The sequence below is a fragment of the Podarcis pityusensis genome, assembly GCF_964106645.2.
Source record: "Podarcis pityusensis genome assembly, chromosome: 4".
In the NCBI taxonomy this organism is placed as follows: Eukaryota; Metazoa; Chordata; class Lepidosauria; order Squamata; family Lacertidae; genus Podarcis; species Podarcis pityusensis.
Window position 1 is genome coordinate 53,254,549 of NC_138027.1, and position 576,716 is coordinate 53,831,264.

Here is a 576,716-nt window from a genome sequence, read left to right on the forward strand (position 1 = left end):
GCTCCGCAACCACTACGCGCCAAAGCCTTCCAAGATTGCTGCCCGCCATGCGTTTTACCACCGGAACCAGGCAGAGGGGGAGTCAATCAGCAACTACACCACTGCCCTCAGACAGGCTGCAATGCACTGCGAGTTCCGAGACTTAGACGATGCCCTGATGGATCGAATCGTCTGCGGGGTCCGGGACATCCATCTGCAACGGCGTCTCCTCGCCAAGCCAGGCCTCACGCTACAGAAAGCCATTGAGGAGGCTGTGGCCTCAGAAGCTGCTGAACACTCTGCCCAGGAGATCCGCAAGTCCAGCAGCCCGCGTCTTGCTAGGAAGCCAGTTCCAGTGCATCATGAAGAGGCCGGCAGTGATGAGGCATCCTCCAGTGAAGACGATGATGTGCACCAGACAAAGCGGGAGCGCAGGAAGTTCCAATAGAAGTCCAAGGGCCAACCGGAATGTGCCGGCTGCGGAGGCAACCATTCCCGTGCCAAGTGTCGATTCAGAGACGCCATCTGTAGGAAGTGTTCCAGAAGGGGCCACATCGCTAAGGTCTGCCAATCGGCTCCGTCTGACACCCCCCTTCACCGACTCGCAAGTCCAAGTCTTCACTCCCGTCTGCCAAGGAAAGCTGTTTCGCTCTCACCAACTGCCGCTGCCCGTCTGGAACCACGATTGGCCAAACCGACTCGCCTACGCGATGCAAGCTGAACGTCACGGTGCTCATTGAAGGAGCTCCATGTGACATGGAGATCGACACCGGGTCTGCCCTGTCCATTGTGTCTTGGAGCACCATCAAAAGACTGGTACCCAGAGTGTCCAAAAGGCAACTCGACTCTCACCGCGTACACCTGAGAGACTACCAGGGAAACGACATTCCCGTGGTAGGCATTGGCCGGTTCCGGATCGCCTTCAAGGATTTTTCAGGCCTGCTCCGACTGGTGGTGGTCGAAGGTCAGCGGCCAAGCCTCCTAGGGCTAGACTGGTTTGATGCCCTCGGCCTGGAAGTCACCGGCATCAACTGCATCTCTAACGCAGAGACTGAGGGTCTGGTCAAAGACTTTGCCGAGGTTTTTGACGGCACTTTGGGGCAATATACAGGTACGCCCATCTCCTTTAGCCTTGATCCACAAGTCGCCCCCATCAAGCTAAAGCCACGCTGGGTTCCCTTTGCTCTCAAGGCTAAGGTGGACGAACAACTGAACAAGCTGATCGCCCAAGGAGTTTTGGAGCACGGCACGGTTGACCACGCCAAGTGGGAAACCCCCATTGTCACGCCTGTCAAGCCAGACGGGTCGGTGAGAATCTGCGCTGACTACAAGTGCACGATCAACAAGGCACTTCAGCAGCACGCTTATCCGGTTCCTGTTGTCCAACACCTGCTGCATTCTCTGGTTGAGGGTAAGGTCTTCGCTAAGCTGGACCTTGCCCAAGCCTATCAGCAACTGCCCATTGATGATGCCACTGCTGAAGCCCAGACGATCGTCACCCACCGAGGGGCATTCCGTTGCCGCCGGTTGCAGTTCGGGGTGAGTGTGGCTCCTGGCATCTTCCAAAGCCTTATGGAGCGTCTCCTGCAAGGGCTTCCGGGCGTGGTACCATATTTTGATGACGTCTTGGTGTCCGCAGACTCACACCAGCAGCTGTTCGAGCGCCTCCGTGCCGTGCTGACCAGGTTCCAAGAGGCCGGGCTCAAGGTAAAGAGGGAGAAGTGCCAGATCGCCGTTCCACAGGTAGAGTTCCTTGGCTATCTTATCGACGCCTCCGGCCTTCACCCGACCACATCCAAGATCCGCGCTATCCAGCAGGCCCCCATCCCAAAAAACAAGATGAAGTTGCAGGCGTTCCTGGGGCTGCTGAACTTTTATAACATGTTCCTGCCCCACAAAGCCACGGTGGCTGAGCCTCTTCACCGACTCCTCAGCACAAAGATGCCTTGGTCCTGGGGTCATCGGGAGACGGCGGCCTTCAACGCGGTCAAGGCTCTCCTTTCATCGGACCGTGTACAGTATAGTGAATCCAGGCCGCTGGTCCTTGCCTGCGACGCCTCACCTTTTGGCATCGGCGCTGTCCTTAGTCACCGTTTTCCAGACGGAAGAGAAGCACCGCTCGCCTACTTTTCCAGGACGCTATCTCTGACGGAACGGAATTACAGCCAGCTCGACAAGGAGGCACTGGCACTTGTGGCTGGAGTGAAGAGGTTCCATGAATACCTCTATGGCAGGACTTTTGACCTCATCACTGACCACAAGCCGCTCCTGGGCCTCCTCACCGGTGATCGTCCAACTCCACCGGTCCTCTCGCCACGCATGCTGCGATGGACTGTTTTCCTGGCTGCCTACCACTACTGGCTCGTCCATCACCCGGGGAAATCGATGGGCCATGCCGACGCGCTCAGCCGTTGCCCTCTTCCAGCGTTTGTGGAAGACCCGGCTCCAGCTTCATCGCTCCTCCTGATTGAGGATCTTCCGGCAGCGCCTGTATCGGCTGCCACTGTGGCCTCCGCATCTGCCCAGGATCGCACCATCAGTCGTGTGCTCAACTGGGTGTGGAGGGGGTGGCCACAAGGGCCTTTTGCATCGGAGTTCCAGCCCTTCGCAACCAGACATGAACTCTCGGCTCATAGCGGCTGTCTGCTTTGGGGAGACCGCGTCGTGATTCCCCAATGACTCCGTCAACGCGTCCTGGAGGCTCTGCACGTTGGCCACCTGGGAATTGTCAAAATGAAGGCATTGGCTCGGTGTTACGTCTGGTGGCCTAACATGGACGATGCCATCACTGCCTGGGTGTCCGCCTGTCAAGCGTGCCAAGAATCGAGGCCTGCACCACCGGCAGCTAAGGGACACACCTGGGAGACGCCAAAGACACCCTGGTCGAGGGTGCACATCGATCTGGCTGGCCCCTTTCACGGCCGGACCTTTATGGTAGTGGTGGATGCCTATTCCAAATGGCTGGAGGTGGCCCTGATGCCCTCCACCACTACCGAGGCCATCATCCGGGTGCTGCGAGGCCTGTTTGCGATGCATGGGTGTCCTGATGTCCTTGTCTCCGACAACGGACCGCAGTTCACGTCAGGCACTTTTGAGCAGTATCTTTTGGGACTGGGCATCTGCCATGCCCTAACGGCACCATTTCATCCATCCAGCAACGGGCAAGCGGAGAGGATGGTGCGCTCGGCAAAAGAGGCACTGGCGCGCCTGGACCGGGGAGACTGGCACGAGCGGGTCGCCGAATACTTGTTCGTGCAACACATCACCCCTCATGCGACCACAGGGCGGAGTCCTGCTGAACTGCTTATGGGCCGCCGCCTCAGGTCACCGCTCGACCGGCTGCACCCGGACTTTGCCGTGGCTGAACCCCCAGGCTGTGCCAATGCGCCACGGTCATTTGTTCCAGAAAACCAGGTCTTTGCCCGGAACTATGTGGGGGACATTCCTTGGGTGCCAGCCACAGTAGTGGGAGTCACTGGACCTCGCTCGTACCAGGTGGCACTCAAAGACGGGCGCTTGTGGCGCCGGCACATAGACCAGCTTAGGCGCAGGGTTGGGGACTTGGACACTACCGTGGTGCCCCAAACTGCGCTTGTGGCTCCAGAAGAGACACTTACAGATGGCGAGGCTCCACCTACACCTCCCTCGCAAACTGCCAGCGTGGAGCCGAACCAAGCCGCTTCAGAGGGTCTGCCAGACTTACCACAGACTCAGACCACTCCACTTGCGGAGGCTCCACCCACAGCAGCGGATCCAGGGGATTTGGTTTCAATGCCACCTAGGGTCGCACCACAGCCTCAGCAAGAATTGGGTGGCCCCCCGGACTTGGCTACCAGTCCCCGGCGGTCTGGCAGAGTTTCCAAGCGCCCAACTTATTTAAAGGACTATGTTGTTGGACATGTATCACTGTTGGTCTAAGTATGGGAAATGTAACCGATATGCTTTTGTGCCTAATTGAACCATTACGTGTAGTGCTGTATACAAGGAAACCATTACGATTGTAACTAACGCCTTATCTTGGTGGGGAGGGGTGTTATGTACTGAAGTTCTCACCCGGGGCCAGCAGGGGGATACTGTAGATAGTTTTCACTCAGGTCCACGTCAGTTATTTTAGGCGGGAAACCCTGGGTTGTTGTTGCTACAATGTTGACAGCCGGCTGCCTATAAAAGCAGGCCGGCTGAGCTGTTTGCTGTTCAGTTCTGTTCCAGCTTACAAAATAAAGAGCTGCTTTGGAGAAATCGCTGTGTCGTCTGCCATGTCCACCCACTATTCAACAGAAGAGGCATGAACAAAGTAAATTTTACAGGGCATTACTATGTATTTCATTGTGATTGGGACTCTATATCATATTATATACACCATGATTCTACCCTAGCAAAGATGAGTCATTTTCAATCCTGCCTTAACTTTAGACCCCTAATACTAATGACATTTTATTGCTTCAATTTCAGCTCACCTTTAGTAACTTGGATACTGACAGTTCAGATAAAACACAGACGTATAGGAAAATTCCACTATGAATTCCTTTCCTGTTTTCATCAGAAAGCTCAGCTCCCATTTATCTTTATAAAATTGTTCTGTTCTTAATTGTTCCATAGGATTGTGTGACAGGGTTCTAATGTGATTTAAAAAAAAAACAATCAAAGAAGGGGATCTGTTGGGAAAAAGCATAGCAGTAATTGATAGTGCATGTGATTTTGGAGATTGATATTGTCTGGGTCGTGAGCAGGGTATGATTTGTTTTATGCAGTCAAATATGTAGTCCTCCATTTTGCATGGTTCGCCTCATTTGAGAGGGATCAAAATTTGCAAAGCAACTTTGGATGTGGGACTGGGGTCTGCCACTCAGATGGAAAAAGCAAATAATCCCACACAGAGAAGACCAGGGAAAGGAGACCATGCCTCAAAAGCAGGAGTTCCTCTATTCCTCTGCCCAGCACTCTAAGCAAAGAGGTGAGTTTGCAAGACATCTAAACACCTGTGGTGCCAAGCTCCTCTTCCTCCCTTTGCAATTCAGAAAAGCCACTGAGCTTTGAATGCACTGCTAATTCATTTGGGCACCATGCTTATGCCCTCTGCGTAGGAGTAGGTATGGAAGGTGTTAAGTGGCATCATGATATTCCCACTATTGCTTGTCAGTTCGTTAGTTATGGAAGACACTTATTTAGGGAGTGCCTTTGCCGCCAATGTAATGAACAAGGGATGGAGATGCCATCAACAGGGACTTTGGGAGTGGCTGCCATTTCTATTGTTCTACGCCACCCCGATCTCTGAGCGGTGCGAGATTCCAGGGGTTCCAGGAGCTTACCCAGGGTTTGTGTTTTGTTTGGGGAATGAGTCACAGTGCAGACTGTGGTGTCTTTATGATATATGGTTTATTTACACATATATACAACCTGAGCCTACAATAGAGGGGTTCACAGCATCAGCACCCCAAGAGGGTCTTGTTTCTCCCATAGCCACATCCTTGGATTCAGACAGAAATCAAACATCATGCTCTGACTCACTGGCCTTCCAGCCTGCAGCTTTACCCTCTGGCTCTTGACCTCCTCACTATGTAAGAACTGGAGGAGTGGCCCCACCAAATTTCTCCTCTGGCACAGAGTCCCCCCTCCTTAGTTCTCTTAATGGCCCTTCACCCAGACAATTACCTGAACATAGCAAGCTAGCCTAGCTTATATTTTAGCATTTGCTGGATCCAGGGGTTCAAATGGGTCTGCAACCCACAAACTTATAACACTATGCTAAGTCCCTTATCTATTGCTATGATTGTGCTTTTTAACATTGCTGCTGCAAGAGCACTGGTGTAAGTTCCAGAATAATGGTGGCCATCTAGGCTGGACCATAGGAGAATCCTGTCTGCCATTCCACTGATGTGCAGTGCTTGCTTGGCTCACATGATTGAGAAGCAAAGGAAAATTCCACAACTTGCTTCTCGCTCCGCTTTCTGCCCAATCAGAGCTATTCTCTTAAAGAAAGAGCATCAAATTACAGGGCACAGCCAGCAGGCGTGAAAAAGAAAAGGTAACAAACGTTCAGTTCTTAAAGAACAGCACAATCCCATCAAAGACACCTGATATCTTAGTCAGAGAGGAATGTTCTCTTTATGGAGAACTGTGAAAATGTGTTCGGGTATGGACCATCATAACATTTCCCATTCTGGTTACAATTTCCTAAGAGATTTTATCAAATTTAAATTTTCTGCATATGGAAACTGCTTGTGCCTTACAGAAATCTAGATAAGGTTCACCCAAATGTAGTAATGCTGTAGCAATAATATTGCAAAAATAAAAAATTAGAAAGCCACTAGGAAAACATCTGTTTTACTTAAGAGTGCAAAGCCCAGTACAGATGGTCATAACAGGGGGAAATATACACATGGAGGGCAGTTTCACCCATGGGATCCTGAACAGGATGATGCCCAGGAAGTTTCAGCGAATGGGAGTCCAATATGGCCAGAGTGGAGTCTGGGTGCACAAGGCAGAGCCCAGGGACACCAATAGGATTTCCTGGGCATGGTCCATTGCATGTGGATGGGGGCCCCTGCACCCACCCCTGCAATCTAATAGCAACAAGTGTAGCTTATGTACATAACTTAGCCTAGCCTACCTCACAGGGCTCTTGCAAATATAAAACGGGCAGAGGAGTGCACAGCCTTGCCCTCTTATGTGAAAAAGCAAGATACAAATATATGAAATCCCATGAAGGCAGTGATGGGCATCAACTTGGAGGGCTTTAGAAGAGGATTAGACAAATCCATTGAGGATAAGGCTACCAATAGCTATTCCTAGCCAAGATGGCTGTTCCCTAGCTCCACTGTTGGAGGCAGTAATACTCCAGTTGCTGGAAATGGAAGGAAGGGAGAGTGCTGTTGTGCTAAGGTCCTGCTTGCAGAATTCCCATAGGTTGGGCACTGTAAGAACAAGATGGTGGACTGGATGGGCCACAAGCCTCCTTGTTTTAACTGCAACATTTCATAGTCCTGATATTTAAAGCAAAATACCAAAACAAACACACTGCTGCTAGTCCGGCAGCTGGACTCCAGAGCTAGCAAGCAAAGGAACTGGTCAGTCCCATCTCTGTTGTTCAAGGGCAGCATCAGGCAGGCTTAGGCCCAGCACACATCACTGTACATTTCCCCATGAAAATTAAACAAAGAACAATATTTAAGGCAATATTAAAGCTTGGTAAGAGTTGCAGCACACACCACAGTTGCTGCTTCCCCCCCCCCAACAGTTCTAGTTGTAGTGTAGATTAGTGGTCTCCAGTAAAAGCAGAATGCAAAAGATAAATGCAGACATAAAGGTAAAAGCCAGTTATATGTTCTTTGCTAGAAAGTAGGTGCCAGCAGTGGTAGACAGAAGTCCTACTTAACCAGATTATTGCAGTGCTAGGCATCAGCAGCACCACTAGACCTATTTGTTTGTTGTTGTTCTCCGTGCAACACAAAATGAACCAGCCCAAGCATGTGTCCTGTCTAATCTGAAATTACAAAGATGAGGAATAAGCCTGGAGAAATGTTCCCCTTTAAAGTTCACTTGTAAATTCTCCATTTAGATTTGCAAAGAAGACCTTATGCATAAGGAAGTGCTGTACAAATCAGGAGGTTGTGTAGCTCTTAAAATAGCTTAGCCAACCTTGGGTATTATGAACCTTGTCTGGTGGTGATGGCGGAGAACATTTACTGTTCCATCTGCAGCAGCAACATTTCTTGAGTTAGTCCTGAATGTTCACCCCCAGCACTTATGTATGAATGACATCTACCTGCCTTTGATGTGCCTGCCTCCCTCACAGCACTATTCTCAGACGACACTTACTCTGTTGGCATGCACAGATCTTTAGAAATCTTGGGCTAGAAAGTTGATCAAGATGAATCTGTTGCATAGGTCAGAGCTACCAGTTCAGGGGCTGAGTATGATGTCCTCAAACAATTTTCCTGGCCCTCTACTAATTTGGGCAGCAACAGCAAAAAAAGTGGGGGGACACACAAAATATTATGCTGGGTAATACTGCCCCCTCCCACAGCTGAGAGTGTGTGGGGTGGCCACACAAATCGTGGTATGTGGTTCCCTGAAGGCTATGTTTCCCTTGCATAGGTAATCTCAGGTCTCAGTGCAATTTCCTGTTATTTTCACACTGTTTCATTTATTTTGAAGAACAAAATAGACTATCATTTCACTTCAATTGATTTTATTTGTCAGCTCAAATAAGAATCCAAAGTAGGTTCATTATCTTAAAAGGTTAAACTAGAATTAGCCAATACATTATTAACAAGGAAACATTATATTTTGTTAGAATGTTATTCACAATTTCATCTTACACATTGGCTCCCCCCCCCCACCTGCCCCGACTGACACAATGTGAGAATTTGTTGTGCCTTGCCAACAAAGATGCCACAGTCCTGCGGAATTCATATCGTGGGCTGTAATAATGCTGCTTCTTTTATATCCTAACACATCCCCAGCCTGTACTTGCTGCTGCCTGCCAGCCAGTTAATTATAATGGATAGACAAGTTGTATCAAAACATTTTTCTGGCACCTTTTCCCTAGCATGCTGCTTTCATATTCATATGTCATGGGGAAATGTCCTATGGGAGTTGGGGATGTTTCTTTTTTTAACAAATAATAATCTATGCTGGTCTTAAAAATAAATCTGCACCCCTATATTGGGTGACGAAGCTGGTTCTTCTATGATAAGACAGACGAGGAGTCTTCCCAATTGAACACATAACCATAGGTAATACTGCCTTATTCAAAACACAAGAAAAAGATTTGATAGTCTGGAATTGACTTAGTCTGTACTCTTATATACCTGGAGTAAGTCTCATTGATCTCATTCAGGGGCCCCCCTCCCCCTGTGCACCCCACTGAAATTGGCTTGGAGGATGTTGGGAGGACCCCCAGAACAGCATGAGGGGGGGAAGAGAGGGGGCTCATTTCTTCCGGACTGCTACAATGCTTGTGTCAGTCAGTCAGTCAGTCAGTCACAATGCTTGTGTTGACAGGATGTTCAAAGGACATGACATTGAATTCTAGTCCCTATCTATACCACCTTGAGTCCCAGACAGGATAAAAATGTAATAAATAAAAAATAATAATGAATAACTTATTTTTAGCAACTTAAAAAATGGTAAAGGACCCCGACAGTTAAGTCCAGTTGCAGACGACTCTGGGGTTGCGGCGCTCATCTTGCTTTACAGGCCGAGGGAGCCGGCATTTGACCGCAGACAGTTTTTCCGGATCATGTGGCCAGCATGACTAAGCTGCTTCTGGCGAAACCAGAGCAGCGCACAGAAACACTGTTTACCTTCCCGCCGGAGTGGTACCTATTTATCTACTTGCATTTTTGGCGTGCTTTCGAACTGCTAGGTTGGCAGGAGCTGGGACAGAGCAACAGGAGCTCACCCCGTCACGGGGATTAAACTGCCGACCTTCTGATTGGCAAGTCCAAGAGGCTCAGTGGTTTAGACCACAGCGCCACCCGCATCCCCCACTTGCTAAACTAAATGTGTGTGTGTGTTTTAAATAATCCCTAACCAGCAATTTTTTTTTAAGTGAGAGCTGAACCATAAAGAAGGCTGATCGCCAAAGAATTGATGCTTTTGAATTATGGTGCTGGAGGAGACTCTTGAGAGTCCCATGGACTGCAAGAAGATTAAACCTATCCTTTCTTAAGGAAATCAGCCCTGAGCGCTCACTGGAAGGACAGATCCTGAAGCTGAGGCTCCAATACTTTGGCCACCTCATGAGAAGAGAAGACTCCCTGGAAAAGACCCTGATGTTGGGAAAGATTGAGGTCACAAGGAGAAGGGGACTACAGAGGACGAGATGGTTGGATAGTGTTCTTGAAGCTACTAACATGAGTTTGACGAAACTGTGGGAGGCAGTGGAAGACAGGAATGCCTGGCGTGCTCTGGTCCATGGGGCCATGAAGAGTTGGACACGACTGAACAACTAAACAACAACAAACCAGCAATTAATTATAATGTACTAATAGAGGTCTGGAACAAAAAATTCAAACCAAAACCTCTTGTCTAAACACCACCGTGTAAAGTTTCTTATTGTGATACCCAATGATATCCAGTTATAAACTTTGATTCCATATTTTAAAAATCCTGTTGCAAAAGCTACCTCTCAAATTCTACCAGATCTACAGCAGAGTTAGTGGGTGGTATTCAGCGCAAGCGCAGCTGAGAGTAGCCTCTAGACTGTGGCTGTGAGTTGCAGAACTTCCCTCAGTGCGTGGAGAGCATGGGGGTAGGGTGAGCTCAGCAGCTTACCGCTTCCTCATGTGGAGAGAAAAACACTTGACTAGGCCATAAAGCCAGGTGCCATTCCATCAGGCTGCAATACTGGGGAGGTGGGAAGCAGAGCCGTGCTATCAGTTTGGCTGACAGACCAGCTCCGTTAGGCCCCTGCCTCCCTCAACTGTCTTCTAGAAACAGTCCTTGGATTGGGCTGCAGCAGAGGCAGAGTTGAGAAGCAGCCACCCCATCAATTTTACTGAAAGACCAGCTCAGTCCTCCCTGCCCAACAGAACTATTTCTGTTGCAGCTGCTCATTTTTAAAGGTAACTTTAAGAACTGGTATCTTTCTTTGCTTGTTTTCCATATTGCACTTGCCTTTTTGTGGCGTGCCTTTTAAGACAAAGACAAATATTATGGTGTGAGCTTTCGCAGACTCAAGCTCACTTTGTCTTTTAAAATTCTGTGCACATTAAGTGTGAAATTGTGGCTCTGAAACAGAATTGATAATAATCCTAGCTTTCAATTTTTTTTTTAAAAAAACCCATGTTCCTAGTCCTCAAACTTGCAGGTATAATTTGAAAGCACACCAGCACCATCTACAAGTGATTGTAGAGCTCTTAGAGTGACATTTCTCTGCCTAATGATTTATTTACAATGAGGCAAGGTAGGATAATTGCTTAGGCTGATAGATTTTGGAGCATTGCTAAGAATGGCAGAGTGGGAGACAGTCAGATCTGAACCATGGACCCTGGTTGGACTAGGTGACCCTCGTGGTCCCTCCCAACTCTATAATTCTGATTCTATGATTTACCAGAAGGCTCTCTTGTGTAAGCTCCACTGCAGTGAACTGGAGCTGCACATGATCTAATGGAATGTGCACAGGAGAATTTCTAGGTGGATTGTGCACCTATGGAGTGCTATTTCGATACTTTGCCAAATGTTTTGGGTTGGCCTTGTGTATGAAGGTCTCCTAGTCATGCACTCCTAAAAACTAACATTTTGCTATCACATGCCTCCCTGTCAAAACAATCCAGACTCCATAAAACTCCAGTTGAGCAACTTTAAGCAAAATAAGGAGCTGTAAACATGTAGGGTTTTTTTTTTATCATCATGGATTACTTTTAAGTGTAAAAACTTGGTTTCTTCAGCATCAGATTTGATGAAGTTGGTACAGAGACATTATGGCCATTTTCATCTGTTAAACACTGTAAAGTGTTTCATGCAGGTGGACTGAAGCACAGAGATTGTACTACAGGTGGGTTACAAAGAGAGAAGGGAGCTGTTAATCCCTAACCACCTGGGGATTGCTTAGCAACCACAACACTTGACTTCAGTTCTGTCTTATGCCTTGCTGGGAAAATGGCCCATAGCAAAGCAGGATGCTAAGCAGCTAGTTTTTCAGGAGCTCCTGCTGGGATCTGCTATATATGTGACCCATGCTGTCTAAAGAAAAAGATTAGTTTTATGAAATTGTCATTAAAGGATTAGAATACACACAGAATAAGAAACGTTTGAGAATGTTGGTTCATCCATGCGTTACTGCCATCCTCACCAGGCATGTACAGTTTTTAACATTTGCTTTTAATTTAATCTCGTGGGAAATCGTGCACTGGTACGTGTCTAAGGAAAACACCTAGAAAACTGAATAAGTGTGCAAAAGATCAAAATCCCCTCTGCTTTGTCTCCCTGGAAACTAGCCTAACTGTATGACAGGAGGCCCTGGTTAGTGAGTATTACAAGCAAAATAGCAGAAAAAAGCCAGATAAAATGTAAGGGTGGGCATAAAGTCAAGCTCTAAAACACCACACCGTAAATGGTGATGGTCAAATATGGAGTTAACTTGGGATTTCACTGTCTATCTTGTTCAGTTTTCAAGGAGAAATAACCTGATCAATGCCAACCCAGTGTTGTTTTGGGGACAATTCCAAAGAAAAATCTCAAGAGAGACCTTACATTATAAATTGAGCTTCATCACACCATCTCACAACATCAAAGTTAATCAGGTCTTTTAAAGAGATTGTAGGACTGGTTGTTTATGTTGAGACAATTTTTAAAGTGGTTTAAAAAGAAGAGTATACAATTTCATGGAGGAAAAGGCTAACAATGGGTACTAGCCACAATAGCTAAGTTCTCTCTCTACTTTTGGTAGCAGTATTTATGGGTTCCTTTGGGTCTTCTCTTGGCAAAGTGTCTATCACTGTACAGAAACTGCAATCATTGTGTCATGCCTGGACATTAACTTAAGTAACAACTATGGAAACTAACTTTATTTTCCATAGCCCTTCTCCTTGACCACCACTTAACACCACAGTAATATTTTGGAACTTTGAGGTTTCCTTGAAGATGTTGCGGAAATATTTCTGGTATGCATTTATACCCTTGAGACTTGAACAAGACTTGAGACTTAATACATTGAGACTTGAATACACCCCAGACTTTTGGGAAACAAATGGTTAACTAGAACAACAAAGATAAATCAGAAGTACATTTTATCATATGAAGATGAGGGAGTTCACATACTTATATCTGAACAAATGTTAATTGACATAAACCTTAATAAATAGCATGCTAACAATAGGCTAATTTTATGAATTTAAAGCTAAGCAGGCAAGCTACCAGTTCTACAAGCACACATGAAATGTTATAATGCAGTATAATTAGGGAAAGATGGGGCAGGGAAGGATGTTGTGAACTGGAATATTTGGCTGAAGAGAGGAAGGTAGTATCAGAAGGCAAATGGTGATATGCCTGCAGAAAGCTCTGAGCTAGGTGGCATCCATTGCCATCTCGTAAAAGACACTTCAGTTTGTCTGGATATATTTGTGCTTGCCCAAAGCATATTTTGAGGTGGGCACCTCCAGCTCCTTTTTGGGGGTACATATTCTGGCTATAATTGGTGTGCACAGATGCCTTTGTTTGTAGCATGTGCTCACACTAAACTCTGGGCTGGAAGGCACTCTCCCATTTCTGGAGTGTATGCTGTCTCAAAGCATATTTTGGGGTGGACACCCAGAGTTTCTTTTTCTTTTTTAATGTATATCGGCAATTGCTGGTTTGCTTCAACATCCTTAACTCTGCCATTATGTGCCCACAGAAAGCTCTGGGCTGAGCAGGACCCACAAGTGTCTCTTAGAGGAGAGTTTCCTGTTTGCTTTTGTGTATGAGTTGTGCTTGCCCAAAGCATATTTTGTGATGGATACTGCCAGTTACTTATGCCCCCCATCCAATATACTTTAGCTATTGTTGGTGTGCCTAGGTGCCCTTGTCCATGGTATGCACCATAGGAAGCTCTGTGCTGAGCAGCATCCATTGGCATCTTGTAGTAGATGACACTTTCCCATTTGCTTAAGTGTGTGGCTAGTGCTGTCCCAAAGCATATGTTTGGGGTGGGCACCTTCAGTTACCGTACTTATTATATTTATATATTGGTGACTGTTGCCTTGCTTTGATACACTTGACTGTCCCCTGTGTCCACAAGAAGCTCAGGGCTCAGCAGGATCCATTGGCACCTTGGAGAGGATGATCCATTTGCTTGTGCTTGCCTAAAGCATGTTTTGGGGTGGGCACCCCCACTTACTTATTTTATGGTGTTCTACAATCATGTATTGATGAGCATTTTGAAAGCATCATTTTGACTGAGTAACATTAACTGATCATGTACATATACGGGGTGGCCCAACGTTTATTCTGGGGATCAGGGCATATAAACTTTAGAGTTCAGGAATATACATGAACTTCCCTTGTGACAGAGACTCCTGCTACGTGTACGTGTGTGTGCAGGCAATTCCCTTTCCCCTCCCTAGTTTGACACTACAGAAATACTGGGCTGGCGGATGCACTGGAGGAACCAAGTTGTGCTGACGTTCCTGCAACACCGAAGCACCTGCGTGCGCTCGTGTAACCACTTATCGTGGGAATTGTCTCAAGCGCTGTTGCCGTTTGCGTGTGCGGAAATTTCCCTTTCCTTCCTGACGGGGATTTCAGGCCGAAAACCCGCGTAAGCGACAGGTGCTTCTGGAAGCTTCGGGAACGCCAGCGAGGCGTGTAGGAGCGCAGCTCCAACCCACGTCCGCGTCTCGTGGTTGTTTCGAGAACGGCTTGCAAGCAACCGGCAATGGGGGGTGTGGGATATACGGTGTTACGTCGCAGAGGCGGCTTTCACGTGTAGGGCCAGAGCTTTGCCGCTGACTTCCCCTCAAGGGGGGAGAGGAGCGCACGAGGAAGGGAGGCGGGACCGAGTGGAAATTTCCACTCCCTGCAGTAGCAGCCGCGGCTACGGGGGGAAGGGCGGGACCGGCGGCGCTGCAGGGATGGCGAGGGAGGCGGCGCCTGGAGGTCGCCGAGCGCGCTTCATTCAGCTCGACCTTCAGGACTCTCTCGCTTAGGATAAAAGCGCCGCCCTGCCTTCTTCCCGGCGCAATTGGGAGCGCTCCGTGTCCGAAGGAGCCCCATTCATTCAGCCCGGGAAGAGCGGAGCGGCGAGGGAGGGGGCGCCTGACGCCATCGAAGGGGGGCGGTGCCGCCGCCGCGGGAGCGCGCGCAGACGGCCCCTTTTAAAAGCGCCCCGCGCGCCTCGCGCCTCCTAGTCGGCACAACGCGGGACCAGCGGCGTGTCTGAACGGCGCTTGCACAGCATCACGCCGGCGCTCTGCTTTGCCCCTTCCGCCAGCCGCCCCACCTACTTCACCACCTCTTCTGCAAAAGATGCCTCGCTATGAGCTGGCTTTGATCCTAAAAGCCATGCAGAGGGTGAGTATCTCTGTGTGTGTCCGTAGCAGGGGCGCTGCGCCCTCGCCCTTCCTCGCTGCCCTTCTCGCGTCCCTCAGTCGCAGCTGCTCTCTGAGCTTCCCGCGCCTGCCCGGCTTCCATTTCCCGGCCGGGCCTCCCCTTCCCCTTCCGCCAGCCCTGTGCGTCCGCCCTTCCTCTCGTCCCCTCGGCGCGGAAAGAACACGCTTCTTCCACTCCGTTCCCTTTTCACACGTGCTCGGGCGCTGTGGTGGTGCTAGGGGAACGAGGGCTCCCTTAAGGAAAACGTGGGGTTGGCGCTTGCCCCCTTACGCTACAACGCTTTGCTCTCCCCGACCCGCAGCGCACGTGTACTTCCACTCGCGAACAAAAAATAAAAAAGGGGGCAGGGGAGAGAAAGTGTCAATAGAATTGGTTGCTCTAGTTTTAAAAGGCAAAATCTTCGAGGGGGCGGGTGTTCAGGAAGCACGGGCTGCATTGGGTCTAGCGAGCCACATGCGAGGTTTTCCTTTTTCACACAGACGTGGCGCGGCGGCCTCGTGTCGTTCCTTGGCAACGTTTTGTGGTCGCTGCCCAAACACCCCGGTTCATTTTCGCGCATTTGGAGCAGGGGCTCTACTAGTTGCCTGGGTGCATTATTGCCGGGCGTCGTTTACGATTCCCTTCCCCTCTTAAATTTCCAGTATGTACGGAAGCATGAATTAATTCCGTACATCTGTACCGGGGCTGCCTAAAGCGAAGAACTTGTTTTGAATATTTGCCGCCATCGTAACTCGCTGAGCTTCCGGGATGCTGGCGGCGTTGTACAGTAGAGTAGACCGCTTGCTGGGTTGGTTTCTTGTTAAATAAGCGAGTGTAATTGGTGGTCTGCTAAAAAGCTGCTGGTCGGTGCTGCTGGCTGTAATAGCCCCAGTAGAGGGCCCATTACATAGAAGCCAACTCCTTGGGGCCGAGGTCCCTTCATGTGCCCCTTAAAATAATTTTGAGGGGCACCCCCCACAAGTCGATAGGCATTGTCATTCAAACACTGTGCGGTGCACCGCATCATGTGATCAATTATGTGGGGCAGGGCTTACCCCCCCCCCTATATTTTGTTCAAGTTGGTACCCCTGGCTTGTAACAGCCTCGGAGCCCCTGCTTTTCATGCTGAACGTCCCAGGTTTAATCCCCAGCAGCTCCAGCTAAGAAAATTGCCTGCTTGAAAGACTGCAGGGACTGAGATAAGACTGGACTAGTGGTCTGACACTGTATAAGACAGATCTCTAGGCAGATGAAAACTATCTCTAGGTGTGCGACATAATATTCCGCAAAAAATGTAGACTAGAGTACAAATGTGACAAGTAAGTTCCTGCCCATTTTCTCAGTTTAATCAATTCACAAAAACAGGGATTATTGTGCAATAGGTTCTAACAATTACCTGCCAGTGCAAACCTATGCATGCATGCATGCTCAGAAGTGAGTCCTACTGAATTCAGTGAGATTTACATTCTTGAATAAGTTTGTATAGAATTTTAGCCTGAATACAGCAACCTGTAGCTTTGCTTACACAGATTATCACTTAGTAAAAGTTAGCTGTACAGATTAGAAGATGAAGTCTGCGTTCTGTGCACACACTTCTTGAACGTAATTGCCAGGTTTGATTTGGATCTCGGTTTATTTGAAAAATTGTGTGTATTCCTATTTTTTGAATTTTCTGGAGAGTGTGGGTGCCCAGTTATTTCCATTTGTTTTAGGTCTGACTTCAATATTTTAGCATAGAACTTCACATATTGCATATTGAAAAACAAACACCTAAGTTTGAGATACGGTCTTGAATACTGTGGCTTTTGTGAACCCCTGATGTTCCTCTTAAGTACAGAGAGATGCTCAGTTGTAGACTGAATCTTGTTTCTCATTCTCAGATGTTAGAGCAACTTTCTAAAATACCTTTCAGAGAGCGTGAGGACAGAAACTGTCTAAACAATCTGCGGTAACCAGCCTTCTGAGCCAAAAGTGCATGGGAACCTTTGGATCAGTGTTAGGATAATCTTAACTAGAGATGTATAAGGACACATGGCAGCAGCTTCAGAGTAGCACGTTTGGGGTTCTGTGCATGGTCAGGGTTGATGGAAGCACCACATTAGTTACCCTGTAGTAATGAGTTGGTTCTGTTCCAACCAGCAGTGCAATCTTATTTTTCTTAAGAGAGAAAGGATGAAAAAGAAGCAAGTATTTTAAGTGGGCCCTTTGATTCATGTTGGGTGTAAAGTGTACCCTGAACTTTAAAAGGCTATGAAACCTACTCTTTTTGCAGTAAATCTTTGTTGTAAATCCCAAATGTTCACAGTATTTGCTAGCTACATAGAATATGGAAATGCAGCATAGAGAGTTGGCTGCCTTATGCTCATACGCTTAATTTTTCAGTTCTGAACCTATTTTGATGTTGGGAGTAAGAGCCCATTTCATTGGAAGTCACTTCTAAATAAAAATTCTGTTTAGTAGGTTTGAGGTGTCTCTCTTAATTGCTGCTCTGTACATTCACCAGGAGAGGGTGATAAGATATGCTTATTGCTAAAGCCGTCTTCCTAGAAGAGGAGGCTTTTCATTTGACCTCATTCATAAAAATCTGGTTCACTCTGCTCAACTTGTTAACTCATCAACTTTGAGCAAATATTCTATATCTATAGTTAAATTAACTCTGATTTTCAATATAAAGTTAAGCAAATAAATACTTAAATTTATTTTGGGATTTTTGAACTCTTTTCCTTTTTAATCATTATCAATTTTCAAAAAATAGTAATACAATATAGCAGCTACTTTTTACAAAAAATTCAAGTATATTTTGGTTTCTCATTTTAGTGGAAGAGCACATGTAGAGGTGTAGTGGACAGTGTGTTAGGCAGGCTTTGTTACAGAGGTGCAAGTTAATAAAGGAAACAAAAAAGAAGAAAGGAAAAGACATTAAATGCATGAAAGAAAGGAACAAGAGTGGAGGAAGAACACAAAACATTTTGCTTTACCTCTTAGCATTATGAGTACATGCTGTAATTCCTCAGTCTCCGTGGGAAGTAATCTGGGGAAATGGACTTGTCTTTATTCACCTTGTTTGTTTTTTCCAAGACACAATTATACTTTTCTATTAAAAAAGGGGGCGGAGTATTTTCTTAGTTGCATTTGGCAAGGCTAGTATAGACCTCTTTGTATTTTAGGGGTGCCCACTATTACCTATTGGTTGCTTTGAGTCCTTCCATTAATTGATTGCTTTAAAAATTGACAAATATTTTATTGCCTGTAAAGGTGCTTTGCAGTTGGACCATGTCAGACATGTGATTTGCCATGCTTGCTTACCTAGTGGTTGATTCGAGATGAGCAGATGAATGTCCAACTACATTCCATCTAGCCATGTAGTAGTAGCCCTGTAAGGCAGGGGTGGTGAGTACTCAGCAGTGAGTAGGGATACCTCATTCTCTCCTTTTCTTCCTGCACTGTCAGCTCTGTTGAGAAGGTCAGACTCCAGAGGTGTGAATTGATAGGTTGTAGCAGGATCCCATTCCCTCACATTATTGTCACTTCATCAGTTTGGACTTTCCTTGTGTCTTCCCGCCCTATATGCCTTCTCTCCCTCACCTGCATGAAATTAGGCTGAGAGCCTCAAATGCCCATCTCTTCATTTGTTGTGACTGTAGGGTTTGGAGGCCCAAATGTGATTGGCAGCAGACCTGTTCCTTTAAATTTGAGTCTGTTTCACTCGTGTAGTTCTTGAGATGAGGACTACAAGTAGGGCAGGATGTGCGAGGGAATTTCAGCAATTCCCACCCACACAATTGTTTGGCAGTTTCATTTTTTTTCTGCTCTACATATACACCTTTAAAGACATGGACCTGCTGCCATCCTGTTTGCTAGGGGTCTGTATTGTGCTTGAATTATATGAACTTGTTCTGAAAACTTGTTAAAACAATCTAAGGATGCTGTTGCTTTTAGTCTTTGTTCTTAGTTGTAGTTTTTGCATTACTTTGTTCTTACAGAATTAAAATGTTTATAATGAGTTACTTGTAACCTGCCTTTCTCATTTTGCAGAAAGGTGAGCTAGAAATATTGGGCATAAAAGGATGAATACAAAGGTGGCCTAAAGGATCTGATATTGCTGATCCGTTACTGTTGGGTGCTTGCATTTCATTGTAGTTAGTTCTGTAATAATAGCAATGAAAAATGTTCTCATTTAGTACTAGCACTAATATTGAAGAATTATAGTTCCTGTTACTGTTGAGCATTTGATAACAACAATTCACTTGATGCCATTAGGGCTGTATAAACAGTTTATTAGCACAGGTAAATATTTATTTAAAGTAGCTTCTGTCATGTGGATCACCTCTTATTTTGAGTAGAAGGATGTGATCATACGAGAAAATTAGTCATATGTACAGTATAAGGCAAGAGTGGCAGAAAGTAGATCATAGTGGATCACTGACCAGTTTCTGTGTAGATGATCTAGTGTCTGTTGGTTGCTGGAACTCTTGTGAAGAATGCAGATCTAAGTCTGAAACTTACTCTAATTGGAACTTGGTGCTGTCCAGGTTTTGATGGACTTAAGCTTTCATCAGCCCCAGCCAGCATGACAAATGGTCAAGTATTTGTAGGGAGTTGTAGCAAATGGTCCAACAACATCTAGAGGGTACTAGATTGGAGAGGGCTTGTGTAACGGCTGAACATCTGACAACAAACAAATGAAAGGGTTACAGGCAAGAAGAACAAAATGCACCATTTTGAATGCAGAGATAGCAGTCAATTTGCATTGTTAAGAACCCAGTTAACAGATAAACTGATTATAGTATAGCGTACAAGATGTACAATAAACTATTTGTAACACAAAACTTTGCCACTCTATTTTATCCAAGGCTAATGAAGGAATGACATTTTTATTTAGCAGCGTTAAACAGCACTTTTGAGTAGAGTTTGTTTTTTGTGTACTAGAAGATTTTAGTTTGGCTGATTGGAAAGGGTTTGAAAGGGATCATTGAGGATGATCTCTGCTGTGCCCAACTGCGGCTTCATCTGCAGAGACCTTTCTAAAACAAAAACAAAAAACAAAAACAAAAAGCCAAAACGTTGATAGTTGGCTGTTCAGAATGGGGTCTAGTTGCTCCTAATGGGCGCCATTGGATCAGAATATTAATATTCTTCAGTGTCCCTTAATATTTCACCTTCCTATTGTAGACATCTTTATTATATTGGTTTTGCAAATCTCCAAGCCAGGAATAGGCAAACTCCAGCTCTCCAGATGTTTTTGAGACTACAATTCCCATCATCCCTGACCACTGGTCCTGTTAGCTAGCGATGATGGGAATTGTAGTTCCAAAACATCTGGAGGACCGGAGTTTGCTTATGCCTACTCTAAGCCAATAACAAGGCTTACGCTGGCGTGTATTGAATTTTGGTAAACTTAAGTTTTATAGGTTTATATGGGCAATCTGTTTCAATGTATGGTTATGTGAACCATGCACACCAGTCATCTAACATGGAGCATTTTAGTTTTGTACGTTTGAGTTCACATCTGCTTGTATCCTGCTATTCTTGCTTCTTTCCTGTGTGTTTACTTACACCCACTCCCCCGCCTTTGATTTCCTCATTCCCTATGTTCTTGGAACTTGTTAATGACTTACCTTGTTTATGAATATTTTCCTTTTCCCTACAGTTTCCTGTTGCTAGAAAAATGGGGGGCCTTTTCAGCTTTTAAGGAAACAAAATGGGGCTTATAAAAAGGAAACAAAGATCAAAGCTCTGTTGATTTTATAGATTGATGCACAGAACCCCCCCAAACAACAACAACAACAACAACAACAACACTTTCTGCAAATGTACAGAGATAACTTATGGAACAGAGTTAGATAGACACATGGGGGGCACTTACAAAGACAGAAGAAGGGCAGGTATATTGTGTCAAGTTCTGTAGAAAGTAATTAAACCACAGAAGGTGGGACTGCAATGGCACAGAACATGATCTAGTCCATCTTAGGTTTCCATGCTAAAATTAATTTTTGTCAGGCCTTCCATGTTCTTGCCTTCCCCTGCCCCATTACTTTACAGTCTTTTTGAACATGTTACACAAGTCAAACCCAAAGTAAAAGACTGTGTAATTGTACAATACATTGCAATATCTATGCAGTGTTGGGTTATGATGTGATTTTTGCCTCTAGTGTATCAAGGGCAGCACTGGAGAGTCAGGTGGTGGTGTAGACCTATTTTATGTCATAGAACATCAGTCTTCGTACTTCATTTCAGTGTTAGAAACTCAGATATATAAACCAGGCACCAAATGGCACCTTAAGCTGAGGTTACAGGTGCCAAAACAGAATGTCTAGCTGCCATTTTGGGGCAAGACGGCTCTAAAGTCTTTATTTTTCAAATGATGGACTGACTGTGATTGATTCTCAGTTAAACATCTGGCTAGTTCAGATGACAACCTTGAGCTAGGTTAAGAGCTTGTAGAACTCAAAGAAGAAAGTTCCTTGATCCAGGGACAGTCCACATATATATTGGTCCATTCCAACCTCTCTTTCTTAATGGTGACATGGACTATTCATAATGTAAGAATATTCTTCACAACTGTGAGCAGGGCAGTGGGGTAAGTGAAGACAAGCGACAACAATTAGCTATAATGTTCGCTGCTCCTGCTCAGGCTGCAAAGAAAAAGCATTTTGATTCCAGAAATTCATTCCTGTTGTACAGATAAAATATAACTGATGGAATTCTGCAGGGTGGGGCATTAGTGTGTAAAAACAGTCCAGATCCAAGGATCCCCAGGCGTGCACCTCCAGAATGTGAAAATGTCAGGCCATCTTCACTTGGTCGCAAGTGGCCAATAGCCAGGTGCAAAATGCCCCTGGTGCTTGGCTAATTTTGAACACTGCTCCAGTTGCACTATAAACCCCTACTGCCTGTGCCATAGATTATTCATCCATGTCTTATAAATTATGGACATTTACATGCTGGATTGTCTAGGCTCCCCTGTCCTAGTTCCTCCTCAACACTCCTAGGTTGTTACCTACTTCCTATTGTACATTCCCAACTGCTGTCATCATTATGGTTGGGAAAATGCACAGTGCTATGATGTGCGTGAGAGGATACATGGTTTTTCATTCTAGACTTTAAAATAAGTCTGTAATAATACTGCATTCAGAGAGATGGTATGTGCATGTAGGTGCCATAACACTACATTTCTCTGATCTGGGGAAGTGTAGTGGACTTGGCAATTGGAGAGGGCAATGTACGGTGAAGGAACATAGTGTGCAGTGTGCCACTCAGTTAAATTTTTGCTGCAGTTGTGTCAGTGGTGTATTATATATGTAATCTACTGCTACAGCACTATTCAGTGACATTGGCTGTACACAGAATCAGTTTGAAAATCAATGATAAATTTAGATGAATTGTAAATGTGATGTGATCATGTATATCCTGAATAAAGTCTGATAGTGTCTGTGTGGTGTTGATGTATCATTTTGAATATAAAAATTTCTCTGGCCAGAAAGATACATATTTTTATACTGCTGCAAATCTGCCATCTTGTTCCAAGAAAACAATACACATTCTGTTAGTTTATTAGTGAACTCTGTTTACAGTCTATGAAAGAAATTTCATGCCTGAGATGCAGAATTCTTCATAACATTTACAAGGGAAGAAAAGCTCTATTCAACTACTTGTTATGACAAAATTCAATTTTTTTCCTGATACTTGGTAAAAGCCTTTTCTAATTCAATCTCTGTCTTTTGTCTTTGCTACCTTGCAGGGTTGGTACTGTAGGCCTCACTAGACTTAGCTGCAACTAAGAATTTCTCCTACATCAACCAAGTTAATGGTGATGCTCTTGTGGATTGGTGAATAAAAGTGCGTGCTAAATATTTCAGAAGCGCAGAAAACAATTTTTTCTTCTCAAAGTTGTACCACAACCACTACCATCAAGATAGCAAACCAATGGACAAAGAATTTGATCCACAGTATTTGTAAAACTAAAGATTTGTTTTACTAAGGCTTGAGGTCTGTGACCTGGACATCAGCTTTTGGAAGCTCCTTTGTTTACAGAAATGAGGGCGGCTTTGGAACCAGCAGACATTGCCATTGTGGCACTGTATTTTGTGCTTGTGCTGTGCATAGGCTTTTTTGCCATGTGGAAATACAATCGGAGCACTATAAGTGGGTACTTCCTGGCAGGGCGATCTATGACATGGATGGCAATTGGTGCTTCCTTGTTTGTGAGCAACATTGGGAGTGAACACTTCATTGGGCTTGCAGGATCTGGAGCAGCAAGCGGATTTGCCGTGGGAGCATGGGAACTCAATGCCTTAATGCTTTTGCAACTCTTAGGATGGATCTTTGTTCCGGTTTACATACATTCTGGAATATACACCATGCCTGGATACTTATCCAAACGTTTTGGAGGGCATAGAATTCAAGTATACTTTGCCATGTTGTCTCTAATTCTGTATATCTTCACCAAACTTTCAGTGGATTTGTATTCAGGTGCATTGTTTATTCAAGAATCACTAGGCTGGAATATTTATTTGTCGGTAATACTGCTGATTGGAATGACTGCACTGCTGACTGTGACTGGGGGTCTTGTGGCAGTTATCTACACAGACACTATTCAAGCTTTGCTTATGATTATTGGTGCCCTCACCCTTATGATTATAAGCATGGTAGAAGTTGGTGGATTTGAAGAGCTGAAAAGAAAGTACATGTTGGCAAAACCAAATGTTACATCGATCTTGTTGACTTACAACCTTTCCAATACGAATTCCTGTCATGTTGATCCAAAGCCTGATTCGCTGAGAATGTTACGTGAACCAACAGATGAAGATGTTCCGTGGCCTGGTTTCCTTTTTGGACAGACGCCAGCTTCTGTTTGGTACTGGTGTGCCGACCAAGTCATCGTTCAGAGGGTTTTAGCAGCAAAAAACATTGCTCATGCCAAAGGATCCACCCTAATGGCAGGTTTCTTAAAGCTTCTGCCTATGTTCCTTATAGTTATTCCAGGTATGATTTCACGAATACTGTTTGCAGATGATATTGCGTGTATCAATCCAGAGCATTGTATGCAAGTTTGTGGAAGCAGAGCTGGGTGTTCTAACATTGCCTATCCACGTTTGGTAATGAAACTTGTTCCTGTTGGCCTACGAGGCCTCATGATGGCTGTAATGATTGCTGCACTGATGAGTGATTTGGATTCTATCTTTAATAGTGCCAGTACCATATTCACACTTGATATCTACAAGCTCCTCATACGGAAGAATGCATCATCTAGAGAACTGATGATTGTTGGAAGAGTTTTCGTTGCTTTCATGGTGGCAATAAGCATTGCCTGGGTCCCAATTATAGTGGAAATGCAAGGAGGTCAGATGTATCTCTATATACAAGAGGTAGCAGACTATCTGACTCCACCAGTGGCTGCTATTTTTCTCTTGGGTGTATTTTGGAAGCGTTGCAATGAGCAGGGGGTCTTCTTTGGTGGAATGGTTGGATTTGCCTTGGGAGCTGTACGACTTATACTGGCATTTATCTATCGTGTTCCTGAGTGTGACCAGCCAGACACAAGACCATACTTTATCAAAAGTATCCATTACATGTATGTTGCTACCGCACTGTTTTGGATCACTGGAATTACTGCTATAGTAGTAAGCTTGCTTACACCACCACCCTCAAAAGAACAAATTCGGACGACAACATTTTGGTCTATGAGAAACAAGACCGTAAAGGAAAGCGCTTCAGCAGGCAGTTCGTTCAAAGCACAAGGGAAGACCATCTTAAAATACAGCGACACTTCAAATCATATCACTTCAAATGGGAAATCTGAAGAAAATATTAAAAATGATCAGCCTGAAAATGTTAATCTCTTAATTACTTGCAGAGATGAGAGCAATCCAGTGATATCTTTAAGCAACTCTGAAGTTGAGACTCCAGTTGATAGTTATTCTAATGGACAGGCAGCTCTTATGGGTAAAGAGAAGACTGGTGAAGAGACTGAAAGTAGTGACAGACACTGGAAATTCATAGATTGGTTCTGTGGCTTTAAAAGCAAAAACATGAACAGTCCAGTCAGAGATAAGGGGGAAGAAGAGACTATGTGTCTACAAATGCTGGAAGAGACTCCAAAAGCTAAATTAATACTAAACAGTGGACTATTTTGTGTGTGTTCAGTTGGAATATTCATGTTTGTTTATTTCTCTGTGTGAACAAATGATGAATTTTATTTGGTCAGATATACAGAAGTAGAGATAGAGGTCCTTGGAGAAATATTTATATATCTGTGTGTGTGTGTGTGTGTGTGTGTCTTAGTCTTATATCTCAGGATTCCTTTACGCTTTTATCGTCAGCCAAATTATTTTTCAACCTTTTTGAAAATCATTAGACGTTTTATATGTTAGCATTTCTGTTTTAATGCAAAATGTTTGTGGGATTAAGTGCAGTACTAAATGTTGGGTTTTTGTATACCAAAGTAAGAGATAAATGTGTGTTGAGAGGTAAAATATTAAAGAACTCTCAGAGGTCCAGCAAAAGTGAAAAAAGTGTTATAGTTAAAAGGGGCAAAACTATACATTATGAAGAGCATTCCAGAGTATTTTTGAGTGTCAGAAGATGATATCTTTTAGGAATCGTAATCAAGTAACTTTCTGTGATTTCTCCCTATATTCTTAAAACATCAGATCTATGTTCCTAACAACAACAAAAAGAAAAAAGACACCAGTATTCTAATTAAATATTATGTGATCGCTGAAATTTTGCATTGCTGAATCTATAATTCCCTTTTTTCCTTTCTAGATAAAACCACATATTTATTTTAAAACACTTCAGTCTTGCTAGCTGTTAGAAACCTGAATATACAAATAAAAACAGAAGATACAACTAAATTCTACTCAGAGTAGACCCATTGAAATCAATTGACTTTTTAAAAAGTTGAATATTGCCTATTAGCCTTCAAAGTTATGCAGAAAGAATGTTTCAGATGATGGACAGGGGAGTCTGACTTGCATATTCTCTTCACAAAACCAAATACTCAGTGTATATCTGAATTTTCCTGTGCTTGAATTTTGCACGTTAAAAATAAAAGAATTACAATTGCAAAAGGAAATATCCTAGCGCCGCTTCACAAAGCCAGCTTCTTTATTTGTTGTATAATGATCTGTCTGAAACAGTTCACAATTGGATATGGAAGCAACAAATAGCACAAGCCTTCTATGAGGACAATGAGTCTGTACAAAATTAGGCAAAATAATATTCCAAACTTCTTTTTAAAATTGTATGTGGTTTTATTTTTGTTAGGCTGAGTAGGAACAGAGAGGGAGAATTAAACTACTTCGCTTTTCCCCTTTAAAAAAAGAAACATCTCCACCTACTGGTTTCAATATATGTGTAGGCTGCATGTTGAGACTACATGTCTCCTACAGATACTTTGAGAAGTGTAGTTTAGTAAGTAAGGCTCTGGTAATGAAAGCAGAACTGATTTAAATGGGGTTATTCCAGCACATCCATGGATACTCAGCAACAGTAATATTTTTACTTCAGTACGCAGGCAAGCATATGAACTGTTCCTTGTCCTCCCTCTACCCCACCCCACCCCACCCCCCAAAGCTTAGAGTATAATGCTAGAGAAGAACTTCCAGTTTGGTGGCTGCTGCTGCTGTAGCAAGAAGGACTGCCCCCCCCCCCCAATCCTGGTGCCTTGAATGCTTCCGTAGCAGTGTGGAGAAGGACAGGGGAGCATGCCTTCTGCAGCACTGCAGCCACAAGGTTGTGGGCCCATAGAGGTGGGAACCAGCAATTAAGAGCAAATTTTGGAACTCTTAATGAGAACTCTTTCCCAAAGTCAATTTTATTGCTAGCTCCGATTCAAAAAGGGCCTAGTTTGTCCTAGGGTTCAACGCTCCAGTTTAATAAAAAGAGCATTCTGGTAATAGTTATGGAATGTAACACTGAGAGCTGAGATCCCATGCCGAATAAATATTTTTTATATATACAAACTTTGTGCTTCTGCCTTGCAAATGCAAGGTGTCCTGAAACAGCTGAAAACAATACTTTATTCAGGGTTTCCCAAACTTGGATCTCCAGCTGTTTGGGGAAGTACAGTTCCTATCATCTCTGACCACTGGTCCTGTTAGCTAGGGATGATGGGAGTTGTAATCAGCTGGAGACCCAAGTTTGGGAAACCCTGTATTTAATAACAAAATCAATTTGGTATCATTTTCAGTTCTTTTCAGTTTCTTCCATACTACTTATCAGTGGAACAACTGGCTTACTAAGGTGACAGTTTTTACTAAATGGTTGTAGACTATGTATAGAACTAATGCATATATTCTGAACTATTGATTTTAAGCTTGTATAACTGATATAGTTTTTAAAGAACATGCTGTTTAAATGCACTACAGAGACTTTGGCTTGAACAGCCTCTGTTGATGATTATGAATTGAGACCTTGCTTGTGTACTGGGCCAAGAGTTTATTTAAACCAGTGGCCTTCCAGGGTCAAAGGAAGGGGGTGATACAAGCTTTGAGATGGGTAAGTACCATCATTGCTAAGTGCTAGAGGATAGTTGCTATTTCTGGCACTTGTAGAGATGGTTTTGTTGACTGCATTGCCAGTTGTCATGTTGCAGGTGGACTAACTCAGGAATTAATTTGGCTCCCACTTTTCTTCCCTAAGATGCCTTGTGTAAACTAAGCCATTTTCCGGGCCTTACAGCCACATTAAAATAGCAATGTCTAATACTTCCTCGGTCCCAATCCCAAGTCATTTAATACGTTTGCAGTATTATGAATGTAAATGGCAGAGTTTGTGGATCTATTTTAAATGGACTCTTAATGCAATACAGCCATATTCCAAGTGACAATGCAGCACTTAAACACCTAAATATTGAATCATTTCACAGTTTTAACAATAGTTAGAAAGGTTTGCCAAAGTCCACAGAACAAATTTACCTGCCAGTTTTCCATTTGGGCCTTCTTTTCTCTTTCCTTACCAATGATGCATGGTTTGTGCAGATAAATAGCTTGCAATATTATGTCTTCATTTAGACAGCTGTATGGCAACTTCTAATTTTTTTTCAGCATACTTACCTCTCTTTACTTCTGGGCTCTCCTGGGATTGTGTTGTTCTAAAACAGAGACTGCCTATCACTTTAAGTTGTGTGAGATAAATCCTGCTGGTTAACCACAGTGGTTGGGAACACTCAGGATGAAACATGTTTTAAGAGAACTGTGCTGGATCAAACCAAGGGTCCATCTAGCCCAGTACCCAGCTTGCCACAGTGGCCTAGGGGTTTGCCCCCTTGCTGTATTCTAGACTCCAAACCAAGCTAAAACAAACTAGTGCATCAAGCCATGGATAACTTGATTTGTTAACTAATGGGTTAGAACTAACTATAGTTCCAAGTTCATACCCAATACGGAATTCTTGTTTATTTGTCTGTGGAGCAGAGGAAAATGGGAGCATGCAAGTCTTTCACTTGCCGTGGCTTGTTCATCCTCCTCTTCCTCTTCCTCCCTTATACTAGTAGAACCTGGGACTATCCAGTAAAGCTGAAAGTTGGAAGACTAAGGATAAACAAAAGAAAATACTTTGCCACACAGTGCAGAGTTAAACTGGTATTTGCTTCCACAAGATACATTGATGGACACCAACTTGGATGACTTAAAAAGAAGATTAGACAAATGCATGTAGAATAAAGCTGTGTTTGGCCTCCACTGTCAGTGGCAGTATGCCTCTGCTTACCAGTTGCTGGAAAGAACAAATGGGGGAGAGATGGAGCACTCAGGTCGTGCTTGCAAGTTCCCCAGAGACATCTGGTTGGCCACTGTTAGAACAGGATGCAGGACTAAATGGACTTTTGATCTGATGCAGCATGGCTGCTGTTAAGTTAACCTGTTTTACCCAACCTGGTACCTTCCAGATGTTGGGGTTTACAGTTTACATAGTCCCTAAGCATTAGCCATGCTGCCTTGGGCTTTTTGAAGTTGTAGTCATCAAGTGGAGGGCACCAGGTTGAGGAGGGTTGAACTATAGCTAGATTGTTTGAATCCAGCTATTCATTGATGGGCATGCTCTCAGACTAGAACCTGGCAACCCCATTTCCTGCTGTTTGTCTCCTAGCAGACTATATCCTAAGTGTAACTTAGATTATGTGACTTCCTAATTGAGTCCTCCTTTGTTGTAAGAACCATGAACTGAGTTTCCCACATTCCTTTTCCTACCTAACATTCCATTTAGAATATTTTGTATCTATGGTTTCCTTTTAAACTGAGAAAGTAAATGTGTAATAGTGCCTTTTGGTAGCAGAATATAACCTTGTTAGGTTAGTGCATCTCATCTGTGATGAAAATACTTATACCTTGCTGACTCTTCACATTTCTACCAATGCCATTAGGGAACATTATATTTTTCTAAATCTTTCTCTTATGTGTCTTTCTAGTCATGACTAGAAATTTATTTAAACAGCAGGTCGTAGCCTAAATTACTCATTAATGGCTGTTCTGTGTAATGGTCTGTTTTGCTTTAAAACATATGGGGAACCTGTGACCCACTAGATACTAGTGACCATTGATCAGGAAGGATGGGAGTTGCATTGGATGGCCACAGCTTCCCGCTTGCTGCTTTAAAAGAACACCCAGTATGTAGAACAAGTAATCTCTAAAGAATAAAAACGTTTGCTATTTATCTCTGGATTTCTGCATGTTATATAGCCCTCTGATGCTTAACTGTATTTAGCAATGTATACAAGAGAAATTAGTCTCATCACAATGTCTTTAGAGCCTACGTAAAGTAGCTCATAAGCAGACCCTTTTGGCAGTTCATAGAACATAGAGTTGGAAGGGACTCCAAGGGTCATCTAATTCAACCCCCTGCAATGCAGGAATCTCAGCTAAAGCACCCATGACTGATGCACATACAGCCGCTGCTTAAAAACCTCCAATGAAGGAGAGTCCACCATCTTCCAAGGGAGTCCATTCCACTGTTGAACAGCTTTTGCCATCAGAAAGTAGTCGGAATATCTTTTCTTGTAACTTAAAAGCCATTGGTTTGAGTCCTTCCCTCCAGAGCAGGAGAAAACCAATTGCGCTAAGTGGGAATTTGTTTTAATAGCTTCTGAGATTAACACAATGAGCATTCTTAAACTGCTGTAATATCGCCTGCTCTTTCTAATAAATCCTGTCTGTTTAGCAAAATTCTAGCTTTGATCCTCTGAACTCCAGTGGATTTTGTTTGTTTCATTCTATGTTGAATATGCCTTTTATCAGTCTGGAGGTTTGTGGTGTAGACAGAGGGGAACTTTATTTGTTGTATTATACAGTTGGGTATGTGTTTTCTTCCCATTGATCAATACTACTTCCATAGGACCTAAATCTTTTGACCACTATCAGTGGCTATAGCCCTGCATTCTGGAACTAGGCAAGCATTCCAGTGGTGGGCCTAGTTGTTTGTGTGAACATCATTCCGGGTGTCTGGCAATTTATTGCCTTATGTGTGAACATGACACTTAACCAAGCCCTACTTTAGATACCCACATATTTTCATGAATTTAAAATGATGGTTTTTAAACGTTCATTTGCTTATTTAAGCCAACAGAAGCATCAGTCAGAAAACTGTACGTGGGCCTTATTTTTGCATTGTTTTCAGGAACAGCGTAGCTTCTGTTTAGGCAAGTGTTCTTAATTTCCTTTTGTCACCATCTAGAAGTGACAAAAGACTAATGATTGTGTGCTATCCATTCCCCCTTCCTCTCTCCTTTCCATCAGTCATCTGAAAAGTACAATATCTTCCTGGGAAAGGAACGGGTTGGATTGTAGGCTAACAATTACTTATGAAATGTAGACAGAAAAATGTGCTTAGATTGATTTTACAGCTTTATTTTTAAATCATTGTCATAAGGCAAATTGCAGTGTACTGGGTTTATTTCAGTCTCGCCCACCCCTATAAAGTATATATATATATTGAATTCACAAATCTAGTCTTTTAAGGAAAAGATTAAATTGTGTGACGTATTTTAAACGTAGATAGCCACTGTTCGTTTGGTATGCTGTCTGTCTGTGCCTTTAAAAGTATATGTTTTGAAATAAAACTAACATTCTACATGTAATGTTTCAAATCAAAGATGTGTCCGATGTTTAAGGGTTCTTTTGATAGAAATTGTGTATAACTCAGTGGTTTTAAATCTGTTTTAATTAGCTGTAGGGTCATAGTTCTAGAATGAAAGTATATATAATTCAGATGTTTAATTTCACTGTGAGGTCTGTAAATTCTTGTTGGCAAAAAGCTTTTCTTTCGTACAAAACAGTCTGGGGTATGGAGGGTGCTGGTTTAAAACAAAAGGCTTTATTTTTGTTCTGATTGTATCTAATATAAAATGTTATGTAGTGGCATTTGGTGACACTACTTTTCCATAGCATTTATTAGCTTCACTGGGCAAAGCCAGACACTGAGCAATGATGGAAATGACATACAAGAATACTAAGTGTCTAAGAATACATGCTTTTAAATGAGGTGGATATAAAAATAGTTGCTGTGCAAAAAAATTAGTAGTCTTCTTCAAGAAGAAAGCAAATTCTTTTCTAATAATGCTAGATAAATCCTTTTTGTTCATTCTTGGTTTTAAGAACTGTCAGTGTAATGCTACTTATATCGTGTATCTTTTTAATATTACTATTACATTTTTTTAAAGAGACGTGAAGTGTTTTTATTGCTGTTGTACTTTCTGTAGCATTAAATAAATTACAATTGCTTTGGTTTTTTTAAAAGAAACATTAAAAGATTTTGCAGACCAAAAACAAATGTTGTGCAGCATGTCAAATCTTGAACGCCACCCAAACTTTGGGAGAGGGGCAGGAATTAACCAAATGGGCATATAGATGCAATAAATCTACTTGATTTCAGAGCTCTTTGGCCACTTTTTTTAAAATTAAAAAACATACGTATGATCTGAAAAGAATGAAATTTTGAATAAGATACCCATGTAGTAAGGCTATCTAGAAGTGTTATGAAAACAGAGATTTTGTAATTGTCCATTGCTACCACCCACAATTACAAATTTGTCATAGAAAATTGGTTTGATCCAGTGTATAGAACATTGCTAATATGACAGTAAGTAAATTCTGATGAAAAATTCAGTTCTTATTGCTAGCCCTGTGTTTGTTTGTTGTATATTGTGTACTTATTTTGCCTTCTGCATTAGTCTTCAAAATAAACTCTTATTAGAGTATTTGTATAATTAAAACTGTATTTCTTGCAGTTTACATTCCTTTTGAATGTGGAATTTTTGTCCTCTCAGAGTTATTATATGGAAATGTTTCAACTTCTGTACAAAGGTTAAATAAAAGTACAAAATAAAGAAACAAACTCACAAGTATTTTTCAAACTGTTTTGGAACTTGGTAGACAATGTATTAACTTTCTGGTAATATTTTTAAGTCCCAACCACTTGTTTTGCACCTTTCATTGTGAAAGATTCCTAATTGAATCTTCAGTGGTTTATAAACACTCATTTCAGATCAGTTTTGTTTTGAGGAACGGTTTTTGTGAGGCAACAAATGTGCATGACTTATTTCTGATCTCCAGATGAAGAGAGTGAGCACTGTTCACCTAGTGGCAAATATGCTATGCAGGCACACCTTGCGAGTGTTAAACATTCTTATCCATTGGCCTTGCTTCACCTTCCTTGCAAGGCAGGATCCACTGCCCACCTCTCACTCACTAGCAGCTTCTACAGTTTTTCTTCCTTTTTGCTACCCCCTCCCAAACCTCTTTGCAGTGGCAGACCTTGGGATCTATTTAAATTGCTTGCAATAATCCTTCAAAAGCAAGGAAGGATTGTGGTTGTAAACTTAGAACATTGGCTATATTTCTGTTTTGTCCCATCTGCTGACCATACTCAGTATAACCTTAGCACTTAAAATACGCTTCAGTGCTATTGTGGTTTTGGGGTGGTTTATTTTGTTTGTTTTTTGACCCTGAAGATGTAAGAGATACGTGTTCAAGAGCTGCATAGGGTCTTCTTCAGCCAACATTAATTAAAAAAGGCCTTTAACTACAGGCTGCACAACTTATTGTGAAACCTCCCCTTCCGATTTTGTGATCCTGTTTCCCCAGTGGAACATGAAGTAACTCGCATACCTAAAACAATGGTTCTATTGTTGAAACAGATACTTATTTCATACTTGCAAAGACTTCGGTTGCATGCGAAAATTTCTTTCCAACTGGTTTGTATTTTTTCTCCAAAGCCACTCTCCTCTGTGGCAGGAGACACCAAGGAAAAACTAGTGAACACATCAACACAAATGCATTGTCCCAACACACATACAGTGGTACCTCGGGTTAAGTACTTAATTCGTTCTGGAGGTCCGTTCCTAACCTGAAACTGTTCTTAACCTGAGGTACCATTTTAGCTAATGGGGACTCCCACTGCCGCCATGCCACTGCCACTCGATTTCTGTTCTTATCCTGAAGGAAAGTTCTTAACCCGAGGTACTATTTCTGGGTTAGTGGAGTCTGTAACCTGAAGCGTCTGTAACCCAAGGTACCACTGTACACCCACACCGCATATACTTGCACATTCAGGGTCCCTTGGAAATGAGAATCTTCAGACTAAGTTGTATTCTGGAAATCTAGTTGCCGAGGAAGCAAAATATCACACACACACAAATCAAATTCATACATAACAAAAGTGTGCAAGGAGGACAAAATCAAATATTGAGAATGGTCCTTTAATTGCAGGAGATGGGTCTGTTCTTGAACTCCGCAGCTCCTGCCTTCACATTATTTCAGATTACTTGTTCATAACAAGGAGTTTCACTGGAGGGAGGCAAGAATGTGGGGGGGGGGGAGACACACACACACGCTTCACAGATATGGAATGCACTTCTCTGAGTGCTCACTTTCACCGCAGATCAGTCTAAAACATTATATCCTTTTAAATTTAATGTAACGCAATGACCTTTAAACGGAATTGAAAGAAATTATCAGCCTGTGTGGTGTAATACGACAAGCTTGACTTCCTGAGTTAATTACAATATGGGTATAGGTAAAACACACTTCAGAAGTGCATTCCTGGAAACTTGCAGCATTTATAAGAATAGTTATTTGCAGTTGTAATGTTGTAATGTGCAGTATATTAAATATATTTGATGCTGTCAAAAATGCACATTCAGTCTAGAATGTCTCCCATTGAACTCAGTTGGGTGTAATTGTGACGTAACAGGTGCACTATGTTGCTGTTAGTGATTGTTATAGTCTGATACAGCACCCTTGGAGGTGATGAGAGAAGAATCAGAATTCCCCCCTCTCCTTTGACATCTATTCCAGTTCCTCCTTTATTATTTTCTTGCCAGGTAAGTATAGGGGGCAATAGTCATTTACTGCACTACAAACACGTGTCGTCTTCTTTGTGTTTAAAGCCTGAGACAGCTGCAACACTGAAACGCACAGTGGAAGCTTTGATGGAGAGAGGAGCAGTGGTGAGGAATTTGGAAAACCTGGGTGAAAGAACGCTGCCATACAGAATCTCAAAGCACAATCAACGTCACACCAGAGGAGGGTATGAGTTTCACAAGCCTTGAGTCTAGTTTTTAATAGTATTTCTTGCCATGGAATTTTTTTGAAAGGGGAGAAGTTGCAGCCTGACAACATTGGGCGGAGCAGGCAAGCAAAGTAGACAGGCTGGCAGAGTAAGTGGGCAGGTGGGTGGCCCAAGCCGGCCTTCACACTTTTCTCGCATTGCCTCCACTTGCCTGTCCGTTTGCATGCGCACACGTACATCAGGGCAAGGGGAATCCAGGATTCAAATGAGCAGGTGGCCATGCTGGGCAGGCAGAGTGAGCAGGTAGTTGGGTGGTGGTCCAGGCAGAGCTGTAGGCCTTCACATGCTCACTTTTGTCACCACCACCAGCAGTCCTCTCAAAACTCTCCCACCCCCTCTCCTCCATCCTATGATCTCACTGCCGCACTAAGGAGGGAATGAAATAGAAGCAAATCTCTTTACCCTGTGTTGCTGCCCACTTTCTGTTGGTGGTGCAAAAGTCAAGAGGAGATAGACACTCATCTTCATTTCCCTGTCTTCCTTGAGTGGCAGTGGCAACAGAGTCCTGGGATTTGGGCAATTAGTGAGTGGATGCAAGAGTTTGGGGGTGCACCGGGGGTGGTGGCAAATGGCAGTGGGGTGGCAAGTGGGGATGGGTGTGTTGAAGAATCTGTGAGGGATATGGGAGGAGTTTGAAGGAGCTGTGGTGCTATTGGGCGGGGGGAGGTTGGCAAGCAACATGAATAGGTAACCCTTAGCTGTTAAATAAATGCTCAAAGCCGTGATCTAAAGACAAGGTAGGAGCATAGGGGAGAACATTGTGTGCAGCTGAGGTTTGGATGTTGCTGCAACTATTTTTACTGATTAGGGACATGGTGGTCATCAGTTAAAGCTGTGTGTGCTGTTCTTTTCTGCATACACATATCACTTCTTTGGATTGAAGCCCAGGTACAGGATTTACTGTTAAGGGCCTCTTAATTTCCATTGGGTAATTAATGTAACTTAGATACACTTTTCATTTCAGAATTAAACTGTTTCTTTCCAGAAGTAGACTCCACAAAGCACACAAATCTGTTTACTTAACAATTCCAAAATGAGGCACACAGTAATTTGGGTAGATAATTTCATTGTTCATATTTATCTGCTAGTTAATGCAAGCATTGATTCTTTACTATTTCCTTTGTTAAGAAATGCCCTTCATGTAGACACTTCCTTTCCAAGGTAACATTTTTATTTCACCAAAGCCAGTTGGAAACGATAATTATTTATCTTTTGAGATACTAATTCAGGGTTGATTTTATTCCCTTTTGTGTATCTGAAGCAAAGTATATTTTTGAGGGTGTTTTTAATGGTGAAATCATTATTAAAGATGGTTGTGCACAAGTAAAAGAAGAATTATTATTGTAGTTACTGATTTTAAGAGAAATATCTTCAGTCCAAGAAAAAAATGCCTTGGCATTTGAAAATTAAGATGCATTAGATAAATGATTACAGTGGACTGCAGAGTTTATCCTATAATTGCTTAACATTTTGCTGTTAAACTCCCTGAGAATATCTTTTGAAAGAGAAATGCCTGTAAGCAAGGATGGAGAAATGTTGCTAGGCAACCAGGGTCGCACAGAGACTTCATTCAATAATCAAAATAACAACTTGCAGTCTTTCTCCCTGGCATTTGAAGATACAAATGTGCACACCTTGATGGGCAGCCAGTGCAGCTTATTACCTGTTTTCCCTTGCGGATATTTCAAATGATACTGCTGCACAAACTGCAGAGATGCACTTCTGAAATGATAGCCACTCAAAACATGTTCACATTTTAAGAGCTTATTATCTTGTATTTCCCTCCCTTACAATAATCTATATAGTTATATATTTATAAAGAAATGTATTTCTTTATAAAGAAACATATTTCTAACCTGCCCTTCAGTACTAGCTCATTTCCCCAAGGGGGGCATGCAAAACACATATTAAAACTAAGTTTGAAAAATAAACCAGATTAAGAGCATATCTTGCAAACCATGAGGAGTGGAATCAAACCTTTACAAGTGCAGAATAAAAGCATTTAGTGTCTTCCTGAAATTGCAGAGATGAGGTCCATCTAACCTGCCTTGGCTTGTGGGTTCCATAGTCAGGGCACAGCCACAGAAAAGGCCCTGTACATTGCTAAAGAAAGCCCACACCATGGTTTAGTTTCAAAAACAGAACAAAACACTTTCTCTTGCAAATACCCCACACAGGAAGCATTCCTGTGCCTAAGGAGCTGCATGTGGTGAGATAGGAGCAGAGGAAACTGCCTTAAACTGAGCCAGACAATCTAGGTCATTATTGCCTACACTGACTGGCTGTGACTTGGGGGGTTTGCATCTAGGTCTAGGACCGTTTTCAGGTAGGTCCTGGGTCCTACTACTGAGTTACGAGCCTTTCAGCTGCATCTGTTTTGTTTCATGTGCATATGCTGCGCAACCTCACCAAACTCAATAGGTCCCTCATGTTTTGCATCATCTTGATTGTGTGAGAACAAGCAAGTATTGATGTGCGTTGGCATCCAAACTCTGGCAATAAGTACTACAGCTTGCGCTGTGTCTGGAGTTGCATAAGAGTTCAACCCGAGTTTAAATTTACCACTAGCATTTGTGCTGTTAAACTGATGATGTGACACAGGCGCACAGCGTTCTGTTCAAGTATTTTGCAAGGTGGGAGATACTGTGTGTGTGCTAAAATCTGTTGGTGCTGTACAGCAGATGTTGAGTGCACTTAAGTTCCATTAGCTGAGCACTTGATTTCAATAGAAGTGCATCTACTTTCTCTTTGAGTGTGCCCTATGAGAAAAGGATTGGGGATTAGGTAGGTAGTGGCACTTCAGAGGCAGATTTCTAAGTTGCAGTGAATAGAATCTGCATTGCCAGTGCAAGTCTACCTGAAAGGCAAGCAATTAAAGTTGATGGCGTCTACTAACACTGTTCACTTTTGTATTTTCATCCATTACAACATTTCACTTAGAAATAAAAAAGCTGATCCATACAGGATCTTTATTGTGAGCAGTGTTCACACAATGTAGTGATGGCCACTTGATTATGATTTTCTGGTCAGGCCATTTCTATACAGTATTGGTCTGGTATTTGTAAGGGTGAAGGGTGGCTTCAAAACATTTTTAATCAGTAAATAGCTTAGATAGCTTTAAAACTAGGCTAGACAAATTCTTGGAGGATAAGTGTATCCTTGCTATCAGTCATGATGCAGTCCCCTGGTCCAGAAGTAGCAGGGCCAACTGCTCTGGACCAAAAGTTTTACTATGTTTTTATATGTGCTGTAAGCCGCCTGGAGTGGCTGGGGAAACCCAGCCAGATGGGCGGGGTATAAATAAAATAAAAGCAATAACAACTACTGCAATAATAAGGCTATTGTCTTTATGTCCTGTGTGTGGGCTTTCCAGGAAATGAGATGTCTGACTGAAAGAACCATCAGCTTGATCCAGCAGAGTCCCATCTTGCATTCATACAAAAAAAGTTATTTAGCTTGTGTACTAGAGGCAATTCTGCTATGTAGAAAGCGTACAAATAGATATGTTGCTGTTGAAATGATGTTACAATCTGCATGTATACGTTTTGCACAAAAAGCCATAAAAGGAAAATAGATGTCTTTTGAAAAAGCTTATGGTACGAAAACTGAATTGAAGCAAATTGTCCTCTGTGTTCGCTATGAAAGGGGTGGTTTGTTGTTCTTGTTTCTTCTTTCCTGGATCATGGCAATTTCTCTTAGTGTTGCTTTTAAAAAATAAATTCAGTTGTGGACATAAACGTCTACCATATGGCAGGTTTCCTAGCACATCGAATCATGAAATTATTGCTTAACATTTTTCTTCTCGCTTTCATTCTTCATAAATAGACTTGCATTCTATGGGATACTAGAAACTGCCATCAGTTGATGTTGGCTGGTGGGTATGACTGTGCTTTTCAAGAGCTTTGCCTGATTCTTCTGAGATGAAATATCCTTAAAAAATATTTTCTTCAGTACATTGGATTGGAGTACACGCTATACTTCCAAATGTGAAGCCGTTTGTTTTGCCAAGTGTGTAAACACTTAAGTTGCAGTTGTTGCACAAAAGGTAGCTAAAGCTGCAGTCCTAATCCCATTTACCTGTGAATAAGCCCCATTGTGCTTGGTGGAACTTGCTCTATGAAAAAGCTTCGTCCTTACGATCTGTGCTGTGCGCAGCTCAAGGATTCCTTGCCCCCTAGTCCAGGTAGTATTTTGAGAGGCAAATGGAGGGTTCTGTCCCACTTCTCTTGCATAGCAGTCAAGAGGGGATGGACTTGGCCTGCAAGTGAAAGCTGACCATGTTTCAGATTCAGATGTTAATATGGCTCATTCGATCTTTTCCAGAAGTGTCCAGCACCTTTGGGATTCCCAGTTTGGCTCTTGCCCATTAGTAGACAAGAAGTTATTCTAGTGTGTCTCTCAGCCACACAATCGGTGATATTCATCTTGACTTAATAAGCCTTCTGTGGTGTAGTCTAAAAATTGTGATGGCATATTGGAAAGCTGAAGCTGACTCTTTATAAAACATGGAAATTTCCTGGGCACGGTCTTAACCAGGTTCTCCCTTGGGCCCTCATTCACACAAGATCAGCTGAGAACTGCTTTTCCCAATAGGATTCCAAAACAAGCCTGGTCCAGGTGTTTCTCTGGTGCTGATTAACTTTGATAAACACATTCGGGAATATAGTTGTCTAGTAGACTATATTTTAAATCCCTGGATTTAATTTTGGCCTGGATACAGTTCAATATCCAGTCCTCTTTTCTTACCACTTGTTTGATCTGAAATAGGTGTTCATTTAACTCTTTACAGAGATGTTATTTTGGCAGTAAAAAGTCTTAACTGTCCCATCACATTTTATGCACAGTGCACCAAAATAACTAGGGTTTCTGTACTGAATCAGCAGAATCGTCCTGATTTTTTGTTTTTCTGTACCGGTTTTTGCTGCTGGTGCCTGGAGAGTTTGAGCTTTACTTCCATCAGTTTTGCCTGCAAAGGAACATTATATCTCTGTAAATAGATCTTTGCCGCCTCCTCTCTTCCCCAACCACCTTTCTTCCCATCCCATCCTCAAACCACATGCACCAGGTCTAGTTACTTTGCACGAGAAACTGTAGTGCTACAGTACTTACGTACCTGGTCACAACTCATTGCTGAACATGGAGCTGCTCCACACATTATAGAGCTGCTGGGTTGCACAAAACACAATTGGTTCTGGCTTGATTGCCTACGAACAGAAAGTAAGTTCCAGCTCAGCTCTTAAAGTGCAGTTGCTTTTTCTTTTGTTTGTCTGCCTGGGGCATACCTGGGCTATAATTCCAAAAGACAAAGGTGGATTTTCCTGATCTCTTGTACACGGATACATACCAAATCCATAGACTGGCTCCAATACTGGGGGTGTTTGATACAGCTAATAAACTTGCATGCTGCAAGTTGCTATGTTTCTTGTATCTCCAGATAACATTTCTTGCTGCTGCTGAAATGGCAACGACAAAGACAATGCAGCAGCAGCATCTCATCTCCCCCATCCCCCAATGCTGCCTTCAGTTATCATCAACAGCAGCACAGTGGAAATTTCCACTGCCTGCCTATATGAGCAGGAGAGAACACGAGTTGCAAGCCATTCCTTTTGGAGCAGAATCCATTTCAGTTTTAAAGACACAATGGAAAGCAGCCCACTATTCTCGTTTAGCAAGGTAGTAGAAAAATTAGTAAAATGTAACAGGGGGGTTATGTTGTGAGTGTGTCATAATTATTCCCTAAAAGATGCAGACATAGAACATACATTCTATATCTTTGTTTCAGGAGGATTAGATGAGCACAAATAGCAGGAAAATGTTAAGGTTTTGTTTCTTTAAAAGAGATGGCTCTTGAATTTTTCTCTCACTCAGTTTACAGTAATACCTCATTAAGACTAAATGCTGCAAGCTCCATATGAAAGGAAATAGGGCAAACCTCATTTATCGAAGTCAACTAACAGCACAATCCTTTAGATGTCTATTCAAAAGTAAGCCCCACTGTGTTGAATGGGACAATCCCCAGAAAGTTAGTATTGGATTACAGTCTACTAGACCACTAAAATATTATGTTCATTTCCAGAGACTTGGCAGTCGAATATCAATAAAACAGCAGCTAAACACACTAATTTGAAACGTGCCTTTCCAAAGGCTTTTTTAAAATTGTGGCATGGGGCAGCCAACTTGCACATTCTTAGGAGGAAGTTTCATAATGTTGGGGCCACTACTGAAAAGGCCCTGCCTTAGAGCCTGTTCTCTGTCTTGAGAACAGAGAATTCTATTTTAAGAGGCATTCTCATTTTTCTTCCTCTCAGGATGAAGTGCCTTTTCTAATATGATGCTTGCTGCAGTATGGGCATCATACCCCAGAACTATTGTTTTTCCTCATATGGAAATTTATGTAGTTGTAGTTGGTTGATCATTGAAAACTCGTATGATGATGATTTATTTAACCAAGCTGGTATCCTAGGATACTGTTCTACTTTTCTGAGAGTTTGATTTGATATCGTACACACATGTGTGAATTTCTTTTTTCTTATTTACTTCAATTCACTGTAAAACTTTGAACAAAATATAAATTGAGCATGTGCATAAAAACACCAGTGGCTACTTTTGAGGGGAAAATAGATTGTGGAAGGGGAGGGGTCAGTTTGGACTGGAAAAGTGGTGAGCATGTATGTTTAAACCATTCCCCTGCTCGCTATCTTTCCACTACTGCAGTGGAAACTTGGCCCTCCAGCTGTTTTGGGACTACAACTCCCATCATTCCTAACTAACAGGACCAGTGGTCAGGGATGATGGGAACTGTAGTCCCAAAACAGCTGGAGGGCCAAATTTGGCCATCACTACACTTCTGGTTGGCCTTCACATAGGGTTCCAGATGCATGTTTGCTTATGCAATCCTGCCTAGAATTCCACTGGAGAGAGACTGCAGTAGAAAAGAGGTGGGAAGAGTTTGGGAACTTATCCCATCCCAATCCTTCTTTATTCCAAGTAGTTGCTTCTTCCTAATGGAACCAGGCACTGGTTTTGTCTCCCATTTCAAAGCCAGTAGTTCCATCCTCAAAAAGAAGCTACTCCAGCTTGTAGAAAAACGACTGGGTGTTGATATGATCACAGTGAAGTTTTGAAAATCACTTTGCTCCCATGAAACAAATTTCCAGGATTTTTCCTTGCACTTGAGTGAAATAGAAGATCTGAAATGTTCTTGCACATGGTAAACACTCCGTTCGTCAAAGTAGACGTTGGCAAACAGGAGAATGTTTGCCTTGATATCAAGAATTCCAGGCAGTACTAGAAGTGTGTGAAAATTAAATCTCTGCATTGTTGCCAAGGTTGCAGAGAACTACAGTATGGTATGCAGAGCCTCTGAATGAATGCCAAGACTCTTAAGTTGGTGTTGCCTGTCTTCAGATGTGGCTTCTGTCCTCAGTAATTTGAACTTTCAAAGCAAAAGGACAATAAATACTGCTGCTTTGACCTGTTTTTTTGCTTCCTATTTCTAAGTAGAAAAATGCCATCTTGCTATAGCAAATTTTTGATGGGAAGCATGCATATCTTACAATATGTAACTAGATTCTCTGATATCGGATATCATATGTGTAGCATGATGGTGCTCTCCAGCTGTATAGGGAGGAAGAATGCATGGAATACATAGTCTCTCATACAGGCTCAATCCTTGTTCAGAGCAACAATAAAATGATACTCTGGGGACTTGCCCTAAATTCATAAAATTTATACTAGAATGCCTCTTGGAAATGCATTTCTTTTCTGGAACTTTGATCTCTAGAAGTTCAGACACTCTCCAGATGAGCTTGGATCTGTTGTGATTATAAAGGAAAGGGTTATGTAACTTCTGGCATTTTTAGTGGATGCCAACTTAGAAGGCTTCAAAAGGGAATTGGGCAAATTCATGGAGTGAGTATGAGTCACAAAAGGTATATAATGCCTCTGGGATCAGAGGTGTGATGTCTTTGCATACCATTTTGTGGGAAACAGCAGCAACAGGAAAATGTTGCTGCCCTCATGCCCCATTGGCACGTGGTTTGCCCCTTTAGGAAATGCTGCGCTAGATAGACCTTTGTTCTCATCCACCAGGGCCCTTGTGCTCTTTCATGCTTATAGCTTTGTTTTTATTGTATTCTTCTTTATTTCCAGGTATTTTTTGGTAGACTTCAATTCTCCACCAACAGTTGTTTCAGCCATAAAGGACCATTTAGGACGTGATATTGATGTGATCCGGTCTTCCATTTTAAAGCACCATGTGGCAAATTCAGAAGAATGCATGGGCATGATACCAGACAGCACTGAAGATAAGCTAACAAAGATGAAGAAATAGAGGCATTGCTGCCCCTAATTTGAACCTAGTTGTAAGGATCTGTGATTTATGCAGTGTGCATAGGTGTGTTACTTTTGACTATTCTGCAGCAGATGAAGTTTTATATATATACTTTGTATTTTAAAATCAGGGCATTTCCCCCCAAAGTATTGCATCTGTTGCTGAAGTTTATCCTGCCCTAGAAAATTGAGGATGCTGTCTTAATACATGCTTTAAGAAGGAAAAGGAAAAAGCAAGTCCCATTGAACAAAATAGGACTTGATCCCAAGTAAACATTCACAGACTCAAACTGTCAAGCTACTATTGTTTTTTTCAGTTAGGACCTTTGAGATATCATATACTTATACAGTTATAATGTTCTACCATGATGTAAACAACATTATAATAAAATAAAAATTTGTTTATGAATGTAATAATGTAATAAAAAAATACAAAAAGGACATTTAATGACTGGTTTATAAAGGAACAAACATTTAGTAAATTAATTCTGATCACTAGCATATTGTTTTCAATGCATTTAAGTGCTGCTGGGTACTAGTTCATGGAAGTTAAGAAAATAATATGGCTATACAAAAATGTACATTGCAGTGTTGGTTTTTTTTTTTTACAAAATAGAACCAGACACTATCTTGATATTTGTTTTTAAAATATCCCTAAATATAACTGCTGGCTGCTGCTTCTCCATTTAGAAATACTAATTGTGTGGATTAATAATAACAATTACATTAGCTTAGTGGATGGATAGATTCAATAAAGCCTTAGCAATTTCCTAATTTTATTCTCATTCCATGTTTTTCCTCCATAAGACCCCAGTAAGATTTCCAGTGCTGCTCCTTTTTTTAAGGTTAGGGAAGACTTTATTTTTTTAAATGTTTACATTTTTTTTGTTTTCAATGTAACAAGTAACAATAAAAAAATAAGGAACAACACCCTTCCACCAATTGAAAATAAAACAGCCATACACAAATAGGATTGTATACACATGTATAAAAAGGGTGTACCGAAGAATCTTGATATACCAAGACTAAAGAAAAAAAGAGACCACACAACGAAAGGACATATGAAAGCTCAGAGTCAAGGTAAGTGGTCAGACCAAAAAACCAAGTGGCAACACAGAGGACATTTAGTACATCGTGCTTGCGTAAGGTAAGGCAAGAAGGGCCACCCACAATTCCAAATTCATCGCATTTTTATCAGAAATTGGTTAGCCTGCTCCATTAGGTCAGTTACAGAAGACGGAAAGTTTATGTTTGAGGTTAAAACAAACTTTGTACAGTGGTACCTTGGTTCCCAATCTGTTCCGGAAGCCTGTTCCAAAACCAAAGCGTTCTAAAACCAAGGTGTGCTTTCCCATAGAAAGTAATGCAAAATGGATTAATCCATTCCAGACTTTTAAAAACAACCCCTAAAACAGCAATTTAACATGAATTTTACTATCTAATGAGACCATTGGTCCATAAAATGAAAGCAATAATCAATGTACTACACAGGGGTACCTCAGGTTAAGTACTTAATTCGTTCTGGAGGTCCATTCTTAACCTGAAACTGTTCTTAACCTGAAGCACCACTTTAGCTATTGGGGCCTCTTGCTGCCGCCGCGCCACCGGAGCACGATTTTTGTTCTCATCCTGAAGCAAAGTTCTTAACCCGAGGTACTATTTCTGGGTTGGCGGAGTCTGTAGCCTGAAGCGTATGTAACCCGAGGTACCACTGTACTATAAAATAAATAAGATGGTATTGTAGTTGATAGAAATTAAAATTACTATTTTTTCTTATGTGCACTGATGATAGTCATTGATGGGAAGGGGGGCTTTTATCCATTTCTTCAGTCACAATCAGTAGCTGAACTGGGTTACACACAGTCACAAAAACGAAGTCACAAGTCAGTCCCATAAAATGAAGAACAAGTCATAGTCAAGCGAAAAAACACAACAAAAATGCAAAAAATAGCAAGAACAAATCTCCAAATATCACCTCTGTGTTGTGTGGGCGCTCGGGACTCAACAGCCGACAGACTCTGATTAGCAGCGGGGGACTCAAATTTACAAACAACACACACTCATCAGGAAGTAGAACATGTTCAGCTTCCAAGGCAAAGTTAACAAACCGGAACACCTACTTCCAGGTTTGCAACGTTCTGTTTCCAAGTTGTTCATAAACTAAGCTGTTCTTAAACACTTCAAGTCTGGCTTGAGCCTGAAAGTTTACTGTCATATCTGCTGATAATCTGTTGATTTAAGAAGAGGAATGTTGTGAAAACCCTACTATACCACTGTTGAGGTAAAAACAGGTCATCGTGCTAAAAAAAAAAAACCTCAAGGAAAAGCTAAAATTGGGAACCACTATGTGTCCTTTCCGGTGACAGCTAGAGCAACCACAGCCACAAAGATGATGGATTCAAAATACTAAGCGGGTGCCTTGACCAGTCATCCTGCCAAATACAGCAAAGCCTTTATATACTAGTGTTATCTTAGTTCATAAATGTGTTTCTCTAAATCAGAACTTTCTGTGTGAATAGTCCATTTGATGTAGTAGGTAGTTCACACTGATACATACTAGTGTCTTCCAATCACCCCATTCCACATGCACACTTTCTGTTCCCAATATAAATTAACTGCTGCTCAGGTCAGTAATTAGCTATTTTAAGCCACTAACACGCAGGAGCTTTTAAAGCCCTGTATAACTAACTGTCTGTTTGGAGTATACGTTGACTTAATGCCAAGGGGTTTGTTTATTTTTGGGTAAATGACAGTTTCAGTAAGCTGAGCAAAAACCCTGCTGTAAAGTGTGCTAGCAATAGTGAGCAGAAAGTCCCATTAGAAACACCTTGAAAATCCAAGTTTTCCAGTGATATACCTTAACGTTACTGGTTTTCAGTATCACTTTTGAGTTTGCTTGTATCCCTAATCTTGCCAGTGCCCAGAAGTGTTGCATGTATACTTTGAAGAGCTGGAATCTCAGTTATTAAAAATGTGATGGCATTTTCAAAACATCTGTGCAGTTGGTGGCAGGAGTAGGAGGATATTAGCTAAAGGTAGGAAGCCAGGGGGAAGTTTCCACTATCAGTGTTGGAAAATCATTTTTAAAAGCTACACAGCTCCCAGCCAGGTGTCTAGGAATCATGATTATACTAGGATCTCTATTAGCATATATAGGAGTGCTTAAAATGTGGGGTACTTGGTCCACACATACCATGTTTCTTGCCAGAAACACTAGTGCCAATGCTGCAAACAGAAGAATAGAATTATCCAAGGCCTAACAGGATCCTAACTACACTATATATTGTTATGGGTTTGCTATCAGATTTCTGCCGGTAGGGCTGTCAAGGTGGGTTGCCTTGGGGCAATGCTTCTACTTGACAGATGTTAGCAGCCTACTGATGTGTTTCCATGGGAACGAACACATAAACCACTTTCCTGAATACTGAAAGGGTAAAAGGTAAATTTCCCGCTCTTCTAGACAAAGGCAGCACAATCCAAATGTATGTGTGCCAGCTCAATCTGGGGGTGAAGAGAGGAGAGCTGTCTCTTTAAGTAGGGTTGCTCTGTAAGTAACAGGATGAATGCTGCGTCTCTGGAGATTCAGCACGGGAGCAGTGCACTTTGGCTTTCTGATGGAGTGTTTCATTTCTCTGCCTATGCTCAAAACTGTATATTTGCTAATAAATGCAAATCATTTTAATGTGCTAATAAGCTTCCAGCAATGCCTTTGCATAGGGAACCGAACCTGGGTAAACACTGTTCTCCCAGAACTCCGCAGCACACAGAGAAGTAGGGTGAGCATAATATGCAGACGGGAGTCTATCAACTTATTAAATGATAAACTGCTCTTGCATGGAGCATGAAGGCTATGCAAGACAACATCCTTCCCCAGTCTAGTATCTTCTGGATCTTTGGGTCTCAAACTCTCATCAGCGCCAGCCAAAATGTTCAATAATCAGAGACAATGAAAGCCAATATCTGGAGGACACTGGGCTGCTAGGGAAGGCTAGCTTATGGTAACCCATGATATTTCCTCAGAGGTTTCCTCAGATTTCAATGTGACCTATTATATGCACATTTACCTGGGGCTAAGTTACATTAAACTCAGAAGGACCTTTCTGGACACACAGAGAATTGTAAGGAAAGCACAGCAAGTTTTTAAAAGGCGCTTTGGTAACGCCATATGTTTCTTCACATAACTTTGGCTTGAGCCCTGACAGTATAAAGGTTCTGGCCTGAGTTCCAGCCAACCCTGGCTCAAATTAAAAATGGGGCAAAGAAGATCAGACTATTCAGCCAGCCCTACACAGTTTTGTTGTAAATAGAATTCCTGTTTTGTCTGTAGTCAGTTCGAACTTGTAAAGGGGCCCAAAAAACTCCTGTGCGACTCTTGCTACATAATCATTTGCACTTTGAAGTTTTAGGAAGACAAGAATAAAGTTAATCTCCAATTTATTTCCCTGTTAGGTTTTTCCTTTTTCCTTTGGGATAGCTGTACTTTTAAAAAAGCTATGTTTCTTAGATCTCCCCACCCCCCAATTTTTTTTAAATAATGGGTGTACTACAGGCAATGACTATTTTGCATGGCGGTTGCATTCCTGATCCTTGCATGTGTTGCTGTAGCATATGTAAACCCCCCTTTTCGGCTACTTATGGGTTGCGGTAATGCACATGTGCACAACTGTCATTGCTTGTACTAGGTTGCAATCATTATTGTGTGGATGCTATGCTGATGATGAGGATGCATAAGTTGCCCTTCCGCTTTAAAAAGTGCTCAGAGTTGTGTGCATATATAACAAACCAAACATAAGCTTACAACAAAGCTACTTTAAAACCAATACCACTAGCACAGTTAGATGCTATACTGCACATTTCTACAGGCCTACTGGATTAGAGATATTTTCAATATTTACTAATAAAAATAATACATAGTATCGCTGTAGCATCTTTGGTCCTGAATGCAAAATATTAGTACTCCAAAGCAAGCTGCGGATGTCTTCCAGCTCTTTGGTGTTTGTCCAGAACAGTGGTGGAGAACCTGTGGCCCACCAAATGTTGAAGTATAAGTCCCATCATCCCTGACCTTTGACCATGATGCTTGCGGCTGATGGGAGTTGTAGCGCAACAACCTCAGAAGTGCCACAGTTTTCCTGTCCTTGGTCTAGACTCTAGAGCCTTTACAATTTTCTTTATCTCTTTTCTGGAATATTTTTAATTATGACATCTCAGAAAGGAAAATATTTCCACTGGCAACTCCCAACACATAGAATCTGGCTAAATCATCCCTTCAACTGTCCCATATTTTTTCAGGAATATGTAAAGACAATAAACAGAAATCCAATGTAAAGTGCTAGAGGATGGCATTAAGTAGATGTTGGGATAGTTGCAAACCTTTTTAAAAGACGGCTCTGCAGATAGCCTAACAGACTCAGAGCTCCATATACATGATTGCGCTGAAAAATAATCAATTACAAGTACCGTGGTACCTCGGGTTACATACGCTTCAGGTTACAGACTCCGCTAACCCAGAAATAGTGCTTCAGGTTAAGAACTTTGCTTCAGGATGAGAACAGAAATCGTGCTCCGGTGGCGCGGCGGCAGCAGGAGGCCCCATTAGCTAAAGTGGTGCTTCAGGTTAAGAACAGTTTCAGGTTAAGTATGGACCTCTGGATTAAGTACTTAACATGAGGTACCCCTGTACAGTAAGCAACACTTGCCTTTGCAAGGATAATTGGGGCCACCAGGCACTGATTGTCCCACCATCACCTGCTTTCTACCAATCCCTGAGCTAGGATATATTTCTTTGACAAATTCTTACTTTATTGACCTGGGGAAGATTCATAGCTCAGTGGCAGAGTATTTATTTTCTATATATGGCAAGTTCAGTGCCAAGGATCTCTGCTTATAGCATATCTGAGAACGCCCTGAGAATTGCCCCACATCAGAGGAGATAGTAGCAGACCAGTTGTACCAATGGTGTGACTCACTCTAAGGAAACTTCTTGAATAGGCGCTGCTTTTAATTTAACCAGAAGCTTGCCTCTACAGCTCTCTTATGAATTGTGAAGGGGATGTACAAGGGCAAAGACTTAGTCACAACTCAGAATACGCAATGACCTTGTTTTGTTCTGAAAGCTTGCTGGCAAAAAATACCCACTTTTAATTCTCCCACAGAACTATAGTTTAGTAAAAAGCTAGCTTCACTGATCCTCAAATACAGTCCTATCACCATTGCCCTTCTTTAGAACTTTAGCTAAGATAAGACTGGGCAGTAAAGGATATGTAATGTATTTACCTTGAGTGTACGTTTCTGGTGACTATGGGACCATGCCCAGCAAGCTCACTTTAAACACAAGAACCAAGGCCATGCCAACCTTCTCAATGTAAATCAAATCCAAACTGCTTGATCGTTTAGCTTGTTAACTATTAACACTTTTCTTCTTTCCAAATTGCAACAGCCGTTGGGTAAGAGCAGACTGTGGTGATCCCTGAAATGCGCTATAAATATTATTTGTCCCCTTCCATTGATTCAAATTTACATTACTGGCTTGCTGGGCCTAAGGAAAACTAAATCAAGGGTGGAAGGGAATAAATCAACTCATATAATTTTGATCCTGGTTGGACGGGCTTCTCTTGGCCATGTTTGGAAGACAGGCCTCCTGCCAAGGCACTGCTGCTGCCTAGACTCTGGATGGGAAAGGTTTCGTTCCCAAAACACTTCAGAGCAAAGGTTAGAGCCGAAGGACTCTGCTTGTTTGTTTGTAGGGAAGAGGCTGAATGAACACAGCAGAATTTATGAATCAGAGGTTTTCATTTGGAGGTCAGAGGTCTCTGTTCTAACCAGACCAGGTGTTTGAAAGAACCTTTTCATAGGCAGCATTTTTAAAGTACACCTCAGCGGGACAACCATGCACTTTGAGACAGATATCACAAAGGAACACAAACAGGAGAGGCAGGACAGGCTATAATCAATTTTGTCAGGTGTCTGCATGGTGTCAGACTTGAGCTTGTGCTGTAAGAAACATACACTTAAAATCTAATGCTAGTATTTTGTAGAAACTTAGCAGGAATGTTCATGGGTACCACTTGTAGGCTAGACTAGAACTTTACAAGGAATGGTCCAAAAATATACAGAATAGGTCATGAGGGTATTGTCATTTTTATTCGTTGAATTTCATACATTGTGTGTTGCAACAAACCCTGTCTAAAATGTCATGTTACATTGCATCATAGAAATAAACAGGCATGCAAGAAGGACATTCTTGCTGAATAATCTGTGAATAAAAATACTGTATTTTGTTTATTTCAGCATACCGTATCCCATGTTTTCTTTTTTCCTTCTAAATAATTTTAATTTGGTTCCACAAATTCATTCACATTCATATTCATCCATAGTAAAATAACAATAATTCACAAGATTCTTCTGAATATCAAGACTTCTCTCTTCCCCTCCGTAGGTTCTTTGAGTAACTTTTTAACTTTTTAACAAGTCCATCCAGTTTACTGTCCTCCATTGTATCCAAAATCTACGTGTCATTGCAAGATTTATTTAAAAACTGCTGAAGAGTTCAAGTGTTTACAGTGCTCTTTCAAATATAATATCAATTTGTTCCAATCTTTACTGAAGTTTTGATCCTCCTGATTTCTGATTTTCCAGGTTAATCTTGCCATCTCTGCATAGTCCAGTAGTTTTGTCTGCCAATCCACCCTGGTAGGTACCTTATCGTCTTTCCAGCTCTGGGCAAGCAGTATTCCATGTTTTCAATCCAACAGGCTTTTCAGAGCAGTTTACAATAACACATTAAGTATCTTTAGCAAAAGAAATAGATAAAACTACAAACTGGCAACAATATAAGTCAGTTCATATAGGAAGCTGCCTCACACTGAGTCAGAGTGTTGGTCCTCCTTGCTCAGTTCTCTGTACACAGACTGGCAGTAGCTCCCCAGGGTTTTAGGTAGAAGTCTCTCACAGCCCTACCTGGAGATGCTGGGGCTTGAACCTGTGACCTTCTGCATGCAAGGCAGATGCTCTACTACTCAGCTACCACACACAGAGACCAACTGCTGATAAAATTCATTGCTGGTTATTAGATGCAGCAGCTTTTGCCAGCCTGGTGCCCTCCAGCTGTTTTGGACTATATCTACAAAGAAGCTTAAGGGTACTGGGTTGGCAAAAGGCTGGAGTACAACAATACAATGCAATTTATATGAGTCAACTACGATTCTGAATAAATTAACCACATTGTGACTAGACCCAGTAGAGCCCCTCTGGGTGCTTGTGAAATGGCTGAAAATATTTTTAAAATGTAATGTTCAAATAAAGATCCCAATCAGCTTCAAAATTAATTCTTCTGTGAAGATCATCTTATTTTCACAGTCTGTTATCGGTACTTCTTTTATATTCTTCTAAGCTTCTGTAGAATAATATTTGATCATTAAACACCACAGGAAACATCTTTTAGAGATGGCAATCACAGACTCTGTTTTTCTGCTTCATTAGCAGAATCCTTTAAGTTTATAAAAACTGCTTTCATATCCTTAGGCTCTTTCCCCTCCTCACTTTTGGCGCTAAAAATTTCAGATGTGACAATAAATTGGGGAACACTCTCATGATCCCTTTCGGAGAGAACAGCACTCTATCTCTTTTCCCCTTTGTTTTTCTTCAGCATTGAGGCAGATGAGCAGTTGATGTTAAGTCACAATCTTGTTTCCCTTTAGCATTCCTTATAGTAGTTGGCTCAAACAAAGGGCAATGGCTTGTTTTGTATTGTATGGGACATGGTGAAGTCATTGTGGCTCCCTTTGTTTCCTTGATTATCTTAACTCTAAAAAGTGTTTTGATACGGACCTTCCATCTCTGAACAACAATGGTTCAAGAAGTATGGTGTGGAAAATGCAAATGAGAACTTTGGGTATGATCAGACCAGCTCTTTGTGCAGGTTGTTTTGTCTTCCGTTTGTAATGCTGGGAAGCCCTCCCCAAAAGCCTGTTCTGTGCTACTGTACATATGGGGCTGGGAGGGATCCTGCTGTCAGACGCGTCCTGTGATAGCAGAATCCAGGATGGCCTGAACATGCCAATCTAGCAGGCTCCTTCCTCTCTTACTCCAGCCCCAGCCTCAAAGACAAAGCCCACTAGGCTTAAGATGTCTTCATCTCCACAGAGCAGCACAGCATGCAGGGTGCTCTCATATCACTTGGCCCCTATACATAACAACAGGACAGGTGTGTGCTTTAGTCTGGAGCACAGGTAAATGCCATATGGTTGAAGGATCATCAAATAGTTTGGACAGTAGCTTAAGGAAGAGACAGGAAAGCCATAAATACAACTCTGATAGGTGGCATATGGGAAAGTGGACAATTGCGGTAGTGTTGAGATGAACTGAAAAATGAAAGCAGAAAGTACAAATCCTATTTATATTTACTCAGAAGTAAATCCCATTGAGTTTGATGAGACTTGCTCCCAAGGAAGTGTGTACAAGTTTGGAGGTTTAACCTTGAATCATTCCCACATTTCAGTAATTAGTGGAAAGGTGACGTGAGCCAAAAGGATGAAATGCCATATTATATAAGAAACATTTCTTTAGGGTAGGGAAAATGTCAGGGAAGCAAAAACATGTGACTAGAGAACAACAAAAAAGGATGGTAACAGATGGGGAGCAAATGATAAAAAGGAAACAGTGTGGAAATGATGAGGTCTCTGAAGGTGATTATTGGTGTGGAAAAGCCAAAAGGGAGATGTGATAAGAGAGAAAGGAACATGACCAATGATGGACTTGAGAGAGAGAATTATTAGCAGTGAGGTTAGCAGGTGAACAGACAGGGATTCAGTGAGTGGATGCATGTATAGATAAGAGTGTGAGAGAGAAACAGATTGCTTGCAAATCTGTAATGTGCAAAAGATAATAAATGTCTCCACTAGAACAGATGTCCCCATAGTGCAATGTTGGTGTCAAAAGAAGGGGAGATTAAAAGAAGTCTCAGATGCAGCAATAGCACATTCATTAGGAACATTCCACAAAGAAACAAGTTTTGTGAATATCAGTGAAAAGTGCCTCCATTCCATGAATGCAGAAGAAATGTCTAAGACAAGAGTTGGGGGGGGGGGCTGCTGTATTCGGGTACCTTGTAAACTTCAAGAAGATGAATGGGCAGATGGACTTCAACTGCGGATGTTTGGATATTTAGTTATTTTGCAGTTTTCTAAATAAGAACATCCATCTATCAAATTTTTGGGTTTGAATCCATCTGTCCTCCCTCTCCCTGCTCAGTCTGAGTCTCACAGCTGCAAATTCCAGTTTTATCTTTTTAATGCTCTAAATATATCTACTGTGGGATTCTTTTCTGAGCTATTACAGATGGTATGTTAGAAACAACATGCTTTGAGTGAACTTCCATATGAAGTAGAACACCTTTTGCCCTCAAGAAGGTGAGCTGCCAAAAGGTGCTGGGCATACTAGATTCTCCAATAAATCTCTCCATTTTGAACATTGGCTTTGCTTCTTTTCTTTAATATCCTGATTGTGAGTGCCCACAGTACATTGACCTTATTTATAGCAGCTGAAACAAGTTTGATATTTCAAGAGTTTGAAGTTGCACCCTTGGTCCTTTTGTGTTTCTAAGCAGTGATGTTGGCATTATATTGCTCCGCCCTCAGCACAATAACTTGTGCACAGCCATTGATTAAAGCTTCCTATTGATCATCTGTATGCTAAACTGGAAGGGTCTTGAAAAATCAAGTACCTGGTCAGACAGTCTATCCAATACTAGTCATTCAGCTATCTGCAGTATGGACAGCTGGGAGCAGCTAGAGGACACAGCATGAGCTGAGATCACAGGCGGGCATGGAACGTTGCCACTGCTTCCATGTAGCTTGCAGGTAGTGGGAATTCTGTGAAACTCTACAACCTTAGATAAAGCTGTCAAATTCCTTCCTGTTAACACATTTTGAATCCTACAGAGCAAAACCTTGCACTTGTTAATGCCCAAAGCAGAAACATTCAACGTGAATGCACAATTGTAACATAAAACTGAGAGTCTGTATCTATTTTCTAAACTGAAAACCCAGAAATGTTGCAAGCTTTGTATGTTTAATGTTGTTTACTGTTTACATTTGTACTTTGTTATTAGGCTGCAACACTTCATTAGTTGTAACTCCTCTCAAATTCCCTTATTTGAGGCATCTCTGGATTTCTTACATACAGAGAAACCTGTGTGGTGGTATATATGTGAGGTTTGGTTCTCCTGCTGTGTTTGCTGAGACAGAAGATGAAGCTACGCATCATGAGGCAAACGTAGGGTTCCTAGCCCAGTGCTCAACTTTTAAACCTAAGTCAAGGGGAAAAGGGAACTTGTCAAGAACTGATTTTCCCTCACAAATCTTCCCATGCTCCTGTATATGTATTACCTTAGCAAATTTCAGTCTAGGAACATACATATCCTTGAACCAGTACATTCCACAAATCTTAATTTGTACTTCAGAAGGATAATCACACACTGTAGGGAAAAATGCAGACAAAGTACATTGACAACATTTTGGTTGCCAACTTTGTGGGGTTTAGGGGTGGGGTTGAAACTTGGTATGTGGATAAAAGTAAGATGAGTAATTTGAAATGGTTACTACTTTTGCACTATTAACAATATGCTCTCTTCTTCTTCTTCTTCTTCTTCTTCTTCTTCTTCTTCTTCTTCTTCTTCTTCTTCTTCTTTCTCCTCCTCCTCCTCCTCCTCCTCCTCCTCCTCCTCCTCCTCCTCCTTTGCCCATGCAAAAACTCTTTGCCCCCACTCTCCACCAGGGCTGTGCAACCCCCTCTCTTGCTCTCCAAATCCAATCAACCCCACACCCTCTGCCCATGCAAAAGCTCTCTCTCCCTCACTGGACCAAGCCCCTGCAAACCCCTCTCTCACCCTCCACTACCCACCCTCTGCCCATGCAAAAACTCTCTCTCTCAAACTCCTCCTCCTGGCCCCACCCCACCCTCTGCCTGCATCTCACCACTCTTAGCTCTCCTCCTCATAGATCCACCCTCTGCCCACACAGTTTTGAAAATGAGGGTGAAGATGAGCTCGAATATGAAAAAAGCCATCCAAATGGGACAGGGAACACTTTTCTCCGAAAAAAGGATGACCACCTTTTTCTAGGGACAGATTGCAACCCTAACTCAGGTCTTGCTTTTAGGGTTCCGATAGACATCAGCTTAGCCACTGAGAGAACAAGATACTGGAATACACGGGCTAATGGCCTGATGCAGCAGAGCTCCTTCTATATTCATATGTGGGATTTGCTGCCGTGAATTCAACTTCTCTCTGTTTACATCTATTGCATATACATAGGATTGTATTAATAATGCTTCTGAGTTGAGAACTTCTTGGTTTGTTGTTGTTTTATGCTGCTAAATCCAACAGGGCATCAACTCCCTGTTATATTCCATGTTTATTTTCGATTTTACTTTTCCCCAATCTTGGTTTTAATTATTTTCTTTTCTATTGTGGATTTTAAAATGTTTTTATATCAAAGACAGGAAGCAAATGTAGAGACAGGCTGAAGGAAAAGCCCTGTTTTGAGAAATATATAAACTGTCAGCAGTTACAATTTTAAAATGAATTATATGTTTTGGGCCCACACTGTTAAATGTAATTTTGAAGAGTGTAAATAGCTTTCTGCCACTGATAAAAAAAATTCTCTAAAAGGAGAATTGACACTATGTATGACATGACTGAACTGTTCTCTGGAATGAGAGTGTGCGAGAGCAAGTTGGCACTCATTCTTAATATACACCCATAATTCTCGGCCATTACTAATATTGCAGCTTATTTCTGAGCTACTTATCAATCTCTGTGTTTGGAACAGTACAAAGCAGATGAGAAGTTATGCACAGCAAACTATGCTGAAGAAATTACTGTCTAACTAAAGAAAGACACAAAGGAAAAAGACAGGGAGAGGATAGGAAATAAGGATTAAATGTCGAGTTTCTAAGCTCATAACATTGGTATTCAGTTCTACCTATGGGAATGGTCTTCCCCTTTTGCATACAGGGTAGAGGGCATTGTTTATGTTTTTTTCTGAAAACAGAAGAACTAAATTCTTTTGGTTCATTTCTAAAGGCAGGGGCTTATTTTTTATGATTTTTTTCATGCAGTGTTTTTAGAATAATGATGAATATTGTGCATTTCCCCCCCTAAGAAAGAACAAACCATGTGTTTTATGGTGTACCCACTAAAGAGGAATTCCTTTTGAAATGTGTTAGCCGTGCAAGAAGAATTAAAATGGAGTTTACTTTTGTTCTTCTCAAGAGCAAATCTCTTTAGTAGCTTTTTCAAGATTGATACAACCTTTGGCAAAGCTTTGTATTTTCCTCCTGCCCTTGTTTTGGGTCAGACTTTTTTCTCTCACACTCCTTCTAACAGCCAGACAACATACTGTTGGTCCAACTCAGTAAAATTGTTTTGATTTCTGCAGACAGACCATGTGTCCAGGACCAGAACACAAGCTAAGAAAAAGGGAGGGAAATGGAAAGAATGTTTTGTAAAGTCAGAAATCTGTCCTCCTCCTCCTCCTCTCCTCCTTCTTGTGAGAAAGAAAAGAACTGTTAACAGAGAGGCAGGCAGAGACACCATCAGAGTGTGCAGCTGTCTGACCGTTGCTACACAGCTGGGGAACAGAATCTGATTGGTAGGCTGAATCCTGAGCCCCCCCCTTCCTCAATAGGCCACTCTGATAAGTGGGCAGGACAGCTAACCTATCAATCACCTGATGTCACCATGTCCCAACTTTGGAAGGCCAGAGGTTTCTCACGCTTGTTGTAATATTTGCATTTATTGACAAATGTACAGATTCAGCATAGGTGGAAGTACAGCTTAAACTCTCCAACAGATGGCAAATGCTGTGTCCTGCATCAGATCTCCACAGAGAGGCAGCTGGCAACACCAGCTGTGTTGTAGCCTCTGGTTGTGGGGATGGGGAGAAAGGTATCTTCTTATACCTTTCTCTGGTCGTTTCCCCCTGCTTATAACATCTCGGAGTGGTCCTCTCTCAAGAAGCAATTGTCTCACAATTAGCTCCCATAGAGACACATCATCCTGGACTATTAATACTCATTTGCGAAATCTCAGACTCTATCTAGGTATTGCCTTAAGGCAGCCCATCATGATAATCATATTCGCAGAAATCTTGTTAGAAAACTGATTACAGTATTAATGTGAATTTTTCTCGCCAGCAGCATATTGTGTTTTCTCCACAGTTTGTCATTTTTCACACTCCCCTGATTGAAGTCCAAATGCTTTCAATGCCATTTTAAACTTGAAAAGATACTTATTTCCCCTTCCGGAGAAATGATATTTTGTATAAAAGGCCTCTGATCTCCAATCTAAGATCCTAACCAAGCCAGCACGTTCTCAGTGGTCAGATGTGAATGCGTGCAAGAAACCTTCAGAGTCTTTGAATGTACTAGTTGTTGGTTGCTTGGTGGGGAAGGGAAAACAATGTAATCTAAACCCAACACTGCCCTAAGCAGCTGATTGACAGCATTCGTCAAATTGTGTGTCTCCATGAATGTAACTCAGGCTGCTGGAATGAGTAGAGGAATCACATATACAGCAGTAGCTTGAACATGTGGTTACATATTCAGCTAGGTATACATGCATGGAAATCTCTAAATGAAATACATTTGGCACTTGGCGGGCTAAGAGAATTCAGGATGAAAATGTGCACTTCTGAATCATACAGGCAAAGTTAAGGTTAGGTTACGGTTACAGTATTTCATTCAGTTCTGAGTAATGACTAACAACAATTCTGAATTGTTGAGTGATGATCCTTATCTCACCATCAGAAATATTTGGGCTTCCTTTCTAGCCATATTCCCTAATTATCTGAAATGATCATTAGTGTTTTCATATGTAACAAAATCATACTGCTCTACACTGTACATTGGTTTTTTAAAGGGCTCTTTCCCTCTTCCTCCCTTGAATTATCCACATTCATGCACACATGGAAACATAATTTGGGAGGGTCAAAAAAGTGTTTGTTGTCTCTCCAGCTATATTCATCCTCCCATGTGATTGACATCTGTCCTCCTCAGTCTTTTTTCTTTTTCTTTTTTGGAAATCATTTTTATTGGTTTTACAAATACAAAATACAAATAAACAGAGAATAAAAAAGTTTATCTATATACTGTAAAAAGATTCTCTGAATCTCAAGACTTCACCCCATCCCCTCCATGGGGTCTCATTTTAAACATCTACTACTGCATATTCATCCATACTCCAATTTTTATATCAAATCATATAATCCATGGTAATTTTTACACTACAAGTGAAATCAAAATCCTGCTTTTGTTTCCATCTGCTTACAGTGGTCTCCTAAGTAACTTATACATTTCCCCCATTCTTTTATAAAGTTTTTGTCCTTTGGTTTCTGAGTTTTCCAGTCAGTTTTGCCATCTCGGCATAGTCCATTAGCTTGGTTTGCCATTCTTCTCTGGTAGGGACTTTGTCTCCTTCCCTCTCTCGTCCGCCTCAGTCTTGACCAGTGGCAGCTGTTGCCCACTGGGGCTGTTAGGGTAAGAACACAGAGACCAGCAATAGGGGGGGGGGCAGAGCCAGTGCCAGGCAGAGCCAATTAATTATACTTTTGTCCCCATCCTCCCCCCACAGTAGGGCAGCGCTAAGATACACAGCTAAAATGAAACTACTGAGAGAAATGCTCTATTTTAAAATTTCTAATGAATAAATCTTGCCATAAGATGAAATAAACCATGTCCTTGGAGTCCGTTTAAAGTACAAAATAATCCAATTACATATACTGTAAGGGGGAAATAATTGAGCCACATGAATAAAGTACTAGATTTGATTAACAATAAAAATGCCACCTTGCCCAGTCTATATTCTTATTGTGTTTCAAATATTTTCTCTGCTTGAAACTCTCCTCTTAAAATTGTAACTGCATTGAGCTCATGAGTCAAACCATATTCCCAGGCTGACGGGACTGCACCTGATTACCTTGGTAGTGCCTAAAAGATCTCCTTTTAAAACATTTTGCCCCCCTGTAGTCTGTGAATGATTCAGTCACAGAAAACAAGTTATAGTTCTGTGACAGGACAATGAACTATCATCTCTCAGACTGATTTTATCCTCCTTATTCCAGCCAGCTAATGGAACCACAATGACCCAGTGCTGCTCAAGTTATAAGTTGAAAGAGAACTTTCCCTTAGCCCAAGATAATTTGTTCTCATGGCAGAATCACAATAACCTTTCTGACCCTTTAAAGCTGCCTTCTTATAGTCAGGGAGAGATACAATAATATTGGCTTCAACAGGCACTCAGGTTGTATATATATGCAAATAAAACAATGCATCGTGAAGACACCCCAGACTTCGTTGATGTTCATTCCAAGTAAGTCACACATATGTATGTGTACACACACACACACACATATATGAATAATGATAGTGTGGTCAGAAGTTACCAAATTGCTGTTGAAGGCCAGGTCCTGGTTGTTGTTTAATTTACTGTGCTATAGTGTTGTTGTTGTTGTTTAGTCATTTAGTCATGTCCGACTCTTCGTGACCCCATGGACCACAGCATGCCAGGCACTCCTGTCTTCCACTGCCTCCCGCAGTTTGGTCAAACTCATGTTAGTAGCTTCGAGAACACTGTCCAACCATCTTGTCCTCTGTCGCCCCCTTCTTCTTGTGCCCTCAATCTTTCCCAACATGATCTGTCCTTCCAGTGAGCACTCAGGGCTGATTTCCTTAAGAATGGGTCAGTTTGATCTTCTTGCAGTCCGTGGGACTCTCAAGAGTCTCCTCCAGCACCATAATTCAAAAGCATCAATTCTTTGGCGATCAGCCTTCTTTATGGTCCAGCTCTCACTTCCATACATCACTACTGGGAAAACCATAGCTTTAACTATACAAACCTTTGTTGGCAAGGTGATGTCTCTGCTTTTTAAGAGACATCACCTTTTTAAAAAGCAAAAAGCTATAGTGTTAGTCTACTTCAATTCCAAAGTATATAGTGGTGCTTCCAGATGCTTGAGGCTCCCAACACCCATGTGTGTTTCAAAGAGTGACCCTGGGCTAGCACTGGATGCTGGTTAAATGCATCCCCTTGGAATGCATTCCCTACATATTGCTCAAAGGATTACTTTGGAAACCCAAGCAAACTTCAGAAGCCACAGTAGAAGCTGTAGAAAAGAGGGCAACCACAATCTGTTTACAGGCTTGAGTGCCGCTTTGGCTCACAGCTCAAGAGCGGTTTCTTGGTCCTCCTCGTGTGAGCAATAGGTTAGCCACCAGTCATTTAGAACAAGTCACTTTGAAGTCAAAGCAGAAGGACACAATCTGTACAACTAATCTGGAAAGCTCTCTGATTAACCATCTACTTTTGAAATGGTCATTTCCTTCACTCCATCTACCCTACTACTGCTTCCTTCTGCTTTTCCTTCCTCCTGTAGAATACCATTCTAGAAATAAAGTAAAGTACTGCTGGAGTATTAGCCATTGCCCAAGGGTTCCAGGAAAGAGACCACATTAAAGTAGCACTTGAATATAAACTGTTGAGTGAGGTTGCTAAAAGGAGTGTTTGTACTGTTTAAGAAAACTACTTGGAAGCTCTTGTCATGGAAATTTGCCTCATCACTGGAAAAGTGACCCACCTAAGCAACACCGAAAATATAATCAATGAAATGTTTGACACAAACAGATCCAACACAAGCTGAGCAAACGTCATTGTGCCAAAGGTTTCGTTAAGAAATGCCAGTGAATCTACCTGGCTCAATTAAGGGGGAGGTGGCAGTAGACCAGGATCTGATTAGAAGAGAGAAGACTTACCCAAAAAAATATGATGATATTAAGTACGTTATTTTGGACAGTAATTTTTTGCTTAGACTTTTTGTTCCTCCAGACAACACCATTCAGAGGTGTGTGAATCTTCATAATTTTAAGTCTCTGGCTTGGAATGAAAACATTGATGCTCCTTCATAGATAACTAGTTCATTTTGCTGATTCCTTTTGACGGAAGCACACCTCATGCATATTTTCAGAATAATATACTACATGATGATGATAATGATGATAATGATAATAATGATAATAATAATGATGATGATGATAATAATAATAATAAATAATAATTTATTATTTATACCCCGCCCATCTGGCTGAGTTTCCCCAGCTGCTCTGGGTGGCTTCCAATCAAGTGTTAAAAACAATACAGCATTAATGATATCCTGCTGCTGCTATTGCTATTATTATTATTATTATTATTATTATTAGTGTATACAACCCTTCACCTTAAGATCACAGGGAGGTTCACAACACCAGGCAGTTCTCTACCTCTGTCTTCTCAATATGATCTTGATAATAAAGTGTCTTGTGGCTACCCAGCTTACATTGACATCAGAAGTCATGGGAGGAGTTTTCCAGTGGTACTTTTTTTTTTTTTTTGCAGAATAGCCCTTGGTTCATAAACAAGAGTTTAATTGTAAGTAAACACAGGATTTTTATAACATCTTCATCTGATACCCTGAAGGTCAATCTCTTTGTATTATGTGTTGTCTCATGAAAGGCCCTGGCTTTGGGCTATAGAACTTCAAAGTTAATCTTTAGTATTGTGTGATATTGTAAAAAAATGTGAGCTGCGAAACAAACACACTAAAAATAAAAAATGCCTTCATATTTTTGTTACAAAGGGGGATCTGTGTGACAGGATTTGGAATAACAAGCTCAACTTTTTTGGTGTTAAATTTGGCTTCCTTTAATTTTGCTCTACTGTAAATGGAAGAATCTAAGAGCTGGAATGAACATGTGGTAAAAGCAATGCATATTTCAAATAACTCTCAAAGTTAGGGTAAATCTGGCAAAACTCATGATTTGATTCACATCCCTATTCCTAAGATCTGTCAAAATCACATAAAGGGGAAGCAAATTGGTCTGGTTCAAATATCAAGGAATCGTTGGTCAAATTCTGTGGGCTTTGACTGAACCTCAATGACTATGGCTAATTTTTATCTTATGTTGCTTCCAGACAACCTGTTTATTGAGCATTTATCCTGATTTGTTCACAGGGAGATTAGATTATATCAGCTATTTACTGAGCATGTTTGTGAGGAGGCTATGCAACATTGAACACAGGAAATGCTGTCTTATACTTTCCAATGCATCTCCCAGTCGCTTTCCTCATTGCAAAAAGCCTGATTTTGTAGGGGAATTGGATTGTTGTGCCAGAGCTCCAATTCAACTTCAACTGAGCAACCAGAATTTGCTGGTATGTGACAGAATCCCACCCCAAAATAACAACAGTATGGAAGCTTCAATCTTACCCCATTCCCATCCTAAGTGGGAATACCAGGGGCCACAGGATACATTGAATCTCCCTCTCTGGCATGCTCCCAAACCTGGGAGAAATTTACACCAGTGCCACCACAGCTGCGAATTAGTTCCATTTGTTTTTCTCCCATTGTTTCTGGATCCACTGGAGGCTCAAGTAGCCCAGAAATGCTACTGCAAATGATGTACTGCAAATGGTACATTAGCGATGACCATTCCTGGACTGGGAGAACGTGGCGACTTCAAGGCTGGATTACCACAATGCATTCTTACGTGGGGCTTCCCTGCAGTTAGCACAGAATGCTGCAGCACAATTGCTGACAGGAGTGAGGCCTTGTCAGCATACAACACCTGTGCTCAGAGATCTGCATGGTTACCAATTTGTACCGGGCCAAGTTCAAGCTGTTGCTTTAAAGTCTGTGACACCAGTTTACCTACAAGATTGCCTTGCCCCATATATGCCTTCTCAAATACTTTGATAAGCAGAATTGACACTGTTATAGCTGCCACATAATATTTGTTCTGCATTTGTAAAACATTAATCTTTTTGTGTAGCAGCACCTACACTGTAGAGCTCCCTGTCTGTTGACATCAAGCAGACACCTTCTCTGCACGCTTTTTGGTGCCTGCCGAAAATATTTTTGTTTAGAACCTACCCTAACATGTAGAATGTGAAAGTAGGTTTCAATCTGTTTTTAGATTATAGTTGGTTTTATGTAAGTGGAATGTTTTCATTGGACAAGTACCCTAATTGTGTCTTTATGTTACCCACACAAGTGGTTTAAAATATTTGCTTGGTTGGCCTAGATGCTTTTGTCACCTAGAAGGCTCTAATGCAGAATGATGAAGCCCAAAGGAACATTGTAATTTGAATGAGCCTTCTCACTGCTGGGACATTGCGAGATACTAAAGACATGGGGGAACAGGCCCATGACACAAATTTGCCTTTGGGCAAATTAAGACGATAAAAGTAGTGTTCAGTCGCCCTGAATGGTAAGCAAAGTTTTCAAAGGAGGAAGAGGCAGGAGATCCAGGACGCAGTGCAAAAGACTCTGGCCACCCTCTAACAACCTTCCAGCAAAGGAGTGTTTCTCATAATGGCCTATTAATCCTTAAAATGAAAGGTGGGTTAAAATTCCAATGCTATAGAGGCCTAGGGTTTTTCCTACAGTGCAGGATCATGCCATATAAAGACTTGGGGCACCTTTGTAGCCAGTGGCATATGCTCTTTATTTTTTGTGTCTGGTTCATTATTATTTTCCCTTCGGCCACTGAAGTTTGAAAGTTGTTGGTCACCACCTGTCTCGAGAGACATGGAGTGTGCCTCCTGGGGTGAAATCAAACCGCTGAGTTAGCGGTACCAGTGACCTCCCTGGGTGTAAGCCTGGGCAGTGTGTATTGAGGTCCTGGGCTGCCCAGATGACAAGACCCCCCCTCTTGACCTTGCTGATGTGGTCCAAAGGAAATCAGAGCAGTAAATTTGGCAGCAGCTTGGCTGCAGTTTGGAAGACACCTATGCATTTTCCCAACCCCTTCCCCTGTTCCCAGCTGCTAATGAAGCATGAAGATCACTGGTAAGATAAAGAGACTGCAATGTCAACAGAAAAGGCAGACGAGGATTTCAGTTGCTGTTTTCTGAAATAGAGCCAGGTCAGATACACCCTCCTCCTCCTCCTCTGATATAAAGTGTTGCTCTCAGAGAGCTCATCCTTTCATGGAAAAGTACTGAGCCCTTCCAGTGCTTTGCTTTGCTATTAATGCTAAGAACGAAGTACAACAGCAGGTCAGTGGAAAATCAGAGAAAGTCATCTGCACGTAGAATGTCGAGGGCATTATTTTTAGATGCCTCTTTTCTTTCTGACTTCATCTAATTCCATGTGAAAAAGCGAAACAGCCCCCATAACCCTGCTGCCCATTCTTGCAAGTTTTATTGGCAGCTGAAGCATTAGACATACTGCAACTGCAACGGGATGCGCAGCAAAATAAACAGGAGGGAAACAAAGATATAAATATGCCCCATATATTGAAAGGGCTGTGGTTCAGTGGTAGAGCATCAGCTTTGCATACGCAAGGTCTCAAGTTCAACCCCCAGCATCTCCAGGTAGGGCTGGGAATCTCACCTGCCCGAAATCCTGGGAAGTTTCTGCCCATCAGTGTTGACAATACTGAGCTGCATGGACCAGTGGTCTGACTCAGTATTTGCCATCTTCCTGTGTTCCTAACAGGAATTTCCAGCACAAGTGGACCTCTGGAATGATATGCCCATGAGACAGCATATACACCAATTTACGCACTTTTTCCCTCCTAAAAAGTAAGGGGAAATGTGTGTGTGTCTTATGGAGCGAATGCAGGCTGCACAGCTATCCCAGAAGCCAGAACAGCTCTTAGTGTTCTGTCTTCTGGGATTCAGAATATTTTTTTTCTTGTTCTCGTCCTCCAAAAACTAGGTGCATCTTGTGGTCTGGTGCGTCTTATAGAGCGAAAAATACAGTATGTGTTTGGGAAAAGTAGCGCCACTGTTTTCTACAAACAGGGAAATTTCATTGCTCTGCTAAAAGGAACTGCATCATACTGAGACATGCCATTGTTCTGCCTTGCGCCCTGCTGTCTTCTCTGAGGGTTAGTTCACACATGATGTGACAACAAACATATGCTTGCCAGCAGAGAGCTGTAGCTAAATCCCAGCTCCCTGGGATGTGTGACTGTAAGATACACTGCAGCTAAAAGCATGCATTTATTATGTGGATACATTGCGGTTTTTTAGGGGTCTCTCTCAGTTTTGCTATAGGAAATTCAGTAATAAGAGATGGTACGGTTCAGTTCTTTGAGGGGGGGAAACGTGCTTCAAATGTGCTTTAAAGTGTGCATTCAGACACCACTTGGAAGAGGGGACATTCCTGAGATGGCTAACCTGTGGTCCCCAACCAGTATGAATGGTCCGGAGTCTAACAACCACAGGTCCCTCACCATCTTCTAGGGGGGAGCCTACTCTTAGGAGTCAAGCTACATACAATTAAAGTAAAAGCTTCAGAAAAGGTTTCATAATGAGAGCGCTGCAAAGATCTCTAGCCTTGCGTTGTTCTGTGAATGAATCAGCTGAAAATTCTCTGAATGCATCACTGCAAGGACTTAAACACAATGACTAATAATTAGGCACTGCTATCTCCTGCCTTCAGCTGATTCATTCACACAGCATCCCTGCTGTTCTGCTTTACATAAAGAGAATATTAATAGCGACTTTCCGGAGCGCAGTCAGTAAGTATGCAGCAATGCAAACCCAGGTGAACTAGGTGCAGACCCATCAGACTACCCTGGGGATCACAGAATCATAGAATTGTAGACCCATGAAGGTCATCTAGTCCAACCTCCTGCTATGCAGGAATCTTTTGCCCAACGTGGGGCTTGAACCCACAACCCCGAGATTAAGAGTCTCATGCTCTTCCGCCTGAGCTACCCTTGCTTGCGTCTGCTCTTGGTTGGGTGACAAGTTTTCTCTGACCTCCTCCATGAAGGTTAGAAGTATTTTATCATCAGCTACATGAACTGCAACCAAAGAAGACAAAAAGAAAGCTGTCTGACCTTCCTTTGGAAGGAATCTGCAGTACTGCCAATGGCAACCAGGAATGCATAATCTGTATCCTTTCCTCTGAAGTAATGACCGTGGCTGAAAGAGAAACATTTTGTTTCTACTTCTAGCGATAAACGAAGAGTGGAAACCCCAATTTTGTCTTTAAAATTCCATTTCGTTTTGTGGAGCTGTCTTTCTTCCCTTCTTCCTCTCTTATAAGGGTCAAACCAGAAAAACATAGAGCATAGCAATTTCCTTTGTAATGCTAATCAGAATGGGTTTGTAGGGAAGAATTCAGAGGTAGGAGTTCTCCCTCACAAATGCTCTGTCAGTCATTTTAAACTTCTTCTTTTGCTCACCAGGTTCCAAAATCAAAAGTAAAATGTGAAATGAAGTTATAAAAAGTGGGGGGGGGGGGGGAAGGACATTAGGATATGGAGATAAAGATATATAATGTCCAGATATTTATTTTCATTACCCCTCAGATTCTCATATTTCAGAAGTAAGTGGTTCATTCTTGGGAGTTACAGAAACCTTCCTATCTGGAATTTACAAAACAATTTACAAAACAATCAGCTTGACAATCAAGTTAGTGGCTTCAGCAGGTCATGTTAAGGCAGATGTTCTAAGGCAGTTTGAATAAATACTTGATACAGCTTTCATATTAGCTTCTACAGTGTAACTCTTGCTTGCCCATAATAAACAGAGGAGAGTGGAGCTGCTTCTGTCAAAATGCCTTGAGATAGGTCTGTGGTGTATCTTTTTGAGAGATGGTGACTCTTCTGTTTTGCTTGCCAAGTGAAATATAGAAATCAGAGGCTCTGAGAAAGATCAGGGAGGCTCGCACTCCTCAAGGTTGTTTTGATTTGTTCAGTCCTCTTAATTGAATACACAGTGGGAACTGATTTCATTTCCCTTCTCCTTGACATTGTTTTGTACTCCCTCCTCCTGTAGCTGTAAGTAGCATTATTATGCCCCCGTGATGATCTCTTTCTGGAAAAAATGAGCATTGTGCACATGTCATTTCCACCAACGGCATGTGACTGAAGTCTCTTTTAGAAGTCTCACTTACCAATGTAACCTAATCTGTCACCTCACTTCATCTCTGCTGAATATACATTCACAGGTCATTACAAAAACATTAACACTTGACTTTAAAGAAGCCTCAGCATTTGAGAATGAAGAGGCAGGGTCCTTGCCTTGGTTTGAAGTTCAGGCTTATAGGAAAATACTGTGCTTAATAGTCAGGTGTATGTTAATGGTGTAAAGGGGTCTGTGAGATTTGTAAGCCATGGCACTTTTTATGTGTGGAAAACTTGAAGCTGAAAGCTCACTGGATTGCCTTCCATATTTCCCACCTCCTGCCAACCTAGCAGTTTGAAAGCATGTCAAGTGCAAGTAGATAAATAGGTACTGCTCCGGTGGGAAGGTAAACGGCATTTCCGTGCGCTGCTGTGGTTTGCTTGAAGTGGCTTAGTCATGCTGGCCACATGACCCGGAAGCTGTACCGTTGGCTCCCTTGGCCAGTAAAGCAAGATGAGCGTCGCAACCCCAGAGTCGGCCACGACTGGACCTAATGGTCAGGGGTCCCTTTACCTTTACCTTTTATTTCCCACCAGTCAATCAGCTTTCAGAAGGCATTGAGGGAGAGTGGTTGAAATGCATAATGATCACTATCCAAAGAGGATCCCATGGCAGTTATTCTGCTATTCGGCTCAGACACATGCTGAGTAACAAATATTTATTTGGCTTGGTACATCTTATGCAGCTTTGTTTATCATTAGCACCAGTGATATTATTTACACTTGCTTCATACCTACAAAATCCATACATTGTTCCCAACTTTTGCCACAGTCTCTCTGGATGCTCACCTATTATCTCCGAGAGTTGATCTCTGGTTCCTTAAACATATGGAGCACTTTGCAACCATGTCCTCTGTTTGTGAACTCATGCCTGGCCAATACAATACATATTCAACTCTCTTTTTGCACCTCATCATTTCAGTAAGCCTTTTGACAAAGTCCCCTATTATATTCTTGTGAGAAAGTTGGTAAAATGTGGGTTGAACGAGGTAACTGTTGGGTGGATTTGTAGCTGGTTATCTGACTGACTCCAAAGAGTACTCATTAATTGGTTCCTCATTATCCTGGAAAAACGTGACAAGTTGGATACCACAGGGTTTTGTCCTGGGCCCATTGTTGTTCAACATCTTTCTAATGACTTAGATGAAGGAATTGAGGGGATGCTCATCAAATTTGCAGATGACACCAAACTGGTAGAGATGGCTAATGTCACAGAAGACAGAATCATAATTCAAAATGACCTTAACAGATTGGAGAACTGAGCACAAGCTAACAAAAGGAATTTCCATAGGGACAAATGTAAGGTTCTGTACTTAGGCAGGAAGAAACAGGTGCACAAATATAGGATGGGGGACATCTGGCTTATTAGTAATACATGTGAAAAGGATCTAGGGGTCTTGGTGGGCCACAGGCTTAACATGAGTCAACAGTGTGATGCAGCAGCAAAAAAAGCTAATGCTATTCTAGGCGCATCAACAGAAGTATAGTGTCCAGATCAAGGGAAGTAATAGTACCACTCCATTCTGTCTTAGTCAGACCACACTTGGAATACTGTGTCCAATTCTGGGCACCACAATTTAAGAAGGATGTTGACAAGCTGGAACGTGTGCAGGAGGAGGGCAACCAAGATGATCAAGGGTCTGGAAAAAAAGCCTTACGAGCAGCACTTGAAGGAGCTGGGTATGTTTAGCCTGGAAAAGAGGAGACTGAAAGGAGCTATGATAACCATCTTCAAAGATCTTAAGGGCTGTCACATGGAGGAGGGAGCATGCTTGTTTTCTCCTGCTCTCGAGGGTAGGACTCAAGGCAATGGCTTCAAGTTACAAGAAAGGAGATTCCAACTAAGGATTTGGAAAAAACTTTTTGACAGGAAGAGCTGTTCAGCAGTGGAACAGACTCCCATGAGAGGTGGTGGACTCTCCTTCTTGGAGGTTTTTAAACAGAGTTTGGATGGCCATCTGTCATGGATGAGATTCCTGCATTGCAGGGGGTTGGACTAGATGACCCTTCCAACGCTATGAAAAGCCCCATGTGGATTTTCTACAACACGTGCCATTTGTGTAGAATTGCTAGTCTTTCTCCTTTAAATGTCAGCCCATTTTCAATAGTTAGGTCTTCTTCTATAGTCCACTATTCTGTTATTTCCTTAGGGACCTTTGTTTTCTTCTCTGGTCTGGTCAGCCTCCTTTTATGAAGTTTATGAGTTTCTGCATGCTTTCTGCCCTTTTAATTTCCTCTCTGTTTTCCTCTACAATGTTGTCAGTAGCTGGAAGATTCTTGAGCACCATGTGCACTAGTTATCTGAGATCTGTTTCCTCTGTTTAATTGGAGTTGAAGGATGTTATCCTAGCTAGATAAAGTGTAATCTACTGGTACTTCCTTGCCTGGTTCACAATTAATATTGGACAATATTTTAACAACTTTAAGATCATTCTTGGTAGCCTGACTGGAGTTTGTGCTAATGACTTTCTCATGATACTCTCCAGCTTTGTGGTCAGTTCCTATGGTTACTGGTCTGCTGTAAATGTATTGGTGGAATTTTTGCATTCCACAACTGTGGTGAACAAGTTCATTTTCTATTTGGGCATAGTTCTGTGTGGGTGTCATTAAGTGTGATATGTATGCCACTGGCTTTCCTTCCTGTTGTAGGACTGCTCCTACTTCATGCTGAGATGCATCTACTTGTACTGTGACCTCTTTCCTTGCGTCAAAGTACTGACGCATTTGTGATGCGTTTCCTCACCTGCTGGCATGCAGTCTTAAAGGTGGCAGCCCATGTCTATATTGCTTTATTTTTAATCAGATCTCTCTTGTGCTGGTCCAGTGATAATTCTGCCAAGTAAACATGCCCACCCCTGGTTCGAACTCTTATTACAAGGACTTTCTAATCACTGCACTGCTGAACTTTTCCGAATCTGGTTTTAAGCCAACCTTAGCATGTGTCAACTCCAGATTGCATCTTATGTGGGTTGAGCTTTAGTTTCTCTCTCTGCATCTTTCCAGTAATGCCATGAGATTGTCACCATGCTCTTTGTGTGTGGCCCTACCCATTAGCATGCCATGACTTTACACTCTTGCAGTCCTTCAAGAACCTCATGTGCGTTCTTCTGGAACATGCCAGAACACTAGTTGAATAGCCATCTTCCAAATGGTGAGTTAAATGTGGCTAGGAGCCTGCTTTCCTCATTAAGTTGTAGTTGTTACAACTACTACTACTATTAATTTACTATTTATACCCTGCCCATCTGGCTGGATTTCCCCAGCCACTCTGATTTTTCAGCTACTGTTTATTAATATGCCACCTTTCAGCCAAAAAGGTACCCCAAGGCAGCTCACAAAGAATAAACATGTAAATTCAAGTATGATGACTACAGTTTGTTTAAAACACGACCCCCGGCAGCAAAATTGTAACATTTCAAAACAAACATTAAATGCCAAATATGGTCCTGTTCCTGCCAAAAAGGTGGATGCCCAACATATGCACATTGCTGTGGTGTTCACAATCTAATGTGTACCTCCTAACTACTTTGAATGGCTGTCCTCCATATCCAGTTAGTGCTGGCAATTCTTTTGTTTCCAGCTCTGTCTCTTTTGCATGCATGTCCCAGAATATTTGTGATGGCATATAGTTGACTTGTGTATCTGTCTTAAATTACAAGCTCCTTCTCAGGTTGCCACTTTTATGCTTATGTATGCTTCATAGGGTTCCTTGTCCAACAATGTGACTGTTGGTTGCTAAGAAGAGTTGCTCTAAGTTGGCAATTTTGTATAACCTTCACTCACCTGTATCATGTTTACTTTCTTCTGTTTGATATTTTTACTTTGCTCATTTTGGCAAAATGGTTTTTCTGTTTGCAAGACCTGCACATGTGATTTTGCCATTTAATTAGTTTGTTCAAACTTCATTGCATCCTCTAAAGTTAAGTGGCTGTACTGCAAACAATGTCTATATCTTTGGAGCTGGACCCCATCAAGATCCTGTCTTTTATCCGGTCATCTGTATCGCATACCCTCCAACATTTTCACACCAAAAACTGGGATGTGCGTCTTCTGGGATACGCTCCTTGGTGGATCATGTGACCAGTGTTGCACTCTTGCCCTGAGAAAAGGAAGATCATGGCTTAAGATAACAGCACCGAAAATGGCTGCCACAATCTAGTGCAAATAAACAGGGTGTCCTGCTTTCCAGGACAGCTGAGAGGTATGGCATCATGAGATGCACAGTCTCTTGCTATTAGATGTAGCTGTGTTACCCATTCAACTATGGATCCAGTCTGTCCTTGTTGCCTTTCAAAAGAGTTTTATCTGCACAGACACAGTCTTCTGGGGAGTATAGTCTGCAATATGCATGGTTTCATCCCCCTGAAAAATTTGGCCCATGAAGCTGTTCCTGATAAGGATAACCCCATGGAGCCAAAATGTTTCCCCATCCCAGGTGAAAACTATAAAACCCCCTGAAATCATCTTCTTGGTTGTTTTGGTTGCTCTTTTCTGAACCCTTTACCAACACTACAATATCATTTTTGAGGTGAGGGGACTAGAACGGTACACAGTATTCCAAATGTGGTCGTACCCACCTGATAAGTGCTGGAACTGAGTTCCAGCGATTTCCTGCTGAAAAAGCCCTGCCGACAACCCTCAGCTCCCTTAGCAAACAACAGCCCTATTTTTCTTTCTTGTTGGTATTGTCTGCATTTGGGCCTTAAACATTTCTCCTTTTAGAAACTCCCTTCTCTTTGAGTATTTCTGACCATGGGATCATACCCAGTAGCTCCTTCAGCTTTTTGAAATTGGCCTTGCTATATAAACCCAGCCAAGATCGCAAACGTTTGTCCAAATAGGACAGGCATAAGCAAACCCGGCCCTCCAGATGTTTTGGGACTGCAACTCCCATCATCCCTGACCACTGGTTCTGTTAGCTAGGGATGATGGGAGTTGTAGTCCCAAAACATTTGGAGGGCTGAGTTTACCTATGCCTGACATAGGACCTTCCCTCTGTCAATGGGATCTCAACTCTAGCCTCGAAGCAAAAGCCGAGATGGCCACAAGACACTTCAGGCAGACCTTCCTCCCACAGCATAACCCTCCTCTCATCAGGATCCCACATCCATAGTCAAGATACGGCACCCTCATGGCAACCCCTTTCCTGGCTGGCTCTAGAAAACAGAACACCAAAACAAAAAAAGCTGTTTCCCAGACAAGCGTGTAGTGCCAAAGGCAGCCTTCACACACAAAAATAGCCCCAAGGATGTTGTTATTAGATCAGGGGTTGACAATCTTTTTTGATCTTGCGGACACAGCGCGTACGCACACACAAAAAAACACATGCACACACAAATACCCCCCTCATGATATAGGTTACAATATGTTTATGTCAAGTCTAATTTCAGTGAGGAGAGGACCCTGTGGGCACCACAGGAAAGGCCTCTGCAGACACATGCACACTCACAGGCAACATGTTGACATTCCTTGCACTAACCCCTAATGACCCCTCCCAAGCTTTTATAAATTTAGATTCCAAAACATAAAAACCACCTATCTCAGTTCCTCTAATTGATAAACCTCATACTCAAGGCCTCTAACTGAAGTTCCTAGGGAAGGCTGGGTGAGAGCCAAGGGAGCTGGTGGCCAAGACAGTCCATTTTCCCTTGCCTGGTTCTTTATTTCTTTAAATTTGTTAGTTGCTTATCTTGTCCAGGGCAACCCAAAGCAACTTGCAAACCAACTAAAAGACAGACAGACAGACAGACAGACAGACAGACAGACAGACAGACAATAAACCCCTTGCTTATACCCCCAACATTAATTTTTACACCCCCAGAATAGATTTGGATCAGATGAGAAGAGAATGAGTTTTCATGAGGGGTTGTTGCATCTAAACATGTTGATGATCCTGATATTTGCACAATAAAGAATTAATATTATGATGAGCATAAATAATTTGCTGTGCCTGGTTCACTCTGTTCGTTATACTTCTTTTGACAGTCTTCTGTAAGCAACACAAAATGGCTTATGACTATAACAAATAACAATACTGTTTCATAGATATGCATGGAAAATATCTTTCCTAGCATTTTATCATGTCCCATCTGTAATTTCACTCAATTAGCTAATGTACAGATGGACAGCACACAGTTCAAGTCAACTTGAAAATGAAAATGCCTTGTTTATTACGCACAGTCATATGAATTCCATATTCAAACACCATTGTTAAAGAAAATCTTTGAAGTTTCCACATGAGTAGGAAGGCCAAGGGGCATTGGCTAGTCATATGCTGTATAACTTGCAGTATTTTTAGAAACCAACATAAGCTCAATTACATATGGGAGAAGCACATACAACATTTTGTGAGGATGGTGAGATTTGGTCTCTAAGGACTCAACCAAAGAAGTAAGCCCTTTCCCATCATTTCCCCATCCTCCTGGAATAACAGAAAATTAAATTTAGCTCAGAAATACCCATACATTTATACCGCTGCACTGTAGGGCATTTACTGACTTTTGTATCCAAAACAAGACATGTCTTAAGGCTACCCTTTCTTACAAGAACTCTGGGAATTATCCAGGAATAGAAACCATAAGATGCGATGATGACCCCTAGCTTAAATGGCTTTAAAAAATGGTTAGAAAATTAATAGAGGATAAAATTAGTCAATGGCATTGAGTCACATTAGTCCTGTACAAGCATAACATTGCAAATGCATTCAGGTTGTTTGTATTCATGTACAAGTGGACATGATGAGTGGACACACATACATTCATATTCAAAGTGTATATGTTCAGGGGAACTTGAATACATTTGAACACTTTTCCATTGTATGTGCTTATGGCTGTGTGAACTTTTGCATAGATGGGAATCTTTGTCTTTGAAACCACAGTGATAGCAATGTGGAGTAGTGTGATTTGCCTTTCCAACACATGTTCATCGTAATATTCTGTGGTTTTGTGAATGCTTACTTCCAATTCATTCCTGCTGTGATGCCAACTGGAATACCATCCGGAAATTGATTACATCAGCAAACATAATTAGTGGGATCCAATGCACAAATAAATAAAATGCCTCCATATACACACTGAACAGTGAGAATCACTCACTTCATGCAACGGTGAACAAAAATGTGTACATTGTATGGACATTTGATGCAACATCTACTATAACATGTACCAATTGCTTTAGACCAAGTGGAAAGCTACAGGGGTAAGTTTAAAAGTTGGCAATCCTATCAGTAAGCTCAGCAGACAATGCCCAAGAGTTAAAGAAGTCTTTGGATGAGTTTCTTTAGTAGGGAGCTGGGGGACCGCTAAGAGAGAGCCATGTGATCCCTTTCTCCCAGCTGTCAAACATTGTGCACAAGCTGAAGTGAATTAGTGGTTTCTGGCATAAGGTTTCAAGCACACTACAGATGGCTTTTAGTTGCCTTGCTCCAAAAGGACTTTTAAAGAGAAAGCTGGGATTGTTGAGTATAAAACAGATGGAGGTTTTTTAGGGGAAAAGTAAACTACCTCAGATCTCTATCTTTGACCATTCATGTTCCAACTCTAATATGAGCTCCTAGAGAGAAAAGGAAGCAAAGTGGTATGCATATCAAGGGAGACAGGTAACAGAAAAGAAAGAGGACTTTCAGAATCTAGTAACATTTTTAAAAAAAACAAAAATAACTTTATCTAGGGGCACATTGGGTCTTAAAGTATGCTGAGTTTTCCAGCTAATTCTGAATTCAGTGCTGACTCCAAGTTTTGGAGGACTTCCAGGCAAGATACTTTCAATGTGTTGCCCAAGTCCAGCATCTTCACTTGATATACTGTATTTTTCGCTCTATAAGACGCACCAGACCACAAGACGCACCTAGTTTTTGGAGGAGGAAAACAAGAAAAAAAAAAATTCTGAATCTCAGAAGCCAGAACAGCAAGAGGGATCGCTGTGCAGTGAAAGCAGCAATCCCTCCTGCTGTTCTGGCTTCTGTGATAGCTGCGCAGCCTGCATTCGCTCCATAAGTCGCACACACATTTCCCCTTACTTTTTAGGAGGGAAAAAGTGAGTCTTATAGAGAAAAAAATACGGTAAATTGGCAGATAATGGGGCCCATACACTCAGGAGAGTTCACCATGATGGAAACCACTGTCTCCCTTTTTAAAAACACATGTTTGGGTATGGTCTAGGCCAGTGGTTCTCATACTTTTTTCTTGGGCCACACTTTCAGAATAATTTTTTTTTCATGCCACACCAATTTTTTTATTGATAAGAAATACATTGGAAAACAACTCCTAGAAATGTATGAGTTATAACATAGAACACAACTACTTTATTAGATAATTGTGGCACATCCAGAAAGCACAAGACAATGCAGCCACAGAAGACCATGAATCATGCCCCAAAAATAATGATAAACGAGTCTTCTCCAGCACTCTGTTTGAATGGTGATTTTGGATCACAACTAGAATTGCACTCACTATCCCTTGTTGCTCTTTCTCTCATTTTGAAAAGATATCTGCCCATATTCTGCAAATTAAAAGAATTATTTTGATACTATACTACACTGATATGTTTAAATGTTTCTTCGATTGTTCTTGAATCCTCTTGCCACATTTGCCATCCTCTCCTGCCGCACCAGTGTAGCACAACATACCCTTTGAGAACCACAGGTCCAGTCTATGGCCTGAAGGCACATGAGGCCATGACTCTGCTGAAATTAAGAAGGTCTGGCCAGTACCTGGATGGGTGACTGAGAAACACATGGACACCATCTTGGGTGGGGATGGAAGAAAGGCAGGAAAATAAAGATGGTGGCTGCAACCACTTCCCCAAGTGCTTCACTCCTCAGCACTGGGCTGATCAGCACCATCCATTCCCACTGCTGCTTGACCACATCTCTGATTTATATGCCACTGGGGCATCATGAAATAGACTTTGCAGCCCTGCAAATAAATTACATGGATGGATGGATGGATGGATGGATGGATGGAGGCATACCCCTTGCACCAGGGTCATAAAGGGGCCCCTGGAGGCAAGGGTCTAAGACCCTCCTCCCTCATTCTCCATCATGACCACTACAGCTGGCTCCTTGCTTGCTAGGGAGAAAGCTGATGAGAAAAGCAGGCAGTAGCAGCTGCTGTTCATCATCTTCGCAGCTGTTGCTACTTAGGGTCAAACTAAACCTTATGCTTAGCACATAGCATGCAGCCACATACCTTGTTTCTCTTAAATTAATTACAGCTTCAGGGGGCAATTATTACTGAGATGGTAGTACATGTGGAGGGGAAGTTTGCTCCTTTGCTCTCCCAGCCATGGTGTTCCCCCTCCCTGAATAATGGCTTGCCATGCAGCTACAAGACGAAAGAAAGAAAGAAAGAAAGAAAGAAAGAAAGAAAGAGAAAGAAAGAAAGAAAGAAAGAAAGAAAGAAAGAAAGTTCCTCATTGGTGCCAAGGCTGGATTAGATTCCTGGATTTTCAATACTAAACAGAAAGTAGCTCCGTGATGGACGTCTCCCATGCCAAAAGTAATGGTCCCACTTTCAAATTCTAATGACAAACAGAAGTCTCCAGCAACTTTAGTAACCCATACAAGCTTCTCTCTCTCTCTCTCTCTCTCTCTCTCTCTCTCTCTCTCTCTCTCTCCCCCCCCTCTCTCTCATGACAGAACAAAATGTTCGTTTTAATGTTTATCATTGTAACTGGGAAGAATCAGTGATAGAGTTTTCTTTAAGAAGGAGAAGAAAACCAGGAGTTTCAGAGAAGGGTGTAATCAAACATTATTTGATTATCAGAGTCCCTGGACTGCCTCATGTGGCCTTTTCTGCTGATTCTGACTCTGTGGAGGACTTTCATCAAACGGAGAAATGATTGTGACACACAATGTTGTGTCTGACTGCAACCAGCGGTTGGTGCGGTGGGTGTGGGCCACCCTGGGGGTCACCACTGGGGGGTGACAAAATGCCGGGCGGCACTCACTCCTGGGAGAGATGCTGTGGCTTGGGCGCACGCCAGCTCCACACTGCCCAAACGGTCCACCTGCTGCCTCCCCCCCAGCTGTAGGGCGGCTGAGTGGGAGGAGGCAGGCAGACTCTGGAGGCCCTGCAGTGTGCCCTGCCCCTATGTGCTGTGCTGCTGAAAAGTGGAATAGAAATATACAGTGGTACCTTGGGTTACAGACAGTTCAGGTTACAGACTCCGCTAACCCAGAAATAGTACCTTGGGTTAAGAACTTTACCTCAGGATGAGAACAGAAATCGTACGGTGGCAGCGGGAGGCCCATTAGCTAAAGTGGCACCTCAGGTTAAGAACAGTTTCAGGTTAAGAACGGACCTCCAGAACGAATTAAGTTCCTAACCCGAGGCACCACTGTGCCTGTTTCAGGGCTGAAAAACAGAAGCATGTTGCTATGGCGGGAGAGTCACAAAATGACAAAATTGGGGAGAAGATGTTGCCATTATTGTCATTCAGAATTTACTCTTTCTGTGTGTACACCCACCCAACCACAGAGCCCAAGTTGCAAACCTGAGAAAATGTTGTAGACACCATACACACCCTGCAAGCAAGAACACATTGCAACCCATTCTATGATGGAATCTTTCCTCCAGGCCTGATCTCAGTGAAGGGAGGGGAGCCCCATGGGCACCAGGGAAGGCCTCTCTGGGCACATGTGTGCCTGTGGACCCCACCTTTGCAACCCCTGACATACTGAGTTGGCCCCATCTTGCCCAGTACAGTCTCTTCAGAGAACTGGTGGCAGCTCAGGTAAGCTCACCAAGATTTCAGGCGATCTTTCTAAGCTCTTTTCAACCAAGATCCTATAACCTTCAGCACTGAAAGTATTTGCTCTACTAACAATGTAAAATAATTTACATAAATGTGGAGCATATGCAAACAGAACATGGTTGGTTGTAAATGCCTCTTTAATAGAAGCGAAGAGTGTAATTGCTGTTTGATGTTTTGGATAGCATCTTAATTCCTAGTATATAATCTGGTTATGAAAATGATTTTCTTTATTTGTTTAAAAGATCATGTTTCATTAGCGGCTTTGAGGCTAAAAAGAGGGGAACACCACAGACTGCACATAAATACTGGAACCTTTGTCTTGATACTTATCAGTTACAACATTCTTTCCAGTTGTTGGATGAAGCATTGAGTTCTTATGAGAATTTTGGCCTATAATACAGCCATAGTTTCAACTTTACAGGAATAAAAAAATATGGATTCAGTTGTAGCCAAAAGAAATGTTGCCATTATTTTTTCAGAGTCAGCATTTCATCTTCAGTGTTCCACTGACTTTTAAAATACTTCACATTGTGCTCTTAACCAAGATGACTGATTTGTGAGCACTTTTTGACCGTAGCCTGGTGTGCTTTTATGTGAACTGCATTCAGAGCTTTTGTGCATATGATCTTCCTTTCTTATTATATATATTTTTTAAGTTTTCCAAAGTTTACCATATAAACTTCAATGCAGAGTAATTTTTTCTTTTCTTTTGTCAACTTCCCACCCCATTTTCCATGGTGTTTTTATTTCTCTCCCTCTGTTGCATCCTGTCTTCTATCTCTTATACCATAACAACATTACTATAATTTCTAATTTCTTCTGTTACTCATAGTTCAAATCCTGCTCATGAGTTCACCATATTATAATATTTCTTTAAGTAATCTGAAAACATGAATCATTAGGTTCTCTTATTTTGGCTGTTAACTTTCCCAATTCCGCGTAGACCATCACCTTACTTATCCATTCTTCTTTATTGGGAACTTCTTCCTTCCATTTTTGTGCATGGAGAATCCTAGCTGCAGATACTACATACATAAACCGCTTGATCACCTTTGGGGGGACTTCCATCCCTATAACTCCTAAGAGTGTGCATATGAGTTTCCTAATTCACTTCACGGAAGAGCAGTTCAGTTGCCCCTTGTGGGAATGTTCAGGGGTGCAGGAGAGGATATATTGTTTGATTATATTCTTTCCAACTTGTGTTACCAAGTTCTACAATTTAGCAGAGTAACATTCCCCTTTTTAAACTTGCACAGTGGATGTGTTTGCTCAGGCTTGCTAAAGCCTCTATAATAAGTTTCGTTGGTAATTTCCCCTTTTGTCCCTCATAAAAAGATAGACACGACACAGTCTTCTATCAAATGTGTGTTTACTCACACATTCTGTTCTCAATTGGATCCTAGAAGGCAGACTTAAATTACAAAAGTAATATACACCTGGAATCTATCCCATAAAGAGACAGCCCCTTTGGCCAAGAGAGCATCTTTGGCTAAGCAGATATTGCTTCTTTGAAGAATGTAGTCAGAGAGAGAGAGAGATGGCTGACCAGTCCTGCTCTTTTGTTACCTGGGCAGGTGAGGTCACGCCCACCTCTAGTCACATGAGAGGAAGTCTATCCCAACCTAGGAGAAAAAGGAAGTTCCACCTGGCTGGTCCAGACATCCCCTTTTATGTCCACTCTAGGATTTTGTACTTGACTGCTCTTGTGTTTCACATCCCACACCCCTTCCATGAAGCTGAGCTCCTTAGGTACACTGCAGTCAACAGTGTGTCCTTGTGGGTTGAGGGAGCTCTATTTTTGCTCTGCAGATCTTGCATCTCCAAGAGATGGAGTTGAATATATCTGTGTCTGTATCCACTGTTAGAGGCAGTAGGCCTCTGAATACCAGTTACTGGGAATTACAAGTGGGCAGGTCCTGTTTTGGGGCTTCTCAAGGGCATCTGGTTGGCCACTGTTTGACTAGATGCACCTTTGGTCTGATTCCGGAGGGCTATTCTTATGTTCTGATATTTAACAGTGGGAAAAGCAAGAATGCAAAAAAAAAGTGAATTTGTTCTTGGGATCGTGAAATAGGCTTTTTGGAAATATATATTTTTTAATGCAAAGACATCACAGTTTTGGATTCACATTCCTTCTCTTTATTGCATCCTCTCTGATGACGTTGCCTGACTTTCTGCAAAATGCACCTCACACTTCAAAACTATCAATACACAACAAAAGTCTTGTTACAGACTTTTATAACATGTCTTCATACCATGTCTATTCATTGCTAGACCATATGACACAGCCTGCAGCTGTGCAGGGCTCTCAGGTTTATGTGCATGTGGTGTGCATTCCCAGACAGTTCTTTCACTACAACAATCACTTCCCTATGCTTTAGTTAGTCACTTAGACGTTATCTTGTCTGTCCAGCTATTTGAGTCGGTACCGTTGAAAAGACATGTTTGACAGAGGAATAATGTACCACTGATCCCTGTAAAAATAAAATAATTCATAACTTAACATGATTTAGGGTTCATATTTAAACTTACTAATGTGTTCAGGTTCTGCAACACTGGAATTTTATATATTAGAAACCATCAAACTTGTATTCACAGTATTGCTGATGAGGTCAGTCTCAAAGATACCATAGTTAACACTAACCACGGTTTGCTGGTTTGGGTGAGACAGCAAACCATGGTGAACAAGGATGGCTCATCACATTTCATTGAGGCAAAATGGGACGGTGCTGCTCCCTGAGGGATAGCTCAGTTGGTAAAGCATGAGACTCTTAATCTCACGGTCATGGGTTCAAGACCCATGTTGGGTGAAAGATTCTTGAATTGCAGGAGTTTGGACTAGATGACCTTCATGGTCCCTTCCAACTCTTCTATCATTCTATGATTCTTTGCTGAAGCCTCAAGAAAAGCCACAGGCAAACCTTGGTTGCAGCTCATGGTTTGTCTTGAGTGAGAGAAACCACGAGTCTGGGTTTGGATGACATACTAGTACCAAACCATGGTGTCACTCACAGCAGTTTTGCAGTAGGAAAACCAAAAGAGCTACAATATCTTCTCTGGGAGCCTTCATGCTTACATGTCCATACTAAGCCATAGTTTGGCTTAGCATCACTTATGAACCAGCTCTCTCACTTATCACAGGTTCTGACCTCCATTTTTTCTTGGAGCTTTTGGATAGGAAGCCATACATGGTTTGCATGAATCTGAAGACCTGGCTTTCTCTTTCAGCATATTTAGGACACTGCAGTGAGAAGAATCTGGGTAGGAAGGTTAGACTAAGTACTCCCCCTCCCTTTGTTTTAATAACACATGCAGTTTGTTGTTTAGACTTTCACCTGCTACCGAACCAAAGTTACAACACACAACAGGGGCAAATTAACTAGTCACTGAAGATGAAACTAAAGTGATCCCTGAAGGTTTGAAGTTAATCTTTACTGTTCTTCCTCTGGAAATATCTTATCAAACACACTTGTATGTTCAGGCGGTGGGTTGCACTGCTTCTTTCTTTTCTTTTCCACTGTGCTAACTTCTCTCTTTGCCACTCTGCACTGACACTAATCATTATTAACTTTTAAGTGATATATAACATGAAATAATATTTCACAGGCAAGCACAAAGCATTGAGCGACAGCATAGCTTTATGTGATACAGAAAACGGTGAGGGGCATAAACCTTCTCCTTCAATAATCTTGCTGTTAATTCCCATCCCTTATCCTTTGCACATGAGGAGACAGATCATCTGAGTTTTTCTGAGGGCCATGTGAGTCTTCCTCAGTGATCCAAAGACTGCTTGTGCCCCCCCTCTCCTATCTAGCCAGATGTCTTACTAGACTCCAGTTCCCATAGTCCTCAACCAGTATTGCCAATATTCAGGAATGGTGGGAGTTATAGTCCACCAACATCTGGAGAACTTCAGGTTTTGCACCCCTGGTCTAAGGCAAATTCTATCTGGTATCACAGGGATTGGAAACCTGAAGTTCTCCAGATATTGTTGGCCTCCAAGTCCAATCATACCCGGCCATTATCTGGGGCTGATTAAAAGTGGAATCCAAAAACACTTGGATTGCTACAGGTTTTGAACTCTTGCGCTATCATGTCAAGCCATTAGTGGAAGATACTAGTTGCTAGTTGTCCCCTCCTGGGTAGAAACATAACCTACAACTCTCCTTTGAGAGATAGGTAAACTGGGTGGTGGTGGCAGATTAAGTTGAGTTGTTGCGGAATGGCCTTGGCCCCAAGGCAGATGGGCAACTTCCACACTCATTCTAAGACATGACAGTGAAAGTCGACAGTTTGAGAGATCATGAGCTACAAAATCCCATCATGTCCTCATTCATATTTCACATATGGGAGCAAATTGAATTAGATGTTTTGCTTCAAACAATTTATTTCATCTCTCTCTTTTTCTTCGTAAGACATTAAACAGCTGGACTTGTTTGTCAAACAAAATGAAATTAAATGCAGCTAAGAAACATTGCTGGCTCTGTGGATTGTCTTTTTTTAAAAAGAAGTGCTTGATATCTGAGCCTCATGAATAACAGCTTGTATTATTTATTAGCAAAAGACGGTCTTATTAAAACTGTGCCATGTGTTGCAATTATTGTATTGGTTTCTGTTTAATTTTTCATTACGACCATCTAAGGGGTGGGGGGGGAACCACATGCAGGAATAAAAACATTTTATATGGGACTGGCATCTACGCCAAAGCTTTTTGCTTAATGTAAATGATCTCAGGGAAGTTAATACGTAAGTGGGCTTGCAGCCCCTGTCTCTTTTTCCAGCTTTTTTATTGTTTGATCTCAGTGTGCCAGTGAAAAGTTCATGCAGAATGAGCAGATGCTGCAGCTCAAATTGACCTAGTTCTCAAAAACAGAAGAGAAGGCAGGCCTGCACCTGGTGGTCTGTGCCATTTTCAGGCCGCAGGTGGGGACTCACATGATCAGATGCTCCTCCATACATAATAGTCCCTGCACATAGAAAATGCCATGTCGTGGAGAAAGGTAGGCTAGAAACTAACAGACACAATGGCTGTGTATACACTGTGTCTTTAAAGCACATTTGAAGCACAGTCTTTCCCTCAAAAAATGCTGAGCACTGTAGTTTACCCGGCAAAGTTACAATTCCCAGTAACCCTTCACAAACAGAGGAGTAACTAGTGATGGGAGACATGCCCAAATTGTCATCATCTTCACTGTTATTAGAGGCACTGCTCATAGAGCCACTGCTATTTTTCAAGATATCAATAGAAAGAAAAGATTCATTCATTTATTTATTCATTCATTTTATGTTCTGCTTTTCTCCCACTGCAGGACCCAAAGCAGCTTACAGCATAAATTAAATCAGATACAACTAAAACACACACAATACATATAAATATTTTAAAAATCAATTAAAGAAGTAACTCTATTGAAAACAGCACTGCAAATATTTTAACCATTTTAAAGCATGCACACACAAACTCTGCGCGGTTCCAACACACATAAAAATAATACAGCATCAAACATGAATAGTAACAATCTGATCCAGTATAAAAAGTCACAATAACTTTAAAATAAACAATTTATATCAAATAAAGCAATATTCAAAAATCCAATAGAATCCAATAGGGAACAGTAAAATTAAACATCAGCAAATAATAATTAAACAGTTTACGCTTATCAATTACAATAAAGAATTACTAATCTATAATCTATAAAAATAACAGCAAATCACAAACATATGAAACTATGTAAAAGGATCAAATTGAGAAACAAGGACACACAATTTATAATTATATATAGGCCCAGGGAGCCTTAAGTCTCTCTCTCCTCAGTTCAACACATGCCCTCAGCAGACCCTGCAGAACAGCCAGTTGGTGGCCAAAGGTCTGCTGGACCAAAAAATATCTGCCTACTGATGAAAGCCTCGCAAAGGAAGAGCCAGCCTAGCCCACAATGGAAGAGAGTCCCCCAGTCTGGGAGAAACTACTGACAAGGCCCTCTCTCATGTCCACACAAAATGTGCCTTCAAAGGCCATGGGACCAAGAGAAGATCTCAAAGCCTGGGAAGCTCACAGAGGGATATCTGGTTCTTCAGAGAGCCTTGACACAAGCAATATAGAGCTTTGTAAACCTAAAAGACTGAAATGACCTTGTTGCTGTGAGGATGCTATGATTAATACTTTGGCTGTTATGTAAAGTTGTTAACGAGGAGGAGGTATGGCAGAGGAAGCCTTTCTGGCTTCTGTTTTTAAGCACTAGAAATAAAATGTTCTGTTAGATGAAACCTGTGTTTTGGGTTTTCCCCTCCCTTTGAAAAAGGACAGAGGAAGGAAGCAGATAAGGTTGTGCCACCTTTCTGGCACCTGTTGGTGTAATAATAATGGTCTCTGAGGGAGATAAGAGACTGATTACGTGATCATGTGTGTGAGGCGGACCCACATGGATATATGCCTAATAATAGACATCTACTGTTAGCATAGGGACGCGGGTGGCGCTGTGGGTAAAAGCCTCAGTGCCTAGGACTTGCCGATTGAAAGGTCGGCGGTTCGAATCCCCGCAGCGGGGTGTGCTCCCATTGCTCAGTCCCAGCGCCTGCCAACCTAGCAGTTCGAAAGCACCCCCGGGTGCAAGTAGATAAATAGGGACCGCTTACTGGCGGGAAGGTAAACGGTGTTTCCGTGTGCTGTGCTGGCTCGCCAGATGCAGCTTTGTCATGCTGGCTACGTGACCCGGAAGTGTCTCCAGACAGCGCTGGCCCCCGGGCTCTTAAGTGAGATGGGCGCACAACCCTAGAGTTGGACACGACTGGCCTGTAACGGGCAGGGGTACCTTTACCTTTACTTTTTACTGTTAGCATACTTGAGGGCTAAATTAGGTTCTTGGTCCAAACGCAACATATCAGAAAAGGATTTAATTCTTGTCGCACAGTCACAGCTGTGTTTGCATCATCTGTGCCCGTCTGCAGTGGGTTCACACACAGAGACATACATCGAGAGTTATTTTATTGTTTGTTTTGGGCAGGAAGTTGGAGGAACTTCTTGGGGATGAAATTTCAGCTCTGCGCCTTTGGTTATGAAACATTTGCTCCCATAGAACAAGGCTTCTAAGAAACCGTTCCAGGAATAAGTCATAATGGATCTCTAGTTTATATGAACATGTCAACATTTTTGCCCATCTTAAAAAACAAAAACATGACTCTGCAGAGCAAACCTGGATCTTTCTAAACGGAGGTAGCAACTCTCCACCACCACCGCCACCTCAAGTACTGCATTTTCTCAGGGGTAATCTGTTAATAATAATAATAATAATAATAATAATAATAATAATAGTAATAATAATAATGTGCACCCCAATTTTCTTTTTCTTTCACTTCTTATTGAATCACCTTAAAAAATAAACAAATTAGGAAATATTCTGACTTATCTGGACTGTGGATCAGGCTGTCTGCTGCTGAATCCCTGGATCAGGGTTTATTTATTTATTTGGCTCACAGCGAGTCATCTCTGTAAGCAATACACAACATTTTTATAGTCCGTGTGGTCTCTTCAATTGTTATGGCCTTGTCGTTCAATATTTGTACTACAGAAGTGTCCAGAGGAATACGATTAGTTCCACTAAGCTGCCTTGCACTGATTCCCGTACTTGTTTCCTTGAGAATTATCAATGGTTCAGTAATGCCTCCTGCAACCCCCATGCCTCAGGAGTTCAACTCATGGTCTTGTCAGTCAAGCAAATAATGTGTTTCAGAACCGCACCTATGTCAGCACTGCGCCACTTGCCAGCCCTGAACTCTCTCTGCCTTGCTTCTGCCTTCCCTACTCTGTTCTGTTATTTTTTAAAGAAAATAAATGTAGAGTCTGACTTTTCTTTGGGTTTTTTTTTTAAAGCAATGCCTCCTGCAAAGAACAAATACCTTCACCGGGAGGTTCCTAAGCCCGGATGTTACTGCACCCACTCCTCAAATCTCTTTGCTCTGTGTACTTTAAAAATCAAGAATGTTTTATCCATGATTTCCTTATGAAGAGACATAATGAAGCACCACTTGCAGCCTTTTGAAATGCAGATTGGATTTCATACTCACAGAATTCCCAGTAGGAAAAATCCAAAGTGTACTTGTGACCAAGCACATGAAAGTCCATAATGAAAGCTCCAGGTTTGACCACGCTTTCCCCCGCTTTCATTCATTTTTTGGCACTTCCAGACCATCACTCTTTTGTGGGTGGGATTCAATAACATCCCAACAAATTCAGATTATGCTGTTAAGTAGATTTGGTGCACCTGCACAAGCAATCTGCTTCCAAGCCCTCCCCATTCCATAATTTTTGCAGTAAAGAGAGTGATGGGGAAACTGTGGGATGACCATTAATTGTTCGCTGTGACACTATATAAACTCTTCGGAGTTTGATTCAGAATTGCTTCAGCGCTCATTTGGAGAAAAATATGATGGCTTTCCAAGCGTTCCCTCCCAGCTCTTAAAGCTGGAGGAAGTGTGTTAATGGTACTATGCACATGTTTACTCTAAAACTCTGCAAGAATTAATCGTTCCCAGCATCAGCCATGGCTCAGAGCTGCTTGGAATTAAACTTCCAACCCCCACACCAACAAAGATACCCAGGAGCAAGAGAGGCTTTCGAGCTTGATAGGAAACAGAAACCACTTATTCACTCGTTCATTCATTTTATTATTTATTATTAAAGTGTTTGCAATAAATAACCAAGAAAAGTGACTCAGTTTGAGAAGTTGCCCATCAAAAAGGCAGGGTATAAATAAAATACTATTACTACTGCTCCTACAGTGGTACCTCGGGTTAAGAACCTAATTTGTTCTGGAGGTCCATTCTTAACCTGAAACTGTTCTTAACCTGAAGCCACCACTTTAGCTAATGGGGCCTCCTGCTGCCGCCGCACCGCCAGAGCACGATTTCTGTTCTCATCCTGAAGCAAAGTTTGGACCTCCAGAACGAATTAAGTTCTTAACCCGAGGTACCACTGTACTTGAAACCAGGTAATTACAAACAGTGGCAACATCACTATTTTGTGTTAAGGACTATTCATTCATTCATTCTTATGTATTTAATGTATATATTGCACTTCCTCTCAAAGGAACCTTGGGCAGCAAACAACATATGATGAAACAACAAAAAACATCTCAAAAACAATTCCACTATGGATGCAAGCCAGGAAAGATCTCAACTCAAAAGGCTTTTTGAAAGAGGAAGGTCTTCAGTAAGTGCAAGAAAGAAAACAGAGATGGTGCCTTCCTAATATTATTCAAGGGGAGGGAATTTCAAAGGGCAAATGCCATGACAATGAAGATCCAATTCCTTCTCTGAGCAGAACTGAAGCTCCTGGTAAGAGGATATCTGCAGGAGGCCCTCACCTGCAGAGGGCAGTTTTCAACTAGGTATGTTAGAGGTGGGGTGACCTTTCAAGCATCCTGGTCCCAAGCTGTTTAGGACTTTGTACATCAAAACTAGCACATTGAACATAGCCTGGTAGCTAGCACAGTGAACATAGCCTGGTAGCTAATTTGGAGCCTGTGGACTTTGTGCTCCCCCATACCTCCATGATTATAGAGGAGTTGTGACAGGAGTGCCTGCTGTCTTCTACCCGTTGATAGTTTAGTGCCAACACAGCAATCACATATCAAATATCTGGACTTAGACACTGGCCTGAGAACATGAATACCAAGATAAACTATGTCTAGGTAAAGGGAGATGGGAAAAGGTTTCTCTCAATATTTTCTGTGCTTAGAACTCTGTACCTAAGAAAGGTTGCTCTCAAATACTATCTGCAGTAAATTCCTGTGCTAATCCTGTGCTAATCTTACTTCTGCAAATTTTGGCCAGACAGTTAGCACACCGCCAGTGACTGCTTGCAAAATTTGGCTGACAGGTCAAAAGTTCGTTTCCTGCCTAGCCAGCTAGCAAGAAACCGCTGCTGTTAGCAATAACTAACCAGACCTACTAAATTTGGCTGGCGGGTCAAAAGTGCAGATTTAACCAGGCCTGCTAAAGAGGCCCCTTTTTCCTGTCTTATGCTTACTAATGCAAAGATGAGAAAAGACACGTGTACGAAGGAGAGGGGAAGGAATGTTTAGCAAGCAATAAAATGTGTTTAGCAAGCAATATAGATGTGCCATGTAAGGGAATAATTTGAGAAGGTATGGGAGGGGGGAAGAGTGCTCAGAGAGTATAAGAAAGTTTGCTGAAGTGTCTTGCTTTACAGCCAGTATATTTTCAGGAGCTATCCAGCTGGTTGTCTCTGTGTACAGATATTGTCTCTGTGCACAGATTTCAATAAACTTTTTCTCCAAAGAAGATTTTGCTTTCCTGGTACTTTTGTTCCCTCCAAGGTCCGGGGATGGCGTGGCTGATGGATCCCTAGGTAAATAAGGCTTCATTTCTTTGGGGGCTCGTCCGGGATAAGCCCTCTCCCCAATACGGACCGGAGGGCCAGGCTCAACAAAGGTGAACAGCTCAGCAGCGTTTGCAGGCTCCCGTGCGCACCCCACCTGTTTCGTGGGGGGAGCCAGCCACACTGTCCTGCAGTGGAGACATCTTGTTGAGGGAGAAAAACAAAGAGGACGGCGCCGAGGGGACAGGTCCGCAGCGGAAAAAGGTAAGCCCAAGGGAAAGGGCGTGGGCCCCCAAGGAAAAGGGGGGCGAGGTCTGATCAGCCTCACCTGGTTGGGCAGTAGAGTGCCAGCCACCAGGAATAAGGGGATTGGTTGCGCAGTAGAGTGCCAGCCACCAGGAATAAGGGGATTGGTTGTGCAGTAGAGTGCCACCAGCAAAAATTTGGAACAGAAGAAGGAGGGAAAATTATTTTGGTGTGTTTTGTGTATTGCATGCTGAAATTATTTTGGTGTGTTTAGTGTGTTACATGTTGAAATTATATTGGTGTGTTTTGTATGTTGTATGTTGCATGTCAAGATACTCTAGTGGCTGAATTGTCAAGTGTGGGCCAGGGCTTAGTGTCCCCTTGGCCGAGCGATTGTAGGTCTGTTGTGTGTGAAGTATCTGGAAGAAATGGGTTCTGGCCAAAGTAAAAGTACCCCTTTGAAATGCTTTTGGGGATTCAAGCTGATGAGAGGGGAGGATGAGGACATTGTGTAAATTAGATTGGCCCACCCCAAAATAACAAATTGGCCGTCCATCAGGACCCTTGATTTGCAACTCATTAATCCATTATATCAGAACATTTTGAATGTCCACCCTGATCAAATCCCCTACATTTCCACATGGAAGACCAATGTGGAACAGAACCCCCCCCCCCTGGCTGAAGTCATGCTGCCAAAAAGTCTCAGGCAGCCGTATCTGCTCAGTCAGGAAGACAGGAGGACAACCCCCCAGTCCTCCAGGATTCAGAGAGGGAAGAAGATAAAAGTTTTGATGCCCCACCACCTCATGCCCCGGCAACAGCCCTGGCACCACCCCCGCCACAGGGAACAGATGGCCCAGCCCCCAATCCCGTGGACAATGCATTGGTAGACCTGGGCGAGGATGGAGAAAGGGAGGAACGAGAAGAGGATGGTGAGGATGAGGAATTTGTAAAAAGATTAGTTAAGTTGATAGGTGATAATAAGAACAGGCAGAACGTTTGAGAAAGTATGTGGAACCTTATGCAGGAGAAGTGGACGTCAGTCCCCATATGTTAAAAACAGCGGGATGTGTAGGGGAACAGAGAAGAAAGTGGCAGAAAGAGTGGGGAAGGCAGTGAAAAGAGTGGCCCTCCATAGGGCACATAAAACACAGGAGGAGGGCGCGGCCAGAGTGATGCCTCTCCATAGAGTGTATGACCCTCCGGCCCCCACGGGACCTAACGGGGTGGTGCCCAATAGAACTTATACAGTTCAACATGTCCCCTTCTCTAGTGCAGATGTTTGTAATTGGAAGAACCAAAACCCTTCATTTGAAGAAAACCCTGCCAAAATCATTAAGCTGTTTGAGGGAATTTTTTTTTTAAAACATACAACCCCACTTTTTATGATGTGCAATATTTGATGGATGCCCTGCTAGCTACAGAGGAGGATAGGCGAATTCATGCTGAAGCCCGAGCACACATGAGAGCGCAGGGGGCAGGAGATCAAGCTGTTGCAACTGGATATCCTGAAACTACACTGAATTGGGATTATCAGACCATTGAAGGGCAAAATACCCTCACCACTTATCGCCAGAATGTCTTAAGTGGCATGAGGAGGGCAGCCAGAAAACTCACCAACTTTGTGGAGGCCAGAGAAATAGTGCAAGGAACAGAGGAGGCCCCTGGAGCCTACTTAAAGAAGCTGAAGGAAGCCTACCGCCAGTATATCCATGCCCCTATCATAAAAACTGCCTTTGTAGCCCAAGCAGCGCCCAATATTTGCCGAAAAATCCAGATGGGCCACACCCTGAAATGGATGTTAGAAAATAGCCCAAACCACTTATAATCAGAGAGAGGAAGAGGCCCAGAAGAAAAAAGGAGAAGTACCAGGCAAAGAAGTTGATGGCCCTGAAGACGGGAGGTCCACCGTTAGAAGAAGAAGAGGAGGGCGAGGCCGCTTAGGAAAGAGTCAGCGTGCCATCTGCCGAAAGGCACCTATTTCCTCTCCCAGGCTAAAATGAGGAAATGTCAGATGCTACTACACCTGCGTTAAAAATTCCAAGTCACCACAACCCTCAACCCAGCTGCCCTATTACCGGTAGGAGTAGGTGAGGAGCCCACGCATGATTGCATTGAAGTAATGGATGAGGTGTATTCTAGCAGGCCTGACCTTAAAGATGAAGCAGACCCCCAGTGGCCATCATGGTTTATGGATGGAAGCAGCTTCATTGAGGCTGGACACCGGAAGGCAGGTTATGCAGTGGTAGCCCTGGAAGACCAGGTGATCGAAGCAAAGTCACTCCCGCCTGGAACATCGGCCCAGCTGGCAGAGCTAACTGCGCTTACCAGAGCCCTGAGCCTGGCAAAGGGACAGAAGATAAACATTTATACAGATTCTAAGTATGCATTCCTGACTTTACATGCCCATGGAGCCTTATGGAAAGAAAGAGGTTTGCTTACCTCCAGAGGAAGCCAGGTGGCCCACCCACAAGCCTTGTTGAACCTTCTGGATGCTGTATGGGAGCCCGAGGCAGTGGCAGTTATCCATTGTTATGGACACAAGACTGGACCAGGAGAAGTGGCCAGAGGAAACCGATTGGCAGACAGAGTGGCCAAGGAAGCAGCCCAAGAACTGGCCCCCGCCTCGGTTATTGGAGCACTGGTCCCAGAAGAAATTTTAAGCACCACTGACAAGCCAGCTTATACGAAGCAGGAAAGGGACACTGCAGACGCTCAGGAGCTGACATTGTCCAAAGAAGGATGGTACCTTACCCCTGATGACAGGATATGGATTCCAGAGTCCCTTTCTCGGCAGGTTACTCAGAGATACCATGATTCAACCCACATAGGACCAGATGCTACAACCAAGCAGCTGGAGAAATGCTTCTATATAGCCCACCTCTACCAACTGGCAGCCCAGATTTCCAGGAAATGCCTGCTGTGTCAAAAGAATAATCCCAGAGCCGGACCACTGGCTCCCCCAGGGATTCAGCATAGTGGAACTGCACCTATGGAAGATCTTGTCGTGGACTTTACTGAATTACCCCGTTGTGGACTACACCGCTACCTGCTGGTGGCAGTGTGCACCTACACCGGATGGGCCGAAGCATGGCCAACAAAGACTGAAAAGGCATTTGAAGTAACCAGGTGCCTGCTTAGGGAAATCATCCCTCGCTATGGATTGCCAAGGTCCATAGGATCTGACAATGGACCAGCATTTGTTCATGCAGTCCTACAGGGACTGGCAAAAGCGCTCCAGATCAACTGGAAGCTGCATACTGCTTATAGACCCCAGAGTTCTGGAAAGGTAGAGAGAATGAACAGGACTCTAAAGAATCAGCTGTCCAAGCTGACACAGGAAACCGGGTCTAATTGGGTGACCATGTTGCCCTTGGCATTACTCAGGGTCCGCAGTCTCCCGTCAAAGCGAACCCACCTGTCACCCTTTGAAATTGTGCTTGGGAGACCGGTCCCATGTCAGAATGTTGTCCCCACATGCTGGTCAGGATATGCAATTGAATAATTAAGTCCAGATATTCTTCCGAGTTTTCTTTTGTCTCGACAGGTGGACCCAGGCTCGCAACCCCTGTGTGTTGGCTGCATCAGTTCGAGCCAGGTGATGAAGTGTGGGTAAACGATTGGGCACGGACGCAGCTACAACCGTGCTGGAACCTTATACCGTCCTGCTCTCCACACCCACCGCCGTGAAATTCGCCGGCATCACCCCTTGGGTCCACCACACCAGAGTGACCACTATAGATTGAACTGTGCAGTTAAATCCTGATTAACCCCTTCGGCTGACCATCTCCAGACCCTCCGCTGATGACCGCTCTGCTGATATATCTCAACGCACAGCTGAAGAAATGGATGGGAGGGACGCCCGCGGGCAGCGTCCCCAACGTGAAAACCCGTGCCGGGACTGATCCAGGAAGTCCACCAGGACATTTAATACTTTCATAAGGACTTTCTCTTTTCCTTTTTTTTCTGTTATATTCTGTATTGATTTGCTCTATGCCCCACAGCCCTGACCCTACCGAGCCATACCGCCCTTACTGGCCTGCTGGCCTCTGCTACGACTGGTTCGTCTTGCCGGTGGTAAGAGATGGCGTGCTCATTGACTACTGGAAACGGGTTTGATGAGGTTACTATACCAACCTCATCTGATGGACCAGGTTCTAATCTTAATCCAGGCGTTAGATGGGACGGAACCTATCTTAATGCAAGTATTGCAGGGGTGGGAGCCTTAACCAGGTGTGCATTGAAATTGCTAAACAAGTGCCAGTAAGAATTGCCACCCCAGGATTTCAGCTTCCATATGCTCTGGTCAGTAGGGAGGCAGCACGAGAGTTCAATCCACCCAACAGGGTTAGTATGGTGATAGGCCCAATAATGCTTCTATTGCTTTTTTGCTTTTGTATTCCCTGCTTGATGCAATGCTTGCAGAATATGATGGGAAAGATGATGTCTCGCATGATGGGACCTCGCGTGATTGCTGTAATGAGAGAATATAGACCCCTACCCCAGAACGAATCTAAGTAATAGATTGTTCAAAAGAAGAGGAGGGAGTAAAGGGAGATGGGAAAAGGTTTCTCTCAATATTTTCTGTGCTTAGAACTCTGTACCTAAGAAAGGTTGCTCTCAAATACTATCTGCAGTAAATTCCTGTGCTAATCCTGTGCTAATCTTACTTCTGCAAATTTTGGCCAGACAGTTAGCACACCGCCAGTGACTGCTTGCAAAATTTGGCTGACAGGTCAAAAGTTCGTTTCCTGCCTAGCCAGCTAGCAAGAAACCGCTGCTGTTAGCAATAACTAACCAGACCTACTAAATTTGGCTGGCGGGTCAAAAGTGCAGATTTAACCAGGCCTGCTAAAGAGGCCCCTTTTTCCTGTCTTATGCTTACTAATGCAAAGATGAGAAAAGACACGTGTACGAAGGAGAGGGGAAGGAATGTTTAGCAAGCAATAAAATGTGTTTAGCAAGCAATATAGATGTGCCATGTAAGGGAATAATTTGAGAAGGTATGGGAGGGGGGAAGAGTGCTCAGAGAGTATAAGAAAGTTTGCTGAAGTGTCTTGCTTTACAGCCAGTATATTTTCAGGAGCTATCCAGCTGGTTGTCTCTGTGTACAGATATTGTCTCTGTGCACAGATTTCAATAAACTTTTTCTCCAAAGAAGATTTTGCTTTCCTGGTACTTTTGTTCCCTCCAAGGTCCGGGGATGGCGTGGCTGATGGATCCCTAGGTAAATAAGGCTTCATAGGATTTGAGCAATATTCGTAATACAGCTGTACGGACTGTTCAAATGAGGCTGAGGTTTGGCATCAAGTTTAATTACATTTAATTAAATAAGAAGATATCAAATATATTCCATCTTAAAAGTAACTTAGGTGGGAACAATTAACATATATCTCCCCCATATTGGTGCTACTATGCTGTTATGTTGCTGTTGTTTTTAAGTCTAGATCCTTCCCCCCCTCCCTCACTTTAAACTTCTTCCATGTGGATCCCAAGCATTCTGGTGGCTAAACTTCCCTTGGGATATTCTAAATGCCAACTAAATAATAGATTATATGAAACATCTGGTTAAATAAATGAGTAACTCAGTAGTTGGCAGCTGATGAACTAATTAAGAGCCACAATACAAGTTTCAGACATATGAACCAAACATTTGAAAATATCTTATGCCATTCCAGATGTTTTGGATGAAAAGGAATGAAAAATAATGGGGTCACCATATTTTGAGATCAAAATTACAGCAAAAATCAGGTTCTTTATGCAAAGACATAGCAGTAAAAAGGAAACACAGCAGTCATCTTGTATACAAAACCCACTTCTGTATTCCAGTTTGAGCTCAAGTGCTAAGGGCCCTCCAAATCAGTGTTTCATTGAGGGTATATTCTGAAAGATGCTATTGACACAATAATAGCATATTAGAGGTGGATTCATTCTGCTTTAGCTTGTTCTGTGATGCTTCCCCAATGATACCACATTACTGCTGTTGGGGGTGTATGTCTACAGCACAAAAAGACAAAGGTAAACCTGAACTTTGGTGGTATGAAAAGTTACAGGATTTCAGCAGGGAGTTATGGGATATGCACTGATGAGAAATGAAGCAGTGTGACCAGCTCAAAATATCTGCGGGCACAAACAGTATTGAAAGTAGGATTGCATGTGACTGCCCTGTTATCTTCATGAGCACAAATCATCTTGAATGTGCAATAAAAAAGATGTCTGAAGGAGCCTTAAGTACTACTTACAGAACAAGGCATTTCTATGGTCAGTACTTTTTTTCTTAAAAAAATGTTTAGGGGTACTCTCATTTTCCTACTCATATTGAAATACTGCCCCTCAATGAGGCCAAACTTAGATTCACAAAATGTTTAGGGCCATGTGTTCCCCTGCACCCCCCCAGAAAAAAGCACTGTCTATAGCTTTTTTGCTTCATAGATTCTTGGCCTCCCCTGGGTTAAATTAAGAGACAGATACTACTGCTTTTTATACAGGACAGTGATGAAAGTCATATGGATCCGCAGCATAACATTTAAACCTGGTGCCAGACCCTCCTAGACTATTCTCAATTTCATTTCACGAACTGTTGCTTTCTGGCTAGAATACAACCAGAGAAGCTGAACTTCTGGGAATTTGTTTTTAACAGAAATGAACAACTGATGCAAAGTGCTGGGACAAGTGCTGATGGGTGATGAACTCTTCCATCTACAGGCTCCCAAACAGATGCATACACTTGATAGGAAGCCAAACCTCTCTGCGCTAGTATGCCAGTGTCACTCAGTCACGAACTGGAGCAACATCCTTCTGTCTATATTGGAAAATAAATCTTCTGAATAACCTCTGACTCTGAAACTTCAAGGAAGCTGAGACTGGTAGGATATTGCAGCAGCTGACACCTGAAAACACCCTGAGTATCGTATACATAGCAAAAACCCTTTTAACAGTTTGTCACTTACATGGCAATACAGCCTCCAATTAGCCTGAAAAGAATTGAAGTGATGCCTAAAAGTTAATATAAATAGCCATTCTTTTAACAATCTGTGTAACTTAAGTCTGTTCTACTCCTACATGAAAAGTTGCTTTGAAATCATTCTTCCCATGGGGAACAGGCAAAGTTTTCTTAAAACATTTTTAACATTTTTGAAGAGATGTAAAAGTTTAAATTTCACACAGGCCCTTGTTTAAGCATATCCTGCTGTGTGGGGCATGCTTTGGCCTACAGTGGTCTGTTTGGCTGGGATGTACATATTATGCTGCTCATTTCTCAATGCCGGTCTATCATTTCGGACAACATACTTACGCAATAGGAAAGCCTAAACTCAGTTAACAATGAACTCCCTCAGTTGAAATTACTTACATATTTGTGTTCAGCAAATAATTCCTAAGAATTTTCATAAATCCCAAATGAGACAGGTAGAAAAATATGAAGCAGTGGGTTTTGGATAAGAACTCAAATGCTGAAATATCTAGCCGTGTCTGTCAAAGAGTTGCTCATTAGGAGTTACAATGAACAGAAGTTGCTAGAAAACTGAACATTCATAATGGAAACCATTATTTGTTTGCCTGTTCAAGGTTGCTTTTGCTCCTGGTCTCTAGGAAACAGAAGCAGAAATAAAGGCAACTTAAAAGATATTTGCTTGCTAGTTGAAGCTGTTGAGGTCAGAATCCTGACAGAGAAAAGGTGTGTGCAAGTCTTTCTCATGCCAGTTTTAGAGTAATTGAGCTTCCAGATGCGAAATACAACTGAATTAGAGAAGGTGCATTGTTCATTATTAATTTTCTTCCTTCATACATGGACCACGTAGGGCCCGATTCCATGGGGGAGCTTGAGCTTCATCTGTGCAAACCATCACTTGTACTGCTACTGCAGCTAGTTGCAATTCTATTTCTGGAAAGGGTGGATAAACCAACTACTGTAGTTTTACTCTGCTTGCCAGAAATTCTTTGCAGGGGCCTCTGCAAAGGTTCAGCAAAGGTTGAGGGATGCTGCACAAACCCTGATTCTTGATCTCAAACGAGTAAAGGGGCTGTGGCACTCATCTTGCTTTCAGGACTCAGGAGCAGGCGTTTGTCCACAGACAGTTTTCTGGGTCATGTGGCCAGCATGACTAAACCGCTACTGGCGCATAGAGGACAGCGACGAGTGCCAGAGTGCATGGAAACGCCGTTTACCTTCCAGCCGCAGCGGTACCTATTTATCTACTTGCACTGGCGTGCTTTTGAACTGTTAGGTTGGCAGGAGCTGGGACAGAGCAACGGCAGCTCACCCAGTCGCGTGGATTTGAATTGCTGACCTTCAGATTGGCAAGCCCAAGAGGCTAAGTGGTTTGGACCACAGCGCCACCTGCGTAGCATAACTGCTCTCATATAACACAGATAAGATGCAGCAAGAGCCAGACAACTGCTGAAATTGCTTCAGTTCTGGAGGCTGCTTTTGAGCGGGTCGTATGGCTGAATTGGAACATAGGATGCAGACCATTGGTCCATCTAACTTAGTATCGTCTTCACTGACTGGCAGCAGCTCTCCAGGGTGTCAAGCAAGGCGTCATTCCTAGCTCTATCTGAAAATGCCAGGGATTGAACCTGCATGCAAAGCTGATTCTTGACCACTGAGCTACAGCCCTTCCCCAAAGGCTCCCAGCATAGGCTGGATGGGTACCAATTGTACACAGGGACTTGCAATAAAAATCTATCTCGGATAGCTGCAAAGGCTTCCCTCTCCCTGTGCTCGCAAAATGAGCCACCAGGTTAATTAAAACTATGGTGATAGTTTTGCTTTAACATATGCAATATATTGTTATAGGCCGCTCCAATCTCTCTCAAATGGTAGCAAGATTACAGGGGTCCTGGCAGTTAACCAGAGTTTGTGTCTCCTTGGGAAATATGAGGCACAGTGGAAACGAGTGTCTTTATGAAATAAGGTTTATTTGTACTTATTTACACCTGGGTTTTGAGGACGCGGGTGGTGCTGTGGTCTAACCACAGAGCCTAGGGCTTGCCGAGCAGAAGGTCGGCAGTTCAAATCCCTGCGACGGGGTAAGCTCCCATTGTTCGGTCCCTGCTCCTGCCAACCTAGCAGTTCGAAAGCATGTCAAAGTGCAAGTAGATAAATAGGTACCGCTCCGGCGGGAAGGTAAATGGCGTTTCCGTGCGCTGCTCTGGTTCACCAGAAGTGGCTTAGTCATGCTGGCCACATGACCCGGAAGCTGTACGTCGGCTCCCTCGGCCAGTAAAGGGAGATGAGCGCCGCAACCCCAGAGTCGTCCGCGACTGGACCTACCAGTCAGGGGTACCTTTACTTTTTACACCTGGGTTTTATGGAGAGAGAGAGTTAACAGCATTGAAATCTAAAGGGGGGCTTGTCCTTCCCAGTAGTGCAGCACTTGATTCAGAGGCATCCTAAGCCACATTCCTGTGCCAGTCAGCATGCGCCATCCTATTCCTTCCTAGCAGCACTTGCATAAAATAACTCCTCCCCTTTTGCTTCCTGCATCCCTTTCCCGTCACCCTGGCAACCTCTGTTTACAAGTGGGACAGCTCAGTCAGTAGAGTGTGAGACTCTTAATCTCAGGGTTTGAGATTGAGCCCCTCATAGGACAAAAGATTCCTGCATTGCAGGGGGTTGGACCAGAGATCTCCTGTGGTCCCTTCCAACTCTACAGTTCTATGATTCTGTGATTCTCAAGCCCATTGCAAAAGGCACCCCCCCGTGTTGCTTACATCAGGCCAATGGTAATCCTATTCCAAAAAGCTACTGAACAGAGAGTCTGATGTTTTGCCATGGTTTGCCATTATCAAATGAACCAGGACATTATCAGCCTTTTGTTTCTTCAAGACCCACCTCTAGTGAGCCGTTGTCTGACTGGCCTCATGAGGAAGCCAGCCATTATTATTTCCAGCACTTTCTAAATTAATGAAATTATGAGTTTGCTCAAATTCTAACCCTTCACTGAATGCAGAAGTTATTGGGCTGGATTTCAAACTGCAGAGTGGGAACCATATTTAAAATATCTGATTCAAAGTTTCCCAGGGACAAGTTGCATCCTGAGAGGGTCAGATGAGGAGAAGTCTAAACCACAGCTGGGGGATGATGCCATTAGCTCTCAAAGGGGCCACTAGCAGTATGAAAGAACTCAGTTTTTCTATCTTTCGCCATGTTTAAATATTAAAAAACCTACAAACCACCTTGGTTGGCTTAGCATAAAGGTTATATTATAAATGCAATTAAAAACAAAACAAAATCCCTGCATAGATCGTTGAACTCAACATTAAACCACAACCAAGTTCTGACTACCATTAACATATAATACATTGAGTGGAGACAGTAGTTGGGTGTGACAGAAGAATATATGATAATATTTTATTTTCACACATAGTAAGAATAAATCCTAAATCCATTATAGCTGTCTGTTTTCAGACATTTTCTGACAGTGTGCACTTTGGTGGTTTAGATTTCCTTTTCTCCTGTGGCTTGAAAAATTGTGGCCAGAAGATCTGTTTTGTTACCTTTTGGTCACGAGGCAGCAACAAATAAATTCACAATGAAGACAATGGAAAACATTTTAAACTCTCTTTTTATGAGGTGTTCACCAGAAATTGCTGATGCATGAAATCTGATCGTCCTGAGTTTAAAATTTCACAAGCTGTGCTGTGCTACTTTCACTGCCCTTGTAATCCTAAATGTTGAGGCCCACAAATGCAGGAGAGGGAACCCTCCACAGATGGATTTATAACTACTTGGTCACTGGAAATTGTTTTTTTACTATTTAAAGTTGATAAAATTGCAAATGCAAGCAGTTTTGCATTGCGTTGCCTTAAAATCAGAATTCCAAATGCAGATTCCAGAATGGGGAAGGGCTGCTTGGAAGGTCATAGGTTTTGAATGCAAAAGGTCTCAGGTTTAATCCTTGGCATTTCCAGGTGGGGTTGGTAAATACCCTTCTCTGAAATCCTGGATAGCTGCTGTTGGTTGGTACAAACACTGACCTAGATGGACTTGGTATAAGGAAGCTTTTAACATTCATTGACTGTACTTTTCTTTAAAAAAATCTAACTGGAAGGCCCATATTCTTCCAAAGTCTTATTTTTTTTAATGTTGAGGTTTATACAGTATTATCTGGTTTTTGTGTTTTTTTTTGTTAAAATCTCTACTGCTACTATCTTGTTTTGTTTTATTTTATAATTTTTTTAAATTTTTTTTAATCTATATGTAGTTCACATGTTTTTAAATGTTGGTAGCCACTCTGAGAAGTTTCTGTTGCCTGAAGAGCACCATATAAACTCATTAAAGAAGTAAATAAAGTTAATCATCCTTAAATGCTGCTGGGGCCGGTCAGGCTTGAGTTAATAGCAACTGCTTTAACCTGTTGACTTAAGTGCATTTTTAGTTGGACTTGAACCAATGAGGTAGATCATCTGCTTTCTTCAGTCCCTGGCATCTCAAGGTAGGGCTAGGAGCATATCCTGTCTCAAAACCTGGATGGATGCTGTCAGTCAATGTAGACAACAGTGAGCTAGATAACTAATGGGCCAGATTCTGTATATGACAGGTTCCTATGTACCTATGAGACCTGTGGCACCTTAATGATCTAGGACACAGGTCTGTCAAAGAGATTGGGGATGTCTCTGACTGAGGTCCCTAAAGAACTCCAGCCTGCACAGTATGCTAAAACACACCAGCAAAACTGACTGTTGTAATTCTGTGCAGAAATACTTGTCAACACTGATTGCCTCAAAATGCATGCACTGTCATCCTATACTAGGGAACCACGCCTGCTGAAGGTGAAGTGACTTTCTTCTTCTTCTTTCTTTGGTGATCACTCGTAGCTGAGTAAGATTGTCTTCTATAACCATAATTTTAACAATGAGTCTGTAAGTAACTGTGGATGCCAATTCTGGATCTACACGTCCTTCCACAGTAGGGACATGGTTTCTGGGTAGCAGTTGGTCATGGTGTGGATTTGCCAAGCGTGCCTTCCTCTTAGCACGTTTCTCCCTTGCGTCCTGAGTTTGAGTGTCTTCAAAGCCCATGACACCTTTGGTAAAGGCTGTTCTCCAATTGGAGCACTAGCAGGCAAGTGTTTCCTAGTTGCTGGTGTTTATACTGCATTTTTTAAAATTTGCCTTGAGACAGTCTGTATACCTCTTTTGTTGACCACCAGCATTACGCTTTCCATTTTTAAGTTCAGAATAGAGTAGTTGCTTTGGAAGACAATAATCAGGCATCCGCAGAGCATGACCAGTCCAATGAAGTTGATGTTGAAGAATCATTATTTCAACACTAGTGATCTTTGCTTCTTCCAGTACACTGGTATTAGTTTGTCTGTCTTCCCAAGTGATGTGTAAAATTTTTGGAGACACCACTGATGGAATCTTTTGAGGAGTTGGAGATGGCATTTATAAGCGGTCCATGTTTCACAAACATGCAGTAAGGTTGGTAGTACAATAGCTTTGTAAACAAGCATTTTGGTTTCCCTGCAAACACTCTGCACTTCAATTGGGAGAAAGCCACAGAGCGCAGAGCTCAGGCAATGCTGGATTTCGCCATCAGTGTTGGCCCTTGTGGAGAGATAACTGCCCAGGTAGAAGAAGTGATCAACATTTTCCAACGTTACAGGGTGTGGGCTCCATAGAAACCTTAGATGTGAATGTAGAGTGCAATCCCTCTCCCATCAAAGTTGACAGGAAAACTGCCACTTATTGTGAACTAAATAGTGCATGGAAGTATTTCATTCCATAAAGGCACAAGCGTGGACTGGGATTAGTTCCTTTGGTGGCATCTTGAGCTAAAACTAGTTCCTTTTTAAAATGACCTTTGCAAGCTCTGAAGGGCAGATATGGCTAAGCTCCAATGTTCACTGTGTACACCAATATTGGTGCAGTTATACAGAAGTCACATTTCCTTTCTGCACACACCCAAACACAGGGCTGGACATTTTGATGCCCAAGGCAAAGAGAAATGTGGTGCCACCTTCTCTTCCATCTGCAGAAGCCGAGCAAGCTGACAGTTGAATCTTACTGCCCTCCATGGCAGCGGGGGAACAGCAGAGCAGCTTAGGGGGTGCAAAGCATGTACAGCTCTGTCCACCAGCACCTGTCCACTGTTTTCTGGTCCTCAGCACCATCGCCATCTAGTGCCACATTGTATATTGCACTTAAAACATACTTAAAACTTTTTATTTGCAGCAGTATAGCTGAGTCCCAGGTAGCGCACAAGAGAATCTGGTTATGACAGGCTTCTCTGCTACTTCCAGACAAAAGGAAGACTAACTCAGGAATAACATTGTACACTGGGAGCAGAAGCACACTGCCTGGCTTCTGAGGGCTGCACAAAGAAAGAGGTCCCACGCAAGTCTCATTGAGGAACAGGCATTCACACCATACATTTAAAACACATGACTCCCTCCTCCCAAATAATAATCCTGGACATCCTAGTTTGCTAAGGGTGCACAGTTCCAACGACTCTTTGAGGGGAAGCAATGTGTTTTAAATGCATGCTGTGTATGGGGCCCTAAAAATGGACCCTGACTTAAAAATATAGCAGTAGAGTGGCCACATTCAGAGAAGGCTCCTGCATCTTTTGTAGCAAGCTGCCTGCTAAACTTCCCTTTTTAAACACACTATTAAAGGTGCAATAACCCTTTCCTCTTTTGCATCTGGCCATCCTACTTAAAGACAGCGCAGACAGAGGCTGCTATCCTTTTTGCATTTTAAAGCAATTGTTGTGCTTTACTGGTGCACAGTTCCCACTAGAACTACAGAGGTCAAGCAGTGCTGCAACAGTTTGGGAGCTCCATGATTTAGTCATGTTTTCAGTTGTTCCTTTCATATCAAGGACACTGGTGAAGCCAAACACCAAAGACAGGCTGCAGTATGACTTTGGTATTGTACAGGGCTTTAACTTTTGCCATGAATCTTACAGATAGTTGGTAATAGTACAAAATATTTATTAGTTAAGCTCTGGAGCGTCTCAGAGTGTTTTGCTATTTTCACAAAATAATAGAGACTTTGGCAGAAGCATCCCCTGATGAAACTCAGTGTGTGAGGCAAAAGGTGCAGTCAACTGGGAACTGAACAGTTGAGGTTCATAAGGGGAAGTGTCTGCAAAGACCTCTGTTGGTGTCCATGCTGTGAGGTGATATTCAAAAAACTCATTGCCTTAGTTTTGGTTTGGTCGAAAGTGACTGAGGTACCTGAAAGTTTGTGGTCTTTGGGATCTGTGCCTCCAGGTCTCCCATTGCCTTCCCTCAAGTTCTCATTAAAGCCCTACTTTCTATTGAATTGCTCATTATTTATCTTGCTGAGACCTTTTCCCTGCGATGGCTTAACTGGAGATGCCATAAATTTTATCCGAAGGCTTCATCTGGACAAAACATTCTACCATTTGCAATAACAGTTTTTCTTTAAAGAATGTACTAAATTGGGGGGGACGGGGGGACGGGACGACTTTTTAAGATTCATAATCTTTGTCCTGGGTGGGCTTGGGCAATTTTTAGTTTCTAATCTTTCATTTTCACATCTGTAAAAATGATATCACAGTCTAGAATTTGTTGGGATGATAAATAAAGCACAACACCAATAAACTGATTAATAATTAGAATTCATGGTAGCCATTACTTGTTGATAATAATGCAGAACAAGATTTGCCATCTACGCACGTCCAGCTCTACACATTGGTTAGAAACAATCAGTGGTGATTTTAACAGTTCAGGGTAGCATGATGAGGACACAGTGTGGCTATTTTGAAAATTGCAAGCAGCTTTTGCAAACTTACCTACAAGGTTCTTCTTGGGTGACCATGTGCCCAACTCTGCAGAGAGCAGTCCTCTGAATGAATTTGCTGTTTGAAGACTATCAGAGGTCACAAAGAGAAAGGAAAAATATATGAAAATAACAACAAGAGATGTGGAAAAATAATAAGAAAGGACTGGATAGTACTGTGAGGTTAGATTTGTGGACATTAAAAAAGCAGTAAGAAGCAAGAAGTTGATTGGATCCCTTCGGAACTTGAAATATGGGTACCCCCAACAAAAATTTAAAATTCAGCTGTGTAATTTGGAATTTATGTAATTTGGTTTGATTTGATGTGATTGGTCGGTTAATAAAAAATTATTCTTAAAAAAAAAAAAAGAATTTGCTGTTTGAAGAGTTGCCAGGTTCAAATTTTGTTTAAAGTTAGAGAAGGGCCATAGCTGAGTGGTAGAGCATGTGTTTTGCATGCACAGGTACTCAAATGCAACCCCTGGCATCTCCTGGTAGGTCTGGGAGAGACTGTCTGGGAGAAACACTGGAAAGCCCCTGCCTTTCTCTATTGAGACAGGTTACCCAGCTACAATGCTCCGCACAACGGTGAGATGTTTTGCATTTCCGAGGGGCCACTAGGGGTGCATCAGAAGATGGCTGACAATAACATCTCTCCGACCCACACGAGGTAATTTGGAGGCTGTGATGGGAGTAAATAGCCTCCCTACCCCCCCAGGATTGTGGGGGGGGGGCTGCCCTTGCCTGCTGTGCCCTATCCCACCCCCGAATTTGTGGGGATGGGGGCACTAGGCACAATGCCCTCCTGTGGGATTTCAGCGCTCCTGGACGCTGTCTCTGATCCGCGCCACTAGCTGCAAGAACTTCAAAAGAAACAATTTGGATGAAGCGAATGCACATATTTCAAGGAAGGAGGGGGAGTAAAGACTGCTAACAGAAGAGATCTCTGATAAAACAAGACGAGTCGGAGGAACAAGTATAAATCATGAGAAGATACGCCAAGACTCGGTATGGCAAAGGGACTGAGGGGGGGGGGACTTTCCTTTCTTTCCTTTATGTGATTAAACAAGAATCCCCCCCCTCACAAGTCAGAAATGTCATTTTAAGGACTTAAGCTGTGGATTTAAGGCTGTGTGGAGATAAACTTTCGAACCAAAGCATGTTTTGAGAAGAGTGTGGAATGTATAAGGGCTTTGGAATGACGCAGTTAAAAGTGCCGTTGCCATATTGGGAAGTTCTGTTGGAGGACTTAAGTCTGGGAGGAGAAATAGAGAAATAGAGCTGTTTTTATATTGTGGGTGAAACTCCTCAGAGGGACTTAAGAACGACAGTTCTGTAATTAAAGATGGAAACCATCTCGATTTGAGGATTGGACGAACGGAAAAATTCACACAGGATTATTATTGGTGTTTATCGGCTTAAGGAGACTATCAGAAGAGATCATAAAGAAAAAAGAGAAAATATATGAACAAGATGTGATGTGGAAACAGCAAGATAAGACTGGATAGAATTATGAACTTTGTTTGGACTGATTTGGACATTAACGCAGTAGCAAGAAGATGATCAGAATCCCCCTTCGGATCTTGAAATATGGGTCCCCTCAACAAAATTTAAAATTCGGCTTTGTAATTCGGAATTTATGTGATGTGATTTGATTTGATTTGATTGGCTGGTTAATAAAAATTATTTTTTAAAAAAGAAAAAGAGATGTTTTGCATTTCCATATAAATTATACAAAATATTTCTAAATTTGCATTTGTACATATAAATTAGCACATGCACATTTTATGTAAGTCCACATCTTCTTTCTGAGTGATGCATTTCCTTTCTTTTGGGATATGTACAGGTCTTCTCCTGTAAAGGCGCAATGGGATATTTAATGGGAAAACAAATGCAAGGAAGTAGCAACATGAAACTTTGACTTACTGGCTGTTCCTCCACTCCATAGAGAAAACTAGCTGCATTTGGAGAAAGATTCCAACTTTGCTGCCTCCATGCATATCCCATTCATTTCCTAAAGTCTTTCATTCAGGAATTAACTGTGGCTCACTGCACCAGAAAAAAAAAATCTTAGCTAGATACATGAAGCCGACTTCCAAGATACATCTAAGGCCATATTCGTTTAATACCTTGCAGGTATTAAAATTCTTGTATTTTTTATTATTTAAAACATTCCTTTAACCCTCTTCATCAACAATATCCAGGCAGTTCAAAAGAATACAAACTACAGCAATGAACAGACACAGGAGAAAATGGCAGGATATTTATTTACCACAGATGACAGCACTGCTCATGCTGGAAGATCCATGATTCTTGACAGTGTTCAGTTCTGTCTTCACCTGAAAGCAAATTCCACTGCAATCAACGAGGCTTATATGTACTTTTGTTACCCAAGAAAATCTTCAATAAAAGCGATTTTTAAAAATTAGACCTAGTTTTCGCCGTGGTAGCCAACTTGAGTCTGAGCTATACCACTTCAGACTGCAGTTGGTGACTGAATGCTCCTCTGTAAAAATCCCTGCATATAGAGAACCAAGGTAAAGGTTATAGCCTAGCCTTCTCCCTGACAGGCTAGTTTTCTATATTCAGTGTATTTCCTACCCCTTAGTGGTGAAATACAGTATTCAGTCATGTGTTACAACCCAGACGCAACTTTCCACCTCACTAAGAAGTAGGCCTTATTTTTATATGTATTTAGAATGTTAGCCTTTTGCAACCAAGATGGAATGTCTCGGTGTCCTTCAGAAACAAAACAATTGTTTACTCCAGCAAAGTTAGTATCCTCTCTTGAAAGTTACCCAGTGTGGTCAGCACATCCTGTCCTAAGTGGCTAGATAAAATCCCCAGATGGTTCCGAGATGTACACAGATCTTCCTTCAAGTGATACTTTTGTGGAATAGTCCAAGAAGTTTAGAGATATGTGACCAAGACAGCAATCTTTATTTCCAATAACCATCTTTTAAATGGTGCCAAATAATTTTTGCTGCTGCTTCTCCCCCCCCCCCCAAGGTACACAAATGGAAATTTTATATCTGAATCTTGGATTCCAGCTTTGCTCTCTGTGCACAAAACCCATTTTGAAAATGTGGAGCTTTGGTCTGATTTTTAGTCATATTGGAACAAGACTGAGTTTGCTTTATCTCATATAGGGAAAGATGCAGTGGAATATTCTGCTTGGAGAAAATGGCTCCCACCTGATCCTCTTGAAGACTGGAGCTTCATTATAGGCCATTCTGGACTTTAATTGGTAGAAAAGTAGTACTTATGATGTTTTCTAAATCAGCAAGTTTGCCAGCAGCACTCAGCATTGCTCAGCAATTTTAAGAAACAAACACACAAAAGAATCATTGCTATTTTGAAAGCTTCCGCCCACCATCTTGATTCAAAATGGCATTCAGTGTATCCAAACATAGATGAAAACCTTCTTATTGATGTCCGGAGCCATCATACAAAATTTGGTTACAATATCAAATGCACAGAGAGCAGACAGACAAGCCACTTTGCAAAATAAATAGTAGAAGATTACAATACTAATTTTAAGGGGGATTGCTTCCTGAAATTAACTCTTCGATCAAGGTGTCATGCAAAATGACCAAATTATCTTTATATGAAGGCAAGGTGTTTAAGTCAAGGGGTGGCTGAGCATTATAATAATAAGGGTAGAATCTAAAACTCGGTTGTCCTTATTCTACCAGCAGGTGGCTCTTCTCTATAGAAGTTTTGGACCTGAAAATTGTTTCCCAAGCTGCTTTGAGAAAACAATTGTCAGTCTCAGAAGAGATATCCATTCTACATTTGTACAGAAAATTAATCTGATTTCTCCTTCATCGTCCATAACCTCTCTCTAGTAAAGTATTTTAATAATAATAATAATAATAATAATAATAATAATAATAATAATATCTTTATTGTCATTGCCCCCTTCGGGGACAACGAAATTACTTGACTGCTCCATAAAAACACTAATTAATCAATACAGTATAATACAGCAAGGGAGATTAGATGACTTTCAAAGTCCGGGCTTCCCATTCAGGGCCGAGATCGCTCTGGAGAAGAAGCTGTTCTTAAGACGGCTCGTTCTTGTCTTCATCGTCCTGTATCTCCGTCCCGACGGCAAGAGCTCGAAGAGACAGTGACCAGGATGCGATGGATCTTTTACTATGTCCAGTGCCTTCCTATGGCACCTTGTGGCATAAATCTGCTCTAAGGTGGAGAGTGGGCAGCCAACAATGCTCTCTGCTGCCTTAACAACCCTGCACAACCCCATCCTGTCCTGGGTAGTACAGCTTCCGTACCACACACATAAGCCATAAGTGAGCACGCTCTCAATGGCACAGTGATAGAAGGCAAGCAGCAGTTTCTGCGGAAGATGGTTTTTCCTTAGTATTCTCAGAAAGTACAGTCTCTGCTGCGCCTTCTTCACAAGCCCCCTTGTGTTGACACTCCAGGACAGATCCTCTTGTAATTCAATGCCCAAAAATCTGAACGTTGTTACCCTCTCTACACAGACCCCATCAATCAAAAGTGGCTGGACGTTGCTCTTCTGTCTCCTGAAGTCCACCACAAGCTCCTTTGTCTTCCTTGTATTTATGAGCAAGTTGTTAGCTCTGCACCACTCTGTCAGCCGCTCCACCTCATCTCTATAATCCGTTTCACCCTCCCTTTCAGAGATGAGCCCAATCACGGTTGTGTCATCTGCAAATTTGACAACCCTATTACTAGGGTGAGTAGCGACACAATCGTACGTGTAGAGAATATAAAGGAGCGGACTGAGTACGCATCCCTGTGGTGTTCCTATGTTAGTCTTGAGCATATTAGAGGTATAGGGGCCCAACCGAACCCTCTGGGGGCGGTCTGACAAAAAGTCCAATATCCACCCACAAAGTGATAATGGAAGCCCCAGATCTTTTAAAAGGGAATCTGCTCTGAAAATACTGTAAAACAACAGATCTGGCCAATCGTGCGTGTGGAACATTAAAACCACTACATATAAGTTGGGATCAAAATAAGTGATCAGCATGGAGAAAACCCACAAGGAGCTTTCCCTGAGCTGATCCACCTGCCAAGAAGAAGCTGTTTTTCTGGTATTATGGCCCTCACCCTTATTTCACACCTTCCTCAGTCATACATTTTGCCCCTTTTCCTCATTCTGTCTCTCGATCTCCACACACTTCATACTGTTATGAAAAGTCCACACAAAGGGAAGGAAATGTGAAAACATTGAATTTTCTCAAACACATCATGTTTCGTTGTTGCTGCTTGTTTTTTGTGGTTAATCTGTCATGCTCGCCATCACTTGGCTAAAAGCAGAAACACCTGGTTTCCTCCCTCACCGCTTCCAGATAAACCCCTGTCTAGATTTCTCCAGAGTGGAAAAACTGCTTGGAGCAATTTGAGTGGAAAAACAAGTGTCAGGAAAAGGGTTAGGCAAGTCACTCCTTCACGAAACATTGCAGCCTCAGAAGGCTGTTTCTCATTTAAAAAACAAAATGAAAACCTTGTTGAGGCTTTGTTACATGTGTTTCTGTGAAATGTGTAATCGGTCTAAGGAATCTTTTGCCTGAGTCAGGAACTAATAAAAAAGATGAATCACATCTATATCGTATCTTTCAACCAGGGTTCCTGCAGTTTATTTGAAATGCAAATTAATAACATCTTTTACAGTGCTATGAAGTTGCATAAGCACCGTGGCATTATTCTCAGGGTACTTTATGGGCTTGTATTATTGCCAGAGCTAGCTATGTCAAAACTTAACATTGGTTCAGAACTTCAACGTACGGTCAGATGATGGTAGAATTGAAGGGGGCAATAAAAGGAACCTACTTCACACATCAAGGTAGGCCAAACTATAGCTTGCTAGGACCATGCAAACATGTTGTCCCCTAATGCAGAACTGACAGCTGTTTTGCTCCTCTCCAGTCCTTTTACTTTAGTATACACAGCAGCTAAGCCAAGTCTTACCATGCCATTGAACCTGGCATCTTGGTTAAGCTCTCTTCTCCTTAAACATGATCCATAAACAATGTGCTAAGCTTAGCTGCCATGCTGTGCTGAGCTAAAAGAACTGGAGCGGGACAAAGTGGTTGCAGTCTCCCTGGGAGATATACATGTTTGCAAAGCAATTCTCCCTAAAACAATGCCTGTTGTGTGTTATTTTCACCAATAAGTACATTTTTATGGACAATGTACCCATTATATTCACTTTCGCAGTGCTTTTCTTCTAGAATAAAAGGTGCCAGTACTGCATACCATTGAGTACCCCCAGAAAAAGAGTACTGGGTTTTTGTATGTACAAATGCGCACATTTTTGTATCTACAATTAATGGATTGGAGAATTTGATTGCACAATTTGGAGACGTACAGATTTCAAAGCAAGGCTGCGTTTCAATTCTTGGAAAGTGCGAATTAGGCAGGTTCACTTTTAAAGTTTCCAAGAGAAAAAACAATGAGTGAATTGTGATAGTCTCAGAATTTACTGGACTGGAACGCTATGCGTAAATGCTGATGAGCTCTTGTTGTTTTTACAGAATGTAGTTATGTAGTTCCGTGAAACCGTGTCACTCTGGTAATCATTACAAAGACAAAAATTGTATCGATATTAAAAACAAGTACCGGTATACCCGCTTTCTGTGAGTATATATAGAATACAGCCATTTTGGGTTTCCCAACTTTAGGGGAAAACAAAAACAGACCTAAGCAAATGGCACTTGTTTCAAGAGCTGTGACTGCTTAGCTAAAAAGAAATATTCTTTGAATCATAGAACTGTAGAGTTGGAAGGGACCCTAAGGATCCTCTAGTCCAACCCCCTGCAATGCGGGAATATGCATATGGGGAATTGAACCTGTGACCTTGGCGTTATCACTTCAGGCCTTGGGTTGATCCTGCATTGCTGACAGTTTTTAGACTGGAATAAAACTCACTGTGTTGCAGCTAGGTCTTCCAGAACTAGGTAAAGCATTAATAAAAGCAACCATTTAAATCCAATTTCAACATATTTACAAGTCAGTTTGTGGGCCAAAGGACTTTGCCTGCTCTTGGAAGGTCATTACAGTAGCAGCAAGGACGTCTCCTGTATCAATTTCAAGCTGACTGATCAGTAATTACATAGTTGCTGATGCTAATGCTATTCTAGGCTGCATCAACAGAAACACAGTGTCCAGATCAAGGGAAGTAGTAAAAGGTAAAGGTAAAGGTACCCCTGACCGTTAGGTCCAGTTGCGGATGACTCTGGGGTTGCACGCTCATCTCGCTCTATAGGCTGAGGGAGCTGGTATTTGTCCGCAGACAGCTTCCAGGTCATGTGGCCAGCATGACTAAGCTTCTGGCGAACCAGAGCAGCGCACGGAAATGCCGTTTACCTTCCCACCAGAGAGGTGCCTATTTATCTACTTGCACTTGACATGCTTTCGAACTGCTAGGTGGGCAGGAGCTGGGACCGAATAACGGGAGCTCACCCCGTCGCGGGGATTCGAACCGCCGAACTTCTGATCGGCAAGCCCTAGGCTCTGTGGTTTAGACCACAGCGCCACCCGCGTCCCAAGGGAAGTAGTAGAACTACTCTATTCTGCTTTGGAGTACAGTGGTGCCTCGCAAGACGAAATTAATTCGTTCCGCAAGTTTTTTCTTCTTGCGAGTTTTTCGTCTTGCGAAGCACGGTTTCCCATAGGAATGCATTGAAAATCAATTAATGCGTTCCTAGGGAAACCGCTTGCCAGGCTGGCGGTGCGGAGAAGGGCTTTTCTCCCCACCGCAAGCCTTCAGGACAGGTACGGGAACAGAGGGGAAGGCGCGCAGCGCTTTCCCTCTGTTCCCGGGGCTTGCGTGGGAGGAGGGTTTTTCCTCCCCACCGCCAACATTCAGAACAGCATTCTGAATGTTGGCGGTGGGAAGGAAAACCCTCCTCCCACCCCAAGTCTTCAGGAAAGCCATCCGAAGCTGGGCGGCGGGAGAAGGTGTCCCCGCCCCCCCGCCCGGCATCGGAGATTCGTTCCGATGCCGGGCGGCGGGAGGAGGCGTTCCCCCCCCCCCGCCCGGCATCGGAGATTCGTTCCGATGCCGGGCGGCGGGAGGAGGCGTTCCCCCCCCGCCCGGCATCGGAGATTCGTTCCGAAGCCGGGCGGCGGGAGGAGGTCCGAGGACAGTGGGGAAGACGCGCTGCGCTTCCCCGCTGTCCCGGAGATTTCCCTATGGGCTGTCGTCTTGCGAAGCAAGCCCATAGGGAAATTCGTTTTGCGAAGCGCCTCCAAAACGGAAAACCCTTTCGTCTAGCGGGTTTTCCGTCTTGCGAGGCGTTCGTCTTGCGGGGTACCACTGTACAGTGGTACCTCTGGTTACGTACTTAATTCGTTCTGGAAGTCCGTTCTTAACCTGAAACCGCTGGTGCACAATTTCTGTTCTCATCCTGAGGTAGAGTTCTTAACTTGAGGTACTACTTCTGGGTTAGCGGAGTCTGTAACCTGAAGCGTTTGTAACCTGAAGCGTTTGTAACCCGAGGTACCACCGTATGTCTCAGAGCACTATACATTAGCTCCATCCCACAACTGGCCTGTCTCATGAGACTAAGGGAACGAGCCAAAGATGTTCTTTTCCTTCCTCTTGTTTGGGATTCCCTTAGGCTACGGAAAGCAATGCTCAAACCTTGCTCTGAAAGGTGTGTTCTCTGAGTCATGGTCCCTTAGAAGCCCTAGCCAAAAGGTCAGCATGTAAAAGATATTTGACAAAAGTTCCTAAATCCCAATTTCATTCTGTACCTGAAGGTCTTAAGCAGCAGAACCCACTATGGTTTTCTAGACTAGGTCCTACTTGTGAACCCTGTATCATCTGTACTGTGGACAAAGAAAACTTAATGTTCCATATGTATTAATAGTTTATTTAATAAGCTATTCAAGTCAGGGAAAATCCAGGTATGTACAGAATGATGTTGAAGGTAATGATAAATACATGCAGATGAAGTGTTTACTGGATGCAGAGGGCCTGAGAGCCTCATAGCACTTATTTTGGAATTGCCCCAATGAATAAACTATAGCTGAAGTGGCTTGAAAACTGTAGTCTCTTGGTGGGCTTGTCTAAGTGAAAGTAATAGAGGAAGAAAATGTGAAGGTAAGTGCTCTCCACTTTGCAGGTGGGAAAAATAAGACTGTAATAGAATAAAGTAAAGGAGCCCGTAGGAACTGTAGGAGCATATTTTTAAAGTACCTTCTTCCCTAAACTGAACAAACTAATTTGACAAATTCAAATGACTTTAATTGTTATGTACTGAAGTTCTCACACTGGGCCAGCAGGGGGATACTGTAGATAGTTTTCACTCAGGTCCACATATGCAAATAAGGGATTGAAAGTGACGTTCAGTGATTGGATAGTTACAGAAAGTGGTTACTGTTGCGTTCTAGTGGAGCTCTATATAAGCAGGCTGGCTGAACCCTTCAGTTCAGTTCTGTTCTGGCCTGTGAATAAACAAGAGCTGTTTGAAGAATCGCTGTGTCATCTGATATGTTCACCCACAACTTAACATTAATGAAACTGACTTTCAAAAACCAAAACCAGAGCTTGGCAAAGTATTTTTTGCCAGTGTTCCCATCTCACCCACAAATTGGGTTCCAGACTTTTTACACCCCTAAACCTACAGTTACATACAAAAATATTGTACCTAAAATAAGTATCTAAAATTGATGTTCGCTATATGATGTAGTCACCTAAAATGAGTCCAAGTTACAAGGAAATGCAAACAATGTGTTTTGCAATATTGTACTAAGAAAAGAAAGCTATTAAAATGAAGATCATGTACAACATAAACTTTACAAGAGAAGCCATATCACAAACCTCTTCCTTGTTTTTTAACTCCAAATTCATGTGCCCCAAGAATAAATAAAAACCACTGGGAGTGAAAATCTTGTTGTCATTGTCTTTGAACTATTCTGTGGACAATCCATTTTTCCTGCAAAAAGTCATACATTGGAAGAGTAACAGGGTACAGAAAAATGATGAGAAATAGACATGTATTGTTAGGGGAATGTGACTGGAAGCTATGGGATGAACAGAAATAGAGGCCTGTTCAATGGTTTTATGGAAGGGTCACTTTGGAAAGGGGATGAAGCTCCCTTCCATGATCCCAGAGAGGCTTGCTAGTTAATCCTCTTGCTACAATAGTCTCTTGTTTTGGGGTTGGCAACTGGTGACAAGTCATTACTCTTCAGAGAGACACATGTGACCCTGGACTTCCCATTGCCAAGGTCTTATATATATAGCCAGGTTATAAGCTCCACCTTCAAACCACTTGAGGGTTTTTCCACAAATGATGTATTCATGGTTTCAAACTATTTCTTCATTTACTGTAATTGAAATCTGAACTACAAATGTATCACTTGAACTGACATCACGGTTTTTAAAAATTAAAACCCAAGTGTAGAGGTCCTTAATCTAAATCAGAGCCACAGTTCAAGGGTGTGAGAGGTTTACTTTTCTGAGATTTCAGCAGGCATTGCTCATGCTTCAATCCTCTACAGCAGACATGTCCAGCTCCCAAGAGACTGCGATATACTCCCACTATTAAAAAAACCTGGCAGCGTTCTACCCATTGGATTGACCAAAGTTGTGCTGAGCTTTTTTTAGGGAGCCAGGATCAACCATGGACAAAATTAAACACAGTGGGGTGTATGTCTGAGTAAGCCTTGTGGGTCCTGCTTGACAGCCAGTCACAAGTCAGTTATGTTCATCCAGGGGATAGTTTAACACCTTTGGGAAGTTTGGCTGCCATGATTTCTTGTTATGTACTGAGCTTGTATCCTAGAGCAATAGGCAGCAGGTAGGATCCTAGAAGGCAGCAACCTGATTGGTCTGCAGGAGCCGCCCAATCCGGCTCCAGGAGGAAGTGAATCAGCAACCTGATTGGCCTGCAAGAACAATCCAATCAGGCTCCAGGAGGGGAGTTGAACCAGCCAATCACACGGGACCCATTGTGTAAATAATGTACAGTGGATGCTCGGGTTGTGAACGTGATCCGTGTGGGAGGCACATTTGCAACCTGTAGTGCCGCGACTGTGCATACATGGGTCACAATTTGGCGCTTCTGCACATGTGCCGAAACCTGGAAGTAACCCGTTCCGGTACTTCCGGGTTCGGCGCAGTCCGCAACCCGAAATCGTGCAACCTGAAGTGTCTGTAACCCGAAGTATGACTGTATATATAGCCAGAGGTTTTGGGGATAAGCACTCACTCACTGTTTACCATGAGCTGAAATAGAGAGTATGAAATCAACACTCAACTCCGAGTATATTTCATTTCTCCATCTTCTTAGCAGACAGAAACTATTCTGTACTTCGTTTGCGCAAAAGGAGATGTGGCTGTTCTCTGTAATATGAAGACCATATTACCATGGTTTGTGAAGTTCAGGAGATGCCAGTGGGGGAAAACTCTGATGAGGAGAAATAATTGAGTTTAGGAAGGGAAAATAAAGCCCCCCCCCCATACAACATGAGTTTGGGCATTTTGGATGAAATTGTGTGGTGATTTCCAATTCCTCCCATTTTTATTTTTATTTTTGATACAGTACTTCTAGTTTTACTTCACTCCCACTAAAGCTATAGTAAGCAACAATTTAAATTTCAAACCATACCATCATTATAGCCTTTACTGAGCATAATGTTCAGTACAGAGTAACTCTCCTGTAAAAACCCCCCACAAAAACCCATGACTGTTCCTTTAAAGTTTTATATTACAATGATTTACAGGTTGAAAAAGTTTGTTATGTACCCTACCAAGCATGAAGGTTACCTGTTGGGTGTCAGCCAATATTTAACTTCCCAGTGAGATTAGGTGTAAGAATACATTTGCTTTAAAGTTAGATCAGTACCAGGCAATTATTCAGCAGCACAAGATGGAATTTTCTTCCAGCTGATGTTTTCTCTGTTCTATTCAAGAGTATCACGATACTGTTCACGTAAAATCTTTGTTGCTGTGAATTTCTTTATATAAAAGCACAGAGGAGGTAAGTTTCTGGTAACAATGACTGATTTCCTTTAAAGCTTTGATTTAAAATTAAACAGGAAAAATAGCAGATAGAAAGGAACTGATGTGAAAATGAGAAATGCTTTGAGATGTGAAGCCAGAATACATAAGATGAATAAGTGCAGAACTTAAAAATAAACGTAGAAGTGCTTTCGTATATGTAGGCAAAGTATATGTACCAATGAAGGCATAATAAGATCAAATAGCCAAAAAGTAAATTGTTATAGGCTGGGGACAGAATGATTAAATCAGAAACAATACCCTAATTCTGACCAACAATCGCTAGAAATATTTAAGCTATAATTAGATTGGATGACATTTTGAAAAATGCAATATGCAATGTTATGTTGTTTATGGCTTCTTTAAAAAAAAGCCTCCTAGATAGCAGAATCATATTACAGTGGTACCTCGGGTTAAGTACTTAATTCGTTCCGGAGGTTCGTTCTTAACCTGAAACTGTTCTTAACCTGAAGCACCACTTTAGCTAATGGGGCCTCCTGCTGCTGCCGCGCCACCGGAGCACGATTTCTGTTCTCATCCTGAAGCAAAGTTCTTAACCTGAAGCACTATTTCTGGGTTAGCGGAGTCTGTAACCTGAAACGTATGTAACCTGAAGCGTATGTAACCTGAAGCGTATGTAACCCAAGGTACCACTGTACTGCAAGAATGATTAAGTGACATTCTACAACTTCTGCATGTTAAGACAGCCAGAATGAATTGCAGCGCCCTACTCACATGTTATAGTTTAAAATCCATGTGCCTAGAACAGAAACTGGCTTACACCTATTTTTAAAGCCAATTTTCTATAGGTGGCAATGATTAACACCACATTCCGACACTATGCCCAGTGCTGATACAGGGTGTGCATAAAGTAGTTCAGGCACCAGAAGGCATCCCTGTGCTACTGTTCAATGGACAGGCAGAGTTACTTTTAATCATGCAGGTCATCAGGTCCTCTGTGCCAGCGGGGCATGCAGATCTCTTGTCATGTGGGGTGATTGAGAAGCCTGGAAGGGATTTGTGTTGGGATCAAACACTTTCTCCAAGAGCTTAAAATGCATATATAATCTGATTAATATACACAAGGTCATAAGGTAGAATGAAGCCATATTATGGCAGTAATGATACTTGGCCCCCTCCTTAAAAACTGGCATGCCTGTCAGCCAGTGGCTGAGTTGAAATTTGAAGCAGAGACGCTTACCTTATAGCCTAGGGTAGCAGGCACACTATACCTTAAAAGCACATTCCCCACATTCCCTCAAAGAATTCTGGGCACTGTAATTTGTTAAGGGTTGCTGGGAAATGTTCCATCTGTGAGGGGTAAATTTCAGTGCTCAGAATTCTTTGTGGGAAAGAAAGCATTTTAAATGTGCTTTAAAGATATACATAGTGTGTATGTAGCCTGTAACTAAATGCCATGCTTCATCAGTTAAAGTTGTGTCATCTTTTAATCATAATATTTCAGCAGAATCTTGTTCACCAGGATCATTCATTAATACATGCCTATCTTATGAATCCTAATTTGTCCCTATAATTATATACTTTATAATTATATACTTATATAATTATATACTCTATAATTATATACTTTATAAGGGACACGGGTGGCACTGTCGGTAAAAGCCTCAGCGCCTAGGGCTTGCCGATCAAAAGGTTGGCGGTTCGAATCCCCGCGGCGGGGTGCACTCCCGTTGCTCGGTCCCAGCGCCTGCCAACCTAGCAGTTCGAAAGCACCCCTGGGTGCAAGTAGATAAATAGGGACTGCTTACTAGCGGGAAGGTAAAGGGCATTCCGTGTGCTGCGCTGGCTCGCCAGATGCAGCTTGTCACGCTGGCCACGTGACCCGGAAGTGTCTCCGGACAGCACTGGCGCCCGGCCTCTTGAGTGAGATGGGCGCACAACCCTAGAGTCTGTCAAGACTGGCCCGTACGGGCAGGGGTACCTTTACCTTTTATCTTATGAATCCTAATTTGTCCCTATAATTATATACTTTATTATGTAAACTGATCTTCTATATTTGTATTGAGACAACATTTGATGTACTGAGTGATAACCAAACCCAGCATGAATCAAATCCCCAACTTCCTACTTAATACTGATCCTCTCTAATGCTTGCAATAAGATTATCTAAATCTTTCTTCCTATGCATTCAACAATTATTATTTTTGCTCTTAGACTTTTTAAAATCACAAGTGCATTTCAAGTTCAAAGTAGAAGAAGAATGAGAAGGAACTAATTAATAAGCTTTCAAGACAACTGCCTCTTTATGCCTAATGCAACATAACTTGGTATTTCTGTGACCCAATGTGCTTTTGAGTTTACAAAGCAGAATCCCAGTGATTCTAGTCTGCCCCTCACTACGTAATTTCTGTTCCATACATAGTATCAGCAAAGCTACACAAATTTTCATTTCTGTGATTCCTTCTACTGAAGAGCAGGCATTGGCAAACTCCGGCCCTCCAGATGTTTGGGACTACAATTCCCATCATCCCTGACCACTGGTCCTGTTAGCTAGGGGTGATGGGAATTGTAGTCCCAAACATCTGGAGGGCCAGAGTTTGTCTCTGCCTGCTGAAGAGAATTTCATATGCCCCTGGGGTGTTGCTAGATGCTTAAAGGACTTGGGTCACACACCCATGACACACAATTGCATATGTTAGTTTTTATATATTGATGCCTCTGGAAAATTAAGATGGTGAATAGCTGGCATTTCAGCAGCACTATACCCAGTAGCCACCTTATCAGCAAAGTTTTTTAAAAAAATAATAAGTTTAAGAAAGGGAAAGCGACAAGAGCAATTAGCCGCACCACAAAAGACCTGGGACTTGGGGCACCCCTTAATAATGCCCCAGTATGCCCTTCTCCCAAGAGAGTAGCAAATGTATGATTCTCCTGTAGGAAGATGACTGATGCATGCTTTTGTGTTTAATGACAGTTCACTGGAAATATGGCCACCTTACAGAACTTCACAAAGGCTCTGGAAGATACTTTCAGGAAGACATTCCTTGATTACATGAATAGCTGGCGAAGAAATACCACAATTGAAGAAAATACGTTGCAAGCAACACTTGATGCTGAGAACTTAAATTATGTCATTATGTACCTCATGGTGATGATTGGGATTTTCTCCTTCATTGTTGTGATGATCTTAGTGAGCACCGTGAAATCAAAGAGACGAGAGCACTCTGATGACCCTTATCATCAATACATTGTGGATGACTGGGGCAACAAGCTCAAAAACCAGACGCTGCTCCACCATGACCTTAAATGCACCATCCATGAAAATACTGGTGCAAAGGATCAAGCGAGCACCCAGACTGCTTGATCTGTGGGAGAAATTGCCACTACCTGAATGAAGTAGTGAGGCATCAGATCAAGGTCTGCATTTTAAAATGAGCTTAAAAAATATATTTGCAAATGTTTGTATCTCTCATGCCAGGCAGAAACCAGCTGGCTAAGTACTTTGGCAGATGTTTATCTTCCTAAACAGGGCCCCTCTGATCTATAGCAGTGCCTCAGGGTTGTAAAAGGAAATTACAGGCTGGGAGCAAAAGGTCACACTGACCATACAAATTACAGAATACAATCAAGCTGCAAAAAACACTAATTAAGAGTTGGTAAATAGTGAAATTTATTGTTTAACAGAAAATTTATCCCATGTGCCTCCCATTAGACTTGAGCCATATTTTCCTAAGGTTAAAGGGCAAGAGCTAATAGAAACAGCAGCTGGTTTGAAAGGGGGGTGTAAATTTAAGGGGTTGCTTTTGGAAACTGTTTTTATTAAGTTCCTTGTTACTTTGAAAAGGCCTTTTCTTCTAAAAATCTATATATGTTATGTATGAAATATACTGGCTTAAATGTAATTATGCAAAGGATCTAGAAAGTAAGAAATGTTAGATTCTTATGTTAGATTCTTATTTCATTGATGGTGTGTGAGAAGGTGAACCCAAGATCTCTGTTTAAGATAAAAAATCAAAACCATTAGCCATCTGTTTTGGAGTGAATAGGGCAATAGGGCAATAGGGCAAAGATGATCTGATAATTAAGGTGCCTGGTCGAGGCAAATGTAAGATATATGGCTACTTGTCTGCCATTTATGGATAGAAGGAAATATAGCTCTTTGTCTCCCATAAAAGGTAATAGGAAATGGGAGTATCTTTTATGATTGGTTCTAGCAAACAGCCAATAGGAATTTCAACCTGGCTGATTGGACAGAGGCAGCCAAAGGAGGAGCAAGGGGGCTGGGCTGAGGAAATATAAGTGCTGGCCATCAGGGCTGGAGTGGGCAGAGCTTTGGTATCCATATACCACTGTGTCTCTCATTTATTTGTCTGACAAATAAATTATTATTTTAATTTCTCTATTGCTGCGTTGAATATTTCATTCCAGCTAAGCGTTAACCACAAGCAGGGTGCTACAGTAGTACTGGAGAATTCTCTCTCTCTCTGTGTGTGTGTGTGTTATTTTAAGTCATTTTACCTTTAAAAATCATAAATGCTAAACAATATCATATTGTACAGAAACCAGTCTTCCCAAACAGGGTGCTCTCCAGATATTGTAGAGTGCAACTCCATCATCAGCAAATACTTCCAGGCAAATGTGTATGTATTTTGAAGTCTACATGACTAATGTAGGAAGAACCTTGTTTGTTTTTAAGGTTGCGGGCAGTAGCAGCTTTGAGACTCTTTAAGTGACTGAATGACTCAGTGAAAACTACAAAAAATGTTGCCACTGCTTTACTAAACAAGATGGGAGAGGTCATCCAGCCACCACAATAATCTTTTCAGCCAGCTTCCCTGTTTTCATCTGTTTCAACCAACCTACCTAACCTTTAGAACCCTTTTAAGGTGTTAGCAATCACATAAGGCAGGACAAGCAGGAATGAGGGTCCTAGCTAAACTGCTTCCTTCTGTTGCCTTCCAAATTATGGAATACAACTGCCTGAAATGGGGAGGCTTTTTTCTTCCACAAAGGCTCCCCCCCTGCATATCTCAGAACCCTAATTATGCAGGGTTCTAAAATGCATGGGGGGCCTCCACGGATGCAAAAAATTGAAGCTGAACCAAGGGGCACAGTCCTCATCAAACTTACCCAGTTCCATTTACAGTCCATTGTGCTACTTCATATTCAGAGACTGGTATTTCCTGATCATAGTAACAAGATCAGGACATCCTACAAACCTGTTTGCAAAGGAATCGTGGCCGCTTTCACTCATCATCATATCATGAACATCAGAAGCAGAACCTGCAAGGTTCTGCCTCAATATAGCCTTCTTTAATGAATCTGTGCATGTTGATTTCAGCACTCTGTACATTTGATTGTTTTGTTTATACGTTATGTTTTAAATTGATTATGTCAGCTGCTCTGAAGCCAAAAGGCAGGGCAGAAATAATTGCATAAATAAACAAATTTTATATATATATATATATATATATATTCATTCATTCTTGCCTCTTAGTAGTGTTGTGGGCTCCCTACTTTTCCTAAGAATTATTATGAACATTATTATTAGCATTTATAAACCTTTAGGGTGACAGAGGGTGATTCTGTCCCAAACGCCCAGGTCAGTGGACTCATCTATTTGTCATGGATAATTTTGAAGATTGTAGTATCCCAAAAATTCTAATTAGCTGCAGTCACATTCCTGGTGACCATAGATGCCTTACTGCAAAACGCACAAATGCACTTGTCTGCATGCTACCCTTAAGCTTTGTTCAAAATGCTGAAAATTGAATTTCAGCCCTATTATCTTACTACTCCTGCTAGTGTCTTTGCCATTTAGCATTTTCATTTTATATTTGAACTGGCTTTATTATATCAGAATGTGTATCCCAACCTTTTGAATCAACAAAAGTACTAATTCCTCTCTGGTATTTTTAATGGTTTTTTAAAAATTAATTTCCACAATTAAACATTATCATCACATAGGTATAAAAGAATAAACCACACACACAAAAGAAAAGAAAGGGGGGAAAGTATTTTCACGCTATATTAAATCCACATTTTGGGATTACTCAGCTCCCTCGACTTTCCTTTAAATTTGGAGCTAATTAAAGATAATGAAATTACTGACATGTATAAATTAAGATAATATAAAAGGACCAGGGGAGGGAATGGAGGGAAGTACTAATTCCTCTCTGAATAAGCTGTCTTGCATATCCAACAGTTGTATAGTCACTCCCAAGAAAACAGTAAAACGGGTATCTTCATATATTACTTATTCATTAACATACTTCCCTCTCATAGCGAGAACTTTCCCTAGTTACATCGCTTGTGAGCACAGCTGCTTGACTCACGCAGCTTTCTCCCCGCAGGACAAGGGATGAAAGGGTTAACATCTAGTTTTAAATTATTGACGCGCTGTGTGACGTATTTTCAGACAGCAAAGCCTTCTGGGACTTATAGTTTGTAGCCTTTTCCTGTGTTGAATGGCTGATTGTAAGGTAGTGTGGATTTTAAATCACAAAATGCGTGGCGTTGCTAGGATTGTTTGTAATAGTTTTTCTTTTAAATGTTAACTTTAATAACTCATGGAAGCTGATGGCGTTGGGCCTTGTTTTCAATATTTTGACCTTCTTAAAAGAATCATGGTCGTCAAATGGCTATTACGTTTACAGTCGTTCTGCACCTTTGAGCAGCGATGCCTTTAATTCTCTGAACCTTTACTTGCAAGTAAGCTCCGGTGAAATCTGAGACACGTTACTTCAGCGAGCATGCATAGGATCAGATTGCACAATGCACATTAAAAGCGGCATGACTGAAATTCTCTTTTTTTTCCCCTGCTTGCATAATTTGCACAAGCGTGAGAGTTCCGGGACAGGTCACTGCAGATTCCTTGCTTCTCGGTTGGTCTGCTGCTACTACGCTGCCATGATTTAGTGTGTCATCCTAACTCAGACTTACGGTTTATCTCCTCCAGATAAGCCATAACCTTAGTTACAGCTTGTAGTTTGTCTGAGTAGAGCGAAGCACCCCCAGTCTCTTCTATGGGAGCCATGTGCTCATGCTAAACCATGGTTTGGTCTGCAGACTATCTCTGTATTAGATGCAAAAGCCCAATTTAAAATGTAGCTATGCTTATCTATAATGCAGGCGAGGAAGTGCATCTTTTTGCACTCAGAATTTACAGAGCTAGGGAGAAGAAAGCTTCACTCTTGCCTTTGGTATCCTATGCTGCTCTGATGCTGTTGAAAAAGTTTATATCTGCATAAGGGCATTTAGTTGGCTAGTTGTGAACATGACCAGTTAATGGATTGGTTTCCCAATCTATTTAAGTATTGTATGCTTATGTATTTTATTTATTTAAAATATTTTCATACTGCCTCTCATTAAAAAAAAACACACAAGGCAATTTCATAGTAATACATAATAATATAATTTCATAATAATACATTTTATTAAAATTACAGTAACATCACTGTTGGGGCCTATCTTCTAGCAGAGGGAAAGTGATTCCACAGGTTCAATGCCACAAGCAAGAAGGCTCTACCACTGGTTATTGTAAAGATATACTTGAACAGACACGAGGACCTCACTGGCACATCTCAGTGCCACGTAAGCAATTTGCAACTTTCGCGTTGGTGTCAATGTGAAAAGAACAGTTGCAATATTCTTCAGATAAGCAGACATATAGCAGCGGTGGAGAACCTTTGGTCCATGAGGCTATTTTCCCCAAACCGCACTGATCTACCCCACTCTGACATCAGGTGGAAGGCAGGTAAAGTCATGGCCTTCCTTTTGAAGTGTGTCATAATGACATCAGGCGATTGACAGGTAGGCTTGTGGAAATAAGGATTTGGCCTGCCCTGTTGACAATCGCTGGTGTGTGCACAAACAAACAAATTTAACACTAATGAAGCTGTGCTGATGTGAACAGCTAGGAGAGAACGAACTCTGAGATGGCACTGGGAGAAACAACCAACAACTTCATTGTTCCCCAAGGCACAAACCTAAATCAGCCTTTCTCGACTTTCTGTCCCCAGCTGTTGTTGGACTACAACTCCCATCATCCCCAACTATCAAGACCAGCAGTCAGAGATTATGGGAGTTGTAGTCCAACAACAGCTGGGGAGCCAAGGTTGAGAAAGGCTGCCCTAAATTGTTCTTCCCAAAAGCTGTTCTCTCCCCCCTCCCCACCTTTTATTTATTTAAAGCACCAATAGCAGGTTAACTACATGCATCTGCATGCAATGTGCAGGCAGATTTTTAGTCTGACACATGAACCTTATTGTTGCATGTCATGTGAGGTTTTAACTCTCCTGATTCACCCAGCTGGAATCTGTAAGAGAGAAATAGGGTGACTGGCTGTTATAATTTATTATATTATTCAGCATTTTTATCTCAGATTATATAGTAAGCCCAGACACTAAGTCTGGTCTCCTTTTGCTGAGAGAGACTGTATGTATAGCTTGGGGACAACAAACCATAATGGGGTACAGATTACTTGTATCTACACTTTATCTGACTTTTTAGTGGGGAAACAAACACGATACCAGGGCTTTCAAGATAGTACTTAACCTTGAACACAGAACATGTAAGGTTTCTCTTTAAGCTGCTGATATCAGTGTAAAGAATTCATGCTTCTGTTAACATATCAAGTGGAGGATCTTGCATATCCGACACACAGCTTTTTTCAACTCTTGTTTTCTGCCTAGGGCTAGGTGAAAACAGTATAAGAAGCAGTGTAAGCTGTAGAGAGAAGGTACTGGAAATTACAAGTCATCTTGCACAGTGGGTACTTGAAACCAACATAGAAGACAAGATTTCAGAATAAATGTGCATGCTGCAACTGTAGTCCTAAGCACACTTACTTGGAAGTAGATTTCCCTGAAGTCTAGGAGTTACGTACTTCCAAATAGGTGGTAAGCATCAAATTGTTAATTGGATAGAAATTTGGGGGAGTAAGGTCCATGAAAAGGTTCTGAATCAAATAAAAACACTTCACTGTTGAACAAAATCAGAAAAGTAAAGAGAAAATTATTTCCCCCTCCCATTACTGGCATTTTATTTTAATAAAAGCACTGCTGATTTTTTATCTGGGATGAAAAAATCATGCATGCTGGGGGAAGTGTGAGAGGAAAATGTTTCTGGTCTCATTAAAAAATGAAGACTCTGGAACACTGACAGAAATACTTTTCAAGTTTAATAGCCTGGATGTTGCTTCTGGGGCCTGATTTTCTGTTTTTCCGTAGCTTCCATTATTTATTTTTCCTATTTTGTTCCATACACACAGAGTGGTTTTGGATTCCCTAGCCTTTAACTTCTTCTTCTGCTGCTCTTTCATTTCTCTCCTCCACTGTTAGAGCCAAACAAATTCAGCCAAGCCACTAAAACAGATGGGGAAGGTCAGTTTTTGGCCCCCAGGCATCTTGTGGGCATCTTGATGGTTAATATACCAAATCTGGAGACCCTTTAGTACACCATCTAGCCAAGCTAGTGGATCGGGGCCAAATCAGTCATTTTAAATTATACACACTTAAATCATATGCCTGGTTAGACTTGCTGGAACAGAAAAGTTTTTAGCAGGTGCCAAAAACAACATGGTAAAGGTGTCTGCCTGTTATCAATGGCCAGGGAGTTCCAGAGAGTACATGCTTCCACACTTAAAGATCAATTTCTTGCAAGTGCAAAGCTATCATTATGCAGCACTTGTAGAAGTGCTAGTTCTATGGATCTGTGCAGTTGAGTGGGCACATATGGGCACCCACATGTTTGAATGCTTCCCCACATTAGATACCTCCTATACATGGGAACTGTACCTCCCAAAGGTAGCACAAGGATTTTCTTAATATGCCCACTTTGTATGTAGAGGAAGGACATTCAAATATACAATACCCTGGCTGCAATCTGAATGAATATACCGTAGTCCCAGGCTGACTGGAATACTTTATGCTGAATATATAGACTAAATCTGCCTTCAGTAGCAATAAATAAAATACAGTCAACTTTCTGTGGAATCTTAACTGGCTTGGTTTCCTTATGTTTTATCTGGCGTTATAGTTTCATGTGGAAGGAATACTTTCATTTATTTGGCATTAAAACGGGATCAATTCTGGTACTGAATGTTCAAGTTCTGAGAGTCTTGCGCTTGGTTTATAGGGGTTCCTCATTCCCACACCTAATTCTCCACACTCTTAATTGCCTCTCAGACGGATGCCAACGATAGACCTCACAGTCCATTTTCTCCTGTTTGTTGCACTAGAGGAATGGGATACACCACCACACAATCACCCACACTTGTTGTTTCCCCCTTGCTGACTCTTAGACCTTGAATTTCTACTGTTAGGACTTTAATGTATTTATTCCACAGAAAACTACCAAACCATGACCCGAAAGTTAGTCATGACTTCCTCCTGTTGGTACCAGTTGCCCTTCCCCTGAAGTTCGTTCATAGACCCACTTACTTGGGAGAAAGCGCCATTAAACATTGTGGGATTTACTTCTAAGTAGACTTGTATAGGATTGTGCTATTAACTCCCATTGCTTTTATTAGGACTTTGTCACAATTAACAAGCTCACAGTGCAGCCAGTGTGGCTTTTTTAGCTGAATAGTTTCTGGAATTTTCAACAGGTGGAAAGGGATTGCCCTGTACAGCTCTGGCACCTGTCTCCAACCAGTCAATTCTCTGCTTTCATTACACTCCAACTGGTTGCTGTTCCTGTCACTCAGCCGATAAACATCTCCCATTCAGACACTGTGAGAGCTTTCTTGAAAGTTCTGTATCTGTCTAAGCAGCAGGAGCCGTGAACTTCCTACACAACTATATAGTCAACACTTCTTATTATATCTTAGGACAGATTGGCTGGGTATTTTTGTCAGGTGATCCTTCCTCCAGCAGTTTCTCATATATATCAGAGGCACAAATAAACTATCTGAATATCTTATTTTTCAGGTGGCTTTTTTTACTCCACTCGTTTCTCATAAATCTGACCAGCACCGTTTGCTTCTGCCTGAGGTGTAAGCCTTGACATTGTTGCTGAATCAAAATGTGGCTAATGAACTGGAAGGTGAGGACCCTTAATTTGTAAAACCTTGCATGCTGCTTTCTAAACCAAAGAGCTAAGGAAGAAATAGTTCTGCATGTTTTGTGTGGATGGATGACTCTGTTTAACAATCCTCGGTTTAACAGGAGCATATACTTGCATCCTCAAATACCTGCATTTTTCTATCATGTGAATTCATTGCTGTGCAAGTGTAGTCAGTCAGCAGTTGAGAAACAAGTTAAAAGTCTTATAATTTAATATTTTCATCAACAGTAAAAATAAAATACAATTATTTACTGCATGCAATGCTGTTGGCTTTTGTTTGTTTGTTTGTTTTGCACCCAAGTTGTTTTTTCAGCTGCTATAGACTACAGTTTGTCTCAGTGGATGAATGGATGCTTTAGGCTCTCTGGTCTTATGCTCTATGTCTGTGCCCTTTCCTAGTCCTGCCATTAGACAGATAATATCTGCGTTCCTGTGGGTTTGGTGCACGCGAGCCTCTCTTGCCACTTACCAGAAAAGAATTTCACATGTCTTGAACTGTAGCAGATGACAGTTTAAAAAAACGTCTGTATGTGTTGTTGTTGTTTCCATTTTAGGCACTGGAAAATTTCCCACTGCTAATGTACATTTTAGCAGCTAAAACATTAATCCTTTGCTTAGCATTTGCTGGGGCAAAAATGTACCAGAGGAAAAGGCTTGAGGAGAAAATGAAAAAAGAACAGGAGGAGAAGCTGAAAAGGGAAGGGAAAAAAGAAAACTGAAACGTCTTAAGAGGTATGCTCTGACTGGAAAGAATGCTTGAAGTGTTTCTTGTCTGACACCATTCACCACTATGTGTGTAAAGCAGCCTTCAGTAACCCGGTGCCCTCCAGATATTTCAGACTACAACTCCCATCTGCTCTAGCCAATACTGGCTGGGACTGGTGGGAACTGTACATCTACAAAACAAAGAAGTACCGGTACCATGAGAGCCATACACTGTGACTCAACCTGGGCCCTGCAGTACTAATCTGAGGCCCTTCCTTAGGTGGTCCCTCCACAAGAGGCCCCGGGGCCAGAGAATGGGCTTTTTCTGTGGTGGCTCCCCATTTGTGGAATGCGCCTCCAGGGAGGCTCATTACATGCCAGGCAAAACATTGCTCTATAACTAGGCCTTTGGCTGATTGAACATTCTATGGCCTTTTAAATGCGTTTGTAGGGGAGTTACTGGTTTGTTTTAGTTTTATTATGTATTTGGTGTTCTCATTTTGTATTTTTATGTTGTGCCCTGTGATCCTCGGGTGAAGGGTGGAATAAAAATGTAATAAATAATAATAATAAATATAAAACTTTGCAAAATTACAGTTAGAAGGGATTAAAGCTTTCCTTAAACTGTAAACATTTTTCAAAGGCATACACCTTTTGCCTGCCCTCTCACAAGCTCTTTTGTACAAGATTGTAGCTTACGGGCCACCCACCTATTCTCAGATGATGATGATGATGATGATGATGATGATAATAATAATAATAATAATAATAATAATAATAAAAAATAAATAAATAAATAAATAAATAAATAAATTTATACTCCGCCCTTCCCGGCCAGAGCCGGGCTCAGGGCGGCTAACACCAATCAAATCACAGTAAAAACATAATGGGGTGGGGGAACCCTATTTAAAATACAGGTTAAAATGCAATTTAAAATAGAGTGGTACGTGGTATATGCAGGTCTGTTTTGTGGCTGCCCATCTCAAAAAATGGATCATTAACCCTAGCAGGGGACAAGTTGGCTGAGAAGCAGCTGCAAGGGGGGGGGAAATACCAAGTAGAGGATTCCCCAACATCTACCCCCACCCCCACTGCTGATTCTCCTCTGCAGATCATATCCTCTTGGCACCACTTTGCGGATCCCAATATATGAAGTGGTAGTGGAACATGAAGTTCCATCCTAAGGTGTGTTATGACCTGGTGAATCACACAGTCCTAACAGGAATATAGGAAGCTGCTTTGCATTGAGTCAGACCATTAGTACACCTGTCTCAGTATTGTCTGCATTGACTAACAGTGACTCTCCAGATGTTCCCAGGATTTCCTGGAGTGACCTGGGTGCTAATCAGATGATCTGCCCCTGAGCTGTGGCCCTTCCCACAGATGTCCCGAGGCACCCACATGGGAAGACTGCTGCTGTTTTAAAAAATAAACTACTGCAAATATAACTCTTTCTTTTGTGTGTGCAGATCTGTAGCTGTTTGGCAGCTTGCTTGGATTCCTTTCCTGGGAGAGTTGAAGACTTCACTGAAACCGAATTCTGTGCCAGAGAAACTTAATTCCCCAAGAGCAACGTGCAACAAGTGTGTTGGATTTTTATATTATTATTTTTTTCTGGTATAAGTAAGAAGAATATCCTGTCAGCTATTTATATAATAAAAGCTCTGTTTGTAAAACTGATTTAGTGTTGCGTATAGGAAATGGTATGTGGCAGGTTGCTATGATAGAAGGGATTGTCTAATGAAATCTTTCCCTGAAAGCAAGTTGAGTTAAATTGCTGATCTTCCGCATTTTCCTCCCACGGGTTCTGATCTAGCTAAAGTTGGGTATGAATCCCATTGAGAACAATTGGACTTGAGTTAGTCCTGTCCGATCCACTGGTTTTCAAAGGAATTTTGTTTGGAGTAGAATAATCAGGAAACTCGAATTTTACATTTGGTTTAAAAGGCATCATTTTCCTCCCCCAAAACATTGTGTTTCAAACTCAGGTTTGAAAACTTAAGTATGAAAATCCAGCTGTCACCTATCTACTTTTAACAACTTCCCTTTGCACTGCGCTACTTAGATTTTGCTATGGCTGCAATCCTGTACACCTTACCTGAGACTAAAGTCCATTTAAATTATTGGGTTTCTGAGTAGGTCTGTGAGGCTGCAGTCCTGTGCACTCCTGCTTGGAATAAGCCCCACTGGACACAGTGAAACTTACTTCTGAGCAAACTTGATTTCTGCAGGAGAGTTAAGCATTTGTGGAACTGCTGTTGCTATCTGTGGGACTTTAAAGTGTTTAACTGAAGCTGTTCTTCAGGTTTTCTTTATAAATTGTAAGGTTTGCTAAAAGGGTTTTTTTTTTTAGGTTGCTTGAGTAATTACAATTAAATTGATGTCTGTACTAGATAGTGGATTTAACTAGGATGTATCAGGAATGGGTTTTATTCCTTTTTTTTTTTTTTTTAGTAAGAAACGCACTGGTTTATTATTATTATTATTATTATTATTATTATTATTATTATCAGTGTTCAGAGCCAGGATTGTTACAACCCAGTGTCAAAGTCTGGAGAAAGTTCCATGCTGTAGCAAAAAGTTACTTTCATGAAAATGGGAAAACTTTGATGAACCTATTTATAATTCTGCTTAGTAAACTGCAGGCAAGGTGTAAAAACTGTGAGAAGTTTGAGCAACTGATAGGGAAAAATCTGCGTTTTACCAGCTCTGCCGTTGCTGTGCCTGTCTTCAACTGGCCAGAAGGCACTGTCTCCCTGTCGCTATAAGCGGGAAAACGGATCCTCAATTTATTTTGTTTTGGTAACAGGTTGTAGAGGCCTCACTCTTTTTGAAAAACAAAAACAAACAATCAATCAAAAAGCCGAAGCCCTTAAGAAATGGCAATAGAAGCTACACAGGAATATCATTTTTAGTACACAAATAGTGTGAGGCCTATATCTATCAATCTATGCTGCCATCCTGTGGAAATATGGTGAACTGCTATAACCGGCAAGACTGGATAGCATGATTCATGCTAAACAGAGACAAGTATGATTAGTTACAAATGCAGCCCTATAAATGCTTGGCAGCAAACGTCATTGAGCTCAGGCAGGCGTACTTCTAAGTTAGCCCTGATTGCAAAAGAGCTGTGTGCCCCTTCCAGTCTATCTGCCTATCTGCTCCTGCCCCCAAGAGAATTCCAAATGCCTATTTTTGACCAGTCCAGCCGCCTAAGGCCTGCCAAAGCCCATCAGAAATTCAAATAAAGATGGGAGCAATGTCTACATCACTATGTTTGTATTGCTTTTCTCCTTGGATTAAGAAACACACGATAGAGTCTCTCTGCAGCATTGTAGCCAGTTAGCTGTTCTGCAGCCATGACCAATCACAGGATTTTGTTTTTATTTTGAGGGGTGCAAAATAAACGCACATGCATTCACACACACATAAATAGCATCAGTGAACATGCCTACTCTTTCTGGTACATATTTATTTGTTTCATACAATTTATATACTGCTTGACTGTTAGAAACCAAACACTCAGAGCTTCGACATCAAGAACAAGGGAAACTCCAAGTGCATTTCAGTAATCCAATCTCTAAGTCCCCAATATATGACATAAACTTGATGGCCTCCCCAAAGGGGCTGGCCATTGAATGGGAAGATAGCATCTTTACTCATCCAGCTCCTAGCTGATGATACACAGGTTGCACTTTCAAAATATTGATATGGTTCCTGGATTAAATTTTTTTGGACAGCTCCTTATTATAATCCATTTCTATCTCATCTAGATTTCTATTTTCATTCAAAATTGTGCAAACTATTTGGGGATGAGTATTTTAGAAAGGAACCTGAGAAAAGGGTGTCTGGCGTTGGATGAAACTGTGGCAATTGGCTGTAGGTGGTTTTCAGATGAAACCAGCGCTAATTCAACAAGAAGAATGGCAATTTCACCAGCTTGTTCAAGTGCAATATGCTCTGCTGGCAGAACATCATAGATATTACTTGGCATGATTCTGTTATTAGAAATACAAAATTATAAAGCATTTCCCAAAATCTTGGAAAGTATTTCATGTGCATCATCTTAGCAATCATTACAGCACCTTGTAGAATGGTCCTGCAATGTCTCCCAACATTATACTTACAGCCTGAGATTGAGAGATTGGTAAATGGAGTAGTCCCAAACCCCAACAAACCACCTTGAAGGTGCTGTAGCAATCAGACCCTGTATCAGGATGTTAATAATGTTTGATGCTTTGTTATGTTTTATATATTCTGTAAGCCGCCCGGAGTGGCTGGGGAAACCCAGCCAGATGGGCAGGGTATAAATAATAAAATTACTATCATCATCATATTATTGGGGCTGTCTCAGGATCTAGTGCAGGGGTCAGCAACCTTTTTCAGCCATGGGCCGGTCCACCGTCCCTCAGACCACGTGGGGGGCCGGACTATATTTTTTTGGGGGAAAAAACGAATTCCTATACCCCACAAATAACCCAGAGATGCAATTTAAATGAAAGCACACATTCTACTCATGTGAAAACAGCTGATTCCCGTACTGTCCGCGGGCCGGATTGAGAAGGCGATTGGGCCGCATCCGGCCCATGGGCCTTGTTGCCTACCCCTGATCTAGTGGATCCTAGGCAGTTTCAGCCCCTCACCACCCCTGGAGTGCCCCACCTAGGGAATTTCTTTGGGCTAAAGCCTGTGGGAATTCTTCTAGTGCCACTTCTGCCCACCTGCATGTTTGGCAGATGGAGCAGGGGACTCCACGTTGGAAGTATGATTCTGGTCTCGCTCTGTGGGTGAAGGCCAGTTTCACTCTCTCCTCCCTCTGCAGTTCAGCTAATCTTATTCACTACCTTTTGTCTCTCTTGAGTTTCAGCAGATATGCCCTCCTCATACCTAGATTGAATGAAATCTCTATTTGAATGTCACCTGTAAACCCAGCACCATATTGCTTATTGTCACCTTAAAACTCTTGCTTTTATTCACCATTGCTACTGTCGATTTAGAATTATAACTCAGAAGGAGAATCGATGTGCACATTTAGCAAATCAGCTGGCCAATTTTCAATCATTTTTAAAAATATGGATGGAAGAAAGTTTAAGTAAACTTATCCAAGTAGTACTTTTCCCATCTGCGCACTTTGTTTACTGCTATCTTCCACTTGTTTGGGCTCATCTTCTCGATTCCTTTCCCAAGCAGATCACTGAAGAGGATGCATTGGTATGAATAGGTCTTCTCCAAAGTCATCAGGGAGAACTCCTTTCTGTTATTGATAATAAACCATTTCAAAGATGACCAGGCGGCATCCATAGGGTGGAGGTGGTTGTAGGGGAAAGGGACTGAGAGAAGTTCATGGCCTGTGGCCTTGGCGACTTCAGGACAGCACTTGATGCTTGAGAAAAAAGGGAGAGGTGTAAACTGCGGTTCGCTTATCTCCACCTCCTGAGTGGACTCATCAATTTTCACTCTCGGCTGTCTTTTTTCTTTGACCACAATGGCACACTTCCCATAGGTTATCGACAGGAAGTCACAGAGTTCCTGAAAGACATCTTCTGGCTTGTCTAGGGGCAAGTCATCCCTTAGAAACACTCTGTATCTCCATGGTACCCACCCTTGACTGTTGCCGGCGTGTACGACTGTCCATACAGGCCAGTTGAGGTCATCTTCATGAGGAACCTTTTCCCCTGTTATTAGACTTTCTGAAAGATCAGTTTCTCCTAAAAAGATGGTGTTGTAGCCTGTAAGTTGCAACGCTCTTAGGGTTTTCAAATATTGCAGGCATTGTTTCCTTGTACTAGCATCGAGAGAAGTCCGGTGGATGATGTGCTTTAAAAGTGGGTTTACAATGCGAAACATCTTGTACCTTCAGGTGAAATTGAAGTGCACACAAAGTTCTGATGGTGTCCAGGACAATGATGATCTCACAATGGATTTCATTGCATGTGTTATTCAATAGCATCCTAAAAAAAACACAGCCTGAATGATGCATTCACATTTTAGCTGGGTAAACCATGGAGAAAAACAATTGTCATGCAATTGTAAAAAAAAAACCCGAATTGTTTTTATTAACAGTGAACACAATGTTTATCGCATAACTAAAGAGCTGCTTCTTTCGTTTTCAAAATTAACCACTGCTGGTTTGACCAGCCACTGCTGTTTCCTTCAATATCGGCCATTGTCTCTTATCAAAAAAAGATGGTCAAGGGGAAAAGGCACTAAGAATAATTTACAGAAAACATCATAAATCACCCACCCACCCCACCACTAAATGAGGAATTTTGTGCAAAAAAAAAAAAAAAAAAATCCACATTGGGGCAGTTTCGCTCAACACTTCTGGTTTTTTTACAGTAGCGAAAAAAGGGAGGATAATGAGAGAAATAAACTGAAATACAGTGGTACCTCTGGTTACGTACTTAATTCGTTCCAGAGGTCCGTTCTTAACCTGAAACTGTTCTTAACCTGAAGCACCACTTTAGCCAATGGGGCCTCCCACTGCTGCCGCGCCGCCAGAGCACGATTTCTGTTCTCATCCTGAAGCAATGTTCTTAACCCGAGGTAATATTTCTGGGTTAGTGGAGTCTGTAACCTGAAGCGTATGTAACCCAAGGTACCACTGTAACGACCTAAAAACAAATATGTCACACGGATCCTTGGAAACAACAGCAATGAAATGAACAGCAGCGAAAGCATTACAAATTGCATAGATCAGTGCTACTCAAACTTGTGATCCATGGACCTGTGCCAGTCCACATGAGCCATCAGTTGCTGGTCCGTGGCGACTCCACCACAGCCCAGTGTGGGATGCCACAGGGGCTGAATGTGATACCAGTCTCTGGCACACTGGGAAAAACGATTGTTGGTCCACTATGTCAGATAGTTTGAGAATCTTTCATCTCTGTTTGGATCTTCAGAAACTGAAGGTCCTGATTTGATTTACTTAGCTCTGCCCCATTTGTCTGGCTAGCTGGCTGGCTCATTCCTAGCCAAGTTATGTGAGACTTATTACTGAAGTGACTGTATACCTTCCCACAGTAGAAAACGTTTATCAAAATATGGAGCATTCCATAAGCCTGGAAATTAAAAAAATGCAGCCTGCTATAGGCAACCAAGCCTAAGTGTGAGTTGTGCATTTGCTGTTCACTGATCCCTATTGGAAAAGTACCGGGATCAGAGTAATATGAACAATTAAAGTTAAAACAGGTAATGTGAGAAATCAACCCCTTTAATCATTTTTTCCTCCAGCTGAGACATGGATAGATTATTCCAACATTATGGGATTATTTTATGAATGTGATGTGATTGTAAGATTCAGGTGGCACATATTAAAAATGTGCATGGGTTGTATGTGTTTAGGCTTTCTCTGTACAGATGCCATCTGCTGCCAGTTGCCTGTACAAAGACTATATTTGTCCACAGAGCCAATCTGGGCAAAGGTTAGGGGTGAGGCAGAGGGCACAGCCCTGCTCCCCTCTCCACAGTCAGCCTACTCACACATCCCACACACCCCGAATGTCTGTAAATGGCTATTGTCACAGATGATGCCTCCTGTGACATTTAGCAATCTTGTTAATGTATTGACGTAGTGATACTGGTACTGATCTTAATAAGGCCAGTGAAGATTCTTGGGTGGCAGAAAGGATTTGCAATGTTTTGTTTGTTTATTTTTTGCAAAGGATATGGACTAATAGAGTATTGAAGAGGTGGAAACTGGGAGATACTAGGGTTATGAGTTTTTGGGTGCCAGATCACTATAATCTCTGGACCCAAAAAGTGTTACAATTTAATTAAGGCTTGGGGTGCTAAATTGTGTGCCTCATACTTCTAATCCCTGGAAGACTTAAAAGATAATTAAGACAGACTAGTTTTCCCTGAAGTGATAGCCTGCGTGATGGGCCATTAAGACAATAAAGGATCAAAGAACATGGTGTGAGATGATAACTGGGAGGAGCCTCTCTCACGCACTGGATAAAGCCAGAGCATAGGGTAGAGAGTTAGGAGTTAGGAGTAATGTGACCTAGAAGTAATGTGAGAAGTAGGAGACTCAGAGCAACATTTGAGACTAATGTTCTGTTTGAATCCAAGGCTGTGGCTACAGGACACACAAGACCCTTTTTGGCTATTGATGCTGTGTAGCCGTTCATTGTAGGCTCAGAGTGTATATATGTGTAAATAAACCATGTATCCTAAATATACCATAGCATGGGTCAGCAAACTAAGGCCAGTGGGCTGGATCAGGCCCAATTGCCTTCTGGATCCGGCCCATGGATGTTCCGGGAATTGCCACGTGGATCGCCAGCACGAGCATCCTTTCCCTCTCCTTCCCTCTCCCTCACACAGCGGTGGCGGCTCCTCCCTCCCTCCTTCCTGGCTTCTCCCTGCCCTGCCTAGAGGAGGAAGGGGGCTGGGCTTTGTTGGTGCCAGCAGCAGCAGTGCTCGAGCGGCCGCCATTTTAAGCAGCCCCTCTCTGGAGCCCTTTCGCGCGCCGCTCATCGTCCCTCCACCGCCACCACCAGCCCCTGTCCTCGCAAGACACAGGTAAGCAGCCACCAGGGCTTGTGGTGCTCTTGCATCATCCCCCCCCCCAAAAAAAATATAGTCCGCCCCCCCAAGGTCTGAGGGACCGACCCCCTGCTGAAAAAGTTTGCTGACCCCTGTACCACAGTCTCTGATGTGCCAAAAGGAAACATGAACCCTTGGATAAGCCCCTGGAACCTGTGCTGCTCAGAGATTGCGGTGACATAAAAACACTATGTTCCAAAGGAGGAGGAATTGATTTAGTAATTTGTCTTCTAGGCATTTGATTGCTCCAGAGATCTCTGTTTTAGATAAGGAACTTAGTTCCCACACCTACTTAAATACAATGCTTTTGAGTAAGTATAAATCATCACAGCGTTTTAAGGCAGATTAGTGTGTACATGTCTACTCGATAGTAAGTCCCACTGAGTTCTGGCCCTACCTGGAGATGCTAGGAAATTAACTAGGGACCTTCTGTATGCGAAGCAGATTCTCTGCCGCTGAGTTATCCCCACCACCGTACTCCAAATACTCTAGTTGTGCAGAGTGTAAAAGTTAGATGCTGGGAGTGGTGGCAAGACATACGTATTTCAGGGATTAGGTGAACTGGATGTACACCTGGCCCTCTTCAAAACAACTAGGTGGATGATGTGATCCCACGCGACTCCCACAAATAAATATAACCCACAACTACATACCATAGCGTTTAGGTCAAAGTAGATATTTTATATGTAGCCTGCCTTTGACTACTAGAAAAAGGGTGTGCTTTTGAATGAAATAATATGAAGGAGATGGTGGTCATATCGAAATTAACATAAAGGCTTTCCCCATAAGTACTAAGGGAAATCATTGTCATTCAATTGACATAGCAAGCACTTCATGATATTTTCCACTGCTTTGATCATGAGAAGGTGAAGGTGTTATTACCCTTTCCCCCCTTGAAAAGCATATAGAGCTGAAAGACGAAGTTGGAAGTGTGAGGCTCTTTCCCACTTCCCTTTTCAGCTCCATGTGTTTTTTCAAGGCCCAGATTAATTCTACAAGCTCTTACTTTTACCTGATCGCTCGGAAAAACAAATGGTGTGCCTGCACACTTTCGCTCTTTTTGTGTCTTGTGGGGAGAGGGGTACCACTTTACTTATCAAGTACCATTTTACTCACCTCCTGACTTCGTATCACAGATGTTAATTCCCTCCTCTGCCTTGCCCCCAGCAGTCAATAATAGGAACTGGGAACAGGAGACTAGTCCGTGTTCCGGGTAGAGTTTAGGGCTTGTCCACACTTCCACTTGTGCTGTGCTTCTGAGCGGTTTTCCATTTACCCTGCCTCTTTCCCCAGGAAAACCAGCTCTTTACTGCTGAACTAAAGCAAACATCAATCTGCAGAAAGCCCAAATGCTGTCTGGTCCAATTCAGCAGTAAATAGCGGGTTTTTCCGGTGGAATTCACCAGGACAAGAGGAAGTGTGGACGGGCCCTTGGTTCTGCTCTCAAATTGACATGGGCCTTAGTTTAATCTGATTCTAGGTATTGCTGCGTTCTGTGAGATGGGAGACCTCATGCTAGGGCAAGCTTTTTATTTTATTTTTTACACATTATCCACATTATACATTAAAAAAATAAATAATCCATGGATCTTAATGCCAAGGGCAAAAAATGGAGGGTGCCCACAGGCCACAGCTAGAAGAACAAATGCCTTCACAATGGCATGATGAATAGCGTGAGGAAGGATATGGTTTTCTTCTTCTGTGAGAGACATGCCAAAAAGGAATATAAAAGGAGCCGTACAAGTCTGAGCTTGATTTCCCGTGCCTCATCTGAAGGTTCAGGGCCTGAGCCGGAAAGCTGTTGTGTCACTCAGGAACAGACATGTCCACTGTGAGCAAGAAGCTCGTATAAGAAGAGGCTCAATTAGTCCCACGCTTCAGTGAGTAACAGAATCACCAGTGGTTAAAAAGAAGCTATCGTGCTGCATATGAGGTCCACTTTCATACGATCTTCACCACCGATTTTGCACTTGGAAGCTCAGTTGCTATTGTACAGCTGTCAGTCTTTTGGCTCTGAGGGCTTGGTTCAGGTTTGACCTTCTGAGCAACCGCCGCTGGCAGTGTGGTTTTGCAGGAAGGTCTTTTCGCATTTCCCTGAACGTTCTCGCGGTACATATAGTCCATGTAATTTTCCCGCGGCCTGTGTACAATATTGCTGAGCATCATAGAAAACAGGAGGAAGCCAAAAAACCCAACAACAATCAGGATGAACAGAGAAGCAGCAATCTCCTCCTGTTCTTGAACATATGGGTTTGTGTAGTTACAGCACCCTCTTTTGTTCCTTTCTGTGATATAGGTATAAACCAACTTCTTCATCACATACCTTACTTCAGTTGGGTCGATATTCATTTTATTATCCAACTCAGGCTGCAAAAGGAGAGGGGGGGGGAAAGAACATTCAGTCTCATGGCTGACATTAGAACTCTTCTCGATTGCATCAAACAAGCGCAGCAACTATTCGCAGACCATTCTTTCTCAAAGACTTCATTAATGAGCTGAACTGCAGATACAGCTTTATTTCTGTGGCAACTATAATGAAAATAACATGGATCCCATTCACTTGTCAAACTGCTGCTACCAGCTGAAAACCATTAGATTACTTCAGTTTGCCTCTGTCCTTTGTGTCCAGTATCTAACACAATAATAGATTTATGATAATTATTTGTCTGTGCCCTATGACATCAGAAAGAAAATAAAGCAGAAAATCAATCCGATGCGGTATCTTTGATTCATAAGCAGAAATTCCGCTATTTTCTACAATGCCAGTGTTCCATATTGAAATATGGTTGAATGAGCTGCTTCCTTCTTTGTCCCTTAGCACCCACTTAACCTTCTCTCGCTATTTTTTAATAAAGAAATTTTCCTAACAACCCAAGGTATATTTATTTCTCATCACCACCTGCTTTTCAGTTTCAAGGAATATCCCAATCCTCTACTCATCCTTTTATCTAACACCATCCAAATTAATTATGAAATATCCCCATTTGTGCTAAGTGTGGATCCATATGCACTGATAACTCAGAACCAACATGCAGGTTTTCAAACTACAGAAACCTATCATATATATATATATATATATATATATATATATATATATATATATTACACAGATTTAGCATGGAAACAATGTACAGTTCCCATAAAAGATATAATTATTATTATTATTAAATTGGACTTACAGTAATATCAGCCATGAGTTCCCTTTGGATGACAGCAAGAGCTGTCAAACACAAGACAAACTGCAGCTCCAGCTAAGCTTCTTCCACTGAGCCATATTAACCTATTCCATATATTCAATGCCTTCCCCTCTGGTCTGTAGCAGCTGCTTTATATCATCTGTTCTCCTCAATCCCTTTTGGAGCTGGCTTTTGACTGTGGACAGCAAGGCATTTCCTTCCATGCACCTTTTTTAATTCTTTTTTGTGTGGAGTCCTAAGGTGAGCTATCATTGGCCATGTGAAGCTACAGGAACATCCTGGATGATTCAGGCCTGCTATTCCTGGCAACTCACCTTCCTCCTCCTCCTTTTGCATTATTATGCTTTAATGGCACTGTTTACTCTACCACAAAGCTTGTGACTGGTCCACCTGGAATCCCAGCACCCATTAATATTCAAATGGTCCCTGTGAGCCATGTGTTGAAGGAGTGAGATTTCCATTTTAGGGATATTTCACAGTAACAGTCATAGAATTGCAACAGCAGCAGCGGTGGCTGGTGCATGAACATCGGGAATGGCAGGCAAGGAGGCCGACAGAAGGAGGAGTCAGAGCCAGTCTCAGGTGGAACTAATTCTAGTTTTGCATCCATCCCTGTCCCTGCTAAGGAAGAGGAAGCCGCTGCCCTGGACTGGCTGTAAGTATGAAGAGAGGCAAGTGGAGGAAGGCAGAGTTTGGTTGGGCAGTACCTCATTTGCCCTAAAGGACTAGCTACCATGGAATGGCAGATATTTTACTCATTTATTTCTTAAAATTTATACACCGCTTGATTGTTTTAAAAAAAAAAAGTTCTCAAAGTGGTTTACAGAGAGTAAAAAATAACATGACTTGTTTAAAAATTTAGAAACAACTCTTTAAAACATTCAAAAACAATAATAACAGCAGCGATGAACTAAAAACAAATTAAAAGGCACAGCAACATTCTACATGGATAGCTCAGTTGGTTGGAGCGTGGTGCTGAGAATGCCAAGGTTGCAGGTTCGATCCCCATAAGGGGCAGCTGCACAGTCCTCCTGCACTGCAGGGGGTTGGACTAGATGATCCTCTGAGTCCCTTCCTACTCTATGTCTGGGTAGGCTGGCCTCAATATGGGCAATACTGTATACATTTCCCCCGTAGCTGTAATAAGCTGTAGCAAGAATAAACCCCTCATCCTGTCAAGAGAATATAAAACTAGAAGCTGCCTCACTCCAGACCTTCTCCTGCCATAAATCTTCTACTCATCCATGGCATTGCACTAGCAGTAGTGAAGACTTGCCACAATGGTGTACACTTGCTGGGGAAGGTGGAAGAGAGATATAGACCTGGAGAAGAGAGAGTTGGAAGATTTGGAGGGCAGGACAGAGTGCGTTCATCAGAGATTGCAGAGTTGGTGGTTAGAAAGGAGGGTAGAATGGGGCTGGGGGTTAGGAATGTGGAAGGAGAAGTGAGGTTTGGGGTTACAACGGGGAAGGGGTGGGGTTGGGGCCAGGATGATGTAAGGAAGTGAGAGAGAGAGAACAGAGTGAATACGTGCAGAAGGCATTTCTCACACAATCCATCGATTTGTGTACGTTGTTATGTACAAAGATACTGCACAAATTTGTCAGCCAAAAAGCCGGGTCCAGGCATTTAGTTGCAGAATAAATAAAAGAACATTGAAAAGCATAGCATCTCAAATGAGATACTATTTTAGTAAAAAATAGTATCCACGTCTTACTATTTTAGTAACACTTACCTAGACTTTTGTAAGGATGGAGATAATTGTCTTATCTTTTGTCAGGAATCAATTATGTATTGTGGTGCAAATCCTCTCAATGCTTTCTCTTGCTGAAAAGTAGAATACAGTTTGTGAAAATCAGGAATGCTCTCAAGGTGCCACAAACAGCCACAGGATTTTAATTCTTGTTCTGTTGAACGATCCCAATCCCATTCAGCATAATTAAGATGGAGGAGCCACAGTTCCTTCTCCAAGCTGCCTTATCATGTGGAGATCTTGAATATTACACCAGCGTAACAAGAGTGGTGCCAATCCCACATGCTTCTCACAATATTCCTGAGCATTTTAGACAGATTGCTAGGCTACACAGACTCTGTGCTAACTAAAGCTAAATTCTCTGGCGAGACATCAAAACTGAATTCACCATCATTACAATAACCAGGAAGTCTGTTGTGCTGGTGGAAAGAGGGGGAATGGAACTGAATTTTCTGCATAGAGCTTGTAAGAGCATGTTTAGTTGCAAATATGTAATTGCTTACAGCCAGACAGGCATAATTACATTTCAATTACCTAGAGCTGAGCAAGAAGTGTTGTTTCCCCACCACTACCCTCCAACTTACCTTCTTCTGCCCTGTCTCTGAAGCATTATCTTGAAGCCATGTCAATATAAGCAAAAGAGCAAGGAGAAATGCTTCCTTCCCTCACTCTGAGTTCTTCTATATAGGAAGGAACAGCAGCACCGCCTGCTGTGGCAGTGGCGTAGCGTGGGTTGTCAGCACCCGGGGCAAGGCAAGTAATTTGCGCCCCCTAACCCGTGGATTTGCTCCCCCTAACCCTAACCCCCAGATGTTGCGCCCGGTGCGGCCGCCCCCCCTGCACCCCCCACGCTACGCCACTGTGCTGTGGGACATGTGAACACTTGGTGCCCCTGAGGTGGAAACTTGGTCCTTTGGATTCCAACTCAAAATCACCGAAATGTTTCACAGCTTGTGGCCGTGGGAGGCAAGGGATGAATTTGGGTGTGAGGCATTTTAGCCCTTCTCAAGGAACACAGGAACTGCCTTAGAGCAAGACAGACCATTGGTCCATCTAACTCAGTAGACTGGTGGACAATGGCTCTCCAGTTTTTCTGACAGAGTCTTTCCCAGCCCTACCTGCAGATGCTGGGGGTTGAACCTGGAACCTTCCTCAAGCAAGACATGTGCTCTGCCGCTGAGCTACAGGGTCCTCTTCTACAATTCACTGTTTGGGGTTTTTTTAGCCTGCACAGTAAAATTATAGCAGGTGATGGTGAGGCGATACAATCTGTTATAAAAACTGGAGAGCTATTTGTTTGGTTTTTTTAAAAAAAATAACATATGTACACTGCTTTTAAACATTAAAAAAATTCTTCTCAGAGTGGTTCACACTATATAGAACCACCAGCAAAAGACCAACATAAAACCAGCATAATAATGTTGAGCAAGTCATGTTGATTACTAGTGGACCAGCACCTAGTCTGGGCTTGTCAGCTCCTTTTAAGTTGTGTTCACCTTTAAAGCATACAATGCATCTTCACAGAGCTTCCTTCCATTGCCAGGAACCCCTAACAAACTACAATGCCCAGAATTCTTTGAAAGGAGAAAATGTGTTTTGAATGTGCACAGCCTTGCATTCCCTTTAGAAGACTCCACCCTGGTATTGTTTACTGCTTGTTTACAGCAGCTCATTGGGCTGCACACTTAAACGGCTTAGCAGCTCTCCACATATGCAGTGCATAATAATAATAATGATAATGATAATATAATAATAATAATTTATTTATACCCCATCCATTTGGCTGGGTTTCCCCAGCCACTCTGAGTGGCTCACAATCGTATTAAAAACACGACAAAACATCAAACCTTAAAAACTTCCCTAAACAGGCATGCAAGGGGGTGGGAGAAAGTCAAGAGTGAGGCTGTAGCATGCAAAACTGCAGAGGAGGAAAAGAAAGTTTGGGGGAATAGAAGGAAAGAGAGGATACACCAGCCATGTGTGAGGGAAGGAAGAGAAATAAATAAGGTATCTACATGGGTTTTTGTTTGTTTGTTTGTTTGTTTGTTTGTTTGTTTGTTTGTTTGTTTGTTTGTAAGTTGCTTTGGGTTGCCTTGGGCAAGATAAAGCAACTTACACATTTAATACATTTATTTTTTTTAAAAAAGAATTGAATGAAGAGAAGGAGGTAGAAGGGATGAATGGGCTGAGGGAAAGAAGTGGAGAATCCCACCATGCTGCGCCTGTTGGGCCTCCTGACCCCTCTGCTTCTCTCCCTCTTCCTCTCCCTCCCTCCACAGTGGATGCTGGCCCATTAGAGTGAATGGGGGCACTGCCACACCAATCTGAGACTACCCTTAGCCATCTCCCACCTGCTGATCTTCTTACTTATGACCAGTCAAGGGGCTCCTCTGCCTGTCAACGTCCTCCTCCGTAGCCTCAGCGTTGTGCTTGTAGAACTCAGCAGGGGGAAGCAGGGCAATAAAACTAGAACTAGTTGGCTCTGCCTGTTATTGGCTTTGGTTCCTCCTCCTGTCAATTTCCCTGCCTCCTGACCTACCAGTCCTAATGGGCATCAGCCACCACTGTGCTCACGCTTGTCCAACTTTCTTATCACTTAAGGAGCTTGGTGTGGGGGGTGGGAAGGCTAGAGAGAATTTTCATGGAAATTAGAAAGTGGGGAAAATTTTATAAGTTGCTATTAGCAGTCAATTGGGAATAGAGAGGAAGGACACTGGGGAAGGAAGCTGTCGAAGGGTTGCCATATTTTGAAGAGCAAAAAGCAGGACACATTTGCCGGCTTTTATTTTTAACTATGGATCACTATGACGACTCTCATTTTACATACCCATGAAAAAGAGGACATGTCCTGGAAAAAGAGGGCAGGAAAAAGTGAATATAAAAGAAACAGGGGAGGAATAAAAGCAATTGGCAGTTTGGAGCTGGGAATAGGGTAGATGTTTCTTATCCTGGGGTTCCAAAAAAAAAAAAATGGAGATTTTTTTATTCCCTGCCCCATATGCCTGCCAATATTTATTTTACTCATGTCCTGTTTCCTTTCACACTTAATAAACATTAATGTGTGATTAATACAAAATTTGATAAATGCGCTTACTAGGGTGTAAGCTCCACTGCAGGCGGTGGTACTTACTTCTGAGTAAATGAAGACTGCACTGTTAAGAGTAAAATACCATCTGTTGCTGTAGTGAAGAATTAATTCTTGGTACAGCACACATACAGAGCCCTGTTTTGACTTGAATTTGTAATCCCTGGGGCTTTTCTTATCATAGCATCAGCTCAAATTGAGTAGCGAACAATACCAGAAAATAAATACTTTTCCTTTGAAACCAACAACTCTTAAGAATAAAGGAAACGAGTGAAGTAACATTTACACAGAACCAATAGAAACTCCAATGATATGTGCTGCAGTGATTTCCAGCATGTTGTGGTGAAGTGATCAACAACTCACGTGTTGGTGGAATTATATTTAGTGATGGTGGTTAATTGAGACTATGTCTCTAAACAAAATCTGTATTTCACAAAACTGGAGGTATTGCCTCCTAGATTTGGAGAAATAATTGTGTATTATGAATTTTCACCAAAATGATCAGAGGATGGGAGAAAAGTACCACTGAATATCAATCTTAAACATACCATATTAAACAATATGTTTAATATTAAACAATATGTTTAATATTGTTGTGAGGGGTGTATTTTTCGTATCTGAACACTTACTGTTTTACCTTATAGTAACTAAGTGCAAGCCACACTAAATAGCCACCCAGAATAACTATCTGATCAGGTCTCTGCTTTAATTAGATAAAAGTTAATTACTAAATCCCATCAGGCCTATTCCCAACCATTACTGCATGACTCAAGATACTGGGTGAGCTCATACATGAATGCTTATAACTTATCCCATTTTTTTTATCCTACTTCTCTAAATGTGGAAACAAAGCAGCTAGAAAAACAAAAACAAACAAATGAGGGTATGGTTTTTTTTAAAAAAATAACAAATAGAAAATAGCAACAGCAATCTATAATAATTAGCAGCAATATAAAGAGCAAAAAGGCAATCAAAAATGATTATCTCTGCAATGTATGCTATTGTAAACTTCTGTTATAACAAATAAGTTTTTTAAAATTGCCTAAGGGTACGTGAACAGAGAGGTCAATAAATAATAATAATAATAATAATATTTATTTATTTATTTAGTTATATGCTGCCCATCTGACAGCACTGCCACAGAAGAAAATCTCAGGGTTTCTACAGGTAACAGACAGACTTGGAATTAAGCTGTATAGCAGGCTTCCTCAACTTCGGCCCTCCAAATTTTTTTTGGCCTCCAACTCCCATGATCCCTAGCTAGCAGGACCAGTGGTCAGGGATGCTGGGAATTGTAGTCTCAAAACATCTGGAGGGCCGAGTTTGAGGAAGCCTGCTGTATAGGACTTTAAAAATCAACACCAGCATTTTATAGTGAGCTTGGGAGTGAACAGCTAAAGCATTGCAGATGGTATCAAATCAGTGTAGTGCCCATTTCAGGTATTCATATGTTGCTGTTCCAGGCATAGCCCTTATGGAAAACCTAGCTGCCATCCAACAACATTCTTGAAACTGCATTTTGTACCAATTATGGTTTCCAAAGTGTCTTTAAGGCCTACTGTGTGTGAAGAGCATTGCAGTAATTCAGAGTGGAAGTAATTGCTGCACAACTAACTGGCAGGAGGAGGGAGATATCTCCAGGTATGGTGACAGTTGGCCAAGCTGGTAAAACGTGCTCCTGGCCACTTAATAGCAAGGGGCAATACTGAGTCCAAGAGCACCCTCAAGCCACTTGATTCTTCAAGCGGAAGTGAAACTCAGCATAGGACCTGATTGTACACTGTCTCCAAGGTCTACAGAGCCTAACCAAAAGCAGGTTTGGTTCGTCTGGATTAAGTGTCGGGTAAATTGCCCATAGCAACTGGTTCCAGACACCTGTTCAGACTTTTCAGCACCTCACCAGGCTCAGTTTATGTAAATGAGAGGTAGAGCTGCATGCTGTTGGCACACTCATAGCATTTCAGTCCCAAAAGTGCACGTACTGTTTTTCTTATTGCTTCAAGCACAAAATGTTCTATAATGGAAGTTCATGCATTCCCCTACTGGAAGTCCTCAAGGTACATGCATATATCCACCTGAGCAGTTTTCCATACCAAGAAGAGCATTTTGTTTGAACACACTTGGATTAAAAAGAAGCATAAAATCACAGTGCTGCATCTTGTGTGAGAACCTGCAATGCGCTTAGTGCATCTCAAGTATTTTCTGTGAGGGAAACATCTCATGTAACTCACTTTGTTTCAGTGAGAAGACAGTTTTACCTCCTCTCACTTGTTATGTTTTGTCACAAATTTCAACAGAGAGCCAATACCTGTCAGGAATTTTACTTTGATAAACCAGAGATATGAGAAAGTAAGTGCATATAAATGCATATATAACTGTCCCTTATAATTTCATCAAATTTAAGATCTCTGAGAGGGGGACAGAAAAAGATAACAAAGAAAAGTCATTTATTTTTCTTCTACCCTCATGAGTATCTTTAAAATCTGAAGCAAGTGCAAAGTCCACTTAAAACAAGGCATATAAAGTACTGTAGTATATAGATTTGATTAATGTACTTACATGTCATGCCTATCTATCAGATGTGAAGCATTGTCATCCCTGAAGTAAATTTAATGCAAGTCTTAGGATGGCTCTGAGTAGAGAATATAAGAAGAGAGGAGTGACCTCTTTTTCCTTATGACAAGCAAATGTTCAAGGAAGTGGTTCATGTGAGGGAAGTCAAAATCCCAAGCAGACTTACTCATAATAAGGTCCAGTGAATATCTGTGAAGTGGAATCATTGTCAATATTTTAAACAATTTCCCCCAAATTGTCATAAGATTGTTGTTGGTTTTTAGGGCTGCAAAACCAGAAGCCGTAATAAAACTGAATTATTTGGTCTTGCTTTACAGGTATCAGGCAAATAGGTTCATCGGTGGCATAATATCCAACTTCATTTCCTCCATATGGGAAATGTTCCGGCCCAATGCAGAACTGTAGCTGTAGATTATTGCTTAACATGGGAATTCATCACAAGGAAAAATTAGATGATTGAGCCATAGCTTTCTGCGGTAGATGTTTCTATCTCCCTCATGTAAACAAGTACTTTCATGATTCTTACTTTTACCTCAGGGCAAAAGAGTCACCGAAAAGGAAGAAAGGGGCATTGTTATACTACTTTAAGATTAAGTAACTCCATGATGCTGCTTCCTGTTACTAGCTTTTCCTGCTTCTCGCACTGGGCATGGATTTAATTTCCACATCCCTTAAGTGTCATATCAGTGCACATTACACCACTTTGTTTATACACCCATTTCAATACTAACTCACAGCACAGTTTACAACATTTATTAAAACTAGACCTATTTCCCACAGAACCTGAACAGATTTCTGCTCCCTGAGCTACAAAACTTTCTATGTTTACAAAGGACCAAACTGCAGGTTATATTAAAAGAGCTTTTAACTGACGTGCTTAGAAAAAGCAGCTGTGTGTATGCATATGTGTGTGTGTGTCAGTTGTGATCAGTGATCCTGGAGTGCATGAGAGGGATGTGGGTGATGCTAAACCTCTGAGCTTCTTGGGCTTGCCGATCTATTATCAGCGATTTGAATCCCTGTGACGGGGTGAGCTCCCATTGCTCTGTCCCAGCTCCTGGCAACCTAGCAGTTCAAAAGCACCCCAGTGCAAGTAGATGAATAGGTACCACTGCAGCGGGAAGGTAAATGGCATTTCCGTGCGCTCTGGTTTCTGTCACGGTGTCCCGTTGCACCAGAAGCAGGTTAGTCATGCTGGCCACATGACCCAGAAAGCCGTCTGTGGACAAATGTCGGCTCCCTTGGTGTGAAAGCGAGATGAGTGCCGCAACCCCAGTCGCCTTTGACCGGACTTAACCGTCCAGCAGTCCTTTACCTTTTTACCTTTTACCTGTTCCCTACTCCCTTTGCACCTTTCCCCCACAAAAAATATCCCCTGGGAGCTGTGCTCTCTGAAGGTGCTCTTTGCAGCCCAGCCCTCTCCATGAAAGGTTGCTGTTACTCCATGTTAAACCATTGCTACATACATTTTCTGCCTCAGTGTAGTTCCATGAAGAGTCAGGAACTGCTGGCTTATTAAGGTCTCCATAACACACTAGGATAAGGTACGAATCCATCTCTATATCTTATCTACTTATTTCATAATACTTCACTTCTACGCAGTTCTCAGAACTGTTTGCATGTTCATCTAGCTTCATGTTGATCTACATTTGTGTAGTTGGTTGGTAGGTGAGGCTTGTTGGTGATGCACCCATGGGGGCTGCCTGGTTGTTGTTGATCTGACAGGCCATCTCAGAGGTGGTTCCCCATTTGTGGAATGCTCTTCCTGGTGAGGTATATCTTTCTCCATTCCTCTTTGTCTCCATTCCTCTTTGTCCAGTCATTTGGTAGCTGAAATATACTGTTTGTGGCAACCCTGAAATCATTGACTGAGAGAATGAAATTGTTTTTAACAGTTTTAATGATTTTTTAAAATGATATTTCTGTTAATATGCTTGCCACCCTGGATTGCTTTGGGATGAAAAACAGGATATAAAGCAAACAAATAACAATAATAAATAGCTTCTATACATTTCTACTGTGGCATGGACAGGCTTAGTTTGATTGAAAGTGCTATTCAGGTGAGATGCATCATATCATCCATTTCACAGCAATAAATTCTGCAAAATCTGCACAAGTTTCTACAGAATTTCAAACATTTGGCATAGAGACTGAGGTAACACATGATAGAAGTACCTTGGATCTGTTGGGAGAAACTGAGAAAATTCCAGAGTGGAAAATTTTCCCTCTCCATTCCCTGAATGCCTTACATTATGTCTGTAGGTCTTGTGACTCGTCAACAGATGAATGAAGTCTGCAAGGCAAGTATTGTGGCCATTCTGGTGCCTGACTCTCCCCATCCTAAATTTTGTAAGGACTACACAGGCCAATTTAACAGGTCGCTCATGAGCTTGTATGCATGGCTGATAGGCTGTTTGCCCAGTGGGTCACAAATTGTGCGGAATCACTTGCATATGCTTTATTTTCACAATAATCTGATGCTCTAAATTAATTATGACATTTCTATGATTTGGACTGTGCTCTCAGAAAGCATCAGCTGTGCCTCATGGAAAAGTTGACAATGACTGAATTTTGTGGACTAATTTCTAGACAGCTCTCATTTCTACCTCTGGATATTTTTTAAACCAGAAAATGACCTACTGATACAAAGAGATGGTTCTTTTTACCTTTTTGATATGAGTGCCTCTTCCTTCCTTGTATAGATAGAGATGGAGCTAAATGTAAGTCCCCTGGAATGGAATTCCACAGGTAAAATAAACTTGTATGATTATCTGAAAATATGTTAAATTGTTTTCTATATGAAGCTAAATGCGTTAACACCTGCAGTTTTCCCCAATAAATTTCCTCAAAATTTAGTCTATACTATGCTTATTTAAATGTTCCTCTTGGCTATTTTCAGAAACAGCAGATAATGGATTGTTTCAGGGACCTGAACTTCTCAAAATTACCACCAGCCAAGCCATCACACCATCAGCCCGGACTTTCCAGGTAAAATGACTCATTAGCACACTGTACGTCTACTTCTTCTGTGGCTCATGGTAAGAAAATTGTAACTCAAAATATCCTGCTGGCCTTTTTTATGTCAGTTCAGTTTGTTCCCATAGAGCAGGATGATGTCTGCAGAATGAACACTGATAGGAATCTTGTGCTTATTGGCTTTTTGTGTAAGACTTTAATGAGTTAATAGAAACTATAGATATCCTTTTAAATACCCTGTTGTTAATTTTCCAAACGAGATGGCCTAGTTTAATGATGCACAGGAATCTTTCATCTTATGTGGCAGTTCAGTTCCAGGGGTTATGAGTAGTACAAGGCTGTTGCCTATATCTTGTAATCTGCCTTGATGACTTTGTAAACCACATTTTATTTACTGCTATATATGAAGATGGACCGCAGCTCATTGGTACAGCTTTGCATGTATAAGATCACATGCTCAATCTTTGGTATCTTCAAGAGTCAAAAGGAGCACAGGTAATCAAAGGATGCAGTACTAGACTAGGCGGATTCTTAAAAGTTAATTTGTGCTTCCCAGTGGCACCACTAGGATTGGGCTTTGGGGCCTAGGCTGAAAGTCTCCCTCAATGAATCCGGAATGGCAGTGGTAGGTAAGATGGCAAGCCACAGCATGTGTCAGGTTTGCAGGTGGTTGCTCGCGAGTAAACAGCCAGGACTCCGACCTGTCTTTTACAGGTTTTATTTAGTGCAAACTATGTACAGTGCAGAAGCCCAAAGTTCATGTCTGTCTCAGTCACTTGCAGATTCCGGGAGTGGCCCCTTCCGGTTTTTCCCCCAACATAAGAACTTAGACACCCCAAATCTCCGCCTCCCCTTCTTCCGTTTCATCCCTGTGCGCAAACTGGGTGACGGAAGCGGCATGTCTGTTTCCTGACCAGCCTGGCTAAGCGAAGCGCTTGCGCTCACCGTAGCCTCTGTGAGCCTTTCCCTCACCTCGCCCCTCCTTTCCCCCTCTGCTTCACTGGAGGCATGGTTCTCTCCAGTGCCTGATGAAGAGCTACTTCTGAACGTTGGAGGCTCCCTGTATTCTTGTGCCCCTCTCCCCCCTTTTGATGGCAGTCCCCTGACAGCATGCTAGAAAGCAAAGTGTGCACACCACCAATTTAATATACATCCCCCCAAGGCAATGAGAGTGGCAACGAGAGGAGCCAACCAGATGCCAGCTTTGCGCGGAGCATGCAGGAAGCAGGTCAAGCAACCTTAGATCAACCCCTCCTTGCCCCAGTACTCTCTGTGGCCTCACAACCCCAAAGGTAGTGTCTGATTGGCTAAGTTCAATGCCGCTCTCATTGTTTGGGGGAAATATTGTTAGTTAAAAGTTGTGGCAGATGACTACGAAGCCTCAGCCGCTATCAGCACATTGCTTTGTTTCCTAGTTTGTGGTAAGCAGCCTTGCTCCTTTACCTACATGTTCCTCCCATGGCAGTGGCCATTGGGTCTGTGTGGGAGAAGAGTGTCAACAGCAGGTGGGCGAGCAAGAGAAAGAAGTGTGTCAACAAGGCCCCCATTCTCAACCCTGCTTCAAAGGCGCCTCATCAGAAGCCCTCTCAAACCTGGCAGTGCTTCTGGTGCAAATACACTACTAGGCTCCTCAGGATCCCATCTCTAGCCATCTTTATAAGCACTGCTAAATAGCTGCTTTCCATTTGGAGACAGGGCAGGATATGAATTTACCCTGTGATCCATGGCGAAGATTGGAGGTTTTGTTTTCTGACTAATTAGCTGCCACAGTCAACCTGGGATTGGCATTGGGCGCACACCTCTTGTATTGCACTAGTTTTGAAGGTGGGGTCTGGTACTCTTCACCTCTGTATTGTCAGGATATGATGCAAAAGGTTAAGGTGTAGTCTGCTTCCCTCCTTGGAAATGTCTTGGCCTCCCTCAGGAAGCTGATTGTAAAGTTACTGGAAGAAAAGCAACATATATTTCCCCTCAGTATATGGGATTGGATTTTCACAGGCGGTAGATCTGCTGAGTCAGTAAGCATTGTCTTGCTGAGCAACTTTTATAATTGCAATCATGCTTTAAGCACCTCTTGTAATTTTTTATTTATATGATCACTGGTCCCTGAGTAATGATTAGGTTCTTGTGTACGTGATAATGAGGCCCATCAAGCAACAGTAATTGATAAGAATTAGCTCTGTCATACTTACTGTCAGAACGCATGTCTTATTTCTTTGGCACCGGACAATGTTCCCCTCCCCCTTTAAATACCTAACCCAAGGGCATTCTTGTGAATCTGTGGTTGAAGTGAAGGAAAGCTAGTTAACTCAACTGAATCGCACCCCCATGTTTGAAAATGCCACCTGACTTAAAATGGAACACAAACAACATTGCAGGCTAGGACATTTCTGTTCAAATAGAAATGCAGTCCAGATAATGGTTCTTAGTTTATGTAAAAAATCCTCCAGCTTTTCATAATTGTCGAGTTAGAAGGGACCCTGAGGGTCATCTAGTCCAACCCCCTGCAAAGCAGGAATCCTGCCCACAGCTATCCCTGGGTGGGCTTAAACCACCAACTTCCTGGTTAAAGTCATTGCACCACCTGAGGGACCGGTAAGAAAGTTGAGTGAAGCTATTTGTGGTGCAGAACACCAATCAAAATGGATGGCACTTGTGTTGATATTATGAATAGCAGCAGAGCTGTGTTACTAACAAGAAAGAATGATCAAAATCGTGAATCTGAATTATATTTCAATATCCAAAGACCATTTGGATAATAAGGAGGATGACTAAATATATATTTTAATTGTTTTAGTGATCTAGAGGTTTGCAAGAAGCCCTTCAAGGGAGACAAAAACCAGCAAGGCATAGAAGCACACACTTTTAAAATGAAAGGGCTGTGTATGGCAATGGTGGCATTAGTTCAGTGGTTCCCAACCTTTTCTTGGCCATGCCTCACCTATGCATCTCTAAAATCCTGATGCCACCCCCCACCCCCCGTGGCATATAAGTCTTATTATTCAAAAAGTGAACTCCTGTTCACGTGGAGGAATCCTAAAAAGCCATTGACTGTTAATAACTCATTCTTGAATTGCCCCCCTTAAAAATCAAATTGCTTCCCTGAGGGGCGTGTGCCCCACATTGGGAACCACAACATTAGTCTATTTCTAGAGTGCCCAAGATTGTTATGTTGGTGATAATTATAGACAGTGGGGAAATAGTTTCTCAAACGAAATCCTATTAATGTGTACCTACCTGTGTGTGCTTGCCTAATAGATTCTGTTTCAAATTACCTCAGCTGCCATTCTCTTTGCACAGGAATCAAAGGACAAAGGCAAATTCGACTGTAATGTGAGGGTCATAACAGGATAATAGAACAATGACATGGAAACAGCAACTTCCAAGGAAAGGATTAGCAATTAAAATGGCAAGAATCCATTACATTGTTCTTGCTGTCTGACCTCATTTTCTGCTTCCTGGTTCCATTCCAGTATTCACAAGGAAATACAGGTTAATAGATAGAAAGATGGGAATAGACACATTCACATCAATTTGGGTCATCTTATAAACAAAAATGGCTTCCAAGCAACCTGGTTGGAGTTTCCACCTTGATAGCCTGATTGAAGCTGGCATAAATTGTACACAATCCATGTATGGTGTAAAGTTACCAGACATCCCTGTTTCCCGGGGACAATCCCCGGATTTACAAATCAGTCCCCATACAAAATCAATTGAAGTTGAAAAGTGTCCCTGGATCCATTGAAAAAAATCTGGTAACCTTAGTATGGTGGCCTGCAAAAGATTTAATAAACCTCCTATTTTTGTTGCTTGCTTGGGAGTTCAGATACCTGGCACGTCATAATACAAGTCTGGTGAGCTGCGCTCAGGTTGGCTTGACAAGTTGTGTAAGCTTGGCCTAACTGAAAATGAAATTTAACCATAATTGCTTTGAAGTAAGTCCCATTATTATTTACTTCTAAGTATGTAAGTTTGCCTCCTGACACTAAGTCCACACCAGCACACCTCTCCAACAATGTCTTTTTCCCCAGGAACTGTTTGCATTTTGCAGGTAGCTTTAAATGAGCACAATTGTGAAGGATTTTTATTATTATTATTATTAAACTGCTTGAAATATATGTGGTGCCTGAGATTCAATATGATTCAGTTAAGCAAAACCTGAAATGGAGGAGGGTTTAAGTAATATCTCATTGTGAAGCAACTGCCATTGGTGTGAAATCTTTGAAGGGAAAATATTACAAAGGCCGACTCTAGTGTAGACTGGCACGAACCAGGCATAATTAAATTTAAATTTTACAGCAATGTAAACACCTGAAGATGGAGACTGACTGTGGATTCTGGATGCTTCCAGACTGTCTCTGTTTTGGGGTAGGATTCAGTCACATACTGGCAAATTCAGGTTTCACAATGACAGTGAATTTGGAGGTCTTGCATAACAAACCAACTTCCCAAAAGGACTGGGCTTTTCACAGTGAGGAAAGTGATAGGAAAATGCACTTGAAAGTGTGGGATAATACTTGCTTTGAGGCAACATCATCTAGCCTCCCCACAAACAAATCAGGATAAATGCTCAATAACAACAGGCCCGCTGGAAGTACTGTACCCAGTGACCAGGAAAAAGGAAGTTCTTAAATTCATATGAATGTCTCTAAAGGGCACCATTCCATCTGTCCCTGTTAGGAACATACTCTCTGTTTTATCGTAGTCACTGGTGTGGCTTACTCAACAAAAATTGAGTAAGTTCAGACACACAGCACTGCCCTCATGTAAGAAAAGTAATATGAGGAAAGCTGCTTGAGCATTGAAGGCTGGTGTGATGCTGGGAATAGAGAAGGAAGCAAACAAGGGAAAGAAAACATATATTCATGTACTGAATGACTAGAACGTTGAATTTCAGAAGAGGAAATAGGTCATTGGAGAACCATGCATGGTTGATTTGACTTCTTGTTAGATCAATATTTTTCAGCTCTCTTTCACCAGGTGGGGATTTCCTAGTCTCTTTACTTAGTCCAAACCTTGGAGGCATCAGACATGCTCCTTCACTATTTAAAACGGCTTATTCAAATAATCATAATTGGTGGCTGCCTCCTCCCAATAATTCCAGGAAAACAGTTTCTGATTTTTTACTTGTAAGCTTTGCCTTAATCTATCTGACTTAAATTTTTGTTGCAATGAACCTGTTAAAGGTTACTTCTGAAGGAGAGTTGGAGTATAAATGTTTAAATTAGCCCAATTAAGACTTTAACTGGGTCATATCCAGTGTGGTATAATATAAGAATGTTGCACCAAATTCAAACATGCTTTTATAATTAAATTCCTGCTGGCTGTGTGCATATTCATGTGCACATGATGTCCAATCAGCTGTTGGCTATGAAGGCGCGTAAATTTACAGTTATGTTTCAGCCTTCATGCATTTCCTGACCGGTGAACAAATTTCCATGTGCAGGGCCAGCTAGACAGGCATACTGTAGCTGTGTAGCCTGAATACATGACTGAAACAATGGTATCAGGAGGAGGGGTTTGGATTTGTTCAGCACTGGGGAATATTTTGGGACAAGCTAGTCTCCACTGGAACTGGGATGGAACCAGAATGTTGATGCTTCAAATAAAAAAGGTTGCAGAGCTGCTTTTAAACTGATTGTGGGGGAAAGCTGATAGGTGCTGAATAGGGCTGGTTTGGAACAAACTCACCTCTGGGATGAAGATGTAGGTGAAAAGAAAATCATGATAATTTAAAAGGGGGAGGATTACAAATAGGCATTGTGAGAGCAAGGGCGTGGGATAGCAATTCAGAGAGGACAAAATATTGCAGGTCAAAACATGAGTGTCAGAGATACTGCACAAGTATTTATATGCTAGAGGCCTCCAAGGCAAAATGGGCAATTTTGAGTGCTGGGTCTTAATAAATAGCATTGCTGTAATGTAATGGGTGTAACTGAGACCTGCTGGAATGGAGAGAACCAATGGGACACAGTTATCTCTGGATATAAACTTTATAGCATGGGTAGGAGCCTCCAGCCCGCAGGCCAATCTCAGTTTGGCCCCGGAGTGGGAATTGGGAATTTCTGAAACTACCAAGATTGAAAAACTCACATTTAAAGCGTGTGGAGGTGTCTGGGACAATACTGAGATGAGGAGGACATCATGTGGATGCCCCTACCATAACAGGGAAACAGGGAGGTGCAAATTGACAATGTGCCTGTAATGATCTCTGGCAGACAAGCAAGCTCTGATAAAAAGTAATTGACTCTCTGGCAGTTTTTATGTAGGCTTATTTACAAAAAGACACATCCAGAGCCCGGCTCCTCGCCTGATCTCATTTACGTTTGTTAGTCGGTCTAAAGTTTTGCTCCTCCCACAACAGGAAGGACGCCAGACTCCTGCCTTTCCCCTCTTGCTCTTCTGTTGCCTTCTGATTTTATCCAAACGCCTGGATCAGGGACTGAGAGGCAGACCTCCCCCTTCCTCCTCACTCTCACTCAACCCAGATTCAGACCACTGCTTATCTGCTGATTGCCTAGCGACACCTTGGCTGCCTTCCAACTCTTCCTCTCCTTGACAGTTAATAGAGTCTTCTCCAAAAAGGGGGGTTGAACTGCCCTTTCTTGATTCTGACAGGCAGTTCTCATCTGCAGAGTTGTTTCCTAGTTCAGTCTCTGAGTCTAACTCATCCCCTGCGCTCTGGGGGGCCACATTCCTGACAGTGCCCTAAAACTCATCCAACAACTGTAGCTAGAAGAGGCTAAGGAGGCCGCAGATTCTGTTATTAATAGGAGTTCAAGTGAGGTTGTGTGTGATCCTATATGCAAAACATTCTGCAAACGAATTGCACCAGGAGACAAATTGCTGCAGGATACACAGACTCTCAGGATGGTTAGCATTCTGCAGATGCAATGCTGGCAGGTGAGTATTACTTCACCACAAATGTTGCCACAAAATAAGCCTTTAAACGAGCCCTTCTCACACACTTAAATAAACATGTGTCGGAATGAAGTTTGTACACTGAATGGGCATCCATCTGTTGGCATCACCTTTAACATTCCTACGCCCATCAGCTCAACCTCAGACCTTCCCATTGAATGTTTTGCCAGAGTTCCTGATCACAAGGAGGCATCTAAGCATGTTCAGCCAAACTTTGTTAGAAGAACGTTCCTGCCCTTCCTGCTTAATGAAGGAAAGGTAGGGTTAGGACAAGCACACCTGGCATGTGCAGGAAAGTTGGGGCCCAGTACAGCACATGCAGACTGCCCCTACACTTTGTCTCCACAGATCTATTTTTGAACACATGAAGAGGACAACTGGCTCTTACAGTCAGACTAGACTGTGTGTTAGTTATATATCTGTGCCTTAAAATAGAGGGCTTGCGTGGGGGCCAGGGACTCAATTCGGATTGGGACCCTACTATATGGGCTAGGGAGCAATAGCTCTTTTCCCCAGTTGTGGTCTTACAGAGGTGAAAATGCTCCCACTGAAGTGAATTGGATCCCACCCCCTCCGCAATTGTAGATGTGGAATCCCTGGTTGGGATTGGCACCATAGTAGTACGGAATAAAATACTAAGAAAAACACCCCTCCCCCCTCCACACACTAGGGTATTGATCTTTGTGCAAATTTGTGTAGAAACAAAGAACAACCCTCTTGCATTTAAGGACACTAAAAGGTTAAGGTAAAGGACCCCTGACAGTTAAGTCCTGTCAAAGGTGACTACAGGGTGCAGCGCTCATCTCGTTTTTCAGGCGGAGGCAGCTGGCGTTTGTCCACAGACAGCCTTCCGGGTCATGTGACCAGCATGACTAAACCGCTTCTGGCCAATGGAACACCGTGACGGATGCCAGAGCACACGGAAATGCCATTTACCTTCCCGCCACAGCGGTATCTATTTATCTACTTGCACTGCTGTGCTTTTGAACTGCCAGGTTGGCAGGAGCTGGGACAGAGCAACGGGAGCTCACCCCATCATGGGGATTCGAACCACCAACCTTATGATCGGCAAGCCCAAGAGGCTCAGTGGTTTAGACCACAGCGCCACCCACATCCCTCCACTCTCTCTAGAATTGGCAGACTCCAGCCCTTGGAAATGGAGCAGCAACCAAAGAAGATGTTTCAAAATAGTAAGGGATGTTCCCATCAGCTGATGCTAGTGAGCAACCTAGCAGTTGTAGTCTGAACTAATGGAAGTTTCCATCAGTCTTCAAAAATATCCCCCAAAATAACACATTACTAAATTTTGAAGTTATCAGAGATGGAAAACTGTGGCCAGGCTATCCAGACGAGATTGCCATTGGTCACACTCCATCTTTGGAGGCCTCTTAGGCATTCAGTTAATAATGCAGAATCTATCAGCACCACCAGAATGCACACCTGGTTTTTTTTAGCAACCCCATCTAGAAAAGGTAGACAACCACCTCAGATAAATGATCCGACCTATACTGTTTACATGCCAAAATGGCATCCAAAGAACTTGCAAGTATAAAATTAATTAAAAAATCCATACATAATGAAAATGCACAATAGAACAAGTCCATCAAAGCATTAAGAATATACAACAAAGCATAATAGTTAAGACAATTAAAAACTTTTAAAATAATTAGATCAGGAAGCTGAAGTTTAGGTTTAAATTTAGCTTGTTTATTTTTTTTAAAAGATATTTATTAACAGTTTAATAGTTACAGAAAAAAGAAGAAAAAAAACAATAAAAAGTTTACAATACATCAAAAATAAAAAGAAAAAAAAAACAGAGGGAAAAAAAATACATCAAAACAAGAAAAGCAAAAACATTTAAAAAATAGATCCAATATCTCTATATCTCTACCTTTCATTTACTTGTATCATCGACCTCCTCACACCTCCCTTTTTTGTATTCTTGTTCAATTAGCTATTTCAGCAAATCCTTTCCATCTTTCTCAATTTTTGTTCTATAATTTATCTTAACACAATCTGACCTTAAATTTTACACTTTTGACCCATTAACAATCTATTTTTACTTAGTTCTTTATAACATTTCTGCTAAAACCATGTAACTTCATTCCAGCATCCTTCTAACATTCATTAATTTTACAATATTTCTGTAGATATACTTTGAATTTTTTCCATAAATTTAGCTTGTTTAAACAGGTGAGTCTTCAAGAGCCGGCAGAATATTCATGTGGCCTTTCGTATTTCAGCCAGGAGGGAATTCCAGCATGTGGACAAGATGGAACTCTGTGAGACCCCATAGTGTAAGTGCTACGGGTATAAATGAAATAGTAAAACAGGAGCAGACAATAAATTGTGTCTCATCATCTGCTCTTCTCCCCAGTTCTGTCAGTGCCATATTAGTTTCCTACACACCCTAAAGAGGCGGCTAGTTAATACTAGATCCTAATTATTAAAACTTTTTAATCCAGGTTGAAAATGCCACCAGGTTTACAGCACGAGACATGACTAGATGATGCAGCCCATCCTTTCCTAATAGAACTTTCCCCAGCTGGATACTTAGTACCACTCCAGCATAGGGGGAGATGATGGTTGAATCACAGTGGTTCCTCACTGTTTTCAGCTGTCATAGATGACCTATATTTAGTATATTTACCTGCTGTTGGGGAATAGGCGACAGACTGGAGACTCTGCTGGTGTACTGCTACCGCTGCTGACTTAAGAGACCTGGTATAGGGTGGTATACAAATGTAATTAATGAATAAATATTAGTGTCCTTTGCGGGGGGCGCTGTGGTCTAAACTTGAAGGAATGTTTTCTCTCATTGGAACCTGGATGCCCTTCTCTGCAGCAATGAGGGAGATGACCACTTTTCATTGTGATGCTGTATGGAAGCTTGCCTGGTACCAAGTCTTCCATACTTTTCAAAACCAAGCGAAGACCCACTTTTTTTATTTACCAAGGCATTTTCATTCTGACTGTGTTTTTAGGGCTGTGCTTTCTTTTCTTCTTATGCTGCTGCTGTGATATTATGTTTTTCCTCCGTACTGTTTTTATGTCATTGCTTTAATGGCAGTCGTTTTACCATTTTATTGTTAATGTGCTTTCTTCTAGTCAGTCATACTGGGAATGGCAATATAAATGTAAATAAATATAAAAAAGAGGTCTATTAAATTTCTTATACAAAGGGCACAGTCCCATGATGAACAGCTACATGCAGTTAAGTCAGAAATATTCTTGTACCATGCCAGAGAAATGTCATTTGCTGTTTTGTGCTCTTCATACAAACAGAAACAGAAGTCATACCAGAGAATAGTGTCAACCCTTATAAAGACTCTAAAAATGTCACAGGTGTGTGTGTGTGTGTGTGTGTGTGTTGTGGAGGTTGACATATGTTTTTGTAGTTCACCAGAGAGAGAGGTTCGGGAATGCTTCACCCTTCTCTGCTGACTTCTCTCAGTGATGGATAATGGTCATATCAGCTCTGCCTAACCGTGCTGCAAATTGGACATCAGAATGACTGGCAGGCATTTTCTCAATGGAAGCTTCCAGTTAGGAAATAGTGTTTTAATGGGAGATAACCTTGAAGAAGACGCCCTTCCCCCTCCCACCCTTCTAAGAAGCAGGAACTAATGTGAGCTGTGGAATTCCCTCCCCACAAAAGTGTGTCTGCACCTTCATTGTGTAGCTTTCATTGTGTGAAGGCACACCTCCTCTTTGTCCTGACCGTTGGCACCTGAGACATATAATTTTAGGACCCACCCCATTGTTTGAATGGCAAATTGTTCTAACTGATTTCAATCTTATATTGTTGTAACCCGTCCTGAGACCTTATGATGAAGGGTGGATAAGAGAGCCAATAAATACTAGTAGTAGTAGGAATAATAATAATAATAATAATAAACAAGTATGAATGCTCCTATGCACTGCTGTAACTCAATCTGTAACTAAACCTTAAGAGGTGCCAGAACTCACCATGAACACCTCCCTTGTTCTCTTACAGTGGCAATGGTGCCCACCTGAGAGGTGCCAGAACTGAGTTCCAGCGAGTTCCGGCTGGGGAAAAAAAGCCCTTCATGCAACTCACATTTAGTTCCCCCATTTCCCCAGTACTTCACTTCCTCTAGGTTGGCCAGATGCAAAAGAGGAAAATTTATTATTTATACCCTGCCCATCTGGCTAGGTTTCCCCAGCCACTTCCAACAGAATATTAAACTACAATAATCTATTAAACATTAAAAGCTTCCCTAAACAGGGCTGCCTTCAGATGTCTTCTAAAAGTCTGGTAGTTGTTTTTCTCTTTGACCTCTGGTGGGAGGGCATTCCACGGGGGGGGGGGAGCCACTACCGAGAAGGCCCTTTGCCTGGTTCCCTGCAACTTGGCTTCTCACAGCGACGGAACCGCCAGAAGGCCCTTGGCACTGGACCTCAGTGTCCAGGCAGAACACAGCTATAATAGGTACAGAAGCACTCTCTTCCTTTGCATCCGGCCACCTGACTTCTCTCCCGTTTTCCCTTTGTGTCGAATTTTAGATTGTAAGCTCCTGGTGGCAGGACCTGTACTCTTGGCCTCTGTAGAACACGATGCACAAGTATGGCACCAAATAAATAAATGGAATTGTGGTGGGGAAGACCCTGTAGTTTTGGGTGAGAAGAGAGACAGAAAGAGCCATGAACTAAGCAGCAGCAGCAGCCGCAGCCGGTGAGGTTGGGGCACCATTACTCTCCTGGCTTCTCAACATCATAGGGGGTTATTGGGACTTACCGAGAGGGGAGGTGCAGGGAGCTCAGCAAGGTGGGACACGTGTCAGTGGAGCCAGTGGCATGCTGCTGCCCAGGCCCAGACAGAGGGAGGGGCATATGAGCCACTTGGCCTGGGCCTCCGATTCCAAAGGAGGCCTCGGTCAGCATATTCACAATTGCAGGGGATGCATTGGGGCGAACATGGAGGCGCAAAGGCAGTGGCGGTGGTGGGCAGATTCCCTGGGGCCATGGCTGGCAGTCTTTCTTTTGATCAACAATGGCTCAAGAACGCCTAAACGGTTTAGCAATGATAAACATAAACATAAACCACGATAAGGCAAAGTTGCTTGATCTTTCCTGCATAATTCAAGAATTTGCAGAAAAGAAAGCTAGGAAAGCATTTTTAAATGTAAATACTTAAAATAATCCTTTTCCCTGTGTATTTTTATTGTATATCTATTTTTCCATTTTGTGTTTATACGCAGATACGGTTCAAGCCTTGAAATAAAATTATTTGTCAGCATAACTTTTGTGAAAATTATTTATATACTTATTTATAAGACTTCAGTTATCCCCAGGGTAAAAAAAAGGGGGGGACACATTATCTACCTGGCCGGGGCCTCTGCCTGGCTCTGCAAGGCCCTGCTGCTGCCACGATGTGCCACACCTGGCTGAGCTCCCCATGTTTCACCTCTGCCATCTCCCTCTTGAAAAGCCCCACCTACACCGCCTCACCGGCTGCTACTGGAACTAAGGATAGATGGATCTTGGAGAACAAAGTATCATTCGCTGGAAATGTGTCATAGTAATACTAGGAATACCTCCACCTATGTTTTATTTTAGAGGTGGGGAACTGTTGACCCTCCAGGTGTCACTAGACTACAACTCCCATCATCCCTGACAGTTGGCCATGCTGGCTGAAGCTGATGGGAATATTTACAGCTGAAATTTGAAGTGCAATCCTATGAATTTCTACTTGGGGGTAAGTCCCATTGGGTAGCATTCGCCTAAGTTTTATTCAGGGAAGACACATTGAAATTATGAAACATAACTAAGTTAGTTCCATTCATTTCAGTAGGTCTGCTATGAGTAAAACTTAAGCTGCATCTGCACTGTGCATTAAAAGCAGTATCATACCACTTCAAACTGTGGTCCCTAAGACGCTTTGGGGGAAGCCATGGCTATTGAAAATGGCATGATACTGCTTTGGTGTATATTGCAGTTGAATACCAGCCATTGCGGTAAAAGACTCCTACTTCCAAGAAAGTGTGTATAGGATTAGTTTCATCCATTAAACTGCAAATTCTCTTTCTAGCTTTTTCACTGCGTCCACCAATGTTAGAGGACGATGTTAAGGTTTATGTCCGTCCTCCACATGCTTCTTTCCTAGAGTCTGAAAGCAAACCTCTGAAATGTTTGAAGGTCCCCTGCAACTAATTTTGATGTATGACATCTTGTAAAATAAAGATCGCTTGTGTGTCTGTCCATGTGTGTCCATGTACACTGCATTGGGAGAGGCTGATGAAGTGAAATGGAAACATTATTAGCATTTTCTCATTAGCGTTTTCTTATTGTTAAATACCATCTGCGACCATGCTATTACAAGCTTGATTTAGCTATGCCTTGCATTTTCTCTCGAAAAGCATTTTGGATAATACAGTATTACGGAAACATATTTGGTCATTTTATCTTTAAAAACATTCTGCATCATTTACCAAGGCACAGTGTGCACCCAGCCTATAATAAAAACTCAGGTGTAATATAGGAAGGGGTTAGCATATTTTCAATACCAAGAAGCAGTGTGGTCCACATCCTATGCCTCACATCCTGTTGCCAACAGAAATGCCTTAAGACATTTTGTCAATGATGATGATGTCATATGAAGCCCTTAGTCCATCATGTAACCAGCAGGTGGTGCTCCTGCAAAACTAAAACCCATTCCTTACATTGCAAACCTGAAGAGATGTTTTGACTGAAGAGATGTGTTTGCATTCAGAGAATTCTACATTGCTAGACACAAAAGTCATTTTCCTTACACTTTGGGCATGTCAACACTACTATAAATACATCCAGTGTCAACCAACACTTTACACTCTTTCTATGTTTACTTTTTTTTGCTGTCATTCACTGTCTGTCGCTGGCCGGCTGGAGAGATAAACAGAGCTCTTATCATAGCATTGCAATGAACAAAATAGTACGGGTATGATAATGACTCATGTTTTAAAAACCAAGTTTATGTGTAAGAAATGAAACTTTGAGGTTAGTAATGCTAATGTCATTGCTAATACTTTGAGCTGCAAATGTTTGCAGGGTGAGTTTTGTGGCCAGGAAACACTCCGCATCAAAAGCATAAGGCTCATTGCATTACAATACACTTCAGGCTTGTATCCCATGTTCAATAACTTCCATAAGCTAAGCTTCAAAATTGAGCAGGATCTGAATTACCTGAAACCCATTCACCTAGCTGTTATACCACACTGTGAGTTTGATTGTAAATTACTCTCTTGGTACCTAGATATATATATTTTATTTCCTGTAAAAGTGCAGTAAAATTCAAATTTAACCCCCCCATCCCCCCAAAAAAGCTTCTATTGGGAATCAGTGAGTTTTTCACTATAGTTAAACAGAATGGACTGCTTCTACTACACAAGATTAGTGAGCAATTCTATAATGAATAGCAAAACATGCCAAAATCATATTGGATGCCTTCGAAAAAAGTGTAAGATTATTGCAAAGGTAATTATGGGGAACCAAGAGCACCCTGCTTGGCTTGGCTTGCCCCTATCTCTCTTTATCTCTTTATTCCATTCCCTGTATAATGTATACTTGGCCTGAACAAACTCAAAGTATGATCAATGTTGATAATTTAAAACTTATTTTTTGTAAAAGAAAAGGCCTCTTATCCTAGTCTTCCCCAAACTAGCTGCATTACGTGCCACGTACAAGTAAGGAGCAAATACCTAAAAGCATACTATTTCTTTGGCAAACTAATTGCACAAACAATATGTTTTGAATGAACAAGCAATAAATCAGATGTCTGAACCATAGATTTATAACAAAACAAAAACTAGGCATTTTGTTCACTAAAATCTTTAGTTTTAGATAATCAGAATGGCTTTGCCATGATGTGGAATATTATCAAGATACAAATGTGATACATATTTGTTATTAACACTTTATTAAATTTTATAAAGAAAATTTACACATTAATAAAGAAGAATTACAATTGCATGGAAAACACTCTAAACTTATGACAAACAGAGGTGCCATTTTTAGCAGTTGTGCCTTTTATAGCATTTTTAATCTGTAGTCATTGGAAGGTGATCATATTTACCTCCATATCAGGTAAGGTTTACCTGTTGATTTCTGCAAATCATACTCTGGCAAAAAGCACAACAGTTTAGGCCATTTTTTCAGGTCACTTGCAACCCTAATAATATAGCCTCATACCACAACATTAACCGCCCCTCCCCACAATGAGGTGTTCCTCTATAGAGGAATTGTAGGTACAATCTTCCTTTTTAAAAATAAAGGAAATCGTTGGTTTAAAATAATACAAAAGTTATATAATAACCAGAAATTACAGGCACATTCAATGGAAATAATTAATACTGAAGAGAAAACACATTATTTGAGAAGAGCAGCTGTGTAAATTAATAATGGGAATCAGCATTGTATATTTGGAGAAAAAAACTACTGATCTGTAATAGGTCTTTTTTCTGCAATTTGCATTCTATGGATTTTCACAGCAAGTTTCTCACTGATTTGAATGGATGTGAATTATGTAATTTATCTAGCTGATTTAACACAATAATGTCTAGGTTCTAAAATACATTGCATTTTGAGAGACACAACTTTAGAACTAGGATGCAGAATGGTTTCTTTGAAGGAATGAAAAGAAAGTACCAAAATTAAACATATGTCACACATATGCAGATAGAATTAACAAAGGAGAGTACCAGTACTAAAGAAGTTAGCAGGGGGAAATTCAGTTTCAAGAAGCAACAATTAAATGTAGAGAGACAAGGCTTTATGGTAAAGAGCTTTCAAAAACAAAAGCAAGGAAACAGTAGAGCTTCAAGAATGGAAAATAAATGCTCTGTCCAGCCATTGCCTTCCAGAATACTTGTACCTAGGTTCATTTGCTCTAGGGTGCCACCTATTGATGCATTTTATCCAGAATCATCCTAGCATTAGCAGTGTATCTTTGTGCCCCTCCCCCCCCAAAACCCGGCTGCCTTCTTTGAAGTTGCACAGTCACTCGCAGCTATTTCTAATCGCTACACCAAAGTAAACACCTTCCCCAAGTCATCAGTATGAAGTGGCTAAAAGCCAGCCAGTTTGAGGTACCTTGTTGCAGCACACAGGGAAATAATGTGGCTAGCATTACATTAAACTGACTTGTCATCTTCCACCCCATAAGGACCAGTAACTTGTTTACAGTAGGTTGGAAGGAAATACCTAACCCCATGTGAAATCAAAACAACATTTCTGGTCTGTAGTTAAATTTTCCTGTTGGTGTTAAGAATATGTTTGTGGAATGAGGCTTAATTTACTTCTTCTTTTTTGCCCCAATTCCTTGTGGAATTCCTTCCTTATGGTGGAAGTAGATCATAGTCAGCATATATCTTCTTCAGCAGCTTGATTCCCAAGCTGGAAGCAGCACCTGCCAGTACAGAATAGTCTTCCAAAATGCACTGGATTTCTAAATGCTGCAGATGCACTTTTCTCATTATGCTAAGGGGGTTGAACAGAGGCCGTCCGGATTTACATATAAGCTAAACAAGCTATAGCTTAGGGCCCTACTCTCTTGGGGGCCCCCAAAAAATTTAAAGGGAAGAAAACTGGATGTACATTTCCAAAATATAAGATAAAAAACAAATAAAATAAAACCTACATACGGCAACAGTGTTTTGTGTTGTGTAGGCTCCTATGATGTTTGTTATGTGCAAATGGCATTAGATAGCTATTAGGTCCATAAATTACCATATAGCATATATTCAACACAAAAACAGTGACAATTTGTTGTTTACAAAGGACAGCTGGAAATATAAAAGGCCCCATTACCTTCAGTAGCTTGGGGCCTTATCAAACCTAAATTCAGCCCTGAAGAGGCAGGGGTGTACTTTTCTTCTTAAAAGGGGTAAATAAAGGCCACAAACTGCTTACTTTCACAGTTTTGGAAAATTCAGTATGATGCCTGTAAGATTAGCTGCCCATTTGCTAGGAAGGGTTCACTTCAGGAATGTGACTGGTGGGCTGTTCTACAGCATGCTGGTTTTCCAAGACGAAGCTTGATTTATAATTTTCCATCACCTTGGCTTTCAAGCTGGCCTTGTCCTTCTTCCGCCAAATGTCTGTGGCAATGTACACATTGTACGGGTCATTTGAATGTTCAAGCTTTTTGGAGCGGATGTAGCTCATCATTATTCCGAATGTGAAGAAGCCAAAGAAGCCAAGCAATAGGAGTATGTAGATGACTTCCAGATGGTCATTTGTTGCAACGACTGGTGCAGCTGTTGGGTGGCTGGGTTTGCTTTCATAGTCTTCTAGCAGTTTTGAAAGGAGGTAGTTTAACGCTGTGTTGTTGGACACCAGTGCCATTGTCCTGCGAAGAACTCCTTCCTTAAATTCTGATTTCTAGAAGAAGAAGAAGAAAATTGGGAGGGGAAACATGTTAAAAACAAAATATGGAAATAATTATATATAAATAGTATATAAACGGACCTTATTATTGGTAAAAAAGAGATGTCATTATACTGTATTTTGAATGAGAAATCAGGGGCCGGTTCTCAGAGGCTTTTTCATAATGAAATCCCATGAACCAAAGACCAGATGAAATACTTACCTTTACCGAATGAAATGCCATTTGCACCAAAATGCACCAAAATGCACTCCTTGTATAATGATGGCTAAAGTTATTGCTTCCAATATTCCCTTTTTAGTGGAAGAAAAATAAAGCCCTCAACATATACGGCTTTTCTCTCTCTCAGTATGTATTCTGCTCAACATAACAGATCCAATGATCCTCTCCAACCATCCTAAAATTCTGCCTCTTTTACTTTGTGACAACTGGGGAAACCCAGCCAGATGAGCAGGGTATAAATAATAAATTAATAAATTAATAAATTAATAATAACTTGAAGCTTTCCATTGATGCTGCATTCTGAAGGCACATCTGAATTCTAACAACCCAGTTCAGAGGAGCTATTCTCTCAAGATTTCCACACAGCAAATGTGGGGAATTATCCCAGAGATTGTAATTGCAATATGCATATAAGACTTTTTTTTTTTTTTACATTTTATTATGGTGGTCTTGCAGAAGACTTCTTTAATATAATTTTGGTACTGCATTGCTGCTGCAGTTTTTTGACCTCAATATTAAATTAAAATTAAAAGGCACATTGACATGGATATTGTTCCAAAACACAAGCATCCATTTTGCCTACTATGAAACACGACAGCTAAGTCTTGTGCACCTCCAGTGATTTTTTTTAAAGGCACACATGCACAGATACGGAATTAGTAATGCATGCCCAGAGTGGAAAAAAGAACTTTGTGCAGGGCAGGAGAGGTGTGACTTAGGGGAGGAGCTAAACAACACAGCTTAAATACATTTCACTGAGCTCTGCCCACTGGTGTGGATAGCAAGCAATGGAATAGCAATGAACATCCATGGCTTGGGGGGGACGACCCTTAATCTGAGGAAATTAATGTGTCAGTCGCACACAGACAAAAACTGGATCTGTATGACCAATTTGCAATATAGAGCTCCTGTCTGGAAACACCCAAGGTCTCCCTCCTGACTGGCATTAACTTGTCCCCATCCCTCCTTTTGTATTTTCTTCCTCTACCTCTGTCATTTCTGCTTGCCCACCTTTCCTGATGCAGTTTGTTGATGTCACAATAACCTCTTTGGTAGCAGAGGCCCTTCTGAATGTCACTGGCTTAGGTGCTCTGGTGTCACAAGGAGCTAGCTAACTCTGGCCCAGGGAGTCGAGCACTTATACAGTCACTGGAACCTTAGAATTTCAATTCTGAGTCCATGAGCATTTAGTCAAGCCTCGTAATCTATGGCACTATGCCATGTATTGTGTGGTCTCAAGCCTTTGACAATCTCTGTGTGTGCACAGAAGAAAGAGGATGGGATTTGGGTGCTGTTGTTAATAATGAGAGGTAGGACATATAAGGCACTGCCTGCTCCACAAATCAATAGATTAAACTGCCAAGGAACACAACAGAGAGACCCCCTACAAAACAGATAACCTTCATTAAATTGTGGTTGCAGTAGACTTTCTTTCCTCTTCAGAGGGACATTGCCATTTTTTACTATGGATATTGTCAAAGTTTGGTGCTTAACTGGTTAAGGAAGCTGGAGATCATTGTGGCCTTGGTCTTATCTTGAGAGCAACTCTTCTTAGCTCTCTGCTCATGCTTTTGGCACGTAGCTGGACTCTTGAGTTTCACCTGTAGGTCAGGAGATCAACACCAGACAAGAAGTCACAGGGTGATCTATGATAAAACCTTCCGGCCCCCTCCATGGGGTGGGGATCAGCTGAGTAACAGTTTTGTGCCTGTGTGTCTTGCATCTTGCTCCAAAGCCCTAACCCTAGTTGATGTTTTATTTTAGTTTGTGTGTAATCAGCCCAAACAAAGTTTTGTATGTTTTCTATTTTTGGTGTGGGTTTTCTTGGGAGAGGGTCCAGCTTCTGGCCCCCTTATCTTGACAGATACTAGAAGAAAATATTCCACACGGGGCTATGCTTTTATCTCTTCTTAAACAAGGCAAGCACTGTGGCTGCAGTTTTAAGACAAAAATTGGCACAGAGAGAGGGCCTTCTCAGCCACCTTGCTGTTTTCCTGCTGAAAACTGGCCCATTTCCCCTAATCGGGGGGGGGGGGGATGCATTTTGGAGTAATCTTTGGCAGAAATTTCCAGGGCAAAGGGTTAAGAAGCTCATCTCCCTTCATGCTACTCTTCTGATTCAAACTGCATATTTGAAACTGTAAAATGGCAATAATGAAACTGCATATAACAGAATGTTCCATATAGTGACCTTTACACTGGGAAATCTCCGTCACGTGCAAAGAGTGCTGATTCAAGTTATTGTAGCTTGAAGAATGAAATCTCACCCTATTGCAATTGTGAAATCCCTTTAACAATGTCTCTTTATCACATGAGCATTAAGAAGTAAGTCATTTTTTTTTTTAAGATAAATTGTTCTGACAGGTTGGTTTTTGGAGGGGAGGCATGTCTGGGTGGATCCAGCACAAGATTTGTGTGCAGAAAGTCTCAGGTTCAATTACTGGCATCTGCAGGTATGAACGAAAAAGACTCTTGCCTAAAACTTTGGAGAGCTGCTGCTGGTTGGTGCCAGTACTGAGCTAGGTGGCCCAGTGGTGTGACTTATTTCTATTTATTTCTAATAAAACCTCTAAGGAGGGATGGCCCAAGCTGTTTTGATTTCTGAGGCAAAATCCAAGATGGCGCCTCCAGATTCTGACAGGACGGCCAATTGAACTTTACTTCAACACTAGCAAAGGGGCAGTATCCTTCACCATAGGCTTGGTTTTGAAATGCACAGCAGTCTAGCTTAGGGGACTCAGGAAGAACCATGGAGACTGGTGCCCGTTGGCACTGGTAAGGTAGAAGACAGGGAGCCCAACAGTAGAAGATGAAGCCAGAGCCCACCACAGGCATGGCCACCCTCTGACTGCTTGTAAGTAAGAAGCTAGGAAAAGAGGGCTGGTTGTGGGTTGGGGTTGTTGCGGCAGTGCCAGATTTCCTCTAAAGGACCAGCCTCTTCAGAGGGGGGAATGGTCTGGCAACTGCTGCCTGAGGCAACTGTCGCACTCTGCCTAATGGTAGGGCCGGCCCTGCCTCGAAGCTGTTTATTAAAAATGGCTTGGTATAAACCAATTTCCCATGTTGCTCTGATTTAGGTTAACAGGGATATAATACAAGTTGCGCCAGAAGCAGTTTAGTCATGCTGGCCACATGACCGGAAAGCTGTCTGTGGACAAACGCCAGCTCCCTTGGCCTGAAAGCGAGATGAGCGCCGCAACCTCATAGTTGCCTTTGACTGGACTTAGCTGTCCAAGGGTCCTTTACCTTTTTTTACAAGTTATGCGATGAATCTTTTTCAACTAATGAGTCCAATCACTCATTTATACAATGCTGGGGTATCAAACAACTGACAGTGGCATGCTTTAGTATAGTTTCAGAATTATTATTTTTTAAGAAAACTACATGGTCACCAACAAAACATGTCCTAAATTGTGAAAGCAGGTACTGTTTGTAATTCAGTGTGGCTTTATTGTGGGGAAAGCTATGAGCTAGCTGACAGCAGGTCTTAATGTGCTTATAGTTATGGAAACACAGAGTAACTCTGTCACATACAATTTCCTGATTTAAATGTTAAGGGATGGACATGGAATGTGTTTCCAGATCTCTATTGTGAAGGGGAAAGAGGAAATCAGCACTGAGTTTGGAATATATTCATCACTTGGAAAGTTAGATGGCATCTGAACTCACTCCAAGCAGAAAACACACACAAATTGATTCCAGTAAGTAGGTACTGTATGTCTAGGCACTCTTGTTAGCAGCATTCCCAGATTATAGAGGGTGGGGCTTATTCCAGATGTATGGCTGCAGGCTAAGGACATTCTCAATACACTGAAATAGTCTTGGCCAGTGATAGCCAGTTCACGGGAGCAGAAATGTATTTGGTCCACATTTTAAAGAGAACTGATCTAATTAGCCAATTGGAGCCTTGCCCCATAGACCTCTGAGTCGCAATTTCATCCCTTTTATGGGGAATTGCTAAGTGTTCTGTATAGCCTGAAGGTATAGCTGATATCAAAAAGAAAATGGATCTTTAGTATTATTATCTCCAACTCTATGAAATCAGCTTCCAGTTGAACTCAGACAAGGAACTAGCATTTTTGCTTTTAGGAAACAATTGAAAACTTATCTTGTTAAGAATATGGTCGTGCCTTGGTTTTTGAACAGCCTAGTTCTCGAACGTTTTGGCTCCCAAAAGAACGATCAAAACCCAGAAGCTTCTGCAGCTTCCGATTGGCTGCAGGAGCTTCCTGCAGCCAATCAGTAGCTGCGCTTTGGTTTTCAAACACTTTGGAAGTGGAATGGACACTGCGGGTGTGGCACTTACCACGGGGCCTGGCCTGCAGTGCGCCCAAGCCACGCATCTCTCCTGGGAGTGATACAGTGGCTCGGTATCCCGCGCTGCCCAAAATGGCAGTGTGGGGCTTACATCCACCAGGTAGACTCCATGGGTAGCTCGCCGCGCCACCCCCGTGCGCATATTGCCTCGCCCCTGCCGCTCTGGGTGCTGGAGCAGCTAGCTATGCCACTGTTGGGAGGGGGGTTGAAGGTTTCTGGCAGTAGTTCTTTTGAAACGGCCATGCTGTTACACATTCTAATTTGTCAGCTTCCATTCCCAACTTCTGCTATTCTAAATATTAGGCACCCCACATTCCTTGGGATGTGTGTTTGTCATGTTAGGGTTGGACTGGGTGCATAGTGTTGAAAATGGGTTTTTGTTTTTACTGAGTTCAACAACATTGCAGGTGCCATATGCTCACCTGAGTACCTTTGTGTTCAAGCCCATACTCTTGGGCCCATACTCACGTCATACTCTTGGTATCATCAGTGTGTGAATTTTTAACATAAAATTGATCATAACTCTTCATAAATACTGCTTGTTACTTGCTACTTTGTTTAAGCCACATGTAAATTGTGAATGTTCTTAACTGTGTGTACCTGCTCTTTACAGGGCACAGAGAAAATGTTACAGACTTCTGTAACAAGAAGACCATAGAGCAGGCTTCCTCAACCTCGGCCCTCCAGATGTTTTTGGCCTACAACTCCCATGATCCCTAGCTAGCAGGACTAGTGGTCAGGAATGATGGGAATTGTAGTCTCAAAACATCTGGAGGGCTGAGGTTGAGGAAGCCTGTCATAGAGAGTGAATGGGATTTGCCCAGTCCCAAGGGAGCCCATGGAACTGCTAGCTACATCAACTTAATTTCCACCAGCATCTCATTAAAAATATGTGCTACTACCACATCTAACAGTATCCATTGCATGCTGCCATTGTAACCACTCCCTTGTAAAGCTTGATAATTGTAACATTATGAAATCCGTTGTTATTTTATCTGCTTATGTGAAGATGGTCCAGTTTCCTGGAAATTAACTACATTGAACTTTTAGGGGGTGCTGAAAAGCTTCCCAACAACCTGAGGGCACAAACAAACCCCCTTGTTTCTCCAGCTCCCTAACCTCCCCCCCCCCCAATTTTCAGTATACAAGTTATGGGCGCCTTTGGATCTGTGTCCCAAGTAACACAATGATAACACAGAAGTGCCACACCTATTTCTAAAGCTGGATTTTTGGAGGGGGCAGGGAGAGAAAAGAAAAAGTCAAACTTTAATATTTTCATACCAAACAATTCCATTTTTTAAACTCACACTTGTTTCCAAATGGGTATATAGGAATTTTGAGAGGGGAGTTATTATACTGATTTAAAATGTTTGCCTGTTATCATTCTCGTTCCCAGACAGAGCACCCCAGCTACAACAAAACAAAACAAAACAAAAATTCCTGGCAATGTTACCTTTATGTCTACAGGTACATTGAGCTGAAATTCAGTACTCAAATTATAAAGTGTCAAGCAGTCTATGGAAATGATATGTAAAGGTAAATATAAATGTATTTATTTATTTGTAATCCACTTCTTTTTTCAAGTAGTAAGGTTCTTTGAAACAAGGGTTCTTCCCACTCTTCCCGCTTCACATGGGAATTTTGTTTCACAATATAAAACTGCCTGAGGGAAAAAAGGACACAGCAGAGCAGGTGCCACCTTTTGCCCAAGATGCAGAAGCACAGAAAGGAAAGATGTATGTGTCTGAACAAGAAGATGATTTTAAGCAAGGGCGGCAGCCCATCTGGAGGAACAAAAAGGCTGACAAGCAAACAGGAAAACATGCAAACTCACCAAGCTGTGCGAAGGAGGGAGCCTGCTACCTGGATGCTGGGAATCAGGCTCTCTCTCTGAGCATGGCTGGGAAGAAGCCTGAGGTCTGGGTGCTGGGAATCCACACCATCACACCGTGTTTGCTGGGAGGGACCTGTCGTCTGGGTACGAGTGGCCAAACTCATACTCTGAGTGCACAGGGGAGGAGCTTATAAACAGGTGGTAATGCAGTTCCATGAAGAGGAAGGTGACACAGAGACACAGATTTCCAGGTGGAGAAAGGATTCCAGGCAAACAAAACAAGAAAGGAAGTGTGCCATGTGCTAGGGTGAGTCTGCTGCACATGCAACACTAAGCAATTCTGTACAAAGAACTCTTCAATGAAATTACACAAAGGTCAGGCCAGATTAAAACAGCTCACCTTTTCCTTTGCCCACACCACCAGCACTGTTGTACTTGCAAAGTGAAGCTGCTTTTTTTCACTGCAGGGAGTAATGGGAACAAATGTAAATGGGCAAATGTGCCAGAGCTGAAGCCAGCGAAGTTTGGACATGTCCTTATCACTCAGCCTACAGTTGTCCATCTGTAAAATGGCAACATTAAGGATCTAAAATGGAGAAAGAAACAAGGATTGCAAAGACCTTTGAGTGCTTGAAATTGTTGTGCAATACCATGGGAAAGCTCTTTGCCTCCAGCATACTGTTCTACCTAGTACACACACACCTTGGACCAAGATAAGCCTTTTCTTTATCCCTTTATAAAGCCATGCCTCCATCTTTGTCCCTCCTTTCTCAGCTCCCCTTTCTATTTTAATAGCTTTTGTATTCATCTTCTAAGGCCTTGGCCCTCCAGGTGCTACTGAACTGCATTGCCCACCTGTACATGGCAGCATGGCCTGAAGTGAAGGCTGATGGGAGCTGCAGTCCAACAACATCCAAAGGGGGATCAAACCTGTGACCCTGGCATCATCAGCACCACAGTCTAACCAACTGAGCTATTCAGGCTCCAGAGGGCCAAAGGTTTCCTGCCCCTGTTCTAGCTGGAAAACTACAAGCCTTTTTTTTTAAACAAGCAACTGTGTGTGTGATGTGTGTCTGTATGGATTTTGAGCAGAGAATAAAGTAAACATAAAAGGGTTAACAAATATACGGACCTCCAGCAGGGAGAACAGCTTCAGAGATGATTTGGGGTTCATCCACATTGACTCACCAGTTCCACATTGTACTTCATCAATTTATCCACTGGAATTGGGAAAAGACTGTATGGGAAAAATTAAGCAATCCCCTCTCAACTGCTGTTCATCAGCTGAAGATTGTCCTTTCCCAAGCTGCTTTTCTCGTATTCTTGGGGCGTTGTTATAAGCACCCGCAATGAACTTGCACACTGACTCTTAAACCTTTCTCCTTTCCTGTAATCACATTTGCCTTCTTACAAGGAACAAGGAAAGAGATTGTGTCTATTTAGGGTGAATGCTCCTCAGGAACCCAACAAGAGTGGGGAAATAAATAGGGATAAGGTTTGCAGCAGAAAATGAGAAACAATGAGGAATAATGGTTAAAGAACCCCCTTTTCTAGAAGCTGATTCACATTCCTGAACTGCTTTTTACCAAAAAAAAAAAATGAATGGAAGTCAAGAACTCTGTAGATAAAGGACTAGGATCAGGACTGAATGTAATTGGATTAATCAAGATTTTGGAAGCAGGAAGAAATAAGAACTTTGCACACCAAAACCCAACACACGGGAAGTGACACAAATTGAATAATTGGCTTTATAACTGATATATATTTGGATATGAATGGTAATTTGATACTGATAATGTGGCTGTTATTGGATTTTAGTAGTTGGAAATTAATAAAAAATATTTAACAAAAAAACAACAACTGTTTTTTACCACAAGAACTAGCTGTTGGCTTTTAAATATATGTATTTGCATGTAACAGAAAGGTTGCCCTCAAATGAGTCTAAGCACAGCAAATAAAGTGACTCCTTTTTTTATCATGTTAAATCCAGTTCAGCAAAAAGCAAACTAGCCCTTTTATAGAAACAACTTCCTGTTAAAAAACATGTGCTCATATTCGGTGACTTTTATTAAAGAGAAAACAGTTTCCAGAAACTGCATCTACATTCAAGCAGGTGAATGCAGGTAGAACTACTCACTTCCTTTCATTACAAGTAAAAATAAATGTTTGCCACCCGTGACTGGGCTGCGTCCACTTACTTGGGATGAGTAAAGGGATTATTTTGACTGGAGATCTGTAGTGTAGGAAAACGGCAGGCTGGTGATTCATGGCACAGGAAATGCACTGGTGCAGTTTTCATGAGCACTGAAATCACACAAAGTATAAATATATCTGTATTAGTTCACTGTTGAGTGATTAAACACTATGTGGCTTAGGGCATATGTGAGGTGGGGGACACACACAGAGAGAACCAGTTCTTTCAAATTGGGCATGCAAAGGCAAAGTTTTGTATCTGCCTCAAGCGTATGCATTAAATTCAGGTGTTTGTTGGTGCATGTGACTAGATAACCACATGCGACTGGCCAGCTCACTGTTATTGGGAACGGGAGGCGGAGCCTAATTTGCAGCCTGACATTAAAATATCCCATGATGATTAATGTGTTTATGGCTAAAAAAACTCTTCACACAAGTTAAATGAGTATGACTTCCAAATAAAACCTCTCTCCCTCAGATAATTTGTGAATTGAATTGTGTAAATGGTGTTTCCCTGACAAGCTACACATTTCCTATGTGTGCTGTCCCTGAGTCCCAGAGCAGTTGCCCAAATTAGGCATGGTTGTGGCAGAAAAGTACTGATGAGTCTGATAAAACTCACACAACAGAACAAGCTGGAAGACTGGTAGTGATGGTAAGGAACTGGACAGTTACTGGTGAAGCAATCTCACCAATAAATAAATGAAAATAAAGTAAGATTCACTAGTCTTCTTCATTTGCTCTACATTTTTCTGCCTCATCTGTTTATTTATTTTATAGTTCTACTGTACTTTTCCAGGGGAATGGGCTGTAATGTAATGTAATGTAATGTAATGTAATGTAATGTAATGGTGCATTACAATGTAACCAAAGTAGCATAAATACATTTTAAAACAATTATCATAAGAGCAATTTATATAAAGCACACATAAAATACGTTGAATTTAAGATTAAAAATCTCAAAGTTGAGATCAGCAAAGGCAGAGCAAACAGCAATCACTGTGAATGTAAATTGTTTTAAACTGTTTCTAATATTGTATTTTAATTTGTGTAACCTGCCCTCTGACCTTGGGGTGAAGGGGGTGAATAAGAATGACAACAATTACAACACTGTTAAGAGCAGACTTGCTGAGGGTCTGAGAGCAATAATGGAGAAGAAATCTTACTTGGTAAAAAATTGATAGTCTTCCTTTATGAATTGAAGTGCATGAACTGTTTAGGAACCACAGCAGCTCGTTCCTCTTCTACAGCAACTTGGTTAACCTATGGTGACAAATCTTCTCTGACGAAATATCTCTGTAGGATGGACCAGAATTCTCAGTTTTGAGTTGCCTGCCCTGGAAGAAGAGTGACTATGTTGGCAACTGAAACCTAGATGTGGGCAAATCTGTCCATTTTAAGTTCTCTCAGTATTTTTCCAGTTTTCAGTTCAGTTCTCCACATTTCCACATCTGTTTGTGTGTTGCTGTTGTTTTAAAAAGTCCTCATGAAAATTCATCAGCTGATTTCTCCTGATATATGTATGCTTGTGTGCAGTGTTGCCTAATGTGCACATTTTTGCAAAGCAATGTTTCTGAATGTAATGCATTCAGTGCAATGTTATTTTCACCAATATACAGTCATACCTTGGAAGCCGAACGGAATCCGTTCCGGAAGTCTGTTTGAATTCCAAAACGTTCAGCAACCAAGGCACGCAATCGGAAGCTGCAGAAGCTGTGCTGGACGTTTGGCTTCCAAAGAATGTTCGCAAACTGGAACACTCACTTCAGGGTTTGTGGCACTCAGGAGCCAAAACGTACGAGTGCCAAGGCATTCAGCTTCCAAGGTACGACTGTATGCATTTTTATGCAGACTTTATCCCGGTACATGCATTTTTGTACACATTACTTGGCTGGATAACTGCATTGCAAAATTCAGAGAAGGGCAAATTTGGATGCTTTGCTGTGTTTCGGTTTACAGATGGCTTCAGAAAGTGCAGGTTAGGTAGGTCTACCTGTAAACATGAACTGAACTGAATTTTCCCAAAATCCTTACAGAAACCACAGACACACATTTCTCTCTGAACACAGAGACATCGAGAGGAAAATTTGTAGACTATTGGACTAAGAGTGCATACTCTTCTCGGAAAAACTAGAAAACTGTTTACATAGGGCTTCTCTGGGTGCATCGTTTATGTGACAATGACAGTCTCATAACAATTGGCCAAGAAGTAGTGGAACCAGGTGAGCACTGTAAATGGCTTCCCGGATTTACTCATGCTGGGTTAGTAGAACTTGAGTCATTTGACCTGGGCTTCAGCTGTTCCAGGAAGAAAATTTAAAACCATATGAGGCAGCATATGCACTATACCCGTAAAGCACATTCAAAGTGTATTTCTTCACCTCAAAGGATTCTGGGAAATGTAGTTTGTTAAGGGTTGCTATGAATTGTAAACCTGTGAGGAATAAACTACAGGCCCAGAATTCTTTAGGGGGGAGAATGTGCTTTAAAGGTATAGTGTGTAAGCAGCCTGAATATTCAGATTTATTATTTTTTTAGGGCTCTTCCAGATGGAGGTGTGTGGGTTTTGTTTGTTTTTTGGTTCAAGTTATCCTGGTTAGGTGTGTTTGACTGTCAAGCCACATGCTACAGTGTTGTGTAATGGCTAAGAGAATGAGCTGTTGAAGTCCCAGGTTCAAATCTCACCTTAGTCCTAAGTGTATATATGAATGGTGTGATATTTTTCCATACATTGAGGCTGCAGCAAAGCTTCCTATATTTTAAAATGTGACATACTTAGTGATTGATGCAAAAACCAGTGAAGGCCTTTTGTGGTAATGTGGTTAGTGAGGAAAACAAGCTTATTCTCAATCTTTTCAGAAGACAACGACGCCAACCATTCAACATCTTGTTCCATGTCTATTGAATTTGCATATCTGAAAATCAGCACGGAGAATTCGCTTGAGCAGATGCATGAATAGACAGAGCCTAACAGTCCTATTGGGGACGCGGGTGGCACTGTGGTCTAAATCACTGAGCCTCTTGGGCTTGCTGATCGGAAGGTCGGCAGTTTCAATCCCTGCGACAGGGGGAGCTCCTGTTGCTCAGTCCCTGCTCCTGCCAACCTAGCAGTTCGAAAGCACATCAAAGTGCAAGTAGATAAATAGGTACCGCATTTCCGTGCGCTGCTCTGGTTTTGCCAGAAGCGGCGTAGTCATGCTGGCCACATGACCTGGCAAAACTGTCTGCAGAAAAACGTCGGCTCCCTCGGCCAGTAAAGCGAGTTGAGCACTGCAACCCCAGAGTCTGGATTGTAAAAAGAAGTGTTCTGTGCTGTAAGAGGAACTGTGAATGTCCTACCATTCCACAGCTGGTGCAAGTCTATGTCTGCATATACAGTAGTATATACGATATCATATACAAATACCTTTATCTAGCTACCAAAATAAGGAGTAATCCAAATCACTGCCAAAACAATGGATTATTTCAGAGTCAACACAACAAAGCCACACCTGATACATTTACCAGAAAGGCTTAAAATTAGAAACCACACCCTAAAAATACCATTCATTGAACTAGCACAAATATTTGCACAATGTAAAATCTTCAAATTCAAATTATCTAAACCTCAAATGGACACAGTCTGAGTATGTGGTTTCAACCAACATCAATGGGACAATCAATTGGAACTATCCAACACTTTGTTTGTCACCTCCATCCTATGCATTTCAGTACAGTGTGGTACATGTTGGTGAAATTGTCACATATACAACACACATGTGACACTTAAGGTCAGTCTAGGTGTGATGTAGGAAATCTGTAATTGGTTCTCCCAATGTCTTCTTTTTTTTAAGATTTAAAAGCAGCTGAGGGCAGGGGCTACATTTGACAGACTACTTGAAAATGGGAAAGGGATTAACATTTTCTCTCCATGCCATTTCCTCAGCTTCAGTGATGCTGCCTCTGAAGCTACAGTACTGTAGCCTATTTCCCATGGAAGCCTAAAAAGGACAGGTATCTATATTGCACCAATCTTTAGTCCCATCCATTGGAAGCAATTTATTAGGGAAACTGCATGAAGGGAAAGTGTTAAAGACCTCCCCTAGCACTGCAACCCTGGTCCAGTTTGGACCACCCAACAGCTACTTTTAAGTCTTGGAAAAAGACCCTGGGAGGCCCAGTCACATATTTCCCGCATCGTGTCTAGTTTGACCTTAGCACATGTAGAAACTGGAAAGTTTGATGTCATGGCTCATTCATCCACAATGAACTAATAAGAATGGAAACTACAATCTATCTAACTTCATCTGTAATTATGTCTGCAGTTCCAACTTGGTATTTCACATTGGGAATAGATCCAGCACTGGCAACATACAATGCACGATCTGATATCTTGAAGAACAATGAACAAAAGCAGTGACTGCATTTATGCCAGAATAAACAGGTCCTTTGTGTCACTTGGAAATTGTTGCTTCAAACTTGTATATCTTAAAATTGTAATGCCTCAAAAATCTTTCCTACGTTTAGCAAAATGGCCGCGTCATCTAAAATGGGGTGGAGTGGGTGATGCTAGACTTTGGCCTACCTCAGCGTGTCAATTCTAGGAGCTGGTAAACTATGGCTAATGGTTCAAAAACTTGGAACCTCCATTTTTTTTACTTTGACCAGCGGTGCTGTTGGGGGGGGGGTTAGAAATCCAGGGCCCCAAATACAGTATGGCTGACTTACCACATTTTAAAGTAAGTGAAGCAATTTGCATTTAGCATCTGAAGAGGGAAAACACCAGCAGGACCATTAAGTTCAGAATCTCAATTTACCCAACTGCACCATGGATTCTGACCCTGATTCAAGCAATATTTTACAACTAGGTACAGTAGGTGCTCGCGGCTGATCAGTAATTTCACAATTATCAAGACCATGTGCAGTTGCTGTGGCCGGACTCACTAGGGTTGCCAAAGCCCTAGGGATGACCTGCATTCTCCAGGTTTGCCTGGAGGCAAGAGGAGGGCTTGAATCTTCAGGTGAGCAAATGCAAGTTTAATTTATATTTTAAAATTAGGAAGACTGTGGATGCAGCTTGCAAGCTTCATGCGAGCAAGAGCTGGCTGCAATTTCTTGCACAGACTCTCAGGGAGGTATGCCCTCCCCCCTCTCCCAATAAACCATCATCTCTGGAGCTCAGTGGTGGGAGCGCAGAGAAAGAAAAAGAACTGGAGTGGGCTCCAAAAGGGGGGGGGGGCTTTGAGTGCAGATGCATGCTTGGCGCAATGTGTAAGGTTGTAGGAACAAGCAGAGCATGTAAAGAGCAGCCTCTGCTGCCTGCAGTAACGCCTGGCCTGGCCTGAGGACACTTAAACTTTTCTGGCCCAATGCAAGCTAGCTAGAGTATGTGTCCCCTACCCAGGCTCCCTAACTTCAGGTGGACCTGGGAACACTCCTTTTAGCGAAGGTTTCTAGCTTGATTTTCTGCCAGTGCTGTGTTTGCTCATTTGTTAGACTTTGTGTCTTTTTTTATTTGAGTGGCATGCTCTCAGCGACTGTGGTTAATGCTTAATACCATCAGCAGGGTCCCTGTGACATCACCAGGGAGCCACCCATAGGGCTCAGCAGGGCTTTTTTTTCTAGAAAAAGAGGTGAGTTTTTTCAGGGGGGGACCTACCCCCACTGAGTTGTTGAGATTTTTTAAGGGAGAGGACTTCTATTCTTCTCCCACTCACCCCGCTGCCGCAGGGGAAAAGAATAAACTTCTGGCTTACAATGTTGCCTTCTGCCACAGCTGCCCTACCCCAATCGCTGTGCCTCTCTCCGCCTCCACCATGCAGCCAGTGGTGGAGCATATGCCCACGCTGCCCAGGGCGGGCTCACTCCCAAGGGGGTGGGGTGTGCTCCCAAGGGGGGCAGAGTGCACTCCTGAGGGGGCGGGACACGGAGGGTGCCCTCCCAGACGCGGGATAGCTGCTTGGGTGCACGGAGCGGCCTGCACCCTGCAGCCGGGGGTGGAGCAAGCCAACGATGGCGGATATTTGGCACACCACCCACTCGTGACTCCCAAGCCTCCCTGTCAAAATGAAGGGGGAAGGGGGGAATGCAGCTGGCAAAGCAGCACAGCTCTGCCACTTCCCCCCGATGGCTCTGGGAAGGCTTGGGAGTTGCGGGCGCGCTGCACGCCAAATGTCACCCCCCTCAGAGAAGACACTCGGCAGGTCCGCCCCCACTGCACCCCCTTTCTCCACCTGTGCATGCAGCCCCAAGCGCCGTGCCACACTCCACCTCTGAACGGCACCTCAATGCTACAGAGGTGCCAGAACACAACAAAGAGGTCCTGGAACTCAGTTCCGGTGAGTTCCGACTGAAAAAAAGCCCTTTGTCTCAGGTCGGATGCTCCTGACGTGTTAGCCCTAGGTCACACTGACCTTAGCTGTGAACCTCTAAGCTCTTAATGTTGTTTTCAGGACAAGAGCTGCCCTGCCATTGAAGTACAATCATGCCTTTATTTCATAGAAATTGTGCATGTTGTCCTACTTAAAGGACAATATGCCCTTTTCCCCTTGGGCAAACTTCTCAAAAAATAAGAACAGTTTTCAGATGCTCATTCATGCTGTTGCACATTGTAAACAATACAACAATACGCCAGGGCTTACAGTTCCGCATTTTATTCTTACATTGTCACTGAACTAGAAGGAATTTGATGTTCTGAACTACATAGGGGTGTTTTGCCCATCCCAAGGATGTCCCTGACATGCACCTTGACTTTCTCCCATTCAGCTCAATGGATGTTATTCATTCCTGTGGGCAACAATGTACTAGATACAGAATCTGCTCACCAGCCCTGACACTGAGTGGCCAGACTATCACAGATAGTAGCCCTAAGGATAATGCAGTGCCTCTTCCCTCCTGAAGGAAGCTCTCAAGTTGTTAAAGGACAGTCTGTTCCCAGCAATTCACACTCTGAAAACAAAGAGGGGCCGGGTTCAAGAGCAGAGAAGGATAAGAGAAGGCACTGGAGCACATTGTCTCTTCCTCTGGCCCTCATGCCAAATGTGGATTCCAGGCAGAGGGTAGTGAATTTTCTAACCTTTCCCCCCTTTAGTGTAGAAAGGCTGTCTATGGTTTGGTGAGGCAGTGTTCATGGTCACATTGGAAAAGCACCCCAGGCTAGTTCACACAGTTACAGTACGTAGCAATTCTTAAACTACAGTGCCTAGAATTATTTGAGAAAGCGTTGTGCTGTGTTTGTGCTTTAAAGGTATAGTGTACATTGAGGGATTTTTATTCAAAGGGTTTGGGGCTAAACTATACCTGATATTACTCATGTGTTTACTCAACTCACACATTTTAGAAAAAAAGGCTTTTAAGATAAGATCTACCATATCACCCTTCAAAGTGTTCGTTAAATGCCGCATGTTTGGCACACAACACCCTCCGCATGCAGATAAGTCAGAGAGGCGAATTCTATCAGCCCAAACTTGCCACTGAAGGCGAACTGCATCATTCTGAATCTAGCGTTTATGGGATAGCCTCTAAACACACAATTGATCCCTGAAGCAGCAGGGTTTTGACTTGTTTTGTTGCATTGAAACACTTCTGGATCAGGCCCAGCACCATCAATCCAAGTTATATGTCTCTGGAATAATATGTGAACATACCTTCTTAATTTAATGTGAATCAATAGTGGCTTAGACAGTACTAAAAGGATTTGCCGCTTTCGGGATCAGGCTCTATGAGTCTTCCTGCTCAGTTGTTTTTTTATATATAAAACTCTCTTATGCTTGTCAAATAAACTTCACTTGCCACTAAACTGATTGATGATGTTCTCCTTTTCTGCACAGTTTACAAAGCACGTGGCATAATATAATTCCAAAGCAGCACAAACGGTGTGTTACCGTAGCCCAGCCTAGGATTGTGTGCTATTTATTACATGGCTGAGAGCTGCAACCTGGGAAGGGGTTGTGTTGTGGAGGTCCCCCCCTTTTTTTTTCAAACGGAGCAGAAGGGTGGAGAGAGAGAAAAGGGAAGGAATCCCACACTCTTGTCAATCTAGATATGAAAGACTGTGAATATGCCTGGGGTCACAGATGCCTGAGGTGAGAAAAGAAGACTTCTGAGGAATGCAGCAGCTGTGCGTTTCCAAAGCATTTTCCTGAGGAGAAGTGGTTTACAGTGCTGCTGAATTATGGTGCCCATTGAGCCACAGGAAGGTAGCCTATGACACAGAACTTGCCTTGAGTGGAGGGAGAGGTATTCTCCTCAGATATTATCTTTGCCTGAGGAGGAAAAAACTGAAATGATAATTGGATAAGTACTTCTTGATACCTGGGCCTAATCCTTGGAGTTATTCTCAGTACATGCAGGGAGGGAGGAGAACGTCTATAACAAAGGAGCTGAGTATATGTGGGGGAAAGGATTAACATACTACCAGGAAGAGAAGAGATAAATTTATCTGGGGCAAGGGCCAGTTCAATGCATTTTGCTACCTGAAGCAAAACACCCCCCCCCATTTCATGTATCTTTCTTCTTCTTCTTCTTCTTCTTCTTCTTCTTCTTCTTCTTCTTCTTCTTCACCAGTGATCACTTATAGTCAAGATTAAGACTTCCGGTCTTAACAGTGAATCTGTACATGACTGTGGAGGCCAATTCTGGATCCACATCTCCTTCCACAGTGGGGACATAGGTTTACGGGTGGGAATTGAGCACGGTGAGGGTTTGTCAAATGTGCCTTCCTCTTAGCTTGTTTCTCCTTTTTGCTCTGAGTTCATGCTTCTTTGAAGTCCATGACACCTTTAGTAAAGGCTGTTCTCCAGTTGGAGCGCTCACAGGCCAGTGTTTCCTAGTTATCAATGGTCATACAGTGGTACCTTGGGTTACATACACTTCAGGTTATAGACTCCGCTGATCCAGAAATAGTACCTTGGGTTAAGAACTTTGCTTCAGGATGAGAACAGAAACCATGCTCTGGTGGCACGGCGGCAGCAGGAGGCCCTATTAGCTAAAGTGGTGCTTCAGGTTAAGAACAGTTTCAGGTTAAGAACAGACCTCCGGAACGAATTAAGTACTTAACCTGAGGTACCACTGTACTAGTTTTTTTAAGATTTGCCTTGAGAGCGTCTTTAAACCAGAAGTCAACTGACAGTAAGACTGCTTACTTCAAGATTCCACTACACCTCAAAGCAGCAGGCTAGTTTAAGGGGTGCAGAGAGGAGGAGTAAATGAACGTTTCTCCCACTGGAGGGATGTTGAAGTTGAAGTCCCCCAAACATTAGTGTGAGGACCTGCTCTTAAATTTGTTCATGAACATGTTCATAAATAATCTTGAGTTAAGAACTGCAGCTTCCTATGGACACCTCATCAGATCATAGTGAAATTCAAACCAAGGATTTTTTGGGTGCATAGCAAACACTCCTAGCCATTATTCTACACTAGCTACCACATAAGATTTAGTTACATCAGAAAAAAGCAAGCAAACAAGAAAGAAACACAGTGTGGTTTAGTGAAGAGACCAGAAGTGGGCAATCCATGGTCTAATTTCATTTGACGATTGACCTAATTTTATGTGGGTTGCAAGCATAGGCGCCAACTCCTTGGGGCCTTGCACCCACAAAATTCCCCATGAAGGGACTGGGCACCCACAAATTTCAGTGCCAGGGCCATGTATGCTTCATGGCATCCACAGCCCTGGGCACCCACAGTCGTGGGGCCAAGTTAGCACTCCTGGTTGCAAGGAAAAGAAAAGGGGTGTGTGAGAAAGAGAGATAAATAGGGAGGTGTCAGCAAGAAAAGTGGGGTTGCCCCCACCTTTGGCTCTAACCCCACCCATTTTCAACTCTGGCTCTGACTATTTTTCATGCCACCTCTAGAATGTAACAGAAAAACAATTGACTGCCCTGGGATTAGACCATTAAGTGGCATACTAGGACTGGGAAGACTCGGGTTCAAAATGAAACTCCAACAACTGAGTGTCCTTGGGTCAGTCACCTTCCCTCAGTGTAATCTGCCTCACATGGTTGTTGCGGAGTGTGTTTATGTGTACGTACAATACTCTACATTCCTTGGAGGAAGAGCAGTATATAAATAAAATAAAATAACGTGAAAAAAACTGATAGCTGGTCCTGAAATACTACTTATTAGAGGATACAAAGATAATCCGCTTTCCCCGTCTGCCTTGAGCCTCAGCTTAGTATCCATTTTGTCCCAACATCTTTTGATCAAATTGTCCTTTGCCTTGTCAAGGAGAAACCTCAGAGAATTCAGCTATTTCATAATAGTAAATACAGTAAGGAATCAGAACATGTGGTCAAAAACAGAAGACACAAACAGCCTAAACCATAACAAACAAATTGGCACTGGTGTACATAGGACATCACGCGCTGTTATACATTATGTTCCTGGGATTTATGCCAGAGAACATTGAAAGATAGACCAACCCTCTAATGGAACTATTGGTATTCTAGATTGTTTGAGGAATGAAAACTGGGGCTGGTGGGAATGAAATTACAAGGTGCAGCAAAATATATTATTATAATAACTTACTTGTTAATTGTAATAATTTGCCTTTGGAACTTAACAAATCATGTTCTTTTAATCTTAGGGGTGGGGACTGCATATCCACAGAAGAATTGCATAATGTTAAGTGTCATTTACTTCATCCAAGTTGCCTGTCACAAGAAGTGTCATTCATTTTTGTTATATAAAATGACAGTCCTTTTTAGCTATTGTTCAATTAACCTTGACAGTTAACTTTATTAAAATAAAAGCTTAAGTGTTGGGGAGGGGGAGATATTAGAAGCAAAATACACAACGAGTTAGTTATATTCAACAGTTCCTTCTGTACGGCCTTCTGTGTGCTTGTAACAGATCTGGGAACTTAGTTTTTCATCACATGTAGGTTTATCTCATATTTCATAAAATTTAATAATTCTTATGGGTAAATCAATTAAGTGTGTTGACATAAATGACCCATTTGCTTTATATAGCAGGTATGAAAGTCAAAGCTAGAGGCAGTATCATAAAAACAGAGCAATTCATTTGAGAAACCAATAAACAGACTAGATTACACTTGCTCTCTGCAATATTGTATTGCCAGGATCCTATCTTCAATGCATGTCTCGAAGACAGGTGACTATTCTGAGGTGTGGCTTAGGGCAAAAACGTGGATCAGTGATGAATCAGACCCTGAGGTTTCATTCCATATCACTACTGACAGAAGGACCATAGTTCTATGGTATAAAGCAAATTGTTGCAACAACTGCAGAATCAAGAGCTCAAACTGAAATCAGGAATAGTCATGTGAAAACAGCAAGTAGACAGGTGGATAGCGAAAACACACAGAGCATTTATGAGATCAAGGAGTTGGCATTACAGTTCTACCAAATGCAAACAGTGTAAATGTGGACAGTACAGTCAAATCTCGGTTGTCGAACACAATCCGTTCCGGCAGTCTGTTCGATTTATGAAACATTTGACAACTGAGGAGCGGCTTCCGATTGGTTGCAAGAGCTTTTTGCACTCAAGTGGAAGCTTGCGGCGGAAGTTTGATTTTTGAAAAGCATTTGGAAAGCGGAGCCTTTACTTCTGGCTTTTCGGTGTTTGGGAGCCAAAACGTTCCAAAACGGAGGTGTTCAGGAACCAAGGTTCTATTTGGACATATAGTGCATTTCCCCATGAGCTTTAGTTTGCCATTAACCAGCCCCCTCCTTACTTGCAGCCATTCAGGGGGTGACCCTGTCTGTCATTGAGTCTGGCTCCACCTACTGTTGGTCTCTCTGCCTTCTGCCGAATGGGCTGCAGCCACCACTGAATTAAATGGAAGGTAGTATGCACTGGGGCAAAAAAAAGTAGATAGACTTTTTTCTTTCTGTCTCCCATAATGTATTTCCTCATACAACACTTAATTTTTGGAATTCACTGCCATCTTTTTAAAGAACGAATGTGAGTACTCTACAATATGCAAGAGTAGAGGGCAGTGTCCAACTAAACAGTTTTGCTAGTGCAAGCAGTTTGGACTGCACAACAGCCCTCTTTCTCCTCTCCTGGCACCCCTTCCTCAAGCTCTTTAAGGAGTGAGGGGAAGGCCAGGACAGGCAATGTGGAGGGAGGAGAGAGAGAAAGAGAGGATGTTCTTTGGTAGGCAAAAGCGCCTGCATTAGTGGAACTGTTCAGCTGGGTACCACCCTTCATCTCCAGCATGCTGGCTCTACCTACATCCAGAAAAATCTTGAATATATTATTCAACAAAGATGAAAACAAACGTAGGTAAGTCTAATAGGAAGACTGAAAAAGGGGGTGGGTGGAGTGTGGAGACAATTTTATTGCTCTCTGGAACCACCAAACCAGCATTTAAGAGGGCAATATGAGTGTGTTCTATGTCTAAGAGGATTTGAAATGTTTTTGTTTTTTTATTTTTCTGCAATCTCACTTTCCAAGATCTAAGTTTAAGCTTGGCACAATCTTTGCTGCTCTGTATCTTGGGTAATCTTATATGCAGGGATGACGCTGTTGTAAGCTGAAACACATCAGCAGTTATTTGGAGGAATCCGGGTCAGCCAAGCTTTTATGTCATCCATAATGTCAAGCTGCCAGTGATGTCAAGCTACCAAGATGCACTGTCATTCTGGCACTAGCAGAAACGTATTGCTGAGTGGGTATTAAGTAACGCAAGTAAATAAGCTTAGACACATTTCCTTTTTGACTTAGTATGAGGTGTGCACAACATTTTGCCCTTTCGACTGCAAAGGAATTCAGAAGTTGTGTAGATGACCAATATCCTAACTCAGATCCATCTGAACCCAGTAAGTTTTAGTGGAGTAGTTAAAGGACAGAACTATTAGAAGAGAATAAAATAGCTAGCTACCAAAACCAAATCAGTAGTTGGGAGTTTTTACCCAATTTCTGAAGGCATTCAATGCTTTGGAAACATTACAGAAGTGACTAACATTAAAATTTGAATTGTCCACATCTGTAAATCAAACGAACATACTGTTGCATGCCACCCCGATGTTCCCATGTTTCCTTTTGGGAATGAAGCACAGTAGAGACTGGTGTTTTTCTGATATATGGTTTATTTACAAATATATACAACCTGAGCCTACAATAGAGGGGTTTACAGTGTCAGCACTCCCAAAAGCTCTTGCTTCTCCCATAGCCACAACTTTGGATTCAACCATTTCTCTGTTACTCTGCCTTTATTCCTTCCCACTGTCTGTGAGTTGAGGGAGGGGCTCCCATTTGCATCTCACACAAAGCCCCTTCCTTTGGTCTCCTAGAAGAAGAAGAAGAAGAGTTTGGATTTGATATCCCGCTTTATCACTACCCGAAGGAGTCTCAAAGCGGCTAACATTCTCCTTTCCCTTCCTCCCCCACAACAAACACTCTGTGAGGTGAGTGGGGCTGAGAGACTTCAAAGAAGTGTGACTAGCCCAAGGTCACCCAGCAGCTGCATGTGGAGGAGCGGAGACGCGAACCCGGTTCCCCAGATTATGAATCTACCGCTCTTAACCACTATACCACACTGGCTTCCTAGGAAGCTAGCCTGGCCTGATTAGCTTTTAACACTTGCTGGATACAGGGATTAGATGTACGGTATCCAGCTTAAGACCCAAAACCTTGATTAAATCCCAACACTTACTGGATCCAGGAATTATAGGAGTCTGGCACCCACCAACTCATAAAAGTGATGTGACTTATTAGGCATTTCTGTGTAGCTGCCACAGAATGTCTGTGTAAAGGAGTCTGCATACCTGAGGTTGGTGGTGCAAGGGGCTGGGCTACCCACCCTGGGAGAAATGCAATGCCCCAGTCATTCGGTCTCTCCCCCCAACCTTTGGGTTATCCCATTAGGAAGTGTATTAGAATTCACACGCATTGGGTCATTGGGCTGCTTCTGTGTTCTTTTTAGCTGTATATATGGAAGTTCTATGTTGCCTTCTGGAATAAGTTTAATCAGCCTGAAAGGAGGCACCACACTGGGCCTGTCTCTTTCTTCACAGGTCACCACTGACACCAAACCTTCTGGGCAAGTTGTCTTTCAGTCAAATTTGGCCACCATTCCTGAGCTTAGCATTGATGAAACCCACAGTTCCCCACAACTCGGTTTGAAAAGCACTGTTCTAAACCACTGGGGATGATGCAGAAAGTGTCAGTATTTTCATCCCTCCCATTGCAAAGATCACCAGATCATGTTTGTTTTACTTTCTGTCTCTGAGAAAGGAGGGGGCGGAAACCACTCTTCCAGACTTCCATCCCTAGCATTGTGTCCTGGTTTTTTTGGTCTGTCTAGAGACTAGATGGCAGTATGAGAGAGCTGATTCTCTTGTGAATGTTTGTTATGTTCTTTTATTTTGTTTAATCAGTAGGAATAAAATTAGGTATGCAACAAAACCTCCACAGTTTTGTTTCCGTTACTCTGCTGCTTTTGAGGTGCTCACAATAGCAAATAGTAAATGTAAGTAAGCACCAGGACCTGTTCCCGGGGAATGCTGTGCTGCTGTTCCTGTGTTCCTGCGATCGGAAGGTCGAAGAAAGTGCTCCCGACACCCAGTCCATGCAGGCGCTGAAGATGTGGGCTGTGTATGGGTGTACGGTCAGAAAGATCCTGTGCATAGCAGCTACTCACAAGTAGTGCGCATAGGCTCACTGCCAGAGTTGGTCACATCTTGGCTTTTACTGAATTGCTTCCTTAAAAAACAACACTTCTCTTCACAATTAGAAGTGTTTTTAGTTCTTTGCAGTCATGTTCATCCCCAAATCATTTGCCCCTCGATAAACATGAAGCAGTTTTCCTGGCTAGTTAAGCCGCATTTTTCTGGAGCAACTTAACTGGAGTTCATCAAGCAGCTTGCTTCCTGTTTATCAAGGAGTAAACTGTAAATATATTATCATAAAGTGACCAGCAGTGGATCCATGTTAGTCAGGCCGCAGCTCGCGTGGCTCCTGCCTTAGAGCAAGCAGTTGAGCCAGAGGCGTCTCTTCCTGCTCTATAATCCAGGGCTTTGATTTTGTGGTCTGTGACAATGCCCTCGGCTTCCTTCCTTCACTAGGAGAACAAAGTGCATGAGCTGGCATGTTTGGTGCACCTGATGTGGGATGACTGTATTTGCATAATAAGAATAGCTTTTAACTTAGGTGACTCCTCTTCCTCTGTTAAACACTCCTACGTACAGCCCCCGCATCCGCTGAGATCCTGAAAGGTGCTGATGTGGGCGAGGAACAGGCCAATAAGCTGTTGAAAGAGGCACATCTGTTTTTCCTCATTAGCATAGTTAGCATTCTCAGAGGAGCAACCTGAGGCCATAGATAGGCAAATTAAGTTGTGCTGGATTGAGACAAGTTGGAGGGAGTCGAGGACACGATAACACAAACACTTCAAAATGAACTTCACTTCAAAACAAATCTACTATTATTTGTGCCTTGTTGAATAACTTCTTCCTCCGAATAATAATAATAAGTTGTTTGTGCTGTCTTGCACCACACTCCTTGCTTTTGAACTTTTTGTCTGCATACTGAATGAAGTTGTAATGCAACGTGGGTAAGAGATGCATTACACCAACTACAAAGGCTCGCTTGTAAAATAATATGTGCTTCGTTAAAGTAAGCAGACACAGCAGCCATTCTGCACAGATTACTGTACACAGCAACACGAGACCAAAGAATTATGAGGGGAGATTTACTGACCTACATACTGCAACTGTATTAGTAGTGGCAGGCTATAATTAAAAGTTGCATCAATGTTTCCATATGCAACACATTGTTAGAGAAATGCAGGATTGTTATGTACCAGTTAATAACAGAAGGTGCTGATGGTGGTTGATGAACCTCTGAAGGGCTGGGTTTGAGGGCTCAGTTATACCAGTGGACACTTTGTATAAAATTGCAAGGCAGGCGGGGGGTGGTGGAGAATTTGGGGCTCAACTGTATTTGAATACAGAAGCATTTGAGCTAAGAACTCTCTAGGAGTAAGAGGCAGAGGAGAAGGGACTTCGGGTGCTTTCAGACTGTTCCTATTTTAGGGTGGGATTCAATCACATACCAGGGAATTCAGGTTGTGCATTTATTGTTGATTGTGAGGTCTTGCACAAGCAGCCAGCTCCCTCCAACGATCAGACTTTTTTTGCAATGAAGAAAGTGATGAGAAAATGTGCTGGAAAGCATGGGCTGACACTTTGATGCAATGTCATCTAATCTCCCCACGAACAAATCTGAATGAATGCTCAGTCAATGGTCAACATCATCTAATTTCCCTGCAAAGAAATCGGGATGAAAGCTCCATAAACATGTCATCTGGAAGCACCTTTAGTTCCCATCCTGCCTTGCCTCAAGTGACATGGGAGCCCAGTCACCACTCTCCTTCAGCCTTGGAAGGGAAAAGAAAAGAGTTTGTATGGATGTTTCCACATATGAAATGGTTGTTTCATACCTTTCTTTTCTTATTCAAACAGATGTGATTAGAACAAAATAAAGTCATTATTGCATAGAGGTGCAATGCTGCAAAGTAACCACATCAGCATTTCAGTAAATTGGTGGTGAATTTGGCTGTTATGATAATTGCATGTCTAGACAAACAAGCATGGGTGCATTGCTCCTTTGGCATGATTGTGGAGGCAGGCAAAATTATGTTTGTTTGGATGGGCTTTGAAGAGTAATGAGGTCTCAGCTAATTGTGGCTGAGATCTGAAGATCTGTTGGCAAGAGTGTTTTTATCTGACTGGGTTTGTTTAACTCTAGGCTGGCATTGTGTTAGGCTGTAAAATACCTTGTTTAATTTGAAAGAAATGATCATCATAAAAACTATTAAAGGAAAATAGGACAAATGGCAGTAAATGTGAGCAACTTCTGCCTCTGAATAAAATATGTTAGTCTTATCTAGCACCATACTAGTGAATTCTTGTTTTGGAACTTTTTATCCTCGTGTTTCGTGTACACGTACAGCCTGTTTCCAGCCACACCTCACAGATCACGGACTTTTGTGACACTGAAGACAACAAACAGACCTAGAGACAACAGACCATTAAGACATAAGCACCAACTTGAACAAAATATTGGGGGGCTCTGGAAAAGCATAATCCACAATAATTTATTTTGCTAGAGTATAGGTAGTTCATGGGCCTTGACAATCCTTTTAACCAATATGTTTCCCACTTTGTACTTATGCGGTTTGATTTTCGTCAGTTTTGACTAACATTTTATGTTTGGGGAATTTGCTTAGCTTGCAGCTTTATTTATCCTGACTCGATGGCCTGAATCCCCTCTCTCCTTTCATGATGCCTCTCAAGAATCTTCACAGGGTGTAATATAGTAAATTCACCCATGGTGTTATCACAACAGGACACTGGAGGAGAAATCCAGGGCTTTGCTCAGCAGAATGTGCAGGAGGGACTCCAAATGTAGAAAAGCAGGCTCAGCACATTTTGAAGCAACTGTAGTTGCCTGCAGTGCTATTTTTCTAGAAAAAGAGGTGCTGGAACTCACCATGAACACCTCCCTTTTTCTCTTATAATGGCAATGGTGCTGGAACTGAGTTCTGGTGAGTTCCTGCTTAAAAAAAAGCCCTGGTGGCAGGATCAACAAAAGAGGAGAGCTTCCATATGTCCATTAAGCCCAGAGTCTAAAATGGCCTAATTGTGCCACTTCAGAGTCATGGAGTTTACCAACTGATTTGCCCAGGTCATGTATTGCGAAAGTTTAGCAAGGCCCTGACTAGTAGGTGAGAGCAGTGGTGTAGCGTGGGGGGTGCAGGGGGGGCTGGCCGCACTGGGCGCAACATCGGGGGGGGGGCGCTCGCACTCGCAGCTCTCTGCCCCTACCTGGCTCACTCACTCTCTCTCACTGCAGTGCTGGCTGTGCAAATCCGATCCGAGCCGCTGGTTCGCCGCCCACTGTGGAGGGGGTGGGTGCCAGGCGTGCGGTGCGGAGAGAGAGCGAGGGACTATCTGGGGGAGGGACAGTGCAGCGGCCGCCCAGTGCAGCGCTGAGCGCGGGAGAGAACCACACCAGACCAGACCAGGCAGCAGCAAGAAGAAACTGGCAGCGGCGGCAGGTTAGGGGTTAGGGGGCGCAAATTACTTGCCTTGCCCCGGGTTAGGGGGCGCAAATTACTTGCCTTGCCCCGGGTGCTGACAACCCACGCTACGCCGCTGGGTGAGAGAGCTCCATGACTCAACATAGAAAGGTGCATTGCCTCTCATTCTTCTCCCAAAAACCTCATGAATTGACCTACTGACTGACTTCTCCCCCCATGGGGTTACTAACATCCCCCCCCCAAACTGGTGCTGTTTCTGTGCTTTTAACAGCTATGTGACATGCACAGAAAGTAAGCAGGTAAACTCTGGCAAGAAGTGGCAGAACAAGCTTCACTGGGTAAATTTCTTGTGGGCTGAAGTTTTGTTGGAGTAGGGCCACTAAAACTTGGTGATCTCAGCCAGTTTCCCTCCTATTCCCAGCATAGGAACCAACTCCTAGGAGCCAAGGGGGCTTCAGCCCACCCCCCATAAAATATTTGAGGAGGCCGAGTCCCCCCATTTGATGGGCATTGCCATTCAAATGGCGTGAATGCACCATATAATGTGATCAATTATGCAGGGTGGATCTTACCCCCCCCCCATATTTTATTCAGGTTGGCACCCCTGATTCCCAGATAACTGCTTCTTGCTTCGTAGACGTCGTCAACAACCTTTTTGGGTCCTGTTGGCACATTTGCAAACCAGAAAACCTGTTATGGACACCAGACTAGCCAGGCATGCAGTGCAACCTGGTCTACTGGATATAACAGAATGCTTTTCTAAGCCTAATTTCAGCTGGGAAACAAAAAGCTGCTGTGCCAACCATGTTCCCAGGGGCACCACATTGGCAACCCTCAATATACATTTTCAGTAATTATTGTTCTTTATTAGCTCTATATTGAAGATGGAAGGACAAAGGGCAGGCTGAATCTGAGTGAAAGGTACTTGCCCCTTGGTAACTTGGTACTTGGTAACCTGGTAAAGTTCATAGCTGAGGTGATATTTCAACCAGGGGAAGGGCCCTACATAGCTCAGTGACAGAGCATCTGCTTTGCATGCAGAAAGTTCCAGATTTCCTGGCATTTCCTTGTAGGTCTGGGAATGTCTGAAACCCTGGAGAGCTAGTGCCAGTCAGTGTAAAAATAAGACTGGGCTAGATGTGTCAATAGCAGTGGCATAGCAAAGGAGGGCTAGGGGCGCTGTGGCCCTGGGTGCAAATTTCTGAGGGGGTGTGACCAGGCTCCCGCATGACAGGCTCCCTCATCAAGGCTAGAGCTGCAGGGAGGCAGGCCGAGCCTGCCTCTGGGTTACCCAAGAGGGAGGGAGAAGAAGAAGAAGAAGAAGAAGAAGAAGAAGAAGAAGAAGAAGAAGAAGAGGAGGAGGAGGAGGAGTTTGGATTTGATATCCCACTTTATCACTACCCTAAGGAGTCTCAAAGCAGCTAACAATCTCCTTTTCCCTTCCTCCCCCACAACAAACACTCTGTGAGGTGAGTGGGGCTGAGAGACTTCAAAGAAGTGTGACTGGCCCAAGGTCACCCAGCAGCTGCATGTGGAGGAGCAGGGAAACGAACCCGGTTCACCAGATTATGAGTCTAGCAGCAGCTGTGCTGCTCACTGAGGAGGAAAGGAGAGAGGGGATGGTGGGAAAGCACTGCCAGAGCCATATGCATTGCCCAGAATGCCTTGCCGCAAGGACAGGAGAGTGAGGTGACACAGTGGCGCTCCTGGCTTCACATTTCTCTGCCTTATCTCTGCTCCCAGGTTTGGGCTAGTTTGCAAGAAGAGACTCCCTTGATTAGACGCTGGCCAGTGAAGGGACTGACCACTGTCCAGTTCAACACTGGCCCCACCCCGAGTGCCAACAACCCATGTTACACCCCTGCTTTCTGAAGAACTTATTATGCAATATGCTAGGACAACTTGAATATTTGCAGTGTTTTTCAGCTTTTTTTGTTGCTATAGAGGTAACATTTTTAAAGGGTATTGATAAAACAAGTTGCTCTTGATCAGGTTCTTATTAAATATTCTTGGTGGAACAAAGCCTCTAGCTTATCATCACCATCCTCAAAAAAATAAAATCAAATCAGTGTTATATTCCTGGATATTTAGCTCCACCTGCAGGACAAGGGAAGTATCTCTACTAACAAGTTTTCACACTCGTCATTTTGAATAGAAGAATCAAAGTTAAGCATCTAGGTTTTTTCTTTCTGGTTTCTGATTCAGGAGATTTAATAATAAACACAACACAAACACATGCCTTTTTGTAGAATTTATATTATAAAGTATGAAAGTCTCTATGCACATTTGCCCATAACAATTGAACAAAACATATAACATTGGCTATCTCAAGCAGACCCCATTTCACCCACAGGAGCAATAAAAATAAATAGGCTACGCTGGATTTCTATGCATACGTGGCATTTTATATGGTTATTTCTGTGACTGCTGAGTTTCCTGCTCTACTGTTTAAACACAAACAAACCAAAAAATCTGGAAAGATAATATATACTCTGACCATTTATTTTGTAAGAATCATGAACTCCCTTCATAACCTCTTTATCAATGCAAATGAATCAAGCAAGGAAAGGATCTGAAATGAAAAGTCAAGGGCTGGAATGTTCCACTCAAATGCAAGGACTTTGCTGCTAACATTTCAAATATTTTACTTGTAAACTAGAAAATTGGGGTGCAGATATTTTAAATTTTACATGACTCTGAACATGTGCCCTATTTCTATGAGCTGCAACCAATTCATACCATCATTCCTTTTGAATTTATTACATTTGATATAAAAATATGTCTATTTAAATATGGACAAAATTGTGCACATTTTTTTAAAAAAGCTATCATAAAAAAGTACTGCAAATAATAAACTTGTGCTAAAAAGGTGTGTTCGTAGCAATAAGTAAGTAGTAATTAAATTAAGATGCAAGCATGGGCAATTCCTGGAACTCCCTAGTCCCCACTCTCCCATGACCTAGGAGCACTTCTGTTCAATACTGCTCATTTACACACCAACTAAACTTGTGTAATATTTCAGCCTACTTAAGTTCACCAAGCCTCCGAATGTCCATTTGCTTCATGCGACATCTTAGACGTAACACTAGAAACCACACCTTTATGTGTTTTCTCATTATCATTAAAGAAAATTAGGTGGGATGCAAAGGAGCACTGCTGGGTTCAGAAGTATTAGCCGATTACAAAATTCCAATCAAAAGCTGTATCCATGTACAGCGACAAAAGGAAGGATCATCAGAAAGTTTTGCTATGTGCAGGCATGGTGGTAACAGGCCAGGAATGGGGAAGAGGTGATCTTCCCATCAGCCAGCTTGGCCAATGGTGAGGAATGATGGGAGCTATCATCCAACAACAGCTGGAGGGCCACAGATATTTAGATAAAGAATGCACTACAGTAGCTCAGCTGTTGCTCTGGTCCATCCTGGGCTATCTAAAGTGAGTAAGGCTACAGTAAACCACATAGCCTTGCCCTCTTTCAATAGCAAGCCCTGTACACCAGCTGAATGAACTGACGTGAGACGGGATGAATGGGGCATTGGCTAACACATAAGATGAGCCTGTTGGATCAGGCAAGTGGCCTCTCTAGTCTAGCATCCTGTTTCCACAGTGGCCAACCAGATGCCTGTGGGATACCCAGAAGCAGGACTTGAGCACAAGAGCATTCTCTCCTCCTGCCATTCTTCTCTTGCTGCAATGTACAATATCTTGCCACAGTGAAGTATTTTCCAAGGGCGGCATGTCATAAGGTGGACTGGTTTTATAAGCAAATAGCATATTGTGTTTGTCTTGTTTACATTCTGTATTTAATACACGACAATTAGGTAGTCGTTCATCAGTGTAGGATCAGGCATAGCCAAACTTGGCCCTCCAGCTGTTTTGGGACTACAACTCCCATCATCCCTAGCTAACAGGACCAGTGGTCAGGGATGATGGGAATTGTAGTCACAAAACATCTGGAGGGCCAAGTTTGGCCATGCCTGGTGTAGGTAAACTCCATAAAGCAGTCCAGCTGACATACCTGAACATTTGGGTTCAATGGGACTAAGGACTGCAGCTCTCCCTATATAGTTAGACAGCTTAAATCGTTGATATCAATGGCACTGAAGGAGCCCTATTTGCAGGATTGCAACCTAAAGAAAATTAAGCCCTAATGACCTCAACAGCATTTACTTATAAGTTTAAATAACCTTAAATAGTCATCCAGCTTAACTGGTCTGTAGAGTGGGTATTTAAAACATTTACAAATATAGGAGCAGTTTATACAGTATAAGAAAAAGGCGGTAGTACAATCAAGATCTGCAGCATGACATCCTGGAGCTTTTTTGTTGCCCTTTGAAAGAAAACAAATACATATTGTTGTTTCATTTGTACTTGTATTGAATGGACTTCATAGTTTTTAAAAACACACATCTTGGGCAAAGCTGGAATATTACAAATACAGTACACTCTGTACTGCTGACTTAATCAAGCTATTTATACTATCCTGGCTACATCTGTTCCGAGAAGGATGGTACACCTCATAGTGAAAAACCTCTCATTAAAATTTCTCTGACAGAACAGGTTCTCTTAAAACAGAGCTCCCACTGACATCTGTATGGAAATACCCAGCTTCTTATAGTTTCTAGAAATGTACAAGCAGCATGAAATCCCTCATATTAGGAAAAAAACAAACAGAGAAAACACCTTTGCTTAGACATCACAAACTGTGAAATGTTTATTTTTAAAAGCCTTTTAAAATTCATTTCAATAATCCATTCTAAAAGAAAACTCCTAGAAATACTTGAAGTGGGATGTCACTGTGCAGTAAATTTTGCTTGTAAATATGGTACGAAAAAAGCTTGAACACCATTTACCGCTAGACTTTTAGCTGTAGCTAATAAATTGCTGCTCAGACACAAAGCACTAAAATGAGAAGAAAAAGCATTGTGGCTCTGCATCAAACAAGGGGAAATATAACACATCTTACTTGATGATGCTTTAGCAGAAAATATTTGATATAACTATCTACTGCCAATTAAAAAATTAAATAATCTTACAGCTAGTGCAACAATCCTCCCAGGAATTCATGAGAAAAAGGCACTCCAACCTTCGCAAATGCCACATTTCACATTTGTTTTCACACTAGATGTGCTCAAGCACCATTAACAACATTTAAACACCAACAATAATTTACAAGTTTGTGGCTAGGGCAAGCTTATATTCTCTCTCAGTTGTGAACTGTAACAACACAGTATCAGCTTTATCTGCGGGTTTCTTGTACTTCTGATCGGTAAAGAAGTCAAGGTATTTTAAATCAATATTAAATAATGTCATTTAGAATAATTTAAAATTGTCAACCCACTTAAAATGTGCACAAGTGTTTTATAGGTTTTCTAGATAAACCATGCATTGGCAGTTAACATTAAAAGGGGATATTGCACATAACTTCACTAAAAATATGTCCCTACTGAAAAATGAATGCCAATACAAACATAATTCAGAAGGAAAACTGAGAAATCAGTATTTGGGATAATGTAAAACTGGAAAATGCAGAGGAAGTTAAACTTCTCAAGTTTTACAGGCATGCACAAAATCTAATAGGAAAAATGATTAAATATATCTTACTGTGGTTAATATTCAATGTTAGTCATACTCAGAGTAGACACATCAAGTCCACTGATTTCAATGGGTCAACTTGGGTTATGACTAATGTTGGACATCACCCTTTTGCATTAAAACCATCTCTTTACCATCATAAGTCATATACAAGCTGCAATCTCTAACATACTTACTTGTATGCCCTACTGATTCCAATGGAGTGTATTTATCAGTGAGTGTATTTTAGAATGGCAACCATGCTAACTTATGAATTGGAGGACTTTATCAGGGACATACATAAATAGGGAAGGCATCCTCAGCTGCTTTGTAACAGAAGTCTGGAGTATCTGAAAATAGCCCTAAAGCACAACAGTACATGCTTTTTGCCTCAATGCCACTATTTAATCATTCTCCAGGACAACCATTCAGAAGTTCATTTTGGGATTGGTCTTGTCAGCCAACGTGCAGCATTAAAACAAACAAATGAAGACATTCCCTTTCTTAAAACATCTGTATGTTAGAATTGCTGCTTCCACTTCTAATGTCATCAGATTTATGACATCATTTCCTCAATGTCTCCCTTGAGCATGCAAGTTTGGAACATTTCAAAGCTCTACGTAGTTCAACTTTGGTAAGAAGGAGTATAGTCTGGCCTTCTGGTTTGAATAATTTTTGGTTTGGGTTTTGCTTTCTTGGCGTCTTTTTTCTCCGCTTCTGCCTCACGTTCTTCATTCGTGTCACACACGTGGACAACAACACTGGGAGTAGTTTCTGTTGCAGCATGAAGTTCATACTGGTCCCCTAAAATGTTTTTAAAAATAGCAACAGTGGTAAGACAACTGTAGATATAAAATACTTGTACATTTCCCCCAGTAGAACTAATAGCTCTGTGTTGTGGTGAGGAAAGGGAGGCATTAGAGCTTCTTTCCCTGCTCCTCTTCCCAGGTCTTCAGAGCAGTTGCATGGAGCAGCTCATTGTTTATTTTTAAACAGTGGGATAACATGATCATGGATTACCCCTTTTTAATCCTGATTGCTACCTCTCAACTCCCAGTTATGAACTCACAAATCATCAATAGTTTCTCACATCCTGGGGAGCTATGGGGTGTTTTATTCTCCTTTTCAAATTTTGCTTCTTCAGCAAGTGAAAGTTATGATTAACAAGCAAATGTAACGCAGAATCAACATATATACTATCAGCAAATTTATAAACTTCAGCTGGTTTAGATTCCCCCAGTATTATCCCCTCTATCTGCAATGTTCAGAGATGAGTGACAATCTCTATGTGGCCAAAATGGCAGCACTCACACAGAAAGTGTGTGGCCTGACTCAGGGGAACCCTGACATTTGCAGAATTACAAAGATCTTTAGAGAGAGAGAAAAATCCTGAAGGTTCAAAAAAGACCACATAATCCAATAAGGACTGAGACACGCAGAATAGTAATAAAATACTGCATGTTTCATGGTTAAGGTAAATGGAAAATGTGGGGAAAGGGAATGGCTGGCTGGAACCCTGCAAGGGGGCAATCTGCACTGCAACATTTTGTTGCAGGCCACACTTGTCCATTAATTGTACCTTCATGTGACCATACTAGTGCAATCGTTCTTACTAAGCCTCTCTGCAAGATCAGCCTTGCATTAAAACACTTGCCCGGTAACCACAGGCAAGAAGGAATTCTAGGCAAGTGAGTGTGGGGGCTGGTGGAAGAGGGATGAAGCATTCATTCCATGTGTTATGTTTGTACCTACTGCAGAAACTAAGCGGGCTGCTGAAGGAGTGAAGGCCACATTCATACCATACAGAAGTCATGCCTTCTGCCAAAGGATCTTGAGAGCTGTAGTTTGTTAAGGGTGCTGAGAGTTGTCAGAATACAGCTTTTCGCCTCACAGAGCTACAATTCCCGGAGCTCTCTGTGAAGAGGAATTGTGAAATGTTTCCGAAAACTAATTCGGTGAAGACAATAGAGGTCTCCTAACAACTCTCAATTCAGATCACAGGTGTTATTGTGAATAAGTTCAATTCTTATGCAGCCACACCCATTACAGTAAATCAACAATAAAAGGAAAATTAACTTGAGCCATTACACTTTAGGCATATATGCCTCTTACCTGGTCCTAGTTTGGAGATCGCATATAAAAGATCGTAGTTAATGGCAGGTGTAGCATCATCAGACTGAGTCCAACCAACAGGGGGAGAAGATGGAGGTGAAATCAGAAATTGTTTTTCTGGATCTGGTGGTGCTAAGCGTGAACTTCCAATATGCAAAGTCTGGAGAGATGAAACAGATTTTTATTTTTTACTTTGATTTTTTAAAAAGCACATGCATGGAATACAAATATGTCGTGCTTATGGCAGAGGTATGTAATGGTATTGGATCCAGTGGATTGGATCCAGTGGACTGGATCCAGAGTCAGTTATGCTTAGAATAATCTGTCCCTCTGATTTCAATGGTCTGTTCTAAGCATGACTAAGTGTGGATCCAATCCATTGGGCTGACAATATTAGGTTAATGAAACCTGGAACTTTCTGCACCCACCTGGTATATAGAGATAATGATAGAACATTTTAAAAAACAACCCAAAAGATAAAAAATAAAATGATACTGAAGTTTGGTCTTTAAGATATAATCTTATGATTCCTGGGAAGATGGATCACTCTGTCCCTCAGCCTGCTGCATTTCCATACTGGCTGCAGGGAACTTTAAAAAAATCTTCCCTTGTAGCCAGCGTGGGGATGTAGGCTAGTAAAACAAATGGGAGGCCAGAAACTTTTGTGAGCTCATTTACAAGGCTGTCTTAACTAGAAGAAGAATTCAAGAGCAGAATAAAGACTGCTTCTAATGAAGCATTTTGAACTTAATTGTGAGTATACACATGTATAGATCAGATTCCCTTCTTTCTAAGTCTCTTCCTTCTAGATACTTGCAAATACCTGGGAATCCTCTTCTAGTTACAGCTTACATGTATTTTAAAAAGAAAAAGTCACAATTTCTAGATTGTATGTGACCGTCACAATTCACAACTTTTCTCTTACTGATATCTTATTGTATTCATGCACTTTCTAATGTTTTTATATATTATTTTGTATAGAAATTGTATAGAAATTGTAGTTACAAATTTGTTGTATGCCGCCCAGATTCCATAACTAACTAATCTGCTCAATGATCTCACTCTTTTTTGTTGAGGTTTTTTTTAATATACATAAAAATAAAATGTGTCTGAAATGGACATTCAGATTAATCCCACTTCAGCTTCCATGATTTTCTTTAGAAATCTCTGAGAAAGCTTATCTGGTTGCACTTTCAAATAACACAAGATAGAAAATAAAAGCTTGTCCTCTTTCAATACAAATGATTTGGGAAATCATACATAAAATACAGTTATTCCTCATATCTCCTCTCCTGAGGTTCCACAGTGTCTGTCAGTGACATGATCAAAAGAAGCAATCCTTAAGGACTGTGTCTTATAACAGAACACTTCAATACCATTAAAGAAGTAGAGCAAGTGCCAGATCTCCTAACAGCTTAGCTTTAAAGTGGTGACCAGAAAACTGCCTAAGCAAATCCATATCATTAGAGCCTTAGTGAAAATGAAAATGGTACTGGAATGTGTGATGTCATCCTTTCTTGGAAGCGGTACTTTAAGAACACATCAAAAGTAGCAGGCGTCACAATTCAACTGCTCAGATCACTGCAAAGTAGTTCTATGAAAGACAGGTGGTTTATGAAAAGATTCTGTAACATATTGTAATTTTTGAGTTTGCATAACAGCCCTGCTTAGCTCTGAAGCTCAATAGGTGGATCACTTTCATTCAACCCACCCTACTGCACCGGGTTGTTGTGGGGCGAGAATGCTTTACTCAAGAGTTCACTGGAGGAAGGATGTGAAATGAAACTGGCAACAATGCAATTAAATGTTTACCAAGTTGGTTTCTCTGTCTTACCTGAGCAAAATACAATTTCAATTCCTTTCCAAGAAATTCTTTCTTGTGTAACTGTATTTTAACGTCAGCTGCTGACAAAGGGTCACTGAAGTTTATCCGTACTCTTTTAAAACTTTTAAAATACTGAAATGTGACATCTTTGTCATATGTTCTAAAGAGTGCTTCAAATCTTGCCTGAAAGACAAATGGAATATTTTGTTAAAAAGCTATATTGTATTGCATAAACGATTAAAAATTATTTCAGTGGCCTACTAGACTTGTTTGCAAAGCTACAACCAAGTACTTGTAAATATTATCCCTCCCCTCCCTGTGGGGAATTTGTGTCCCTGGACCTAAACAAATACACAAGGGAACTTTTGGGGTTTTTTTGCAACTTTTGGGCTCTGGGGGATAGTGTATTATATAGCTTTTTCTCTTCTGCCAGTGCCACACCTCTATTTGCAGGGAACTTGATACTCAAACCGCAATTCAGTTATGTGGGTTAAAATGTTTCCATTCCAGCTATTTCACTCAAGGATATGTGCAATCAGCCTGATAACCAAAAGGTAGAATTCAAGAGGTAAGCCCTAATGGCTTTAAGCAACAAGTCATCACTGTACCATGCAATAAACCCAAGAAAACACAAACCCTTTGCTAGATTGATGAGAATCAGTATCAATTAATATGTATTAATAGGAAACATGCCTTTGAATATAGTCTTTTTTCCTGATTGGTTCTGTATCTTTAACAATTACATGAAGTGAATGTGTCAGCCTTCTTTTTCATGATGCCAGGAAAATCTACACTAGCTGAAACTACCATGCAGCTGCTAAAAAACAATGTGTGACCCTATGTAGCAAGCGTGAACGCACAGATGCTATAGAGCACAAGTTTCCAATCCAGAGTGCTTCAGAACTTAAGAAACATACAGAACCAGTGTGGTGGGGGGAAGGCTGTGGCTGGATGAAGAAATAGTGAAGATACAGGTGTGGTGGTTATCTAGTTTTCATTTTAAAAAACAGCAAAAAAACCCAGAAAGTCTGAAAAAAGACAATTGCTTCTGACCCCAAATAACAAATAATCTGTGGAACTTCAGGTGTGGCAAATCCGCCACCAGCTGACAGCTCCATACCGTAGTGATGCATGCTTAGCACATGTGTTACTGAAACTTTCAGGCAACTAACCAACTCAAATTTATTTATGCATCATTCACAGAGGTGTTTGCCATTTAATATTGAGAATAAGGAAACTAGGAGTGGAGTTTGAGGAGGAGACAATGGTTCTTAATCACATTAGCTGAGCATTTATGTATGTTATAATTTCCTGTTTCACAAGCCATTAACAGGAACTGACTACAGTTTCTTTTGCCTATTATAATTATTGACTAACTTGTATGGAATCACAGAATACTGAACTTGCTGGGTTCAGTTAAGTCACAAGTCTATAACAGGTTTTTCATGAAGGAAATAACAAAACATTATTTCTTTAAACTTTCAAACAAGTATGTAACACATGGGAATACTATACAACTTTGTACAGAAAGTTGTCAGCCCAAAACTGAGCTACTTCTACAGAGAATGTGTTTTCATTCTACTAACAACTAGGCTTTTGTTATTAGCGTTTTGAAGTTTTGGTATAGTCTTTTTTTTAAAAAAAAGGCCAGGCACTGCACTTTTGAACAAGTTACAGTGAGCCCTGTTCAAAGTTTCAAACCCAGTTTCCACCCCATGCTACTTCCCCTCCACCTTACTTTCACAAATGAAAAGCTGGATGAAATTGTAAACAGTAAAGCTAAATTATTTAAACTAAAAGAATATTTAAAAGTCCACACTTACAGTTAGAAGTATCGAGAATTTGTAGACAGTTAACACAAAAGTACTTAAAGGATCATACAAATTACCTCACAGGAAATAGGAAGCTGCCTAAATCAGTTCATTAGTCCCATCTAGCCCAGTATTTTCAACACTGACTAGCAACAGCTCTCCACTGGTTCAGAAAGAGGTCTCTCCTGTCTTTACCTTGAGATGCTGGTGATTGAGCCTGGGAGCTTTTGAATGCCAAGCATGTACTCTGCCACTGAGCTACAACCCTAGCATAATCTTAAGGCATTATTGTAAGAATTTATAAAGCATACAGAAACACAAATGGACACCAGCTTCTGCAGTTTGGGATTATTTTGACATTGCCATATCAAGACCTAAACCTAGTCAGTCATTTGAACACACCTACATTTTTTCATTAACTATATTCCTCACCAGAAACAAAAATCTACAAAGCCTTACCCTAATTTCTGGTTGATTGAAAACCTTGTTGTCAGGAACACAAGCAATTAAGGAGCCAAAAATGTAATCAAAGTTCCTAAAATGCATCTTCTGCTCTCTTAAAGAATGCTAAGAGCTCAGTACAAGATCACCAAAAAGTCCTTTTTTGAAGAAGCAGTTTTGTACTGTAGAGTGAGAGTTTATAAAAAGGACCAAGTCCAGCCCCTCAACCAAAAAAAGAAAAAAAAGAAGGGGAAAAAAAAAGGTTTCAGAGCATCCTGTATGCGACAGCAAATTCCTGAACAAAGTCCTGCAGCATGCTTTCAGGCAGTCAGGGACAAAATATAAGCTTCAACTGGAAAGAGGTGACGTAAGCACATTAGTCAGTTTCCCTATGCTAATTAACTTTGCTCTGGAGAATGGAAAAAACAGCTGAGGTTTGCATAGGCAGCTGCTTTATCAACTCCTCTTGCAGCATAGTTTCCATTGGTAGTAATTCCATTTAGCACTCAGACAACATGCTCTTCACTTGAATGGGACAACCCACTTTAAGATGGAAAAAGTTACTGTTTGAGGACCAAGGTTTAGTGCAATAAACAGCAATTAGCTGGCAGAAAACATTGCAAAGTTTTGGAAAGCATACTAAATCTTAGTCACGGTGAAACTCAATCCTCCCGATGTTTACCCGGAACCAGGTCCCTCTGGACTAAATGGGACTTACTCCCAAGTGTGTGTAGGACTTCAGGCTTGTACTTTCCAGAGTTAACTGAATTCTTTAATGAAGGCTGAAGAAAGCCTCTTTTGAAGTGTTCCTGTGTCACACAAAATGTTTCAAACGCTGGAAGAATCCATTTCCCTTTGAAGTCTGTTACGTTCTTCCACTTCTCCTTTCCAAAAACAACCCTCAAAGGAAAAGTGTGATTTTTTAAACACTGTTTACTAATTTATTTTTCATATGCAGGTGACTCTCAGCTTACACAGGGGTTATGTTCCAGGAATAGCACATAAAGCCCAAATTTATGTACAGTCAAAAACATATTGGGGTCAGTGGTGGGTGGGATTGCCAGTGTGGATGTTCCCTCTTTCTTTCTTTCTTTCTTTCTTTCTTTCTTTCTTTCTTTCTTTCTTTCTTTCTGTAAAGCTGAATGTGCACAAGATAACTGTGTGTAAAATGTGAGTTATCTGTATCCTACTCTGAATTGAAAATAGGATACTGGGCCACTAACAACTTCAGTGGCATCCTGTGCAATGCTACCCCCGCCCCCCAACAACTTCTTGCACTCCATTCTACAGCACTGTTTTGACGCGTCTTACAACCCAGTGCCCAGTGTGACTGAACTGGTCACACTATCCTAAAACTGCCTCTGAGCCAAGTACAGTGGTACCATGGTACCTTGGTTCTCGAATTTAATCCATTCCAGGAGGCCATTCGACTCCCGGAATGGTTCGAAAATGAAGGCATGGCTTCTGATTGGCTGCAGGAGCTTCCTGCACTCAATCGGAAGCCACAGAAGCCGCGTCGGACATTCGGCTTCCAGAAAACTTTCGCAAACCGGAACACTCACTTCCGGGTTTGCGACATTTGGGAGCCAATTTGTTCGACTACCAAGTTAACCACTGTACCCAATATTCTTACACTAAGTCAAATATATGAGCTGGGTCTTGTTGCAGAGTATCTACAGTGAACTGTGGCCTGAAAGGGGAAACAATTCTCATGTCTATCAGCTTGGGAAACCATAACCCGCTAGGGCACTATGGGAGGATTAAGATTACCCAAACCTTTCCGATCTTGATCACGTGTGCCCAGGAGCAGTAGAGGTGGGAATACAGACATGAGGCCCCTGGGCAATTCTTAAAACATCCACTCCAAATGGCAATAGATACACGTGCCTATTGAAAAACAGGTTTCTTGTTGACTCTGGAGGCAAACAGATCCACTTTAGATAGGCAAGCCTAAACCTCACAGTTCATGAGTACAAAGCAGAAACCTGAATAGATAAAAAAAAAGAGTGCCCTTTGAAATTCCTTCCCCACCCTCCTCCCCATCATAATCTTTCCAACTTATGCAAGCTTGAAGTATTGCAAAATGGTAAGGGACTAACATGAAAGTATGGTACAGGAAGGAGAAATCAAGCCTTTATCCTAAAAGTAGTAAAATCAGATTTTCATAATTTACTTTTATCCCCCTTCACTTTCTGTCATTCAGCCTCAAAGATGTCACTTGACATCTATATACTCACATCACATGCTAATCCATGCTTTTCACAAAACATTTTTGATTCCTGTTCTTCCTCAAGTAGCTTCAGCTTTTACTTTTATTAAATGATGATCGCAATCAAAATGCACTTGATCAAGTGTACTGAACAAGAAGTCATATTAAAATGGGAATTTCTCACTGCTACCAATAAGAGGTAACCGTACAGAGTCTGTATGGGCTTCATATTACCATTTAAAGATTGAAACAAACAGTGGACATGACTTAAAGACTACATCATGTTCTCAAAAAATCTTTCCCTTTATTGTTTCCTTCAATATTCACCCTGAGCAAAAGTTTTGGGTACCTTGAAATCTCACTCACTGAATTGTGAACATCATTTGGCTCCAGTAATAATATAATTTAATACCCTTGTGAATTTCTTTCTAATAGGTCATCACTGCTACGTGCTTTCTATGTGGAAGAGAAAAGCAACAAATTTTAATTAATAAAATTATCCTGCTACTTACTAAGTTTATTTGGTAAGGATATTTTAAAAAACATGTTATACTTTGTTCATGTTTGTTTCGCTTTTTCAGGAAGAATACCTATGAAAAGTTAATTTAGTAGCAATGGAATATGTAGCAGCAAATAGTTTTATATGAAAGAATGATGAAACAGTATGCAAGGAGTAACATTTGTTTCTTGGTGAAACAATGTGTCACTGAAGACATTAAGAAACCAGAAGCTGGTATTGCAGTTTGTGGGGAATTATTTCAATGGCTTCTTTTCTACAGTTTCCTGCTCCACTGCAGAGAGAAAAAACAGTATTTGAAGAGGACACAAGACAGTTAAAGCTAGGGACGGAGATCCCAACTAAAGCATCCAAATATTGAGTAAGATTGTGAATTCCCCAGAACTCAAGACTGGGTTTTTTAAAAACTGAAAAACCGAGAGTAGGGGAGAAGGGGCATACAAAGCAAGAGGTATGGAGAAGCTCAAGACTGAAATTTGTAACAGTTTTAAGATGGAGCGCTGTATGTGTCATGTAGTGGAACCTCGAGTTGCGGACGTAATCCGTCCCGGAGGCACATCCGCAACCTGAAGCGTTTGCATCCAGAAGTGTTACGTCTGCGCACGCGTGCAGCGCAATTTAGCACTTCTGCGCATCTGGCGAAACCTGGAAGTAACACGTTCTGGTACTTCCAGGTTGCCGCAGGATATAACGCGAAAAGACGCAACATGAAGCAGACGCAACATGAGGTATTACTGTACATTAGATTGCGCTGGGTGCAAAACAGACTTCAGGTTGCATCAAGAGCTACTGGGACAAATGAAACACCAAGACCATTTTCTTTTTGAAAATATAGAAGTAATGTGGCAGCCCTTAAAGAAGATTAATTTTATGAGGTATGCTAAGTAAATATTCATTGGAAGTAGAGGTCAGTACTACAACCTAGTGGTTAGAGGGCATGCAATTTTCCTAAGCGAAGCAAAGGCATTTCTTTCAGATCTGAAATCCTCTCCAGGGTTTTGCATTCTCCAAAACATGCAAATTGTGTGTGTTTTGGAGATTAATGCTCTTGGCTAGTTAACTGGGTCAAGGCAGAGTAAGATGTGTGGCAGCATCATTTCTAAAAGGAGGCTACTTCAGAGTTATCGTCCTCCTTGGCTCAAAGATAAAGAATCACCACTGCTAGCCTTCCTCCTTCAGTCACTGGGCAGACACAACAGGGGTGGCGATCCAAGTGCATACATAACAGCTCCTGCCTTCTCAATGGGTGGCGGACAACTCTGCAGCTGTAGCTGGAAAGGAAAGAAGTGGTCTGACTGGATCAGGGGAGAGAATGGATAACTTGCTGGGGAAGAAGAAGTGTCAGGAGCCTATGGGGGGAAAGGCACTATGGTAAATGTCTGCTGAAAATGGGAGAGGGAGGATTTATATGAAGATGAATGCATTTCTGATTGCATGGTATGCTAGCAAAATGTGTGTGTGTGTGTGTGTGTGTGTGTGTGTGTGTGTGTGTTTAACTTCTAAAGGAAAGGTTCTGGGCTCAGCCCTGTGTGAAGGCTACATTATTCTATCCTCTGAACAGGAGTGTTGGGAGGATTAAGTGGCAGAAAGAAAAAATGATGCATATGCTTAGTGACACTTTGTTCACATATTCTGGAACACAGTCCTGTATTGGGAAACATTCTCTGATTAAATTACGATGAACCCTAGCATTCTTAAAACTGAATCACTCCACCCCTGTGTACACTAATAAAGGGAATAGGAGATGTAAGGGCACACACACTGCATGTGCACTGAGAACAGGAGCTTCTGTTTATCCTTCTCCTTTCTTCATCTTTGCCAGGAAGCACAGCCAGATACACTTCATGGCCCGGATATAAACACCCAATGAGAGGAGGTGATGCACAGGTCAATTTGCACCATCCCATTGTACTACATAACCTTTGCTCCCTTCTTTTGGCAATGGCACTCCAAGGATACCCGCCATTTAGCACAATGCTGAAGAAAGGACCTACGAGGAGGGCTTGCAGGGGGGAAAGCCCTCTGCCCTCTAATTCCATGGTGGTATTATCAGTGGAGTAGGCTGGACACAAAAAATGAAACTGTGTAGGCTGTAGGTTGGTGAACTCATGGAGGTTAGGCAGACCTCCAGATGTAAGGGCTGAACTTTGAATACCATTTAAAAAGAAAAACATTTAACTCTTTCACAGCCAGTAGTTTAACAACAAAACAAAACATTTTTTAAAAAGCCATCCAGAGAACAGGCCTGTAAAATTTTGAACTGAAAATCGCTTGCAAGAGTGACAAAGTAAAAGTAAGCTTTCTCCAAGATATTCAAAAGACATATTATAAAACTTCTAGATTAATTGATTGGTGTATTAAAAAAGAGGAGCATGAGGTATTCTCTCCACTCATACAACCAGGGGGAAACCAGTCTGATGTTTTACTATGTATTGTTGAAATATCAATTCTAGGGAAAATTGTGGGGAACGTGATTAACAGTGGTTTGCCTTGAAATACAAGGCAACCCTTGGAAATCTCGGCTAAAAACAGTAACTAATCTCCAAACTAGGTATGGGCAATAGAAGATACTGGCTCAATGATTGGGAGGAGGGGGAAGAGAGAGATTAAAACAGGGGTCGGCAAGGTTTACCTCGCCTGGGCCAGTTCACTCCAGCGGAGATCCCTCCGTGGGCCGGATCGCGCGCACACGGCCACGATTTCCAGCGTCTTCCATCTCCCCAGACACGATTTCCAGCATCTGCATCTGCACAGACGTTTTGGCATCTGAGCATGCACAGACGTGATTTCCGGCACCGCGGCAGTGAGTCCCTGCACTGCGCTGCGCCAGTTTAGCACAGTGTGCAGGGACTCTCTGAGCGGGCAGCTCGGTTTGGGGGCGGCTCGTGGGCTGGTTAAACCCATGGGTTTAACCTTAGGTTGCCTACCCCTGGATTAAAACAACTAATTTCTACTCATAGGAGGGGCTCTACTGTTCTGAAGCAGTCATTGTAAAAGCTCTCATCCAGCCTTTTACTGTTTGAACTTTGCATACAGATTGCACAGACAATACAATCTATTACCATGGTAGTTAAAACAGAGCAGGTTTCATACAGCTGTGCCTTCCAACACCTATTTTAAGTTAGGCACTGGTGTTCTGTACTGCCTGAAGCTTCTGTCATCTTCAAAGGTTGTCAGATATGAAGTAATCAGACTAAAAAACTACAGTAGCACAGATCAGCATATGACAGTTTGACATATCCAATAAAATAAAAGCCTCCAAAATGAGTCAACAATGGAAATCGGGACCCGTAACAACAAATCTGGTCTGCTTCTTTAAAAAGTAGATCCAGATCTAGGACTGCTATTACCCAATATAAGGTTACAGAAACTGCATTAATCACAGACCGCCTAATCTGCTCAAATTCAGGGTAGATAGAAACAAAACGATTTAAAACAGTCTTAATTTACAGCAATCCACCCTGCTTCAAATCACAAGCACTGCCTATCAGCATCACTCTGTCTTGTCTGGATTAAATTTAAACATACTTCCCCTCAGCCACTTGACCTCATCCAAACACTGGTTCAGGACAGAGATAGTTGCTTCTTTGTTAAACATATAGTCCACTGAGAACCAAAAGCTTTATATAGACATTAAACAGCATTTGAGATCAACACATAGCCCTGTGGAACCACAAACAAATTCCCAGAGAGGAAAGTCATGCCGAAAGGACCAAGTACAGTAAGTCCTTTTGAACAAAAGCAAACAAACCCACACGACCGCTTTCCTGCCAGATGTTCTAGGACTTCTAACAATTGCTATCATACATGGCTTTGTCAGAAAAGGATGTCTCACACCTTATCAGTAGATTTATGCAGATTTTTGAAAGACAATTATCAGTATATCTTAAGTACATACTAATCTAATGAAGTCACAGTAATGACAGTCAAGTTACCGTTAAGTTTCCAGATCTTCTCTTTTCACCACAGAGCATATTAAAGGTAAAGGGTAAAGGGAACCCTGACCATTAGGTCCAGTTGTGGCCGCCTCTGGGGTTGTGGCGCTCATCTCGCTTTATTGGCCGAGGGAGCCGGCGTACAGCTTCCGGGTCATGTGGCCAGCATGACTAAGCTGCTTCTAGTGAACCAGAGCAGCGCACGGAAACGCCGTTTACCTTCCCGCGGGAGCGGTACCTATTTATCTTTGCACTTTGACGTGCTTTCGAACTGCTAGGTTGGCAGGAGCTGGGACCGAGCAACGGGAGCTCACCCCGTCGTGGGGATTCGAATCGCCAACCTTCTGATCGGCAAGTCCTAGGCTCTGTGGTTTAACCCACATCACCACCCGTGTCCCACAAAGCATATTACTCATGTGTAAATGAGTAATTACAGTCTTTCAATTTTAAAAAGAATGCAAAACTTAATGTTTCCAAAACAATGAAAGTATCTGGTTGACTTTTGACCTGATCATGCAGGGCTATTCTTATCTTCTTTAAGTATGGTACCTAACAGAGCAGAAGTATTCAACACACACAGCTTTATCCATTCCTTTCATCTGTAAGCCAGGCTGTCACATCTCACTTTTATCTACTAAACAAGCTCCGCTTCACCTTCCCAGTTAAACTGCATTTTGTTTTTATATATCAATTCCTTGGAGAAGAGGTATGAAAACGGGAAAGTGTGTGTGTGTGTGTGTGTGTGTGTGTGTGTACACAGTGGATGACCACAATCCGTTCTGGAGGCCCGTCCTTATGGTGAAATGGGTCGCTGGGAGAGGCGCCGTTGTGTGTGAACGGTGATTGCCACTCCTGCACATGCACGATCAGCAGCAAACCTGCCGGTTACTTCCAGGTTTGTCGTGGTCGCAACTTGGAACGTCTGCAAGTGGAGGTGGTTGTAAGTAGAGGTTCTACTGTGTGTGTGTGTGTGTGTGTGTGTGAGAGAGAGAGAGAGAGAGAGAGAGAAACAGCTGTTCCTCTTCAATGTGGTGTGCATCTTATCACAACCAACAGACCAGGTGAAATTCCTTTACTGAGAGAGCCAGTGTGGTGTAGTGGTTAAGAGCGGTAGTCTCGTAATCTGGGGAACCAGGTTCGCGTCCCCGCTCCTCCACATGCAGCTGCTGGGTGACCTTGGGCCAGTCACACTTCTTTGAAGTCTCTCAGCCCCACTCACCTCACAGAGTGTTTGTTGTGAGGGAGGAAGGGAAAGGAGAATGTTAGCCGCTTTGAGACTCCTTAAAGGGAGTGAAAGGTGGGATATCAAATCCAAACTCTTCTTCTTCTTCTTCTTCTACTGGGGCTCAGGACCATCAGGATCCATGGAATTACTGTTGAATAGACACTAGATACCGGTGGAAGGTTTTAATATGAATGCAGTACAAGGAGTTAGGAAGTCTTTCATTTCCAGAATAGAGTCAGGATACAAGGGGCCTTGTACAACATTTACTCAGTATGCTTTCTTTGGAAAAGCTCCATGAACGTAGAGATACAGTATCTCCTACACCACTGGTCTTCAACGTGTGGTCTTCAACCAACTAGTGGCTCGCAGCCTGATCCAAGGTGGGTCATAACAGAAGCACAAATATCATGCAAATATGAGATAAAACTTAAAAGATTAAGAAATTGGTCCACCATATGCATATTTGGGTAAAAAAACCTGGGTCTGAAAAGGTTGAAGATACCTGTTCTACATAACCCTTAGATGTGCCTTTTCAAATGTAACCAATGAACAAATGAAACATTGGTACTTAAATCTAAAGGGACATGGGTGGCGCTGTGGTCTAAACCACCGAGCCTCTTGGGCTTGCCGATGAGAAAGTTGGCGGTTCGAATCCCCACAATGGGGTGAGCTCCTGTTGCTCTGTCCCACCTCCTGCCGACCTAGCAGTTCAAAAGAACGCCAGTGCAAGTAGATAAATAGGGTGTTTCCGTGCGTTCTGGTTTCCATCACGGTGTTCCGTTGCACCAGAAGCGGTTCAGTCATGCAGGCCACATGACCTGGAAAGCTGTCTGTGGACAAATGCCGGCTCCCTCGGCCTGAAAGGAAGATGAGTGCCGCCACCCCATAGTCGCCTTTGACTGGACCTAACTTTTGCCTACTTAAAACTGTAGGTTACTCAAGGAGGAGTACTACAGTTTTCATCTTAAGTCACCAGCATAATATCATAAAAGCACATGGATTACCCCAAAGAATCCTGAGATCTGCAGCTTACATCTCAAAGTACTATAATTCCTAGCACCCTTAACTACAGTTCGCTGGATTCTTTGGGGGAAGCCATGTGTTTTTCGATGTATTCGAAAAATGTATTTTTCAAATGTGACCTTAAAACATTAAAATGTTAAACAGTCCAAAACATATACACAGATTGAAGTTTGCCAAAGCTAACACGAAACCCATAAAATATGCATACACACACACCCTCCCTGGTGATAACTTGGTGAGTATTTTTCTGCTTTGGTGGCAAGTCTGGGGCAGGAGGGAGGGTGAAGATGCTTTTTTTTTTTAAGCTGCATATTTATTATTTTTAAAAAAGAGCTTGTTTGAGAGCAGTTAATGGACTATTAAGACACCTTTAGATGCTTATAAAACATCTTCAGAAGTCTCCCCCTTACCTTCTTAAAAATACTTTGCACGTTATTTTCCTAGGCTAAAAAAAAATCTGCAAGTGTTTTTCTTTACGTTAAAGTTTCCCATTTGAGGAAAGAATTAAGCATGGGAAGTTGCAACCAAGAGTGCTTGGGTGGGAGATTATGAACTAATTTGAAGAACTGGCCAGTAACTTCCTGCAGTCCTTTCTTATTAAACCACATGTACTACATTATAAAACTATGGAAAGTCACAATGTTTCCAGATAACAAAAAAATAAAAAATAAAAAATGCATAGCATTTTCCGTAAGTGATTCACAGCTATATTCCAGTTTCCAGACAAGCTGGAAAAACATTTCACACAGACTGCTCCCTTTTGGATGGAAAACACAGGAAACCTTTAAGAACATGTAGTCATGTTTATATCTGCTATAAATGCAGCTTGAGATGGGAACACAGGTCAAATCCTCCGATTCACTAAGCTATTGCTGCCATCCCAGTATACTTCACAATTTACTGACTTTTTATGGACCCTAGGCATAATCGCCTTCTTTCAGATTTGCTATGCTTACCAAGCACAAGGGAGAATGAGATCCAAGACTGCTTACTGAATTTTCTTCTCATTCATAGGTTCATTCATTCATCCTATAGAACTTAAACCATTTTTTTAAAGCATAGCAGTTATGAGCATATAAAGAAACAAAGCTATCCCCAGGTGTAGATCAGTGTACCTCACAAAATTAAATTTATTCACAGATTCAATCCCTGCCTCTGGAGACTTCAAGGAAGGGAGTTTCATTTCAGACAATGGTTCCCAAACTTTTTATCCCATAGACCTCTTAAAAATTGCTTAGGGTCTTTGTGGACCACCTAATGATTATTCTCTGGAGTGGTGCATCCCATTTCACTGCTTGAGGCAAAACAGGAAGTGCCCCTATAATGCCTCCACCAAAGCATCCCTTGCCTAGGTTGTACAGTGGCATAAAGCAAAGGTGATAACAGCAGGTTCTGGTGAAATTTTGGTGAGGGAAACTGGCACCAATACAACTAGCGGCAGCTGCTTCACCCTGCCTCATGGGTGCGCCAGCCCTGACTTTTCTGCATTTCAGAACCTCCAACTTAAGATGCGTAAAAAAGAGCAACCTTGCAGTATTATACCAATGTCATCTGATTAGGTTTGGGTGATGTATCGATACATCACCTAGTACTGGTTTGAGGGCCAGAGTGCAATGGCGCCTTCCTACACGATATACCTCTGGGTGAAGGCGCCATCACACTCTGGCCCTCAAACCAAGGGTGGAACGAGCCAATGCAGCTTGTTTTTTCCTTGGCGGGCTGGTTATGGAGCGACTCCTTCCAGTGGCTGGCACGTGGAGGAACGAGCTCCATTGGCCCCAGCCCTGCGAGTTGACGTGGTCAATGTAGCTCTTCCTCCCTCAGTTCACTTTCATTGTTTTTATTTTTTTAATGTTAATGCAGTAAAGCTGTTAACATAATAAATGCATAGCAATAGCTTTTGATCTCCTATTTAAGGCTGTGCCTGAAAAAGGAGCAGAGTTTTCTCAGGATCCCAGGGTTCATTCACGCAACACAAGACTACGCAATATGAATTAAATGTTTATGAGCAATGTTTTTCAGAATGGAAAATTTCCATGGAAAAAACATAGCACTGGACCTTCTGTAAGCATCACAGCTGAAAAGTGTCCCAAAGTGCTCTACAAGTCATGAATGAAACTTTTAAAAATTCTTTCCACCATCCACTTTTCAAAGGCAAAGGTCGTCAAGTCAGAGGTGTTGCTTTTTTAAAAAAATTGTTCTTTAATGACCCCAAGATTCATGACAAGCATTGAATCAATTTAACTAGAACACAATAAAACTATAATGGAATAAACTAATTCTAAACTAGAGGATAATATTCAAAAGATATTACTATTTATATTTTATTCTATTCAGAATGCTTCCCAAGCTATGTAAAGCAGTGCTGCACTGAGCTGTAATTGCATGGTGCAGTTGCACTTATGGGATACTACGCCTGTGTTGTTTGGAATCCTCAATAACTTAAAAGTCTATAGGAGAATTGCCCCTCTCCTGCCTAACACCATAAGTTATCTACTATGCAACAGTTGATTAAATGAAAGGGACCACTGCTTCTGACTCCTTGGTTGTATTAAATTAAATGAGATACGGTTTAACAATAATGATTCTTCTGTTTAAAACAGAAAACAACAATCAATGTACTTCAGAATAAGATGCTTTGATAAGACATCTTTATTGCTACTGCTATAACTGGGTTTAATTAATCTAAGTGATACATAGGCCTGACTAACTCACGTCTGTTCAATTATATCTTGATTTGTTTTCTGTTTAAGGGAGCTGCTTGAAGAATAATTTGGAATCTTGGCATGTATATTTACTTAAAATAATTTAGAGACCACCTTTCATTATAAAAATAAGGCAGTTTTAAAAACCCATTGAACACTCTCTCTCTCTCTCTCTCTCTCCCCAGTGGTACCTCAGGTTAAGTACTTAATTCGTTCCGGAGGTCCGTTCTTAACCTGAAACTGTTCTTAACTTGAAGCACCACTTTAGCTAATGGGGCTTCCCGCTGCCGCTGCTCCGCGGGAGCACGATTTCTGTTCTCATCCTGAAGCAAAGTTCTTAACCTGAGGTACTATTTCTGGGTTAGTGGAGTCTGTAACCTGAAACGTATGTAACCTGAAGCGTATGTAACCCGAGCTACCACTGTATATATATCTTCTGACATCCTCTGAAAATATATACCGGTAACTATATTTTCTGACAAAGAAATATCACTGAAAGTTGGGCCAGTTTACAAAAATTGTAACTCTTTTTTCATCTCATACCAGGGCTTTTTGATATGGAACCATCTTTTGTACAAAGCAGAATGAATGAAGATAAACTAGGATACCAGAATTACCCAGCGTTTGATAATTATTAGATAGGACAAGCTGCTACACCACACATTTGTCATTTTCTTAAGTATTAGCTCTTCTTCAAACTGGCATATCTTAAAACTACAAAAAGCGCAATTGGTACCTACACATATTCATTACTATTTTCTGTATACTGTATCTGCCTTCAGTTCAGTTATTGGAAACATAAAAGTATATTCAGTTCAGTGCTGACATGTAGTGCAGATCAGCCACTATGCAACATTACTAAGGCGATCAGGGCAATGGTCTTTAAAGCAACTGACAGTTAACTTCATGCAGCAGCTCACAAGAACTTCAGGATCTCAATTGTAAATCTCACCTACTTTTCCAACTACATTTATGAATGTAGTTGGTTAATTAATCTGAGTGACTTAAATTACTTGGTTTTGTTTCTTATTCAATTCTATATAAAAAACCACAGTTCTTATTGAAACTGCTCTTCTTGTCCTTCTTTCACTAACCTAATGGAAAATATATTTGAAAGATTGTGGTTTCCTGAAAAATATAGTTAAACATTGTAATTGCTGCTTCAGAACCCTTTTTACATAGAAGTGTAAATAAAACTTTAATAAACCCCCAGTGTTTTGTAACTGCTGATTTATTTATCTAGCAACAGAATACATGGATACAAGTGAAATTAAATGTTGAAATGTTTTCCCCAAAAACAATTCCTAGCTTATAATCAAACTTTGAAAACGCAACTACCAAAAGCAACATTAAAAAATAAAGTTTTCTATAAGAAAAACCTCTAAAATCCACAGTTGGGCAATACCTTTACTAGAACCAGTTTAATTGTCACAAAATAATGACCAAGCTTTTGAGCTCCCAAGGGACATTCAGACTGAAAATATTCTGCATCACAGAATTACTAAATTAGTTCAAAGGACAGTGTATAGCTTAGTTTTCTGAAGCACAGGATCAACTACCTGCATAACTATGATACTGCCAACCTCAGCAAGTAGTAACTAAATCATTATCAAATGACTGAATCTAAGACCTCAATTCTAACCCCACTGAAGGACCTATTTCTGAGCAGAGATGGTTAGGATTGTGCTGTAATTTATTAGCTTTGAAACAATACTTTATCTTTTCCTGTGGATGAGTAGGTATTTTAGAAAATGGCAAGCAACTTCTTCTATAAGTAAGAGTTTGTTAAGTACTGAATTAACATCCAAATTTGAAACGTACACTACTTCTACCAGGATCAACACCAACCACTGCCCCAAGGGTCTTATCATCAAAACAGTCTTCCCTCAACACCACTGTGCATACTGTCTAGATCAGTGGTTCCCAGTTAGCTAAGTACTGCATACCCCTGCTTTCAAAAAGCAAGCCATGGATCCCCTACTTAATTTTTTAAAAAATACCTCTATGGTAGTTTTTGCTATGTGAATGATGCCACGGACCTCCTGGGTGCATTATGTAGACCCCTTGGGGTCCACGGACCACCAACTGGGAACCACTGACATAGATAATAGATTTTTATTAACTTATGAAGCAATATTGATGGATTCTTCTGGATAAAGATGTATTAGCTACAACACCCGCTTTATGACAGGGGAGCCAGTGTGATGTAATGATTTGAGAGTTGGACTAGGGTCTGGGAGAGAAAGGGTTCAAATCCCCACTCAGCCATGAAGCTCACTGGGTGACCTTGGGCCAGTCACCACCTCTTAGTTTAACCTGCCTCACAGGGTTGTTGTGAGGATGAAATAGGGGGAGAACTATGCACACAACCTTAAGATCCTTGGAAGATAAAGGTGGTTAATTAATTAACCAACCAAAGGAAACTGCACAATCTTCCTAGCTAACTCATATATACTACCTGCTCATTTCTCTGGCTGCTTATGTTCAGATTTAACCTATAATTGAATCCATTATTTTTCTCACATCATTTGCATACCCTGGAACAGTGGGCAAAAGAGCAAGATTGGCTTAAAGTGGTGGGCTTTAAAAAAAACCTATTTAAATAGCAATATCAATATGCCTGGCACTTTGCAGAATACAGTTTGCAGAATTCCTGCTCTGAAGAAGTTGTGATCTAAAGTTCAACACAGGGGAAACAGGGGGGAGGAAACAGGGGCAAAAGAAAACAAGGAAGAATATGCAGTTGTTTCACTTGCATATGCTTAGATTTGGTTAGAGGCTTATCTGAAGTAGGGGTTGGACCCAAGGCTTAATGGGAAAGGCACGTTTTGAGGAGGGATTTGAAGAAAGTGAGCAGTAGGATCATAAAGGTATTCCCTTCCAAAACTATAAGCAGGCAATGTAAACTAAAAAATAATTGGAACTATTTCATTAGCAAATGGAATGCAGAGTGAAAGCTATGCTGATGTGCATACATGCTGATGGGCATACAATAAATTTTTTGTTCATTGGTTATATGCCAGACTGTTATGACCCCTTTTGGTGCTCTATTTGACTATTCAAGCTAGAAAAACTGGTTATTGAATCACTCTTTCACTATATATACTTGCAATATATACTAGAAGTGCTATTAAAGGAGTTTCTCCCCAGAGAACAGAGCCTCCCAATACACAACTGACCTTTAACATAAGTTGTCATATGATACCTTAAGGCTGGGCTGCTACAAACTAGCTGGTTAAGTACACAGTAACAAAGGATTAAGTGGAATAATCTTCTTAAAGCATCAAATGGAAACTTAGAATCATGCAAACTGCAAAGCTATAAATAACTGGTTTTCTCAAGCAAAGAAAAAAAATTCCAAGATATGTTAATGATTCATGGGTCAATTTCCTCAACTTTCCTATTATCCCCTTTCCCCTTACATTATATCCATCCAACTGCATACAAGAGGGCTAAGACATGTGGAAGTAACTTGAAAAGAGGTGGGGAGTTAAATCTCTCTATCTCCTGGCAGACAGATTAGGGGAAGGGGAAGGAAGGCCCTCCTGTTTACCAAGCATCTGACTAATAATCATCATCCGTGTTGGCTTCCTCTTGTTACTTCTCCTTAGCACTCCCAAGCTTCTAATGCTAAATTTAATTTTAATCTGAAAGAGACGTGACAGAAATCGTATCTGCAAGTATGTCTTTAATTGAGAGAGCTACTTAGTAGAAACTTGCAGATACAGTGGTACCTCGGGTTAAGTACTGTACTTAAATTGTTCCGGAGGTTCGTTCTTAACCTGAAACTGTTCTTAACCTGAAGCACCACTTTAGCTAATGGGACCTCCTGCTGCCGCCGCAGCGCCGGAACACAATTTCTGTTCTCATCCTGAAGCAAAGTTCTTAACCCGAGGTACTATTTCTGGAGCGTATGTAACCCGAGGTACCACTGTACTGTAGACAAAACTTTTAAAAGTTTATCTTAACAACTGCTAACTTCTAGGCAAGGGAACACTATTATGGCCTGAAAAAGCAAAGGTATACTAAATATGATCTTTAAGAAGAATCAAAATTATGGAAAGCTCTCTCTGGACTTGGCAGCCACAATTTTCAAACAGATCTTACTACTACCACCAGAATATAAATTTAACTATGTTACAGGGAGGTTGGGGGAAGCTTATTTAACTCAGGTGCTGCAGGTCCCAGAATTAATAATATTAACTAGTAATGCAGAAAAATACATTTTTTTAACTTTCCCAAACTGTTAATCATTCCTACATTTCTTGCAACTGGGGAAGTTGGTTGAGCATATACAAATTTAGAGGAAAAATCCATCTTGTGAGGTGCTGAAAACACACCACTCCATACTAATGTGGTTTGGAAACAGTAGTAAGCTCCAGAATTTGCCAGACCACATTACTAAAGTAAGATTTAAATGTGAAAGTGTAGAACAGGCTGTTTATTTGGTCACTCTGAAAATATAATAAATCTTAAAATATGAATAGAAATATGAAGGATGGGACAGAAAAGTTAAGGAGAAATCTTTCCATGCTACCTTCCCTAAAATGGGAACATATGAAGTTTGGGAGAAACTGGCACTCTCACGAAATAACTTCTCTTTCAAAATGATTACTGAAATATTTTTAAAGCAGTGTTTTAAAATAAGAAAAACAAAGGCTGCCTAAACACATGGATTTAACAAAAGAGTATTTGTAATCAATGTATTTTCTGTCATCCCTACAATAGATTGTGTTTAATCCAGAGAATCTTAAGTGGAAAAATAATAAATAAGGGAGTTTCCTCCTCACTGTAGCCTGCTACTCCTTAAAAATCTGCTCCAGAGTCAGAAGACTCTCTGTAATGGCGCAGGATAGGTTCAGGAAGGGTGTGTGTGTGTGTGTGTGTGTGTGTGTGTGTGAATAAGCCAAAACCAGGTAGAGAGACCATGTGCAAATAGATGTTCAAGGTACCTTCACTTGGTTTTGGCCACTTCCCATACTCCATCATTCCAAAGGGTTCTCTGACCTTCAAGAGCAGCTTTTCATAGGACACAGGGAGCTGCAAAGGTGGAGAGGAGGAACACCTGCCATTATGCTTGCACTTTTCTGAATCCAAGTTATGGAATCTTTACCATTGTCAAACTCATGTTTTCACGAAGAGAAAGAGGGGGACAATCTGAAGATTTTTCTCTAAGGATTATATAGGAGAACTTGAATCTGATCAAAAAATCTCCTCCTCTGCACATATATAACGAGAGTCCTGCTAGATCTAGTCTATCATTCTCTTCTTACAGTGGCCAACCAGATGCCTATGGGAAACCCACAAGCAGGACCTGAGTGTGACTGTACTCTCCCCACCTGCAGTGGAGGTTCAAAAGGAATAAGCTCAACATCCTAAGAGTTCCTGGAATATAGTGACAGCCTCCACATAGGCACCCAGAGGATCCTTGGATTGGCCAAGGACAAGTAAGCTGTGCTTGCTACCTCTCAGCCAAGACATCTCCCTCTGCAGCAGGCCCTGTGTGACTGCTTGTGCAGTGCCCTCTGCTGGTGAGAACATTCCAATGACGTGACAAAAACACACGTGCAAAGCTCAACCAGGGTAGTTTTTTAAGGGTGTGAGAAGTAGTTTCATCGCATCAAAACTTTGCAGACAAAAGTCAAGAGGCCTCTATTATTGATAGAACCCCACTGCCTGCCATCCACATGTTTCCTTTCAATGTTACAAATCAGAGGAATGCATGCCTTTATTGACTCCTCCCTATTCTAGCAAACAGACTGGATACTTGTCTATACAGGTATGGCATTTTAGCAAAGTTATAAAAGCTACTAAATATGCCACTAAATGGACCATGAGGCATTACAGAAATCTACTACATGGCCAGACCTTGCCCTATATACAACTCTGGTATATTCTTTAAGAAAAAGATAGTGGAAGTGAAAAGGGAGAAGGAAGGAGTAGATGATAATGGAAGTGGAAAACCTTTTATAGAGTTTTTTCCTTTTAATACTAAAAATTCAACTTCAAAAGGAAACCAAGGGTAATGGAATGGGGAAAATAGCATCATGAGTGGAATAAACTTGTATTTACCGTATTTTTCGCCCTATAGGACGCACTTTTTCCCCTCCAAGGGGAAATGTGTGTCCGTCCTATGGGGCGAATGCAGGCTTTCGCTGAAGCCTGGAGAGCGAGAGGCGTCGGTGCGCACCGACCCCTCTCGCTCTCCAGGCTTCAGGAAGCTATCTGCAAGCCTTGCGCACCCGGTGGGAGTTCCCGCCGGCTCACAAGGCTTGCGGGCAGCAGCCTGCAGCCCGGGGCGCCCTCTGGAGGGTGCCCTGTGCTTCGCGCAATGTCCGCAAGCCTTGCGAGCCCGGCGGGAGCCCGGCTTGCGGATAGCAGCCTGTTCTGGGGGTTGGGGAAGCTCGGGCTTCTCCCACCCCAGCACTGCGGCTGGGGGGGGGGGAATAATTTTTTATTATTTATTTCCCCCCAAAAAAACGAGGTGCGTCCTATGGGCCGGTGCGCCCTATAGGGCGAAAAATACGGTATCTTCCATATTTCTGGACTGGTCAAATGCTTGATTAATGTGCTAAAACTCTTTAAGAAATCGTTTAGCAGACCTCTTCAGAACTTTCCCATGTTTGCAAATTACTCTATTTTAAAAACAAGTGTGACCAGCAGTATGAAATATGATACTGCTGGAGAGCACAGTTTCACAGACATTTTGTGTCTCCTCACAAACATCTTAGCTACATTTTGCCTTCGGGAGATGAGCTAGCAAGGATCTAGTGAACCAGAATGAAATGCACATGGAAAGTTTCCAGCTGAAACAATCTACTGAAGGGATGGGGCTGCGAAACCTCAAGCCGCGGGCTAAATGCTGCCCCAGAGGCCTCTTTTTGTAGCCCTCGGGGACTCTCTAGAACAGCCTTTCTCAACCTGTGGGTCCCCAGATGCTGTTGAACTGCAACTCCCATCACCCCTAGCTAGCAAGGCCAGAGCTCAGGGATGATGGGAGTTGTAGTCCAACAACATCTGGGGACCCACAGGTTTTGAACCGCTGCTCTAGAACTACACTATTCACTGGCCCTGCTCCATGTCTTTCTTGGGTGCTTTTGTCTGCTGGCTGGAATCTGTCTTTGAAAACTTAGAATGCCTGTTGTTTGTCTGGATGGGGTGTGTGTGTGTGTGTGAGAGAGAGAGAGAGAGAGAGAGAGAGAAAACACCTCTGACTTTTGTATGGCTGGAATTTAGCCTCTTGGACAAAAGCAATAGTCCCACACACTACTGGCATGAGGCCCCCCAGAAGGTTGCCCCTGAGAGTGAAGACTTGGGCTGACATGGACAAGAGGGTGCCCACACTCCCTGCACCTGGGGTGGCTAACCAATGACCAATCAAATGTTGTTGGGACTCCCAACTCTCATCAGCCCCAGCCCACAGGTGGTGGGAGTTGTACTCCAGCAACATCTGGAGGTCCACAGGTTAGCCACCCCTACTCTACACACTAGCCTGGAAACGCCACCTGACATTGTTAACACTGAACCTTCTGCCAGTTCCTAACCTAATCGAAGGAATACCGTATCACCTATTGCTTGGCCTTTGAGAGCCCCGAGATCCTGAGTTTCCTTTAGAAGTAGCACTTTAAACTTTACGTAAAACCTTGACTCTCTTAGTTAAGCAGGAACCAAATAACAGTCATTCTCTTGGTGTACCTACTCTTTTGCAACCTTTGTTTTTAAATCTTCAGTCAAGTCTTTGATTAAGAGTTCAGTGAGATTCATGGGGCCTATCAATCATCTGCCAGGACCTTATGGTGCAGGGCAAATAAGCAATCCAAAAAAATTACTACTACTAATAATAATAATACTGATAAGCAGCAAGAAGACTGTGGGCAGGGTGGGGATTGGGTGGCAACAGCTTTGCAATAAATTTAAGTCTGTGCTACTGAGACTCAAAGAAACAAACCCTTTTCTGTTGCATGAGTTAGCAGTAAAAAAAAAAAAGGAAATAGCGGGGGGGGGGAACAATTAATGGCTGACAGTGCTTATTTAGTTATTACTGAGAAAGGGGGTAGAAGGACAGAAAGCAACATCAGGATGTGAATAACGAACACAACCATGAGGAGTGGGAGGAAAAGGAGGGATAAATACTTCTCACACGATAAGTCATGCCCACTATTTAAACATAATGGAAAGCACAACTGAAAGAGTGCTATAACTCTCATGTGTCAATGCTTGCTTGCAGTTCTGGATACAGCAGAAAGCAGAACTGAAAGCTCTAAGAGTCCTTTGTCTGAAAGCACTCTAGGTTCTTTCAGCTCCATTCAGGCAAAGAGGCCATGGATACATATGACTAATATAGGTGTGAATAGCAAGTTAACCTTCTACGGGTCTGAAGGCTAGTAACTGCTGTGGCTATTTGGCAGGAGAGGTTGGTCAGATGTATAATTTATCTGGAATATATCTGACAAATTATACACACCAGCAAAAACAGAGTTTCAAAAGCACAAGCACTCTCTTTCAGACAAACTTTGCAAATACTGTAAGTGGTGTTACTTCACCCCCTTGTGGCTGATCCAAGCATAATTTTCAGGATTTGGAAATGAAATTAAGTGACTGCTAACAAGAATAAAGGATAGCATTCATATGGTACGGCTCAAGTGCTCCAAATGCATTGCATTAGTCAAGATGTAAAGAACCATGAAACTAGTTCTATAAGCTCACAGGAATTTTATGGCAATTCTCAAAACAGTAAGCCTCCAATCTATATGGCAACTGTTTAAAAAGCAAGTATATGATAATATGGGGGTCAAAGCAAAAAACAAAATCCTAACTGGTTCTCTGAATTCCAACTATTATCTTGGTAATCTTCATTACAGCCATTTAAGAACAGCAACAGCACCATATACGAAGGCTAGTGAATTTGAGTGGGATTAGATATGAACTGAGGATTGGTTGGTTAACACCCTTATGCACTATATTCAAGAAGGCTACCCTAGCACATATATCTATTTCCATGTCTTTCTGCAGTCTTGAAGTTGCCTAAAGCTTGGACTCACATTGGAATCATTTGAAATGTAACATTTTAAAAGTAAAACAGCACAGAATATATATTTGAAAATACAAGTTTGCATTTCTTAAGTGTACCTAGTATGGCTGCCGAGTATGTAAGTAGCTATGGCAACTATTAAGGTTATTTAAAAGGACTATAGATTTAGATCTTACAAAACCACATCTTAGTCCTAGAAGAAAAATACAGCAGTTTTATAGATAAACAAATTATCAGTTAGTAAGCTTATTGTTATTGTTGTTAGAGCAAGAGCCTGAACATTAAAAAATAAATAAAATTTGCTTTTAGTTCTTCATTCTTTGAAGCACCATGTAACAAAAACTGATGTATTACATTCTGTATGATTTTCCCCTCATGCATCTCAGGCAAAGGTATAGCTTTAGCTGATGGAAGGGACTAAGTAGGGAAGAGAGATAAAGCCAAACATTATGTTTGTTCCTGCCAAACATCTGACTGTAGGCAGAGATGCTAGAGTTACACTTTGCATATGATGGTATATGGAAACAGGAAGCAGGAAGGGGCACTTATGTTTCCTATTCTTCTCCTCCCGCAATATTTATACAGCAGCATGGCATTTAAAAATAGCAATATGTCATTTCGAAGGCCAGCCATGGTTACAACCTTTCATTCCTAACGATGTGAGGGTCAATTTGCGTCTTTCAAATGTAGGTTGATACATTTCAATTCACCTGCCTGACTCTTTGAACTACCTGGAAATATCAAAATTTAAGTCACATGTGGGAGATGGCAATAAAGCTCTGTATATGGACCAATGAATCAAAGATAACAACTGGAGACAATAATTTCCTCAAAGAGTGATGTAGGAATTGGCACTAAAAATGCAGAGGATCAATTTTAGAAATAAAATAACCAAGCAAGTGCTTCTATGCCAACCAACAGATATCAAAAGGGGGTATCTGCATAGTTAAGTAGGCAGAAAATACTTCCCCCCCCCAACAGGAATCCCTCAAAAATAGGTAGACCAAGAACTGTCAAGATACCTTGGCATCCTAGAACAGATCAGTGGTTCTAGTCCAATACACTTGTTCCTGCTTGGAGCTTTCTGCTACCAATAGTTTTATTGCATCACAGCACAGCAGCAGACTGGTCCAAGTAGCCCTCATATGGAGTGTGCTACGGGGCTCAGGCCAAGGGTACATCACATTTTGTTGCAGATTTCCTCATTAACATCCCCAAAGGCCTACAGTAGTGGTTTTGTACAAATTATGCTTAGCCTTTGTAAAAGTAAGGGCTCAGAGCTGTCCGATATAATTGCTGGCAAAATTCAGTAATCCTTGGGCCAGTACAACTCAGGACAAAAACTAAACACATGTCTGCACAGGATCAGGTCCTACTTAACAGGTAGCAGATGTACCACTGCAACCCTACAATACAAGCAGGCAGGGAATTGCAGTCCTTTCTGTTCTGTGGCCGGTCCCTTTTCCACAGGGCCAGCCCAAGACCTTTTGCTCTCTGAGGACAAGATGGTGTCCTGTCTCCATTCTACATATGGAATCTGACTGGCCTGGAAGCTGAATCTTACTTCAAAACTGGCAATCTGATAGCACGCTCCACACCACAACGGATGGCACGAGGCTAGATTCAGGGGCACAGGGCAGGTGGTGTGCGCCTCCCACACAGCTCTATCCTCCAACACTTCAGCAGCCCTCCCTGGCCCACAGCATCCGCCACCTGAGGCCACTGCCTCATTCTACCCAATGCTAGGGCCGGCCCTGAAAAAAAAAGCAGGGAGGTGAATCCTAGGAATCCTGCATGGGCAGCTGCCCTTTAGATACGCCCCAGGGGCAGCAGGGCACAGCTTCTGCCTTTCACGAAGAGCAAGCACAGGCCGCAAGAGGTCCTGCTATGTAAAACGTTTGCCTAATGAACGACAACTCATTGGAGAGGGCTGGGGGCGCCTTCTTGCAGAACCCCCCTCTGCCTCACATCCCCCCCACCAGAGACCCCGGCGTCGCTCTGCCTTATTTCACCGGTTTGTTTGTTTATTAGCCGTGTTCGCCTCCCGGAGGAGCCAGCCATCCCCGACTGAGAGCCCCTGCCGGCCGCGGGTGGTGCTGGCCGGGAGCGGGCGGGGCCTGCCCTTTCCGGAGCCCTTTCGCCCCCCCACTTCCAAACTCTCCTCTCCCCCCGGCCGGCTTCCAGGAGCCCCCTTCGCCCCCTCACCCACCTTGCAGGGTCCATCGGGGAAGAAGACGGCCAGGGGCAGGTTGCAGGCGATGAGCGCCGTGGGCAGGTCGCGCAGGGACACCGTCTCCATGTCGACGAAGCTCCACTCCGTGTCCCGCTCCTCAGCCTCGCCTTCGTCGTCGTCCTCCTCGTCGCCTTCTGGCTCCGTAATCGTCACGGTCACTCCCGCCGCCGCCGCCTTCTCCTCCTCCTCCTCTCCCGCCGCGGTTTCTGCCGGCTCCTCGCCTTCTTCCGCTTCTCCGGCTCGCGGTCTCTCCCTGCGGCCGCCGCCCCCCCGGTCCTCCATGCCGAGTTGAGGAGAGGAGCCGGGGGCGGGGACGAAGCCCGTCGGGCTCGGGCCTGGCCTGGCTGAGGCGGCGAGTCAGAGGGAGCGACGCCGACCAGCCGCCTCTTGCCGCCACTTCGGCCTTACAGTTTACCCTTTCTCCCTCAGCCCCAGGGGGCTAGATTGGCGACGGTCAACGGCTCAGGGCCCGGCCCTGCGGAGCCAATGAAACACCCGGGCTTTTACTTCAACAGGTGACCCGTCTTGAAGTGCCGTGGCGCTGCGGCAGCCATCTTGGGTTCGGGCAATACCCACATTGCCTCTTCCCCGCCTCGCGTTCCTTCGCCCCCGTTACGGTAAATCTCAAAGTGCCCACTTCGCCTCTTGGCAGGAGGAGCACGGATATAATTTATTCGACGTGGTGCCTGCGCTTGCAAAGAAGCAATTAAAGAATCGCTTTGGAAGGCGAACGGGAAAAGCAGTATAATTCTCTTTTAATCCTCAAAGGATCGCCTTTTCAAGGAATCATAACAGCACCTGAGATTCCAGCCTTCACAGGCCACGTTTTTAATCACAGGCATTGACATGGGTTATTGATCTGATTCCAGGGCAGTCCCACAGATTTGGGTACTTGCACTGCTGTATTCTCACAGCAGGGATCACTGCCTGAGAGCCCTCTCCTCCATAAAATAAAACGAAACAAACCCTTCCACTGCTGTATATGTAACTGACAGCTTGTTGTTTTCTTTCAATATAATTTTTATGCTGGAGTAGCTAAAATGTGACCATGTAGATATTTGTTGGACTCCAACTCCCATCAGCCTCAGTCAGCATGGCTAATAGCCAGGGATGGTAGAAGCTGTAGTCCAGCAACATCTGGAGGTTCACAAATTGGCCCCTATGGTGTTGGCTAGCTTCCCCCAAACTTATGTCACCCAGTCTCCAGGTGTTTTGGACTACAACTCCCATCAGCCCCAGCCAACATACTTGCACTGACAGGGACTTATGGGAGGTGCAGTCCAAAATATCTGGAAGATACCTTGGTTAGGGAAGACTGGTTTAGACTTATTCCTTCCAGTATATTGGAAGGAGTGCTTTTTGGATGGCCGCTTGTTTGTTATAAATAGTTTGTGGATTGAATTTGCATCTCATCCGTTCTCCAAGGAGTTCACAGTGGCGTACATGAGATTCTCACAACAATCCTGAAAGCTGCTAGTTGAGAACTCCAGCAGAAACCTTATCCTATAGCCATAAATAAAAATGTGATGTATAATAAATAAATCAATTATTTATACTTTCAAAACAGAGAAAGGCTAGCTATTTGTTTCTGTGACTACCCCTTTCTCAGCCTACAGCATTAGTACAACTACACCTGACTGCAGGGAAATGAATTTTGTAGAGAGAAAAACACCTGACCTTAAATTACTGTAATATCCAACTTAATAATTTATACTAAAAGATTGGCAGTGTTTATGCCAACAATCACAGCACTACTCCTTGGCTTTTAGTGCAGTTACTGCCAATGAAAGTTTCCTTGAAGATTGTTATGTCCCATACATGCCTGCTCAACTGCAAGGTCTATGGAACGAGCACTTTTACAAGGTTCTGCATTTTGCTGTGAAACACCCTGCCTGTTATCACTAAGCAGGAACCCTCATTATACTGTTTTAGATGCCCGCTAAAACCTTTAATTTTTTTTATTTCAGCAAGCCTACCCAGACATATATGCATCCAAGTTTTAAGGTTTGGTTCCCTTCCCCTCCCCCAATTACCAAACTGGTTTTGAAACTAAAGGAAACTTCATCTTGCTTTGAAGCTCCCTTGACTTTCAAAATCAGTTTGGTATTGGGAGGGGGGAATGGGGGAAAATTGTGAATGACCAGCAGTTCAAAGATACATCTCTGTTTGCACCCCAGGCTTTATTTCATGTCATATAGTCTCTTGAATCTAATTATATTTAATAGCCATATAGCTTTCAGTAACTCTAGAAGCCCATATCCATTTCAATATTTCCAAAAAGCAAATGGATAGCATCACTGCAATGTGAACATAATATCACATGACACAAATCAAATGTTTGTGAAACATTATTGTGCTAGTCTGAAGGTATTATGGCAAAGAATAGCAATTTCTTCTTATTTCTAATTAGGGATCCAAAATGCCAGAGCACAAGAGAGGGACATTAGCAGACTTGTTGCAATCCCAAGATTGTAGAAGTATAAAACACTGATGTGAAAAATTATAATGTGTAGAACCACAAAATGTGGACTGAGCATGCCAGGAGTGCCAGCTTGGCCCTGTTGGGTGCCTGGCATGGCCCTGGCACCAAAATTTGTGGGTGCCTGGCCACTTCATGGGGAGTTTTGTGGGTATTGGGCACCCAGGGCCAGAGGCGGAGGAAGGTGGATACGGTGGGTGAAGTCCACCCCAGGTGTCATCCGGGGTGTGTGTGTGACATAGCCCCCTGCCCCCCCAGGACGCTCACCATGGGTGGCGCACCCCTAGGACACCCCCCCGTATGCTCGATTCGGGCGGTGCACCCCTGGGACACTTGCTGCACCCCCCTGGGATGCTAGCCCTGCCCCCACGGGCGGCTATCCCCACCCCCCGGGTGCATGCCGCTCTGGGTGCCAGAGCAGCTAGCTCCACCACTGCCCAGGGCCCCAGGGAGTTGGCACATATGGAACATGCTACATCTTTTAGTAATATGTATGGCGAGATCCTTAGGTACTGTTGTGCAGAAATACCCCTACTGGACCTCTGTAAGGATTTATATAATAAAAATATTCTCCCAGCCTTTCATAAATATGAAGGATCTGGACCAACAAATTGAATTCTGTCTAATATACAGAAAGATTTGCCCTGAAGTAAACATTGACCTCAAAAACAAATTTATGTGCCTTAAAGCAGACCACTCCCCTCTAGAAGAGCCTAGGTACGCATACACATATAGTCAAGGTGCAATCATGTGATCCTAAGCATGCTGTTGGAAGCAAGTCCTACTGACTTAAAGGGGAATGGTTACAATTTAGGATTGCAGCTTTAGACTGATAAACAACATTCAGATAATTCTGGAGTTATCGAAGGTCACATGCACAAAGAAAAATTGGCAGACAACTGAACTCCCCTATAATAAAAAGGAAACTGGCTAGTCCAAAATAGTAACCAGTGAACAATATTGTTTCTCAGTATCTCAAAATGATGATCAAACACTACCATCTAGTGGTTACTGGTGAAGGAGAAACAGAAACGGTTTACGATACAGCAGCATTCTGTTTTGTTTTAAAATTTATTTGTTGCATTTATATCCCACTTTATCCTCCAAGGAGCTTAAGTGACATACCTGACTTTTGCCCTCCTCACTTTTTCTCCCTCCTGGATTAAGTGGGCCCACAGTGGAAAATTTGTTCCAGGTTTCTTGCATGCACATTTCATTTAGGGCAATTACATGAAAAGTGACTTTGATTTCCAGTGGCATTGTATTCATACAATGCATTTACATATACTGTACGATGAAAAGCAAGCCTACACAAACCCTGAGTGGAGTCCTTAAGATGGTGTCTTGTATGCCTTCTTCCTGGCGCTAAATTCCTTTGGAGCATATCATTGAGACCAAGAGGAGGGTATTTTTGTCTGGGTAGCCTGCCCAGGCTTGCACTCCGGAGACATGGCACACACTTCTGTCCTCCAGCACCTTGCAGCTACTTTCCTTCTCCCAGGATCTGCCATCCTAGGCATCCATGCTGTTCAACATTGTTTCTCACTATCTCGGATAGATGATCAAATCTCCCAAGGCTACACCACACCTTTCCCAGGCTCTGCTCTGTTCCCTCCTTGAGTACTTTCACCTGGTTGGAATATGGCCTATGAGCTTTTTGAGTGACACTTTGGTCAACATCTTTTACCAGCCCTGATTTTATGTTTTGGATTGCTATTTTGTATTTTACTTTGACGTTAGCCATCTTGAGCATCATTGCGGGGGGGGGGGGGCACGATACCAAATGTAACAAATAATGGTTGCGTGGTCTCAGAGCCTTTCACCAGAAGGAGGCAGCTTTCTCTGCCTTGGTATATAAATGCAAAATCCCTTGAACGGTTTAGAAATGTGCCGATAAGCAAAAAGCCATTTAAATAATTATAATGTTAACACCAAATAATGCCTAATGTGCTTGAAATGTTGTGGCGTTCCCTGTTTTTCCTTCTTTCTCCTCCTCCAGCTAGTTCCACTTTCTGCTCATACAAATGCCTTTCTTCCTTCTCCTGATGCTTGTTCCTTTTCAGTGGGATGAATTTAAGCAGCTGTGAAGGGAGCTGATTGTCCCTAATCAGCTTACTGAGGGGGAGCTGAGAACATTATACCCAGATGGCTTTTTTTTTTTGCCTTGCTCCAGTCCCACCCCCTAAGATTTCTAGGTTTAGTTCGGTCAAAGTAGATAGTAAGTAACCAATCATAGCCTGGTGGAATACAGTACCAAACAGACTGAATTTTTAAGGATCCAGTCCTTTGTGGATGAAGTGCCTGGGGGGACCCTTATAGGGTGCAATAGCTCAGTTTTCACTCCCCTTCCTCACTGTACACACACAAGCAATCATTGGATCAGTCCATTATATCACTCAGAGGCACCCCACTCCCCATAATGACTGGATGTGATACCTGCATACACACCCCATGAATGCCTATTTCTGGGGGAAATGAGGCCCACAGAGATTTTTCCATGTGTGGCTGCTGTGCTGTCAGTGCAATGGATCAGACCTATGGAGAATACTAAATAATAATGGCCCATTAAAAACATGTGGTTCCTTATCCTACCCAACAGCCCTATGACCAAGGAAATACACGTAAAAATCTCCAAATAATTTCATATCATTATTTGTATTTATTCTTACATCTCACCCACCCACCCTGGACAATTTTTCTAGCTTTACTATGCCAATTTAATGCCTGTGTAAGTCCTGCTGTCTACACAGAATAGACAAACTTGAATCTGCATTTTTAAAAATGGCAATATTCTGAAGCATGGGGGTGGGGTGGGAACATCTCAGTCTCCTAGGTTTCTCTGCTATGGACCTGAAAGTCAGACTTCTCCAACAAAAGAAACTTCAAAGAGATACTTCAACATGAAACAGGTCAACTAGAATTTATCAGCAGGCTTGATTGCATTTGTTTAGGACTCAGCCAAAACCTGTGCTGTTTCCTTGTCCCATTACATGCATTAAATTAGCATACCAAAGCTTAGAAGATAGCATTATCAGCAGTTAGCCGCGCTTATCTTGTACACATTTTAGCTTTGCATAGAAATAGCAGGGACTGTACTACTTGACTTTCATGGCTTTTTGACCCCAAAGTTTACATTTCTTTCTGTGTATGTGTGCATCTGTTGACTGAGGATGAACTGTGATGCATCTGATGAAGTCTATTCCAATCCTTGTTAACTTAGGCCACAATAAGTATGTCTGTCTTTAAGGTGTTGCTAGTCTTTAAAACTGTTTGTTGCTTTTGTAACCTAATTGAAGTCATTTCCTGATATCATTTAACCAGTTATGCTCCGAAAGGCTCAAATGGTAAAATGAATATGCTTTCCTTTTTATCCAGAAATACTAAAATGCTTCCACATTTTAGCTGTCATTCCTAATACATTTGTAACCTCAAGGGTTGATTACTGTCATGTACCGGTACTTTATGTGGGGTTGCCCTTGTTTCTGGTCTGGAAGCTTCAACTAGTGCGGATCACAGCAGCCAGTCTGCTCACAGGAACAGATTACAGTACTGGCTGCCAATTTGCTGCCAGGCCAGATTCAAGGTACTGGGGTGAATTCACCAAGCCCAAAACAACTTAGGACCAAAGTACCTTAAAGACCATCTGTTTCTCCACCTCATTCACAAAGATCCTCTAATGGTGCGCTTCTGGTGGTTTTCCATGCTCCTGTGATTTGGTTGGCCTTTACTAGGGACCCTCCCTTCTTTCAGGTGTCTTTTGAAAACTATACTGTTTAGACAGGCCTTTGTAATATTAATTTTATTTTTAAGCCATTTATTGATGATTTATTGACATGTTAATGATGCACCTGTGGATGCTCTTGTTGATATTTTTCTCATGTGTTGTATAGCACCTTGATTTTTAAAAAATAAAAGTGCATATTATAAATATGTGATTAATTTAATTTAATTAATTAAAAGCTGGCTGATCCTCAGTATTGTCCATTTCTCAAGATTTCCCAGCCCTATTTGGATGTATCATGGATTGAACACAGGGCATTTCTGCATACAATGCACATGATCTGCCAAAGCTACAGTTTTTCACTTGCAGGGTTACACACAGAATCTCAGTAGCAACAGTGGAACTATACAAGTTGCATTCCATTCATAACCTTTATCCTGCTATCAGAATACTGAGTTGCCAACAGCAGCAGATCAGCCTGGAGGAAAGTTGTGTGTATCTCCTGCAATAGTATCTTGCTGCTCTCTCTCCACCCGCTACCAAAGCTCTTAGTTTGACATTTCCATATGGCATCACATTATTCACAGGATATCCACAGGCATCACATTATTCACAGGATCATGCAATGAAGCACTTTAAAGCCCCACTAGTTTCCATAAGAGATAGTTAACAACATGCTTAACTTCTTGCTCAAATAAGTGGGACCTTAAAATTAACTCTTAACTTTGACTGGATTATAAAACCCAAATCACCGCTGTGAAAAGTCATTAACTGACCTCTACGAGACTGATGTCAGTATCAATGTCCTACATTCTTCTCCTTGGTACAAAGGTAATTTTTAAACTGCCTTCAAATATCACTCTGGCTGACTCTTAACAAGTATTTGTAAAGCTAATCTATTGTTTCATGAAAGAAAAACTGAACTTCATAAGCAAATACCGTTAATCAGTGCAAGATTATGTGAGTTTGCCCTTGAAATCCCCTCTCTCATTTGATGCCTACTTCTCTGCTGGTTACAATTGCCATATTTTTCTAGAGGCATTGAACAGTTGGGGTTTTATGTTCTATGTTTGATTTTGGACCAGTTACGAATTCCTTGCATTTAAGTAGCTGTATTAATATCCTGGGAATCACTTATAAGGTAGTGAGGTCAAGTCTGTGGCTTTTCATGTTCCCTGTCAATATTATTGACAAGAGTAGTGTGAGGTACTCAGATAACAGAATAGTTAAAAACATAGGACTTAACAAATCACATTGTTAATAAACATGTAGCTAGAATAAAGTTTAATGATCACTATGTGTGTGCATTTCACAACTTTAATTTTTTTGCTCAGCAATGCCATGGTACCATTCTGGTCCATTGGCACCCATCTGTCTCGGGAGACGATGGAGGTGTGTGCCTTTGGGGGTAAGGTCAAGCTGTTCAAAGTTTACAGCACCTGCTGTGGCTGTGGGAGAGACATACTTCGTTGTAGCTGGGGCAGATGAAGGCATCCATTTCTGCTGCTGCAGATGTACCAGTGTGGTGTAGTGGTTAAGAGCGGTAGTCTCGTAATCTGGGGAACCGGGTTTGAGTCTCCGCTCCTCCACATGCAGCTGCTGGGTGACCTTGGGCCAGTCACACTTCTTTGAAGTCTCTCAGCCCCACTCACCTCACAGAGTGTTTGTTGTGGGGGAGGAAGGGAAAGGATAATGTTAGCCGCTTTGAGACTCCTTAAAGGGAGTGAAAGGCAGGATATCAAATCCAAACTCTTCTTCTTCTACTACTATAATAAAAAATTTAAGGTCTTATATATATAATAAATGTTCATAAATGTACCAGCCAAGCACAAACATAGATATGTGGACCACATGTCTGGAGCAGCACAGGAAGACCGTCCTGAAACCATTTTGACTCTCAAACTGACCAAATGTTTTCTCTGCAAGGAGGGAGGGCAGGAATTGGTAATCACCATTTCAAAGGAATGGGCAGATTATCAGATAACCTGGCAGACAGGAAAAACAACAACATTCAAATTTCTGTTGTAGACCACCTTTTCTGTGATGTGGGTATGGTCTTGGGTTACACCCCTTCTGTGATAACAGGGTGCTGCACAAGATGGACCATTGGCCTGATCCAAAGGCTCTTTGGAGGAAGAACTAGGAAACATCAGCACTGTGGTTGCAATTGCTACCATCACCAGATCTTACACTATGTAAAGCTATACTTTACAAAAGGTGCCACTAGACTCCATTTTTATTGCCAAGGAGAGGAGGGAATTGGATGGGGAAAGGTGGAAGGAATATGCAGTATGTCAGATTCAAGCTAGAAATAAGTGTGCCCATCTTAAGAACATGTCCAGCACCCCAGAATTTCAGTGGCTAAACCTTGCTCAGTGATACACTGAGAAAGTGGCCCTCAAACAATATGAAGTTTCCTTTCACACAGACAATTCAAAGTTTCCTTTCATATGATTTATTTACCCTGACAGTAGGTTTTGTGTTCCTCATTGTTTCTCACATTGTAAACCTTATAAACCTTCACATTCCGAGGGGGGAGGGAGACTTTATTTCAGATCCCTGGTATTGGGAATAGTAATCCCTTTAACCCCAAACTGCTGTAAATCAACACATCAAAGGTTAGGTGCAGTCTTTACTGCCAAAATATCACCTGAGTATTTGGATAGGTTCCATGCCCACAAAATCAGAGTTGTAGTGATTAAAGGGCTAAAGCAAAGGAGTATTTCGTATGTCAGAACTTGAGTTCTTTTGCTTATGGCGATAGCAATAAAACAGAAGTCTGACAGCATAATCCTAGACATATTTACTTAGAAGTATATCCCATTGAATTCAGTGGAGCTTATTCCTTGGGGAGTATAATGAGTATAAGGTGAGTATAAACACATTTTTAGGGAGTAAGCCTCAATGAAACATAAAATGCTGCCTTATACCAGATCAAATCATTAGTCTACCTAGCCCAGAATTGTCTATTCTATTCTGATTCACCAGCTTTCTGGAGCCTAAGGCAAAAGTCTTGCCCAGGGGTCAGCAAACTTTTTCAGCAGGGGGGCGGTCCACTGTCCCTCAGACCTTGTGGGGGGCCACACTATATTTTTGGGGAAAAAATAAAAATGAATGAATTCCTATGCCCCACAAATAACCCAAAGATGCATTTTAAATAAAAGGACACATTCTACATGTAAAAACATGCTAATTCTCGGACCGTCTGCGGGCTGGATTTAGAAGGTGATTGGGCCAGATCTGGCCCCCAGGCCTTAGTTTGCCTACCCATGGTCTTGCCCATCACTTGCCACCTGATCACTGAACAAAGAACAAACCTGGAGATGCCAGGGATTGAAACAGACCTTCTGCATGCCAGTTATGTGTTCTATCATGGTCCCTCTCCCTTCTGAATAAGTGTATCTGGAACTGCACTGTAAGGACTCCACCAAAAAAGGGAAGAAAAAAAAAGATTGCCACTAGGTCCATGTTCACCCGAGTGACACAGTAAATAATGTGAAGAATCCTAGGCAGTAAATTACGGTAGTTTCTGATGTGCCAAAGTGGGTGCATAAGAACATTGCTTAGTTGATCCCAAGTTCATTCACAATCTGGATGTCGCCATCACTAACACAGCCAGAACCACCATCACAGTAAAAGGCACCCAACTGGTTTGCTGTGAGAAACTGCATGCGCAGAGAACTGGAAATTCTGAACATGTTATTCCATTTTACTGCTAGTGTGTGTTGGTCCTGCTTTGTAAACTCCTGCCCGCTTTGAACCATAAGGCATTTCAGAAACTGGCCAACAGTGGCAGTGGGTTGAGTTGCGTGTACTTGCAACACTGTCACAAAGCTGCCCGGCATGGGTTGGGCTGGCGGCACAGTGAAGTGCACACTGCATCGTGTGTTGAGTGTGCACTGAAATTCATATACCCATGCAAGGGCTGTCCAGCCAGCCTTCAGAACATGCCATGTAAATTGTTCCTCTAATCTAGTTTCAATAGGGTAAAATCCCACCTTTAACAGTTTGGGGCTTTACAAAATCAACTAGACACAGAGAAATAACAACAAAGCAAAAGAAGGAGCAAGGGTGTAGATGGAGCTCTCTGCAGAAAAAAGCCCAGGCATCCCTGAGCCCCTGTCCCAGTTTTGCCCATCTGTTTCCTTTTGTTCTTAGCCTCTTGCCACCTGTTCTCCTGTCTCTCCCTTTTGGCCTCTTTTCTCTCAATATTGTCCGATGCCCTACTCTGAATTCCCCTACACTTTGCACCGCTGGCAGCTTCCCCTTAGATGTCCAGGCCGACCCTGTTACTCCCATCGTCCTCCTAATTTCTCTTAGTCCGGGGAGCAAAACCCTCTTGGCAGGCGAGGCAAGAAAGGTGAGGGCTCAACTGTTGCGCTTGAGCATGCGCGCACCGCTCCGGCGTGCTCCCTGATGGGGAGTCGAGAATGTGACCCTTGTCGCTGGCCAAGTCCCAGACTTAATCCGACTGTGTGAGCGCAGGGAGGAGGGCACAGTCGCCATAGCGGGAGCGGGAGCTGCGTGAGAGCCGAGGCGCCCTTGGTCCGCAGGGACGCGCACCTGTCACCTGCAATCAAGAACGCCCTTTCCCTGAGGAGGTCGGCATGGCCGAGGCGCAGGGGCAGCTCGAGGCAGCTCTGGCCCCGGATGCCGAAGAAGAAGCGCGGCAGAAAGGCGGGAAAGAGAACGGAGCAGTGGAGGAGGATGAGAGGGGAGAGGAGGACACGGAGGAGCCCCCGGCCTCCACCTCCGCGGAGGACGAAGCTCCGCGCGTAACGCCTGAGGAGAAAGCCCGCGAAGAGGAAGGCGAGAGCCACGAGACGGGAGAAAGCAGCCTCAGCAGCCAGCAAAGCCGCGAAGATGGAGAGGCGCCCCCCAGTCCTGAGGGAGAGGAGGGCGGGGAGGCAAGTCCGGCCGGACGCCCTGCAGAGCGGGACGAAACGCGGGCGGCTGCGGGCGCCGCCGGCGAGGAAAAGACTGAGGGGGGCCGAGAAGCTGAGGAGGCAGCAGTTCCCGCGGCGTCGCCACAAGAAGAGGGGGAGCCGGGCGAGAGTCGGGGGGCGAGTGAAGAGGAGCCAGTGGACGGAGAAAGGAATCCTGAAGGAGAGGAGCCCCCACAAGAGGCGGAGCCAGGCGAGAGTCGGGGGGCGCCAGTGAACGAGGAAAGGAGTCCTGAAGGAGAAGCGTCGCCGGAACAAGAGGGGGAGCAGCCGGGGGAGACTCGGGGGGCGAGCGAAGAGAAGCCGGTCGACGGAGAAGAGACCCGCGAAGGAGAGGAGCCCCCACAACAAGAAGGGGAGTCACTCCACACCAGGGGGCCGAGTGAAGAGGGGCCGGTCGAGGGGAGCTCTGAAGGAGAGGAGCCCCCACAACAAGAGGGGGAGACGGGCCAGAGTCGGGGCGCGAGTGAGGAGCAGCCGGTGGTCGGAGAGGGAGGGGAGTCCGTGACAGGAGAGAGCGAGCAGGAAGAGGAAAAGCGCGGCGGAGATGCAAGAGAAGAGACGAGCGAAGAAGCGCGCGAAAAAGAAAAGCTCGACGGAGAGGCTGAGGCGGCTGAGGCCGAGTTGGGAGAGCAGCGGGAACCTCCGGAGGCTCCCGCGGGAGAAGAAGAGACTGTGAGGGAAGAGAGGGAAGCCCCAAGCGGAGAAATTCCCGCTGAGGGGGAACTGGATGCTGGAGGAGGAGAAGCGCCCGAGGAAACCCCGGCAGATGAAGAAGAAGAAGATGCGCGCGCGGAGGAAAGCGAAGCCCCGGGAAACCTCGAGGCGGGCGCCCAGGAGGAGGAGGAGGAGGCTCCCCCGGCCTCGGGAGCGGCGGAGCCGGCGCGAGAGGATGCTGATGAACGCACCAACCACCTGCAGGACGATTCCGCGGAGGGAGCCGTCGAAGGGGCCGCGGAGGCCGGGGATGTGCTCGGGGTGAATGGCATGCAGGGAAAGGAGGAGGAGGAGGAGGAGGAAGCGGCGGCAGAAGAGCAGATCCCGCTCGCCGCGCCGGTGGAAGAGGCGCAAGAGCATGACATCTCCCTCTTCGTAAAGGTAAGGGCACATTCGCCTGGAAAGCGAGCTGGTTGTGAGGCGAAGTGCGCTTAGAGGCAGGATCGCCACCTGAATAGGGGTAGTTAAGGCAGGATTTCCAATAGTTGCTTTGAAATGCAGTCCAAGACTTTGCGCACAAATCGACAGCTTTGGGCTTCGCACCTGCTGTTCCCTAGCTCCCTCTCATGCTGGTGGCCATGGCTTAGAATCCCACTACACATGCACTGGAAAATTTACCCTTGCGAGTGCAACAGGGTGATTTACAGTAAGTTAAATCATCATTTCTGAAGTGATCCGGAGTATTGCTTCCATCGCTCCTCCTGATCAAGAAGAGAGAAAGCAAACATTTTGGAACAATTTCTCTCTGTGAGCTTGGCAGAGCTCTGAATCTTCCTAAGAGCGCTCACAAACTTTCCCTCCAACAGAAATTACCTTTAAAAGCCTATGTGTTTCCCAGAGGTTGCCACTACATATGGTAAATTGCCTCAACATATTGTATACAAGATTTCATTGCAGATATAAGCTACATAGATCCTCTGGCTATTATAAAGTACATTGGCTAAGCTAGTGCTGTTTAAAACAGCCAGATGAAAATCCAGTTTTACTAAGATGATTTGGGTATTAAAGTCAGAGATAAATCTACTTTTGACTTCACGATTAAATAGGGACATGCTATGAAGCTGCATCATGCTCAAAAAAGTAATGCTTTCCTTACAAATTGTAGAATTGACAAATGATATGTATCACACTGCCAGCAAGAAGTAGAAGAGTACAGTAATAAGATACATTACACATACTTTGAACTTTCCTCACCTCACTCTGAATGTGTTGGTGGGTTTTTTAAGTGAAAAGGCATTCAGGTTTGGGGTATATCATTTGTGTACTGAACTTTATGGCTTTTGCTGATACTGTAGTTATAGTATCTAAGTTCCTTGCATTTTCTAAAGTTAGGACAAGCACATCTTTTTTGAAGTACAATGGGGTATACTTTCAGAAGCTGTTGAGACATATGTATGTATGTATGTATGTATGTATGACATATGTATGGGGAAATCAAATCATGAGTAATAAGATCCACTACAGACAACTGAAAAATCACACATTGCATTCATTTATTTACCCACAAATCCCCCCAAGTTCTGGGGCCTGTACATGCATGACAACTTGAAAGTTTAGGTATCCTGGTATGGACAGTGCAGAAGTTGCAGACAAAACAAGTCAAGTTTAGAGCTTGCCATGTTACATCTTAGAGCCATACAAAGCATTCAAGTGACTGAAAAAGCATGCAGATTTCTGGTTATGATTGTGTAAACTATTTATTTCATTTTAAAACCACCCTTCATCAATTAAGATCCCAGGCTTGTTTACAATATATCTAATTAAAACAACAAAATTGAATATAGCAAAACCAAAACATTAATAAACACTAAAATAAAACCCAGGGTCTGTACATTAATTTAGTGCTATAATGATGGGTAGGGATAGGGATTTACAATATAATTTGTAATTTACAATTTGTAAGATTTGTCTGTTTCTTTTTCTTCCTCCAATGTGACATATGGGGTAGCGCTATACATTAAACCCATATTCAAGGGGCAATAAAACAAATACAGTGGTACCTCGGGTTACAGACGCTTCAGGTTACAGACTCTGCTAACCCAGAAATAGTACCTCGGGTTAAGAACTTTGCTTCAGGATGAGAACAGAAATTGTGTGGCGGAGCGGCAGCGGGAGGCCCCATTAGCTAAAGTGGTGTCTCAGGTTAAGAACAGTTTCAGGTTAAGAACGGGACCTCCAGAACGAATTAAGTTCTTAACCCGAGATACCACTGTAAATGGCTAGAGCAGAGAAATTAAAGCAGTGAAACTGTGGGGATAGGTGTGCCTAACTCTTTCCTCACCCACTGCTTCTCTGCTCAATATTATTCCCCGCCCCCACAATTTCCCAACAGAGGGTTTCCTTATGTATGTAACCTATCATTAGGCCTTTAAGGTTTTCAGCAAAATTCAAATGAGTGGTGCAGGGCCAACTCAGGTATAAGATGCAGGGAGGGAGCAGCTGCAATATTTTATTATTTGTTTATTTGTTGAAAGTTGAATAGTAGCATCCTGCCTCAGATGCAGTGGATGGGGCTGTCCTATTACCAGTGTGGCGATAAGATTCAACTGTCAGTCTGTTTGGCTACTGTACATGGAATAGCAGCTGGGGTGCTATTTGTTCCACATTTCAGGTGGCACAATGTCTTGGCAGCCCTGTGGTGGTGCTTACTGTCATCCCAGATCTGGAAAAAGATAGGCATAAAAAGGAGGTTCAGGGCTACAAAGGGAACCTTTTCCAGCTCAAAGGCCGCATTCCTTTGTGGGAAAACCTATGAGGGCTGGATGCCAGTGATGGGTAAGGTCCAGAAGCAAAAGTGGATGGCGCTCTGGGGCAAAAGTGGGTGGAACAATAGCTGCATCTACTTTTGTATAGTAAGCGGCATTCCAGCAACACACAAGTCAGATGTTTCTATACACACTTCCCTCCAGGCCAGCAAAAGGCATTACCACAGTCCAAGAATTCCCTCCAGCTGCAGCCAGGCAAAAGCACTTGCAGAAGGTGTGGAGAAAGGCTGGGGAAGGATGTAGCCTGGGGAGAGGGCCTATGCAGCCTGAGAACTGAAATCCAGAAAGACAGGTTTGGAGAGTTGCAATTTGGCCGCTGGGCCTGATGTTCGCCACCCCTGTTCCACATTCTGCATCCCTGAAAATATGGATAAACTGCTTATGAAAGGTTAAAATAAACTGGCAGATATATGCTTCTGCAGGGAATCTTGTAAATATACACGCTCATGCCATTAAAGGAGACTGCAGTTAATAGGGAAATGTATACAGAGTCACTCAGAGTTTATACTTTATTATGAACATTTGTTGATCTGTGAGAGGAGTAACTTGCCTAAACTCATGAGTGCCTGTTAAGCACTGGTACTGCTCGTCATGATTCTTTGGTCTATTTTGGCTTTGGTTATTTGCACTTGATGTTCAGGTTTTTGGGTAGCAATTCTTTTTATGCAACCGTGTTCAGCAGAAATATTTATGAGAAAAGAATAAGAGTGCAAGAAAAATCCAGCCACAACATTAAAAAAATGGGCCAATTTCACTCTGCCTGCTTTAATTTTTTTAGGTATGGGTATTTCCCAAAGAAGAAGATAACCCAATACCCTGTCCTTTATACAGCTATCCAAATAAGTTTTTAAACTGGTGAAGTCCTTTGCCTCCACAATTGCTCTAGTGAGATTATTGTTCTGGCCTCTTCATCTATGTATCTATCCAGTTCAGTTAAAACTCATATCCAGTCCAAACTTTCATGTAAATTGACCTCGAACTTTATTAGCAAACAACTTATAAATGTAGATGACCAAATACTTTGCTTTAGAAGAATGGTCAAACCCAAATGAGATAAAAGTATGGCTCAGGTGAAAAGATAATGCAAGGTTAGGCCCTCAAGGCCAGAGGGAGGCTTTCCCTCTTCTCAGGAGAATGTTCTAAACAGGATTATACACTGTATTCCAAATACTTGATCTGTTTCTAACAGATCAATATGAGAAATTGTAAGCAATTCTAAATATGGAGATTAGGGGCCAATATAATAAAATTTCCTATTGGGACTGAGCCATTATTTCAATGTATTACAATGCTAATAATAGAAACTCTTTGATTTTTCAGCCTAAGTTAATTAATCATAGAATTAATGAGGTTCATCTAGTCCAACTCCATGCAGTGCAGGAATCTTTTTGCCCAACATGGAGCTTGAACCCACAATCCTAAGATGAAGTCTCATGCTTTGCCAACTGAGCTATACCACCAAGTCATCTTCTAGTGTGCCCACAGCCTTTTTAAACCTCTCTTTTAAACCATATATAATTTCCACGGTTCTCCTCCTCTCTGGCGGAAAATAGCTCTATCAAACTGTTGTTTTTCATTTTCATCTGTTACAGCACTAACATTCGATGTAAGTTTTTTAAAAAGTCAATGCACTTGGTCTTTGCCTTATTAAGCAAGTGTTTCCTTAAGTGAAATGAGAAAGTCCCTTTGCTACTAAAGAAGTTCAGGGAAGTTCAGATAAGCTTGCATGCTTATCCATAGCAAAGCAGATCCTCTGAGGTTTGCTTAAGGTAAATGGATTTTTTTTTTAATGCAAAACCAGGACACTACTATGGGAGCAGCAGAACATTTGCTAATGCTCTGAGAGCAGGGGAAACCCATCTTCTCCATTGTGAGACTGTGGCAACAGAGTGCAGTTGATTTTAAGCCATAGGGATTGAGACGTATACTTTGTCGGTTTGGGAAGAAGGTTGCTTGCAGCCTCTGTTTGTGGGGAAATGGCAGGAACTCATAAATGACTCCTTTAACCAGAACTGAACTACAATAAAATGTTTCAAGTGGCATACTCCATTGGCAGTTTAGTGCTTTAAATCTATGGAATTTAATTTGCAAGCACCCTTCTCCTGCTTGCTTTATTGATGGAATCACCAATCTTTCTAGGTCATTGGGCATCTTTTTAATTTTTGAATGAGTGCTGTGGGCATCCCCCTCCCCTGAATCAGCCCCAACCTGAGAGAAAGAAAGCATGTGTACAGAAACACCCCTTTTCCAAGTGAACTGGTTAACAGATCCAGTAGAATGAATCTGAGCTTTTAAAAGCACAAAGAGCTGAATGATGAAGCGGGAAAGAGTGTCCCTGATTCAACTTCCTGCTTCAGCTCTATGTACTTTTCGAGGAAGAAAAGGGTAATCACATTCACCATCACATGAACAAAGGGGGCAGTGAGTGGGGGGGTCAGCCAGAGGCTTCATATGCAGCATTGCTTCTGCTGGCACTACACTAATGACCCCTGCTTGTCATTTATTAAGGAAGGGTTCATACACGGTCACCATCAGTGACTTGCACTGCAGCCCTAATGATATCTACTCAGATGCTTACTCCCAGATAAGTAGAACTGGGATTGCATCCCTTGTTATTTTAAATGGAAGTTGAATAAAATGTAAAGAAAACTCATCTGTTTGTGGAAGGGTCATAGTAGTGGAGCACTTGTCCGACAGGAAAAATGATCTAGGTTCAGTCCATGGCATCTTCAGGTAGAGCTGGGGAAGCCCTGAGTCCAAAACCCTGGAGAGCTACAACCAGTCCGTGTAGCTGATACTGAAATGGAGGGACAAATGGTCTCACTTGGTATACAGACACATTCAATGTATCCAGATTACTATGAATTTACTTTGGATCTTGGAAAAATTATGTTGATCACCATAATTTCTTAAATTACTCAAAAGTATTATATTTAGAACTTGGAATGGAGTTCATGAATTTTTTGTGTGAAAAACATATCAAAAAAGATTTCTTTATTACTCAACTCATCTTTTTTAGCAGCTTTTTAAATAGAGAAGGCAGAAAACATATGGTTCTATAATGCAGCTTAGGAAAAGCTGGAATTATGAATTCCTTTCATAACTCTTCAAGTGACTGTGTTATTAAGCCCCTGTGGCTGGTTCCTATAGCTTGCTAACTTGCTTTATTTATTTATTTATTTATTTGGTTGGTGTCCAGTGCTGCAACTGATTGAGTGGAAAGACTTCTGCTCATGTAATATGACTACCTTCTTCATCACCTTCTCCTTGCAGCCTTCTGCACATCTTCAAAATCTGCTCTGTCCTTTCAGCTCCCTTGGTTGCCTTCATGATGCCACACACTATCACTTCTTCCATCACAACATTCCTTCCACTCTTCTTTCTGCCTATGTCCTTTTTCCCAGGTCACTGGAACTGAACTTCCACTATTGATCCCAGGGGAGAGGGGCTACCAGCTCCACAGTAGCGAGTGGCCAGAGAGATTTGGGGCGCAGGCGGGGGGGGGGGGAGGTTGAGAGCAGTAGGCCATCACTATAGAACCATGCAGCCCTATTCCAGTCACTAATGTCTGATGATCTGAGGGAATCACACAGCTCTTGTTCTTAGAACCAAGTTATTTTGAGTTGTGTTGTAGCATGTGAAGGTTATCTGATTTTAGTGCTGATAATAAAATCCCATGATGTGATAAAGTACTGTATACATTTCCATTTGCTAATGTTTGTTTCTGTACTGATGAAAGAGTGAAGAGATTATGTGCCAATAGATTACCAAATGATCATTTCAGCTGCTAGTTATGTAGCTTGTTTTTCGTATGTGGTGCTCCTGGGAATAATAACTGCAACTCCAATTCAAAGTCACAGTTGTTTCTTTCCAACAGAGCTTGGGTCCTGCCCTATGACAGGTGCTACACAAGACATTAATGCTGCTGTACAGGAGGCTGCCTTCTGTTGTGACTTGACATCCAAGAAACAGCCAAGAATATAGGCAGGAATACTCTTATGAATGTGAGGACCTACCTCTAGACTATATTCAGTAACAATGAAGAAGAGAGTTCCCCTATGAAAATACTTACAGAGGGTAATAATCTGATAAATGTCACTTGTACCATGCCCACAAATTTCAGCCAGTTAGTAGTTACTGTTTTCCTTCTAGAAAGAAAAAAAATCACATGTGGCATAAAATGCCCCAGAAATGCATTGAGTTTTGCCATTTACTATATTTACTATTTTTTTACTATACCTGCCAATGTTAGTGGATTAGGATTGTAACAACACCTCATCATTTTTTCATAGGAGAATGATGAGGCAATGATAAAGAAACTGTATGAAGCATCATTAGGTTGTTTTGGGGACATCCATAGAACCATATAATTATAGTGTTAGAAGCGACCCAACCCCCTGCAATGCAGGACTCTCAGCTGAAGCATCCATGACAGATGGCCACCCAACCTCTGCCTTAAAACTTCTAATGAAGGAGAGCGCACCACCTTCCAACCCTGGTGGACCCTGCTGGGGCTCATGAACACCAGGAAAAGGCCAAGTATGTTAGGTTCTGACACCAACGCTGTGTGGTGGGGTACCTGTAATGGTTCTGAGAAGAGAGGTGTTGGCAGTCTGCTATATTTGTGCTTGGCCTGGCTCTTTCTGCAAAGTGCTCATTCTTTTCACCATGACCATTTCACCATAGTTTTCAAGAGCACAGTTGACACCACTGTGCTAAGTGCATGAGGGCGAAGAAGAAGAAGAAGAAAAAGAAAGAGAGAGAGAGAGAGAGAGAGAGAGAGAGAGAGAGAGAGAGAGAGAGATGCCCATGCCAAGTGCTGTGTAATTTATATGCTTATGTAGGGGTGCTGCAGTTGAGTTCAGGGTTAATTGGATGCCATGGCGGAATGGAGTGGGAAAAGCAGGGCAGTATGTTTGGCTCTCCATTGAGTCCACCACTTTTGCTTGTATAATATTGCAGATATTGCAGAAATGTTGCATGACATGAAGTGTTGCTGTTCTGAGTTCAAGCCAACAAGCCATGCCCTCCAGCAGGTCATTCCCAGCCTGGCTATGCATTTTTCTTTTACAAATCGACACACAACATTCCACAGTTGTGGAAAATCCCCAGTCCTCATTTGGTTGTTTTTGGGTTTCCCTTAGATCTTTTAATATTTTGTGGGAGTTTGTTGGGGGTACTTCTACAAACCCTGGAGTTTCCCAGAGCATTCTAGAACATTTTTGTTTCTCAGTATCCCCATTTTTTGGTTCCATTTTTGTCAACACTCACCACCTTAGTTTGCCATTAGATTGAGTGATGCTTGCAACAGGTTCTGGGAGAAAATCTGAGGAAGATTTGAATTTCACATAAGACAAGTCCTTCTGCTCTCCTGACATGACTTCACCACCGCTCATTTTCAGCCCCACTAACAGCAGTGGTGTTAATCACTGTTATTCTGTGCACTACTCTACTGCTGTTCTCATTGGTTCCAGTTTCCAAACTTTTACCAAGGTTTTAAGTTTCTCATGGCGAAAGGTGGTTACCCCCCACTTATTCAAGTCCTTTATTCACAAAATGCACCCAAGGTATTTTCCATCTTTAACTTAAAAATAAACAAATCCTGCCCACAAAGGAGAGAACAATTCTTTTCATGTTTTAACTTCACCATTTGGCCTCCAAACAGGAATTAGGATCAACACTGCTAGATTGCTTCCTTCTCCATCTAATCCCTGCCAAGCTTTCCCAATGCCCTCTCATGTTTTTAAAAGTATTTGTTCATGGTACGTTATAGATTTTTTATTTTAAATGTGTCTTCCATTTAGAGGAGTGAGAAATATACGAAATGTGAAGTATCATATGTTAAACTATGAAACAGGATGTGTAATTAAAGTACCAGTTAATCTGTTTTTCCCAGCCCTATAATGTGTTCCAGAATATAATGCTCTTTTGTTAAAATAATTCCCCTTAAGAATTTAACAAGGCTATAAAGTTCTCTCCCCTTCTTATTGATGTACAGTGTTCAGCTGGTCTCCTGCCATGTTATTAAATACGGATTAGAAATAGCATTGGCACCTTGAAACCATAATTCTTGCAAAAGGATAAATAGCAAATAGAATTTGATTCGTTGCTTGTGTACTTCTGACCTTGTTCTACTCAGTTTAAGGGGGAAAGTGCAGAAGGAACTGGATCTTTCAGCAGAATTTACGAGGAAGAACAATTCAGTTTTGATCCGTGTAGGCTAAGAATATCACCCCTTTAATCCAGTGACCTGTAAAGGAATATGCAAAGTAGCCAAAAGTGCCAGCTACATCAAACAACACACCATTCCGTATCAGGCTTTTGACGGTTTCTAATTTTTTTTTTTTTTTTATTTTACGGCTGAAAATATAAAAATACAGATGAAACTAATTCTGAAAAAAGTGCTGTGAGGTTTGTAGGAGAAATATACCTCTGTTTTCCATTGGGTGTGTATATTTAGCTAGGGATTAAGGCTAACTGAGCCATGGAGGGCTGAGGGGGATTTTTACCTCACAAGCGGAAGGGGCAGATACAGGTTATATTAGGGGCATGTGGCTTATGCTGTTCAAGAAAAGGAAGAGGAGTTTCTCTCCCCTGATGCTCTTTTGCCACAGTTCTCAAACTGTGCCATTCAAGGGCCTATTAATAAGGCAAAAAGTTCTGGTTTATTTAAATTTAAATAAAAACCTGTGGAGTGGTCTAGCAGATAGATAGATAGATAGATAGATAGATAGATAGATAGATAGATAGATACATTGATCGATAGAGTGCAGGGTATTTATTTCATTTGTATACCACCTTTACATTAAAAAGTGCTCAAGGTTGTTAACTTGACGACCAAATAAATCCTCAATAGAAAAGAACATTATGAATAACAAAATAAACAATATTAACTAACATCAATGTTAAGTCTAAGGTATGAGTTCCAGACATAACCCTGATACTTTTACATAGGATGCATTATGTTTCTCTCCACAGTGAAAGTTGCTTGTAAAAGTTATACTACACAGCACATTCTAGATATTACAGCACCACTAGGTGGCACACTTTTATAAAATCCAGGTGTTAGCTGGGTTTGCCTCCCTCAATGAAGACACTATTTTCAAGAATGGCAAAGACTGAAGTTCTGTTTTACGATACAGAAAACTTTTGTGCACAATACACATGAATCTAGCAGATTTAAATCCAGTTTACTTCAGTGGGGGGGGGGGATTGATTTTGCATTTAATTCTTCCATTGAAACCGGTTAGATGGATGTGCTTAACTTTGGCTGGATCGCTTTTTAATAACACACTTTTATAAAAGACCTATCAATGATCCACTTAAACTCATTACAGAAGTGAATTCATGTAGCTGCTAGTGGCACCCTAATGAAATAAATGAAAATAGTTGCAGGATGCAGTTTAATAATGGTTATTTTCCTGGAACCATTTGCCTACCTCTATTCCATAATTATACCCATAGATGCTGCACTGATGAGTCTTGAATGAGACACCCACATACCAAAAGGGGCTGTATACGACTAGTTCCACACATGGTAATTTGATGGGACTGCATGGTCACAGTAGGATCCAGAAGCAGATAATAATTAGTGGCTCAGAGGAAGGATAAACAATTGACTTCACATGCAGCCATCTATGCTGGTTCTCTTGTTTACCCGCACACAGTACATCCTGTACCAATTTCCATACACTGAATTCCACCTCTATGGGGCAATGTACCAACTATGTGTATAGCCAGTCATGGAATCATGGTGAGAGCCTACAACATGTGGTAGTCTGTGAGCATATTTGGGCAGGCCCAATTTGTCCCAGAAGGCTGTTTCCCCCAGACCATACCCATGTCATATATGATGTCAGATGTGGCTGTAACAGCTGCACAGCAGAGTTTCCTGTGTAAAGACTTCAAGCCTCCTTTTTGCAGGGATTGGCTGTGTGGCTGAGCTCCTATGGAGAACTCAGCTGCACAGCTGATCGTTAAGCAAACCTGGCTTGAAGTAATTGTTCATCACCTGACAGGTGGTGACTTCTAGCCTGTGATCAGCAGTGTAGTAGGATTTTTGCAAGGCACGGCGGAGGACTTTTAAAGTTCTGGCAAATCACCGATGTCATTGTGGCATCAAGTGATTTGACAAAAAGGAAATTGTGTTCCCTACTCCTGACATGAGTGCTCAAAAGGAAAGTGAATGAAGCTGTTTATGCACATATTGATCTTTTCTTTTCTGATTCAAGAAACCTTGAGGATTTTCATTTCTCATTTAATAAACTTTGAGTGTTTGATTAATAAAAATGCATGATTTGATTAATCACAGTTTAATTCATAAATTGTAGTGCAGACATTACATTCAAATGCATTTGAAAGTTGAAATAGCGTAAGGGTTCGTTTTAAAGTCCAAAACTTGTTTGACCAACCTGCCTATTTCATTTAGATCCCTTTCTGTTGAGAAACAAATATAAATCACTTATATGTTGTATTGTATTAAATCAAGAAATCAAAATGGAGAAACTTTGCTGTGGAAATTAAATGCTTTCCAAGAAAGACTGAAATTCTATGCTGTGCAAGGGTGAGGCAGGCTTGAGTAATTTTTGAAGTCCATGCTACAGCACCTCAGAATGCATCCAAGCACCTCTTACTTAAGACAGGATACCTTATTGGCAAGTGATGCTGAGTCAGTATCAGTAACTAGATTGTACATTATTTGTCTTTTCAATTTAGAAATGAATTAATAATTCCATTGACTGCTTTGTTTCTGCAATTCTCATGCTAACACATTCTTCATCTGTGTAACTGGCCTGGAAAGTAGAGACTGATGATTGCGACTCTCTAAAATTTACAGTCTCCAAGGTAACTAGAGAAAAATCAAGCTAGCCCTTTGGCAGTAATGATTTAACTTTGGGGGGAAACAAATTGTTAGAGCAAGCCAAGCTTTAAACCTTTATATTTAATGGAAACAGGATCTTGACTGTGTAGTTCTTTAATCCATTAAATTTCATTGTAAAGTTTTAAAATCTGAATAGTCTTTCTTTTGAGAAGAATATTCTGTTACCTAAGGAATACTACATCAGCTGCCACTTCATTATTAAAAGTGTTTATTGATAATAGGTTGCAATTTAGAAGACATTTACACCCAAGAAGTCCTAAGCAATGGGGTTTTACATTTTTGTTTCTGACATAAGTAAATATGAAATGGCAATTGACTGGGAGAGGAATTCTTTAAAGAAAATCTTCTGGGGTTGCCAAGTTTTCCTGACAAGGACATCCATGCAGGACTGAAGTTAATCAATTACAGCTTTTAAGGTACAAAAAATGCAAAACAGTATAAAACATATTTGGATTTCTGCTTTCTATTTAGATGCAAAGGAATGCAAGAGTTTGTGTGGGAACGGGTTTGCAACTGCGGTTTCATCACTGCATGACTGCAGTGGCGTAGCGTGGGGGGTGCAGGGGGGGCCGGCCGCACCGGGCGCAACATCTGGGGGTTAGGGTTAGGGGGCGCAAATCCACGGGTTAGGGGGCGCAAATTACTTGCCTTGCCCCGGGTGCTGACAACCCACGCTACGCCACTGCATGACTGAAGGAAAGGTGGAAAGAAACTACAGTGGTGCCCCGCAAGACGAATGCCTCGCAAGACGAAAAACTCGCTAGACGAAAGAGTTTTCCGTTTTTTGAGTCGTTCCGCAAGATGAATTTCCCTATGGGCTTGCTTTCCAAGATGAAACGTCTTGCGAGTTCTTGCGAGTTTGTTTCCTTTTTCTTAAAGCCGCTAAGCCGTTAATAGCCGCTAAGCCGCTAAGCTGCTAATAGCCGCTAAGCCGCTAATAGCCGTGCTTCGCAAGACGAAAAAACCGCAAGACGAAGAGACTCGTGGAACGGATTAATTTCGTCTTGCGAGGCACCACTGTATTCTGAAATACTTGAGAAGAATTGTTTCAGTTAGATTGTATTTGCTTATTGCAGGGCTTCCACTTTTGCATTTTCTCAATGATTACTAATGTCATTGTTTAATTAAAAATAGTGTTATTTGTTTTAGGCTGGTAGTGATGGGGAGAGTATTGGAAACTGTCCATTTTCTCAGCGCCTCTTCATGATTCTCTGGTTAAAGGGTGTCATATTTAATGTTACCACTGTGGATTTGAAACGGTGAGTTATATTTCATTTTCATTTTTAAAATAAAACCCGAAAGTCTTTGAAAGCCTTACATTAGAAGCACTCATCTCTATTTACTCTGAGAGATACTTATTTATTTATATTTATTCTTTGTATATACGCAGTGCTTTTTCTGGGGGGGGAGGATGCAGGGGTACTCATACCCCTAAATATTTTGTGAATCTAAGTTTGGACTCATTGAGGGGCAGTATTTCAATATGTGGGAAAATGAGAGTACCCCTAAACATTTTTTAAAGAAAAAAAGCACTGGATATACAAACCATTATAAAATATCAGAGTGGTGTACTGAAAACAAAACTGATGTATAAAATTGACACCAAATTCTGTGGGTGTCCTGGCGATTGGGGAGTTGACTTGGACATTTTCTTTTGATTTCCCTTCAAACTGAGCTAGGAATGTAGGGTAAGCAGTTCTGAGAATGAAATGTGCTGTTAGCTTTTATTTGGCTCCCAGCAACTTTTATTCTCAGAGTTGTGTAGCTCACATTCACAACTCAGTTTGACTAAAGCACCTGTTCTTCTTGCAACATTTGTTGATGAAAATCTTATAATGTTGGCTACATCCCTTTTTTACAGATCAAAAGTAACAAGAGCATGAGAAAAATATTTATTCCCCACTCTCATGCTGAATACAGTCAAAGAAAATGGAGCAGAAAAGGCCAATTTAAAGCAATGGAATTTAAGTTCTCAGTAAATATTATATGCATATTAAATTCAACTGAATTTAAGCACACTTTGTTGTCTCCAGATTGCTAAATCTGATTATTCCATCCTGCAAAACGTATCTTTAAGTAGTATGACATTCAGAGCACATATATACATATATTCTCAGAAGTAAGCCCTGGTTAGGTCAATGGAAATTATTCCTGCATAGGAGTGCAGCCTCAGATAACAATATTTTTAATGCCAAATCAGATAGCTAACTTTAAAAAGCAAGGACAGGTTTCTTCTAAAAAGAATGTTTGTCTCATTTTAGGAAGCCTGCAGACTTACAGAAGCTAGCTCCAGGAACAAATCCTCCATTTATGACTTTTGATGGTGATGTGAAAATAGATGTGAATAAAATCGAGGAATTCCTAGAAGAAAAATTAGCACCTCCAAGGTATTGTACTTGGCTATGCTGGATTCAATGGAAGCAGAAGTTGGCTGTTGTTTTAGATCAATAAGTTATATAGACCATGGAATGGAAAAAAATAAGGTAGTTAACATATGATTAAGATATATGATTGTCACAGCTGAGTCTTATTGAAATATGAGCCCAATCAGTAACCTCCTAAGTAAATTGTTGAGAAGCGCTGAGTTAGGATTAAATTATTATGTCTTAAATTCTTCAGATATCCCAAACTTGCACCAAATCATCTGGAATCTTACTCTGCAGGAAACGATGTGTTTGCTAAATTTTCTGCATTCATTAAAAACACAAGGAAAGATGCCAATGAAAGTAAGTATTTAAACCTTTGTATTGTTACTATGAACAAATGCCTTTGGCTCTCTGTATGCCTACATTCATTTTTGGCCATTTGTCAAAGGTCGGTGTTTCCTGCCTTATATTTGTTGCTAAGCATGTAAATATGTCTGAGCTGACAATGGTGATGGGTGCTGTGACTGTTGCTGTCATAATGCTACCGGTGGATCTCTAAGTTGGGGGAATTAGTTATATACACCTATAGTTCATAGATGTTACCTTCTTTCCCCTCTCCTTTTTCCAGTAGTACTGCACTTTGCTAATACTGTCAAAACAATTCTGGAGGAAAAGCAGGCAGCTTTCACTGGCATTATTATAGAAATTTATTAGAATAATTAGTGTTTCATAAGTGATATATGTCATAGTGTAAGCCATTTTGTGCTATCTTTTGCTGTCTTGTATCATTTTAGTATAAACAGTACCGTACTGCTTCACCCGAATATAAGCTGCACCTTTAAAATTCAAGGGGGGAAAGAAAAAAAAAGACAATACTCGAATATAAGCCGCTCCCTTAAAATTGGTGGCGCCCACATGGTCTGAGCAAAAAATTGCGGCCCTAGAGGACCCGCACGGTGCACTGGGAAATGATGGGGGCTGCCGAGGGCGCCCCAACATTCCTCCAAAGCACCAGCCCTATACGGTGCAGTTGGGGGAGGGTTGCCTAGGGTGGTGGCAGAGGTGGCGGCCTGTCCAGGCACCTGCAACCCGCCACCAGCTGTCCCCCCCACTGGGTGGGACCCCCTTGCTCCCTAACAGCAGTGGGGGCTGGCCGGACAAGAAGAGACATTCTGCGGGGGGCGCACAGCAGAGGGGGATTGCATGGCACCACCACCGCAGCAGCCCCCGCCGGCACTCGCCATCCCACTGCTCAGAGTGCTTGCCAGGGCTCCAGCAGGAGTTAAAGAGTTAAGGAGAGGTTCACTGTATGTCTGTTTCAGAAGCGATATCAGGCTTTTTGTAAGGTCGCAATTATAAGTCGCACTTTAACTTTTCATGGTCGGAATTGGGGGGGGGGGAGTGCGGCTTCTATTCAGGCCAATACGGTAATGTTGGTAGTATAATATATAGCAAGTTTGTGATATTTACTACAACATGTCTTTATTGAGTAAGTACTGAGCCTTATGGACTGCAAGCTTTATTCTGAATGGTAAAAACCACTGTTCTAGTGTTCTAGACCAGAGATGGCTGGCCTATGGCTCTCTATATGCTGGGCTGAAGCTCCCATAATTTCTGACCATTGTCCATGCTGGCTAGGGCTGATGGGAATTGGACTCTATAGTTTTTAAACTATAGGAGGGATATGGATAGACAACTGATTTAGACAAAACAAAAAAGTGGCTTTGTAAACAAATGAGCTGCCGATTTCTATGACTGTGCAATGAGTGAACACACATAATTTGTTCTGCAAATGCAGATAATTTGCCTGTGAATGCCAACTTTCCAAAATCGTGTTGCAGTTCATTGCCTGTTTAAATGACAACTGTTTGCACATATGCAGATACAAGGAAATAGACCATGTCTTCACCATATATTGCAGAGTTATAGCAAACACTTTTTCCACTGACCTATCTCCTTGCTGCAGATAGCCATATCAAATATGTTTTCTCCATGTGTACCTGTAAAAGATTATTGCATGTATCCTAACTAATGTGAGTTTTCTGTTTGTCTGTTCTAAATGACAGTCAACATTTCATGACTATCAAGCATGATCAAGAAACATTTGGCTGCTGCTTGTGGGATTTGCCCATGAGGTGGATTTTTTAATGCTTCATATCCCATAAAAAACCCACACTTCCTTCATGTGCTCTGTCCTTTCTACATCTTTGTTCAGTATCAGCCTGTTTTCTGCTTTCTCCCACTGCCTAACTCTTTCTTCTGCCACTTCCTCTATCAACCAGAGTCATCCCCGCCCCCCTGCTCCCACCATAGTTTGAATCCAATTTGTGCTCTGAGCTTGAATGAGTGGCTCCACAGTCTGGATTTGATCTCTGGTGCTTTCCCCCTCCCTTTTCATATATATGACCACACACACCACACACATATACGTACATTTTTGCCAGTTTGTCCTATTGAGGGTGGAGGTAGGTTGAACATTTGAGTTCATTGTCTCTCTATATTTTTTCTATTTCTCCAAATCTTGAGGTCCTCCTGAACATGTGGCTAATTCCCTCTTCTTCCTGGTGGGTATTGTTTGGGCCACATACCAATCATCACAGATTTCCAAACTCTGCTAGGAATTCTATTCTATTCTTATTTGATTCTAGATTTGGAAAAATCATTGCTGAAGGCTTTGAGGAAACTGAATAATTACTTAAATGCCCCCTTGCCTGAAGAAATCGATGCCTATAGTACTGAAGAACTCACTGTTTCCACAAGGAAATTCCTAGATGGAGATGAACTCACGCTAGCAGACTGCAATCTCCTGCCAAAACTACATATCATCAAGGTCTGGATTTTCCTTTCTGTACTGTGCTTGTTTACCCTTGAACCAGAAGGCAATAAAATGTATGGAATAAGGTATCAAAGTCCTTAACACCAATGACAGCAACACAATATTTCGAATGGACTGTTCAGTAAATTAATTTGTTCACACTCCCACAAGGATTTGAAGATCTATGTGAAAAGGTCCATCTTAAACAATCTAGATAACTAATATAGAGAAGATGTCTAATGTATCCCCAGAGGTAGGAAGTTTCACAATGAAGAAGGGGCTTGCATGGGTTGCTATCCTGAACACTGGTCAGGCTCCCTCGGCCTGAAAAGCGAGATGAGTGCCGCATCCCATAGTTGCCTTTGACGGGACTTAACCATCCAGGGGTCCTTTGCCTTTACCTTACCTTTGCGAGGAGGGCCCCCTCTACAATCTTTGTTGCTGTGCTGACACATAACGGGAAGCTTGCTCAAACAGGTACTTGGTTCCCAAGCCATTTAGACCTTTTAAGCCAACATCAATACCTTGGAGTAGGCTATAAGCTTATAGGCAGCCAGAGTAGATCTTGAAGTGAATGCGACTTCTGTTTTATGACCTGCAGAATCAGAATAGCAGTATTCTGCATCAACTGGAGCCTCTGAGCAATCTTCAAAGGCATCTTCATATAGAGTGTAATCTAACTGTTGCCACGTGTATGATGATTTCCTTTTCTCTCTGTTAGGTTGTGGCAAAGAAATACAGAAATTTTGAATTTCCATCTGAAATGACTGGAATCTGGAGATATTTGAACAATGCATATGCAAGAGATGAGTTCACAAATACTTGTCCTGCAGATCGGGAAATAGAGTTCGCCTATTTGGATGTTGCAAAAAGAATGAAATAAATCAAGAATCTTCTATTTCTATATATCTTCAGTGAGCTTGATTTTTTAAAAGAAGGAAAACCTCAAGAATAAAATGAAGAGTCTGCTCTGCTGCAAAGTTTCAAGTTATGAAACTGGCCAATCCTTGTGAAATAATTATTTTATTGATCTGCTAATTCAAGTATAGTATAATTGTATATTTGTCGCATTGCAGATATGCACATACGCACATGCAAATATATGTATTATTTTTTGGCAATAGAACAAAACTCAAAACATTTGCAGCAATATTAGAATCTAGATTAGATAGTAATTGCAGCTTTAAAATTTCTAAACAATAGTTAAAGGTATTTCTGTAAGCATTGATCACCGTATCAGGACAGAGAGAATTAGATAAAGTCCGTTTTTTGTTGGTCAATGGGAGAACACCTATGGATTTTAAGAAATGTGGATTGTACTGTTTTGAGGGGCAGTCACCTCAGGGGAATTTAACAGTGTATCTAGTCTACTATGTGCCATTTCTTGTATCTCCGCCCTTAAACCATGGGCTTGTATCATACGCTTCTAGACCCCCTTCAACATTATGGCCAGCATGCTGCAGATGACTTGTTTACATGTTGTGTGGCTTACAGCCCTAAGCTTTGTTGCATCAGCTTCTTACTACTTAGGCTGGGACATATGTACAAACGAACAATGGCACTGCAATGTCAAAAAGCATTCCATTGTAGCAACATTACAATATCTAAAAACAGCTATGCCATAGCTCAAAGCTATCCATGAGCCAAGACTGACCTTAAAGCTCCTACCATCTAATTTCAGGTGCTGTGTGTGGTGATGGTCATTTATTGGTGAAAGGAAGTCAGACTGGATACTCAGAAGGGCTTATCACAGGTTCCCTGTGATACCCTGAACAGATTCAGGAGCCTTAAGCCCTTTCTCTGTGTCTACCACACAAGTTGCTGATCTCCCACCTCTGATTTCTGCTTCTCACAGATGTCAGTGTCACAATTTTTATTTTATTTCTAAGCTATTGCCAAATATATTCAGCAACTGAAGTATTTTTAAAGCAGATATCGGTTCATTCTGTCTCACAAGATCCATGTGACAAAAACACAACACAACATGTGTACAAACTGTACTCACCTGTGTAAATAATAGAAAGTAACAGATTATATCATATGAATACAAATAAAAGGGCTGGGTCAAATTTTGTTAAAAAAATACATTCCATCTTCCTGAAGCTCCACCTCTCAGCTACAAAGCTGTGGGCAAATTCTGTGTGCTGTACCAGATTTGCCTCTGCAGGGACTGTGCAATTCATAGCTGTTATCCCATCCTGCTGCTCCAAGGTTTGAACTGTTCAAGCTTACTTGAAGTTAATGAGGCCTTTCCTTAGTAAGGCACTCTGAAAACCAGAGGTTAAGGGCTTATTAAGAAGTGCATGGACGTTGCTTGATTAATCAACACTTGAAAATTTAAAACCCAGTTTGTGAACTGAATGCATTAAAAAAATATCTCTTGTCTTCAGATGACGTGGAACTTCCATCATGGTGTTGCTCTAAGATGGCTCAATAGCACATGCTGCAGTCATCAAGTGATGAACAGGCATGGGTAAACCTGGCCTAAATGAAAATATTTCCTCATGCTATTGAAATGGGGCCTCTGCCTACTCACCCCATTGTTTTATAAAATTCACAAATGCTGTTCAATTTTGAGGAAGAGGAGGTCCCTTTATCCTTGTTTTTGGAACAGGATTCATTTGGACGACTTTGAAAAATAACACGTTTTATTACTGTGATGTTTCTGAAAGTTCATGTTCAAAGTGTAAAGGAACAAAAGAGCCACAACAGCAGACAAAACCTACTGGATTATACTGTGGCTACTAGGAATTCTCTCCATTAAGTGTAGCATCTATCAGTTCCTCTGTATAGTTGTCCCCATATAAGATTGATTAAAATGTATATTTGATAAGCTGAACTTTTTTTAGAATAGGAAAATATTTCATCTCAAGAAGATGACTACTTTTCTTACCAATTTTACAACAGTGTGGATTTTCTATTTTAAAGATATATTACTTCTGTACTGTATAATCATGAAAATGTACTTTGTGTAGCATGCTTCACATTCTTTGTGATTAATGTAAACAGTGCTAAATCCTGCAATTTTTTCCAATCTATAGAGTGAACCTGTTTAAAACGTAAACTATTTTACAATACCAAGATTAAATGCTGAGTTTGACTTTTTAGTATGCATGAAAGAAATATTTCTGTTCCCCCCTCATCTTCAGACGTCTATATAATTTAAACCGCACAAAAAATCATTGTAGTTGTTTAATATGCCTTACAAACCTGAAAAGAAAATACACCAATTCTGACTTAAATATGTTGTATTGTGCTTATTTTCGTTTAAGAACATACTGACACTAGTTTGCATTTTGAGATAAAGGAATGAAATGGAAAAATCTGAAGCATAACTCTGCCCAATTGCCTAAGTGAAAAGCGCTTTGCTGTAGCTGCATTGTGCTCAGTCTTTTAAAATATTAGAAACTCTTTGCACCTTTGATTTCTAGTATGATGTACAAATGTAAGGCTTCACCTTTTCTGTGAAGCAAAAAGAGAGGATATTAAGTTATTCCATGATGTGAAACCAGAGGGGCAAGGAAATGAAAGGAAAAGTTTGGCTGTTACTTCCATGGAATTTGATACGTGAGGAAAACACACACAATATTAAGACACTGCGTAATATAGTCCCACAAAGAGCAAGTGGCTTTTGACTATCTTTTGAATGGCTTCAAGAGACTCATTCACTTATAAAGACTTCTGCATTAGTCACTGGCATGCCACAGAACAGTGCATATTGTGTTTTGATCACCGGAGTTCATTCTTTAGCATTTGATGCAAAAAGGTACCTTTTTAAGAGTTAACTCCAGTAAAAAGCTTTACTGGAAGATGACTTGCATAAGCTTCTTCACTCTCCTCTATTCATTCCAACATACTTGCATAGGCCACCAAATCTATTGCTCTAGTGTTGGTACTATTTACTCTTAGATTTCCTGTACCTGAAATTCTTCTTTGCAGTATCCTCTACAAGTGGTCCATGAATCAAAGGAAGAGCAAGTAACAGTGATGTTCCATGTATGTACATAATAGGGCATCTGATACATTAATATTTTCCATAGGAGTGAATGGACATGTTAAAGAGAGTTTCCTAGCATCAGCTATAGGCAAGTCCAATTTTGAAAAAGTATCTAGGACACCTATTTATGTATAATTAGAGCAGGCATACAGAACTTACAGCCCATGGGCCAAATTAAGCCTGACAGGGGTCCTATTTCCCCTCAGCCATGCCCACATGCCACACATCTGTCATCATACCACAGGTGTGGGGCAGGTAAAGCTGCAGCTGCAAAGGAGCAATTGGGAGCCTTAGAGTACACTCCCAAAATTGAATTTTGCATTAAATGCAAGCCCTGCTCGAATTGGTTCCACTCAGGATCTCCTGGTTGATGCTCCCAAGTGGAGGCTATACCCACAGAGAGATAGATTTGCATACAGCAGGATTCTTTGCAGCTGTGGCTTGAATTCAAATCAGGGCTGCAAAGGAAGAACATGGAATGACTTTATGGACTCACAGTTCTCCCTTGAAGTTGAATCACCTGATGTCATATATCAGGTGATTGACAGGTGTGTGGCTCTGCCCACCTGTCAAGTGTCCTGCTCTGGCTTGATCCAGCCCCCCCCCCCCGAATAAGAGAAACAGGCTTGTTTACCATTAACCCTTCATGTTTACAGTAATCCCCCCAAATACAGTCTGAGAGTTTTAAAACCAGCCATAAACATTCCTCTGCTTCTTACTGTGGACATTCCATTTATGCTACATTGCTTGTATAAAAATTATTTTATTATATTATCATTGAAAATAAAAATACTTGACATGAATCTTAAATACTGACACAAGTCTTTCAAATACATATGCGCACAAAGCAAATATGGTCAAACGGTTATTTATACTAATATCTGCTGAATCTTCTCTATTGAAAAGAATGTTTTCAGATTTGAAGATTTCATTGTCAGAACTGGATTCCTTAATCTCCACAAAGGTTCGTTGATTTGATGTGTTCAAAAAACCTACTTGCTTTGCACACAGTATTTCCAAAAACAAGCTGGAAAAGAACGAAATAGCCTCTTGTTAAAACATGGTTCATATGGGTGTGTCTTGCGTCTGGAGCTTTGCTTATTCTGGACATACCTGAGGTTCACTTCACCACTATCTACCCCCCTCTACTCCCCCATTTCCATATGCCTGTTTTTCAGAAGGACTGTTTGATTATTAACAAACTTCTAAGCTGCTCGGCATTACAACAGACTGACAGAGTGGTTTCCAAAATACTGTAAAACCAAATATAATACATAGAAAACAAACAACTGACGTTACCATTGAATTATTATGACACCAGCACAGATAAAAGCAGGGGCTCAACACATCCTAAGATTTGAATAGCTTAGCTTTCAGTTACCATTGTTGGCATCCATCTGCCTCAAGAGACAATGGAGTGTGCCTCCAGGGGTGAAGTCAAACTGCTGTGTTAGCACGGAAGTGACCTCCCTGGGCACAAGCCTGGGCAGTGTTTATGAAGGTCCTGGGCTGTCTGTACAACAATGCCCACTTCTCAGCCTCACTGAGGAGGTCCAAAGGAAGGAAGAGCAAAACATTTGGCACCAGCTTGGCTGCAGGGGTTGCTGGAAGGAGGCATACTGCACAGCATGCAACCGTCTTAGGGACTCCAGATTTGTGCAGAGTTTACTCCTTAAGCCTTTTCTTCTACCGAAGATACCCCACAAGGCAGAAGAGGTTTAGGACCAGAGTTTTCCTTCTTCTGGAAGGGCTACCTTCCCAGTTTGACAAGCCCCATCTGCCCCTCACTTTTCTCTACAGTATGTGCAGAAACCACTTTTCCTGACCATTGGACCTACTATTAGTCTCATCGCTCAGTCCACCAGAGCCTGTCTTCGCACACAAAGTCCCTGACTCCCTGAGGATTTGAGATCCATTGGCTACCCTCACCTGGTTTAGCTGATGGTGGGATAATGAGAACCCCCCACCCAGCCAACCTCAGAGCCCAGGTTGGATGGTATGTTATGTGGAGTGGTGCCCACTATCTAGTATGCTTAGAGAGATATGACACATTGACTATGTTTATAATTACCGGTATCTTGACTTTCCTCCAAGGAGCTCAAGGCGGCTTACATATAGTTCTCCCTGTTCCATCTTACCGTCACACAATCTTGTGAGGTAAGTGAGCCCTGAATTAACCCTGGAGGGTGTGCCTAACCCTAGAATTACACGTCACAATAAAGTTTATATGTACTTTCTTTAGCTTTTTAACTGACCAGCTGATCTCTGCTCCAGCAACCTTTTCTTCTGCCAGTAGTGGTCCATGAAAACCTCTCCAAAACACAAACAGGCTTCCTATAGCAGGTGTCATAGTGCAACACCATGTGGGACAAAATGAAGATTCCCTAGGATCAGTGACTCTGGAAAGGAGCCTGGCCTCTTGGTCTCCACACACAGAGGGCTGTTTCATGACCCAACTGACTTTTATTCAACTCTTCAGAGTTTTAGGCAATCAAACAGAAAGGAACCTGATTTTCTTGCTGGAAAACACACCTCTTTTCTTTGCTTTCTTAGAAGATGATGGTGCTGCTTTCCTGAAGTTTTTCCCAATTAAAGGAGATTTTCTCAGGTGATCCTTCCTTGATTCAGCAACATCATCTTGTTGTGAGAAAGAACGACGGGCCTGAGGTTCATCTAAAATATCCTGTCCAGAAAAGAAGTCCAGAGAGAAAAGGTTTTAAAAATTACAGCTTAAGAGCATAAATGTGAACCTGAAATGAGAATTTTAAAAATAATAATTCTGGATTCAGTCATTTTCAGTGTGTGCATTGATATTTTCACTCTTACAAGGTCTGCTCCATTCAGTTCAATGGAAAGGGCAGTTCCATTTGCATGCTAAGGGCTGCTGCATGCTTAAGGTTAGCCTGTAATTAAATAGCCCTTATTTGCAGCTACTCCAGGCACACTGGGGAACTCAAAGGGAGATAAGCTTCAGGAATCAATATTTAAGTACAGTATATCCCTAGCAAACGAGAACAATTATTCTGCATACTGGAAACTTTGATAGGAGGTGTTTAAAAAGCTGACAGTTTCTTACCTTTCTGATTGTCTTTCCAAACTTTTTGGCGTAAGCTGAAATGCAAATTGGGAAAATTATTTAGTAGTGTTAACGGAAAATCTGAGGGCTCCCTTGGACAAAAAGCAAAGACACCAGCCAGAGCAAGTCAGAGCAAAACAGCAGCCAGTAGGCCCGGTCTTTATTTAGGAAAAGACTGTCGCGACAGGACTCCCACCGCCCACAAGGTGAAGCAAGATGGAAGCCCCGAACAAAGGAAGACCCCAACTTTTATTAGTTCCTAATCCCCTAAGTTACACCCCTAGAAATACATCATATTTACATCATAACTACGTTAAAAAACAGGAGGAGCCAGAGGAGGGGTCGCACAGGTAATCCGAGTATCCTGACACCTGGCAGGGCCCCCTTCCCCTCCTTGCCATAAGCCTTTTCGGAGAACAAAAGGGAAAGGCGCGATTTCCTGCCCCCTGAGGGGACTCCGGTCACAGTCCCTTTGTCATAGTCCGCGCTGAATACACTAGCATATGCAGTTCATTGTGTCCTTGATAGTCTTCCGTCTGAGTCCATCAAGGCGACTATCAAGGTTGCTGTGTCAACAGGGGGAGGGTTGCAGAGTACGTGCCTGCTCGGTCAAGGGATCATGGCTGATTGGCAACAAGCCACCCCCCTTTGAAAGTCCTTGTAATATGGAGTAAAATAAAAGTGGTCCGATGAGAATCCGACGTACGGTTGATTTATGGTGAATTTATGAAGAATACCGTTGCTGAAGTTCAAGCACTTTCACTCCTCAGGAAGTGGTTGCTACATTTTGATTAAATCAGTCACGGTCAATTGAACCCGGAAACTTTGTATTAGGAAGCTGTCAGAGACAGAGAAGCGAGGGCCTGCCGCCTGCAGTACCAGCGTGGCCGCCACAAGGGGCGCTGTTCGGTAACACTGATTGGCTGAAACGGCTGCCGGCTGACCTGGAGTTTATGCGCCTGGTCTACTCGTACTAAAGATAGGGCAGAGCGGAACGTGGAAGAAATATAGAAATAAATGCTATTTTTTAAGAAGATCAGCGCTTCCTTATTTACGGAAGGCTTTAAGGGATGGCCCTCTAAAAGGGACATCCCTAGGGTCAGGAAGGGGAGATGTGTGCATGTGTGAGTGTGGTGCTTGTGCAACACGTGTCAAGGAGATGGGGGGGGGGTTTCCGGCGACAGTTCCCCCCTTCGGAGATAAGATTGCGAAGGTAGGGAAACCGCGCAATCCTTTTCTCCGCATAATTCAATAGAAGTTTGGCATGTCATACCTAGAGTCCAGGGTCCGGAGGTTGTGTAGGGGCCCCATTTCGAGTGGGGTTGGCTGAATTCCTGATGTCGGTGGTCTATAGGTGGTAGTCAATCGCGGGCGAAGGGTAGAAGGACAAGAACCGCAAGTTTGACAGCACATCGGGAAGCAGTGAATTGCGCAGCAGAAGAAAGCAATGCAGATGGTAACAGTGACCAATACTAAGAGGCCGTTTCCTAAAAGTTGTTTTATCCAAGCAGATCCAGGTAGCCAGCTCCAAAATTGAGTGTCTGACAGGCCCTCATGTTGGATATTTCTAAGTTCATCGGTCAGTTTATGAATATTATTGAGATGACCAGTGATGTTCAAGGTCTGGTCAGAGACGTGTGTGCAGCACTCAGTTCCCACGAGGGCACAGACCCCTCCAGTCGAGGCGAGAACGTAGTCCAAAGCAAGGCGGTTCTGAATCGAATTCTGCCTGACCTCCGTTAATTCCGTCAAGATAGATTGGGTAGCTGCATTGGATTCTTCCATAAAGTTTAGCAGTATGTCGGTCAGTTTGAGGATATCAACGTGGTTGGAGCCGGCTCCATACGCAGGAAAGAGGGCTCGGCCGTAAGTCTCCCCATTGGCTGCGACATCAGAGAGCTCTGACAAGTCCTTTGCTCTCTTATTGCGCCTCCTTCCGGGGGGGAGCTCTTGAGTAACCCGGACTCCAGGTAAAATCAGTCCAAGATAACAGGTGCCACGGGAGTGGGGGCTGGCCCATACATAGCCGCGGTGGCCGCAAATCCAGAACAGCCCCTGCAGGCACGAATCTATGCGCCCAGTACGGAGGGTGCGGAAGAAGCACTGAGAAATTGGGGAAGGGTCCCAGGGGTCAGGCAAGTTCATCACACGTTTCCATGCAGACAGTAAGCTAGGATGGGTGGAGGGGTTGCCTTGGTGCCATAGGGTAATTCTACCATTTAATGCGATATCAAGGGTGTACTTACAGGTGCTCTCCCCGATGACTTTGTCGTTGCCGCTGAATTTCCGGCAGAGGTCGCCTGTTGTGGGTCCGGTCAGGTAGATGTACTGGTGGGTTAAGTTCACAGCGGTCAGGTTCCAGGACCGTACATCAGCGGAAAGATGTTGTTCTAGGGTGAGGGGCACTCCAAGGAATGGTATGCCACTGTGGAGGTGTGAGGGAGCATTGGCGCAAATCCAGCATTCGTTGGTGGTTGTTTGCCTTGCAATTTGAGAGATCAGTTTTACATAGGTGTTGGAATGCCAGGTGGACAAGAGGTCATTGTTGCTGGAGTTTTGGGACATTGACAGTTCCCCCCTTTGTCGAGGTGCAGTACCGGCAGGATGAAGGGGGTCTTGGCGTAGTAAGTAGGTTAGGTTTGTGGTAAGGCCGCCACATCTTTGGGGGCCGGTGGTGTCCCATTCTGCTGCAGGTGTAACTGAGTGATGCCAGCCTTCTAGGTACGCCTTGCCGTCCCAGTTGGAGGCGAGTCCGATGTCCCAAATGCAGCAGTACCTTCGGAGGCAGACCCCTTGTAAGACGGTTTGACGGGGGGTAGAATCTACTCTTTGGCAGTAAAACCCGTGGATTAAACGGTCTGTGGGGTGGTTCTGGTCAGTATAAACGGACTCACCGCCGCCATTGTCGAGGACAGTCCAGTTCAGTGCCTGTTGTGGTGTACCATCAGAGAAAAGTACATAAGAGCCGTTGAGGCAATGGGCACGGTTCCAAGGGCCGTCTCTGGTGAGGATGAGTTTGCCGAGTGGCCTGAAAGATGGTGAGCGAATAAAAAGTTCCCAGGCTTGGTGTGTAGCTAGGATCGGTGAAATGGAGTGTCGAAGGAGGACGCGGGTCTCTGGCAAGCAGAATTCGAAATCTCCAAGGCGGTCTAATGTTCCTCGTTTCACCATATCAACAATTCCAAAGTCTAGGAATTTGTATTCAGTTTGTAATCCAGGGCAAGAGGCATGTGTGATCATGGTGTTTTGAGAGAAGGTGGTGGTCAGATGAAGGAGGAGAAGGGTGGGTATGGTGGTGGTCATCATAGTAGCGGAGGGAGTAAAGCTGTCAAACGGCAGAGCTGTCAGATGGGGAGCGGTGGAGCGGTGGAGCTGTCAAACTGCAGAGCTGTCAGATGGGGAGCGGTGGAGCGGTGGAGCTGTCAAGCTGCAGAGCTGTCAGATGGGGAGCGGTGGAGCGGTGGAGCTGTCAAACTGCAGAGCTGTCAGATGGGGAGCGGTGGAGCGGTGGAGCTGTCAAACTGCAGAGCTGTCAGATGGGGAGCGGTGGAGCGGTGGAGCTGTCAAACTGCAGAGCTGTCAGATGGGGAGCGGTGGAGCGGTGGAGCTGTCAAACTGCAGAGCTGTCAGATGGGGAGCGGTGGAGCGGTGGAGCTGTCAAACTGCAGAGCTGTCAGATGGGGAGCGGTGGAGCGGTGGAGCTGTCAAACTGCAGAGCTGTCAGATGGGGAGCGGTGGAGCGGTGGAGCTGTCAAGCTGCAGAGCTGTCAGATGGGGAGCGGTGGAGCGGTGGAGCTGTCAAACTGCAGAGCTGTCAGATGGGGAGCGGTGGAGCGGTGGAGCTGTCAAACTGCAGAGCTGTCAGATGGGGAGCGGTGGAGCGGTGGAGCTGTCAAACTGCAGAGCTGTCAGATGGGGAGCGGTGGAGCGGTGGAGCTGTCAAACTGCAGAGCTGTCAGATGGGGAGCGGTGGAGCGGTGGAGCTGTCAAACTGCAGAGCTGTCAGATGGGGAGCGGTGGAGCGGTGGAGCTGTCAAACTGCAGAGCTGTCAGATGGGGAGCGGTGGAGCGGTGGAGCTTTGCGGAGTTTTAGGCGGATGGGGGGTTGGTCGTTTTGGCTAGCTGTGGTGATGAGTTCGGAAGACCAAAGTGTTGACGTGTGAGCTGGGTCAGGTCCGGTCTGTTGGGCCCGGTTCGTGCCCCGATCTGGTCCGGTCTGTTGGGCTCGATGCGTGCCCCGATCTGGTCCGGTCTGTTGGGCCCGATGCGTGCCCCGATCTGGTCCGGTCTGTAGGTCGTGTTCGGTGTTGATGTCGTCTTCTGCTGGTCGGCGTGGGATGTGGTAGGGCGACTCGTCCGATGTGGGCTCGGGTGGTGGAGCCGGCTTGCAGCGGGTATGATGCAGCCAGGCTGTCTTTTCTGCTACCTTAACAGAAGTTGGAGTGGTTAAAAGTACTTGGTAGGGGCCCTCCCAGGTGGGTTGTAGGGGTACCTTGTGGTGTGTTTTTGCTAGTATCCAGTCCCCTGGGTGGTATGAGTGGATGTTTTCGTCTAGGGGGATGTTTTGACTTGAGGCAGCATATCTGTGGAGGTGGATTAGTTGTCTCTGGAGCTGTATCACATATTGAGTTAATTCAGACTCTCCAACCTCTAACTCGGATGTTGGAAACTGGGTATTATATACCGGGGAGGGTCTCCCAAAGAGTAATTCATAGGGAGATAGGTTTAGGTTCCCTCGGGGACAAGCTCTGAGATTATGTAAAACCAAGGGGAGAGCGTTGATCCACTTAATTCCAGAGTCTTTACAGAGCTTTCCTAGTTGTGACTTCAGCTGTTGATTCATTCTTTCAACCTGGCCTGAGGATGGGGGATGGTATGGGGTGTGTAGTTTCCATTTGATCCCTAGAGCTTTGGCGACTTGCTGAACTATCTCTGAGGTGAAGTGGGAGCCCCTGTCGCTGTCTATATGTCTCGGGACCCCGAAGCGTGGTATTATCTCGTGTAGTAGAGTTTTTGCAACCATTTGGGCATTGGCTCGGCGAGCTGGGAGGCATTCCACCCATCCGCTCAACTGATCAATGATGACGAGGGCATGCTTATAGCCTTGACAGGGGGGCAAATCTATAAAGTCAACTTGAAGACTTTCAAAAGGAACAAAGGCCCATGGTCTGGCTCCAGGTGGGCTTCTGGCGGTATGCTTTGGATTAAAGGTTTGACAAGTGTGACAGTTCTTTACTGCTGTCTTCGCGGCAAGGGCTAGTCCGGGGGCATACCAGCAGCGTTGGACTGAGTCTATAAGCTTGTCCCTTCCCCAGTGGGTACACTGATGCAGAATTCTCACATGCTTGGGTACCCATAGTCTGGGCATTATAAGTCTCTTGTCTGGAAGATACCAGATGCCATTCTCAAGGATGGCTCCGTGTTCTGCCCACCCCTTTTTTTCCTCAAGGGTGGCGGTTTTATACATTAAGTCAAAGTCTACGTCAGATGGAACTTGGGGTCCCTGGAATTCATTATCTGAAGACAGTGGTTGGAGGGCTGCTTCTTGTGCCATGTGATCTGCGCAGCTGTTCCCTATAGATACGGGGTCTTTCCCCTTTGTGTGAGCTTTACAGTGGACTACTGCTATTTCCTCGGGAAGGTGTATGGAGTCCATAAGGCGCTGTACTAGGGGTGCGTGGGCGATCTTAGTGCCCGCAGAAGTTAGGAAGCCTCTCTGCAGCCAGATTTGTCCGGTAGCGTGAACTAGACCGAAGCAATATTTGGAGTCTGTATAAATTGTGACCCTTTTCCCTGCTGCTAACTCACATGCTCGGATTAAAGCGATGAGTTCGGCCGCCTGTGCGCTATACTTGGCATGGATAGGGCGCGCTTCCAGGATATCTGTGTCACTAACAACTGCATATCCGCTTTTCCGCTCTCCCCCTACTATTTTCGAACTCCCGTCAGTGTACAGTACTAGGTGAGGGTTATCTAAAGGGAGATAGTCAAGGTCCTCCCGTGGTTTCTCGGCATGTCGTACTACTTGGCTACAGTCGTGGTGTGGGGTGCCGTCGTCAGGGAGAGGTAGGAGGGTTGCGGGATTGAGGGAATTCACTCTCTTTATGGTAACATTAGACGGACTGAGGAGGATGGCTTCATATCTGTTGAGCCTTTGTATCGTAAAACGTTGGCACCCTTGCAGGCTGAGAAGGGTAGCGACAGCGTGGGGGACGTTTACGGTTAGTTCATGTCCAAGGACAGTTTCTTGGGCTTTTTCTAGGAGTAGTGCTGCAGCTGCCACTGCTCTAAGGCATCCAACGGTTCCCATTATGGTGGTGTCTAGTTGAAGGCTGTAGTATGCTACAGGTCTATTCTTTCCCTGAAAGGGTTGTGTAAGGACGCCTGAAGCTACTCCTTTGTTTTCGTGGACGAATAAAGAGAAGGGTAGTCTATAATCTGGGAGTCCAAGGGCGGGCGAGGACCTTAATTCGCGTTTGATAGATTCGAAGGCTTCGAGTGCCTCTGCAGTCCATTGCAATTGATCTGGGGCACTATCATGCGTCATTGCAGTGAGGGGTCGGGTGAACTCTCCATAACGGGGAATCCATGCTCGGCAAAATCCGCTCATTCCAATGAAACCTCTGAGCTGCCTCTTGGTCTTTGGGAGGGGTAGTTTTGCTATAGCATCGATCCTATCGGTCGTGAGGGCACGGGTGCCCTCTCCGAGGATATGTCCAAGATATTTAACTTCCTTTTTGCAGTATTGTATCTTTTTTGGAGATACCTTGTGTCCCTTGTGCGCAAGTATCGTAAGCAGGGCTATAGTGTCGGATTTGCAGGATTCTAAATCCCTTCCACAGAGTAAAATGTCATCTACATAAAGCCGGAGAACGGAACCTCCGGGGAGATTGACGTCTAACAAGTCTTGGTGTAATATGGAAGAAAAAATTGCCGGAGATTCCACATATCCTTGGGGCAGCCGGGTCCACGTTAGTTGACCGGTCTGCCATGTAAAGGCAAAAAGAAATTGGCTCTCCGGATCTACGGGGATGCTGAAAAACGCGGAGCATAAGTCTATAACGGAGTAAACTACAGTTCCCTCCGGGATTGTGCTCAGAAGGTGGTGGGGGTTGGCGACAACAGCATGTCTCGGAATAACAAAGGAATTGATCAGTCGAAGGTCCTGTACTAGGCGCCATTTGACGGGATTTGTATTGGGTTTTTTGACGGGGAGAAGGGGGGTATTACATGGGGAGGCGCAAGGAACTAAGACACCCATTTTTAGAAATTCGTCTATCATTGGCGTAAGTCCTTCGATTGCTTCGGGGGGAAGGGGGTATTGCTTGGTGCAGGGGAATGGTAGATCTTTTCTGTAGTTAACTTTGACTGGGGTTGCAGATTTTAGAAGTCCGACTGATGTTGACTCAGTTCCCCACAGCCAGGAAGGGACATTGTTAAGGAGCTCTGGAGGTAGGTCAATGGTATTGTGGTTAGCTTCTTGAAGGATGCCTTGGAAATTGAAAAGGGAGTCGTCCGGCATGTGCAGGAAAATCCCTTCTTGGCCGCACTGTATGGTGGCATTTAGTTTGCAGAGCAGATCCCTCCCCAATAGGTTAACTGGACTGGAGGTGAGTAGAAAGGTGTGTTTAACTGATAAAGGCCCAACGGAGACGTTCGCAGGTTTGGAAAGGGGGCAATTCCGGGGAATTCCATCAAGCCCCATGACGGTTCTAGTTTCTTCACCCGGGGGCAAATGACTATTCGTTAGAGTTGAGTAGGTGGCCCCAGTGTCCAGGAGGCAATCGTAAGACTGCCCATCAATTTGCATGGTGCACATGGGGTCAGAGGAGGATAATTGCAAAACCGGGCAGAGGAAAGGGAAAGAGGCGGGATCTGCTTCTAATTGTCAATGTGTCTGATACTCTTCAACCATCATTTCGTGAGTTGGGTTTGCGGGGCGCCCTCCCTGCTTAAATGGGTTGGCAGTGTCATGAAGTTGGTTTCGTGGTCGCGGCTGAGGTAGCGAGGGTTCAGCGCGGGATTGCGTTAGATTTGAGGATTGGATAGGTCCGTATGGAAGAGTAGGCTCTCTGTACCTAGGGTGGGCATTTTCTGGGTAGTATGGTTTGGGGTTCTTATATTCGACCTTTCTGGCTCCTGTCCGAAGGGGGCAATTTCTCTTTATGTGCCCTACTTCTTCACAGTGGTAGCAAATGCGGTCTTCAAAGAGTTCGGACCCCCCTGGTTTAAACCTTTCTTTCGAGGTAGACATTGCGGCTGCGTAGGCCAACACCCGTGGGGAGTCAGGTTTTTGGTCTTTTCTTTTCCGTTCATCCCTCGAGTTGAAAACGGACTTTGCGATGGAGAGGATTTCATTTACGGTTTTTCCATCATATCCTAAGTGGGAATTTAGAGCCTTTCGAATGTCGGCTGTAGCTTGGTCTTTAAAAAATCCTTTGACTATTACCTCATGTTGTGGGCTCTCCGGATCTATTCCACCCCAGGTCTTAATAGCGGAGACTAGCCTAGAGTAGTAATCAGAGGGGTGCTCATCCGGTCCTTGAAGGATAGCTTGGACCTTGGTCCAGTTTACTGTTCGCTGTCCCGCAGCTTTAATGCCGTCTAGGATGGCCTTCTTAAAAATTTTTAAACCCCATATTCCATGTTCGGTGTTATAGTCCCAGTCTGGGTCGTTAAGTAGAGACTGGGCGGTCAGTGGGGTCATCGAGGCGGGGCGATTTGGTTGGTACCCTTCCCGGGCGAGAGCTTCTCCCGCCTTCGCTAATATCTCTCTTTTCTCTGCCTCGTTAAAGAGGGCCCCAAGCAGCATATGCACATCTGCCCAGGTGGGGTTATGAGTGGAGAAGATGGTAGCTACCTGGCGGTGGCATTTGTCGGGGTCGTCTCGTAGGGAGGGCATCTTATCGGACCAGTTCATTAAGTCCGAGGTAAGAAAGGGCTGGTGAGTAAAAACCATGCGGGGAGGATCTCCTGCCCTGGCGGGGGGTATTGGTAAGGCTCGCAGTGGAAAGGCACCCTCTACCTCTCCGTTTTGCAGATTATCCCGATTCCTAGTTCTACTGGAGACGGGTCCCTCTCCTCCTTCGGTCAAAAGTTGCCCATTGAGCAGGGGTCCGAGATTTAGATCTAATTGGTCTCTTGTTAAGCTGGATGAGCTTGAGGAGGGGTCGGGAAGTGGTTGTGTATTTGGAGTACTTTGGGAAGGTGCAGCAGCTGCAGGGCGAGGTGTATTCTCCCTTGGTCCTGTGCCCCCCCCACCGGCTCCTGTTCTGTCTGCCGCCCCGGATCCTGGTGGTCGAGGTGCTTGAGGTTCGGGGTAGTAAAAGGGGACGAGGGTCCTATCCAGCTGTTCCTCCTGGGCTCTAATCTCATCATATGGGGGGGGTCCGGTTGTTTTCAAAACAGCCATTTGTCGGACAATTTGTGCTTGCTGCCGTTGAAATAGCTCGCGGGCTTCAGCGAAGGCATTTAGGTAGTACAATTGCCGGGGCTTTTCGTCAGCCAGGTAAGTTTTAAGTGCTTGCATCTTCAGGAGGTTAAAGGAACCATGGGGCGGCCACCTGGAAGCTGGTTCTAGATGGTGGGTGAAGGCAACCCACGAGGTGTTGCAAAGGTCCCTCAACTTTGACTTCGAAAGTCCTTTCCTCCCTCTCAATTCCTTCCAGTTTAAGAGGACAAATTGGAGGGGAGTGTCAGAGTCCTCCATCTGGCGGGAAGGCTTCGCGAAAGCCTTGTCGCCTGGAGGAGTCCAGTCGGAATGTTTAGAAGCCTGGGCTCCCATTCTTCCTATGTAGGGGTAGGGGGATAGGGACACACACAAGGGAAAAAGTGACGGGGGAAAGAAAAAGGAGGGGGGTAGAAAATATCCTCAGTGTTTGGAATATCTTAGACTATCGCAACTTTCACCTATCTTCAAGTTGCAATTTCATTTTAAGAAACTCTATACATGAGCACCAACTACACTGACGGGACGCCTGGCCCGAAAACCTTTTCCTCGGGACGCCTGGCCCGAAAACCTTTACCTCGGGACGCCTGGCCCGAAAACCTTTACCTCGGGACGCCTGGCCCGAAAACCTGTACCTCGGGACGCCTGGCCCGAAAACCTTTACCTCGGGACGCCTGGCCCGAAAACCTGTACCTCGGGACGCCTGGCCCGAAAACCTTTACCTCGGGACGCCTGGCCCGAAAACCTGTACCTCGGGACGCCTGGCCCGAAAACCTTTACCTCGAGACAAATTTCCCTTTCGTGTTGCTTCACAGAACTAAACCCTAGTGTGGGGCCCCAAGTTGTGAACCACCCGCTTTCTTTTCCACGACAGCCTCCTGCCTAGCCTGAGACTAAGTTCGGAATTCCCTACTGAACGCTTGCGCAGTGCAATGCCAGATCGGGGTCCGAGAAAATTCAAAGTTAGAAAGGAAGCAAACGACCTTGCGTTCTCACATACCCGGGTCATCCCTAACAAAGGTCGCCAGGCAGGAGGGGCGGCTTCGTTTGCATAGTCGGGGTAAGGGGAGAGAGCAAGAGGGTATTAGAAAAAAAACGCCTCCGGGCGACTTCCGAGAGAGACGTCAGAGAAAGATAGTAAAGAGCCACGCTTTTCCGGACTCTACTCCGAGACGGAAAGCGGGGGAGAAAAAGGAGAGGGAGAGATGCTTTCAGACGTTTCTGGACGACTCCGAGAGACAACGTCGGAAAATAGTAGGGCCCCGCGATCTCCCTGGTCACCCTCCGAGGGGGAGAATCGGGGAAGAAAAGGAGAGAGTTTAGAACGCACCCGGCCGACTCCGAGGGGTAACGTTAGAGATAGAGGAGAGAAAGGCCCGGCTGTCGTGGAGATATTCCGTTCCCAACCCCCTCCCAATGTATTTACTTCAAACCATACTCACGTTCGGTGATGTCCCTCGCGGATCCCGGGATCCTTTTCTTTAGCCGGCTTTCACCTCGCCTTTGCTCTCTCTGGTTGGGCTTTTGGTGACGGTTGATTACCGCCCGCAAAGAGGAGGCAGGGAGAGGAAAAAAGATCCCTGGGCTAAGGTTGCCCAGTGGCGCCTGATCCCCTCTATCTCCCCTCTCACCTTTGCAGGAGAACCAAGTGTCCCTGAGAGTGGTCGCCAACTGTTAACGGAAAATCTGAGGGCTCCCTTGGACAAAAAGCAAAGACACCAGCCAGAGCAAGTCAGAGCAAAACAGCAGCCAGTAGGCCCGGTCTTTATTTAGGAAAAGACTGTCGCGACAGGACTCCCACCGCCCACAAGGTGAAGCAAGATGGAAGCCCCGAACAAAGGAAGACCCCAACTTTTATTAGTTCCTAATCCCCTAAGTTACACCCCTAGAAATACATCATATTTACATCATAACTACGTTAAAAAACAGGAGGAGCCAGAGGAGGGGTCGCACAGGTAATCCGAGTATCCTGACACCTGGCAGGGCCCCCTTCCCCTCCTTGCCATAAGCCTTTTCGGAGAACAAAAGGGAAAGGCGCGATTTCCTGCCCCCTGAGGGGACTCCGGTCACAGTCCCTTTGTCATAGTCCGCGCTGAATACACTAGCATATGCAGTTCATTGTGTCCTTGATAGTCTTCCGTCTGAGTCCATCAAGGCGACTATCAAGGTTGCTGTGTCAACAGGGGGAGGGTTGCAGAGTACGTGCCTGCTCGGTCAAGGGATCATGGCTGATTGGCAACAAGCCACCCCCCTTTGAAAGTCCTTGTAATATGGAGTAAAATAAAAGTGGTCCGATGAGAATCCGACGTACGGTTGATTTATGGTGAATTTATGAAGAATACCGTTGCTGAAGTTCAAGCACTTTCACTCCTCAGGAAGTGGTTGCTACATTTTGATTAAATCAGTCACGGTCAATTGAACCCGGAAACTTTGTATTAGGAAGCTGTCAGAGACAGAGAAGCGAGGGCCTGCCGCCTGCAGTACCAGCGTGGCCGCCACAAGGGGCGCTGTTCGGTAACACTGATTGGCTGAAACGGCTGCCGGCTGACCTGGAGTTTATGCGCCTGGTCTACTCGTACTAAAGATAGGGCAGAGCGGAACGTGGAAGAAATATAGAAATAAATGCTATTTTTTAAGAAGATCAGCGCTTCCTTATTTACGGAAGGCTTTAAGGGATGGCCCTCTAAAAGGGACATCCCTAGGGTCAGGAAGGGGAGATGTGTGCATGTGTGAGTGTGGTGCTTGTGCAACACGTGTCAAGGAGATGGGGGGGGGGTTTCCGGCGACAGTTGATACTTTAAAGAGAGTGAAAGCATGCTACCGCCACCATATAATGCAGGGGGACACTTGTGGAATTGTGCTGAAATTTGGGGAGGCACTACCTTCCGAGAACTGGGGAGAAGTTTCAGAAATGGTGTTCTTAGACCACCCGAATGATGCCCTTCAGATCATGCCACTTGAAACTAATGAGGCTCTGGCCCTCTGACCTCATCTAGGTTCAGCCTAACAATGCCAACCATTTCTCTCTCCCAGCCCTCCTTTAGCCTGATGTTTAGCTGAATGGCTTCGTTGCCTTGACTTTATACCCGCTGCAGATATGTAGCATTTATTGCTGCTTCCCATGCCAGCCCCTAAATTCAGGGTGATTTAGAACAGTGGTCAGTGCACACAGAGCTGCATTCTTCCTTTAAAGGCACCCAGTATCTCAGCAATAGGGTTACTTTCACCTCTTCAAATAAATCTGCACACTGGGTTTTCTGTTTGGACACTTTCTGTTCCCCAATTAAGAAAGCATGGGCATTTCTTGTTTTTGTGGGTTTTATGCTGCATGGGGTAGTTTTATTGAAGAAGCATGCTTTTATTCTGTGTAGTCTTAAACAGGGCATACATGTTTTCTCAAATTATGTACACCAAGCGGTCTAGGAAGGAGTGGGTAGGTTGTTGTCTAATTCAGGCTCATTATTTTTTGTTCCTGTTATTTTATGCCTGTTGGATTCACCTACTTTTTAGTATTAGCGCTATTATTAACCTGTGGTATTTGTTGTAAAACATCCATACATAGGAGTAACCCTCCCCCAAAACCTCAAAGATTTTCCATTTTAATGTTCCTTTTCATTTGGACCTGTGAACTACGTTCTGGAGAAAAGAAGTGCAATTCTGCAATGTTTTAGCTCTCCTTCTTCTTTTTAAAGATATAGCACACATATCAATGGTCAAAAAAGCATTATTTAAATGTTAGGTGTTCTTTGAATGTTGCCAATATCCAAATATTTCAGAGCATGAAGCATTGCAGTATTTGAAACACATATCACTGTAAGAATTGAAGATATAAAATATCAAACCAATTTGCTTTGCAAGTACTATAAATAACAGAGACATAGATGGAAGACAATTAAGACCAATGCTTCATTTTAAAAAGACCACACGAAAATATAATGAAAGACACTAGCATTTGTCAGAGGCATTTTAATCACGAGCAGAGTATCAGACTCTGAATGATACAGCTCTGTGAAATACTACATACACCCCAGAGACTCAAAACGTAAACATCTCTGAACCTGAAGAATAGAGCTGATGAGTGGCCTTTTCCTCAAAAACCTAATGTCCAGTTTTTCTCACTTACACTCTAAAGATCAAACTGGTGGATTAGTTGGTTTCTCATATGGCACTGAGATCGATCAACGATCATTGACCTTATTTGTTGCATGCATATATTTTTGCAATTGATACATTTTTTAAATATGCAACCCTCTTTTTGTCCCAGTACTTTTTGCTCAGTTGAATCAGTTCCATAATGCTGCAATCCTCTATTCCCAGAAGTAAGGCTCATTTAACTCAGGAGGACTTAATTCCAAGTCTGCATGCATAAGATTGTTATTTACTTGGGTATACCCAAGTAATGGGGCACAGTTCTGAGCAGAATTGCTTTGCTAGGCTGCAGTCTAGCAGTGGGGCTTACTTCCAAGTAAACTTGCATAGGATTGCTCTGCACATGTGTTCATAACTTGACATTGTCTCTAACCCTTTTCAAATGGTTTATTATTTACAGTAATATTATGAATTTAATTATTTCTATTGTAGTACAGTTCATTTCTATACACATTCATGCAGTAATTGTGGACCTGAAATTAAGCGACTGAACTGAAAGGATCTCTAAAACCTTTTCAACTTGGCCCCAGCTTTCCTATGAGATTGATTTACCCCACATGTGCCCACTCGACCACTTTGAGTGGCAAAATTGGCACTGCTATAGGTGCCACATAATAGCCATTCCACATTTATAAGAATTTAGTGTGGCAGTGCCTGCACTTTGGCAGTGCCTGCACTTTGGAACTGCCTGCCTATTGAGATCAAGCAGACACCTTCCCTGTATTCTTTTCAGCACCTGCTAAAACACCCTTGTTTAGACAAACCAACTCATGCTTAGAAAGTTGAGGCAATTTTAATCTGTTTCATTATTTTAACTCTTGTAAGTATGGCTGTGATTTTCCCTCAATTGTATTGCTTTATTGTTTTATTTTGCAAACTGCTTTGACGTGTATACATTTTATTAAATAATTTATTTATTAAATTATTATTATTAAATTTATTAAGTAATTTATTTAATAATAAACAAATTAAGTAAAATAAATTAATAATAAATTAAGTAAAAAAAGAATTAGTTACATGCCATTAAATTTATTGCAAACAATCCATTATGGCTTAATGAATACATACAGCTGATGGTAGGCAATGGTTATTATCTGAATTACCTTGAAGTCCTGTGGTCTTGGGATCTAATCTAGGTTTGGTACTTTTCTGTATTTCATCAAATGCTGATAAAAATCCCAAGATCTTCCTCTGCTGATTAGATGCAGACTCTTCCATGGCTCTTTGGCTTTTACCTGAAAAGAAAAAAGACCTATGGTCTCATTTCTTATAGCATATTGATGTCGGGGAAATGGCCAGCTTCATATATCATATAATTGTGAAGTTGGAAGGGAAAACATGGGTCATCTAATCCAACCCCTTGCAATGCTGGAATTTTTTGCCCAAGGTGGGGCTTGAACCCACAACCCTGTGATTAAGAGTCTCAGGTTCTGCCAACTAATATTGTCAAACCCATGCTTTTGATGTAATTCACATGCAAATGCACAGTACTTGGAAACAAATCTGTCTTGTACAAAGTCTAGTGGTATGAAATACAGTTGGTGGAGTTTCTTAGATTCTGACTCATCTCTGTGAAATGTTGCTTTCTGCAATAACACAGCACAAGTCTTCCTTTTTTATTGCAAAACTTTTCATTCAAAACTCTTAAACTGGCCACACTGTGCAACGAAGGCATTAACAGAACCGGTAGTATGGGAACAGAATTTTAACTTACCTTCTTGATGTTGAAGTTTGTCAAGCATCATTGGAGGAGACATTGTCTGAACTGTTGAAGAAAAGGCAACAATGATCAAGAGACTAAATAACAAGATCCCGGTTTCCATTGCAAAAAAATGGGATTGTGTCGGTTCCTAGGTCTGTACTCTGTTAGCCAAGGGTCGGTCAAGACTCTTTGTCCAAGTTTTCTGTCTGGTCAAGTACACGGCACTCGCTATGGACTTTTAAACCCTTGTTTCCTTTCGTTAGCCAGAAAATAAATTCCCCCTCAAATTCCACTTTACTAACCTGCATTTTGACATTTGGCGACCCGTCTCTTTCTGTTTCCTGAGGTTTGCTTTGTGCCCTTCTAGTGATGGTCTCCAACGTCAGAGCTCTTTTCTCTTCTTAAGCAAACACATTAACTTTGTGTTATCACTGCTTGAACAGGACAACCTCCAAAATGTGTACGCAAACTTTGGGAATAAAGTAATCGGACTGGGGGTGGGGAGTGACGGCGGAAGGTCAGCCATTGGAGACAGAAAATAACCTTATGCTTTACATTGTCTCCATTCTGATTTTTAATGAGGATGCTCATTAAAAAGGTACGATTCGAAACATGCCGGTGATGACGCCAGCGGTCAATCTAGCAAACATCCGAGAGACAAAGACTCAAAAGTGAGCTGCATGGAGACTGGTACTAAAAGGAGCAAGGAGATAAATGTAGGATGATAAAGTCAGCCCAGAAGGACTTGTCGGAAGTGTGTCCAACTCAATAAATATCCGAACCCAACACCACTTCACCTTTTCTAATGGCTAGGAGATCTCCCTTAGCCTGCTTCAGAGGTATTTGGAGGTCACAATAGGTTTCTTAAACCAAAAAGTCCTCCTGTTTCCTGAATGTTATATGACATTGGAGGTGTAGTTAATGGCAACCTTCCCAGTCAGCTGCTTCTGGAACATTGATTTTTATACAAAGATTCCTCAAATCCTGTTCTGAAGATACAGTACCCCAGCTGTCTGCATGAGAAATTTAACAGTTCACAGGAGATAATAATCCACACCACACATTTAAAGCACATGGATTCAAGTTCCAAGAAAGGAAATTCCGTCTAAATATCAGGAAGAACTTCCTGATAATAAGAGCTGCTCAACAGTGGAATGGACTCCCTTGGGAGGCGATGGACTCTCCTTCCTTGGAGGTTTTTAAGCAGAGGTTGGATGGCCATCTGTCATGGATGCTTTGGTTGAGATCCCTGCATTGCAGGGGGTTGGACTAGATGGCCCTTGAATGCTACAATTCTATGATTCAACACACCTTTAAAGGGCATGAATTCCCCCAAAGAATCATGGGAGGTGTGGGTTGTTAAGGGTGCTGGGAGTTGTAGCTATGTGAGAGGGAAACTACAGTTCCCAATATTATTTGGGGGGAAGTCATGTACATGGAATGTGCTTCCATTATATGATGTAGAACTGTCTGCAGGTGGCAGAGATAGGCACCCTAGATATGTATCTCTAGCCCCTTTCAGGTATTATTCGAGGATTAAAAATGAACCTAGAATATACTCCTTCAGGGAACTAAAGTTCACAAAATTTATGGGGAAGATGCTCCGGAACTACAACAAGACAGGTCTCCTCACGGCAGAAGGTCGGAAAGTTAATTAGGAGCATAAGGCTCTCAATGGCCACCAGCCACAATGGCGAGGTTCGACCTGCACCATTGGAGATGCTATGTCTCTGCCTACTAGTTGCTGGAAACTAAGCAAGGGGAGAATGTTCTTGTACTCAGGTCCTGCTTGTGAGCTTCCCACAGGCCTCTGGTTGATCTCTGTGAGAAAAGGATGCTGGAATAGATGGGCCACTGGTCTCATCCAGTAGGCTCCTCTTCTTGTCTGATATGTTCTTATGCAAGGAATGACTTGGAGTAGAGAGTTAACCACTCTGAGGCCCTGAGCCAAAGGAGCTCACCCCAAATCCAGAGCTTTAGGCATGCTTAGGGGTCTTAAACTGGGGCCAGAATGCTCTAATCCCTGGATCCAGCAAGTCTTAGAATTTATTGAAGGCTTCTCAAGAAAAACTTGCTAAAATGTATAAAAATAGATCATCTATATGTTGGAGATGTAACAGAGAAATTGGGTCTTACTTGCATATGTGGTGGAATTGTACAGACATCTGTGTATTTTGGAATAATATATATGAAGAACTTAAAAATATATATTTAAATTTACATTTTAAAAAGGCCAGAAATATTTCTATTAAGCATATTGCCAAAACAAATAGGGAAATCGAAAAGAATATGGTTCACGTATGGGATAATGGCAGCCAGAATTTTAGTAGCAAGAAACTGGAAAAATAGAAAAATACCTAACACGGCAGATTGGTATAATGGTAGAATACCTGCAGCTAGCAAAGGCGACAGGAAGGATAAGAGGCCAAACAAAACAAATAGTCTATAAGGAATGGAGAATTTTTAAAGAATACTTTAAAAATTATGGTATAAAAGGAGACCTCTTGGCAGAACTAGACTGACCCTTGTATTGTATAAATATAAGTTTGCAGGGATGTAAAAAGAAACTATATAAGAAATACGTAACTGTGCAGTATAAGGTAATCAATAGATAAAGTACAGCAAGACTAATTGGAAGTCACTTTTAATTTTTCTCTTCACAAGTTTCATAATTATTTGCATTGTTGGGAATATAAATGATGTTTGTTATATTAATTTTGCTATTTCTTATATCGTTGTTGTTTGTTTTTTCTATTGTTTGTTTGCTTGTTTGTATTTTTCTTTTTTCTTTCTATAAATGTATTTATTTTAAAACAATAAAGACATAATAATAATAATAATAATAATAATGAAATTATTGAAGGCTTCTAATTCTTGGAATAGACAGGCTAGTCTCCTGGCGAGGTGATAAACCTGGGCGATGAGCCATTAAGGGGGCTTGGTGCAAGACAGCAAATGAGTAGGCCCTCCTCCCTCCACAGAGTTTAGAGTAGACAGTTTTGGGAGCAGTGGTGTGACCTAGAAGTAAAGCAGCAAGCTGGAGAAAGAATCAGAGCAATGTTTGAGAGCAATCTTTGATTTCTGTTTGAATTGGAGGCTAGGGGAGAAACACCCTTTTGGGGTGTTGATACTGTGAACCCCTCCAGGTATGCAGGGCCTTTTTTTAGCCAGAACTCAGTCCTGGCACCTCTCAGGTGGACACCATTGCCATTATAGAACAAGGGAGGCGTTCATGGTGAGTTCCGGCACCATTTTTTCTAGAAAAATAGCGCTGTATATATATGTGTGAATAAACCATATATCCTAAAGACACTACAGTTTCCACTGTGCCTCTTTCCCCAAAGAATGCTGTGGAAGCACCCAGAACTCCTGGAATCTCACACCGCTCAGAGATTGGGGTGGGGGCAACAGGCATTATGATCCTGTGCTTTGGATTTATAGGAGCTCAAACTATTTTTACCCAGCTCACATCTAATATTTACCTGTTTGAAGTTTTACATTTTTTTCTAATTTGCTGCAGCTCAAATGTGGTGCCTTCCATGGTTCTAGATTCAGGTAGGTAGCCGTGTTGGTCTGACACAGTCGAAATATATAAAAATATATATAATAAATTGTCCAGTAGCACCTTAGAGACCAACTAAGCTTGTTCTTGGTATAAGCTTTCATGTGCAACCTTAGTTGGTCTCTAAGGTGCTACTGGACATTTATTTTTATTTTTATATATATTCTAATTTGCTGTCAGTTTTAAACCCAAACCTCCATGTGTAGTCTCTCATTCACGAGGCATGGGCTCAATTGAGAAAACTCTAGCTTCTAAAAATGACTAGATAAGATATCTCCCTTCAATGCATCAACTCCTTTGTCTGTCACAGAAGTCAGGAGTGTTCCTGATGTCCGCTATGCAGCCGAATACACAGCTGTCAATGTGATTTTGTCCTCCCAACTTTTCAAGGAAACCTTTGGCTAGGAAGTATACAAAAGACCATCTCAGCAAAACTTACAGACTCTGCTTTTCTACTGTCCCCAGATCTTGACACATACAATGACCTCTTCAACTTAAACTGAGCAAAGTAGTTCCAAGTGAACCAGGAAAATATCTGCCGAGTTCACAGACGATTAAGCAGACTTTTCAAACTCTTTTTCAAAGCCATATTGATTTACCAGCATGCCAAACAGCATTAGGATCCAACAGCAAATAGCTCAGGTCTGTTTCGGCTGCTGAGCTTCTCTCCCCGCCCCGTGCCCTGAGTTTCAGATTTAGTATCTGAGCAGCAAAAGTTATTTATATCACTTTCATTTTGAAATGGTTGCTTTTGTAAAGTCAGCAACATCTTCTGTGACCTGTGATTGATCTAAAAACATGTGGAAAAGTAGCATAAGAATTTAAAGATTTGAGATGTACTTGCCCCCAAATCATATGAAGTTCCATGTAAGGATGACTTTTGACTTTACAGTGGTACCTCGGGTTACAGACGCTTCAGGTTACAGACGCTTTGGGTTACAGAGTACGCTAACCCAGAAATAGTACCCCGAGTTAAGAACTTTACCTCAGGATGAGAACAGAAATCGCGCAGCGGCTGCGCAGCAGCGGCGGGAGGCCCCATTAGCTAAAGTGGTACCTCAGGTTAAGAACAGTTTCAGGTTAAGAACTGACCTCCAAAACGAATTAAGTTCTTAACCCAAGGTACCACTGCACATTTAAAGCACTATGACGCCACTTTACACATTCATGGGTTCCCCCAAAGAATTCTGGGAGATGTACATACTTAAAGGCGCTGAGCAGTGCTATTTTTCTAGAAAAAGAGGTGCTGGAAGTCACAATGAACACCTCCCTTGCTCTCTTATAATGGCATGGCCCCCACCTGAAACAAAGCGCTGCTGCTGCTGCTGATAGTTGTTAGGAGACCCTTATTCTCCCCAGAGAACTACAGTTTTCAGTGTCTCCTGTGAAGAGGAGTCGCTTGTTACTCCACTGTGGAAAATGGAGCTCTGGGAGGGGAATAGGAGTCTCCTAACAACAACCAGCACCCTTAACAAACTACAGTTCCCAGAATTTTTTAGAGGAAGAAATGACTGTTAAAAGTGACACCCTAGTTGTCATGACAATGGGAAGGAGGAAGAGGGTCCTGGCAAAGGGTGTAGCTGGGACTGGGACAAACAAGGGGCAAGCTGGGGATGGGGAAGGAGAGGTTGGTGCAGGAAGTACTCACAGAGTGATGGAGGATGACGAGGGGATGGGGGCACCCGTCACCAGAGCCAGAGGGACCCCTGTCTCCACGAAGACAGTGGGCTCTGAGATGTAGGGATCAGTAGGAGTGGTGCTCCTGGAGGCTGAGACAGGCAAGGACCCACAGCTCCCTAGCTGGCCAGGTGGGGCTCCTTAGCTCTGGGAAGAGGTGTGTGATTCCTCAGCTGGAGTAGACTCAGAACAGGTGAGGGTCACATGACTTCTCAAGCCCAGGTGCTGCAATTAGCATCCAAAGTATAAAAGGCTGCAGAGCTGAGGTGCTGTGTCTGCTCAACTGCCCATGTTGAGCGACCTTGGCTTGGATGTTCCTGGAATACCATGGAACTGTGCTTTGGGTTTGACTCTGGATTGTATCCTGACTGCTGGACTTCAGACTTCACTACTTGGATTGACTCTGAACCTTGTTTCCTGAATTTTGGACTTTGCTTGTGTGGGTCAACCCTTGAACTTTGGACTTGGCATCCTGACCTGTTGCTAGGTAGGCCTGACTTAAAAAAACTATGGCTAACCTTAATGTGTTGCTATCACCTTTATAACCAACCTTTCAAAAGTTGTATTGACTTTAAAAACATTTTAGTATATATCATGGTTGTTGCTATTAGCTGTCTTGAGTGATAATGTAAAAAAAGGGCAGGGTACAAATTCAAACAATAAGTACATAGTTAATTTCATCAGGTGAAATTTCTTTCACTACTTCATGTCGGTGTGAAGCTTCACCTGTTGTATTTGTGCCTGTTAATGTATCTGTAAAAAAGGCAATGGAGTCTTGTCAGAGAAAAATGTAGTTTCCCCAGTGCTGTGCATAGCAGTGTTAAGAGGCTGGATGTGCTGAATAAGGTGGGGTGCTTTTGTTGGCACTGCACAAACCAGTGGCGTAGCATGGGGGTGCAGGGAGGGCCGGCCGCACCGGGTGCAACATCTGGGGGTTAGGGTTAGGGGGCGCAAATTACTTGCCTTGCCCCGGGTGCTGACAACCCACGCTACGCCACTGGCACAAACCATGATTTGTTCGCTGCCAATTAAAATGCAATCATAGGATTAGACTGTTAACAATAACTCTGTTTGGCAAAATGCCCCATTTGCTTCTGCATCAGCCTTCATTTCCCACAAAACATTTTGCACACATTCTTAACTATATATTAATGCTGTGTGAGTGTGTGAGTACTTGAGCGCGGGAATCGTAGCCATTAAACACTTTTAAACCGCAGTCACATTTTAGGTTCGTTTGTGTTGCAATGTTGGTCAAGGGTGTCCTCTAGTGGTACAACTGCAATCTACCACTTAGCAAGAACCACGAAGGAAAAGAAATCCCAGATGTGTCGGGAGAAAGGGGAGGGAGGATAACGTCAACCCAAACTCAAGATTCCCTATCAGAGCAACTAGTAAACTTAATAGCTGTTTTACGTACAAACAAATCATAGGCTACAAAGAATAAAGTATTGTTTGAGAGGAAAATGAAGCAGGCCAGGCATTTTGAAAAGGCTCTCATTATGAAAGCGAAGAGGCTTCACTGCGTTTGTGTGTGACATCCAGTCTATATTCTTAACACAATGTGAAATGACCTGCCAATGGAATGTAGAGACTTTTGAAGGTGGACTCTTTCATCCTGTTTCCAGTCAGTGTGGAGAGGGCACCAAAAAACAACAACATTTGGGTCCACAATTTTCAGGAGGGGACCTTTTTTCAGGCCAGGGGGCACTCATTTCTGGGCAGCCTTCCAAGGTTCATATGCCAGTGGGGGGTGAGGCCAGAGGCAAAAGTGGTTGGAGCCACACTATGTCACTGTTATACAGAAGGCTAATTTGTACACACAGTGACACCCCCCTCTCTATCCTCCCTGCACACTTGCAAGAGGCATGGGCAGATTTCAAGGGCACATTCCAGCCAATCAGTTCACAGCAATGAGTTCACAGCAGGGCCAGTGAGGGGCGGGGCCTGGGGAGTGTTCCCAGGGCCAGATGGAGAGGCTTGGAGGGCTGCATTTGGCCCCCATCCCTGTTTTACAGCATAATCTCAGATCCTCAAAGTGTTCCTATTTTAGTAGGACATCACACATTTCAGAAGCCTATCCCAATTTCTGACTGTGAGGCTAAAATGGAGTACTTCTGAGTGACACCAGTACTCCAAATTCACAATGGCCACCATTGCCATATCACCTCCATCTTATTGTAAACACGGGCAGACATCTTTTTTAAAAGTACAGTGTCCATTTGTACATATCATTATATGTACAGTTACTCTGCTGCTTCTTGCAGTGTTTTTGAAGTAATTTTTGCCTGATGTGGCAGAGGTGCTTTGAAGCTGCTCCTAGCAGTTATGCTATGAAAGTGAGAAAGTATAAGAAGAAAGCAGCCCTCAGCCCATCTCCTAAGTAGAATGATTGAACCATTGCTTGGGCAGTTCCTAGATGTACAGAGGAAAGAAATGACAGATTTGTGATCTGTTTTCAAATTTTGGTCCAAGGGAGTTTGCCTCAAAGTGAAGATTTGCCCTACTTCAAAAGCACAAGCCAACTCACAAGAGCTGGCAGCTAAAGACAAGGATGCCTGGACACCAGGACTGGCTGCTCACAACCTTGATAGAGATGACTATCCTCTTCTGTTTTGAGTGACAGTCTCAGCAGTAGGGAGGCAAGGCAGTCTCCATTCAGGACACATGCTAGAGACTTCATAAGAGCAACCCTCAGATGTTATTTTCCCCCAACAGCAGTCGTCCTCAGGATGAGCCTCAAATAGGAAGTGCCTTGCCCGAGAGGGGCCTCTTCAGTTCAAGGGGCTCAGTCTGCTTTAGCAGAGGAGACAGACACTACTCCACTAGGTGGGTGGGTTGAATTTTTCAACTTCCAAAAATGAGGGGTGCTTAAGAGTTGCAACATGGCTTGGGAATTCAAAAGTATTTGAATGAAATTAATATAGTTTTGCTTGGTAAGTAAAATGTGTGTAAAATCGCATTAAAAAGAGGGGGATGGATAGCATCTCTAGAAAATGAAAGAACAACGTCAACAAAGACTGTTCTACAAATAGATATGGTTCCTTACAATTTTTGAGGAAACACCAAGGGGAAAGTTAACGCTTCTTAATTCACAGCAACTTGGAAGAAGCTCTCTTCTTCAGTTCACCTAAGCAGGTGCCACTTCTCTGTATATTCTGCTGCTCTGCTCAGGTATCCAAGAGCTTTTTCTTGCCCTAATAAATACACAAAGAGTTGGCTGGGATGCTACAAGCCCCAAAAGCTTGCCAACTATCTGGCCAATTCTTTGACAGCAACCTCCCAGTCATCTGCTGTTTCTCTCTAATACTTCTCTTTTTGGATCTATTCCTCCATTTCTTCTTCCACGTTTCATTTACCTCATTTCAATTTCAATGCTGTAAAATAAGTAGTAGTGATTCAACAAGGCTGAAACTTTCAAACAAATGTGTTTAAATTTGACGTCAGGGGCTAACCCACAGCTCTTTGACTCACCCAGATTGAGTTTTTGGACTGATTTTAATGGATTTGTAAGGAAACGAGAGCAGCCCTGATGGATCACAACAAAAGGCCAGCTGAGCCAGGATCCTGCTTCCCACAGTGACTATTCATTCTTTTTGCAGGAAGGAAAGTGACAAGCAGCAGAGTAATTTTTGTGCGCCATTGGTGGCAGTGGCGGAGCTTCATGCTCTGGCACCAGGGGCATGGCGCGTGTCCTGGGGGCATGATGCGCCACTTGTGGGGGCATGGCATGCATGCATCCTGGGGGCGTGGCACCCCACCCATTGGGGCGTGGTGCACTGCCTGTGGGGGAATGGCGCCCAGAAGGGGGGGCAGCCACGATGGCACCCCACCGGGATCATGGTGCTGGGGGTGGTGCGCTCCCCTTGCCCCCCTCTTCCTCCGCCAGTGGGGGCCAGCCTGGCCAACCCCCCAATATGCCCCTGATAATCAGCATGGTTAAAATTAACTGAATCCACCCACTTAACTGTCTTTAAACTTGTCAGTAGGGGTGTGTGGGTGGGTGTGTGGGTGGGTGTGTGGGTGTGTGCAGGCATGCAGGCATGCAGATATGTCCCGTGGCAGCTTGTGCTGTCATAATTAGCCAGATGTGTGGAAGGTGCATTCTACAGAACAAAGAGCTGGAAGCTCTCGCAGAACGCTGCACTCAATGTCCTAATATTTCAACTGACAAGGGAACCATCTCAACTCTGGATTTATGACAGAGCTAGTAAGACATAAATTGCCAGCACTTATATGATGCACACACACTGAGCTTGTGAACTCTGAGGCATGTGTTAGCTTCTGCAAGCCGAGTTCTGGAAATCTCATAAAGAAACATGAGCAGTTTGGAGTCCTGTTGAGATTAGTAGAGTTCTACAGGATTTGGCACATAACCCCAACTGCTTTGCTTCTCCAAATCATCTATGAAATATACTCAGAGTCGCAAAGTGATTTCATGCTCTTTATTCAGCTCATAGTGGTGAGGAGGAATGAATAAATGTCCCCTCACAGTATCTGCTTTATATACATTATTTACACAATGGGCTGCACATGATTGGCTAATTCTGGAATTCTACTGTAAGCCAATCAGGTTGTGGATTCACTTCTATCTGGAGCAGGATTGGGTGGTTCCTGCCAACCAATCATACTGCTGCATTGTTCTAGGACCAATCAGACTGCTGCATTCTGAATCCTATTGTTCTAGGACCAATCAGACTGCTGCCTTTTGGATCCTATTGTTCTAGGACCAATCAGACTGCTACAGTTTGGATCCTATTCAACTCAGTACATAACACCCCTCCCCTCTAAGTTCCAGTCCTGCCCGGGAGGTCGCATTCATAGTCCTCAAGGTATGCCGGCGGCCTACGTGTGCGTTGTGGCCTGGGGTGTTCCCTGGTCCGGGCTCCGGGTTCTGGCTCGTGTTCCAAGGATGCTGGCTGTGATGCGGCTGTTTGGTCTGGTGCAACCGGCTCGCTCAGTCGTGGTTCTGGTTCCGGTGTCCTTTCGGCCTCACGGGTCCTCTCTGTATTTACTGATTCTGCCTCTCCTGCTGGCCCCTCCTGCTCTATGGGCCTCACTGCCCCGCTGTTCCCTTGGGACTCCTCTGACCTGTCCTCCTCCTGGTTTTCTCCCGGGAATCGTCGCCGTATCTGGTCGCAGTGGCGGCGCCAGCATTGCCCCCCATCCGTTAGCACCTCGTACGACACGGGGCCAGTGACCCTGGTGATTGTGGCGGGTACCCATGCTGGGCCTGCCCCAAAATTCTTTGCGTACACTGGGTCCTGGGCCTCGAAGGTCCGGGGGTTCCTGCCTTCCCCCACCACTACCTCATCCTGAGCTCTATCGGGGTGAAGGCGGTCCAATCTGATTGCAAGGCGCCGACCCATTAGTAGTTCAGCGGGGCTCCGGCCAGTCGTTGAGCTGGGGGTGCTGTGCTGTGCTAGAAGGAATGTGGCAAGGCGGTACTCCCAGTCCCCTTGCGTCATGCGGCGAAGGGTGTCCTTGGTGGTCCGCACCATGCGTTCTGCTTGGCCATTGGTGGCAGGGTGGAACGGCGCCGAACGGATGTGGCGGATGGCGTTCTGCGCTGTGAAGGTTTGGAATTCTCCTGACGTAAATGCAGTCCCGTTGTCTGAGACGAGAGTGTCAGGGAGCCCGTGGGTTGCAAACAGCCTGCGTAGTACCCGGATGGCTGCGGACGTGGAAGTGGACGGTACCAGTGCGACTTCCAGCCATTTGGTGTAGGAGTCCACCACTATGAAGAATGTTTTCCCCTGAAAGGGGCCAGCGAAATCCACATGCAGGCGTGACCATGGTGCTCGGGCGGACTCCCAGGACTGGACTGGGGCCCTTGGGGGATCTGGGCGGGATTCTTGGCAGGCCTGGCAGTGTTTGACCCAGGCCTCTATCTCTCCATCGATCCCCGGCCACCACACATAACTCCTGGCAAGGGCCTTCATTCTTACTACCCCTGGATGTGTCTCGTGTAGGGCTGTGAGGACCCTTTTGCAGAGGGGCTGGGGAACAACGACTCTGCTTCCCCATAACAGGCACCCCTTGTGGGCCGACAGTTCATGTTTGCGGGTTGTGTAGCCGGCGAATTCTGGCCCGGGGCTGCTGCTGGGCCATCCCCTCCACACCCAGTCCAGGACCCGGGAGATGACCCTATCTTTCTTGGAATGGTGTGCAACTTCTTGTGCCTGAATGGGGCGGTCGGGAAGCAGCTCCAGGCTCATAACCTCTTGTGCAGGTGCTGGGTCAGGGCCTGTTTCCGGTAGTGGTAGCCTGCTGAGGGCGTCCGCATGGCCCATCGCCTTCCCAGGTCGGTGAATCAGTGCATACTGGTAGCTGGCAAGGAAAATTGACCACCTGAGGACGCGAGGAGACAGCACTTGGGGGGTCTGCTTTTCAGGGGCAAACAAGCCAAGCAACGGCTTGTGGTCAGTCACCACGGTGAAGGGCCGCCCGTACAAGAAATCATGGAATTTTTTTACTCCCTTTACGATTGCCAGACCCTCCTTGTCGATTTGCGAGTAGTTCCGCTCGGTTGTGTTGAGTGTCTGGGAAAAGTACGCCACCGGTACCTCTCTTCCATCCGGGAGTTGGTGCCCCAGGACAGCTCCAATGCCATAGGGTGAGGCGTCGCATGCTAGCACCACCGGCAGCCTCTCGTCGAAGTGTGCCAAGACCGAGTTTGAGACAAGCAAGTCCTTGACTGCCTGGAATGCGGCCTCCTGGCGCTGGCCCCACACCCAAGGGGCCCGCTTGTCCAGGAGTCTGTGTAGGGGCTCCGCTACCGCCGCCTTGTGGGGAAGGAAGGAATGGTAAAAGTTCAATAGTCCCAAGAAGGCCTGAAGTTCAGTCTTGCTCTTGGGCGCTGGGGCATCACAAATGGCCCGTACCTTGTCCCCAGTCGGGTGGACCCCTTCTGCGTCCACCATAAATCCCAGAAAGTCCACCTGAGGCACTCCTAGTAGACATTTTTCCCGCTTCACCTTGAGACCCGCCGTCTGGAAACGGTGCAGAACGGTGCGGAGGCGGTCCTCAAACTCCTCTAGTGTGGGGCCGGCAATCAACACATCATCGAAGAAGGGGGTGACGCCAGGAATCCCTTTAAGGAGAGAGTCCATTATATTCTGGAATATGCCTGGTGCCACGCTGACACCGAATTGCAGCCGCTTTACCCTGAACGCTCCTCTGTGCGTCACAATCGTCTGTGCCTCTGCTGTGGCCTCATCTACTGGCAGCTGTTGATATGCTTGGGCCAAGTCCAGCTTGCCAAAAATTTTCGACCCAGCCAGGGTGGCAAGGACATGGCTGACCACTGGCACTGGGTATGCGTGGGCCGTGAGGGCCTTGTTTATGGTACATTTGTAGTCTGCGCAGATGCGGACCGAACCATTAGGCTTGACGGGTGTGACGATTGGGGTTTCCCAGGGAGCATTAGGCACCGGCTCCAGCACTCCTTGCTCTACGAGTCGGTCCAATTCCTCGTCTATACGGGGTTTCAAGGCGAACGGGACCCGGCGGGCCTTGAGCCTGACCGGTCGTACTGCGGGGTCAAGCTGTAGCGCAATGGGGGGGCCCGTATACTGTCCCAATTTCCCATCGAAAACCCCTGGAAATTCCTTGCATATGGCGTCCACGTCCACTTGTAAGCTAGTGTGGTTCACCCCGGTGACAGCTAGCCCCAGTGGTCCAAACCATGCCAATCCCAGTAAGCTAATGTAGGGGCCCTTGACCACAAGCAAGTCCAGTTGCCGCGTCCGCCCTCGGTATTGCACCCTGAAGGTCCCCACCCCCATTGTGGGGACCTTACGTTTCTGGAAGTCCCGGAGGGTGAATGGGGCCGGCCTGAGTTTGGGACCCCCAGTGGGACACAGTTTCCTTAAGGTCCTTGCCGAGATTATGGATAGAGTTGAACCCGTGTCAAGCTCCATGCGGCATGGGGCCCCCTCTATCTGTACCTCTACATAAATTTTCTCTACGTTGGGGTGGGGCAACTGGTATACCTGGAAGTCCGTGAGCTCCGTCGAGTTGCCTTGGTGCGTTGGGCCCCGGGACCTGGGGCTCTTGGATTGGTCATCTGATGCCTGGTGTCGGGTGGGCCGAGCCCGACACACCCGGGCGATGTGTCCCGATTTTCTGCACTGCCTGCACTCTGCGTTGCGGAAACGGCAGGTCCTCCTCTCGTGACTCTCCCCGCAGCTTGCGCAGTTCCCTCCTTCTCGTCGAGGCAGCTGTGGTCTGTGCGCTGCTTGAGTGCGCTGCTGTACTCGGTGCACCTCCTCCCTGTCGGATCCTGAGTCGTCGGTGAGGTCTTCATGGTGGACCCTCGGTTGGGATGGCAGGCTCGGCCGTGCCTCTTGGGTCGACCTCTCGGCAGCTTCTGTTGCCAGGGCCTCCTCCAGAGCGACCTGGAACGTTAGGTCCTTCTTAGCGTAGAGGCGCCGTTGCAGCTTCTCATCCTTCAGGCCACCGACGAGGCGGTCACGAAGCATGTTCTCCAGCTCTGAGAAGTTGCAGAACCGGGCGGCTTGGCGGAGAGAGGTCACAAACCCAGTTATGGTTTCCCCAGGGGCTTGCCGCTTTGCGTAGAAGGCATTTCGACGAGCCACCACTGAGGGCTGCGGCGAAAAGTGCCCCTTCAGCTGTTCCATTATTGTTTTGTATGGAACAGTAGCGACGTCTTCAGGCGCAAGGAGAGCCCGGGCGATTTCAAACGTCTCCTCTCCGCAGACGCTGAAGAATATCGCCCTCTTCTTGGCGTCTTCTTCGTCGGTGACCCCTTTGGCTTCTAGGAGGAAGGTGAAACGGGAGGCGTACGCTTCCCAGTCTCCAGATGCTGGGTTGAATGGCGAGAAGCTGCTGTTGGCTGCCATTCTGAGTTCCTTGTGCCCCGGAGCTGAAGCCTGGATACACGGTGCGAGGCAGCGGTGCGGCAGTTGGCGGTGCTGCGGTGCTGTGTGTGGCAGTCAGCTCAGCGGGATCCCACCTTCGTCGCCAGTGAAATATACTCAGAGTCGCAAAGTGATTTCATGCTCTTTATTCAGCTCATAGTGGTGAGGAGGAATGAATAAATGTCCCCTCACAGTATCTGCTTTATATACATTATTTACACAATGGGCTGCACATGATTGGCTAATTCTGGAATTCTACTGTAAGCCAATCAGGTTGTGGATTCACTTCTATCTGGAGCAGGATTGGGTGGTTCCTGCCAACCAATCATACTGCTGCATTGTTCTAGGACCAATCAGACTGCTGCATTCTGAATCCTATTGTTCTAGGACCAATCAGACTGCTGCCTTTTGGATCCTATTGTTCTAGGACCAATCAGACTGCTACAGTTTGGATCCTATTCAACTCAGTACATAACAATCTAATATAACACAAGGCTGCTCAGTTGTTGGTTTGATGTATACCAGTGGATAGAAAATATATGCCTGTGTTTTCTGACAGGCTGGTGGCAGCCCTGTTGCTGATTCAAAGTGCCTGTGCGTTGTGGGATATAGATAAAGATAAAGGACCCCTGGATGGTTAAGTCCAGTCAAACTTGACTATGGGGTGTGGGACTCATCTTGCTTCGGGCTGAGGGGGGGGCGGTGTTTGTCTGCAGACAGCTTTCCGGGTCATGTGGCCACCATGACTAAACCGCTTCAGGCACAACGGGACACTGTGACGAGTTTACCTTCCCACTGCAGCGGTACATATTTATCTACTTGAGCTGGTATGCTTTCGAACTGCTAGGTTGGCAGGAGCTGGAACAGAGCAATGGGAGCTCACCCTGTTGTGCGACTTGAATTGCTTGTAGGCAAGCCCAAGAGGCTCAGCGCCACCCTCTCTGTATTGTGGAATATAACCAGCCGCATATAACCAACATGCTTAACACTAATTAATGCACGAAGGGGTTAAGACCATAGAGTAAGCTGTCCTGCCAGGCTTAGCTAGGTTGCACCCCCTCTTCTTGGGAGGAAGGGTTACCAAACTCCTTGTTATGCATGTGAACCTACCAGTACAGAGGTTTTAACTGTCCAGGGGTGCTTTACTTTTACCTTTTACAGAGGTCTAAACTAGATGTTCTCGGCTTAGACAGCATGGCTTTAGCAAGCAATCTTTGTGTTTCTGTACAAACAATTTAGAAATGTTTACCACTTTGGAACTAACCTAAGTTTTGCTGTCTGTCTTTTCTTGCTGTTGTATGGAAAAGCAAATGAATCTAATATTTGAAGAGTTTGTAAGTAAACTATTCTTAGCTTACCAAACGTGTGGCCTATTTCTATGCTAAAGGAAGTGGAAAGCTTTGGAAGAAACTTAGAAGGGGCTGTTTTAAAGGTCTATCAGCCTATATTTCCACACTTTACTTTGCAGCATGTTTGTGGTTTTAAATCTCTGCTGGGACTGTCTCACCCAAGAGTACTTGCCTCAATGCTGCATCTAGGCATCCAGAGAATTATCCTTTTATTTTAACCAAATACCGAAATTCAAGAGACCTAAACACAGACAATCTTCTGGGCTGAGGATCTCATTTCCATGCTGTGACTGGAGTTCTCCAGGTGGGTATTTGTATATGCAGAGCCCTGCACTGTGAAATGCTTGCTTATCACAAAAGCAGCCAAAGATTGCAAGATTTGACACTCTACAAATAAGACCATCCATGCAAAGCATCAATGCCACGTGTAACATTGTGAGCATGGTAGTGGGTCCTCTAACCACATGGAAGCATCTGAGCCATTCTTAAACCAGCATTAACTGATTTTAATTCCAAAATGCCTTTAGCTACAAACTCTTACATATCACTCAGGCTAAAACACAACAGTAATTAATTTGCAGCAATATAAAATATTATCAATATGGAAAAAATTAGTTAATGCTCTCTTCTTTGCAAGACTGAAATTAAACCTCTACAGGAAATCTAGCTTTTTTTAAAAAATAGGAAAAAGTGTTCACAAGGCCTGTTGAAAAAAAGATGGGCTTTACTGCATATCAGATCTATGATTCCATGCTTTTAAAAGTTTGAGACCAAACATTATTTATTCTATGTCGGACAGAAAGCTTCATTTTAATGCTTTTGTATTAGATTGTCTTCTTAATTTAGTTTATCGTTTTATCCCAAACCCAAACAATTCCCAGACAATGACTCGTACTAATAGTAGTCTGGGAGACTTTCAGATGCCCCAGCAACTTCAAACCAGAGAGCAAGCTCCTGAAGTCTGTCTCCACTGCTATAGGCAGTATACCTGTGTACACCAGTTGCTGAGGCTCACAACTTGTGAAAGTGAGGTTGCATTCAGGCCCAGCTTGTGGGCTTGTTATAGACATCTGGTTGGCCAATGTGAGAACAGGATGCTGGACTAGATCCAGCTATAGCTAAGCACTTTTATTTCAATTGTGATCAATGAGAGAGTTAAACATGCCAGAGTAAAGTACACTGGATAACAGGGAACTTAAGAAAATATATGGCTGGACTGTATCCTCCATGTTTCAGTTTCAGTTATGCATCTTGTGGCACCTTAACGTCTTTATTACGGCATAAACTTTCATGGGCCACAGTCTACTTTACTAATGCCTGTCTGCAAATTTAGACAAATTCTCACTCTGCTTTGTATTTGGCCACAGATACAAGATACAATGCCAGCTGTGATGGATACACAGGTGCTTAAATCAGTGCTTTATCATTTAAAAACCACAAATGTGGGGGCATAGTCTCTTCCCATTTGCATCCTTGGTGTGTTTCCATCAACAAGGTGCTGTGTGAACAGTGGTCCAGAGATGTCATTGCTGAATGGCCAGTGGGAGCTACAGATTTCTCTCTAGTAAACACTTGCTGCACGTTGTCTAGCATACAAGGAGATATTCCTTCTCAGAATTCTATGTACAGCAGAGTAGAATGGCTATGTACTCTACTTTATAGTCCTCTCTTTGAAATTGTGGTTCAATTATAAAGAATCTTATAAGACAAGAGAGCAGAGCCCTTCAAGTTGTCCATCAACAGTTAGCAGTTTGTAAGCAGACTGAACTGGCCATCTGGTTGTTACAGCCTTCCCTCCTATGGTGAGATGCATGCCTAATTAAATTATAGGGCATCTCCAACTAAATCATAAGTAGACCTATTGAAACCAATGGACTTAAGTTAGTCATATCAATTGATTTCATCAGCTCTACTATCACTATGATTTAGCTGGAAACAACTCATAGTAATTATTTCTAAATTTCCAACTATACCTCTAAGTTAGAAGATGCAAGTCTGTGTCCTTTTTTGTGGTGGTGCATAAGCAAGCCACCTTGCATCTGAGAAAACTCAGAAGAAGGCGGCTATTTCAGGTGGTGCTGAAAAAAACAGACGGATGAGGGCTCTCCCTCCTGGCAGAAAATATTATGGTGCACACAGAAAACATGGGAGGAAACGAGGGATCAGCTTCTCCTGAGGCTTTGGAGACATTCAGAAACAGAGCTTCTCATGGCTTCTTAGTTTCCAAAGCTTGGTGTGAAGGGAGAGGTTCTCTGCATGTGCCAGAAGAATAAGGGGATGGAATGGGATGGTTCACCGGCAGCTACAAATAATGGCAGGTTACCAATCGCCAACAAAAATCAGTAGACTCCTTTGTTGCAAGAAGATAGCCCTTCCTTTGCACCCTGGCTATCAAAATCAAAGTCATGTGGCTCAGGAAAATAATGAAGGAATTGAATGCTTGTATACTTCTCAAACGGTTTTATTTGTCATTCACACTAATTATAATATTGAATGTACAGAAGAACTTGTGGTACAAAGAAAGCAAGTTTCCATGAGAACTAATGCAGCAGTCCAGCTGCTCTGCATGCTAGTCACAATGAATTCTCCTGGACACACTGACCTTGTAACATAGAGGAAGTGCCTACTCAGATACTATTATCTAAACAAGACATGGTGGAGTGCGGAGAAATAGGCTCCTGTTCTCTTCTTAGAGAAAACTGCTATCGCTTGGAGAGAGAAAAAAATCTCCCTTCTGAAAGTGATCCATACGACAGGAGATGATGTGGCAATTCCAATATGCAGGACAAGTTGATTGTAAATACACCCACAAAATGCTAAACTCACGGATCCAAATATATGTTCCAAAATGGCCCTGTTTCCATTGTGTTTACCCATGAGATTTACCACACAGTCATTTCTTACTGAAACACTTTTTTTCCTGAATTTGTATCTGTTCACTCCAGAATACCACAAATAACCCACAGTTGTTTGCACATTTTCTTCTACAACAAAAAAAGAAGAGATTTTGATGTGCCACACAAAACCATGCTGTTAACTGTTGACAAAAGTAACTAAAATAGTTAATCTCAAAACCTAAAATAATTAAGTTGGAAATAAAACAAGTTTCCTACAGTATTTAGCAAAGGCAAGTTCAGCAAAGATGTAGCGAATGAAAAATGTCAAATACAAGCTTTAACAATATGTTTCTATGATGCCTTTAAAACCTATTTACATACAGAAATACAATTAACATTCTCCTGATGCACCCTTTGATATATATGAAACAAAAAATGATGATGGGATAGTATTGACCAACATTTTTTTTTTAAATAGAAAAGGTTGCAAGGCACAACAAGCCTTATAAAATAAAATGTTATAAACAAAGTTTTGTTGAGCAATGAATGTCATCTGGGAAAAAGTAACAAATATAACAAATATTATAAATACCTGTTATTTTTGATTGTGGGACACCTGTGGAAGATCAGTTTAACCAGTTTATAAAAATCTAAGTACACGGGAATAAATAAGATCTATTTGCACAACTGCGTTAAAATGTGGGGGAAAGTTATTTCCAGGGCAAAAATTAAGCCCCACTGAAAACAGTGGGATTTGTTTTCCTAACAAGTATGTTTAGGATCTCTGCTGGTAAAGCCAAAAGTAGCTGCAATAAAAAGGAATGGTAAAGCCAGTTAATCTCAGATGAAGCAAAAACTGATTTAAAATGCTTTAACACGTACTGATTCAGCTTCATGGGTGTGTCCGGATTGTGCAATGCATTTAAATAAAAATGTGTTCCTAATTATTCACCATTATCTGGTCATTATAACAGTTTCAAATACATTTATATTTTACAAAAGGGAATACCCAAACATCTCTTAGAGAGCAACATTTAAAAAAAATAAATTCTTTAAATAGGGAACTTTTCTTTCAGGAATTCTAATATTTAGTTAATTTGGCTATACATGAAGATAGAAAATGTTTTTTCACATGCTGCAAAGTAGTGATCCAGTTCACTTTCAGCTCTTAATAGACCATCAGCTTCCTGGCCCCATTTCCAGTTTTTAGAAAACCAAAACCCTTCTCCATGTGTTTAAGTATGTGAGCAGTTGACTGTGCAGGTTATTCTGTGGAGCTAGGTGGACTTAATCCTTACAATCTGTCTCTGGCAGTGGCCAGTTTGGAATGCTTTTCAAAATGCACCCCTGGGAAATGCCTCCTATAGAAGGAGATGTACTTTGAGTCTTCCCACTGTTAAGGCAGGTGACTCAGATGCAAAACAGGGCTCCTGCACCTTTAACAGCTGTGTAGGAGAGGGAATTAGGTAGTTGTAGCTCAGCTGCGGGAACCTTTGGCCCTCCAGATGTTGTTGATCCACAGTTACCATCGTCTCTGGCCATTGCCCATGTTTGATGGGGCTGATGGGAGTTGCAGGTCTGCAACATCTGGAGCAATGACATTTCCCACACATGCGAAGTTCCCTCTTCTGCACAGGCATTAAAGGTCCAGCAGCCTTGTTCTCTTTTGCATTTGACCACTCTAAAATCAGCATGAGACTGAGGTCCAAGAAGCAGGAATTCAACAGAAGGGAAAATCCTATGAAAAATCTGGAGTTTCACAGACGCCCCCTTCCAAATATTAGCTATCACATTTCATTACACTCCAAGAGGCATGCAGAAAAACTGAGCTTACTACCTCCCCTAGTAACTACTCTTATCCTTCCTTAGGCAAGCCCAATATAAAATGATATAGATTTGACCTACGTGTTCGTGGGATGGCATCAATTCAGAAGATGTCACATTCTGAAATGGTTCAACCCTAGAAAGATGTGTAGGTGAGGTCTTAGACATCAAGAGCCCTGATCAATGCCTTGTAAAATTAAATCACCAAGGGGATATTTTTTAACAACAACAAAAATCAAAGAGAATGCGTACAGCACTCTTAGTGCCTAATTATAAAGTCCAAGTCTCTTAAACCTAAATCTAGCCATATTTAGGATTCTAAATCTGCAGACAATTCAGCTATGAGAGAGAAAAAACGTTTGGAAAGTGGGTAGTCTCTTGACAGAAACTGATTGGTAGTTTAATGCGAGAACACATGCTTTACATGCAAAAGGTCCTTCTAGGTACAACCCCTGCCATGTCTTCTTAAGAGCAGGTGCATAAGAACATAGGACACTGCCTTATACCAAGTCAAACCTTGGTCCATGTAGCTTAGTATTGTTTACACTGAATAGTGGTGGCTCTTCTGGCTTTCGGCCAGCCAGCCCTGCCTGGAGATTGAACATTCTGCATGCAAAGCAGATGATCTACCAATGAACCACGGCTGAAGGGAGGTAGCAGGTGAATGCACAGACCTCTCTGCACCAAAGACCCTGAAAAGTTGCTGCCACTCAGACTAGATGCTGCTGGGCAAGGTAGACAAACAGCCTGAGCTCATATAAACAGTTGCTCAAGTTCCTCTGGACTGTCTGCACTTCTCTTTATGAAGTGCTGATTTGTGGCTCTCTGATCCCTGGCATCTGTAGGGCTTCAAAAACTGTAGTTATCCTCAGAATGTTTTGCTCTCTTCCCTAGCAATGCCACACTCCACGCTGGCCAGATTCCATGACAGCCCATTTGTGGCAGAAGCTGGTAAAATCAGGCTGCAATTTTATGCCCCAAAACCTAGGAATGATCACTGCTGAACACAGTGGGACTTACCTCTGAATAAACCTGCAAAGGAGTGGGCAGTTAATCATTAACAGTGCAGGTGTAGTCGAGACAATGAATTATTCTAATACTGGATAAAATGGCATACATTTGTTTAGGCATAAATCATAGAGAGTATATAGTGGCCTTAGTTGCTGATATCTATAATAAATGACTGGCATTTTTATCTAAACAGATTATCCACATTAAGCACTTATAGCATAAAGGAAAAGGCATTGTATTTTAAGTTGAATCCTGTGGAACAGTTACCATGAAAGACAGATTTAAATTTCACTAAAGACATAAGAAATCAATGCATGAAAAATCAAGGTAAATGTAACAGTTTTGTACAATTAACTTTGAAATACTTTTTTTCCATTTCAGAAGCACAGAAATGAATTGGCTCTTCCATTTCTTTTTAAAAAAAGAAACTCAAATACTCCAATTGTAAAACACACATCTGAAAAATGGCAAAACACGCAACTGCAAAATATGAACCTGAAAGTGGGGAGGGGGGGAAATGGGACTGTATGATCTTTTGAGCTTTGGCTGAGATCAGCTGAAATAATTTTCTGCAGTAAGTTGACCTTGTTGATAGCATCAGCTGTTTCACTCTGTAACATTTTATCTCAAAGTGCTACTGCATCAGACACACAAATAATGCAAAAGCAAAATCTACAAATATATATATAATATATATAAAAAGAAACAAATATTTTAAATAAGTCCAGCTGTTTTGCTGCCTGCAGCCGAGGATCTTTCTAAAATGAATCCTTTATTAATTTTGTTAAACACCCAACACTGATTTAAAGGCCTGCTTTCAAATACTCAGAAGAGCTGATCTGCAATTGTTCCACTAATTTTTAAAGGTCCATTACTTAATCAGAAGGTAATTCTGAATCTGTTGACTTCAGCAGTATTCATTTAATGTACAATCAAAGACATGTACAATTGCATCCAGACCAAACCCTCACATAAAACAGTGCCTTATAATTTACAGTGATGTCCGATATGTTTGAGGTGTATTAGACAACAGTGAATGTTCCATTTAAGTTATTACTGCAGGGCATGGGGAAGAAAGTAAAAATTGGCTACAGGGTATTCTATTCCATGTACCATGTTCAAATTGTACTGATTTAAATTTCCTTTCCTGACTACGGGCTTGGCTTTGCAAGATGCTGCATATGCTAGTCTGTTCCAGATTCTAAATTCATTTGTCAAGAACTGAGGCCCAAACTAGATGTGATGAGCTGTCCAGTGACAATAATTTTTAACCAAAAGTAACCTTGAGACGGCAAGTTTGAACAAAGCAATGGTGTTTGGTGTAACCATTCTCTTACCTCCATTTCTTCCACTTGGAAGTTGCTTTTCCAGTTACAGCAGAAAAGAGATGGATATCCATATCTTTTCTCTTACAGGATGAAACATTAATTTGGGATGGGTGAGTAGGGAGATGGCTAGAAGACAAGGGCTACCAGTCCCTCAGGCCATTCTTTTGCTCAAATGTGCAACCTCCTAAGGTTGCCTTTGGCTGTCAAATCTGTAGTATAGAGATTTGTGTCTGTGTATCTAGTGCATGGTCTCCAGAGGATTGTGCTTAGGACCACAGCCTGAAACAAGTTCTTGCAATTCCCAACAAATCAAAGTAGAATGTACAGGAGCTTGTCAGATTTTGCCCATAATTTATCAGCATGAAGTACTTTGCTATGTCTATCTAGCTGTGTTTGATTTTACTTTTCACTTCTGTTGCATTTAGATATCAGTTCAGCACAACATGGAGTATAACGCAGCTGTCCTGGAATCTCCATATGCTCTTTCTGAGATCAGTTCCTGCCTCCAGTGTCCTCCTCGTATTCTGAAATTTGTGTTAAAATGATCAGAGTATTGTGGCAAAATGAGATGCAAAGTTCTTTTCTTTTTAAAGAAGGGAGACATGCTTGATACTACTTATATCAAACTAATGTTTAAAATAATTCTGGGTTCTCAACTGGACAACAAAAATGATTTCATTGGGTATTAAATGCCTGATGAAAGTGAAATGGAGCAAAATGTAAACAATACTTCTAAATAATTAAAAGTCACATTACCCATAATTATTCCAGCCATTTTATATGTGATATTTTAAAACTTTGGTTGCTACAAAATGCATGTGCTTATCTTTAAGCATATTTAAATAATAAAGGTATCACACACAAAAAATCAATGCTGAGAGCATAAATATCGAGTAACTCATCATATACGTTTTCAGTAGTTGAAAAGGACCCAAGGCTGTCACTCTTTTATATTAAAGGAATAATTAAATCATCTCCCTGGAAAGGCCTTTTTCATGCCTTCAGTTGACAATGCATGAGAAAATCAAGCACATTTTTAAAAAGATTAAATCTTTTTACAAATTTCTAAGGTGCCAAAAAAGGAAATAAAAAAAAAATGATATGCAAAGGACGAGTTGCATCTTAAAATTAAAATTAAAATAAGAATAATTCCCATACTCTTTGGAATATACAACTTGGTTAAAAAAATTAATTCCAGGATATAAAAACTCTTATTCACAGCATTGCTAAATCAGAAGCATTCACAGTTTCTCTCTGAGAATCTTCCTATACTTCCTTTTAACTAGCATGACAAAATGATTGATTAAACTCATTAAGATTGCGTTAGGCTTTAAGCCTCCAAATCGGATGTCAAACAAAGCACTCTTTTGAAAGCTTTGAGGAGCTCCAAAACTATTTTTGAAGTCTCAAGCTCTGGAAACATACCGAGTATCTATCCTTCCCCATATCTCTAGAAAAAGTGAGTGAGTAGGTACCATCGTCTTAAAATGTTCTCATCTTCAGAAGTTCAGTCCTTGGACGAGTGTACTTTTCTGGAATACTGTCACCTCAGTGACCAATGTCAATTGGATAACACCATGACACCATTCCTGGAAATACTGACTTCTGGATGGATTGCTTCTCTGTAATGATATATAAACCTGGCAGAGTCCTTGGCCATTCAGCAGACAAAACAGCTGTGCTAATGATTCAATACGGCCGCCATACTGCTTCTTCTAGCCTTGCTGTGGTTGCCATGTTGGTAGGGGAGTTGCTATGGCTGCCTTCTGTGTCCACAACATCGTTTTGGTTTGGAAGGTTGGGATTGAGGAGAGTAGATCCTGTGGAAGCATTAGTGCAAGGAGGAAGGATGCGTGGAGGCGACCGATCTCCTCCAGACATCACAGAGAACTGGTGGTATGACCCTGCTGATGTTCCATAGTAGAGATGATAGGAAGGGGAGCTGGTCTGAAATGGGCTGCCTTGAGCCTGAGAAGAACCTGGGTATGGAGGGGGCAGATAAGTGTGATATCTTGTGGCAGTGGTCATGGCAGACATACCGATTCCTATTCCTGAGCTCACAGGTGTGGGAGTATAGGTGAACGCTCCGGGATAGTGCATGCGAGGATCAGAAATGGAAGGAATTGCAGGGAAAGGACGGTCAATTCCCACTCTTGGATCACTGAATGCTGTTAGGTCAGAAGCACCTGGTTTGGGAAAGAGGACAGGGATAATGCTATAGGTTAGAAGACATAAGACAGATGTCACTACACTTCAGACACACATAGCGACCAAATAAAATTAAAATCAAAGGAAAGTCAGGACTCTTATATAGAAAAGCACATTTAAGCATGTACAGCACTTCTCACTTTTCACTGGGCAAGCTCCATCTGCCCACAATTTCCATTTTGCCCCATTGATTAAGGTGTAGGAACTCTGTTCTCCTTTCTGTCTATTAAATACTTAAGGTGAGCTATTCTACTGAAGTTACTGTAGGTAGTGAGAAAAAAAAGCAGGACAGATTCCAGGGTGTGTTAATGTTAAAGTTAATGTTTTGCTGTTTATGGCAAAAGCAGTGGGGTGTTTTTTGCGGGGATGGGGGGACAATGCTGAAACACTCCATTCAAAAAAACCTCCCACTGTTCACCTTCTTTTATGTCTGATTGTGACCACTGTTCCCTGATTTCCTCCTATTTTGGTGTTGCCCCCTTCAAACTTCTTTCTCCTTCATATGTGATCTCAACCAATCTGACATAACATGGAGAATGTGATGTCATAACAATGCTTTGCAGCCAATCAGATTTAGCTGTGTGCTGCTGTCAGTTAATGCAAACAAAGCTATTTTAGAGGAAAGGTGACCTGCACTGACCACTTGGTGATTCCAGGAAAGCGAGAAGAAAGGTGGGGTCATTACAGTGGTACCTCAGGTTACATACGCTTCAGGTTACAGACTCCGCTAACCCAGAAATAGTGCTTCAGGTTAAGAACTTTGCTTCAGGATGAGAACAGAAATCATGCTCCGGCGACGCGGCAGCAGCACGAGGCCCCATTAGCTAAAGTGGTGCTTCAGGTTAAGAACAGTTTCAGGTTAAGAACAGACCTCTGGAACGAATTAAGTACTTAACCTGAGGTACCACTGTATTCTTGAGCGAGCACACTTTTTATTCATTTTGCAGCCATCCCTGAAAGATTGCCTAAGGAGGAGGCACCTTTCAAGACAGTTTAAAATATCTGTGAACATCAACGCTTCCTTTCCCTTCAGACTTTATGTTGCCTGCCTCAGCCAACAGAGATTCAAGGACTAAAGTATTTGGGAATGATTTTTTTTTTTTTAATGCTCCATGTTTGAAATGATGGTTGGATATCAACCCTTTTCCTCTGTTGATGGAAGAACTCACTTGCCAAGCCCCTCCACCACCAAAACAGATTAAAGAGATAATGGCCCTCTTAAAAGAGAGTTTCTAGACAGACTCCAATTAACAGGGATCGTGGCTCCTCTTTCTTGCCAGCTATTACGAGGCATTAAAAATAACAATAAAGAAACCTTTCCTCATGGCAACACCTCCTCAGACACAGTGTGGAGTCTGCATAAAAGGAATGTGCATGTACAGGAAAAAAAGCGTCAGGAGGTGGGAGAAAGAAAACAAAAACAGTCTGCACCGTGACTGGATTAAAAAGACTCTGCAGACATATTGTAGTGTCAGGTTCTGAAAGCCTGTCAACATAGCAGCCAGGGCCTCTTTGACAAACCTCCACAGGTTTCTCAGAAGATTTCTGTGACATGCTATAGTCTTAATTCTGGATATGCCAGCTATAATCATCATCTGCCTCCTTCTACTTAACAATACTACCAAACACCTGGGTATGCCTCCACAGCAGATCAGATTTCAGCCTCAAATGTGGGGAGGATTGCTACCTTCTGCCTACCCTCCCACTAGGGTCATGTGCCTGAGATAACTATGTAGCAAACAAAAATTCAACCGGTGATGTTGTTCTCTAGCACGGAGGAAGGGGAAGCTTCACCTGTTGAAAGTCTGCCTGCACTGCAGCTAAAAGACAATCACTGCAAACCACTTGAATGATGTTTTATGCGAGGTGCTGCCAAATGTCAGCAGAAAAGCCCATGTTTCTCCTCCCAGGTTGATTTTTCTTGACTTGATTTGTATTTTTTAAATAAAACACAATAGAAAAGTTATGACAGCTGTTTCCTATTTTTCATTGAGTATATAAAGGTAATTCCTTGAATCCATGACCCTGAAAAAGTGTCCTATAACTTTCAAATTTGTATTTTGTCTTCCATGCAGTAGGAAAAACAATTAGGTCTTTTCGTACTGTGGGAAGGTGAATTTACTGAGGGAATATGAAGATTAGAGGCCTTTATAAAAAATGTGAGTGTACAAAATGGCATTTAAAGTATATAAAGAACAGTTCAGGCACAGAAGCCCCATTAGAAAACCAGCTGCATTCGCTTAAGCGCAAGACCCGTCCATATAAAATCTTAAAAGTAAGGAAATAGCAACCAAAGGAGGTTTTTAAAGCCTTCTCTCTTTGGCGGACTCCAAGCCTCCTCAGGAAACTAATCTGTAAACATGTTACAAACTCACCAATCCATCTGTTTTAGGCTGCAGCTGGACACCATTCTGATTAAACAGAATGGGGTCAAATCCTAAAACTGAACCTTAGAAACCCTTAATTTGTGCACTATCTCTGGGCATTGTTTGCACGGTTCACAGCTGCTTTCATTGAGGCAGAGCCAGAACAATGGTACACTGGTTACATGAGCTATGAGAAAGCCACAGTGAAGTCAATGGAGCTTGCTTCCATTTCTGCCTTTTTGACTTACGCCTGTAGGTTAATATACTGCGATATTGGTCTGTGACATAAGCCCTACTCAGAGGTTTATATCCCTGCATTCTGAGAATATGTAGAGGAAGGAGCAAGGCTATGTGTACTAGCTCCCCACTGCCTGCTGTAGTGGATGACGGCTCACCTGACTTCCCTTCAGGTGAGTCACTGTTGCGTACCTGGGATGGAGAGGGGGAGGGGTCATGTGGTGGTGAGGTGAGTAGTAGGTGCCTGCTCACACCTTAATAAACCTGAGTGTAGCAGGATGGGGTGGTTGTTGCTTTAAAAAAAATGTTTCCTGAAACTTACTTGTCAGTCGGCTTGAGAGTTCTGCAGAGAGAGATGTCATTCCACTCGCCCTTCCAGGTGAAATTGGGGTTGCTGGATGAACCGAAGGAGTTGCAATTGATCCCAGATACTGATAGGATGGATCGTAAGGCCACGGAGGAGATGGCTGAAGTTGCCTTGTATCTGGCATGAGGAGGAAAAGGTATACACAGAGTGGTTATTTTTATGGTCCTGTACAATGATCGGATGTTATTCCTTAAAGCAAAGGTGGAATACTGCTCAGTTTCTGGTGGACCAAGTAGCACCTGCTGGCTGTTGAGATTCTTGTAAAGAATGTGCCTGCTTTTGCTGAGATATGATATGGTCCAGCAAGGGACTTCTTATTTTCTAAAGCAAGAGTTCAGACTCATGATCACATACCATGCTGCTTAGCTATGCCCTGTCCAAAGGTGCCAAGTATGCACTTTTGTTCATGCGGGGCAGGGTGGGGGGGAAGAGTACACCACACGACTGAAATCAGACTTAAAAAGTTATGCAGTATAAACAACCATTTTTTTTTAAAAAAAATCTACTATTCCCTTTTGTCAGGAAGCCTGCAGGGGAACTGTTTATTTCAGTTCATATTCTTTGCACATTTAGCTGTTTTGGGATCAGCTAATTTTTTCTCCTATGAAGCTTTTTTTATATTGCTCACTGGTGATCTTGAGGGGGGACATGACAGGTTCCAAAGATTCAAGTATCAGTGTGCAAACGTGTTCCTTCTCAAAGTAGCTCAGCATTTCATATTAAATAGTTTAGGTTCAGACCCAAAAGTTGTGTTCTGCCATGAGTACCAAGGCCTACAAACAACTCTCTACTCAAGCACAAACCTCTATACATTGACCAGGCGGCAAGATACAGCTCTATGCATGCATTACTTGTGTGTAGGCTACTGCTACGTTGTATTTGGGAGTGTGGTTGTGCTTTCGGCTTTGCCCCTGACATTGCTTCTGCTTCCTCCAACAACTGCAAATTGTGTGCAGTTGTCAGTTGTCTGCGTAACAAGTATAGCTCAAATTGAGAGAGACCAGAGGAAGGAAGAAGTGGCTTACGCCAGCCTGACTGGGGCAGAGATGCATGGAAGTTTGAGGAGGAGAAGGCATTTATGGCGCTACAGTTTCTGTACTATTGAAATAAATGTAACAGGGACAGTAAAGGTAAAGGGACCCCTGACCATTAGGTCCAGTCGTGGATGACTCTGGGGTTGCGGTGCTCATCTTGCTTTATTGGCCGAGGGAGCCGGCGTACAGCTTCCAGGTCATGTGGCCAGCATGACTAAGCCGCTTCTGGCAAACCAGAGCAGCGCATGGAAACCGTTTACCTTCCCACCAGAGTGGTACCTATTTATCTTTTTTGCACTGCAGTCTTTTTGAACTGCTAGGTTGGCAGGAGCTGGGACCAAGCAATGGGAGCTCACCCCGTTGCAGGGATTTGAACCACTGAACTTCTGATCGTCAAGCCCTGGCTCTCTGGTTTAACCCACAGCACCACCTGCGTCCCAGAACAGGGACAGTAGGAAGTCACTAATCAGAGTTGTGTTCTTTCTCCACTTTCCTCTACAATTATACTTATTCTTAATTATTTTGAAATTATCAGTTTGTTCCCCAAATAAGCTGTGCATGCCCTCAATCATAACACAACCACCACACTAGAATCATAATAGAACCACAAGGATCATGCCAAAAATAAAATAATTCATGATTTTCTAAAGGGAAATGCTACACCAGTAAGAGGGCCATTATTGATGGCGCTGCATCACATAGTTTAATAATGAGACATTTGGCAATTTATTTCAGTCCTGTGAATCCAGGAATTTGGGTAGTATCCTTACAAATCACATCAAGTGGAAACAGAACCTACTTGGACAGATATCAAACACTGTTCTGTCTCTAGATGTCTGGCTTGCAGAAGCTGAAGCTGCAATGACAGCTGAGCGATGACTCTCTGGTCTGCATTTGCTGGTGCTTCTGCACCACTCAGAGTGATGACAAACGCCTGTCCTTTGAGCAACCCAAATCAAAGAGGCCTGTCCTGGCTTTGTGCTCCATCCAGCTTTGTGACTACACTGTAAATGTATTCAGGAGCAGGAGGAGAGGCAGATTATGGTAAACAAGTTGGTTTTGTTAAATGTCTTCTGCTAGCAGATAGGGCCAGAACAACTGAGAACCATCTCAAGTCAATGCCAGAGTAATGTTGCATACAAGAGAGGTGGCTTTTTTTTTTAAGTAGGAGCTTTGCTTTCAAAGAGAATGAAAGACCAGATGCCTACTGCTAAAGATTTGGTTGGTGATTTCAGATCAGTATGGGAACTTCAGCTAGGGATGAGCAAATCAGTCTATTCCTGGCCTGTGCCACTTTTGCATATGTTGTTTCATCCCATTACTGCCTCTCAAACCGCAAAAAAACACAACTTTTAAATATATTTGTTGCAAAGTATTGGCCCCTCAACATAAACATTTTAAAACATATTGTATTTGGGTTTTTTGTTGGACCATTCAGGAAGTGTGAAAGTGGGTAAGGAAGTGCAGACTCCCACATTACAATGGGAGACGCAGATCAGGTCTGTTTGTGTTGGAATGTGCAAATATCAAATTCCATAACAATGCTGAAATTCCACCTTCCCATCTTACAGCTCCTGACAATATGCACTTTGCATACCTAGTCTCTCTCTCAGCTTTCTTTGCTCTGGCTGAGTGCTAGCTGCTTTGTCCTGTTCCATAAGAGAATTTCCTCTCCAAGGCACATGTTTCTAGGTCCCAGATTCTTTTGCCCGTCATTTTCTAGCATCTTCTTCCACCTATGCTCCCTGTTCAGGATCGGAACAGTTTAGCCAACACTGCCATTGAACTTTCTGATTGCCCAGTCCCTGTGTAACAGGCAGGAGGCTGAGCCAATCACTGCTAAGAAGCTTTGTCATCAGCACCAAAACAATATCGGTTTTCTTTTACCAAGTCAAATCAGAAGATCCCATCTTGCTCTATTGCAACAACCTCATCAAATGCAAGGGGGTATTATATTTAAAAGTAACAACTCTTACAAAATTTCATCCCATTTCATAATGGGACAACTCTGGTCTTGTAGTCAGACAGTTTAAAAGCAGCAATGTGTGGGATCCTCTTGAAAACCCTCAGAGTTGCTGATTTGTACCAACCGGCAACCTAGGTAAAAGTCTCTCGGTCTTATTCAAAGTCACAAGCGCTATCAATTTCTGCCTTTCATAGTGTGAGAAAGTATATGTAAACAGTTAATTATTGCAATAAAACACTTTAGGGTGAGAATTAAAGAGTACAAATAATTTGCACTGTGTTTAGTTAGACACAAGTTCTCGGCCTCCAGCCTCACGCTGAACAAGCTGTTAGATACAAAGCACTGTACCACCATTCATGCCCCATCACGTTTTATTGACCCCAAAATGTTGTGTTGGGCTTCTTTATTATTATTTTTTAAACCCATAATTAAGTAGTGCATATGTTGCATGATATTTAATAGTTTCATATAATCGACTTAAAAGGGCTCTGTAAGTAAGGTAAAGAAACTCCACTATGTGCTGCCTCTCATGTACTCAGTATTTTTCTAACCATCAGCATGTGGCATGGCAGAAGATCAGAGTTGTAACGGGATGGATGGTTTTCTTCCAAGTAGTCGACTGCTTATTTCTTTTATGTTGGCCTGTAGGTGGCAGTAGAAAGCTTCTTGCCCAATCTTCTAAGTGCCAGAGAATGTTCAGTTGGCACCAAAACGCTACATAATCAATATCCTTCGGCACAGCAGGACCTGCACAGTGTCACAAATTTTAGAGTGCACTGTAAGTCTGCTCTGTACCACATTAGGCTTTAATCTGCCTCCACAAAGGGGGCAGTTTCTCATACCTCCCATCCCATCCTGCAACTTGTAATTCAAGGTACAAGAAGGCATCAGCTGCTGCTGAACAGGCTGAGACATCAATGGTGCTCACAGAGATTCACGCAGGATGCTAAGGGCGCACCATGAGGAATCTCCTAGGGCTCAGAACATCAGATTGCAACAAATGTTTGGCTGACACCGGCACATGTGAAATTTTCAAGTAGGCTTGTGATCAAACACGTCACATTTTAATTTAAATGTTACCCGGTGGATTGTGACAGGGGCTGTCTTTAGCCAGTCTACCAGCACCTTCCCTCCACCTTTTGCTGTGGTTGTGCAATGATTTACTGGCAGACAGGTCATGTTTGGAAAGAAAAGGTGTTAGCGGTGGTGAGGCTGTTTCACAGAGAGCTGTCTTTGGAACAGGGTCATCATTATGCCATGAGCCAGACAGTGCCCTCTTGGTCTAGGTATGTGGCATTTATAGAGGCTGAATCTCACAGTGATAAAGCCTGTTGCTGGAAGTATTTCTAAAAAAGGAGCAGCAGGATGTGAGTCAGCACTGTAGATATGCCAGTAACTGGCAAGATGACGGATACCTTTGGGCAGAGAGATTTGGGCCAACAAATTTGAAACCCACGTCCACTTTCTCTCTCTCTCCTGAATGCTAACTTAAAAAAATAAAAAGAACTTGCAACTAAAGGATCAGGGAGAAAAGATGATATAAGTGGTTAGCAATTAATTAGCCACATATCTGTGTCAATTTGAATCCCTTGATAACATGAGTCAAGTGTTGCTACCATACGATCCAGGAAAATTAAAGAACTGTTTTCATCATTTAAAGCAGCAGAAATGTCTGCCAAACTCCATTCTGCCACACGCCTTATGAAAACAAGTTTCTTTATTAACTTGTCAATTGCTTTCAAATTGTTTGAAGTATGAGAATGAAAAAAATGTGGGTACCTCATTATTTTCCTCAATTGTTTGCTGGCATCAACCTAATCAGATTTTCCCAGCTTCTAGGTCTCTTACTATTTCACCTCTCTCTCTGCAATTGGAGTGAGTGGCTTAGTTTTTTAAAAAAACAAAAATAACCTACTTGGCTCTCTACTTTTTCCTCCTAAGCTAAATGATATCTTTGGTCAACTTTCTAAACTTAAATATATGTTTCTAAAGGTGATTATGAGCACAACTAGCATTCACACCAAAGCAGCCATCTCTTTGTTAGGTTGCATCGGAAATATCAAGCAAAATCAACTTGGCACTTTAATGCCTTTGAATTGTGGGGTCCCCCAATCAGAATCTGAACTCATTTACAGGGGTTTTGGTGGTGCTGCGCTTAGACACTGATTCCAAACACCAGTTCCAGCTGGCTACTCTTCTTTTTCCACACCATCTTCCCATATGAATAACAAAATCAAGGCTGAATCCTTGCCTAATACCTCTCTTTGAAAAGCTGTGTCATTTTCCAGTAGCCGGATTACTCAGGGCTTTGAAGAAGTTGGGGCTTACCAAAGGACAACTTCATTGCTAGGTGCTGCAGGCGTACAACAACACAAGTATTCTCTTACCTTTTCAGAGCTGGAACATGAGGAGCTGGAAAAATACAGAGCACACTGTAAAATTCCATCGCCAGCTCTTTCATTATGGAAGATGCTTTCCCTCAGTACAACATATCATGGAAATCCCTGCTTTGGAGTTTCACATCCCACAATGCATCCCAATGAGAATTACAAAGGGGTTGTGGGGAGTGGGACATGGCAATCTACGGCTTATGAAAACTTCACTGGTGGCTGTTTCTTTGAATGGAGAATACTAGCAGTGAATGTCTTTTTATTTCTGCATCACTAGGACACTGGGCTTCTATCGAGGGCAAAGTAGCCCTCTGTCAGCCACCACCCTTTTCACTCTGCCTTCCCTATGGTGCCTCAACCTCTGAGCCAGCCACATTGCCAGTTCTGAAGCAGGAAGCATGAAACAGATGCTTCTGTAACTCCTCCAATTCCCAAGTGAAAAGTAACTGGCTGCTGTTTCTGTTGTTAAATGCCACTGCCTGGTTCATACTAAGAATAATAGAGGAAAGTCACCTGCAGCTGTGAATCACAGAACTGTAGAGCTGGACGGGATCATGAGGATCATCTAGTCCAACCCCCTGCAATGTAGGAATCTTTTGGCTCAACCTGGGGCTCAAACCCATGACCCCGAGATTAAGAGTCCTATGCTTTGCCAGTGGAATTATCCACTGGGAGAGAGGGATGAAAGAAGCCAAAATGTGGGGTAGTGGCAGTGAGAGAGATAGATCAGAGGATATATACTACTACTGTAAGGTAAAGGGACCCCTGACCATTAGGTCCAGTCATGACCGACTTTGGGGTTGCGGCGCTCATCTCGCTTTACTGGCTGAGGGAGCCAGCGTACAGCTTCCAGGTCATGTGGCCAGCATGACTAAGCTGCTTCTGGCGAACCAGAGCAACGCACAGAAACGCCGTTTACCTTCCCACCAGAGCGGTACCTATTTATCTACTTGTACTTTGACGTGTTTTCGAACTGCTAGGTTGGCCGAAGCAGGGACCGAGCAATGGGAGCTCACCCTGTCGCGGGGTTCGAACCGCCGACCTTCTGATCAGCAAGTCCTAGGCTCTGCAGTTTAACCCACAGCGCCACCTGCGTCCCTACTGTAGTTATTAATTAATTAGAATATCCCACCCTTCTTCCCATAGAAGCCCAGGGTGGAAAACACATACAGCAAAATAATGAAAACATCTGAAAATATATAAACGGCCTAAACGGCCTTTGTCCGTATACCTGAAGGAGCGTCTCCACCCCATCGTTCTGCCTGGATGCTGAGGTCCAGCGCCAAGGGCCTTCTGGTGGTTCCCTCACTGCGAGAAGCAAAGCTACAGGGAACCAGGCAGAGGGCCTTCTCAGTAGTGGCGCCCACCCTGTGGAATGCCCTCCCATCAGATGTCAAAGAGATAAACAACTACCTGACATTTAGAAGACATCTGAAGGCAGCCCTGTTCAGGGAAGTTTTTAATGTGTGACATTTTGATGTATTTTTAATCTTTGTTGGAAGCCGCCCAGAGTGGCTGGGGAAACCCAGCCAGATGGGCAGGGTACAAATAATAAATTATTATTATTATTATTATTATTATTATTATTATTATTAAACCAACTCCAATACAGATGAGGACTGGGGAAGATCTCTACATAAAAGGCTTGCTGCAAGAGGAAGGTTTTCAGTTGCCACAATAAAGCAGCATAGATGGCTGCTGTGTAATGTGTACTAAGAAGGAACTCCAAAGAGTAGGTGCCACTACAATAAATGGGGATCCTTTCTAAGGCAACCCAAAGGCTTAGCTTTACTGGCCTGGCTGCAACTCTGGGTCTACACCTGCAGCATCCTAAGCACACTTACTCTCCTAAATCAGAACATCTCTGTATTTTGTCATGGAATAGCTTAATCAGCTCAGGGCTTATCCATACTTCCTCTTGTCCCGCTGCTTTCTCCCAGGGAAAACCACTCTTTAGCACTCAACGGGAGCAAACAACCATCAGATTTCCCATGGTTTGCTGTGTGTTCTGATTTAGAGCTAAAGAGTGAGTTTTCCCCGGCAAAGGAGAAAGTCAAGGGGAAAACCACTCAGACCCATGCTTTCTAGAAGCGGACTTGTGGACAAGCACGCAATATTGCAATATGGAAGAACTGGCCTTTGCAATCCTAAAGCTCTGCCAAAAGTGGGGTAATGCTTCTATGTACTGCAGAAATCACAGCAGGTAACCAATTCATTTATATGAATTTCAGCAGACATGGTTGGCTTTTAACACATTTAGCATGTGTGGCAGCGCCAAGATTACCTCACACAACCCTTTTGCTGCAATGCCTCATATAACTGAAAATTACGCAGTGTAATGTGGCACATCAGGTTTCAATATCTTTGCCAAAGTTACTTAGGCTCTTTTAAAAGGCACTGGTACCTTTAAGCTGTGACCTCATGCCCTAATGTTTGCTTTTATTTTAGAGCTTCTGTGGTTTTACTGAGGCATTAAAACCATTTGAGAAGTTCTGGAGAAGCTTGGGCTTTTGAAACAATCTTCACAGGAAACTGAAATTAGTCCACCTTAAATTGCATCAAGGGTGGCGTCAAGGTCTCAGGTCCTAAAGAGTCGACCATAACTGCTGTGTTGCCTTTTCCTGCCCTTTTACTGAGAGTCTTGCAAGTGTTTGGATGTTCTTAATGGTAGCTTTTTTTAAGATCACAAAGCTCCGATCGCTTTATTGGAATTTGTAGAAGTGAACATGGAAATGTAAAAAGAGTCCTGCCAAAACGCCTATCTAATTCAGCATTCTGTTCCCACAGAGGTCAACTAGATGCCTGTAGGAAGCCCAAAAGCAGTACATGAGCACAACAGTGCTCTCCCACTTGTGATTTCCAGCAACTGGTATTGGAGGCATGCTCCCTCTGATCCTGGTGGCAAAATGACTAACAGCCATTGATAGCATTATCCTACATAAATTTGTCTGATACCCTTATAATGCCATCAAAGTTGATAGCCACCACTACATATTGTGGAATTCCTAGTACATCCATATAATAGCATCATTTGGCCAGAGCCCACCTTATAACAGGCCTGTATGATCAGCTTTGTTTTTTACTTCAGTTCCAAGGCTTATCAAGGTGTAAGCTCCATATTGTCCTCTTCTTTAGTCTTTCCTCATAGAGAAGGATGTCCTCCTGATCTTTTTGGTTGCTTTATTAAAGCTGCAATGCTATTATATTAATTTACCTCAGAGTAACCCCCATTGAACTCAGAAGGACTTGCTGTTGCCACCAGCCTAGCAACCTGATCTGGTATAATAGTGATTGGGAATCTATGGCCCTCTAGCTACAGTTGCTGGACTACAACTCCCATCATTCCTGACCATTGGCCATGTTGGCTGGGGCTGATGGGATTGGAGTCCAAAGCATCTGGAAGGCTACAGGGTTTCGCTATCCTTTCTGTAAGATAAAGGCTAATGGACTGAGGAATTTGTACAAAACACATAAAGGCAAGTAGCCTAGTTAAATTCATATCGCAGTGTGGAGCACATATTTTGAGAGTATTTGGCAGAAGGTTAAAATCCCACAAGGTCTTAATTACCTTAAGAAAGACAGAACTGCAGAGGTGGATGTGAATAATCTCTTCAGACATGAGAAGCGTGATAACTGAAACAACATTGCCTCAGGTGTCTGAAAGGTTACTCCTGAAGATGCAAACTAATTACACAATATTAAAGTTTTGTAGCTTGCAGACAAATAGAGTTCCTATCAATCTCGCCTTTCAGATCTTCAGTGGTCCTCTCCTGTTTAACTTCTACAGCTTTAATGTGAAGGAAAACTCCCTTTGTGGAGTTTGTAGTTAGTTCATTTTGCTACAAAACATTGACCTTGATGTGAACTAATTAGGATAGTAACAGTTAAATAATACAGGTTGGCAGTTAGAAACTTTCCTGGTATAAAAGGTGCCTTTGAACATAACAGCCATTTACACTTTCATGATCTCATCCCCAGAGCTCAGGGGGGAAAAAAGAAATACAAACTAATAAAGAGAACTTCATCTGGGGGCATTCTACGCACACAGCAGATTATCATCCCACAAACCCTTATCCAGGACACCAAATGAAATGCAACCAGATTCTTTCAAATTCCAGTATAGATCATGATTAAAAAAAAATCTTTTGGTAATAAGCAGACCTCTGATGATCTAAAGACATCCTGGTTCATTTTATTGACTTAGAAAAAGTAAATGTTATATCAAATACAACCTCCAGAGTTTAACAGGCGAGGTCACCTTGAAGGGAGGGGGGAATCATATCAAGCAAAGAGTATGAAACTCCCTCCAGGTTCAGCCTTGATTTACAAGGTAATAATAAGGTCTTCCTCATATGCTGTAAAGCATATCTTTAAAATGTTAGTTCTATCCCAATCCTAAGCATGTTGAATTCATGCAGTTTGAAATTGGACTATTAGGCAGTTGGATACTGAAGAATAAACTGAACATTGCTCTGTGACTAGAAGGACACACGCTACATAAAATCCAACATAACCACTGAAAGTGTACCGCAAGCACATTTTAGCCACTGTAAGATAATCCCTTTGCCATTGTGATTTGAAAAACATCCGGTTTACATATAATAAAATGGAAGTTTCCCTCCCAGAACTTGGATGGGGGATTTCCCCCCAGTCCTGTCCAGTTCTGCAAGCTTCTGCTGGCAGTAGAGCTACAAAGTTAGAAGAGGAGCAGTGTGTCTGCTCAAAAAGATGTACGGAAGCTAGCACTGGCAGAATCCCCACTACTGGTAGCCTGTGAAAAAACCTGGAATAGGGAATTTTGGGAGCGTGGATGGGCAAGCAGAGGATCTGGTGAATTCTGAACTGACCCTGCTGATGTCATATGACAGCAGTGGGCCCAATCTGGGCCTCTTCACTGTGCAAACCTGGGTGCTAGTAAAGGGGATTCTCCTCCCTGTCCTGCCCTGGTTGGTGCAAGGCTTTGGATGTGGTGGTGGATGCACTGCTCCATCAAACCTCACTACTGGTAAGCCACAGGAATGCAACCTTTGTCACTCTTGACTGATGACATCTGAAGGAAAACTAGGTGGACCCACTGCTGTTTTCTGCAGTGAAATTGAAACAGAGATGGATGATGCACTAGATAAATATTGAATTGTCCCGTGTATTAAATATGCCACCCTATTTTTGCAATTAAATCTTCTTTTGAGAGAAGACTGTGTGCATGATATGGGAAGGAAACAGATGGACACTGATCATGCAAAAATGCATCAGAGGGGAAACCACCAACACCCAACTAAGAAGTCACTTAAGACAGTTTTAAAGCAGAACAGCAAAAATGACATGGGAAGTGAGTCCCTAAATTTGTGGTAAAAAGACTCCCCCCCCCCCATCTTGTAGTCAGGCTGAGGTCACTACACAATCCAGCTATCTATTTAAATATATCTTAAATAAATGCTCTCCTATTTCTGTGAAATCCTTTGGCAGTTTGTGCTTTGCTCAACATCTTTCAGCTAATATGGAGAAATATGGACTCTCAATCAAACCTACGAAAGGACACAACAGGAGGCATCTATTTTTTTCTTCCAAAAATGGTGTCAGTAAATTTGCTTTGAGGAAATGTTCAGTGTATTTTGCAACCAGTTTAGCTTGTGTGATTCATTGACTGTGGTTATCTTGATGTCACATTTACACCTGATAATTCCTGCGTAAAAAGACTACAGTGACTTGCTTCATGTCAGAATGTAGCTAAATCTTATGTCTGCTTTGCTGGGAATTACAGGTGCAGAGAACAGTACACAGACAATAATGTAGCAGCACCAAGTCAAATATGAACAAGACATTGGCTCAAGAAACCTTGAGAGGATAGGAGAGGAAATGTGAATTTCTATGGGGGACTATCATAGATTGGGCCCTAAAGTCAGAAGCTAGTGTGCTTTGGATGAAAAAGACGCAAATTCATATCCCTATCCACTGCCTCTCACACACAGAGTTGCTATGAGGTTGTAAGAAAAGATAAGAATATATGATATTCTGTCGAAGCCTGTGGGAGAGGGTGGGTAGTCCTTAGGAAAGTGTAAAAGAAATGTAAACAGAAAACACATTTAGCAGTGAGAAATCGCTGTGAGCTCCCTGGACCAGCCTGAAAGAGGAAGAACTGGTGGAACAGGCAATAAGATGCAGGAGGAGCTTACGCAGGGCTCCTCACAAAATGAAATGAAAACAAAATATAGCATTTTCTTTTGGTAAACGTCAAATATCCTTGGAATCAGTGAGATATAAGTCCCAGACGTTTTCCACCAGATGGGATGGGATGAACACAGTAGTGGAGCCAGTCTGGTACTCCTGGCAGTGTGTCACCACAATGCTGATCTCCCCACTACCTTATGCTGCTGGTAAGGCACATGGATCGTATAGGAATCCAGAGGTCCCTTTCAGGCATGTCCAAAGTCCATTTTGGGGGCCTAATCCAGCCCACTGGTTGGTTTAATCCAGCCACTGTGGCAGTTTATTTCCTGGGTTAAAATCCCAGTTTATTTCCTGGGTTAAACAACCCTCCACAACTTCAATCCTAAAAAAGCTCAATAACTCTTCAATCTTAAAAAAAGGTCAACAACTTTGGTTGGCCCTTATGGCCCTTCACTTCATCTAATCTGGCCCTCTTTGAAAAAGGTTTGGACACCACTACTTGATCCCTCACCCTTTCTGCAAGCTGAGTTGCACCCAAACTTCCAACAGACCCACCTGCTGGTAAGCACCAAGCAGCTTCTGATAAACCCTGTTCACATATAATGAAGACATTAGGAGAGGGTGGCCACATGTACACACATTCATTTTTGCATCATCTGAAATGGTCTCTGAATACCACTGTGTACAAAGATGACTCTTCACAGATTTTTCAAGTTTTACAGACATCTAGAAAGGAACCCTCCGAATAGACTCAGATGTCTTTTCATAAGTACTGTGAAAGCATGTACATCAGGGACTAGAGCCTACCATTGTCCCACACATTTGCTGTAAGCGCATATATAATGTATGAAGAAAGGCAGATTGAAATATGATTGCTGTAATTTAGAGATGCTTTCTTATAAGGAACTTAAGAAAGAGAGTTTAGAAATGATCCCTGGAGGAGGGGTGTGAAACCAAGAGCAGAATGAGAGGGAAGCTAGTTAGGTATTTCTGTGTGGCAGTAAAACATTATATTAACTACTTCTTGGTGTGATCTCATGTGAGTGAACTTCTGGCATCAGAAGTGGAGGCCAAACAGACTTCTGAAGCAGGAGCAACTGAATGAAAAACGTGATAAAGTAAAATCATCCATCTGTGAAGGCAGAGGAAGCTTTGAAGCTTCACAACAACTTCCAGTTTGCAGAAAAATAAAATATTAAATGTGTTTCTTTCCTTTCCAGTAAACATTCACCCATCTCTCTGTAGCCTTACCTCATGGTGTTCTCCCTGCTGAACTTTAACTGAAGTGCAGACACCCAGGAAGGCTGCAGGGTGCAGACTGCTGGTGAGATGATTTGTAGAAAGGACACTCACAAACATCCCCTGGCCACCACAAAAGTCAGGTAAGCACAACATAAACCTTGCACCTCACCCTTGAAAATTTGTCATCTGTGCTAAATTTTGGATACAATTTCCTTTTTCATTAATTGATAGAGAACAGTTGGAAGAACAAAACAGGATTACTATTTTCCCTACCGCCCACTACTGGGCGTTTCAGGATTCTAGGTGGGCGATAGGGGGTTCTATGGCACAAGCTGAATCCTCCTTCCATCGAGCACTGGTGGGCGGTAAGGAAATTTTACCATCAAGAAAGATTCATTAGTGGGCGGTAGGTATAAAAAGGTTGACTACCCCTGTACTATAGCAATCTCTTGGTGCGAAGTTGTGCTTCATACATTGAGAAAGCACAAGTCTGCCTATATAAGGGATTTGTTTCAGTACAGGAACAAAACCCAGAAAATTTAATGAGTTCTTTCTAGTAGCATGTATGTAAGTAGTAAGTAAGCACAAGTTTAACCTTGGTATGAGAGAGACTTCTCTGGTTTCCAAAAGCAAGATGCTGGCATCTAAGACGACTGATATGTTTTGGACTGAAATAATTCTATGCCCTTTAAAACACAAATCATTGGGGGGGGGGTTCCTACCAGTATGTTAAAAAACAACACCAAACATGTCATCCAAAGTCTTGTTTGAGTTCTCATTTCAAGAAGATTGCATACAAAACGGCATGTTTTCTCTTCCTCCCTCCCTCCCTCCTTTTCAGAGTGCTGACGTAGCTGAATCTCTTCATTGCAGATAATGCTGAGATACTTGAAGGCAAAGGCAGACAATTACCAGCCTTTGCAAGCATTTAAAAGATTTGGGCCCTGAAGCAAAATGCTGTTTACCGAAGAATGAATGTGCCACTTGTACTTAACATAGGCAAGTTTGTCTGAACTCAAACATTCTGGATACTGGCCACCAGTGGACTCTAAGAAAGGTTTATAGGTGTGAGATAACATCAAGCTCCTGTCTGCGTTTCATTACTTCAGGGCCTTTGCTATGCTTTAAAACAAGAAACTGCAAGTACCAACAGAGGTATATTATTACATCTGCCTCTGTGTTCACCTACTGCAGCATTTAATCCTTCTCTGTAGAGAGGATCATCATTGACTATATGATTTGGACCACCCTGTCAACGGACATGGCCAGAGTTTAACTTAGGGTACATGGGAAGAGTTCCAGTGAGATCACTAAACCTGTGCCAGTTTGTGTCCACTGAGAAGCAGGTGTATCACCTTTGCCTATGCCACAGAGTAGAAATAGGGAATTTGTTGTAGGTCTACAACTCCCATCGTGTGCATGCACGTGTGTGTGTGTGTGTGTGTGTGTGTGTGTGTGTAAATAGCAACTAGCAAGTCTTTTAAAAGACTTAGGGATAAAAAGAGACACCCTGAAGGGTTCAGAGGCCCATCCATGTGGGGCAATTTCATTTTCCAACAGTCAACAAAAGGAAGCATGAGCATGTCAGGTAAAGGGGACAAAGCTACAAGGACTTTCTAGTAATTTTAAACCAGGAGGAGCAAATATACATTTAGTGCAAGGTAGGTTCAATGGACACCGTCTTTGCCTAATCTCAAGTAACAGAATGCTGCACCAGGAAACAAATGTTATAAGGAAGTATTTCCTTTTTCTTCTTTTCACAAGGTCTCTGTCTCTTCCAAATGCATGACAGATTCTCTCTCTTTCTGAAAATGTCTCTAACAAGGCTTTCATTGTCTCAGACAGGTGTGAAACTGGAACTGATTCACAGCCAACAACCCTGGTGTCAGAGCCAGCTCTTCAGCTGAAAACATGCACCAACCATCCAGTAATACCAACACAGCCAGCCAGAGACTCAACAATTTAAGGCTTAACACACACACACACACACACACACACACACACACACACCCCATAAATCAGATGATGATGTGCCAGCCAACCGTCGGCTTCTTGGGCAGATGCCTGCAGACTGTCTGTACAGATCAGACTGTGCCTGTTTGGGTTAGTGAAAACATTTTTTTCCCCTTCTGAAGATGAGATGCTGGGTGGAGCAACTAGTTCAAACACATCCCTGTTGGCCCTGTCTTGTCTCAGCCACCTTCTTGCATATGCCTTTTGTGAAACTCTTTTATTCGCAAGTATGGTAGGGAATGTTTGATGTACAAATGCAGGGGGGATAGTCACACAGACCTGCATTTTATTTGTGATGCCTTACAAAAACAAAAAAATCAGTCCATAACTAATAGGACATATAAAATGTAACCGTCCAGGGGACTATTCAGCCTGACTATTCAGCCACAATGCTCCCCTGGCTCAAGTGGTTGATAGCTCCTTACTTCAACAAGATAAGTAGGAGAGCAGCAGGTTTCTGCGCAACAGTTGCCCATTTCTGCTCTGCGACTCTTATCTTAAGAACAGCCCTGCTAGATCAAACCAAAGGTCCACCTAGTCCAATATCCTCTTTTCATTGTGCCCAACCAAATACCTATGGGAGACCCACAAGCAGGACTTGAGTGCAAGAGTGTTCTGTTCATTTGCTCCCCACCAGCTGGTATTCAGAGACATACTGCCTCTGTCACTGGAGATACAATGCAATCATCATGGCTAGTAGTCTTTAGTATCTTCTCCATCCTGACAGCAGCCCCCAGTACAGAAACAGTATAAGTTGTCCTATACTTTACCTAGGTATGGATGGAACTCCCAAGCACCTACTCTAGTTTCCTGATACAGGGGCCTTCTCTGTCTCACCTGCCAAAGCTGCATCAAACAGAACAAATCAACATAACCGATCGGCTTGGTTTGAGCTGAATATGCAGTAACACTGCCAAACAAAATAAAGACAAAAAACAAAAAACAACCCATGCCGGTCCAAAGGCTAATTGTGGCCAGCTCAAGACATTTTTCTGCCTGAGGCACAACAGCAAACAGCACCATCCCCCCAAGTGGAGCTGCATAATATCCAAGGCTGCTTGAGTTACTTTGGCACTTGGACAGGTCAAGTGATTTTGGAAACCACAAGCACTTGTCCTCCTTTCCTGGCAATAAAAAGGCAATAAGAACACATTAAGTAACAAACTATTGACTGCCCTTCCATGACACCCAAAATCAGCTGCTTGAGGCAGCTGCCTCACTGTGCCTAACAATGGAGCTGGCTATGCAGGTGGCAAGTCTCAGTCTGCTTTGCCCAATTGATCTGTGCAACGGTGAGAACAGGCCTTAGATTGGACAGCCTCCTGCCTCTTACTTGAAATTTTGTGAAAGCTAACCTTAAATGCCAGACATCATGAGGTTCACTCTTTGCCTCCTATCTCACATCTGAGGCCCTATAAGAATTTAACAAGAGTCTTTCTGGATCAGAGAACAGCCTTCCTCTCTCCCAGTGGCCAAGCAGATGCAGCAAGTAGGAAATGAGCACAACACCTCTCTCCCCATTCATATTTCCCAGCAAATGGCTGACAGAGGCAGACAGGCTCTGGTACTGGAGGTAGTGCCCTGTCACGACTAGTAGGCATTCATAGCCTTATCCTGCATAAATGCGTCTAATCTCTTTTTAAAGCCATCCAAGTCTTGGAGGTGTCAGTTCCTCTGCCCTGCAACTACCCCTAACCCTGTAGGCAGTATCAGGGAGGCAGAGGGCCCTTTTAACACAGAAACCCAAAGAACCAGAACTCATAGCCTCTTCTCCTTATTCTTCTCAGAAAATGGCTCCCCCAACCTGCTTCTTTATTCTATGGCTGTGTATGCACCATTCTTATGATGCACGTGAGTTTCTCCAAAGAATCCTGGGAACTGTGGGTCCTGGGAATTGTAGCTTTGGGATGAGGTAAGTTACAGCTCCCAGGATTCTTTGAGGGAAACAGTGTGCCTTAAATGTATGATGTGTATGCAGCCTATAACCCTCATGAGAGCAAACAATGCACGTATGGAACATCATGGAGGATGTGTGTGTAGAATTATTTGGCGAGAGAGAGCTGACAAATAGAGAAAGGGTTAGTGGGTGCACATACCAGTTCTCTGGCCAACATCACCTCCCACCCCCTGCCCAACAAAACAGTTTTGTATTCCTCTCTTTTAAATCAGAACCAGTGAAGGCGGTGAAGGTCCTGTGTGAGTGCCTGGAGGCGGTTGGAGGATGGATGGCGGCTAACAGATTGAGGTTGAATCCTGACAAGACAGAAGTACTGTTTTTGGGGGACAGGAGGCGGGCAGGTGTGGAGGATTCCCTGGTCCTGAATGGGGTAACTGTGCCCCTGAAGGACCAGGTGCGCAGCCTGGGAGTCATTTTGGACTCACAGCTGTCCATGGAGGCACAGGTCAAATCTGTGTCCAGGGCAGCTGTTTACCAGCTCCATCTGGTACGTAGGCTGAGACCCTACCTGCCTGCAGACTGCCTCGCCAGAGTGGTGCATGCTCTGGTTATCTCTCGCTTGGACTACTGCAATGCACTCTACGTGGGGCTACCTTTGAAGGTGACTCGGAAACTACAACTAATCCAGAATGCAGCAGCTAGACTGGTGACTGGGGGCAGCCGCCGAGACCATATAACACTGGTCTTGAAAGACCTACATTGGCTCCCAGTACGTTTCCGAGCACAATTCAAAGTGTTGGTGCTGACCTTTAAAGCCCTAAACGGCCTCGGTCCAGTATACCTGAAGGAGCGTCTCCACCCCCATCGCTCTGCCCGGACGCTGAGGTCCAGCGCCGAGGGCCTTCTGGCAGTTCCCTCACTGCGAGAAGCAAAGCTACAGGGAACCAGGCAGAGGGCCTTCTCGGTAGTGGTGCCCACTGTTATGTACTGAGTTGAATAGGATCCAAACTGTAGCAGTCTGATTGGTCCTAGAACAATAGGATCCAAAAGGCAGCAGTCTGATTGGTCCTAGAACAATAGGATTCAGAATGCAGCAGTCTGATTGGTCCTAGAACAATGCAGCAGTATGATTGGTTGGCAGGAACCACCCAATCCTGCTCCAGATAGAAGTGAATCCACAACCTGATTGGCTTACAGTAGAATTCCAGAATTAGCCAATCATGTGCAGCCCATTGTGTAAATAATGTATATAAAGCAGATACTGTGAGGGGACATTCATTCATTCCTCCTCACCACTATGAGCTGAATAAAGAGCATGAAATCACTTTGCGACTCTGAGTATATTTCACTGGCGACGAAGGTGGGATCCCGCTGAGCTGACTGCCACACACAGCACCGCAGCACCGCCAACTGCCGCACCGCTGCCTCGCACCGTGTATCCAGGCTTCAGCTCCGGGGCACAAGGAACTCAGAATGGCAGCCAACAGCAGCTTCTCGCCATTCAACCCAGCATCTGGAGACTGGGAAGCGTACGCCTCCCGTTTCACCTTCCTCCTAGAAGCCAAAGGGGTCACCGACGAAGAAGACGCCAAGAAGAGGGCGATATTCTTCAGCGTCTGCGGAGAGGAGACGTTTGAAATCGCCCGGGCTCTCCTTGCGCCTGAAGACGTCGCTACTGTTCCATACAAAACAATAATGGAACAGCTGAAGGGGCACTTTTCGCCGCAGCCCTCAGTGGTGGCTCGTCGAAATGCCTTCTACGCAAAGCGGCAAGCCCCTGGGGAAACCATAACTGGGTTTGTGACCTCTCTCCGCCAAGCCGCCCGGTTCTGCAACTTCTCAGAGCTGGAGAACATGCTTCGTGACCGCCTCGTCGGTGGCCTGAAGGATGAGAAGCTGCAACGACGCCTCTACGCTAAGAAGGACCTAACGTTCCAGGTCGCTCTGGAGGAGGCCCTGGCAACAGAAGCTGCCGAGAGGTCGACCCAAGAGGCACGGCCGAGCCTGCCATCCCAACCGAGGGTCCACCATGAAGACCTCACCGACGACTCAGGATCCGACAGGGAGGAGGCGCACCGAGTACAGCAGCGCACTCAAGCAGCGCACAGACCACAGCTGCCTCGACGAGAAGGAGGGAACTGCGCAAGCTGCGGGGAGAGTCACGAGAGGAGGACCTGCCGTTTCCGCAACGCAGAGTGCAGGCAGTGCAGAAAATCGGGACACATCGCCCGGGTGTGTCGGGCTCGGCCCACCCGACACCAGGCATCAGATGACCAATCCAAGAGCCCCAGGTCCCGGGGCCCAACGCACCAAGGCAACTCGACGGAGCTCACGGACTTCCAGGTATACCAGTTGCCCCACCCCAACGTAGAGAAAATTTATGTAGAGGTACAGATAGAGGGGGCCCCATGCCGCATGGAGCTTGACACGGGTTCAACTCTATCCATAATCTCGGCAAGGACCTTAAGGAAACTGTGTCCCACTGGGGGTCCCAAACTCAGGCCGGCCCCATTCACCCTCCGGGACTTCCAGAAACGTAAGGTCCCCACAATGGGGGTGGGGACCTTCAGGGTGCAATACCGAGGGCGGACGCGGCAACTGGACTTGCTTGTGGTCAAGGGCCCCTACATTAGCTTACTGGGATTGGCATGGTTTGGACCACTGGGGCTAGCTGTCACCGGGGTGAACCACACTAGCTTACAAGTGGACGTGGACGCCATATGCAAGGAATTTCCAGGGGTTTTCGATGGGAAATTGGGACAGTATACGGGCCCCCCCATTGCGCTACAGCTTGACCCCGCAGTACGACCGGTCAGGCTCAAGGCCCGCCGGGTCCCGTTCGCCTTGAAACCCCGTATAGACGAGGAATTGGACCGACTCGTAGAGCAAGGAGTGCTGGAGCCGGTGCCTAATGCTCCCTGGGAAACCCCAATCGTCACACCCGTCAAGCCTAATGGTTCGGTCCGCATCTGCGCAGACTACAAATGTACCATAAACAAGGCCCTCACGGCCCACGCATACCCAGTGCCAGTGGTCAGCCATGTCCTTGCCACCCTGGCTGGGTCGAAAATTTTTGGCAAGCTGGACTTGGCCCAAGCATATCAACAGCTGCCAGTAGATGAGGCCACAGCAGAGGCACAGACGATTGTGACGCACAGAGGAGCGTTCAGGGTAAAGCGGCTGCAATTCGGTGTCAGCGTGGCACCAGGCATATTCCAGAATATAATGGACTCTCTCCTTAAAGGGATTCCTGGCGTCACCCCCTTCTTCGATGATGTGTTGATTGCCGGCCCCACACCAGAGGAGTTTGAGGACCGCCTCCGCACCGTTCTGCACCGTTTCCAGACGGCGGGTCTCAAGGTGAAGCGGGAAAAATGTCTACTAGGAGTGCCTCAGGTGGACTTTCTGGGATTTATGGTGGACGCAGAAGGGGTCCACCCGACTGGGGACAAGGTACGGGCCATTTGTGATGCCCCAGCGCCCAAGAGCAAGACTGAACTTCAGGCCTTCTTGGGACTATTGAACTTTTACCATTCCTTCCTTCCCCACAAGGCGGCGGTAGCGGAGCCCCTACACAGACTCCTGGACAAGCGGGCCCCTTGGGTGTGGGGCCAGCGCCAGGAGGCCGCATTCCAGGCAGTCAAGGACTTGCTTGTCTCAAACTCGGTCTTGGCACACTTCGACGAGAGGCTGCCGGTGGTGCTAGCATGCGACGCCTCACCCTATGGCATTGGAGCTGTCCTGGGGCACCAACTCCCGGATGGAAGAGAGGTACCGGTGGCGTACTTTTCCCAGACACTCAACACAACCGAGCGGAACTACTCGCAAATCGACAAGGAGGGTCTGGCAATCGTAAAGGGAGTAAAAAAATTCCATGATTTCTTGTATGGGCGGCCCTTCACCGTGGTGACTGACCACAAGCCGTTGCTTGGCTTGTTTGCCCCCGAAAAGCAGACCCCCCAAGTGCTGTCTCCTCGCGTCCTCAGGTGGTCAATTTTCCTTGCCAGCTACCAGTATGCACTGATTCACCGACCTGGGAAGGCGATGGGCCATGCGGACGCCCTCAGCAGGCTACCACTACCGGAAACAGGCCCTGACCCAGCACCTGCACAAGAGGTTATGAGCCTGGAGCTGCTTCCCGACCGCCCCATTCAGGCACAAGAAGTTGCACACCATTCCAAGAAAGATAGGGTCATCTCCCGGGTCCTGGACTGGGTGTGGAGGGGATGGCCCAGCAGCAGCCCCGGGCCAGAATTCGCCGGCTACACAACCCGCAAACATGAACTGTCGGCCCACAAGGGGTGCCTGTTATGGGGAAGCAGAGTCGTTGTTCCCCAGCCCCTCTGCAAAAGGGTCCTCACAGCCCTACACGAGACACATCCAGGGGTAGTAAGAATGAAGGCCCTTGCCAGGAGTTATGTGTGGTGGCCGGGGATCGATGGAGAGATAGAGGCCTGGGTCAAACACTGCCAGGCCTGCCAAGAATCCCGCCCAGATCCCCCAAGGGCCCCAGTCCAGTCCTGGGAGTCCGCCCGAGCACCATGGTCACGCCTGCATGTGGATTTCGCTGGCCCCTTTCAGGGGAAAACATTCTTCATAGTGGTGGACTCCTACACCAAATGGCTGGAAGTCGCACTGGTACCGTCCACTTCCACGTCCGCAGCCATCCGGGTACTACGCAGGCTGTTTGCAACCCACGGGCTCCCTGACACTCTCGTCTCAGACAACGGGACTGCATTTACGTCAGGAGAATTCCAAACCTTCACAGCGCAGAACGCCATCCGCCACATCCGTTCGGCGCCGTTCCACCCTGCCACCAATGGCCAAGCAGAACGCATGGTGCGGACCACCAAGGACACCGGAACCAGAACCACGACTGAGCGAGCCGGTTGCACCAGACCAAACAGCCGCATCACAGCCAGCATCCTTGGAACACGAGCCAGAACCCGGAGCCCGGACCAGGGAACACCCCAGGCCACAACGCACACGTAGGCCGCCGGCATACCTTGAGGACTATGAATGCGACCTCCCGGGCAGGACTGGAACTTAGAGGGGAGGGGTGTTATGTACTGAGTTGAATAGGATCCAAACTGTAGCAGTCTGATTGGTCCTAGAACAATAGGATCCAAAAGGCAGCAGTCTGATTGGTCCTAGAACAATAGGATTCAGAATGCAGCAGTCTGATTGGTCCTAGAACAATGCAGCAGTATGATTGGTTGGCAGGAACCACCCAATCCTGCTCCAGATAGAAGTGAATCCACAACCTGATTGGCTTACAGTAGAATTCCAGAATTAGCCAATCATGTGCAGCCCATTGTGTAAATAATGTATATAAAGCAGATACTGTGAGGGGACATTCATTCATTCCTCCTCACCACTATGAGCTGAATAAAGAGCATGAAATCACTTTGCGACTCTGAGTATATTTCACCCACCCTGTGGAACGCCCTTCCAGCAGATGTCAAAGCGATAAACAACTACCTGACATTCAGAAGACATCTTAAGGCAGCCCTGTTCAGGGAAGTTTTTAACGTGTGATATTTTACTGTATTTTTGGTTTCTATGGAAGCCGCCCAGAGTGGCTGGGGAGGTCCAGCCAGATGGGCGGGGTATAAATAATAAATTATATTATTATTATTATTATTATTATTCCTGTTTTTCTCTGGCCTGTCCAGATACAACACAAACAGAGTGTTTTCAAAAGTCTATTTGAAGGATTCGCCTCCATACCGTCTGAGGGGGAAAAAACCCTTCCACAGAGTCATCTGGGTTTGTTTCTATTTCTTTTTTATTATTGTTATTCTTATTATCATCATATTTCCCAAGTGAACAGGTTGTCTACTGCTGCTTCCTCAATTGAGAGATGATTCATGCCCTCACCAATAATAGAGCAACATGCTCACAGCTGTGGCCCTCTTGGTAGCTGTTTTCCTGTCACACCCACCTGTTGGGTTTTGTGATTTTTGGCCGGACAGCCCGACCACAGCTGCAAGGGTGGTTTGATGGCATGAGTCATGAATGGAAGCAACAGGATAGGCTCACGCAAGGGCATGTCTCGAAAATTGTAAGAGAGATAAAAGTGAGTTAAAGTATTTGGAGACAAGATTTTTCCTTTCTTTCTTTTCTTTCTTAAAGAAAAAGAACACATAAGGCCACCATGCCACGACTGATGCCTTTTTACAGATGTTTAAGCAACTGATATTCAGGCAAATGGTGGTATTCAACTAAGTTTTATGCAGAGCAGAAATTAATGGACCTAACAGAATCATGTTCATTAATGAGTTGTGCTCATTAAGACTGTGGGAACCACTACAACTTTGTCTGAAAGCACCACACAACAGCAGCAGCAGCAGCAGCAGTAGCAGCAGCAATAAAAGAAGGGAAAGAAAGATATACTGAACCACCATCTGATTGCATCGTGTGTGTGCTAGCACACCTATAAATATTTTAGAACATATCTTAAAACTTGTCTATAGGAAATGTTGATGCCAGGGGCCTGCTGCTGTTACTTCTAGTTTTGCCATAAGAACAACACAAAAGGTTTTATGCTGCCTAGCATCAACCTATCATGGGGAGCTACCAGTAGAATCATGGCATTTTTATCCATTACTGTAGACTGGGGAACCACCTGGATAAAAACATGACCCAACAAGTCCTTAGACATTGGCTTCCCAACCACTTATTATGCATACTGTTCAAATTACCTTCATAGTTTTGAATAAATTTGGAAACAGCCTTTGTGAAGGAGTGCAGTGCACAATACCAGTTGCCAGATGATGCTTTCAGTGAGCATGGAGAGCTTCCATTCCAACATCACCCATTATTGATAATGGCTGCTCCTCTGACCACTTTTTCATGCCAGGTGGGAGAATCACAGAATAGCTTGTGATACGTGGTACAGCTCTGGTATGGAGACTCCATTATGTGCAAGTCTCATTCCACTTCTTCCATGGGAAAAAGCAAGTATAGGAGAATTTCCCTTTTCTGATCCATCTCTCAGGTAAGGGTGGTAGAGCATCTGCTTTGAATGCAGGAAATATCAGGTATGATCTCTGGCATCTCCAGGTATGGCTGGGAATGTCCCCTCTCTGAAACACTGGAGAGCTGCTGCCCTGTAGACAATACTGAGCTAGATGAACCATAGTCTGACATGATGTAAAGGCAGCCTCCTCTGTACTCCATGTCTAGATAAATTTCTGTGCCTCAGTGCATCTGTTTGCATTTGGGAGACCAGGTCTCTCTCACCATCTACTCAACATTCTACTTTCTCTGTATACTGTAAGACTCTCTAGTAACTCACAGATACCAACAAAGAGGGGGATATAGTGGGTATTGCTGTACTAGGCCCAAAGGAAGAAGGGGGCTCAGACTATGATCTTCTTCCATTACAAAAAAACAACAACCCTGCCTCTCTAGCCCTCCATGAGAAGAAAGCAATTACACTATACCTAGAAGTCTTCTCTAGTTTTCTCTAGTTGTCCAAGGTTTGAAGATAAAATATTTGAATGGTTAAATTAAATAATGTAGTATATTTTATGTTCATGTTCTATTAAAAATGTGCTTGTGACTGGCTACTCTCCTTACTTAGAAAAATCAATCTGGATCAGGACCATGGGGGTTGATAGAACTTTCTCTGTATGCCATCATTACAGCAGCAGCAGCAGCATAAGTGTTTTGCAACAGACTCTTATATAGCATTTTCAGGTAACGGCCAATAAAAGAATATTTTATGTGTAGCCAAAATGTGCGCACCACACTTTTTGGAAGGGGGGAGGGGAACTATTCCAGAATGCCAAAGAGATATTAAAAATATCTCTTTAAAAATTAACATAATCTACATTCAGTCTCATGGCTAAGATTTTCAAAATCAATAAATAATGTGTGTTGACTCTATTTTAGGATGTACACAGAAATCTGCCAAAGCCTTCCAAATATCCAACTATTTTAGACCTCTGGATTAAGATGAGCAAATTTCCAAGATGCAGACTGAAAGAAACCACTTGAAGTCCACAAAACCACACCTAAAATAAACAAACCAAGGGATGCTTCTCTTTACGCTTATAAGTAAAATGGGGTTGCAAGCTCGAATTTGCTAAACTGAAATGTGGAGAGAAACGCCATACTTTCCCTAACAGCCCCAAAGCTCACCACTTGGCACTTGGATCATGAACTGACGGTTCTAACACAGCAAGAAGTTAGGCTATCAGTGGGTGGTAATCAAAATAATCATGTGTGGGCATGCGTCTGAAGCTTAGAGAAGGGTGGACTGATTTCAGCAGGATCAAGCACTGGTCAAGTCCTTGACACACCTGATTACTCATTGTACACAGGGAGGGAGGAATTTACAACATGGGAAAATTGTATTGTCAATCATAGCAATAAAAAACTGGTAAAAATATACATCTAATTTTGTTTTTTTTTAAAAAAGCAATCTTCTCTATATCAACTTTTTGGAGAAAGGGACATAACTCATGCTTTGCCAGACCCTGGCACCTGCAGATAGATCTGCCAAAGACACAGGAGAGCTGTGTAGATGATACTGAGCGAATTTAACCAATGATCTGAGTCGGTAGCTTCCTAGGTTACTATGCCCTAACCTCACACAGAGAGTTTATAAGTGCAGATATGAATGTATGTATATCGCCACCCTCTCAAAGACAGGCCACATAATCATTCCAGCATTTTTCCTGCCTGCAAAACTGCATGCTCCTGCATGTGAACACATCATTGACTGGGTGCTCTAACACAATGCACCTGAATGTATTTTGGCATGGCTGATGGTCACATTGTATTTTTGTTCACATATGGACTGACGCCGAAGGATAAGACAGGTAGGAAACCTAAAGTAAATTTAAGTGAAAATGAAAAGGAAGTTGCACAGCGTAACTTTGCAGAAGGCTAAAATCAGAACTTGTTGAAGGCAATCTCTTTTAATGGTATCCCTTACATCAGGATCCCCAACGTTTTTCAGCCGAGGAGCACATTTGGAAAGCTAAGAAACTGTTGTGGGGACCAGTAATGCTCAGAACCTTCTCCCCATCCTCCAAACACGCAAGATGCTTACACACATCCCCAAACAAGTACAAAACAGACAAAAAAGCAGGCAACCCTCCAAAAAAGGAAGGGGCAGAGGGCCTTGTTGTACACCATGAGGGAGGTATGAAGGTGCCATGGTGCCCATAGGCACTGCAAGTTGGGGCTAAATATGAAGACAACCTCTTTAGGAGCTTTCTCCACTTCTAGAGCAAAGTCATTCTGTGGCTGCGAGCCTGCAGGTGTTGCCTGTGCAGTTCTCACAAGCCAACATGTATCAGCAGAGGCCTTCCCTCCACAGTTCTGTCCTTCCACCACAATTAAGGTTAGAAGAAGCAGTCTATTCTAGCCAATGGAATAGGTTGGGGTGTGTGCTTAGTGTGTGTGGTGTCCATGATAGTTTCTTTTGTTTACAAATGCTCCCACAGGCTACCCAAAAGTTTGTCAAACCCTGATTTGGAAGCACCTAATTGTCTTGTATAAACCAAGAAGGGATTTTGATTTTTTGAGAAATGCCTTTGAACAGCCCCTTCCTCATCTCACAAACTTATGTTTTGAAAGCCTCCTGGTTTTCAAAGAGGATTACTGTGTGGGTACTGTTGGCTGCTTTCGAAATTCAAAGGATACAAGGCCTGTGGAGCTCAAAATATAGCTCTTTGGAGGGTGTCCTGCACCACTTAGAGCACACATGCCACAGTGTGCACGAATTTGATTCAGTGAGCATTTGCCTTTAAGGTGTTCTTCTTTATTAATTTTTGTTGTATTTACCATGGGAGGTAATTCAAGCTCTGCTAACAAGCTACGAAGTGTTCTGCCAATGTGGAGATTACAGTCTTTAAAAAAAAGAATTCAATGGAGAGTAAAACTGGATTTGTCAGTGAAAGACTAAGAGAGATTTTATTTACCGGAGTTTTGCAACACGCACCTTTAATCTTCGTAACAACTGGGTTATTCATGGGCCCATACTATGCTTCAAAAGCCAATAAAAAAGAACATCAATATCACTAGCATAAGGTCTCAACTATGATGTGTCCACAGTTCAGAGTGCGTCTGAAGTCTTGTATAAGAAGCATACCTGCTTCTGCTTGTATTTTACACAATAAATAAAACTCACCTGGCATTCTTATTCTACACTAAAGAGCCCAAGTAATATATTCTGGGCTGGATCCAGACAAACTTAGCTGAACTTAGGTCCCACTGAAATCAATGGCACGCACATCATGACTTCCGCATCCTATTGATTTCCGTGTGATCCAAGTTCAATTAGCCTTAGTTCTAATCCAACCCACAACTCCTTTAATCCCCCACTCCCAGGAGTTCAGGGAAGGGTACAGGCTCACCCCTAATCCTCACCATTTCATCTTTACAACTACCGTGTAAGAGTAGTCAGACCATAGATCTCATTGGCCCAAAGTTTCCCAGTGAGCTTCACAAACTACCTCGTTGGTCTAAGTCCAACATATGAATTCCGGAAAGGAAGGAGCATTGCACTTTCTGCAGTGTATTACAAGGACTTTGTGAGCCAGGGCTACACCCACTCCTCTGAATTAATTAAGTGCTCAGAACTGTCAAAGTGATAAGTGGCAGGCAGGTGAAATACAACCTCCTATTTCTTGGTGCAACTGAGGTGAGGGAGCAAAACAAAGCAGCAGACACTTCCCCTCTTGGTCAAGTCAGGCCAAACTAAAATTCAACTTTGAGGTTAGAAGGGAGCCTGGATGGTATAGCTGGTATAGCACTATGCAGCCTAATCTCTTGATATCTTTGAGCTGCAATTTTAAGAATTCTTAAAAAGAGGAATGTTCCCATTGAGCAGGTAACCCTGTTAAAGGCAGTGGTGATGAATATCACTTAATTTTTAAATATTTCTGTTGTTAGGGGCTATTATAATCTACAGTGGTTGTTAAGTGGTACTTTATTTAGACAGGTAGGATACTACAGTGGTTAAGAATCATAGAACTGTAGAATTGGAAGGGACACCCAAGGGGTCATCTAGTCCACCCCTCAGCAATGCAGGAATCTCAACTAAAGCATCCATGAAAGATGGACATCCAACCTCTGCTTAAAAACCTCGAGACCACCACGGTCAAATAGCTCTTACTGTCAAAAAGTTCTTCCTGATGTTCAGTCACAATCTCCTTTTTTGTAACTTGAATCCATTGGTTTGGGCTCTACCCTCCAGAGCAGGAGAAAACAAACTCGCTCCACCTTCCATGTGGCAGCCCTTGAGATTTTTGAAGATGGGTACGATATCTCCTATTTTCCAATCTAAACATACCCAACTCCCTCAACCATTCCTCATAAGGCTTGGTTTCCAGACCCTTGCCCTCCTCTGCACACATTCCAGCTTGTCAATATCCTTCTTAAATTGTGATGCCCAGAACTAAACACAGGATTTCAGGTGTCTAGAGCAGACTAAAGCAGTACTATTACTTCTCTTGATCTAGACACTATACTTCTGTTGAGGCAGCTTAGAATAGCATTAGCTTTTTTGCTGCTGCATCACACTGTTGACTCATGTTAAGCTTGTGGTCCACTAAGACACCTGGATCCTTTTCACATGTACTGCTAGTAAGCCAGGTGTCCATCTTATGTTGGTGCAGCTGGTTTTCTGGTGACTTCTGTTTCAGTGTATCTGAAGAAGTGTGCATGCACACGGAAGCTCATACCAATAACAAACTTAGTCGGTCTCTAAGGAGCTACCGGACAATTTTAAAAATTTATTTCGAGAAAGAAATGGTTGGTGTTCAAACCATTCAGTATCTACATCTGTTGAGTCTTTAAGATAGAATGTAGGAGGCGTAAGCCAATATTCAAATGAGACTCTTTGAGATTTTCTCAGTGCACATTTATCTACAGGACAATGGCTTTGTGATGCAAACTGCTTTGGATGCAGGTTGCCTTCCTAACTGCAGATTACAACTTATTAGTTTCCTGCAGCAATTGGCTTTTCTGTCATCAGCATTCTGCAAATCAACTAATTAGTAGGCAAACAATCCTATGATAATTTGCTAGACTCTCAAAACAGGATATTATCTCTCTGACCTGTGAAAAGATAATCCCTTGTGTTGGAGAATTCTCTTCTCACCTTATTGCCAAACAATTAATTTAGTTTTCTGCAGCTGATTAAGTGTAATAGTCTAGGCAGGAAACAGCGTTATTGTACCTTGCCAAAGATCTGTCAGATGAGCACACATGAATATACCAGAATGGCTCAAAGAAGAAAAAGCATGGCAAAACATTTTCTAACTATTACTTCTGTGTCCATATAGCAAATATGTTCTGCTAAGAATCTGAAGTGAAGAAGCATTCACTGATCTAGTAATGTTTACTACCTTTTAAACACAGACAGAAATAAGTTATTTACTGTCCTAGTAGGAATAAACTGAAAGAGACAACTGTTAATTCATTGTAAAAGTGTTTCTAATGAATAGGAAGGAATAGCTTCCTTGTGTATTATATTGATCAAAAGTGGCCTGTAATTAATACTATCAACATTCTGACCCTAACATGGAAGTGACTGGTTTCTACTAGAGCATTTCACATAAGTACCCTGATCCAGGAAGAATGTATTCCAGTAAAAAAACAAAAAACAACAACCCAACAACCTATTGGCCTGTTGTTATGCCGAGTAACTAAAGGCAATAATCATTTGTTTCAGTGGAATGAGGCAGGAAAGGGGAAGAAGTTTCCCAGGGTCAGCCTCCTACTCCTCTAAAAGGTGCTTCCATCACCTGTAAAGCAGACAGAAGAACAGAGTCTCATCTTTAAAATGCAAAAATAAAAAATGGTGTTGTGGTTATTCCAAGGAGAAGAGAAAAAAGTGGGAAATCTGTAGTCATCCAGATGTTGTTTGGCTACAACTCCCATAATCTCTGACCACTGGCCAGGCTGGCTAAAGCTGAAAAGAACAGGTCTAATAACAGTTGTATAGGTTCCTCTGGAATACTGTAACATAACTATTCATCTGGAACAGAAAGTAAACATAACAGGTTTTTTAAACTGTGTGTTTTTAAAAAAGATTCCACACTGAAAATACAAATTTCAGTGCCCTAAAAATATTATGATAATTGTGTCTGAATTTTTCACACATTCTGTTTTTGAGCATTTCATTAAAACCCACAAAAATACTAAAAACCTAGAGAAATAGATCAAGCTATGGAAACAATGCTATCTACAATTCCTTGTGGTCAACCACACCAGTGTGTTTCTTCAGCTCATGGGAACTATGATAAAGATGGATGTTTTCAAGAAATGATTATGACAGCATAGGAGACCTTGAAGATATCTCTTTAAACAAAGCTTTTTTCACCTGGGAAGCAATGAAAAAAATATTACTGCAAAGTTTAAACATTCCTGCCTTTTCCAAAGAAATGATCAAATAATCTGTTACAAAATGCAGTTTTGGTTACTTTTGTCCTTGTAAGCATGTTTTGGTCAATATAATTGGTCACAAGCCTTTTAAAAGGCTTACTTTAGGTGTGAAAATATCCAGAGACATTTCTTTTAACTTAAGTATTGTTGTTGTTTTTAGGGGATGGAGGAAACTCATTTTCTCAATTTTTTAGCAGTACATAAAATCTTTTACATAATGCAACCAGGATCCAAATAATTACATAACTAATGCTGCAAGAACAGGGGAATTTTGGACTTATGTTTCCTGAACAGCAGTCTTCATGGTGTATGGCAAACCAATTTGAAACTGACAGGAAATCTCAAGAAGAGTTTAAGATGTGGCATAGAGATTCTAAATGGGTCATGGAGAAATAAAACAACTGACACATACTTTAGGTAAATGATTTGCGTCCTGGCTTCCATTTTACAGGGCCTGTCAGTATTTTTTGGAGAGATTCAATTGCATACTGGAAATTTAGGTTTGTACAATTAAAGTAGATTAAAGCACTCTGTCAACCCTGTGCTTTTTGAAGTTAGGAAACCAATAGGGAAATGCACTGAAAAGTTTGGGATGAACAAATGATTAATGGAAAGACATATAAGAACTGTGTAAGCAAATCAGGATGAATACTTATTGTCATATAACCTCTGCACAAGTGCTCAATAGATACTGGATGCTGTCTATCCTCAGCGTAGGTTTTGTGTGAGCAAATTAGGATGGATGCTCAGTAAACAGGCTGTTTGGAAGACTCCCACGTCAGTCAAATAATAGCAAAAAGAAATGCAATGTTCACACACTCAAGATATGTAAAACTTCATGAAATCAAATAGATAACACATTGAACTCTCCACAGACTGGAAGCCAGTGTGCTGCAATGGTTAGACCTGGGAGACCAGGTTTCAAATCTCTACTCAGTCATGAGGCTCAATGAATGACCTCAGGCCAGTTACTCATTCTCAGGCTACCTTACCTCACAGGATTGTTGTGAAGATAAAATGGGGAGGGAAGGAAATGTCTATGTCACCCTAAAGTCCTTGCAGGAAAGGTGGAATAAAAATGTAACAAATAATCACCATCCCAAGCACATTTTGTTACAATGACCTAGACTACTTTCTAGGAAAGATAGCAGAGGGTAGTTAGTAAGGAGGTAGAATGATTGCCTCTTGATTCCTCATACACCCAAGAGCATCTTGCCATTATGCGCTTTATATCTTTTACAAATTCCCATATGCTTGAACCATAAAACAAAAGATTACATTGCAATAACCCATTGTAAACATAGCAAATTTGTTCTAGTGCCCCCTTTTCAGAAATATATTGTTTCTTCCAGTTCAAGAGGGTGGTATAAACAAGAAATGTTATGATTAATCTTATGAGCTCTTATGCTGTCAAATAAATACTTAAGAAGATGGAGCACAAGGCAATGCAACATCATGACCGCTATGACCACTGCTCAAGCATTACCAGCTCTTCCAGGACATTAATAACGGTACAGGAGCAGGGGTTGGCACTCTCACCCTAGAAATAGTTACCCATTGCCAGAAGTAATGCAGCAAAGCACCAAACAAAATTGGAAGAGGAAGAATAGGAGAAAACTAGGTGGAGGGCTTGCCTAGAGGAACCTTATAAGAGAAGACCTTTTGAGCACTATCAGTGAAGCCATACGTATATAACAATAAGATTGCAACTGGAAGACGGCAACGCATACAAATCCTTTCCTTACTTGGCTACTACTGGATGGCACACTAGCTTTATTGAACTGAGACTGTGCATACTGCATCCAATGTGCTCTGCATCCAGACCATTACTGCCTGAGCTTACTGCAACAGTAGTAAATATGCCAGAGACTTACTGAACTAAAATGCTTAGATTGGACTGTACCAACAACACTAGTGTGATGCCAAAATATATGACATTATGGTAGTTTTCTGCTGTGTATGTACGAGTTGTTCTTTGTTTTTATAAATTTGTAATTTGTTTATGTATACTATTTAATAGAATTTTTAATACAAAGGAGTTAAAAGTATTACTAGGGCTAGTTTCTAAATATCACAAGTACAGGTCATAAATAAGCACCTGAGAGATATTTGTGTATGTTTAAAAGGGCTGAAATATTTTCATACCACTAAGCTACTGTTTACTCCACCCATGAAAGGGAGAAAGGAATTAACTTCCTATTTTTATCAGGTTTCATATTTCAAACAAAAAGCAGTTTCTATGATGAAAGCAAGTCCAGGCAGGCTAGTGCCCATAAATTGCTTTAATAGACTCCTTGATTTCTTTCATATATATATAAGAAGGAAAATACACCTGTCCATTTAGAAGTTCAAAACCTATGCCTTCACAGGGGTGAAGGGGAATAACTATGCTTTCAAGTTCAAAAAGAAAACTATTCAGTGTATAAGTACTGATGCAATTCTGCAAGCAGATATTTATATAGAGGAAAATAATTGTCATAGATGGAAGCTTTTATGGAGGTACTGGCACAGAAGTTGAATAAAGCCAATCAACCCAAGGGTAATCCCTACAATCTCACGAAGTACATGTTCTATTCTTTGTGAGAGAGTCAGCAAGCCCTAACTGAAAGGCAGTAGCATAAAACCCAGCCCAAACAGAATGGGAACGAGGTATAGCCCCACCTTGGGGAGGAGGGTATATACACAGGCAGAAGAACTGTCTGATAGTAAGAGCTATTCGACAGTAGAACAAAGTGGAGAGTTGTGGACTCTTCATCCTTGGAGGTTTTTAAGCCGTGTGTCTTGGGTGCTTTAGCTGAGATTCCTGCATTGCAGGGGGTTGGACTAAATGGCCCTTGGAATCTCTTCCAACTCTATGACACATTAGCAACTGAAGTGTTATAGGGTTAACCTGTACACGGTTTGCTCTTTTTCTCAATTTGGGTTGAAGTTGCGGGGGGCGGGAATGCATTGAAGTGCAGCATTTCATAAGAAAAGATAGATATGGATTGTGGCTATTGTTGTGTGTGCACTGTTTCCTAAACCAGTGGTGGGAATTGCTGTTCTCCAGTACAGGGGATCTTGCCTATATTTTATTTGCTTTAAGTACACTTTAATTTGAGTTCACTGTATTTGTCTTATGGCTTTTAAGTCTCTTAGTTATAGGCTTCCAAATGTTTTGTCCACAACAAAAATGGGAAAGAAATGTGCCTTATGACAAGCAAATCCTAAATTCCAACACAGAGTCCAAACAAAATACAAAACCATGGTAGGTTAAACTAAATCTTGTTTCCTTTAATATCTGAACCAAAGCCTACTGATAAAACATGGTTTGTTTAAGTTCTGCAAACCAGTGTCTGGAACCAAAATTTGAAGCTTGTTTGCAAACCAGAGTTTACATCTGAGTCACTGTAAATCCATCTGAATTCAGTGCTGAGAATATGGGAAACAAAAACAACTCTAAATCATGGTTTGCCTGCTTCATGTCTACTGTTCGCATAACATGGTTTCATGTTAAATCTGAACCCAGTGAAATGAACACAACTAAGCATTACTAAGAATTAAAATGACAATATATTTAAAAAATGATTTTCACCTGTGGAAATACAAACAATTTTGCATCATGTCCAGTAGACTGTGAGTCTGCAGGGATGAATTTTACTTCTTTTCTTTTTAAAACATCTTGTTGTTTTAGTTCTGAATACATTAATATGAGTACTACTACAATGGGTACTAATAATGATAATAAATAGACCACACCACTGAACTCTTAAAATGCAAGAACACACTTGATTTAAAACAAGTGAATTGTTCTGTTCAAAAACTGTTCAAAGCATTTATTACTAAACTGGAAAATAAACATTAGCTTTCTAAGAAAGGGTCATATGTCATTCATCCTAATTTCAGACATGCTTAATTATGCGTGTAAAATATACCTTTTAAAAATACCTTTGAAAAATATACATTAGAGGGTATTTAATCAAGTCCTTCAAGCACTTAATTCCAGCTACTTTCATGATGATAGATAGTTGCAAAGCAAGATATTTAAAAAGCAAAAAACAAAACAAAAACAAAAACCCAAGACAGGATTGTTTTAATTTGTTTACACTATGTGGTCTGGAATTATAGCTGGAGCCAAGCTTCAGAGATAGCTCCCAGCAAAATATAAGCTAAGAATGCACTTTGCTATCTTTAAAGCATGCCCTGATCCCAATCAAGGTACACAGAAGTAAATTTCATTGCCATCAGCAAGACTTATTAAACATGCTAAGGGCTGGAGAGGTCCTATTAGAAACAGCTTGTGTTTGCTCTGTAACAAATGGCTTAAGTGTTACAGTTGAAGGTACTGTTCCCCAACATGGTATCCCGTAGATGTTTTGAACTGCAGCTCCCATCATCCCTGACCATTGGGCTATGCTGTCTGGGACTGGTGAAAGCGGTAGACCAAAACATCTGTAAAGCACCAGGCTGGGGAAGACTGCTTTAGGGCAATACTTAGGAAGACGCTCTGCTGGATCCCATGTGATTCACATCTGAGTAAACATATACAGAATTAGACTGTATATGTGTGATAGCTGTGTGGTAGCTTTATCTATCTTTAGTCGCCATGCAAAGACTTTTCTTTCTGCCCTTTCCTTTTGGCCATTAACTTGAAGGGTGGCATTGCAGCCTCTTTTACTGGAATGGAATGCGTAAATCCTGCCCTTTATCTAGTTATTGTTATTAAATATTCTAAATTGGTTTTATTGTAAGTCACTTTGGATCACTCTGTGAAAAGAGCAACTATATATATAGTTCCAGCTCCTCTCAGGTGGGCACCATTGCCATTATAAGAGAATATCTTCTGTTTAAAAATATATATGGCTGAAATTTTACTACTCTCGTATATACTGGAATAAACAGTAGATTCAGTTTTTAGAGTAACTTAGGGCTTTCACCTAATGCTGTGCCTGACTGCCTTTTCTAGCATTTTTCTATAGTTCTACAGCACTTGGAGTCTGTATATATAACCAGCCACTCCAACATCATCTTATGAAAGCAGGAGTCTGAACTAGGCTAAAAGATAACTTGCAAACATGCAACAAGGAGTGAGTGTTGCTTAATAACACAAGGTCAGTCTGGAGAATTTTGTGATTAAATAAATTAGTTCCTGGTTTATCACAGGGCAGTCTTAGGGTGTTCTGCTGTTCCTGCAATACAGTTGACGACATACAGATTAGTGCCTCCGTATATCACTTTAATTATTTTTTTAGAGGTCAGAATAGTTAAGGGATGAAATCATTATACTGATATATACATTTTCGTACATATTCTTTGGTTGGAGAACCAGAAGTGCAAATGTCAAAGGGTAGGTGCATTGTGGTTTGCATATTGCATCAGGAACTGTGGACTCAGAACCAAAATTCTCCCCCATCCCTACATGGAGAGGAAAGTGGGATCACCCATGAAACAAGTTCAGTGTGATGTGTGGAAATGGTATCTGAATATCCCTTTGAGCTGGTACTGACGACTGCTGTTAGTGCCTTGAAATTCATGGCAACACCACTCATACAATTTACTCAAAAGTAGAACAACTGAACTCCTATGATCAAAGGATACAAATATATATCACATAATGAATCATAGAATCACAGAATTTAGAGTTGGAAGTTCATACTCTGATACATTTATACTGTGTATGAACTTGCAATAAAAGCCTGATGGCTGCTTGTTTTTCTCAGAGAGAAGAAGCCACCAGGAAGGAAATTTGCAATGGAGAAGCAGTGGACTGGGGAGTAGTTTCCACTCCTTCTCTGCTCTAATAGCTCCTTTTCCTAGGGAAAAGCAGCATCAAACTTTCATTGCATGAAACATGGACACGCATTCTAAGCTGCAAAGCATGTGCCTCACTGCTATGCATATATTGTAGCCAGGATCGGCCGACCCATGCGGCAAGATCTTCACTCATCCCTTCTTCCCTGGTGGGGAGGGAAATGCCATTTTGTGGTTCTCCTCAGGTGCCAAAATATTTTGAGCCGGCCCTATTTGTAGGATCATTGTTGAGTTGATTATAATGCTGTTAATTGGCTGGAGGAATCCCACAGTAGTGTGCAATCAGAGAAATGAATGAGCATTTGTTTTGGGAGAAAGACTCTGCCTAGTTTCTTCTACACTGTTCTTCACCAAAGCTTTTCCACAGTTGTTTTGAACCTTACGTCAAACTCAACCTTTCCCACATTGTCTGCTTGCAATTGCTGTCCTCTTTCACCAGCAGCGCTAGTGCTAGATGTGCCAGATGAAACCCACTGGGAGGGGGGTTGGGGAAACTGTCCCAAAGTGCCATCCTATACAACAGATCAAGCCAACCATGATTCCAATGGCCAATGGATGACCGTCTCCTTGATGCTCAGGGTGGAGTGAGGGGAGGAAGTTCAGGTACTTACCCTGAATCTGGCTCTGAGGCTGAGGGTTAAAAGCAGTGGTGTGGTTCAAGGAAGCTCTTGGGTTAGGAGTGGGGGCTGGGTGGTGTGGGCTGACCCTTATGGCTGTGCGACGCAACTGCTCCAATTCGCTCAGACGCTCTGAAAAGGACAAACTCCCAGGCTTTGTCTGCTCGTCTAGTTTCTGACGGTGTCCTATTGCGGGGAAGGGGAAAGAAGATGAGAACAATATCTGACTGACACATAGCAGAATCTGTTGCTGTGTATGCACCCTATTACTATGGTCAGAAAGTCAACAGGATCTATATTGCAGGGTAGTCTAGCCAATGTCGAGGCATTCAGATATTGTTGGATTCAAACTCCTATCGGCCCCAGCCAATATGGCCAATGGTCAGGGATGCTGGGAGTTGTAGTCCCACAACATCTGGAGGGTACATCAGCAGCTACCCCTGAAATATTTACTACAAATATGAAGGGCTCAACTCAACTAAAACCCGATTGGTTTCAATAGGATCTGAATATTTACGTGGATTGGAACTGAGATCTTCAACACACACCACAATGTTGTTTATGTACACGCAACTGCAGTTTGCTCATGTTCTACATAATTATTACACTGTCAGGGAATGCAGACCCAGAGAGCATGGGAAGATGCCATATGCCTGGTCAGATAACTCATCCAACTAGTCAATGCAGTCTTACTCATCACGTGCTCCCTGATATTTTTTTTAACCAGAGATGGCAAGGACTGAAACTGAGACCTTCTGTCTGCAGAGCAATGACTGAAGACTAATGAGTAAAGGCATCCTGTCTTGTCTTCCTAAGCTCAGAAAGATTATAGGACAGTTCAGCCCTCTGTTAACTTCCTTCATGGATCCTGAGGAACATCAGAGGGGCCAGAGGTTGCCTCTTGGTAGAAGCAGCTCTACGCCCATAGGACAATGTGCTTGTGGGAAATCCAACTTGGAGGTATGTACTTATTGTATGCAGTACGCGGGTGGCACTGTGCGTTAAACCACAGAGCCTAGGGCTTGCCGATCAGAAGGTCGGCGGTTCGAATCTCTGCAACGGGGTGAGATCCCGTTGTTCGGTCCCTGCTCCTGCCAACCTAGCAGTTTGAAAGCATGAAGTGCAAGTAGATAAATAGGTACCACTCCGGCGGGAAGGTAAACAGCGTTTCCGTGCGCTGCTTTGGTTTGCCAGACGCGGCTTAGTCATGCTGGCCACATGACCTGGAAGCTGTATGCCGGCTCCCTCGGCCAGTAAAGCGAGATAAGCGCCTCAACCCCAGAGTCGTCCGCGACTGGACATAATGGTCAGGGGTCCCTTTACCTTTACCTTTACTTATTGCAATTTTAAAAAAAACATATTTGTTGAACAACATTTCCACTTTCCTTATTGGTGAGTGATTCATCTCTGTACCAGTGCAGTCAGACAATATCCTAGCAGCACTCAGGAAAAGGAGGTGGTGCTGGAATGATGCACGCATACCGTCACACTTGGGATGGGGTGAACATATCAGCTGACATCAAGAGACTCACAAAAGGCAGGACATTAGCAAATCTTCTCCCCAAATATGGAATTCTTTTCCCCTTGCTCTATTTCTTTCAACCAATTCCTTTTTATTTTGTCTGAAAAGAGTGAAAACGGCTGCATCTCTGATGCTGCTAAGCCTTAAAAAAAAAAAATTCTACTCCACTCCTTTCCCTAAACTGCTTCTATTTACTTACTGCAATGAGTAAGTTTTCCTTTTGAAGGAATTCTTCTTCTTTAGGAGATAGCCCCTGCAGTTTTAGTGATGGAAACTCTTACAGAAAGTAACCTCTCCAAACACATCACACAGACTGATGTGTGTGCTGTGGGCAACAAAATCCACAACAAAAGCCTCTTGCATCTCATTCTTTTGTTCCTTGGGGTATTAAATAAAATCTGAACACATAATTGCCATTTATTTTCACCTGAGGTGGGTCATCAAATGAATATCTAGTCCTGCCTGACAAAGTCAAACGTGTCTCCTGCTCTACAGAACACTATTCCACACAGCCCTGAAAGCATTTTCATGAGGACACTGAACTTTTTTTTTAAGGAAAGTTCTAAGAGGAAAACACACACTTAAAAGTAGTGCCTAGTAGCTAAAATTAAATTTTATAACTTGTGCTGATGTTCCAAATCTGAGCAACTCGTCTCTTCTTCCTCCTGCCAGATCCTTTGGCACAGCTCACTGTGTCTCGGATTCCACACTGAGTTATAAATTATCACAGGAATGGAAAGGGGAGGGGAGCACAGGACTTGAGAAGTGATTGTATCTTTTACACCCACTCCACTCCACTCCACTTCCCTCCTGCTCTTGTTAAAAAGATAAAAAGAAAAATACTTTTATTTAATACTTTTTTATAGTTCAAATGCAAAAGCCTTTCTTTCATTTGTCAGTAATGCAAATTCAAACTTGGATTCAAGACACTCGGCTCGAATGCAAACGCTTGGAGTCGTGCAAGCTGTGTACATATGTAAAATGTCATCGACGTGGTGATTATTTTCAGCCTCGTGGCTTGAACGCCTTGAGGTCAGAATCTTGATTCCAGAGTAACGCCTGGCAGATCTAACAATACATATAAGATACAGTTGTCATTAGAAGTTCAGTTCAGAACTATTTATGCATCCAATTTAACACGTCTGTGAGATGCCTTCCTTTCATATTTTTGTCAGTTGTTATTCTGTGTGGTTTTCAGCATGACTTTGAGGACTGTTATTTTTCTGGCAAGATGTTTAATGATAATAATAAAAAATCTACTGAAATCTATTAGAATAATACATGTAATTAATTAAATGGTCAGTAGACGTGATTGTTGTCTTTTTATAGCACCGATTGTTGCCAATTCTCTTCATGTTAGATTAGAACCACTTCATGCTACAGAAAAGCACTTGTTTGTGAATGTTGTGATCAATGAAGAGTCTAGGTCCTCTACACAGGATCACTCATGCTGGTTCTTTTGGGTTTTTTGCACATGAACAAGAGATTGGCTGCAGGTTATTAGCCTGCAAATGAAATAAAGAAATAAATCCACATGGTCATCCTCACATGTGACATCTGCACATCATTTTCATCACACATCATATTTCTGCATAGGATGTTGTATACACATGATGCAGTCCAGTAGATACTAATTTTCTTGCAGTTACCAGTGCTTCCAGGAGTTAAAGCAGTTCCCTTTTTGATAGCAATTAAGGGGTAAGATCTAACTTAGTTGTGTGAAAAAAAACCCCATTCATTCATATGGATCTGAAAAATTATAACGAATGAAGTGGCTGTATGTATGTGAATAGTTAACACCTACAAAATGAAAGATATTAGCAACTACATTCCAAGTATTACTTAAGAGCCCAAACTTAGGAGCCCCAGTTTCAAACCATCACGAATCTATGAATCTGGGGGCCTGGTTTTTGCCCAGTGACACATTTTCAGCCTGACCTACAGCAAAGGATTGTCACAAGCTTAAACTAGGGTTGGGCCAGATGACCTTTGTGGTCCCTTCTAACTCTACAATTCTATGTTTCTACTGAATCTACGTACAACGTTTTCCACATATGAAGCAATGAATCATTTCAATTAATTGATCCTCACAAAAACAGAATGTGAATTTAAAACTGAAACAAAGTGTCAGTGGGTTAAGTAATATTTCTCACGTCATCCTATATTTTATCAACATGCAGTGTAATCCTGTACATGTTTCCTCAGAAATAACCCATACTGTTTAATGGAACTTACTCCCAAGCAAGTGTGTAATGGATCACAGCCTAAACAAAATGTTTCACATTAATGAAAGAAGCCTTAGGGTGGATGGGGCTGGAAATATATTCCTTGGTATTCTTTTTAATCCAAATGCACTATAATCTAATGACTGCTGAGATGATGATGATCATGATGATGATAAGAATTTTTTTAGAATTTTAGTACAAAATGTCATATCTTGCTTTTTATGCAAACCTATGCCTTTACCATAAACTCCAAGATTATCAAATCAATATTTTCCACAGCTGCCTTTATTTTGCTGTCCCCAAGTCCAACAGGCAAATAAGCAGCATTTGAGGATTGCAGGCTTCTCCATTGAACAACAGGAGTCTTGACCCATGACAATGAACAGCATACATAGATGAGGGAGAAATATTGCACCATCATCCTTATTCTCAGCTCCTTTACTCATTCAGCATCACTTCTGGAAAAGCCTCCACATAAACAAACTAGGTGTGCAGAACTTTCAGAGGGGTAGACATGTCAGTCTAGTCCAGCAAAAACAAGAGTCTTATTTATAACACGCAATTGGGAATCCTTAAAAAGGCAGGTTCTCTAACGAGGCACAGGATACCAGGTGTCATGTGGAATGCACATGCCAACCCCTAAAACTGATCACTCTTATCAGGGCCGGATTTAGGTTTGATGAGGCCCTAAGCTACTGAAAGTAATGGGGCCCTTTATATGTCCAGCTGCCCTTTGTCAACAACAAATTGTCACTGCTTTTTGTGTTTAATATATGCTATATGGTAATTTATGGATCTAACAGGTATCTAAAGCCATTTGCACGTAACAAAATATGTATTTTATCAAAATAATTGTTGAACTGAAATACAATTAAGAAGTATATTAATAGTGAAATACAATTAGGAAGAAGTATATTAATAGTGAAATACAATTAGGAAGAAGTATATTAATAGTGAAATAATTATTAAGCTCAACCTGTATGTAGGTTTTATTTTATTTGTTTTTTATCTTATTTTTTTGGAAATGTACATCCAATTGTTTTTTTCATTTAAATTTTTTGGGGGACCCAAGAGAGTGGGGCCCTAAGCTATAGCTTGGTTAGCTTATACGTAAATCCGGCACTGATTGTTATGTGTGAAGGGTCCTGGAGGTGTACACCCAAGTTGTGGATACACACGTTTCTGTACACAGAAACATGTAACTTCCTTGTTTAGAAAAAGTGGCTTACTTCATAAGTTCTTGTTTGGAGATAAGCCTGCCCACTGAAGTATTGGCCTGAATATAAGCCGCACTTTCCCCACAAATTCCGACTGTGAAAAGTTAAAGTGCAGCTTAAAATTGTGACCTTACAAAAATTGGCTTTTACAGGACTTCTGGTGAGGCAAGATGGCGGGTGCCACGGCAGTACGTAGCTCCTAGGACCACCAGCACAGCACAATTTTAAGGGAGTGGCTTATATTAGGGTACTGTATTTTTTTCTCTTACCCCCCCCCCATGAATTTTAAAGATAAGGCTTATTTGCTGGTGCGGCTTATAATTGGGCCAATACGGTAAAAGTAATGTAAAACAGGCACATAGGAATTCTTTTTAAAAGAACTTTTAAAGCGAAGACTAATGCCAGCCAGAATGTGAAGGGTTTAGGAAAAACCTTCCTTTATTTACATGTTCTATCTTCCAGCACTCACCAAAAACAAGTTTGTTTGAGGACATGCAAAAGCAAAGTAAGTGTGGAAGAAGAGGTCTGTTAAGAAAACACTTAAATGAGGAGAGCCAGATGTCTCAAAGGAAGGGTGCTGCTTTCCTTGCTCCTAATACATTAAACTTGTGCTTCAGAGTTTGCAAAGGGGACCATTACTGCCATAGAAAAAAATTAATCTGGCAAAAAGCATTGAGAATTTCTCCCCTCAGCTCTGATTGGCTGGTGATTCTGGAGTGCCTTTTCAATTGCCTTTGGTGTGAAGCATGCTTGCTAGCATCACTTGAGGGGTTCTTTTCGTAATAAATGTTTTCTTTTTACCAGAGCATTAGAAAAAGCGTGCCTCATAGGAGCCAACCCCTATGGGCTGAAGTCTCTTTGTCCCCCCCCCCCAATAAAATATTCAAGCGGCATTGCCATTCAAATAGTGCACAGCATCATGTGATTGATTATGCAGGGCGGGGCTTACCTAACTAAGTATATTTGGCATTTCTGAATCTCTCTTTCCACCTCTATCTTCTGAGACAAATGGGGACTGTTTAAGTCTCCTGGGCAGAATCTGTATTCATTTTGCCATATTGTGCCTAGTGCTGCATTGACATTAGAGATACTTGAAGATTTTGCTTGAACCCCATTTTTAAGCAAGCTGACCTGATTTACACTTCTCAGACTAATATGTGGAACAGAATACAGGTATCTTACAGTTTTTGCACTTCTCTGAATTTTGAGACAGATTTTAGATTTCAGCTTTAAAAACGTACCAAAATGCATACAAAAATGTTTATTTTAAATTTAAAGGTGTTCAAAGATAATGTTAAGATACTGCATACAAAAATAATGTCTATCTTGGTACATTTTTTTGGGGGGGGGAACCCTGTAGATTAATGCAGAAACAGGATGAAATTGATTTATGAACACATGAAATTAAAAATCTGATTTGTCCATCCCTAGCGGGCACAAAGTAAATGTTAAACAGCAATAGTAGCAATAGAATATTGACAACATTCATGAGCAAGAATTCCACACAAGAATTTAACTTAGCTTTAAGAAAGTTTTAAAATCTTTACAGCCCTTCTCAATCTATGTGTACAGTTAGCAGCATTCTGCATGCAGAATGGCTTCTGTGTATCCTGCTTGATTTTCTTCACAAACTGCTGGCAAACAGCTGCCCCACCTATGGAAGTCTGTCTTTACATGCAAAACAGAATCTCTGGATCATGGCCACTGAAGTCAGTCACTATAGTAAATTTGTAACAGGGTGTTCCCAGAAATATAATGAACCCATTTCATTTCCAAACTGTCTTTCAAGAGTTAAAAACAGTCACTAGTAACTAAAGCGACTCACTCTACCAATGAAAAGGCCCTCTATGCCATTGCTCATGCCCTGAGTCATCAAAACTTTGCTTAACAAATGGGGTGGTGGAAGGAAAAGTGGATTTTCCCTTGCTTGAATGTTTACTCTTACAACGTGAACCAAAATAACCCACTTGTGATAAAATGAGCAACTCCCCCTGCCTCTGAAATAAACATCTCTGCATGTCGAAACTGGAATGGCTTAGTATTCCCCCCCCCTTTAACTTCCTTAACAGTCTCTCCATTGTACTAACAGTTTGTTACATACAAGTATTCTTGCAGTTCCCTGCACCCTCTCATGTCGTCCATGGTGCTGCATAGTCTTACACATGCTATGCTGTTTGCTTCCTCCTTTTCCTCTGCAGCTTGCAAAGAGATATAGTAAGCTACTATATAGTGCTTTGCATGCAGAGTCTCTGAGAAGTTTCCAAACTGCACACAGGCAGATTATTCTTCCCCTTGTTTTCTTTGGCTTGATGCAAACAGCACAGAATGAGTCAAACAGTATTAACTTTCAACAGTGAAGTGGTGTGGTCAACCAAAACTGTCAGCGGCTCGATCGAAAAGATACAGCCAGCAGGTAACAAAAACCAGCCCAGAATGCCACATGCATGTATGTGTAGTAGTAGTAGCAGTAGTAGGTTCAAAAGCCATAACTTTTATATTTAGCTGGCATTACTAATTTTCATTTTGTCAACACATAAACATCTTACAATTTCTGACCCATTTGTCTTAGAGGCCTATGAGATTAGTCTTTTGGAAGATCCATGTCATACATCTGAAGAACACGCAATTGCACATTCAAAGCACATGACTCCCCCCCCCCCCAATTGAATTCTGGAAACCGTGTCATGAACTGGCAGGATTACAGGAAGGAGGAAGAGGATCCAATCAAGGGTGAATTTGGGACTGGGAGACACCGGGGCAAACTGGGGATTGAGAAGGAAGTACTCACAGGGTGATGGAGGATAGTGAGGGGATGGCAGTCAGTGTACAGGAAGCAGCAGAAGCCATCACCAGAGCCAGAAGGGCCCCTTTCTCCATAAACATGGCAGGCTCTGAGTCATAGGGAGCAGTGGAAGGGGTGCTCTAGGAGGCTGAGGCAGGCAAGGACTCACAGCTCCCTAACTGGCCAGGTGGGGCTAGTTAGCTCTGGGAGGCGGTGTGTGATTCCTCAGCTGGAGTAGACTCTGAACAGGTGAGGGCCGCATACCTCGTCAAGCCCAGGTGCTGTAATCAGCAGGCAAAGTATAAAAGGGAAGCAGAGCTGAGGGGCTGTGTCTGCTCAACTGCTCAGGTTGATGGACCTTGGCTTGAATGCCCCTGGACAACCATGGGACTGTGCTTTGGGGTTGACTTTGGACTGGGTTTCCTGATTACTGTTGACCTTGGACTGCATATTCTGGACTTTGCTGATGTGGATTGACCCTGGACCCTGTTTCCTGACTGTTGAGTTTTGGACTTGACATACTGACTTGCCGCCAGGCAGGTCCGGGGCTCAGGACACCCCACCTCACAGCGCTACAATCCCTGACATCCTTAACAAATTACAGTTCCTAGTATTCTTTGGGGGAAGTCATGCACTTTAAATGTGTGGTGCAGATCTACCCCTTCCAAAGCTTATTTCAGAGTGCTGCTGCAGCTGCCCTGTAAAGCCCTAAGTGGCCTGACCACCTGCATTCCCGTGTTCCACCATGAAGGCAAAAGAAAGAGAAATGCAAATGGAGAGGCAAAAACTAACAATAAGGTGGCGAAAATAGGTCCCCTCTGGTAGCAATCCAAGTTGTGTAATCTTACACCTTCTCTTCCCCACCCCCACCTGCTACAACCCTTACCCATTTGCTACCACAAAGTTTCTTTGTCTGCAGTTCCTGTATTTGAGCCAGGCTGTTTACTCACTGGCTGCCAGTGAGGGAAGCACTGAGGACAGAGAAACACTCTTTCCATTCTGTGGTGCTACAGCTACCTACTCAAAATGGGAGGAGCAATTTCAGGAAAGGGCTTATGAATCTTCTTAATGCCGAGCACACACTGGAGGGGACATTATTCAAGGAGTTCAGATCTCAGTGCACAAAGGCTTGTTGCTTTATTTTACTGAGTCATGCCCTTTTGATAAGAAGGGGTGTGTGTGTGTGTGTGTGTGTGTGTGTGTGTGTGTGTATAAGTGGTTGAGAGAGGATCTCCTATTCTCCTTGCCCAATGAACAGTACTGTCAGTTCAGATCACTGTTGGTGGGGTCTTCACATAGTGGCACTTTGTACTAACACACACACACAGAGAGAGAGAGAGAGAGAGAGAGAGAGAGAGAGAGAGAGAGCGCGCGTACAGAACTGATAATCAATTCAATACACATACCACCACCACAACCTGCAGATGCTGGGTACATAGTTCTTTCCCCACACCTCTCTTGGGCACCCTCAGTAGGACACACCTCTGAGTAGAAATTTGTTCATGGCTTGATTTCCATAAGGAAAAAATTAATGGGTCGTAGGTTTAGAATTGTAGTATTTAAAACAGGCTTCCTCAAACTCAGCTCTCCAGATGTTTTGAGACTACAATTCCCATCACCCCTGACCAGCTAGGGATCATGGGAGTTGTAGGCCAAAAACATCTGGAGGGCTGATTTTGAGGAAGCCTGGTTTAAAACAATGAGAACATGAGAGCCCTCCTGGAGCAAACCAAAGGCTTATTCTAGTTCAACATTCTGTTCCCACAGTGGCTAACTAGAAATCTATGGAAGCTTCACAAGCACTACATGAGATCAGAAGTTCTCTCCCACTCATGATCCTCAGCAAATCATATTCTGAGATAATCTGCCTCTGATACTGGGCTAGCACTAGCAGCTATTGATAGCCTTATCCACAAATGGCAGAGAAGCATTTAAAGACACACTCAAAAGAGGGAAAATACATTATTTGTTCATTGAAAAATACAATAACTGAAATAGCCTTGGGGAAAGTAGCTAATTTAAGAATCCTTGTACGTCTACTACATTTCTTGATCTAGGTAATGATTTTCTTCAAAGAAGTGGCTCATAGAAAAGCAACTTTGGTTTGTGATTCATAAGCTCACCACCATGGAAAATAACCTTTAAGTCTTTTTGGCAAACGCTCCACCAGAATTTATTTAATGAATGCAAGTTTCAGATGCCTCTACAATGGAAAATAAAAGATATCATAAATTGAATGTTCGTTTTAGAAACCATAAAGTGAGATCTCTATCATTGCCATCCTTATTTTCTGTGTAGTTCTATATTTAGATGTGTTTCACTGAGGAAAGAAAATAGGCTGCTAATGGATAACTACTAGTGATTTCAAAATATTAGTAATCTCAGTGTCCCTTCAGTCTTTCTTCCCCAAATATTTTAAAGCTCAAGTTCTTCCTAAAAACTACGCAGTTGGGTGTTGTTGTTTTCTGGGGGGAGTAATATTTATTTCATAATATATACTTACTACATTTAATATCTTTTATATAAGACGGTGGGTAAATTTTTTGGTTCTGGGAGCCAGGTCTTTATCAATCCTCCATACTGCAGAACAATTTTGACAGTTGGGTGGGTGCAACCCTCCTGTCCATCACATGACAAGATGTCATATCCTTGTGTGAAAATCCACTTGGGAGTCAAAGTACAAAGTGTGTTCATTGCCAGCCCCATGCTTTGTAAGAACCCCCATGCTGCTTTTAAAAATATGAAATCTTATAGGTTGACATTCTTGGTATCGCAAAGCTTGATTTGCCAAGAAGACAGCTAGCACGATGGGCCCAGAAGGGATATAATTTTACTGTGTTTCTTGGACCATCTCTCCTAATAAATCTATACCTGGCATATAATGTATAAGAGCTCCTAGAATATATAGGTAGAAACATGCCTATTCTCTCTCTCTCTCTCTCTCTCTCTCTCTCTCTCACACACACACACACACACACACATGCGCACACACACACACACACACACACACACACACACAGTTGTAGCAGCAGTAGTATTAACAGGATGGATCCATACTAAGTTAATCATGCTTCATTCCAATTCAAATCAATAGAGCAAGTTGTCACGATTTTAATGGAACTGAAGTGTGAATAACACTGTCTGGATCCAATCCAATAATTACAAGGTACTTGGAGGATGTAGAGCCACTCTTTGAGACCCCCCTGCTCATTTGGAGACCCTCATTTTTAGACCCGTTATTAATTTCACTCCTATGGCATTCCTGTATTTTTTTAGGTAATGTCTTCAAGTGGTAGTACTAATGGATTTATCACAGAAGAAGGGGTGTGCACATGAAAGCTATCAGGAAGTGTGCATTTCCAGGCAACAACAAGAAAAGCAGGTGTTTGTTTTGTCGATGCTGTATAAGCACTGCTAGGCCTAATTCATCACTAGCTGAACCTAAGATCCAATGTTATGGATAGCCTTCTGTAAGCAGGATAGCTATTGCTGAGGAAACTCTAAGAGGTGGTCAGACTGGAGCAGACTAGCTCTGGAAAAGAGAAGGGATGCTGCTACTCCTAACCCTCTTCCCTTCATCAAGGAGCTCACAACAGGTACCCAGTGATGCACAGGATGTGCCTGTAGCACAACCTGTGCAGATGACGGGTCACCCATCCCTTGCCCACTAATTATACTGTTCCTGCAACTTGAGTTTGATGGGGGCAGGTGGGAGGTGTCTCCACAAGGGCATGCTCCAGGCCTGGAAAGAAGATAGGAAATTGTTTCTAAAGGGTGGGGTAATATTACTGATTGGGGGACAGATATGTAGCTCAGTATTTGTAAGCCATTCATAATCATTCCATCCGCTTTGTCAAAAGACCAACTCAGTCAGGTATCTCCTGAACTGTGCCAGTTGGTCATTATAAAAGCTGTTTAAGAATTAGTACCTAAGTTTTATTTCCGCCCCCCTTCCTTCCCTGCCTCTTTTCGTGTGTGTGTGTGTGTGTGGTGTGTGTGTGTGTGTGTGTGTGTGTGTGTGTGTTAAGATTGTAATCCTATGGACAGGGACTGTCTGGTTTTAATTGACTGTATGCAAGCAACTCTGGGAGGTTTTTTTGGCTGAAGAGCAGTGTACAAATGCTCTAAAGAAATATAAAAATAAGTGATATTGTAAGCATGAACCCATGACGCTACTGCAGTCACAAACACACGCATAAGTATCTAGCAGGGTTGCGGCAGGGTACTGCATGTTTAAGGCAGCTGAATATCATTGCATTTTGCTTGGAAAACACAGTGTTGCACTATGAGAATTAATTTTAAAAACATCCTCTAGATTACATATACAGTCGTGTAGTCCAAATGCATACAAACACTTAGATGGAAACTGCATGAAAAGAAAGAGGAATTAGTCTGAAGCTAGCAAGATGAACTAGTAAAAACGAAACTGATGAAGAACATTATATATCAAGTCTTCACAGGTCTGTTAAAGTTGGTGCCAGTGCTCTATCAGTATTAGTGATTGCTACGATTTCACACAAAGGTTTTTTTTTTTAATGTACAGAATTGATTTGGAACTCAATCCTAACTTGCAATGTTCTCCCTCCCACGGGCGCTTGTTTCTATGTTCTTCCCGTTTTGACTTCTGCTACAGCCACACTGCCTCTGCCAAATGTGTGTGCGTGCGTGTGGTGGGGTGGGGAATAAGAAGAAACCACAAACCTCAGCATACAAGAGGATATTTCAATACAAATATGAGTATTCTACAGTAAAGTTAATTATTGCCTTGGGCAATGAGAAGGGAACGTATTGCATTAGTTCAGCAACGAGGTGGCTTTGGGGTGGGGAATTTCCCCTCCTGCACACACTGTGCTCATGTGAGTATTTTGAATTTATCCCTGGAGATACCATATATTGTTTGCTCATTCTTAATTGTTAAAAATGAAAAAAAAAAAATGGCAGTCACTTGACTGAAGATCTGCGCCTCAGCGGAATAAATTCCATCTGCCTGCTTGAAGTGTTGCCTTCAAGAATTACTGTTTTCTTAAGCTGCAAACCGGCATGAGATACAATAAGCTGCACACAAGAGCAACTGGTTGCCGTTTTTCTGCCTCCCCCACCCCTTTCACCTCTGTTCCATCTGCCAGTTTTGAGGGGAAAGGGGGGGGGGAGTCTGAACAGGGCTATTTTGTTTCTAAAATAAAAATTCCTAAATTCCAAAGTGAGCAAGAAATGCTGAAGAATATGCATGGTGTGTTTGAAATCCCACATCCTTTGTCAATTTCTACATCTACTATCCCTGTTCATTCTCTTCAAAAAGGCATTTCAACTGTCTCTTTCCAAATCAATAGCCATGCAAAACAGATCCCTAGGGGAGCCCCCTCCCCCGCAGTGCAAGTCTGGTTTAAAACAGTGTAACTTCCTAGCTAACTGATTTCCCCAAACCATATAGCTAGAGATCTAAAATGCAGCCAGTCAGATTGAACAGTGCAGTTTTTACACATGTTCACTTGGAAATAAGACCCCATTGAGTTCCATCTCCCAAAGAACTGCATCTAGCAGGGGCAGGGAACTTTTTCCAGCCTGAGGGGCACATTTCCTTTGGGGAATCTTCTGGAGGTCACATGCCAGTGAGGGAAGGCAGGGCCAGAGGCAAAAGTGGGCGGGGCAACAAATGAAAATTTTGCTTTTGTACAGTTGGCTGCACCTCCAGGAAACGAAAGGCATTTTCAGTGTTGGAAGGCACATTCTAGCCAGGCAGAAACACTCAAGGGGAGTGTGAAGCAAGGCCAGTGAAAGGAATGGCCTGGGGAGAGGAGCTCGGGCTTGAAGGACTGCCGTTGGCCCAAGGCCCCCACCCAGGTACACAGGATTACAGCCTGAGTAAATTTAATTGTAAGATCAGATTCAAAGTTTATTAAATAGAATGGTGTGCGTGTTCATTCTATTTCTGTGTCTTTAGGTTAGGACTTCATGTTATCTGAATACTTACTTCTTGGTTCTCGAGGCCCATCCACTGTGATCTTGATGGCTCTGTGGTACGTAGCTACTTGTGGAGGATTTGTAAAGACTGTGATGGTCAATGTGAAGCTCTTCCCTGAAACAGAAAAGGACATTTACTTTTACACCTGATTCATATTAGTCACCCTTGAGCTATAAAAACATTGAAAACTATTTGATGTATCGGTGAACATATTCTATTTAACTTAACTGACACGAAAGCTTGAAAGAACATTCAGATCAGCAGGTGGAGGTAGGACCGATTGATTTTTTTAAAAAATAAATAAATAAAATACAGCAAATAATGCATTTCATTAAAAAGTTTCAGCAAGTTCAAAAATAAAATAAAATGCTATCGGACAGCAGATGCCTCAGTTTCTTACACCAAATCTGTTTCGTGCTTTTTTGTGGTTTACTCCAGAAAGTCAGTTTCCTATGAATTTGCAATGTTGAAAGAAAATGTTCCATTAAAAAAAACTAGATAGAAAGTTTCATTTAAAATAATACAGGGTGGAATCCAATTGTTGCCCTTGTGCTTATGGTAAGAAGGCCTTTTGATCCAGCAAATACCTCCATTAAGAAGAAAGCAGGGGAGGTAATGTTTGCCAGCTTGCACTTCCCCACACTCTCTTCCACCCTGTTCCATGCAGACAATTTTCTAGGATTTTGGGTGCTGCGGGATCAAAAGCTCTTCCATGACAACCAGGACAGCAGTGGGATTCCATCCACAGAAAAGTGATCTGTGGTTACGATTTGAGGTTACAATATGGCAGAGCAAACCAAGGAAGACCCGATTTCATGTTTACAGAAGACTACCTTTTAACCACAAACTAAATAAACCACAAGACCACAAAGGCACACACCTATATGTGTCACTTGTTGCTTACTGATAATTCTATTTGATGGACTTTTTTAATTCACTGCTTATATACTACCACATTGTTAGCTAGTGTGTAGATTTGATGACAGCTATTCACACATTGCGTTTGAATGGAGTCCTAGCACAGTATGCACTGAATCCAGATATAGTCATGTGAAGAGTTGAACTCAATGGAGGTCTGTCATGCCTAACTCAAGTCTCAATCATTTCAATGGGTCTACCCTATGAAGCGGGATGTGGGTGGCGCTGTGGGTTAAACCACAGAGCCTAGGACTTGCCGATCAGAAGGTCGGCGGTTCAAATCCCCGAAGCTCCCGTTGCTCGGTCCCTGCTCCTGCCAACCTAGCAGTTCAAAAGCACGTCAAAGTGCAAGCCACCAGAAGCGGCTTAGTCATGCTGGCCACATGACCACCAGCTCCCTTGGACAATAAAGCGAGATGAGCGCCGCAACCCCAGAGTCGGCCACAACTGGACCTAATGGTCAGGGGCCCCTTTACCCTTTACCTTTACCCTATGAAGCAGAGGTAGCAGTAGTAATAACTCCTTCAAGCCTAAAATTCAGATGGGAGTCTCTGGAGTCAGTGGGAGGCTGGAAAGTATCTAAGATCAACCTCTGCTCCATCAGTTGAGGAATGGGGTGGTGAGGGAAGGAAAGTATCTCCACTGCTGTTGAAATAGTGGGAATAGTTTGCTCTTTGTTCATTTCGATTTTTAAGAGATAAAGACCTAATTTAAGACCAATTTACTAAAAACTTCCTTTGGCTTGATGCCTGGGGCAAACTGAATAAGGTTCTATGTTAGTATATTTAATCCTGTACCTGGCAAGTCTGGCAAGTCTATTCTCATTGTCTCACTGCATAAGTTACCATTTATGTAACATTTGTAAAGCCAAAGGCCACAACCCAGGCTACAGCAGCATACCCAGAATTTCCATCAAAATGATAAGTGCACACTGCACTGTGAACAAAAGTGCTTTATGAGATTTAGCTCATTTCTCCTTGTGGCAATAATGCGACATAGGTCTGCAATGTCATTTCCCTTTTACAAATGGTAGCACGTAGTAGTCACCTTTGTGCTTATGAAAAACAATTCACTGTGGCAAATTGCAGCTGGGGGTGGGGCGGGGCTGATGAGGTCTGCATTCCCTCAGGGCAAATTTGTCAAGGGGGCACATGCCAGCAATAGCTGAAATATTCTGGATTAACTAATTCTGGATAAAGACCATCCCACTTCAGTCTTCAACATGGCTACCTCAGGTTAGAACTCCCAGTCCCTATGGAGGTCTCGTGCATCTAGCAACCCCATACGGCTTGATGAGATTACTCTCTCTCTCTCTCTCTCTCTCTCTCTAACCAGAATACCTACTGAAAGTAAGCAAGTGAAAGTAATTTATTGGAGCAGGAGCCTACCAATTTGTTATTGAACACCTTGTGAAGGGAGGGAGAGTTATTTTCCTCAAATCATAGAAGTGGGGTATTTACATTTATTTATTTATTTATTTATTTATTTATTTATTTATTTATTTAAAAAAATTAATTAAATAAAATGCCACCTGTTCCGGGAGTGGGGAAGTGAACACTTTTAAAAGCCATGAGAAATATGGAAGGAACAAACAGAACGGAAGGAAGTTTGAGGGGCTGGAAGAGTGAAGCAGCTTCAGGAGGCATCAGGGGAGGCCGAGGGTGGCCTCTGGGCCAACAGGCTACCCACCTGTGAATTACAGTGTGTACATTTATTTCATATCTTTATAGACTGCAAATGCTAGATAGATAGAGAGAGAGAGAGTGTGTGTGTGCGTGCGCGCATGCACGTGCGGACATGTGTGTGCGTGAGCTTCAGTAGCAGGCTTAGCCATTTTCTCAACAAGGTTTCTTCAGCTGCCCACACACCATACATTTAACTACATGGATTCCCCTGAAAAATTCTGTGACATATACTTTACCCTCACGGAGCTGCAATTCCAAGCACCCTCTTAACCAACTACAGTTCCCAGGAATTGAGTGCTTTAAAATAGAGATTATGCCAAACTGGCACCCTTGCACAAAATACTGTGCGAAACAGAAAAGGGACAGGGGAGCATTAGACCTCACACAGAGCTGTGAGGTGAATGAACATTAATGTAAACAATCAGAATAGCTTCCTGGAGTGAGGCATTTGCAACATTTCTGTTACAAAATGTAGCCAGATGTCTGTTCCCTTTCTGAGAGCCAGATTAGATGTGATGTTTGTCCTGATATGCTTGATTTTTAAATCAAGGAAGCAGCTTTAACTTTCTGCACCCATTACAGTTGTGATCAGAATTGCCTGTCTGTGGCTGCAATTTTTAAAATCTCCCAATGGCACCAATCAAAGCTTTCCTCCTATTGTGAATTTAAGGACGGAGGATTCTGATCTACCACATACACTGCCTATTAAAAAAAAACCCCAGACATGCCACAGATTTCCTGAAATTCAGATATGCTGCATGATGGTATTATTTGTCAAATGTTTATTAATTTCACTAATCCACATTTAAGGAATGTGCAGCAGTCCTAATCCATGGATGTTTACTCAGAAGGAAGTGCCACCATTCAATGTACGGTAGCTTATCCCCAAGTAAGCATGCAGGTAGAAATCAGTTGTATGTTTTAATGATCACTCAGGAATCTTCCCTGCTTCTAGCAATGCACATTGCCACTGTTACACGTCTACCAATTTAAATGTTGCAACATCATCTCCAGCTGGTGCAGGAAAGACATTCTCTCACTTGACCACATCAGATGCTAGCCCACACTGTCCTGTGTCTAGACTATGATGCAACCTAATCATGACATTGTTGGTGGCAGTTTGAGTATGTAAACTCCCTGTGCTGGAACCTGTTTCATCTGCAATGTGGAATCATGCTGGAATGTGTCTCTTTGACTTATTCACTGGATGTTGCCATTACTTACTCAGTTTAACCTGAGTCTGAGATGAGTGCAGACCTCCGGGCCTCCAGGTTAATTTCTGGAACAAGGAGGAATGACTCTTTGCAAACTCCCTTGGTTACCCCACTGAACAGAGACTAATCCATTCACCCTCTTCCTGAAATTTGCATTCTGAGCACTGGCAATCTGGAATGCAGGTGGGACAAATCCTTGAGCTACATAAAAACATAGAATCATGCAATTATAGAGTTGGAAGGAATCCCATCCAAATATTTTTGTTTTGTTTTTAAAATTATTTACTTAGATGTGTGTTGAGTCCCACAAAAGTCTCAAAGCAACTAATTGCAATAAAGCAAAAAGAAGAATGATACATTAAAAAAATAATCAATTTTGGAAGCAATGCATTAAAAATTATTTATTATTCCATTTATATTCTACCTTTTCTCCCATGAGCTAAAAGGGGTGTACATTGTTTTCCACCTCCCCGTGTTATCCTCACAACAGCCCTGCAAAGCAGGCTACACGGAGAAGCTGTGGCTGGTCCAGTGAACTCGCCACAGCTGAGTGGGGAATGGTACCCTGACCTCCCTGGACCCAGGTCCTAGTCCAATATGCCAGCCACTACATCAGGCAAAAACTCACTATACCAAAAACACTAGACACTTCATTCAACCACAAGATGAACCAGGACCCCAAATACCTGGGAGAATAAAAATACCAGTGATTGTGCCATTGATTAAAGAACCATTAGAAGGGAGCAATAACTGCTCATCAACAGGACAGCAGGCTAAGCAGACACAGAGGTCGCCTAGTAATTATTTCAATATTCATAGATAAAGATAAAAATAAAGTGCATACAAATTTTATGCAAACCTGTGTCCTCTGTGGTCTTCTTTTTTGGGGGGTGGGGGAAATGCATTTTCTCTCTTTATGTAATGAGCAAGCAGCAACTTTGCATCTCCTTCCTCCACTCTCTTCTCCGATGCTAAGTATAATGAATGAAATGGAGTAGGGGCTTCTGCTCCCTGCCTCCGTTTCATTGGTTTGTGCTGGTGGGCAGAAGGAAACTCAGTTTATGGCGATGATGTCACACCATGCTTTTGTATTAACAGATGTTGCCAGCCAGGAACAAGAGAGAGGAGGAAGATAATGGGGGTTGGTGTTTTGAGTATCCTCGGTAATATCTCATTCTGGCCCAAGTTTTCCCCATTACATTAAGGAAAGATAAGAGATATCTGGAAGCAGATCAGGAGAGAGAGAAAATTCCTTTAACTTGGTGTTTCAGCCTTCACTGTGACTGCCAACTTATTAATGATACGAAAGAACAGCTACTTGGAAAAAGAATGGGGAAGTGTACTACAATATAACATTGCATCCTTTGGTAAACTGTAGAGAGGAACACCCACAAGGTTGCAGAATTTATAGACCAGCAGGGAGAGGGAGAAGAAAAACAGGCAATCCACTTCCCTTCATATTCGTTATCGTTTTCTCCGACCCCTTTGCAATACAAGTCTTTAGATACACTTTTCAAACTTTGAATCCAGTGTTCAAATAGTACGTTGCTGGTTTTTACCGACACCAAAACACTCTGCCTTAATGCACACAGGGCCAAACCCTTGCCCTCTTTTGTCAGGCCTTTATGAAGGCTCCATTGTCTGGTAAAATTATGAATGATCTGTGCCTCATCTGACTCAGTCTCTGCAATCATCATTAGTTAGTCTGCAACTTTGCTGCAGGCTCCCATCCTTCCATGTACTTTTTGTTCCCTGCAGCATTACATATTTGCAGTCTGTACTTCCACATTTCTCTAGCCATACACCCACCAGTTCTCCAGCTATGAAGTAAAAGTCTTTGCTGATTGTGTAATTCCTGTTTTGCATGCTCAGTTTTATAGCTCCTTAAGACATCTGTCTTATCTATATTAATCCTCTGTATTGGAAAATGATTTTTTTTAAAAAAGCAAGACTGGATAATTTAGGTAGACTGTTGCTTCAAGAATGAAATGTCTAGATTAGAGATGGGAAACCTATGACCCTTCAAGTGTTCCCTGGCTCTAACTCCCATCAAGCCCTAGCCAACTTGGCCAACGGCCAGGAATGATGGGAGTTGTAGTCCAGCAACATATGGAGGGCCACAGGTTCTCCACCTTTGCTCTACATAGTTGAAATAATTAGAGTATCACTACAAAATAGTTCCCCAAATTTAATTTTGAATGTTTTTTTTAAAAAAATGGAAGAAGAAATGGCAAGACTAATTCTTGCTTATGTGTGTAATTTTGTTGGAAACATGAAAACCCTTCCATGTACCTGAAATGACCGCTCCCCGCTTAAAACGGGGGGCGCCCTTTGCGTGGACGCGCGCAGCCCTAGATCTGGAGCGGCCCCATCAGCATAGGCTTGGCTTTGCCTTCCCTCAGGTGGGATACCTGGAGGCCTCCACCTACCTCAGTCAGTTGTCCAATCCCACCTGGGGGAAGCGTTGCCAAGGAGACCAGGCCAGGTAGGGGAGGGATTACCTGCCCACACAATAGAGGGAGGATCTTCCCTGGGAATCCTCACTTGGCTCCAGAGCTTCTCCCACCCTAACCACCCTCAGTTAATGTCTTCTTTTGCAGGTTAACTTTTCTTCATAGGTTTTGCAGGTTAACTTATCTTCACAGGTATGCGGGCGCTGCTACGTTAAGGTCGCTGTTAAAGGGCCGGATAGGAATTCCCCTGCATTGGCAGGTTTCGCCTTTCCCGTAGCAAAACGTCACAACTTTGGCGGTATCAGGCCTTGGGCGGAATCCTTTAGTCCATCTTCCTCTTTGCGGCAGCGATACCAGGGTTCCCCGTTAAAGGGGTTTCTGAAGGGAGGCTTTGACCATACGCCAAAAGGTCGTCATTGCTCTCCCCTGCGGCGGCGGCGTAACAGGGGCGGCTATCTCTGCTTGAACATATGTTCTCCAGAGCCGGCCCATTCCCCCCCCACACACACTGGATAACCCTGAAGCTCCCTAGGTCCCCGGCTGGGGACTGGGGAGGGAGAATGCCCAATGCCTGAGCCAAGGTCTACCCACATTTGAAATTTAATAAAGTTGTGGCCAATTTAATCCCATAGCATGTTGTCTTGAGTCGTTATTCCACATGACGGGGGGGACCGCTTGGGATCTGGGGACTCCGCCTGTCCACGCAAATCTATCATATCTACAATATTAAAGAGTTTGCGTGTTTCTTTCATATTGTGGTTATCACAATAGCCCTTACCTCATTTAGTGTGACCTATTTAAACCATTGTTAGGTAATAATCTGAGGAAGTATGCAATTATCTATGCTAAAAATTGATGACAGTTTTGTCTGCTTTGCAGTTATTCTGTGACCAGTGTGGAATGTACACTCAGTCTATAGACCCAGGATATGACTTTTTGATGATTAAAGTGCATGTTTTAAATTTAAAAAAACACAGATTTTTCATCTGGTTACTTTCTCATTAGTGTGTGTTTCGGGTACAGTTTCGTTTCTGTACCAGGGTTGTTTCACTTCTCAGAATCACCATACCAGATGGGTGATACTATCCTCCTTGATCACTGCTCCAAAAGACCCTAAAGCTGCGCTCTCTCTCTCTCTCTCTCTTGCCAGTCATTCACAGAATGTAGGCAGCAGCAACTTCTATAGGGAAGCTTCCCTGATCATTTAAGGAACTTGGTAAGTCATGAACTTTTAAAATACTGTTGTGTCAACATATATGTAGTTCTTTATTTCATGCTATTCATGGATAAAAAATAAATAGGTAGCACAGTAAAAACACAGCTTGGTACAACAGAAGATGTAAGATCTGTGTGCACTGTAAATTTAAAGTGACCTTCAAGATCAACACCTTCCCATTCTTTTACTGAAGTCTTATTCACCTGACCATACTTCCTCACAATTATTGTGAATGCCACTCATCCCCAGAGACTCAGATCCTGAAAATACAGGGGGGCAAAGTCTGGGAACTAGAGTAGTGCCTGGCAGAGCAGGGGACCTGGTGGAACAGGTGTTTAGGTGAGTGATGTTGTAGGAAGGGGAACAGAAGCCGGAAACTGGCTCAGGAAGATCTTGACTGTGCTTGGGTACCTCCTGATGGAGCTTTATGGAAAAGGGGTGGCTGAGCAGAGCAAAAGTCAAACAGGGGCAGGGCAGTGGCAAGGGGAAGCTTATCTACTTGATACTCTCACCCAACATGGAAATGTACTTATTCCCCTGGAGGCCCTAAAAGCCTGAAACTTCAGGCCAAAACCTAGGGCAATCTCAACTCCTGCTTTCAAGAGTAGGACAGGTCCTGCAAAGTAGGATGGTGAGTCTTCCTAGATTTGCATGCTAGAAATGCGTCAGGAAGTGCAGTGCAAGTGAGACTCTGCTTCTTGGTTGCAACTGAAAGGACTATGTGGGGTTTTCCACATCATGATTTTCCACATCATGATAAACTGCGGCCCTCTTTTCTTTGTAGGATTTCTGCTTTCCACAGAGAAAAATATTATGAGCATGTCTCCATTCCTTCCTAACTCTGGCCCTTAGAGGAAAAGAAGCCTTCCATCATTGAATGTCTTCTCAGCTTTGCTTACATGAAAGGAAGCTCAGTGTAGCTGTGGGGTTTTTTTTTAAGAGCTTCTGCTTGTTCTCTTGTACATCCACAATTAATATGACCAAGGTCTGTAGTCCAGAATCATGGTGGAGAGGTGGAATTCATAAAGGCTGCATTGAAGCATTAACTGTCACTCTCGTAGATGGCACCACTGCTTACAATGCAATACTAAACATGCTAAGATATAAGGCTACTTTTACCTAACTTTAGATATCTAGGGTTGATGAAAGGCATAAATGTAAGTAAGTAAGTAAGTAAGTAAGTAAGTAAGTAAGTAAATAAATAAATAAATGGACCTTTCACCTGCAGAGACCCCTGTGTGCTGTGCAAAGGCATGTGTATGGCAAATATGAGAGAGGGTTAAGAAGGATGGTCAAAACCAGAAGGGGGGAGGGAAGACTGCCAACTTTCATAAACAACATCCCATATAAAACAATTATTTTAGGAATAGCGTCTTTGGCTAAAAGCCTCATGCTTTTAAGGATTAGTTGATGCTTTTAAATAAAACCAGCTCTTAATGGAGAAGCAGAGCAGTCTCTGACTACAAGTGGAGCTGCTTCTATAAGACAGTGATAATAAAATTCTTATAAGCATGGGTGGAGACACTAATTACAGCACAGGAGGAATGTAATGCTGTTGGGTGCCCTACTACACCTCAAGAGCACAATAGCCATACAAAAGGATTATGCAGCTTTATTGTTACTGTGTAATGCCTACTGTGAAAATATTATTGAAGGGTGGAAGGCATGAGAATGATTCAGACATATTTGCATGATATTAATGTCTGACAAGAAGATGGAAAGATTAACTTACAGAGGAGTTACTATTTCCATGCAGAGAGTGCTAGTACCAGTTTAACTTCCTTATTTCCAGCCAGACCCTGGATTTTGTATCAAGAGGCCTGTTCGCTCCTCCAGAACTTAAAGTGATCTTCAAGTCTCCAGCCATTTATACTGTGTTTATCCTTTCAGACGAGAACTAGCTAGACAGTGAATAGTTTTCATTCGAAATATATTCTCCAGAAAGTGAACTTTGAATACCCGTTTTCTTTGTTTTGAAGCATCTATGAAGAAGAAGATACTCTGAGAAGATGTATCTTTTTTAACTGCAAAAGGTCCATTTTTAAAAAGTGGATCTGTTGTGCTAGGGTGATGGTAAGAGAGGAGGATTTAGGAGAATGTGACTGGTTTGGCCCACTGGGCACAGAGCCTGGGGGGCACAATTATTTAGAATGGAGTGTGAGAGGCTGGGGGTGCTGAATTTTGGCACTGCACCCTGCTGAAATTTGAGACCCCAAAGTTTGCCACTGATGGTGATAAATCTCCTTTAATTGTACAAACCTAAATGTGTGTGTTGCAGGCCCTTTCTGCCTCTGGACCTTTGGAATCTTGTGGCCTGCTCTGACTGTGGATTCCATGGCCAGCTGCTGAGACTGGCTCTCAAACTCTGTCACACAACAAGGTTGGAGGCACTTATCACTATGGGTTTAATAGTCACGGAGCAAACGATGAAGACAATACATAAAAACCCAAAGAAAAATATAGCTTTGTTTCACATTTCAAGTCTGAAATAATTCTCCTGCTTGAACATAACATTCTCAAACACAATTTTATTTTCCTTAAAATGAGCAAAATGTTAATGATACCTTGAGATATATATTTTTTAAAGTACTTCATCAGCAGATAGTTGCTGTTGCTGAATTACATGGTTCTCCTTCTCTTCCTTAAAACAAAAAACTGTTCAACTGATCACAAATGAACCCAAGTCTTTGCAAAGAAGTACAAGATGCTGAACTAAAAGGTTGCATGTTATCCTACCCTATCAAAATACTAATTCTTCCTTTTAAAAAATCATAATGGCCCTATTTTTAACTGCAGGTCAGCATTTGTTTTTCCCAGGCAGATTGGTGCTAAAAGATGACTTCACCAAAATGTGGATCAAAACTCAAATCAAAAGGAGCTGGCAGCCAGCATCGCTCAAGCTGAGTATGTCAGCTACTGAGTCAGTGAGGTAACCTGGGCTGCCATAAACAGAGCCTGCTAAGCTGAGCTACGCTTCTGTGATAACGTAAAATACAAAAACAGCTGCAAGATAGTGCACCGACTCATCCTCATAAGCCTCAGTGAAAACAAAATGTGCAAGCACCGCTCAGCACAACCAAAAACAAGGAGATTTATTGTTATTAGAATTAGGGCAGTGGCTCAACATTTGGCGCAATATTTGTTTACCACTCTCATATGCCCAGAGACAGGAAGCTCCAAAGAAGAAAAAATAACTTTCCCAAAACCACTACATGATTAAGATTCGCACATTTGCAGCCAGCAGTTCTGAAGACTAAGGTCACAAAATGTGCCTTATTAAGAGAATTCATGTGGTAGGAACACTGAAATAAATCTTGAGCATGATTTGTAGCTATAACCCTTTTATTTACATTTTAGAGAAAAATGGTTGCATGCACCCACAATAGCTCTGATATACTGGACTGTCAAAGGAAAAAATAATTATATAGATGCTGACACTTGAATGCTGTACAGCCTTTTAAATAATATCATACAATCACATACACAAAAATTAAAAAAAAAATACCTGTTTAAAGAGGTTCTAATGCAATCAAAGTAAGGAGTTACGGTCAGAGACACTGCTTATTTTATTGCATTTGAGACATACACAGATCATTTTTGTAAAATGCCATAAAGAAATCTAATCCTCTCCCATTATTTTTCTCCTTGCTGATGCTTTTTAGTTGAAGGTTCATCTTTGTGGATCAAATTTAAATAACAGAATGCTTGTGAGCTGGCAAGAGGCACACAAACCACATCATGTTTTCAATTCAAATATTCTAATTGGAATGTATCATATAGCCCCTTAGACAATCGGCAATTCATAGCAAAAAAATGTTGGCATTACATTCAAGTTGTCTTTCTATGCCAGCTATGTTTGTACTGTTTTATAAATATATCTTCCCCCACAGTCTAAGAATCTACAAGAGTTAGCACAGAGAAAAAGACCATCCTCTAGTCTGACTGTGCCATTAACTGTTTTTTAATCTGGTCATTCTCCAAGGCTGCAATCCTCTACTACCCACATACGTGGCAGCAAGTGCCATTGAGCCCAGTGGATTTACTTCCCAATAGACACGTACAGGAGTATGCTGTCACGGTAGGTGACTGAACTGAACAACAGGGTGGCAAGTTAGAAGAAGCGGCAACAAACGTAATTTTGAGCTCTTTTTTGTGTCTCTAATCTTATGCAGTTACTAAAGGCAAAGGAGCCGTGCCAGAAAACAGATGGTTAGTCTCATTGCTTTTAGATGTTCAGTGTCTCCTGGTGCTGGCTGCTCGTCTGCCAATGTTTTGCCTCCCATTTTACCCTTTAAAGGCACTCACAAATCTGACCAGCTTTTCTCTTACTTTGCAGCAAAGAGTGGTTGCCGATACACCTAGACAAGTTTTATCATACTTTCCTGCTTCTAGATTTGCAAATGAAAATGATTTGAGAATCAAAGTAATACTGTGACGAGCTGGTTACCTGAGGCATCCCAAAAGGAATTACCGGTACTACCACAAATTAGCAGACAATCTGAATGCAACACTAGAGAGTTAATTCAAGTTGCCCATTGTCATCTTGGTCCAAACTGCTTAGTATTTAAGACCACCTTAGATACATTAATCCCCAAAAGCTCATGCCATGATAAAAACTGGTTAGCAACTCAGGATGTTTAGTTCATTTTGCTGCAAGAGACTAACATAGCTAGTCTCCGGAAATAGATAAGGGAAAGTTCAGGTGCAATTGCTTCCCTTCAGTGACAATAAAATTACAGCATTGGGTTTTCCTTTGTTTTTTTGTTTTGAATCCTTTTGAAATATTGCAGACTTTTGGCTACTGCTGAAAACCTTCTCCTTCACTAGGGCTTCTCTAGCTTAGCACTGTTGTTAATTTGTCCACAACCAGCATTTTGACTATGTCTGAAATCTGTTTTGTTGTGCTTTTATGGCTTTTCTATTGTTTGTATTATTTATTTATTATATTTAGAAATCACTCATCCTTCAAAGGATCTCAGAGCAATATATATATATATATATATAAGCACGGTAAAAGACAACAACAGTGAAACGATATATTAACTAATTTAAAAAAGCACTGATTCACATACTGCTGCTAGTAAATCCCTCATTATAAAACTGTAGAAGTCTGGATAAATAAAAATGTCTTCAGTTGACATATGAAGACCAATAATGAGGGTGAATAAATGTACTTCTAGGGAGATCATTCCAGATTTCAAGGTCTCACTATGGAGAAGGTCTTTTTCTATAGGTCTTCCTGCTCTGCTGAATCCTGAAGGGGTTGCATTGTTTTTATCCTCCACCCCCAGCTTGGGTATTTTGATGTTTAGTGGTACAAAGGTTTTGCAAAATGAATAAATCAACATTTGTGGAACTCCCTCCCTTCAAAATCTCAAGAAAAGCAAAGGCCAGTTAGCTGTAAAAATGCAACTCTAGGTGATTTCTAATGGTAAATGTAAAGGACCCCTGAATGGTTAAGTCCAGTCAAAGGTGACTATGGGGTTGCGGCAGTCATCTCACGTTTCAGGCCGAGAAAACCAGTGTTTGTCCACAGACAGCTTTCCGGGTCATGTGGCCAGCATGAATAAATCACTACTGAGGCATGGAGGACCATGACAAGTGTCAGAGCACATGGAAACACTGTTTACCATCGCAGCAGTACGTATTTATCTGCTTGCACTGGTATGCTTTCAAACTGCTAGGTGGGCAGAAGCTGGAACAGAGCAACGGGAGGTCACTCCATCGCACGGATTCTAACTGCCAACCTTCTGATCAGCAAGCCCAAGACACTTAGTGGTTTAGACCACAGTGCCACCTGCATCCCTTTATCTTAAGATGAGTTACCTTGAAGTGAAAAAATCCACATCCCCCCTGGCCCTGAAGCCCCCTAAAAAGCATCCCACTCTGCAAAATGTGAGAAGGGTAGGGGAAATCATCCTAAACTTAAGACAGGGCATGTTTTTGGAACATTTTAAGATGTTTATTGGTCTCTCAGGTCCTAGTCTGTTACTCTAACCACTACACTATACTGACCCACTTATTTTAAAAGGCTCTGAAATGGGATATAAAATAAAACACAAGAACGGGCCTTCTCTGCAGTGGCTTCCCATCTGTGGAATACTCTCCCCAGGGAAGTTTGTCTGGCACCTTCATTATACACCTTTAGGCACCAGGCAAAAATGTTCCTTTTCAACCAGGCATTTGCCTGACTTGATCTACGTCCTAGACCCTGTTTAAAAATGCTGGCTCTTTTGGGGTTGCTGGCTTTGTTTTGATTTTATGTATTTTATATTTTATGTGAACTGCCCTGAGACCTTCGGGTATAGGGCGGTATAGAAATTAAATAAATAACAATAACAATAATAAACATCACTAGCTGCTTTCATAGTTTGCTAATGTATCCCAGTGCTGCAGCCTTTTATTATGGTTGTCTTTTGAAATAATTTTTTTTCTTGAGGGATTTTAAAATCAGATGTGTTTTCATTGTCCAATGAAAGTGCTAATGATTTTTGTGACCATTAAAACTCACTCTGTTAATTTTTCCATGTTTACAAAGTCAATTTATGCCCATATAAATAAACAGATATTTTAAAAATTATTTTTAAAATTTAGCTTAAATTGGGAAATGGAACGTAGCGCGTCCCTTCTTTTTAAGTCCTATTAACCCACTAGAAAAAAATCAGCATGTTACGATGTTGTTCATGTAAAACAGAAAAGGATTGGTGGGGAAACCCATGTTGTAGCTGGAATGCGTTTCCTGAAATGAACCCCAAGGTCATTTTAATCTGAACATGCCATAAACACAACCAGAAAACTCACTACAGCATCTATACAGGGCTATCCTTTAAGGCTCCTTCAAATCTTCAGGATGAGGTGCTTCTGTCCAGATGCCCAGATTGGGGGGGGGAGGGGGCTGATGTGCCATAGCCCTCCCTAAATGGTAATCTTGGAGGGGTCATCCCAATTTGATGGATACCTTAGGATGATCTTTAACCAGGGTTAACCCTACCAAATTATCAACCAGCAGGGAGGTTAGTTGATACAGGATACATACCCAATGCCTGTGTGCCAAAACCCGCTGGCATCTGTAATCAATAAAGTTGTGGCCTGTTTAACCCCAAAAATTGCTGTACTGTGTTCATTGCAACTTCACCATGCCTTGGCCACGCTGCCCACGGTTTCACTGCACCTGGTCCAACAAACCCCAGACTACTGTCTGGCAAATAACACAGTTCAGCTGTGGACCATAACCTCAACGCAGAAACAGTCACATATGGAAAGGGATTTGTCCTTTATGCTGTAGGTAGTAGATATGTATCCAATGCATCCAATCCAATCCATGTAACTAATTTCTGAGGTGGGACCTTATTATCAATCTTCTTAGGTTGTATAAAGTATCGTATACTGGGAAATTTGGTACTTAAGAGGTAAAATTTTAATGCTATATTACACTAAGATTAAAGATTGGGATTAAAAAAGTGGAAAAGAAATTGCTGGATAAACAATTTGAACTGGAATACAAAAGAGGGAGGTATGAGGAAGTCCAGAAAATAAGTAAATTCAAAAAAGGGAATGAAAAGGTGATATTGTTTTTAATTGTTCTGTTTCTTTTTTGTTGTTGTTTTTTGTGTTTTTTCTCTTTTTCTGGGATTTGTATTGTGTATTTGTGTACTTCTTTTTTATGTCTTTTCTGTTTAATTTTTTATTGAAACTTTAATAAAAATTATTTAAAAATAAAAATAAAGTATCATATACTTTGCTAGTGCTGTAAAAACAATAGTGGCAATCCAACATCAATCAAACTAGTTTCTTTCATGGTGCTACAACATTTTTTTAAAGTGATACATTTGGTTTTGAACGTACTGGAATGCAGAAAGACAAAAACTAAGATGAAAAGCCTAAGCAAATTTTTGCCAGCATGACACAGGAAAAGCAGCCAGATTCTGGAAACAGACCAAGATGTTTTGGCAATAAACAGATTGAGGAAATTTTAAATTCCCACTTCAGCCAAATCTTAAGCAACAACCAACAAGCTCTGGTGATGTGCCCATCTAGAACCATGGTTATGCATGTTTTACTCAAGCACACTTATGGTATATAAAGTAGTTCCATGGAACTAGTGGCACAGACTTTTCCTCCACTCCATTTGACAGAATGGGAAACCCTACACAGCAACCTTTTCTCTTGCAAAATAATTGGCAGGGTTCTGTAATTTGCAAATCTATTTTTAATATAAATGGATACAGATGTGTTTCTACAAAGTGCTTATTTATTACATGCCTTTCTCTCATTAACTCCAAAACGGCATCTATCCACTTCCTTTCCCACTATGCTTTCAGGGAGAAACAAAATAAAGGACTAGAAATTAGTTATGGCCTTATTTGCTCCTGGTGAAATTAAGAGAAATAGCCAACAGCATGACCAGTCCCATCCTTAAGCAGAGGGAGGCAATTGCCTCAGGTGGCAGATACTGCGGGTAGCACTGGCATCACTCTTGGCAATTCCCCTCTGTTGGAGAATCAGAGCCTGCTGCCCTCAGGTGCAAAGGAGGATGCTATCCCATTGCCAGTGCTGAAGTCAAGTAAACTTCAGTACATGGAATGAGTGAGGTGGGGGCAGGGCAGTATCTTGCTTTTTGCCTCAAGCAGCAAAACATTTTGTGCTGGCCCTTATGTGAAGACATATAAAACACAGACATACGCAAAGAGTTGTATCCAGTGGTGGCTTTGTGTTAGCAGGTGTTCTTCTGCTTGCACAAGGCAGGACACCATATCTTTAGTAATTCCTCTACCTAGTGCACCCCTCTCCATGCCCCCCAGGCTCTCCTTAGCTATTTCCAGCACTATACTGGAATATAGTGCAAGTTTACTGCTCATTTCCATGTTACTCACTTCCAGAAAAAAATCAATTTGCAAATGATATGGAAATATGTGCAAACCTTGAAATCAATGGCACCTCCTTCCAGGTGTTCTGGGACTCTGGTGCCAGTAGTACAGGCTAGAAAGGCAGGTTTTATCAGTAATGGGCTGGCGCAAGGCAAAAATTGCTAATTCCTAAGCAGAAGTGTTTTGTATTGGAAGTCAAGCCAAAACTGTCAAATACAATTCTTTTTGTTTATAAGGATCTATTCTCATCTTTTGAGCTTAGCATGAGAAGAATAAAGTCACTTTTAAAATACAGAATGATGAATGGAATACCGCACAGCAACAGCTAATATTTCCAAAACATGTGATGGGCATCCAGATCCAGAACATTACACCTATAATCCTGTATCCAGTTTTGACTTTAGTGAGTCTAAGCTTCCATAACATTAGGGGGCAATCCTGTAGTATGTTAAAATTCAGGCAAATGGAGTGAAGTAGACTTTTGTAGACAATGAAGCACATTGAACAAGAAATAACAGGAGGTTTTATTATTTTTATTTATACCCCACCCATCTGGTTGGGTTTCCCCAGCCACTATGAGTTGATTGATTGAAATAATGAGGTTGAGTTGATTGAAATAATGGGGATTTTACTACGTTTAGCAATACTGTAGCAGTAAAAACCAACTGCTTCAAAACTGCAAAGTGATTAAAGTGTAGTGTTAGATATGACTGAATACTTGCAATAGACATTGCGTTCTTTGTTTTTATAATTTATAAGCAGTTTCTAAGAGGTGTGCATTAGGGATACAGCATGAAATCAGTTAAAATTCCCTCTGTCTCGCAAGTCTCTCAAGTAAATGAAATGTGTATGTATATAAAGAAGTTCTTCAAACTGCCAATGTGAAATATAGTAATGAGTAAAAAGACTGACCCAGCAATTAGTCTATTTCCCATTTTCCTGGTCTTATTCAAGTGTCACTGAAGTCTACAGACATATTCAGATCAGGTGGGTGCAGGTCTAATTGTTATGGTGGTTGGGTATTGTGATTTACCCTCTCGTGCGGAATATTAGACTACCAATAATTCTGCACAACAGGGAAAAATAGGTATGAACTTGCATTGTCATTTCATTGCTTAAAACTGTTCTGGACAGCTACACGTACAGCTGAGCCAATGCAACTTACTGTTTCCCATTAACATTTTTGGCAGTAAAAAAATTCCTCTTTTGCTGATGATTTTTCAGCACTCCTTGCAAGTGGGGAGGGATGGTTGCTTATTCTTGTAAACTGCCCTCAGTTGTCTCAGTGGCATCACCATGCAGCAAAATCTGATTGGGTACCTAGCATTGTGACATTATCACATTCACTATTCAGGATCCCTGACTGAGTGGGATCACCAATGTAATCCTGGAGGAGAAAGAAGCAACAGCCAAGAGAAATAAAACTGCTGACCACGACTGAACAATAGGGAAAAGCCACACTGCCTAAGTATTTTACAGATGAAATTTCCACTTGGTTCTTGCCTCAAATCAAAAGCAGAGAATATATGATGCAGCCCTAGTTCTACACCAGTTATTTTAGTTAATTTCAGTTACAAACCATATGCACATACCTAATTTTCAGTCATCCTTTGCATCCTGTTTTGCATATTGTTTATTCACATTACAGTACTGCTTCCGAGCAGCTAGCTTCATGCACAGAGAAACGTCACACAACTCTAAGAGAAGTTCATTTCCCTGTCTGCATTTCATGACCTTTGACGCAAACTGCCTTAGTCCTCACACTTTAAGCCAATGCAATAAAAGAATCACAGAAACCAGTGCAAACAGCCACACCTTTAGGAAACAGTTCAGGGTTGTATGAATAAACAAAAGCATATATTAGTCACTCATTCAAAATTGGTATTGCCCATAGGAACCAAAACTTCAGACCTGAATAGTTAGCATGCAACCTGCCAAAGATTATCACTTCCTTAAACTTATTCTGACAGTCAATCTTTATTTGCATATCAACCCCTATACATAAGTGATCGGTGTTACAAGTGACTGAGTAGAATTAGTAAAATAAATGGCGTATAATTTTCTTCTGACCAGCTCCTGCTCCTTCCTTCACTTTCTCATTCTGACCTTAGGAACTGCATAGACTCTGATTTCTGGCTCTGTGCACGGTGCCAACTACCAAAGTGCAGGCCTGTTTTTATTAGCTTCTCAAACACTTCACCAGCTTTACATTTAAATCTTCAAAATGTTTTCTAAACACTCTGAATCATAATGAGAATTCCATTTACTGAAAAGGTGCAGCCTTCCATATAACAACTGAACATGTTTAATGACTGATCCTTTTATACATTACAGCATCACTCATGTTTTCAGTAAATGGATATAATTTTCTCCGCTTTACCCTATTATTATCATTCGTTAGCATCACCAAGCTACAATTCCAACTGCAGGTATTTCTCCCCCAGCAATTATCTTCTTCACAGAAGCAACTCAGGCAGGTTTAGAAACCATCTAGTTTTGCATATTAGGCTAAAAAGCAGCAAACACATTTCAGAAAAGAAAACTGAAGCATGTATGTGTGTGTGTGTGAGTGGCAGAGGTCTTTTTTTTAAAAAGCAGCTGAAGAAGGAGAGGCTAGTGGGTGAAGAAAGAGCTGTGAGTGGAGGGGCCCCTTTTCACACCCTCTGGACCCCTGGGAAACTCAGCAAACCTGCTGTCCCTGGAATTGAGGGTGCAGAATGCAGCTGAATGGGACATGGCTGTGGGCAGCCTGAGGAAGTGCCATACACTTTGGGCCTGCCCATAGAAAGCATGTCTAGTGAGAGAGACTAGGGTGATGTCCAATGTTTCCAGGAACTTTTCTTCTTGTGAGACTTTTGTGCGTGAGCTGAGAGTTTGTTTGGACCCTGGGTGAGAACCAGGAGGCTGAGGAGGAGAGTGTGTCAGAAGGAAAACGAATTGATACTGATTAATATGTATTAGTAACTTTGTATCAATGCAACATTTAATATAATAAAAAAATTCCTTCCAGTAGCACCTTAGAGACCGACTAAGTTTGTTATTGGTATGAGCTTCCGTGTGCATGCACACTTCTTCAGATACACTGAAACAGAAGTCACCAGAAAAACCAGCTGCACCAATATAAGATGGACACCTGGCTTACTAGCAGTACATGTGAAAAGGATCCAGGTGTCTTAGTGGACCACAAGCTTAACATGAGTCAACAGTGTGATGCAGCAGCAAAAAAGCTAATGCTATTCTAAGCTGCCTCAACAGAAGTATAGTGTCTAGATCAAGAGAAGTAATAGTACTGCTTTAGTCTGCTACTGGAAGGATTTTTTTTATTTTGTTTCAACTACGGCAGACCAACATGGCTACCTACCTGTAACTAGAACATTTTCATATGTAACTCTGTATTTTCGTAATGTTTTGTTTCATTTGTCTGCTGTCGCTTTAAGTTTGTTTGTACATGGCTTAGAGATATTTTTAACATATTAAGCCATATAGAAATTCAATAAAAATCAAAAGCTAGTTTCCATAGAAAATGAAATAAAGTCTGCTATATGCACAAACCAAAGGACCAATCCCAGTCCTGATAAAATCAGCACATTAGTAAGGAGCAAGAATCAACCCAGCTAGGCAATTTTCATGAATTATATTTGTGACTAGGAGCCAATTCATAGCAAAGGCTATGTGAGCAGCCCCAGCCTTCCTCAGGTATGTGCTCATATAGAGATAAGACCAATTCATGTACTCAACAAGCTTAGAATCCTCTCCGCAGAGCGGGGAGCAAGGGTGTACCATTATCATCCTGCCTATAAAGGAATATGTGATCCAACTGTCTGATTTTATGAGATCTTTACTTCTCAGAAAAGGAGAGGTTGTATAAGTCAAATTGATATACACATTGGTCTATGCATGGAGCACTCAAATAACATGTTACCATATATACACATTGGATGCGATGTCCGTCAGCTTCTCCACCACATGGAGAGAATCCTCTGTAAGGTGAGTATGTGAAAAGCACTACAATGCTTAGTTCTTGCAATCACAGGTATTGCTGGCAGCCCCTCCAATAATAGCAATAACATTTTTCCATCTGCCAGAGTTATGGGAGTTTCTTCTGGTATCAATATCCATGCAAATGCATAAAAAGAAATAGTTGAACCTAGTCACACAGATAAGTGTGTGTGTGTGTGTGTGTGTGTGCGTGCGCATGTGTGTGCATGTGTGTTTAAATTGTGATATAGATTGTGCATTTTTAGCAGTCTCACAAATCGGATAATTAGTTGGAAACGTGTCTCATTGACATCAACATATCTTACTTCCATGTCAACATATGTGGGTGCCTATTTATCATTTTGTGTATTCCTAACCTCACTATCATGAACTGCGTTGCTAAAGCTAAAGTAACAAACCAAATGCATACTTATTTCTTGTAGAGACCCTTAAATGGAACCATTAAGGAAGGGGGGGGGGGAGGAAGGAAAAATCCTCTCTGCAGAAAACCACCATTGTCAATATATATAACAGTAGCAAACTACAACAAGCTGACTCTATTCTGCAATCACCAAACTTTATAATTAGCAATGTTTTCATTTCAGTAATATACACTGGCTTCACCCATTCACTGAGGATCTGTTTGTTGCAGTCACCTTTTCTACTGAAATGAATGAGAAAATTGTTCACATGGGATTTCTAACACTACTTCTGAGATATACAGAGCTCTACTACTGGCTAAATACCGAGCAGATACAAATCATGGTACCATAGCTCTGAAGGCAGATCTAAACCATCTGATAACAATAACAATTCAGCCTGTAATGTTTGTTGCACAAATGCATCATAAAAACAAGGTAGTGATCTACATCCTGCAATCATTTACCACAATACCACCAATATGGACTTTGGTTGGCCTCAATTGCGGTAATCCTGAAACTGCTTACTCTGATATAATTATATTGAAAGCAAAAGGGATTATTGCAAAAGAAAGCAGTCTGAAAACTGCAACAAAAGATTCTGTGCATAGAGCTTTCTACCAAGACACAACTTAATTTTAGTGTAATAAAATAATAGTGATAATGATATCATACCTCTTCCACTTCTGCCCACGAATCTTAGGTCATTAAATCTTGCGACTTGATTCTTCATGGCAGCAGTAGCGTTTCTGAGTTCTGCAGAGTAGTTTTCATCATTTCCAGCCATCACTGTGACCAGAGTCCCATCAGGGACATCTCCTAAGGCCACCACCTAAAAGAATAAAATGGAAGCACCATTAGTTTCTTATTGATAATTTGAAGGTGCAAACTATAAGCAAAAGTCAAATAGGATTATTAATTTTTTTAATAGGGTGGTGAGGGACAGGAGACTGCATACAGACTTGCAAGTTTAACAATCTTAAGCGCTTAGAAGTATGAAACTTACACTCAGGTACATAAGGTTAGGATTGCAACCTAAGTTAGTTGTACTAAAGTCCAACTGAAAATCAATCAGAATTAAGTTAGCCATGACTAGCTTTTCCAATAGATTTCAGTGGGACCTAATAGTGGCTAGCTTAGTTCATATCCAAGCAGCTGAATATATATAACATTTCTTTGGTAAATAGGGTGCTAAAACACAGCACCCTATTTAACCGGGCACAATAAAGAAATTAAAACCTGAATCTCAAACACATTTTTTGGGAAAGAAATGTCATTGGTTTCAATAAAACTGAAATAAGGGTGGTTGCATTAGTGCAGTGTGGCATTCTAGAGTGCTGTGCTGAAGCAGTGACTAAATGTAAGCTAGCAACAACCTCTAAATTCAGGCTGGTGATTGTAGATGAAGCTTGAACTACAGATCTATTTGTGTACTCCATGGCAATCTAGTGTGAATCAGAAGCACTTCCTTCCACACAACATGCTTATAATCAGGAGGTCGGAAGCCCTCTACCTGACCCAGAGCCAAAGTCTCCTTTTACACTCCCCACTTGAGTTTTGGCCCCTGTCTTCCAAGTAAGTGGCAACTTCTTTAAAAAAACATTCTTTTCACTTCTGCTGAAACTGCCCGGTGTTGAATTTTCCGCTTCTACTTCCCTCTACCCACCCTTCCTCCACAGCCCTAGTCCTTTCAATGAAACGCAACAGTCAATTCACTTTTTTTTACATTCACCTGCTCCTGTTTTTTCTTTTCTAATCATCTGAGGCTAAGCAGGAACCAGGCAAAAAGTTTGAGTGAGAAATAAGGCAGGCAGCAAGCTGGGACATGGTGACCTTTTATAATTTTAGTGCAAATAGTGCAACTCCTGAAGTCAAAAATAGCATCATTATTCCTGCTTCTCTCTCTATAAGGCCCTGTTTCTTCCTCATCTCTTTGGTCTCATAGGGTACTCTCTCTCTCTCTCTTTCTCTCTCCTAAGTTAATTGTCCCAGAACAGGACAACTGCCCCTCAGACTTTGCTGGGCACCTATGTGAGAAGTTGTTGGCCTTTTCTTCTGAAGCTTCTAGAAGAGGGTGGGGAAACTTATGGCTGTCCAGGCATTGCTGGATCCAAACTTCCATCAGCTTCAGCCATCACAACCAAAGGTCAGTGATAATGGGAACGGAGAGTCCAGCAACATCTGGAGGGCCACAAGTCCCCCACCCTTGTTCAAGAAACTTCTGGCAGGAAGGACAAGTACAAATGACAAAGTATGAATTGGGCTCCCCGAGAAAAAATGTTTTAGCTTAAGGTTGCAGTCCTGTAAGGAATTATTACTTACTAGGGCTAATGCTACTGAAACAATTTGAACCTATTTCTGAATAAACATGGTTGTAATTGTGATATAAAGCTGTATTCCTAGGAACAGTTACTGAACACAGTGAGACATCCCTCAGAATAAGATCCATTTCCCCCCAGTGAGATTTCTTCCCATAATAAGAATAAGAATAATAATGCTAGGATTGTACCCTTATACACTGATTATTATTTTTTCCTAGTCAAAATACTGTAAGATGTTAACAACAATTAGTCATTCTAGCAATATTACTTCAGGTGCAATACCTTATTTTTTTTCCAGCGACAAATTGAATTATAGCTTTACTAAGTCAATAAACTATAGTGTTTATTAGAACACAATTTGAAAAAATATTATTTGATCCTATGCATGTCTTTCTAAATATGCATACTAGTGGGTGTGTTTCTTTTGATTTTTTTAAAAAATAATAATAAAAAACTCCACAGAAAAAGTAGATTTTCAACTCTCTGTGTTTACAACATAATGCCGGAAACTCTGGGAAGACGCTAAAGAAAAATATCTAGGCCCAGGAGAAAGAGACTGGCAAGTAAAGCTGTAAAAGAGGCACAGAACACAAACATTTACATTATAAAACAGACTAAACAGATAAGTAAGAACTTGTTGACTGGAGATAGCTAGCTGTGTGTGTGTTTCTGCTTGACTGTTCAGCTTATAAAAATATGTTCTACATGAGCTAGAAGGAATACAGACAATTCAAAGTTGCAGCACAACTAAATCTTACTGCTTTATCCCCCTAATTGGGGGGGGGGGGATATTTTAAGTAAGAATGAGATTATTATCTTATCCTCCATTGTACTTTTCTATTACAATTTATCAAACATTAGGAACAGATAGTTTATCATCTTTCTTTTTCACTTAATTTATACAGGCAAAAGCCAACATTAGCCATACCCCGAGCTGACCCATCAAATGAGTCTGCTCTATCATTTGTCAGATATCAGCCATCATCTTAAATTTGACAGAAAATCCTAGGTTTCCAAAGGGATTAGGGCAATGCAACCTAATCTATGGATCAATTAAATCCGACTATTTAGATTAGCCCTGATGAAGTTCAATGCTTTGTCTTTTTTTTTTTTTTAAGTGTTGTAAAGGTGCAATGCAAGGAGCATCACAAGAGTTAAGACTTATGGACAAACCAGTGCACAGAGATTAAACTGCTATCCTCAATATTTTTACTCAGGAGTAAGTCCCACAGAGTTCACAGTGATTTATTTCAACAGTTTTAGTTACATGAAAGTCATACTGAACCCAGCTGAGGTTTATTTCCAGGCAAACATACTTAGGATCACAGTCTCCCATGTGGCAATATTCCCATACTTGCTTGGATGTAAGTGTCACTGGAAACAATAGTATTTACTTCCATGTAAGTGCAGTTAAGACTGGGATGTAATTCCAGGTATTCTCATTTGGTAGATTTTGGCCTTTGTGGTGTGCAAGTATGCAGTTACCATCTGCTGTAGTAAATAACAGAAAGTCCATGGATGGTTTGTTTTAAATAGCAGAACCAGTTAAGTCCTTAACTTTACTAGGGCTCTTCTACAAGAAGTGGGCTGTTGATCTGCTGCATCAGAATGCTGAAAGGCAAGCTCTTGTGGAAACATGTAAAGAAATAATAATTATTCCCAAAATTATTTAAATAACAACACTCCTCAGTTGTGGGAAATAGTTATACCTACAAGGAGGAGGTTATATAAGCAAAATCTAGCAAAATCCAGTCTGTGGTGTTTTCCCTGAGAATTTATTCAGTTATGGATTGGTGTTTTTTATTTTATTTTGAGGGACAGAATAATTTTTTTAAACCACCAATAGTAGTGTATGCAGGATGGGAAGCTGGAAAAGGGAATTGTTAACACTCTGCCCATCTCAGCAGTTTTATATGCAGGAGTCTGGTTTAATTCCTCTTCACCCATCACATCCCAAGTATTTTCTGGTTTTAAAAAAACACTCATTTTGGTTGTTTTCGGTTGCAAAGCTCTATGTGTGCGTATGCTGAAGGACTTGACTACAGTGGGATTTACTTCTGAATAGGCAAATATGCATAGGACTGCAACAGTTTGTTACAAAGGGTTACATATTTATTGATAATATAAGACAAAGTTCCCTTGCTTGCAAAGGTGTGTGTGTTCTGGGGCAGGGAAAATCCTGAACAAGAAACATTTATTTACTCTCTCTTCTTAAATCACACACATTTGCATTGCGTGATGGAATCCTTTCTGTCATATGACATTGTTGATGTAGTAGTAGTAGTTACTTTTATGATTATGATTATGATTATATTTATGTTTTCCAGAAAGAAAGAAAGAAAGAAAGAAAGAAAGAGAAAGAAAGAAAGAGAAAGAAAGAAAGAAAGAAAGAAAGAAAGAAAGAAAGAAAGAAAGAACAAGGGCTTGAAGCCCCAAAGTTCTCAAAACTGAAGCTGGCTGGAGAATAACACGTTTGGGAACTAATAAGGAAGAAACTGAACCAGTGCGAACAGATCTTTCTCATCCTCCTTGGCTGCTACTTAAGAGACCCGGGCAGGTAATCGGATTTAATATCGTGGCTATTTAAAAGCTCTGCTGGAATTCGAAGGGAGAGAAAAGCACGTACTGGCTGCTGTCAGCTGCAGGGAAGTGAGAAAAGTGAAGCTTAGCCAGAAAAAGAAGGGCGGGAGGATGCGGAAGCCAGCCTGAAGCAGAACTTTGCTTTTTCTGAGATCCCCTTGAACAGGAACAGCTTGCGGGACATTAGGATGGGGGAATACAAGGCAGATCACTTTCCCCACTATTTGGCTACCACGGCCACGTAAATTTAGTAGTGTAGCTAAATCAGGAAAAGAATTAATCGAAATAAGCAAGATCTCTTGGAAGTAGACTCAATGAAAACCAATGGCACAAAAAATGAGGGACTCGGGGGGCAAGGGCCACTTATTAAGGTCGGGGGTGCAACACTTATTCCAGACCAAACTTAAACGAGAATGGGTTCTAGAGGGCTGTGGGCAGCGATTCGTGGCCAAGCAAATTCAGACGGGTCAAGCAAATTTGGGGAGGGAGGCATAAAATTGACAAGCGTGGCATTCGCTCCGGATTCACTCGGGATTCCTCTTTCATCCTACCCCCTCTGCGCCTTCATCAGTGAAGACGATCCGCCGCCAAGAACCAAGGGATCGGGTCCTGATCATAAAGATGAAAGGGAGTGGGCTTTTGGGGATCGATTCAGAAATGCCCAGCACACTTCTGAAGGCCTGTCCTCCGAGGAAGAGTTGCTGAGAGAGGGGGGGGGCGCCAACCCGATCCAAGTATTGCGCGCACTTGGTTCGATTAGATTTACTTGCAAGTAAATGTGATGCCTTGGGGTGAAATCAAGTGTGTGTGAGAGAGGGAGGGGGGGAGGGAGAGAGAAGCCTGCCTTCCAATGAGCGCGTCTGGGTGGCGTCGGCCAAGTGGGAAAACCACCTGCAGGACTCTTGTACCCAAGGAAGCCTTTCCAGAGAGGGAGCTACCCGCCCCAGCCTCTCTGCTTGCCCTGGGCTAGGAGGGGCGCCTTCACTGGGCTCCCAGAGGCTGAAAACAGGCTAGACAGTGGCCGGGCGGGCAAGAGGAGAGGTGCTTCCAGGGAGCGCTAGGATGGCTCCGCCTGGGATGTTTGGGCGAAGGGGGCAGGCAGACTGAACAAGTGTGAACGGGCCGAGGAGCAGGGCTTGGGTTTGGGCAATCCCCTACTCTAAATAAGGGAACCACTGATGTCATGGAGGGCGGGGGGAGACCCGGGGTCTTCCTGGACTCCGGGTTGGCGAGGGTAAATCTTAACACCCCTTTAAAACTTGCTACGCCAGTTCTAAAGGGGGAAGGAGATTTGTTAGGTTGAGCGAGCTACTGAAATCGATCCTACACGTGTCCCCTCGGAAGGAAGTCCTCCTGAATCCAGGAGAGGGGGTCTTACTCCCTGGGAAGCAGCGAGAGGAGCTGGGCACAAATTTTTGCCCACGGGAGGGTTCCGTCTCCTGTTTTGAAGCACAAGGCCCGAAAGCAGCAACCATCTCCCCGCCTCCCAAAAGAGCAAACCTTCAAAACTTAAACGCTGAACTACTGCAGAGGTCAAAGAACTTATTCTGGAGCAATGGGGGTGGGGGCCGTCATGAGACCTTTTTGTTTTTTTGCAAAGTGAGTGTTCTGTTACTTTATTTATTTGTTCATGAATGAATGCCAGGCGATTGCATCCACACACACGCAAACTCGGCCGTCCTGCTTCGTTTTAAAACTCTGCTGGGGGGCTGCTGACCAAGAGGCTGACTTGTTCCGTGCGAACAAATGCGAGTTTTACATCCAAAGGGAAATATCGGGGGGGGGGGTGTTTATATGCAGGGATACTTCCAGCTTTGGCGTTTCTTAAAGTTAGGCCTGAAGTACTAGGATTTTTTTGATTAATTTTTTTTAAGCAGGCGGACGCTTTTGTTACTATCACACGTGCATTATTCTCCAATAGAGGGGGTCGATTTAAAACGTCTGGAAATCTGCGTGTATCTGTTTTCCATTTGCTACCATATGCACGTGGACTAAGCTGCCGGCTGCAGCGGGTGCTCTCAACATATGGGATCCAAACACAAAAGAAATCCACGCCAACCTTGAGTTATGTGTTAATCCCTTTGGGGACACCCGGAGGGGGTGGGAGCGGCTTGAGCGGCTTCGGTTACAAAGCGGCGCTCGCAGGTGCTTCGCACTGAGCCAGCCTTCGAGTCCCAAGTTATTTTATAGGGGCGATCTCCCGGACCCCGGCGCAAATCAGGTGCACAGCTTCAGCGGCTGAAGGGTCTGCTTCCTTCCGCAGCATGTAGGGGTGTGTGTGTATCCCCCCCACATGTAAACAGACCTTCCACAAAACCCACCAGAGCCTTTTCCCTCCTTTTACAGCACTCTTCGTGCAGACCGATCCTATTAATGTTTCCTCGCAAGTCAGTCCCGCAGAATTCAGCGAGGCCGCCGCAGCCTTGTCGTAGCGATTTGTGAATGAACTTCAGGGGCCGAAAGGAGAAAACTCTCCTCCCTTTTCTTACTCCAGCCTGAGCTATACAGAGATGGTGAGAGCTCAGCTATGAAAGGAGAGGGCCTTGCTGCGTTCAGCGCTTTGCTGCGCTCAGCGAAAGACCGTAAATGTGAATGAGGAGGCTTCAATAGCACTCTAGAGGCCAGGTCCTCATCTCGCGTGCGCCTTTATGCTTGCGAGACTACACTTGCGAGGCTTGCTTCACTCGGCTTTAAGTCAAACTGCCTTTACGCAGAAGTAATCCTAAGGGTACCTAACAGTGTTTACTTCTAAACGAAGCAAGCGGGATTTCTAAAATAACCACTTATTGAGGTCAGATCTGCGCGTAGATACCGCTGGCTGTGATGGAAGCATGTCTAAGATTGTAATAGATATTAGGTAGTGTGTGTTAGTGTGTGAATTCCTTACTTGTCACCGTGGACAATTCTGCTCCCGTAAATACCTTCTTAAGTTTATTCCTGCTCCACACACCAGCCAGCTACGCTCGGAGGGACGCCGTATGAAAGAGTGTGAGTGAGAGAAAGCGTGTGTATATATATTTTTTTAAAAAAATGGTTTGGCTCCCTGTGTTTCTGCTAAAGGGCTTTGGGAATTGGGGTATTAATTCAGTAACTGCTTTTGACTCCCTAGAGGGAGGGAGGAGGAATCGTGAGCGACTGGAAGCAGGTCTAAGCTCACTCTTCCCGTGAAATATTTCCTCCTCCATGATATTTACTTACACGTGTTACTCCTTGTCCTCCTGGCGTGAAGTCCTTTGATCCTTTCCACTTTGCCTGCTTGTGCCTGGCATCCCCGAAGGCGTTTATTCGGGAGGAAGCCCCACGGAATTCAATTGAGCATTTCCTTCTAAATACTCTTAGTGTTTTAGGAAGGTCGAGTTTAAGGCTCGGAGGTCGGTCAGTGCTTTCGGGAGGAAGGCGTTAAGTTCTGGGTGATTGTAGGAAGTAAGTAGCCTTCTCTCTCATGGGTAAATCTCTATTAGGGGAAGGGTGGGTGGAAAGTAGAGGGAGGTCTATCTACCCCTGGCCAGTTGAGGCCTGCTGGTTTCTGCTGCTCTTGTACATAATACTAGGTGGCCTTTGGTCTTAAGCGAGGCTTGCACACTTAGGATAACTTACTACTACAGGCTGATTATGCCTTCTCTGTGAAGTGATTATGAGAATTCACTCCTGTTTACTAAACTTTTAGAGACATGAAGCAGATTACGGAGATTCCACTTTTGTTTTGGGTTTGTTTGAAAATAAAACAAGCCAGCCTACCCGTGTATTACGGATGGGAAAAATATCTCCATGGCACCCTAGGTGCTCAGGGTGGCACTTTCAGGGCAATCCTAACCATGCCTATGCAGAAGTAAGTCCTATTGAATTTAGTGAAATGTATTCCCAGGCAAATGTAGGTAGCTGCTACTCGATAGAAGGAATTAAGCTCAGCTGAGCAGAGCGTGGCTTGCTTTTGGTGGAAAATGCACAGGACAACGTGCTAAGGCTAAGTCTCCCTTAACTCGGTAGGCTTTATTCCTCACTAAAGCTGTTTAGGGTCGCGCTACACGGCAGCGCCCGTGCGCACACTTCCTCCGAAGTAAACTTCAATTATTGTAAGGGGTCTTGCTGCCAGGTCAACCTGCACGAGGGGCCGTCGGCATGGCTGCAGTCCGACGCCCACTTACTCCGAAAGATGCCCCCTTCCAATTTAGTCAGACTTCCTAACGAGGATCGGACCCGGTTAGACATTTCGGGAGCCTTTTCCGCGCGCCACGAAACCGCATCTAAGGATGCAGTCCACATGGCCGCGGGCCGAACTTTGCGGTTTCCGTTTCGAGGCTGCCACCCTTTCCCCAAAGCACACTTGGCTGGAAAAGTCCAGCCCCGCTGCTTTCTGTGGATCTTACTTCCGAGTAAACCCGCACAGGCTCGGGCTGCCCGGCTGCAAGCCGAAACTTCCCCCCCTGCAAGTCCCCTCCGCAAGCCGTGGGCCTTTACTGCCAAGTAAATAGTAATGGGCTGCATTAGACACAAGACTGACAGCTGAGGAACTCTACTGCTGAGTCGCCCCCCCCCCGCCGCCCCCCTCTTCTCCCCTTGCCCCTCGTACCTTGAAGGCGATGGGCAGCGTCTTGTTGCACCTCCAGTGGGTCGGCAGGACGGAGCAGAGGAAGTTGGGGCTGTCGGTGCGCACCAGCTCGCCGGCGTGATCGGCCAGGACCTCCACCATGCTGCGGTCCGCGGTCCTCATCTTGCCCGCCAGGGCGCCGCCTCCGCCGCCGCCGCCGTTCTCGTGGCCAACCAGCGGCAGCGCGTCGCTCATCTTGCCCGGGCTCAGCGCGGTCGAGGGCGGCGTGAAGCGGCGGCTCGTGCTGGTATCTACGGGGATACGCATCACAACAAGCCGGTTGAGTGAGAAAGCTCCGCACGGGGCTTCGCGCAAAGCGGGGCGGGCGCAGCAACTCTTCGGCCGGAGGCTCTCGGGAGACCCACATAAAAGGAAAGAGCCTTAGGGGTCCCGCAGAGGAGCCAGTCCCGGAGTCAAGGCGGATCAACAGTTGGCTACGGCAGGGGGACGCTCGTTCTCCTGGTCCTGCCACACTTAATCCAAGCATCCAGTTGGCAAGCTCTCCTGGAAATATATTGCGCGTCCCTCTCTTTTAGAAGCAACAACAAAAAGAAGCAAGAGTCCCTAATAGGTTTGGACAAGCTTTTTTTCTTTTGGCCTTCTCCCCTCAGGAATGACCAGTGCTATGAAAAATCAAAGGCCCTTCCAAAATCCCACACACGGGGAGGAGAAGGACTGAGCAAACGGATCCGTTGCAAGCACCGGAGACAGGAGGAGGGAAGGGGCTAGCCGGTCCTTCCAGTAGCGAGTTTCCTGTCCTGTTGGGAGAGCAGGCTGCTCTCTCCCGTCCACCCACACCCCGCTCTGCTCCTTAAAAAACAAAAAAAGCCGCTTTAGAATCCGGATTTAAGCCCACCAGTCTCTGCTCGTGGAGAGAGAAAATCGGTTTCAGAACAATTTGATGGCGGGGAGGGAAGGGGTGGGGAGGTGGGGACAGGCTTTCACGGACGTGGCCTGAGGTTTCTCAAAGGTCAAGCGGCTATCACAGCATTATATACTGTACTTCATCAAATATTTACAGTCGGCTCTAGAGAGAGTTTAAACACAACAGAAATCCATTAATGTTCTTCTGCAGGAGCTCCGCTTCCCTGCCCCTCTCTTCCTAAAGCGGCCTTGAGAAACCCGGCCTCGGGGGGCTGCCGCGCCGCTCTCCGAAAGGGCCAGGAGAGTCCCGCGGCCGCGGCGCCGTTTCGCAACGCTTTGGCCGGGTCGGCAACGAGGGCGAGGAATGGAAGAAGAAGAAGATCCCGGCAGGTCGGGCGGCCAATAATGTGAAGGAAAGGAGGAGGGAGGGAGTCCATATGAGGAGAGAGAGAGAGAGAGGGAAGGAAGGGGGGGAACACCCCTCTGGTTTGGTCGGGGCTGCTGGTTGGCTTGTGGGTTCCCTCTGCGGTTACTGCGTGCAGCAACTTTCGAGCGCGCACTTCTGAAGTCACCCAACAGTCTGTGGCCGCCGGGTGAGTCACGCTGCCAACTTGGGGGGAAAAGATCTGAGGCAATCTTCCTCAGATTCAGCCGCCGGGGCCCGGCTGCTCAGCTATGGTTTAACCACAGCAGGTGGAGCTCCGCTTTCGGGACCATCGTTTGCTTTCTCTTCTCCGCGCCCCTCGCCCCCTCACGGCCTTCCTCTTTCCCTCCCCTCCTTTCTCGCGCCTCCAACTTCGTTACAACGCGCGAGGGGGGCCCGGCCGAGTTTCCGCTTCTGCCCCACCAGAAGACTAGCAGCACACGCGATTGGCAGTAAGAACAAACACAGGCACGCACACACGCACGCAGGCAGGCAGGCGGACGGGCGCGCAAGCGGCCTCAGAGTCAAGAGTTAAAAAAAGAAGTAGGAGTCGCTCAGACGAGAGAGCCTGCGCTCCTCCCAGGGTCCACGTTCCCCAAGCGGAAGGAGTCTTCACGTGTTCACCAGACGCCAACGGCGAGCTTTCCCGAGGGCTCCTGCCTAGGGAGGCCAGTCTCTCCAGCTGTGTGTGACCTTCTGTGAGGCGCTGTTTGTTTGCTCATGCTGGTCTCAAAAAGCCTGGTCTGTCTCTCTCTTTCTCTCTCTCTCTCTGCCCCCCCCCCCTCTCCGCGCGCCCTCCTCCTCCTCCTCCCTCTCGCCTTCTGGCTCTATGAATGGAGATTGACTGGAAATGAATTTGCTTTTACAGTAAGAGAGTCCGGAGGAATGCCATTCCCTCAGCTCTTTTGCATAGGGGAGGGCGCCGGCCAATCAGAGCCCTTTCCGGTATTCAGCAGGGCGCGGCTCCAACCCGCGGGCTCCTGGAATTGGCCTGCGCACCGCCGCTGGAAGCTACTGTAAAAAGCCAAAGGGAGGCCCGCGTGTCAATGGGACGCCGCGATTACCGCAGCGCGCGCGAGAAAGAACAAGCGAGCAAGCGGCAGACCTCTGGGCGGCGGCTGCGGCGTCTTGCGCGAAGCCTCAGAAAGGCGGACTGAGGGAGATGCGGGGACAAGAGTCGCGCGGCCCGCTCACGCGCCAAACGTTTCCCTCGTGCGTGGGTGGGTCCCCGCGGGACAATGAAAAGGGCGCGAAAGTAGCTCCCGAGACTCTCAGTCGCCTGGCTGGCTTCGAGAAGGAAGCTCACCCCGCACGGACCCCGAGCACCCGCCCACCCCCACCCCAGCCGGGCTTTTTCAACACTCAACCCACACGAAGCCTAGGCCAGGTCCCACGCAGTGACTGGGCTAGTAAGCCCCCTCAGCACGCGCGGCTGAGGGAAAGGGGGTGGGCGGTTTTCGCTTCTTGTGGAAATAAAGCGAGTTATATCGCCTTCAGTAAGAGCTGCTGCCTCCCCTTCCAAGTAGTATTATTTTGCCCCGATTCAGCATGTGAGCCCCCACAAAATGCAAAGTTCTGGGCAAAGGTTCGCCTGATGAATATTTGCCTATCGCACAGTTGTTTACCAGGATGGGGAAACCTCCCCCCGTTCGGGTGGTTTAACTCCAGTTCCCATCTGCTCCAGCCAGCAGGGCCAAATATTTGGGACAAGGGGAGCTGGAGTCCATCCACATCTGCAGGGCCACAGGTTCCCTGCCTCTCTGTGTGAAAGGCTGAAGGGTCTGCAAGAAGAAAAAAGATGGCAGCCCTCCCCTCAAATGAACAGCGCACACTTCCAGCCTCCCTTTGTGCAGAGCGCGCCAAAGATTGCTATTTTACACTTTTCCATACGCTCCTGGATTAAGTGCACAGAGAGAATTTTTTTTAAAAGGTCTCACTTCCTTTCTCCTCTGATCTGTTCCTCACATCTCTAGAGATTATGCCCAAATTTCAATATGCAGTACATCACACTGCAGTCCATGTTCTTTCTGAGACTATAAAAAAATGCTTTGAAAAAGTTGGCCAGGGCAATCATAGTCACTGAGGCGTTTTATAGATCAGTCACACAGATAGTGGTGTTTTGTCAGACTTTGGCACTGCAGTGGAGGGCCCACACTGCAGGGGAGAAGTTATGGATCCATGGCAGTAGAGAGTGGGGAAATGGAGTCCCAGCTCTCCTCATAGAGAGCCAGTGTGGTGCCGTGGTTAAGAGTGGTGGACTCGTAATCTGGGGAACCGGGTTCACGTCTCTGCTCCTCCACATGGAGCTGCTGGGTGACCTTGGGCCAGTCACACTTCTCTGAAGTCTCTCAGCCTCACTCACCTCACAGAGTGTTTGTTGTAGGGGAGGAAGGGAAAGGAGAATATTAGCTGCTTGAGACTCCTTAGGGTAGTGATAATGCGGGATATCAAATCCAATCCCCCCCCCCGGCTCTTTGTCTACAGGCCTTCACTAAGTTCAATGGAACTTGCTCCCAAGTGAGTTGGGTCAAGGATTGCAGCCTTAGCTTTCTCACTTTTTCATTTCTAGAATGTATTGGAGTGCAGCTCCCTTGGATCATAAAATGTGCTCCAGAGTTGAACCCTAGCACAGCAGTTGGACTGGCTACCAGCTGTCAGCATGAGAAGCAATAGAGCCCCGCTAATAGGAAGCTGAACTCGGATCTGGGAGCCCAGGGGAGCCAAGGCTGACCGGAAAGAATTTGCCAAAGGCAATGAGCCCATTTCTGGAGTTGAACGGCATGGATCCAGGTCTCTCAATTAGTTGGATCACACGCTTTCAACTGTTGAGTGATGGCATGAGCCTTAAGATGCCAATTTTTATAAGGAATGCCAATTATTCTTCACTGTGACAGCTCCATATTACATTATGTTCCTGATTCCAGACTCAACAATGCCTCAAATCACCTTCTCTTTGATTTCTTCTTTTTCTTTTTTAAAAAATCTGGCAGTCCTGCTCAACACAGGCTATAGTAATCAGAACTATACTTTTGATCAGGCCAAATGAATTCATATACAGTACTGTGTCCAGTCTAAAAGAGATGTGCTATTTATATAATCTGAGGCAAAAGCACACATGAAAAGATAAATGACATTTATTTAGCACTCTGGCACTGGGTTATAGAGCAGCAAGGCATTTGGAAGTTTATGCTGAATGGTGGCTGATCTCATAGTGAAGTAGTAATTAGTGTGTTGGACTACAGCCTTGGAAGACCCAGGTACCACTCGCCACTAGGTTACAAACCTTACTGATCTTTTAAGCCAATCCAGGGCTGCCAACTTGAATAAAATATCATGAGGGCCCAGGTGACCCATGCCCCCACATAACTGATCACATGACACATAATCGATCACATGTGCATGCACACCATTTGAATGGGAATGCCCATCAACTTTGTGGGGGCCCAGCCCCCTCAAATATTTTATTGTGGGGGCCAAAGCCCCCAGGCCCCTGGGAGTTGGCTCCTATAAGCCAGTCACTGTCTTGCATCAACACTGGGTTGTTGGGAGGATAAACTGGAGAGCCGTATATGAGCTCCTTGGAGGAAATGTAATAAAATAAAAATAACAAAGTGCCATAAATATAAGCTTTTCTGCCATGGTTCTTTATGAAAGTGAGTGTAATGTAGTGGATAGTGCTGGCAGTGGTGTGGCATGGGGGATCAACAGGGGCAATTGCCCTGGTGCAAAATTGTTAGGGGCGCAAAATCCCAACACCCAGTTGTGCCTCAGTACAGCTGCATGTTTCCATCGCTGGGCCCCGCTGATAACGGCTTCTCCATGCAGACCAGGAAGTGACCTACCCAGACAATGGAACGACTCTTCTTTTGTGTTCTACACACCCTTGGCACACCCTTGAAATAACCTGCAGTTGAATTCCAGGATATGTAACAACTAGCTAGCAGTGCATTTGTATGAACCAGGGCTGGGGAACCCTTGGCCCTCCAGATGTTGTCGGACTGTTGCTCTCCTCATCTGCTGACCCAGGGCTAATGGGAGTTGGAGTCCAACAGCGTCTGGAGGGCCAATTTCCCCCACCCCAGACATAAATGAATGGAATTTCATGCATTAGTGGAACCAGCCTGTGAACAAACTCTCTTTGCCACTTGCCACTTACATCAATGCTCAGAACATACCTAGGCACACACCACAAGCCCATGTCACTGGGGCTTTCAATCCCTCGCCCCAAATTTCTCTGCAGGTAGACAGTTTCTTAAGCTTAAGGGAGAAAGCAGAAGGTCCTTCAGAATTGGATGAGGATCTCATCTTTATTGATCAGCTTGGTGTGTTGCTTTAAATTGTAACCAAATGCTGCAGCTCAGGAGAGGGAGAGTGCTGTTGCACTCCTGTCCTGCTTGTAAGCTTCTCACGGGCATCTGCTTGGCCACTGTGAGAACAGGATGCTGGACTCGATGGACCTTCGGCCTGATCTAGCAGGGCTCTTCTACAAACTATCCTATTTGAGTGTGTGCCTCATCCCTAGATGCTTGCATTAAAAGGCTGACACATTTCTGGAAATCCTTTGGGCCCCTGCAATTTCTTCTCTGTAACTGAACATTTTACCCCACTGTATGCTATCTTCACTTGCTGACAGGTATCTTGGTCCAACCAGGACTATGATGCTGGTGCTCCTCCTACCCCCTGGCACAGATTAGCTTAACTTATAGCATGCAGTGGGATGTGGGTGGCGCTGTGGGTTAAACCACAGAGCCTAGGACTTGCTGATCAGAAGGTCGGCGGTTCGAATCCCCGCAACGGGGTGAGCTCCTGTTGCTCGGTCCCTGCTCCTGCCAACCTAGCAGTTCGAAAGCACGTCAAAATTCAAGTAGATAAATAGGTACCGCTCTGGCGGGAAGGTACATGGTGTTTCCGTGCGCTGCTCTGGTTCGCCAGAAGCGGCTTAGTCATGCTGGCCACATGACCCGGAAGCTGTACGCCTGCTCCCTCGGCCAATAAAGCGAGATGAGCCCCGCAACCCCAGAGTCGGTCATGACTGGACCTAATGGTCAGGGGTCCCTTTACCTTTACTATAGCATGCAGTTGTTGTTTTTTCTAAAAAAAAAAAAAATGTTTAGGGGTAGTCTCATTTTCCTACTCATTTGAAATACTGCCCCTCAACAAGGCCTACCTTAGATTCACAAAATGTTTAGGATATGCGTACCCCTGCGTACCCCCAGGAAAAAATACTGATAGCATGAATAGATCAGAGTTTTTCCTCCCGTAAGAAGCCTGGGCAGGCCAAATATAGCGGGGTGGGGGAAGAGGAGAGAGAGAAAAAGGGAAGATTCCAACTCCTGCTTTTCTCAAATTACCGGGGATCACGGAGGCAAAGCGTGTATGGAGGGAAGAGAGTGGGGAGGAGGAAAGGGGAAACAGTTTCCCAAGAAGGGTAAAAGGCACGTTAAGTTAGCAACGTCCGTTGCACAAATCTGCAACATGGAAGAGAAACCGCAGGGGTCTGGCGCGGGGGCAAGGAGGAGGAGGAGTGGGCCTGGTGCAATCGCAAAGAGGAAGCGGCTTTCTCTTCGAAGCTTGTTGTTTCCTCGGTCGCTGGAGCTGCCCGCAGTTGCATTGCGCAACCGACTCCGGAAACCTCTAGCACCAAAGCAGCCCGCTTTGAGCAGCATCCAAAGCCTGGCCGGGGCTCTCTTGCTGCAGGGACGCGGAGCGGACGCTAGAGGGCGCCCAAAGCCCTTGGCCTTCCCCTTGCCGAAGCACTGGAACAAGTGCCGCGGCCCGCAAAGCAGTTTAAGAGAGAGGGAGGGGGCCGGGACAGTCCCACCTGCCGATGTCCCCCGAAGACCCTGTCGCTGCCTTCCCCTGCTTAAACCTACGTGAGCTGAACGGGTGTGCGCCGGCGCGATAAAGCCGGGCAGAAGCACACTTTGCTCTGTCTCAGCTCTGCATAGATCGCTGCGCTGGGGCAAGCGCGGCTCGCTGGCTCTCGCCCTGCCTTCCGCGCACCAGCCCGGACAGATGCGCCTCCCTCGCTCTCTGCAGCCGTGAAAACAAGCCTGGCGCGCACAAAAGCCCGCTGATTCACCCGGCCGATCAGCACACGAACTCAGCCGGATGGTGAGCAGCGTGGCATCTAAATCTCGGGAGGCTCAGCCTTCATTCTCGCCCCAATCCCTCTTCCCATTGACGAATGTTGCAACTTGGAGAGGTTTGAGCACGGCTCCTCCGAGCTGTCATCGGGGAGGGATCAGGAGGGCGGGGAGCAGATTTCAGGTGCGATCATGACCTTTTCTCTATAAGATCCCTTAAACCAGGGAAAGAAAGAAAGAAAGAAAGAAAGAAAGAAAGAAAGAAAGAAAGAAAGAGACGCCGTCCAATAACAATGTCTGCATGCAAAAGTGCAAAAGAGCTGCGCCTAGATTTCGGCCCCTTGACAGCAGGCCGTTCATGGCGCACGAGCAGTGAACGTGGTCAACTGCAAGTTTCCACCAGTAATTCTAGACTCTCTGGGGTTCCCAGGTTTAAGGGTGCGGAGGGGAGACGTCTTTAGAGGGCCACGTGCGTCCTGCCTGGTCTACCTTCCAAACGCGGTGAGCCGTCCGTGCTGCGCCTAGGGTGCCTCCTGCTTTTTCTGCTGAGTCGGACCCTGGCCCTCTGCCCCGAAGGCACCGCCGCTGTTCCTTTCCACTGTGCTCTTAAGCCCACTTGCTAACGTCACTGGTGAGCCTCCCTAACCCTTCTCCGAATAACTGTCTTGTTCATAACTGATGAATCAAGTTATTCACGTCAAATTAAACATTACTGTCGGCCCAGGAATGGCAAGTATTTCTACAGAAGCCGGCTGGGCCTCGCCCTCCTGGACCAAAGACAACAGGACGCCCGGGGTCCCACGTTCCCTGCGTGCACACGATACCTTTAAAGCGCAGTCGATGCGCAAAAAGTTATGGGCACTGTGGTTCACCCCTCACAGAGAGACCATCCCCAGCAGCCCTTATCCCAACTCCAGTGCCCAGAATTCATTGAGGGCGAAACTTGCTTCGAATGTGCTTTGCCTGTGTACGCAGGGCGCTGCAATCCGCGGTGCCTGACGGTCTACTTTAAGTCAACAGAGGAGTCCATGGGTTGCGCGGACTGGAAGAATAAACCGAGTGGAACCGAGTGCCAAATCGTGCCCAGTCATGTCCGGTTTCTTGGAAGAGTACTTTAGGGAGATCAGGAAATCAACCCAAGATTTTTTTAGGTAAAGCGGCCGTGTGTCTACACGGAGATGGCCCTGGAAGGTAATGTGAGGATGGGCTGTCAGCTAATACAGTTCTTCGTTTATTCGCTGGGGGCAGCGTTCATTTTACATCCTGATCCTAAATATAAGCAGCCCCCTTAGCTATAATCCTATACACGCTTACCTGGGAGTAAGTCTCATTCAACTCATTGAGGCTTACTTCTGAGTAGGCATGTTTGAGGGTGAGCTGTCAACAATGCCCCAAGCGCTTCAAAGACGTACTCGCAGCTATTATCACTACTCTAATAACCGTAGAGTTATCCTCGAATTTTTGGGGGTGGGTGGGCGGGCGGTAGAGGATGAAAGATTAATGACTCAGGCGACATTTGAGCAGCGGTTTTTCTGGCCTGTTCATCGCCCCCGCCACACACGTCCCATAGTAGGAAGTGCCCTCGAATTTACTGGCAACTCATCTTAGGATCCCCGCTCAGCCGCCCCTCCAAATCTTAACTCTGTTTATTTTCGAGAGACATTCCCGTTGATTTAAAGGAGGGTTTTCTTCTGCATTAGGATGCTTAGGACAGCAGCTTTGTTTTTTGTTTTGAAAAAGCCCATTCTGCAGGCACCAGAGCTTCTCCTGCACGGATAGAGTTCCACGCCATCAGCACCACATCTCCCCTTTTCTCGCAGGGCAAAGCCAAGGCCGCGCCGTCGTCCTTGGAAGAGGACCTTCCTGGGCCGATACCAGCGCAGGGCGCCCCCGAGGCCCCCCTTTTCTCAAAATGCGTCCCCATAAAACCCACTCACGTGGATGGGAAGAGGGCGGGGAGGGAATTGTCTGGCCTCTGGGGGCTTATAGCCTGCGCCCCAGGTCAGGATAGGACCACCCCTTCCCCGCTTGACCTAAAACTGCGGAACAGGAAAGGATCGGAGTTCCAATGGGAACTTTGTGGGTCTGAGGCTTTTGGCGCCGCAAGAGCCGAAAGGAGCCGCCAGGGAACTCGGTGCGTCTGGAAGGAAGAATCCTAACACGTGTCTGAGCCCCTTACAACTCCATCCAGTCGCTCGCCCGCAGCTTCTCAAAACCTCTACGCCCTTTATCATTAGGAGCTGAATTAACGCTTTAAAGCCTGGACGGTCCCTAAACACCTGGGTCCATCGATCCTGTAGATTTCAAGTAAGTTTTCCTCCAATTGATTCTGGTCTTCCTGCGCTAGAAATTAACAAACCACGTCACCACCTGCAACAACCTTGCGAGGTAAACTCGCTCAAGGCAACCCGCTGAGTTTAGCGGGAATGGAAAGCCAGCCCCACCCATCCTCCGCCCCCAATGCGAGGGCGACCCTCTGTCCGGGGCGTGCTCCCGCCACCCCCAAGTCCAGAGTTCCAGTTTAACTGCGCCCTGTGCCGATGGCTTTCCAGGGGATGACACGGAAAGGCCGCACAACTTTCTGGTGGATCGCAAAGCTGCGCAGCCCAGTAAATTTCACGCATCCAAATTGGTTACCTATACCCTCCCCATCCACCCAGAACTCAGAAATGGCACGAACTCTAATACTGGTGGATTTCGGAGCTTCCTTTTCCGTTGATTTTAAGCGAGAATTTAAGACACTTAAACAAAAAACCCCAAAAACCTTCCTTTCTTTTTGCAGGCTAGGAACGGGCTTTCTCAAAAGAACCCGGTCGTTTTTGTTTTTGTTTTTGAATGGAGTGGGGACGTATTTCAGTAAACCAGGTGTGGAATCGATGGCCGTCAAATAAGTCGATCCCAACTGGCGAGGGTGGAAAGGGGACCCTGAAAGATTTTTGCGTTGCATTATCCTGACGCTATTTACCGGTAACTTCCGCGCAGGTTTGCGATGGCCGTGGATCCGCCGCGCAAGCCGACTCGGGCGACGTCCGCGGCTTAATCGACACGTTCGCGGCCCCTTTTGCTGACGCAGATTCCCAACCCATTTACTTGCAAAGTATCTCTCGCTGATGTCATGAAACTTACACCCAAGTAACGCGGATGGAACCCGAGTCGAAAATGATTGCTTTTCTGAATCTGGACTGCGATATTTAAAACCCATATTCATCCTGTTTTATATACTGTATAATGTAGCATACACACAATAAATACTAGTTTGGTTTATTTTATTTTTTTAAAGAAACCCTCTCTTATTTAAACCACAAGCTAATTGGCTTTCTGTTCATGGATGCTAATTTGCTTTGTTTCCTTCCTTGATTTCCCAGACAAGAACTAAACGGGAAAAAACAGCAACTCTAAATGGGAATGTTCAGGAGGATGTCATTTAAGTTATAACCATACAGTATTATGATACATGGAGGTGATGGGTTTGCAAAAATCTATGGATCGTGCGGAGTTCGTGCAGAGCGATCCTGTGGAGGTTTACTCGGCCGTAAATGGCTTTAACTTGGAAAGAACTTGAAAGAGTATTTGCCTCCTTTCAGGGTTAATTAACATGATCAGTCCCATCACACATATTGGACGAATGTTCTCCGATTATTTTTGTAACACTTACTGAACTTTACTTCGTGTAGAACAAAGAGTCTTGCAGCACCTTGAAGGCGGAGAGATTTATTGTGCCGTAAGCTCCCTAGAGCCTACTTTGCCTAGTCCACGGAATTTCATGCCACAGTAAATCTATTAGTCTTTTAAGGTATCATAAAGACCCTTGTTTTTTGTTGAAAAATACTTACACAAAAGTTGTCACTTCGGAATAGCGTGCTTGTGGAGTCTAGCCTTTTAAGGCTGTTTTATTTCTTTTTAAAAAATGGTTTGTGACTCACCTAAAAGTTTAGACACGTTCTTAATTTTGTACTTTCTCTTTTCATTCAAGCAGAAAATCCCCGCTCTCTAATGTAAAGGACAGGAAGAAAATACTTCGTTTTAGAAATGCTTTAAAAAAGATATTCAGAGATTTTCCTAAACATTTTGCCCGAAAGACAGTTATGCCGCGCAGAGGAAAATAACGAAGGAGCTTGTCTGAAAGACCCCGGGGTTTCAAGAGAAGAATGAACATCAGTTCCCCGGGGGTGGGGGTGGGAGTAACCCCAGAGTAGATCGAATGTGAAGGGCTCTGGCAATTGCGAAGCCGATTTATAAATTTCTGGTCCACACCGAATTCACAACCTGTCCTTAGGAATGCTAAGTTAGCTAGGCAGATCCTCAGTCCGATCCTATGCATGTTGACTCAGGAATAGGTCCCAGCGAATGCAATGCGGTTTATCTTCACCCTCTCTTGCTCAAATAAGGCTGCACCCCTATGCACACTTAGCTGGGAGAAAACCCTATTGAAATCGGTGGGATTTCCTTCTGAGTAAACATGGATAGGATAGGCTTCCTGAGAAGCGCGTTCCAGTTGCTTGCATCGGGGTACGGCGCTGAAGAATGCCGGAATTGTGGGCAGGCGGGTGGGGAGGAAGCCGATCAAGATCCCCATTTCTCATCCAAGGAGTTGACCCCAAAGGCAGGAAGCAGCCTCTTGCACGATTGTTGCCCCCCCCCCATCCTAAGCTCCACTTACCCGAGTCTAACTCACACAGGTAGAGTAGAAATTTACACCCAATAATTCTATCTCAAAACTGTGAAGGAGAAGCGTAGCTATAGAATAGACCCGCAGCTCTTGCGTTTGGGTTCGCGCGTGGAATCAACCTGCCCTCGCCTTCCATTTTAAGGACGCAAACCACAGAAAGCAGCAACCCATGGCCGCCGATGGGGACCTTTTCCCTCCGAAAGATCATAGGGGCTGGGAGAGGGGCGTTCTCTATTCCGATCTTGGTGATACAGTGAAGAGATAAGTCTCCTCCATCCCCTCTGTTGTCTGCACAGAAGAACCGACCTCCTCCAAGCTTAATAATAATAATTATCATAATCACAATAACAACCATAACCTACACACAAGAAAGGTAGGTCTTTGGAACATGGAATCGGAGGTGTAGTTTGGCCCTGACCATATTTGCATGTACATTTCCAGTTGGTTTATGCGCAGAAAGCGGAAGAGGAGAAAGTCATAGAAGTCTGCAGGGGGGAAAAATGTCAGAAAAGCCACTTCCGGATTGATAGAGGACACGACCTCCCAAAGTAAAACAATGCCTCTGAAGGGCAGCACTTTTTGCTGCTGTTTTCAATGCAAGAAGCTATCACCATCTATCATGAAGATTTGGAGGAGTTGAGTGTTTTCCTTTTCAGAGAGAGGAAGAGCAAATTGCAACTCATTGCCCGAACACTTTGCCTTTGCTGCCGCGGCTCCTTAGCCTCCTACCCGGCTCTCAGTCTCTGTTTTATTACAGCGGAGAAGAAACCACAGCTAAAATCTCCGAGCCATTAAGGAATCTTTCTGTCACAGAAGATTACTCGGATGCAAAGCATCCAGCTTTTAGGTAACAAAGTTAAGGCAAGGCTTTGGAAACATGAGAGACCAACAAATAGGGCATGTGGCAAAGAAAAATCAGAAAAGGGAACACGATTGTAATGGAAGCCCCTGTTCTGGTCTGCCAATACCACCAAGGGATGTGTTGCACAGAATGGGGTCCTTAATGCCATTAAGCTGGCGTGTGGCATTGGGTATACTTTACAGAAGCAGCAAAGTAACTTATCCCTTGAAAATGAGAAAACCAGAAGACAAAGGGAGAAAAAGTAAAAGAACCTCTTAGTGACATTTCCCCCTTCTTGGAGGTTTTGAACAGTTGTTCCACTATATGCACGCTTGGGAGGATGTTTCTGGATCATTATCAAGGGCTCCCCAGAAATGCATCAGAGTTCAACCAGTAATGGCTGAGAAGCGTTTCTCACCCCTTTGATCCGCAGGGAAGCAACAAAGAACCCTCTCAGATTACTGTGGTGCAAGGTTTAGTCCATTCCTCAAAGTGCATGTGCCCTTGATTCTAATCTAGAACATGATGCAGAATCTTCTGCAAGGTGCTGGGGCTCTGTGGCAGATGTGCAGCGAAGGCTTTCCAACGGCAGAAAAATTTGAAGGCTGCTTTAGGATTTTATTGTTAGGATGGATCAGTTAATCCAACACTTTTACAGCCTGCTCTTAAATCTTTGCCGTTAGATCTTTCTGTTTATGACACTGGCGTAAAAAGATCATGGTGAAGGGGGCATGCTGGCAAGCTCTGAGGTCCTGCACTATCATAACTATTATGCCATAGTCAGAACACATTACATACAATAATGCATTCCCACTGCAACTGTGGTATTTGAGAGAGGTGAAAGGTACTGAGAGCATATGGCCCATTGGGCCTCAGCGACACAGAGCTACAATTCAGTTTCATATAGTCATAGGGCTGGTGGTTCACACATGAAATAATTTAGCTTTTCATCTCTTCATTACTCAAGACTTGGGGCCTGGTTCAAAAAACATGTCCATCACTTGATGACTGCAGCATCCACTGAGGTCTGTCTATTCTTTCTTTCTTTCTTTCTTTCTTTCTTTCTTTCTTTCTTTCTTTCTTTCTTTCTTTCTTCTATCTATCTATCATCTATCTATCTATCTATCTATCTATCTATCTATCTATCTATCATCTATCTATCTATCTATCTATCATCTACCTAACTAACAATCCATTCATCCACCCACCCTACATACACACTCAATGTTCCATACCCCCTCTCACACAATGCATTTCAGTGGAATCGCTTCCTGCATACAACCCTAAATGGGATGTGATATACGGGTGTGTGCATCATTCACTTGCCATTTTTTAAAATCAAAAGCAGCCCTTTCTTCTCCCACCAGGGCAGATCTTCCCTTTCCTGCCACCCCCACCCACCCTTTGAATTTCTGACATAAAACTGAGTTTTGTACATTCTGGTTTATGACAGGAAGGAAGGAAGGAAGGAAGGAAGGAAGGAAGGAAGGAAGGAAGGAACCCCAAGGGTTGGTGTCATGCTGTTCAAGCCAGAAGTGGGGGATCCACAGCTGAATTCTTTTTGGGGAAAGTGGTTGGATGCTGCCTGATCAAAGCAGATCAGGCCAAATCAAACATCCAATTCTCTCCCCACCTCTCTCCCTCTTTCTCCCTCCCTCTCTCAAATACACACACACCATATTCTCTTACTCTTCTCTCATACTCATTCCCATTAATTCACCCCTCCCTCTTTCTCCAGACAAATCTTTCATGTGCTCTTTATGAGGCATAACAGGTACAATCTTAGACTGATCCTTAGAAGGAGCCATGTTTTGCTGAGGCTATTTGCAATATCTTCCCCACAACATCAACTGACTACATCAGAGAAAGGGTACAAAAGCCGTACCAAAATCCACATTAACCACGGTCGACGCCACTAATGCATCATCGCAGCCACAGTCAAAGCCACAAGTTAATCTCATAAACTGTTTCTCTTCTACTTAACATTTCACCTGCAACTGACTACCCAGTCACTCTGCTGCTGCTGCTGCTGCTGGCTCAAATGATGTATCTTTGGCTAGTCATATTTAATAGCCATTTCCCTGTATGGATCAGCTTCATCTGTTTGACAGTAGTGGTGTATATGCAACAGGATTTGGAGGAAGTGTGTGTGTGTGTGTGTGTGTGAGAGAGAGAGAGAGAGAGAGAGAGAGAGGGACAGAGAGAGAGAGAGAGAATGAATGAATATGTGACATGCCTGGTACTGGGTAAGGCTTGCAGTAAGCTATGGAGATGCCAGGAGGGAGAGAAGAATGGCAGGAGGGGTAGGAGAAATTGGAATGTGTCATGGAAGGTTTTCCACAAGTGAACAGTAATGTGAGATCTATGTTAATGGATGAGGGGAAACTGGGAAAAGCTATAATGGATGGAGATATTTGGGGCAGCATGCATACACACGGGATGCAGGAAAGGGATATGGAGTGTGTGACACAAAGAGAGGATTAGGAGTTGGAGAGCTACCTATGTCACCCTACAGACTCTGACCACTTTTGGCTGTGAACCTGATGGATTTTTCCAGTTGGTCAACAACCCAACACAGAGATGAGTTCCCTACCCATATTCCATTACAATATTTGTGGTTTCATGGAAGGCTTTTTGAAAGGATTGCTTTTCAGTCACAGAAGGAAGAGAGTATGCATGCTCACAAATAAATATGTTAAATGTAAACATTACTAAGGTGCAGTCCACTAAGACCTCCACACATTTCAATTGACTTACACAAATCTCCCACAGAAAAAAGCTAACATCAGATCTGAGTACAAGCTGTACTTGAGAAACTGCTCTGTAGCACATGGATCCTAAGCATGCCTATATAACAGTTCCATTCATTTCCATGAGTCTTACTTTTAATTGATCTTGATTAGTGATAGAGTAAAGGTAATTCCATTCCCTTTTCATTTTTATTTTACCTGTAGTATTTTTCTATTGCTCACATCCCTTTGGATCCCCTACAGAGCCTGTGTTAAAATCAGCCATTTGGAGAAATGGGCTATGAGACATTGGACTCTTTAAGAACCAGGGCTAAGATAATGAAAGTTCCACTGTGAGTATGGAGAAAATGTGAATTTCCATATGTTGGACTACAACTCCCATAATCCTTGACCATTCGGGCTGGGGCTGATGAGAGTTGGAGTCCAATATCAGGAGGGGTTCTACTATGTGGTTAGACACTTTAAAATCCAGTGTATGAAAGTCCTTTGGCTGACTGTAGGGGTATGTATGTGTCATCTGATGTGGGCAGAGAAGGGTTAAACCTCCCCTCCCTGTACACCCTGTTTCCAATGAGAATTAGGCCCCATGATTAGTATTACACTATTATTTTTTAAGTTCCAGACGTGGTTATTTACCACATAATGAAAGCCATGTCTAGCTTGGCCCTCATCAGTCATTCAAGTCAATGATGCTCTGTTCTTTATGTCTTGGGATGTTTGAGAACATATTTTAATTGCTCTTTATGGATCTCTCATCTCTGCAGTAATTTAGATTGACCAGAACAGTTTCCATACTGGGCACTGGTAGTCTGTATTACAGGCCTGTTACCCCCGAAGTGTGTGATGGAAAGCTGACTTGAAACTAGCAGGACTAACTGAGAGTCCAAGTGGGCCCTCTCAGTTTAAACCTGGCTTCACACAAGCCCACAACAAACCTTCCTTGACTTTGATGGTAGTAGAATTGCAACATTTGGGTCTAATCTTCTATCCCCATCTGTCAAAGCTGTGATCTATGTGCATGAAAGTGAAGGAAGAGATAGAGTCTCCTATGAATAAGAGACGGGAATCTCAATTTCTCTGAGGAAGTGAAACTCCAGTGTTTTTGAGAGGAGCTTAAATGAACCATTGCTACCTTCTTATCATTCAGTGCATTTGCTTCCTAACATTGATAGAGAGCCTGATGGGTAGATACAACTTCTGTTCCCTGATTCAAGTGGATCTTTTGTGTTATTCTCCACAACATCCAGAGACAGCCCTGTGTAGTTTGGTCCATTGTGGAGGGGGCAACCACTTAAACCTATAGTAGCATGCAAGCAACCACAGTTTCACAAAATAATGAGTTGGTCCCAATAGACTATCAAATAAATTAAGGTATTAACGCTATAGAGACTTACCAATGTTGTCCAGGGACCTGAGCATGCCCAGTGGGAATTTAAACTGACTTTCTTTGTAAAAGGCTTCTGCGCAACATCACACACCTTTAAAACACGCTTCTGAGTTTGAAAACCAGTATGCCACACATGATGTGGACAGTCATTCTTAAACTCAGGTCCATAGTTATACTGGGGGTCTGAAGAACCAGTTGCATTGTTCTCTGTACTGTGGGTATTGTCCTTAACAGGGTTGCTCCTGACTTGTATTAAAGCAAGGAAGAGAACCAGAATGCTTGCATGAAGTTAGGTGGGGAATGGTCTTGCAAACAGGTCTGGGAAGTCTGGCGTTGGATCTTCTGCATGGATTTGCCACAAAGCAGCTATTATCACTCTTCAGTGAAGAAAAGCAGAAGCAGCCAAATGAATTGGCTCTGGGTCTTGGCCAGGCTAACGCATAGTTCAATGGAATCTCCAACTGGGATTTCCATCCTGATTCTAAATAAGTTCAAGGTATTACAAACAAAACAGGGCTGAAAAGCAAAATATTTAAAATAAGCTCCTTTTATTCCCATCAGCCTGACTTCTGTACAATATGCTTAAGTCAGGGTTATAAATTAGCCTCAGTTCAAGCGCATTTTTGCTTAATCTAGGTTGTAAACACACTTTTCAGCTTCAAAAATGGCAACGTTTTAGTTGCAACCTAAATCTGGCACTCATTTTGTATGCATGGTGTAAAAATATGAATGAGAAGTATTTTAGAACGTAGCCTGCAAATTAAGTATTAGGATCACAAAACTGAACTTCAACAAAGCAGAACAAACTGAGCAAATTCCAGCTGTTGTTTTAAGTATTACACAAATAACGCCCTGCAGTTTCAGTTTTTCCTGATATCTATCAAAAGAACCATTTGAAATTCAGAATTCTGAGCTATTGATCCAGAATAATATTTATCAATTGAAATGTAAATGAAACTGCCATAGGTCATAACTCACCTTTTGTTCTAATAATGTTTATTATAAGTGTATATGTATTTCTAAAAAAATTATATATCTATTTATCTATATCTATATATTCACCCACAGAAGCACTGTAGAGCATATGCAATGTTCTCTTATGCTGTTACTTTCACCGGGACCTAATACTAAGTTCACACTATACACGTCTAGTAAGAAGTAAAGCCAAATAAGTTCAATGGACTTGACTCTCAGCCTTACAGTGCAAACCTATGCATATATACTCAAAAGTAAGCCTTATTGCTTTCAATGGGCTTTGCTTTCAGGAATGTATGCCAAGGATTGCAGCCTTAGTGTCATGAGCACTGGTTTTGATACTTAGCACATGCATGGCCTCAAATTTAAGACATAACAGATTTCTAAATACATATGTAAGGACAAGGGAATTACAAATATTCAGTACTTTGAATGGGATCAATATCTTTAATCTATTTAGAATTAACAGCACAAACCATCACAATGGGGTTCCCCAAAGGCAAACAACTTGAACTTGTAATTTTAAGAAATCTTTCAAAATATTCTAGTTGTTAATAAATGCAGAGCTAGTTTTCTTTAGCAGTTCCACTAACTGAAAGCCATTCACCAGATCAGTCAGTCCCCATTATTGTACAGCAACAGAGAATTTTCTTTTAACAAACGCATCCCATAGAAAAAAACAAATAAGCATTTACCAAAGATGCCGGTCATTGCTCTGTTTTTCCTCATCAGATACACGGCCCAGGATAGAGGGGATGGCATGCCAAACTGTCCATGATTCATGGTCACCTTCAGTAGGATGAGAGCCAAGCAGGGTTGCCAGACACAGCAAACGACCAACAAAAACTAAAGAAGATGAAGGCAGCTCTCTCTCTTTCCCCCTTCCCTCTTGTGCTACCCCAGAGATCTTTATTTAACACAAGCAAATTGAAAAATGGCATGCAGTCATGCTTAGTGTGTTGTTTTTCACTAACCAAACTCACAAGAGACTTCACTTCTTTTTTTGCCTCAGGCATTTATAGACTAGTAATTTTTATTTAGCTACTCAAATGATTCCCCCCACCCCACTGTCCATTGGCCAATTAGAGTGGAAAGGCTTAATTGTGAGAGGTTTCATTTTGGTTGGTTAAAGTAAAGATACACACTTTGGATAAGATAATGCGCTATTTTTGAGTTATTTTCTTTGGGAAACTTAGTGTCTTACATCGACAGAAAGCAGGATTGTCATTTTTCGGTGGTAGGCTCATTATCCCTTCAGTTCTTATCATTCTCAAGACTGGATGCATTTCTGAATGATATATTTTTTAGCCTGAACAGGTGAACCACATAAAGAATGCTGATAGTGAATTTTTGAGGCCAATGTAATTCAATAGGTAAAATAGACTTTCACATAGTGGATACCTCTTAACTTGAAATCTATGGGGCTATGGTCCTCCATGCAATTCTGCACATTTTCACTGAAAACCTATGAGCATAACAGCTTCTTAACAGCAGGATCCACAAAGCAATTAAGATGAATTCTTAAGGTCATAGTTAGATCCCTGCTCAGGTTGCATCTAGACTAGACTACTGCAGTGTGTTTTATTTTGGGCTCCCACTGGAGACTTCTTGGAAATTTCAATTAGTCCTAGCAGTTACAGCTGCTGCATTGCTAACTGGGACTGGCAGAACTGGACCAGTTGGTGACCCATTTCAGAACATATGTGCTTCCTCATGAAGCTACCTTATTCTGAGTCAGACCATTGCTTACCATAGATTAGGGATGGGAAATCTATAACCTTTCAGATGCTGAATTCCAACCTCTATCAGCTCCAGCTAGATGGTTACTGGAATAATGCAGTGCCTAAGAACATATGCTATGAGCAAGGAAGCCTGATTCAAAATCTCACTTTGGAAGATTTGGAAGAAGATGGTTGAAGATGATGGGAATTGTTTTTCACCAACATCTGGAGGGCCACTGATTCCCCAATCATTTTCTAGGCAAGTTCATATGTTTGGGGGAAGGACCATAGTTCAATAGTAGAGCACAGTATTCAATCCTTGTTGTCTTTAGTTGAAAAAAGCCTACACATAGAGCAGATGATATGAAAGGCCTCTCCCTGGTACCCTGTGGAGACATTGGCAATCAATGTAGACCAGTGGTTCCCAAACCTTTCCCTCACATGGACCACTTGAAAATCGCTGATGGTCTTGGTGGACCACTTAGTGATTTTTCTGCCTGTAGTAGCAAATGTAGTATCCTGTTCTAGATACTATATCACTTTTGATTGTGTCTATTACTTCTTCTATTTCTTATGCTGTATTTTATCAGATTACAATTTGCATTCCAAAATACAATTAAAAGACCATTAAAATTAATAGGAATATTTCATGCAGACATGCTGTGGGCCACCTGAACAAAAGTCATGGACCACAGTTTGGAAGCTCCTGGTGTAGACAATGGACCACCAGCCTGACCAGGCACAAGGCAGCTTTCTATGCTCCTATACACACTTGCTATGCACAACCAGGGCCACTTGTCCATTGCTGCCTTCCTTCCTGGTAAAGAAAATGTTGCATTATTTTGCCTCCTGGATTTTTAGTTTCTTTCTCCCCTGCATTAAGGGAAGAAAAGAAAAACATATTTGCAAGAAATATTCTTCACTTCCCCAGGAAAAAGTATGGGAGGGAAAGGGAAAGGAGGTGACATGCATGATACCACACACATCCTCCGCTATCTTTATATCAGTTGCATAATCTTATGTTGCAATGTTATTTAACTGTAACAGAAAGGGTTATTGAGGCCTGGGGCAAAAGTTTTTGCAACTATATAGCAAGGTGTTTCCTGGGTTTTCAGACCCTGTGGTTCAGCAAAGGTGCAATAATAACCCATCTGGTAAAACCGAGATAAAGCTTTCCTCAGGGCTATGCTATTATCTTTGAGATAACTAGGCAGGCCTTCTACTTAAATGTGGGATTTGGAATTCAGAGATCCTATAAGGTTTTTTGTGTGTGCTTTCTCTAGTTTCCCCTATCATGGTCTTTCGATTTCAAGCATATATTTTGAGAATGCATATGCAAGAATATGAAGTCAGTGCACAAAAATCTCATTGAATAAGGTCAGGAGTACACCATGTCCTTTTCTGAGATGTACTTAATATGCACAGACTTCCAAAGGTTATAATAAAAATAATAATTATATTATTTGTACCCTGCCCATTGACTGGGTTGCCACTTGCCCTTCATACCCTTATTCTGGGTGAATTTGTCATTATTTGCTGCTCAGGGCACTCCTGAGAGCCAGTGCACTGTAGTGGATAGAGAGCTGAACTAGGACCTAGAAGACCAGGATTCAAACTTCAATCAGCCATAAAGCTCATTGGGTGACTTTCAGCCAGTCACTTGCTCTCAGCCTAGCATACTTCGCATGATGTTGTGAGGATAAAATGGGGAGGAGAGGCACGCATGCCCCCTTAAGCTCCTTGGAGGAAATGTGAGATATAAATGTAACAAACAAACAAACAAACAAACAAACAAACAAACAAACAAACAAACAAGGTACAGTGGTACCTCGCAAGATGAATGCCTCGCAAGACAAAAAACTCGCTAGACGAAAGGGTTTTTTGTTTTTTGAGCTGCTTCGCAAGACGATTTTCCCTATGGGCTTGCTTTGCAAGACGGAAACGTCTTGCAAGTTTGTTTCCTTTTTCTTAACACCGTTAATACAGTTGCGACTTGACTTCGAGGAGCAACTCATAGAACGCGGTGTGGTAGCCTTTTTTGAGGTTTTTAAAGACTTTGGTGATTTTTGAAGCTTTTCCAAAACTTTCCCGACACCGTGCTTCGCAAGACGAAAAAATCGCAAGACGACAAAACTCGCGGAACAAATTAATTTCGTCTTGCGAGGCACCACTGTAAGCACCGCGAAGCCCTTATTACAGCTCTCTCTTCCATTTATTTGCTATATCTAAGGGCCTCAGTTAAAATGAGTAAGCTCTGCCTGTCCCACACATGCTGGTGATTCACATCAGCCACAACAGTAGGGAACAGCACGATCTGTTCCCACAGAACTCAGATTATCAAACAGTAGCTCAAATAGCAGTACAGCGTTATCTCTGTTTACGAACTTAGTCTGTTCCGGAAGTCTGTTCTTAAAGTGAAACCATTCTTAAACCGAGGTGTGCTTTCCCTAACGAGGCCTCCTGCTGCCAGTGCCCTTCCACCGTTCGGATTCTGTTCTTAGACTGAGGTAAAGTTCTCAAATCAAGACACTATTTCCAGTTTTGCGTAGTTTGTAAACCAAATCGTTCTTAAACCGGACTGTTCATAAACCAAGGTACCACTGTATTCTATTCCTATAGAAACAAAGCATAACTAAGGTGATAATATTGTGCAAATCATCAGCATCCACATTACTACCCCCACCACATCTCTGTCATGTTTTGTTTCACTGCCAAGGGACTATAAACAACAACAACAATTTCTGCCATTAACAACCCAACTCTGCACAACCTTGCTATCTGGTAATGGGCTGTTGCTGTCAACAGAGCAAGACCCCTCAGATTAATACTTTATGGTGGGTGTATTCTGCAACATGTAGTGCATTGACAGTGGATTTATTCTGCTTTGGTTTGTTCTGCAGTGCTTCCTTCAGCGCTGTCTCGAGGGGCTATCGCACATCAAAAGTGGGACAAAAATAAAGCAGAACACTTGTGGTATGAAAAGTTAAGGGATTTCAGCAGGAAGTTATGTGATATGCACTTGATGGTAATGAAGCAGTATGATTGCCCCAAAACTTTTGCAGGTGCAAACAATTTTTAAAGTAGAAACACATACGACTGCCTCAGTAGCATCATGAATACACAATTCACCATGAATACACAATAAAAAGGATGCCTGGAGAGACTCACAGCAATACAGGCTGTTATTCCAGTTCACCATTCATTTATTATATTTGCATCCCATCTTTCCAAGTGATTGTCGAAGACACCTAGCATTAAAATATAAAGCCGCACACCAAGGACAAGCCTATTAAAAATCCATAGTGTAAACAAATGAACAGAAATCCACTTTGCTTTGGGTGTATGAACGAGTCTGGAATTGTGGTCAGCTGCTTCGAATAGTGTAGCTGAAATATGAAACAGCACATGCCCTTTTCATCTAGCTATAGAACAATTCACTTTATAAGCTTGTAAAGGTTCCTTTACACAACACCAAATTTATGGGAAATCCCCATGAAGGTTATAAGATGTGACGATCCTACCTACAGCTCTCTTGATGCATCTACATGAGCTGCATTGTTACTACATACCTTTGTTTTGGCCTAAACTGCCAGCTGGCATCTCCCCCCCCCCTCATTCATTGATTTTACTTGCTTATTTAAGACCTTTCCCCACCAGCTGCCCTACAAAACAACATAATAGCCCCATAATAACATTTTTTTAAAAATTATGAACATTGTAATCATAAAACATATCACAAAACATCACCGCTACCACTGCTGCCAACTCAGACAGCCATTGGAGGAAGTCATCAGTGGCTGCTAGTTGTGATTGTTGTAAAGCACTTCCAGTATCAGAGGCAGTAGGTCTCTGAATATGAGCTGCTGGGGAACATGAGTGGCAGTGGGCTACTATGCCCATGTCCTGCTTGTGGGCTTCTCATGGGCATCAGGATGGTGGGCATCAGGATGGGCATCAGGATGGTGAACAGGACCAGGTAGGCTTTTGGTCCAATCTGACAGGGCTCTTACTCACTTCTTAATGCAGCCAGTGCCACATAGGTTTAACGGCTCATACCTTCAACTGATGGGATGCGGGTGGCGCTGTGGGTTAAACCACAGAGCCTAGGGCTTGCCGATCAGAAGGTCGGCGGTTCGAATCCTCTCAATGGGGTGAGCTCCCATTGTTTGGTCCCTGATCCTGCCAACCTAGCAGTTCGAAAGCATGTCAAAGTGCAAGTAGATAAATAGGTACCGCTCCGGAGGGAAGGAGCGGTGCTGCTCTAGTTCACCAGAAGCGGCTTAGTCATGCTGGCCACATGACCCGGAAGCTGTATGCCGGCTCCCTCGGCCAATAAAGCGAGAGGAGCACCACAACCCCAGAGTCGTCCACGACTGGACCTAATGGTCAGGGGTCCCTTTACCTTTACTTTACCTTCAACTGAATCTGGGACTTTTCCAGTGCAAAGCATATGCTCTGCCAGTGAACTAACAGTCCTCCTCAATGGAATGGCTATTCTCATTTAGAGGTTGCATTTAGGCTGAGGGAGAAAAGTTTCCCTTTCCAAACTCTGCATCTGGGTTGAGTGTCCATCAAGCCCTCCCCCCCTCCCCACCCCATCATGCAACCTGTCTTCGTTATGATGCCACACTCTCCAACATCACTCTTTCTGCCTCTGTAGCCTATCCAATAATGTTGATTAGGCTCCAGGGCAGAAGCAACGTTTTGCACTTTCTTCGAGGACAAGGTTTCAGTTTGGGAGAAAACTCAACCTTACTTTCTTTAATAATTCAACTGGCAGTATTGTGTAGATACTCTTAACTGCTACTTAAAAGTAATTAATTGATTTTCTGACATATCAGTTAACAATGTATTGCACTGACATGAAGTTGTGATTCGGCTGTTGATTGGGCTGGATGACTAGATGCATCATGCTCAGTTCAGGAGTTTCGCGCTGAAGGCACTAAAAATATTCACCTATAAAAGGAAAGGAATCTGAAGGGTGCTGTTGTCTGAAACTCCTTTAGAGTTATCTGCAGCTTTAGTTGAAATAAAATATTGCATTATTATTTATAGCATGTTGCTAGTATCTATATACCCAACGGTAGGCTTGGCAATCCATTTCCTATCAGCACAAGGGGCCAACCACTACTGCTTCTCTCTCTCTACAGACACCCAGGACAGGCCTTTCAATCAGCATTCCTCTCTGTGGTCCTCTTGTAGTTATAAAACAGTGAGGGACAGAAATGGGTATGGAAAAAAATGAGGAGGAGCACTGTCAAGCAAAGGGCCTGTTTCCCACTTTTGGCCACTCATGACCATGGGGCTGTGGACCACTGATGTGCCCCCAGAAAGTAGTAGGATATAAGCATCATATCTATGCAATGTGACCTTGGGCCACTGGACGGAGACCAACTTGTACCCATTCATTGTCCAATGAAGGAACAATAGTAGGGAATGTGCTTTTTGTAGTTTTAAGTTGTTTTAAACTGCTTTTTAATAATGTGCAATACAGTGTTTTAACATACACTCTGTTAGGATGAAACATAAATACATATAGTAAATCGATATGTCCCGATTTCAAGCTTTGGCTTGAGAACTTTATGTGTTCAGCAGATACCATGACGTATTTAAGCTTTAGAAGAAAGATAACCGGGAGACTCTTGGCAGCTTCAGTAAATTCATATTCAGTGAGGTGTTTAGGTTAGGACTAGGGGAAGTCTGGAGATAAAAAAGAGAGAGAAGGGAACGACTATCAATAATTAATGCCCCCTGCAGATGAGAGAAAGTATCAAGATTTTGCTGAAGTCATTGATTGATTTTCTGACACAACTGCTGAAAAGGTGCAGAGGCAGGCACTCGGAGTGAAGTGTCAGATAAACGATCCATTGTTAAATGGGATTCTGCTGTTTAGTTACTAACACAGTTTGGTGTTTCATTGATTACAGCTGGAGGTCTGTGTTAGGCCCTCACAGTGGCCGATATAGGCCAAATTGACAGGCAGCTGTCAGGGTAGAAAACGGCACCATAACCAAGTATTGCTTTTTACAGGCAGTTCTACAACAGTAGTGTAGAACTGCCTGTAAACCCTTTTCGAGAATTTCATAGAAGACTTCTTTGAGCAGACTGCAACAGAAGAGAAAATCTCACTCTAGACATTTATTTCTTCCAGATCAAAGTGCTGTTGGGGAGAATTATTACTGTGCCAGACTTCCGTTCACTGTTTATTATTATACTGCCTTCCCCCTCAAGGTCTTGAAATTAGAAACTGTACATTATAGGTATGGGTAAGAAGAAATGCTGTATCAGGCCCATTTCCACCAGGATGATTTTTCTACAAGAAACTTCCTAAAAACCCATAACCAATGGGTCCTGTCGGGATGACTTTTCAACAAGTATGCATGCAGTGATCACTCACTGAAATACACACAGAAGATAGACACAGTTTTCCTGCACACCCCTGTTGATATTTTCACCCCCCCCCCATTCTAGAATCTCCTGATCTGATGTTTTGAGAAAGGAGGGGGTGGAAACTGTTCTTCTACTCTTCCGCTCCTGCCTGCCTGCCTGACTCTGTGTGTGGAGAGAGTCTTATCTATGTAGTGACTAGATGGCTGAGTGGGAGATATAACACTCATGCAAGCCAGCAGTTCTTTAGTTTGTAGTAGCTATTAGAAATAAAAGGAGTTATGCTTCACAGCTAGCGTCCACGTCATTTATACTCTGCAGGAGTCTGGTGCTCACAATGCAGAGTTGTGGGTCCAGTGCACTGGGACCTGCTTTCCAGGATTGGAAGGTCTCTGAAAGTGATCCAGTCGCCTAGCCCAGTCGGGGCAGAACCAGTTATTGAGAACGGTCGCTGACATCTGTTGAAAGGTGTACTGACAACCCCCAGGATTACATTGTACAGGAGAAAAATAAGTCACTATACAGTACACCTACCGGCACCAAACTCAACACTTCCTGAAAAACAGGTCGTAGGGAGAAGATGCCTTTCAATAGATGTTCTCAGTCATTATACCTTTGACTTTGTTCAACGCTGTATACATAATTACTGAAACATGAGGAAAGCGGTGTGAATTCATGCATCACAGAGAACTTTATTCCCAATATGCAAAGGAATTAAACAAAATCATCATTAAGAAGTGGATCTAATTACAGCATTGGGATGAGGTGGGCGGGGGCAGATTTGCCCTCAATGGTCAGTTGCTTTGTGTACAACTCTTATGGAATTCAAAGTCACCAGATAGGGGCCTTGACTTGAATATCCCTCATCCCAGCTAGCCGAACTCTTAACACAGACAAAGAACTGAGATAGTTATGGGACAGATCAGAAGAAAAAGAAGGCAGTGTATATGCCTCTTCAACACAGTACTTTAGTAATTCAGTCTGTTTCCTACTGTTGCCAACTGGAGTGCAGCGCAGAGTGGAAAAACATTTGTGAGCTGCCCCCACCCCCAGTTAAATTGCAGCCCTCCTACCTAAGTCAATGGAAATGTCTTATTGATTTGAATGGAACAGGCATGTTTCCTGGTCTCTTGTACCCAATCACTCTTTCCTACTGGTGTCTGAGCAACATCTATTATGCACAAGAACAAATATTTCCAGGCACAGAGAATGATCCCTATTTTACAAGCTTACTCTATGAGATCTGGTAAGAAGCATTACTGTCAGTTATTGCAGCCCTCAGAACTTCTGCTTTCCAATGAAAAAACACACAAAGGAATCCAGTGTTTTCTACATTCGCTGAAATGATAGCAAATGGCTGTTGGGAGACTCTATGCAAATTCCACTCAAATGTTCCAGGTTTCTTACTAGCTAAGAGCTTGCCATGTGACATTTCATCAGGCAATAAAAGATAATGCATTTTCCAGGGGGCGGGGATGCAAATCTCAGAGGTTTTATTGTAGGCTTCTATTGTATATGGTATTATGAATCTCTCAGGTGAATGTAAATTCAGTATTTCAGAGCTGTACTAAAAACAACTGAAAGAATTATCACTCTGCCATATAAGCCAGGGTCTTTGATGCCCAGTTTTTAAAAAGGAAACCTACCTTATAAAGTATATATTAGTGGAACTGGACTTCGTTCATTTCAAGGGGTTAATAACGGTATACAGAGGGTATGGCATATGCAATTTTTTACCACTATCTTCTACACATAAGCATGACAGGAATAGACAGTGCTAGGTGTATACCATGTGCTATTTTAGCATTTGTGTTTTGTATATTGTGCTATTTTGTATATTCCTTTCTGATAGCTGCTATTTGAGAAGAGTCTTTGTTAGTCTATTTTTGATGATAGTATTTTAAATCAAAGACAGGGTGGTTAGTGTGCATTTGTGTGTGCTTGCGTGCTCTTTACTTTAGTCATGTTCCTTTTTTGGCATTATCTGGTGCAATCTCACTTTTAATTAAATGTATGCTTCTTCCTTCGGCCTTAAAAGGAAAAATGAGTTGTCTGATTCTCAGAAAACAATTCTTAATTATCTGCCATATTTGTTCAACATAATCAAACACGTGACTCTGGGGAAAAAATCATAGTAAGAAAATTTATGTGTGTGAAATAGTGAGGGTGCCACGTTATAGCACAAAAAGTTATAAATTTTGACAAACCCTTTTACAAAATCAAATTTTCTAGGATTCAGGTTTGATACCAGGACTTAGCCAGGCTGTTTTGGCAGAAGCTGCTTGAGCTGCATCTCTCCCAGTTTGGGCTTTTGTTTTTTTTGCTCCCATCTTTGGATTCAGCTTTCCTATATAACAGTCCTGCTTTAGGTCAATTTTCTCAAGTTATTTGTTTCGGCCTCTGTATATAGTTTGTGGTCTACTTTCTTTGACTCTCAGGTTGTGGTCTACTTTCTTTGACACTCAGATCCACTAAGTCAAACACAGCCCACCATCAGTGCATTATTGTCCTGCAAGCTTTTTGGCCCTGGGGTACAGTTCTGGCTTATCTCCTACTTGCCACTTTAAAAATCTGCAGTTCACTCAGCTCCTGCTTCTTATAGGCAGACAGACCACATGGCTCCCACTAAATCACAATGCACAAGTTGTGGAAAGCTTGTTAACTACCAGGGGAGTTGGGCAATTCTGGCGGTCAGTAGCAGTCAGTGCAGTGCAGCTGCAGTCTTTACCTGATTCGCCGCTGCATAATGGGCAGAGAGCATGAGGGGGGTGGCTGCAGAGAGGCTGCACAGTGCAAATGCCCTGGCAGAGCCAATACACTGCTCCTGTCAGTGCATTTGCACCTCACTGACCTAACCACACCTCCTGTGACAGGTATGCAGTAGCAACTCAGCTGGAAGGAGGTAAGTGGCACAGTCCCACGAAGCTGTCAGCTACTGCTGTCAGTCATTAGTGCTGTTATAACCCCATCTTCCAACTTCCAAAAGGTGATAACAGCACTCATCTGATTGGATGCTCAGAGCCACCTGTCAATCAGAGCCCCCCCCCCCGGGTTCAAAAGCCATTTAAAATGGAATGTTGACAATATTCCTTTGCCCCTCATCACCCATATGATCACCCATGATGCTGCAATACTCATGAGGAGATCAGAGGCCTAGTTGAAAGTAGGTGCCTAGGGTAGTTGGAATATTAATCTTCTTTCATGCACTATTCTGCCCTTCCTCCCTAAGCAATATTCTTAATAGATGCTGTTAGAATTGGCTGCTAGGGTTTGAAGCATGTTCATGGCTGCTCCTGAGAGATTGTGTTCTTCTCACTGTGACCAGATCTCTTGGACCCATGCTACACATTCATGTCTAAGGAGAATGCCCTGTTCTTCAGGAAGGCACAGATGGAGCCTGGATGCTCCCTTATCCGATTAGCCTTGAGAATTGCCCTTGTCTCAAGGTCAAGGGAAAAATGAAGGGCTGCATACAATACATGCAAATGAAGTTTTGGATATGGGAGCTACTCCTGTTCCCAGGCAGGGAGAGGTGAGGTCTTGGGCTCTCCACTACAGAAACTGGAGATTTATGGAGCCTCTTGTAGATCACTGGTTGTATTTGGAATGATGGATCATAAGATAATCTTAAAATATCCCTCTGGAATCACACTTGGCTCTCCAACTTCTGATGCTCATAAAAAGCAATATTTCAGATTTCAGCCAAAGGCAAGATTTAACAAGGCCCACTCTTGGATATGTGCAGGATTCAATTGTGAAAAAAACCAATGACTTTTAAGATAGCTTGTTGTGATTATTTTCGCTTTTAAAAACCCACAGAATCTAGACCAATGGAATATGGCAAACTGGACCCTCTTCTCTGAAGCAAAAATATGCATAGCTTTTGACATATATACCTTACATATTGGTCCCTTTTAAAATGCTTATAACAGAAGTGGTGAACCCCCAGCCCATGGGTTAGATGTGCCTTGCAGCAAGATTTGATTCAACTCTCTGGGTCACTTCTGAATTCTCTATTGTGCAGCAGAAGGGAAATGGGACTCTGATGTTGTACAAAGTATACAATTATGTCTCCATCCTCTGCATGAATATAAGCTCTTAAAAGATCCAAGCAGAGGGGGAAATATCTCAGCAGACTTGTGTTCCTTGCAAATATGAAAAAATTTGTCCATGCATTCAGCAACCGCATGTATGCAATTTTTGGGATGCAATTGCATTTTGATTTTTGAGGCTCTGAATAGTTGCAAGTCAGAGCTTAGAGTTTAGTTTATTTGCATCCTTCTGCTGGGATTACTGAGTTTTATTTTACTTTTGAATAGTCAGAATAGTTAAAGGAAGTCAGAGAGTTTTCCCTTGAAAATTGAAAAAAAGTCAGTGACAAAAATGGAAAGTGAAACATGAGTGGAATTAACTATATACTTCTTTCTCCATGGGAAATAGCTGTGTGTGTGTGTGTGTGTGTGTGTGTGTGCGCATGAGTGGGTCTGACCCTGTACTAGGAATGCAAGAAGACATCATTTTCCGTTCTGCCCTGTATTAATCGCATCACTTTATTCTGGACTGTTTCCATTCTGGTGCAGTTCATCCTCTAACAAAAGCTACACTATTCATCTAGCTATCCACTATGGCAAAACTCCACCATTTACGCAATTTATTTATTAATTAAATTTCTATGCTGCCTTTCCTCCAGGGATCACAGAGTGGTTTACAATATAAAAACACAAAATGTGTTTGCATATGGAAAGTAGTAACAGAATTCCCTGGACTGATTTCTGTTCTGGATATGGGATGTACATGCTCCTGTTTCTGTTTTCTTAGGAATTCTGGCATCCCTAGCCCTGCCCATTCCTGGAATGCAACCCTCTTACAACTTTCCATCTGGAAATGCAACCCTGGGCCCAAAGAAAAAAATTTCACCTTGGTTTATAATGAGGTACCTATTCAATCCTGAAATGATGTAAATACTGAAAAAAACAAAAGTGAAAACAAGCGTAAGGTTTTGGCTTGCCATGTTATGACAAGTAACTATCTTGTTTCCATCTTCCCATCAAACAGTGGATATGGATCTGGTGTCTCGTCCTGCTGCTGATGGTAATACAGCAACAAACATGGTACTGATGTGCAGATTGCTTCCTGGGGTAGCCAATGTGTTGCCATTGTTACCTTCCAGCTCCCATCAGCTGGCTTGACCAGTGGCCATGGATGAGGGGAGTTGTACCTCAGGAGATTTTGAGGGCACTCTTGAGCCAGCGCATTGAAGAAAAGTAGCATTCAAACTACCCTTAGCTGAACTCAATGGAAAAATTAAATTAAACTACTCCTTCTCCTTCTTTTTGAAAGCAATTGGCTTGCACCCAGAAATACTAAGCTGTTGTGCTCCTTACAATGAGACAGTCAAAGTTATGACTATTTGGTTTACTGCATGCCTTGAATCATGAAAGTTTATAGCCATTCTAAGGTTGTTGCTTTATCTGTATATCCTATCTGACCATGGAAAGGCTTTGAATTACTGTAATAGAAGCCAGGCAATGCTATTGAAATATGGGTACACTTAAATGGTACGCCTCTTTGATTTACATAACTGGTAGTCTTGGTTCATCTTCACTCAGGATAAATTGGAAGGGGGAAAATGAATATATATATATATATATATATATATATATATATATTCCTCTGGTTGTTTATTTATAAACATGTGACATTTACCTAGAATGGTTTCTGAGAAAGAGTTCTATCATTTCCTTAATATGTTTCCTATTAGCGCTTATCTTGGCTAAATTTAAACTTTTCTGGAAGAGAGACCAAAAACATCGTTAACTGTTTAAATAACAAAATACAAACCACATGAAGCAATGGAAGTTGCTGGCGCAAAATCTAACAGTAGTGCTTGGTAGCAAACTTGTCTCCTGTGGCACAGATGTTCACGATCGTAAATGGAAATAGAATCTGTACTAACGCAAGAGAGCTTAGAAACAGATTAAATGTTAGAATGATGTATAGGCCCCAGACCTGACTTATCTTTCTTAAACAACCAAGTTTGTTTTAAAGAGCATTAGTGTGTCATTTTTTAAAATGTAAAAAATAATAATCCTGTACATAACAGTAGCAAGAAATCTTTCTCTCTCTCTCTTTTTCATTTTCTCCGAACAGTCTAGAATTGTTCCTCAACCTTCAGGCACTTTTCTAAATGTAGTCTGAATGGTTAATTATTGCCAGGTCTCTAGAAAAATGCTGGGTTGCAGATACTTGACTTTAAGGCTCTGGAAGCATTAGGGGATGGATTTAGAAGAGCCCCACAGAGTACTTTATAACTCTTGGGCAAACCCCCTTGGTTTGAAGATGAACCTGTGGTTATTTGAACTCGAGAGAAAGCTACATTTTGTTTCAAGAGGCAACATGTTTGCTTTTGATGTGAAAAATAATAACCAACATATCCATTAGAGTTGAGCAAAATCCAGAGGGAGCTACGGACCCCGGAGAAAAAGGGCTTTCCCCACTGACAACTTTTCCACACCCCTTTGCAGAAGGATGCAAAACTGTCTATAAGGGAACATTTGTTGGGATAAGGAGAGGAAACACTTCCCTGTTATCAAAGCAGCTAGGCTGATATCAGAGGCGATTTTAGGGTGGTGTGACTGCTGCGGTCACATTGGGCACTGCGCTGCAGGTCCCCCCCAAACAATGCTGTAGAACGGAGTACAATAGATGAGGTGGGGTGCTGAATTTTAGCATCACACAGGGCACTGTTGAAATTTGAGAGCCCCAAGTCTGCCACACTGATATTCCCTCACAATGGGAAAACCATAAAACTATACACTTGGCGTGCTCTGGTCCATGGGGTCACGAAGAGTTGGACACGACTAAATGACTAAACAACAACATACACTTGGCTGTGTCTCTGAATGTAAGGAAGTATCCAACATGGTGCCTAAACAATGAGAATGAGTTCCTTTTTATCGCAGTAATACGGCCCAGCAGTGAAAGCTTCAAATTTGACCAGATTTCTAAATCTTTTTTCACTTCCGTCCAACATTTTTCATAATTATCTTTAAATAAGTTCCCATTTTTGGCTGTCATATTAATCCCCAGATATTTCACTTTCTTAACCACAGTCAGACCTGTCTCATTCTGAAACCTCTCTCTTTCAATCGGCGTTAAATTTTTCTCTAAAACCTTAGTTTTTAGCTTGTTCAGTTTAAATCCTGCCACTTGACCAAATTCTTGAATTAATTCTAAAACCCTTTTAGTGCTAGATTCTGGCTCCTGTAACGTCAATACTAAGTCATCTGCAAATGCTCTCAGTTTGTACTGTTTGGCTCCGACCTGTATACCTTTAACCAACCGGTCCCTTCTAATCATATTCAGCAGAACCTCCAGGACCGATATAAAAAGCAGTGGGGAGATTGGGCACCCCTGTCGTGTCCCTTTTTCTATCTTAAATTCTTCCGTCACCACATTATTTACAATTAATTTAGCCTTTTGTTCAGAGTATATTGCACCTATACCATTTTCAAAACCTTGGCCTACCCCCATCCCCTGTAGGTTCTTCTTCATGAAGCTCCAAGAAATGTTGTCAAAGGCTTTCTCCACGTCCACAAATATCAGAACTGCTTTAGTATTTATATTCACTTCTAGTTTTTCCAAAATATCAATTATATTTCTCAAATTATCAGACAAGTGTCTTCTTTGTAAGACCTGGACTGGAGCTGGTACACTGGAGCCCAGATAAAACATGGGCTGTATTCCCAAACACTACAGATATGAGTTCCTTCTTTGCCCTAGACTGGGGTAGGCTGTGACAAAGCATGATTTATTTCAAAAAATAAATAAAAGAGAGGGAGGTGTTTGGTTAAACCTCCTATAATAGCAGTTTTCACAGCAAAAGCCTTACTTTCTGAAACCAGTCTGCTGGTTTTTTCTATGTATCTACACAGTGGTGGCTGGTTCCTGGGTGAAACTGTGTTTACCAGCTTTTGGTGCTGGGGGGCAGTAATGGAGGCAGGTGCTGCCATAACCAGCAGTGTGCAAGTGCATGGTTGATGTCGTCAGCCTGCCCACTCACCTCCTCGACCACATCCTGGCTGCAAAAGCCACAGCTCCCCTCCGGTGGCTTCCGTGTGGCAGATTATTTTTATTTGTACCAGCTACGTTGAGGGTGCATTACAAAATGTGGCAGTAGCCACAATAATCTTGACAGTTTATATGGCGAGACGAAGGGCTGCTTCACACATTACATTTTTAGACGTACATTTGCACATCTTTCCTGAATGTCAATACAGAAATAGAAAGACCTACACAAGTTCATTTGCCTTTAGTGTGGTCAAACAATAAATAAAGAGCAACTGGTTGCAAAAGGCCTTGCTCTGTCTCTCACTCTGACTTTAGGGCAGCATGATGAATTCTCTCGAGAAGCAACAGTGCAAGTGATGGGAGACTGAGAAAATATTGGCGGCAGAAGTGAGTACATACAGTATAAAGTCACTTCAGTGCCATGCTGCTTACATACATGCTTAGGAACCAGTTAGATGCACATCAAAGTAGCACAAAATCTCTTTCTTCTGCAGCCTACAGCTGCAATCATAAAACCACTTCCTTTGTCATCATCTTCCTTGGAAACGTCCTTGTAGCCACAGCCAAATACAAAGGGAAAGACCATTAAGGATAGCTGCTTAAGCATGCCTAATTCTTTGCTGGCTTTTGACCCCAGTTTTCCAATTTCCTACATTAAAATTGGTTCCTCATCATCCTGGATAAAAGTGACTGGGGGGGTAGCCAATGCCACAGAAGACAGAATTGGGATTTAAGTTTACCTTAACAGATTGGACAAAACTAACTAAGTGAATTTCAGCAGGGACAAATGTGAGGTTCTGCACTTAGGCAGGAAGAACCAGCTGCAGAAATATAAGATGGGAATACCTGGATTGCCAATGAAAAGGATCTAGAGGTCTTAGTAGACCAGACCACAAACTTAAAATAAGTCAACAGTGAAATGCAGCAACCAAAAAGTTAATGCTATTCTTGGCTGCATCAACAGAAATATAGTGTCCAGATCAGGGGAAGTAATAGTACTGCTCGATTCTGCCTTGGTCAAACCTCACCTGGAGTGTTGTGTCCAGTTCTGTGGACCACAATTTAAGAAGGATATTGACAAGCAGGAATGTGTGTAGGGGAGGGCGACCAAGATGATCAAGGGTCTGGAAACCAAGCCTTGTGAGGAATGATTGAGGGATTGGATATGTTTAGCATGGTAAAGAGGAGACAAAGAAGGGATATGATAACCATCTTTCCGTATCTAAAGGGCTGACACATGGAAGATGGAGCAAACTTGTTTTTTTCTGCTCTGGAGGCTAGGTCCTCAACCAATGCATTCCAGTTACAAGATAGGAGGTTACAACCAAACACCAGGAAGAACTTTTTATCAGTAAGAGCTGTTTGACAGTAGAACAGAATCCCTCGGGAGGTGGTGGACTCTCTTTCCTTGGATGTTTTTAAGCAGAGGTTGGCTGGCCATCTGTCATGTATGATTGAGTTTCCTGCATTGCAGGGGGTTGGACTAGATCCATGAGGTCCCTTCCAACTCTACAATTCTATGACAGAAATACACATAATTTAATAGACTTTATACACACTTTTGTTACTAATGCATTAGGAAGAAGGATTTGGACTGCATATTCCTGCCAAATACATTTGTTTCTACAAAATACAAATAGACTCAGTTCACTGCACAAACATCTTATGGTATTTTGTGGGGTTATTCATTCAATCGCAGCTAAATGAGGAAATCTAAAATATAGCAGCGGGCAATATGAATGTTGTGTGTGGATGTTCAGGAATTATATCAGCAAGCACACGATGCTCTGCAGTTTATTGCAAAGAAAGACATCAGTCCCCCACATACACCCACCCAAAAGCCAAATGTCATAGTGAGCCCACACCACACCAGCATTTTCCAATAGTTGAAACAGAAACATAAGGCCTAATTTAAGTTCATTAGACTGAATCAAAGTAAAAGTCTGTGTCAATTATCTAATGAGCAGATTCCACCCACACCCCAGTCACATTAAAAATGCATATAGATTCTCTGGATTATAATGATTATTGTTTGCAACACATGTTAACCAAAGAAAATATAGCAGAAGGCAAGAAAAGACCCTTAATGAACAGACCCAGCAGAAACAGATCTGGAAAAACAGGTTTATATAACCAGCTTCTGAAAGTGTAACTCAGTTTGTAAGAGGAATACCTGCAAAAGTTTGTGGTGGTGCAAAGTTGGTCTATATATCATGTAACATATATACAGATACTAAAATTATATTATGTACGTCTTATTTCAAATCTAAAATAGTTAGACATGCTTTTGAAGTTGGTAAATGAAAAGCCATATATCAGTTTGCTGGAAGGCTTATTGAAGGCAGGTCAGGTAAAGTAGCATATTTGCATTTTCTCATTGATTCTGTGTCTCCAGTCTAACATGGTGAAGCTCGAATGATGCTACCAAAACTCAAAATGAGTTTCCGGTAATAGCTTCCATCCAGCAAGTTTTTAATTCTGGAATGTATTATGAGCCCTGACATTGATCTAATGAACTTTAAGATTTTGTAACTGATTCAAGAATTAATTTGCATTTCCTGCACCTGTGTGGTCTGCGTGGTCAGTATGACTAAGAATCCGAACTCAACCATCTCTGAGCATCCTCAGCCGTTTGTTGCTAGAATCCTTTGTCTGAAGGAAATTAAAACGCCCTGCTTGCAATGCACATGTGCATGGAATGATTTTGCCTTCACCCAGCATTAGTCAGACTGGTGTCCTCCAGATGTGTCAGACTACAATTTCAATCAGCCCCAGCCAACATGGCTGCTAAATGGACCCATTAGCACCCAGTTTATCCCAGTTCTACATGTGGATGGGACATTCCTGTGCAGATTTTAAAGGTGAAATCCTTTTTTTAAAAAAAATTGCATGGAAACACAACAGTTAATAAAAGACAAAGAAAAGAAAGAAAAGGACTTATGAAGTTATATGAGGGATACCTCCATTTCTCTAAAATAGCTTTCTTTAAAAATTAAAATAAAAAGAGGCAATTCAATTGCCCACAGTCTGGAGTAGCACTTTAGTCTGCTTCCATAGCCACTGCCTGTGGCTCCTACTTCAGGTCATTTTATGATGCTAAACAATGCCCATGTGATAACTGCCAAAAAACAGGGAAGGAAGCATTGCGACACAGGAAGTCATACTGCATGGGGGAAAACAGAACACCATACTATGTGCGCCACATTCCCAAGATGCACTTTGGTGCTTGTGATACCAAATGGCATCCTTTACCTTTGCTGTCATCTAAAAGCCCTAGTTATGTTTCACTACTTGCCCTTGGAATGTCGCTGGAAGAAATGTACACAGGAAAGAAAGCAACTTCTTGAACTTATTGCTCCACAATTCTCTGTTTGATTGCTCAACTTTGGGTTGCCATTTTGTTATGGATTCAGAAACCAGCTATCAGAACATGTCAAACGATAAAAAAATTGAATTTTGACTTGGACATTTGAATTCTGCGCTGAATATTTGTAGAGAAGCTTTGACTGTGCTTATGGGAGAGAGTTCTCGTTGCAAAGTCAGAGAATTGGAAGGAAATGTGGAGAGGGCAAGGGGTGGAAACTCATTTCAGAGCCCTTCCTCTGCTCCCCAAATGCACAGAGGGCAGGGGAGGACTGCCCATCATGGCCCTTTCCTTCCTCTTGTGCAATGATAATGATATGGGGGGGGGAATGCTTCTACAGGGCTATAGTGAAGTCCCATTTCCATAAATGCAATACCTAGCGAGATCTACACTCTGCCTTTCTACCATCAATTATCTCTGCAGTGACTTATTACCCTTATCGTACTTAGCCTAACAACAAGCCCAGTGATAAGGATGATGGATGCGGAGGGCTGCGTAAAACACTAAGTTTCATTCTTTGCTTCCTCTATCTCTCAGATTGCTCATCGGGCTCAGATAAATGCCTTACCAAATATGTGACACATGGTCAGAGAGGCTTAATATGAAAACAAAGTAACATCACAAGCAGTTCCCGTTTCATTTCAGGATCGTATGTCGGACAGTTTTCCCTTTTTCCATGAGCTATTGCGTTTTGGTAGGAAATGAACTGTTTGTGACCTGCTGTTCCAGCACACTGATATGAGGAAACCTTGCTGTCAACAGACTCTTTTAGAGATTGTGGGGGTGGAGGGTGGGGAAATGGCAGTTATTCTGCTTCACCCAAATAAATATTTTGTAATTCTGAAGCACACAGAAACTGCATCCAGAACTTCAGACCCTTCGCAGAAATGTACTGTGCTTTGAAGTACTTTTTATTATTAAAACAACCAACTTCTACTTTAAGAACGTGGTATGCTTTGAATGTTTGAAAAGCAATTGTCACATTGCAATGAATGTGAGAAGAAAAAGCACAGACCACCCGAGCCCAATTCTTTATGTGGACATTTAATCTCTTTTCCTCCAACATCAAAGCTGGGGGGGTCTGACATCCAATTGGATTTCCCCATGTGACATTTCAAGTTTGTTTTCTCTTTCTCCCCCCCTGCCTTTCATTTGACCTAATTAATGCTGGATTATTAAGGAATATGCTTCCCTCCTTATGAAGTGGAGCTACCCTTTCAGCTGTATATTTTTTTTACTGGTTTTAGGCATATGGGATTTTCCTCCCTTTTGCGGCTCTGCTTAACAAGTGGAGCAAACCTCACCTCTTAACTTGGGAAACCGAAGGATTTAAAACAATACCCCCCCCAGCAGATTTCTAAGACCTGCTGGAAGAAATAGCAAGCTCCCAAATTGTCACAGCGGGACGCGGGTGGGGCTGTGGTCTAAACCACTGAGCCTCTTGGACTTGCCGATCAGAAGGTCGGCTGTTCGAATCTCCATGAGGGGTGAGCTCCTGTTGCTCGGTCCCTGCTCCTGCCAACCTAGCAGTCTGAAAGCACATCAAAGTGCAAGTAGATAAATAGGTACCACTCCAGCGGGAAGGTAAACGGCGTTTCCGTGCGCTGCTCTGGTTTGCCAGAAGCAGCTTAGTCATGCTGGCCACATGACCCAGAAAAACTGTGATCAAACACTGGCTCCCTCGGCCTGTAAAGCGAGATGAGCGCCACAACCCCAGAGTCATTCACGACTGGACTTAACTGTCAGGGGTCCCTTACCTTTAAATTGTCACAGGTTTCTTATCTCTCATATATAGATAAACTCAGAGGTTGGCTTCCACATGTAGCACAAAAGGCTATTTTGTTCATATTTAGGTGTACACCTAAGATGACTTAAGTGTACATGTACCATGCGAATGAGGGAGACACATTTTTTTACCACACAGGAACATGCAACAGGGCCTTTTCTGTAGCAGCCCCTTTTATGGAATGCTTTCCCCAGGGAAGCCTGCCTGGCACCAACTTTGCCAATGTTTTCGCACCATGCAAAACAGTTTTTGTTTTACTGGGCATTCAGGCAACACCAGTGATGTGATATGACCACTGGTGGAGGAATAGGGGTGGGGGGGGGAGCGCACCACCCCTGGTGGCACAATCCCAGTGGGGTGCCATTGCAGCTGCCCCCCCCCCCGCGCTGGGTGCCACGCTCCTGCAGGCGTCGTGCCATGCCCCCAGGATGCACGCCACGCCCCCGGGGCATGGGCCAGCCACGCCCACGCCTGCTATCCTCCCCCCCAAGCTTGAAGCTCCGCCACTGGATATGATATTGTACTGTTAAATCTGTTTTTCATGTGGTTTTATTATTGTATATATGCCTTTTCTTTGGTTGTAAATCACTTTGGGACTTGTTCCAGCAGGAAGTAGTGTACTGGTTTTGTAAACCTAAATCTGGGGCGCTAGGATTGTCTCCCTACAGAGTGTATATCTTGTTGCAAATCTGGGTTGGATGGATGAAAGCATTAGAGGGTCCCTCGTGCTTTGTCTGCCATGAATGTAAGGCTAATGAAGATAAGCACACAGTCCTTGTAATTCAGGTTTTACATTTACTTTAGGAACTGAATTAATCCAAGCCTGCTTAAGCCTAATAAATGAAAACAATCTAATATATGGTGCTTGAGTGGGATGGGGCAGAGATTCCATTTCTGTATATGAGTTCACTTGATCAAGTAATCTCAATATAATATGTAATTTCATAATAATATGATACAGTAAAATAAAATATCCACATTGCAAGAGGTAAGTTACTCCCGTTTCACAGATGAAACCAATTGAGGAAGGACAAGATATATAAATATTTATCACAATAAATAGGCAAACAATGCTCCACACAGACACTTATTGTATCACTAATCCAATATCTGAAGCTGGGGCATCATATGCAAGGGCAGTTAGGTATATGATTCCCCCTCATATATAAGCTATGCTGTTCCCTTCCAGGTTAAAGGATACTCAGACGGTGCAATTGGGATATGTATAGGGAGCAGCCTTTGATGTTGAAGAGCCTTGTTACTACAGATCTCCATGTATGCATCAGAGCATCACTCTGCTTTGGGTTGCGAACTCATATTTTTATTTAACTACATGAATATCCTGCTTGACTGTAGTAACACCTCTAAGCAGTTTACAATAAATATTAAAATTATCAATAAAAACAGTTAAAAACAATTAAAATATTTAAAGATAATTAAAATTAACAGCAATTTATTTTTTTGAAGCACACCAATATGTACATGTCTCATTAGGCTTGCCTAAACAAAAAAAATGCTTTTAAGTGAAAAGGGTACAGCAAAGATGTCTGCCTAGTAGAAGAGGAAGAAGAGTTTGGATTTGATATCCCGCTTTATCACCACCCGAAGGAGTCTCAAAGTGGCTAACATTCTCCTTTCCCTTCCTTCCCCACAACAAACACTCTGTGAGGTGAGTGCGGCTGAGAGACTTCAGAGAAGTGTGACTGGCCCAAGGTCACCCAGCAGCTGCATGTGGAGGAGTGGAGACACGAACCCGGTTCCCCAGATTACGAGACTACCGCTCTTAACCACTACACCACACTGGCTCTCCTAGTGTCAATAGACAGGGAGTTCTAAAGTGTAGGTGCTGCCAAACTAGAGGACGGATCTCCCCCAAAGTGGCACCTGTAACATTGCTGGTTCTGCAGACTGAAGCCGCTGAGCGGGCACATCCATTTTCGTCCATTGGACGTTGCCCATTGCTAGATTTTTAAATGAAGGCAGCCATGAACATAACACGATATGACTTCAGTGGAGGCCTGATGTAAAACATTATGATGTGCTGCATATTCAGGAGTGGAAAAAACATTCTGGAAATTGATGAGGGAAAAGGTCACTGGCACACCAGCAGAATCCCTCAAGGTTCCAACGGCTTTGCTAGGTGCATTTCTAAGTGCTGATGGAAATGCATTAATGACCATGTAAAGATGTGGTCAGATGCTGACCACCAGATCCAAAGCCCAGCTGCAAAATTATTGACAGCTATATTGCTTATTCCTGTTGCGGTTAGGAAATGAAATGCCTTTCTCTAATCAAGTAATTGCATTAAGGAACTACTGGGAACATTTGGTTGTTTTTCTTTAATATCTCAGAAGTCAAGAGTATTTCGTTTTTGCAAACTGTCAAGATCATTTTTGTTCACATGTATTTGGTGCTAAAGAAACATATTTTTCTTCTTTGCCTTTCCTCTCCATTAGCAAAAAGACACACAACGCAGAAACACATTTAAGTGGGAAGTTGGGGGGTATTTTGAAAAGTCAGCAAAGTATAACTTTAAAAGAAACAAACTAAACTATTGTGCTGTGAGATTAAAAACTGTAATGAAAGGCATGTCATCGCTAGCTTTCACATAACCAAATCGTCCATGATCCAGCCATTGCCAACGTTTATTGTTTGCCTCTGGTCACTAAGAGAAGTTCAGGTCTTAACATCTCCCTTTTAACAAATGACCCAAAACCTTTCATTTCACAGAACATGAAACAAAAATGCTGATGCAGAAAATCAATGGTGGTCTGACACTTGGGAAGAGTCACTTTCCAGTTTATGGTGCCATGGTATCCGTGAGGCTGAGCTTTGGTTTCACTTTCCCACTAGGCAACTAAGGCCCATATAACACGGCATGGCAGTCACTTTGCTCCGTTGAGTAGCAATCGAAAATATCATGCACATTGCAACCAGACCCACGACACACTTTTTGCATTACTTTCAGGCTTGTTACAAACACTGTGTTGGATGCAGGATGAATTTTAGTTACGAAAGAAATTCACTGCACACAGTCCAAACTAAAGATGGCTGCAGAAGATGGCAGCAGAATGTAGAAGGTGAGAGTGAAGTGGTTGGTGAAACGGTCTAATAACATATGTTCAGAGATTTGCCATGACCACCACAAACCAGAGGCAGACCAATGATCCATTGAGCTCATTGTCTACACTAGCTGACAGCTGGGTTTCAGACAGGAGTCTTCCTCAGCAATGTATTTTCCAAGAAAAATATAGCATTGCACAGCCTGAGAAAGGTTTCCTTCCATCTCTAACTCAATTTACTCATTTTTATTTTGTATTTATTTTGCATTTGGAACCGGTTTACGTCGCTTCATACCCATTCCAAAATACCACAAAAGACAGCCACACACTGTGCAACTATCCCATTTGAGGGATTCTGGAATTAAATCCATAGTTGTGTATTTGTAGCAATTGCAGCACAACTCTAAGGATATTTAAAAGGTAAAGGAACTCCTGACTGTTAAGTCCAGTCACAGACGACTCTGGGGTTGCGGCGCTCATCTCGCTTTACTGGCCGAGGGAGGCAGCATTTTGTCCACAGACAGCTTTCTGGGTCATGTGGCTAGCATGACTAAACCGCTTCTGGCGAACCAGAGCAGTGCACGGAAACACCGTTTAGCTTCCTGCCAGATTTATCTACTTGCACTTTGACATGCTTTCGGACTGCTAGGTTTGCAGGAGCAGGGACTGAACAACGGGAGCTTACGCCGTCGCAGGGATTCGAACCTTCTGATTGGCAAGCCCTAGGCTCTGTGGTTTAGACCACAGCGCCACCCGCGTCCCTCTAAGGATATTTACTCAGAAGTAAATTCCACCAAGTCTAACATTCTGACAGGTACCAGGTTTGTTGCGCCTGTTTTTTAAACTAACCCATCGCTACTCCTGCAAATAGAAGTCAGGAAGCCTTTCAATTTCCAGGTCACATCTGCTCATTTCAGGCTTGCGTTGTGTCTTTCTCCCTCTGAGGTTGCACTTGTCCTGTCTGGTTTATGCGCTTTCTTTAGTTCTTAGGGATGCATGCAGAAAGTACAATGAGAAATGTTTCTCATGAATATCCTGGCAGCAGAGTTCAGAAATCACTCGCAACTCTTCCTTGGGATGACTAAAAGCTCAGCCATCTTAAATGAAATAACATTCAAGAGAAGAGTGCACCTGGGCATGTACAGAGGGCACATCCCTCACCACAAGTGAGTATAGACAACTTCGGGGATTTACCTTGCATGGTTTCTAGGCAAGCTTGAAACTGTAACCAGTGGGGGTGATAAAGAATTGTTTAGAGGGCAGCCTCTCTGGTCATGTTTCACATTGTTTATGTTTATGCTGATGAAAATATACTTTAATCGTTGATTCTTCTGGCCCCTAAGGCTCCTGGGGGTGAAATGCACAGCAGAAAAATGCAAGGGTGCAATTAGTTGAACATCAGCCATTAGTAAGGTAATTATAATGCAATAAAATAGATTGCTCTTACAGTTCAGGAATCCTGCTGAGCTTTCTGAGTGTTGAGCATGCCATAGCAGGCACCCTAATGATCAATTAAATCCCTATCATTTAGTTACTTCTTCCCAACGATCAGCTGCTTTGGTGACCTTTTCTGTGCTATATAGAAGCTTTTCTAATGCAATCACGGCAGAGCTGATGTGTCTCTTCTAGCGGCCACCCAGCATGATATACACCAGTACGACAGCCAAGATTTTAAAGAGCCTTTTTAGACTAAATAAATGAGAGATGGAGTGCATGGAATCGTCAATCACTTTGGAGACTCACTTCCTTTTTCAAAGCTAGTTCATTCTTCCTTTGAAGATTAGAGTATTATATTTTGGCTAAAATTTGGAAGCACGCATGGGGAAGAAAAGGAGCCAATAACGTGGGCCATTTGTGAATTATCTCATTTAAGTCATGACCATGAAAATGTTCCCGCAGTCTAGCAGTTGTTTTTGCTAGCACAGAAAAACAACTGGGCTGTTACTAAAAGTGACTCGCCCACTAGAATGGAGACGCAGGGTCTGTTTCTTCAGGATCTGATTCTTGCCGAAAAGGAAGTTCAGTTTTCATTTATCTCATGTGCCCTTTGAAGTACAATCCCCTGTCTTTGTTTAATGGTCTACAGTAGAGATTGTAAATTGAAAATATTCCTGGTATCCAAGACAAGCCTACAATAAGCATTCACTTCCAAAATGCCCTTAGTACATTAGTGGATTTAATTTTGTGACACCTGACTACATACCTCACAATCATCATCAAACATTTCTATTGCACTTTATGTATGTAATTCAAATTACATTACTAATTTCATTCGTCTACACATCCAAGGCAGGCCACTGTGGATTTTATAAACAAGGAACTGAAGCTAGAAGAGAGTGACTGGGGCGATTTTCACTGTGCTGTTCTGCAACAGAACTGCACAAGCATAGGAGTTTTGATTCGTCATCTTTAGAAACTAATCATTCATGTTTTCTTTTTAAATAGAAATTTTCCGGTCCTTATAGGAACAAAGAAATCTCACTGGTAATGCCTTGTGAAGCTATATAATTTATTTATTACATTTATATTCTGCCTCCCCTCTAAGGAGCTCAAAAGACAGCATACTCCATTCACTTTCAAAACACTCCTGTTAGCTATGTAAGACTGAGAGGTGGTGGCTGGTCCCAAATCAACCAGTGAACTTCTCAGTTGAGCGAATATTTGGATCCAGATCTCACCAACCCTACTCCAACACTATAACCTCTACAACGCACTAGTTCCCAGAGAGGGCTGCATTTCTGTGCCATACATGGTTCCCGGTCCCTCTCGTGTTGAACGTAAGACTGAATGAATTATGCAAATGAATACACATTTCCATAATTGGCACAGGTCACAGAAGATAGCTATTTTTGGTGTAGAATTTGAGTGACCTGTGTTCAGATTTGTGTGTGTGTGTGTGCGCGCGCCTTGAGGGCAATCTGTCTGAGACCAGTCAGAAAGTTCATGGCTCAAGTGGTATCGAAATCCAAGTTTCTCCAGGTCTAAGGATGCCTGTTTGGCTCAATCCACTCGGCTCACAAACACAGAGACTAACAGTGCAACATTAGCATCATAGCAGTGGAGTCACGGAAAGGGTTCTTATTTTAAAAAATAATCTCAGCAGGAATTCTAGAAGTAGACAATACTTAGAAGGCAGGGTCCACCTTTGAACTTTTCACTATGAACTTACTGTTGCTCATCAAGATCATCCAAGCAGGAAAAAAAGAAAAGAAAAGATGAAACAAGGACATATAGGAAAAGGAAATGAAAAGAGCTTTATTAGTCAGTTTCTTCTCCTGCCTGACCCAATTATCAGATTTTGCATTTAAATTTAAGACAGTAGATCAAACAGCTAGAGCCACTTTGTACTTTTGCCAGGAGACCATATGATATCTCTCAGTGACTCTCCTGCATGCCAGGATTCAGAATAAGAAGCCAGGCTTCCAACTTAGTTTGTTTTACGTTACATATGGTGCAATGTGCAAAGTGAACAGAGAGAGAGGGAGAGGGAGAGAGTGGGAGGGAGGGAGACTGAAAAGTCATCAATGGTTGCTCTCATGGAAGATGTCCAGGAATTATGGTCCAATTATCAATTAAGATGAATCAAGAAAAGGAAAAAGGAAATATTCATTATAAATTTCCACATAAGCTATAATGAAAGGCAGCCCAATGACTGGGTTCATAATAACTTAGGGCGGGGGGGAAGGAAACAAATTGGCCAAAAAACTATTTTTGATCGGCATATTTGGAGCAGAAAATATTCTGGGTGTGTTGATTCCTCCCCCCAATTGCACAGTCTTTGCTAAGATTGGACTAATAAAAATATTTGACTAATGTTTGGGAAACATTAGTATTTAGTGGTTGAGCTCTGAAGTGCTTTTAGTATGGCGTGGGATTGCATGATGAATGAAATAGGAAATGCTCTTTTACAATCTCTTTCTAGTTACATTAATACAATCAATGCATTGGGAAAACCCCACATCCAGAAGAACTGAGAAGTTCCACCCTCTGTTCAGCAAACCTGGAAGTTCATTTTAAAAAACCCCAAAACACCACCATGCATGGCTTTCACTGCTTTCTGAACAATAACAGTCCCATTATTGTATGAATAATTGTAAAAATGATTCTGAACCAGCAGTTTCCTAATATGGGCTGGAAGAATTCTGGGACTAAAGGTCCCACAATGAGTGTTGAGAATATGGTGCTTGGGCTAATCCATCTTGGATTCTAGAGGTGGTACCTTTTATTCCACCAGTACAAAGTTGGGAACCAGTTTTCTAACACCTATTTCTATCTGTTCTAGACACAACCTTTAGTGAGTTCCATGGGACATTGTGGCTCAGTTCATGGATTAGTCTATGCAACATAGTTCTGTCCTTATGAAGTTCTCAGCAGAATTATTGCTAGCTCTGAGAGGACTCATCATCATCCCTTGAGGAGGAAAGTGGGAAGGGGTCTCTACACACAATCCTGAAACAGGAGTGGTGGTATGGTCAGAGCCAAGAGCTCTGGTCATGTTTGATGGTGTGCAGATGACCATGATCTTGCAAGGGGCATCAGAAGCACAGCCTCAAGTGATGAATGGTTTTCTCTCTCTCTAAATAACACTCTTTTTCATGCACAAGACTGATTCCACATGAAGATAGACTTGAATCAGGATACCCAACCTAAACTTTTTTGCCTCTTTGCTGAAATTCAACCTTTGCATTAAAAATATACCTACATTTAGAGCATAATCCTGTATAGAGGTTCAATGGGGTTTACTTCTGGATAAGCAGGTATAGGATCACAGTCTCAGTATATTAACCCACTTCAATCTGGTGCTACTATTGCTAGCAGGGCATTTGTTTATGGTTATCCTTACTTCACCTGATCCCAAATTGCTCTACTGCTTTCTCTCCCACCTGCTGTGCAGCGTCTCCACACTTTAACTTGAAGGAATGTTTTAGAGCAGTGTAACTGAAAACAATGGATGCCTTTTTGGATAATCCTTATAAAAAGAAATATCTCAGCAGAAAAAGAAAAGTGCTATTATTTATCTCCACCATGTGTGATGGATGGATGCCATAGCATTTAGAATCCAGAAGGATCCCTCCCCGAAAGCTGGAGGAGAAAAGGGTTTGCGATGTATCTGTTGGGATGGTGCTGTGCTGCCAGGATCCCACAGAGAATATTGGCTGCCACATGGAGCAGTAGTTCAAGTTACTGAATTTCAGTATAGGTTGCAATCTTGGCCTTCAGTCCAATGCACAGCATGATTCACTTGTCTTTCCATATCATTCTCAACAGCCTTGGCAATGCTCTGCTTTTGGTAACAAGCCTTCAGCTCTTCTAGGAGTATTCCTTAGGAGGTAGACACAGTAATCTATTCATCAGTTGCAGATATTTTGGGTAAGTAGTCTCAGGTTAAGGAAACACAATATTTTAAAACAGGTCTTGAAATACAATTACAGAACTGGCCAATGCTCCCGAGTCATAAAAAGATAAAATGATAGCTACACTGTCTTAAGACACACGCATGACACGGTTATTACAGATGTCAATTTACTCTGCTACGAGACACCAAGAAAATGCAAAGAGCATTTGTACATATGCTCTGGAAAGTGTAACTGCTAAATGGTAGAGATAGAGGCTCCTGTCCAAAATCACATTTTGCTTCAGCCAAATGCTGTCTTCCAAGCCTACTCATAGTGTTCCAAAGGGAATAGTTTTCCCCTTGACTGGCAGAAATCTAGGCTTCCTCATAGGAAGGATTTCCCTTCCAGAAATTGCATTTTTTAAAAAAAAGAGCAAAGAGAGATATCCGATGAGATTACTTCGTGCCAGAACATCTCTTTGTTCTACATTGCAGGCAATGTTTAGGCTGAAAATTAGCTACAAAAAATAAAAATGCAGAATCTGGATAATGGACCTCTGACTTTATTTTGGCAAGGGCACAGTCTCCCAGTCCTTTCATCTTCTCTTACCCTTGCCTTTCTTTCCCTCTCCCTTTGCTGTTGCCTTTTGTTGCCCCCCCCCCATTCCTTTAAATTTTAAAAAAAGAAATAAACAGTTTAGGTGGTGGTAGAGTGGAACCCAAGGTAGCTTAAGATGGAAACAAATCTTTTTTTCACTTTCTCACACACCCCAAAACCAGAAGCCACACTGCTCTGAGAAGGCTACTCACCAACTTGTGTCACATGTACAATCTTTCTGTGAACTCAGTGGGAACAATTCCTGGCAGCTTGAGAAAGGCAGCACTGTGGTAAAGAGTGTAGACTGGCTAACCATGAGTGGCACCATGAGTTTATTCCCTCCAGAGAAGTTTTTCTGCTTAGAATTCATTTTACAAAAATAATACTTGCCCTACAAACAGTGCTTTAAATAAACACACAAATAATGCAAGCGGCCCATCTGAAACATCAGAGTGGAGGAGAGCAAAATGGAGGAGAAAATCAGCATTTGCTGTGGAGGCAGGTATGTGTGTCATTTAAAGAACAAGGGCAGAAAGACACACAGATCCCTGCTTTAATTGTGCATCTGTATTCTGTATTCTCAGGGCATGATTAAGTTGCCTGTCATGTTGCTCCTACTAGTAGGCAGGCCAACTCATCAAACCACAGTGGGCCTTAAATGTTTCCCTTGAGGTTAAAACCAGAGGATTGAATGCTGACTCCTTAAGGCTGGGGTGCTGTGGGCACATTTACAAACTGGAAAAGCTTTTGTAGGCACCATAGACACATCACAACCAAATACCCACCACAACCTCTTTTATTGGCCACAACAGATGCTTCTTTCTACAGAGGGAGGGAACCCTGTGGGTGCCAGAGAAATCTCTGTGTGTACACTTGCACCCAGAGGCGCCACGACCGTAAATATTGCCTTTAAGCATACTGTATGTAAAACACAACCTTCCCTACCTTTAGGGTGTAGTATTGTGTTCTAAGCCAAGTACACAGAAAGCTCCTTGAATTCTGTGGCGGAGCTTAGCCCTGATTCACCACTCTGGCTCTGTTTTGGTCTGCCATGTAATTCCTGCATTCTTTGCCACTGTATGCAGCCAGAATGTATAAGCTCACACTACGCTGCTGAATGCAAATTCTTCAGATGTCTACTCAACCAGAAAAGCATCTCATCTACCCGCTGGGCACCCCCACCTTTCATGATGCTAAAATAATGGATTTTTAAAATACATTCCTGATATGATAGATTCCATTACATCTGCAATGGCAGTAACTGAAGCCAGACATGATGATCTGAGACAAAGTGGATTCAGGTGTAGTATGATGTTTACAAGACAGTCAAGACGTGCATTTTCAGGTCCATGTGAACCCATCAAGACTTCTGCAATTGATTTCAGTGAACAGTAAACAGTACAGTGACTTTGCAGACTGGTAATCCAGGGATTCATATGCTTAGAATGCTTTCTTCTTCGTCTTCTTCTTCTTCTTCTTCTTCTTCTTCTTCTTCTTCTTCTTCCTCTTCCTCTTCCTCTTCTTCTTCTTCTTCCTTCTCTTCTTTACAAAACAAAACTGTTGTTTTTGATTCTTGGAAAAGTCATAGCTAGATCTTAGAATACATGCTAATGGATTATCAACGTTATGGTCTGGGTCAGACCACTTCCTGGTTAAGCTTGGACTTTTGGTAGCCATCTTACCCTCCTCTGCAGGGCTGGGAGACTGATGAAGGCGGTCTTCCCCAGAGATTTATGAATCCTGATGGATTCCTGAGTGTGCTGAGGGATTTCCCAGTGATCTTGTCAAAGCTCTCATAACATTGTAGAATTGCAAGATTTGGAGGGCTACTGACACAATTGCTCCTGGTGCCCTCTCCCGAGTGCTACAGTGTGTGTGACACTCCCTGGTATTTCAGGGAGCTGTGTGGGCAATGAAACAGGCTGGATAATGGCTGGAGAACGAGTGGCAGATAGCTTGCTCCAAGGTCAACCAAACACTAGGCAGAGTGCATATTTAATCCTACCATGTATTTCCATGAAAGTGTGGTTTATCAATGGGATAGCCCAGTTGGTTAGAGTGTGGTGCTGATAACATCAAGGTTGTAAGTTCAATCCCCATACGGGACAGCTGCATATTCCTGGATTGCACTGGGTTGGACTAGATGATACTCAGGGTCCCTTCCAACTCTACAATTCTATGATTATATATAATCTTTGAAATGCAACCTAAGCAGTGCATCTTTGAACTTCAGCCCATGCAGACTAGTAAATTTAATTTTGTCTGTGCTGCTGACTGTCCCACAAACTTCTGGCAGTGAAAAGACCAGGTCAGACACAGTCAGATCTTTGTTCAGTGAATCACTCCCCAAAGATTTTTTTTTTTAATTATTCCATCCAGTTTAGTCTGCTCTGCAGCAGTGATGTGTGCCTTTATGGGAACAACACAAGTGTTTAACAAGTTACCAAGGAAGGGCTAGACATGCAAAAGATACAGCACACTGACATAGAAAGGGAGCGTGGGGATTAGGCCTCTGTGATGTGTGTGGCTAATGAAGTCACCATGCATTCTGCTTATTAGTTCCAAAGACAGCTGCTGGCTCCTGACATGCTGTCCCAAAGGAGAAAGCCCCAGAGAAGTGGGCGGGGGAGGAATCCAACCATTGTTAAACCAACCGAGGAAAGTTAAACCTCAGGAGTAGAAGGGAGGGTGGCATGCATCTTTGGTTCCAAATGAAAAATTGTGCGCTTTCATGTTAAAGGCAAATCCATTTTCATGGATAAAATAGGAATCCACGGTTTCACATAAAACACTCACGATAGTATCTGAGGTCACACTCGCAGAGTACCAAAAAGCAGTGCAACAAAGTCTTGAGTCTTGAGATTGCTTGTTTTAAATTAGGACGAGTCCTCGCGAAGCAGATGAGAATGGCTGACATCAGAGTTCCTTCCTGTTCTCTGCTTGGTTTTTATCCCAAGGCAATATAGGATGCAGCACCCCAACTGTGATAGCATCAGACTGAATTTCATTCAAAGTTCACTGCGCCCTGTCAGGCCAATATGGCAAAAGAAGTGTATCTGATTTCACAGGAGAGTTTTTGGATATAGTTCACTTTATATACTGATTTCCAACTTTGATGTTTAGATGGGGTGGCCATGATGAGAGGGAAGTGGTTGTGCTGCCATTTGCTCCTATTCTCAATTCCCTCACCCTCTTTTCAACTCTTGGGGAAGCCTTTGTGTCCCCCAAGGGTATATTTCAAGCCACCACAGAACCACCAAGGAACTGTAAGCTACTGTGTGTGACACTTAACATCTTTCTCCCATGATGCCAGTTTAGCTTAATCTGTTATTCTTCATCCTTAGATGTAAAACCATTTGCATGTCTTGTCCTTCCTTTGCCTTCTTCTCTTGTCTTTGTGGGATGCTTTGGTTCAATGTTCCAGCTTGCCAGCCAGCCAGCCATGTTCTTTTCCAGGATATTCCATTTCATCTCCCCAATTTTCATGCAAAATTCTGCTTTGAAGGGTCCCCCCCCCCAAGGGGATTTTATTTGTACTTTTGCTAACTTTATGCCTCCAAGTCTGCTGGTGCCCCTCTTTTGTTCATGGATGGTACTGTTTTGGCAGTATAAGACCCAGAACTCATAGGATGAGTTTGATATTAGTATATAGGATAATAGCGCTTTTTATTATATTCTGCATTATGGTACATTTCTATACTGCATATGGTGCCTTTAGAGTAGAGAGAACTCACATATTTTTCTGCTACAATTAAATAAATGAATGAAGACATGAAATAAAAAAGAACATCAGTTCCTCTGTGGGCATAGACTGTGGAGCTATGTGCACAGGCAACACAGCAGGGAATGCAAAGCCAGGGTCTATGCATGCCTTCCCTCCCTGCTGTATGGTCAATGTACATCGTTCAGAGAGGAAGGTCTAAATGGGGATTTATTTCATTTCATATGACATTTATATTCTACCTTCCCTTCAAGGAGCTTGAGATAGAAACACAAAAAACTTTCATAAAATCTAATTCTTAAAAAAAGATGGCATACAGGTGACAACCATTTTAGGCATGTCCAATTGATATGCGATCGCTGATGTGTGGGTCCTTTTGGACCCAGAAGAAGGCAGAACAGGGTGGGGCAGGGTGTGGCGTGCTTATACACGGGTGGTGCTGTGGTCTAAACCACTGATCCTCTTGCCAGTGTGGTGTAGTGGTTAAGAGCGGTAGTCTCGTAATCTGGGGAACCGGGTTTGAGTCTCCGCTCCTCCACACGCAGCTGCTGGGTGACCTTGGGCTAGTCACACTTCTCTGAAGTCTCTCAGCCCCACTCACCTCACAGAGTGTTTGTTGTGGGGGAGGAAGGGAAAGGAGAATGTTAGCCGCTTTGAGACTCCTTAAAGGGAGTGAAAGGCGGGATATCAAATCCAAACTCTTCTTCTTCTTCTTTTTGGGCTTGCCAATCAGAAGGATGGCTGTTCGAATCCCAGCGGCGGGGTGAACTACCGTTGCTCTGTCCCAGCTCCTGCCAACCTAGCAGTTCAAAAGCACCCCAGTGCAAGTAGATAAATAGGTACTGCTGCGGTGGGAAGGTAAACAGAGTTTCTGTGCGCTCTGGTTTCCGTCACGGTGTTCCATTGTGCCAGAAGCGGTTTAGTCATGCTGGCCTCGTGACTCGGAAAGCTGTCTGTGGACAAACACCAGCTTTCTTGGCCTGAAGCGATATGAGTGCCGCAACCCATAGTCACCATAGTCCTGGGGTGCTTTACCTTTACCATGTGTGGTCCGCTGATGCGTGCGGGGGCCAGGATTGGAACCCATGTGTGAAATGATCAACGCCTGTACATGGTTTTTCCTTTTTCCATTTAATCCCTACAACAACCCTCTAAGGTGCATTAGGCTGAGAGCAAGGTCATGGCTGAGTGGGGATTTGAACCCTTGTCTCTCAGGTCCTAGTCCAACACTCTAACCACCACACCATGCTGGAGATGTACAAAGGCCTCCCATTCTACACTGTGAGTTGCCACCTAGGGTTGGTGGTCAGGAGTTAATGGGAATCCTCTCTATGTAGGCACAGTGCAGTGAGACTGTGGCCTAAGTCAGCTAACACATAATACCATGTAAGTTAATTTCTGCATTAATAATGAGCCTTTGTATCTGATTTACAGAACTATCCTCACAATTAATCATGTACCTAGAGACTGACAAAACCACTGACACAGTATTTCTGCCGATGAACTGGGCTGCACTTGGCTGCTGGCAGGACAGCATCCTGATATGACATTCGCTTGGAAGGGCAGCCTTGCCAAGAAAACAAAAACAAAAAAAAAGCTTTTCTTCTCATATGGCTTTTTAAACAGGAAAAGAAACCCTGACTCCACAAGTCTATAATGTAGCAGCACAAAAGATGGCTCATATTTTAAATCCCCAGGCAGAGAATAGCGGGAAGGCTTTGCTCAAATACTAGGAATTCAAAGGAGCAACGTTTGCACAATAAATGGCTCTCTTACAGGGAACACAGTGTGCAGAACATGTACAGGCATTTGGACAGAGAGAGAAAGTACCCCAACAGAAATGTAGTTGCCAGAGATTTCTGCCTATCAAGAATTGCCAACAATGTACAGCTATAGCCTGCAATAATAAAGGGGGATATGCTAAGCCACTCTAGTAAACTGTAGGATAAATTAGCATAGTTTTGGGATTACATAGCATATCCTATTAATGTAAAAAAGGAAGAAAAAAAGAAAAAAAGGACAAATGGGTCTTGACGCTGCAATATTTATTTACTTTACTATAACTATAGTTCAGTAGTGGTGCCTACTAATTGCTGTCCAGTAATGAAACCACTGGTATGTGAGGAAAGAGAACCTCTGAGCGCATGACCCAGATAGGTATATAGGAAGCTGCTATGCATCAGACCTCGGGTCCATCTAGTTCAGTATTGTCTACATTGACTGACTACATTGACTGATGCTTGATGTTTTTAATATGTTTTCAGATATGCTGTAAGCCGCCTAGAGTGGCTGGGGAAATAATACTAATACTTACTACTACTACTACTACTACTACAGTTCTCCTACCTAAGACCTTTTGCATGCAAAACATGTGCTCTACTTAGATGGAATACCCTCCTGGCACCAGCATTCCTGCCATTCATTGGGATGGAATTCAATGATTGATTGAGAATTCCTTACTTCTTGTTGGTTTAGAAGCTCCGGTTATCTTCCAGAGCAATTTCATCAACATAAGTTTCCCTATTTATTTTACTGGTGGAACCAGCTCCACAGGGACAGAAACGGCATGTGAACAAACCTCCTTTCTTTGTCAGCATAAACAAGCACGTGCCTCAGTTTCACATGTGTATTAGAATGTACATGGAACCCTGGAATGAGGTGAGGAACCAGAATCCCATCAGAATAGGTAGGGAGTTTTAAAGAACAGGGAGCACCAGCCAACATCAGCATCAACTTCCAAATGCCTTTCTAATGTTTCTAAATCCTCTGGGAATTTCTTCCACAGTTTTAAGGCAGTAGCAAAACACCTTGTTTTCTTCCCCACTCACACCTCTTTGTTGCTTCTTGAGCTATGAAGATGGTACCCTTCCCCTAGAATGAACTTAGGAAGCAATGGGACAAGTTCATACAGGGAAGGGTAGTCTCTGGGATATGCACTCCCTAGATCAGTGTTCCCCAACCTTGGGCCTCCAGCTGTTTTTGGACTACAACTCCCATCATCCCTCGCTAGCAAGCCCAGTGGTCAAGGATGATGGGAATTGTAGTCCAAAAACAGCTGGAGGCGCAAGGTTGGGGAACACTGCCCTAGATTATGAAGGACTTAAACCCAGCACTTTGAATTGAGCAGAAGCCCTTTTCTCTACAGCCATCAGTCACTACTCACAGTCATCCAGAGTAGGCTCATGTGAGCGCATTGCAGAAGTCTAGCCTTGATGAGCTCTTTTCCTTCATTATGCAAGCCTGTTATTACTTTGCCATCATAACTTCAGCCTTCTTAGGAGTCAGATGTGGCTCCAAACATTTGGAATTTTAATGTTAATGATTAAAAAAAGGACATAACCTTTCCCCCCTCTCTCTTTCTTCATTTTCCAACCAGCTCAAATTAATAAAATTCAAAGAGACTTTTGAGTGCTCTGTCTAGACTTCACAAAAATTAGGAATGCACCTTTTTAAAAATAAAATTAAAATGACTCTGAATTATTTGACTATCAGGAAGGAAACCAGAACGAGGTTTTAGTCACAGTTAGCACATCAGATGCTTACTCATAAAAGAAGCTAACATTTGGTAGTGCCTGAGGGAAACTAGATCACAATAAAATAATAATAATTTTGGGCATTGCAACTGTTTACAAAACACGTTCATGACATATATGCTCTTAAGACACTTAATTTTGCAAATTTATAAATAATTTTCAAACTCTAGGAATGATACTGTATCTATGAACCGTGAGATGAGGAGAGGTTTAACCTGAAGCTCACTGAAACGAATGTGGATTCAGTATTTGGTAGAGCAGGGATCAGCAACCTAAGGCCCATGGGCCGGAAGCAGCCCATGGAGGTTGTTTGACCGGCCCACGAGCTGCCCCTGAACTGAGCTAACCTGCACAGCTCAGCGCAGGGACTTGTTTCTGTGGCACTGGATCTCTGTGGGACCGATCTGGCCCAGGCAAGATAAACCTTGCTGACCCCTGTGGTAGAGTGATATGGCCAGGCCAAACTCTGCATAGAATCATAGAATTGTATTGTTGGAAGGGACCACAAGAGTCATCTCGTTGGAAATGTGGGCTCGGAAGAGCACATCTTTGTTTGAGACTCTGTCCTGCCATGTGATGTCCATATGCACAGTGCATATAGAAGGCACTGAGGCACTGCTGCTGGCGGGGGTAAGTTGCCCACGATTCACTTCCATAAAGCAGTGAGCTCAGCACACAGTTCTAGTGCTTGAATAATTTCAACTGCTGGTGGTCCTAATCAGTTTGCTAGTTTGTTTGGGGGGGGGGAATAGTTAAAATGTGACTGTATTTATTTTATACTGTTTTCAAAGTTTATGTAAACTGCCTTGGGAGGACAATGTGCTCTGGAAGACAAGCTATCAGTCAATGATGTATGAATAAGAACACGTAGATGGCCAAACAACCTGACCTGGTAAAAAGTAGTTTCCTATATTAGTAGTGTTGTCCTCATCAGAGTTATGAAGACAGGGCATGCAGTTAACAGAGGATGACAAAAAAACAAAAATGGGACTCCCATGGTGGTAAAAATATAACAATATAAATTAGGGCCGTCTTTAGCATATGCACCGTTGGGGTGCAAAGATCTGCCCAGAGCCCCCAAATTTAGTTTAGCTGCCCTTTGGGGTGGGGGGAGAACTCAAAGGTTGAGCTTTTTTTAGGGGGGGGGGAATCACTCACCTTTAACAATGATGAAGCGGAAAAAACTGCTTTTGTTTCCTGACTCATCAGGAATATTTGACGACAGAGCGACAGAGGAGGGGGGCAGGGACTTTCACTCCATTGCTTTTCACTGCCGCCGATTGAGAGGGACCAGTGTATTACAGCGCATTAACATTTGGCGCCCCCCAGAATTCGGCGCCTGGGTGCACCGCACCCCTTGCATCCCGGGTAAAGACGGAACTGATATAAATCTCAGAATGCCGATTGCTACGAATCATAAGTGTTGACAGGGCTATTCCTTTCCTGATTATCCTGCTTGAAGACTTCCCAAAGGCTTCTTCTTGGCCACTGGGAGAACAGGAGCCAAATAAGCTAAATAATAGGCAATGTGTTTCATTTGTACCCTAAAATCATCCAGATGAGACAAGTGACCTCCTCTTGGCTTAATAATTCAAAATATGAGAACTTATTGAAAAACAGGGGACAGAATGATGAACCTTGAAGACACTAGATTGGTCCTATAGGAAACAATCCAAATATTTACTAAATTGTGGTTCAGCTAAATGGTTCTGTAAAATTGATGCTTAACTTATTCTTGTCCGCCCCCTTCCTGTAGATTTCTGCCCTCTGGGTTTAGTCAACAATGGATGTCCTGAAACACTGGGATCTCCCATTTCTGAATCAGCAGGAAGTGGGAGGGGGGGAGGAGACTCCTGAAAAAAAATCTCATTCTCATGAAAAAATTCAGCCCTGTTTTGATGTCCTGTAAGCTCAGCACACTCTAGATAAGTAGCGTATCCATGCCAAATTTCAAATGTGCTGGAAGTTAATACATCACTTGCAGAGGATGCTTCTATTTAAAGACAGCTGTTTTACAACACGAAGGGGGTGGGGGTGGAGAGAGCTGCTTGTTTTTTCAGATCTGTCTGTGCAAAGGGAATGCATTTCTCATGATCTGAAAAACAGGAGCAAAATAGTCTACTTCTGTGGAACTTTTAGCATGCTATACATCACACTCCAGCAGTTGGTCAACACACCCCAAGAAGGGTGGGCCAGGAAGAACTGACAGTAAAAGAATGTATATGAAGTTAACTTTACAGTTTCTGGAATACAAAGGAGTTATTGGGAGCGTGTTGCAGAAGGCAAAGTACAGTATGCATGAATAAGATGAGCAAGGAAACAACTAGCCACAACCTTGGCAATGGATTCAACCACTCCTGGAGACTAACGTTTGCAATATCATAATTGGTCATTAGAACCAATTGTTGCTATAGGGCTACTACAATCCTGCTCTTTGTATGTTTGAATTCTAATGGTTTATTTGGCCTGTAAAAGCTATTACCTCTTCTAGACTGGTTATGTCTATAAATTGGGGTGCCCTGTAGATTACAAACACTAAGGCAGACCTCCAGGCTTTAAATGTGCACGACCAAATTTTGGATCTTTCGATGTTACAAGACAGCTGGTAGTGAAATCACCGATAGATGTGTAACTGAGTCAGAATGGAGCAGGGGGGTAACAGGAGACTCCCATGAGTGGGAAACATGGTACATTTCTATACAACTGTGCCAAATTTTCTGACTGCACATAGTTCAATTGTGAGTTGCATTTCCATGATGGGTGAACATGAAGATGGAAAGCTGCCCATAAGGAACTAGTCATCCATCTCTCTCTTAAATAAAATAAAAATTGTGCAGTAGTGTCATTGTATGATATCACTGATTTGACAAATACTTGGTTACAAAGTAGGAGATTTCTCATTTGCTGCAGAGCAAAGGATATTACCTAATTCAGAAGGAGACTTCTCAGACACTCAACTCTAGTCATAGACTCCTTATGTATCCATTTTTCAAGCAGAACTCTGATGCTGTCTAAAAGGATCAACTCTAGCATTTGATGTGGATTAGCATTCTAGTATCTGGTGAAGTGCTTATAAGACATCCAACTATATCAGAATACCTTAGTGGGAGAGGGCATGTTTCACATGCTGAAGGTCAGAAGTCCAACCTCCAGCACCACCAGTTAAAAGGATCAGGTAGGGAGCGATGTGAAAGATCTTGCCTGAACTCCTGGAGAGCAGCTGCTAGTTGGAGTAGACCAAGTAGCCAATGTGGTGTCTTCCAGATGTTGGAGTACAACACTCACCACCACCTGAGGCTGATGGAAGTGGTAGTCCTTAAACATCTGGGGAGCATCACACCACCTACCCCTGGAGGAGGCAATACTGAGCTAGACAAACAAACAATCTGACCTGGTATAATCCTATGTTGTATCAGAATAGGCAAATGTGGAGCTTCCTGTTCCAAGGGTAGAAGAAAGGTGGTCGAAAGCTGCTGAGGAGGCACATAGTGATTCAAGAACTATTGAATTGTCTTAAAGAACTCTAAGGACAGAATGAGGCGATACATTCAACATGGGATGCTGCCAAAAAATGTACCCCTGGGGTTAATGTTTCACACAAACACACAGAGTAATGTTTAGACACAGTTCCCTGCCTAGGCTAGGTGGAGTGAAACATCTAACATAGAGAGACAGATCTGCTTGTATGACAGTTACTGGGCAGCATTTGACAGGAGGATTTTTGTATGTGTGGTAACCCCATATCTTAGCTTGCCCTTAGATTATTTTTTTTACATTAGCCAACGGTGGTAGGTAAGCAGAATACAGTGTTCACTGTGTACCTGCTGGGATATATACACACACACACACACACACACACTATATATAATATAATATAATATAATATAATATAATATAATATAATATAATAATATAAATCTTCCTCCAAAAGGAGCCCAGAGCAGTAGAAAACTTATAATATAATCATTTACAACAGCAGGTAAAAACTACAAAATTCAAACAAGATAGCATAGCAGTACAATACCAGAACCACTAAACTCAGATCATGTTGTGATTGTACCATGTACCAAACTACTATGTCCTCTGTTGACATCTGAAAGTGAATGTTGCTGTGTTGTAGGTATTAGGGCCGGGTGATTGTTTAAGCACTTGGGTCCTAAATCATTTATGCCAAGCTTGAATTGCTTTGTCAACTATAGCATTGACTTTCCTATGCCAACCATAGTATTGACTTTTACTTAGGTGTTGCCTACTACATAATTAGTAAATAACACTAATTAGTAACAAACCAATAAAAAGTAGAGGGATTTTTATTGTGTGTGTGTGTTTTTTTGTTAAATTTGATGATGTGCTGTCTATTCCCTCTCACATAGTGGGAATGCCTTTGAACAACAGAACTTACAGGTCCTGGAGCATTTTTTTCTTTTTGGCCTGGCATAGTTTCCAGGAAGTCAAACTATCCCCTCCTCTGCCCTTTCTTCCCTTGCACACCAGAGGGCAGGATTTAGCCATCTGTGCCTGGGGGGTCCAGCCTTACAGGTCTTGAGTAACCATTTTGGTTTTAAAGAAAGCTCTCGGAAACCTAGTGGCTGTTTCATTTTGCTTCAGCGTCAGCTCAGAATCCATGTTCTATCTAACCCATGCATGTAAGTCCTGTTGTGTTCAATGTGGCATCCTCTCCCAGCCTAGGACTGCAGCCGGAACTCACTGCCATATGAGTGAGCAATGAGAGTGTCCTCCTGGCTTCTCTGGGGCCACAAGTGAGCTCTCTCAGAAGAATAGTCTGCCCATAATAGCCCATTAGTCTTTCTCTGCATCTGTTAAGGAAATTTCTTTGCTGAAGTGCAGCTGTGCCTCTGACTCACCTTCCAAAAAGAACAAGCAAAGTCTTGGTTACTCCCTCTCTCCCTCTCTGCAGTTCTTGCTCATATCTCCAGCCTGACAGTTGTGGTTCTTTTCTTTCTACATGGGTTCACGCTGTCAGACTGACTTGTAACACGATCACTTCTGAAAATGTAATCTCACAGGGAACCTAATGAATTTTATAAGAGTCTGACTCGGTGTGTGTAGCTGATTCTTCTTTGATGCAATCCCGTGCCAAAATAAGTAGACAATTATTACTAAGAATAATATAGCAAATCCTTGTCTTCCTTTGCAAGTCCCTTGTGCTGCTCTCTGAAGAAATAAAAAAGCTCACTGCAATATCTTTGCAGCCCTCCCCAACTGCCTCTTCCTTTTCCTGACAAAAGTGGTAGAGAGGAAAGGGCTTAGAAATTCTAGTTTGGGCCTTTGGGTCACTTTGGCATGTTTTACCCATAATTCCATTTCATTCCTGCATAAATATGTCCAAACTTCCACAGCTCTGGTGTTACTGTATCTTTGTTTTTTGGGGAGCCTGCCTCCTTTGGTCCTGAGTTGTCCTTTAGTCCTGACTACTTGCTTGTGTTATGGCTTCTGGTTTCTGACTCCTGGTGCTTCTCAGACATCTGCTGCCCATGGCCCAACCCAGACAGATATTCATTGTATTGTATCTGTATTTTGCATTTACCTTCTCCTTTTGAAAATTGATGTGTGGGGTTGTCCTGATAGTAGAACTTGAAACACCGAATTGTGCCCTAGCTGTTTGTACTACATTTTCCAGGTTAACTGAATTTCCCCTCCATTGCCTGGTAAGGACATTATTAAATTCAAGAATTGAAACTCAATTAGTCTTGCCAGGGTCTGATGATTATCAGACTGTGGTAACATGGAGGAAGACTTTTTCACTGTTAGTGCTAGAGTTATGGAACGCACTTCCTGCTGAAATATGAGAGGCCCAATCTATCTTGGCATTCTGTAGGCCTTTGAAGTTGCACCAGTTTATGCAGACATTCTCTCCATCTGACTATCTTGCTTTAATTGTTGTATTGTTTTAATAGAATTATTTCATTGTATAATTTAATTATGAATGTTAATATTTGTGGAACTGGCTTTTGGAAACCACTATGTTTTTATTTGTGTTGTAAGCTGCCCAGAGTGGCTGGGGAAACCCAGCCAGATGGGTGGGCTAAAGGTAAAGGTAAAGGGACCCCTGACCATTAGGTCCAGTCATGACCGACTCTGGGATTGCGGCGCACATCTCGCTTTATTGGCTTAGGGAGCCGGCGTTTGTCCGCAGACAGCTTCATGTGGCCAGCATGACTAAGCCGCTTCTGGCGAACCAGAGCAGCACACGGAAACACCGTTTACCTCCCCACTGGAGCGGTACCTATTTATCTACTTGCACTTTGTGCTTTTGAACTGCTAGGTGTGCAGGAGCAGGGACCGAACAATAGGAGCTCACCCCGTCGCGGGGATTTGAACCACCGACCTTCTGCTCGGCAAGTCCTAGGCTCTGTGGTTTAACCCACAGGGTATAAATCATAAAATTATTATTATTGTTATTTATTATTTAGAAGCATATTTTGGCCTTAAGCCAAATGATTATTTCTGATGTCAGTGTTCAGTGGTCATTCTGCTGTAAGCAAGCAAGCAAGCAAGCAAGCAAACAAACAAACAAACAAACAGAAAGCCAGTGAACTCTTGCCAAAAGCCTCGGGTCACTTGGCCAGTGGATGGTGTAAATGTATGCAATGGACTAGATTACAAGAACATAGTTAACACAGTTAGCACACTATAATGATCCTTTTATTTACACCATCTGTGTAAATGGTTGAAACTTTGTAAATGCTTTCGCAAACAGCACAGATTACGGTAATACATCTAGAACCGTTAATATAGAACTTTGAGAAGGCTCCTTACATGTTTTAAATATTTTTTTTTCAAGAATAAAAGCTATTCTTTTGCAATCCTGTAGCAGCTTTGAACTATGCAAATCAATAAAGGAGTTTCAAGCTTGTTAAAGCTTGCTGCGGAGGATCAAACCAAGCAGTGATTCTCAACCCACATTAACTACGCCAGTATAAAATATGGCGATCCTGTGACAACCATCTGAGACTACCTACGTTTCACATATGCTCTCTGAGACTGGCACTTCACACAGATGTGGAGCAACATAGTTGTTGCTGCCTCCTCCTCTTTCACGGGAACTCTCTTCATGTTCTAGAAATATATCCAAACTTCCACCCACACAGTTTTGTTTCATAGTGTCTTCATAAAACGTACACACGACAGACTTGCCAAGAGGACAGGCACTGCTCGTCTTTTATGTAAATACTGTACATACCAAAAGTTAATCCATGTTGGTGGAAGCTTTCTTTTAATTAGAGTTTCAAGACCTTGAGCACAAACATGCCAGTAGTAGGAAGCAGTCACCTCACTCCTGGGATGTGAAAGGGGACTTCCATTGCATGCACTGCTTCAACTTCTCCTAGGCTTTAATGACAACTGATGCGAGATACATTCAAAATACAACCAATGCACATTTAAAGCACATGACTTCCCTCAAAGAATCTTGGGAACTATAGTTCCCCCCCACAGAGCTACATTTCCCAGAACCCTTTACAAACCACAATTGCCAGGATCCTTTGGAGGAAAGTCGTGCACTTGCTGCTAGAATGTTATGAGGGAAGGTTTTGGTGTTTGCCGCTCTATTTTCCTTGGCCATTTCACACCCATTTCTGGACTTGCACCACTATGACACTAGCTTAGACATACAGTACACTGCTGACGACCAATTTCAAGTACTGGTGTATATAGGAAATGGTTATCTGGTTATGTCCAGTTGCAGGCAGAACTCCATAGTGCTCCATATGCTTAATGCAAACAAGACCAATTTGCTTCCATTTCTAACCCAACCCATCCCTTGGGGCCCTAAAACTCACTGCCATGCACCAGATACATAAAAGATCCAGTTTAAATAAATAAAATGCTGTATACAAAAAATAAAAAAATAAATTCGGAAGTGCTTAATTCCAGCTGTTAAAAGTCAGTCCAAACAAAATCTTACAACACTTCTGGAAAATGTTCAGGCTTAAGCTGTAACGAGCCCTCGGGGGAAAGGATTTCCAGTTGTGGGGCAGTCATTCACAGCATTTCCAGATGATTTTAAGCAACTGTATTTTCCCCTTAGTGCATAAGTTGTTAGTCCTGATCTAGCCCCAGCAGTGCAATGTTCATAACCAACTAATACATGATGCAGAATTTTCGGGCTGGGTGGGTGAGTAGGAAGTAAGTTTGCTCTTAAGCAAACTCATTAAGCAAGCTTCTGACATCTAAAGGGAAAGAGTGGGGGGTATTGGTTTTATTTGTTAATGTGTTAAACACTTTGTGTTTTTATATTGTAAACTGTCCTGTGATCCTCGGAAGAAGGGCAGTATAAAAATCTAATAAATAAAAATAATAGGCAACAAATTTTACTTAACTTTTAAATGGACCTTTCTTAGAATTGGTACGCAGGAGGTGAAAAGCCTTTCAGGAAGCACTTTAGAGCCCTTTTAACTATGGGGGTTTAAAATCAATGCACATGATTAAAAATGTTTGGTAAAATATATTTCGCTGGCAAAGTTACTGGTAAACCTAATTGTTTTTGGTAAAGTTCTGGTTTGCTCTCTGTTTAGCCTACACAAAACTCACATCCTCACAATCTACACACCATGGTAACCAACAGCTCTCCTTGCGCCACACAATTAAGCTAATGGGTAGTTAAGACCTAAGTGTAGGGAATGAAGTATAATCATCTTTAATTTCAGTCTATGCTTAGAGCAGGGCCAGCCCTATCATTAGGGAGAGTGAGATGGCCACATCAGGCAACAAATCTGGAGGAGGCACAGTAGTGGCTCCCTGGTTGCTCTTCCTGAGCCCCTTGGATGCACACTTGTGCTAGAGGATAGGACTGTGATCTGTCATAAATACCCTTAAGTTGCCTGCTTGCTTGCTTGCTTCAGATGGAGGATGCTATTCTATCACCTGTACTGAAATGAGATTCAAATGTCAGTCCAGATGGCTTCTGTACATGGACTGAGGTTGCCTTGGCTTTTACCCTAGGCAAAAAAAGAAGTATGAGGTTGGCCCTGGCTATGGACACGTGAATCCCTTTCAGTCACACATGAGTCATTTGAGCATAAGTAGATGTACCCCTGTATTCTGATAGGCTTGTAGATCACACATATGTCTATTTTCCTGTGATCATTAGTTGCTGGGAAGCTATAGCTATTTCCAATTGTGTGCAAAATGTAGCAAAATAAAATGTACAGTATTTTGTGTGATGATCCATAGTGCCGTAAAGGCTTCCCACCCCGCAATTGTGTATGTCAGTGTAGGAAAACTATGCAAAGGGCAGGGCCCCCCCTCCCCCGCCAACAAGAATGCTAAATAATTTGTAGTTTTTGCTTACATTCCTATAGATGTATGAATTGTTAGTGAACTCAGTGCCCTGAGCTACTTAGATTTTCTGCTGTATGCTTCGGAGGACAACTCTCTGTTGATAGCTTTCTTCCACGTCCGCCTGCTGATTTGTAACTTGGGATTCAGAATGTGATGACAGCTCCCTGTTACCACCCTCATGTGGCACATAAAACACAAAGGCTTGCAAAAATCCTCCCTGAAGAGATGATGTGTGTACCTTGGCAGCAACCCTCTCAGAAGAACATTATCACACTTTCTGGAAATCTTTCAGAAATTGAAGTTTATTTGTCAAGGTTTTAACGGTTTTGTCTTTTTAAGAGCAACAGTTTGTCTGGAAGTCCTGGAAATGCCATTAGGGGTCTGTGTGACTCAATTTATGACTCACAAAACTGCCCATTCTGCCCCTCAAAGCACCGCATTTTCATATCCATGTCAAACTGAAATCAGATAAAAGCTTCAGAGTTATTGACTTAGTCCCCATGTACCAAATTTTGCACCAAATACCCATCTGCTTATGCAGTTTGCACGGAAGCACTATAAGGATATTTTCTTGAAGTTGTATTCTTTGTGGGTCTAACTATATATTATGGGAGGTGTGTGTGCATAGCTAGCACAGAACCACAAACACAGATTCCAGCCAAATCAATTCCTCTGTAAGGGCTGGTAAAAGGAATGTGTCACATGGTGCCACCACATCGGCTAGTTCCCTGTCCTCTGTGACAACCAATGAATTGGGGTGCAGCAGGGAAATGTGGAACTCCCCTTTCCACTTAGTTTCTCCACTCTCCACCAACCCAACTGCTCCCCTGTTGCTTCTCACTTGGGGAATGTAGGGACATGCCATTTCCCCAGGTACCTGAATCCTTTACGTGAATCATAGAATTGTAGAGTTGGAAGGGACCCCAAGAGTCATCTAGTCCAACCCCCTGCAATGCAGGAATCTCAGCCAAAGCATCCATGACAGATGGCCATCCAACCTCTGCTTAAAAACCTCCAAGGAATGTCAGGGGTTCGGAGAAGCTGCATGTCCCCAGATTCCATTGCAGTTATGTAAGCGTCTATGTCTATACAAAGGGTTCTGGTGCCTTAGAAAAACTACATTTCCCAATATTGGTGGCATTTGGGATGTTGCCTCTGCATCCGAAGGCAGGCACAGGCTCTTATTATAATCACAGTGATATAGCGCTCAATTAGTAATAATTATTAATTTTGGCAACATCACTCAGCACAGAGAACCAGAAGGGAATTTTCATTTTCTGCCACAATACTTTGAAAACAACCAAAGTTTTGCAAAAATGACTAAGATAGTTAACCTTCTTCTCTGCAACTTTGACTCCTTTGAGTAAGAAGAGAAATAGGAGTGCCACCGAAATATCTTCTGCTAGTGCCAGAAGTGCCACCACTAGGGGACTGTATGGGGGAGATTGTCTGCTTGCTGGCTCTCCACTTCTCCATTGTTGCTACTAAGTTTTTAACCAGCTTTTCCAGCTGCCTCCCTCAAGCACACAAATACTGTCTGCCTGGAACACGAATTATGGATGAAACAGAAGGAAAGAAACATTCAGCTGAATTTTAGGAACATTTGCTAACCCAGCAGTCTACTTAGGCTGCAGAACAATCTCCCAAGGGAACTGGTGGGAAGCCCCATTGCCTGAGTCATTTAAAACTAGACAGGATAATACAATTGAGAACACACAGTAGGAAACTATCCTGCCTTGGCAGAAAAAGCTTGGATGACTGTATGTAATTTTTGTACTGAATTTCCACAAGGCTATGAAAACATGAGGAGATGAAAACACTAGACTTCTAGTTCTTTGAAAACAAAGCAGGAAAATGGCCCTTGAGAGTTCTGGCAAATATCCATCCGAAGAAGTAGAAGCCAGGACTCTCTGCTGCTGCTTGATCTGCAAACTAGGAAAATAGTGAGCAAATCTAGAGCTTTAGAGTCAATTTGTCATCAAGTTAATTGAATCAGTCTTCAGAATTGTAGAGTATGTTGCCTGCTTTGATGCTATCTCCGTTCATATACAAGCTACTCTGTTTCTGTGGCTTTCTTTTCCATCTGCAAAGTGGGAATAATCATGCTTCTTTTCTCATGTATTTCATTGGTGTTACTTTTACAGGGACCATCTATGAATATTTGGTGCATGTCCCTATGGGATCCTCTAGTCTAATCATTAAGTTTTTCAGTTGACTGTGCTGCCTGAATCAAGCAAACTATTGGAGATAGGCAAAGACTCTCTTGCTTTCCCCAATCAAACTCTTTTTAAAAAAAACCCAAATGACAGACTCAGAAGCACCTGCCTCCTCTGCCTTCTTCTCCCTTAAGGTAAAAAAAATTACCTTGAAGACAGGGAGAATTTCATAGACAGACAGGAGCTGGCTGCCACTTGCACACTGAGATGGATAGTGTCTGCAGGTACCCACCATCTCAGAGCACAAACATATTTTGGTTCACAGTTTGGATATCATATGGTTTGCTTAAACCCGAAAGTGCATGAGTAGGTTAAAGAGCTACAAAGGAGAAAGGAGGCAGAGGAGTGTGCAGGCCCAAAGCCTTCATGTGATATAGTGAAACTATCTAAACCGGACCTGGGTCTGTCCGACCAATAACATGTCCACTTAATCAGGAAGATACAAGAATTGGCAAGGTACCTTCCCAGAAGCTTGAGGGTAAGGGTTTGGGTACATATTTACACACTGATTTGGTCAAAATGAGATACTTTCAGTTCTCTCACTCAAACTCAGGGAATGAATTCAGTCCCTGTAATAGTAGCCCACACAGTAGAAGAGAAGAAATTAAGCCACACACACAGCTGAATGGAGGGCTATCTTCACACATAGGTTGAGTGAACTGCTGGAGGGGGACTTGCAGTTTCAGCCATTAATTCAAGTGTGTAAACCCAATAACCCACACATATGAGAGAATGGAGAGTTAATGCAGTTCCCCCTTCATACATTTTCGCAGTTGTAGATCCCCCACATACCAGAACCCAGGGGTGGACAAATTTGTCCATTTCCATTTCTTTCAGATTCTCATTGTTCTGTTCACCTCATTTCCACATGGGTTTGCAAACTTTCTTTAAAAAATAAATAAATACTTTTATTACTTATTAAACTGTATACTGTCCTTCATCCAAAGACCCCAGGCCAGTTTACAATATACGCAAAACTACAAAATGATAACATAAAAAGACAAAAAAAGTTGTCACGAGAATTGTAGAGCGTCTTTCTCCTACTGTACACATTTTTGCAAGCAATGTAATACAAATTTTCCTGCGTTATTTTTACCAACATTTTCATGCACATATCCTCCTAATGTATGCATTTTGGTATGCATCTCTTTGTTCGGCAGGACAAATGCATTCCAAAATTCATACAAGTGTAAATTTTGAAGAACAGCTGCATTTTGGTGCTTTGGACATCCAACAACATGCGAGCCTGATAGGGCCTGCCAGGTGCCACCCGCCTCATGGTCCATGAGGCTGTTTCAATCAAACTACATCCACCTGCCTTGCACATCAGGTGAATGGCAGGTGAAGGCATGGCAGGGAATGGGAGCATGCAGCAGCATCCTGTAATTGCTGCACAATGTAGAGCCTCTGAATTGGTCAGGTCAGGCATAAATACTAAGGGTACTCCATTGAGAAGATCTCACTCAGCAGTTCAGTGATTCGCTGTGTGTCGCAGCTACACCCGGATCCCAGCAACTCCCAACATACTCCTGGCCACAGAGTTTACTCCTTAAGACCAGAGGAGAGGTGGTAGCTGGTCCACAAACTACACGCAACCACTGCTTCTCTCCTTGGCCCTGGAGAAATGGGAAATTGTCTCAGATGTTCCCGCAATGCTTTATGGGCCACTGGGACACTTTCCCGCTTCACAAGGAAAGAGTAGAATATGATATCCTTGCCCTTCTGTTGCTTTATACCAGAATCAGACTTTTCTGTCTGGGTGACCTCCCCTCTCAAGCTGCTGATACTGGAGTGAGGACATCATCACTGTGTGTCTGGTCAACAAGCTGTTTTACTGGGAAGGATAGAACTATATTCAACTCTAGGATGAAGAAGTTTCCCATTTTTGGTCTAAGCCCTTGATGCTTAAATACGACCTTTTCCATATGCATTAAGAGAGGAAAGCAGAGTATATGTTAGCATGATTGCTTCTGTGGCAAGATGATAATAATAGCAACATAATTAGCTTTCTTGCACGTGTCAAGTACACACTGGTTAACCCTACTGCTCTGTGGACAGGACTACAGATATTATTGCATGATAATTGATGGTGTTGAACAGGTTAGGCTTGGAGAGCAAGATGAAATTTCACTATATTAGGACATCAAATATACACACAAATAAGACCATTGGTCACTGAGATGATAATTGAGCAGCAGATGCATGGTGCAGAAAGCAAGTCGTGTGGGTTTTTGATAATGGGCAATTATCAGTGGTTTTAATGTTTGCCCTACAGAGTTTAGAGAGCATCAAATAGAAATATGATACAGTATATGAAAAGGAAAATACAGCTTTAAAACTATGCCAAGCAGGCTGAATCGAGATCTAATTTGTTATTTCAGTGAAGCTTATTCTCTGAAAGACAACTACATTAAAATAGAAAATGCTAGGAGATATGAAATTATCTAGAACAGGCACGTGTTCAGCAGTCAACTTTTCAAGAGAGAGCTGTCTAAGGACACCAGGAAAACCACCCCCACCATTTTAACGAATGTGAACCATGCAGCTTGAAGCTTTAGTGCAGAGGCCTGGCCCAGACTGGATTCCTGTCAGGCCTTTTTTTCAGCCAGAACTCACTGGAACTCAGTTCCAGCACCTCTTGGGTGGGCGCCATTACCACTCTAAAAGAACGAGGGAGTTCCAGCACCTCCTTTTCTAGAAAAATAGCACTGATTAGGGTGAATTGAAAGAATTCCATTTGACTGTGGAACTAAAACTTCCCAGACTCTCCAGTGAGTTCAACATCTAGAAACTCTGCACAACTTTTTTCTGCACTAGTCCATTATTATTTTTGTGAATCTTATATATTGTTTGTATCCTCCGATAGATGTATACCCACGCACACCCACACAAGCTAGGGTCCTATTCATCAGCAGCACTTTTCATGGACCAGAAGACTTTCACAGCCATAATCAGCTGTCACGTTAGACTGGAGGAGGGAAGGAAGCGCCCAACTTTGCTCAGACCTCTTCCTCTAACATTCCTCTTCCAACTGCTTCTGCCCTATTTAACAGCTGATGGGTGGTGCGACTGACTTTCCTCAACTGAGGATGGGAGATTTGCTAAGACTGCTCCACCTCCCAGCAGCACCTGTGCCCAGTTGCTGAGGACAGAAATGAAGAACTACCATGAGGAAAAGTAAATCCATGTAGTCTTTTGTTCTGTGGTGCCACCTTACAGCAAGATATCAGCATTACTAGAAATTTGCTTATGAACATCTACTGCTGGTAAAATGCCATGTACAATCTAATTTAGGCTTTGTATTCATTCTTTTTAGAAATATACGTGGAACTAAGATTTAGGCAAACTCAGCATGCTAACAAGCTGGCAAGTCATTTAAAAGGAAAACTAGCCTGAAGTAGAGTCTGAAACTAGTCACAAAAGAGATCAGGACTAATTATTCCTGAAACAGAATGGATTTTTGCTAGCAGCTGGCTTGTAATACGAGAAATGTTGCAGATTTTCTTTTGTATGGTTTCCTACAAGTTAAAGAGCAGGTTATTGGATGTCTCCTGGCAGGTGCTGATGGATTAAGGTGGTAGCTGGTTAGGAACAAACTTTGAATTAGAGGTTTTTGTGTGTGCAGCTAAAATGAATACGATCCCTTGGCATAATCCCCCTTATTTAACACAAGGTTCAAATGTAATGGTTTCTCTCCCACTTGTATATATTTTGCAAACGATGATATAAGCCGTTGCCTTTCTGGTAATGTTTTAGAGTAACAACATATTATGTATACAGTTCAAATCTATTTGTTCCTTGAGTTATCAGATATAAGATGCCAACAAACAAACAAACAAACAAACATGTATGTTACAAGAAATACTGTTTCAAACACCTTAAGGAATTGACTGAAATGTCACTCAGAGGTGATGACACTTTCTTTTTTTGTACTCATAATAGTTTTCTGTGAAACAAAGACCTCATGTAAAACTTGAACTGCGGTGCTATACAAATGACCAAAACTGGAAAACGTCTACCTCCTCAGCACCATAAAATGTTGTTAAAATATTTTGAGAGCATTTGATTCATTAGCATCACATCTAGCTGGTCTCTCTTTTTAGCAATGCCATTCATTAATTGTAATCTATGGTGCTTTTTTTTTTCTTTGTGCATATCCCTTTCCTCAGATAACTCAGCTTCATCTCTCCTAATTATTTTAGCAGAAACAAAACCCAAGCCCTATTCTGATATTCATTATGGGGCCTCAACGAAGGCGTGAAGCAGCAGTATGCATAAGCATTCTAGCTCCATCCTGTCCTCATGCTTGAACAGGGGCGCTGACTTGGGCCCCAGATTATGGGTGTGACGTAACGTGACGATATGATGTCGTGACATCATGATGTCATGTTACAGTGGCCTCGCGGGCTCTCAGATTTCATGTTGGAGGCCTTGCAAGACCTCCAATGCAACTTCCGGTTTATATTGGAAGTTGCGTTGGAGATCTGGCAGGGCCTCAAACGTGCCTTCTGAGGCCTCAGGTCTCATAGGGCCTTGGAGATCATGTCCGAGGCCTCGTAATACCACCAACATGACTTTTGGTTGCTGTTGGACATCGTGCCAGAGGCCTGGCAGGCCTTGGAGGCCACACCCGAGGCCTCGTGAGACTTCTGGTGCAACTTCTGGTTTCTACTGGAAGTCATGTCAGAGGCTTTACAGGGCCTCAGTCGTCACCTCGGAGACAAAAATTGTGGGTGCCTGGTCCCCCAGGGCCCCCTATAATTGGCACCAGTGTGCTTGAACATGAGGAGAGAGACAGGGAATGGAGCAAGCACATTGATGCTTGCTCTCCTCTCCATACACATTCATTTAGAACCAGCAAGGAATACCTGCATAGGGCTCTGGCCTCTTCAGAACCTGCCCTTAAAATAGTAAGATTTAAGATTACAGGGATGTATATGTACATATGAACCTTGTTATTTATTAACCAAAAAAACCAGAGCCCACAATTCTAGGGAAAGATTAGCAGCCACATGAACTGAAATGAGACAAGAGTGTGTTAGCCTGGATACAACCTTAGTGTAGAGTTTGGTTATCTAGACATGTTAAAAATCGTTTCATGTTCATCAGATATGCACACCATGGCTTCTCTGTCTATTATTTCCCTTTTGCTCGCTTGTTTTTCTTTTCATGTTTTCTGCCCCGTTCTGGGTTTCTGCTTTTTTGCTTCAATGAAATAAAAGCAAAATGAACCACAAATGGTTTCAAACCAAGGAAGTGGGAACAAAAAGTGTGGTTGAATTTTATGAGCATTTTTTTACGAGTACTGTACTGGAAGAAAAATTGTGAACATGTAGGTGTTTCATTACTGTTCTAGATACACTGAATGTTGGTTGTACAAAAATGGCAGTAGATAACACTGTTAACAGAAAAGGAGTTAGCTGTAAAGACAACAAAAAAGCAGAAACTTACTGCATATAGCAGGGGATTCAGAGGAAAATACTCCCCCCCCCAAAAAAAAAGTCTGATAGAAAAACCTGTGCATTTAAGCACTGTTGACAATTAACAACATGTCAGAAGGATCTGAGATCCTTGAGATGTTGACATCAAACCTAAGCTTGTAGGAAATGCAATAAAAGTACAAAATCAGCTCATTGCAACACTTAGACAGCATAGCACAGGCCTGCACAACCTCATGTCCTCATGAAAATCCACTGTTTTACTGCAGTTTTCTCCTAATATACACATTTTTGCATGCATTTTCTCACATTTGTCCAGATTTTGCAATGCAGTGCATTTTTGTGCACATTACTCAGCTGGAGAACTATACTGCAAAATTCAGACAAGCGCAAACATCCAAAGATGGCTGTGCTTTGGTTCACATCTTGTTTTGGATATTGCAAATAAGTCAAGCTCTCCTTTAAATGTGCAATGAATCCGATTTCTCCCCATCCCTTTATACACCAGTTGTTTTCGTGACATAAACTCGCTGCACTTTGCAATCTACTGAAACATTTTCAATCTAGTCTTGTTAATCTTGTTTATCAGTTTTCCTACATTTACTAAGAATAAACCCACAGAAGGCATTCCTTCCAGCTCAATCTTTTAAAGCAGAAATCTTCTATGTCTAGAAGAATCTAGAAACTTGCCATGTACTTTACAATACTCATAAAATCCACCAACCACAGCATTCCCCAGCAACCAAATTGAGAATGGGACAATGTAGACTTCCTGAAGTGTCTTATCTAAGTTGCTTCTAGAAGGCTTACTGTAAATCATCTCTTCTGATCATTGGCTTCAAAGAAGGAAACCAAACACTGACCTTACTTGCCAAGGAACCTTTTCAATTTGAAAGTGGCAATTGGAAACTTTCTCTAACAAGCTTTTTTAAAAAATAAAAAAGGTTTCTAGTATAGATAATATTTGTGTGAGCAACATTCTGATAAAATATTTGGAATAAGAGAATAAGCATATAAAAAATACCTATCAGAGAGATAAATAACTCTGCCACAAGTTGTCATGGGGTGTGGTTTTTTTGGGGGGGGGTGTTCTAATCTTCGCCTTGTATTAAAATAAAATATGAATCTAGGAATTCCAAGAAGAAATAAATATATAAAAACAAGATGTTTTACATGAGTTCATCTATATCTGCAAAGTACATGGCATTTCCGAGTAACTTTGTTTTAGCCTCAGATTTTCTTCTGCTGTCCCATAGTTCTCTTGGTGTTCTGATGGATGCACAGAAACATTATAGGAGACAAGCCAGCATTAAATTTGATATCTTGAAAGGCTGCAGGATTGTCAGGAAAACAGAAATGAGGTCAACCAGCAAGATCTGTGGCCTAACACACAGCACTCTGTTCATCTCCACTCTGCCCTATCAGCAGCAAAAGGGGGAATGATTGTGGTGGCATTAGTGGTGTACGTGGCTTTTGCCTTCCCACAAGAGAAAAACCCATTCTTCTGCAGCATCACTTTGTACATAATTCGCCAGCAAAGACATGAGGCGCTTCTTTAGCTACTGCAAGATGAAAATCAAAGCTGGAAATAAAACACCACAGCAATCCAAAAACATCTGGCGATTTGAAAAGAGGTTATTTCACACACAGTGTGGATATTTTAGAAGAAGCCAAACCAGGTTTACTTAAAATAAATTAGAATGTTGAAGAGAAATAGCCTAATAGTTTGACTTTTCTATAGAGGGTGGGAATATACTCCAAAGACAGGGAGCCACCACATAAAAGGACCTATATCCCAGGTCATCACCTTCTTCTCCTTGAGGCAGATGATGACCCTTAGAAGAATATTTCTGTAGTGGTATGGAAAGACTCTTCTCCAAAGTGTTTTCCTGCACTGCTACACTGATGTTTGAAAGCCATTTGTAAGTTGATTTGTAGATATTTTCTTTATCTCCCTGCCAGGAAGGAGGGTAGACTGGAAGGGCTTGTGATTTACTCTGCCTTTATGGCTTTAGCTTCTGAAGGTTACATGAGAAGAAGCTGCCACAGAAACCCATGCCACTGTCATGGAATAAAGACTGTGGATTGTGAAAATAAAGGAAGGTCGAGTGAAGGTGCAGACCTAATTTACTTTTTATCACTGAAGGCAGACAAGCATGAATTGGCTGATTATTCTGTATTGAAAGCTGAAAAACAAATAATGCAAAACTCCTTCAATGCTTTCTAAAATAGCTGCTCAAAGTACGTGCTGATTTCCTTATGTAAGCATTTTAGCACACCTTAGCCCACAACTCCTTAACAGTCCCTCCCTGCAAGAGCTAAAGGCCACCACAGAACATGGACAACTGCATATATTCCTAATAACAAAACTGGCAGGTTTCTGAATCCCAAGTCAACAAGAGGATGAGAACTTCAAGATGTGCTTGAATTACTTTTCTTGTTGAATATTAAACAAAACACCTATGAAAAAGCGCTTCAGTTTATTTACTTGCAGAGGGAGAAAAGACAGTTCGTTTGAAAAGGCACCTGAACAACATTTGGTGGCTGAGTCAAAATGCTGGCTACGAACATGACAGATGAGCACGTAACTGAAAAAGTGTTGCAAACTTAGCAGCATGAAATAGCTGGGCTAAAAAAGCCTGAAACAGGAAAGACTCGCTGACACTCAAGCATATTTTCATCAGTACCTTGTAGGGACGGAACTTCTGCAAAAGCTGCTGAGGCTTGTTATCAGCTCGGCTCAGAAGGCTGTGGTTTTCTCACTCTTACGAGCCTGCTATAACTGACAGTTGTTTTTCATTGAACAGGATGCCGGCATCTAAGGTGTCTCCTTCCCTAAAACTTCACAGAAAGAAGCAGGGCAGCTCAGCCTCACACGCAACTATTTACTCGCTCTTGATTGCAAAAACACTTCTTCTAAGCTGAAGATGCAGCACAGATGCAATGAGAAAAACCCAGTAAATATGGTGGTTGTTAAAAAAAGGAAGCTGCGTGAGCAGTCTTTTAGAGATGCTAAAGCCTCAGATTTAAAAATATGGATGAACAGAACAGTCACACTCTTTAAAAACTCAGACAGTCACAAGCATTAAGTACCAGGGGAGCAAACTGCCTGTCATTATAACAGGCCCTTCAGCTCCCTGCACAACCAATGGGCAGAGATGATGGTAGGTGCAGCCCAGAAACCATCTGGAGGGCTACTGGATCCCCACCCAAGAAGTTGTCAAGAGTGGGCCTTTGCATGTGCTACACTGAAACACAAAGAGTGCAGCCTTTCTCCCTGTCTTGTTCTGTCCCTGTGCAAGGCCCTGGCAGGGACAACTTGGCTGCACCACGTCAGGGATGGGAGGCCAGTTTTTGTCCTCACAGCAATAACACCCTCAAGGTTGCAATACTTTATCCTCCTGCCCAATAAGATGGAAAGGCAATTATTCACTTACAGTAAATATTGGCTCTCCAATGGGTTGGGAATCCCAGCCAATGAGAATCAAGTCTGCACCTAACTGGGCAGTCCTGCCCCTTCCCTCTGCTTAAACCCCATTCTGGTTTTGGTATCTTAGTCACACTAGAGCATGACAAAACCTGGGAACTGGCTTTTATATGTCTAGATTCCAAAAACACCAGAGTAGGTTACCCACTGTAAAGGGTAAGGGCTTAATACACCTGAGTCCGTGAAGCTGTGTCTTTCTGTGACGACCTTCCAAAACCTAAGTTAGTTGTAAGATAACTATCTACCACAATTTTCCATTTGATGTGAACAAATGTCAAAAATGGATCCAGGCTCAACATGCACAAGGAGGCAGTGGTTATTGTACATCAGGGATCCTGGTATTGGTTCGGATTATAATTCGGCAGATTAGCACTTGTACTGTTTAGCTTCAGCTCTTACTTCACAAATTTAAATTATTCCTGATCCAGCTCTTTAGTTTTTCAAAAGTAACATTATTGTTTACATTTTTAATAATGATTTCAAAGCTGGCTGAAAACACAATGAGCAAGTAATTGCCCATTGAAGTAATTGCCCCTGCCTCAGGGTTACTGTCTGCCCAAGTGAGTTTAAGGAGGTGACAGATCCAGAGTTACTGTTCTTTGTTATTTTTTCTTGTCACCTAGCTACCATATTAACAACTGTTAACCCAGATTACATCGTTCAGGGCATAATTAGCAGGGTGTGCTTATGATTCACTCCCCAACCTACCCATGCACTTTTCCGAGAAAAAGGAACAAAAATAAATAAATTACAATTTGTATTTTTGAATGGATTGATAATGACAAGTAATAAGCATGAACAGTGAGTCTAAAAAAATAACCATTTATTATAAAGTTATGACAAATAATGTAATAATGTTATTACAAAAATATATAAATCAGACTCACATTTTAACACTCACCAAAGACAAGTAAAGCCCATCTTTTGTTACGTTAAATGACCACCCAAGCTCTGCTTAAAAACCTCCAAGGAAGAGAGTCCACCATCTTCCATGCTTATAGAAACACACAATTGTTTGGTTCAGAGGACCTTCCCAGAAGCTGAGTCTATCTCACATTCTTGAAACTAGGTTTAGGGTCAAGTATCTATTTGCAAGTCAAATAAGTAACAGTCAATCAGATCAATGTACTGGTAGGGGCACACAATGCAACAAACTAGCTTAAGAGCATCAACCATTGTATCCAATGGCCAAGATCTTGTACATTTCAGAATGTGCCTTTATAATCTCATTTTAAGAGAGCTTGCTTCTTATCTTATTTTAAGATGCTAAAAGTTTGAGATCATAATCCATACATTACAAGCTTCAGATTACACAGCTTTAACATGAGGCTGTGTTTTGAGTACTGAAGGGATTTGAATCTCGGGTCTCCAAGCGCAACACTGTTCACGGGACCACACCAGTGTGCAGCTGCCAGCCATGATCAGAGACAACAAGCTCTTTCCTCCCCTTGGATCAAACCCTGCTCCCAAATCCCATCTAGTCTGCCGAGTCCTAGCATTCGAAGTGCGGTATTGAGAGAAGAGAAAGTAGAAGAAAAACCGATGGTTTACTTGCATTTATAAGTCTAAATGCAAGTACCAGCAAAGAAATAACCTTAAAAAATGTGCACGCCCAAACCAAGCCATCTTGCCATAGTAAACTTCCAGAAATACCACATCAAGGATCTCTGTGCGTCATAACAAACACTGAAGGCAGCAGATGAGATTAACACCTCTTTGCACGACATCAAGAGGAAAACCCCAGAAAGTAACGGCCCTCCAGTGTCTAAATTTGTGTACCGTGACTTGTACAACACTTGCTAATCCCGCCTGACACAGAAGAGGGTTGTCACACCTGATCCATGACAGCAGTCTGCAGCAAAGGTCTGCTGCATTTGCTAATTCTGCTGGCAGGAGAGGGCTTTTTTGAAAGCTGAAAGTCGAGATGAAGCAGTCAGGGGAGGGGGAGGAAACACACACAACAAACCTCCAACCGCTTCTGTTTAACTAACGCTTTTGATCTCAAACTGCTGTGGTCTCGTCCCCAGCACAACAGCACACAAAGGCTCTGTGAACATGGTCTCAGAGGCAGCTTTGTGCAGGTTGAGGGCCCTATAGAAAGAAAGGAACTGTTATGGGAGAGGGACGGAAACAGGGAGAGGCAGGGAGTGAAAGGGGGGAAGGAGGCAAATATAACAGGAGCATCCAGAGGAGGCTTCCAGTCAGCAGGCGGCCTGAACCATAATCACCAGTTTATACAAGGGAATTTTAATTTAATAGATCTTGCAAGGGGGGGGGAGTGGGAGAAAACCTGATCTGAGGCAGTTCATCAGAAAACGGGGGGGGGGGCAGGTTTTTATAGCAAATGCAATTAGCTGGTGTAGTTTTTATTTTCCTTCTTTTACTTCATACAGGTGTAAAGTGAAACCCATAAACCAATTTGTTCCTCTTGGTTATAAACTAGTCTTCAGACAGAAATGCCCCTGAAATCAATGAAATGAACCAATTCAACGAAATGAATCCAATGAACCCTCCGTTAAGGTGAAATTTCAGAGACCACATGGACTGATAATAAAAAAATTATCATTTCTACCCTGCCCATCTGGCTGGGTTTCCCCAGCCACTCTGGGCGGCTTTCAACAGAACATTTAAAACAGAACAAAACTTCAAATACGGTATGATTGACAACAGTCAAAATTGGAAAGTATTACATTAAACTTTTTTATTTTTAAAAAAGGTGCTTTTCCACTAAAACTAACCAATTGTATTACAGAATGGAAGGCGTATGTTATATGATGTAATGAAATAACAACACTTGAGCACTTCTAGATATCTAAAGCAGGATCACTGACACCTCATATTACTGTTTTCAAAATATTATGAACCAATAAGACATGTTGGAATGTTTCAGTCTGTTAAACATCTATTATGCCATCTATCTATAAAGATGTATAAAGAAGCAAGTCATTGCTGGCTGTGCTGTGGTTGAAGAGAACAGAAATGCATGAGCAAAAATTGATCTGGCGTTCTAAATGTGAATACACATGTTTCTAAAGACACATAGATTGTCTTTGTAAGCACTACAAGAGTCCTGCAAGGTAAGCCATTATTGTTAAGTGAAACCAGTGACTTGTCAGAGGCCACCTAGTCAGTTCGTGGTTGAACTAATATTTGAACCAGGGACTTCCTTCCTCATTGTTCAAAATCTTAACCACTGGTTCCTAAAGGTAAATGCTGACATAGGTATTTAGGAATGAACAAAGTTACAAAGGTGCAAGACAGCAAAGCATGCAAATAGAAATAAACTTAATACAACTTTGTCCTGCAAGAAAATGTTGTCATGAGCACTCACCTTCTGTCAGAAGTGCTGCTAATCTGCATTCCAAAAAGTCTCTGGGAGGGTCTTGTCCTCTTTCCAGAATGCTTTAAGTTGTAAGGAACTTCAGTAGGCTATTTCACTTTCCCCATGGTTTTCAGTTTCACCCAACTAAAACTCAGCATTCTATGGCTATGGAGCATGCAGCAACATTCTTAGGAGGGTGCTGCACACTTAAGTTGCTTTTTAATGGTTTGTACCTCTATACAACGTGGTATATGGCGCTATGGGTTAAACCACAGAGCCTAGCGCTTGCTGATCAGAAGGTCGCGGTTCGAATCCCCGCGATGGGGTGAGCTCCCATTGCTTGGTCCCTGCTCGTGCCCACCTAGCAGTTCAAAAGCACAAAGTGCAAGTAGATAAATAGGTACCACTCTGGTGGGAAGGTAAACAATGTTTCCGTGTGCTGTTCTGGTTCACCAGAAGCGGCTTAGTCATGCTGGCCACATGACCCGGAAAAACTGTCTGTGGACAAATGTTGGCTCCCTTGGCCAGTAAAGTGAGATGAGCGCCGCAACCCCAGAGTCATCTGCGACTAGACCTAATGCTCATGGGTCCCTTTACCTTTACCTCTATAGGCCTCAGGGTTTTCTCAACCATGGTGACACTGCCCTTTCTTAGTAGCTCCAATCCTGTTGTCACTCACTACCTGAGCTCATTATTAAAGGGAATGCTGTTGCAAAAGAGACTTCTACAATCCATTCTGAAACACCCAGCAGCTTTACACCTTTCCCCCAACTATTATTGCTGCCTTACAACAAAGCTTCCCTTGCAGTCCCAACTTCACAGTTAATTATAGAAAATTCACTTCTACACAGCTTTCGCTGGCTAAGTCTTGAGAATTAGCCTGCATGTTGATTTTTTAAGTACATTGAGGGAATAACTCATAATGGCATGCATCCTTTGCATGCCACAGATGTGAACCATAAAATTGATCTAAACTGTGATCAAGGAAAACGGGACGGTGACCACATTTTAAAGTGTGCAATACATTTGTCGTTGGGATAAGATTTGCATCTGTGGCACCTTGTGGTAATGTGCTTGAAGCTTTAAAGCTGCTGTAGCAGGTGGGCGCCTCTCTCCTTTAAGGACCATAAAGAAGCAAATTAAAAGTTCAGGCAGCTACATGTTTTTACTTTCTGCCATCATCAAAGAACTAAAAGGATAAGGTGCTTGCTCTTTATCAGAAAGATCAGCTGAAATGCTGAAACTGTTTGCTAAGGATACTGATCTTAGGCCGGTTTAAGATATATATTGAAACCAGGGAAAATGTTTTGAATTTGGAGAAAAACTAGAATAGACAAATGAAATTTACTATGTAATTAAGGACCCACAGAATTTGTAAATGTGTGTGTGTGTGTGTGACCGTGACCAAATATCTCTTTCTCAAAAACCGAAGGGCTCTTGCAGATCTCTGTGAAACAATACTGCCAAGTTTCACACAGCTTCACTTTCATGCTAAAGTGGCAACCACTGTCAAACTAACAAAGGACAACTTGTCAGCCTCTCACAACTGCAGGTGTTTTCTGCCTTCCCAGATATCATCTAATATGAAGGTATTGTTGTTAGCTCTCATGTCTGCATGAAATACACACTGCTGCTTTGTAATAACAATGATCTAGTCAGTTACACTAGACTCTACATAGAAATAAAGCAATTTAGTTGGAAACATTTATATTGGCACATTTGTTTTTTAGCGTCAATTCCAACTTTAAATCCTTTATCACATCAGAGGCAGGAATGCTGGTAACTGAGTAGCAGTGGACCAAGCCGATCGGGTGCCTGGGGCGGCACGCATGACCTGCGCCCAGGGGTGGGGCCAGCCACCTGCAGGGTGGGGCAAGCTAAACATTAGGAAGAACTTCCTGACAGTAAGAGCTGTTTGACAGTGGAATTTGCTGCCAAGGAGTGTGGTGGAGTCTCCTTCTTTGGAGGTCTTTAAGCAGAGGCTTGACAACCATATGTCAGGAGTGCTCTGATGGTGTTTCCTGCTTTGGCAGGGGGTTGGACTCGATGGCCCTTGTGGTCTCTTCCAACTCTATGATTCTATGATTCTAAGCTGGGGCAGGACGCTCTGTGGGGCCTCCAAGGAGTCTGCCTGCCTCCTCCCACTCAGTCACCCTATAGCTGGGGGGGGAGGCAGCTGGTGGACCATTTGGGGCAGTGTGGAGCCTGCGGACGCCTGAGCCACTGCGTCTCTCCCAGGAGAGACGCGTGGCTAGGGTGCACTGCAGGCCCCACAGTGAGTGCTGCCCAGCATTTTGTCACCCCCCTCAGTGGTGACACCCGTGGCGGCCCGCCCCCACCACACCCCCTCTTCCTCTGCCCCTGTAACAGAGGTCTTGGAGGCTCTCATATAATACACACTGAGGGAAGACAGAGGTTTCCATGAGATGACCATCCAAATTTGATATAGATGCCCTGTACAAGGATGGATACATTGCGTCTAACAGTAACTAAGGTGTAGTGGCACTGAGTGGCCAGCACTGATGAAACAGCAAGGACCAGCAAGATGAACAGGGAAGAGAGGATGAGACACTTTTGTGGGGGGGGGATGGAAGGGGAGTACACAGGTCTGAAGTGGCTCAGGTCAGACCTATATGGTTCTTTACCTGAAGCGGCACTCTGGGTACCATTTTTTCCTTGTTTAACTGTAGATTTCATCTTGAGTCTGGAGAGAAGTACTGGAGAGAAGTGAGCTAAAATGTGCAATTTCCAGGAGACAATTAGCAGGTGAAGGAAGACTTAACCACTCTCTCTTCCAGCCTGCCAATATATCCCTGCCCAAACATTAGCATTACAAAGACTCCTGGGCTGGTTTTGTAAACTAAATTCCATGGTGAATCAGAATCCTCTTCCCCCAGCAATTACAGTAAGCGAGTAAAATGGTCACATTCCAGCAAGGCAAAAGCACTCAAGGGCAGTGTGGAATATGGCTGGTGAATGGCAGGGCCTGAGGAGAATCCCAAAGCCTAGAGAGAAAGAGGCCTGGATGTGCCTGAGGTTTTCCCCCTCAACCCTCTAGAGTCTCCCAGCTGGAGTTCCTTTAACCAGAGACAAGGGAATGTTATGCATGCAGATGCCACGTTGTACCACTGAGCTGCAGCCCCTTCTCTTTAGGCATAACACCAAACCCAGAGGCGGTTTTCTCCCATTGATAGTGGCAGGACACAGAGCAAATAATTATGAATTAACAATCGTCGTTGAGCACCGGAAGAAAATGCGCCACCATTTCAATGTTCAGACACTGATCTAGTTTCCAGGCCTTGTCTGGAATGCTTAGTTTTACCAAACTAGCACATTGTTTTCTTTTTGATATTTTACTCCCTTCTTTCCAGTAATTCCTGTAATGGCTCTTTCAGAGGCACTCAGGCCTTCACAATGAAAAAGGGAGCATCTCTAACAGTGAGAAGACTGTGTAAAAACCAGACATTGTGCAAGCCTTCTCTCCCCCCTCCCCCCGCACATCAGCCATGCCAAGCCTTTTATTAGTTTCGCCAGTTCAATTTCCTTTCCGCAAGATCATTTAGTGTTTTTCTGAGTAACCCTTTTTTCATTTGGATGCTTAGCACCATAAAACAGGGATAAACATGCCTTGTTGCAAAGTTATCTGTTAGATTATCGCTAGTTTAGAACCTAGAGAAAAAGATATAGGACAAATGGTTCAATGACTTAGGTTAGGTTGTCCTAAGGGCTGTGATTCAGCCTTTGCTCCACAACAGTGCTGGGGAACCTGCAGCTATGTTTGATCCAGCCTGTGGATCAAACAGGGCTCAGCAGACCTCCTCATTTGGGTGAAAACTGTGCTCACCTGCCTGACAGCTGATGTCATACTTGATGTCAGGGGTGGGTATGGTGAGGGCTTCAAAGGAACAATCAGAAGTTTTAAGTGGGTTTTCCAAAAGGCTTTCCAATAGGCCACACTGAGCTCTGAAGTCCTAACAATTAGGGCACTAAAGCAAAACATCTCCTGATAATCACAGTGGTGTCAAGTGATTGACTTGTTGCAGCCCCCACCCACCTATCAAATTTGGCCTGTCAAGGGCTGGGGAGATAAAAGATCCAGCCTGCTGGCCAGAAATGTTTTCCCCCACCCTGTTCCATAACAAACTTCCCATGTGACCTTGGATGGGTCACTAAGTTTCTATGATTCATTCCAATACTCTTTAAGTAAGGATGACAGTTTTTCTGCACATCATGGGATGGGGCTGAGATATCCAGATGCTGCGTGGGAGTTTGTGTGTTGCAGCTGCTCACATACCATTCCAGCAACATTAAGAAACAAAAGATTATTTGGGTAGTGTTGGCAGCGTGGGTGTTGCAGCATAGGGCCAGAGAACAACAAGAGGGCAAGAGATAATTTCATTCAGTTTCAACAGAATTTGCCTCTTGCATTTTTTATATACCAACTTTCTGCCATAGTACTCAACAAACATTTTAAGCTGGATATGCGAAGAAAGTTTCTAATGTAGGAAGAGCTGAACAGTAGCGCATACGTTAATGGAGAATTGAAAGGAAAGTCTAGACAGACAACTGTCAATATTGTTATTTTAACCTTATGTTTCCAGGTCATCCAGAGTCTGCCTGTACTTGCTTAGATGAAGATGCTTAGGATATGCACTGTGGATAGTAATACATTAATTTAATCAGCTGCCATCCATAAGGATATTTTGAAGGCTTTTCAATAATGTGCCCTTAGGGATTTTGGAGGACATGTAACACCAATGCTGACTAAATATTCTAGAGACAAATGTTCCTATGAGTGGGCTGGATTCTGCATACTTGGAGAAGTTATTGAGTGAGTCACATTTGTAGGAATTAATCTATACAAATGGGTTAGGTGTGCATAACAAAAAAAGCCTCATTATATCCCACATGTTAAGAATTATCATTTGTTACTACAGGATTGTATGTCTTCAGATGAAATATCAAATAATATCTTTTTTAAAAAAAAATCTATGATAATTCAATTCTTGTCATTCAGTGTGTTCTTTGAACCCAGTTTCCCCCCTTGAAGCATGTTTCAAGTCCCTGACCTCTTCTCCATCCTTATAATGCAGTGGTACCTCTGGTTAAGAACTTAATTCGTTCCAGAGGTCTGTTCTTAACCTGAAACTGTTCTTAACCTGAAGCACCACTTTAGCTAATGGGGCCTTCCGCTGCCGCTGTGCCGCTGCCACCCGATTTCTGTTCTCATCCTGAAGTAAAGTTCTTAACCCGAGGTACTATTTCTGAGTTAGTGGAGTTGGTAACCTGAAGTGTCTGTAACCTGAAGCGTCTGTAACCCAAGGTACCACTGTAATGTGTTTATTAAGAGAGAGTTGCAGTTAAACGCTAAAGCATTTTCATGAGGATTTTTAAAAGGAAAATTTGCAAGTTACTACAGAAATGTGGAGAACCAGATTTAAGGATTAAGAGGGAGGGAGGGAGGGAGGGAGGGAGGGAGGGAGGGAGGGAGGGAGAGAACTGAAATAAACAGCTCCTTTCAAACCTACTCAGGGGTTGGTGAGAGTAATGCCTCTAAATTTACAATACCATAATCCAGTGATGGGAGAAAAGAGAGTTGCCAGAGTGGTGGTGGCGGCGGCAGAGGGAGGCAGAGGTATGCTGTGCCTGATAGTATACAGGGGGAATGATTTTACTTGGAGAGAAAGAAGAAAAAAACCACTGCGGCTTATAATTTTATAGAAATTTCCTTTAAAAAAACCCCACATTTTTAAGTTGCTGGTAAAAAGCCGGTAGACCAATATACCTGTGATGTGGCAGGCTTTATTCATTCTGGAAGGGCAATGATGCCTGCAATTTTTTTTCTACTTCTGTCAAGAAAATATATATAGCCATTTTTTCATTTCAAATAGTAGATGGAGGTAGCTGGGAGTAAGGCAGACTTGCATGGTCCTTGAACTAAATCATGAAGCCTACAAGTACTCTGGCCATATTGTTCATGTATTTTAATCCACAGATTATTAATTAGACGGCAAGTGTTGCACAATGTGAATTGCTGGTGATACAAGTGCCTGTATCTTTCAGCAGGAAATTGCAGCAGTCTACTTCCTATCCCTGCCTGTTTTCACCGACTCTGTCAGACGTATAGCAGATAGCTCTGTTAACCTATAATGAAGTTCAGTGGTATTCTTTAAGTTTTTGGGTGCTTCCCTGATGGAATGTTTAGAGTAGATCCATTTTAAGTAGTACATCTTAAGGCAGCCCTGTTCAGGGAAGTTTTTAATCTGTGATATTTTAGTGTATTTTTGGTTTCTATGGAAGCCGCCCAGAGTGGCTGGGGAAACCCAGCCAGATGGGCGGGGTACAAATAATAAATTATTATTATTATTATTATTATTATTATTATTATTATTATTATTATTTCTTGATCCAGACCAGTTCCTGGCCTCTGAGTTCAACACCTCATACCTAACCTTTGTCAGGAACTGAACCACAAATGTGTGTCCCTTTATCCAAGTCAGTGGATAACACTGCTGTAGTCTTGGAGAGGACATTTTTGAGTCTTGCTTCTTCTCATACCAAATGCTGCCTGTTGCTTGCTTACTCACACTACGCTTTATTATACTGATCATCATCATCTTATTTATTGTTGTTGTTGTTGTTTATTTATGTTTATTATATCAATATTCCACCTTTCTCAAAGCAGCCTACATAGAGTTCTTGAGCAACCTTCCCATTTTAAGGCAGATATGACTCTGCTTAGATACATCAAAGTAGCTGTACTGAGTCCTAAAGACCATACCCTAGAATCTAACTCCTCTTTACACCTGGTCATAGAAAACATGGGCACAATTCAACCAACACTAATCATTTTACAATCCTACTGACAGAAGACACATAAGCAATGGGATTTTAAAAGCATTTGATTCCCCGTTTGTATCTCTTGACATGACCCTAACAGCTGTGGCATTCAGAAGGAGAAAGCAGTGCTCAAACATTAAGGCTACAATTCTATGCCAATGCACCAGGGATGAAACCCAATTGAACTCAGTGGGACTTACTTTTGACTAGACAGGCATAGGTTTGCTCTGTTTGCTGTCTCCAAGAGTTCAGGAAGTTTGTGGCAATAAATTCATATTTGACACAGCTAATATTTATTTATTTATTTATTTATTCATTAATTTATAAAAGTATGTACCACTCTGTTACAAAATATCAGGTACACAGCAATATAAAACCATTAAAAGCAGTATGGTGGTTTTCCTCACCTTCAGATTATTACATTAGTGTTTTTTCCTTCTTTCGGGTATTAAAGGTTTTTTTTTTAATCCCATTGCCATGGACTTGTTAGTGAAAAACATTTAGAAAGCGGAATAATTCATAATTTTCTTTGTAAACAAATGAATGTGTGATTTTTGGAGAAGCCTAGGTCTCCCAAAAAGAAATATTAAATAGATTTTTTGTTTCTTTACCTAGCAGTGTAAGGGAGGACCTGGTGTGGTGTGATAGAAAAAGGGTCATATCCTTTGTGGTGTACCACATTCAATTAATATGACAAGCTTTGTGATCCTGTCAGTTTTCACAGAGGGTGGGACCAGTGTTTGCTTCCCCACTCCTCTCTTTTTGTCCAAATTTTCACAGAGTATCGCACTGAAAAAGAATGATGGATTTCCGTCCTAGAGGACTGCATGGGCTGATAAAGTGAAATCTATGGCAGAAAACAACTTGTTTTTTCCACCCTTTAGGCCATAATTTTAGTTGAGAGAGAGAGAAAGTGTAATAAATTTTGGCGGGAAAAATAACCAAACTATTTTGGACATTTCTAATGACTAGTGTGTATAAACACTACTGAGAAATGGTGGTGAGAACAATTTGACTGAGGGAATGATTATTTTTCTTGCATCAAAGCCTAGGTATTTGTCAAGTCAGGTCTTTTGAAATTGTCTGAAACTCAGTAAAAGGAGGAAGCAGACATACACACACACACACACCACTTTTGGACAAGACTTGAAGTCTCTCATATTTAAACCTCATTTATTTCTATTAATCAGTGAAAATAATGAATACATTCACTGCTTACTGAAGCTATCTATTACAATTAAGCTCGCATCCTAAAATATAGGCAAAACAAAACAAAATGTCTGATTTAATTGCTCAAAACAGGTCCTGTTCTGGAACTAAGGCCTAGTCCAGAGACTCAGAATGTGGGGGCATAATTATAAGACCGTGGGGTGGATTTGATGCTTCACACTTTCATCTTAATAATCTCACATAAAAAACCTTGTAAGCAAAAAAACTAGGGTATCATGCATGAAATTCTAGCCCAGCATGATCCCTGCGATGCTTTTTGCTGTCTCTGTGCCATCGGCAGCCAATGTGCTTTCCTCTCATATCTATTTGTAAGATCAGAAATCACTTGTGGTTGATGTGCAATCTATGCTGCTAATTCCAAAGATCATTTAGCAACCATCTTGGCTACCACTCAGTCTAAACTACTGCTGAGAGTGAAGGCTAATTCTGCAGCTGTTAGGGAATCACTTGTACTTATGTTCAGAGGGTAAAGTAAAAACAGAAAGCATACAGGAAATTTACTAAGCAAAGCACATGCCCAATACATGTGCTTATCAGACAGTACAGCAAATAGATGAGAAGATCACAAATGATGCTGCAAGATGTAAAAATATGAACTAATGAAAGTAAGGGGCACAGAATATTTCCCGCTTTTATGGGAACTGTACCCCAGTAGGACCAAGATCAACTGAGGAGGGAAAATGTTTGAGCTCCTCACAATTTTAATGGTTCTCACTCAGTTCTGTCACCTCTCAGGTGGGCACCAAGAGAACAAGGGAGGTGTTCATGGTTGAGTTCTGACACCTCTTTTTCTAGAAAAATAGCACTGGTTCTCACACAAGGCAGATTTCCAGCCAATTTTGCACTTGGAATCTATTTTTAGTATGCATTCTCTACGCTGGAACACAGGATTGGTCTGGTATATAATAAAATGATTATACTTAATTTTGTAGAAGAACTGTTATGCCTGCTTATGCTAATGGAGAATGAAGGCCCTAATACATGCCGTTTCAAATTTGTTTAAACTTTATCTACTCATTTATGGCTCTTTTCCTGTCAGAGTTCAAGAACAGGCTGACTATACACTACTATGTCAAGTAGAGCACTACAGGGTTCAGTCTTTATTACATTCCAAATGAATAAAATTTCCTCAATAAAGCCTTCCTGTCCTGTAGATAAAAGAGCAAATAAACATTTGGATGGGCAAAAAATAAAATAAAATAAATGAAGCCAACTACACTCAGGAAGACCCCTTGTTATTCTACGAATATTGCTTCCTTTGCTTGTTAGCAACCCAAAGGAAATGAGTCGGGGAAGATTAAGCAGTTTCTCAGTCCCCAGCCTTGCTACTAAAAGATGTTTCAGAAAAAGAAAAGGTGTGTGACTCACCCAGCTCATAATGATCTGGTTGAGCTACACTATCCTCTCCTGCCAGTAAAATGTTGCTTAAAACCTTTGTAGTCACAGAGTCAAAGAAAAGCTTTTATAGCATTCTTCTCCCCTATGTTCACCCCATTTCTAATCCATAAGGGAGCGATGCTGCAAAGTGGCTTGTTGTGTCAAAGCAGCTTGCAACCCTTCCGCATTCCTTTGCATGCTTATTAATACAAATAACTGGTGACTCATTTTGACACTCCTGAGGCGGCCAAGGAGTTTGCAACGCTTGTGTGCACTCTCTCTCTCACACAAACACACACACACGCATAAACAACCATGCCAACCACCACCAGCATGAAATAGCTAAGAATTCAATTTATAAAATTGCATTTATTATAACAGGCATTTTTTGTCAGGAGTACTGCTAGAATAAGAATAACATTCTTATCATATTGTATCACTCTTATCTCGGAATGCTACTGAGGAAACTTCCTGACAGCCTATTTCTTTCACAAGTTAACTTGCTTACTAATAAGGATTTATCACAATCAAAACATCTGTTTTGAGGATAGTAGAGCTAGCAGAAAACTTCAGTCAGTATTTGTATAGGACATTGTTCCACAGGTTGCTTTATTATTCCGCACCTCTGGATGGTTCTGAAAGCATCTGCAACAAATGATATCTAAATACAGAAAGCAACACAGCTTTCCATGCAATAAACAAATGCATCAAATTTGCTTCATTCTACTCACTGTGCAGTGACTTTTAACACAGTGGGAAGTTCCTTTTCTATTTTTAAAATGTCTTAAATGAGTGATTCCAACAACCTGATATTATTCATGCTCATTCAGATGTAAGCCCCACTAATTTTAATGGGATTTATTCCTAGATAAAAATGCATATGCGAATTGTAGCCCTAGGCTTCTTCCATTATTTGGACTGGTACATAAATGGAGCAACAGCTCAACTTTGTTCCTTATTCATATTAGTCTGTGATGCATACAGTGTGCTATTGGCTATTTAAATAAGAGCTGTTCCAAAGCACTGACTCCACCAGCACAGCTAAACTCTCCTTTGGTGGTTTGTGCTTCTGCTTGTTGCATGCAATTTGTATGATTTGTAACAGTCACATTCACAAAACAGAGCACTGTTGATTACGTACTGGTGACTTGAACAACTGAAATGAGTGCTCAGTACAATAGCTCAACAGAATCAAGCTGGTAATGCATTTACATTTCAGATTTTATTAGAATCAGAGAAAATAATCATGGAAAAACATGTGCTCCTAAGAGCTTCTTGAAAAGTGCAAACATGCATTTTCCTGAACATGGATGAGTCAAAAAGTATATTTAAAAGATTGAGTGGCACTTACCTCGCACGAAGCACTGCTGGTAAGAAGGAAATGACTCAAAGAAGCTGTTTGAAGTCATGGTTTCCTCTTTTAAAAACTTATTTTCTTTTTTAAAAGGGGCGATATGTTATTTCTTTTACCTTGGGAAGTAAAAAATCAAGAGTGGTCATTATAACAAACTCCTCTGCCATTGCACTTTGCATGTTTGTATCTGCAAAGTAAAATAAATTCAGTCATAAGAGTCTTTTTCTCTCACACAACCACTGAACTGTTTTGTAAAAGAGAGAGGGAGAGAGAGAGAGAGAAATAGCGGATCACTTGTGGTTTCATGATGCTTACCACTCTATGAAACTCTTGTGGTTTGCAGTCAAAATGATTCGCCCTGCCTGCTGACCAATATCCCGGACCCGCTCTTGTGTGACTGCCTCTGTACCCAACTTGTGGTTCTGTGGTTGTTTATGAGGCCCAAAGAAGTGTTTCACACAACCAATATTACAAATTTAACCGTTCCTCTTTCCACAGCCTCTTTCAATTGGCTCTTGACAATCACATGATTTCAGTGATGTCACCTAAAATAAAAAAAAGCATTTTGAGCAATGCTCTTCCCACACCACCTGCCTTCCCGTAGATTCAGCAAAGAAACAGTATGCAGAGAGACAGAGACACAGAAAGAGGCTGAGCCTGACTCACAGTCCTTGTTCTACAAATGGGCTTTGCTGATTAAGGACAACTCTGCCTTGTTTTTGCTTGTGGTTGCTGGAACTACTGATTATTTTCATAGATATTTCATTGCTGCTTATTCAATAGTAATTCAAACCCTGGCATTAGTCTGCTGCTGAAAGAGGATGTATATGGCATCATCTAACATTGGAATCACTTTTCAAAAAGTTCAGCAGGTGGGCAACTGGATTTTTTTTAAAGGCAATAATAAGTCAAAAGAGGATAAAATGGATTAGCTCAACTGTTACCCCTTTAGGACAGCCAGAAAATGTCAGGGATCTTATGAATGAATTAAAGACTGGCATAAACTTTAACGGGTAAGGATTACTGAGCTCTTTGAAAACTAAAGTGCTAGATGAATAATAAAAATTAATAATTGTCATTATCTTGTTATTTTTATTGGGGTAGAACTTTTTTGTAGTTGAACCCTTCAAAATTTGAGTTACCTTCTTGTTTGGAAATTATTCGGCACAAGGTACTGAACTTAGAACTTGATATTCCAAATGTATCTTTCCTTCCCATAGAGCAGAAAAAGAGAATAGTTTATGCCTCACCATGTGCCAATGGTAAATTCTAAAGAAAGAAAAGAACCACTTAAGAACAAAGATGTGATTGTTAGGCCAGCTATTAAGCACCTTAGTCACTGATCCGTACACTTCACTGCAGCCTTTCTCTACTTCAAATGTGAAATCCTAAGGATTTTTCTCACACCTGTAGTAATTTTTAAAGGCCTAACACACAGGAATATTTTAAACCATTAAGCATTTGCCAAGCATTTGGTTATAAAAGAAGCAATGAACCAGTTCAAATAGGAGTGATCCAGCAGGATGCTTCTTGCTTTTTAACTTTCTGCTGAAAATGACATCCAGAAAAGTGAATTTCATGGGGCCGGGAGAATGATCAAGAGAGTAGATGGTAAGTTGTATATGAGGCAAAACTAAATTAAGGAACCAAGCTACAGATATGAAGATGGAAGAGAGAAGAGACATGGTGACAATTTTAGGACACTTTTTTTTAATAAGGGAAGGAATAGGAAGAATTGCTTGCCTTATCCCCTGACAGCATAGAGGATAAAGCTATCAGTGGCTATTAATTCTGAGACTGGATACTACCTCTGAATTCCAGTAGCTGGAGAATATGAGTGGGTGATAGACTGTAGCTACAATGGTAGATGGAGAGGTTGGGTTGGGTTGGGTTGGGTTGGGGCAGAGGAAGAGGGAGAGGTGAGGAAGGGTCCACAACAGCCAGGTACAGGGTTTTGAAATTAGACTCTTTTTTGCAATTTCCCATTTTGTTTTTTCCTTCAGTCTGAGATAACATAAAAGAGTCCTCCTGGATCAGCCCAAAAGCCACATTGTCCCACATTCTGCTCTCACAATGGCCAACCGGGTGCCTGTAGGCGTGCAACTGGGTGCCCCCCAATTATAATTCCATTACTCTGGTTATCACATCATGCTATAAATGCTTGTCACTGCTGAGCTTGTGGCACAGATCCTGTTTCCCAACACTGCAAGAGAAGGTCGTGGAGGTGCGTCATGAGGGAGGAGTTGAGGCCGGGTTCCAGCATTTCTGTTGGGATTCCTTCCTGCCATGGGGCTTTCCCACATGTCTGAGAGTTGATGGTGTTCTTCAGCCCATTGAGGGAGGGAGGGACATCCATGCCTGACTCCAGCAGTGTGACCCTCTGCAAGAACAAAGGTGGCCACCACAACTGTAGTCTGTCTCAGTGACGTTTACACTGCCTTGGTCATGTTGACAGAATGGAAGATGGCAAGATATCTATGGGTGTACTCTATGGGGCGCTGACTTCAAGCACCAGGCCCGTTGGCAGACCAACTCTGTGTTACAAATATGCCTGCAAACATGATATGAAGGCTGGCAACTTTAACTCCGCCATTTTTTGTTTCCTTGTTTCTATTGTGAATTGATAATTTCCTCACAGAAAAAAGCACACCATTGGAAAGTAGTTAACATCACAATCTTTTTGCTGTCTCTGATTGATAGGGACATCCTTGATTTTAATTCTGTAATGTTTAGCTCTCCAACTAACTCCACTCCCAGGCCTGCTTACACTGAAGTAGATTCCACAGACATTAATATGACTTATTTCCATGAAAGGATGTTTAATACTGGAGATGGTAGTCCTCATTCCTCTTGGAAAGTCCCTGGTAGTCACAACTGTAGTGTCTGGCAAACTGAACTTTAAGGAATTTTTGCTTGTTGGCTTCCCTCATTCTGATTCAACAGTGGCAGGAGGAACAGCTGCTGCCAATATGCTGGCTACAGGAGCCTGGTGGGCAGGGCATTAAAAACTCAGTCTTAACTCATCTCTTAATAACAACAAGCCACTTTCCAATTGCTAGTTCCCCTCCTTCTCAATGTTCTCTTCTCTAAGCTTTAGGTACACCCAAATTATTTAGTGTACCCACTGAGTGGCAGACACATATGCTGTATTTCATGTCATGGTTATATATGCTTTGATAACTTCCAGTGTGCAATACTGTCACTACTGGACTACTGTCTACATCAGCCTGCCCTTGAAAAGTATCTACCAACTTCCATTTATTCTTCATGCTTCTGTTACGGTATAGACTAAAGCCAGCAGGACAAAACATAAATGTCCAGTTTTGAACCATCTTAGAATCATAGAATCATAGAATCATAGAGTTGGAAGAGACCACAAGGGCCATCGAGTCCAACCCCCTGCCAAGCAGGAAACACCATCAGAGCACTCTGGTTGTCAAGCCTCTGCTTAAAGACCTCCAAAGAAGGAGACTCCACCACACTCCTTGGCAGCAAATTCCACTGTCGAACAGCTCTTATGTCAGGAAGTTCTTCCTAATGTTTAGGTGGAATCTTCTTTCTTGTAGTTTGGATCCATTGCTCCGTGTCCGCTTCTCTGGAGCAGCAGAAAACAACCTTTCTCCCTCCTCTATGTGACATCCTTTTATATATTTGAACATGGCTATCATATCACCCCTTAACCTCCTCTTCTCCAGGCTAAACATGCCCAGCTCCCTTAGCCGTTCCTCATAAGGCATCGTTTCCAGGCCTTTGACCAATTTGGTTGCCCTCCTCTGGACACGTTCCAGTTTCTCAGTGTCCTTCTTGAACTGTGGTGCCCAGAACTGGACACAGTGCTCCAGGTGAGGTCTGACCAGAGCAGAATACAGTGGCACTATTACTTCCCTTGATCTAGATGCTATACTCCTATTGATGCAGCCCAGAATTGCATTGGCTTTTTTAGCTGCCGCGTCACACTGTTGGCTCATGTCAAGTTTGTGGTCAACCAAGACTCCTAGATCCTTTTCACATGTACTGCTCTCAAGCCAGGTGTCACCCATCTTGTATTTGTGCCTCTCATTTTTTTTGCCCAAGTGCAATACTTTACATTTCTCCCTGTTAAAATTCATCTTGTTTGTTTTGGCCCAGTTCTCTAATCTGTCAAGGTCGTTTTGAAGTGTGATCCTGTCCTCTGGGGTGTTAGCCACCCCTCCCAGTTTGGTGTCATCTGTAAATTTGATCAGGATGCCCTTGAGTCCATCATCCAAGTCATTGATAAAGATGTTGAATAAGACCGGGCCCAAGACAGAACCCTGTGGCACCCCACTAGTCACTCTTCTCCAGGATGAAGAGGAACCATTGATGAGCACCCTTTGGGTTCGGTCAGTCAGCCAGTTACAAATCCACTGAGTGGTAGCATAGTCAAGACCGCATTTTACCAGCTTTTTTACAAGAATATCATGGGGCACCTTGTCAAATGCCTTGCTGAAATCAAGGTATACATCCACTGCGTTCCCTTCATCTACCAGGCTTGTAATTCTGTCAAAAAACGAGATCAGGTTAGTCTGACATGACTTATTTTTCAGAAATCCATGCTGACTATTGGTGATCACAGCATTCCTTTCTAGGTGCTCACAGACTGTTTGCTTAATGATCTGCTCCAGAATCTTCCCTGGTATTGATGTCAGACTGACTGGGCGGTAATTATTTGGGTCCTCTCTTTTCCCCTTTTTGAAAATAGGGGCAACATTTGCCCTCCTCCAGTCTGCCGGGACTTCGCCTGTTCTCCAGGAATTCTCAAAGATGACTGCCAGTGGTTCTGAGATCACATCTGCCAGTTCTTTTAATACTCTTGGATGCAGTTCATCTGGCCCTGGAGACTTGAATACATCTAAACTAGCCAAGTATTCTTGTACTATCTCCTTAGTTATTCTGGGCTGTGTTTCCTTTGCTGAATCATTTGCTCCAAATTCTTCAGGTCGGGCATTGTTTTCTTTATCGGAGAAGACTGAGGCAAAGAAGGCATTGAGGAGTTCAGCCCTTTCTGTGTCCCCTGTTTGCATTTCACCATCTTCTCCTCTAATTGACCCCACTGTTTCTTTGTTCTTCCTTTTGCTACAAACATACCCATAAAAGCCTTTTTTGTTGCTTTTAACCTCTCTAGCAAGCCTGAGTTCATTCTGTGCTTTAGCTTTTCTGACTTTGTGTCTACACGTGCTGGCTATTTGTTTGAATTTCTCTTTGGTGGTTTCCCCCCTTTTCCATTTTTTGTACACATCCTTTTTTAATCTTAACTCAGTTAAAAGTTCTTTAGATAGCCACCCTGGCTTCTTTAGGCACCTTCCATGTTTCCGTCTCATTGGTATTGCCTGATGTTGTGCTTTTACTATCTCCCTACTATCTTAATCAGTTCCTATTCATTTATGGACCCAATTCAAGGTGCTGATTTTTACTTTTAAACCCCTAAATGGCCCAGGAACTGGTTACCTTGAGGAATGATTTCTACCATACATTCTCTGTTGTGAACTCTGGGCTACTTCAGAAATCCTGCTTTATGTCCCTTGACCAATTGAGAACACGGGAGATGGGGCCTTCTCCCCCTCCCTGAATTTTATTAAAGTTTGAAGAAAATATACAAAGCATAATATCAAATATTATCAAAGACAAAAAACTAATCTAAATAAAAACACAGACTAAAAGGAGGAAAAGAAAAAAGAAAAAAAGAGGAAAGAGGAAAGAAGAAAGGAAGGAAGGAAGGAAGGAAGGAAGGAAGGAAGGAAGGAAAAGAGAACTTCCATTTTTTATTCTGCCAGCTATGGATAGAAAATTATTCAAAACAGCCCCTCCAATATAACACCCAACAATTCCACTTTCTATAAACAAATATTTTATTCATTTCTTAAGGAGTTTCCAATCTTTAGTAAATCTGGACAATTATGGAAGATGGGGCCTTCTTAGCCATGGAACCATAATTGTTGATTTACTACTAGGTAAAAATGTGTCTGCTCTGGGACACTGATTGTATTTTGACTTTGTTTTAATTTCTGTACTGCTGATAGAGATGGAAACATTGATATTTGCTGATTGCTACTTTTATTTAATGAGATTTTTGCTCTTGTTTTTTGTTGATTTTAAAAAAAGATTTTCATAATTTTCTGACAAAGGAAGAAAATTTTGCAGGCCAAAACACCTGGAGGGCACCTGGTTGAAAAAGGGGGTGTCAACCCATCAAGAAAAGGCCTTTCTCCGTGTTCCCTCAAGGGGCTTTCTTGTTTCTCACTGTCAACCTATGGATTTCATTACTTTTGAGCTTCTTTTGCTCAGCTGCCATTTCAACACATTTTATTTAGGAAAGCCTTTGGAAATATCGCATTGGCTGAGTTTGAGTTCCTGATTTTGATGAGATTTCTTCATGCTGTTGCTAGGCTTGTTTGTTGTTGGGGGGCTGGAATGGCTTGGCTTTTAATGTTCTGTTTTGGGTCCGCTTTTAATGAATTCTTGGCGCCACATTGAGGTTTTCCTTAAAATACAGAAGCCACCCACACATTCTCGAAGTAAATAAGATTAGTAGAAGGGCAGCTAAGGATAACAAATGGCAAACTTAAATGAAAAGAGATGTGACAGGCATTGCCCCTGCCCAGCCTGGGGCCCAGCAAAGTAGATAAATGAATATATATGCTATGTGTGACATTTTAGTGTTTTTCAGCTCAGTCATCTGTCAAGGAATAACTATGGTATGTGTCAAGCAACAGTTGGGTTGATTTTGTCATCTGTGGATGAAGCAAGCCCATCCTTGAATGCTTTTAGCATGCCTCCTGCAGCTTCTCCCCATATCTATCACAGTTATTTGCATTATACATAAATAAAGAATGTGAGAATTGTTGAGCAATTTTTTAAAAAAAGAAAACAAAGCCATCAGCAATATTTGCTTTCAAAAGATTGTCACTTTAAACTGAAACAGATTTACATTGCGACACACCTCATTGATTTCTGAGCTTATTTCCAAGTCTATCTGTTAAAATTGTGAGCTAAATGTTTCCATGTTTGTTACATATATTCATGTTCAAATGCGTCTCATTTGGAATTGCAACATCAGTTGCCAATGCACTATGGTATGTGCAAAGAAACGTTGATCTTTAGTGAACTTCTACAAAAGAAAAAGGTGAGTTAAATGATTAACAGTGCAACCCTATGAGTGTTTATGCAGATGCCCTCCTACTCCAATAGGATTGACCAAATTGCAGTCTAGTACAAAATTCAGTTCTACAAACTGTGATCGTATTATGGCACACTTTTTTTTAAAAGTTCATTGTCCAATGCATCTGGTCAAAGGTCCACTGATGCTAAAGAATAATTTCCCCACAGTTACTCTAGAGAATATGACCCTATTAGCTGGGGTCATTAGCTGGACCATGAACTCAAGTAATTAGATCTTGACAATGCTAGTGTATGAACATGCAACTTGACTGTAGGTTAGATATGAAGTAGTAGTCTACTTTTATACTTTTTAACAGTACAATTCTGTATGTTTACTCAGAAGTCAGTTCCACTAAAGTCAATGGAGCTTTCTCCCTTTTAAATGGGATTAGGATACACCTAGGTATATACACCTAGGACACTTAGAAGAGACTAGGAGTGGACAAACCTGTCATTTTCAGTTCCTCCTGGTTTCTCATTTTCCTAGTCTTCAGTTTAGTTATCCCCATTTCCACATCAGTTTGCAAATTTATTTTAAAAGTCCTTATGTAAAGGCATTAGCATTTTAGTGTGAATTTCTTCTAGTAGCTATTTTAATGCATTTTTGCCTGATATGCACAATTTTGTAAAGCAATTCCCCCTAATATATGTGTTTCTGCCTTGCAAAATTCAGAAGTTCACAGAATAGCTGCATTTCAGTTTTGTATATTGTTTTAGAAAGTGTGAATTAGGGGTGTTCGCCTTTAACCATGAACCAAATTGATTTTCTGCCCCATTCGTACTACAGAATAAGTATCTTGGAACTCAGTAGAGCTTATGTTTGGATAAACATGCTATATGGCTACAATTCTATGCACACAGTATCAGGAAATAAATACCATTGAATTCAACAGGATTTACTTTCTGGTAAAGTTGTATGGGATTTGGTAGCATCTTCCATTATTGGTCAAGAGAGGAGCAAATAATAATTTACTTTAGGAGTAAACAAGGGGGATAAATCTGTATGAAACCAATAACATTATTATTAAAACAGTCCTATGTAATGGATGCAGTACTTGTGATCTAGAGTCCAATCCTAAAAAATATATTAAGCTAAAGATTTGCAAAAACTAGCGTAGGGTTCCTAGTAACAGCATGAAGAGACGTATCAACTTCTGGATCTACAGCTGTCTTTGATCAGGGCTGGCACATGATTTTTTGCTGCCTGAGGGGGACAAGGTGACACACCCTCCCCCTTTGACATATAAATGTAAACTGGACTGGCAGTTGAATCTTATTTAATCACTGACTGATGACAAGATAGTGTCCTCCATGGTACCTGAACCAGCAGGCTAGTTTAGCGCCCTAGGCCAGGCTTACTCAATCTCGGCCCTCCAGATGTTTTTGGCCTACAACTCCCATGATCCCTAGCTAGCAGGACCAGTGGCCAGGGATGATGGGAATTGTAGTCTCAAAACATGTGGAGGGCTGAGGTTAAGGAAGCCTGCCCTAGGCCAAGCTGTGTGATATATACTGCTCTGTCCACCAACACAAGTCAATGCTAGATGGCGCAGGAGCTACAGCCAGAAAGCCACCACTGCTGCCTGCCAGCATCTATCACCTGAGGCAATTATTCACTCTACCTAACATTAGGACTGGCTCTGCTGTTGATGGTAGTACAGCCACTTTCATGTACCTTTCTTCCCTTTCCATATTCCATTTTATTGTTATTCATGTTTTTATACTGTATTTTATGCTGCTTTTACAATTAAGTGTTTTAAATTTGTTGTTAGCTGCCCTGAGCCCAGTTTTTTGAACTGGGAAGGGCGGGGTATAAATAAAATTTTATTATTATTATTATCTTATCCTTTGGCTCAGTCCTACATCCTACTCCTGGTGCTTCTGCAGTTTAAACCAAATTGTGGCAACTGGATACTAGACGTGCCAAACGGTGAGTTCAAATGCTTGTTTTCCTTCGAAACCACTATGGGCCTGTAATACAGAAGCACCTCTGCCACTCCTACAATTAAAACAGCATGCAGTCTGCAAAACAAAAACAAAAACCCACAATCTGCAGAAATCCTCAAGGCATAATGCGGTGAGGTTTTCTGTGGTGTATCTCAGCTTCAGGAAAAGGATTAGTTTGAGGCTTGAGGCACAATGCAAAGAAACTCACCTCCACTCCATCTGCCCCACAAGTGACCAGTTGTACACATATATTGGCTTTCTTTCCTTCATTGATACCAGGGTCTCAGTTTCAATTTCTGCTCCACATAGAATCACTTTAATCTCTTGAGGTCTTCCAGATATACAAAATTTGTTTCTGAGGCAGGAGCCCTTTACAACAGCCAGCCTACTGGATATGTAATACTTATTGAATAAACCCAGGGAACGCATTGTATTTCCTTGCTTTTAGTGCAAATTCCTCAAACATAGCTTAAACAAGTACACAACAGCATTGAGACAGGATATAACAGAGAGGTGATCTGCACAATTTTAATTAGAAGTGTGAGCAATTTCTGCTTAAGATTGTGCTCTCTTTTGCCATGCCTAATTATTCTGAAGGTCTGTAATCCTATAGAGAGCTGCCTGGGCTCTGAGATCTCCTCCTCTTGTTAAAAGGGCTTGAGGGAGGCTTCATGATAGTAGATGCCATAAATTTCTGAGGCCATCATTGCATGACTTCTTCTTTTCACCAAATCTTATATCTATTTAAATTTAATTTATTTAAAAATATTTATAAACAGCTTTATGTTGAATAAAGTGTGGGGGGTGTTACTGGGTAGTTGTTTTTTATTTTGATTATATATTCTGAGGTTTTGTGTTCTGGTTTTGCTCTGTGAGCTGCCCTAAGACCTCCAGGTATAGGGCAGAATATAAATTCAACCAACCAATCAATATCCAAGCGGTGTACACCATAAAAACAATAAACCTTTACACTGAAACAAAGATACAAAGTAGAATGATAGAATGAAACTGTATAAAAACAGAAATTCAGGGAATTCAAACAAACAGTGCCCAACTGTATGGGTTAGGAAAGCCTGAACAAAAATATATTTTTAGAAGCTGTCTGAAGCTACTGACAGTAGTTGCTTCATATATGGCAGAAGAGAGGTATTTCACAGCATGGGAACAATAGCAGAAAATGCCCATTTTGGGATCACTGTCCTATGATATTCTGTCCCTTGAATAGAATTTCTCAAGCTGTGGGTCCATACAGGGGAAAGTGGGCTTGTCCTAAATTATTCAGTGTTATAATTTCCCTGTATCATAGTGATAAATAACTTCATTTATTGAAAACCCTTGACTTGTTAGAAAACCCAACCAGCCCTCCAAACAGTCTCATTGGAACATAAAAAACTGCCTTAAACAGAGCCAAACCATTGGTTCATCTAGCCCACTAATCTAACAACATCAGGATGGGGGCAGGGGGAGAGAAATCTCATGTTGATTTTTTTCTAGACCTGGAGAACAAAGGTTATTTATTTTGCTAGTATTTGTATATCTGGCATCAATGCAAATAGCAGCACATCAGAAGATCTCTAAATATGGTGTGCAATGAACAAGTCTAAAAGCCATTATTTACCTATACAAAAGCATTTCCATGCTAGTTTGTGTTTTTCTGCTCTCCATCTTCCCTTCTACCATCGAAAGGTGGGAGTGCCCTTTGAGACAAGATGTCTAAAAGGTTGTCCTTTTCATATCGCAGTCCCAGTAATGGATTTTCAAAACCATACCTTTCCCATGATGATTGCAACAACCAGATAATAGCATATTCACTTGAAATTTTCATTGCAGACTGTTGGAGAAAGTCAACATATGCAATCTTCGACATGATAACCTTGTGATGTAATGGACCATATATAACTCATCATGTGAATCCACCTTAGAGTACATTTTGGTGTGGTGCAAAGTGAAACAACACGTAGCTGCATTTATAAAGCTGAAATTTTCAAAAAGAGAAGTGTTCCTCTAGTCAGGTACCTGCAAACAGAAATATTACACTATACCCCTATTTTGCTGGGAGCTGAGGTTTTGCTGAAGGTCCTGGGATTGCAGTCAGTGCTGCAGCCAAATCAACTGGAACACATTTCTGCTTGTGCAACAGGAGTTCATTTCCCCCTCCTCCCCTTGCACACCCTCTAAATCTACTCCATAGGATTAAGGGACCCTCTGGAGCATAGCTTATGGAGCAGGATGGCTGAAAGGGGAGGAGAGGAAGGGGATTTCCTGGTGTGCATGCAGAAGCCCTCTCATAGTGTTGGATACAACCTTTGGGCTCCCTTTCCTATGCTAAATTGCATATAAACATAAGAAGAAAAATCCATAGTTCAATATATAGCATAGGAATATGGAAAAATGGCTTGTACTGAATCAGACCATTGGTCCATCTGGTTAGTATTTTCTGTTGTGACTGGCAATGGCTCTCCAGGGTTTCAGACAGAGAACTCTCCCAGCCTTACCTGGAGATATCTGGGACCTTCCACAAGTAAAGCAGATGCTCAACTGCTGAGCTACAGACCTTTCTATGGCCAAATATAACTACATACATCTCTGTGTGTTTCTGGCAGGCTCACCTTTGAAGCACCTCAAATTACTTACCTCTTCTACAATAAACCGAGTACAAACAGCTCTTCATTTTATAGTGTCAGAAAGACTGCTGCACAGAAAACCATAGAGGAATTTTAAAAACAAGCGAGCAGCTGTGATAGCAAGAGCAAAGGACAGACTTAGCTATCATTTCTTGTCAAGTGTATTTACATACTTTGCATGTATAGTTTTCGTCCTGACACTGTGCTCCAGTTTACAGGTAACAACCTGGTTTGAATGTAATGGCCAGATGTAAAGTTTCTGTGAGTTCCCTTTTCACCTTCTATTACTTGTTGTGCCTTAATGCATTGGTTTTTAAAAGCACCGTTTGACCTGGGTCTCCAAACCGGGAATGTAATGAGAGTTCAAACCAGTTTTCTGGGTTTGGACAAAATGGGAAACTCTGGTCTAACATAACCAAGAAGTATTGCATTAAGATGAAAGAGAGAAGAGTTGCAAGGAGAGGAAGAGGCACATGAGCACAGTACAGTGGTACCTCAGGTTAAGTACTTACTTCGTTCCGGAGGTCCGTTCTTAACCTGAAACTGTTCTTAACCTGAAGCACCACTTTAGCTAATGGGGCCTCCTGCTGCTGCCGCCGCGCCGCTGGAGCCCGATTTCTGTTCTTATCCTGAAGCAAAGTTCTTAACCTGAAGCACTATTTCTGGGTTAGCAGAGTGTGTAACCTGAAGCATCTGTAACCTGAAGCGTATGTAACCTGAGGTACCACTGTAATGGTTCTCTGCCCAATAAACCATGATTAATCAGACCAAGATTAATCTTTTTATTACAGAATGTTTGAGTCTAAATCAATGTACTGGTGGTAAAAGAGCATATATTATTACATATCAATCATGTTAGCATATACTGTTTGGTATGACAGCAGTCAACATCAGTAGAAACTGATGTCAGTGGAGGAAAAGAGTCCGTCTATGATAGCCTGTCTCTCTTTTGAGGGGTATTCACAGGGTTGCAGTTGGCACCCTTTGCAAATGAGTGGCATGCTTTGCTAGTAATTATTCCCAGTCCTGCTCGTGGCTTTTTTCCACTGAGAATGAAGATCAGCATAACCTTTTGTAAAAAGAAATTGCCTTTGGTCTGAAATCTCTGTAGCATCTTGTGCGTGACTTTGTTTAGGCTAAATGAGAACTCGATCGCCAAGAACTTTTGCCAATTATAATCTCGTGCTTTTATGTCCTGCCTTGGCATCCTGGATCAGGTCTTGTGATTGCAGACATCTTCTTTTGAAACTTAAGATGTTGGCATTTTTGCTACATCCATATGCAAATGTTTTCATTATTAACAATTATACATTTGTATAAACAAGCAGCTGGGATTTTGAACAGTTGGGAAGATATATGTTCTGTAATAATGAAAGTATGTAATTTATTTTAGTTTTGAGAGATGTTAAGTGTAAGCATTTGTACATCCCAGTCAATTGTATTTTAAAATCAGATGCTGTGTTGAAATATCTATGTTCATCTATAAACTTCACTTATGTTTTCCACAGGAGCAGAATTTCAAATATGTCTTCTTCTTCTTCTTCTTCTTCTTCTTCTTCTTCTTCTTCTTCTTCTCATAGCTGAGTAAGATTGTCTTCCATGAGTACTGTTTTAACAGTGACTGTGGAGGCCAATTCTGGATCCACATGTGGGGACATAGGTTTCTGGGTAGGAGTTGATCACGGTGAGGGTTTGCCAAGCATGCCTTCCTCTTAGCATGTTTCTCCCTTTCGTCCTGAGTTCGAGCATCTTCAAAGCCCATGACACCTTTGGCAAAGGCTGTTCTCCAATTGGAGCGCTCGCAGGCCAGTGTTTCCCAGTTGTTAGTGTTTATACTACATTTTTAAAGATTTGCCTTGAGAGAGCATTTAAACCTCTTTCGCTGACCACCAGCATTACGCTTTCCATTTTTAAGTTCAGAATAGAGTAGTTGCTTTGGAAGACAATAATCAGGCATCCACACACCATGACCAGTCCAATGAAATTGATGTTGAAGAATCATTGCTTTGGCACTGGTGATCTTTGCTTCTATCAGTACACTGGCATTAGTTCACCTGTCTTCCAAAGTGGTGTGTAATTTTTTCAGAGACACTGTTGATGGACACTTTCAAGGAGCTGGAGATGGTGTTTATAAGTGGTCCATGTTTCACAAGCATACAGTAAGGTTGCTAGTACAATAGCTTTGTAAACAAGCATTTTGGTTTCCCTGCGAATGTCCCGGTCCTCAAACACTCTGCACTTCAGTCGGGAGAAATCAAATATGTCTACAATGTATTTCACATAGGTAGATATTTGCAGGCCCTACCCTTTCAGTATCTTGGTGACTAACAGTTCTGATGCTGATTCTCACATAACTTATGATACGGTATTTTTTTTTTTCTTTAAAGGACCATGCCAATTTGGTATGATGAATATATGACTAAAGTAAATTAAACCCTTCTGGGCTAAGCTGTAGTAGGAGGTCTTACATTGTGTGGGAAGGAAATGCACCAAAACGTAATGATTGTCTTGACATGGTAAATGGTATGATGAATCTGATGGAAGCTGGGAGTCCAAGAACAGTTGGAAGACCATGGTACTGCCCACCGCTCTCTTCTGTTAGATAGATTCTGCTGCAGAAATGGTTTTTATGGTATTCTCCTACCTCAAATCTGTCTTCGTACCTTTGTCATTCAGCTGATTCAGCAGGAAAGGGGCCAGCTGATAGGTGGTGACTTCAACCCTGCTTTCTGCAGGGTTTGGTTGTGCAATCAGAACTCAGCCATGCAGCCAATCCTTTACCTGCCACACACTTGACATCACATATGGCATCAAGTGTGGGGAAGATGGCCACGATTTGGGAGAAAAAGGCCTTCCGGGCCAGATTGGGACCTGTGAAGGCCCACATTTGGCCTGCAGACAAGATGATTTTTTGGATTCATTTATGTGAAATTTGTCATGGTATAACTGAATATTAGAATCATAGAACAATAGAATTGTAGAGTTGGATGAGACACAAAGGGTCATCTTGCCCACACCCTACAATGCATATTAGTATTTGTTTTAAAGAATCATTATATTAGTGTTGACAATCATCTCTGTTTATAGCTCCTGAATGAGTATTTCACTCTGAAATGAGTTAAAAAATTGAGTGGAGCTAAAATAAAATCTTGCTTCAGTAAGCATTGAAGTTTGTTCTCTTTGTTTTGACTCCTTTGGCCTCTTTTCCCGTTACCCTGCTTTCTGCACACTGAGGATGATGTGCCACACCAGCTTAGTTGCCCTCATGCAGAGTTTTCCAAGTTTAAATATCATTTTTCATAAATCATATTTTTCTTTCTCTGTGGGTTCTCACCACCCCAATCCCCTCCTCTACCATCCTGCTGCAGTAACAAAGCGATATATGTGAATTTTACATTTGTTTATTTATTACACAGGGAAGACCTACAGCTCCTTTCAAATATCAAACAGCCACAGCTTTATTAGCAATGGAAGGTTTTCAAAAACTAGAGGTTCTAATTTCTTTTTTCCCAGCCAGAGACAAAGTGAATCACATTTTGTGCCATGCCAAGGTTCCAGTGGTCAGACCAAAACTAATACCACCTTAGTCAGAGAGCATCAGAATCATTGGAATAGAACATATTAAATAATAATGGCATTAGAGCCGCAGATGAATGCTACTTAGTAACCTGAAAAATTGTGGGTTGTGGGAATTCTCATGCTCTCATGCCTTCTCAAATTTGGTCTGAATTTCAGAAACATGAAAGCACTGTGCAACTTCCTCAACACAACTCATTAATTTATCTCCCTCCTCTTTCCAGAACAGAATGGCTGCCATTTTCAGGTCTAGCATGATATATCTGACTGTATCTTTGAGAGAAGTAAAAAGGATAAAAGTCTACCTTCTGTTCCCACTTTCTTCTATTTTCACCAAGGCTGGCTACCTAACAAAGCTCTGCCGATGACTTAAATTGTTCTTTTTGTAGTCTACAAATTGTGCTATGGACTTTCAGGTTTGCCTGCTGTTGTTTCTGTACAGTTTGACCTCTACCACCATATCATTCACTTTCTGGTCTGAGAGTTAGACATACTTGCATAGCAACTTTAAATAAAATGAAATAAACTTTTAGCAGATGCCCTGGCACAGAAAGATGGTAAGAAAATTGCATTTTATTATGAGCTTCTTCTGCCTTTGCACATGTACATTTCTCCCCCAAAGTTACCATTTTTTGCATTGTATCTCTCCATCAAAATAATTTGGTAACTATAAGAAACTTTTTACATGGTTAATGTATCATATATGGGATTGGTACATTTTCTCCTAGCCAGTGCTTTTTTCCCCTGGCAGTGTGCAGGGGTACTCGTACCCCTAAGCATTTTGTGAATCTTTGTACTTTTGTCCATTTACTTTATTTATTTTTCCTGATTTGAACAATAAAATGGTGATTTTCTTGAGTAAAAATGAGAGTACCCCTAAACATTTTTTTAAAAGAAAAAAGCACTGCTCCTAGCCATCATGCTGCTCATTATATTTGGATGCAAACCTCTTATAGCACTGTGCTGGAAAGATGTTTCCTTTCCTTTGAGGACTTGACTCACATTTTGGCTTCCTCCATTTCCGCAGTAACATGTGAAGTGGGGACTCACATCTGGAGCTGGTGGGGACTCTGTGTAGCTCCTTTAAAGCCATCAAATATATTAAGCGCCATAAATGTACAATGGAAGACAAACAAGCAACATTTTTAATCAGTTCTTCCATATCCTGTGACCTCAGTCTTGTGTCTGTCTCTCTCCCTCCATTTGAATTTGTCTCCTTTAGATTTTAGGTCTTTGGAGACGATGCCTCAGAGTTCCTAGCCACACAATTTAGTTTGTTTTGACATCACATTCACTGAGAAGACTGATACGACAAACTGTGATGAAAATTTGGTAGATATTTGTTCAAAATATAACAGTAAAGAGGATCTGCAAAACAACAATTCAGGCAACTAGCTGCATCAAAATATAGTCTGGGCAAAATAACTAACTCATACTCTGAGTATTCCATTGATTCCAATAGATCTACTTGAAATATGACTTTGTCAGCTACAATGAGGACCACTTCTGCTTTTTATAGGCATTTGTTTAAAAGTAATGCTTTCTGAAACATTTTAGCAAGGTTTCAACAGTGACTTTGCCTATGTTCAATTAACAAAACTAGGCATGCTTTTCATCATTCATCCCCCACAGCCCAGCAGTGTATTAGTCAAACATAAAGCCTTGGGAGGTCAGACGTCTTTCCTTTCTTTACTGTTCTCACATCTTGACCACCATTTTGGATGTTCTTGAGAAGCAACAAGAGGGAAATGATGCCTTGGGCTTTCTTTCTATACCCTCCAGGGTCTAGTTGCAAGAAGGGAGATGTGCATGGTCCTGTCCCCTGGAATAAAGGACTTTTTCTGATGCAGGAAGGGAAAAAATGCATATCTAACTTTTTCTCACAATGTGGAGAGGGGAAACTTAAGTCATTCACACCTCCTTTCTTGCTGCTTTCTTGGAATGTTTTTCATCCACCATCCATAAATGTGATTAGAGTCAGTAGGGTATATATGCATGTAACTGGCAGGATTCTTCCTTCAGTTGTTCAATAAGTAGTTCCTGCTGTCTTTGTAAGCTGCAGTTAGATTTGAGGGAATGCAACTTTTGTTCACTGACATCCTATTGAGGGTGAAATTTCACCCAGGATTCTTGAAGCCTTCTTTGGGAGGTCTACTTCGGCACTTAATGTAATATGAACACAGGAGTCAGTGATTTAATTTCCTTCCTATGTCAGTTTGTAAGAGGTAAAGATACATCTGGCTCTGCACACATGTAACCTATGAAATATTTTCCATGAATTCCCTGAACACAGTTATGATAGGACCTAGTATTAGCATTAGAACAAGGGACAAGTTCACCATAGTTTTCTTGCTCAAGTAATGCTTAAACTTTCCTCCTAAAGTTGCTGTGTGGAAGACAGGCATGCCTGGCATGCTCCGGTCCATGGGGTCACGATGAGTCGGCCACAACTAAACAACAACAAAGTTGCCATATGTGTATATGCATGAGCAAAGGTCAGTATGGGGATGGTTATCCATCTAACCAAGATGATAAAGGGTCTGGAAACCAAGCTCTCTTTGCTAGCCTCCAGACCTCTCATGTTACTCCACTGAGAATCCTCCATTGGCATGTATGTGGCTTCAGCAGGAGGTTTCAGCGATGTAGGGTGTAGGGTGGAGAACGAGTGGAAATTGGGAAGAGATGGGGACACCATGCACAAGCAAAAGTGTCTTCTATTTGCACAATAACATCTTTGGATCCAAGGCAAGAGAACCAGCAGCTTTAGTTTAGAAGAATGTTATCCCAGAAAGAATGAGCAAAAGATATAGCTCTAAATGATGCAATATGTATCACAGATATTTTTCACATCTATTGGTACTGCTTACAAAGAGTAATGAATTCAGACAGAGATTCTGATTATAAAGAAGAATACTGGTTGTGTGTTGTTTCTATACCCATTGTGGTTCTCTTTGTTTACACTAACTCACCTTATTAACATACTGAAAATATTTATTATTGGCGATTTTATACTGCCCTTCAATTATGTTCCTAGGGTAAGGGTAAAGGGACCCCTGACCATTAGGTCCAGTCGTGGACCATTAGGTCCAGCTCATCTCGCTTTATTGGCCGAGGGAGCCGGCGTACAGCTTCCAGGTCATGTGGCCAGCATGACTAAGCCACTTCTGGCAAACCAGAGCAGTGCACGGAAACACCGTTTACCTTCTGAGCGGTACCTATTTATCTACTTGCACTTTGACGTGCTTTCAAACTGCTAGGTTGGCAGAAGCAGGGACTGAGCAATGGGAGCTCACCCTGTCGCGGGGATTCAAACCGCAGACCTTCTGATCGGCAAGTCCTAGTCTCTGTGGTTTAACCCACAGCGCCACCCGCATCCCGTTCCTAGAGTAGTTTATAAAACATAAGAATTGTAAACAATTACAATGTGATTTCTTTTTAATTTACCACAAAGAAGTTGGATGCATCCAAGTGGGGATCCTCATAAATTTCACCTAAACTGGGAAATGTTGTACTTTCAACTACCCTCACACAAACTAGGTAAATGTGCATTCCAGTCGTAACAAAGAAGTGCCATTTCTAGATATCCTAAATAGTTGTGGTCTAGAACAATTGGTCATGGAACCAAAGGAGGCAGTCCTGGACTGAATCTTAGGTGGTGTGAGATGTAAGTGTTCTTGAAGGAGCTGGGAACAGTGTTCACAGTTCTATCAAATTCAACATATATGTAAGGGGATAATTGCACAAAAAAGTACAGCATAGTCACATTTGACTTCAAGAGAGGAAACTCCTCAAAAATGAGGGGACTGGTAAAAAGGAAATTGAAAGGGAAAGTGAATAGGGTCAATTCTCTTCAAAATGCTTGGAAATTATTCAAAACCACAATAACAGAAGCTCATCTAGAATGTATACCACAGATCAGGAGCAGTACCACCAAGACCAACAGAACAAGAGTGTGGTTAAAAAGCAGAATCAGGGACTAGAGTCTTTAGATGCAACAAGCTTTCCTTCAGAAAAACAGAGGTATTGTCTGAATGATGAGAACAAAATAGAACACAAATGTTGGCAAAAGAAATGCAAGCAGACAATAAGGAGTTAGAAGAAGAAAAATTTGAGCAGCATATTAAAAGTATTAAAATCAACAAAAACATTAGCTTTATCGGGAAGGGGTCTGAGGAACTAAGGCAAACTGTGGTTATAAGAAGCAACGCTTTAGGCCCTACTGACAAATTAAAAATGAACTATCACTGAGTCTAGATGTCAATTGGTCACCTCTTGAGATACCGTAACCACATTTTGGGTCCTGGGGGCAAGGAGCAGGCTTTTGTTTGCGTTTGGATAATGCTTTGTTGATGCTTGACCATTTAATGCCCATTTTGTCCCGGATCAGAAAATAGTTTGCGGAAATCAATCCCACTCATCTCAAGGGCATTTATTTGTAAATAATGTGTTTAAGATAAGGAGCTATGTCTTTTGTACATAATGTTTATGTATCTCGAGAGGTCTTGTTATAAAGATTCCTCACAATGTCACATTAAGATACTTCATTTTTCTCCTTTGAGAATGAATGGGAGGTCAATTAAAATGCAATTGTAGGTTTTGGAATCTGTAGTAGGTCTCAGTTTTCGTTCTAATAATGCAGTATCAGGGCTGCTTGAATTTTTTTTTAAAATAAAAAATATTCGGCTACCCTTCTCAATTACATGACTGAATCTTCTTAATGAAGTTCCTCATTAAACCGACGGATAATCTACTCTAGTGTGAGACTAGCTGCCAAAGAGTTTAAGTTGTCAGAACAAATGAAGTGGTTAGACACAGCATATTAATAATGTGTAAAACATATGTATCTTTTTCTCATAGACCAGTATATGCAACCTTTGCTAGATAACTAATTTTCTCTATGGAATATCACAGAGACAGAAGCACATTTCTTATCAGATATGGGATACATTTTGCACTTCATTAAAATGTCTTAACTGGAGCACACAGTTTTCCTGTATTGAAACCACTTTCTTCCTCAGTTATGAATTTCCCCCAAATCTTGGAAGGTTTCAAGCGACAGCACATTGAAGTGGACTGTGGAAGTGGAAGGAAAATGAGAAAGTATTAATGTGCAAGCTTTCTGATTCTATCATTCCCCTTCTTCAGGAAAAGATTGGATTTTTCCCAACACGGTGTTGTGCGGCTTTTAAAGCATCTATTAAAAAAGGAAGTATTGCTAAAACTCATTGATCAAGTAGTACAAGTTATGACTATGTTTTTTGGACCAGTGGATACATTTAAAATTTTGAGAAACTGCTTTGGCAGAGACTGGAGCTCATCTATCTACCATACCATACCATACCATACCATACCATACCATACCTTTCCTTCCTTCCACTGCAGATTACACACACATGCACAACTGTGAACTTGTGAGACTTCATCTGCAAAGCATGGGTGGGCATCCAGATGTTCTTGAACAACAACTCTCATCTGTCCCAGCAAACATAGACAATGTTTAGGAATATTAGGAGTTACTGCCCTAGGGATGGCCATTGGTTACCCACAACTGCTCTAAAGACATTAATGCAAGACCTTACAGTTAACCTGTATCAATGTTACACCAGTTTATTACTCATGGTTTCCTTCAAAGAATGCTGGGAAATGTAATTTAGTGAAGGTGCTGAGAAACATGTTAAACATCCTTAGCCTTCCAGGGTTCCTTCAGATAAGAAAATGGTAAATAAATCTCCATAAAATCACAGTTGTATTAACAGCAAGTTAGGGGGCAGCCCTGGATGCTGACTGGCAGGGCTTCATGGAATAGCTTCACCATTACTGCATCTGTGGGACAGAAGGAGAGGGGTGATCTCTGGGCCCTCCTGGAGCTGGTGCAGCAATTGGGCCTGAGTCAGGTCTAGGGCAAACATGATGGCAGTGGGAGCAGCTCAGAACTGAATGAAACAAAGCAGATGTTCTGCACTGACTTGTCTGTGACAGCTGGGAGAACACAGGTTTAGCCAACAGTGCTAGGTAGAGGCACACGTCTTCCCAATTCAACATCCTTTACCCAATATGGTGCAAGGGGGTTTGGATTGCTCTGTTTCTTATTAAAAAGTCACATCCACTTACTCTGACTGCTCATGTATGTGGCTGAAGTTAAGCACACAGGTATGTCCTTGCAACCTCTAAAATTCCTTGTAATTTATAGGCTTAATGAGACAAAGTTTCAAAAGCTACCCTTGCTATCTGCTTTACATAGGTCTGGATACAGTACTTTTGAAGCCTGTGCAATTTTATTATTGCTTTAAACAGAAGGAACCAGCCTTAAGTAAGCAGGCTGCTTCGTGGTATTGTCAAATTGTTATTAGCATCTACACATTTGCCAGCAAAATTTTTGACTTACTGAGACATGGGGTACAAATTAAATTACAAGCGCTTTATAATGCTGTTAATTCCCTATGAAAGAAAACAATTCTCTTGGGGGAAATGATGGCTCTCCAATCTTCAATAAAATTAAAGATATGTTGGTGCAGTGATTAAAGCGTCAAATTCATGGGCAGTCATAAAATTAATGTTGTCCGGAAAGCAGCGGGAAGCATACTGCAGAGAAGAAAACTAGCCACTGGGATGAATGGGTGCATCTGCGTCAGCATGGCCTGAAGAAGGGAGTTTGATTACTGAGCTTGGCGGTGAGCATTCTTGTTTAGTAGGAAGCCAAGAGTACCCAAAAAAAGGATAGACAGATCCTGGATGGGAAAACAACTAATGAATGAGGCAAATGTATATATTGTCCTGTTCGCCCCCTCAGACTTTCTGTCCCCACTAATATATTCAGATGAATCAGCATGAATTAAATACACTGTGGTGGTGTTACCATAGAAACTAAATAAAGTATGTTGAACGAATACTGCTTTTGACCAAAATATGGCAATAGCCCAGTTAAGGCTAAAACTCCCACTTAAATGGTCATTTTGTGATTTAGGGTGGAGTGGAACTGAGATTCTGGTGCCTGTGGGAGGGAGACTCATTCTTGAGTGGAGCTGACACGAAAACAATAATCACTTTATAGTTAAAGGTATCATTTTGGATTCTGTTTATATTTCTTACATTCTTGGTGGTAAAACTTGCAGGATGATCCAGCCAAACATAAGCACTCACCATTCCGATTGGTTTCAATAGTAGTTAAAAACATGCTTGAATCTGATTAAAATGAATTTTAAAAAGTAAAGGTAGTTATGTTGGTCCATTAAAAAAAATACTCCAAAATCTGTACTAAGAGAATTTGGTGCAACATGATACCTGCACAAAACCTATCTCCTCCCCTATTTCACCTTAAGACTCCATGGCTTCACAACCAACCAACTTTTTCTTTCCTCTACCCTTCCCCTATTGTTCTATTCACTATCTGGTATGATTAAGAGGAGGCTGGAGTAGGAGAAACCTGGCACACTATTTTGTGATATTTCAGTTGGTCTAACAAAATATTGCCCTGAAATATACTCAGAGTCGAGAGTAGATTTCATGCTCTTTATTCAGCTCATAGTGGTGAGGAGGAATGAAAGTTCCCCCAAAGTATCTGCTTTATATACATTATTTACACAATGGGCTGCACATGATTGGCTAATTCCGGAATTCTCCTGTAGGCCAATAAGGTTGTGGATTCACTTCCATCTGGAGCTGGATTGGGTGGCTCCTGCAGACCAATCATACTGCTGCATTGTTCTAGGACCAATCAGACTGCTGCATTTTGGAGCCTATTGTTCTAGGACCAATCAGACTGCTGCATTTTGGATCCTATTCAACTCAGTACATAACATGCCCTAATATGGATGTTGAAATTATGAAACTGAAAAGTGTTCAAGTTTGGCTAGATGCACTCTTTTTCTTTAGTTGCATGTGGTTACATTTAAGATAATTTTGAAATGATCCAGACTGTATTGTGGCTAAATATGAACTATCAGTGTTTTAATGCACCATCTTATTGCTGTTTGCAAAATGGAAAAAGGTGTATAGTATTTTACTTTTTCACAGTTAGATTTCCTGTAAGTATTGGAGGAAGGCAAGCAAGCAAGATAAAAATAAAATGGTTGTTGAAAACAGTGCCATGTTTGTAGTACCAGATGGTGTTTGGCAAATTATCTATACCAGCCTTCACCAACCTAATGTGCCCCAGATATTTTGAATTACAATGTCATGCTGGCTGGGGCTGATGGGGAGTAGTCTAAAACATCAGGGAGCACCAAGTTGGCAAAAACTGATTTATTCTAGCATTTTTACAAAAATAGAATTTATACAACCTAGAGAGACATGCATCTCAATTTCACTCTCACCAGCCATTTCTTATTGGATTTCCACATATGAATACTTCCATGTATCAAAGCATTTTATTTATTTATTTTACAAACCATCTCTTTGGGCTAATAGTTGATTAGTAGCCCATAAACATTCTAAGTGGAGACAGCTGTGATCAGCAAGCTTCATTGATCATGTGTTCCAAACATGTTTCCTGTGTTAGAGTTCAGATCAGAAGCCCTTGCATGAGTTATGGTAAATTTTGGGTTGCGGACTCTCAAGGATAATGTATTAAAGTCAACTTATGTTACAGCAAAGTGGTTCTCAGGCTATCTAGCTTAGCTAGCTTCTGTAAGAGTTTCCCCTTATGTGACGAAAGCTACAGCATTATTTTTGCAGCCTTTCATTTGAACTAGTCATTTGAATACTCATACCCAGGGATGTTCAAAAAGTGATTCAGCTCAACACAGACTTCTCTGTAAACTGGGCTTTGGGGGAGCCAATTCACCACAAGAACAATGAATCGTATGGGAACAACCACCTATAGTCTCTCACATTAGTGTGGATGGGTGAATCAGCCCTGGATTGAAATGTAAGTATCTCTGGCAACTGCTTATAGGTTTCAGCAACATAATGGCTGCTCAATCACTGGACAACACAATGGTCTGGAGGCGTTTTCCTTTCAGCATCTCTGCTGCTTTGCTTTATGAACTTGAAATGGCATCTAAAGGGAAAACACTACATCTCTTTGTGAAGCGTTTATATTGTTGCTGCTGGTCAACCATTTATTTGTTAAGCAAATTGGTCATAGTCCATGATTGTCAGTTGATGTTTCCTTGGTGGGAGTTCATTAGTAGAAGATTGTCTCTTGATAGCTAAAACTCTCTCTTGGCTATTAGCCACCAGAGCTAGATGAAGGTGATTCCCTCAGCTAAGGAGAGGGGCTGATGTAAGGTGTGTTGAAATAGAGAAATCTATTGATGTACCAACTCTAAGCCTGCCCACCGACCCTCAGACACCTGCATCTTGATCATAGATGTCTGAAAAGAGTAACATAAGAGCAACATAAAAACATAAGAAGGACCTGCTGAATCAGGCTGATGCCCATCTAGTCCAGCATCCTGCTCCCACAGTGACCAACCTGATGCCTGTGGGAAGTACACCAGCTGGACATGGACCCAACAGCACTTTCCCCCCTGTAGCTTCTTCTTCTCAGGAATAAATGTGCCCATGTTAAGCATGCTTGTCTAAACATAATGTATTGTGAAGTTGGGCCTTAAGCTCTCCCAACCATTGATCATTCTCTTCCTGTTCCTGCCCAGAACTGAAAACCAAACTGAGTGCATGACCACATACACATACACATGTTCATCTTGGAAGGGACCCCAGTTCTTGTGAGAATTTTTTGCAGAGCCTACTTCACTCAAAAAATTAAGGATGACTAAGTATAGCTAGAAGTCTGGTTTCTTTTTACCATGACCTAATCTGCAAAATAAAAAAAAACCCAACCCCCGGAATGAATAATTCATTCAAATAGAATTATTTTCTATAGATGATTCATAACAAAATTTGATTCTGTGATGTTTCAATTGTAAATCTCCCAAGAGATATTTTTGTCAGTCAGAGAAAACATATGGTAATATTGAGGCTGAACATTAGTTCAGTTTGATATTCCCAGACAGAGGTTTAGAAAATAATTTGCTGAAGACTGCCTCTAGTTGTTCAGCTCATGACTAAAGTAGTTCTGCTAGACGAAAGTATTCACTTCAGAGTTGTTGGGTTTTTTTCTGGTAAATTTTGAATTCCATGGGAATGAAAATGTCCACTGAAGATTGGGTTAGTCTTTTGGAGTCAGCAAATTCTAAGAATATTTAAGGGGGTGTTATACCTTTAATTAGAGAAGCAGCCATCATTTCCTCTGAAGTATTCCCTAGATGACAGTGCTACATCATGATGGAGCACTGTTCTCAGGGTATTCTATCCCAAGAACACAGCCATCTTCCTGAGAGCATCCAAGCTGCCATCGCAAGTGATGGCAAGGGCCCCCCACAATCTTCTTTCAATCCTTTTATGCAAGAAGCTTGCATCAGCTTTCTATCATATTAACTGTTGATCTAGGACACCCAACCCTAGCAGTATAAGTAAGGAAGACAGCAATTGAAGGGATCAACCCAGTGCAGAAGTATAGGAAAGTGGCCCTTTTTGATGGGAAAGGGAGGACATCCAACATTACTCTCTGATATCCAGAGCTCTGCATTTCTTCTTCAGATCAAAATCAATTGACATCAGAGGACATAATAAAATCTGCATGGGGAAGCTATAGAGCTTTCCTCAAGCAAATGAGGCCTGCTCTGTCCACATCATGCAGTGATGCAACTATGTAATTTTAGATGTGGGGCTTAAGTGTCTGTCAAACTACTTTTTAAAATTGTGTTGGGGACCCTCCTATTCTTTTTGCTGACTGAGCTTGTGCCCCAAAGTCCTGTGCTGATGGCATTACTGGTCTCATATAAAAATGTTTACTGCAAGGAGTTTCACCTTCATGTTGGATGCCTTCAAATCTATTTACAGTAGCTGTCATGCATGCTGAATACTTGAAATTTAAAACATGACACTGGGCCTCCACTAGTTCTTCCTTGCCCTTGACTGACAATTAAATTTCTGACACTAGACCTCACATTGGATTTAGATAATGAATTTTACTTGGGAGCCAGTGGTTTGGAAATTTACAGAAAGTTGAGTCAGAGATCATTTCAAAATTCAAGGGTGTCAAATGGACAAAGAGAATATCATCTGTCTACATACCTCTCTTAGAGATATTATACTTTGGATTAATCATCATTCACTTATCCCGCTTTTATGCAAAAAGTATTTTCATTAATCCCATCGGGATCACACCAGCGTAAAAAGTCAATTGGCAGTATGTATCATTTGTACATTTGTATTAGACCTATTCTACCATGACTAACTGGATAGCTTCATATTAAAGAGATGAAAACTTAGTCAGTGAGTAGTTCAGCACAGTAAGCCTTTGGGAAATTACAGTGTTGCACTTCAGGGGCTGAAGTAATTTTAAAACTTGCATTGGTCAGACTGGGGTGGGGTGGGGAAGAAGTCTCCATGGACTCTTATCAGTTAGCATTAATGAACTGTCAAACACAGGCTCATTCTGTTTAGGAAGATTTTTGTGTATATATTTTAGCAATTGCTTCCTGATACTCTTAAGGACCCATAAACACAGTGCCGGATTTACGTATAAGCTAAACAAGCTATAGCTCTTAGGGCCCCACTCTCTTGCCCCCCCCCCAAATCACTATTAATATACTTCTTCTTAATTGTATTTCAGTTCAACAATTACTTTGATAAAAATACATATTTTGTTATGTGCAAATGGCTTTAGATACCTATTAGGTCCATAAATTACCATATAGCATATATTCAACACAAAAAACAGCGACAATTTGTTGTTGACAAAGGGCAGCTGGACATATAAAAGGACCCATTACCTTCAGTAGCTTAGGGCCTCATCAGACCTAAATCCGGCCCTGCATACACATACATCAGAACTGTGTGCAGTAAACAGAAAATGATGCCATCTTACAGTGTGGTCATTGAGGAATGAGGCTTAATTTGTTTTTATCAATATGTTTCAGCATCAAGTATTGCCCACAAAGGGCTACTAACATACAGCTCTGTAATAAATTAATAAATTACTACTACCAATAATTATAATCTATGCCTGTAGCCACAGTTTGATTTGCAGCAATTGGCTGCTGACAATTAGCTGCTGGGAAGTATTGCCTCTGAGAGTGCTCGGGTTACACCGCTTCTCTTACTTTATTTCACATGTGTCATCAAAATTTACAATCTGTAATCTCCTGCCTCCCTTGCCCTCCCCTTCCACTGTAGAAATTTTTAGATTGTAATCTCCTAAAGGCAGGGACCTGTCCTTTTGTACTCTCTAAATCACTGAGCACATCAGTGGTATAAAATAATCATCATTGGCTGGATCGAGATATGTCAAAGAAGCAATTCAGTTAAACACACTGTAAACTCATACAAGGAAATCTGGTAGGGAAAGACTGGACTCCACAGCGCCATCTGGTGTCACAGTGTTATATCGCATATACAATGCGTATAAAACACTTTTTCTTTACCAATCTAGCTGAGTCCATTGTCTCAGGTGCTGAATTATAATGGTTCTTTAGCCAAAACGGGGCTACTGAATAAGAGGAAGGTATCAGCACATGATTTGTTTATATTTTCAAACTATTTATTTCTAAGTTGCCTGTTGCAGCACTTTATCCCAAAGCTTAAGTATTTGGGTCAATGAAGTACTTAGACTTGAATAAAATAAGAAACAATCCTGAGTGGGAAGATTTGGAAACCCTTCAGTAGATTAGGAATATGTAGTTTAGTAGGCCTACCACCATTCTTTATGAAGGAAAGTACTTAACAATCTAGTACATTCCCATTAATTCTGGGACTGCTCATTATTTCCAATGTGCTGGATTTCTGAGCATCCCTTTTCTCTTCACATACAAATGTAATAGCAGAAGAAATAGCAGCGCCTTTTGATCGGAGCCAAACCACACGGCAAAGGCTGGCAGTTCGGGTAGAAGAAAACTGAGCTACTGAAGTGAATGAAATGTTGTCACTAAAGAAGGGAAATGGGTAGGAGCAGAACACAAGGCCATGCTAAAAGGCATTCCAAACTCAGCATTTAGCTGCCTTGAATGGGTCCACAACCAAAGTAGGTTAACTTTGTGTGGGTAGATGGCTTTATTTTCTTTCAGGGCTAAATAAGCCAGGAAGTTCCAGGGCCTACTTGCTTTTTTTGTTAAGGGCAATTGGGAATTTTAAAAGACCATGCTGGAGTTCCATACCTGGAACACTTAATGTAATTTTATTCAGAAATGAAGGGGAGCAATTAATTTATATCAGGGCCATGGCCCAGGGGGGAAGAAGTGAACCCTGCATGTATTCTCCAACACACATGCCCTTCATGGTGCTGCCTGAAGCAGATTGTTTCCCTTTGCCCTGCCCAGTTGGGGCAACTATTGCAAAGGCCTTGCTTTTTCTCAAAGATGCTCTTGCTTGTCTCAGTGTAGGAAGCCTCAACAGGCACTGACAACTGAGCCCAGTGAATTTCATTACCATCTGAATTATATTAGGATGACAGTGCTGTCTGCTCATTTCTAACTGTGTGAGTAACAGCGCAAGTAACCTGTGCAAGTAACAGCATTTGTTTGGATAGGATTTCATGCCTGGTTTGTCTGTATAAAACACAAGCCAAAGGAAAATGAAGCTGATACTGTGAGTACCACCCCCAGGCAAAGGCACTGTAAGGGGATATATTTAGCACATAAAAAGCTTTGAAGCCCAAATATTTGTCAAGGGGGCTGGTTGTCTTCCATGACTGGGACTGATTGCTTGTTCAACAAAGTGCACATTCTGTCTTCTTACGAGTTCAGACATGATATTGCCTGAGGTCTTCTTAAGTAGTAATTGGACCACACAGTCTCCTGTCAGCACAATACTCCCTGTCAATACAATCTAGAGAAGGGCAAAACCTTAGTGGTGTTATTAAAAAAAATGGTGGTCACATTAACATTTTTATATTGGCCACTGCGCCAGAACACCCAAGAACACTTATGCATTCTTGTCTTCTTTGGCATGACCTCGTGCACACATAGCACATGCAAATTCTTTCTCACTCCTTCCTTCATACGCATTAAATTGGTTAGGACACACTAAGAACAATTCCAAGAGAACTCTCTCTGCTACAGTTAGCCTACTGTGGCCACAGTCACATGTGTGTGAATTGGCTCCCTTTCTGGTTTAGCTCACACTCACACCATACATTTAAATCACTCTTATTCCACTTGTGGGGGGGTATGGAGTGTAAGGGAAGGGGTCATACCGGTGGTGGGGGAAACATCATGTTCCTTCTGGGGTAGTTTGTCCACCTTTGGTCCCCACCCTGCACTTAGCTCTCACCTGTGGCTCCTAGAAATTGACAGTATGTGACAGTTGCCACACCCCAGGAACTGCTTTGACTGGCTGGCTAAACCAGGTGAGGAGAGCTGATGGGTCTCAAACCCTCAGTGAGTTTGGGACTTCCCCTGCTTGCAAAGACAGGCTCTGGCCAATTGAGCAGATCAGACTAATAGTGGGTCCAACAGTCAAGAAGGTGGTTTCTGCAGTACTGTAGAGGGAAGTGAAGGGCAGATGGGGCTCATCAATCTGGGAAGGTAGCCCATCTAGGGAAAGGAAAACACTGATCCTAAATCTTTGCTGCCTTACAGGATATTTTCGGGAGAACTGCTAAAGGGTTAACCCTACAAAAATCCAGAGTGGAGTCTCTATCACAGTTGGATAGCGCCTTGCATGCTTCTTTCTGGCAACTCTTGCAGCCAAGTTGGTGTCAAACGTACTGCTTTGCTTCCCTTTGGACCACATCAGCAAGGCTGAGGGGGTGGGGGTCCTGTCATCTGGGCAGCCCAAGGCCTCCATACACACTGCTAATGCAGCAGTTTGACTGCACCCCCAGAAGCATACTCCATTGTCTTTCGAGACAAACAGATGTCAGCAACAATTCCACTTGAAGTGCCAAGGCTTCTTCCAAATGGGAATCATGGGAACTGTAGTCTTCGTGCAACATTTAGCTCCCTTAACAAATGATAGTTCCCAGGATTTTGGGGAGAAAGCCCTGACTCTTCAAGTGGAAGAAGAGTGTATGGTGTGGATGTGACTTAAATCAGACAGAGAGCTAACTCACACAGATGGTAGGTAGTAGAGACAGGCCGTTGGGAACATAATGAAGTGGGTACGGCCAACAGGCACATGCACACACACACACACACACACACACACACACACACACACACTGTTCATGTGATTGGAACCACACAAGGAGGAATGACTGTATAGGGCCACATTCACAGCATACATTTAAAGTGCTATGATACCACTTTAAACAGTTATGGTTTCCCCAAAGAATTCTGGGGGCTGTAGTTTCTTAAGGGTGCTGAGAATTGTCGTCACCCCCCCCGAGCTACAATTCCCAGTATGGTTTAACAGCCAGTCCCTCTTCACAGGGAACTCTGGGAACTATAGTTTTGTGAGGGGGATAGGTGCCTCCTACCAAGTCTCAGCACCTTTAACAAACTACAGCTCCCAGAATTCTTTGGGGAAAGCCATAACTGTTTAAAATGGTATCATAGCACCTTAAATGTATGCTGTGAATGTGGCCTGGGGCTCCTAATCTGCTCCTTTTCAATGTTTTGTGGCAGTAAACCATCCTGTGTAGTTCATTGCTACATAATTATGCAAATATGAGTTACGCAGTATTGCATGTTACATTCGTACAACGAAATATGTATGGCTGCAGGCCACCACAACCCACTTGATGTAGAACAGATCAATTGATTTTCACAAGATTGCCCTGGCATAAATAATACTGTGGTGGATCATAGCCAAAGTAACATCAAATGTGAAACCATAAACGAGGATTTCACAATTTGCAATGGGAAAGGAAGACTTTTAACATAAAGGTGCCAATGCCAAATGAAATAAAATTCATTAGCCTTTGAATGCCAAGATCTTTGGTTCACAATGATGTATGAGAACTGTGATGTGCATTACAGAGCAATCTGGCTTCTGAAAGCAAATGTTCAGTAGACAAAGAAATTCAGGAATCCTGAAGCTAACCTGAAGAGACACAAACAGGCTTTGCTTGGGAATGCGTGAGTGCCTCATAACCACTCTCATGACAGGAAGGAGGCTACTCATTTACTTGCTAACTCTTCAGTCACACAGAACTACAAAACCTCTGATCAGAGGTGGATTTAGGGCTGCATGACTGATTTCCCTGCACAGGGTGAAGGGGCCAAGGCGAAGCCTTCCTGCCTCCATCTCAAAGTCTAGTAAGTGCTGGGATTTGGGAAGGAGAAGAAGAAGAAGAAGCGTTTGGATTTGATATCCCGCTTCATCACTACCCGAAGGAGTCTCAAAGTGGCTAACATTCTCCTTTTCCCTTCCTCCCCCACAACAAACACTCTATGAGGTGAGTGGGGCTGAGAGACTTCAGAGAAGTGTGACTGGCCCAAGGTCACCCAGCAGCTGCATGTGGAGGAGCGGAGATGTGAACCCAGTTCCCCAGATTACAAGTCCACTGCTCTTAACCACTACACCACACTGGAGGTGTGAGGTCTCTGGCAGAATCCTAGAGTCTTCCTTCTGAAAGCCTAGTTAGCACTTGCCAGCTTTGGGAAGGATGAGGGAGGGCTCTAGGACCCTGCCAGAGCCTTGTGCCTTCTTCCAGAGCTCAGCGTCTCCCTTACCCAGCTTGAGGAATGTGGCTTGGGGTGGGGTGGGGGTGTCAAATTTTGGCCTTGCGCAGCATGTCATATTACCAAGGTATGTCCCTGCTATGATTTGCACTGTTTCCTGCAAACTGCTATCACCACCACCACATATTTATAATCCACTTTTCGATGAGCATTTCAATCACAAAGTAGGGGGCAGTGAAATAAAAGTCCCCAGTTCAAATCTCATTTCTGATATAAAGTTACTAGGCTTGCAATCCTAACCCCACTTCAGTTGGACTTTTACTTTGGGGAAGATGTGGTTAGGACTGCAATTTAGGTGGCCTAAGGCAAATCGCCTTTCCTTGGGTCTCAGTCCCGCATCTGCAGGATAAGGATGATAGTAATGCTGGCCTAAACTAATTTTGTTAATATTGTTGAGATAGTGCCTGTGAAGTGATATGAATGAACACTTGAACACTTGAATATTATGTATTTCAGACACATTGGGTTGGATCTAAAAATTCTCCTTCCATTAGACGAATCGTAGAATCCTAGAGTTGGACCACGAGGAAAACTCATTTCATAGGAGAAAGCTCTTCTATTCATGGAAGGGCACAGTTGGGTCCCGTGCCATTGACAACAGACCAGTTGCTCATAAGGAGATATGCTAGTAAGCACAGCAACCTTTACACAGCTAGTCCTCTCCAGGTCCTCCTCATGGTTATTTCAAAGGCAATTGTGAACCATGTATGGATTTAACTGCAATGTTAATTTTTTGCTGATTCTTTAAATTTAGATGCACTTCAGTTTGATAAAGTGATCACTGTGGGTGATGTTCCAGGTTAGCTCAATCGGTAGACCATGAGACTCTTAATCTCAGCCATGGGTTTGAGCCCCATATTGAGCAAAAGATTCCTGCATTGCAGGGGTTTGGACTAGATGACCCACATGGTTCCTACCAGCTCTTCAATTCTATGATTCTATGCAAAGAAGTTTAGTCAAGTGTGCTACAGTGCTTGTTTAACTGAGAGCAACTACACAAAGCAACACAAGGTAAGCTTACATTTATGAAAATGTCAAGGGTGGCATACATACACACTTTACATACATTAAATGTGAAAGCTGCTCTGATATTCTACTACACAAATATCTAAGTGATCCTTGCGCATCACTAGCTTACTTAATTACACATGAGATTGCTTTAAAAGCCCTTTAACTTATCCTATAATGCTAATCTCCCAAACAGCCAGATCATTTAACAACATCAATATGACAACGGCCTTGTGCTGTGTCTACAATTCGATAGCTTAACTATTTACCATTCTGGAGTCAATTAGTTTGTAATGGGAAAACAAGAAACAAACCAAATCAAGGAGCTGAACTTTAAACTGAGATCTGAAAGCAGCCCCATTTTATTGCTGGGACATGACCAATATAGGAGAAAAGATAGGCCCCCATCCCAAGGAGATTACAGTCCGAAGTCTGACAGTGGGCAGCCAGAAGAGGGAGGGGAGGAAGGGAAATGGAGGCAAGAGAAGCAAAGGATGGGTTTGTCATTTATCGCCTGCCCGTTTGAATTTTGCTGGTTCTGTTAGTGTCATGTAGTTTTTATTTTTAGCTGATTGTTTTCATTGAATTGGGTTTTATTTGGTGGTTTTTTTTTATTTTGAATTCTAAGCCACCTTGGTGGTGGGAAAGTAGGCTGTGTTTTATTAACATGGGGGAAAAAATGAAATGTGAGACAATACAGCTGGTCATATGCTATGCTAGGCATTTAAAAGAAAACTGCCTTCATGCAGTTACCTGGAAGCAGCGCTGCCCCAAGACATTTTGGCACCTGAGGTGAACCACAGAATGGTGCCTCTCTCCCTGCCAGGGAAGAAGGGGTCAGTCTACATCCGAATCTGCTGCCCCTGTGGATCCTGCTGCCCGAGTCAGTCGCCTCATCTTGTCTCATGGGTGGGCCTGGAAGTCAGTCCCACAGAACTCAGTGGGGCTCAGTGAGTAGATATGCAAAGGATGACACTGAATTCCATGCAAGATTGCATGTCGCTGCCATCATCAAGTTTAAAGTGGGCACCAGTTCCTACTAATGCACATCATTACAACACCAGTGTGGGATGTATTCTGGATTGTGGATTCTTGGTGTGTGTGTGTGTGTGTGTGTGTGTGTGTGTGTGTGTGAAAGAGAGAGAGAGAGAGAGAGAGAGAGAGAGAGAGAGAGGAGTTGACTATGCTTAAATGTGTGATCTTGTGGGAGTAACTGATATGCTGAGCTCAGAGCCCCTTTTGAACTGGACTTTCAATTTTGTTGCTTTTAGGATTGAACACAGGGTGGTGGTGGTGGTTAAGTAAGGAAATCTGGAGAACCGGGGATGTCACAACATAGATGCTCTTTGGATAAGAGCACCTATAAGAATGGGTAGAGCCAATGAAGACCGAAACCCTATTTGTTGAAAGACGATGTCTTCACTGGATCAGTTTTTCAAAAATCTAAATTTAAGAACCTCCTTTTTCTGAATCTTGAATTGATGAACAAAAGAATTTAGAATTTACCATCAGGTATGAAAAGAAATGCTTCCTTGGAGATCCATTAATTTGTTATTTTAAATTAAAGGAATTGGGGGTAAATTAAGTTCTGAAGGCAGATACAAGGGTAAACTAGTGACTGTCCTGCTTGCTAGGCATACCCCACCCCCTCAAAAAAACATTGTTACTTAAACATATAGGGTTTCCAACATTAGGCATAGTCAGAGTAGACCCATTGAAATTAATGGACATGACTATCTCAGGTCCATTAATTTCAGTGGGTCTACTCTAAATAGAATTTAGCAGGATACAACTCATGGTTTCTGTAGGAGTCCTAGGGATCAGGGTAGTTTTCACTGGCCTCCATGTTTCCTGTCAGTCAGCTTGTCATAAGATGTATAGGAAACATTGGTGGTGGGGCTTTTGTTGGGTCTTAAAAACCCATTGCTTCCTCTTTAAGAGAATCTTGGAATTTAACCTTATTTAGAAGCATAAGTGAAATCATAACAACAAAGTACAAGAAAAATGGACAATGAAAACATAACTGCTTATTTTTGCTTTTGGGTTAGAACAGGTTTGATAAATTACACGGAAACAGTAAATTAGGCAAAATTTCGTTGGATGGCCTACAAAGCTTTTTGTGAATAGATTCCTCTCTAGCTGCTGAGTGAGCAGTTGCCAATATATCCAGACTCAGAAACCTAACCAACTGGGGCCAATTTTCCAGTCATTTCTCCCACTTGGTTTACATAATTTTAATGCAGTCATCTATCAGCACCTCACAAGATAAAGTCCTCTTACTCTAACTTTGCTGTTATACTGCTCCTCCTTCAAGATTCCCATCCACCTTCCCTCATTCAAGTTGTCTCATGCTGTAGATCAAGCTGAGGAACTTTAGGCCTTCCAGATGTTGCAGAACTGCAACTCCATCATCTCTGACCATTGGCCATCCAAGTTGATGGCCACCAGTAGTTCTTGTGGGGACAAATTTTATAGTTTAGCTATGCACTGTGTGAAGAAGTACTTTCTTCACTGCTTTCCTGTCTGAACTGTGAACCTGTAAATCAAGCAGCCTGATGGAGACCATGTGCAGAAAACAAGTTTGGGCTTGAGAATGCTGTAATCCTGTGCAAATGTAAATGAAATCCCTTATACAATTTAAAACACACTATGCCACATTCAAGTATGAAAAACTACACCAGGATTTTCCCCAGTGTGCAATAATCACTTTATGGCAGGGGGAATCTGAAAGCTCATTGATTTCAAAATTCAGTCCCTCCCCACCTCACATGTAGAATACCTTAATTACGCTTCCAGGAAGGTGTGCGTAACAATGCGTTATTCATCAACTTGACATGCTGATGATATCATATATGCCTCCTCTGGGATTACATGGTTTAATTGTTTTCTGCTTGGAGGGTGCTTTAAAATGTGGGGAAGCTTTTACTGGCCTCATGAGTCTTGTAAAAATAATAGGACCTTTTTCAAACTTTGCTTCTGATCCAACTGGGAGGGCCTTTTCTACTAGATCTTTGTTTACCTTTTGGGTCTGCTATAGGCAGTCTTTAATAAGGATGAAAGAGCCCATACAATATATGATGGATATTTAATGTAAGAAGTTTTAATGTTTAATGTACATAATATATAGAGGTCCCGAAGTACATTGATGTACAATAATTTAAAGCTACGTTTTGTTTAAGCCTCTGTCAGCATATCGAGTAAGTGTATTTCTGTTGCATGAAAGACACACATCAGGAAGTGTGAAACAAATACAAAACACATTTCAAGTAAAATGAGAAGCAGTAAAGATCTCCATATGTCTGCATAATTAGTCTCATGCTTCCATGGTCCTTTGATTTTCTTCTTCTTCTTTGTCTCAGCCCAAACTGTACACTACTTTGCATGTGCACTGAGCTGAAGAGATGCTGCCATTTTTGAATTGAATCCTGGTGCTCGTTCCTTTTATGTTTTGCCTTCTAGATACAAATACAAGGAATATGCTGCTAGAAATTGTATACCTCTCAATGAACATGGAAGCAGTGAAGAATGCACAGCCGGGTAGGCTCTCAGAAAAATGTGGGTGGTGGTGGCGGCGGCTAAGGACTGAAATGGTAGGGTGTGTTGAATTTTTCAACTTTCAAATTTCAAAAATGAGGGGTGCTAAAAAGTTGTAACATGACTTGGGAATTCAAAAGATATTTTGGTTAAATTAATATAATTTAGTTTTTCTTGGTAGGTAAAATGTGTGCAAAATTTCACAAAAATAAAGATGGAGATGTTGTTGTTGTCGTCGTCAAGCATTACCTGATATTTGCAGAAGGTAAAATTAAATTCTTTGGTTTTCTGAAAGCAGTCTATGTGCTTCTTCACTAAACATATTTACCAAGCTAAATGCCTTGGTGTGGCATTGTTTCTGATGTCTCCCCCACCCCCAGATCCAGTTCAAGAAATGGTCTGAAAAAGAAGATGGGGGCAAGGGGGAAAACCCCCTTGGCCCATAAAGCAAGACATGACTTTATGACTTGCTATTAATGTTAGCAGCCCACACAGTATTCAGTTTCTATTGTTTGATGTGCTTCTCCAATGTGTGCTATGCCAGTGGAACACTTTGTTTTCCCTATTCACTCGAACTGGCAAATCACATTTTGCGGTCTGTACTCAGTTATGCTAATCAAATCCAGCCTGCTTGTCTTCATCTCTGTTTCAGCTCTAGCTTTTCATATATACATGCCTGAAGAAGAGCTCTTGATAACCAACATTTCTTCAGTGAGGAGCACTACCCTGTCTTTGCTCCAGCCCAAAGGAATGGCAAGAGTGGTGGCTGGTGCCCATTCATAGCTGTCAACTTGCAGATTTGAAAATAAGGGACCAGCAGCCTCGAAAATAAGGGATCAGCAGCCAAAATAAGGGATTTTAGTCAACCAACAGCCAAACAAAGCCTCAAGTGGTAGTTCCCACAGCGCAGCAACCCGGCAAAGGGAAACCACGTCACCTTTCCGCTGAGAAGCGCTGATCAAAGGCGAGTCCCCAGGCAACGCGGCGGATTTGATCGACACAAAGCATGCAAGCTCCACCCCCCAGTCGTTCTTAGACTCCTTATTGGGTGAGCAACGCAGCCAAGCAACACAGTTGGAGCCTCCCTCCTCCCTGGCTGGCAGGGAGGGAGGGAGAGGAGTTGCTTCCTTTGAAACCCGGGAAATTTAAGGGACATCATCAATAAGGGACAGCAGCGGGACACAGAGCTGGGATAAGGGACTTTCCCGCCAAATAAGGGACGGTTGACAGCTATGTGCCCATTAGAACTGGCGAGGCAGAAAACAGAGAAGCCAACTCTAAGTGGAGCCAGAGCCAGTGGCAGGCAGGGTCAACTAATTTTATTTCTGCTCCAATCCTCCTTCCTATTGAGTTCTGTAATGAAAATATAGGCTGAAGCAATGCAGGTACAAATAGCTTCATACCCATGATTACTCTCTGTCTCTGTGTTAGCATAAACTCACTCACTCTCTAAGTTACTATTGCTTTATAAAATTTATCTGTCCCCTTTAACACTGATGTGCAGATGGACCCTTCTGAATACCCCCTGTACTTATGGCTGACTGTATGCTGTATCAACATACAAGTGGTTGAGCATTCCAAGATGGTTTATGTTCAGAAAATAGTTCAGTTATTTGGCTGCATTGGATCACATTTGTTTCCTGCTCATCTTGTTTACAAAATAGCGATGCCACATCTTCCATGTTTTATGACAGACCATTCCATCATAGATTATATTCTGTGGAGGAAAGATAAACATGTTCTTCCAGAGAATTTTCTTGTAGCTAGGATGCATTATTCTTTACACTTACTGGATGACAAAGGGTTTTTGTATGTGTGACCTTTTACAAACAGGATTTGTTATACTGCTTATGCTTAAGACTTATTTGAATTTGATAATAAAATTGTTACATAAGATTATTTAAAAGAAAATCTTTTATTATTAAAAAGAAATCTTAAGAGTGTGACACAAATTTGGACATTAGCTTTGAAAATGTCCCTCAAACAGTGTCATAGTTGGGCTGTAATCCTAAGCATACTTACCAGGACGTAAGTGTCATTGAACACAGCGGGATTTTCCTTGAGTTAACTTGTTTACTCAGGTTCAGATTTCCAGGGGAATGAGCTTAAGATGTACACACTCAGCTCTCTTACTTTGATACTGTCTCTCTGCCCATTGAAATTAAAATCCCTTTGGCATGATATATTAGAAGAGTTATAATTTTGTGGTGGTGTAGGCCATAAAAAAGTTCAGCCTTCCAAGAAATAATGACTAGATTGTGTATACTAGGGAATCAGACCAGTAAATGCTTTGGCTCAATTCTGGTTGGATTCAGCTATGACTAAATTTATCCCTGTTCAGGTTATGACTTAGTCAGTGGTACAACCATTGAAACAATTGGCTGAATTTCCAAAGCTTTCTTGCAAGCTTAGCACATTATGAGAGTCCCACCTTGTGACCATTATCTCCAGCTCTTCCCTACAACATGGCGTTGAAGAACATCTGGCCAGATTTTGGGAGTGAGACAGAAGGCAGAATGCCAGCATTGTATCCTCAGACCCTTTGACTACATCCTGCTCAAGCTGGAGTAGCAAGGGCATAATAATAATAATAATAATAATAATAATAATAATAATAATACTTCCCCAGCCACTCTGGGCGGCTTCCAACCAAATATTAAAATACAGTAATACATCAAATATTAAAAGGTTCCCAGAACAGAACTGCCCTGAATCTTCTGCCTTAGCTGGCATGAGCCAGTAATGTTTGAGATGCAGCTAAGGATCTGCCATCCCTCTCTTCTCTGGGCCCACTTATGATTGTTGTTTCAAAATATTTATGTAGAGGATTACATTCAGCTGTAAGACACTCCATACTATTGTGAACTATCTAGCAACACTTCAACGGTAAGAGTTTGTGTCCTATTTGGGGGATAAAATGCAATGCCAACTATGGAAGGGTGGTGGAAAAGGGAGACTATAATCAGGTGGCTGCCATCTAGCTCAGCCATGCTCATAGCTCTCTTGGTCTTTTGTCTTAATGTATGATAAAGTTGGAAGAGACACTGAGGCACTTTGGCTTCCCATGCTTGCTAGCTGTTTGGAATCAGGCAGTACTGTAGGGGTGTATGGGAGAACCTTGAGGCCAGGATAAGCCAGCTGTCTCTTTTCCATGATTGCTGTTCTGATCTCATCACTTCCCCGATAAAGCTAATGGATAAATGCATAAAGCAACTGTCCATATTACCTGTGACCCTCCTGAAGATCATGGGCTGAAGCTGCAGTACCTCCGAGCTCCAATTTGTGCAGTCACACTACAAATGCAGCCTCCTCGCCACTACACAGTTTGGTCTATCCCTGCTATCCTCCGCCTCAGAAGAAATAATTTCACAAACTCGGCCTCTGCACTGTACACACTGAGGCTCAATGGCTTTCTTCATGTGTGAACCAAGGCTGAACCTCTCCCAGCAAACTCGTCCCAGCCCATACTTGAGCTGTGCCCCAAATGCTGAAAACATCTTTTCTGGCTATTGATTAAATCTGTTGGTGGAGGTGGAATGAAATCCTTCTGAAAGGATGAAGGGAAGATGCCTTGGGACAATGCCACATCAAATCGAATCACATCACATTGCTGGCTAGGCATTCTGGTACTGTGCCCAATGGCAAGGAGTGCAAAGTTTTCTCCACACCTTCCCACTAGCCACATTTCCTGATGAGATCTAGTTTGGTAAGGGGCAAACTTTCTCTGAAAAATTCAGAGACATTTCTCTTTCCCCCCTGCCCAAACAAAGCAACAGGAAACTGGCCACTTTTAGCAGTGGTAGAACCTGGGGTAGAGAGAATTGTGACCTAGGTTACCCTGTACTAATTTTGTCCCACATTTGGCCTTATGGCGCAGCAGTAGCCTTACAAGACTGTGACTCCTGCCGGCTGCTTACCAGACTTTGAACAGGTCAGAGAAGCTCTGACAGATCCAGAGTCTTTGGATTGGTTTGATGTGTGCTCAGCCAATCCAAAATAGAGATGTGTGAAACCCCTCTTGATAATCGGTTTTCCTTTCTTTCCCCTGGTTTTTTGTTCCATCCATCTCCAAGGACTTAGTGCCAGTTACAGCTCATAACAGACCCTCATGTTTATTCAGGCCAGAAATAAAAATCTTGGTTTGGTGCAAGGAGACGGCATGACAACTGCAGTTTTCCTCTTTTGATCTTCTTCCACAAACATCAAGCTTTAAAAATATCAGCCATTCAGACTGTTTTAATCAGTTCAAGATAACACGACAGATCAATTGTCTTCAGCTGACTGTCTTCAGCTTTGAAGTTCTGAATCTGAACAAATTAGGTCCAACTGAGACTGATCTACAAGGGGAATTTTCCCTCTTTTTTTGGAGGTGGTGGTGTGGGGAAGAATTTGAGATGTAGGCACATTTAGCTAATCTGATTAGCATCTAAATGTCCTTTTGGTATATACCACAGTAAATTCTCAAATATGCTTTTTATCTGAAGATTTCTATCTTCTTCCACATGTGCATTATATTTTTTGACTGCAGTGTTGTTTTGAACTTTTTCCTAGGGAAGATTTCACGTGGCTTCTGGTGGACAGAGAAAGCCATGTATATAATTGATTATGTTAAAAAAAATAATGAATGGCTTACACAAAATGTAATATGATACCAAAGCCAACAGATAGAGTAAGGATAGAGTTTGGCAAATTCCCCCTTTTGATTTGAGTGCCATTAAGTTCCATCGCTTTTAAGGTTTGGTTGTCCTTTACATTCCTGTCCCAAATCCGTATGCCGAGCTTAACTTACTGGAACAAGTTTAAAGTAACAAAATCCAAACCATTCAAGTTTAATGTACAGTTTTTGGCATCAACTTAATGGCAAGGAAGAATCCTCTTTCCTGTATTTAATTTAATCCATGTGTAGCTCTGCATCTGCTGCGAGAGCTGGGTTTTAATTAGCCCTGTTAACAACCTATCTGGCCTGCAGGAAGCGGCAAGGAGAACTTGGTCAGCGAAGAAAAGAAGAAAAATCTTGAATGCACTTCCTCTAGATTAGTAACCACCCATTTATTGCTATTTTTATTATTTCTAAGAAACAGTAGTGAATGATGATGACAGTGTTGGACAGTTGCTCCTAGGCACCTTGGCTACATTTTGAAAGCTGTCTTCCAGCTTCCTTCCGCTGTAGGGTTAGAGATGCTGATGCTGTTTCTGGGCAAATGGCCACTGCGATGATGTTTGCTTTAGATAGGCTGCAGCTGGGCTGAGTGGGTGTTTCAGGCAGGCTTTATAAAATAAGCTCCTCAGCCTCTGTTCCTGGTAAAAGAACTTCCTGGTACCTTTTGATTTCAGATATTTTTTCTAGAACATATGTGGCATTAGATATCTCGGAAGCAATGTACCAGAGAAGAGACTGATATTAATCATTGACACATTTAGCCCTGAGATCTCATGCCTGAGAGCCGTGGTTCCCATCATTTTCACTAAAAGCATGTCAGCACTCGTGATTTCCCATGCTTCCATGCTGAACTATGAAGCTGACATGTGGGTGTGTGAAATTATGGTTCTTTAAAGCTGGAACACTGTGACACAAGGAGCCTCCTGCTGATATTGCAGTTCTCATGAGGGTAATCATCAGAGGCATTTTCTCAGTGTTTTAGTTTTTTTAAAAAGAGCTTCAGACAATATACCCAATAGTTTGCAACTGGCAACTAGTAGATAATAGGCAGTAAGGTCCCTCACTTCTACTCTAACAAAGGACATTGGAATCATTGGACTCCTGTTTCTCAACCACAAATAACTTGGTTACTAAGGTGTTGGCTTTGGGGGGGGGGGGGAGAGAGAGATGCTCTGCCCTGGAATGCAAAAAGTGCAGATAGGCAGGCACTGCACAAATTGCATGCTACTTAACGAGACTTTTATGATAACTTCATCCAGTGTTGGCTAAAAGATTATCTTTCAGCAGTTCCAGAGACTGCTTTTCAATCGCATGTCTACGTGCAAGGCTTTCTTTCCTAAAGCAATAGTCGGAGGGGTGTCACAGCAGCAGTGGGGAGCTTGCTGGTTCCTTTCCTGCACCTTTCCTTCACTGCTTGTTACATTTTACTTCCACACTCCCAAGTGTTCAAACTGGTTCATGTGGGGTCAGGCCTGTAGAATGGAGTGGAGTGGATGCTAAGTGCAAGGGCCAAAATACCCTAATTGGTGGCCCTATCAAAGTGTTGAAATGTTGGCTTCTTCGATAGCACAATCTTTTATAACAGCGAGTTCATGCGTTGGCAGAATGCTAGCAAAAGTCTTGTATGAGAACAAAGTACAGGCATGCTGTGTCGATTTGCAGTGGGCAGCTGAATCATGTCTCCTGCAGGTATTTGCTCAGCATCTTTTGATCTCACATTGTGTTCAGGATCCCCAAGAGGGGGGTAAGGAATGGAAAAAGTGAAAGCGAGATAGAGAACCATCAGACACAAAGTGCTGACTTACTTTCCATGATGATGTCACCTCATAGCATAATGATGCTCTGTGCCTGCATAATGGATTTTACAGGGAGGTTTATTTTATGCTGGGTGACACATGTGGATGTTTAAAAGGAAAATAATGTTGAAGCTGTTCACTTAAGATTAGCTTCAGAACAGAACCACCGTCAACAAATTTTCCATCTCTTTATTTTTGAAGCCTGTTGCATGCTGGTCTGACTCCCTGAAATTAGGAGGGAACAGGATACTCTCCCTGAGATCGTTATGAGTTCAGGCGATATCAAGGAGAATATAAATTTTGTTCCAATTTCAGCAGGTAATAAGGCAAATGTTAGAGGCTGGTTATTTTCTTCTTTTCGGGGTGGGGGGTTATTTGGCAGTGTATCATATCCTATGAACATGACTGTTCAGCTGCTTCGTGTGTTCAGCTGCTTATCATTATCTGGAGGTGTAGGGGGTAATATCATCACTGGAGGGGGAACTTATGATAACACAAGCATTCCCTCATAACATTTTCATTTGCACCAATAAAATATTCAGACAAAGGCGCTTAAAACTTTTGGTAGGCAAAACCTGTCTTCCTGTAATAGCAATAGGATACCCCACAGAGAATCAAGTAAATCTTATTCTCATTGTTTTCCTTCTTGTTCTTCTTGTTCTTCCTCCTCCTCCTCTTCTCTGGCAGCTGGTCTCTTTTTTCTCATTCTCTTTTTTCTCATTCACCAGAAAAGGGGGAAGGCACCCAGCTGCAACCTGGATGAACTAAGTCATTTGGTACATTACAGGGGTCATTTTTTACCAGTTGGAGTTCTGGTTACTTGGCAAAAAGGAGTGTATTATTTGGTTGGCTCCAGATAAATGATAGAAAACAGATAACCTCAGACCTTTCATTAGCACAGAGATGGGGAAGCTGTGGAGTCCTCCAGATTGTGTTGGACTCCAACTCCCATTAGCTTAGCCAGCATGGCCACTGGTTGGGGATGATGAGAGTTGTAAGCAGTCACCTCTGGAGGACCACAGGTTGCCCTGCATTAGAACAAGGTCCTTTTACATTGAAGTGGCTGGGGAATGATGATGGTGGTGATGCCATCCGACTGGGTTGCACCAGCCACTCTGGGTGGCTCCCAACCTCCTGACTCACTTCAGTTTTGCATGACAGGGGTAGCCAGTGTAATGCCTTCCAGATGTTGTTGGACTCAAACCCCCATCAGCCCCAATCAACATGGCCAGCGGACAGAGGTTGTAGGAGTTGTAGTCTAGCAACAGCTAGAGGGCACCACACTGGCTACCCTTCTTGTAATGCTGAGTTAAATGGAAGCAATTTGCAGTACAAGACAGCCTCAGGAACTTAGCTGAGGGAGCAGTGGGAAGAGTCTCTGAAGGGAATAAATTGCAATGCTCTTGTGTCTTTCAGTTCAACTATAAATCCAAGTTAAACTCTTAAGCAGCTTTATTCACCTCTGAGGATTTGAAACAGAGAATAAGGATAAAAGCATTTCCACAGAGCAATCCCACAATGGAGGGAAGAAAAGTGTAGGCAATATTGGGCTCTTTTCCCCAGAGTAGTCAGTGGTCAGTGTTTTGGTGCAAGTCGACAGCTAGAGACCAGAACAGCATAATGGGTTTCCTCAGCAGCACTGAGATGTGAAATGTTAGAAAATGCTAGCAAAAGAGCCTCTTAAATCTTGTTTTCATTGAAATGGTATCCATTTTTTGGAAAAATGTGTTAGAACATAAAATGTAATATGGTTAAATATGCTGGCCAATGGAAAGCAGACTCAAATGAGCAGCTGACTTTTTCCTTAACTACTTTGAAAATGATAACGATTATTTCACCTGTTTGTAAATCGCTTAATCACCAAAGTTTCTAAGTTGTATACAGAAAGATTACAAAAAACACAGAGTAAATAAAAGCAATTAAATTCCAACATAATACCAGAAAACTTCTTTAAAATGTTTGATGAAATGGTACGGTTTCCATCAAATGCCTGACGTTCGGCAGAGAATTTAACATATGATACGAAAAACAGCTGGCTTTTTATTCCAATCTGGACACTGAAAGTAGACCTGTTTGTACCTATTCTCTTAGAAGAGGGCCACAGCAGCGGTGGACCAACACCCCCCCAAAAAAAACCTTGGTGTTCCTTTCAGCCCACCCTCCTGCATCAGTATAAAAAAATCTTCCAGCATTCTTGATAGATTAACCTTGATAGATAGTACATGACATGTCTGAAGCAGAGAAGAGGTTAAGGTTGAAGCACAGCAGGCCAGAGGTGCTCAGGATGCAAAAAAAAAGAGCAAGATATCAAAGCTGGCCTCTTTGATCCTCCATTTGGTAAGCAGGTGGTGGTGGCATGCTTCATGGGCACATCCACCTTCATGGGCACAGGAGAGCATGTAATGTACACTCTGGGCTGTGCATGCAAATTCCTTTTGATCACAGAGAACTCTTCTCATGCATTGAAGTGGAATGAGGAAAAGTCATTCCATGAGGAATAGCCAGATGCAAACAATTTATAAGCTAGTTAACATTATGCTAGACAAGCCCACTCAGATCTATCCTACACTAACATTGTTTAGAACATCGTTATGCAACTTACTCATAGGATTACTTAGCAATGGCTGGTAATATATATGTAGTAGTTTTCCACTGTCCAAGCGTGGGGGTGGGGAACATTATAATAAGCTTGCTTCAATCTCCTGCAAATGTCTTTGCCTTTCGAATGGAACTTTGAGCAGATGCTCTGAGAAGAAGCACTTAAGGAAGGAGAAAGAAAGACCATGGAGATTTGGCATTCAATATCCCCAAGTACAGAGACATCACCTTGCCAACAAAGGTCCGTATAGTTAAAGCTATGGTTTTCCCAGTAGTGATGTATGGAAGTGAGAGCTGGACCATAAAGAAGGCTGATCGCCGAAGAATTGATGCTTTTGAATTATGGTGCTGGAGGAGATTCTTGAGAGTCCCATGGACTGCAAGAAGATCAAACCTCTCCATTCTTAAGGAAATCAGCCCTGAGTGCTCATTGGAAGGACAGATCGTGAAGCTGAGGCTCCAATACTTTGGCCACCTCATGAGAAGAGAAGACTCCCTGGAAAAGACCCTGCTGTTGGGAAAGATGGAGGGCACAAGGAGAAGGGGACAACAGAGGACGAGATGGTTGGACAGTGTTGTCAAAGCTATAAACATGAGTCTGACCAAACTGCGGGAGGCAGTGGAAGACAGGAGTGCCTGGCGTGCTCTGGTCCATGGGGTCACGAAGAGTTGGACACGACTAAACGACTAAACAGCAGCAACAACAACAACAACAATCCCCAAGTACTAAGAAGGGCTTAGTGTCCCAGCTGGCCACCTGCCTGACCCACCACTGGGGTTGCACCTCAACATGCCTGCTTGCCCTCCTGCTCAGGCAGGCAAGTGAGGATGGCACTAAACAGCAAACAGTCGATTCCAAATTCTACCACTGCAGAGACAGAGAACACTTTGAGACAACCTGTTTCTTGAGCTTTCATCCAGATCTGTTTGCAGGTTCTTAGATATTATCGTATATTTAATCAGCATTCATTCTGATTTGTTTGCAGTGGGGTTAGATGATGCCCCACACTTTCCAGTGCTTTCCTTTGTCACTATTTTTTTAATCACAAAAATTTTGGGGAAATTTGTTTGCGCAAGACCTCCCAATGAAGTATAACTGCATAACCTGAATTTGCTGGTGCATTATTGAATCCCACTCCAAAATAATGACAGCCTGGAAGTGCAGAGAGAGGGAGAGGGAGAGGGAAATGGAAAGGGAGAGAAACAGTGAGCAAGCAGGCAATGGTAGGTGCTGCTATTGACCACTGCTCCTTCTCACTCACCACCTAGAAGGAAAGGGTGGGAGGTGCTGGCTGCTGCTCTTCATCATAATCACCAATTGTTACTCATCTGAATGTCAAGTGGTGACAGCAGCCAGGAGAGCAGCTGCCAACTGCCCCTTCCTTCTGTGCAGCTGCTACTCACAAGGAGAAAGGAGAAGACAGTTGCAGCGGATGTTCCTTGGCAATTGCTCACACATCTGGGCAATTGTCAAGGAGCAGTAGAAAGTCCACTGCCTCTTCCTCTGGGCGTGATACCTCATGATATCCCTTAATGTGGGCAAAGGATTGCCATTTAAAATAACCCTATCCAGGAATGGGCATAGCTGATGTACCGCTCCTAGCCACAGAGGCCACCTGAGCCTCAAGTGACAACCATATTTCAAAGAGTACTCTCAAACTACATATTTGGTCCTTCAGAGTGAGTGTAACTCTATTCAGGGCAGGCAACTGGCCTATCTCCCAGATCCAAGAGCCACCTATCCTGTCTTCCCAGGGTTCATAGCTTATTGGTCCTCATCCAGTCCACCTGCTGCATCCAGGCATTGGTCCCAGCCTTTCACAACCTCTCCTGAATCAGATGTAATGGAGAAATAGAGCTGGGTATCATCAGCATACTGATGACAGCTTGCCCTCAAGCTCCCAATGACCTTTCCCAACTGGTTCATATAGATGTTGACTAGCGCTGGGGAAACATTACTGAGCTGCGGGACCCCATAACATAACTGTCATGCTTTTCCTCTGCTGCCTTTGTTTGCTCATCAAGATGTCCACCCAGCTACACTTATTATTTGTTAGGTTTGCTACTGCATTTGCAGGGTGAAATGGTTTTAATTACAATTAATTATATCAGTAGTATGGCAAAGAGCCATTGCACAACTGCATGTGATACGTTTTCAAGCCTGAATTGGGCAAGTGGCAGGGAATCAAAATCCTACTTGCCCTGGTATAAACATGGCACTTTTAGAGATTTGTTGTGCAGAACAATTGTACAAGAGTAAAACAATCTGGTTTAAGTCAAATACTTGGCAATAGAAGCAATTAGGTCAAATGCTTGGCAGTAACTCTAAGGACATTCTGACTAAATATTAGGAAGAACTTTGTGATGGTAAGCACTGTTTGACAGTGGAATGGACTACCTCAAAAGGTGGTGGACTTGATGAGAAGTTTTTAAACCAAGGTTGGATTGCCATACGCCAGGGATTCTTTAGCTGTAATCCCTGTATTGCAGGGGCTTGGACTAGATGGCCCTTGGGATCTCTTACAAAATTATAATTCTAGGATTCGATGAATAAGCTACTCTTGCAGAGAGGCGGTGGTAGACTAAATTCACCACTTCCACTCTTAGACATTGATGGGTTCTATTGCTAATTAATTGAGTGGAGTGACATGTGTAGTTAGAGCACCAGGATCAGGCCAGGACTCCCCACAAAATCACCCTTTTATAGATATGTTTCCTCTTCCAATTAGGAATATGCAGGATGAAGCCTGCTTCCATATGTATATACACCTAGAGTTGCCATATTTAAAAAAGTAAAACCCAGGACACCCAAAAAGTTGTTGAGTTTCTTAGACAAACCCCAAAACACAGTTTTTCAACTGACTTGCCTAAGATCCAAGACAAAGCACCAACTTTTGGGGGCAGGTTGTAGGCCACACAAAATAAATGCAATATGAGGATAGAGAACCAGATGGCCGCCAGAACTAAGTGAGGCATTGTGATGTATATATGCATGGCTGGCCCTACCATTAGGCAGAATGAGGCAGTCACCTCAGTTGTCATATACTAAGGGACAATGAATGGTCTTGAGGACAGAGTTGTGTGTGCCACATAGTCTCCTGAACATAGCCTGCTCCTGTCTTGGGATGTGATGAGAGATGCTATTCCATCATCATCCTGTCTGCTTCTGTACATGGAGCGGCATATGTCATATTTGCTTCAGGCAGCAAAATGTCTTGGGCCAGTCATGCCCACACGCATGATAGTTTCTGGTTGGCCTACACATAAAATTGTTTGTGGAAGTTGCTTAATAAAAAGATATAAATTACCTCAGTGATGCCCCCATGAGACAGGAGACTGTCTCAGATATTTCACGGAAAGCTTCATTTTGCCAGCGTGGCTGGAGCGTTAACCCCCTAAATCAGACCTTAAAGAAGAGAACTTTATTTCCACACCGAGGCTTCACCTTCTGGCAAACTGACATGCACCAGGATGCTTCAAGGCAGGCAATCATTTCTCACAGAGCAGTGTTTACCTAATTAAGAGCTTCTCAGTAGTCCCCAGTTAGTTAATTGTGTCATTAGCAGCAGTTTTGACATGAAGAACAACTTGTGTCTTGAGTATCAGGCTGGCCCCTGTTAGTGAAGCCCAATGGAGTTGTTCCCAAGAGAGCTGGCAGCCAACTACTGCAGTTTGTACAGCACAAAATAGAATAATTGGTCCCCTGAGGGGCCGTCTATTCAGCTGCCAATAGGGATTGTTTTTCTCAGTGAATAAAAAGCCAAGCTGCCATGACTTCTCTGCTGCATATTAACTTGTGGCTCACACACATGGGAGCTTGTGTGTGTGTGTTGGGGGGTGGAATTATATATCCGGGTGAATGTTACAGCTGTCCTCTTAGCAGTTCAGCAACTATGACAGTGTTAAATTGACAGTCCTGATCGAAGGAGTAGGGTGGCTAAGCATCGAAGGGCTCAGCTGGCTTCATGTGCAACAGACCATGCTGGGCTCCAACAGGGCATGAACATGAGAGTTAAACTTCTGCAATGTCAATGAGCATTGTGCTCTATTCAGGCTGCAACAACAGCGGCAAATCTGCAACACTTCTAGGGGACTGCCTTTCCAAAATGATTTCTCGCCCTTTAAACAGTCTTGTCACTGTGATTCTCAGATGCTCTATGAACCTGGGATCTCTTTGCTAGTTATCTGTAAGTAGGGATGTCGGGGAATTCTGACAAAAATGTTTAAAAAGCCAAAAATGCTGCACTTCATGTGTACATCAGCTCAGGAATGTAAATCAGTCAAATGAATACAGTCAGTATTTGTTCACATCATTGTTGTTATTTCTATGTGGGGGTGTTGTTGTTTTTTGGTTTTTTTCCACTGTACATTTCCTGTACATTGAAGTTAATGCATGTTAGGTAAGTTACATAAGTTACATAATTTATATTAAATAGCAGACAGTGAGATGAATAATGTAGCATTTCGTGGAAGCAGTCTTCATTGTAACAAATACAGGTCACAGCAGAAGTCAATGCCTTCTTACATCCCTACTTTAAATCAGGGAACAGGAAAGAATTCAACTGAGTTCACCATGAGGTGAACGTCTCAAAACTGCACATTGCAAAAAACATGAGAAAAGAAACAGTCCTCCCTCAAATTTCACACTTTTCTGAATTCTGAAATGTAGTTCTGCAGACAAGCAATGTGTACCAAAATGCATATCGTAGGGTAAAAAGTGCATATAAATGCACATATTAGTGAAAATAACTTACAAGATGCATTATATATTGCTTTAAAAAATGTGTAGATTTGCAAAAAAAAATGCATACAAAATTTATTAGTAGACATTTGACCAAAATGCTGAAGAATTTTCACAAGGATTTTAAAAAGAAATTCACAAATTGCTGCACAAATGTGGAGAACTGAATTTAAGATTGGAAAAATACAAATGGAAAGAAACAAAACTTGACAGTTTCATCCATCCCTGCTTGTAAGGCAGAAATACTCCTAACTCTAATAATAATTTTTTTGCATTGTATATTTCAAGTTCACAATTCACATACATCATTTCATTAAACAGCAATGTTGGGCAAGATTATTGACCCATTTTGCAGTTGGGCAACTAGGAAGTTTGCCTAAGGCTATTTAGACTGCACTTCCATATCCATTTACCTGGGAATAAATCCCACTGAATTCAATGGTACTTCTGAGAAGCAGCTTGTCCACACTTCCACTTCTCCCGCTGCTTTCCCCCAGGAAACGCCACTCTTTAGTGCTGAATCAGAGCAAATGTAAATCAGGTTTTTTCCATGGATTGAGGTTTGCTCTGATTCAACAGTAAAGTTGGTCTTTCTGGGGAAAGCAGCAGGGCAAATGGAAAACTGATTGGCCCTGTGCCTAGAAGGCTTAGGACAAGTGGGAAACCTATCAGACAAGTGGAAGTGTGAAAAAGTCCTCAGGCTGTGCTACTAGTTTGTTTCTGAGATGAGATCTGGATTAGGGCTCTATTCTGGCATCTCAGCCATCTGAGGCTTGCTTTACACATTTGTGCACCGACTATATTTATAGGAGTAATTAATAAATACAGACATACTGGAATGAGCAAGTACACTGGCAGTGCAGTTATAATGCAGCAGATATTTGTCACAATGCTGATTTAAAAAACAACAGTAATAGCCAGGCACCTCCTACACTACCATGGCTGCCCAATAGTGCAGAGAACATGTCCTTCAGGAGATCAGGAATCACAGAAGCACTACTGGCTCCATGGGTGTGGTCCTTCAAGAGTCTCATGCTTTGAGCAAGAAGAAGAAGAAGAGAAGAAGAGTTTGGATTTGATATCCCGCCTTTCACTCCCTTTAAGAAGTCTCAAAGCGGCTAACATTCTCCTTTCCCTTCCTCCCCCACAACAAACACTCTGTGAGGTGAGTGGGGCTGAGAGACTTCAAGGAAGTGTGACTGGCCCAAGGTCACCCAGCAGCTGCATGTGGCGGAGCGGAGACGCGAACCCGGTTCCCCAGATTAGGAGACTACCGCTCTTAACCACTACACCACTGTGGCTCTCCACCACAGCTGGAACTTGAGAGGGGTGGACCTGAGACGGGCTCACGAGCCTCAATCCACCTCTACTCTTGGTGGGGGTAGACGTAAAAGCATCTCGTAAGATTAATTACATATATTATTTCCATTCAAATCCTGATCAGTCGATGGGGTTTAACCTGCCCTGAACCTCTTGATATCATAGTCATCCATGGACAGTATCTGCACTGGAATGATAGCCAATATGTTTAAGATCAGGGAGTAAGCAAAGCCAACCTAAAGTCCATTGGACTTACTTCCAATAAATGACTTAATCCTAGCCTAACTTCTAATAGAACAGCCCAGTAACTGGCACCACACCTCAAAGGATCAGGCTTCAGCTAATAATGCCACTATCATTGTGCTGCTGCTGAATCTGAAACCAAGTTACCACCATCAGTGAAAAATCAATAGAATTATCTTGATCAAAATAGCCAAGCCTCCCTGAACACTGCCACCTAGAGGCTCTAATGTCTATACAGGCAACAGTATTACTGGCACTACACTGGTGATTGACTCATCATACAAGGGGTGATGTGGATCCCAGTAGTGGTGGGAACAGGCATTGGGGAGTGGGCAAGGTCATCACACCAGCTGAACAATATTGTTAATGGTAGAGCTGGAAAAAACAAAGAGGAATCTGTTCCATGAAAGATGATGGTTTATTAAATCTGTAAAACAAATCTTTAAGATGCCACAAGACTCTTTGTTGTTTTTGCTACTTCCCTTGTGAAATGCATGGTGCTGCTTGCTTTTTAGTGTCTTGGTTGTGGTGGCCAGGCAAATAAAACAGGATTAGGCTGTCCATGTATTTTGAACTGGCTGGTTAGGTCTATAATGGGAAACATACTTAGTTGGAAGGAATATAAAATCAATTTAATCCATGATTGGAGACCTATAGATGCTGGAGCTACCATAATGGGTTAAAATAGTAGATTCTGTTATTGTAAGACCTTTCTATACATTTTGGATAATTGAATTAGAAACATATTCTTTTCTTGAACCTCTTTTTTCCTATTAGTGAGTAGAAAAATCAAAATATTTTATATGAAGGAAGATGAACTATTAGATAGTTCTCATAAATTTGCATGTGGTATATATATGGTAATGTTATCTATAGCTTCAGTATATTTCTGTCTGTTTGCAATATTTATAATCTGTTTATTAATAAGAAAAACATTTAAAATGTGAGAGACTATCAACTACTTCTAAAGAAGGAAATCCTGATAGTCTTTCCAGTGAGGGATACTGAGAGATGTATTCTTGGAAAGCTGGTGGAGAAAAGCACTGCCAATAAGCAAGGCCACAAACTCTTGCTAAAATGGGTCTGAGCCCCACCATCAATTGCTCAGTAAGCATGGCAAGGGGCAGCATTTAGATGAGCGTGTGGGAAAGGAGGTCTTTTAAATACTGACTTCTTTAACTTCAACCCTCAAGGCCCTTTGTTTTCAGTTAAATTGCCAAATTCATCAGAGATCTAAAAGTAAGTCAGATCACCTTTGCTGAACTTGACTTACTGGAAGAAGCAAACAATTCCTAGGCCACATTTTTTTTAACTAGCCTCATGTTCCAAACATTCGACTTGTGTTGACTTGACTATCTCAAGAAAGATATGAATATCTCCACTGTTATTTCAAGTACTCGGCAGCTGCTCCTGTTTGAATTTCTGATTCCTGCACTCATGCAGATGGGTGGGGGCGAATCTTCCAAAAATCCCCTTACAATTTGAGATCCACAAAGCTGGTAGGCGCAAGTCATGCACAAGATATTATCAGCGCTGCTATCAACTCAACAGATAGCCTTGCGAGCCTTTCCTGGCTCAGGCAGAATGCTACTCAAATAGTGGATAGCTTTCCCTAAGCTGCTGTGCCACAACGTGAGTCACCACCATAAGGCCAAGCACATTAACTCCATCAGCTCCATTTGTTGCGCTTTTGGAAGTTTCTGAACAGCTGCCTCATTCCACTGCCAGATCCTGACTGGAAATATGGCCACCTTTGACTTTGTTTCTAAAGGAGAGAGAAAGAGAATAAATGAAAAGGCCAACAGTATAATGTCCGCCTGCCCCCCCTCCCCACAGTGTGATGCACTCTTGAGTTAATTATAGGATCAAATGAAATAACAAAATGAAGAAGGCCCCTTTTTCTTACAGTCAACCATATGCTTCTCTGCTAGCACAAATTTCAGTGGCACAAATGAGGTTGGTGCTACAAGGAGTAATTCAATGCTGAAGAATACATAGAGGCCAGTTCACTTCAGGGAAGAGCTTGCAACACAGCACAAGCATTGCATGCAGAAGGTTTTGGGTTCAATGCATCTCCAGGAAAACCTGGGAAAGAACCTCTGTATGAAACCCTGGACAACAGCTGTCAGTTAGTATAGACAATGTTCAGCTAGATGGACAAATGTCCTGACTTGGTAGGTGCCAGCTTTCTTTGTTCCTGTTTCTCCATGCAAGTGCCTTGGGGCCACACATAGCCCTCCTCCAGGCTTAAGGCTCAGCAGTGCTCCTCTTGGAGGGTTGTTTGTGAGGATCAGCTGAGAAAAGGAGCCCACACAAGCATCTAGAAACTTGGTTGAGGCCATTGTTCGTTTCACAATAAGACAGCTCTCACACAAAGGCAGCATTTGTGATAGCCGACACCTTCATACGAAGGCTGTCCACAGAGGCTGCACGTACTGTATACATTTAGTGCATTTTGGGAGCAACCACAATTACACAGACGACATTGGCTACGCATGCAGCCTGGCCATGAGGCATTCAAGCAGAGTCTGTCTGAAGTGTGAACCAACCCATATCAGTGATGATGTACTGAATAATATGATTACACTGATAAAGTGTCCTGTTCTTGAAAGCAGGACAAGTTTCTCCTGCCAGGCACTCTGCCAATAGCAACCTCATTGTTAAAAGTTACTGCTAACTGAATATGCTGGCCCTGTGCTGGCTGAATTGCCTTTGGGATGCTGCAGTGATCAGTAAATACAGTATGACCATTTTGGCTTCTTGTTTTATGGCTTCTCATTTTTCTTGTTTTTTTCTTAAATTCAGTTCTCCACATTACCATATCAGTTCGTGAATTTTAGCACTAAGCATATCAGCATTTTAGTGTATCCTATTATATTTAGGACACAGTTCTGCCCAATATAATGCTTTTTGTAGGTTGTTTCCACACTACACACTATGCACGCTACCCTGGTATATTCATTTTTATACACATTATTTGCTGCAGAGATGCACTGCAGAATTCAGGGAAGTGTGGATTTTGAAGGATTGCTGTGTTTCACTTTGCATATTATTTTGAAAAGTGTGGATTAGGTGGGTTCACCTTTAAATGTGAAATGATTCACATTTCTCCCCTGTGCCTAGTCCCAAGCATTCTTCTTTAAATAGGCTGTAGCTCGGTGGCAGAGTGGCAGCTTTTCAAGCAGGAGGCCCCAGTTTAAATCCCCAGCATCTCCACGTAGGGATGTGAGAGACGTCTGTTTGAAATTCTTGAGAGCAACTACCAGTCAGTGTAGAAAACAGTGAGCTAGATGGACTAATGGTCTGACTTGGTATAAAGCAGCTTCCTATGTCCCTTTCTGCTTTTGCCTGAAATCCCTGGTTAGCGCACAATGCTCAGTTTAATACAGTGGTACCTCGGGTTACAGACACTTCAGGTTACAGACTCCGCTAACCCAGAAATAGTACTTTGGGTTAAGAACTTTGCTTCAGGATGAGAACAGAAATTGTTCAGTGGCGGCACAGCAGCAGTGGGAAGCCCCATTAGCTAAAGTGGTGCTTCAGGTTAAGAACAGTTTCAGGTTAAGAACGGACCTCCAGAACAAATTAAGTTCTTAACCTGAGGTACCACTGTACACTGTGAAAATACACTGGCACAAAACAGTGCCTCAATGTTTCTTGACTAGGCCATGGTTCTCTCTAGTTTTCCTCCACCAGCGTTGCAAAAATCCAGCACTTTTCTTGTTATAAAGTCTGCTCGCTAATGATTCTTGTGGCAGGATTTTCCCCATTAAAAAATATAAGATTTGTGGCAACTCTGCTTCTCATCAAGGTTCTTTGTTCACAGTGGTAGTCTGAATAGTGCTCCGATCTGGCCTCCCATTTACCTTTCTTCCCCCATACAGAAAACTAATGAAAGAGGTCACGTAATTGAAGTTATCTTCCTTTGGCAGAAGAACACTAACCTTGGAGCACGGCAGTTGCTCCATGAAAAGACACTGGTACTTTGAAGGCTAGTGGCAGTTACCATTTTTGTTCAAGTGTAGTAGACTTCCCTAATAAAAGAAATGTAATTGTCTTCTAAAATGTTAAAGTTTGTCTCAGTGACACTGGCAGTAACCCCTTCATTAAGCAATGGCCAAACCGTACATTTCTAGTTAATTGTAATCCATTGGTAGTGTGTGTTAGTATAAAATCGCAGTGAAGGGCAACTGCTTGGGTCTCACTTCTTGAGGTTGCTTGATTAGGCACATTTGGAATCTTATTCTGAAATATTGGAAATTCATATAGATTGAATGACCCATGTAGCCATTAGGGAAGTCTAGAACTAACATGCACACCAGCAGCAAATTTGACAGGAATGAGGTCAGTAGTGGACTTACATTTGGGGGGCCTGAGGCTTGAGCTGTCATGGAGGCCCCTTCGGAACCAGCAAGGAGGTGTGAGTAACCACTGTTATTCTTCTTCAATGGGGTTGTTTCATGATAGACCACCACACCTTTACAACATCTGTGCTACTGACTGTCAAACTTTCAGATTGTTGAAATATGAACAACAAAAAATTAATCAGTTTGAGTTGTGCCACTCAGATTGGTTTTACTAGATCCAAAAAAATTAAGCAATATGGACTAAAGTTGCTTCTGAGGCCCGTCCAGAATCAGGCCCCCTTCATGAATTTTATAGTAGATCTGCCCTTGAATGAGGTGCTTGTTTTTCTCCTGCCTGCTCCCAAGTCTTGCTTACATTTCCAGTAGATAATTTGCTATCTTTCCCGAGAGCTCTGGTATGCTGCAAGCCACACAACCAATGGAGCAGAGAAGCAACAAAGGAGACTTTCATATCCCACTAGGTTTTGTAGGCTGAAGAAGTCAGTGATGGGGGAAACTCTGTAAATGCAGACTAGGCCATCAGATCTTCAGAGCCCACTGCAATCTTACCCTAGAAGCATTTTGGTTTAGTTCCACAATACCACCACTACCACAACAGAGTCTAGACACAACCCCAGATGGGTTGATTTCCATCTGCAGAAGTTCCTGGGAGCCACCCCTGCTGCCCTTTCCTCAGACATCCTGAGTTAGAGGGGTGGCAGGAAGGCTTCTGGGAATTTCTCTGGGCAGGCTTCAAGTCCTAGACATTTGCTGCATATGTTTGCAGCTGTGCCAAGTATACCATGACACACATAGCAAATTTCGTTCCTTACTATATGAGGCAGCATGCAGGGCCTGAGAGATCTCCCAGAGCCTTCTTATAGTCACTCACTCTGCCCTGCTAAGTTTGAGAAAGAAGGGGTATCCGGGAGGACTGGGGCTTCTCCTTGCTTCAGGCCCATGACAATGACGTAGTTTGGGAGCCTGGGTACCACATCTGCTAACTCCTCAATATGAAGTTGGATACTATTCTTCAAAAATTTAGCAACCATTCTACAAAACAATCTGAGTTCCTTAAATTGTGTCCTGAGTGGACTGGAACAAATCTGTCCATCATTAATTGAAGTCTCTCCCGTGCCATATCATTCAGACAGTTCTTTGAAATAGTGCCATTTCTTAGGGGCATGAAAGGGAAAAAAATGTTTCAGTTTTCAACTTGTTTTTGTTTGAAAAGCTTCATTTGTTTTCCATTAATTTACATTGCACTTCTTTTATCCCGCCCATTTTCCCCATCTTTGTCTTGATGTCAATGAGAAGGCCCAACCAATCTTCTGCTGACTCTAACTTCTAGGTTTCCCATCCAAATGACATGAAATATTCAGACATTCTACTTCACACATCTCATACACACCAGTGCTCCCAATTTATTGGGATAATATAAGAAATAGTAATAAGCATTTATTAGTTTTCAACTGGAGAACAAGTAAGTTTCCTCGGGAGCTAATCTGTCAATAAAGATACTGTCAGGGGTTCAGGAGCAGAGGCAAGGGCAAGGGAGGAAACAGAGAGCGAGGGGGAGGAGGCAGAAGAAAAGATGAGTGATGACGACGACCCGAGATCTCCGAGTCTTTCCAGTGAATCAGAAGATTCACAGAAAGGAGCACCAGTGGCCAGGGCAAGGGGGGAGCCTAGGGGGACACCCCAGGAAGATAGAGCCAGAGGGGACTCAGAGGGGAGCAGTTGGAAATCGGGACCAGCGTCACCGCCAGAGAGCAGGGAAGAGGAAGGGCGCCAGGGATCAAGCGCTGGCAGCTCACAACAGGGGGGAGGGCACGAGTCAGGAGTGGCCACACCTCCATCGGGGAGCGAAGAAACGGTCAGACGGAAGGTGGAAGGTTGGGCGCGCGCGCCAAGTTCAAATGCACAGGAAGGTGGCGCAGTAGGCAGCCCGGAAAGGGAGCCAGGTCCTAAAGCCCGCCGAAAGGAGGGAGAAGAGTCAGGGGGGTCAGCGTCAGCGTCAGAGGAATCCTGGAAGGAAGAGACCCCGGGGGGCAGAGGGACCCAGAGAAGAACAGTCAGGCGGAAAAGGTGGAGCAAGGCTAGGATATTAAGTTGGTGTACAAGGGGCGGAGACTCAGATGGAGCTTTGCCGATCTAACCATTAGACGTAGGGTTGCACGCAGCAGCTTGAGAATGGAAACTGTAACTCAATAAAGACTTTTATTTAATGATCGCTGGCTAGCATGATCCTCTGTGAGCTAGGATCTGGAAGCAACTCTGACAGATACGATGAACTGTTATCTTAATTTTCAAAAAGTCATTCATCCTTTTGAAATGCACTTGGCAGCAGGTCACAAAAGCAGAAGCAATGGAATAGGAGGAAAGAGGAAGCATGCATTATTGATTTGACATATGAAGCGCCCATCATTGGTGCTAGGTGCATTTTACGCAGATCACTTACATGCATTGCTTAGACAAAAACTGAAAACCCTCTTCTGAAATCACATCGTTTTGATATAAAAACTGAAAACATTTTCAAGTGATGATTTTAAAAGTCTGTTTCCCCCCTTATTCCAGGGAAATGTGCACATCTCACTTCATCTGATGCATTGGTGAAGTAGAAAAATACCATTATGATGGTTTCAGAACATTTATGAAATATGAAGCAAATCATTTACAAATCCAGCAGACAGAAGGAACATTCACATTTTGAGGTAAGTAGCAGGAACTAACTGAATTTAGCTCAGGCTAGAAATTCAGCTGATGACTTGTGTTATTTGTAAGAAGAGCCAGTGAATTACAACAAGGAGAACTCATTCCCTTACACTGCTGGAGACTTCTTGTGCAGAATCATCATATTTCTAATATAAAGCAGATGAATCCTGCATCTGAAGGTCGGTACTTTGAAGAAATATGAAAAGCTTGCCACTGCTATTTCAAATATTTAAGGCATACTTTTATTGAGATATAAAGTCTGCCACTGAAAATCATGAGAGACATTGTGTTCCCCATGGAGGCATACAGCAGTATGATTCAGAAGTGATACAGAGGGTATCGTTTTCTGGAATGTAGAGTTTAGTCTCTTACAGAGGGTCTATATGGCACAGGTCTACATTTTGACATACAAGCTTCAGCTTACAGTAACCAGAGTCTCTAAGAGGGCAAACTAAGGTAGAAAAATTTGCTCACTTAGTTTGTAATATATGAACAATCAGCTCTGTCTTGCTCACCTTCATGTTATTTCTATTTTACAGAAGAAGACAGCTGATGACCCAAGGCCTCCAAGAGAATCTATGGCTTAGAACTATTTCTTGCTGCGGACACTAGTCCACTGGGGCTACCAGGGCACATTTCTCCCACTGAAAATGTTGAGCAATTTTTTTAAAAAAAATCCTTGTCAAAATATCAATGTCGCATGCTCTTTCCTGTCCCACACACATTTTACACTTCCTGGAATTTACATGGGCATTTCTGTCAACCTGTTATTCTTTCGCTAACCTTCTCACTGCACCACTCAGCAAAGAGGTCACTCCCATGGATTTCCAAAAAGAAAAATCCGTGACTGATTGAGCTGCATGAATTTCAGCCCTTTAAGGAAGGCTCCAACTCCATTTTCTGTTATGAGAACTATCCAGCATAGCCACTGTAGCAGATATGGGAGGACCAAGGACTACTCCAAGGGTAGCCCCATGTAGCCTTTGACTATATCAAAATCCTACATGGGTTCTGCGCGTGCTCAGAGCTGTTTCCCTGAAGGCCTAATCTCCTCTAGAGAAGCAAAGTGGAGTGATAAAAAGTGGCACAGTATCTCAACTTTTCTTTCTGATTTGTCCACATCAGTCACAAGAAAACCCTACTCCCACTTGTTCCCACCCTGGCATTTTCCTCATATGGCAAGCTTGGGGAGAAATGTTTCAATTTGGAGAGATCCTGCTTAAACTCAGACATGCTCCAAATCTGCCTGAAGCAGCCTGTTTCAGTTCTTGATTCAGGATTTGTATGAATTCACTGCATACACCATGGGACGTGGGTGGCGCTGTGGTCTAAACCACAGAGCCTAGGGCTTGCTGATCAGAAGGTTGGCGGTTCAAATCCCCGCAACTGGGTGAGCTCCCATTGTTTGGTCCCTTGCTCCTGCAACCTAGCAGTTTGAAAGCATGTCAAAGTGCAAGTAGATAAATAGGTACCTCTACGGCGGGAAGGTAAACGGCGTTTCTGTGCGTTGCTCTGGTTCGCCAGAAGTGGCTTAGTCATGCTGGCCACATGACCCGGAAGCTGTACGCCGGCTCCCTTGACCAATAAAGCGAGATGAGCACCACAACCCCAGAGTCATCAGCGACCAGACCTAATGGTCAGGGGTCCCTTTACCTTTTTTGTGTGGACAGGCGGAGTCCCCAGATCCCGAGTGTTCCTCCCATCATGTGGAATAATGACTCAAGACAGCGTGCTATGGGATTAAATTGGACACAACTTTATTAAAATTTCAAATGTGGGTAGACCTTGGCTCAGGCATTGGGCGTTCTCCCTCCCCAGTCCCCAGCCGGGGACCTAGGGAGCATCAGGGTTATCCAGTGTTTGTGTGGGGGATGGGCCGGCTCTGGAGAACATATGTTCAAGCAGAGATAGCCGCCCCCGTTACGCCGCCGCCACAGGGGAGAGCAATGACGATCTTTCGGCATACGGTCAAAGCCTCCCTTCAGAAACCTCTTTAACGGGGAACCCTGGTATCGCTGCCACAAAGAGGAAGATGGACTAAAGGATTCCGCCCAAGGCCTGATACCGCCAAAGTTGTGACGTTTTGCTACGGGAAAGGCGAAACCTGCCAATGCAGGGGAATTCCTTTCCGGCCCTTTGACAGCGACCTTAACGTAGCAGCGCCCGCATACCTGTGAAGAAAAGTTAACCTGCATAACCTGTGAAGAAAAGTTAACCTGCAAAATAAGGCATTAACTGAGGGTGGGTAGGGTGGGAGAAGTTCTGGAGCCAAGTGAGGATTCCCAGGTAACATCCTCCCTCTATTGTGTGGGCAGGTAATCCCTCCCCTACCTGGCCTGGTCTCCTTGGCAACGCTTCCCCCAGGTGGGATTGGACAACTGACTGGGGTAGGCGGAGGCCTCCAGGTATCCCACCTGAGGGAAGGCAAAGCCAAGCCTATGCTGATGGGGCCGCTCCAGATCCAGGGGCTGCGCGCGTCCATGCAAAGGTCGCCCCCCGTTTTATGCGGGGAGCGGTCATTAATGCATACCCAGTTTATCTACTCAAAAAGTATACCCCACTGAGTTCAGTAGAACTTACTCCCATCCCATATAAGTGTGAAAGTGTGAATAGAATGGCAGCCATAATATAAGAGAATAGAAGAAAGGAGAGTCCAGATCCTCTTCCTTCATTGCATTTTTATTACACCCAACTGCCACAGTTCACGTCAGACAAAAAACCAAGATGACACATGCCTGTCACTCTCAGAATTGCTCAGAACCTATGAATGAGCAGGAGAGCAGGCTAGCCAGAATTCCAGCAGTTAGATGTAAAACGGGGTTCCTTGTTTCTTTGAAGAACCAGGACCTCCTTGGAATGGGTGTCTATACAAGAGCCCTAGTAGGAGTTTATGAAGGCAGGTGTGTGGCATGAGCCTGGCCAACCAATGTCTCCGTCATAATACTAGAATCCAGCACCATCCAATGAAGCTGAATGTTAGGCAGACCAAAGAAAGTACTTCTTCACACAGCACATAGTTGAAGTATGGAATTTGTTCCCATAAGACGTCATGATAGCCACTAACTTGGACGGCTTTAAAAGTGGGGATTAGATAAATTCATGGAGGATAAGGGTATCAGTGGCTACTAGCCATGGAGGCTATATTCTTTATTATTATTATTATTATTATTATTATTATATTCTAACTCCACTGTCAGTAGGCCAAAAGGTCCAGCAGGCTGGGCATTTATCCTTGCCCTGGGCACGGGACCAAGCACCGCTATTGGACAATCAGTCCTGCGCCCAGGGGAACTCCCTCTAAATTCCTGCCCTCATTGGTCAATTCCGCAGCAGGAGGACAATCTGGCCTGCAATAGGCCAGTTCTCAGAGGAGGCTGTGGCCTGCCCGCAAAGCCGCCCACCCAAGAAGGACAAATGGACTTGCTAAAAATCACAGTAAGAGAGAGTGCTGTTGTGCTCATGTACTCTTTCCAATAGTCATCTGATTGGTCACTGTTAGAGCAGGATGCTGGAGTGGATGGGCAATTGGTCTGATCCAGCAGGGCTCTACTTATGATGTTGTTGTTAATAACAACAACAACAACAACAACAACAATTTATTTATTTATACCCCACCCATCTGGTTGGGTTTCCCCAGCCACTCTGAGCAGCTTCCAACAGAATATTAAATTACAATAATCTATTAAACATTAAAAGCTTTCCTAAACAGGGCTGCCTTCAGATGTCTTCTAAAAGTCTGGTAGTTGTTTTTCTCTTTGACATCTGGTGGGAGGGCGTTCCACAGAGCGGGTGCCACTGCTGAGAAGGCCCTCTGCCTGGTTCCCTGTAACTTGGCTTCTCACAGCAAGGGAACTGCCAGAAGGCCCTCGGCGCTGGACCTCAGTGTCCGGGCAGAACGATGGGGGTGGAGATGCTCCTTCAGGTATACTGGGCCGAGGCCTTTGAGGGCTTTAAAGGTCAGCACCAACACTTTGAATTGTGCTCGGAAATGTTCTTAATGTCAAGTTCTCTGAGGCACACTGGTATGTCACATCAGAAGAAACCATCCATAATCCAAATCTACTGTCAAGCAAAAAGTCAAAGGGAGGTAAGCTGAACAAGCTGAGGAGACAAGGAGGCAGGTAATAAGCTCAAAGCTGAAAGATACCATTTGCCAGCTTTCGTCTTCCTGAGACAGGAAGCAGCAAGGACTTAGCGACCTCCTCAGAACAGGTGCAACTGAACAAGAGGGATGTGTTGCCCATTCCTTTACAAACTGGCAGCCAGTCGCTCCCGAGGACACAAAACTGCCAAGACTCATAACTCTGACAAAGGCCTATGCGTTAAAAAAACAAAATGAAATGAAAACAACTTTTAGTGCAGGTGGCTCACTAAGCACCGTTTACCCCACCTCCATCAAAAGGTACATGGTTGCAAGTGGCTGGAGGCTCTTTGGTGGGTGCAAGAGCTTCTGAATAAGCTGTGCACAAAACAAAGAAAACTTAACGTTTTTAAGAGATAGGATGCCCCCTTCCTACTTTCTGCATAATTGACTCTTATGAACAGAGAAAGAGGAAAGAGATGAATGAGAAGTAATATTTCTCACTTTCCTGTTGCATGTGGAAAGGACACATAAGAGGTTCAGTCCAGAAAGCCTATGTTTTGATTCTCTAAAAATAAGTGTGCCAGATGATGATGCAAAAAAAAACCAACAAAAAAGGAGAAGTTACAAGGGAGCAGTTGTTGGGAGTTCACTTTCTCTTGCAAACTGCATGAGTAAATGTCCTGTTTTTCTGTCTCCATTTGCTTGACCAGGACTCTAGAGTGATTTGCTAACATGGTATGAAATGGGCCTCTCCAAATTTGAGACTTATCTCATTGGACCAGTTTTCTTCTTCTTCCTGAAATTAGGGGAAAGCTTTTATCAAATGTAATATGGTGCACCAAGTTTAGCATACAGATTCAGGTGACTCGGGGGTTTTTTAGGTTATTGATTGTTTTATTGATTGATTTATTGACCCCTGTTCCAGAACATTATTGAAAACAAATAATGTGGCTGCCTGGGCTAGGGAGGACTTTGTTTATAGAGGGCCCAAGACAGTTACCCATGGTAAGCTTGGGGTACTATGATGCCAGCAGCTTCTCAAGATTGGGGTCTGCTGTTTCCAGGTCTGACCCCCATTCCAAGAGTGCTGTCATTAGCAGCAGAGCCGTGTTTTTCATTTTTCATAACATCTGCTTCCACCTCAACTTTCCAAGTATCTGAGTCTCAGTTATAGAAAATACCTCTCCTGTGTAGCCTGAAGACTATTGCCATGCTATCAATCCATAATTATTGTGAATGATAAAAGTTTGGCCAACATTCAATGGGAATTTAGTGTAGGACAGGACCAGGAGTAGTCAGGCTACAAATTTCACCTCATTTGATAGCATTGGGCAAATTATTAATTATTTCTATTCAGTTATTGGGAGCTCCAGGGATCAATAATGGAGAGACTCCAGCTGGCAGGTCCAGGACAGAAAATTTGACAGATAAAGACCTTCACAGCATGGGGAGCCAGTGGTGAGCAAAGCTTCACCTGTTGTACTACTGTATGTCATACAGCTGATAATCACAACAGGACTCAGAACTAGGACAAAGCTGACAGTATGGCCTAAATGGCCTTGGTCCTGTATACCTGAAGGAGCATCTCCACCTGTGTCATTCAGCCCGGACACTGAGGTCCAGCGCCAAGGGCCTTCTGGCAGTTCCCACACTGAGAGAAGTGAGGTTACAGGGAACCAGGCAGAGGGCCTTCTCGGTAGTGGTGCCTGCCCTGTGGAACACCCTCCCACCAGATGTCAAGGCAACTATCTTAAAAGACATCTGAAGGCAGCCCTATTTAGGGAAGTTTTTAATGTTTAATGCTGTATTGTGTTTTCAATATTTGGTTGGGAGCTGCCCAGAGTGGCTGGGGAAACCCAGCCAGATGGGCGGGGTATAAATAATAAATTATTATTATTATTATTATTATTATTATTATTATTATTATTCAGCAGTCTGTGTTGCAGTGACATTGGAAGGGTACAGTGATGCTGTCAGGGCAAGACCTTAAGGCTAAAGTCCAGAGCCCTCCGCAGCAGAATAAATATGAAGGTCCCAAAGGCAGTAGGGCTGTCTATTCACATCTTTAAAGTAAGTGAACAAATACACACTATCTTCTAATGACCATGAAGCCCAGAATCTAAAATTACCTAACTGAGCCATTTGCATTGCTATCTGCAATCACATAGGATGGCTAGCTATGAAAGAGGGTAGGATTCCCGCACCTTTAATAGGTGTGTATAATTTTCTGCATGACTATGAAAGGTACAGGAGCCCTGGCCTCTTCTTCAGCTGATCACCCTACTACAGCAATGGAGGAAAACAAAAGTGGGTGAAAATATTGCACTCTTTCATTTTCCCCTGCTAATATTTGGAGGCAAGGAAAGAAAGTCAAAACATGGAAGGCTTATTCCTTCAAAGGAATATATTCTAATGTTTCTTTACCTCTGGTAAAGCCCTGCAGTTGGATCAGAAGCAGAGAGCAGGTGGAAACATTTAGTGCCGTGCCAGCAAAAGCGTCACCTGCTGATTTCTCAGACCTTTGCTAAGGAGCAGGCCAGGCCAAACATAGCGGTTTATTTTTCCTGGCCAGTCAGCAATCCTATTCTGATACAACTGTCCCTGTGAACATCCATGGCTAAACAGCCACAACTAAACAGCAGTAACCAAAATGGTGTTTTGTGAGAAAGCTGAAGCGTGGATGTAAACAGAAACATTAAAATACTTTCTGGCTGTGATACATGGACAGAAAGGAGCAGGGAGGGGGAGGGTGTTTTTTTATTATTATTCAGGAGTATGATTATATAATTACTTTATTAAAAGCCAAAAGCTAGTAAATAATTTCAAGTTTTGGAAGTGTGACAGGACTCAGGGGCAAACTCCCTGAGAAGCTTCTGAACTGTTGCCCACATTTCCCTTTGTTGTCAAGGCTGGCTCATGCAGTTAAGCCCATTTTTGTCCTTTGATGGTTCAGTTTCATGACCACCTGATAATAATTGTACACAGGTAGCATTAGTGGCTTACTACGGATGAAAATGGGGATTTGCAATGCAAGAACAGAAATGAAGTGGGGAGGGGGGAGAAAGTTTTCCTCATGCTTTCATTGCTTTGAGCCAGAGTCCCCTGCCACATCAAAGTTTGCACCACACAATACCTTGCCGTGTTTGTAAATCAGCTTCCTAATTCAGTGGCTGCCCTTTGCTGCTGCTAATCTAGAGTCAAACAATGTGCTTATTATTTTCCTGTTTCAGAGGATAATAAGATAGGCTAATTATCTCAACTGCCAGCCAGGTGCTAACTGTAAGGCTTCCTATGCCAATTACAGTGTGGTAAAACGGCTAGACTTCTTCAAGAATTTGTATCCAACCTGTCAAAATGGTGAGACCTTGGGGGTCTCATTCAGTTAAAGTGATCTACCACACAATAAAGTATAAGTGTGCATGGCTGATGTGAACACAAAGGCACACTATATTTACAGGTTACTGGAGTTACCAGATGTGTCTGTATGTCTACACAAGGGTACACATGAGCTTTTCTCTTCCATGCTTGCAAAACTACATAACCTGAAAGTGGCCCAGAAAAGATGGGGCACCCCGTTTTCTTGTGCAAAAGCACAGCAGCCATTTCGCACCGAGATCTCACCCCGTAAGAGTGCTTTTATGGGGCCGTGATCTTGTGTGGTGCCCCAAAGAATGCATTTTGGGGTGTCATGCAAGCACAGCCCCCCCCCCCCGTGTGTATTTTGGTCACTGTTATTTTGCATAGGTCACATGACTGAAGTGGGAGCATGGGCAGAAAGATACAAGTCCCGGTTTGAGGACTTAAGAAGTTGGAAGGTATGAAACTAATGATTTGGGGATCTTTCCTGGTGATGATTGGACACCACAAATGACAGAATTATCTTAGAAAGCCCCAATGTTACCTTGCTTATTTTGGGGTGGGGTGGGGGGAGCAATAACAAATAAACAACTATTCTAATACTATCTAGTAAAATATCCTGTTCTCACAATAGCCAACCAGATGCTTGTGGTAAATCCACAAACAGGACTAGAGCAAAAGTACACTCTCTTCTCCTGCAGTTTTCAGCAACTGGTATTCAGAAGGAAACTGCCTCTGGCCATGTAGGTGGAGCACAGTCACCATGGCTAGTAGCCATTGGTAGCCTGCTGCTTCATGAATTGGTCATGAGACCTAAGTGGGAGAATTAGAAAGAATCACACCATTACTGCACTTAATTTTTTTTATTTACTTACACAAAATGGCTGACAAAGTAAAAATGGTTCTACCACTTGAAACGTTGATACAAGGGATACTGATACAACTAATAAAAATGATACTTGCTACAAAAATATTATTAAATAAAATGGTTAGTTCTTACACAGCATATGGGTTACTTTTACTATGAGGCCTTCACCATACCTGTTCCAAATAAAAATATAGAGATAGGTGGATATATTCCTTGATTAGACTTATGGGGCAGGAAATCCCTTTGGTTCCTTGAACCCTCCAATACTTTAAAGAGGGGAGGATGATGCCTTTTAGAATGACACTGGCCAGATGTTCTGACCAGAACTGAAGAAAACAAGAAACATGGATCAGAGGCAAGGAAATGGCAAGGAAAGGATACTAATTAAAACTTGAGAGGAATGAAAGTCTGCTCTGGCAGTAATCTATGTGGTCAGGATATCTTGAAATACAGTGGTACCTTGGGTTACAAACACCTCGGGTTACAAACACTTCGGGTTACAGACTCCGCTAACCCGGAAGTAGTACCTCAAGTTAAGAACTTTACCTCAGGGTGAGAGCAGAAATCACATGCCAGCGGGGAGGCGGCAGTGGGAGGCCCCATTAGCTAAAGTGGTACCTCAGGTTAAGAACAGTTTCAGGTTAAGAACGGATCTCTGGAACAAATTAAGTTTGTAACCAGAGGTACCACTGTAGAGAAGTGTGGGGTAGCTTTCCACCTGTGTCTCAAAAGCTGAACAACCTGGGGATGCAAAAGGGATATAGCTATAGGATGGGGTGGATCAATAGGTGTAAAAAAAATTTGGGAGGGCATCTCATTATGTAGATGTCTCATTTCATAATGAAAGATACAAGTAGTAAGCTCTAGTAATTTAGCTTCCTGCCACAGAGTTGTGGAAGACTCACAAGAGGTGTCTTAGGCACTTGTTTATTGTTGTAAGTCACTAGGAGCTACTTTTGTAAGAAAAGTAACAAAAAAAGTTTAATAAATAACTATAACAACTTGTGGCCCTTTGGATGTCATTGGAATGCTATTGACTGTTAGCCATACTAGCAGGGGCTGATGGGAGTTGGAGTCCAACAACATTGGGACACAACAGGTTCCCCACACCTGTGTAGACTGGAGGAATGCATCTATGTGATTGTTTATAGACTTGATAGGTTTGCTCTGCAAATCAGTCAGTGGCAAACAATGATATATATTTTTTGCAAGTAACATGAAGGTGAAACGGCTCATAACCACATGGCCATCCTGCTTTGCATGCAAAAGTTCAAGGGTTCAGCCCCTGGCATCTGCAGGTAAGGCTGGAAAAGATTCTTGTCTGAAACCCACAGCAGCCACTGCCAGTCAGAGTAGATGGGCTGAGCTTGCTAGATCAGAGGTCTGGCTTTATGTAAGGCATCTTCCTAAGCTGCTTTGTCCAGCACAGCACTCACTTTAGTGGCTGCTTGAGGAAAGATGAGCTTCAAAAAGAATAGTTCCTGGATTATACCAATTATAAATGCAGACTCCCAAGCTTTCTCACACTGTCGATTTCAGCAGCTGATCGCTTGATTCTGAAGCAACAAATATGAGAGGAAGGGGCTTCAATTATTTCCTTTTTTGTGGGGGGTTAGAAAAGGTTCTTGTAAATGAGTGATGCAAATACTGGAAACTCGGTTAAAACAACTGGATAACAGATGGCAAAAGGAAAGTGGTTTACAGTAAAGTGTTACAGAGCAAAAGATCATTTACAAGAAGCAATTACAGAAAGAGCCCTAAGCATCCAAGGTCCCATAAAAAAAAAAAGTAGCTAGGCTGGGGTGGGAGCACCACTTTAATGGTAGATTTCCGCCCCCTCTTGAGCACACACACAAACACGTACACACATACACTCTTTTTTAAAAAATCTATTTTGTTTAACACACACTTCTCTGGATGATCTGTTCGTATTAGAAAGGGGAAAGTTTCACTCAGCTCTAATTCAGTGATGGGAGTGCCATATGCCACTCCTGCAAACTGGACATGGGGGCCATCCCCGTCACTCTGGGATTAGTCAGACTCATGCTCACTTGTTTTTCACAATGAAAGGAGATGAGTATTGCATTGAGAGGGGAATGCAGCTTGAAAACATCTAAATAGTAATCATAATAATAGAAAATGCAAGATTTGCTGGTATGTGTCTTCTAATAATTTTTTTTAAGGATGGCATAAGATCTTCCACCTTTCAAGATGCTACATGGCTGACTTGGCAATGATGCCATACATGCCCCTGCCCCCCCAACCCCTTCGGGTCTCCTATTTCCCTTGAGGTTATGGGTCACCTAAATACCAAGGAACATGATGCCTCCTATGGAGATGTAAATACTTATTACAGAATAAAACCGCTAAGGCAACAGACTTTCTTTGATGTCAATGCAGGGGAGAAATTGAGCTGCCAAGTTTTGATGGTGGCGGTGGCTGTGGTGGTCGCAGAGTGTGTTTTGCTTTTCAGTGTTTAGATCATTTTTCAGCCCCCACAGTCTCATTCCTTCTGGGCAGATAAAGATGCTGCTGCTTGACAAAAAGAGTTGCAAGAGCTTGTAAAATAACAACCCTTGTGGGAAAGCCGTCATCAGCACAATGAACTCTGCTAGACTATTGTCAATATGCTGTAATGCTGAAGGGATGTCTGTTAGTGTGATCATGGGTTACTCTCGTCTGTACAGTACAATGTTCTCAGCTGCAGTGCTCCCTTCCTGTGCTCTGCTAAACATGTCAGAAAAGAGTAAATACTGAGACATTCCATCTGAAATGTCAATAGTACATTTACTAGAAATTTTCAACAGCCCCTAAAATATTGCTGAAATGAACTAGCAGCTCTTCAAATATTTTAAAGAAAATGGTATGGAAATAAGTATGAGAACTAGAGAGAGGTCAATGGTGTACAACTATGTACACAATTCTCAGAGTTTCCTGTGATGATGGATTAATGGTGAAACGAATCTGAGAACTATAGCTTGGGGAGTGGGAGAATAGGGGTCTCCTCACAACTCTCAGCACCCTTAACAAACTACAGCTCCCAGAATTATTTGGTGAAGTTAATGCTTTAATGTATGGTGTGAATGTCACCTCTCAGAGTAATCCCAGGGGGTTTTGCTGCTTTTTCACTGTAATCAAATGACTCATATAGATTTATAAAGAGAACTTCCGCATGAAAACATGCAGTGAATAATTTCTTCAGAATACATTTACATGATATAATTCTAGAGATACATCGTGCTATAGATGTCCATCTTACCTCTAGGGAACATTAAATTACAAATCTTTAGAGGAAATGCTCACAACACAAATATTACAAGAGTCTTATTGTGGTGAGGTCAACATGTCAAAAATGAGCCGGATTATCTAAGTGTTCATATTGGCAAAGACTGAAGAGGTATACATTAATGAAAAGAAGACTGTTAACTAGTCAGTGACTGATGGAAAACCACTTTTTTTTATCCAGATGTTTATGCTAAATAATTTCAAAGATTCTGCTCATATAAATTTTCTTGCAGCATATTCATTGTGATGGATAGTTATTTAGAATCCAAACATTTATTTTGTATAAAGGAAGCCAGCTCAGAATTTCAGTGTCCAATTGGCAAATTTCCTACCATTGACTAAATTTTTTATTCTCTCAACACATATTTTAATGTGGATTATATTAACCTTGCTTTAACAAAGCCTTTATGGGGAGAAATTCACTCTACCTTCTGACCCTACCAGATAACTCTCCATGTGAGCACAATCTGGTAGAGACTAGGGATGAATGAACCTGCTAATTTTGGTACTCCTTGTTTCTCATTTTTCCACTATTAAATTCAGTTCTCCATATTTCCGCAGCAGCTTGTGAATTTGTTCTTTTGAAATCTTTATGAAAACTTAACAGCATTTTAGTGTTAATTTGCCCTAATACACACATTTTTGCATGCGGGTTTGACAGATATACATATTTTTGCAAGCTGGAAATAGGGACATCCCAGGAGCAAACCAGATGGCTTTCATAATTCTTGGACTGTCCCTGGGAAATTGGGACACTTGGAGGATATGTAATATATATCAAAACAATAAGATAGGAATCCAACCCCCAAAATAATAAACACCACAGACGATCCCAGTGCATTCTGCATCCAGTGGCCTAAAGAACTTCCTAAACAAAAAGGGCCCAGCTCTTCTTTTGGAAAGTGTTAGAGAGCAGAACAACCCTACAAATAAGTGATATAAAACAGAGTCTCATCTGAAGATCCTAGAGCATGATGGGAAATATTTTGGGTTCCATCCAGTGTTCTGTTATAATAATAATTTTATTATTTATACCCCACCCATCTGTTGTGTAGTGGTTAAGAGCGGTATTCTCGTAATCTGGGGAACCGGGTTCGCGTCTCCGCTCCTCCACATGCAGCTGCTGGCTGACCTTGGGCCAGTCACATTTCTCTGAAGTCTCTCAGCTCCACTCACCTCACAGAGTGTTTGTTGTGAGGGAGGAATGGAAAGAAGAATGTTAGCCACTTTGAGACTCCTTCGGGTAGTGATAAAGCGGGATATCAAATCCAAACTCTTCTTCTTCTTCTTCTTCTTCTTCTTCTTCTTCTTCTTCTTCTTCTTCATCTGGCTGGGTTTTTCCAGCCACTCTGGACAGCTACCAACACATATAAAAACATAATAAAATGTCAAATGTTAAACACTTCCCGATACAGAGCTACCTTCAGATGTCTTCTAAAAGGTGTGTAGTTCTTTATCTCCTGTTGTGTTCCTTGGGATGACATTCCTTAAATAAAATGGGCAGCTTCCTTTCCTCCCATTTCAGTCAGCTGTGTATATCCCAAATGGTTAATTAATACTAACAAGAGCTAGTAACCATTAATTTTTTTGACAGCTGTTCACTTAACCCACTCTGTGTTGGGCAGAAAAAAGTTTAAAATACAGTTGTAGTACAGCAAAGGGAGATTCTAGCTATCATCCAATATAAATCAGGTAACCACATTTTGAACAGTTGTTCATGGTACACTGGCCTCTTGTTCCTTGCCCTTCAGATTCTCAAATGCAGCTGTTAACATTTTCTCACCCATCTACACAGCCAGGACTGCAAGGACTTACTGTTGTTGTTGTAACAGAGTAAATCATAGCTGCTTGTGAAAGATGAATGTGGAGATAGCTGCTGGCTTTAGCAAACCCACTCGCAAGGGATCTTACACAAATCTTCGTCTTAGTTAATTTTCTTCTTCTCTGGAAAGTTGTCTTTGCACTGAATGAAACGTTGTTTCATTGAAATGAAAGGGTGTATCTTATAAAAGATCAGGCTTTGGGGGAAAGTTATAGCAGGCTGGGTTATTCAGGAAAATATAATTAGTAAATTGGGTTGCTGATCTCTCCGATATTGTTCCACATCAACTACGCTATAACATGGTGGATTTGGCAAATGAGCTGACTTGATACTTCTTCCCACATTTCTTGTTGTCAGTCCTGTAGCCCAAGTGGCAAGGCAAGGCCGTGTTATTTCTGACTCACTTAGCAGTGCTTTTTTTATTTTATCAGCAGCAACACTTGATTACCCTGAACCCTCCAGAAATGTCATCCTAAGGGAAAATCTGAAGGTATGCAGTAATAAAGTAATGCCCTACACAGTGATGTCCTAAGTTCATAAATATGTACCATGAGCAATACAATAGTTTTTCAATCTGTGACTGAAAAGTAGAACTGGTAGTTAAAGAAAGAAAATCAGCTGACAGTATTCCAGGGACTGTGCTGACTTACACCCGAATAAATGTATCTCAGAGCCATAGGTAGATGTATGGACAAGATTTATTCCCAGAGCATAGTGGCAAGGGCCATATATTTTCTGGATGTCACTTCTCAATTTATGTTTTAAAGACAAAAGTGAAATCTGGGAGGGAGGAATAAAATCAGTTTCTAAATTCTCTTCAGAGAAATGTGGCATGGACAAATATAATGCACTATATAAGATACTAGAAACATTTCTGAAGTTCAATACTTTTGTGCCATTTATGTACTGTATTACATCTCTAATGTTATATTTATTTTTCATGTGTCTTTTTTAAAAATCCAGGTCTTGCTCTCCCATAAGTAAAATCTATGCAAAAGATATAATCCTGGTTGGTGGTAGGTGATCTCAGGAGAAAGGGCCCAGAAGAAGCCATGGGATGGACCTAGGAGCAAAGTTGAATAGTAAAGTGTGTTAAAGAATGCAGTTAGTGGGTTAATACTCCATGAATCAGCAGAGATGATTCATTCCCCATGATGCACCAGCAGGCATTTTGTAACTTATCTATGTTATTGGGAAAATTTGGCAAGTAACTAGGTGTATAAAAGGGCTCAACAAAACATGTCTCACCTGTCGTGGTCTCTATAGCCACAGCAGGCGCTGTAACTCTCCAATGGTTTGACTTCACCCTGGAAGGCACACTCGTCCACTGTCTCCCGAGACAGACAGATGCCAGTGATGGCAAGTGGATGAGCCAGGCTGCAGACAGCACTGCACGTTAATGGCCTGAATCCTATATCATATGGAATGGATGGCATCTGCAGGAGCCTTTCTCTCCTGCAGAGTGTAGTAATCAATAAGGTATAGAAAGGATGAGATGATATGCTAGGCAAACTGGTCCCAAACTGTATAGAGCCATAAACATCAGTACCAGCATTGATTGGGCAGAAAGAAACTTGAAATTCATTACTCAAAATCAGAAAACAAACATACTGGAAAATGTGGTTTGCCTAAGGTTACCAGATTTTTTCAATGAATCCGGGGACACTTTTCAACTTCCTACTAAATAGATGGGTTTTGTCAGGGTACTGATTTGTAAATCCGGGGACTGTCCCTGGGAAATGGGGAATTCTAGTAACCTTAGGTTTGTCCCTTCTAAATCATGATTCACTAGGTCTCCAAATCTGCTTATGATTGCACAGAAACATGCCTAATGTATCCTCACAATATTTGCATTTTCATGGTAGGGCAACTTTTCAATGCCAAATTATCTGCAACCCTTTGGCCAAACTGTATACATTCATGCAAACGAAATTCTGATGTATGAGAGCCAACTGAACAGAAGTTTCACCACTTTAAAGAAAATTTTCCCCCCTGCCGAACTATCTTGATTTCTGTATGCAAAACACACACATGCAAGAATGATTGTTTCTGTCCCATTAAAACCCATGACGCACTGCAACCATGACATTGAAACATACCCAGGGCTTGAACAAAAGTGACCCAATATTTAAAAAGACGGATCCTAATTTGAGACTGCCTCTGGCTTAACACTGAACAACAACAAATGTCAGTAGGAAAGCCTGCCATTCTGGATCTGCAGCTGTAGGTTAAAATATTTCTATCTGTTCAGTATAGCTGAGCCCACGGGTGATACATCTATATTAAATTTATTGCTTTATTGCTTTCCCACATATAGGCAGTGAAAACACCTTTTAAATTTCTGTTCTGTCACTCCTTGAAATAAAGATCTCAGGCGCATAATCTGTTGTCATTACAAATGCTGTCTTTCACCACTGTCATTTAGTTTGAAAAGGGTGTAATTTTCATCTCAGATGGTGGTGACTTGTGCATGAAGCAGCTCAGCAGCCTACAATTGCCACACATGGACAAAATGGCTTGATAGCAACCCATTGCCAGAGATCAATGTTTATCATTCTGTTCCTTACTTCAATTTCCATTAGTGAAGAATATGATTATCTGGGGCACTTATTCATGTTTCCCCCCCATACTTTCTGTGAACCGGGTCTATACAAGTTCTAACTATTGGCATATAAAGTCCTAAATGACTTGCGACCCAAGTACTTTCCCCACTGCCAACCAACCCGGCTTTACAGTCAGAAGGAGATGTCTTGCACAGATCTTATTCAAGTAGAAGCTTATGGAAAAAGCAAGAGTCTGATTCTGTTCTAGTATGAATATGTGGTGCACTCATTAGGCTGAAATAAATCCCCTTGAATTTGAAAATAAAACCAGCTCTGCAGCTGGGGGTAGAGAGAACTGTCAGTTTCAGTTATTTTTCCAAACTTTAATTCATTTCTTCACATTTTGCAGCAATTTGTGCATTTATTGTTTTTAATCTTAATGAAAATTAATCAGTGTTTTAGTGCAAATTATATGCAGTTTGACTAAGGTACAATTTTTCACAAGCAATTTAATGTATTGAATTGTTTTCACTAACATATTTATTTTTATAAAGACTTTCCATTAATATATACATTTTTGTAAACATTTGTGGTTGGTAAAACACACAGCAAGATTCAGAAAAGTGCAAATTTGAAGGAGAGCTGTGTCTCGGTTCACACATTGCTTTGGAAAATGAGGATTTGATAGATTGAGCTTCAGATGAAACCGGAACTGAATTTCTCCCCCATCCCCACCCCTTGTCTAAAAACAAATTAAGAAGGGGGACTACAAACCCTGCAATTGCTTAGCCAAAGGCTTCCAGCAAAATAGTCAGGGTAAAAACAATAGCTAAACAAGTCAGGGGCAGCTGTTTTTCCCCACTTTATGGCCATTACAGAACCCTGAAACAGCAGCAGCTGGATTAGCAACAGCAAGATCTAAGGCATGGATGGGGGACAATTGTGTGGCTGTGAGATAGTTGAAAGCCCAGATTCTTGTGCATTGGCAGTACCACATTGAGGGGGCACAGTCATGTGACATGTCACATGACATGATGGGCAGGATGCGTAGAGGGCGATCTCTGTGCTTGATTATGCCAGGCCCCACGCAAGTCCTGGGCTGCCGGGCTGCCAGATTGCGGCTGGGACAAGTGAAACAATGATCGCTTGAAGTTGTCCCAGACGCCGCCTGGCTCCTGGGCTCCCAGGCAGAGGCTGGGACTTGGGTGTGTGGAGGGTGTCTGGTGGCAGCCCCCTGCCCAAAAATATTGGGGGATCTGAAGGCCACCCCCCGTCCCTATACCCATTGCCCTTGACTGTTCCAAAGAGCTGCAGCCCGACTGCTGAGCTGCACTGGTTATAGGGAGCATACAGCTTCTTGTTACAACAGCTCCTTTGGCTACCAGTCTATTTCCAGGAACAATTCAAAGTTGGTTATGACCTATAAAGCCCTATATCATTTAAATTTTATTATAGTTTAATTATTTGTGCTTGTTTCAGTTTTTGTGAGCCACCCTCTGTCCCAATTTTGGAAGAAAGACAGGATATTATATTATTATTAGTAGTAGTTATGGGGATGATTGTCTGGACCTAGTATGAGAGGAGAGAAGAGGCAAGGTGGTGGAAGGAGAACATAGGCCAAGACTCTTCACCTAAAGTGTGTGTTCCTTAATTTTCAGTACGATTCCAGCATTCAGCTTTTCAAAACTAAATGAAGGCAGGGAAGTGCAAGAGGACTGCCATCTCATACACTTTTGCCTAGCAACCTCTGTACACAGAGGCAAGGAAACAGATGCTTGAACAGGAAGTCCTCCATCAATTTGCCATTTTGCAACCATGCACGTAGCAGCAGCTCCCTAAAGCCGTTTATAGGAAAGTAAAATTGAAGCAAAATTAATCTTAGAAATGCTTGTGAAAGGTGAATTGTGGCTTTCTTCCCCATGGAATTTTTTTTTTTTTTAAGAAAAAAGAAAACTCATTGGAGACTTAAAGAAGGCTTTGGTATGTCTGGATACTAATTGTTTAGTTGTCTAGACAGTGATGATATTATTACCAAGTTATGTAGAGATACTCTCTTTGTCACTGTTTCCACTGCTGCCTACATGGATTGCTTCACTCAGTTCTGTTGACATGTGCAAAAGCTCCCTTGGTATTTATTTTTCTCATCTAGGCAGAAATACTGTAGGGTTGTGTTTCTTGTTTGGGGTTTTTTTAAAAAAAATAATAAATAAAATCCTGCATACAATGAACCATATACTTTAAAACACATCTTGGGATTAAAGACAGGAGAAAACTCCACAGAGGAAAAACAGGTTATGCCGCACTTTCAGGACAATAGTTATTGAATGGAGGATTTGATCCTGTTGTGTGCTGCTTCAGGGCACAGGGCATCAGGTAGAAGGAAAGGCGGGCACTGGGTAGGAAGAAGAGGTCAGGCAGGAAAGCCACTTATGAAAGAACATGCCATGCCTAAAGCCATCCTTCATCACCACCTTCTCTCAGGAGGATGCAACCAGCCCGGTAGGTCCCTTCTAGTACCTATCTAGGCCTTTTTGCAGTTTCTTTTTCTTCCTGTCCCACCTGCTTCCCACCAAATGCTTGCCTCTCCTTCCTGCAGTGGCAGTCCTGGAGTGCTCTGAGTGACCTGGCCTGCAGTGATCTGGGGCTGTCTCCACTCAGGTGAAGTTGTGTTCAGTGTGAATATCCCGCCCCTGATTAATGAAGCCAGGTTTATTCATTATAAACATTCCTGCTTTGTTGTTTTGGAACATGCAGAAAATGTCTCTCTGCATTTCTTTTCATAATAAGCAGAAAACTTTCAGCTACTTTCAGCAGCCAGAAGCATCCTAGCCAGACACTGGAGAGGCCTGTCAGGAGTAAGCATGGACCAATGGTACCAAATAGTATGGGAAACAGCCTTATTAGAAAAATTAACCAATAAACTGAAACTGACACAGGGACAAACAGAAGAAGACACCTTCACCCCAGTATGGCTCCCCTTTATCACATACGCAGCCCAACAAGATAACGACAAAAACCCACCAACAGCATACAAATTAATATGGCTAACCTGATCCAAAACACCCACCCACCCCACTCACACATGAAAAGAAAGACCACCACAGCCAACCACAAATGAACAACCACACGCTAGGCCAACCCCAACCTCTCTCACCACCAGAGGAACACAAGCGAACAACAAAGAACCTGCACAAGCAACGCTGACATCAAACCCTACGTATAGTAAGTAAAATAGTAACACCGTCGCCCGACCCCACCTCCACCCATCTTTCCCCCCTCCACCTCTTTTCCCCTTTTCTTCCCAATGTCTCAACAAATGAAACTGATTTGTAAAAATGTTACATGGGGGTGGGGAATATGAGAGAGACATTGCAAACACTTTTGTAAAACAAGAAAATCTTTAATTTAAAAATGCAAAAAATAAAATAAAATAATAACCAGAAAACCACACACTGACAACTTTTACTTCTCGGTTGCAAAGAAGGTTCTCTTGCCTCCCTCAAAATCTATAAGTAGGTTTCACAGGACTATAAAGTTACATCCTGTTCAGGGCTTAAGGTCTTCAACTGTTGTTCATTAGATTTCACTAAACAGTCTTCAAATTTTCATGTGTAATTTTCCTCTTCTTACTTTCATTTCTCCTTTTCTCTTCTGGTTTCCTTCTCCACAACAAGCACGCAACATCTGTTGATATTCAGTAGAGCAGTGGTTCCCAATTAGCTAAGTACTGCGGACTCCGTATTTTTCAAAAGCCAAGCCATGAACCCCCTACTTTTGAAAATTATGAAACCTCTATGGCAGTTTTTGTTATGTGCATGGTGCCGTGGACCCCCTGAGTGGGAGATGTGGACCTCCTGGGATCCGCAGACCACCAGTTGGGAACCTCTGCTGTAGAATATAGGCATGTGCCTTTGCTAATCCTAAATCTCATTGCAGCAGACTGGAATATGTTGCATAGTTGTAAGTAGGGATGGGGGAGAAATTTGACATTTCACATTTAAAGGAAGACTTACCTAATTTGCATTTCTGAAACAACACGTGAACCAAAAACTCAGCCGTCCTAAATTCACACTCCCCTGAATTTTGCAATTAACTTCTTCAGCCAAATAATGTGAACAAACAGTGTGTGCTAGGGTGAAGTCTGCATATAAATGCATATACAGTGGTACCTCGGGTTACATATTGTCAGAGCTGCTTCCAGATCCTAGCTCACAGAGGATCACGCTAGCCAGCGATCATTAAATAAAAGTCTTTATTGAGTTACAGTTTCCATTCTCAAGCTGCTGCGTGCAACTCTACGTCTCATGGTTAGATCGGCGAAGCTCCATCTGAGTCTCCGCCCCTTGTACACCAACTTAATATCCTAGCCTTGCTCCACCTTTTCCGCCTGACTGTTCTTCTCTGGGTCCCTCTGCCCCCCGGGGTCTCTTCCTTCCGGGATTCCTCTGACGCTGACGCTGACCCCCCTGACTCTTCTCCCTCCTTTCGGCGGGCTTTAGGACCTGGCTCCCTTTCCGGGCTGCCTACTGCGCCACCTTCCTGTGCATTTGAACTTGGCACGCGCGCCCAACCTTCCACCTTCCTTCTGACCGTTTCTTCGCTCCCCGATGGAGGTGTGGCCACTCCTGACTCGTGCCCTCCCCCCTGTTGTGAGCTGCCAGCGCTTGATCCCTGGCGCCCTTCCTCTTCCCTGCTCTCTGGCGGTGACGCTGGTCCTGATTTCCAACTGCTCCCCTCTGAGTCCCCTCTGGCTCTATCTTCCTGGGGTGTCCCCCTAGGCTCCCCCCTTGCCCTGGCCACTGGTGCTCCTTTCTGTGAATCTTCTGATTCACTGGAAAGACTCGGAGATCTCGGGTCGTCGTCATCACTCATCTTTTCTTCTGCCTCCTCTCCCTCGCTCTCTGTTTCCTCCCTTGCCCTTGCCTCTGCTCCTGAACCCCTGACATCCATCCCCCCCTCGAAGCCCCCTCTTCCCCCCTCCCCTCCTTCCGGTGCGGGATCTGGGTGCTGCCGTGTCAGGGGGACGAATGTCGGATACAGTTCGCTTCCCGTGGCGGGCCGCCATCCGAAGTCTTCCGGTTCTTCCTCCCTGCTCTCGTTGACGACGGTCACCTCCGCTTCCATCTCTGTGCCGCCGTGCTCGAAACCCGGGTCGTCCCCGAAAACGTCCATGTCCGTCTCTCCCTCGTTGCCTTCTGGAGACGTTGCTCGTCCTGGACCCTCCAGCCACCTTCTGCGGAACTGCTCCTCTGGTCGATCATCCCACCAATATGAGGGTTCTGAAGCAGATCCCGAGGGTGACCCCTCTGGGGAACGGGCGTCTCGTGTCGGTTCCTCGTCCGAGTCGAACCCCCGGAACGTGCTGGCTGAAAGCGTGGGCGTGAAAAGCCAGTCGTCGAAAAAGTCTGCTGGCATTGGCCTATGTGGGAAGAGGGCATGAAACTCTTCTTTGAGCAGAGGTTCGTCTAAAGCGTAGCCCGGCCTCCAAACCCCCTGCGGGTCTTTCTGCAGCAGGACTGCTCCCACGGCTCTGTCCGAAGCGTCTGTCTCCACCCTCATCGGCCTGCTGGGGTTGACATGAAGCAGCTGCTCTTCCGACGCGAAGAGACGCTTGAGTGCCTGAAAGGACTGCTCCGCCTGCTCTGTCCAGATGAACTTCTTTTTCTTGGAGCTGAGCGTGTCCGTGATGGCCGCTGTCTGCATCGCAAAGCCTTTGATAAACTTGCGATAGAAGTTCGCGAAGCCGACAAACCGTTGGACCTCCTTCCGGTTGCGTGGGCTTTTCCAATCCAACACTGCTCGGACCTTGGCGCTGTCCATGGCGAGCCCTTTATCAGACAACTTGTAGCCCAGGAAATCCACCTCGGTCACGTCGAATTGGCACTTCTCCAGCTTGGCGTAAAGCCTATGTTGCTGTAGCCTGCTCAGCACTTCCTTGACATGTCTGTCATGCTCCTGCTGCGATTCCGAAAAGATCAGGATGTCATCCAAGAAACAGACGCACGTCTTGTAGAGGAGCCCCGCCAACACGTGATGCATGAAAGCTTGAAAAACGTGGGAGCCATTTTGCAATCCAAAAGGCATAACTCTATATTCGTAGGTGCCCAGGGGCGTGAACATGGCTGTCTTCCACTCATCTCCCTCCCGCATGCGAATGAGGTTGTATGCCCCTCGCAGGTCCAACTTGGTGAACACTCTGCCCTTCCGTACCTTTGCGAGGAGGTCGTCGATTCGGGGCATGGGGAAGTCCGATGGCTTGGTCACACTGTTCAAGATGCGAAAGTCCACTACAAGTCTTTTTTGGGGCGTGTCCCGCTTCTTAACAAAGAATACCGGACTGCCCCCCGCTGCCTTGGACTCTCGGATGAAACCGCGCTCCAAATTATGATCTATGAACTCTTTGAGTTCCTGCAGTTCGTCCTCAGACATGGAATACAGCTTCCCTTTGGGTAGCGCCGCCCCCGGCAGCAGGTCAATTTTGCAGTCATATGGTCTGTGGGGGGGTAGCCTGTCTGCCTCTTTCTCGCAGAAAACCTCCAAAAATTCTGCGTACTTGTGGGGAACCGCTTGCAGCGTGCCTAGCTGCAGCTGTGACTCCTCTTCCCCTCCTTCCTGCCTGGGCACGATGCAGTGTTCAGCGCAAAAGGAAGAGCCGAAGGTCAGCTGCCTCTGGTACCAAGCCAGCGTCGGGCTGTGCTTGTCCAGCCAACTCATGCCCAATACAATGGGCGTGTCCGATAGTTGAGTGACATTGAAGCTGATGATTTCCCTGTGATTCCCAAGTCGCATCACCATTGGTGGCGTCTGCTTCACCACTTGCCCCCCTAGCAGCTCCCTGCCATCCACCGTGACAACCTGCAGGGGCAGCGTGGCAGGCAGCAACTGTATAGCGTGCCGGTCGACAAAGTCCTGCCCTATAAAGTCCGCATTGCTTCCGGAGTCAATGGTGATTGGCACGTCCATGGTGATTCCATTGGGCAGCTGGAGCGACGCGGTGAGCTTCACTACCGGTTTGGGCGGGAGGGGGTCCATGGGCTGTAAAATCTCTGGGGACTGCTTCACTGACACGTCTGGTTGGGCCCCAGTGCCTCTTCCTCCAACCAGACTCCTTCGTTTCCCTGCTGTGGTTGTCCTTGCTGCGTTGCTGCAGTTACCATTGCTGAGGCTGCAGTGTGCTTGTGGAGCCTCTGGGGACACTCTTTCGCCATATGCTGTGGATCATCGCAGATGTAACACTTCCTGTTCCCTCTAGGAGGCTTCGCTTTCACTGCTGCCGGTGCTAGGGCTCTGGCTGCTGACTGAGCCCTTGCACCTCCAACCTCCATAGGTTCTGCTCCTCCTCCTGGCGGAGGCGTGGATTGCGCACGCGCTGCTTCTCTGGGAAGGAAGGAGGAGCCCCTGGCTGGTTCGCGCCCTCCACGCCCTTCGTCCCTGCTCCACGGACGTCCTTCCAGCCGCACCCCCACCGCCAGCGCCCTCTGAACGATCTCCTGCGTGGTCCGGGGTCTCTCCCCCCTCGCAATTTCATCTTTAACCGAGCCGTGCAATCCCTCCCAAAACAGGTCTCTTACAGGAGCCGAATCTCTGTCCCATTCCAGGGCACTGACCAAAGCGAAAAAGCGGGCATGGTACTGCCTTACGCTGGCCCTCCCTTGCTTCAGTCCATGTATCTCCTGCCGAGCAAGATCCACGTCAATGCTTGATAAAAAGCACCCATCCATCGCTTTAATAAAGGCATCCGCATTTTGGAGCGCCGGATCCTTATCTCTCCACAAATTGCGCAGCCATGCTTTAGCATCTCCATGCAAATGGGACATGATGAATCCCACCTTCTCTTGCTCATCTCTAAAGTCTTTGTTCAGCAGTTGCAGTGCACACATTACATCTGCTCTAAAGTTGGGGTACTGTTGCAAATTCCCATCGAAGTGAGAGACCAGACCGCCTGTTCGTCTCCCCAACCCAATCCCCTCCGGTTTGGGTGTCAGTTGCCCTTGCTTCGTAAGCACTTCCAACCTGACCTGGAGATCCCTGTAGGCGGCAGCTGCGTCCTCCTCTCTCTTCCTGGATGCAAGAGCCTCGGCATTCAGTCGTGTCACTGCTTCTCTGAGTTCCACTATCTGCTGTTCGGCCGTCATGTTGTCTGCCGTTCGTGAGCTCGCTAGTAGGCACCCGCTTTCTCTCCTCTCCGCGAGGACGTAGATGCCCACAATCTAGGGATGGAGCTTACTGTCAGAGCTGCTTCCAGATCCTAGCTCACAGAGGATCACGCTAGCCAGCGATCATTAAATAAAAGTCTTTATTGAGTTACAGTTTCCATTCTCAAGCTGCTGCGTGCAACTCTACGTCTCATGGTTAGATCGGCGAAGCTCCATCTGAGTCTCCGCCCCTTGTACACCAACTTAATATCCTAGCCTTGCTCCACCTTTTCCGCCTGACTGTTCTTCTCTGGGTCCCTCTGCCCCCCGGGGTCTCTTCCTTCCGGGATTCCTCTGATGCTGACGCTGACCCCCCTGACTCTTCTCCCTCCTTTCGGCGGGCTTTAGGACCTGGCTCCCTTTCCGGGCTGCCTACTGCGCCACCTTCCTGTGCATTTGAACTTGGCACGCGCGCCCAACCTTCCACCTTCCTTCTGACCGTTTCTTCGCTCCCCGATGGAGGTGTGGCCACTCCTGACTCGTGCCCTCCCCCCTGTTGTGAGCTGCCAGCGCTTGATCCCTGGCGCCCTTCCTCTTCCCTGCTCTCTGGCGGTGACGCTGGTCCTGATTTCCAACTGCTCCCCTCTGAGTCCCCTCTGGCTCTATCTTCCTGGGGTGTCCCCCTAGGCTCCCCCCTTGCCCTGGCCACTGGTGCTCCTTTCTGTGAATCTTCTGATTCACTGGAAAGACTCGGAGATCTCGGGTCGTCGTCATCACTCATCTTTTCTTCTGCCTCCTCTCCCTCGCTCTCTGTTTCCTCCCTTGCCCTTGCCTCTGCTCCTGAACCCCTGACACATATGCTTCAGGTTACATACGCTTCAGGTTACAGACTCCGCTAACCCAGAAATAGTACCTCAGTTAAGAACTTTGCTTCAGGATGAGAACAGAAATCATGCTCTGGCGGCGCAGTGGCAGGAGGAGGCCCCACTAGCTACAGTGGTGCTTCAGGTTAAGAATAGTTTCAGGTTAAGAATGGACCTCCAGAACGAATTAAGTACTTAACCCGAGGTACCACTGTATTAGTGAAAATAACATACAAAAGTACAGTGTATTAGATATAACTGCCCAAAAGTTTATGTACGCAATTAGGAAAACATTTTTCTTTCAAAGTTAGTTGATGATCTCTGATTTTAAATTCAAAAGGAGTGTTTGTGGCCCTTAGCAGTGCAAGGTATACTATATGAGTAGGAATCCAGTGGTAATATTGATTAGTACATGACAATTCACTTGTATGAATCATAAGATACAATCAGCAGCAATTTGCTCATGTCCCCACGTCCAACACCCTGTGAGTTTTGGTGGGAAAGTTTGTTTGATTCTTAAAAATACATTTTCACTTCTGAAGAATAGCAATGCTTCTCTTTAGGCTACTATTTAAATATTGTGGTTGAAATCAATTGGCTGTTGTGTGACAAGACAGTGCCCTCTAGATAACCATGTATGCAAAGTTATTCATTCACCATAATTCATTTTTTTACAGCGGTTTATTTTGTGGTTGAGCTTTTTCAGCTTCAAAGAGGGGAGGACAATTTTGTACATTTGACCTTTCACGGGGCTTTCTTTTTAAAAATACTGGAAAACTTCTGCAGGATGAAGCACGAGAGTTCAGAATCAGCAACGCACAAAGGGTGACTTGTTTAAATATTAAAATAAGAAAGTAGCATGAATGCTGCTTTTAAGCTTTGAAAGACCCGTTTCTACAAAACCAGAGTATTCTAGAAGTTTGAACTTCCCTAGTAACATCAGTTTACATGTCACATTGCATACTGTGGCATTGTATCTTGCATTTACAATACAGTGGTACCTCGGGTTACAGACACTTCAGGTTACAGATGCTTCAGGTTACAGACTCTGCTAACCCAGAAATAGTACTTCAGGTTAAGAACTTTGCTTCAGGATGAGAACAGAAATCATGCAGTGGCAGCAGGAGGCCCCATTAGCTAAAGTGGTACCTCAGGTTAAGAGCAGTTTCAGGTTAAGAATGGACCTCAAGAATGAATTAAGTTCTTAACCCGAAGTACCACTGTATGCCCCTCTCACGAAGCAAGGCTTAAAAGTGGGGGAGAGGAAAGCCAACATTACCTGAAGACAGTACTATGATTTGGAGGGGAGGGCTTTTGTTGCTGTATGTAGCTCCCACCCTATTTTCCCTGGTCACTGAATATTGTCATTATTTAAAGCAAAACACATCCGCTCTACCCTGCAACCTTCCTGCATTGAGAAAGATGGTCTGAATGGGATCCCAGCAACATTTGGCTGAGCACAGTTACAAAGAGAGGCTTCTAAGTGTGTTCATCTGGGGGGGAAAAAGAAGAAGAAAAGGTCCCTCTTTTGACTCAGTCCTACAGTTTTCAGTTGAAGAAAACCTTCCATACAGGTACTCGGGGTTTGTTTTTTGTTTTTAATGTTTCTACCAAGCTGCCTTCTACTGAGTTGGATTCTACTTGATGCAGGAAAGTTGCAGGTGGAGTTGGTGGGGATAGTGAAATGCTAGAGCGTGTGGACCTACTCCCTCATAATTTGTGCCCCCATGCATTCCAAGAATGAATAAACAGATATTCTGAAACGCCTCAATGCTTTCTCAGATCTATGGCAGGGGATCTCCTCATATTTAAAATTGATATACCATGTAATTTCATTCATGATAATAAAATTACAGGCCTACTAGCAATGTTGACTCCCCTGCCCCATTTTGCTTTTAAGTAAGTGTCCCATATTCATGCCATCTCACAAACTAACTTGGAAACTTCCTTCAGTTTCAAAAGCAGATTAGCATGTGACACTCAATCTCAAAGCCCACTTAGGTATGTGGAACTAATTGTGTGGCCAAACAAATTCCCCCAGAAATCCTTGTAAATATAGTTGGTTGGTGCTTGTACAAGGAACTATTATGATGTATCACAAGAAAAAGCTTCTACATCAATGGCTGTTTTTATTCTTTCAGTTACAAGTGAGTCTAGAATGCCAACATACAGAACGACAACCTATTATACTAAGAGAATGCAACAGTCATTACCAATTTGGGACATTTCGAAGGTACATGCTACATTTCAGAAGAAATGAGCATTGTATAAGGCTGCCCATGGGCATAAAATCAATCTACTATATAAATCTGGTTTTGGGGAAGGATACAAATGTGGCCTTCTCACAGGATAAGGGCCTAATCCATCCAGAATTTCACCTCTGCAAACACCACTGAAATGAGCGGTCTGGCACAACTGCTGTTCATCCATCACAGGTGATTATATACTGAAAAGTTCCTGTTGAATTAGTGAATTGTTTCTGTATTCCACCAAGGTTGCAGGTCTGGCAGATATTCAAATTATTTTTCCTTGTAATTTCATACCCATATATTTATTTGTACAGTACTTCAGGGCTTTCCTCCTCACCTTAGTCAAGGTATTGCCAACTGCTCAGTCAGTTTTGTATCCAGTGCTTCTAAGATTATGTATACTTGAAGGAAGGTGGAGTTACTCCAGTATTCCATATGCTCTGGGACCCTCTGCCTGCAAAACAAAACAAAACAGATTAGTATAATACACAGATTAGTATAATACACAGTGATGCAAGCAAAGTTCCCCTGATACAAATAGCACCCTTCCCTTTGCAAAGGACACACTCACAGCATGCTTTCATTTTGTTGTGCAGCTTCCCACTGACACCACAAACTGTGGCTTTTTATCTGTCAGTGATGGCCTCTTGGACTATAATTACAGTGTGTCAGATTCTCTCTCCGTCACCACCAATGTTATTATACTCCATTGGTTTGTGGTTTCCCAGCTGAAACTTTAGCTACCTACTGGTTAAAAGTCACACATCTTAATGAAGCACATTTATCACCCTTTGCTTACATTTGTGGGTTAAGGCATATTATAATAAGCAGGGCAAAATGAGCATCAACATGTTTGTTTTTGTTCACCCATTCTATGACGCAGATCCACACTGCAATGGGTATGTCTCTTTAAAATGCATCACTTCTCTAGCCTCTCATTCCTTCTAGGCAGGGAAGCCATATTCCCTGACACTTTTGAATCCACAAGCTGAAATACTGAGAGATGTTGCCTTGCAGGGAAGCTGTATAGTTTCTGTGATTTTACACACTGACCTCCCAACTTCCCTGAACATGTTAAGAGTGCTTTCCTGTATATGTGCAAACTGACCTATTGGCTGTTCCAGGGAAGCTGTTACTGCAACAACCTGAATGTTGCAAGTTGCTTGGGCTTAGTGTGTGTGTGTGTGTGTGTGTGTGTGTGTGTGTGTGTGTGAAATAATCAATGCAAAAGACCATAAATATAGAAGGTGTTGCCTTCATTCCTTTGTCCCTTACACCTGCAACCACTGAGGAATACTATGTGCTGCTGCTTCACTTAATGCTCCCAGTGTGATTAATGGACTACAGTCTTCCAAAAGTTAGTTACATGTAATATTTATTTTCTTATAGTAACAACCCACCTTCCCTTTTTGTGAGTCGTATAGTTGAGCTGTACACTCGTATAGTTTCTCACATGTAACATTCAATGAATGTGCCATCTGTGTACATGCTTGGAGACCTGTACAAGTTGACAAGTGTATACTCATTCACACAAACACTTGTGTGAACAAGCCTCTTGCTGCCCCTCCCCAATAAGTAGGCCCTGACAGGCTTATTGAGTTTCAGTAACAGACAGTGTTCTAAGATTCTAAGTAATGCTGGGTAATGGTTTCTAGCCACCCTTTTCATTTCTCAGCATGCACTTGAACCATGGTAAACCAGAGCATTATGGGAAATTAAAAGGATGGTTAGATCCAACTGTCTGAAGCTGCTCAGAGTGCAGGCCATAAAAAAACTTAAGGGAGATCCAGGGAATGCATCAGCAGTGGGCCCTGAAGCAGTTTGTTCTGCTTTCTTCTGAAGCAATAAAGAAGCATGAAAGCAGTATTAGCATAGGACTAGAGTGACAATGAGTAACAGAGTTGTATATGCACGCACATCAGCTTTCTTCTGCATAACTTATATTTTCTGGGCCTATGCAAATGCAACGTGAGAGGAAATGAGACACACGTTAGACACTAAAAAAGAGGCATTACAGATTACTAGGGTTAGCACATGGCCACATTTTCACTAACCTAAGCAGGATTTTTGCAGCTTGGGTTGACTCCAGTGGTAAGCCAAGGTTCAGGCTTTTAATGCTGCATATTTTAAACAGATATAGAACATAAAAATCTGAAATATGCTGCATATTTTAAACAGATATAGAACATAAAAATCTAAAAATGACTGAAGTCATTTTTAAGAATCAGCTTAGCAGTGCTGGAACACCCTTCTAAGGCCGCAGTGCTGGAAGCAATTCTCATTGAATTGAGTTCGGCTTGTTTCTAAGTAGACATGAACCACTTTGCACTACGCATTATCTCCAATTTCCTCCATCTTTAATTATACCTGTTTTGATCCTTGGTCCCCTAATATTCAGTTATCCACCTGATGCACATAGAGACCTATCAGCTCAGCTGACTAGCCAGGCTAGAGGCCTTGTGCCTTATCTTGTGCTTGGAGCAGCTTTACTCCCAAGGTTGTAAACAACATTCTTAAGTGTCTACATTTGACAAGAGAGAGTCCTTTGTTTCCTTGCCCAATGAATAGGTAATGAAGGGAAGACCATACATGGTATAATTAGTACAGTGGTGCCTCGCAAGACGAAATTAATCCGTTCCGCGAGAGTCTTCGTCTAGCGGTTTTTTCGTCTTGCGAAGCAACCCTATTAGCGGCTTAACGGATTAGCGCTATTAGTGGTTTAGCGGCTATTAAAGGCTTAAAGGCTTAGCGGATTAGCTGCTAAAAGGCTATTAAAGGCTTAGCGGATTAGATAAAGGGGGGGGAAAGCAAAAAAAAAATCTCAAGACTCGCAAGACATTTTCGTCTTGCGAAGCAAGCCCATAGGGAAATTTGTCCTGCGAAGCAACTCAAAAACGGAAAACCCTTTCGTCTAGCGGGTTTTCCGTCTTGCGAGGCATTCGTCTTGCGGGGCACCACTGTATTGTGTTGTAACTTTAGATTGGAGGAAGGTCATGCATATGTATAGTCATACCTCGGGTTGAAGTAGCTTCAGGTTAAGTATTTTCGGGTTGCGCTCCACGGTGACCCGGAAGTAACGGAGCACGTTACTTCTGGGTTTCACCGCTCGCGCATGCGCGGACGTTCAAAATGACGTCATGCGCATGCGTGGAAGCAGTGAAACACGACCGTGCATGCGCAGATGCGCAGTCGCGTGTTACGTTTACTTCAGGATGCGAACGGGGCTCTGGAACAGATCCCGTTCGTATCCAGAGGTACCACTGTATTGCTTTAACAGATAACAGCTATGTGTAAAGCAGTCCCCACCCTTTTGGGCATGGAGTTTCTCCTTTCAGCCCAGACTTTATTTTGCTATACACCTGGTACAGGACAGGGCAGCTTCTTTTATCCAGTCTTTGTCTGACACATTCCCATTTAAGCAATGGATAGCCTGGTCCTAAACCATTTTATGCAAGGAAGACAGAACAGCAAAACTCAACAACAAACAAAAGTGGTGTTCATAATAGGAGTGCCTCTTGGACTGCACCACGCTAAGTAGAAAATCACAGCTATGCATGTATTGCATTAGTCATGCATAATTTTGCCCATATCGCATGACCAGATAGTCATTTTCCATTTGTGAAAGCCTTCCAAAATAAGGCAGTGGGTTCGGAGCTGTTCATGGAGGTTCTTGTATTACATGCCTTGCCTAGTTCTGATCGTTTGACTGCCAGTTTCTGAAAATCTAGCCCGTGCTGTTTAAATACTTTAAACGGCATCTGCTCAGCCAGCACAATGTCTAGCATTTGAGGTTTGGCACCCAGCTCCTCTCTCTCCACTTCTGGAGCAGAGGTGCCTGCTGGTGTCACAGCTGCAAGGAGCTCAAGTTAGGCCAGAGCTCTTGTGGGTTCTATAAAATCAACAAGGAGACCAAAAGGGAGACAAAGGTTTCTGACTGGCTCAAGATGCTCTCTGAGCGCAGAACAGCTGATCTCACATCATGTCTGCTCACTGGGAAACAGATGTGAATTGACAGACAGAGATCCTTCAAGGACTGGCCAAGTCATACCACACTTCCAAAAGCCTGTTGTTTCTCAATAGCAATGTTTGAAAAGGAGAACTCAAGCTTGTGCTGTAGTGTTTCAGTTTCAGGCATTAATCAAATCTGCCCAACACTTCCTGACAGGCATCTTGAGTGACCAAAATTAAACAATATCAGGATTAGTGTTTACTTCATCTTTGGACCATTTTATTTTCATTTAGTTGCCAAGATGTGTCTACTGCTTAATAATAATAGAAAACCCTGTTAATTATTATTATTTATTATTTCATTTATATCCCACCTTTCCTCCAAGGAGCTTAAGGTGGTATACAGAGTCCTCCCCGCCATTTTATCCTCACAAAAGCCCTATGAGGTAGGTCAGGCTAAGAGTGAGTGACTGGCCCTAGGTCACCCAGTGAACTTCATGGCTGAGTGAGGGCTTGGACCCTGGTCTGCCAGGGCACAGTCCAACACTCTAACCACTACACCACACCATTGTGTAAAAGACGTGCATAAAATAATATAAAATATTGATAAGAAAAGACCAATACAATCAACAGACTTCAAAAACCAGGCAGGTGTAATAAAACTATCAAAATATAGAGAAAATTGACAGTTTAAAAAACAATATACATAACTAAATTCCATGACTGGTTAGTCTTGTGTAAGCAGAAAAGTTTTTTAATAGTTGTGTCAGACACCTAGGGTTGCATTCCCACAGTAAGACTTCCCCTTCCTCTCCTCTAAGGGACGCGGATGGCACTGTGGTCTAAACCACTGAGCCTCTTGGGCTTGCCAATCAGAAGGTTGGCGGTTCGAATCCCTGCGATGGGGTGAGCTCCCATTGCTCTGTCCCAGCTCCTGCCAACCTAGCAGTTTGAAAGCACTCCAGTGCAAGTGGATAAATAGGTACTGCTCCAGCGGGAAGGTAAACACCATTTCCGTGCGCTCTGGTTTCTGTCACGGTGTTCCGTTGCACCAGAGGTGGCTTAGTCATGCTGGCCACATGACCCGGAAAGCTGTCTGTGGACAAACACCGGCTCCCTCAGCCTGAAAGTGAGATAAGCGCTGCAACCCCAGTTGCCTTTGACTGGACTTAACTGTCCAGGGTCCTTTACTTTATCTTTTACTCTCTCTTCTCCTCTCCCCATGAGCACCCCAAATTCTGCTCCAGCAGGTTATGGGCTGTGTAGAGGACCGCAAAAGAGAGGAGAAGAAAGTACCACTAGCACATGCGGAAATCGGCTATGCAAGTACAACAGAAGTGCTGGATGCAACCTATTGTCAGCATCTTTTTCCCAGCAGAGAGTTGGGCAGGGTAAAAGAAGCATTTGGCTTTATCCTGTGACATCCTCCACGAGAAGCTGCTCAGAGTGGCATGCCAGCCTTGATTCAGAATATGCACGCAGTTTCTAAACTTGGCTTTCCTGCATCATCAACTGTGTGAGATGCCAGAAACATGATCCCAGAGAGCCACTCAAGACTGAACTCCAAAAGAATGCCTTTCATCCTAGTCATTGCTTCAGTGGGATGGCTTGTTTACAGTCTGGAATCACTCCACCGTTTCCCCTGTCTGTTAAACTTACAAAACAGCCTGGACCTGTCATACATTACTTTTCTGTCCCAACTGCCACTTTGAAGGAAGCGCGATGCACAGAGTAATCTCTCCTCTCTCTCGGCAAGTGCCTTGCCAAGACAGCAGAGGGGAATCATCCTCCCAGTCACACTGTGAATTGCAGTTGTGTCTTGAAAGGAGGAGACAGGAAATGTGCCCATTCAGCTTTTGCACGCCTAGCCAAAAATGTCACATCAAGAGAGGGAGTCACATCAAGAGAGCGAGTTCTTGGGAGTTGAACCCATATCACAAACACCACAGGGCAGTTCCCTAGCCATTTAGCCACAGCAGCAGGCAGGAATTATACCTATTGTGGGACTTTTTATCTTCCACTTGCGGTATCTCCAAAACTCAGTCTTAGGTGCCAGGAATACAAGGAGTGAAGGAGGAACCCTGGTTGGGTTGAACAACTCACATTTTTCATGCATGTGGTCCTAGGTATGAACCCAGAGAATAACAACATACTGTATTAATAAAGATGAGAATACAGAGAGGGAGAGAGGGAGACCCAGACACTCCCGAGTCAGTCTAGAGGAACATTTCATTGACCAATAGTCCGGCTTCTGCATGGGCCAACCAGCTCTTTTGACCCACCTCCTCCCACTTTGGCAACCAATTTGACCAATCAATCTCCTCTATTTTTGCTAACCCAGACTCCCAACAGGCCTAGGTGCAATTTATCCTACTCATATGCAGTGCTTTTTTCTGGGGGTACGCAGGGGTACACATACCCCTAAACATTTTGAGAATCTAACGAGAGAAGAAACTTAAAAAAAAAAAAAAGTTTCTTCTCTACCATGATGAATCATCAGTTCCATTGAGTAGTGAATTGTCAGTTCCATTGTTACGCCCGATGGCAGCCTCACTTCTTGTCATGGTGTTTCCTGAGTCTCAGACGGAATGAAAGTACCCCTAAACATTTTTTTATATAGAAAAAAAGCCCTGCTCATATGTCCCATTCATAATCCCTCTCCATCCTCCCCTCACCCCATCTGGTTGCTGCAAATACCCTGCTAGGAACCTTGCTCCTGCAATGGATTTTACCCTTAACCTCTCACAAATTATGTTGCTAACACCATTGTTGACATACTGCCCATTACCACTACAAAAACAGTTGAAAATTAATTGGAGCCTACCATGTCCTGGTATTAAAAAGTCAATATCCGGGGGGGGGGGGTAAACATTCTTCAGCTAACCACTCTACTACAATTTTTAAGGAATATTCGTTTCATTACATAAAATAAATAAAAGGAGACAATATATTCTCTGTTTATAGATGACACAGAGAGCGCATACGGGGTGGTTTATTTTTGGAAAACAGTTCAGTCTGGTACAAAATGTTAACCCAGGGTGGTGGTAAATGCCTTTATAGGTTGCAGCCCAATTTATAGATACAGAGACTTTGGTATTTACAAGTATGTTTTATAGTATGACCCATCAGGGATTTTACCCCCACTCCTTTACATTAAGAATATTATAATAATAAGCAGTAAAAGGAACGATAGTTGTTTTACCAGAAATGAGTCATTGTCTAACCCTCCCAAAAGAGTGTGTGGGAGGCATCGGGCCCAGACACTATTGTGATCTAGGAAGATGTCTGTAACAACCAACACTTTTACTAATGAGACCTGAGAAATGTCTTGATGATCTTCCCTAATTGCTTTGTATAATTGGAAAACTCTATGGCCCAGTCTCCACTCAGAGGATGGGCATTTCAAAAATGCTAATCTGCAAATTATGTGAATACCACTCTAATTGGATTTTTTTATAGTCCCTATTTGTTTATATTTAACGATGAACATTGTGGAATAAAAGACCAGCAGTATTGATTATCAAAAATATGACATTAGAATGGCACCAAGTGTCAAGGCTTTATTAGAAGTAATTTGTCATGATCCTATCAAGGTTTCACTTGGGTGTTCCAGTGTGTTTGGAGTTTTTATTTCTAATTAGAAGGATAAGTCTTTTTCTTCACACTTATTCTTGTTCCACAGTTATTTCCGCATTGTTCTTTAAAGTACCAGACTCTGTGACTTACCCATTATAATAGTGCCTCTGAGTTGTCAATCAGAGTAAGTATTAGTTGTACTTAAAATCAGGAAAACATTCCACTCACCTTTGGATTGGTTTTAATCTCCTGCTACTTTTCTGAGCAGAACTTCATATTAGATCTGGACAGCAACACTACAACAGTCACTTTTATAAGAGAAAAGCAGGTTTGGAAAGGATGATGGGGAGTAATGGGTTAATTTTGCTCAAGAGTGTGGTGGCAACTCCATGCTTTTGAGGGATAATTGTGTTTATTTGGATCCATTCCATTCTGGTTTGTGTCCAGTTTGGTAGCTGATGCAGCTTTGGTCACCCTGGGGGACAACCTACACCAGGATGTGGACAGTCAGTGTATTATCTTGTTCATTCTACTTGACTCCTCAGGCACTTCTTGCCAATATGAAACATCTCTCATCATATTGTCAACATAACAATAATGCCCAGTTCTATCATCCATTTTCAACAGCTCCCAAGCAGGCTGTGGAGATTCAGAATTGGTGCTTCAGGTCATTAATAGATTGATCAGATGAGACCAAAGTGCTCCTGGTAAGAGTTCTTGAGTCCATACTTGTTTTTGGATCCTGTGGCCAGCAGTGCTTTTGAGCAACTTCAGCTACAGCACCAACTGTGACTGTTTCTGGAAAGGGAGGACCCAGCCAAGGTATCTCATGCCCAAGTAACAGACTGAACTTCTGCAATGCACTCTACACGGGTCTGCCTTTGAAGAGGGCCCAACTACAGTGGTACCTCAGTTTACAAACTTAATCCGTTCTGGAAGTCCATTCTTAAACCAGGGGGCACTTTCCCTAATGAGGCCTCCCACCGCCAGTGCCCTTCCACAGTTCAGCTGACGTTCTTAGACCGAGGTAAAGTTCGCAAACCAGGACACTACTTCCAGTTTTGCAGAGTTTGTAAACAGAATAGTTCGTAAACAGGGCTGTTCTAAAACTGAGGTACCACTGTACTGCAAAATGATGCAGCTAGACTTTGGGTCAAAGCCAGACCTTTGGAACATGTTACTTAGTTATATTAAAAATAAAAAATAAAAAAAATCCTTCCAGTAGCACCTTTAAGACCAACTAAGTTAGTTCTTGGTATGAGCTTTCGTGTGCAAGCACACTTCTTCAGATACCATGGCAGATACTATGGCAGACCAACACGGCTACCTATCTGTAACTTAGTTATATTAGCTTCACTAGTTTCCCCTCTGTTTAGGAGCCCAGTCTGAAATCCTCGTCCTTGTCATTAGTGTTGGTCCAGGGGACATGAAGGACCATCTTCTCCTGCAATAATCTCCCCATCTGCTAAGGTAATTTGGGAAGGGTTTTTTACACATGCCACCACCATTGGAAGTTTAGATGGTGGTGTGTGGAGTGAAGTTGCCAAATGTGTTTCAAAAAGGGATTCATCTGTAATTTGGATTGGAGAGGTGCTCAAAAGCAGGAACTCTACAGTTCTAGCCAATAGTTCAAACCATCACAACTTTCAGTAAGGTAGCTAAAGGCTGCATGTAGGCTGAATGAAGGCAAGACTCTCAATGTAGATCTGTACCACTATATTCACAATATAGTGAATTTCTGAAATTTGCCTATACAATATTGTGGTCGATTTTGTGATTGTCAGTTATTTGTGGCTGATTGGGTCTCCAGTTTATTAACTGTGTACTCTGGAGCTGAGTGTTCAAAGATTTTGAGATACAAAATTGTGTACTTCCACTTCCCACAAGTTATTTTTCCCTGCAACAGATGTTTCTGAAAACTGAGTTTCCCATATCTATTTGCTGCTCAGTCACTTAATGCTTGCATTGTGCTGTTTGTCTTTTCTCTTTTTTTTCACAAGGGAAAAACCACCTTAAGAGGGCAGCTCATCTAAAAAGATCCTCTGAATCATGGTTAAGTTCAGCGACTTCACATAAAATATCTGTTTTCATTTAGCAATTGTTGGAGGCAGAACAGTTGCTCACATTCAATCTGTTTATCTTCCACTCTTACTCATATTTCTTCATTTAGGAAGCCTTTTCTTTAAAAGGTGGTAAATATTTATTGAAGAGAGTTCAGCTTTTTAAATTAAATGAGGACAGAAATAAACCCTAAAATGAAAAGTCCACAAAGGGCATGGTACGTTATAAATGCCAGAGCATATGAAATAATCAAGCATTTAAAAAAAATGTAGTACAAATGTAATTTATGAGAGTTCATAGTGCCAAATGCTAATGTTTAAAAAAGCTATTTCCTGAGTAAAGGTGGGCAATCTAATGAAGCGTTTAGTCTGGCTTTATCTCAAAACCTCTCATGGTTTTGGCTACATGCCCATAAGTGAGGGGGTGTCAGAGTAGAGCTGTGGCAGTCTGAATTGTCTGGTATTATTTCCTGGTGGTCACAGTGACCTTAAGTACGAAACATTATATATTTTCACATCCCCCAACCCAAACTGCAGTTGTGTATTCAGCAGGTTCAGTTTTTTGGCTGATCTTTTGCCTGAAAACATCAAGACAGATCCTTGGCTTGTTCCTGTATTAAGCTGCGCTGTCAAGCACTCTGGCATGTCTACGATAGAATTAATGCTTAGATACCATAACGAGACGCATCTTTCATTAGGGCCTATGATTCAGACAGGCAGAGAGAATGAACCTGTCCTCCCCCACAACAGGTAAACCACAGTTGAACTCTCACTGGTGTGTATACCTGCTTGATGAGACATGTTTTGAATTACATAAGATTAAGTGATATTTCTTTTTCCAGACAGCACTGGTGAGAAACACACACATAAGAACAGGTTATATTTCAGCGTTCTAAAAAGCGTTAGCTGGAAACTTCTGGTCTGGGTTCTAATCAGAGCAACTTTATGGGTTGCTGATGGGTGTTGAGTCCAGCTATATCCAGGAACCACCTTTCATTACAATTTGAGGAAGATCAAATCTTGTCTCAGCCACATTGACCTCTGTGGGGTTTTGTTTTTCCCCCCACAAAAAATTATAATAATCCACCACAACCCATGTGGAATGATATACAGAATAATACAGAAGTTATAGTGCTCAAAACACTCATAACCATATGTGCTGAGATTGTTTAAAATGAAAGCAAACGGTTCTTAACCTTTCCATGTTCCATGTTCAAGCTATCCTATGTATTGAAAAAATGCATGTAGGGGAGGTATGTGGCAGACTCTGCCCCCGCCTTGGCACATGCCTGCAACATGCGTAGATACATGCAGGTGTATGTGCACAAGCTGGTAGCTCTCCACATTATCTGATCCCACCCCATAGTTGCCTTTGACTGGATTCAACCATCCAGGGGTCATTTACCTTACCTTTGACCTTATATGGAGACGTGCTTATCCACATTCAACTGTATGCATGTGGGTGCATTGCAGATATGAAAAACAATGCACTTCGGACTCCTTGCATACCCAGAGTGCAATGGATGAGCCTCACTAAAATAGGAAAAGTGCTAGATCAGAATGACCAGTGAAAACACTGTGTGTGTGTCCATTGAGCACGCAGAAAAGCACTAGTGTGCTTGCATTCTCTTAAGGAATATAAAAAACAATGGGTGCCATCTAGCCAAATTAGTGTGTCAACTTTGATGGCTGAGATTTAGGGAAGTGTTTAATTGTCCCATTCAAATCAATGGGACTGAAAAGTGTTTAACTGTGCATGGAACTTGCCAAGTTTTTTCTTTAAATTTCCATTTCAATCACAGAATTAGAAACTCCAGAGCGTTCCAAAAGTGGTTTGCAGCATGGTTGAGAAGCTGCTGTTAAAGAAGAAATAAGAAGCCCTGCTTTATGCGCGGGAGCCCTTACCCACACCTCTCTTGATTTTTGCCTAGGGCTGGGATAAACTGATTCCTTGGATGCACCTCTGGATGACAGAATTAGCCCCCACCTCTCCTAAGTTCCCACACTGCTCTTGAACCAAGTGATGTCAGCAGATGGGCATATCACACTATAAATCAGGCTAGTGGAGCAATCCTAGGCATGATTCTTCAGAAGTGAGTTCCACTGTGTTTAATATGGCTCACTCCCAATAAGTGCATATAAACCAGAGCATGAGGTCTCTGCCACAGGTGTTCATTTTGTATTGTTTTAAAAACTATATTCTGTAACTTTTTAAAGCAGTTGTTATTATAGTTTGTATTTTAATATATTATTATGTTGCCATGGAGCATATAGACTGTAGCCGTGTACATACAAATGAATATTCCTTCTATATTTTCACAAGTCTCCAGTTCTGTTCCTTTCCTCTGAGTTCTTCTTTGCACCAAATTCTGTAACCTCCTTGGGGCAGAGGCCTGTCCTCTAATACAGTGTAAAAGTGCAATGCACATTGCACTAGATGCAATCGGCTGCTCTACTGCTATGATCACTGTCTCCACCAGCAACTGCAACAGGAATTGGATAGAAATGTAATTACATGTAGGGTTTGTTTCACTTGGCAGTGTGAACTAAGAGTGAATAGCAGACTCATGAGTTTGATAAGCTTTTATGAACAAAATCTTTAAAAGAGACAGCTTATAAAGAACGATCAAGCAGGTATGCTCTGGACCAGCATATTCACCCACGGGACATTGCCCCAGGTTCATTTCAGCACATCTCAACAAGTGACTAAACGCTCAGTTAGAAGGAAAAACAATTCCAGGTCTGATAAATCTACATCTTGAACATTATTACCATCATTAGTTTGTTTCTGCTTGCTATTTCTGTCTATGCAGCAGGGAAACAGAGAGCCTTAAAGCTGGAAAAGTAACAGATTGCTCTGCCACCTATTGGCACAAACCTGAAATCCCTGTGATTTACATTTTGTAAATCAAGATTTCAAATGATCAATTGGATGTCCTTACCCCAGGATGTGTTTATTGGCTGTTTGGTAAAAGCACCTGTCCCGCTTCCTAACCTCTTCCCAGGAAATGTGCACTGCAATCATGCAGTTACATCATGCAGTTACAAGTTTGCACACTTGGACAATTTGAAGTCACATCTAAAGATTCACATCAAAGAAAAACAGCTACAGGAAGCAAACAGTGCTCCCCACAGCAGCAGCAAAGTCAGGAACATTCTTCAGTTGCAGCACTATCAACTCTCCACTTCTGGAGCACAGGAGATACAGCTGCTGGTCACAGATTCCATGCACAATATCAATTTTGTACCCAGCCATAGCAAAGGTATTAGTGTTGTCACTGCAGATGGCACCCAAAATGTTATGACGGACCATGCAGGTGGTCTTACTCTTCTCACTCAACCACTCCAGCAGCTACAGAACTTGCTCCTTTCCACCCAGCTAGTCTGAGCTAGGTTCAGGGTCCCATTAACCACAGTAACCAGGAGAGCCCCCAAAGACAGCTTACCCAACAGTTTACCCCATTTTGAAAGAAGCAAAGTAATAAACATTGCCATCTGAAGACACCTCCACCGTGGGTAGGACCATGAAGCCCACAGTCTAAACTGATCTGACTACACCACTAGGAATTTCTGTCTCTGCTCCAGCATTCCTGATTGCAATCAGGCTGCTTTCATTTTTAAAGGGAGATTCCGTTCAGAGATCTTCTGTGTCATACCTAGTTTGACCGTAAGTATGTCTAATCACATTTGTGCATCTCCCACCCCTATAGGGACAAGGGTGGTGCTGTGGTCTAAACTACTTGAGCCTCTTGGGCTTGCTGGTCAGAAGGTTGGCAGTTCAAATTCGTGCGCTCCCATTACTCTGCCCCAGCTTCTGCCAACCTAGAAGTTCGAAAGCACACCAGTGCAAGTAGATAAATAGGTTCCGCTGCAGCGGGAAGGATAACGGCATTTCCGTGTGCTCTGGTTTCCGTCACAGTCCTCCGTGTGCCAGAAGCGGTTGAGTCATGCTGGCCACATGACCCAGAAAGCTGTCTGTGAACAAATGCCGGCTCCCTGGGCCTGAAAGCAAGATGAGTGCAGCAACCCCCTAGTCACCTTTGACTGGACTTAACCGTCCAGGAGTCCTTTTTACCTTTTATATCCCACCCCACTGCCTTCCATTTCTCTGCCTTGATTCGTGCACGTGTCAAAATTATTATTATCGTCGTTTATTAAATTTATATAGCACCCTTAATCCATAGATCTTAGGGCGGTTCACAAGATGAAAATACAGGATAAAAGCACAAAATAAATAGTTAAAACAAAAAGTAAAGAAAACAATAGCTTCCCCTCCCACAACCACATTTAAAAGGCTGTAGAATATTAATCAGCCAAAGGCATAGTTGAAGTGGAAGGTTTTCGCCTGGCGCCTAAAGATGTATAATGAAGGCGCCAGACAAATCCTTCACA

At 42.7% G+C, this 576,716-nt stretch overlaps 10 protein-coding genes and 1 long non-coding RNA gene across 23 annotated transcripts; 5 read left to right on the plus strand and 6 right to left on the minus strand.

Moving 5' to 3' along the window:
* The first annotated feature begins 14,839 nt into the window (after positions 1-14,839).
* On the plus strand, positions 14,840-32,335 carry SLC5A3 (solute carrier family 5 member 3). The gene is made up of 2 exons (XM_081004438.1): positions 14,840-14,976; positions 22,736-32,335. Exon 2 carries the CDS (start codon positions 23,031-23,033, stop codon positions 25,173-25,175), a length of 2,145 nt encoding a protein of 714 aa, XP_080860564.1. The 5' UTR covers positions 14,840-14,976; positions 22,736-23,030; the 3' UTR covers positions 25,176-32,335.
* MRPS6 (mitochondrial ribosomal protein S6) lies at positions 14,842-43,332 on the plus strand. The gene is made up of 3 exons (XM_081004511.1): positions 14,842-14,976; positions 34,379-34,518; positions 42,712-43,332. The coding sequence occupies exons 1-3, from the start codon at positions 14,932-14,934 to the stop codon at positions 42,890-42,892; spliced, it is 366 nt and encodes a 121-aa protein (XP_080860637.1). The 5' UTR covers positions 14,842-14,931; the 3' UTR covers positions 42,893-43,332.
* A 65,355-nt stretch (positions 43,333-108,687) lies between these two features.
* On the plus strand, positions 108,688-119,304 carry KCNE2 (potassium voltage-gated channel subfamily E regulatory subunit 2). 2 transcript variants are annotated; one of them, XM_081004510.1, is made up of 2 exons: positions 108,688-108,773; positions 117,877-119,304. In XM_081004510.1, the coding sequence occupies exon 2, from the start codon at positions 117,889-117,891 to the stop codon at positions 118,264-118,266; it is 378 nt and encodes a 125-aa protein (XP_080860636.1). In that variant the 5' UTR covers positions 108,688-108,773; positions 117,877-117,888; the 3' UTR covers positions 118,267-119,304. The 2 variants fall into 2 exon arrangements, with proteins under 2 accessions (XP_080860636.1, XP_080860635.1); XM_081004509.1 differs by lacking the exon at positions 108,688-108,773 and adding an exon at positions 114,473-114,921.
* Positions 119,305-121,328: 2,024 nt separating this feature from the next.
* Positions 121,329-148,797, plus strand: SMIM11 (small integral membrane protein 11). Of its 6 annotated transcripts, XR_013986053.1 has the most exons (6): positions 121,334-121,384; positions 123,596-123,802; positions 125,834-125,948; positions 126,524-126,701; positions 128,144-128,257; positions 148,733-148,797. XR_013986053.1 is itself a non-coding variant. In XM_081004517.1 (5 exons), the coding sequence occupies exons 3-4, from the start codon at positions 125,928-125,930 to the stop codon at positions 126,686-126,688; spliced, it is 186 nt and encodes a 61-aa protein (XP_080860643.1). In that variant the 5' UTR covers positions 121,334-121,384; positions 123,596-123,802; positions 125,834-125,927; the 3' UTR covers positions 126,689-126,701; positions 128,144-128,354. The 6 variants fall into 6 exon arrangements, 5 of the variants coding, with proteins under 5 accessions (XP_080860644.1, XP_080860643.1, XP_080860647.1 ...); XM_081004517.1 differs by lacking the exon at positions 148,733-148,797 and having other exon boundaries at positions 128,144-128,354; XM_081004521.1 differs by lacking the exon at positions 148,733-148,797 and having other exon boundaries at positions 128,152-128,354.
* LOC308476689 (protein FAM243B) lies at positions 131,618-132,582 on the minus strand. The gene has a single exon (XM_081004492.1). It carries the CDS (start codon positions 132,519-132,521, stop codon positions 131,763-131,765), a length of 759 nt encoding a protein of 252 aa, XP_080860618.1. The 5' UTR covers positions 132,522-132,582; the 3' UTR covers positions 131,618-131,762.
* CLIC6 (chloride intracellular channel 6) lies at positions 138,405-259,236 on the plus strand. Of its 2 annotated transcripts, XM_081004441.1 has the most exons (7): positions 138,405-139,076; positions 148,733-148,821; positions 251,963-252,072; positions 253,075-253,200; positions 253,433-253,539; positions 255,828-256,009; positions 256,716-259,236. In XM_081004441.1, the coding sequence occupies exons 3-7, from the start codon at positions 252,017-252,019 to the stop codon at positions 256,875-256,877; spliced, it is 633 nt and encodes a 210-aa protein (XP_080860567.1). In that variant the 5' UTR covers positions 138,405-139,076; positions 148,733-148,821; positions 251,963-252,016; the 3' UTR covers positions 256,878-259,236. The 2 variants fall into 2 exon arrangements, with proteins under 2 accessions (XP_080860567.1, XP_080860566.1); XM_081004440.1 differs by lacking the exons at positions 138,405-139,076; positions 148,733-148,821 and adding an exon at positions 237,942-239,548.
* On the minus strand, positions 139,101-146,608 carry LOC308476709. Its single transcript, XR_013986060.1, has 3 exons — positions 146,000-146,608; positions 145,819-145,891; positions 139,101-140,248 (listed from the first exon to the last, which is right to left on the minus strand). It is a non-coding gene; the product is annotated as an uncharacterized lncRNA (long non-coding RNA).
* On the minus strand, positions 163,625-175,940 carry KCNE1 (potassium voltage-gated channel subfamily E regulatory subunit 1). The gene is made up of 4 exons (XM_081004499.1): positions 175,844-175,940; positions 174,683-174,788; positions 172,885-172,945; positions 163,625-166,107 (listed from the first exon to the last, which is right to left on the minus strand). Coding segments are annotated over exons 1-4 (585 nt in total). The 5' UTR covers positions 175,845-175,940; the 3' UTR covers positions 163,625-165,690.
* RCAN1 (regulator of calcineurin 1) lies at positions 194,903-228,180 on the minus strand. Of its 3 annotated transcripts, none has more exons than XM_081002832.1 (4): positions 227,284-228,180; positions 202,187-202,360; positions 200,353-200,512; positions 194,903-199,044 (listed from the first exon to the last, which is right to left on the minus strand). In XM_081002832.1, exons 1-4 carry the CDS (start codon positions 227,587-227,589, stop codon positions 198,866-198,868), a joined length of 819 nt encoding a protein of 272 aa, XP_080858958.1. In that variant the 5' UTR covers positions 227,590-228,180; the 3' UTR covers positions 194,903-198,865. The 3 variants fall into 3 exon arrangements, with proteins under 3 accessions (XP_080858958.1, XP_080858960.1, XP_080858959.1); XM_081002834.1 differs by lacking the exon at positions 227,284-228,180 and adding an exon at positions 220,996-221,037; XM_081002833.1 differs by lacking the exon at positions 227,284-228,180 and adding an exon at positions 204,448-204,752.
* A 1,575-nt stretch (positions 259,237-260,811) lies between the features above and the next one.
* Positions 260,812-286,733, minus strand: LOC308476304 (uncharacterized protein). Of its 3 annotated transcripts, XM_081003845.1 has the most exons (6): positions 286,669-286,733; positions 278,379-278,429; positions 277,768-277,899; positions 263,068-263,102; positions 262,524-262,674; positions 260,812-261,018 (listed from the first exon to the last, which is right to left on the minus strand). In XM_081003845.1, the coding sequence occupies exons 2-6, from the start codon at positions 278,419-278,421 to the stop codon at positions 260,984-260,986; spliced, it is 396 nt and encodes a 131-aa protein (XP_080859971.1). In that variant the 5' UTR covers positions 278,422-278,429; positions 286,669-286,733; the 3' UTR covers positions 260,812-260,983. The 3 variants fall into 3 exon arrangements, with proteins under 3 accessions (XP_080859971.1, XP_080859970.1, XP_080859972.1); XM_081003844.1 differs by lacking the exon at positions 286,669-286,733 and having other exon boundaries at positions 278,379-278,671; XM_081003846.1 differs by lacking the exons at positions 277,768-277,899; positions 286,669-286,733 and having other exon boundaries at positions 278,379-278,736.
* A 9,540-nt stretch (positions 286,734-296,273) lies between these two features.
* On the minus strand, positions 296,274-477,084 carry RUNX1 (RUNX family transcription factor 1). Of its 2 annotated transcripts, XM_081004463.1 has the most exons (8): positions 476,938-477,084; positions 476,620-476,738; positions 386,465-386,733; positions 377,669-377,825; positions 356,253-356,357; positions 342,530-342,721; positions 305,967-306,128; positions 296,274-303,019 (listed from the first exon to the last, which is right to left on the minus strand). In XM_081004463.1, the coding sequence occupies exons 2-8, from the start codon at positions 476,675-476,677 to the stop codon at positions 302,523-302,525; spliced, it is 1,440 nt and encodes a 479-aa protein (XP_080860589.1). In that variant the 5' UTR covers positions 476,678-476,738; positions 476,938-477,084; the 3' UTR covers positions 296,274-302,522. The 2 variants fall into 2 exon arrangements, with proteins under 2 accessions (XP_080860589.1, XP_080860590.1); XM_081004464.1 differs by lacking the exon at positions 342,530-342,721.
* Between the last annotated feature and the right edge of the window lie 99,632 nt (positions 477,085-576,716).

Coding starts and splice junctions, on each gene's coding strand:
- MRPS6 (XM_081004511.1), top strand. CDS start 14,932: ATGCCTCGCTATGAGCTGGCTTTGATCCTAAAAGCCATGCAGAGG. Junction 14,977..34,378: donor TCCTAAAAGCCATGCAGAGG/GTGAGTATCTCT, acceptor TTGTGTTTAAAG/CCTGAGACAGCTGCAACACT. Junction 34,519..42,711: donor CAACGTCACACCAGAGGAGG/GTATGAGTTTCA, acceptor CTTTATTTCCAG/GTATTTTTTGGTAGACTTCA.
- SLC5A3 (XM_081004438.1), top strand. CDS start 23,031: ATGAGGGCGGCTTTGGAACCAGCAGACATTGCCATTGTGGCACTGTAT.
- KCNE2 (XM_081004510.1), top strand. CDS start 117,889: ATGGCCACCTTACAGAACTTCACAAAGGCTCTGGAAGATACTTTCAGG.
- SMIM11 (XM_081004518.1), top strand. CDS start 125,928: ATGTGGCTAATGAACTGGAAG. Junction 125,949..126,523: donor TGTGGCTAATGAACTGGAAG/GTGAGGACCCTT, acceptor TTTCCATTTTAG/GCACTGGAAAATTTCCCACT.
- LOC308476689 (XM_081004492.1), bottom strand. CDS start 132,521: ATGTTTCGCATTGTAAACCCACTTTTAAAGCACATCATCCACCGGACT.
- KCNE1 (XM_081004499.1), bottom strand. Junction 172,946..174,682: donor AATCCCTTTACTCATCCCAA/GTAAGTGGACGC, acceptor TACTCCCTGCAG/TGAAAAAAAGCAGCTTCACT. Junction 166,108..172,884: donor TGGTGTGGGCAAAGGAAAAG/GTGAGCTGTTTT, acceptor TTCTTCTTCTAG/AAATCAGAATTTAAGGAAGG.
- RCAN1 (XM_081002832.1), bottom strand. CDS start 227,589: ATGGAGGACCGGGGGGGCGGCGGCCGCAGGGAGAGACCGCGAGCCGGA. Junction 200,513..202,186: donor TGAAATTGTATTTTGCTCAG/GTAAGACAGAGA, acceptor TCATCTCTCCAG/ACTTTGCATATTGGAAGTTC. Junction 199,045..200,352: donor GATCTCCAAACTAGGACCAG/GTAAGAGGCATA, acceptor AAAACATTTTAG/GGGACCAGTATGAACTTCAT.
- CLIC6 (XM_081004440.1), top strand. CDS start 238,115: ATGGCCGAGGCGCAGGGGCAGCTCGAGGCAGCTCTGGCCCCGGATGCC. Junction 239,549..251,962: donor ACATCTCCCTCTTCGTAAAG/GTAAGGGCACAT, acceptor TATTTGTTTTAG/GCTGGTAGTGATGGGGAGAG. Junction 253,201..253,432: donor GAAAAATTAGCACCTCCAAG/GTATTGTACTTG, acceptor TAAATTCTTCAG/ATATCCCAAACTTGCACCAA.
- LOC308476304 (XM_081003844.1), bottom strand. CDS start 278,487: ATGGAAACCGGGATCTTGTTATTTAGTCTCTTGATCATTGTTGCCTTT. Junction 277,900..278,378: donor CAAACTTCAACATCAAGAAG/GTAAGTTAAAAT, acceptor TTTTCTTTTCAG/GTAAAAGCCAAAGAGCCATG. Junction 263,103..277,767: donor CAAGACCACAGGACTTCAAG/GTAATTCAGATA, acceptor TTTGCATTTCAG/CTTACGCCAAAAAGTTTGGA.
- RUNX1 (XM_081004463.1), bottom strand. CDS start 476,677: ATGACTTCAAACAGCTTCTTTGAGTCATTTCCTTCTTACCAGCAGTGC. Junction 356,358..377,668: donor CGTGGGCAGAAGTGGAAGAG/GTATGATATCAT, acceptor TTTCTGTTTCAG/GGAAGAGCTTCACATTGACC. Junction 306,129..342,529: donor GCCTCAGAGCCAGATTCAGG/GTAAGTACCTGA, acceptor TCCTCATGCCAG/ATACAAGGCAACTTCAGCCA.